This window comes from Phascolarctos cinereus, unplaced genomic scaffold (assembly GCF_003287225.1).
Source record: "Phascolarctos cinereus isolate Bilbo 61053 unplaced genomic scaffold, phaCin_HiC Scaffold_4;HRSCAF=312, whole genome shotgun sequence".
NCBI classification, from domain to species: domain Eukaryota; kingdom Metazoa; phylum Chordata; class Mammalia; order Diprotodontia; family Phascolarctidae; genus Phascolarctos; species Phascolarctos cinereus.
In genome coordinates, this window is record NW_027555847.1 from 523265216 (window position 1) to 523841931 (window position 576716).

The 576716-nt window shown below is 35.6% G+C and overlaps 2 protein-coding genes and 3 pseudogenes across 4 annotated transcripts; 3 read left to right on the plus strand and 2 right to left on the minus strand.

Moving 5' to 3' along the window:
* Window positions 1–146397: 146397 nt before the first annotated feature.
* Window positions 146398–229831, minus strand: LOC144456992 (uncharacterized). Of its 3 annotated transcripts, none has more exons than XM_078153539.1 (2): window positions 229420–229831; window positions 146398–148952 (listed from the first exon to the last, which is right to left on the minus strand). In XM_078153539.1, the coding sequence occupies exon 1, from the start codon at window positions 229829–229831 to the stop codon at window positions 229427–229429; it is 405 nt and encodes a 134-aa protein (XP_078009665.1). In that variant the 3' UTR covers window positions 146398–148952; window positions 229420–229426. The 3 variants fall into 3 exon arrangements, with proteins under 3 accessions (XP_078009665.1, XP_078009667.1, XP_078009666.1); XM_078153541.1 differs by having other exon boundaries at window positions 146402–148471; XM_078153540.1 differs by lacking the exon at window positions 146398–148952 and adding an exon at window positions 173232–174139.
* On the plus strand, window positions 229782–423104 carry CDH7 (cadherin 7). The gene is made up of 12 exons (XM_020985615.2): window positions 229782–229968; window positions 250688–251094; window positions 309007–309301; window positions 313288–313407; window positions 327390–327557; window positions 330515–330702; window positions 378812–379065; window positions 392095–392231; window positions 394518–394639; window positions 395682–395799; window positions 405133–405384; window positions 420820–423104. Exons 2-12 carry the CDS (start codon window positions 250885–250887, stop codon window positions 421311–421313), a joined length of 2358 nt encoding a protein of 785 aa, XP_020841274.1. The 5' UTR covers window positions 229782–229968; window positions 250688–250884; the 3' UTR covers window positions 421314–423104.
* A 127539-nt stretch (window positions 423105–550643) lies between these two features.
* On the plus strand, window positions 550644–550990 carry LOC110207881 (small ribosomal subunit protein eS26 pseudogene; annotated as a pseudogene).
* A 6250-nt stretch (window positions 550991–557240) lies between these two features.
* LOC110207880 (translationally-controlled tumor protein-like) lies at window positions 557241–557756 on the plus strand (annotated as a pseudogene).
* An 8798-nt stretch (window positions 557757–566554) lies between these two features.
* LOC110207842 (dnaJ homolog subfamily A member 1-like) lies at window positions 566555–567353 on the minus strand (annotated as a pseudogene).
* Window positions 567354–576716: the final 9363 nt, after the last annotated feature.

Here is a 576716-nt window from a genome sequence, read left to right on the forward strand (position 1 = left end):
TTATACCAGGAATGCAGGGTTGGTTCAATATTAGGAAAACTATCAGCATCATTGAGCATATCAACACCAAAACCAACAGAAACCACATGATCATCTCAATAGATGCAGAAAAAGCTTTTGATAAAATACAACACCCATTCCTATTAAAAACACTAGAAAGCATAGGTATAAATGGAGTCTTCCTTAAAATAATAAATAGCATCTATCTAAAACCTTCAGCAAGCATTATATGTAATGGGGACAGGCTAGAAGCATTTCCAATAAGATCGGGGGTGAAACAAGGATGTCCATTATCACCACTGTTATTCAATATTGTACTGGAAACCTTAGCTTTAGCAATAAGAGAAGAAAAAGAAATTGAAGGCATTAGAATAGGCAAAGAAGAAACAAAGCTATCACTCTTTGCAGATGACATGATGATATACTTAGAGAATCCTAGAGAATCAAGTAAAAAACTACTTGAAATAATAAACAACTTTAGCAAAGTTGCAGGCTATAAAATAAACCCACATAAATCATCAGCATTTCTATATATTACCAACAAAGCCCAACAGCAAGAGATAGAAAGAGAAATCCCATTTAAACTTACTGTAGACATTATAAAATATTTAGGAGTCTACCTCCCAAAACAAACCCAGGAACTCTATGAACACAATTACAAAACACTTTTCACACAAATAAAATCAGATCTAAATAATTGGAAAAACATCAGTTGCTCATGGGTAGGCCGAGCTAATATAATAAAAATGACAATCCTACCTAAGCTAATTTACTTATTCAGTGCCATACCAATCAAACTACCAAAAATTATTTTATAGAGTTAGAAAAAATAATAACAAGATTCATTTGGAAAAACAAAAGGTCCAGAATATCAAAGGAACTAATGAAAAGAAATGCAGGGGAAGGTGGCCTAGCAATTCCAGATCTTAAATTGTATTATAAAGCAGCAATCATCAAAACTGCTTGGTACTGGCTAAGAAATAGGGAAGAGGATCAGTGGAATAGGTTAAATATGCAAGACATAGTAGTCAATGACTATAGTAATCTATTTGATAAACCCAAAGACCCCAGCTTCTGGGATAAGAACCCACTCTTTGAAAAAAACTGCTGGGAAAACTGGAAAAGAGTATGGCAGAAACTAGGCATAGACCCAAATCTCACACCATATACCAAAATAAAGTCAAAATGGGTTCAGGACTTAGATATAAAGGCTGATACCATAAGTAAACGAGGAGAACAAGGAATAGTTTACCTATCAGATCTATGGAGAACAGAAGAATTCATGACCAAACAGGAGATAGAGAACATTATGAAAAGCAAAATGGATAATTTTGATTACATTAAATTGAAAAGTTTTTGCACAAACAAAGCCAATGCAACTAAGATTAGAAGGAAGGTAGAAAATTGGGAAAGAATTTTTACAACCAGTCTCTCTGATAAAGGCCTCATTTCTAAAATATATAGAGAATTAAGACAAATTTTATAAGAACACAAGCCATTCCCCAATTGATAAATGGTCAAAGGATATGACAGTTCTCAGATGAAGAAATTAAAGCCATCTATAGTCATATGAAAAAATGCTCTAAATCGTTATTGATTAGAGAAATGCAAATCAAAACAACTCTGAGGTACCACATCACACCTATCAGATTGGCCAACATGACAAAACAGGAAAATGATAAATGTTGGAGAAGATGTGGGAAAATTGGAACACTAATACATTGTTGGTGGAGTTGTGAAATGATCCAACCATTTTGGAGAACAATTTGGAACTATGCCCAAAGGGCTACAAAAATGTGCATACCCTTTGATCCAGCAATAGCACTTCTAGGGCTATATCCCAAAGAGATCAAACAAATGGGAAAAGGACCCACATGTGCAAAAATATTCATGGCAGCTCTTTTTGTGGTGGCAAAGAATTGGAAATTGAGAGGATGTCCATCAATTGTGGAATGGCTGAGCAAGTTGTGGTATATGAATGTAATGGAATACTATTGTGCTATAAGAAATGATGAACAGGTTTACTATAGAAAAACCTGGAAAGACTTATATGGTCTGATGCTGAGTGAAGTGAGCAGAACCAAGAGGACTTTGTACACAATAACAACCACGTTATGCAATGACTAAGATTGTTAAACTGAACCTTTCTCAGCATTACGAGGACCTAAGACATCTCCAGAGGCCTTGGGATGGAAAATGCTGTCCACATCCAAAGAAAGAACTATAGAAGTCGAATTGCTCTCACTTATTTTTACCTTCTGTTGAGTTTTGTTTCACCTTTCTGATGGTTCCTCCTATTGGTTTTAATTTTTGCTTACAGCTTCACTAATGCGAAAATGTGTTTAATGGGTATGTAAATGTAAAACCTACGTCAGATTGTGTGCTGTCTTGGGGGGGGGTGGGAGGAAAAGGGAGAAAAATTTTCAACTCAAAAGCGTAGGGAAAAAAAACGTAAAAAAAATAAATTAAAAAAAAGAAAAAAATTTAAAAAATAAAATAAATAAAATAAAATTGACCAATTGGAAAAAAAGTAAATAACAAGTCTCTAAAAAACACAATTGGCAAACTGGGGGAAAAAAGTACACTGAAGAAAATAAATCCTTAACAATACAATTGGCCAATTGAAGAAGGAAGTACAAAAACTAACAGAAGAAAACAATCTGTTTAAAACTGGAATTGGACAAATGGAAACTAATGACTTTATGAGAGAGCAAGAATCAGTCAAACAGAAACAAAAAAATGAAAAACTAGATGAAAACATAAAATACCTCATTGGGAAAACAACCAACCTGGAAAATTGGTCCAGGAGAGACAATTTAAAAATCATTAGACTACCTGAAAATCATGACGGAAAAAAGAGCCTGGACAGTATCTTTCAGGAAATTATAAAGGAAAACTGCCAGACGTCCTGGAACCAGAAGGTAAAATAACCATAGGAAGAATACACTGCTCACCACCTAAAAGAGATCCCAAATTGAAGACACCAAGGAATATAATAGCAAAATTCCAAAATTACCAGATGAAAGAGAAGGTGCTGCAAGCAGCTAAAAAAAGCAATTTAAATATCATGGAACCACAGTCAGGATTACACAGGACCTTGCAGCTTCTACATTAAAAGACCGAAGGGCGTAGAACATGATATTCTTTAAGGCAAAAGAGCTTGGATTGTAGATGAGGATCAACTACCCTGCAAAAATGAGCATGATTTTTCATGGGAGGAGATGGATATTCAATGAAAGAGGAGACTTCCAAACCTTCCTGATAAAAAGACCAGAGCTCAACAAAAAATTTGATCTTCAAGTTCAAGATTCAAGAAAGATATAAAGGTAAATGGGACAGAAAAATACGAAATATTGTTAATAAGGGCGGACTGTTTACATCCCTACAAGGGAAGATGACACTTGCAGCTCTTGAGAACTGTATTGTTATTACACCATGTTAAAGGATTATACATAAAGGGGGTGGATATTAGTTGACTTTGATGTAATGATAAAAAAAAATCTAATCAAGCAGGTTAAATGGATCCAAGTAAGTGGATTAATCTGATCTTAGAAAATGTACTGAGAAAGGAGGAGGCAGACAAGGGTAAATTACATTGCAGGAAAAGACAGAAAATCCTATTAAAGCAAAGGGAAAGAAGGGAGGGGGGGTGAGCATTGTTTGAACCTTATTCTCATCAGATTTGGCTCAAGAAGGGAATAACATAATCAGTTAGGCATAGAAATCTAACTTGCAAGTGGAAAGAAAAGGGAAGGGGGATAGAAGGGAGGGAAGAAGCAGTAAGGGCAAAGGGGAAGAAAAGGGAAAGTGATAATAGAAGGGAGGAGAGACTAAAGGAGGCACTGGTCAAAAGCAAAACACTAGTGGGGGGGAAGGAGAAAGGAAAAAGAAAAGCATAAACAGTTGGGGGGGAAGGATGGAGAAAAAGGTACAGACAGTAATCATAACTGTGAAAGTTGAATCGCTATCTTTTTTTTTCTTCTGTTGAGTTTTGTTTCCTCTTTCTGATGGTTCTTCCTATTGGTTTTAATGTTTACTTACAACTTCACTAATGTGAAAATATGTTTAATAGGAATGTAAATGTATAGCCTTTATCAGATTGTGTGCTGTCTTGGGGAGGGTGGTCAGGAGAAAGGGGGAGAAAAATTTTAAACTCAGAAGCATATGGAAGTGATTGTTGATAAATCAAAATAAATTAATAAATGAAATTTAAAAAAAAGAAATTAGGAACAGGAGGGTTTCAGAAAAACCTGGGAAGACTTATATGAACTCATGCAAAGTGAAATGAACGGACCCAGGAGAATATTATACCCAGTAACATTGCTATTATAAGGATGATCAACCATAAAAGACTTAGCCACTTTAATGAAGACAATGTTCCAAGACAATTCCATAGGGCTTATGATAAAAAGTACTCCCTACCTCCACAGAGAAAACTGATGAACTCTGAGTATATACTGAAACTTACTTTTTTCTTTCTTTATTTTTCTTGCTGTGTGTGTTTTACTTTACAACATGGCTAATACGGAAATGTTTTTGCATGATTTCACGTGTATAATCAATATTACATTGTTTGCCTTCTCAATGGGTGGGGAAAATTGGGAGGGAGGGAGGGAATTTGGAACTCAAAATTTTTTTTAAAAATGTTAATTTTGCATGTGTAATTGGAAAATATTTAACAAAATAAATAAAAATACATTAAAAAACAACAATCTCAACTTCTAAATTTGCTGTCCTTTGCTTCTTAAACTGTGGATCACAAGTGGAAAAGTTTATGAAGTCCTGTTTTATTCAACTATTATCCTCTATTTCTTTTTTTTCCTAGATGTTTACTAATCATTCTTTAAATAATTTATTCTATAATCTACTTTCCTCCCCCTCCAGAATAAGACTCAATTTCAGTTTCCTAGAATTTGTAAACCCCATTCAATTTCCTTTTTTTTTTAATTGGGTCATTATTTGCCATTATTCCAAATTCCCTTATCCCATGTATCATGCTTATTAAATGCAGCAGGGTCTGAACTGGGCTATGGAATTATCAGAGGGAGTATGCACCCTGTGCTTCCTGGAAAGTTCTGGGTATTCAAGAGACATTATTGCTTGGGCCCTTTGAGGATGACAGAATTTTTGGCTACTGCAAGCCATATAAAAGCTCACTGTTGAGACTGCTGTCAACTTTGGCATGACAAGGCAAATTCTAAATGGTCCCTTGATCTTCAGCGACAATGGCAGGCAGGGTTGAATATTGTGTTCTTAAAGAGAGATAAATCCTGTCTCTCTTATTTCTTTGGCCCTCCAGGTAGTGTCATATAGATCTGTGACTCTGTATGAAAGATCAGGGAAAGGATGGCATTCTTTACACACATACTCTGTTCTTGCCATATACAGCTAACAGGACAGAAAAGGGGCCAAACTAGAAGAGTGAGTGTCTGGGACCCTGATTGCCATTTCTACTTTGTATTTCCTTTCCTGAGTAGGTAAACAAACATTGCCCTTAAGATATATGTGTACAGGTTTGGAGATAACCCTGTGAGCTAACGAGGCCCAGGGGTCTTGGGTCAGTCAGATAACGGCTGGCTGGTGGGAAAGCAAAGGGAAGTTTCTTCATTACAGAAGATGTCCACTGGATGGAGTATGAACCCAATACTTGGCATGGTTTAGAATAAGATATCTTCCTTGAGGGGTAAAGTGCAGAAACAAGATAAAATTTAGATTGCTTGTTTAGTAGTCCCACAGACTGCTTTATGTTACAATGAGGGTTAAGTATCAATCTCCCAGGAGAAAGTACAAGTATGGTTATAAGTTAAGCTCCTGAATATTGCTCAGTGTATGTGTGTATTTTATATTTAGCATTTTGTGTGTGCACATGTGTGTATGAAAATAAAAATCCATCTAATATATGATTCAGATCATAGATGGACTACTTTTAAACTTTCACCTTTGAGTCAACCCTAAACATCAGCCAAAACATAAACTTAGGTGATTTATTTTCCCCCATGGACTCAAGGTAATAGCAAAGGAGTATGAGAAAAAGAAGCCAAATCCCTTCCAATAGAGGGCAAAATCTCATAGAATTTAACTCTACCTGACTAAGTGAATGGGTCTAGAAGAAAGGTACTTTTATTATAAAGACAATGCATACTATCCTAGCTCACTGGACACAACAAGAATTATTATTGTTAGAACAAGCTCACTGACAATGAATCACTAAAGATCTCAGGGCCCATCAAGTTGAATCTCCTCATTTTTTGGATAAGGAAACTGAAATCCAGATAAAGTTAAATTACTTTCCCAAGGTTACACAGCTAGTAAGTGTGAAGCAGAATTAGATTCCAAGTCTTCTTAATTACAAATTCATTTTTCTGTTCACTGTATCATGGGCTTTTCATACCTCTACCTTCTCTCTTTAATTACCCTTATTACATAAGGTCCAAGCAGCAGTCTTCTCCCTATGTTTCTTCTCTTTTCGATGATAGAGCTGAAGCAACAATTTTCTGTTGTCCTTGCCAGTCTCAGCTCATTCTGAGTTTTATCACTTAATACTACAATTAAAATCCTTGTGTCTCATTCTTATTTTTCTCCATTACTTTCCATTGCTTTTATCTTCTGCATTAGTCTTCTTAAAAGTTAAAGCTTTTAGTGCTTTCCATGCGCATCTGTATTGGACAATTTAGCCAACTCAATCTTTCCTTTGTTTCTGTATTTCCAGCATATGATTGTTGAGAATTTACTAATCCTTTTGAGATAATCCTTCCTTCTAAAATTTCATGTTACTTTTCCTTGCTAGGTACCTTTGAAATCTATAATTCCAATATCTACAATGTATTTTAGAATGACTGGTTTACCATGCTTTCTCTACCATGAGTTCTAAGATGAAGTAGATGTTTTCCTCTAAGGTAATTGTTTTATTATTTTATTCTTATTTTTTTATTTTCAGCAGTCAGGTTTTTCTTGTTTTCCTTGCTGAGAAAGAAGAGGCTGTGGAGGAAATGGAAGGGTTGGGAATTATAATCAGAGAGTGGGATTTCAAACTTCAAGTTTAAGTTCTGTACTGCCCACATAAAATGTGCATATGGACATCAGATGTCTAAACATATGCACAAGAACCTTGAGAGGAGAGATTGATAGATTTCTTTGGAATTTTTGTCCACCTCTCTCCAAAGGAAACTGTGATTCCACCATTGAGGGAAGCTGGAGAAGAGCAATGAGGCTAGCTGCTCTGTTCTACTCTGAGAGAAAGGCACTCAAGATATTTTTATCTATTTGCTCCCCTAAATATTTCTGGCCTAGGATTAGGACCTTTAGATTCAAAAGGATGTTTTTGTGGCCAGTATCTCTCAAAGGGGGAAGGTGTTCAGATTTGTATGCATTAGGTTGGCCCATTTCCACCAAATGCTACTGCACAAAAGATTGGCAGTGAATAGTGAATATCAGAAAAATTTAATTGATTACAGCACACAAGAAAATGCATACCTTATGAATTCTTTAGATAAGAAAAAAGATGAAGTTTCATTCGACCAGGAGAGATTTCACTTGATTTCACCCAAGGCAAAAATCTCAAAAGACACTAGGGAGGAAAGCTAGAAATCAGGTATGTGGTTAATTATTAGATTCTTCTATACATTGATTTTCCAAAATTTGTCACTTCTGAAGTCAGTCCCCAAGTGTGTCTAGAACTAGACATAGCCCCTCTCAAACACAAATGCAGAAAATTTCTCCTCTCAAAAATCACTCCCATGCATTCTCCCCCCCTGCAAAAGTATGCAATGTTAAGCCATCATTATCTCCCCAAATTAGGAGAGTTTTGTACAAAATGATTAGACCTGGATCAAAAACAAGGTTACACTAGACTTTGAATATGAAACAAATTTTAGTAAAAATGAAGTCTAAGATACCAACCCTATAGATGCCTGGGGGAGATTGAGAAGGTTGAGGAGTTTAAAAGGTTGATAAACTGAGAGACCAGAGTTACTGATCTACATCATTTTGAAGTCAACAGCAATAAATGGCAATGGTTGTGGTGAAGAAGAATGCTAGGTGTCAGGTATTTGATTCATTGAAAAAGAAGAGAGAGTAATAATGATAGGAACAGGATGATATAAAATGATGAAGTGAATTTCAAGGTAAGAGATATTGCTGAATCACGATGGCAGGATGTGGGATTGGTAGCAACAGTGAGGGTATGTTCATTGTCCTTCATGAAAAGACAAGAAGTCAACACTGAAGAGAGAAAGAGCAAGCAAAGAGATATTTTCAGAAGAAAATCAATTTTCATTTACCAGACAGGTTCCAGTTGAGAGGAAACATGTCTGATTCATCTTTATCTTCCAAAGTTTCTTGAATGAATGAATATCACAGCAAATTTAAGGAATAGATAAAATTTCAGGAATAAAATTCTTGAGTTAGATAGGGAGGAAACAAGCTTTTGTGTACTGTGAGTTACAACATTAATTTATATTCTAGTTCTTACTGTGCTTCCTTCTACTACTCACTCATGCAAGGCACATGTCCAGTATGATAACTTTTGCTCAGAATGAAGTTAAATTTTCCTCTCACCATTGGAGTGTAAAACCCTTCTCTTTTTCTCTGTATGCATTCTCAGATATCTAGGGGTGTTGTTAAGAACGTAAAATGGTTTTTTGTATGTTCATAATGCACAGTGAAACACATGCAAATTGAATTTTGGACATGTCTAAGTACGTGGTGCAATATTTCAACTAAATGTGAAAATAAGCTACAGTTAAGACCCTGCGTGAGATAAAGCTTTGGATAAAACTTTAAGTGTTGACATTAAGGGAAAAAAGAGATGTTTTTCACTAGCCAAAATATAGCTCTGAAGGAAAGGGATTTTATTGATGATAGATATACATAATAAAGACAGGGATGCAGGCTAGGTGGGTACAGAACCCCTTTCATCCTTAGTTTATTTTTTGTTCGAACTCAAATTCATTGAATGCTAAATTAGAAAAGAATTTGGGAATGTCTAGTCCTTAAATTACATGGGTATCTTGAACCCAAAGGTGTTTTTTTATCTCTTCCCAGACACAGGAATATAGAAAAAAGATTTAATCTCAAAGTGAGGTGCTCTGACTGGATTTTTGTGAACTGAGTAGGGTGACCATTAATAAAGAGGTTTTAGCCACTCCTATCAAGGAGAAACTCAATAGTTCCTACTTGAAAAAAGACTGGAACTGAGGGAACCAGCAAGTGGCCCTGAAGAGAAGGGCCTGGAATTTAAAAAAAAAAAATTTAAACTAGCAAAGACAACCTAAACCAGCATCCACCAGAAAACCAATAGAGAAATGCCCAAATAAAACTATGGGCACAGCAATCACTAGTATGTGGCACAGTTAGAAGGGAGCAGGTTCAATAAGAGCTGACTGGTGACATTATCAGACTTATCAATGGTCCTACAGTGTCTGATGCATATTACTCCTCCAATTATACCTTTCATGAGTGATCCCTATGGATGTCCATTCTTCCATCTAGAGATGTGAATGTATCTTGGATAGTATATCCTAGGTTTATGGAGGGTGGGAGTAAATGGATAATATATTTTTTTCTCACCATGCCATTTCATTGAATGATTTTTTATTTAAAAATTGAACTAATTATATCATCTAGCCAATTAGGAACAAAATAGACACATTGGTAGAGATATGTGGTCTGTGGTTTTGAGTAGTTGTGAACTCATGAAATGTTCCTAGAGTAGTTATTCTGGGGGTATTCCATGTGATAACAAGCTACTCCAGGTGCTGCAAAGGGAAAGCAGAAACTTAGATTAATTATTTCATCATATTTTTTTCAAAAACAGCATTCCTTTTCCAACTACTACATCTCATTCTCAAGTTATACCTTCTTCAACAAACTCTCTCCAATTCATATTGCCCCCCTCTGATTTCTCAATTCTCTTAAATACTCATCACTATCATATAATTTTATAATTGGTAATACCTCATATATTTTATTTCCTCAATAGTATGGTAAATACCTTACAGAAACTGAGCTTTATGTTACCTGGTAATCCATGTAACAGCTAACATTATGCTAGATGAACAACAAATTCTTGCTCATGGTTTTATTTACCATCTTGAGGTGATCATATTAGTTGTGAAAGGTGCTAGACATAGCACTGAGAAATCTGGGTTTGTTCTTTTTAACTCCAGTTAATTGTCTTCCCCTGTTGTAATAATTGATATGAGTATCGACTTGTGCTCACATGAGGTTAACTGAATTTCAGGAGCAGCTGAATGTTAATTTTTGACACTTTTTCTGCCATCACACATAATTTGTATTTGAGCTCTCTCTTAGTGTTGGTTTAGATTAGGTTACTATATGCTTCTCACCTTGCCCAGTGATGATAGATGATCTATCTGTCAGTATCATTCAATAAATCAAATCCCTAATTTGCATAGGAATTCCTCATGGTACAGCATGGTAGAAATTAAATCACTTAGTATAACATAATTCTCCGTGAGTGGAATGGAAAATTATAATGATTTAGGGATAGTTGAATTTTTCCTAAACTTACTATTAGGTAGCATTTTTTTTTTACAACTAAGTAAATAAAAAAATTAGATAAAGTTTATGTTTAACAAATTTTGCCATAAAATACAAATTTTTTAAAACCATCTTTGTTCTAAATTGATTAAAGTATCAATATTTCAATTAAGAGCTATCAGTAGGATTAAGGCAAACAAACAGATTAATCAAGTCTTCTTCAAACTGAAAAAAACTCTTTCAAAATTGTGTGAAAGATCGTGCTAGAAAAGAATGAAATTCTAAATTGTTTTCAAATATAGTGTGGATTAACAACAGTCCAGATGGAAGAAGACTTCAATTACTGCATTCATTATAGCTGGTAAATCATGAATTATTTTGAGACATATCAATTCATGTTGGATCACACTGGATATGTTTTTACATTGTAAATTGACTCTCTGAGAATATATATGAATGAGCAAACATCCCTTGGGTTATGTCTGCCAGCATGCATGTGAACAGATTCCTAAATATCTTTCTTTTCTAAATAAATGTAGAGATTTCTCTGCCCTCCAATCCTCAACCTCCATTTCAATTTTTATGTAAACAATGCACCCTTCTTCCTAGGTGAGGTTGTATTGGACTGCGATGGCTGTAATTTATTTTCTAATCTCTGGAAAGTGAGGTAGAATGAAGTGGCTGACAGCAGTTGCTACTTTTTGAGATTGGAGTTGCCACAGGGAGATATTAAGTTTTGTATACATCAATCTTAGCAAATTGATGGCACTCTTAATGTTATGTCCATTTAACATAAAAATAGTAGTTTTCTGGTTCTAAAAGTGAATTTAATGGAATGGTTTCTTTCAAATTGGAAAAATTTTGTTCGAGTGACATCTTCACTGCCATGTCCTAAAACTGATCTTGGTTTTGATAGATCATTATTTCTTCCAGATCTTGTTAAATGTCTCACTATTTCCACTGCCCTTGTTTTTTGGTTATCTTTTTCTCCTAAGGCTTTATATTTTCAATACTGTTTATTCTTTGTATTTATAACCAAACTGTCATCATGTTTAGAAGAGATTCCTCATTCTTTATTTTCCTATATCCAAAGTAAATTTGTACACTAACTTCAAAGTTCTTCAAAGACAGGTGCAAATAGGCAAAGAATGCTCTGATAAATATAATAGAATATCTTATAAGTGCTAGCTTGAAGTGATATGGACAAAAACGGGAAAAGCAAGTGTACAATTAAAGGTATTTTATCTCCCATGGTTTTCTTTTTTAATTTAAAGATGAAGCTAAAGATAAATGTAATTTGATCAATTTGACTGAGTAATCTTTTTTATTACATTCTTTTAGTCATTGTGAATAATCTCCTTCTGATTCTGTTTATTTTCCTCTGCATGAGCTCATAAAAGTCTTTCCATGTTTTATTGCATCCCTCACATTCATTCTTTCTCACAATGCAATATCATTCTCTTTCATTAATATATTATAGTTTGTTCATATATAGTCATACATTTTGCATCCAGGGTCACTTTATTAACCATCAAGTGTGCTACTAGCAATTTTTGACATACTTTTTTTTTATTTTTTTCTTTGACAAACTTCCTTACCCTATCTCCTATCCCAGTTGCCATTGGGCCCTGATCAAATTTCCCAGAAGCAGCCATGACAACTGCTTATAGACCCATTGCATTTATTTTTCTTGATAGTATACTGCAATTCAACCCTTGCTACAATATGTTTCCCTGGTCTATATCTATTGTTATGTCATTAGTTAATTTAGAAGAATTATCTCTCTAGTCACATAAGTCTAAGAATAATCTTTAAGAGTACATTTTCCCTCTCTTCTTTTAACTATCAAACTCCATAAAAATTCATCAGCACTCATTGTCTCCATTTCTTCACTGCCCATTCATTTTCTAGCCTTTTATAATCTGGTTTCTGTCCCTATCAATAGCTTAAAATTGCTCTATCAAATGTTATGAATTACCATTTAATTGCTAAATCTGATGGCCTATCCTAGGTTCTCATCATCTCCTCTGAAGCTTTTATAATTGGATCTGTTTAAATGTTTTACCTTTTTTGTCTTTATTAATCAGCTATTTGATTCCTAGAAAATAAGTTTTTGTAAAGATACTCTATGACCCTAAAAATAGATATGCTCCTTAAGATTCTTATTCATCAAAGGTCAATCATCTTAAGATTTTTACATAATATTCTTGATTCCTTAAATTCTCTTTCATTTATTTTTTAAATTGTCTCAGTTAGATGAATACAATGAAATACCTAACAGTTACTGTCTCACTATACTTTTTTCAAATCAGCTACTTTTTCTTTTAAGGATTTATAAATTATGACTTTTGTTATACATATATTTAATATCAGTATTGTTTCATCATCTCTGGTACCAGTAAGTGCAGTTAGTTTCACTGGTTGCCTCTCTTAACAAGATCTATTTTCACTTTTATCTAGTCTGAGTTCATGATTTCATTTATTTTATTGGAGAGTAGGACAGTGAGAATTAAGCCACACTGAATATTATTCCACCATGTCTTTTTAAGATTAGATGAATGTTAATGCTTTAAATAAGTTTCTTGCACTTGTCAAGTTGGTGATTTTTGCTTTCTATTCCATTTTACCACCATTCTCCATTTTATGGATAGTTTTATACCATTCACATCCATGTTTAGAATTGTTAAGTTTGTTTTCCTTCCAACAAATCATGTTATAATGCCATATTTCCTATCTTTCACCTGTGTCTTTTAAAAGAAAGAAATAGCAAAAATAAATAAATCAGCACTGGTACTCTGCACTGTGCACTGCCTGAAATAACTTGCCCTTCATCTTCCTTTCCCAGCTGATACTCAAATCAGTGTGTCTTGCTCCCTTTCTTCATTAAACCTCTGGATCTATAGTTTACTTGCTTGAGGCATTTCTCTCCCTGATTCTATCCTCCTGCATAAACACCTTTTCTGCCTTATGTTTCCCTTCCCAGTTACTTCTTTGATTTTATTTTATTTTAAATATTTATATATTTAGATAAAAGATTATTTGAAAAAAAATATGTCTTCTGATGGCCTAAGAGCTCAAAATAATTAAACAATGTGATATAACAGCCTAAATTATTAAAGCATTTAAGGAGAAATAGTGTAGAGAATTCAGGTGATTGCAGTTCATTCTGCTGTAGTGATACCATATCTTCAAAAAAAAAATTGTTCAGTTCTGGGTACCATGCATTGGGAAAGCCATTGAAAACTAGAGAGCATAAAGAGGAAAATCTTAATGATGATGAAGCCTTCAGGTTGCTGTGTGAGGACTGCTTAAAAGAATTTGGAATAGTCTGGAGAAAAAATAAGGGGTTTCTGGTTCTAGAGAACCAGATTTCTGTATGTTATCATACAGAAATCACAGATAAAAAGAGCCAGCTAGATGGAGGCATTTACTAATTATGTGACCCTAGACAAATCACATAATCTCTCCCAGCCCTAGATTCCTCATCTGTAAAATGGGGATGATAATAGCAACTACCTTTTTTATGTGGCCCAAATGAGATAACACATTAAAGAGCTTTATAAATGTAAAGTGCTACATAAATGCCAGTTATAATTATGAACAAAAGAAAAAATAATTAAATGAGTGCTGGTAGATAGACCCAAATCTATAAATCTTGGAAGCTCTTCCCCAATTTTCTACCACCCCTCAACTATCATTGTGAAAGGGGCTTCATAGGACTAAGCTGCTTTATTTTTGTCTGTCATAAAGGTGGCCTTAGCTAGAAAATATTCATTACCTGTTAACCAAACTTGTGGTGATGGGAAGATTTGTTGCTATCACTGCTATTTTATGAATAGATACAACATTTTATGGTTTATCTCATTTCCTTTCCATAATATCTTTTGTGGGAAAGAGAGGGCAAGTATTAATGTGTAAAGAATGGGGGCTAAATCTGGTAATGAGGGATCTAGGCTTGACCTCCAGTTCTGAAACTTATTATTAAGCTTGAACAAATGACATGCCTTCATCTGACAAATAGTCCTAATAACATTTGTACCACCTCCCTTGGTGTCTTCATATGAATAAAGCACAATATAAAAGTGAATTTTTTTAATATCCTCATTTTGTAAATAAAGAATTTGAGGCTCCCAGGAATTAAGTGGTATTCCCCAAGTCACATAGCTTAAAGGTTGCAGAGCAGTGGATTCAGCCCAGAACTTGTGAGTTCAAATCTGTAGAACTTTATGCTACAATAGCAGGACTGCCTTTATCCACAGTGCATGGAGGACAATGTCAAGTATTTAATTAAATGAAGCTTGTCAATTGTTCAGCTTCACCCATTGAATTCTAAAATTTTGTACACAGCAAAAAATATCCTGAGTCTTCACCCTACCATAGTTCCTATCTCGCTCTACACCCAAATTAGAGTGAAAAAAATGGAAAGCAGTATTATATTTTTGGAGCCTAAAAGTGAAAAACAAATCCTTTCAAAATGAGAATCTTCAAATTTGTAGCAGCACAAGAGAAAGAGAGTGCTGTTAAAATCATTCCAAAACTGGACGATTTCCATTATGAAAGCCAATAGGCAAACAAAGAAATATAAGTGTGAATCAGGCTGATTAGATAAATATGAACAAGGCCAGAATGGTGCAATAAATAATAAAGCTATGTATTTAATGATGGAAGAACAAGTAACAGTAAATGCAAAACTAGGGTTTATATGTTCTGGTGAAATGTGTGTCAGGAGTCTTGCAACTATATTTCTGGATGGCACAAAGACAATTAACAAGATAGGCAGGAAAGTCGAAGAGTAATGCATTACAATTATCAATCAATAAGTGTAATGACTACATTGATCAAAGTCTAAGTATCTCCTAAGTTGAGCAAGGGGCATAATGGAGCTATAATTACTAATATTGGTGGAATCCAAGAACAATTTCTTCAAGGTCAATGATAATGTTGAGAAGCTGCAACTGTTGGGCAAATAGCCCAATTAAAAAGCATTTACAAGTTTGAAGTAAAGGGTACAGAAAGACAACAGAGTAGGTGAAAAATATGGATATTTCTCTATTCTTTGGCCTTTCTAGGGTTTATATTCTATAGACTTTTAAAATTTATGCCAAATCTCAGGAAAAAATTCTGATAAAAATTGTATATAAATGTTGAACAGTAGCCATTCTTTCTCCAAATAAGGGGGGAATTATATAGATGAATGAAACAGAGAACTATATAAAACATATTTTTAAATGGAAGTACAATCAATGGCTGAAAAAGAATTTGAAAATTGACACTTTAAAATGTTTTACATTACCTCTTTTCCCTGTTAAATCATTCTCAACTATGAAGGAAACAAAAAATAACAAATGGAGAAAAAGAAAATCCAAAAAAATGAGAGAAAAGAAAATGGGGGAAAAGAAATCCCAAATGTGGTCACAAATAGACATGACTGAAATGACTGAAAAACTATATACACTCGCATATACTATATACACACACATACATACATACATACCAGATACAAATATATACATATGAAATATTTGTTAAAAACAAGTAAAAAAAACCTCAAAACCAAAAACCATTCCCTTTGAATATATATAAGCTAACAAGCCTTCTTCACTTAGCTTGCAACATGCTCAATAAGCACCTTTTTCTCCCCAGATAAAATGAATAGTTTGTTGAATTTTCAACAATCTGGACTTGTTCCAAAATTTATTTTAAAGACTAACTAGTATGGCATCATAATTATTGAGTGTAGGTATTGGAAAAGCACTAAGGATGTCCTTGAATAGATGCAATGTCAAATCATAGCTGAAGGCAACAGTCATTTTCAGAGTAGAGGAAAACCGTGCTGACAGTTTTTCAGAATAAAAAAATGCAATTCTCACTAACTGACATTAAAAAAAGTAAAATTTGTCAATAAGGACCTATATGGCTCACTCAAAATATGGTTTAAGGTCACTTGGAAGAAACCAAATCTCATGGATGACAGAGATGCACCAAAGAGATGAAATTCTTCTCTACAAAAATAATAATAATAATAATAATAATAATAATAATAATAATACTCTAATAAGCTAAAGTTTCAAAATAATGTTAGCTTTAAAGGTATTATGTGAAAAAATATAGTTTTAGCCAATAGATGCCTAACTTTAGTGTATTCTCTAAAAGCAAGACCCACTAAATTTTAGTGATAGAATAAATTTATTGCAAGGACTTGCAGGATAATTCATTTGTTCAGAATTTTGGGTCTGTTCCTGCACTCAGGGTGCTGGACCTAGGAGAGCTGAATTGAAGGGATCAATAGCACAGGACACAGTTCTTACTATGATTTGTCCAAGAGATCTATCTTTCTCTAGCAGTAAAGGGTTTTATAACCCACAGGAGATTTGGACAAAAAAGTACTAGCTGTGGCCTCATAACCTGACTAGGGCCTTCATTTCTGTCATCTTCTCAGATAACCTTGTTCAAGGCTCCTCAGGGGGTGGTAAGGGTGGAATCAAATTAAGATGTAAACTATTATTCCCCCAGGAGTGCAATGATTGCAGGACAACTACAATACCTGCCTACAGCAAAGGCATTTATAATACTAGTCATGACTGCAGTTCTCTACACATATTCATGGTGTATCTACACTCAAGAATCAGGGAATGGCATCTGGACTCATACCCACCAGGGTATCAAACTTGGAAAGGCATCTGTCTCTCGAGTAGTAATTATGATTGCTATTATTATGATACCCCTATATTTAGATATTGGCTTATCCTTTTCAAAGTATCTCAATAGGTCCTCAAAATAATTCTGCAGATGTGCAAGGGGTCTGCAAAATATCAGGACCTTCTTCTGAATTATGGGCATGCAAATAGATTTAAATCAAAAAGAATTAGGTGTCTTTTTTGGCAAAGTCTTTTGAAGTGGTTGGGGTTTATTGCTTAAATCTGACAGAAATCAGTCTCCAATGAAAGATTATTATGTAAACAAGCATCAGATTATAAATTCAGTACTTCTTCTTGGTATTGTGAACACTATACTATTCACATATCTGATACATATGCAAAATTGAAAAGAAGAGCCCATTTTTCACCATCTCTTTAAAATATACATCTCAGAATTCAAGAAGTCTAAGTTCTATATTTTTTTTCAATTCCTTGTCTTTTTATTACATGAGCCTAAAATACATGTTACTTCATAAATTTTATGGCAAATATTAAAAGTTTATCATAATACTGGCCGGGAGGAAGAGCCAATATGGCAAAGTAGAGAGCACTCGGCCAAGCGCTCCCAAATTCTTCTCTAAAGAACTCTAAAATAGCACCTCAAATCAAATTCTGGAGGGGCAGAATCAACAATTTTCCAGCCGAGCGAAACAATTTTCCAGCCCAACACAAGTTAGAAGGATACTAAAAAAGTTTCATTTCACTGGTTGTAATGGAGCCTTGAAGCACAGTTCAGGCAGTACAAGCTCTGCCTTGGGGGGAGCAGCATTGTTAACAGCAGCAGCCTCAGGAACTCTCAGCACACAGATGATGGGCATGTGAGTGGGGGTCAAACTATCTGGAAATAGATTGCAGGACTCACTTTGTTGGTGCTACATCCTGGATCCTGTTGTATTGCCCATATCCAGTTCTGAGTCACAGTCCCAGAGACAAAAGTAACAATAGGACTTGCGGCCACAGGACAGCAAAGGCCAAAGTTGCAGTTCCAAAGTGGAGAGTAGTGCTTCTACTCACTCTTGGGGGAGTAGGGACCCTGTTCTCAATACCAAGAAAGAAGGGAGCATTAGCAATAGCAACTTCAAGAGAGCAGGGAACCTAATCACAGTCTCAGGGCCAGGAGAAATGCTAACAGTGGTGGCTACATGTGAACAAGGTGCCTTCTTGGGAAAAGACCAGGGGACAGAATAGGAGAACAGTGGCCACACCTCTCATTAGATCATATGACCTTGGAACCAAAAACCTACAGACCCCTAGAACTAGCTCTGAAAATACCAGCAAGAAAGGCCTGAAGCTTTGAACAGCACCCATTACATGCTGGAAACAAATCAATTTTAATATAAGTACATAAGTCAAGAAATGGGCTGGGGAAATGAGCAAATAAACAAACAAAAAGAACCTAGTTATAACAATTTGCCATGTTGACAGGAAAGATCAAGACACAAACCCAAAAGACAAAGATGTCAAAGTAACTGTAAGCAAAACCTCAAAGAAGAATGTGAATTGGATACAAACCAATAAGATTTCCTAGAAGCAGTCAAAAAGGATTTTAAATATCAAATAAGAGAGTTAGAGAAAAAAATTGGGAAAATAAATGAGAGTGATACAAAAAAAAAATATGAAGAGAGTTAACAGCTTGGTAAAAGAGGCACAAAAAAAAATACTGGAGAAAATAACACCTTAAAAATCTGAATTGGCCAAATGGTAAGAGAGGCATAAAAGCCTACTGAAGAAAAGAAATCTTTAAGAAATAGAATTGGCCAAATGGAAAAAAAAAAGGTACAAAAGCTCACTAAAGAGAATACGTCCTTTAAAATTAGAATCAAGCAAGTGAAGAAACAATAAAACAAAATCAAAAGAATAAAAAAGAAGAAGAAAATGTAAGATACCTCCTTGGAAAAACAACTGACATGGAAAATATAGAGATAATTTTAAAAGTATTGGACTACTTGAAAGCTATGATCAAAAAAAAGAACCTAGATATCATCTTAAGAAATTATGAGGGAAAACTGCCCTGATGCCAGCTAAATTCCAGAGCTCCTCATTCAAGGAGAAAAATGCTGCTAGATATAAAAAATAAACAATTCAAATATCATGGAACTAGAGTAAGGATCACACAAGATTTAGCAGCTTTCATATTAAAGGATTGGAGAGCTTGGAATGTAATATTCCAAAAGGCAACGGAGCTAGGATTATAACTGAGAAAAACCCATTCAGCAAAGCTGAATATAATCCTTCAGAGGAAACAAATGTATATTTAATGAAATTTATGACTTTTAAGTATCATTGATTAAATGACCAGAGATGAATAAAAAATTTAATTGTCAAATACAAAACTCAAGGGAAGCATACAAAAGCATGAAAGAGGAATCATAAGGGAATCAATAAGGTTAAGGTGTTTACATTCCTATAGGGTAAGACTTATTGTCTATGTGTAACTCCTTAAGAATTGTATCATTATTTAGGCAGTTAGAAGGAGTATACATAGACAAGGGTTGTGGATGTGAGATAACTATGATGGGATGATTTTTTTTAACGAAATTAAGCAGAGAAAAAAGTGTTGCTCTGGCATGAGAGGGAAGGCAGAAAAATTATCTCATATGAAAGAGAGGGGAAAAGAATGGAGGGGAAGATCAGGTGGTGGGCAATGTTTGAACCTTACTTTCATTTGAATTGGTCCAAAAAGGGAATACCATACATATTCAGTTGGGTATCAAAATTTATCTTACCTTGCAAGGAAATAGGAGGGGAGGGGAATAAAAGAAGGAGATTGGCAGAGGAGGAGCTGATAGAAGGGAAGATGGATTAAAGGAGATAGTGGTAAAAACCAAAACGGACTTTTCAGGAAGGACAGGATAAAAAAAAGTGAAAGAAGGATAAACAAAAAACCCGGGTGGGGAGAAATACACAGTTAATAATAATAATTATGAATGTGAATGGATAAGCTCACCTATAAAACAGAAACAATAAGCAGAATGGATTAAAAACAAAAATACAACATGTTATTTACAAGAAACACACTTCAAACAGAAACACACAAGGTGAAAATATGGGACTGAAGAAGAATCAATTAAAAAAAAAACAGGGGTAGCAATCATGATATCAAACAAAGCAAAAGCCAAAAAAAAAAAAGTACCGTAGACCACAAAGTAGTAGAAGTAGTATCAATACACACGCCAAACAACATAGCATCCAAATTTCTAAAGGAAAAGCTGAAGCAGTTATAGGAGGAAATATACAGGAAAACAGTACTAGTGGGGACATTCAACTTTCCTCTCTCAGAATCAGATAACTCATAAAATAAACAACAAAGAGATGAATAAAATCTTACACAATTTAGATATAATAAACCTCTAGAGAAAGTTGAAAAGGAATAGAAAGGAATATAGCCTTTTCTCAATTGTACATGGCACCTTCACAAAAATAAAATAAAACCTCAAAACCAATTGCAGAAATGAAGGAATATTAAATTTAAAATTTTCAGGCCATAATGAAATAAAAATTATATTCAATAAAAGGTTATGGAAACATAAATTACAAATTAATTTGGAAACTAAATAATCTGATCCTAAAGAATGAGAAAGTAAAAGAACAAATCATAGAAATAGCCAATAATTTCAATGAGGAGAATTAAACAAAGAAGCAGCATACCAAAATTTATGGGATGCAGCCAAAGTAGCATTTAAGGAAAAATGCATGTCTCTAAACACTTACATCAATAAAATAAAGAAAGAGTGGGTCAATGAACTGTGCTTACAACTACAAAAACTAGAAAAAGAATGAATTAAAAATCCCCAATTATACACTAAATTAGAAAAACAGAAAATCAAAGGGGAGATTAAAAATTTTGTAAGACCATTGAACAAAAAAATAAAACTAGGTCAATTTATAAATAACAATAATAGCAATAACAAAATAGGTAAACCATTGGTTAATTTGTTTTAAAAAAGAAAGAAAACAAATTACCAGTATCTAAAATGAAAATGGCGAATTTACCACCAACGAATATAAAATTAAAGTAATTATTGGGAGCTGTTTTACTCAATTACATGTCAAGAAATCTGACAATCTAGGTGAAATGAATATTTACAAAAATATAAATTACCCAGATTAACTGAAGAGGAAATAGAATACTCCACTTACCATATTTTAGAAAAAGAAATTGAGCTAGTGAGAAATAAGCTCCCTAAGAAAAAATCCAGAACACCAGATGGATTCATAAGTGAATTCTACCAAACATTTAAAGAACGATTAATTCCAACAGTGTACAAACTATTTGAAAAAATAGGCAAAGTAGTCACACTAAACTCCTTTTTTGACAGAAAAAAAGGTGCTGAGACCTAAACCAAGAAGAGTAAAAAAAAAAGAAAGAAAATTGTAGACCAATTTCCCTAATAAATATTTGTGCAAAAATTTTAAATAAAATAGCAGCAAGGAGATGATAGCTACATGTGTACATGTGTATGCATAAAACCATATCAATAAAAATGCAAACAAATCATACGATTTTCTCAATAGATGCAGAATAAGTGTTTTTTAGTTAATTTACTTTTAGTTTTCAACATTCACTTCCACAAGATTTTGAGTTCCAAATTTTCACCCCATCTCATCTATCCCTCCGCTTCAAAATGGTATGCATTCTGAATACCCCTTCCCCTACTCTGCCTCCCTTATATCTCTCCCACCTTCTCTCATCCCCTTTCCCTTCAATTTTCCTGTGGGGCAAGGTAGACTTCTATACCCCATTTCCAGTATAGCTTATTTCCCAGTTGCATGGGAAAACAATTTTTTTAAACATTTGTTTTGAAAACTTTGGGTTCCAAATTTTCTCTCTTCCTCCCTCCCCACCCACCCTCATTGAAAACGAAAGCAACTCAATATAGGTTATACAAGTAGACATGCAAAACACTTCAATAGGAGTCATGTTGTGAAAAACTAAGTATATTTCTTTTAATCCTCCCCTCATTTATTCAATTCTCTCTTTTGACCCTGTCCCTCCTTAAAAGTGTTTGCTTCTGATTACCCCCTCCCCTAACTGTCCTCCCCTTTATCATTTCCCTGCTTTCTTGTCCCATCCCCCCCATTTCCTGTAGGGTAAGATAGATTTCCATACCCAATTGAGTGTATATGGTATTCCCTCCTTAAGCCAAATCCTATGAGAGTAAGATTCACTCATTCCCTCTCATCTTGCCCCATTTCACCTCCATTGTAAAAGACTTTCCTTGTCTGTTTTATGTGAGATAATTTACTCTATTCAACCTCTCCCTTTCTCCTTCTCCAAGTATAATCCTCTCTCCCCACTTAATTTGATTCTCCATATATCACCCGTTCATCTTCAATTCACCCTGGGCCCTCTATTTATCTCTCTATGTATCTATCTATCTATCTATCTATGTATCTATCTATCTATCTATCTATCATATATATGTATATATATAATGTGTGTGTGTGTGTATACATATATACATATATATACATACACACACATATAATTTTTTTCCTTCCAACTACCCTAATACTGACAAAGGTCTCGTGAGTTAGAAATATCATCTTTCCATGCAGGAATGTAAACAGTTCAACCTTAATAAGTCTTATGATTTCTCTTTCTTGTTTACCTCCTCATGTTTCATTGGAATCTTGTATATGAAAGTCAAATTTTCTATTCAGCTCTGGTCTTTTCATCAAGAATGCTTGAAAGTCCTCTATTTCACTGAATATCCATTTTTTCCCCTGAAGGATTAGATGCAGTTTTGTTGGGTAGGTGGTTCTTGGTTGTAATCCTATCTCCTTTGCCCTCTGGAATATTATATTCTAAGCCCTGTGGTCCCTTAATGTAGAAGCAGCTAATCTCGTGTTACCCTGATTGTGTTTCTACAATACTTGAATTGTTTCTTTCTGGCTGCTTGTAATATTTTCTCCTTGATCTGGGAACTCTGGAATTTGGCTACAATATTCCTAGGAGTTTTCCCTTGGGGATCTCTTTCAGGAGGTGATCAGTGGATTCTTTCCATTTCTATTTTGCCCTCTGGTTCTATAATATCAGGGCAGTTTTTCTTGATAATTTCTTCACAGATGATGTCTAGGCTTTTTTTTTTTTTGATCATGGCTTTCAGATAGTCCAATAATTTTTAGATTATCTGTCCTGGATCTATTTCCAGATCAGTTGTTTTTCCAATGAGATATTTCACATTGTCTTCTATTTTTTCATTCTTTTGGTTTTGTTTTACAGTGTCTTGATTTCTCATAAAGTCACTTGCTTCCAATTGCTCCATTCTAATTTTTAATTCTAATTTTCTTCAGTAAGCTTTTGGACTTCCTTTTCCATACCCAATTTAGTTTCTATACCTTTTGCTCTTCAAAATACATTAGTCTTAATTTGTAAAGCATTCATCTTTTAGTTTGATTATCCTAGTACTACATCTATAAAGTAATTTAGGTATAACTGCCATTTTATTCCATTAGCGATACCCAACCATGAGCAGGTCATATCTTTCTAATTATTTGTGTCTTAATTTATTGTTTAAAAAGTGTTTTGTAGCTGTAGTCATTTAAATTCTTTCTGTCCTGATTAATAGGCTATCAGGTATTTAAGAAATTATGTAGTTATTTTTATTAGAATTTCTTTTTATACTTCTTTCTGCCAAAATTGTTTGGTAACATACAGGAAAACTGCTGATTTTATTGTTTTGTTTTATATCCTGCTAATTCATTGTATTTATTAATTATGTCCATTAAATTCAGTTGAAACTTTAGATTTCTCTAACCAAACTATTACATAATCTAAAAGTGGTAATTTTACTTATTTGCCTTTTCATATTGCCTCAATTTATCTTATTTCTAAACCCGTATCAAGCAATCGTAGTGACAATAGGCATCCTTGCTTTACTCCCAGTCTTACTGGATAGACTTCTAGCATTTATGCATTGCAGATACTTCACCATAAATATTGACTAAAATCTGTCTTTAGTAAGCACCTTCATGAAGCAAATTTGAACTGCTTCAACTTTCATTGACAGTTTGATATTTTATCCATATCAGCAGGTACCCATAGATTAAATAAGGCTTTGTGTAAGCAAGCAATCTCATTGATAAAAATATCATCACAGATTTTTTCATTTTGCATATATGTGCATTTATATAAAAGAAGACATATGTGTGTATATACATGATATATATATATATATGAATGTATATGTATGTGTGTGTATGTATGTATATGAATGTATATGTAAGTGTGTGTATATGTATGTATGTATGTATACACACACACACACACTCACACACAAACATATTTAGTAGAATGTCTTCTATTCACAAGACAACCATAGTGAAGTATTTGGACATCTACCATGTGAAAAACAGGAATTATTTGCTCTGCTTTGGCCCAGAGTGGCCAATGGGACTAAGGATCAAGGGAGAATAGAGTAGCCTGTTTCAGAAGGTATTCTGTTCTCCTTTACTAGAAGTTTATAAGCAGAGAGTGAGTGACCACTTGTCAGCATTGTTATAAAGGAGATTCTTGGTTGAGTGAATCGGTCTAGATTGTCTCTAAGTCATTCCAAATCTGAGAATCTATTATTATATATTTTTAACAAAAACATGCCTAAATTTCCATTTAATTTAATTTTATCAAGCAATGAATCAACAGGACATATTTATTAAGCACATATTTTTCCAAGCACTGTTCTAGGCACTGAAGGTACAGTGCCTAGAAGAAGCCTACATTCTATGTAGCACATAATCATAGTTAGAGGAAATGGAATAGTTTTCTGTCTGTGACATATACAGCTTTTAGAATGGTAGCTCTTAAAGTACAGAGACTACATAATGTTCCTTTAGTCCCATAACACTGTTGTGAAAGAGTAGGATATACCCGAAAGAGATAGTAGGATAGCTATAAAATCACTAACAGTTCTGAAAACCATTTGGGTGATTTTGACCTTGACAATTTCATCAAAGAAAATGAAGGTATGACTTTATTGCTGTCTTCAGAATTGTTATTGTTCAGTCATGTGTGATTTTTCATGACCTGTGGACCAAAGCACACCAATAGTGCCTATGCTGTTTTCCTGGTAAAAACACTAGAATAGTTTGCCATTTCCTTCCCCAGAAAATTAAGACAAAAGTTAAGTGACTTGCCCAAGATCATACAGCTAGTAATGTCTAAAGGAGGATTTTAATTCAGGTGTTCCTGACTCCAGGTCCAGTGCTTTTCCACTGAACCCCTAGCTGCCTCCTTGTCTTCAAAATACTAACATATAATTGAGGTTCATTTAATGCCTAAGAAAACTCCTAGAAGTCAGTTATTTTCTTCCAGGCCACTAGTGTATCATACAGGGCATTGAAAGATTAATATAGCCTCCCAAATGCTATGTACATTTGGAGTGACTGAGACACTGGGAAAAAAATCTGGCTTATTTTACTCATTGAAGTACAGGAATAAAAATAAAGATATCTCAGTAAAAGATAAACACAATATTAAGTCACTTGAATTAAATTAACAACATCTTATAAATGTTTATAAACTACATCTTTGCAGAGTGATGTTTTGCTCAAGGATGAAGTGTGGTATACTTAGCTTTCTTTGAATAAGTTCATAATCCCAGCACTGTTAACCTTCATCCTATCTGAGGTAAATTAATTATCTAGCTGAATGTGTGAGAAGCTATCAGGTGAAGCCTTATAAACCAAGGTCCTGTCTGGTAGATGAGGATATTAAATATCCCCTGGTGTTCCTTTTTAAGAGATACAACCTATCCAGGTGTGACCTTCATCCAACCTTTCCTTTTTCCATCTGTGGTTTGGAGCACTGTACAGCAGCTGATCGTTAGGATGGTAGGAGATTGCTGCCATTTGCCCAGTGTTTAATCATCTGAAGCATTAATAAAGCCCTCAGATATCTCTGTCACAAAGATGGATAGTTGCATTTCACTGACTCTTCATACAGTATTTTAAAAAATACCTTAGAATGAAAAGTACTTTTTAATCATTGTCATTATTATTTCATTTTGTCATTGGAAGTGCCATCTTTCCTATAGTTTAAGACTAAATGTGTGCATTCCACCCATCTGGGTTCAGAACCAATTCATGTGTACTGTGTTCAGTGTCTAAATCTTGCACTGGAAATCTTTAAACCCTGTGGAATTATTTTTAGGAGGTACAACTGGAAGACATACCAGATATATTATCAAAGGAATGACACAAAAACCCTGAAGGAAGATTAAATCCCTGACAAAGCAGAAAATGTCTACCTACTTTTTAGAAAAGTACAGAAGGAAAAGGCTAATATTTTAAGTAATTTTTCAGTGGGTCCACCTCTGAACTCAAGCTTTGCGTATTTCCCCCCTCAAAATTAAAAAAAAATCATTTAAAAAATGTGTAGTTAAAGGCTAATAGCTACCATTATTTCTTCTTTTAGAATGTTATAAAAAATGTAAGCCTCAAATTTCTGCCTATAACACATAATGCAACCTACATTTCTAACAAGCTACATGTTGTTTAATGGCTGAGAAGTCAATAAAGTAGTCACAAGAGTTCATCAATCCATCTGTCGCATTGCATTAAATTCTTTCATCTCAGTTAGTGGACATTGTGCTGAGTATAATTACAAATTAAATCCATAAAAGAAGGAAAGAACAACCTTGCAAAAAGAGAAGACTAAATGCACTCTGCACTGACTTTGTTCATTCATGGGCTTGCAGCTCTCATTAATGCTTTCTTTTGTGACAGTTTTTATTTGAAGTTAGAAGGAGAACCAGCAGTTCTCAAACACTTGATTAGTAACAAAAGAGGAAGTTTTCTCTACCATTGCTCTTAATTAATTGAAATATTTCCTGAAATAGATATGCTACAGTGCTCCTCTCTACTCCCTTTTTTTGAATGAGTGTTACGGCCACCTTTTAATGGAAAATGTCTACATTTCAGGTTATCGCTCATTAGTTCAGTGTGGATTGTCTTGTCCCATCTGTAATATATTCACATAGTAATTATATTTGCCTTGCAGTCTTTCTCCATTACAATAAAAAAGTATTCTAAAAGAAATATCCAAATGATTTATGGATTTACACTGCAAACTTAAGAAGACATTTATAAATATCACATAAACTCTATAATTGTTCTGTTTTGATCTTTAGAATTTATTTTAAATATCCTATTTCTCTGTGAGTGTTTTAATGGCTTTGGCTAAGAGCATGAAACTTCTGGCTAGACTTGGCCTGTAGAACTGAAATAACGTGCTATTAAGGAGTCAGGGAATATCAGGTAAGAAAAGAAAAGCCAATCATATATATGTGACACATATACGTGTGTGTGTGTGTGTGTGTGTATACACATATATGCATATGTGTGTATATGACACAGTTTAACTAATGCACTTTGGGAGGACTGAACACATCACTCAATCAAGAAACATTAATTAAATACCTACTAGGTAGGTATATGCTAAGAAAAGATGAAATCATACAAGTGAAAGAACGAAGAGAGAGCAGTGTCATGAAAACCTAGAGAAAAGAGATGATTGACAGTGCAAAGGCTACAGAGGTCAAGAAGAATCAAAAGATGAGGAGGAGAACATTCTAGGCCTGGGAGATAGCCAACGAAAATTCCAAGAATTGGAAAGTGGGGTGTCTTGTAGGAGGAACAGAAAAGAAGCCAACGTTAATTCATCACAGAGGGGCAGAGTAGCTGTGAGGAGAAAGAAAAGTGGAAAGGTGTGGGGAAAGTTTATGAAGGACTTTGGATACCAAAGATATTTTATATTTGATCCTGGAAATAATAGGGAGCCACTGCAGTTCATTGAGTAAAGGAGTGACATGTTCAGACCTGTGCTTTTGGCAGACCACTTTGGTAGCCAGGTGGAGGATGGAGTAGAGTGGGAAGTGAGAGAACTTGTGGCAAATTGACCAACTAGCAAATTATTGTACTAATCCAGTAATGAGATGATGAGGGTCTGTACCAGGGTAGTGGCAGTGTCAGAGGAGAAAATGGGACATATATGAGAGATATTGAAAAGGTGAGATTGACAGGTCTTGGCAACAGATTGGATACAGGTGGTGAGAGAGGTTGACTAGTTGAGCATTATGCTACCCTCAACAGTAACAAAGAAGTTACGGAGATGGAAGGATTGGTGGGGAGATATATGAAAAGAGGATATAAACATGAAGGTGTAGGGGGAGTAGATATCAGATGTACTTCACCCTATTCTGAAATGAACGAAGGAGGGTTGAAAATACAAACACACACACGCTATTTTGGTATATAAATATAATCAAACTCAAGTGGGATTTGTCAGGGAGAAGTAAAGAGAGGATAATAATGGGGAGGGAATAGCCATAAACAAATCTCCTTATCCTGATGGGGGTGAGGGTAGTCAAATAATGAAAATTAAAAAAAAACAGTAGAATCTGAGTGTGCCATAGATTGCCTCTTAGATAGTTGGGGAATAATTGAGCAAATCAGAGTATATTAATGAAATGGAATTCAATCATGCCATAAGACATGACAAAAGAGATGATTTTAGATCTATGATTTAGATCTTACTGGGTAGTTTGAAGTAAGGAGATTCAGAAAAACTGTAAAGAAAAAACAACATTTTGAAAGAGTTTAGAATTCTAATCATAGCAAATAACAGTCATATTTGCAGAAAATATTTGATAAAGTATGTTATCTACCTACTGTCAGTGATTAGATGGACACGAGGTGCAGAAACATACATGGTGTGGATTTGTTTTAACTATGTTTATCACAAAAGTTCTTTCTTCCTTCTCTCCTTTCTTTCCTTCTTCCTTTTTTTCCCTTCTTTCTTTCATTTTTAATTAGCTTAAGGAAAATGGGAAGATTAGCGAGAGTGAAGCAAAAAAAAGAGGGACTTTTTTTAAATCCACATGAGAGAACAGAAAGAATCACAGATAAGGAGGGCAGTTTTGAAAGCAATGTATAGAAATGTATTGTATGTTTTACTTCAAAGCAAGCACTATAAAGCAGACATCCACAGTTTCATATGGAAGCCCTTTTCATGTTCTGAAAGTCTCTTTTTATGTTTAAGTTTATAAAAAAATATATAAAAATCAGAGACTGTATTGTTCTATGATTCACAACCATATAGTATCACTTGAGAAATTTTAATATTTTTAAGTGCATATCATGGATTATCTTGAAAGTGTTGTATAATTCCTCAGGTGCAATCTATCAGGACTCTTCCTCCTATTCATTTCTGGGCCTAGCTCAGTGTCCTTCTTTAATGTCTGCCCAAGAACAAAGTAATGAAAAAGTAACTGTGAATCCACTTACCCATAATAGTCTGGGCAATGGTTATTCTTCACACATTTTTCATCACTGTTGTTGTTGTTTTCTATGTAGATTTTAAGCCTCTTTTCAGTAGTTGTGAATTTAATGGAATGCTATAATATTATTGTGCCTGATGTTATCATGACCATATTATCTGCAAGTAGAAGATTCTCAAGGATCTCACCATATATATGGAATTCCTCTTCCATTTGGATTCTTTATAGCACATCTTCTTCAACAGTGATAATACCCTTTGTTGGACACAGTTTCATGTTTTAGGCTTCTTCTTTGAGACTTTCATAGATCAGTAATCACACTGATGTGGGTTTCAACAGCTCTGAATGTAACCCATTCAAATCTTATCAGCTTGTGTTGTTCTTTGTCCATTTGTTTCCCTAAGTCATCCACAAAGCATCTATGTAACTTCTTCCTTTAGATCTCTTGACATTCTGTGGTTAATAATGGCAGACAGGTTCTATCCTTTAGTTATTCCTCAGCAGGACCTGGAGTCAGGAAGACCTGAAATATAATGCAGCCTCAGACATTTATTAGCTGTATGATCATGGGGAAATCATTTAGCCACGATCTGCCTCAGTATCCTATATTTTAAGATGGGGACAGTAATAACAACAACCTCACAGGGCTGTAATGAGAGTCAAATTAGATAATATTTGTGCAATAATAAGTGATATATCACAATGCTCCCTCCCCAATAGGCACTTAATGCCTGTTTGGTCTCTTCCGTTCTCTCCCACTTCTTACTGTCTATGTAACTATCCCTTCTTTTTTCCAGCTTTGTATTTCTCTGAAATCTTTTACACTATTTTCATTTAATACTCTATTGATAATGTGCTTAGGCATACCATGACTTCTTGTGAAACTTACAAGTTTAATTATATATTTATAGACTAGGGGTATGCCATATTATGCCTTAATTGCTTCCATTGAACAAGGTATTTCCATGGTTGTAGAATCTTGTATGATTTTAAATTTGCATGAGAAACCACCTCTTGGAAGAAAGCTTTCAATTGCATTTTTTCTACCAAATCATTTTTTTATATTCAGCATATAACAAATTGTGAGGATTGACATATTGCTAGTCCCTAGATGACAGAAGTAACTCAGTGTTTGATCACTCATTGACCTGTCTCTATACTGGGAAATTCCTTTTTACCCAATAACAGATTTAGTTAGCTTCATTTAGTCAGGGAATACAAAGCTCTCCTGATCATAATCAGTTTATCAGACTTCACCTAATCCAAGCGTTTCAAATTTTCCTATTCATAATGCCCTTGTGAACAGTAAGGGGGAGGGTGTCTCCAACTGACTTAATTTAATGTCTTTATACCACTCAGTCCTTGTGAATCTGCCCAGTAAAAACAATTACATGTAAGAAGAGAAATGCAGAGGACTGGACTCTAGATGTGGATATGCATTCACGCATTTCATAATCAACTGCCCTTCACACTTTCCTGAATGAGTGAGGTTCTGGTAGCTGCGTGTTGGCATGTCTTTAAATTAATAATAATAATAATGATAATAGCTTACATGTATATATAGCATCAACGATGGACCAGACAGTATACTAAGCACCCAACAATTATTATCTTATTTGAACTTCACAACAACTCTGGGAGGTAGACACTATTATTATAATATCCATTTTATAGTTGAGAAAACTGAGGCAAATACAGGTTAAGTGACTTGCCTAGGTCCAGTAGCTCCTAAGATATTGAAGAACAGTTTGTGTTCCTTCTGCAGGCCTAATGTGGTATCAATGCACCACCTACCTTTCTGTGGGGAATTAGCTACCTGAATTGTAATCCTTTGAGCATTTGTGTACTTTCTTGGCACCTCATCTAAAATCTCTTCAGATAAACCCATTTAGATTTTGTGCTTTCTGCAATTTACAACCAATTGTGTGATTATGAAGATATGATCTCTTATAGAAATTCATTTGTGACAGCCTGTCTGCTCTCTTATTTTAACCATGGATATTCTCTTTCCATGTGTCAATTACTCTGATAATGATTTTATAAATGCAAAATGTAAATATATACATAAATACACACATACATATATCAGTAGTTATTAATGTTTTCTTTTTCTTTTTTTTGGCAACAATTTTTTTTCCTAGTCATCCAGTATTTTCTCTCTTCTAAAAATTTTTCCTTTGTGCTTTAAAGGTTTCATCTCATCTAGCATAGCTTTCTTTATGTGGGGAGCTGTTTTTTTCTGTCTACAATTTTTTTTTACTTAATGTCATTTCTACTAACTTGTATGCCACATCAGGGACTAAGTGTCCAAATGAAGTAGGCACACTGTCACTGACGATAAAAATAGTTTGGTAAAGAAATAAAACCTATCCCATTTTTCATCTGTCTGTTACCCCTTACCTAATCTCATCTAAATGTGACTTTAGGCATGTCTGGTTTATTTGAATATTACATTAAGCTTCTTATGACTTTACCTTTTCCTCTATGTTTTTTTACTATATTATGGAGCAAAAAAAATTTTTTCCCGTAACCTTTCCCCAGTCTGCTCTGTAAGCTTTTGCAAATGAGTTGCTATTCTAAACCAGTGTTGCCCTTGATTGCCATTTCCCTTTGCTGGGCAAGGGGATAAGGTGTTTACTGACTGAAAAGTCAGAGAATGATGTGGCTACTCAAAGTGCTTTCTGAGGAGCTCATATTTTTAAAAGACCTTAAAGGACAATGTCAAGAAGGTTAAAACTCAAAATAATTTCAGATTTAAAAATATACTCAAGAAAGAAAAAAAGCCAACTTCATTAAAATCAGAAGAAGGAAGCAAGAGGTTTGCAGCTTAAGGTAGATGTTAACAAACAGAAAAAGAAAGGAAGTACTTGTTTGATATTGTGGTAGAATAAGTGCTGGATTTAGAATCAGAGGACCTGGTTTTGACCTTATCTATTTTAAACACTGGTTGTATCCTTTGGGCAAGTTTCTATATTTCTCTGTACCTTAGTGTCATTATCTATAAAATTGGATTTCATTCAAAGATTTGAAGGGAACCTTCCAAATTTATATCTGTATCACAGATCCTATTTTGTTTTTTCTTTAAAGAATAATCTTCATATTGGAATGGGTACAACAAACACAACTAAGAGAGAATTGACAGTCCTGGTAAACAGAGAGGAAGAGAAAGAGAGAGAGAGAGAGAGAGAGAGAGAGAGAGAGAGAGAGAGAGAGAGAGAGAGAAAATAGTACATGGCTTTAAATGTCCAGATTCATACAAATTATGCCTTATGGCAGGGGTATCAAACATGCAGCAAGAGGGCCAATGTGTGTGACAATACTCTAAAGTGTAGCTCAATTCAGATTAAATTATAATTGTGAAATATTTACCAAAATAATTAGAAATATAATAAATTGTAGATAGTGTTAGTAGATTTTTTTTTAAGCTGAAAAGATCCTTATTTATTATTTAGTGGCCCCATTTCTATCTGATGGATACTTTTGCTTAGCATTTAAAAATGCTTACAGATGTGAACTCCTGTCAGCATCACTTGAGGAATCACAGAGAAAAAGAAGTGCGCAATATGATTAGAAAACAGATACATGTCCTACTTTCAGAAGGAAGAAGATAGTATACTTTGAAAACTACTGGGCTGTGTACTTAATGTCTATCTCTTGGAAAAATTCTAGAATGGATTATTAAATGAATGTGAAAAGGAAGCAATGATCACTAAATATCTGTTCAAATTCATGAAACATATCTTGCCAGTGTTTTGTGTTTTTTGTGGACAAGGTTTCAATAATGGTAGGTAAGAGGAATGTTTCAGGTATAGTGCACTTGGATTTCAACCATGCTTTGAAAAAAAATCATTTATGATGTGCATGGACATTTGGGTAGATTTTGAAATGGTTGAAACATTTAAATTGAAGAGTATTTTGGGACCCTGATGCCTTATCACCCACCATCTCCTCAGCCTAAATATCTGATAGCGATTTTAATGTTCCTTTCTTGGAGTTGGATAAATCTAAAAGGAATATATACATAAAAAACTCCTTCATAGACATCCTCTACATGTACTTAGTTTAGTCCTTTTTTCAGTGCCAGTTATACCTTCTCCAGTAACATATCTGACGTTGCAATGTAAACATCTAAATGCAATGGTTTCACTGTCCTTGATGGTAAAAAGTTTCTTACAGGTTTTTGTAGATGGTTTCCATTCTGTTGTTAATTTCTTATTCACCTTACAGTTTCCCACTTAAATGTCCTTGGTAGGATCACTTATTAGAGTCTAGCCAAGCTTTTTTTTTACTTGTTTTCTCTCTACTACTTTTCATTCTTTTATGAGTTGAAAGTGTGAGGTATTATAATGAAATGATATTCTAAAACAGTGTTATCTTTGGCTGATATTCTCTCTTCTTGGCAAAGAAACTAAGTATTTACTGGCTGAGGCATTACTTACATTCTTTCTGTCTCCATGTCATGGCAGCTTATACATACTGGTTGAACTTTTGCACAAAACTGTTGTAATCAATGTCCATTCATTATTTCATTATAATCAGTATCCTTTCTTTTATCCATTTCCCATTTTTCAGTGTCAATAACTTGTTTAAATAGGTCAGTTTGGAGCTCTTTAATTGCATGCAATAACTTTTTTTTTTTACTGAGTTTTATTGATTCTGTCATTTTCCTAATGTTGTTGATCTTTGCTCCGACTACACACACAACTAAGACAGGAATGACTCCTATATCAGTAACAGGTCATTTCTGTCTGTTCACATGTAATAAATTTAATTTTTAAAAAGTTAGTTGGTACCGTGTCCAATGCCTCTCAACACTTTTCTGGAAGAAACTTTTCATGATGTATATGCACGATGCTCCTTTGTTATTCATAAGACTGTTATATTTCTTAACCCTGAATCATATTTGCCAACAATTTTGCTGCCATCCTGCCTTAAGCCTACCTTTTCATTGAAGTCACTGAATTACATAATGTATTTTGATTTAATTGAGAAAGTTTTATTGAGTTCCTCATAGAGCTTCTGAATCTCCTTTTCATATATTATTAATGTTGGCCCATAAACTGCAGCTACTTTCCTGGTGGTCTTTTTGCAAATACTTATCCTGAAAATTGTAATTCTAGATCACTACATGCCCCATGAAATGTCATTTTTGTTACCTTTGAACACATGATAACAACTTCACTAACTCATTAATTTGCCTTTCAAAAAATAAACCCAATACTATTCTTACATTTTTAGGTATAATTTCCTTTCATTTTCTGATTTCCCTCATTTAGTCAGAACATGAAGTTTGATATAATTTAATTACTCCAGTAGTACCTACACTCATTGATCACTGGAAAAAGATTTTATATTTAGAGTGCCAACAACCAATTAAATGGTCATAAATAAAATCAAAACTGTTGTTCTTAGCATCTACTGTTCAATTTTCTATACCATAGCAAAAGTAGAAAGAGACCATCTGGGTCTGAGGACCATATTGTATTCATTCATAGATGGCTATACCATCCCCTGTTCCCACTCTAAAAAGGAAGAGTCAGTCTGCTGTTAAACTTCTCCATACTTATTTATGCCCACTCTTGAAAAGTAGGATCAATCTTTTATTGATACTGTACTCAATGACTTCATAAAGTCTGTCTATCTAGATAGCTATCTTTCTATCTATCACACAAATATAGGCATATATATGCATATTTATTGCTTGATCATTATTTTTTATATGCATGCATCCATGTATATGTACATAAATACAATAATGATCAAACAATGGTTATGAATATGTATGAACATATATACATATGTATGAATATGTACAGATATATGTACATGTGCATGCATTTATTATTTAATCCTTCTATATTTCTCTATTCATGTACATGCATGCAGATACATATAATAGTTAACCTTTATGTAGGCTTTATTATGTGTCAGACTTTAAGATAAGTATTGTATAATTATTATCTCATTTAATTCTTACAATAACCCTTGGAGGTAGGTTCTATTATTATCTTCATTTTGCAGATGAGGAAACTGAGGCAAACAGAAGTTGTGTCTTGTCCAGGGTCACCCAGCTACTGTGTAAAGTAGGATTTGAATTCAAGTCTTCGAGACTCTAGGCCCAGCACTCTATCCACTATGCCACCTATCTACCATCTATCTATCTATACATCTATGTATGTACATATGTATGCATATACACATACTGGTCATAGATTCATATGTGTGTTGACATATGTGTATATGTTTGTGTATACATATGCATGTGTGTTAAGCATATATGCAAATATACTATGCATGCATGCATGTATGTATATATGGCAGGTAGATGTGTACACACACACACACACACACACACACACACACACACACACACACACATCCTTTCAAAAACCAGGATTATCTCCATGCCACAAAGAATAAGACTTTATGGAGAGACAAAGATAATATCAGACAGTTAATGTAGACAGGAATATAAGGCAATAAACACACAAAGTCACTGTTGGTTAGATTCTGAATTGGTCTTACCATTCTGGGACACAATTTGCAACTATGTGAGAAAAGTCTGAAAGCTGATCGAACACGTTGAAACAGAGATCTCATCACTGGGCAGCTATCCAAAGTAGGTAAAAGGCAGAAATAAAAGCCCCATAAATGTGATAATATGCATAGCAGTACTACTTGGGGAGAAAACATAATTTAAAAAACTGGAAACAAAGTAGCTGCCCATTAATTGAATGTTATATATATATACACACACATACATATATATATATATATATATATATATATATATATATACATATATATACACATACATACACACATATACATATATATACATATATACACACATATATACATATATACATGCATGTATACGTATATACACACATATATACATGTGTATATATACATATATACACATATATACATGTATGTATATATACATGTATATACATGTATGTGTGTATATGTATATATATATATATATATGTAACTATATGAATGTCGTAGAATATTATTAAGCCGAAAGGAGTTGTAGATATGAGAAATTCAAAGAAATACAGGGAGGCTTTAATGTACCAGATAAAGAATTAAGTTGGGGCAGCTAGGTGGCTCAGTGGATAAATCACCAGCATTGGGGTCAGGAGGCCCTGAGTTAAAATCCTGCCTCAGACCAGATGCTTGATACTTACTAGTTGTGCGACCCTAGGAAGGTGACTTAATCCCAATTGCCTCACAAAAAAAAAAAATAGCATTTAATTAAATAGTAGCAGAAGGATAAATGATTAAAATTATATTTATATATGTATATGTATAAAATATTATTTTTAAATCCTTAAAATAAGCCAAGTGTTGATGTCAAATCTTTACCATGGAGAACATATAATGAAATATACCTCCGTTCTTTTGGTAGAGAGGTAGAGCCCCAAGGATAAGGGATATTACATGCACCGTCAGAGAAGGTCACTCTTGTAGTTGGTTTTGCTTAACTATCCATCATTGTTAGAAGGGAGTATTCACGCAGAGATGGGGCTAGAGTACATATAGAAATGTTTGTGATGCTAAACAAAATGTAACAATGAAGGATTTTAAATCGCAGAAGGCTGGGGTGGTCAGGCTTCATCTTTTCCTCTCTGGCTCAATCTTCCTACAAAGAGTAACTTAGGGAAATCTCTAAAACAAAGTTGAGGTATCATTCATGCCTAGGGTCTCCCCCAAAAGTACATAATAGGGCTTATTTTAGAAACAAAAAATACTAAATATTCATTGTGGGAATGAGTTTTAGAATATTTTTTTTCCTTCACCTTTGAAAATGCTTAAAACACAGAAGGCTGATAAGCACATGTAAACAAATATAGAAACCTAGAAACAATAATCTATCAGACAAATTATATGCTCCTGACAGATAAAGGGAACTTTATAGAAATAGGTCTTTCACTGTGTTCATTTCAGAACTGCACCATCTGTGCTGTTCCAGGTCTATGTCCCCTGGCAGCTTGGGCTTTCTTAGTACTGTGAGCTAAAAAGGCCTTGTGGGGATGGTGCTTCCATTCTCAGAAGCGATCTTATGGTATGAATCACTTTCTACCGGGCAACTGGAATTCACTTCAGAAATTCTCACCCTCTTAAACTCACAGAGATAACACTGGCATAAGAAATAATGATTTCTCATGCTTATTGAGTGCTAGTCTATGTTCAGAGAAGAAAACAGAAAGTAGAAGACTCAATCCCACCTGCACAAGTACTTGTTCTCAGTGAGGTATGTTTACAACCACCATTGCTGTTTCAGCAGCAGAAGATGAAAGGAATCCCATTCCCCTCAGCCTTACTGCAATTCCAAAGGACAGAAAGTTGTAACAGTCCCCAAAGAAAAGGAATGAGTTATTTCTACTGAGTTTTTCTTATAGACAATGCGCCAAAGGAAATAACTCCTTCTGGTGCTAGAGTATAGTGCAGTCAATCTCAACACAGTACATGTCCTTCAACAAGGAATCAGAGTACATTTTCTTGAAAAAAGAACATTTTGAAAACAGAGAATGTGCTCAATTCCATCAGAGGAGCTGGTCTGGCAGATTAGGAGGCTCCCCTGATCATCACCATTACACAACAAATTTAAAATTTTACTAAATTCAAGTTATATTTTGTTTTCACCAATCTACTGGGTTTGTTATAGAAACAAATGAGAATAAATTGGCAACATTTGTCCACAGAAAGATGTTCACTTTTTTTTTTACTCATGATTACATGATCAACATCAATTCTATTTTTAAGGCAAGTGACTAAGGCAAATCATTGTAGAACATCTTGCTGTCCATGAAAATGTAGCCGGTGAAGGAAGAGGCATGTATTATTGATAAATTCAAAAAGAACCATAAAATGAAGGGAAATGGTGATAGTTCTCCTGCCAAAGCCAGATGGTTCCCTCTAATACAACCCTCTAGTCTTTCATTCTTATTTTAAGTGTCCTAAATAATGATGCTTCTACCACTTCTCTGGGGAGACTACAAAACCTAATTGTTATCACTTGCAGGATGTTTTCCTGAATACAATATCCAGTTTAAATGTTCCTTGTCTTAATTTCATCCTATTACTCTTAGTCATGTCGCCTGCACTAAAAGCAGCATAATTCCTCTTTTTTCCTTGGCTCTATCTTTCAAGTGTCTGTAGATGCTTAGCATGTCCTCCTTAGTCATACGCTGCACAGACATTCTTAATTAGCTTCTCTAATCTTGGTTTCAAAGTCAATCCCTTCATTTCCATAAACTCCTTATTCATCTTTCCTAAACTATTTTAATTGGAGCTGTGCTGTCTTAAAACTCAATTGCCTCAAAGAGAATGGAATATTTTGTTATCAGTCGTCTAACATTCTTCTGCTCTCTGGAGTGATGTTCCTTCCCATGAGATGTTAAATATCATGAATCTTTGGGGCCATTACATCAATCTATTGCCAGTCTAATTCTATAGCCCACCTAGACTTATTTCTCCAAGTAAATAAATGGGGCTCAGAATATTTTCTTTAACAGTTTTTCCTTCTTTTCACTACTAGTGTTTCAGTGGTATTTTTTCACATGTCATTCAGTTCAATTCTGTTTTCTTTAGTGTGCCCAGTATTCTTCATAAAATTAGAAATGCCATTTAATTCTTAAGTTAACCTTATTCTTAAAGCTAACTACCCTATAAATTTGCCATTTATCTGGACTTTAAAGTGTATCAGTGTGTGTGTGTGCAAATATCATCCTTTCCCCTTCCTAATTTCCCAGTTACTGTCAAGGATACCACAATCATTCCAGTCACCCATGCTTGGGTGACTTTCTCTCTCTTATTCCCATAACCAATCAGTTCGCAAGTCCTATCCTACCTTGGTCCCTTCTTTCCTCTCACACTGCTACCACCCTAGTGTAAGCCCTTATCACCATACACATGGATTATTGTAATAGCCTACTGTTTAGTCTACTTGTCTCAAGACACTTCTCAATCTGATTCATCCTGTAGCTGTCAAAGTGATTGTCTTAATGTACGAATCTGACCACATCACCTCCTGCCCCCAATAAAATCTCAGTTGTCTATTGCTTTCAGGATAAAATACAAAAGCTTCTGTTTGACTTTTACAGCCATTCATAACCTGGTCCTTTACTACTTTTCCAATCTTCATGCATCTCCAAGACATCTATGATCCAGTGACTGTCTTTGCTGACTCCTTGCTGTTCCAGACACAAGACACTACATTCTGAGGTTTTTCATTGGCTGTTCCTAATTTCTGTAATATCTTCCTTCCCCATCTCTGCCTCCAAGTTTCGCTGGCTTCCTTCAAGTCTCATTAAAGCGACAACTTTTGAAAGACTTTCCCAGTCTTTCTTAATCTTAGTACCTTCCCTCTAAGACTATGTCCAATTGATCTTTTATATTTCTTATTTGTACATAATTATTTGTACGTTTTCACATGCAATAGACTGTGAGCTCCTTGACAGAAGGAGCAGTTTTTTGCCTTCTCTTGTAAAACCAGCACCCAACACAGCTCCTAGTACACAGTAGGCACTTTATAAGGAAATCAGTTGGCTAATTTCCATGACACATTTTCTTTCCTTATCTTTCTGTGTTTCTTGGAATCCATGTAGCTTTTCCCTTTTTTCTTTACACACGTCATTTACCATGGGCTCTTATACTTTCAGGGTGGGGGGAATTGCTCATTCAGATTATTCTAATTTTATTTTTAAACATTTTTTGAAACTTGATACCTTTAAGAGCAACTTGTTATTAATCCTTAAGCAAAGAACTTGAAACAGAATCACATTGAAAAAAATATCCAAAAATGTGCAAATATGTAAGAGAGATGCTATCATCTGAAATTACCATGTAGGTTATTTCATCTAACACTCCTTACAGAAACAAAAATGATTTCCAATTCTGTTCTTCCTACTTTATATGTCATAGAAAGGATCGGAGTACTATTTCACAGTCATTGAATATTCCACCCCAAAATAAACTTCATTGGACCACTGGCAAAGACTATAAATGACTGACATATGAAATATTCAAATTTCATTTTTAAAGTTGTACTGAAACATTCAAAGGTTTTGAAAGGGCTTTGAGGCAGCAGCAAAGTTGGAAACTGAAGTTCCAAGGATCCTATAAAAAATAAACTTTAAGATAGTGCACTTCTATGGCTACTAAGAACTAGAAATCACTCAGCATAGTATGTGTCATGTGTCCATGCATTTAATACTTAGCACATTTATGTATCATTATTTGTCTTTTTAAGTAAATATCCTGCCTCCATGACTAAAGTATTTACTCCTTGAGAACAAGAAAACAGGAAAGACAAAGTTAAATAAAAAGTATTGCATGTTTATACTCTGACTTTGTACTTTAGCCCTTACTTAATGCCCAACAAATATTGCTGATGATGGCAATTCAAATAATTTAGGCATCAAAACAAGTATTTTTATTACCCCACATAATTTAGAAATTTAGAAATGTGTTGTTTTACTATATGCATTATAGGCAACTGAAAAATCTGGATTATTGTATGGAATTTACAAGTGTGATTGATTCAACTTTGATGCTCAGCATCTTCAGTTGTCTCCTCTGATTAGAGAGCTGGAGGGCAATCAGCTTCTCCCAAATCCTCCCCTTATAGAGGGCTCAGATTTTCCAGCTAACTTGGTTTCCCATCAGTTGATCTGCTTGGTTTCAATTCCACAACATCATGCCCCCCGCCTTTGATATTTTATGGAATCCCTCCCCCATTTTCAACTCCCTTTTCTGTATTGTCTTCTCAGTATATTGTAAGCTTCTTGAGGGCAGAGACTTTTTCTTTTTCTTATTTGTATCTCCAGTGCTTAGTATAGTGCCTGACACATAGTAGGTTCTTTGTTGACTAAATGTTAAAGATTGATTGCCATTTACTAATCTGTGCCCCTGACCCTAAGCAATGCCACAATTCACTTGCTATCTACTGTATTTACACTAATTGCTGGTCTTAAATGTTTTGAATTCAGTGCTAGGGATGGAAATAATAGTATTTTATCTAGCAATTTCAACTGTATTATAATTAAATGATTCCATTGTTTTACTATTAATAGCATTCTTAACATAAGCAAACTGGCAAGTTTTGAGACATTATGCCTGTGACCTGCGTGCCAACCCAATTACTTTCACCATGTATGCTGGCATGGTACCAGCAATTGGAGGAATAAATTGAATTCCTGATACCCCAGATTCATACCAGCAGAGTTCACATGATTTTATGTGTGTGTGTGTGTATGCATGTATGTATGTATGTATATATGTAGGTATATAATTTATATTTACACATATTTGTGTGTATACATATATGTATGAGTGTGTATATGTGTATGTATGAGAATGAGTTACTGCAAATTCTTGCTTCAGAATATGCTATTTTGCAGCTATTTAGTTTTAAAATGGGAAGTAGAATATAGAATAAAATATTGGACTGGCTCACATTTCAAAATTTCATTGCCAAAGTCAGTTTAAAATGTTAGGGAAAAAGACAGCTTAAATGGTACTGCTTTATCTAATTAAGTTAATTACATTTTTTTAAAAAAAAAATCCCAATGTTATGGTTGGCATTTCTTCTCATTTACTAACCACACAAGGTTGGAATTATCATGAGACATTCATCTCCATGGCCATTCTTAACAGTGACTCCAAAACAAATTAAATTTGGAAGTACCAAAGGCACAGTTCTTCTACCTCTAGCTTTGTTTCGTATCTTAAAGACAATACAGTTTCCGCTTCTCCATGAGAGCTTTACCAATCCTCTGATTTCATAATGACCTGTCTCCTGGAACCTCTCTTAACATTTTAATTGCATCCCTCCCTATTGAACATTTAATATGTATTGTTTGTTTGTTTGTTTGTTTTTTAACTGTAGTTGTTCCTGCTTCAAATTTTTCTACAAAATTCTAAGCTCTGCAAGGACAGAGACCACATCTTAAGTAAACTTTGTATTTCTCTAAGTGTTTACCACAGATCTCTACACAATGTAAGCACTTGTACAATTGGTTGAATTTGTATTGATATTCAATTTTGGAATTTGCTTTTCAAAAGAAACATGTTGATATATATACTGTAATTTCTTTTGCAAGGGAAAATCCAAAAGTCAGAGGTGGAAACGGGTCAAATAACTTATCATGTGATGATGAAAGATTTTCTAACATCCACTAATGCACAGTATTCTGTATAAAGTTTGTTCAGATGGACCAAGATGTTCAATTGAACTCAATTTCAATTCAAATGTCTGCCTAACTGAAGAAGTTATGCTTGAGGGTTTTTTGTTTGTTTGTTTGTTTGTTTTTGTTTTTCTACCAAGTAGTGGAGGCTTTTCTTTCAGTTAATGGACATTTAATTCTCAAATTATCCCTTTCATCTACAAACCTGAAACTAAACAATTAGTGTGATGATTGATTTTGCATGAAAACATTACTTGAAATATTGATATTTCCTTGTTTCGTTGTTCTAGTAATGCCTAGCAAACAACTAGGGGAAGTGTTCTGAGAGCACCTTTGCTGGGGCGTATCTAGCTATGGATAGCATTGATGAAAGTGAGGCCAACTTATAAACACTATGCAGGTGCATGGCCACAAAAGGCCCACTTGAGAACCTGACTAGACCACTGTGGGGTGCCACTCTGAGTTGTCACTGTTGTTGGCTGAAGGTCTTATCGAAAACTGTCTCAGAGGAGGGCAATTTGGCCTTTCTCCTTGTCAAATGATATTTTATGAGCAGGCACATAACTCTAAAAAGTGATCAATTCAATAGATCTAACAGAAGGGAAAGATATGCCACAAAGTCTAATTTTGATAGCATGAGCAATACACATACAATTAATTATTTTGTTATTTTTTAAACCCACATATGTGGGGAGAATATGATGTCTTCTTCTCTTTATTTCCAGACTATCATATTTTTGTTTATAAAGACAAGAAAACTTCTATGTACATAAATATTATAATTCGTGGTACAATAATGACACTGTGATGTGCAGAATAGTTGGGAGTTATATCCAGAAAAAGTGTGGCTGATATAAAATAGAGTTTGCATTTAATTTAAACACTTAAAAACCCAGTGTCTACAAGATGATAACTAATCAACTTTGTGTCTTTTGCTCCATATATGCAGCCCTTAGAAAATTTTACAATCTGCAAGTGGCTATAAAGTGACATCCTTTAAGGTGGTGTTACTTTACAGTTTCTCCAAGGGCATTTACAGAGGAGGTATAGAAAGCCCTCATTATTTATCTTTTTTTAAGCTTTATAGAGTCCTCAGGCACAGACAGTATTACCTAACTATGGAAACTCTATAATTAATGTTTGAAAGTACTTGCTGTATGAGTGACTGCAAGGTTCACACTGCTTTTTTGCAGCCTAGTTGAAGTTGCACAGATGGAAAGGCCAGTTTACTTGTAACTCACCACTCTTTTCTTTCTATATAAGTTCTATATTCCCATCTCTATTATAGCCTTCTCAATAAAATTGTTATCTCTATTATTATGTACTCAATAGAAAAAATATCTTTTCCCCTTCTTTTTCCATCTTTCTAGAGTGCCCTTTAGAAGGACTACATGTAGTGGCACTCAGTAAATACTGTTACTGACTTAGATCTAATCTTACAATATGAATTCTTATTACTTCTTAAGGTATGATTCTTACAGTGGGTACCATTAATAAAATAATGAAGAATCGTTCTGTCTGATTTAGGCGCTCACGAAACTTCTACTCCTTTGACTACAAGTTTAGAAGAATAGGGAAGATTAATGTTGGAATAATTAAAATTTTGCCTATTACTTCTGGTTTTGTATTACAAGGAGAAAGACTACTTCTTTAACTCTTTCACATTCAATGAACCATCCCTTTTAACATAGTTTTCTTAAGTTCAATAAAAGCAACTGATAGATGTTGATTAGTGTATGCTACATGCATGCTCAGAGTCCCCAGTCTACATTGAAAGGAAGGTGCATTTTCTGTACATGTCATTTTTATTGTGATCGTGATGAGATGTTTACTTCTCAATAGTAATTTCATTAATGTATATGGTTATAAACCACTCTTTGAATATGTATATACTTATTATTAATTCCTCATAATCACATAAAGTTATGTTTCTGCCACCATTTCAGAAATGGAAAAGAAAAAAAAAGATAACTGTGCAGAAAGGCCCCTCTATTTCCTTTTCATACAAGGATCACCCAATAGGCCAAATGATGAGCTTAATTTATTGAAATGAAATTTAATTAGGATGAATGTCAAGTATTGCACTTGGTTCAAAAATATGCTTCCACAATAGAAGTTGTGAGAGGCAAAATTGAAGTTAATCTGAAAAATCTCTGGAGATTTTAGTAGACTGTGAGCTCGAAAGGTCAACAGCGTGATAGAGCAGTCAAAAAATACTAACACAATCTTAGGCTGCAGTAAGGGAGGCATCATGTCTGAAGCTACAAAGTCAACTTTACCCCTGTGTTTTCCTCCCCACTCAGACAACATATGGAATAGTTTGCTCAAAACAGGAAGTAGAGCAGCTAAAAGAAGATAAAAAAAAAAAAGTAGGGGGGTGGACCCTCCTGATCTTAATGGATTTTTTTAATAGTCTCAATTTTTCTTTTGTATAGTAATTTATTTTCCCCAGTGATACATAAAAACAATTTCCAACATCGGTTTTGAAAACTTTGAGTTCTAAAAGCTCTTCCTTCCTCCTTCCCTTCAGCCCTCCCCCACACTGAGAAGGCAAGCAATTCACTACAGGTTATATGTGTATGCAAAATATATTTCCTCATTAGTCACGCTATGAAAGAAATCATAGATTAAAAAAAAACCCTCAAGAAAAATAAAGTAAAAAAAAGGATGCTTCAATCTGTATTCAGACACCATCAGTTCTTTCTCTGGGAATGACAGCATTTTTCATCACAAGTCCTTCATAGTTGTCTTGGGTCATTATACTGCTGAGAATAGCTAAGTCATTCACAGCTAATCATCTTACAATATTGCTATTACTTTATACATAGCACATGTGTCTTTGCATCACCTTATTTAAGTCTTTCCAGGTTTTTCTGAGAACATTCTGCTCATCATTTCTTATAGCACAATAGTATTCTAGTATACTTACATACTACCATTTGTTCAGCCATTCCCCAACTGATGGGCATCCCCTCAATTTCTAATTCTTTGCCACCAGAAAAGAGATGCTATAAATATTTTTGTACATATAGGTCCTCTTCCCTTTTGTTTTTTATATCTTCTGGGTTACCAAACTGCAAGATCAAATGGTATGCATGGTTTTATAGGCCTTTGGGCATAGTTCCATATTGACCTACAGAATGGTTGAATCAGGTCACAGTTCCACTAACAGTCCATTAATGTCTCATTTTCCCCACATGCCCTAAAACGTTTGTCATCTTCCTTTTCTATCCTATTAGCCAACCTATTAAGTATGAGGTAGAAATTCAAATTGTATTAATTTTCATTTCTCCAATCAATAGTGATTTAGAGCATTTTTTTCATGTGGTTATAGATGCTTTTGATTACTTTTTCTGGACACTTCAGATCTTTTGATCATTTATTAATTGGGGGATGGTTCTTTTTTTATATATTTGACTGAGTTCTCTTTATGTTTGAGATATGAGGGCTTTATCTGCAAAAGTTATTCGTGTTATTTTTTATGCTTAGGATAGCTAACTGTAGCTCATTCCCCTCATTTCCGTTTTTCCTTTGTTTATTCTATTCTCTCCTTTCACCTGTCCCTCCTCAAAAATGGTTTCCTTCTGACTACTACTTCCCCAAATCTGCCCTCCCTTCTATCACCCTCCCCCCTTTTCTTATCCCCTTCCCTTCCAACTTTCCTGTAGGGTAGATACTAACTGAGTGTGTATGTTATTCCCCTGATAAAAGTGAGGTTAACTCATTCCCCGTCAACACCCCCATTTTGCCCTCCACTGTAAAAGCTTTTTCCTGCCTCTTTTATGTAGATAAATTGTATAACATGAAGAAGAACAAAAGACCTATTACAGTAGAGGGAAAGAAATTAAGTAAGTTAAAGGAAGAAATAGACATCAAAACTATACTAGTGGAGAACCTCAAACTCCCCCTTTCAGAACTAGATAAATATAACCACAAAATAAAAGGAAATGATAAATGTTGGAAAAGTGGGAAAATTGAAACACTAAAGAATTGTTGGTGGAGAACTGATCTAATCATTCTGGAGAGTAATTTGGAACTATGCCCGAAGGGCTATAAAACTGGGCATACCCTTGGATCCAGCAATACTGCCCCTAGGTCTGTGTCCCAAAGAGATCGTAAAAAAGGAAAAGTACCCACATGTACAAAGATATTTGTAGCAGCTCTTTCTGTGGGGCAAAAAAAAAAAGGAAATTGAGGGGATACCCATCAATTTGGGAATGACTAAACAATTTTGGAGTAATGGAACACTTTTGTGCTATAAGAAATTATGAGCAGGCAGATTTCAGAAAAATCTGGGAAGATTTACATAAACTGATGCAAAATGAAGTGAGCAGAATATACAGTAATAGCAACATTGTGGTGATCAACATAATAAACTTAGCTCTTTTCAGCAATACAATCATCCAAGACAATTCCAAAAAGACTCATGATGGAAAATGCTATCCACATCCAGGGAAAGAACTGTGAAGTCTGAATGCAGATCAAAGCATAGTATTTTAACTTTTTTTTGTTTTTTTTTCTTTCTCATGGTTTTCCCCTTTTTTCTGATTCTTCCTTCACAACAAGATTAATGTGGAAATATGTTTAACATAATTGTAAATGTATAACATATCAGAATGCTTGCTGTCTTGGGAAGAGGGGAAGGGATAGAGAAGGAAAATTTGGAACTCAGAATCTTACAAAGATAAGTGTTGAAAACTATCTTTACATGTAACTGAGAAAAATACTATTAAGAGAAAAAAAGAATGCTTAAATGTCCTCTATTTCATTAAGTATCCAATTTTCCTCTGAAAGTTTATACTCAATTTTGTGGGATACATGATTGTTTGTTGTAATTCTAGTTCTGTTGCTCTCCAGAATATCATATTCCAAGCCCTCACATTCTTTCATGTAGAAGCTGCTAAATCTTGTGTTATCCTGACTGTGGCTCCATTATACTTGAATTGTTTCTTTCTGGCTGCCTGCAATATATTCTCCTTGACCTAGGATGTCTAGAATTTGGCTATTATATTATGAGGAATTTACCTTTGGGGATGTCTTTCAGGAGATGATCGGTGGATTCTTTGTATATCTATTTTACCCTCTGGTTCTAGAATATCAGGGCAGTTACCTTTGATAATTTCTTGAAAGAAGATGCCTCGGCTTTTTTTTTTTTATCATGGCTTTCAGGCAGTCCAATAATTTTTAAATTCTCTCTGTTTGATCTATTTTATAGGTCAGTTGTTTTTCCAGTGAACTATTTCACATTGTCTTCTATTTTTTCATTCTTTTAGTTTTATTTTATTGTTTCTTGATTTCTCACAAAGTCATTAGCTCCCATTTATTCTATTCTGATTTTCAAGGAATTATTTTCTTCAGTGAGCTTTTGTATTTGACCAATTCTATTTTTTAAAAAGTTTTTTTTTTCCTTCGTTGAATTTTTGTGCCTTTTTTCCATTTGGCCAATTCTCCTTTTCAATGCATTCTTCTCCTCATTAGTTTTGTTTGTTTGCTTGTTTTTATATCTTTTCTCATTTGGCCTAGTCTGTTTTTAAGGTATTATTTTATTCCACATATTTGTGTCTCCTTTACCAAGCTGTTAACTCTTTTTCATGATTTTCTTGTATCATTCCCGTTTCTCTTTCCAACTTTCACTCTATCTCTCTTATCTGATTTTCAAAATCCTTTTTGAGCTCTTCCATGTCTTGAAACCCATTCATATTTTTCTTGGTGGTTTTGGAGCTTTGACATTGTTATATTCTCCTAAGTTTGTGTTTTGATCTTACTTGTCACCATAGTAACTTTCCATGGTCAGATTTTTTCTTCTTTTTTTTGCTCATTTTCCCAGCCTATTTCTTTACTTTTAATTCTTTGTTAAAGAAGAACTCTGCTTCAGGGTGGAGGGTACCCTGTCCCAAGTTTCAGCAGTTTTGTGCCGTTGCTTTCAGAGATACTTCTAGGGATCTGTAAGTTTTTAATTCTTCCAAGGTGACATGATCTAAAGACAGGTGTATTTACTAGTGTCCTGGCCTGTGCTATGATCTGTGAATGACCACAACACTCTTTTCTGCCCTGGAACTGTGAGAAGGGTCCCTGATGCACTGTAACCCACAAGCTCTGGTGTGCTAGAGCTCATCCTCCTCACCGTGGGATGCCACCCAGGCCTGCAACCCAGATCTGAGTATGGGCAAAACAACAGAGCTCCCAGTATCAGTAAAGAGATCCCTGTAATCTCCTTTTGTAATAGGTTTTTTGTGCCTTTTCCTGTAATGTAATTTGCCCTTGTCTGCCTCCTCCTTTCCTTTTCTCCCTGTACATTTCTTTAGTTAGATCAGATTAATCAACTTAGAACCATTTAACCAACTTAATTAAATTTTTTTTATCATTACATCAAGGTCAATTTATGCCCACCCCCTCTATGTATACTCCTTTATAGTGGTGTAATAACAATACAGTTCTCAAGAGTTACAAGTGTCATCTTCCCTTGTAGGGATGTAAACAGTTTGCCCTTATTAATAACATGTTGCTGTTTTTGTTGTTGTTGTTGTTGTTGTTTTCTGTTTCATTTACCTTTTTATGTCTCTCTTGAGTCTTGTTTTGAAGATCAAATTTTCCATTGAGCTGTGGTCTTTTCATCAAGAAAAGTCTGGAATTCCCCTATTTCATTGAATGTCCATCCCCTTCCCTGAAAATTTTTGCTCATTTTTGCTAGGTAGTTGATCCTTGCTTGTAATCCACGTTCCTTTGCCTTACAGAATATCATATTCCATACCTTATGATCTATTAATGTAGAAGCTTCAAGGTCCTATGTAATACTGACTATGGTTCCATGATATTTAAATTGTTTCTTTCTGGCTACTTGCAGTATTTTCTCTTTGACCTGGTAATTTTGGAATTTGACTACTATATTCTTTGGCGTTTTCAACTTGGGATCTCTTTTAGGAGGTGATTGGTGGATTCTTTCTATGGCTATTTTACCCTCTGGTTCTAGGACCTCAGGGCAGTTTTCCTTGATGATTTCCTGAAAGATGCTGTCCAGGCTCTTTTTTTAATCATGATATTCAGGTAGACCAACAATTTTTAAATTGTCTCTCCTGGATCTATTTTCCAGGTCAGTTGTTTTACTAATGAGGTATTTTATATTTTCATCTATTTTTCATTCTTTTATTTCTTTTTGACTGATTCTCACTCTCTCACAGAGTCATTAGCTTCCACTTGCCCAATTCTGATTTTTAACAAATTACTGTTTTCTATTAGATTTTGTACCTCCTTCTCCATTTGGCCAATTCTGCTTTTTAAGGAGTTGTTTTATTTTTTTTCCATTTGGACAATTGTATTTTTTAAGGATTTGTTTTCTACAGTTAATTTTTGTCCTTCCTTTTCCAAGCTATTGACTCTCTTGCATACCTCTCATTTCTTTTCCCAATTTTTCTTCTACCTCTCTTATTTGACTTTTTAAATCCCTCTTGAGCACTTCTAAGAAGGCTTTTTTGGGCTTCAGACCAGTTCATATTCCTTTTGAGGTTCCAGATGTGGATTTGTTGACAATGTTGTCCTCTTCAGAATTTCTGCCTTGATCTTCACTATTCCCATAACAAGAATCTATAGTACATTTCTTTTTGCTCATGGTATTTGCTTATTTCCTGGCCTTTAAAGAGATTGAGCTCTCCTCTTGGGAAGCAGGGGGCACTGACCCAAGCTTCTTGTGTTGGGAGCCTGGTCACTGGCTTTGTGTGCTGATGCCTCCAATGCCGGCAGTTGGAGGCTGTAGAGTTCTGGTGGCTTACTTAGTGTTGTGCTGGAACTAGCAACACGGGAACTCTAGGGGTAGGATTGGGTAGTCTGGCCCCTGGAAGTTGCCAGCTCACCTGGGCCTTTCCTTCCTTTCACTTTCTTGGCTCCTTTCAGATAGATGTTTCCCTGATATGGGATGTTTCTCCACCTGGGGCATTCCTCCTTGGACCACTTCCCAGAGTTTTGCTGAGGCACCGGGATACTTGGTTGCTGTAGAATGCCAAGGCACATGGTGGTTTTTTGAGCTGGTTTGCACTGGTACCCCTGCCCTTATTGAGGCACTCAGAGGTCCTGGTGTTGATGTTTGCCTGCTCTACCACCTAGGGTTCAGGATCTCCCCCTTATGTGCTGAGGTGGGGCTTTCCACCAGCTTGCTGGGATGCCTCCTATTCTGTACTGCTCCCCTTCTCCCAGGGCAAGAGGGCCCTTTCATGTTAATCCCTCAAGCTACCTGGACTATCAGACTGCTACAGCCTGTCTTTCTGCTGGTTCAGCTGCTCCAGGGTTTTTCCTGGGGTGATATTTTCTGGGCTTTCAGAGGTTAATAAGGGATGGTCTGTAGTCTCCTTCTGATAAGTTGTTCAACCCCCATACCATCTGTGGGCTGAGAGCTCTGGAAGCAGCTGCCGCCACTATAGATTCAGTAGCTCACAAGGACTGTTTCTGGTTTGCTTGGGCCTGGTCTGTGCCAGCGCAGCCTGCACTGGACCATGTTACACTCTCAGCCAGAAGAGACAGACATTTCCTGCCAACCTTCTAAGTTGTCTTTGACTAGAAAATTATTTTACCCTGTCCTTTTGTGGGGTCAGGAAATGTTTTGTGGTATTATTTAAAGAAGTTCAGAGGGGTTTAGGGGATATCTCAGATGTGTTGCTACCTTTTCTCTGCCATCTTGGCTCTGCCCTCAGACCTGATGTATTTACAGGGGAATTGCATCACAGTTTTAAAGAAAAAAAATATTACTAATATTAGAAAAAAAAATCTCAAAAATTGAGAAAGAATGAGCTTCATTAGTCTCCTTTTAGGGGACAAATATTATCCTAATAATTGAATTAGAGAAGATTAAACCAAAGAACTATGCAATAATATCATTAATGAGTTTTGATTCAAAATTTTTAAATAAAATCCTGTCAACAATTCATCAAAGATATAATGCACTAAGATCACATTAAATTCATACCAGGGAGGCAAGAATGTTAAATCAACAAATATAGTCTAATAATGTTAAAAACAAAAACAACCTAAACCACATATTTCAAAATATATAGGGAAAGCATTTGATAAATCAGACCAATTTATGATAAAGTATTATAAAATTAAGTCAAAGAGAGATTATTAATATCACAAAAATCTCATGGTAAGATGGCAGAATAAGGCAGAAAACTACCTGACTCTCCCAATTTTCCCCACAAATAACTTAAAATAATGTCTCAAAGTAAATTTTAGAGCAGCAGAAATGATTAAAAGTTGACATGAACCAATCATCCTGCCTAAGATAACTTGAGAGAACTTTTAAAAAGATATGCCCTCCCAGGGTGGTGGTTTGGCCTTAATAAAGTGCAGATACCTCTACCTCTGAGTCAAAAGACAGCAAACTTTGTGGGCTGTTCCATTCCCCATCCTTAGCTTCTGGAGCTTTTGTCCCAAGAATGGTGTAAGGTTTGGGTAGCTGATCAAGGGAAGGTTGTGGAGGTCCTTCTCTGGTTCTAGAAGCAGGCCCCAGACAAGCAGACCTGATGGAGTCCCTGACTGTGACTGCAGGCAAGGCAGAACAAGCACACACTGGTAATTGAGGTCACAGAAGTGTGGGCCCCCATTTGTTGCGGTCACTTGTAGGAGAGGGGAGTCCCTCATTTCAGTGCCAGGGCATGGGGAAAAACTGGATCTTGCACCTACCTGAGGGACTGCAAGGAGCAAGAGCATTTGCAACGGAATTGGTGCTGGTGGTCCTGGTCACAATTCAGGGACTAAGAAGAGTACCAGAAATCATTCACAGACCAAGGTTGCAAGGCTGATAAGCAGTGATCACACCTGGCCTTGGATTATAGAATATTAGAAGAACCAAGAGATTAAATGCCCCCAGATAAACAACAGCATGAAAAACCTGAACCCTGAGATATTATCTCCCATATCGTAGGAGCACAGCCCCAACCCTAACATAAAGCTAACAGTCAAAAATTACAAAATAATTTCATAAAAATCAACATCATCCCTACATAACAAAATCTAAGAGGAAATCATAGAAATGGAAGTCCTTATGTAAAATAACTGCAAATTACATAAAATATTTGGGAATTAATCTACCAAATCACACCCAAAAGTTGCATAATCCAATTACAAAATGTTACTTAAGACAATAAAGAAGAGAAGTAGCCAGAATAATCAATATAATACAAATTACAATATTATCAAAGTTAATTTGTACTTTCAATATTATGCCAATGAAATTATCTAAGGTATTCTTTATGGAATTTGACAAAGTAATGATAAAATTAATTTGTAGAATAAAAATATCTAAATAACAAGGGGAATAAATGAAATGAAATGAAAACAACCCTCAAATTACAGTATAAAGCAGCAGTTATTAGACTATTTGGCATTAGTCTAAAATATAGAAGTACATCATTGTAACAGACTAGAATAGGGAGAATCTAAGATAATGACCTCAATTTTCCAGTGTTCAACAAATCTGAAAAATTCAAGAAACAATTCTCTACTTGATGAGAACTAGTGAGAAAATTTGAAAGCACTCTGGTAGAAATTAGGCTTAGACCAACACCCTACAGCATATTCCAAATTACATTCAAACTAGATACATGATTTAATACTAAAATCATATCATAAATAAATTGTAAGAAAACCAGATTATATGCCTTCCACAGTTATAGGTAGGAGAGTGATTTTTAATCAAAAGATAGAGGCAATGTAAAAGATAAAATAAATAAGTTTGATTATATGAAATTGAAAGACTTCTGTGCAAACAAAATAAATGCACCTAGGACAGTATAATAAAGAAAGAGATCAAATAGGAAAAAAATACATACTTTCTTGAATAAGGGTTTGGTTTTATATATACATAAAAGTGTGTGTGTGTGTGTGTGTGTGTGTGTGTGTGTATAGATATGGATTCATGTGTGTGTGTTGCATATACACATATGCTTGTGTGTATATGCATATTTCTACAATATACACAAATATACATATATAAATAAAAATTATTCACCAATACTGGTGAAGAAGTATAAACAATTCTCAAAGGAATTCAAACTGTAAGCCATAATATTTTTAAATCCTAAAAATCATTCCTAACCAAAGAAAAAATCGATTTGTAAGAACTGAATTTTTACCTCATATTCAGCAAATTGATGAAGATGAGGAAAAATGGAATAGACATTGTTGGTGTGGGTTGTGGGATGACAGACACACTAGTGCATTTTTGGTGGAGCTGTAAACTAGTACAAATATTTTGAAAAACATTTTTGAAATTATATGAATAAAGTGACTAAAATGTGACCCTTTGAAGTAAAGATTACATTACTAAGCAAATATCTATCCCAAGAAGAAAGTAGTCATGGAACAGTCAACCTGAAATAAAGAAGACTGCCAAAATACCACAATCTACAGTCTTTGAAACAATGATGGGAATTGCAATCCAGGGCCACCAAACAGCACCACAGATCAGGAGTGCAGGAGAAGAACAGAGGGGGATAGGATTATATATATTTTAACAGGGAGGATGTCTCATAGGAAGCATAGCCTCAAGAAGCTGTTATATGAGTTGTTTCACATAACAGCCAAAAGTACATAGAGAAGACTGGGGAAGGCTCTGGAGTAGCAACATCTGCTAAGAAAGAGGTCTCCTTTTTTCTGTCTTTCCTTTTTTTTAATTGGTTTTGATAGCTCCCTTTTAAGTGGTTTTGATTGCCCTTGGGCAATTTGAGGACCTGGGATCTGGCAAGGTCAGATGCATAAGAAGAAAGGAAGGAAAGTAGGAAGGAAGGAAGGAAGGAAGAAAGGAAGGAAGGAAGGAAGGAAGGAAGGAAGGAGGAGGGAAGAAGGAAGGAAGGAAGGTAGGTGGGAGAGTAGGAGAGAGGAATAAAAGAAAAAAGGAAAGGAGGGAGAAATGGAGGTAAGGAGGGAGGGTGGGGAGTGAAGAATACACTAAAGAAGAATGAGGATGGCATGAGAAGAACTTATCATTTTTGATAGGGTGTATAAGAAGAGTATCCAAATATGGAGGAGTTTGAATACACATATATTCAAAATGTTTCATGCACAAAAACACTAAATTCAATGAAGAAAAAGATGGGTGCAGGAAGAAAAGTATGTGGTGTTAGGAATAAGGTAAAATCAGGCAATAATCACAAACTCAAATTCCACTTCAGAAGAACAAATCACAAGGAGAATGAATGAGAGAAAGGAAGTTTATTGACCAGTGATTAGAGTTTTTACTAGGTGAATAGAAGACAGGCAGAGTAATAGTATAAGACCACTTCAGTTGTAAATTACTAGTGTCAGTCATACTCCCTTTCTTTTACCTTCTTCATTGTAAAGATGGAGTGGATAAGCAATGAGAGAAAAAACTATCAATATATAATTGAAAGGAAAACACAGTTACTAATTATAACTCAACTTGAATAAGATAAAGTCACTAGAAAATGAAGATATGCAGTAGAGTGTATCAAAATGCTGGATACAAAAGCATGTTCTTTGCAAGAAACAAAATGAAGGATATATATTCACATGGAGTTAAATGAGAGGTTGTAACAGAATTTATTATCCCTTAAACAAATTTAATAAAGCAAGGGGATGGTATTGATCATCTTATAGAAGGCAACAGTAAAATTAGACAGTTAAAAAAAAACAAGGAAACTACATAAGGCACTATAGATCATTTTCATACTTAATATGTATGCACTATAACATAGCAAATAAGTAAAGAAAAAACCTTTTGAGAGGAAAAGAAATGTCTAGAGGGAAATTTATATCAAAGAAGAGATAAATGCTTAGACAAATCATGGTATTTTAATGGATTGAATGTTATTTCACTGTGATTTGACAAATTCACAGAAATTTGCAATAATTATGTAAACTAATGCAAAGGACAACCAGTAGAAAAATTTACAAGTTTAAAGGAAAATAGATTCCAAATTTGTAACAGTTAACAACAATGATGTCAAAATGATGGAGGGGTACGGGCCCGACCTTTGCCCCTCACCCCAAAAAGAATTTAGGTCCCATTTGTCTACAGGCCCTAGAAAATCCTTAAACTTTCCTTGAACTCACTTACTTGCTCAAAGAAGTCTCAAGAGGTTTTCTGAGGCTATAATCCACTCAACTGGCCTTTACTTATCTAGGCTGAATCTCCCAATTCTTTGTTATCCTAATTAAACCTAGCCCTCCATTGTCTATTACTGGCCTAATAGCCCTGGGTTATACTATCCATCTTTGATTTTATCCAGACCCCATTCAGTCTCCCAAACACTCCTTTAGGGATTCTCCCAGTACCCTTCCCCCAATATCTTCCCTAAGCTCCTCCCCCAGTCATCCCAGCTTCAAGATAAATCTCCTAACCCCTCCTCCAGTCTCCCCAAACTACTTGATCATTTCTATATCCCTCCCATAGTCTTTCTGTATATAAGATCCATCCTGGCCACCATTTAAGGCCTGAGATTTCCTCATCACACACCCCCAGGCCCCAGTATTTACAGGTATCACAAATATCACAAATGGTCAGATTCCTTTAGAGTCTAGCCTACATGGCTCATGTTTAATAAACCTTGTCTTTGGCTGAAAGAAGGCATGGGTTGAATTCTTTCAGACAGGTCCTGTGTGTCATGATTTTGGGGTCCCAGCACCCCTAAACCTCTAAATCTCAACAAAAAGACTTACAATGAATTACATCTCAATCCACTTGGAAAAGGTTTCATGGTATATAGGAAAAGAATTAAAACATTCATTTTCATACATGTTCAATTCCTGATTTGTAGTGTTTGTTTTATGAATAGCTTCATTTGAAGATTTGCTGATTTAGTATTAAGTGATAGAGATGATAGAAAGGAGGGAGACAGAGACAGAGACAGAAAGAGATGAATAAAACTAAAAAAAGCAAACAAAAGGAAGCTGCAAAAGGGGAATGTGACAAACAAGGAAATTTTGTTACTACCTTTTAAAATTTAATTTATACTTAAAAATAAACTATGTAACCAAAATTCATGGTTTATAAAACCTTTTTTTAACATTGAAATTTCTGTTTGTTGATATACAGGTAATAATAAAACTAAAAATATTAAAAAGGATAAGTAGAAGGAGAGTTAGCATGAGTGATACATAAATTTCTCCTAAGTAAGGAAAGAAGGAGGAGGAGGGGGAATTAATGATAAGACTGAGAATTTTTGGTGAATTAAAATGTGAGTGATTGTGTTATATAATATTCCAAGAATTTGACCTGTTTCAATACTTTATCCTCACCCTTCATATAATATAATAGGTTTTCACATGGAGTTAACTGAAGTTAAGAAGGGAAAAAGTTAGCATTGGTAATAGTTTTGAAGGGTGTGATGGGGTGCTTGGGTGACTTGGACCCCAATTTCTCCCTAGCCTCAGAAACACTGTCTCTGACAATTTCTCCCCAGTCCAAGGACACTGTGCCTAGCAATTACTCATGAGTGGGCCCCAGCAAGCCCCTTATCTCTCTCCTTGGTGAAGTAACAAGCAGCACCTGAAGGAATTATTAGTTTGAACTGGCTTTGCACTGGGTCATAAAGACATTCTTACCCACTGGACCATCTATGCTACAGCCCTACCTCATAATCTACATCCTGGAATCCTCATTATCTGTATTCTAGACTTAAGACATATGTATACTCCCTACATCTATCTTGTCAAACAAGACACTGATTGGTGGCAGACTGGACAACTCTCAGTTGTCCCTGACTGCTAGTTAACTTAGTGATGTAGCAGGCCTAAAACCACACCTCCATGTGGCCCCCCTTGTGGGCTTTTCCCAGTGAACTCTGGATAAAATGCTTGTGCAGTAGATACAATGAATGTTTCTTTAAGAACTGGCCACTCCTTAACCACTCCCTAATTCCACCCTGAATGACCTAGTTAGCATGTTTGACATGTTTTATCATATTTTATACTATATGTACTTTAACTATACTCTTTTAAGATTACAGATTCCTTAAGAATCCTTGCCCCCTGAAAAGCGTAGCAATAAACTTTTTGCAACTTGACTTACAGATTGCTTGAGTTTGTGAATTCATTCCAGATGACCTGTCTTGTACTTTGGTTTCTGAGGGGTCCCAACCTCTCAGACCTCATTAGGTATACAAGTAAAAAATGTTGCTAAATTGAACTTTTTCATGGAAAAAAATGCCATTGAAGTGAGTGTGATAGCTAAGCACTGTAATTATCAAGATACTATCTGAAAAGTACATTTTAAAATTTGGAAACATTTAGCCATGTTCAAGATATTATCTCATTGTTTTACTCTTACTGTTTCATAATATTTTCCCCCATGAGTGCCTCCTGATCCAGAGCATCTGTGCATAATGCAAAAACAGCAGCTGAGATTATGCTCCAAGGAGTGGCTCAGAAAAATAGACTTGTTTCAAGAGAGAAACTTGAGGAAGATCTAAGTGTTCAGCTACTTGTGTATAATGGAGATGTGGCAAATACTTTATCAGAGATGTGGGGGAAAAAAAAAGAAAAGAAGTCTGTAACCAGAAATGAGCATAACTGTTAACCTGAGAATTTCTTGACTATTTCTGGTGAAGGTACCATTATTTTTTCACTTACTCAGGTTCATAACCTGATCTTCAACTCCACTCTCACTTTCCCTCTACCCCAATATAACCAATATATTGCTAAAACTTGACATTTCTACCTCCACATTTTCACTGGTACAGCTCCCCTTCTTGCTACTAACACAACCAACACCATTGTTCAATACTTCATCACCTTTCACAAAGGCTTCTGTCTGGATTCAGTGCCTCTTACTCTCTCCCAAATCTATTCTGTTCTCCTCACTGTTGCCAAAGTGAATTTCCTCAAGAACAAATCTGACCATGTAACTTCCTTGCAAAATCAACTCCACAGGTTCACTGTTGCCCCTAGGATGGAATATAAACTGTCTGGTTATCTTTTAAGATCCTCTACAACCTTGTACTACCTCTTTCCAGCCTCATAATACATAACCAACAACAATGACAAACTACCAGCACTTCACAATCTGTTCCTTCCCTCTAGGATTAGCTTCAATTTACATTGTATTTATCTTTTTGTTTGTATACATGGTTGTTTGTATGTTGTCATCCCCTTTAGCATATGAATTCCTTAAGACCTGAAATCTTGTTTTTGCCTTTCTTTGTGTCCTATTAATTGTCATAGTGCCTGACACTTAGCAAATGCTTAATAAATGCTGCTTGACTCATTCTGCAATTCAGCCATAATGGCTTTCTCTCTTTTCCTTTCTCTCTGTTCTTCACTCCACTTTCCATCTCCAAGCTTTTGTACTCCCTTTTTCCCATGGTTGGAATGGATTCTCTCCTCACCTCCACTTCACAGAAACCTTCTCTTCCTATAAGACACAGTTTAAGCATCACCTTCTAGATAAACATTTCCTCACTTCATACTTCTTAAATTAACTTGAATTTAACTGATTTGTGTATGTGTATACATGTATCTACATATGTATTTATTCTGTTCATACTTACATATGTTTTTATTGTCTCCCCATTAGAATGTAAGCCCTATACAGGAAGGAATTCTATCATTTATTTTTATAGCATCAGAATCTAGCGAAATTGCCTGGCACAAATAGTAGGTGCTTAACAGTAATTTTTGGTTGATTGATTTTTGAAATCAGATGTCACAATATAAGTGATTATGTATAAGGACCTTGGTAATTATTTCAGAATAGCCTGGCATTTCTACTTCTGAGCTAAAAGTCTTTATATTTTCTATCAACTATGAACTTTTGTCTCCTTTATAACTATGCAATCTTCAGACAAAGTGACCATATGAAAAAGTCCAAAAAATAAAAAATGTGACCGCACAGTAGCAGTCACTGTAAATTGTCAGAGAAAGCTAAGTAGTGAGGTGGTTAGCAATGGATGCTGCCTCAACACTTACTAGCTATGTAACTTTATGTGAGTGACTTAACTTCTGTTGCCTTCAGTTTCCTCCTTTGTAAAATGAGAATAATAATAGCACCTCCCTCACAGAATTGTTGTGAGGATAAAATAAGATAGCATAAAAAAGTGTTTTCCATACTTTTACAAACTTATGTAAATGTTACTTATCATTAGTAGTATTATCATCATCATTATTATTAATGATATTTCATTTTTCCCACCTGGAACAATTTAAATTCTATAACATATCTCAGAAGAAAACCTGGGTCTTCTTAATCAATCAAAACATTTTTTAAGTAACTGTCAGCTCTGTGACAATTGGTAAATATGGCAAGACCCCTTCTTAAGTGTTCACCACATTTAAAAAAGTTAATTACAAAATTCATTATGATGTAAGTGATGTGTTTCCTACTTTCAAAAAAATATAAGTTCTTTTCCCTAAAGCCTTTTATTTCCCCCAAGAATTTGAAACAATATTTCTTTGGTTTTATAAACAATGATTCATTTAACAAATTTATTAGTAAAATTTATTTAGTAGTATTAATAGAATTTATTAGTAGAAATGATTTTTGTTTTAATTACTTTTAAAAGTGCTGCAGTCCTAAGCTAGACTCCCTAAATAGTTGTATACATTGGCTTTTTAGACTAATATTCTTCCTCACAGAATTTATGCAAGGCTCAAATGAGATAGTATATGTAAAGTACATTGCAAACCTTTGCAAACTTACACAAATTTAGTTATTATTTTTATTATCATTGTTATTATTGTTATTATTAATGATATTTCATTTCTCCCACCTGGAAGAATTTGAATTATGTAGTGTATACCAGAAGAAAGTCTACACATTTTAGGTCTAATCAAAGGTTTGAACTAAAGAAGAAGAAATGTATTAGAGGCAGAGAAGGAGGAGGAGGAGGAATGACAGAGAGAGAGACAGAGACAGAGACAGATAGAGACAAAAAAAGAAACAGAGAGACAAAGAGTCAGAGAGAGAGAGAATTAGAGTATTTATGAAGTATTTATTATGTGCCATCACTGTCCTAGCAATGCAAGTCCTAGCAATGTAAATACCAGCAAGTCATATAATTCCTGGGCTCAAGGAGTCAACAGTCTAACAAGAATTGTTCTGTGAGAGTTTGGATTGGCAGGACACACTGAAGACTGGAGTACTTAGAAACAAAGGTTTATTACTCAAAATTGGGCGAGTAGAATGCATGTGACCTCCCTATGTCCAACTCAGACCCATTACACAAGCCTGGAAATGGCAGTTTAGATGCATAGTAAGATAGGTATGCTCTGATCAAAGGCCAGAATTAGCCTCCTGCCTGGACTTCATGGGTTAGTGAAGGGGGTGGGATTGGTCCATGCCAGCGAAGAACACTTATCAGGTAAGGCTTTGTCCTGCGATCATAAATTTTGACTGAGCCACAATAGGCCAATCAAATGGAAAAATTATAACATACTCTATATTGTGCTGCCTTGGGAAAATATGCATTGCATTACAAACAAAGGAGGAAAATGCCAAGGACAGCCCCAACCCATGGCTATTCTGTATCACTACACATAAGGCAGGATGAATGAAGATTGTCAGGACATGAGATGGAGACCTGGATCTGGGCAAGATAAGTGAAAGCTAGCCTGTCTGAGTGCAAAGAGGATCTTGGAAGACATAATAGCTTATGTTTATGTGGATCTTTAAGGCTTGCAAAACACTCCAATTATATTATTTCATTTGATCCCCAAAACAACCTTATAAAATATTATTGACATATTCTAGGAGGAAAAATGAGCAAAACAAAAGTTAAGCACACAGGTTCTTGTAATGTGTGCATGTGTGTGTGTGTGTGTGTGTGTGTGTGTACATATATGTGTACTTGTGTATATACATATATGTGAAAAGTTTTTATATTTCATATATTTAAAGTAAATTTCTGATTTATATTCCAAGTACTATCTCTGTCTTTCTCTGATTAGGAGTAAGACTAATAGAAACATTGATTTCAAATTAGAAAAAAAATGCCAAATTTCCTAGCCCAACCCTAATCAATGTATAAATCATACATACACAACAGCCCCAAAATGAGGTCATTAAGCCTCTGCTGGAAAACTGGAAGACTTCCAATGAAAGGTAACCCACTGTTGCCTAAGGCAACACATTCTACTTTTGGACAACTCGAATTTTTAGAATTTTTTCCCCTTATGTTGAGCTGAAATATGTTTCTCTGGTCCACATTCTTCTCTCTGCAGCAAAGTGATACAAGTTCAATTATCCATTCCAAATGCAATGATATTTGAGGATGGTTATCATGTCCTCTCTAAGCCTGTTTTTTTTTCTCCAGAATGTGAAGAAGTTGGATAATGTTCTGAGTGATAAAAAGAAGCTGGCTTAATATTAAAAGTTCATTGCTAATAATGAAGTATGCATTATTTTTATACTTGTATAATGAAGAGAATTGATGCATGACTACACTTAGAAACAGCAATAAGTGCTGTTCACTAAACTGTTTTTGTGAAGTCTTTAAACAATCTTGAAACATATTTTGGATTTATATACCATATTCTTTATGAAAAATGTAAAAAACTAAAACACTTAATGATATCAATGAAAAAGTACTAAGAGGTCTTAGCCTCATCAGGGATTTAAATTAAATCATACACAGAAGAGATCACAACAAGCAGTCATCCATCCTCTTCTTGATTACCTCAGGGAGAGGAACCCACCTACCAACTCTCAAAGCAACCCTTCCATTTTTGTAAAGCTTTTATTTTTAGAAAGTTTTGTTGGTGATGGTGGTGGTAATGTTTTTAAATTTCCTTCTGCAACTCTCACCCAGTGTTTCTGTTTCTATCCTCTGAAGCCAAATAGATTAAATCCCCCTGTTCGTTCAACTGATCTTCATATGGCATGGACTCATGGTCCTTTACCACTCCAGTTGCCCTCCTTTGGATACTTCAGCTTATTAATATCCTTCTAAACAATGATTTCCAGAATTAAGTGTAAGACCCTGAAAGTCACTTAACATTTTTGTGACTCTGGAATCTAAGTACACAGGCACAGACATGTATTGGCAAAAAGAGTGTCCTCAATGCAATTTGAAATGCTCACTTTTAGGATATTTATTGATCTATCTACAATCATAGGGATCAACTAGGTATTACATGGATAGAGCTTGGGTCTTGAGTCAGGAAGACCCAAATTCAAATCCAACTATAGACATTTACTAGCTGTGTGACCAGGCAGATAATTTAACCCTATTTGCCTCAGTTTCCTCATCTACAAAATGAGCTGGAGAAGGAAATGGCAACCACTTAAGTATTTTTACCAAGAAAACCCCAAATTGGGTTACAAAGAGTTGGACCCAACTGAAATGATCGAATTAAACAATCATTTATCAACCTTCTCACAAAATATATACTATGCTCCTAACCACTTGTGCATGAAAAATGTGCTGGTAACCTACAATACAAGATAAACATTAAGGGAATTTCATGCTAGATCATATAATAACAAAACAGGTACTAAATCTCAAATGCAGGCAACTAGGTGATTTTCCAGCTCAGGACAGCTAACTTAGAAAGTTAGCAATAAAGGTTTGTCTCACTGGGATAAGAGTAAAGCACAATCCAGTAGAGGCCATGCCAAATCAAGCCAGTAATAGGCATTAGGCCAATGCAATCAGCAGCTGCAGTAGGTAAGGAAGGCAGATCACTGGTCAGAAGTAAATTACAGGGGAACCTTTGCTGGCACTGGCTGCGAGATTCTGTTTCATTGCTCATACAGGACTCCAGATCACAGTCCCAGGGTGAGAAGGAGGGCTAGCAGAATCCTTGTCAAAGTTCCAAGGCAGAAAAGAGTACTTGTAGTTCTACTTAGAGATCAGATCACAGACCAGGAGAGCAGTGACCTTACCTCTCCTTAGATCATACCACCTTGGAAGAACTGAAAGCTTACAGACTCCCAAAAATTGCCTTCAAAAAAAAGGCAGCATAAAAATCTTGAAGTGTGGGACAATCCCCTTTTCCCTCAGGAGTAGAGCCCAACTTTAAAACAAAGTTAAAAGTCAAGAAATATGGTGGAAAATGAGCAAAAAATAAAAAAAAAACCTAATATAGAAAGTTATTATGGCAACAGGGAAGATCAAATCACAAACCCAGAAGTTAATGAAATCAAAGCAACTACAGGCAAAGGCTCAAAGAAATATGTGAATTTGTCTCAGACCCTAGAAAAGCTCAGAAAGGATTTTAGCAGTCAAATAAGAGAGGTGGAGGAAAAAATTGGGTAAAGAAATGAGAATGATGCAAGAAAATCATGGGAAAAAAAGAGAGGACAGCTTGGTAAAGGAGGCACAAAAAATTAATGAAGAAGATAACAACTTAAAAAACAGAATATACCAAATGGTGAAGGAGGCATAAAAATCCACTAATAAGAAAAACTCCTTCAACAGCATAATTGGACAAATGCAAAAAGATTTACAAAAATTCACTTAAAAGAAATCCTTAAGAAGAAGAACTGGCTGAATGGAAAAGAAAATGCAAAAGGTCCCTGAAGAAAATAATTCCTTAAAAACTAGAATTTGTCAAGTGGACTCCATAACACATCAAGAAACAAAAAACAAAAGCAAAAGAATGAAAAGATAGAAGACAATGTGAAATACTTCATTGTAAAAAAACTGAACTAGAAATGTATTGAGGAGAGATAGTTTAAGAAATATTGGACTGCCTGAAAGCCATTATAAAAAACAGCCTAGACATCATATTTCAGCAAATTATCAAGAAAATCTTCTCTGTTATTCTAGAACCAAAGGATAAAGTAGAAATTTAAAGAATCCACTGATAACTTCCTAAAAGTTTAAAACCTCCTGAAAACTCCCAGGAATATTATGGCCAAATTTCACAGCTCACAGGTTTAAGAGAAAATAATGAAAGCATCCAAAAACAATTCAAATATCATGGAACTACTATCAGGATTACACTGGATATAGCGGCTCCTACATTAAAGGATTGGAGGACTTAAAATGTAATATTTAGGGAGACAACTGAGTGAGGATTGCAACCAAGAATCACCTACCCAGCAAAACTGAGTATAACACTTTATGGAGGAAAGAATGTTTACTGAAGTAGAGATTGTTCTACTATTCCTGATTTTTAAAAAAAAGACCAGAGCTGAACAAAAAACATGATTTTCAAAAACAAGGCTCAATAGAAGTATAAAATGGTAAACAAGAAAGAGATATCATAAGGGATGCAATAAAGTTAAACTGCTTACTTTCCTACCTGGACAGATGATACTTGTAATTCCTAAGAAATTTATTATTATTAGGGTAGTGAGAAGGAGAATGCATAGACAGAAGGCATAAGTGTTAGTTGACCATGATTTGATGATATCCAAAACTAAAATTAAGAGGTTAGAAAGTGGGAGGTACTGGGAAAAGGGGGAAGGGAGAGGTAAAATGAAGAGAATTATCTCACATAAAATAGGTGTAAAGGAGCTTTTACAATGGATGAGAAGATTGAGGTGATGGGCAACATGAGCCTTGCTCTCCTCTGAATTGGCTGAAAGAGGGAATAACATATAGAGTCAGGTAAAGAAATCTATTTTGCCCTACAGGAAAGTAGGAGGAAAGGGGGATAAGAGAAGGGGGATATTGATAGAAAAGAAAGCATAATGTGAGAGGCAATGAGTCAGAAACAAAACACTTTTGAAGAGGGACAGAGTGAAAGGTGAGACAGAGACAGAGAAAGACAGACAGACAGACAGAGACAGAGAGAGACAGAGAGAGACAGAGAGATGAATAAACAGGAGAAAATAGGATGGAGAGAAATAAACAATAATCGTAACTGTGAATGTGAATAGGATGAACTCACCCCCAAATCAGAAATGGATAGCAGAGTAGATTAAAAAATAAAATCCTACGATATGTTGTTTTCAAGAAATACACTTAAACCAGAGAAACACACACAGAGTAAAGTAGAATCCATTATGTTTTAGCTGAAGCAAATAAAAAGGCAGAGTAGCAATCATGATTTCAGACAAAGCAAAAGAAAAAATAGATCTAATTAAAAGTTATAAGCAGAGAAAAGACATTTTGCTAAGAGGTATCATAGACAATAAAACAGTATTAATACTAAACTTATGTGCACCAAATGGTATAGCATCCAAACTCTTAAAGGAAGAGTTAAATGAATCACAGGAGGAAATAGACAGTAAAAATATGCTAGTGGGAGACTTCAACTTTCCACTGTAAGAACTAGATAAATCTAACCAAAAAATAAACAAGAAAGAAGTGAAGGACATGAAAAGAATTTTAGACAAGTTAGCTATGATAGATGTCTGGAGAAAATTGAATGGAAATATGTATAATGGATAATTTTAATTGAATTAAAAGGTTTGGCACAAACAAAACCATGAAACCAAGATTAGAAGAAAAGCAAAAAACTGGGGAAAAAAATTTACAGCAAGTTTTTCTGATAAAGGCCTCACTTTTCAAACATTTGGAGAACAGAATCAAATTTACAAGAATATAAGTCATTCCCTAATTGATAAACAGTCAAATGATTTGAACAGTTTTCAGAAGAAGAAAGTACAGCTAGAGATACTCTAAATTGTTACTGATTAGAGAAATGCAAATTAAAACAATTCTGAGGTACCACCTTATACCCATCACAGTGGCTAATATGACAGAAAAGGGAAATGACAAATGTTGGAGGAACTGTGGGAAAATTAATGCCCAGTTGGTAGAGTTGTGAACTCATCCAACCATTCTGGAAAGCAAATTGAAACTATGCCCAAAGGGCTATAAAAATGTGCTTGCCCTTTCAGCAGTAATACCACCACTAGGTCTATATTCCAGAGATAAAAGAAAAAGGAGAAGGACCCATATGCACAAATAGATTTATAGCAGCTCTTTTTGTAGTGGCAAAAGATTAGAAGTTGAAGGGATGTCCATCAATTATGGAATGACTGAACAAGTTGTGGTATATGATTATCAAGGAATACTATTGTGCTGTAACAAGTAATAAGCATAAGAGTTTCTGAAAAACCTGGGAAGACTTTTATGAACTGATACAAAAGGAAATGAGCAGAACCAGGAGAACATTGTATATTGTAATTATGATCAACTAAGAAAGATTTATAAATTCTTATCAATACAATGGCCCAGGACAATCCTAAAAGGAACATGATGAAAAAATGCTATCCACTTCCAGAAAAAGAACTGAGGAACTCTGAGTGCAGATTGAAACATTTCTTTTTACTTTTTCTTTTTTTTCCCTTTGCAATATGCCTTATATGAAAATGTTTTGTAAGACTTCACATAATGGGTATCATATTGCCTGCCTTCCCAATGGGTAAGAGAGGGACTAGAGTGGTAGAGAATTTGCAACTGAATTTTTTGATGAATTTACAAAAAAAAATATCATAGCAAGATCAACAGGATCCTTTCTTAACTTAGCTAGACTTGCTCTCTAAAAATACATAAACATTCTGTCAATTCCTGGGCCCTTGACATTGTCATTTTCCTTTTGGTAGAACCTTCTGGAGCATGTGGTTCTCTGATATAACCTTCAAATACCATGACAAGGAATAATATTAAGCTTTTGTTTCACATAGAATATGAAGTGGCATCACATAATGTTTTCTAATTGTTTCATATACCCCAAAGTCTCCTTGACTCAGATTGAGACCCTTGAGGTCAGTCACCACATTCTTCAATATTTCTCCAATCACAAGGAATATAGCAGATAAGCAGAGATAAAAACTCATCTTTTAGTGAACTTTTGAATATATTTCTGAAGCATTATCATTACTGTTGTTGTTGTTATTGTCACACCTTTTATATCCTTTATCTCACTCATTATCTCTCTGGTTGGGATTCAATATATTATTTCCAACCTAGAAAAAATTAGCCATAAAGGAGTTAAGTAATTACTATGAGAGATGGAGACTAGAATAGATTTTGAGTCCTATTATCTCATTAGTGTGTCTTATTGTATTTCACTGTAAATCTTTATGATTGATTGTTCATCATTTTAAACCTACTGCTACTGAATGTTTGATTGAAATATTCTTTGGGGGAAAGCTTCTTCTGAATAGCAGCAGTCTTTCAATCCCCTCAAATAGAATCCACTCTGTACAGATTATTTATATACAATCAAATATGGAATGTCCTTGCTAGAGGCTTAGGTAATACAAAGTAATGCATAAGTTTTCATTAATGTATTTTTGGCTTTCAAACTAGTTTAAGAACTGTTTCAATGGGTTTGCCTTTCTAAATAACATTTTACTTAAACTAATATTAAGTAAATAGTGTTAAAGCTTGGCATAGGAAGGAAGGAAATATTATTTATTAAATGCCTATTATGTTCTAGATGATCTTCACACCAGCTCTAAGAGATAGATGCTATTATTATACACATTTTACAGACGAGGAAACTGAGAATATGAGGTTGAATGATTTGCCCACAATCACGTAGCAACTAACTGAAGCCACATTTGAACCCCGGTTTTTCTAATTCTAGGCCCAGAACTCTATACACTGTGACACCTAGTTCCCTCAAAGCTCAGGCAAGAGATCTGCTTTCAGCATCAGGAAGATGTAGGTTCAAGTCTAATTTATGAAATATGCTAGATATTTTTCCCTGGGCAAGTCATCTAACCTCTCAGTGCCCAGGGCAACACCCTAAAATTTTAAGTTGTCAATAGCTGTAGATTTGCCTTGTTTGAAGAAGTCTTCACTGCTTGTTTCCTACACTGATGGAATCACAGTTCAGGTCCCAAGGTTAAATTTAATTTACAAAACATCAAATGCAAGAAGGTAAGAGAGTTAGGAGATGTTGGTTCATGGAAAAACAAGCTGCTTTCAAAATGTTACCATAACTTTGTAATATTGCATAAATTTTCAGATGTAGTTGAGCTGTTAACTGGTTTTGTTGAACTGTTTTTCCCCATTTCTTTTTCAGTTTTTGCCACAAGAGATGACTCACCAAATGAAGGAGGAAGAGAGATATATTTGGAAATGAAGTTTTTTTAAAGGTATCAATAAAGTTAAGTTTTTAAATAAAACAAAAGTTACCCCAAAGTACTGAATAATTATTTAGTAGTTAATTAAAAATTTGTTACATTTCTGATACTATATAAACTGTTTTTATCTATTTTACAATCTTTATGTTTTATTTTATAAACTTTTGTGTCTAGAAAAATAGACATGTTTCTATTACATTGAAATGAAAAATATTTTGTTGTTAGATAGCTGGCAAGTATTGATATAAATATATTTGCCTGTTCATCTTTCCCAAAATTCTCTGAACTTTACTTTATCACACAAATTAATCTGAAAAGGAAAATGTTACTTATATAGTGGATGTATCAAAAGAGTCTGTGTGAACAGAATGTGTTAGAGAATTACATTCAGTAGATCTATCTACCTTCCAAATTACTTCTATCATGGGTATGTAATAATAGGTTATGTTTCTATAACACTTTAAAGTTTTCAAAGCACTTTACATAGCTTTTTGTGTGACAACAGTGCTAGGAGACAGGACAGGCATTATAATTTCCAATTTACAGAGAAGGAAAGAAAAGGTCAGAGAAATTAAGTGACTTGTCCATTTTTACACAATCAGTAAGAATCAGAAGAGGGATTTGAAGACAAGCATTCCTGACTTCAAGGCCAATAAGCTTTCCATTATTCCCTTGCCCTTCACTGTAGATTTTATCTACATTGACTTCACTGTAAAGGCAATTCTACTGGAAATTACCCTCTGAGATATATCTTGATTGCCACAGGAAACAAGGTAAAACATCCCTTCTACAAAGCAGGGGCAAGCTTGTTATGGGTATTCACTGGACAAGTAATTTTAGAAATTTTGGTCAGTCTGAATACATAACAAAATGTATTTGTCTAACATATAAGTTAAAGTGTTATAAGGTTATTTTTAAGGGATCTTAAATTCTTCTAATTAAATTTGACTTTATGTTATCAATTAAAAATTGAAATATATTTTTCTCTCTCTTTCCCCCTCCCAAATGAAAAAAAAAAAGAAAAACAAAAAAACTCTGTAACAAATATGCATTGTCAAGTAAAACAAATTCCTATATTGCCTTTGTTTGAAAAATATATGTTTCAATCTGCCTTCTGGTTCCATCACCTCTGTGCTAGGAGGGGTATAGAGTATTTCACCATGATTATTTTGTAATCAATTTTGGCCAATGCATCAATCACAGTTTTTAAGTCTTTTAAAGTAAGTTTTCTTTCTTTTTTCCTAAAGTTTATTTCATTGTATAAATTTATCTCTTGGTTCTGCTCTGTCATTCTACATTAGTTCATACAAGTCTTCCCAGGATCTGTCCTTCTACATTAGTTCATACAAGTCTTCCCAGTATTCTCTGAAACTCTCCCTTTAATCATTTCTTTATAGAACAAGGATATTGCATTAGATTCATACTGTGCACCATATTTTGCTTAGACATTCCCTAATTGATAAATACTCCCTTTAATTTTCAGTACTTTTACTATAAAAAGAAAAAAACAGCTATAAATGATTTTGCAGACCTTTTCCTTTTTCCTTTCATCTTTTTCTTTTTTTGAGATCCAGTAGTGATATTGCTGGGTCAAAAGGGATGCACAGTTTAGAAATATAAAGTTCATAGTTTCAAATAGTTTTCCAGAATACATGAACTATTTCATGGCTTCATAAACTGTGCATTAATGTATTTGTTTTCCAAAACTCCTACAGCACTTGTCACTTTCTTTTATTGTCAAATTTGCCAATCTGATGAGTATTCAATGGAACCTCAAAGTTGTTTTAATTTGCATTTTTCTAGTAAATGTTGATTTGGACCTTTTTTTTCAGATGACTATTGATAAATGTCTATTATATACATATATATCATATAGGATATCACATATGTATCTTCCATATCCAGATATATGTTAAGATGTCATATTTCAGAAGATTTCTTTCTCAGACAACAGTTTGTTAATGTCTTTTGAATATTTATCAATTGGGTAATGGCTCTTATAAGTTTGAATATTTCCTTTCATAATTTGGAAATTTGATGTTTTACCACAGAAATTTGCTGAAATTTACAGAAAAGATTTTTTTCTTAGTTTTCTGTTTCTCTTCTGGTTTTTATGAAAGTGCAAATGAGAAATCATAAGTAACTCAACAAGGACAAAGTGTTAACGTTGTAATAGGAGAATTAGCATAAGCATCTCCATAGAAGTCTAATATTATCAGTGGTCTTAGAAGGAGACAAATAAGACAAAGCTTCTGATAATGATTTTGTCATTTTTCTTTCTTTATCTTAAAAGAAGAAGGAAAATAAAGAGAAAAGAATAAAGTAGGGTGGAAGAAGGGAGAGTATGAGGGAGACTCATGTAATCTTGGTGCACAAGTAGCAGACCTTACAAAACAAATAGTTGGTGGAGTGTACAATAACTGAACCTCACTTTTAATATGAACTGTTCAAAGGAGAAAAGAGAGAGAGAGAGAGAGAGAGAGAGAGAGAGAGAGAGAGAGAGAGAGAGAGAGAGAGAGAGTTGAAAATCCAGTTATTTCCCAATAAGGGAAATAGGGGGTAAAGAGGAGACAAGAAAGAGAGAATAAGAGGAGGGTATATTCAGATGGAATTTCAGACAGGACTTTAAAGGGAAAGAATGATTAAGTTAAGAGCCTGAGATTGGATTCTGGGTGAGGGAAAGAGAAGGTAGTCATGTGAGCAAACAATTATGTCCAACCTAGAGCACTAATGCTGAGCACATTTCTCACTTACAATACTGTTTTTCTTTATAAAGAGATGGCATGAAGTAAAGAGTGGAAAAATTTTATGAGAAAACATGCAAAGATCATAACTCTGAATGGGAATAGGATGAACTCACTTTAAAAAATGGAACAATTATAGGAAAATGGATAAAAAAAGCAAAATTTAAATTTTTTTTCCAAAAATTCACTTGAAATATAAATATTCACAGAGGCATAATAAGGGGCTGAAGCAAAATATATTATGCTTTAGAAGAAGTAAAGGGAAAAAACAGATATTGCAGTCATGATCTCAGATGAGGCTCTTTTAAAAATAGATGATTAAAAGAATTAAACAGGAAAATTACATTATGTTGAAAGGTACTATAGAAAATGAATTCAGAAAAATACCATACATATACACCAAGTGCCTTAGGATCTGAACACTTTTTTTAAAAAAAAAAGTTAATTGAGTTAAAGGGAGAAATAACCAGTAAAATTGTAATAGCTGGAGAACTCTCAATACACTCCTTTCAAATTTAGACAAATCTAACATGAGAATAAAACAAGTAAGTTAAGGACCTGAAGAGAATTTTAGAAAAATTAAATGTCCTGAGCCTGTGGTGATTATTGAATGGGAATAGAAAAGTATATAATGCCTTAGTTGGGCATGGTAACTTTACACAAAAGATCATGTATTAAAGCACTAAATATTTCACAGAAATACTAAAACATTTATTTTATGGAATGCTGAGAAAAGAATCCTTAGGGGAAAATGTAATTTTTTAAACATGTTCATCAATAAAACAAGGAAAAAGGAGATTAATAAAACACCAATGAAACTTTAAAAGACTAGAAAACCAAAAAGTTAAAAATTAATTTAATAGCAAAATAGTGAATTTAAAAATTAAAGAAGAGATTAACAAAATAACTAAACCAGAAATTTTTAAAGCATTAAGATGAAAAAAAATGATTTTAAAAAGGGAAATCCAAATTATCAGCATCAAAAATCAGAAAAGAATACACAATAAATGATGAAAAATATGAGAAACTGTTGGAAATGAATTTGCCTAATTATATGCCATTAAAACTAATCTAAATAAAATTCATGAATATTTACAAATGTGTGTGTGTGTGTGTGTGTGTGTGTGTGTGTGTGTGTGTGTGTATTACCTGTCTGGGTAGCTAGGTGATACAGTAGATAGATTATCAGGTCTGGAGTCAGGAACATTTACTTTCAGTAGTTCAAATCTGGTCTCAAACATTTATTAGCTGTATGATCCGGGGCAGGTCACTTAACCCCATTTGCCTAAGTTCCTCACCTATAAAATGATCAGGAGAAGGAAATAGCAAACCAATCCAGTATCTTTGCCAAGAAAATCCTAAATTGGGTCATGAAGAGTCAGACATGACTAAAATGACTGAACAAAAAAACAAAACAAACAAACAAAAATACTACCCACATTAACAGAATAAGAAAAAGAGGATTCAAATAAACCAATCTCAGAAAAGAAATTAAAGACACCATAAATGAACTTCCAAACAAGTAAAAACATAACTTCATAGGACCTATAAGTAAATTCTAGCAAACATTCAAAAAATAATTAAGTATAATATTATATAACCTGTATTTAAAAATAAGAAAAAAGGAGTGGAGCCAAGATGTTGGAGTAAGGCAGGAATTTGCCTGAACTCTACCAAATTCACCTTCAAACAACTATAAAATAAAGCCTCAACATGAATTCTGGAGCAGCAGGGGGTAAAAAATGACAGAGTGAAGAAATTTTCCAACCCAAGACAATTTAGGAGATTGGCAAGAAAGGTCTGCCTCACTTGGGTAAAATGGAAGCATAGTCCAGTTCAAGCAGCATCCAGACAAGTCATCAGCAGGCTGTGCCTCAGTAAGCCAGCAGCAAGACCCATAGCCCCAGCACAGGTCTGTGGCTAGGCCACACATCTCCAGTGCAACAGGCCAGCAGCAATGTATTGTATGCCACTGCCCAACCCTCACAAATCACACCAGGACCAGCCCCTGCACCAACCAGCTCAAGAAGCTTGGACAGTGCCCCCTCCATCCCAGAATTAGAGCCCAACTTTAACTTAAAATTAAAAGTTACAAAATAGGCTTGAAAATGAGCAAAAAGCAAAACAAAACAAAAAAAGAACCTGACCCTGTTACTATAGTAACAGGGAAAAACAAATCATAAACTCAGAAGAGAGACAAAACAGCCACATGTGAAGATGCAAAGAAAAATGTAAATTGGTCTCAAGCCCAAAAGGAACCCATGGGAAAGGTTCAAAAAATATTTTAAAAATCAAATAGGAGAGATCTAAGAAAAATTGGGAAAATTGTGATGCAAGAGAATCATGAAAAAGGTAACAGCTTGGTAAAGGTAGGATAAAAAATGGAAAACAATGTTTAAAAACTCACTGAAGAAAAAATCTCCTTACAAAGTTCAATTCACCTAATGGAAAAGGAGGTACAAAAGTTCACTAAATAAAACAATTCCTTAAAAATTAGAATTGGGCAAGTAAAAGCCCATAAGACATCAAGAAACAGTAAAACAAAATTTAAAAATGAAAACAGGAGAGAATGTTAAATAACTCATTGGAAAAACAACTGATCTGCAAAGTAGTTCAAGGAGAGATAATTTAAGAACTATTGGACTATCTGAAACCATGATCAAAAAAAAAAAAAAAGAGCCTGGACATCGCATTTCAAGAAATTATCAAGGAAAACTTCCCTTGTATCCTAGAACCAAAGGGTAAAATGGAAATTGAAAGAATCCATGGATTACCTCCTAAAAGAGATCTCAAAATGAAAACTCCCAAAAATATTACATCTAAATTTCATAGCTCACAGGTCAAAGAGAATATATTGCAAGCATCCAGAAACAATTCAAATATCATAGAACCACAATCAGGATTACACAAGATATAGCAGCTCCTACATTAAAAGCTTGGAGGACTTGGGATATGATGTTTTGGGAGGCAGAGGAGCTAGAATAATAACCAAGAATCACCTATTCAGCAAAATTGAGTATAATCCTTTAAGGGGAAAACAGATATTCACTGAAATAGAGAACTTTCTTCCATTCCTGAGGAAAATAGGAGAGCTGAACAGAAAATCAGATTTTCAGAAACAAGACACAATAGAAGCATACAAAGGTAAACAGGAAATAGAAAACATAAGGGATTCAGTAAGATTAAACTATTTATATATTTACACAGGAAGATGGTATTTGTAACTTTTAAGAGCTTTATCACTATTAGGGTAGTTAACAGGAATACACATAGAAGGCGTAGATATAACATGACTTTGATGTGACAATCTCTAAAATAAAACTAAGGGGAGAAAAAGATGATTTCACTGGGAGAAGAGAGAAGGGAGAGCTTGAATGGGATAAATTATATCAAATGAAGAGGAACGAAAGACCCATTACAATGGAAGGAAAGATGAGGGTGGCCATAGTTTGAACCTTACTGTCATCAGAAATGGCTCAGAGAGGGAATAACATACATATTCATTTTGGCAGAGAAACCTATTTTACTGTATAAAGATGAGGGGGGTGAGCATAGCTTGAAGCTTACTCTCATCAGAAGGCTCAGAGGGAATGATATCCACATTCATTTTGGCATAGAAATCTATCTTCTTTTATGAGGAAGTAGGGGGGAAAGGCATAAGAGAATGGAGGGGGTGATGGAAGGGAAGAAGATGTGAGGCTATGGTCAGAAGCAAATCACTGGTGAGGAGGTATAGAGTGAAAAGAGAAAGAGAGAGAGTGAGATAGACAGACAGGGAGAGATAAATAGGGGAAAATAGGATGAAGGGAAATAAATAGTATTCATAACTGTGAATGTGAATGTCATAAATTCACCCATAAAATGGAAGCAGATAGCAGAGTGGATTTAAAAAAAGAAGAAAAAGAATACAATGGTTTGTTTTTGTTTTTTGTTTTTTTATAAGAAGCACCTTTGAAGAGATGCACACTCAGAACAAAGGTAAGGGACCAGACCAAGGTCTGTTACGCTTCAATTGAAGTTTAAAAAAAAAGCAGGAGTGCCAGTCATTATTTCAGACAAAGTGAAAGCAAAAATAGATCTAATCAAAAGATATAAGGAGACTATATTTTCCTAAAAGATACCATAGAAAATGAAGTGATATCAATACTAAACAGGTATGGATCAAATAATAGAACATCCAAATTTTTAAAGAAAATGTTAAATGAGTTACAGGGGGAAATAAATAATAAAACTATATTAGTGGGAAACCTCAACTCTCCACTTTCAAAACTAAATAAATCTAACAAAAAAATTAGAAAGAAGTTAAGAAGGTAAATAGAATTTTAGACAATTTAGATATCATAGATCTGTGGAAAAGGTTGAATGAGAATAGAAAGGAAAATAAATCTTCCCCACATGGCAGCTACACAAAAATTGACCATATATTAGGGCATAAAATCCTCACAATCAAAAGCAGAAATATTAAATGCATCCTTTTCAGATCGTAATGCAATAAAAAATACAATCAATAAAGGGCCATGGAAAAAGTAGATTAAAAATTAATGGAAAACCAAATAATCTAATCCAAGAATGAGTGGGTCAAAGAATAAAACATAGAAACAATAAATAATTTCATTAAAATAATTATAACAATGGTACAACACACCAAAATTTACGGGATGCAGAAAAGTAGTACTTATAGGGAAATGTATATCTATAAACACTTACATCAACAAAATATGGTGCTGAAATTTAAACCAAGAAGAGTAAACTGGAGAAAGAAAACTACAGATAAATTTCTCTAATGAATATTGACACAAACATTTTAAATAAAACACTAACAAAAAGTGAATAGCAATATATTATAAGAATCATACAATTTGATGAGGTGATATTCATACAAAGAATGTAAGGCTGGTTCAATATTAGGAAAACTACAAACATAATTGACCCTGCAAATAACAAAGCCAGCAAAAATTATATAATTATATCAGTAGTGATAGAAAAAATATTTTCGCAAAATGCAACACCCATTCATATTAAAACATGACAGAACATAAGAATAAATAATGCTTTCCTTAAAATGATAAAATGATCAAATATCATCATAAAGAATTAATTGTAACAGGGATAAGCTAGAAGCCTTCCCAATAAGATCAGGAGTAAAGAAACGGTGCCCATTGTCACAACTATTATTCAATATTTTAGTAGAAATGCAAGCTGTAGCAACATGAGAAGTTAAAAAAATGAAGGAATTAAAATATGCAATGAAGAAACAAAATTATCACTCTTTGCATATGATATAATGGTATACTTTAAAAAATCTCAGAGAATCAACTAAATAAAACTATGTGAAGTAATTAAGAACTTTGGTAAAGTTGCAGGATATAAAATAAACCCCCATAAGTCATCAGAATTACTATATATTACCAACAAAGTCCAGCTGCAGGAGATAGAAAGATAAATTCCATTTAAAATAATGGTAAAAGGTGGCAGCTTGGTGGCACAGTGAATAGAGCACTGGCCCTGGATTCAGGAGGACCTGAGTTCAAATCCAACTTCAGACACATAACACTTACTAGTTGTGTGACCCTGGCAAGTCACTTAACCCCATTGCCTGGCCAATAATAATAGTAATAATAATAATAGCAATAATAGTAAACAATAAAAATTACTTGGGTATCTATCTGCCAAAACAAACCCAGGCACTATATGAACACAATCACAAAATACTTTTCATGAAAATAAAGTAAGATCCAAACAATTGGAAAATATCAATTGCTCATGTGTATGCTAAGTCAATATAATAGAAATGACAATTCTGCCTTAATTAACTTCCTTATTCAGTGATACACCAATCAAACTAGCAGAAAATTATCTAATAGAGCTAGAAAAAAAGAATATCAAGGTAATTAATGAAAATAAAATGTGAAGGAAGGTGGCCCAGCTATACCAGATCTAAAATTATATTATAAACTGGTGATCATAAGAACAATCTGGAATGGCTAAGAAATCAAGTAGTGGATGAGTGGAATGAATTTGGTACAAATTATATGCACAGTAGTAAATGAATATCATAATATACTGTTTGATAATACAAAAGATTCCAACTTCTGGGATAAAATAACTCATTATTTGAAAAAAAAACTGCTGGGAAAACTAGAGAATAGTTTGGCAGAAACTAAGTTTGAACTAACATCTTACACCACATAATAAAAAATGAAAAATTAAAAAGGTCAAAATGAGTACATGATTTAGACATAAAAGAGGATGTTATGAACAAATTAAGAGAGCAGTGAATAGTTTACCTGTTGGTTCTATGGAGAAGGAAAGAATTTATTACCAAAAAAGAGATAAAGAGTAATATATAAAATGTAAAATGGATAATTTTAATGACATAAAATGAAAAAAGGTCTTGCATGAACCAAACCAATGCAACAAAGATTAGAAGAAAAGCAAAATTCTTGGGGGGAAATTTTGTAGGAAGTATCCCTGATAAATGCTTCATTTCTCAAATATATGAAGAATTGAGTCAAGCTTGTGAGAATACAAGTCATTGCTCTATTGATACATGGTCAAAGTACATGAACAAGTAATTTTCAGATGAAGAAACCAAAGCTATCTACAGTTACATGAAAAAAGTGCTCTAAATCACTATTGATTAGAGAAACACAAATTAAAGCAACTATGAGATACTAACAACAATCAGATTGGCTAATATGACAGAAAAGGAAAATGATAAATATTGGAGGAGATATGGGAAAATTGGAACAGTAATTCACTCTTGGTGGAGTTGTGAACTGATCCAACTATTCTTGTGAGCAATTTGGAACTATGTCCAAAGGACAACAAAACTGTAAATAACTCTTTGATCCAGCAATACCACTACTAGGTCTATATCACAAAAAGATTTTTAAAAAAAAGGACAAAGAACCAAAAACGTTTATAGTAGTTCGGGTTTTTTTGTGGTAACAGAGAATTGGAAATTGAGGGGATATCAACTAATTGGTGAATAGCCTAACAAGTTGGGGCACATGGGGTGTAAGGTGTGTTCCGGGAAGACTATTATCTCTGCTATAGCGATTGCTGAGCCCTTTTCAGGGCTGCTTTCCACCTTTGTTGTCCACCTGATGCACCTAACTCTCATCTGTGGCTCCAAGAAGCTATAGCATGGACAGTGGCCACAACCTGGTAAACCATTTTGGCAGATGGGCTAAACCAGGTTGAGGGTAACCAAGGGGTCTTAAAGCCATTGGTGAGTTAGTGGGGTTTCAATCCCAAGCATGTGAATACTTCTGGTCAAATTTGTTCCAATAGTCATGAAGACAGCTGCAGCAGGTGCTATGGAGCAGTTAGACCTTGGTTAGACATTGAAGATGCCAAGGTTATCCACTGCATCCTGAACCATCACCAACCATCTTGACTCTATCCTGCCACTAGACTGTGAAGATTCTGGAAGACAATGAGGCTGCCAACTTTATGCAATTCTGCCTCACTTAAATCCAATTTATGCATGAATCAAAAGACATCACCTATACCATTTCACTATTTTTACCTATCTCACAGTCTTGTGATGACAGGCAAGTGATGAAGCAGCAGATGCAGATACACTAGGAGCTAGAGTCACAACCCTGCACACAGGCAGCCCCAGCTATACAATTGTCTTCTCGCTGTAAGCAGCAGTGGAATTTAACAGCCCCCTAGGTGTCGGGGCAGCCTTTTAAAGACTGCACTGCTCACCTCCTGATGTGAGAAAGGGGCTAGAAAAAGTGCCCTAAAAATTGTCTACTTACCTATCCCTAGCCTGATTACTTCCAGGCATGGATCCCACCCTGCAGTTAAAACACACACAAAAAAAAATGTGTGAAAACTTCTACAAAGATGATTCCACTCATTATAAGTACATGGAATGTGCACACATTTATAGACAACACAAAATCCAGTAGATCTGAAAGATGAACAGCTCTTGTAGAGAGAGAGTTAAGCAGGTATCTCATCCAAGTAGCAGCCCTATGAAACAAGGCTGGCAAATGAAGGCTAGCTTAATGAAGTTGGAGGTGGATACACATTTTTCTGGAATGGCCACAGTGAAGGGGAGTGCTGTGAAACTGGTGTAGGTTTTGAAATCGAAACTAGTCAACAGGTTTGTATGTCTACCAAAAGGAGTGAATGACAGGCTCATGACAATGTGCTTGACACTTGCAGGAAAATGTTACACCATCATTATTGCCATTACACCACCCACACTACCACCATGGCAAACCCTGATGAGGTAAAAAAAAAAAAAATTTATGAAGATCTGGAAATCCTTATCATCATTGTGCCAAAAGAGAACAAGCTTATAATTCTAGGTGACTTTAATGCTAGATTAGGCTCACACTACCAGACATGGTAGGGAGTCCATGGGAGGAATAGAGTTGGAAACAGTAAAAGCAGTGGTCACTTACTACTGAAGACTTGTGCATCTAATGACCTCATCACCAACACTGTTTTCCATTTGCTTAAACACAATAAAAATTCATGGATTCATCCTCACAGCAAACATTGGCAGTTAGTAGACTACGTGATTATAAAGAGAAGAGATAGACAGGGTGTGAGAGTGACAAAGGCAATGTGTGGTGAAGAATGCTGGACTGATCATAGACATCCTCTCCAAGTTAAATATTCACATTCAACAAAAGCTGCACCCCAAGGCAAAATAACTACCAGAAGACTTAATGTCCACAGATTAGAGTAAAAGGGAAAGCTGAGCCAATACACAGTTGGCAACAGTGGAGCAGAAAAGGAGTGGGCAGCTTTCAGAGATTGGGTGTACAATACTGCATTTGTTCATCTGGATCAGAACACTCACAAATATCAAAAATGATTTGATGAAAATAATGGGGAAATTCAGAAGCTATTAAATGAAAAATGAGCACTCCACAGGGTTTAGCAAGAGGATAGTTCATCCATCTCTAAGAAGGCAGCATTTAATTGCATCAACAGAAAAGTACAAGTGAAGCTTAGAGAGATGCAGATTCTTGATTCAGTAAGAAAGCAGATAAAATTCAGTTTTATGTGAATAGTAGCAATCCAAAGTCCTTTTATGATTCCCTGAGGGCTATTTATGAGCCAGATATCTATGGTGCATCTCAATTACTCAGTACTGATGCAGCCACATTGATTAGTGACGAGGATATGATCCTAGAGAAATGGGCTGAACACTTCCATAATGTTCGCAAAAGACTGTCATCAATCAATGCTAAAGCCAATGACCTTTTACCTCAGGTTGAAGTCAATCCTTTCCTAGCTGAAGTTCCAACTGAAGAAAAGGTTTTTGAAAGCCATTAAGCTCCTTTCATGTGGCAAATCACCTGGTGCTGATTCTATGCCAGCTAAGATTTACAGGGTGAGAGTGTCCATTGCTCATACAAAAGCTGGCTGAAATTTTCTGGGTTATATAAACTTCCCCAGGAGTTCAAGAATGGCTCCATTGTCCATCTTTATAAAAGTGAAGGAAATAGATTTTCCTGTGACAATCGCAGGAGTGGGTAGGATGGTTTCTCTCTTAGTCATTATTGGCAAGATTATTGTCAGAGTCCTTTACCTGGAAGATGATCATCTACCTAAGAGCCAGTGTGGCTTCAGAAAGTGCCAAGGAGCAGTCAATATGGTGTTTGCTGCCTGACAACTCCAGAAGAAAGGCCAGGAGTAGAAAAAAGTTCTGTACACAATGTTTGTAGATCTGACCAAGGCCTTTGACACTGTCAGTCATGAGAGTTTATGGAAAATTATGTCAAATTTGTTTGCTCAGAAAAGTTCATTGGTATTGTACATCAATTTCATAACAGCATGCTTGCCCAGGTTCTGGATAATGGACAATGCTCTTGCCCTTTCACAGTCATCAGTGGAGTGAAATGAGGCTTGTGTGCTTGCTTCCATGCTTTGTAGCATGATGTTTTTAGCTATATTATGAATTGCTTTCAATGAGTATGAGCACAGCATAAAGATCAGCTACCACACTGGTGAATTCTTCAACTTGAAAAGGCTACAAGCCAAGACCAAAATGGAAGGAGTTCTGGTACATGATTTTTTGTTTGCAGATGAATTGCACACTCAATGCAGCCTCCGAAGCTGAAGTATAGATTGATTCTCTGCTCCTTGTGTTGATTTTACCTAACAATTAACAACAAGAAAACATAGGTGCTCCATCAGACAGTACCACACCATCCATACGTGGAACCATCAATTACAGCAAATGTAGAAGTTTTGAATACTGTGGATAAGTTCACTTACCTTGGCAGCATACTTTTCAGGGATGTACACATTCATAGTGAAGTTGACACACGCTGAGAGATAGCTCAGTGTTTGGGAGGCTCTGAAGAAAAGTATGGGAGAGAAGTATGACACTGACTACTAAACTACAGATCTACAGAGCCATTGTGCTGACTGCACTGTTGCATGCCTGAGAAACAATCTATTAGCACCATGCCAGGAAACTAAACTGTTTCCATTCGAATTGTCTTAGGAAGATTCTGAAGATCACCTTGCAGGATAAGATGCCAGACACTGAGGTCCTTTCTCAAACTAAACTTCCAAGCATTCAAAAGTAGCTGAAAAGACATGCAAGATATACAGATTTAGAGAATTGAGCCCAAATGTTCACATGGACTATTTGTGCCTGACCTGTGGTAGAGCATTCTGAGATTGTATTGGCTACAGTCGGACATGTTGTAACTTGATTCTAACATAGTGATGTCGTTTTGGCCCTCTTCAAGAACAAAGGACAACAACCAATTCTGTGGTATATGAATCTAATGGAATACTACTATGCTATAAGAAATAATGAGTAGAAGGATTTCAGAAAAACTTTACATGAATTGATGCAAAGTGAAGTATGCAGAACCAGGAAAACATTGCACAAAATAACAGCAAAATTGTTCAATGAACAACTGTAAATGACTTAGCTCTTCTCAGAAATGCAATGTTCTGAAAGACTCATGATGAAAAATGTTTTCCACCTCCAGAGAAAGAACTGAAGGAATCTAAATACAGATTGAAGCATATTATTTTTCACTTTTTTTGTGTGTGGTTTTTTTTTGTTCTGTTTTTTTTCCCACAACATGGCTAATATGGAAATATGTTTTGCATATTTGCGCATATATAACCTATATCAAATTGTTTACCACCTCAGGGAGGGGACATTTGAGGGAGAGAGGAAAGGAAGAAGAAAATTTAGAGCTCAAAATTTAAAAAATGAATGTTAAAAATTGCTTTTACATGCAATTTTACATGTAAAAAAAATTCTTAAAAAAGGAGTCCTAACAAATATCTACTGTGATAAAAATATAGCCTTGATACTTAAACCAGAAAAAAGCTGAAACAGAGGAAAAAATATTGACCAATACCCACAGTGAAAATTGAGCCAAAATATTTAAATAAAATATTAGCAAAGAGATGACAGTAATAGCATATCACAAAGATTAAATGCTGTGATCAAGTGGGTTTATATTAGGAATACAGAGATTGTTAAATATTAGGAACACTATCAACCCATGTTAATAACAAAAACAAAAAAAGCACATAATTATGTGTATAGATGCAAAAAAAACCCTTTTGACAAGATGGAACATCTATTCCTACCAAAAATAATATAAAACTGAGGAATAGATTGGTCCTTAGTTAAGGTAATAATTTGCACTTATTTAAAAACAACAGACAACATTACATATAATAGGGACAGACTAAAAGATTTTCTAATAAGATTTGGTATAAAGAAAGGATATGCATTATCACTTCACTCTTTGATTTACTGCTTGAAGTGACAGCTACAGCAATAAAATCAAGAAAAGAAATTGAGGTAATAAGCATAGAAAGATTAAACAAAGTTATTGGATATTTTTGTAGATGATAAGTTACAGAACCCTAGAGCATCATCTAAAATTAATAGAAATCATTTTGTTGTTGAAGATAATGAATTTTCAGTAGTGCCTGACTCTTTGTGACCCCTTTTAGGGTTTTCTTAGCAAAGATACTTGGAGTGGTTTGCTATTTCCTTCTTTTGGTCATTTTAAGATGAGGAAACAGAATCAAAGAGGATTAAGTCACTTGCCCAGAGTCACACACCTACTAAATGTCTGAGCTGGGTTTTGAAGTTAGATCATCTTGACTTCAGGGCCACTGTCACACCTAGCAACCCATATAGAAATCATTACTCACTGGGAAAATTACTGTATGTAAATTAAACTCACATAAACATTTTTGTATATTACCAAGAAAACCCAGCAAGAAGAGACAGAGAAATTGCATCATAATAACTACAAAATATATAAAATACCTGGGAATATACCTGCCAAGATACAATAGGAACTATATGAATACAACTATCAAAACATTCTTTATACATAAAGACTGACCTCAATATGAATCCCTATTTGTAGGCTGAGCCAATAAAATAAAAACACACATTAATTTGCTTATTTAATACCATTTCTTAGTACCATTTCAAACTACTAAACAATTATTTTGTAAAGTTGGAAAAAACAATAACAAATTCATTTGGAGGAATAGTTAAGAATCTCAAAGGGAAATAATTCAAAAAAGCAGAAAGGAAAGGAGCCTGTGCACCATTATCTCAAAATATACTACAAAGCAATAATCGTTAAAAATAATTTGGTACTTGTTAAGTACCAATGGAACAAATCAGATATAAAACATAAGAATCAAGAATGCATGGTTGCCTAGTGTTTGATTAACCCAAAGGCCCAAGTCACTGCTGGAAGGTCCGACTCTTTCACAAAAACTGGAAAAAGAGTCTGGCAGATAATATCTAGAGACCCATATCTTACACCACATATGAAGATAACCTAAAAGTATAAATGACTTAGGCACAAATGGTGACATCACAAGTAAAGCAGAAGAGCAAGGAAATTATCTTTCATGTCTATCAAGGAAGAGTTAATGACCAAATTATACCAATCATCATAGAAAATAAAATGGATGACTTTGATTACCTAAAATTTAAAAAGTTATTTTTATAAACTCTCTCTACATAATATAGATGCCTATGTGTATATGGATATAAAAAATATACAAATGCATATATATGCATGTACATATGTACATATATTTTATATGAACATATGATTATATTCATATGCATATGTGGATATCATATCCAATTTCCATATCCACATGTATATTTGTTTTAATATATATGTTCATATGTATCCTTGTTGAATCCACTAGAATATGAGTGATTTTATTAGTAAAAATTGTTTCATTGAATATATTGTTATCCCCAGTGACTAGCATAGTGCCTGGTACCTAACTGGCACTTAATAAATGAGTGGTTATTAGTTCTTAGGATGTATCTTATTAACTGTTTATAGAATCACAGAAATAATCATCACAATGATAACAGTGACTAGGACTTATATCACTAGAAAGTAAATAATATTTTAGGGTTGTTTAGTCTCCCTACGGTAGATTTAACACATATCATCCAACCTTGGCTTAAAGACCTCTAGTACAAAGTAATTTATCACAGCCCCAAATGACCCATTTCAATTTTGGATAATCATTACCAAATATTCTTATAAATTAATCCTCAATACAACTGTTGCATCATCCACCAATTTCTCTTCGTTCTATCCTTTGGTGTCCAACAGAACAAGTTTAATAATACTTTCATATGATAACCTTTCAAATACTTGAAGAAAGCTATTGTGCCTTGAACTGTATCTTATCTTCCCCAAACTAAATGTCCTGATTTCCTTAACTGATATAATAAAACAGTCAGTTTCATTGTGTAGTGGCCATTTAAGTTGGCCACCCTCATTGTCATACCTCATATTTCTTGTCTGGTATCTGAACACTTGCTCTCTAGGTTGGCTCTCTTACTAGCTGGTCTGACTTTTCAGAAAAACCTCACCACCACATTAGATTCAAATTACCTCATGGTCCTGAGGGTAACCTTCTTAGGTGGGGTGGAATTCCCCCACTCACCTCTATAACCTTTGAACTCCCACAAATGTATTTCTATTTAAGCAATGAGCCTCTCACAATAATGTCACTTTTCAATCTAAAATATAACCATTTACCTACAAGTGAAAAATACAGTATGTTTTCATATATTAAAGAAAATACAACAATAATCACAAATCATCCACAAACTCTGGGTTTATAAACCCTCTTTTGTTAATACACTCAGTATATATGGGAAAGAATGGACTTATGGGGCAGCTAGGTGGCGCAGTGGATAGAGCACTGGCCCTGGATTCAGGAGGACCTGAGTTCAAATCTAGTCTCAGACACATAACACTTACTAGCTGTGTGACCCTGGCCAAGTCACTTAACCCCATTGCCTAGCCAAAAAAAAAAAGAATGGACTTACAGAAATCTTCCAAGGAAAAAGATGAGTGAATAAAACCCAAATGTTCAGGGTAGCTCACAACTCTGTACTTATAAAACTGGATGTCCTCTTTCTAAGAACTTCCCATAAAAACTCCTTGATGAATATATCTTCTGCATTCATTAGATGTTCCCACTATTAAGCTAACTCAATTGATGTTGTGGTTGACTAACCCTTAACTAAGCATAATGCCTCAGCTGAACTAATTGATTAATTGATAAAGTTCTGAAATCTTTCCTTCATATTTCTCTCTGTTTCTCTCTCTGTGTGTGTATCTGTAGAGTCTGTGTCTCTGTCTCTCTTTCTTTCTGTCCTTTGGTTCCTCCCTCCCTCTCTTCCTCCTCATATTCTGGTTTTGTTTTTACTATGATCAGATACATTATAATTGTCTCATAATCATTTAAATTCTTATATTCATATTTTCCAGTTATTAACCTAAAAATTCTCCTAATCACTGAGGCCCACTACTATATTCTCTATTTACTCTGGCCTTCATTTGCTTGTCACCTTCAAAACTCAGAAACAACTATCTTTTACTCTCAATCAGAGAGAGGTTTCAGCCTTTAGATCTCCAAGTAGAGGCTATAAGCCTTAAAGGTACGGTAAACTGCATGAGCATCAAGTTATATTTTATTAATAATTTGGTAAATAATATACAAAGCTTGAATAACCAGGGAATGTAATTGGTTATAGTAATGGGTTTCAAAATCAAACGATTACTCAGGATTCTATACAGAGCTGTCCTTTTATAATAAGTTATAGAAGTATGTCAGCATGTCATAGGAGATAGAGAGCCAACCCCAGAAACAATAAGTACTAACCCTGACACATACTGACTGAGTATACCTTGGCAAGATGTTTAATGTTTCAATAATTTTGGCAATTTGTTAAGATTTCCAATTCTGTCCACTGGTAGAGAATGTTTTATGATTCAGGAATTTCCTATACAAGGGAATCACTGGTTCAGTTCCTATTTCATTTACAGAAAGTTACTTACAGCAGCTAGATGATATTGGAGATAGGGTGCTGTATTTGGAGTTGGGAAGACTTGAGTTAAAATTCTGGGACTTTTAGAAGGGTATACAGATTAAGATTAGAAAAGCAGTGTATTGGGGCAACTAGGTGGTGCAGTGGATAGAGCTCCAGCCTTGAAGTCAAGAGGACTTGAGTTCAAAACCAGTCTCAGACATGCAACACACAACTAGCCTGTGTGACCCTGGGCAAGTCACTTAACCCCAATTGCCTAACAAAAAGCAAAAAAATAAATAAAAATAAAAAGAGCAGTGTGAATAGATGAGGGACTAATAGATAATGGAGGGACCTTTAGGGGGGTGGGCAAAATAAGGAATAAGAGGGTAAGGAGAGAAGATAAGGCAACAGGGATAGAATGAAAAGACAGGCTGAGAAGGAGAATAGTGAATAAAAGTAACTGAGCATAGTTCAATACCTTATAACACTTACCAAAATAAATTCAAAATGGAAATATGACCTACGTATAAAAAGAGAATTTGCAGGATAATTAGAAGAACATGGAACACTATTACTCATCAGATTTATGGATAAGTGAATAATTTAAGAATAAACAAGAGACAATAAGCAAAGTCAGGTATAAAATGAATAATTTCAATTATTTTAACTTTTTTTTAATTTGTACAAATAAATGTAGCCAAGATCAGAAGGAAAACAGAAAATTCGGAGAAATGTTCATAGATGGTTTGTCAGATAAAGGTGTCATATATAAACTATATAAAGAACTTTGTTGGGGCAGCTAGGTGGCACAGTGGATAGAGTGCCGGCCCTGAAGTCAGGAGGACCTGGGTTCAAAGACGGCCTCAGACCAAACACTTGACACTAACTAGCTGTGTGACCCTGGGCAAGTCACCTAACTGCAATTGCCTAAAACCAAAACAAACAAACAAACAAGCAAAAACAAAGAACTTTGTCAAATCTGTAAGAATACAAGTCATTCTCCAATTGATAAATGGTCGAAGCATATAAACATAGGCAGCTTTCTGATGAAGAAATCAAAACAATTTATAATCATATTTTTAAAATGTTCTTAATCATTATTGATTAGAGAAATGCAAATTAAAACAACCTTAAGATATCATTTTATACTTACCAGATTGTCTAAAATGATAGAAGGGGAAAGTGACAAATGTTAGAGATGATGTGGAAAAATTGGGACACTAACTCATTGTGGATGGAATTGTGAAATGATCAACTATTTTGCAGAGCAACCTGGAGTTATATCCAAAGAGTTATTAAACTATCTACAACCTTTGACCAAGCAACACTACTACTTTGTCTATTTTGATGATAATCAGGGAAATTATATATCCTAAATATGTTCTAAATTGTTTATAGCAGTTCTCTTTGTGGTGGCAAAGAACTGGAAATTGCAGGGATGTCTATCAGTTGGGGAATGCTGAACAAGTTGTGGTATATCATTATGATGGAATACTACTGTGCCATAAGAAATGATGATCTCAGTGATCTTAGAAAAAACAGAAGAACTTGCACTAAAATAATGAAGAGTGAAATGAGCAAAACCAAAAGGACATTGTATACAGTAATAGTAATATTATTTTAAGAATGACTGAGCAAATAAGTTATTTTGTCTATTATAAATACTCAAACTATAAAGGAAAGATGCTATCTGCATCCAGAGAAAGAACTGATAAATAGAAGTATGTATAGGATAATTTTAATATGTTTACCTATTTGTGTCTAATGGCAGCCACAGGGTGGGAGGGGGGAGAAAAGAAATTTAATTTTAATTTTGTTGTATATTTGGAAAGACTAGCAAGTTATACATAGTAGATTTGCAGTTTCATGTGCAATCATCCTTTTATTGCATTATGTCATGGAAATGCTTGTTTTATTCCATAAATTAAAAATAATTTTTTTTAAAAATCTGACTAGATGTGCCACCTGTGCCACATCTTTCTCAGGCCATATCAGGGCCTCTATCTTCCTCAGGATCTTCATTTGTAAAATGAAAATAATAATAGCACCTCTATTCCAGAATTTTTGTAAGGATAAAATAAGATAATATACATAAAATGCTTTGCAAATTAAAATGCTATACAATTGTTAACCAAAATTATAAGGAGAAAGACAACATACCATCGAATGAAAAGATGTTTTGGCAATTTGGATGTGATGTTTAATGACTGCCTTAAAGAATTATAGTCATATAGCATTAGACATGAAATTAGGACTCTTTTGGGTATTTTGACTTGACAACACTGGTCACTTGGGCTGAATACATTGTGTCAAAGGTATTGTGCAAATATATGCAACTCTCATTTTTAAATTTTTTTATTATTTAGACTTCTTTCATAATTATATATATTCTGTTTCTAAACTTATAAAACTTACAATGGGCAAAATACCTTTCTTCAGTATATAGTTTTAATTTTTTTTAACATATCAACATTTTCTACTGTTATCATGTATTTTTGCTGTTTTTCTTTACCTAGAAGTTCTTTCTGTTAACAAGTTTATTTATAATCAAACTCTCTTAATGAAGGTCAGAACCATTTAGCAAAGTGTTTTTGTGATGCTTCAATACTATACAATATAAACACACAAGGAATATAATTTTGTAACTAAAATATCCTTACCTTTTTTTCTCACTTAAACTGGTGCTTTTCTTTTAATAATAATTGCTAGCACTCATGTTTGTGCAGTGTTGCACATATATCATCTTATTTGGTCTTTCAACAAGCCTTTCGGGTAATTTCTATAAATATTCTCATTTTACAGCTAAGGAAACTGAGGCTGAAAAAAGTTAAGTGACTTTCCTAGGGTCACAGCTAGCAAGTACCTGAGGTAGGATTTGAACTCAGATCTTCTTGATTCAAAATCCAGCCTTCTTATTCATTATACCACCCATCTGCTTCTGCAAAGGTCTTTTTTAAAGCTTTATATATCTGGAGTTATTTATAGACAGGTTATTAATTAAAAGATGAGGCCCTTCAGAGGATTACCTTTTTGCTATGTGGGATCCAGTCTCCTATTGTCAATAAACTCCACTTGGCTTGCAATTACCTCAAGATCAAATATAAAATCTTCTGTTTGACTTTTAAAGCCCATTGGGCCCTTCCTAACTTGTTAGTCTTCTTACACTTACTTTCCTCCAAGTACTCTGAAATCCAATGACAAGAGATTCCTTGTGTCCCAAAAGACACAGTGTCCAGCTTCAGGTGTTTTCACTGGCTTTTCCCCTAGGCTGAAATGCTCTCCCATGTCATCTCTACTTTCTAACTACCCTGGTTTCCTGAAAGTCTCAGCTAAAGTTCCATCTCTGCAAGAAGCCTTTTCCAGCCTTCCCTAAACTTAGTGACATCTCTCTGAGACTACCTACTCTGTCCTCCATTTATATTGTTTATATCTTCTTTGTACATTTTTTTACATATTATAACTTGCATTATATTATGAGCTTCTTAAGAGCGGGGGCTGCTTGTTTTATATTTTTCTTTGCATCCCAGCACTTATCGTGGTGTCTGGCACACAGTAAGTACTTAATAATGCTTTTTGGTTGACTGACTAGTAGAGAAAACATCTACTTAAGAATTGAGGAAATATAAGCAGACATTCATTCTATAGGGCCCCTTTTCTCTGCAACTATAAGCATAATAAAATATGTTTTATGCATTTAGGATAATTTGACTTCATTGTATTAGAAAATGGTCATAAGCCATGAACTCCCTCATCTTCCTTCTTCATCTCTCAAAATCTTTCTACATCATAACCAAACCACTTGCGCTCAGCATGACTAGGCCACCTCCTTTTCCAATGACACAAATCCTGAATCATCTTTTATACAACTCATTGCATGTACCCTGTCATTGGTAATATATAAAAGTATATTTACCCCTTTCATATATCTTATTAATACTTTGGGGGGCATCTATAATTTTGATTCTTTGGAGATGTTAAATTACATGATGAGGAGACAGAGAAGAAGAACAACAACAACAACAAAAAAGAACAAGAACAAGAAACATTTATATAGCACTGTAAGATTTGCAAAACACTTGATGTATATTATCTTATATCATCCCTATGACAACCCTGTTTTAGGTGCTATTGTTTTTACTTCTCAGATTAAACAAAATCATTTTTACAGGTGAGGAAACTGAAGCTGATAGAAGTTAGGTGACTTACTTAGGCTTACAAAACAAAGGAAGCAGGAAGTATCTGAACTCCAGTCTTCCCTATTCCAAGTCCAACACTCTGTTCACTGTAATACTTAGCTCCCTCATATAGGATGTCCACTGAGTTCAAATAAAAAAGATATTCCCTGTCAGTGGGTAGGTCCTGCAAATAGTCCAAGTTGTGCATGATCATATGTATTGTGTCACATCTTAGAATACAATGGAGACTTCTAAAACAGATCCACAAACGCTAGAAGAATGTGACCTAATAATTCACATTTTTAAAAAAAGGAAAATGGAATATGCGATCCACACTATGATACACAAGTTGGATTGGCAACCCATTTAGCTTTAACATCAATACATGTATCTTAAGCAGATAGTGCAGAGACAGTATGCTACACTGAAAACTGAACAAGAGAAAGAAGATGGGCTGGATTTCATCTGGGAAATTTCACAGCATTTTCAGTTCTTCAGAAGCCTTCCCAAGGGGGAAAAACAGGCTAAATTTCCCCTTATAGCTCCAGCACAGAAATAATAATAAAATTGGTTCTTATATAGCATTTTAAAGTGTTTTGAGTTCTGTACATAGATTGTCTCATTTCACCTTCATAGCAGAGATTTGGAGTCAGCTGTATAGATATCATTATCCCCATTTTAGAAGCAAGGAAACTGAGACTAAAAGTAATTTTTTTATTATTTTAATTGAAAAAATGTTTATTCTTTTGACATGCTCATATAAATATGCTCACATAAAAATGCATAGGACAGATTAGTGAGCTTTGATTATTCATTTCTTAATTGCACATTTTGAAAGGAAATTTGATAACAAATGATATAATGCAGTTAATGGCTTTTGAGATTAGAATGAAAGCAAAAGGAAATCCTTGATCATTTTAATATGACCAAGAGTCTCTAACTACCCTCGTAGGCTTCAGGAATGTCTCCACATTTGTTCCTTGGGGAACCATCAAGATAGTAAAGTGCAGCTGGAGACTGGACTGGAGACTGGATCATTCTGCTACCCTGGATGAACAGGCCTTATGTTTTAACATGGTTTTGACTAGAGCAGTCCTATGCTCCCACAATGCCACTCTCCTGAACACAAAATGGTATACCTCCAAGATGAAACTAGTTCTCCACAGCAGTCGTTGTTGTTCTAAGTCTATGAATTGTAAAGACAGGGATCATATATTTACCTTGTTCCACAGGAAAGAAGTGCTGACCACTTATACTTGAATTCTGAAATGCCTGGAGAGTTGAATATTGCCTTCTAGCTAGATCTTTGCCTCCTCATGGTTCAACATTACAGTTTTGGTGTGATCCCTACCTCTTCTTCAGGCTCCTGCCACCCTCCTAGAAGTCTCTTAATCTAGCAGTTGATGCTAAACCAACAGATTTGGCATTATCATGCCATGTTTTATATAATTCCTTCTATCTATTGGTAACTGACCTATTCTTATTTTCTTAGTTGAGTAATCACATCTGTCAAGCAGTACATTGTGGGGAGTGGGAGGAAGGGGAAGAAGAAGAGGAGAATTCCATCATAATTTCCAGGTAAACAACATGGGTAAGGTCTGGGATACACCATTAATTGCCTTCAAAGGGGTTGTTCTTTAATGAAGAAACATTCCAGCTTACAAATATGAGGCAGCCATCGAGTTCAACATGTTGTATTGTTCTTTCATTGAGACTGATCAAAAAATGCCTTCTCAGATTAAGTAAGATTTGGAATCAATCTATTGCAATGTTCATAGCAAAATCAAAATAGCAAAGAGTTACATACATTGATGTCATACTCCTTCCAAGGGGGACAACTCCTTACGTTGCATCCTCTAGTTTGAGGGTCCAGATTTTCACTGCTGAAAAATCTGGAGCAACATGGCTTTGACTCCCAATGTTGTCACCATTATGGTGGGGCTGTATGCTGTAAGACTCCTTTGTCTGGCCACAGTATGAAGAAGGCATTCAGAATAGATCCTTTGGGGGCACACCATGACTTAGAAGCATAGATTGCCTCACCATTAATGTTCAGCCACCTTACCATAAAAAGAACAATCATCTCATCTTTTTGAGTGTTCCAATGCTGAACAGGTAGCTGACTCAAAGCGCCCTATCTAAAGTAGTTCCAAAATGATTTCTACATCAGTAATGACATCACCAGTATCCATGTCTAACCAATACCCTTTATCAAGGGTGGTACAAATTTTTCACTTGTGTTTTGGCAAGGTCTGTGTCTTGTACTTATAGGCAGGTAGATGGTCCCATGGATAGAATACTGGAGCTAGAGTCAAATAGACCAGAGTTAAATCTGGCCTCAGGCACCTACTAGCTGTGTGACCTTGGGAAAGTCAATTAACTCTCTATCTCAGTTTCATCAGCTGTAAAATGAGTATAACAATAGCATCTACCTTATAGGGTTATTGTGAGGCTAAAATGAGATATTTGTGAAATGCTGTGAAAATCTTAAAGTGCTATATAAATGTTTATTATTACTATACTTGTCTTCAGAGTTAAAGTAGACCCATGGATGTAGGAGCAGTTTTTACTCCAACAATCATTGGCCACAGCATTATCCTTAATAGAGCTGTCATAGTGCAGCCATGTGAGAAACTTGGTGATATTCCTCTAAGTGTCTGGCACTTCCCAATCTCCATAAGTGCAAATTATGTCAGGCACCTATTCACATAATCATGAAGCTCTATCATGAAATTGGCACTGATAAAATAAAGTTTGTGAAGCTGTTTTTTCAGGTTGACCAAATGGAGTGGATCCCAAGTCACCAATTAGATTCCAATGGGTCCCTATATCGTGAGAATTTCAGTTACAAAAAATAGATTTTTACTCTTTTGTATAACCCTTATGATACCTAGAGGTCAGGAGCACATACCTAGTGATGGATACTCAGAGGAGTATCTTTGGCTGGAAGAAGTTGGTCTTGAACTGTAGCCCAAAGTCAGTATAGGAAATGCCCACAGGCAGAACTCCCACATGAAGACTTTGTACATGGGCTCACAGAGCCCTCTCCCCCCATTTCTACCAAAATTATTCACTGCCCAGACAGACATAGAGTACTCTCAGGGCATGAATATTCCCCAAATGGCCTGCTAAAACCGGGTGGGAAAAGGCCTCACATCCAGACTGTATCAACACATGCAAACTCCTCATTACTTAAGCTGAACACATGTTCCCCCTAAAACCTCACTATCTTTCCAGATTTTATATATAAATCTGTAGCATCTATATCTCTGTGTGTATATGCATGTGTATGTCTATTTCTATGTAGCTGTAAATATGGCTGGTTATTTTCTTTTATTCTTGAAGAGGACCAAAATGATATCACTATGTTGTACTCAAGGTACAGTGTGTCTAACTGTGGCTGATCAGACCAATGTGAGCTCAGAAGGCTCTACCACAGGTCAGGCATAAATAGTCCATATGAACATTTGGAGTGGAAATGTCTCTAATTTTGTACATCTCATGTTTCTTTTGAGCTATTGTGATTATGCTTCACTCATAAAACAGCACCTTCTTTGATGCAGGCATGCCATTCTGGGCAGTCCTTTGCCAGTGTCTCCCATGTCAAGCAATTGATTGCAAAGTTCTTCAGAGAGACCTTGAGAGTGTCCTTGTACAGCTTCTTCTGACACCATGTGAGCACCTGCTTTGCATGAGTTCTCCATAAAATAGTCTTTTAGACACACACATACATACACACATACATACACATATATACATATACATATACATGTATATATATACGCATACGTAACTACCATTCTATAAGTCATTCAAGCTCAAAACCTTCAAATCATCTTTGAGACATTCCTCTCCTTGACCATTCATATGCAATTAATTGTCAAATCTCTTTGATTTAGAAGCCCAAAATAGAATTTGAGTTAGTTTTTTAACACGAATTCATTTGGAAAAGTGGAGATCCAGGTGCTCCCCTCCTTGTGAAGCGGAGGAGAGGACTGAAAAGACAGAGATTCTAGAATGCTGAAAGACTGCTACTTGAAAGACTCCTATGTTCTAGTGAGAGAAGGATGGATGGAAGACCCAGGAAGAACTCATATAAGCTGCATCTACCAAAGAGCAAGAACACAAATTTAGTAGTTTCTTATCTTAACTAATAGTTTTTGCTAAAAGATGTTAGTTTTAGACCCCTAATCTTCCCCTTGCCCTTTCCTGCCTCCTTTTGAGTGTTGTCTCCCCTCCATAGATTGTAAGCTTCTTCAAGGCAGGCACTATCTTTTTCTTTTAATTGTATCCTCAGCTTTTAGCACACTGCCTGACACATAACTACTTAATAAATATTTATTGGATTGGATTAGATTGGATTTCAACACTATTGGATATCAGTTCTCTTTAAATTTCCATGCTATGTTTCAAGGCCCTAATTGTCCTACCCTATGCACGGTTTCCATGATATTCCTCAGATTCATTCCATCCTCTTCAATCACATTTGTCTCCACTCAGATTTCAAACCTTATTCCCTCTACTATAGATTATTATAACAGCATCCTCATGTCCCTGTCTCCAGGCTATTTTATGCAGAAACTATCCATCATACATAGTTACCGTAATAACATTCCTAATGTACAAGTATGAATAGTAACATAGCTCTGCTTTAAAATAAACAAACCAAACTTCAGTGGATTTATAATGCATACAGAATAAAAAACAAACTTCTAAGCTTGGTATTTAAGTTCCTGGTACAAAAGACTCATTTTGCTTTTTAATTTTCCAGTCTTATCTCATATTATTCCATTCCATGTACTCAATATTCCAGATCAAATGAATTATTATCTATTCTCTGATCTCAGCCTTCCCTCTTCTGCAACTGCAGATACACAAGGCTTTCACGCCTCAAATTCACTCCCTACATATTTGCTCCTGTTGAAAGCCTTCTCTTCCTTTGAGCTCCAAATTAGGAAGAAAAACATACATGAACATTTTTAATGTATTTTCCCACTTAATAGTATTTTTCCAATTACATGTAAAGATAGTTTTCAACATTCACTTTTATAAGATTTTTAGTTCCAAATTTTTTCTCCCTCCTTCCCTCTTCTCCTCCCTCCCCAAGACAGCAAGCAATCTGATATAGGTTATGCATGTATAATCACATTAAACATATTTCCACATTAGTCATGTTGTAAAACAAAAATCAGAACAAAAGGGAAAAAACATGAGAAAGAAAAAAAAGAGAGAAAACAGTATGCTTCAATCTGCATTCATATTCTGTAGTCCTTTCTCTGGGTGTGGTTAGCATTTTCCATAATGAGTCTTTTGGAATTGTCTTAGATCCTTTTTATTGTTGAGAAGAGCTAAGTCTATCATAGTTAATCATCACACAATGTTACTGTTGTTGTGTTCTCTTGGTTCTGCTCACTTCACTCAGCATCATTTCACATAAGTCTTTGCAGGTTTTTCTGAATTCTGCCTGCTCATCATTTCTTATAGAATAATACTATTCCATTACATTCATACATCACCACTTGTTCACACAATGTTACTGTTGTTGTGTTCTCTTGGTTCTGCTCACTTCACTCAGCATCATTTCACATAAGTCTTTGCAGGTTTTTCTGAATTCTGCCTGCTCATCATTTCTTATAGAATAATACTATTCCATTACATTCATACATCACCACTTGTTCAGCTATTCCTCAATTGATGGACATCCCCTCAATTTCTAATTCTCTGCCACCACAAAAAAGAACTGCTATAAATATTTTTGTACTTGTGACTGCTTTTCACTTTTTTATGATCTCTTTGGAATACAGACCTAGTAGTGGTATTGCTGGGTCAAAGGGTATGCATAGTTTTATAGTCCTTTGGACACAGTTCCAAATTGCTTTCCAGAATGGTTGTGTCAGTTCACAACTCCACCAACAATGCATTAGTGTTCCAATTTCCCCACATCTTCTCCAACATTTATCATTTTCCTGTTTTGTCATATTAGCCAATTTGATTGGTATGAGTTGTTTTAATCTGCATTTCTCTAATCAGTGATTTGCAGCATTTTTTCACATGACTATAGATAGCTTTAATCTCTTCATCTGAAAACTGCTTGTGCATATCTTTTGACCATTTATCAATTGGAGAATGACTTGTATTCTTATAAATTTGACTTAGTTCCCTATGTATTTTAAGAAGGAGGCCCTTATAAGAGACATTTGTAAAAAATATGCCCCAGTTTTCTGCTTCCCTCCTAATCTTGGTTGCATTGGCTTTGTTTGTGCAAAAACTTTTCAATTTAATGTAATCAAAAGTATCCATTTTGTATTTCATAAAGTTTTCTATCTCTCATTTGGTCATAAATTCTTCCCTTCTTCATAGATCTGACAGGTAAACTATTCCTTCCTCTCCTAATTTGCTTATGGTATCTTCCTTTATGTTTAAATCATGTACTCATTTTGACCTTGTCTTGGTATATCATGTAAGATATTGGTCTATATCTAACTTCTGCCATACTGTTTTCCAATTTTCCAAGCAGTTTTTGTCAAATAGTGAGTTCTTATCCCGGAAGCTGGAGTCTTTGGGGTTTATCAAACAGTAGATTACTATAATCATTGACTACTATGTCTTGTGTACCCAACCTATTCCACTGATCCAGCATTATATTTCTTAGCCAGTACCAAATAGTTTTGATGATTTCTGCTTTATAACACAGTTTTAGATCTGGTGTGGCTGGGCCACCTTCCCTTGCATTACTTTTCATTAATTCCCATGATATTCTTTACTTTTTGTTCTTCCAGATGAATTTTGTTATTATTTTTTTAGCTCTATAAAATAATTTTTGGTAGTTTGATTGGTATGGCACTAAATATGTAAATTAATTTATGTTCAATTGTCATTTTTATTATATCAGCTCAGCCTACCCCAGAACAACTGATATTTTCCAATTATTTAAATCTGACTTTGTGTGAAAAAATGTTTTGTAATTGTATTCAAATAGTTATGAACATTTTCTCATCCTTCTCCCAGCACACACACACACTACACAGAGAGAGAGAGAGAGAGAGAGAGAGAGAGAGAGAGAGAGAGAGAAACAGAGAGCTTGAACAATAGTAAATACTTAATAGATGCTGATTGACAGTTGAAAGTTGCCTCTTCCTTCTCAAACTTTCATATGGTACTTTGTGCCTCATCATTGCTCTTCCTACTTTCCCCCTTGTATCACATTTATTTGTGTACATGTCTTATAGTGCAAGGGTCTTCTAACTAATAAATTGTAAGCAACTTCAGGGCATGGACTAGGATTTTTATATATATATATATTTTCAACCTGAGTGCATAGTCTATTGCATGTTGCAAATGCCTAACAGGTAGGAGACTGTTGAATGGATTTGTTAAATTCATAAATGGTTGATGCATAGGTCCTTTGCTTTAGCAACACTTCTTCTATCCAGCATTAGCAAATGCTTGTCTCTCGCGAAGTGGCAAAAAAAATAACATAAATTGTTTTGTTCTATATCATATTAAAATAAGTAAAAAGGGAAGGCAACCTTTTCTATCTTCCTCATTTATACATACTGAAACTAAGACTAAGGGGGGAGTGGGTTAAATAGATTGCCTACGGTCACATACATAATATAAAAGTCAGGGGTTCTAAGGCAGACAAAATGGATAGAATCCTTGATGTGGAGCTCAAATCTAATCTCAGAAATTTACTTAGTTGTATGACCCTGAGCATGTCACTTAACAATATCTGCTTTTGTTTCTTCATTCGTAAATCTGAAAGATTAATCACACCTACCTCCAAGTGCTGCTGAAGAATAACATAAGACAATATTTGTAAAGTACTCTGCAAATCATAAAATTCTATTTAAATACTAGCTATTGGCTATAGGCAATTGATTAATGGTGGCACATACTTGTATGCCTTGCTACCTGGGGAGGCTGAGGGTGGGGAATGAATCACTTTAGCTCAGGCATTATGAGCTGCAGTAGGACTAAAGACAATCATGTATCTTCACCAAATGTGGTAGCAATATAATGAGTCCCTTGAATCTACTTGGGAAGGGGCAAACTGGAATAGGTCAGAAATGCAATATGTCAAAACTTCTATGTGGATCAGCAACGAAATAGGGCCCTTACACTTTCAAACTTTAAGGAAAAAAAAAGGTCAGGAGTTGAACCCAGTTCCTCTGACTGCTCAGACACTTGTCTTTTCACTATACTTGCACTGCCTCCTCATGCTTCTCTGGGGCTCAATAATTGCTATACATAAATGAGAAAAATACAATTTTGTTCATGTTTGCAGTCTAAGAAATTACAAAATAGTTTGGGCCACATGAAAAGATATTTTAAGCTGGGTTCCAAACAACAGTGATTTAAAGGTCAGGAAAATACAAAAATTGAATGAGAATATGAAATGGATTTTGTATAGTGTAGCATGGACTTACTATTCTAAATGAGATTGGTGACATTCCTTTCTGTCTGAAGTGTTAAGGACAAATCATTAGAACTTTAATTTTTTTTTCAGGTGGTGGGGGAGCATATCTCTAATTTGTGGAATAATGGAGCAAATGTGATATCTCCCAGGGGGTGTGATTTTTTATGTATGCCACATTTTAGTAGCTAATTGAAATGAATAATTGGTAAATGTGATTCAAACAGTAACAAAAGCAATTCCTCTTTGTGTATGTGTGTGTGTGTATGTGTTTTAAATACATATGGAACAAACGAAATGGGGAATTGTTTGAAAATTTTACTAAACAATGAAGGCTCTCTGAAAGCGTCCTCCATTAAAGTCACATTCTAATTGTTCACCCTAGTGTTGGATGACCCTTGGGTTTTCTCAGAAACTACATATTGGAAATCCTTTGAGCACAGACTTGACTGTGGATGCTATAGCTGTTGCCTAAAGACCAACCTGACCAGAATGACTAAACACCAGATCATTAGTTCACCAGTTGATGATATCCCCTCCCCACCCACTGCAACTCATGAAGACCTACTAAGGCATGAATGAATGAATTTCATAATATTAGGAGAAATCCCCACACTAATGTCTTAGTAAATCATTTGAAGCACCAAAGAATGTAATATTTTCTGACAAAGCTCACACATGTGTGAAAAGTGTGTGTATGCTACATTCTGAGTTACCATAGCACACACAATTTTGAATTTACTTAAATAGTAGAGAACAAATGTTTCACATACTCTGAATACTCAGACTTAAGGGAATTTTAGGACAGATTTCTTTACTAGCAAGATTAAACATAACATTGCAATAAGCCTTTTTTTTTTTTTGCATTGGGCACAATATTATATCCACTAAAAGTCAGTTTCCTGGGGCAAATTTTTTTGTGTAGTCATGATCCCAAGTTCTTTAAAGCTATGCCTATGAAGCACATGTTTTGCCAGGTCCTATCTCGGTGGAAGAGATGGGTCTATGCATTCACTATAGGTTTGTCAGCTAAGGATCAGTCTAGTTAAGTTATATATGAGATACCTAACAAAGGTTAACCATGGGGTTGGTGAATTTTTCAGCCACAACAACCCTGTAAGAATATCTAATTAGTTACAAAATGGTTGTGATGAACATGCATGGAAGAATAGTCACATCAAAATTATAGATCCTTGAAACACTGACATAAGTGGAGTTATTAAGGCAATTAGTATAATGTATTTTCTGAGAGCTAGATTCATAGTGCCTCCAAAGATATTAGAAAAATTTTACTGTTCAGGAAAAAATGGCAGAGATACTACTGGTGAATAATTAGGTTTGGACAGTTCGTTTGTCGTATGACATAACTTGCTAGATGCTATAGTACCAGGCAAAATGCTACTATTACTCTTATGCCTAGTTTTCAACAGGGGTTTTTAACCCAAGTTTATAAGGACAAGAAAGACATGAGTTTTTATGGGGAAATACGTAATTTTACATTTAAAATGGGGGATAAGATTCATAGGATAATAGATTGAGAGTTGGAAGGAAATCTAGCCCAAGCCCCTAATTATACATACAGAGAAATAAAGTGACTTGACCATGATCACATAAATAGCAAGTAGCAGAGCTAGGATTCAGATCAAAGTCCCTTAACCCTAAGTCTAGCACTCCAAGTTCTATTTGCCTACATTAGTTTATATTTTAATGATTTTTTAAAAATATTTATCTATTTCTTACATTACATATATTCTTCCGTTGCCCCCTGCCCTGCCCTGGGAGCCATCCCAAATGACATATAGTATTTTTTAGAGAGGAAAGAAAAAATCAGTATTACATTTTGATTGATACACTGAAAAAGTTTAAAAACATGAGCAATATGTAACACCTATGGATTTCCCACCTCCACAAGGAGTAGGTTGGGAGTATCTTCTCATATTCCTTCATTTGAATCCCTTTTTTTAATTGCTGTAGTTTTCCAGTCATGTCCAACTCTTTGTGACCCCATTTGGGGTTTTCTTGGCAAAGATACTGGAATGGTTTACAATTTTCTTCTCCAGGTCATTTTACAGATAAGGAAATTGAGGCAAAAGGGGTCGCATAGCTAGTTAATGTCTGAAGTCAGATTTGACATCAGGAAGATGAGTCTTCCTAATGCCAAGACCAACATTCTATTCACTGCACCACCTAGCTGCCTATTTGAGTCCTACTGATCTTTATAATATTGTTACATTTACTTTTGATTTTTTTTTGTTACATTGTTCTTTCAATTCACATCATTGTAGTTACAGTGTATATTGTTTCCTTGCCTCTGATTATTTATTTGTTCATTAGTTCATCTCAAAGATCGTTCCATGCTTCTTTATGGTCATCACATACATAATTTCCTTTTTTTTTTATTTATGGGATAAAACAAGCATTTCCATAACATAGTATAATTAAAAAAAAAGATGAGTGTACATGAAACTGCAAATCAACCATGCACAACTTGTTATTCCTTTCAAATATACAACAAAATTCTTATGTAAATTTCTTTTTGTCTTTTTTTCTTCCCTCCTCCCACCCTAGAAATGGCTACTATTAAACACGTGCATACACAGATATAATTATTCTATACATACTTCTATTTATCAGTTCTTTCTCTGGATGCAGATAGTATCTTGCTTCAAATTTCCTTTATAATTAATTTGGGGATTTATAATAGTTGAAATAACTTATTTACTCAAAGTCCTTCTTAAAACAACATTGCTGTTACTGTATACAATGTTCTCTTGGTTCTGTTCATTTTGCTAATCATTATTTTGTGCAAGTCTTTCTATGTTTTTTTTCCCCCAAAATCATTGAACTCTTCATTTCTTATAGCACCGTTGTATTACATCACAATTATGTATACAACTTGTTCATCCATTCCCCAACTGATGGACAGCCCTGCAATTTCTAGTTATTTACCACTACAAAGAGAGCTACTCTGAACAATTTAGAACATATAGGTTCTTTTCTTTTTTTCCCTAATTATCTTTTGAAATACACCAAGTAGAGGTATTGTCTGGGTCAAAGGGTATAGATAGTTTAGTAACTCTTTGGGCGTAATTCCAGATTACTCTCCAAAATGGTTGGATCATTTCATAATTCCACCAATGATAGCGTCCCAATTTTTCCACATCCTCTCCAACAGTCAGAACTTTTCCTTTCTATCATTTTAGCCAATCTGGTGGGTGTAGAATGACATCTCAATGTTGTTTTAATCTGCATTTCTCTAACAACAATTATTTAGAGCATTTTTATATGACTATAAGTTGTTTTGATTTCTTCATTGGAAAATTGCCCATTTATATCCTTTGACCATTTATCAATTGGGAAATGACTTATATTCTTATAGATTTGACAAAGTTATTTATGTATTTTATATATGATACCTGTATCTGATAAACTGTCTATAAAAATTTTCCCCAATTTTCTGCTTTCCTTCTGGTCTTAGTTATATGTGTTTTATTTGTACAAAAACTTTAATGTAATCAAGATTGCCCATTTTACACCAAATTTTACTATCTCTTGTTTATTCATAAATTGTTCACCTTTCCATAAGTCTGATAAGTAATATTCTCCATGTTCTTTTAATTTTCTTGTAAAATCTCTCTTTACATCTAGGCCACATATCCCTTTTGACCTTATCTTAATAAATGGTTTGTGATATTTTTTCTGCCGTATTGCTTTCCAGTTTTCCCAATAATGTTTTACCAAATAATTAATTCTTATTTAAATTCTTAATAAAAAGTGAGGTAGAGTGAGAAGGAAGCTATGTGCTAAGTCTACAGAGTCATAAGCAGAGCCAGGAGAGGCATTGAGGATGGCTTGCCTGGGCCCTTCCTTAAAATGGAGGTTGCAAGAGGAACTCACTGATAGGAGAAGGAGATTGGCATGACAAAGGGATGTTCCAGGGCAAGAAGGCCTCAGAATCTGTGGGGAATTCCTGGGTGAAAAGGCAGCTGAGACATAGTGGTGAAGAACAGAGATTCAGTAGTGAGAGCTTGTTTGAGATATTCATTAGCCTCAGTATTATTTCAGCCTTTTTGTGAGTTAGACAACCAGTCATAACCAGCCAGCAGGAGAAAAAACCAACCAAACAAAAAACTGTATTTCAATTTTTTTTCATGATAAAACTCTCTCAGGTCAGATAAATATTAGATGAGAGGTCAATAGATTCCTTTCAACTTTTATGATTCCCTTAGAAGCCATGAAAATACCCTACAGATTAACTCAATAAGCTAGAAGAGAGGTAGCCTGGTGCTGCCAGCTTTTTATGTGCATCCTGGTAACTACATCAAAATTGTCCCTCTTTCTACAGAGAGGATGAACAGAATTGAACTGGGCTTAAAAGTTTCAAAATCTAAGTGGTTAAATAAAGCTGTACCAAATGCTTTCATCATAAGGTAAGCAAGTTGCTCTGAATATCCTCATATTCATACCTTTAAGGCAGGGTCAGGCACTAAGATTTAGTTGAAGAAGGAGAAGGGATAAAAGCCTTGATTTCAATCAATTCACTCATGCACTAGAAAAAAGATGAATTAATAATAAAGCTGGCATTTATATAGTGTTTTGATGTTTACAAAACACTTTGCAAACATTATTCCATCTGAGCCTCACAAGATCCCTGTGAAGGAATTAATGTCATCAGTCAATAGTGCCTTATATGTGCCAGCCACTGTGCTAAGCACTGGAGGTTAAAAAAAAAAAAAAAAGAAAAGAAAAAAGGCAATTCTTTTACTCTTGAGAAGCTCACAATCTAATGAGGGAGACACCATGCAAATAATTATTATAAACTATTTGTATATAAATATGAAATAATCAATAGAGAAGGGACTAGAATTAAGAGAGATTGGGAAAGGTTTCCTGTAGAAGGTAGTATTTTTTGCTTGGACTTGAAGGAAGTGCTAGAGGTGTTATACATTGCATTTTGCTAGAGTGTGGAAGGTGGGACTGCCTTCATAATTTCATTTTTTCCTAGGCTGTATAATAAATAATGAACCATTACGCTATCAACATAAGGTAAGGGAAGGAGATATCCCTCTCTCCTAGCTAAAAAACAATGGCAAAAATGGCAGTAGAAACTGCCTCATCTTTGCAGAAGCTTTAGCACTCTCATTTACAAGTTAGAGGCATGTTTTCCTTCAAGGAAATGGGAATTCTTGTAGCAATGGTCATATGTGGTGTGTAATTTAATATTTTGTGAAATGAATTAGAAAATTTCTGTGTTCAGGCTTCATTTCAAAATTTTAATAATATTCTTTTAATCTAATGAACCTATGCCAACTAAAAGGAGCCTGGTTCTCCAGCATTAATGATTAAGGTGGGAAAAGCTCCAGAGACTTAATAAGACTGATAGAGAATATTAATCAGAAGAAAGAAGTTTATAAAGAAATAGTCTTAAAGTCCTAGCACATTTAACTTTCCAATACCTGGTCATGGTCCCCGGTACTTAGAAACACAGATCACGTCAACCAAAAGCATCTTCTCTCTAGGTTTTTTGCTGTGTATCATCCAGTTTCTGGGAAATCTAATTTGCTCTTCAGAGCAGACAAACCCCTTCAGTCTTATTTAGAACTTATTCTCATTGAGCACCCCTTATAACAGGTACAACCTCATGCCTACATCAACCAAAGAACAATCTTAAGCTGATAGTGCTTCTAGAGGTGGTACGTTTTAGTTAGGCATATGAGAAGGGGATTACAAAATGTATCTACAAGATTCTTTGACAAAGAAATCTGGAGCCATTACCTTTTTCTTTCTAACCACACCCTTCTCCTTTTACTCTCTTCCACATATTTTATACAGATGAAATATTTTTCAATAGTCCTCACAGAAAAATACAAAGCTATTGAGTTTAGACTCTTCCTTTTCATTTTTTCCCTCACTGATCAGAAACATGTGAGAGCAAAGGGGAGCATGGAACTTTTCCCAAAGGAAAGGCAAAAACACATACAGTTTCAGTCCGTCATATTAATTTTAAAGTTGCTCAGTCCTTTAGTTGGGAGTGTTCATTGTTACTGCCCTATGGTTATGCCTTTATTTATTGTTGTTTTTTTTCCCCCATTACTGAAAGCCACAAGGATTCTACCATATGCTCTTTTTTTTCCTAAGAGGTTGGTAGGGAGTGTTTTCAAAGGGCGACATTAAGCATAGAGAAAGGGACCAGGAAATAGAGATAGTATTGCCAGAATTATATTTTAGAGTGATTTTTGGATTGCTATTTTCCTTTCTGTAATTCCACTCCTTATTCTTCCAAGTTAGAAAGTGTTTATTCCAAGCAAATATTATTCCAAGCAAAAGATCTATAGTCAGCTTCTAGGGAGTATCAGACCAATACTATTCTGACTCCAGGGATTAGTACTACCTGGTTGTACATAACTTAGGTAAATCTGAGGTTTAAGAATTAGTACAGAAAAAAAGAATTATTGCCATGTTAAACTTGAAATGTAACCAAAAATGTCTTTTTGGATTGGCAACATTTAAGTGGTTCTATCATTAAAACGTGTTGTCTTCAGTATAAAGAGAAAATTATTGAGCACAAAAAAAGGCAATAGATATAGGGCAGCTAGGTGGCACAGTGGATAAAGCACCGGCCCTGGATTCAGGAGGACCTGAGTTCAAATCCGACATCAGACACACAATACTTACTAGCTATGTGACCTTGGGCAAGTCACTTAACCCCATTTCCTAGACAAAAAACAAAAAAACAGAAAAGACCAAACCAAAAAAAAGGCAATAGATAATGTTGCTGAAGAAAGTAGACGCAATAGTTGCATGACATACTGGGGAAAAAAATAGAAGCAGGAGTCATGAGAACTATGTTAAAGTTCTGAATGTGTTCATCAGGGCAGGTCACTTTTGATCTCTGTACTTCAATTTTCCTCCCTTGTAATTCAGAATATTAATACATTACTTATTTTGTAACATGGTTATGAAAGAAATGCTTTATATACCTTAAAACACTATAAAAAGATTAATTAATATTATTGTTCCAGAATAGACCAGTCTTAGTGCAGATTAAAAGATAAGACAGAAGATGGGGAAGTCAAATGTGTTATGAGATCCCTTCAAACACTGATATTATGTGAAGAGAAGAGTGAATGGATTAGAGACCATGCCACATGGCAATTGGTTGAAGGACCTAGGGTATTTTTAGCCTTAAAAAAGAGACAACATGGGGAAGAAATTATGACCATCTTCAAGTATTTAAGAAATATGTGGATGAGGGGACACGCTTTTTTCTGGAAAGCAAGATGAGGAAAAATGGATAGTAGGTACAAAGAGGCAGATTTTGCTTTGACATAAGAAAAAAAGAGAGAGAGAAAACTTCTGAACCATTAGAGTTGTTCAAAATTGTAATAGGTTGTTTTAGGAGGTAATAGGTTCCCCTTCAGCTAAGTAGTAGGTGCAGAATTTATTCTTTAAGACCTCTTTCATTATCAAGCCCATACAGTTCTAGAGTTACAGAGAAAAGGTAAGTTTTTAAAGAGATTACTGCTTCTAATAAACAAAACTGCTAACATCTTAATCCCAATTTTGTATCTAAACATAGGATTATATTCACTGTAGGCACATCCTTCTTCCTGAGACAAGGAAATTTGTTCTTCCTCTGACAATTTGAAAATGTTACTCCATCATCAAACCCAACAGCCTTGTTGGTTTACCTTCATTATATAGTACTTACCATGCATTAGCTTGGCCCCTGGCTTTTGTCACTGGGCAGAGATTAGTTTCATACAGTTGCTCTTCTTCCTCTGGTTTCCAAACCTGCTTCATTGCTTGTCAGTAGCTATAATTCTTCTTCATTATCAGGTTTTTCCTCTTCATTTTTTCTAGTACATCCCAGTCCCCAGAGAATCAGTCACAAATCCTTTGTTGCCATATCCCCTACCAAGCAAGGTTTATGCAGGAACTGAAGAACAGCTCTTACTGTCTCCAAATACATCATCAGACTCTGTGTCCTTGACATGACTAAGGTCTTGTGTAGGCCTCATATACCCCTATAAATGTAACCTCTTGTCCACTGTAACATGAAGGTCATCCAATGAAGGCTAGATGATTACTTGTCAGAATTCTTAGCCTTGGCCCTTTTAATTCTGAAATTCTATGATTATTTAGAGCAAAGACTATGTAGCAAGGAGAAACATCCAAAGAGGGTAGAAGCAGGGGTGAGGGATGATGTCATCCAGAGTATTTAAATCAAAGAACAAAGATAGCCCTGAGGGAGGAGAGAAGACACAACAAAAAAAAGGGATATAACAATTTATTTTATTTAGGAAGGACAAATAGCCTGGTACACCTCCATAGTCTTTGAAGATATCACCATATACCAACGCAGTGCAATCACTGATGATCATAATGATGGACCTAAGGGATCAAAGAAAGTTTAAATTACATTCAATACACTCAATTTGCTAAGACAGAGAAGTATGCAATACATTTTTAAAAGATTTACTTCCCAAAAAGGAAAATAAATAATATATTTACTTAATAACAAATAAATAAGTCATCTTTTAAAAGGCTGACCTACAATTATCTGGAAGCATGGAAACAGCATCATAGTAGAGTGGAAAGAACATTGAATGTGAAATCAGAAGACCTGGGTTCAATCTCAGCTCTGCCATTCATACCTATATGAGCATGGACAAATTAATTAACCTTCCTAGGCTCAATTTCCTTCAGTTATAAAATGAGGGGTTGGACTAAATTACCTCCATGTTATATTCAATTTGTAAAACATTGTAATCTATAAAAGTTATCCTCAAAAATAAAAATGAACAAACCATTCAATATTCATGCACAGTAACATTCTAGGCTTCCTCCCTTATTCCTTCCCCCATTTCATTTCTCTGTTTTTATCATCCATGCTTATTTAGTACTCACTTGAATCATAAAACTAGTCCCCAGACTCAAGGCCTAATCCTGGCCTTAGATAAAAAGGATATAGTATCCTATGGAGTTATTCACCAAATCACCATGGAGTTTGTCTTACTGCTGATGACAGTTTAGAATACCAGAAATTTATCCATTTTACTTGATATTTTGAAGTACTTTATGATTTTTAAAATCCATATACATGTTATCTCACTTGAGCCTTATAACAGCTCTGAGAAGTAGGTAGTAATAGTGTAGTATCTAGGAGCCCCTCACTAAATGACATTTAGATAGTTCCCTTGGGTTCTAAATACTTTGTTGGTCAAAATCCTCTCTAGAATTTAGCTTATGAGCTTCCACTATCAGCCAGAAGACACATTTAAGTCAAGCCAAAGATATTTAATGAAATATCATAGCAAAACAATAACAGAATATTCCACTCATAAACTTATACTTGAGTTTCAGTGGGAAGACTGAACATGCATAATGATGAACTCAGGATGTATACACATGGTGAACATGTGGTTAGGACACTCACTTGAAGAGCAGATAACAATCATCTGATGATGGAGAGCTGATAATAGGAAGAAATCCAAGAATCGCAGTGGGAAAGGTGAAGAATATTTGGGTAAAGTTCAAAGCAGTAAAAAAACATGTGATTTTGTCATTAGCAGCAGATACCAAAGACCACCTGAGACAGTAAGCAGAAGTAGATAAGTTTAAGGAATGGGTCACAAGCCAGGTGTGTGATAGAGTAGTGATAGGAAATTTGAATTTTCTGTATATCTGCTGAAGCTTTCTACCTAAAGCAAAGTCAATAACTTCATAACTTGCCTCATAAGGTAGAGTGACCAGCAAAGGGGAATTCTCTTCTCCATTTGATTCTCACTACTATTTTTTTTTAGAAAATGAAGAAATCTAGATATAAATGATATAATAAAATTTCAAAACTGGTTGGAAGGATGGAAAAGGAGCTCTTAATGGCTCAAAGTCATCATGTCAGGGGGTTTCCAGTGGATTACCCCAAGGATCTGTGATTGGCCTTTTAGTGTTCCATTTAGCATTTATCAATGGCTTGATATAGATGCTATTATTGTCAAGTTTTCAAAGAACACAAGCTATGAAGGATAGCTAACACACTGGAGAATAGAGCCAGAATCCAATAACATCTTGAGAGCCTTGAATATTGGTATGAATCTAGTAAGATTAAATTCATTAGGGATAAGTATAAAATTTTTTACTGAAATACAAAATATCAGTTTCAAGTATAGGAGAAAAGGTGAAAGAAAAGTCTGAGGGTTTCAGTGAGCTGCTAGTTTTATATGAATCATTAGAGTGTATGGCAGCCAAAAAAAAGAAAAATGTGGCCCTGAGTTTCATTAAGATAGAAACAGCATCCAGGAATAAGAGGTGATAATCTTACTGTACTCTACACTTGACTCTTACCAGATCTCGGCTTCAATAATGTATTCCAGTCTGTGTACAACATTTTAAGGACATTTGTCTCCTGACTGCAATCCAGATCCCCTCTACTATGCCCCCATTCTTCATCCTGAAGACACACACTAGAGGTACTCTCTGCCCCTGAAATTCCTTTTTCTGATTAGATGGTCAATCAATTTATTAAGCACTTATTATGTGCAATGCACTATGTTAAACCCTAGGAATAAAGATAAAAGCAGGAAGAGACAGTCCCTTTTCTCAAGAAGTTTATATTTGAATTGAAGAAAGTTGCACATAATAGAAAGCTGAAAATGGAATGAAGGAACCAAAGGAAGAGAATATATCTGTTACCAGGCCATGGTTGAGAAAGTTTTGGAGCAGGACAGGCTGGAGAAGGATAAAGATATCTTTTGCCTGGGCTTCTTCTTTAAATTGGAAGGTCTGGGAGGAACCAATCAGTCAGAAAGTGATCCCTACTCTTCTTGATTCAGGGTATCCAGATTGCACTCCAAATATCTCTGTCCATATGCCCAATCTAATAGGGAAGACAATACATAAAAGAAAGCTGGAAAGCAGTTAGTGGGGATAGTGGATTATTCTGTGGGGTTCAGATGAAGCAGAACTGCAGATAGAAAGTGGAAAGTTAGCTAGAAAGTCCAGACTCTATCTTCCCTCTATAAAGGAAAGCTCTGGAGAAAATTTAATGCTGAACCCTCCAGTCCTCCAATCAGAGGGGAGAGGAGGCTGAGAGAGTTGAGAAGGTCTTGGGTATCCAAAGCTGAGCTAACAGTATGATGATAAATAAGATTTCAGGTGATCAACTCATTCTGATTAGGTTATCATGTTCTATGAAGTTCAAACCAAGCACAGCCACAGAAGAAAGTGAAGAATGGAGCCACTTAACACTTTTTCCTTAATCCACAGGGGGTTAGTTAGCCTATCCTCTGTAGAAGACATCACCTTTTTTCACAACTAGCTTTTTTTCAATCAAATAGACATGAACCACTTTCCTTTAGCCAAACTGCACCTGAAGGTTTCACTCTCTGTTCTTTTGTTATAAATGAAGCTTTCAATTCCACTCTCATCCAACTTTCAGTTAGAAATTCATCTTAGTTCTTATCATAACCATGTGTTCAGAATCTACTTCCACAAATGGAAAAAGAGTTGAGTGAAATCCAGTTGCAGAAATAGTTTCAACTTTCCCTCAATATTCTCCTCTATTCAATGTCTCTTCTCACCTCTTCTTCCTGGCTTCCTTCTAGATTCACCTCAAACCTCACCTTCTTCAAGAGACCTTTCCCAGTACCACCCATATGAAATTGCCTCCCACTTGCATTGCATACATCTCAAATACAGGCATACTCAGAAATATCGCAGGTTTGGTTCCAGACAACTGTAATAAAGTGAATATCACAATAAAAAGTCATACAAATTTGTGTTTCCCACCGCATAGAAAAGTTTTATTTACACTCTACTGTAGTCTATTAAGTGTGCAATAGTATTATGTCTAAACCATGTACTTACCTTAATTAAAATATACTTTATTACTAAAAAAATCCTAACCATCATCTGAGCCTTCAATGAGTCAGAATCTATTTGTTAATGGAGGGTTCTTGCCTCAATGTTGATGGCTGCTGACTGATCAGGGTGGTGGATGCTGAAGGCTGGGGTGGCTGTGGCAATGTCCTAAAATAAGACAACAGTGATGTTTCCCAACTCTTCCTTTCACTTGAACACTTCGAGGCCGTTGCAGGGTTACTAATTGTCTAATTTCATATGGTTATGTCTCAGGTAATAAGGACACCTGAGAGAGGGAAAGAGACAGGGAATGGCCAGTAGAGCAGTCAGAAGCAGTCAGCACACACACACACACACACACACACACACACACATACACACACACACACACAAAAAAAACATTTGTTGATTAAATTCATCATCTTATATGGGCTGGATTAATGGCATTCCAAAACAATTACAATAGTAACATCAAATATTACTGATCACATATCTCCTAAGCAGATATAATATTAATAAAAGATTTTGAAATATTGTGAGAACTACCAAAATATGACACAGAGACACTATGTGAGCACATGCTGTTGGAAAAATGGTGCCGACATACTTGCTGGATGCAAGTCTGCTACATATCTTCAAGTTGAAAAAAAAAAAGCAAGATCTGCAAAGCACAATAAAGTAAAGCACAATAAAATGAGCTTTATCTGGATAGATAGATAGATGGATAGATAGATAGATAGATAGATAGATAGATAGATAGATAGAGATATTTGCTTGTTGTCTCCCCAACTGAAATTTGAAGCCCTTGAGGACAGGCCTTTTCTTTGTAATCCCACCACTTAGAAAAATGTTTGGCATATAGTAAGTGTATGTTTACAGAATATGAAAATCACAGAGTTGTATGGATTGGAGTAAAACTTTTTTTCTTACTTCAGTTGAAAGTAAGCAGGACCACTCTTCTCCTCCCCCTTTCCCAACCTTGACTCAGGGCATCGAGATATGGGAGAGGGAGCTTGCAGCAGTAGTGGGATAAAGCATGAAATATGTAAAGGTAAAACTATCAGCTAACTCTCCACTTTCAATCTGCAACTATTCTTGATTTATACTCTGTGGAACAAGATGTTCTTGCATCCACTACCTTCTGATACACCTGACTCCTGCTTCCCAACTTTCTTTTATGTGTTGCTTTTCTCCATTATATTGTAAGTTCATTGAAGTCAGGGATTTAACGATATCATATTTTATCTTATGGGTAATAAAAAGCCACTGGAGTAGATTGAATAATGTGAGGGTTTACTTGGTCAGTTTAAATGGTCAGACTTGCACTTTAAAAAGATCAGCTTGACATACAAGTGGTAGATGGAGAGATTTGAGACAGGGATACCAGCCATCAAATTACTACATTAGTCCTGGCAAGAGGTTATGATGACTTGGGAAATGAGTTGACAGTGTCAGAAGAGAGAAGGGGGCATAGACAATATATGTTATTAAGGTAGAAATTAAAGGAATTAACAATTAATTGCATATGGGGGGGAAAGGAGTTAGATATTGAGGATGACACTTAGGATGACTGGGATAATTGTTGCACAATAATTGGGAAGTTAGGAAGGTAGGGACTGGGAAGAAAGAAAATTATTTTAGTCTTGGACATGTTGAGTTTAAGATTTCTAAGTTATCCAGTTCAAGATGTCCAGTTGGCATTTAGAAATACTAGATTAGAGGTCAGGAAAAAGGATAGATCTGAGAATTATCTGCAAAGAGATAATAGTTGAATCCATAGAAAGTGATGAAATCACTAGGGGAAATGATATAGAAAGAGAAGAGAAGACATCCAAGGCTCTGTCGAGCCTTGGGGGAAACCCATGGGTAGAAGGTATGTCCTGGATGAAGATCCAGCTGAGGAGACCAGAAAGGAGTAATCAGAAAGATAGGCAGATAACCAGGATTGAGTAGTGTCACAAAAATATAGAGAAAAGAAGGCACCATTGAGAAAAGAATGAATGATGGTGTCAAAGGCTGCAGAGAGGGTTAAGAAGGATAAGGATTGAGCAAAGGCAATCTGATCTGTCAATTAAGAGATCATTGGTAACTGGAAACAATAGCTTCAGGTGAGTGATGAAGTCAGAAACCAAACTACAGAGTTCAGAAGATAAATAAATTGAGGGACCTATTATAGAGAGTTTAGCCACGAAAGAGAGAAATAGAATGATAGGTAGCAGGTAAAAGGAATGGATAGATAAAGTATGAGTTTTAGGAAGATAAGGGAGATGGGCATGTTTGTAGGCAATATAATATCAAAGGACAGGGAGAAATTAAAGATTAGTGAGAGAGTGAGGATGATAAAGTGAACAATCTACTGGAGAAAGGGGGGTGAAATGGGTTTACTTGCACATGTAGAGAAGTTTGCTTTGGTCAGGAGAAGAGCTGTCTTTTCTTACAAGACAGGAGTGAAAGAATAAAGAGGCGGCAGAAAACCTTTAATTGATATGAGATATGAAGAAGACGGGAAAAAGGAGTTATCAGTGAATGGCCTTAATGTTTTCAGTGAAATATTAGGCAAGGTGCTTAGTTGAGTGTGTGATAGAGTGGGAGTCATGGGAGGTTTGAGGAAGGATAAAAAAGTTTGGGAAATCCTCTGTGGTGAATCAATAAAAGATTACCTTGACACAGTGAGGACCCAACTAAGATTATATGACAAATTTATAGTGGATCTAGTCAGCATTGTTCCATGATTTTCTTCAGCTTTGTTCAAGAACATGAATAGGAGCAAATGGTAGGAGTAATTTAAGTGTGTCTTCCCAGGACAAGAACAGTGATAGGATGAATGGGGCAAGAGACTTGAAAAAAAAGTATTAGCATAGAGTTGAACTGGTTCACCACAGTCAAAATGAGGAAGAGAGGAGAGTACAGGGAGTTCAAGATTGTTGGCTTGGGAAAGAACTTTGGAGTGAAAGAATTGGAGGTCATGGTGAGGATGATAAATAGAGTTTGGTAGTCACAAGGCAGAGGGAAAGTTGGAATACCAACAGATTATAATCAGATAAAGAGGTTTCAGAGTTTGTAATCATGGAAGTAGTCCAATCGTGGGTCATGGAAAGATCATGGATATAATCATCTTTGTGTGTAGCTAAAGTGGGACAGAGGAATAGGTCATGATAAATGAGTAAATTGAGGAAAAGGGAAGTTAGTGTGTTTGAGAGAGTATCATCAATATGTATGTTGAAATCCCCTAGTAGAAGGGCAGGAGGTGAAGAGAAGAGAAAAATTGTGAACTAATTGAGGAGGAGAAAAGAGTAACCTAGAGGTCAGTAGACAAAAGCCAGCTACATATTGATTTGAGTGATTATAGATTGAATGAATCTCAAAGAAAGGGAAGTTAGTGGCTATTGGGGGTAAAGGGAAAGCAATGGGGAGCAAAGAGGATCCCACCTTGACCGGTAAATTGGAGAAAAGAATTAAAATGCAACCAGTACTAGAAGGTGTGGCAAGGAAGGTGTGTCATCAGGAAGGATCCAGGGCTCAGTGAATATAAGAAGACAGAGAACGATCAAGAAAGTAAGATTTAAGAAGAAAGCAAGTTTGTTACCTAAGAAGCATGCATTCCTGAGAGAACAGTAGAAAGCATGGGTAGTTTTAGATTGGATTAGTAGGGTAAGATGGAGGAGGGTAGGAATAAGGAAGCTGTCAATGGGAGAATGAATGTTGAACAATGGCAGCTGGGAATTCAGAATCTTCATGACAAGAAGTGGGAGCATGTTAATTATTAAAGAACTAGTTCAGGTAGATTATCACTGTGAATGTTCTATCTAGGGGGTGGAGTTGTCCCAGAATGTCAGATAGCAATGTGTAGCTGGAAAAAGGGTGTGAGATGAGAGGAGGGGAATGACTTGTTACTAGTAAATAAACTGCTGTGGAGTTTAGGTGACAGTGCCTGGGACATGATAGAATAGCTGCTCAGAGAGGCCAGGAAGCCCTCTTGGGCAAGGATTGGCAATGTAACTGCTCAGGACTGTGCCTGAAATGTGATGGAATGTTTACTCTGAAATGCCATTTTAATTAAAATTGTGTTATACTTAAAGTTTAGCCCACCAAGTACCTTATTGACTGGAAAAAAAAAACAACAAGACAGATCACTGGCCTTTAATAGATTGAGTATGAAAAAAAAAACCTGGGCCATTGTAGTGTCTTAAAAAGAAGAGAGAAGTGTTTTTAACATAGGCTGAGAAACAGAGTCAGTGCTTCCTTGACATTTCCCATATTCCACTGCTTGTGGCAGGTTATCTACGCAGTCCTTGGCTGAGGCACAAACCTCACAAATGTACCGGCAGTTACTATATTGCATTACTGGCCACCAAAAGTCTTGAGATTCAAAAGATGGTATTTTGTACAGGCATGTAGGGTCCAATGCAAGGTTGTCAGGGAAAAGTCAAAAGATTACCTGCCTGCCTGGCCTCACCAGGAAAAGAAAGATGTGAGAATAGAGTTGTCAGAATCATGATGTTAACTTACACTCAGGTGTAATTCTAGTTAGGATGGAAGCTGTTTAGGTGGCTTACACCTGCTGCTAAAGGATAATATCCAAGAGGTCTGTTCAAAGTTAAGTAATTTAAAGTTTATGTTATTCAAAAAAGCCTGTCAGAGTGACTCAACCAACAGATGACCAAATTACAGTTTACATAACAACATATCTGTTTGCAGACTAGACCTGACCATAGTAGGCATTATGTAAATGTTAGTTATTGTTATTAATATAACTAATATTTGATTATTATATGTAGAGTACTCACTTTTCCGTATTCCACATTCCATCTAAAGTGGCCTACCAATCCTTCTTTGTACATGGCATTCCATTTCCCCATTCTGTACCTTTGGTGGGGCAATATCCTATTGCTAGAATGTTCTTCCTCCTCACCTCCACCTAACAGAATTCATTGCTTGCTTCAAAACACAGCTTAGCTGTCATCTCCTACATAATCTCTCTCCTGATCCCCCAGGTATAAATTCTCACCTACCCCTCCAAAACAAATGTCTATTTGCTTACGTGGTATAAGCTGTTCCCCCTAGTAGGATGTAATCTCTTTGATAATGGAAATGTTTTGTTTTTGTCTTGTGTTCCAAGCATCTAGCACAGTTCTGGGCATATCATAGGCACTTAATAAATGTTTGTTAAATTTATTTGAACTGGATCAGAACAAATCTAGTTCCTCTTTCATTTGTGATTGTGATTCCAAAAGTTGAAGACAACCATCATCTGAGCCTTCTTTTATCCAGGCCTAAGAGCTACAGTTCCATCTACAGAAGTTGTTGAACTCAAGACATCCCATCACCTTTGTTGTCCTTCTCTTGAAATGCTCCATCTTGCTTGGGTAATAGGATCATAAGTTTCAACTTAGAGTGGATTTTAGAGGATATCTACCATGCTCTTCATATTACAGGTAGGGAAACTGAGGCTCAGGGAGTTTAAGGGGCTCAAAAAGGTCACACAGCTAGCAAGTTCAAATGGTACCTAAACTGTGGTTTTCCTGTGTCCTATCCATCACACCATCCCCAGTGTCTTTTCTTTCCTATTTCTGATTATTTTCTTTTCTCTAAATTCATTTCTCCTCTCCAAGGTATATCCTTTATTTGCCTGTCCTAAAGTGATATCATTACATAAGAGATATTATCAACTCTGAAGGTGATGAATTGCTGTATTACTGTTCAAAAAGCTGTTTCAGCAAGCTGTCAGGTATAACATTTCTTCAAAAGCACTAAGGTCATGATTAGCCTTGTCACAGGCATAACAGGGAGTCTTTCTTTGCAGGAGTTGTCAGGTCTGGGCCTAGGATGCTGCTTTGTAATTAATTCAAGACAAACATGGAGTTGCTTTGAAGCACATTTTAAACAAGACTACTGAGGAGTCTTTTGAGATGCATTAGTAGCAACTGCAGGTGGAAAAAAAAAGAATGTGGATGTGTACTGGATATTTCTTCAACATATTCATGTCAGTCAGCAGTATTTATTGAGCTTTCTCAACACAGAGCTCTCGGTTCAATGCTTCAGGGGGTTAAACAGAAATACAACAATTTTTTTTAAAATTCAGATTAACTTGTGGAGAAAGTCTGAGATGGAAAAGTCAAAACTACAAAATTTCTAAGAAGAGTTTGTTAGCCTATAAACTCTCAGAAAGAACTGAGAATTATTCATCTTTCTAGCCCTGACAAAACCTACTATAATGCCTAGCACAAAGTAGTCTCATATCAAATATTTGTTGAATAAATTAATGGCATGGAGCATTATTCATTTGAAATATATATATATATATATATAATCTAGAATTAGGTTGTTTTTTTAAACTAACAATAAAAGGAACTCATTCTGCACAGAATCACTTTCCACTCTACCAGTAGAAAGTGAAGGCAAAGAACTTTGTGTTCAAATCCCAGTTCTGCTGTTTACTACAGTCAATGACTTTGGACAAGGCACTTAAAATTCTGGCCTTAAGTTTCCTATCTGTAAAAGGAAGGGGTTGGTCTAGAGCAGGCATTCTTAAACTTTTTGGTGTCACACACCCCTTTGGCATTCTGGTGAAACCTATGCACACTTCAGAATAATGTTTTAAAAGCATAAAACCAATTATGTTGAAATGCAGTTATAAAGATATTATTTTTTAAAAAGTTATATCTAGCCCCTAGATGGACTCAAGATTATTTCCAGCCAGTGATTCTCAAACATTTTTGTTCAATATACAATGTTCTTTGAAATGAGGGATTGAGGCAAATAAAACATTTGAGCTGGTAATACTATAGGAATGTGCAAAGACTTTCAAAGCAGTTTCCTTTCAATATGAGCGGTTGTACCTGCATACTTACAATAGGTAAGTTTTTTTTTTTTTTAATATTAGAGTTAGGATGGCACATTGCATAGAGAACTAAGTAACTTTGGTACTAGGAAGACCTGGGTTTAAGCCCCACCTCTCACATGTACCGGCTGTGTTTCCTTGGCAAGTTACAATCCCTCAGAGCTCTAAGAAATTCTCTAAGACTACGTATAAGTTGCAGAAAAGGTGCCAACCAGCATTAGCAGCAGATATTTTCTTTTAGATCAGCAATGAAATTACAGTTGCAGTTCCTATACCTATATCTAATATTACATACGTTGGGCAAATAAAAGTCTATTAAACAACATTATTTATACATTTTATTTAATCTGAAAGAGCATAACATGCAAAATCCCCTCCATTTACTCAGATCATAACCTTTCTACTACTTAGTAGATTTTTTTAAGTTATTGGGGCTAGAAAAGTTGATCATCCCTAAGGCATCTCTGCTGAGAATTTCTGATATTCTCAGGTCATATCATAGGTCCAGTCACTGGTTCATATTTGAAGCATTCCTGATTGATCAAACCTACTAGATTTTCTGCTTCACTATCAGAGCCAGGGAGAGCCCAGGGTATCCTCCAAGTTATGATGACACATTAGAGCAGGACTTTAGTGGAAGGGGTGATTTTTATATTCTTGACTATCCCTTTTTTCACATAAAGCATAAAGGTAAACAATTAAATTTCTATCTATATCTTCATATGTATTCCAAATCAATGAATAAAAGATGTTACAATATATGTATGACAGAGTAAATCCCACTGGAGCTTGTTTTTTGGTCCTGGCCCTTTGGTAAAGGACATGTTCATTAGAACCATTCCTATCACATTAAAAATAAATAAATCCCTTGCTTTCTTTCCATGTTTACATATTGTTGGAGTAGTTGGGATAAACACATTACAAAAATGTATATAATATAACCCAGTAATCAATTTTTAGAGAAACAATTAAATGCCTCTGTCTGAGAACTATACTGTTTCATTTAAATACGCTTTTGAAATTTCAGCCCAGAAAGAAAATAGGTCTAGTTCTTTTAAAAAATTAGAAACAGGCTTAAAAAGAGTTGGGAGCCTCCTAGAGTGGCTAATGGATTATTTTAAGCAGTTGATGCAAAGAAGCCTTTTACACCAAAGTAGGCTTCAAAGGGTAGGAGAAACAGGTCAGGAAAAAAAAAAGAAGAAGAAATCTTCTCTGAACTAGGGGAAAAAATAATCTCATGGGAAATGTAGTGCATATATAGCCATGATTTCCCTTCATTTTTCCCTTACTTGTTTCTGATGGAGTTTGAGAGACTAGATAATAAATGAAAGCTACCTATCTAAACATTCTTGGTCTTCCTAACCAATTCCTGACCCAAGCTGTTAGTGTTTCCCCAAGTCTCTGTCCTTCTACCCTATACCCCCCTGTTACCTTATCAGCTACCCTGGTTTTAGTGATCATCTATGCAGATAACTCACAAATCTATACATCTAATCAATTCCACCTTTCAAATTAGATGACCCAGAGATATCTTAAATTCACCATGTCCAAAACAGAGCTAATTATTCCCACCCTTCCTCTGATACCTAGAGAAAGGAACTAATTGTGAAAGTCCTTATTAAGGAAGTACAGGGAGATCAGAATGTGCAGTAAAAAAAAAAAACTATTAGGGGCATAGTTTTAGAAAAACCTGAGAAGACTTGAATGTACTGATGCAAAGTAAAGTGCACAGGACTAGGAGAACATTGTCCACAGTACATTAATATTGTAACGATGTTCAACTATGAAGGATTTAGCTACTCTAATCACTACAATGATCCATGATCCAAGAAAATTCCAAGGATTCACATTTAAAAATGCTATCCACTTCCAGAGAGAATGCTGATGAATTGAATATAGATTGGGAATTCAAAAATTTTAAAAATGCATGTTAAAATATATAAATAATAATTTTAATAACATTTATAAAGCACTTTACATGTAATTATCTCATTTTATATTCACCACAACCATGGGATGTATTTTCTATTATTATTCAGATATTACAGATGAGGAAAATGAGAGATGAAATGGCTTATTCAAACTAGATGACACACATCTAGAAGGCTTCAAACTCAGGTCTTCCTGACTCAAAATCCAGCATTCTATCTTATGGTAGATTATAGGATGTCTATTTTTCTTTGCAGGTGGGAGGCGTTTCCTCTCATTCCAGGTACATATAGGGAGGCCAGGTCACCTTTCACCATACTGGGGAAAGAAAAGAGGGAATACGGACTCGTGACATGAGGATACTGATACTACAATCAGGAAAATAAGGTATGAAGGTAGGGCAGCAGCTTATGACAATTACCCTGACAGTGGTGTCAGCAAGAGGAAGGGCCAAAAAAAAAGTTGAGACTTCTTCATGACAAAGCAATGTAGTTCTGAGAAAATTATATTCTTGAGTGGGATTTCCCTGTATCTATCAATATTTACTTGTATTGCATGGGAAGCTCAGGAAATCCTTTATTCTGAGATGTACTGCAAGCTGAGTGAGATTAGGTATAGAGAAAACCTAAGAGTTGTATGATGTTAACTTCATATTCCAATAATAGAAACAACCATATTGCTGATACCACCTTCTGAACATATTTCTCTTCTTTTAGATACACCCAACTCTGAATTCATTAGACCCTGGAAGACTGTTGAGCCTTTGCTATCTCATTTTATAGTTTGCAAACCCATATACCATGGCTGAGTAATGCATCAATCTATAGTCAACTGGGTAATCAGGTGATGAGCTTGTCCAAACCTATGTATGCTTAGCTTTGGATTTTAGTCAATCGGTAGATATCCCTGAATCTTCCATTCACTCAGGTCTGTAAGAGCTGATGTTCTGACAGAACCCAACATCACTTCCACACCATATTGAAGCATTAGAGTTGGACTCTAGTGGCAGATTTTGTAGACACTCAATTTTTTAAAAAATTGGATTGTGTTAAATTGTCTCAATTACAGGTCATTCATACTTTGACAACTTTATTTTTAGTATTTGAAGCAAAAAAAAAAGAGGAATGCTTTCTTGGGCATTTATTGTTTACTCTCTTTAGTTCAAATCATCATATTTCCCACACCAATAATTGTGAACCTTTTTAACTCTGCTCAAGCCCACTCCTCCTGTCTGTCCTTAAATTTCCTACTCAGCAAATTATCTTAGCACTTATTTTTCAAAAAGATATTGAGAGAAATTTCAAGTAGATTTCCCAAGGTCTGTGAACCAGACATTATTCCAGTCAACATTTTATCAGTGTTTGGATAAAGGAAGAGATGGCATCATTGGATGAGGAAAGATTTAGGGAGTACATGTTCATTGTCTTTTTAAGTGCAAATGACTGATAGAAGAGAAATTAGATTTATTTTTGTTTTGCCTTTGATGGCAAAGCTCATGATAGAGCTCATGCCAATGAATGAATATTACTGGAAGTCATAATTCGGCTTATTTTAAAGAAACAAAAATCATAACTAGCACATCACAATTAGCACATGGATTCCTTTGCAGAGTAATGAGCACCCAGTCACTAGAAATTGTTCAACAAAGCGTGGATAACCTCTTCTTGGGTATACTGTAAAGGAGATATATGATTTGGAAGGGAGTTTAACGAGCAACACTACAATTCTACAATTCTGATGAACTAATTAATGGATATAGATTACTTTAAATGGCTTTCTGAATTTTGGGCCAGGCACTTTCAGTCCCTATCTTCACACCAATCTTTGTGTCTATCTTAAAAAAGGAAGTTTTCCTCATATAGTGCATACTTAGTAAACTATTGTTATGGATTGCTAGAGTAATTAGAGTTACCATAATTATGTGAAATTGACAGGAGATTTCATGAGTGTCAAGCTATGAGTTCTAAGAATTACAATCACTTTTTAAAAAAATATATAAAGATATACCTTACTACACATAGATATATGAGGACTGAAACTAGAAGCTTGTATTTTTATTATGTTGCCTACAGAAAAGATGTAATGGTGAAGGCCCTTACTTAGCAAAATGTTGGGAGATCAGAAGGAGAACATATATTTCAATCATTTATCTAAAAATTGTGCGAGGTTAAAATAGCCTCACTAAATACAACAACAATAGCAATCTACAAAATTTGGGCTAGGATGCTGACAAAAAGAAAATTCTTCATCTTTATTATGGGTACAGAAGTATATATACCTTTATCAAATGTGAATATAATTTTTTAAATTATAATGATTTTAAACTTTCTGTAAGTTCAAATACAGTCTTTTAGTGAGTGTTCAATTGTGCCAAATATGATAACTCATATTAATCTAATACTTTAGGACTTATATCAGTATTTCCTCATAGCAATCCTAGGAGGAAGAGAGTATATGTATTATTATCCCTATTGACCAAATGAGGAAATTGAGGTTGAGAAAGGTGAAATGATTTAACTAGTTTTTTGAGACAGGATTTGAATCTAGGTCTCCTGACCCCCAAGTCAAGTGCTCTTTTAAGTATTCTGTGACTCAAATTTCCTAATACCATACTTCTATGAATTATTTATGATTCATTAATAATTCACTCCTGGAAAAAACTTCAAAAAGGGACCAAAAGTTTTAGAATGTCCCTTATTTCACATTTCATTATTCTAGCAACTGCATTTTTCGGCTTCTTATCCATTGAATACTTTTATCCTAGGGATACAAATATACACTCCCTTGAATGTAGTTTTTACAAGATGCATATGTATCACTGGTTAAAATTGTTTCTTGGAGGTGGTGGGACATGCTCAGAACTGCTTTACCTTCAAGAGCAGGTATGTTATTTTCTGCAGGAAGATGAATGACTATGGTGCACTCTGGTTATTAATGTGAAGGTTATTATGCTGTTCGATGAAATTGCATTTAATAGCATTTTCATTATATTCAAATCATTTCCAGAGTTACACATTTAAAAAGTAAATGAAGTGTAGTTCTGTTGAGAATTATTCCTCTGTGAATTCAGGCAAAGCAAGAATAGTATATTACTCTTAATAGGCAATTCCAAATACACATATTTGAGCTATTTTTGAATGTAAAGATAAATGATCTGCTTTCTAAGAGCCTTTTACAGTGGAGCAAAAAAGGTTTAGACAGAGAGTCAGAGTGAATTATAACAATTAGTGATGGGGAAAAAAGGTAACATATCATTTGGTCTCTTCATCTATCTTTGTCTCTGCCACCCAAGATCTGGACTCCATTGAGCCACTCCTACAGTTTCTGTGTTCTCTTTCCAATCTTGATTCCAATATATATAGAAATTTGATTTATGTTTCCATAATTTCCCCTAGTATAATGTTCCATAGCATAATAGTGCTTCTCAATTCCAAAAAAAGAAATCTTCCAAATGATATTTTTAACCATCATTTTATCCATTCCTTGAGGACATTGCTCTAGTTTGTGTGGTAAGAATAACCACCTGTGGAAGAATAATGATATTAATATTTATATAGCACTTACTATGTGCCAAGCACTGTGTTAAATGCTTTACAATTATTATCTCATGTGAGCCTCACAATAACCCTGGGAGGTAGATGCCATTATTACGCTCATTTTACATCTGAGGAAACTCAGACAAACAGAGGTTAAGTGATTTGCCCAGGGTCACACAGCTTGTAAATGTATATTCCTGGCTTCAGGTCCAGTGCTCTAGCACTGTACTACCTAGCTGACCCTGTGCCAGACACAGGAAGAGTGTTGATTGTACTGTTTGAAACCTTTCTAAAATACACTGTTTAACCTTTGACTGATAAGGCATGATGAGAAGCTGGAAAGCAGATTGAGTTGGAAATTTAGAGGTTTTTATAAAATAAAGTTTTGTAATAATATGATAACGAAATCAATAAAGCAACTAAAGTTGATGGAAACAATTTGTACTGAAATTATTTAATAAAATGTATGAATTATGAGGCAGCTAGGTGGCATACTGGAGATGGAGCTCTGGGTTTGAAGTCTGGAGGACCCAAGTTCAAATATGACCTCAGACCCTTGACACTTACTAGCTGTGTGACCCTGAATAAGTCACTTAATTCTGGTTGCTTCACCAAAAAGCAAAAAAAAAAAATTTATGAATTATCATAACACTGTTTCAGTTCCCCTCTTCGTTTTCACAATTCAAGTGTAAGACTGGTTGAAAACAGCTCCTAAAATGATCCCATTTCTAAGTGCTTGCAATTTTCAAAGCTTTTGCTTCCCTTTAGCCACCATTTTTAATTTGTTTAAAGAAATATCAAAACATTTGGTATGTCATTACATTCTATAATGTTCTCTAGTTTTTTCTATATTATTGTTTTTATTTTCTAGTAAGAAATTTACATAAAATTTCCCTTTTTGTAGTTTATTGGGGGAGTTATGTCACATCAAATGAAAAAAACAGCTTTGATCCAGAAGGAAATTAAATCACCATCCCCCTTCCCCCCAAAAATAACTGTTTATTTTCGAAACTCACACATTCACCAATTGTTGTTTTATGAAGTAAACAAACAAAAAGACATCTGGAGGCTAAATATTCTCTGTGTTTACTTGTGGTGGATCTTCCTTGTCTCATGTAAATCCCAGAGATGCATTCAGGCAAACAGTCTGTTGTGTTAGATAATGGAAAATCAGTTTCATATGATTCATATATACTACACAGAAGACTCCAAGGTTGTGAAATCCAACTTTGTCACTACTCCATCAGTGTGTGAATGGTGCAAACTTTGCAGCAGTCTTGCTTGCCCATGTCAAAAACAAAACAAAAAACACTCAGGGAATGGTATTTTTGTGCACTGAGTCCAGAGCAGTGTTACAAGACTTAGTCAAGACACCCTTATCCAAGTTACAGAGATATTCCATGGCAGAGATGCAGAATAATGACTAGGGTATGGGAAATTGTAGGTGAGCCCTTGAGAGTCTTCTGGACAGTCATATCTATATGGCAATGTCTATATGGAAATATGCTTTATTAAATGTCAAAGCTTTGCCCCTCTAAGTTGTTTAAACATTCAACATTAAGGTAGAGGTGCTGGATTAAGTCTAAGGGCCTGAGTGATCCTGATAGAGAACTAAGGGGTCTTTTGTTTAGCTGGTTGTCCTGAATGCTAAGATTAGAGACCATTGCTAAAGAAAGAGCAAATTTCAACAACCTGGCTAAAATAATAAAATTATTAACAACAATAATGAGGATGAGGATGACTGATAGCTAAACTTTATATCACTTTAAGATTTGCAAAGTATTTTACATATATTGAAAGAGAGCTGAATTGGAAATTAAAAGAATTAGTTTCTAATCCCTGCTCTGACAGTAATTCTAGCCCTCCTCATCCTCTGTAAAATAAGGGGGTTGGAAAAGGTAGTTTCCAAGGCCCTTTCTAGGGGCAGCTAGGTGGCAAAGTTGATACAGTAACGGGCCTACAGTCAGGAAGATTCAACTTCCTGAGTTCACATTCAGCCTCAGACACTTATTAGCTATATGATGCTGGAGAAGTAACTTAACCCTTTTTGCCTCAGTTTCCTCATTTGTAAAATGAGCTTGAGAAGGATGGCAAACCACACCAGTATTTTTGCCAAGAAAACCCCAAATGGAATCATTAAGACTTGGACATGACTGAAAAACAACTGAACAACAACAACAAAATGAGGATAATAATAGCATCTACCTCTCAGAGTCATGGTCAGGACCAAATGTGATAATATTTGAGAAGTACTTAGCATAGTGCCTGGCATATAGTCATCATCATCATCATCATCATCATCATCATCATCATCACAACAATAACAATAATAATAATAGTTTCCTTCCTTCTCTCCTTCCTCCCCTTCATTCCTCTTTTCCTTCTTTTATCTTTTCCTTCTTCCTTTCTTTCCTTTCTTCCTCCCTTCCTTCCTTTTATTTCTCCTCAATAGACAAAAATAATTGTGCAGGGTTATTGCACTAGATGCATTATTTTGGATTATTTGATTTGCAGAAGCAATCAATAAGCAGTTATTAAGCACCTAGTATTTTTCAATCATTGTGTTGGGTCTTCAGGTTGCAAAGATATAAATGAACCAGTCCTTGCCCTCAGAGAGCTTATATTCTATTAGGGTAGACAACAAGTACACCCATACATTCATTCAAGATAAGTATCTACCAAATATGTACAAATAAATACAAGGTAATTATGGGATGAGAGAGTAAGAGAAGGGGAGGTAATTAGGAAAAGTTGTCCCTTTGGCTTTAAATGCCAAATAAAAGAATTATATTTGATCTGCAGAGGTCAATAAGCCACAATCCTCATACGTAAACAGTACTAGGCAGCAGTAATGGCCAGAAGCCACAATGCTATTTTCAGAGACCAAGAATACACCAAAGAGGGAAAGGCACTCTTTCCATTAGGTTTCTGAAAGCATCACTGACAGCCACTGAGAGGCAAGGCCAAATGGTTCTCAGTGACAGAAATTATTCCCCTGTAGACCTGCTCACCACTTTGAGCACCCTCACTCTCTGGCATCAGCCTACCCCAAAGCATCTTGTATAGAGTTGGCTTTTTTTTATCTGCTTCTTTGATGTAGGCAAAACTTACTTTCCACTCAAAGTCACAGCAGCCAGAAATGCTTTGTTGGAATGCCAATAGCAACTGAAGACAGCAGAGCAAATTGCCATTTTTATAAGCTTTCTTGTTTTGAGACACAAATTAAGAAACAATGATGAATGTTATGTGCTATTTTACCTCATTTTTTATATGAAATAAATAAGAAATTATAAAAGAAAAAAAGTAAATGTGTTTTTTTTAAATTCCCTTCTTCTGGCATTAGCTGGATACACTAGTACAGATTTCAAGACCAAAAAGAAATTAGATTGGACCTAAGAAAAGTGAGACTGTAGGTCAGAAACTTAATAAAAATTGAAAATATGACCCACAACAATGTTCTTTAGACCAGTGATGCCCTCTACCACCAACTGTTTATAGTTATGAAACTGGCAAGCCTACTGAAAGTATTTTTACAGGCTGAGTCTTTCTAAAAGCTGCTCTGAGTAATTACATTTAAAGAGAGAAAAGAGGGGGGAAGAAAAGCCTTTCAACATGGATTCAATAACTTAATTGAGTCTACATCTACACAGTGACATATTTGGGGAAGAAACAACATTAACAGAAAAAAATGGGATGCACTTGGAAGAATATTTCATTAAAATTTTTATTTTGAATAAATATTTTCTGCTGTATTGAAAGATGATTTCTAGCCCAAATGTTTGTTTTCTATCATGTAGACAGCTAAAGCATAATGATTATAAATAATTTATTGGGATGTTTCTCTTTATAAAAATAATTTTAAGGTTTTCATTTAATATGTTAATGAGCCTTGAATTTCTGTGATGTACTTTTCTAACATGTATGTTCATATTTCAAATGTAGAAATGACTCAGTCAACAGTTGCCATCTAATCATACTAATGATATTTCAGTTCAATTCAATAAGCATTTATTAAGTGCTGATTGGACAAGGCCCTGGGTTAGGAACTATGGATACAAAACACAAAAAATAATCTCTGCCCTTTCAAAACTTACATTCTTTTGGAGGTGGGGTAGAGGAAGAAATGACTATAAATAGATAAATAAAAACAAATTCATATGAGGTGGGAGTGAGTGCCAATAACCGTGGGAACTGAAATAGGTTAGATGTAGCAGTTGCCCCCTATGCAGAGGCTTGAAGGATGCTAAGAATTCTAAGAGGAAGAGATGCGGATAGATGAATTCAAGGCATGGAAGAAAAGCTGTGCAAAGGCAAGAAAAGGAATATCTAGCTCAAGGAACAGCAAATAAGGCAGTTTGCCTAGAACAGAGAAAGTATAAAGGAAAGTAATGTGAAATAATGAATCTGGAAGGTTAGAAAAGAGCCAGACTAGGAAGGCTTTCACCATTAGGCTGTGTAATTTTCATTTAAGGAACCACTGAATAGTCTTCCATCAGGGAGTGACAAAGTCAGGACTCTGCTTTAGAAATGTCAGTCTAGCAGTTGTGAGGAAGGCTGGTTGGAAAGGCAAGTGACAAGTAGCAAAGGGAACAATTAGGTTATTCCAATAGTCCACTGAGAAGTGATGAGGACTTGAATTATTTCTCCAACTTTTCTTTGGAATGAGAAAAAGTTGTTATTTATTTAAACCATCTTTTTTTATGATTGTAATTTATGTTCACAACATTTGCTTATCTCTTTTCCTTCCAATTTATCTTTCTTTTGATACATATTATTGAAACAGTATCAGTTTTCACTGCTTTGACTATCATTACCTTTTTCCTGGACAGTCTCTGATTTGCATATGAGTTAACTAGGCAAATTTGGGTTTACTGCACATCTCATGATGGCATAGGAGTATGCAAAGGCTATAGCATAAAGTTCAGGACTAGCAGGTTCTATCATGCTGGTAGAGTTTAGTGTCTTATTGACTGGCCATGTCTGATATTCAAGGCCTTGTCTAAGTGCAGTGAGGATTATCACCAGAAGGTTGATTACCAGGGGATAAGTTCATAAGTCACAGTGACTTATGATGATGTGATGGAGAAAGATGGATTCATCTCTGGCTTTTCCTTACATCAAGAATCATCACACAAAAAAATAAATAATGGGGGGCTCAGTGGATAGAGCACTGGCCCTGGACTCAGGAAGACCTGAGTTCAAATCCGGCCTCAGACATTTGACACTTACTAGCTATGTGACCCCAGGCAAGTCACTCAAGCCCATTGCCTAGCCAAAAAAAAAAAAAAAGAAGAATCATCTCTAGAACAATAGATACAACTTTGAATGTTAGGTCCTTATGGGTATTACTAGTAATTATTTGAATTATTTCTCAGTATTACAGTACCAAAAATTTGGTGCTTATTTGGAAATTTTATAAAAGGATGTCTAAAATTTTCAAATAAAGCAACCAAAAAGACAGAAAAAACCTACCATCTAGCCATGCTAAATATGAACACACTTCTAAGCCTAGATAATAAGGCTGTGATGAGATATTCATGATATGCTGTACTACAGGGTCTGGTTAATTTTGTAAATGTTACTTTGTAGCATGAAATTCCTTTTTAAATAAGTTAGGAATAGAGAGAAAAGCAACACCCTTAATTTTAGCTAAATCATCAGTTTTGTCAAGTCTTACCTTTTTCCTTAGCCTTTGGATTGCATATGATTTGACCTGGGAAATCTTGATAGGGTTAGGATCTTGCCCAGGGTTACGTGGTTTGTGACAAGTGGGGTACAGGTACAGATTGTCTATGCACCTGGTGGGGATTCCAGGAGGCCTGCGGTGCTGCAGTAGATGCAACAGGTTGTATCCTGTCTCCCATAAGCCATAAGCAGACATGGTGGTACTTTAAAGAGTTAACCTAAAAAGGAATGTGGTTTAAAATATTTCCCACCAGGTGGCAACTTACTGCAGCCACTGGTTCTGAAGTACTTCCTTCAAGATTTGACATGTTCAAAAGATTTCTTCTACATTTACTCTTATGGGGGCAGGCAGCATGCCTCCCTACCCTCCCCACCTCAGCTTCTCCTGAGGGTAAAGCCACTTCAGGACCTTGCCAGCCAGGTTCTGAATTTATTCTAGGAAATGGAAAATAAAATGTTGTTCTGAAATATTAAAATATAGGATCTATAGGTCTAGCCTCCACTATACCTCCAGGGAATTTTTATCTCCCTATTAGCCAATTAGTACATTGATAAAACTCAGGCAAACAGCATTAAGTGGCCACTCTACTTATTTAACATAATGAACATGCAAGGAAAAAGCCTCTGAGAATCTACATGGATGATCCACTGGACCATATGCCTATAGTGATCTTCCTGGTTGAAATCCCACTTTAGACACTGACTACAAGACCCTGGGGAAGTCAGTTAATTTCTAAGAACCTTGGTTTCCTCATTTATAAAATGAAGAAGTTACACTTGATGCTCACAAAGTCCCTATGATCGTACAAATTTCCTACTGTGCCTGTAGTTCATGGAGAGGGAATAAAAGAATCAGAGCTGGTATAAAGGGTCCATCTTTGGAACCTGGACTTAAAAAGTGAAAACAGAGGAGAAAATATTAGAGTGAAATAAGATTGGGGGTCCTCCTCAATGGTAATTAAAATTTTTGTAAGCTGTTCCAGATCTTCCTTGTTTCTTGACTCTGACTCTCATGCCAATATTCCAGTCTCTAGCAGACAAGAATACAGGTCCCAGCAGCCACTTGGTGAGTGGAAGTCTCTTAGCCCAGCTACCCTACTTTCCATGACCTTCAATACAAATACTTGCCAGGAAATCTCTCTTGGGCTTTAGTCAAAGCCATCCTTGCCAGTCAGTGCTTATTCCCAACGTCAGTTTCTACTACCTACCTAACAGTCACCTGCTCTGGCATCACCCAAGAACAGCCTGTTTAATTGTGTGTGTGTGTGTGTGTGTGTGTGTGTGTGTGTGTGTGTGTTTTCAGATTTTGCAGTTTATTTTTTTCCAATATCACAAGGAACATACATTCTCTGGACAGCACTTTCTCTGAAGACCAGATCAGACCAATTTTAAACAGTATAGTGGCCCCAAAGGACACAGTGAAGAAGGATGCCCATCCTATACATTGTAAAGAAGAAAAAATTAAAATCTTAGGGCAAACAGAAAAATAGTGACAAAATCCAGTCCAATATACCTGTGTCTCTCTTCATCACTGCTCTATCCTGTTGCATAGTTTCACTGAGGGGAGAGGTCAGAGGAGGAAATAGAGAAGTCCTGAGTCTCTAATTTAAAAAAAAAATACATATATACATACTTACACACACATGCACACACATGCCCATGTATATGTACATATACATATGTACATATACATCTTGATATTTCAAATTAATCCCTTTGACTAACAGGCCTTTGCTAAGTTCTACTTTAGTATACATGTCAAATGTGTTGCAAATGTCTCTAGACTTGATTAATTTATTAGCAAACTACTTTAAGAATAACATGACAATATATTTATTGGAAAAAGAATAAAAGAATGATAGAATGGATATATAGCAAACAAAAATAATGTGCATGCATTTTTAAAGCATCCAGATTCTCCTACTTACCCAAAGACATAAAGCATCGTAAGCAGATAATCAATACTGAATGTCACATCTAGGTTGGCTCAGTGCTTCTGGTATCCAAATAACTTCAAAAGAACAAATTTATCACTTTTTGAAGTTGCTGCAATTCTGAGAACACTACAGTTTTAGAACAACTAATTCACTGTTCTGTGTGACCCCTCCCACCCACTCCCAGTGCCTTAACTAAGCTAATTGTTCATTTCTAAAGACATCTCGCACTTTGTGGGACTAATTTCCTCACTAGGTATAAGGGGAGGACTTGACCCAGTCCTGTTAGTTCAGATTTGATATTGGAATGAAATGAGATCTTTAGGTTATTCAACAGTTAACCAAAGGAGGTTTTTAACCAAAACACAGAAAGGATATTCAACAATGATACTGTAACATAGAGCTTGAGAAGATGAAGCCCCCTGGATTTGGTTAGCAGGACAGGATATGGTGGCTTTCTTGGCCTTTGGAAGGGTTAGATTTCATGTGAGTGAGCTTCTTTATGTCCTTAGATCACTAGGAAGCTATGTCAGCATGGCCAGAAGCCACCAGGAATCAGGAAATAAAGAGAAATACAGCTTGAGCCTTGGTAGCCTGGATTAATGTAGTATTCGGATAGTTTTATTGCTTGGGGGTAGGGGTGCAGGGGAACAAAACAAAACAAAACAAACCACTAACCTATTCTGGGAGACAAGAAGGGCATAGTGGGGGAAACTTGAAAGATAATGGTCCTATCACACTGGGTATGAGCCTCATAAGATTTCATTTACATTCTTTTTATTGTCACAGCCATCTAGGTTTAATAACTACAAAGAAATGGGAAATAGGGGTCAGTTTTTTTATGGCAATTCAGCTAATGTTAAAAGCTATGTCTTTAACACTATTGAATTGTTTCAGCATTTTTTGCTGCACCCTGTGGGGTTGAATTAAATATGGAGTCCAATTTAAATTCAGTATGAGTCAATGGGAAGGTCCCATGGAAAATCTTTATCTTGGTATAATGAAAAGTAGACAATTTGCTCACAAGTAAAAAAAAAAAATGTATCTTTGAAATTCATTTTAATTGGAAGTCATTTGAGTGCAAAAAATGGAAAAAATTATCTTACATTTATATGTAACTTTAATTCAATATTTTTTTAAGTCCATGCTATACACATGATATTTTCATAGGTACTAATGATGTAAAGACAAAAAAAAAACAGTTCTTACTTTAAAAGAACTGAAATTTTAGTGGATATGTGGTTTACAAAACATGGGTTGCCCCCATTTGATCTATAAGGCAAACTATCTGAAATTAAATTCAATAAGTATTTCTTGAATTAAGAGATATAATACAAATATCATCCTTTACATATAAAAAGTGTCCATCCCTTCTCAGGACCACACCTGGGATTGGACCTCTTCTAGGAACAAATGAGCTATTCCTGGATCTAGGGTCCCTCATAGCACATTTGCCCTGGCCTTTTCCAATGGGTCTTTCGATAAAATACATGTGCAAACACAGACTTCTGATTCATCTCCATGTATCATTTCCCAATGGCCTCAAAATGGTGAAGTAGGAAGCAGGGAACTGCATCAAAGCTCACTCAGTAGACTTTTAAGAAAGAGGTAACTTCTGTTCCCATTGTCCTCTTCCTCTCTTCTGAAGATGTGGCTGAGGACTGAAGTGTTCTCCCTTGGACTTCTGGGGCACTTCATCTTTCCCTTTCCCCAGCAGGATTTGTTAGCTGCTCTTACTTGGCAGCAAGAACATGTACTTATCTAGATAGGCTTGATACTGTCTCTTAAAGGCCTAACAGTCCCTTTTATTTTGTGTTTCTTTCCCTGAATACAAGTTACTGGGTGACCCTGAGAGATGAATTTTATGAGCCTAGTAGCTAGAGAGTTCCAGAGTTTCTCAGTCAATTTTAGCTGCCCTTCCACAGAGATGATGCTCCCTATATCTACTCAGAGAAAAAAAAATAACTACTAACATAAGGATGAGCATGAGCTATATCCTGACATACTGGAAAGATAGACCTTGAGTGGATTGTTTGGAAGGCACAGAATTGAAAATGAAGTTAAAATATTTGTTTACCAGTCTCCCAAATGCATTTTCAAGTTTTAGTTAACAATAACCAGAAAAAGTATAACTCATGGGCTATTGTTTCATGATTTTTGTCTCTTGCATTTCAAGCATTTCCTTTTTAGTAGAGGAAATAAATAGCTATCCTTTACCTGCCTACTTTTACATTAAGTATCTTTCTAGAAGGGACTCTGTTAATTCATTTTGGGACAATTGTACAAATGAGCCAAATGTAAGCTTTATTTAAGAGATTTAAACAGTATTTTGCCAATGAGTTTATAATCTTGTTAGCTAACATATTTAGTTATAGCTAATGGTTAAAATTTCCTCAAACTTCAAACATATCCATGGTTGAAGCAAATAAATAGCTAAGTTTTGTCAAGTAAATGATACATTTGAACAGTCTCTTAGTGGCTCTGGGCATTTCAAAGGTTAAGCCAACACTAAGTAAAAAAGTCTGGTAGGTCCTAACAAACTGAAAAGGTTTCAGATACATACCTATAGATATCCTATGTGTCTGTTGTAGTACATCAGCGCAACCAGCTTCAGAGCAATTTATTCCCCAAAAGCTTGTCATCTTTTGTCAAGTGTATTATTATTATTATTATTATTGTTATTATTATTGTTGTTTGTTATTATTATTATTATTATTATTATTATTATTATTATTATTATTTGGTCAGGGCTACTCAAAAGAACTTGCTCCTAAGTCATAAAGGAATTACAATCTTCATTGGTGAGGACAGTGTTTTGTAACCACTGTCACATACATTCCTTCTTTTTGCTGGGGAATGGGGGAGAAAATCATTTCAGGGAGGGAGGAAGAGTCCATGAAGGCAAAGTTCAGAATCTGGTCAACAGTGCCAGAAGGGCTGAGGCAAAGACATATCCTTATTTCTCCATGCTCCCATGTCAAAAGAGATAATATGTGTAAAACATTTAGCACAGTGCCTGAAATATTGTAAGCACTTAGAAAATACTTTTTCCCTTCCTTTCCTCTCTGAAGGGAGACTACAACTCCCATTCTGGGACCCTGGGCTTCTATTTGGTGTGCATTCGTAATATTCAGTATTGACTCAGACCCACTGTGCTGCACTCAGACCATCTTCTTGCTATGCTGAAGCAAGTATATCTACCTTTACTCCCAATGCTTTCTACTCTACCACTAAGAACAATAATCAAATCAACATTATCATTACTATTAAGACCCAGTCTCCATTCTAACCAAAGCATTCTAATGCTTGAACCACTAATCCTCAACATATGTTGTTCTGGGGGCAGTTAGGTGGCACAGTGTACAAAGCTTTGGCCCTGGAGTCAGGGGGACCTGAGTTCAAATACAGCCTCAGACACTTGACACTTACTAGCTGTGTGACCTTGGGCAAGTCACTTAACCCTGATGGCCTCACAAAAAAAAAATTATGTTGTTCTGCCCTATTAAAATATAAACTCCTTGAAGGCAGAGACTCTCAGTTTTGAATATGTATTACCAGTTTTTAGCACAGTTACTGGAATATTGTAAGTGATTAATAAATGCTTATTCTTTTATTCAATTATTCATATGAATATACAGACAGACCAATAACTCAATTTGAATGAAAAGGCAAAAATTATCTGTTAGTCATAGTAGTGACTTAATGAACTAGTCAACAAAACAGCCACCAAGAGTAGACCAAGGCAAATGACAACCGCGAAACATGCCAATGATAAACTCTTAACTGTTTTTGGAAAAGATTTAAACTATATTAAAGTCAAAAGTAATAGATGAATATCTAGAAAGATACATAGGTACATTGACAAACAGATAAAATGGGAGATAGATATAGATACTGTTGTTGTTGTTTGTCCATCATTATTTAAGAGGACCAATGACATTCAAGGGTGATATCTTGACTTGTACATGAATTGGATTTAAGTGGGGCAGAGTTGCCTCACTCTTCTTCTAGAGTCATCAAAGTCCAGTGGCAAGATAAAAGTTATGACAACTGGCAATGGCCCAGGATATAGTGGATGACCTTGGCATTTTAGATGTCAAAACATTATTTAATTTTTTAAATATTCAAAAATATATATTATTTAAAACATTATTCTGAGGAGTTCATTGGCTTTACCAGACTTCAAAATGGGTCCATTTAACAAAAAAAGGTCAAGAACCATGACTTTAGAGGAATAAGGAGCCTAAAGTTGGGTGGTGAGAGTGGGAAGAGTGGAAGGGAGGAGAGCTAGCTTAAAGCTCTACAGATTTGACCTAAGAAAAGCAAAATGTCCTTTTGTCTATTTCTGCTTTAGACCCTTGATTTAATACTGTATCTGCTTATCTCCCTGGGTGTGACCTATTGCTTCAGTCTTGGACCTTGATTTCACCTTGTCATCTTTCAAGGGGTTTGTCTACTAGAACTATGTCACAGATTGATAAAGTCTTTATCTCTGCTCTATGTTGAGGTGTTCAAAGAGGACTAGCTCCTCTGGTGTGGGTGTGCTGAGCCCTTTTAGGGCTGTTTGTCCACTCAACTCTCACCTGTGGCTCCAAGAAATTGTGGCATGTTAAATATCGAAGTGTTCTATAGGATACTTATGTCCCTTTCAATCTCTAATGCACTCTATGAATCTTAATATTTTAACTTTTTATGAAACATGTGTATGATATTCATATTTACTTCAGTGGTTAAATAATCTCAATAACATGGTACACCTTCCATCTGTGTGTATCACAACTTATCATGACTTTCCAGTATGTGTGATTCTTGTACATATTATCCCTTTAATTGTCCATAAAGTATCCGCTCTATGTAATTTTAACCACTTATGACAGCAATACGCAGGCTGTCGGTGTGTTATTTCTCACTCTCTCTAAATGACCATCCCATTTCCAACCTTCAAAGATGTTGGATAACTGGTAACATTACCTGGATAATCATATTCATACATTTTAAACATATTGTTATTGTTTTCAGGGTTTTGAGTGATTACATCAAAGGAGAATATCTTAACTAAAGCTATTAATTAAAATTATAAATAAAATTTTAAAATTGCACTTACTAAGAAATGTATTTGGTCATTTCATGCAATGAACACTAGCTAGTGTTCAGCCTGTAGTTGTGGGTATATAAAAATTTATGTGACTGTGAATGAATACTATAGAATGATTATTGGCATAGCACATTAGGATGGAATTGGGGGAATCATCATGCTTTCTGCCAACTACAGGAACACATGATCAAGAAGGTTGTAATTTCAGAGCTTCTTCAGTTATGGCATGAGGAGAGGTGACTTGAGAAGCTGACCAGGGGAATCTAACAATATGGGGAATTGTGAAAAAGATGGGCAAAATCCCATAAACAGGCACAAAGAAAACTTACATAAAAGGAAAAGAAGTGGCATATTCCAGAAGTCTGTTGATTCTGTTGTAGAATGTTGAAATAGAAGATTAAGGTCCTAGTTGAAAGGTAAAGTTGAAAAGTTACATTTTATTTTCATTTTGAATTGTTCAATATCCATTTAAAAATCTGTTCCTTGTCTAAAATGCAACACTTTACAGTATTTCTTTCCAAAATTAGGTACAAAAGCGTTTATTCTCTCTGATGTTAGTTTACTTCCAGTATTCTTAGACACTTCTGTCAAAGTCTTCCTTGAATGCCTCCTTGTAAAATGTAGGTGATCCTGGGTTCTTAAGAGCTATGCCAGCAGAGTTCATTCTTTGCCACTGAGTGCAGAGACCTCTGAGGACCAGCTTACATGTGTGGAGAGGTGGATCACCTAAGTGGCTACAAGGTGATGCATTTCTCAGCCCCAGCAACTCATGGAGACTGTCTGAAAAGGCACAGAGGGTTTGTGATTTTCATCAAGGCAGGAAATATCCATACCAAAAAATCATAAATTTTTGAGGCATTTTAGAGAGAAATGGCCAATCACAGCATAAAAAGCTGCCTCATCTTATCCTTAGTCAATAAATTCTCAATTCTCTAATTTGAGAGAGTTATTGTTTGTTCATATCCTGATAGTATTACAATGACGTTTTCATTGTCTAATGATTTTAATATTAATTTAAAGGAAAAGTACATTTACATTAGTGTGAATTATTTCAGTAAGATTAACTACCAACCCTCATCACAGAAACCATTCAAATTCTTTGTCAGAGATCAAAATGTTCAGTATGAACTGTTCTAATTACTATTGCAGTGGAAGTGTTTGAGATTCTACCCATTCCATATTCTATGAATCATGTATGCTTTATGACCATTGGCAATAGGTCTACAAAACCTGTTCCCATTTATCATGGATACAAGCCAGGAATTTCACAAGTTGGGACCTGATATGAAAGACTTTTCCATTGTTCCAGTCATGGTTTCAGTTTTCACATCAATTCATGTGGAGAGAAATTTGTTATTGGTGAGTCATCTCTTGATTCAAGGCTAATGTACAAATAACGTTTGGGAGAACATTTAAAATAAGAATTAATGCATTTAAAAGCATATTCCCAGCCCATGTCTCAGAGAATGGGCATTTTAGATAAAAAAAAATTCTTAATCATTTTTAAATGTTATCATATCCCACTCTTCAGTGATTCAAATACACATTATATATAAAATAAGCCATCTTAACTACCTGGAATTCTTTTTGGATAAAATAATTATACATTAGCACTGAGGCAGTTTATTTGACTTATGCACCACCACAAACATATTAAAGTGAAACTTTGTTTTGTTCAGTTGTTCAATCGTATCTGATTCTTCATTACCCCAGGGAGCATAGCACACCAGGCTCTTCTATTCTCTATTGTCCCGCAAAGTTAATGTTCATGTTCATTGTTTCAATGATACAATCTATACATCTCATCCTCTGATATACCCTTTTCCTTTTGCCTTCAATTTTCCCAACATTGGGGTCTTTTCCAATGAGTTCCATCTTCTCATTATATGGCCAAAGTATTTAAGTTTCAGCTTTAGCATTCTTCCTTCCAGTGAACAACTTGGACTAATTTCTTTAAGTATTGACTGATTTGATCTCCTATCTGTTCAAGGGATTCATCCACCTTGGCATTTCACATGATATGTTCTGCATATAAGTTAAATAAATAAGGTGACAATATACAGCCTTGCTGTGCTCCTTTTATAATCTTAAACCAATCAGTTGGTCCATGTTTGGTTCTAACTATTGCTTATCAACCTGCATACAGTTTCCTCAGGAGAAAAATAAGATGATCTGGTAATCCCATCTTTTTGAGGACTTGCCACATTTTGTTGTGATCCACATAGTTTCAGTGTAGTCAAAGAAGCAGAAGTAGATTTTACTGGAACTCCTTTGTTTTCTTTATAATCTAGAGAATGTTGGCAATTTGGTCACTAGTTCCTCTGCCTCTTTGAAAACCAGCCTGCTCTTCTGGTGATTCTCAGTTCACATATTGCAAAAGCCTAGCTTTCAAAATCTTTAAGCATAACCTTGTAGGCATGTGAAATGAGCACAATTGGTCAGAAATTTGAACATTCCTTGGCATTGCCCTTCTTTAGATTGGGATATAAACTTATCTTTTCCAATCCAGTCGCCACTGTTGAGTTTTCCAAATTTACTAGCATATTGAGTGTAACACTTTAACGGCATCATCTTTTAGGATTTTAAATAACTCAGCTGGAATTAAATGATCTTCACAAGCTTTATTGTTAGCAATGATTCCTAAGGCCCACTTGACTTCATTTTCTAGGATGTCTGGCTCTAGATCAATAACCACACCATTGTGGTTATCAGTAATATTGAGATTTGTTTAATGGGTTTTCTTTTAAATAGTATTTTTCCAATTACATAAAAAGGCAATTTTACATCATTTTTTTAAATAAAATTTTGAGTTTCAAATTTTCTGTCTTCCCTCCTATCTCCTTTAGATGGTAAACAATTTGAGATAGGTTATGTACGTGCAATCATACAAAACAGTTACATATTAGCTATGTTGTGAATAAAGAAATAGAATATAAGGGAAAAACATGAAAAAAGTTAAAATAGTATGCTATGATCTGCATTCAGACTTTATGAGTTCTTTCTCTGGTTATGGATAGCATTTTCCATTATGAGCCTTTTGGAATTGTCTTGGATCACTGTATTGATGAGAAGAACTAAGTCTTATCATAGTTGATCATCACACGATGTTGCTGCTACAATGTGTAAGGTTTTCCTGATTCTGCTCACTTCATTTTGCATTAGTTCATGTAAGTCTTTCCAGGTTTGTTTTTTTTTTTTTCTGAAATCTACCTGCTTGTCATTTTTTATAACACAGTAATATTATATTACATTCATACACCACAATTTGTTTATCCATTCCTCAACTAATGGACATACCTTCAATTTTAAATTCTTTGCCAACACAAAAAGAGCTGTTATAAATATTTTTGTACATGTAGGTATGTTGCCCTTTTTTATGATCTCTTTCAGGATACAGACCTGGTAGTGGTATTGCTGGATCAAAGGGTATTCAAAATTTGATTGCCCTTTGTGCATAATTCCAAATTACTCTCCAGAATGATTGGATCAATTCACAACTCCACCATCAGTGCATTGGTGTTCCAATTTTCATGCATCCTCTCCAACATAAGATCTTTTTTGTATAGTTATTTTGTGTAGTCTTGCCATCTCTTCCTAATCTCTTCTGCTTCTAAGTCCCTACCATTTTTGTCTTTTATGATGCCCATTTTTTCATGAAAAATTCCCTTGATCTCTCTAATTTTCTTGAAGAGATCTCTTGTCTTTCCCATGCTATTGTTTTCTTCTATTTCTTTGCAGTGCTCATTAAAAAAAAAACTTATCTCTCCTTACTGTTCTCTGGAGTTGTGCATTCCACTAGGTATATCTGTTCCTTTCTCCTTTACCTTTCAGTTTCCTTCTTTTCTCAGCTATCTGTAAGGCCTCATCAGATAGAAATTTTGCTTTTTTGTTCTTTTTCTTTGGCATGTTTTTTTTGTTGTTGTTGCTACCTCTTGCACAATATTGCAAACCTCTGTACATAGTCCTTCAGGCACTCTATCTATACTAGATCAAATCTCTTAAATCTATTCTTCACTTTGACTTCATATGCATAAGAGATATTATTTAGGTCATACCTATACAATCTGATGGTTTTCTCTTTTTCTCCAATTTAAGTATGAATTTTGCAATAAGAAACTCATGATGTGAGCCACAGTCAGTTTAACTGACTATATAGAGCTCCTCCACCTTTGGCTGCAAAGTATATAATTATTCTGATTTCTGTATTAACCATCTAGTGAGGACCAGATGTAGAGTCACCTTTTAGATGAAATTTACATAAAAGAAAAATGGGATTCAACATAAAGGAGCATTACTAATTTTTTTAATAAGTTCTTATTGGTCTTCTCTGTTTCTTATGTCACCATAGTTACCCACGTTTCCTTTCCTCTCCCCTCCCAGAAAGTCATCCCATATGACAAATAGCATTTTTAAAAGATGGAGGAAAAGTTACCCTAATTGATTTATACATTGAAAAAGTCTAAAAACATGTGCAATGTTTTATATATGTGGACCTACCACCTCCAAAAAGGGGTAAGTTGGAATTTCTTTTCTTATTTCTTCATTTGAGACCTCTTTAATCTGTATAATTTTGTAACACTTAAATTTGATATAAATGTGCATGTACATTTAAAAAACATATTTCTTCCCATTTACATTAACATAGTTATTGTGTATATTGTTTTCTTGATTCTGCTTACTTCACTCTGCATCAGCTTATTTATATCTTTCCATGCTTCTATGTATTTATTACACATCATTTCTTACAGCACAATAATATTACATTACATCCATGTACCACAATTTGTTTAGTCCTTCTCCAATTGATGGGCATCTACTTTGTTTTCAATTCTTAGCATAAAAATATTCTCTGGTTCAAAGGATATAGACATTTTAGTCACTTTATTTGCATGAATCCAAATTGCTTTCCAAAATGGTTATACTATTTCACAGCTCTACCAAAATGCATTAGGGTGTCTATGCTTCCATGATCCTTCCAACATTGACTGTTGCTGGATTTTTTGCCAATTTTTTTTTTTTACCTTTTGCAAGGTTTGAGGTGAAACCTTAGGGTTGTTTCCATTTTTTTTCCTCTTATTATTAGTGATTTTAAGCATTTTTAATATGGTTATAATACTTTGCAGTTCTTTTGAGAACTGTTTGTTCATAGTTCATATCCTTTGACTATCTATTGTGAAATGACTGTTAGTCATGTATATCCGTATATACATACACATATACATGCAAATATTGTGTGTGCATATGTATGTACTGTGTTTGTATGTATGTATATAAATGTGTGTGTATACACATATATATACCAGACTTTTATCAGAGAAATTCAATACAAAGATTTTTTCCCCATTCAATTTCCCTTCTTATCCCAGATGCATTAATGTTGTCTACATAGAAGCCTGTAAGTTTCAGGCAAAGTGATCTACTTTGTCTTTTGTAATTGCCTCTATCACATATTTGATTAAGAATATATGTATACATATATATGTATATATACGTGGACATATGTATATATCCACGTATATATATATATACATATACATATATATATATATATATATATACATATACATATATATGTGTGTGTGTGTGTGTGTGTGTGTGTGTATATAAAAATCTTACCCATAGCTATCAGAAGCACATGGGCTATTTTTCTTGCTTTTTTCATATAGTATGATCTTTTATATTAAGATTACCATTCAGAGATTTCTGCTCCAAGGACTGTGACCTTTGAGTCCATGGCCCTTTCCTTGTCCTTCCCCTGAGATAACCCTCCCTCAAAATATACCCAGTCTGCTTTTTTAAATTTTTTTTTTACTACAGGGTAAGAGAATCTTGTGGTATAAATTACAGAAAAACTTCACAAATAAAGGTACAATCTCATGGTACCTAATTCAATATGCCTAATATTTGCTAGTGAATCTTACTTGTAATCATTTCTAGTTCCTCTTTGAAGTTCACCTTTACTTTCACTACCTTACTAAGGCTAATCTTAGTATCTTCTGAGTCCCAGGTCTACTGCACAGTATGAACTAGCTTCTTCAATGCTACCCAAATACTAATTTATCAGTTTCTTTCTATTAAACCCATATTTTCCACCTGAAATAGCTTCTCCCTTTTCTAGGAACAAGAATAAGGCAATTTCCAGAACTGCCCCTGCTCTAAAAGCTATTCCTTTCTTCCTTCCTCTTCCTTTCTGAAACTACTATAGTTAAATTTTTTCCCCCAGGCCTCTGAATTTCTTCATTACCTTTACCTTCAACATTTTTATCCAGCTTTCTATCTTCTATTCAATGTCCGCATACTACTTTCCTAGGGAATCTCTCCTATGTACATTAGATCTAATATTAGCATATATAAGATGAAATTATTTAAGTCCATTTTTATTGATAATCTTTTGTATTGTCTTGATATAATAATAATGGTTATCATTTATAGTATCTACTATGTGCCAAGCACTGTGCTATGTGCTTTACAAACATTATCTAATTTGATTCTCACAACAACCCTGAGAGATAGGTGCTATTATTATCCCCATTTTACAGATGAATGAACTGAGGTAAATAGAAATTAGGTGACTTGGCCAGGGGTCATGCAACTAGTATCTGAGGCCAAAGCTGAACTTAGGTCTTCTCAACTCCAGGTCCAGCATGCTATTCAGTGTACCACCTAACTGTTTATTGATTTTCCCCTTATATCCATGCCACTCTCCCATCCCAGAGAGTTATCCCTTATCACCAAAATAAATAAATAAGTGTCAGATAAAAAGAGAAAAACTATTCAGCAAAACTATTGACACATAGAAAAAACAATCTGATGTGCTGTACAATGTTCCACAACTTTCTACAAAGGAAAGGAAGGGGTACCTTTTTTTTTTTTAGGTCAAGCTTGTTCTTTATAACTATACAACAGTTTTATGTATAGAGAGGCTTTATTTTTCTCAGCATCCTAACAATGGAATCTCTAAGTTACACACACACACACACACACACACACACACACACACACACACACACACACACACACACACACACATTTTCAACACTTTATTTGCATAATTTTAAATAGCTTTCCAAAACTGTATGCCAATTCACAGTTCTACTAATTAGGTATTAATTTACCTGTCTTTCCATGACCTCTGTAACACTGACTATTCTCATCTTTTGTCATTTTTGTTATTCTTCCCAGATGAGAATGTTATTTTAACACATAATCCATAATAAAAAAGAAAATTTACCACTGAAATAAAAGTAAATTTTAAAATCTGTTTCAAAATAAACAATGGGTAGATAATCGATATTTATTCTTCTTACTTAACTATAATTTTAAGTTACCAAAGTAGTCTAAAAAATTTACAAAATGAGCAAAAAGCAACACATTATTAAAATACTGCAATTATTACCTGCTGACTTAATTCAAATTATCATCTCAAAGTATTTCTAAATGTCCCAGACCTTTTGGATCAAGTGCTGAAGGGGAAGAGGAGGAAATCTAAAAAGTAGTCGTAATTTGAAATGCTGAAAAAACTGATGCTGGCCTGGGGTTGCTCTGGTATTGACAAGGGCTACTTAAGCCTGAGCACTATATTCTGGCATAATCTGTTGTTGTTGTTGTTGTTATATTACTATCATTTTTGTTATTATTATTATTCATTATTTCTTCCAATTATATCATAGGCATGTAGCATTGTGTACTATAGCACAACAGCTGTGTGAGCTCAGAAAAATTTCAGTACATAGTATAAATGCGAATAGACATACATTAAAACGATTAAATGAATATCCCTTTGAGCTTTTTCATTAAAATGATATTTCCTGAGACATTCTTGAAAACCAGTTGCTAACTCATTTACTATGATCAGGTATTTTAAAAACCATTAATAGTAAAGGACAAATAAAGTGTATTTTCTCTTCTAACTTAACAACTTGAGTGTTGCTTGGGTTGCGACTATGCATTACAGAATACAGATTTAATTGCTTTACTGTTTAAGCCCTCCAAGCAGTGCAGATGTTATGCAAATGGTTTAATGCTCATTTTCAGAAAGTAAACAATTGTGGTAAATTTTGCAAGGGATTTTCTTTGCATTAGCTTTAAACTTTCTAAAAATTGTTTACTTGCTGCAGTGTTAGTGCTCAAATAAACTGAAATTTCTGGAAAAAAAACAAAAAAATACTCTGCTAGGTGAGATCTCAGATGTTAGGGTACGGTGAATCTAACAAAAATATTAATAGCTGCCATTTATAAAGCATATGCTAAACACCATGCTAAGTACTTTACAAACACTGTCATATTTGATCATGTAAACTATACCCCATCTCTGAACTCACCAGTGCTAAACAGTATAATTAGCATTAAGTTGGCTCCACAAATCTGTGAAATATTATCACTTTACATGAAATATTAATTAATAGATAAGATAGCATTGGTATATGCACCTGAACAGTATGCAAGTAGGCTTATTTAGTTAAAACTTTTACTATTTCAGTTGAGAGTCATGGAAAATATGGTATTGTTTATGTTCGTTTTGTTCATTGGCATCACTTCCATTTGCTGTGGCTGCTTCACTTTGATGATGAGGAGGACAGAAGTCATTTTTAAAATACTATTATGGATTAGACAGAAAAAGGGTCTCATTCTTCACATTTTGGCAGTTTCATAAATGTGACCAAGTGTAGAGGCTAGATTCAAAAACCACCAAGCAGCAATACATCCATGCAGCTTAGCACACTAAATAAATCTTAATGGTTTATACAGCTCCTTGACTGTGTAGGTGCATTGCCAACCAGGAATTCAACCACGAAGACTTACAATGTCAAATCATTCATCAAATCTTCCAGTGTGTTTCAGATTCTTATCGGCACCCTTACTAGAAATTAAGCGTGTCAATGATTGAAACTGAACAATTCCATCAGTACACCTACAAGACTGAAAAGGATATGTATCACCTACTAACACTGGTGATAATAGGATGCTAGTCAAGGAAAAATTGGCTCATGGAAAGGTAGCTAAAACAATATAGGAGAGTTACTAAGAAAAATAAACATTTATTGATATCACAAATTTTCCCTGTAATTCAGGAAGATTAACATTTTCTCTTTGGCTTGTCTTGAAGCACCACTCCAATAAAATACCAATCACAAATCACACAAATTGGTCTCTTGATAGAGCTTGTGTTTACCAGACAAGGCACAGAACAAACTAGTCTTTCTCCTCCGGACATAAACTGGAGTGGATTTAAGTGGAGATTGGAGATTGGAAATTTAAGTGGAGATTGAACCTATTACACAAAAATTAATACTTGTATGTTTCAGAGATGATAAAGGGAATGTGCTATTAATTTTAAATGGGATTAACAGTTTTCCTCCATCACAATCACAACAAAGGGTGGGAAAAAACCCAAGTACTTTGATTAACAGTAAAGATAATAAATAGTTGTTGCTCACTCTTCATAATAATATTCAACTAAGCACAGTCATCCTTACTTTCTTTCAGAAAATAACCTGTACTCTTACATGCCTGATGTTTAATCGTTGCAGAGTTCAAATAATTTTATTTTAAGGTATGCATGTCCAAATAAATCCGAACAATGGCTCTGAAGTAACTGTAACTTCCTTTAACACCTCTGCTTTTTTGTTTGTGTACTAGAACACAGGAAATCACTGGCTAATATCCTCACCTTTAGTGCAAGAACTAAACCAGAATTGATTTTCTTAACTACCAAATAGCATCACTTCGCATGGTTACTCTTGTAGGGACTAAATGATGTGAATAATTGTGTAGTAATAAAAATAAACAATAAAACAAACCATATCTTGTGCGAAAAATGCCTAAACATTTCTTTATCCAGCACACCAATATTTCAGCATAGGTGTTTCCATTTTAATTAGATGTCTTGTTCACAGCCACCTAGAAAGACCTTGTATCTGCTTTTAGAACTAATGACCTAAAGCTGGCTATTGCCAGAGCCACTCAAGTATTTAAATCCTAACCCTCTAAGCAGGAAAAAGATAATGTTATACATGTAAAAAACAACTATTTGCTATCTTGGGTTTATTTGAATCCACAAAGACAGTCAACTTTAGAAAAAAATTGTAGTACACTTGAGTGTTTGGGTGCACAACAGTCAGAGATGAAAATATTTAAATATACGTGATGCTATCACTTCCTCTTGGATTAAATTTATTTTTAGAGGCAATCTTTTCTCACACTCTTCCACCCCCTCCCAACAACCTGTTCAGTGATTCCATTTGGAATGAGTTATTTGAGAACTGTCTAGAGAGTTATGACTTATTCAACTATTGAATTACTATAAGATAATCTCTATGTCCAGTAAACACTCAGAATTTCTTTTTTTTGGGGGGGAGTGGGGTGTAGGGAGGTGGGTTCAAGCCATAATGATACATACATAAACAAAAGGGAAGAAATTATCATTGTTATTCTCACTCAAGGAATTAATCTGGCTTGAGGTATGTAATGAACGATGCACACATAAAACCAATTCACCATTATGTATGTTTATTAGGGCTGATGATACACTAAAAATGCAATCAATGCAATGTATGCAATCAAATTTGAGTATCCAATACAGTGAGGTCTCTATTATTTGAATTCACACTTATCTGAAGTTATAGTTATGTAAATTATGATCACGGCTTCCAGCCCAATGGAAATAAGCAGTGCAAATTCAAATAATTCAACCACTTCATGGGATTCATTATTTGCACTAATTGGAATTCAACTATAATAAAAAATCAAGCCATCAAGGAATCAAGTACTAATCTGATTCCTAATGCCCCAGTAAATATGTTTCATACCAATGCTCATGACAAGGTTCCCTCTCTGCTCAGAGGCCCTATGTCTCTCTAAAGTGGCAAGGTGGTAAAGCAGCACACTGGCAAGTCTCCATCAGCCTTACATGGGATGCTCAAATTTCCAAATGCAAGAGTCTGTTCTAGACATTCAACAGCAAGCTGGGGAAGTCTTCACACATGCTTGGGATAGAGGCATCCCCTTAACTCTCTGACAGGTTTCAGATCTGGGGACTCTCATAGATCTTATGTTTTGGGTAAAGGTGTTTACAAATTACATTTAAGTTCTGACTGGAGATTATCTACAGTTATGGTGAAAGGAAACTATTGATCAAAGCTACTTCATTAGCAAGTATTTATTATTTATTTGCCACATTTAGGAAGACATATGCAATTAATAGTTATTTACCAAATTGGGGAACACATACACACACCTCATTGCCAAATTATATGATCCAAGTGTTTATCTTATTACTGAAAGACAGCTTATATAACAACTGCTTAGCTACAAAACTGAGACTTAAAACAAAATGGAGTTGTTCACCCTAAGTAAACATATTCCATTAACATATTCCCATTACAAGGTGTAGAAGTTATCTTGAGCTACTAAATATAACTTGGCAACATCCAGGAATATGTTTTAAGTGATCAGTCAACTTCTATTATATTTCAACTGATTTGCATGTGACAAAGAAAAAAGCATCATAAAAGCAGAGTTATTCAGTGTGGGGTTTCCTTTATTCACTGTAAAGTAACTCTAATCTCCAGTTGTTCTCACAAAATAATTAAAAGTAATCACCAAGGCAATGAATCGTTACTCAATAAACGCAAGGAAGACTAGCACCTCTGGTGTGAGGGCTTGTTAAGCCCTTTTCAGGGCTGCTCATTCACCTTGGGTGTCCACCTACCACTCAACTCTCACCTATGGCTCCAAGAAGCTGTTGTATGCACAGCAGCCATACTCCAAGAAAACCATCTTGACAGACAGGTTAAAACAGGTTGAGGGGAACCAACAGGTCTGGAACTCATCAGAACGTAAAGAGAGTTTCTGTCTCAAGTATGTGAAGACATCTCCTGGCTGAATGGATGGATAAAAACAATTTTTTTCCAATGGCCATGAAGGTGGCTGAAGCAGATGCCTGTGGAGCACCTGGTCAAACATTAAAGATACCAAGGTCTTCCACTGCATCCTAGGCCCTTGCTGGCCATCTTGCCATTCATCTTTCCACTAGACTTCAATGACTCTAGAAGAAAGAGTGAGGCTGATGACTTTCTGCAACTCTTTGAAAACAAAGGACCAACAACATTTCTTCTTAGTGCCTTTGGAAAAAGGGGATGGGGTAGCAGTTCTGATCAAAGTAGGGGTCCTTCCAAATTAAGACAATTTGCTGGTTCTGAATTTTTCCTCTCAAATTACTGTGTAGCTTCTTTGTATCATGGGAATATCTCATAGGACCTCCAGAATCTGCTGCAGCATAGCTCCACTGAAGTCGTGATTATGGTCCTGTAGAAGACAAGACAATATAGGAAGGAAACAGTAAACCTTCTCAGCATGGTTGGATTACACTGGTCCCTACCACAACTGACTATTCTCTGCAAAGCATCATTTCACATGAGCAAAATTATAACACCAAAAGCCACTAGGTCATTCCAACAAGATGACATATTTTCTTACATGTTCAGAAAAAGTGAACATTTCATTACTTTTTTTTGTCTAATGACTGGCACTGTAGTGCACCACTTGTTTAACTTAAGAAATTGTTTAATCAGTTACTCGTCAGCCCGAGACATCAGAATAGCAATTCTCTTTGTTGAGAGAGTTAAAGAAAAAAAGAAACACTTCCCAACCCAAATAGATACATTCCAATTCCTTTTAAGTATATAAATATATATACTCATCTTTTAATCCCTTCCAGTCATGGAATAATATTCATAATATTTTTCATTCTGTGATCATTTGAACATTATAGAATTAAACTAATATCCTAAAAGAGAGAAGAAAAAACAAAACAAGAAATCAGATAACTTTTGAAACATAAGACAAGTGGAGGCATAAAGTAAATATCTAGAAACAAATAGAATATTTTATTTAACCTTCAAATACCGTTTGTGAAATTTTTATTTTAATATGTATAAATATAAGCATAAATAGAGATTAAGTAATAATTGAATTTTGAGGTAGAAAGAGGAAGAATACTGTAAGTTTTTAGTCAGAATGGATTTTAGATGTCATATAACAATTTTATAGGTTATTTAATACAGTGGTGCCAAGCCGTATTTGCTAGAATGTATTCTTCTATGGGAATAGGAAGTATTTATATGCCATCTAATCTGATCCCTTCATGTTTTTGAAGAGTAAATTGAGCTTCTGGGATGCTAAATGACTTGTCCAAGGTATCACAGGTTATCAAATTCTCAAGAATAAGCATGAAGGAATTTAATATTAATGAGATAATGTGCACTTACACAAAAAAGATAGATTATGAGTTTGATACATAATTTTACAAGATAATAAATTTATAATTGGAAGTAACATTAGAGATTATTTGGTCAATCCTTCCTCATTTTACAGATGAAGAAACTGACACCTATAAAAGTGACTTTTGCCTAAACACACATAAATAGTAAAAGATAGGGGCTAGGATATGAACTATTTGTAATCCTCTGACGGGAAATCTAGCACTCTTTATACTTGAAAAAAGCTTTACATCCAAAATCAATTTAACCATCTCCTTGAATTCAGATACTATAGAGTCTAAAGAGAATTACTTTTGTACAACTTTCTTGAGGCATAAGTACAAAAGATTTCATTTTTACAGTGTACAGTAATTCTAAATATGAAGATTTAATTTGCTTGTTCTTTGATATATGGCTTAATTAATATTGGGATACTTTATTCACACATGTTTACTTACTCCTTACCAGATTTGTGTGTCCTGCAGCAATATCATCCCTAGAGATTGTCACTCAGTAAACTTTGCATTTGGTTTTACTTAAGAAATAATTCCACAGGCTTTTCTTTCTCTCATTAATCTCTTTTTTGATAAAAAAAAAATTTTTCTAGACATTCTTTACTTTCTCGCTAATCATTGTGCAAAATAATATAACCAAGCAGCTCGTGATACAACAATATGATTTTGTTATTATACAGGTCTGGAAATTTTGTCTTTACAGGTGTGAAAGTAAGACAGTACCCAATTGTCTATGTCAGATAATTATTTAAGCTAGTAAATTACTATTACCATCTTGCTATCTCCCCCACTAAAAAAAATATTCATTAGTTCCTGATGGCCAAGTCAATAAAGTCCAAACTCCTCTACCTGAGCATTCAGGGGTCTCCACAATTTGATGCTCCTACACATACCTTTTCATTCAGCCTTGCCTCTCTCTCACTATGTCTGTCTGCATTCTCTATACTTCAGAAAGTAGGAATATTTATTTAACATTTCTGCTTTTACACTTTAGTCTATATTGTTTCCTCCACAGGAAATAGAATTCCTACCCTGGGGTAGCTGGGTGGTACAGTGGATAGTGCACCAGCCCTGGAATCAGGAGGACCTGAGCTCAAATCTGGTCTCAGACCACATACTTGATACTTGCTGTGTGACCTTGGGCAAGTCACTTAACCCCAATTGCCTTGCCAAAAAAAAAAAAAAGAATTCCTACCCTGCTTTTCAGCTCCCATTATTATTTCATTCCTATATAATATTAAGGGTCTACCTTAAAATCCATTGTCTCCATATACCTTTCCATGATGCCTCATTTAGATATAATCTCTCTCTCCTCTTCATTCCTATAAAATTTTGTACCTGTCTTATGGCACATTTACATTCCAGCTTGTATGAAAGGTGGATTTTAAATAGGTCTTATGCCCCTTATTTGTCAAAAAACAAACAAACAAACAAAACCAAAGCTGGACAGAAACAAATTGTGTGCCCATTCCCTCACAGAATATGCAGTTGTTGACATTCAGTCATTCAGTCATTTCCGGCTCTTTGTGATACTATAGACCATAGAACGCCAGGCCCTTCTGTCCTCCACTATTTGCTGAGTTTCTCCAAGCTCATATTCACTGCTTCTATAACTCTATCCATTTCATCCTCTGCCTTCCCCTTCTTCTTTTGCCTTCAATCTTTCCTAGCATCAGTCTTTTCCAATGAATCCTGTCTTCTTACATAGTTAGGGTCAATGAATATTATTAACTTAATGTGTTTAGTAATTAATTTTCAAATCTCTTTTTATGTACACACGGCTTAAAGCTATATTATATTGGCACCCAGTGGCAGGAGGTATGCAGGATTATTCTTTAATCCACAGCCGTAAGGGACAAAGTAAAATTTTCTAGTGCATGCAGGTATGGGAATGGGAGGTAGCAAGAGGAGAGAGGTGGAAGAAGTATCTCTTCTATATTTGGTGGTAGCAGAAAGGCATCAGGTCACATTAAGTATCCTTGATATTTATTCATATTGCTGCCAGAAAAAAAATTGGCTTGAATAATAAGAACCTGAGGTATTTTCTGAAGCACTTTTGTTACATCTTCTATTGTTATCTCATAATTTCCCTTCTCAATGTCTTTCCTCATCCAATTCCCTATACTTGGAAGTTTTGTCTCAGATCACTTTATCTTTGACTGATAGAATCCTTCCCATTTCAAAACCTTAAGCAAATATCTCTTCATTTTTGAAAGCTTTATTCATGTCAATAACATATTCTTTAATTTTGTGAAGTGAAACTGTCTAATGTCTCCTGTCTGTGTGGAAGAATAAAATGGTACATTTTAGTAGAATAAATAATCAATTTGCCACAGTCACAAAGAAATTTTCTGACAAACCTAATGCAAATGCCAATGACCAATCTGAATTTCACATGCCAGAATAAGTGAAATTGTTTGCATTAATATCAGTCCGCTTTGTTCCGTTCTATGTTAAATGGTTCTCAAATCACAGGACCAGACTTTAGAGCAGATTTTAGAGCTGAGAACTTATCTAGTTCAGCTACCTCATTTTACACATGAGACAACTGAAAACCAAAGAGATTAAATGACTTGTTCAAACGGCAAAGACAAGATTCAAATCCAGGTTCTCTGACTACAAATCTGATGCTCATTATGCTGTACCACTCTGCCTCAAATATGCTCAATGCTTATACATTGTCAGTAAATTCCTTTATTTGTCTAGATTAAAAATAAGTTTAACAATAGACTGTTAGAGTTGGAATCTTAGACATCATCTAGCCCAATCTCATCTTTTGCAAATGAGGACCATGAAACCCTAGATAAGAGAAATGATTGGTACAACAGAGGCTAACATATGCAAGGCACTGGCCTAGGTATTATGTAGGATGAAGTACAAATAACAGACCAAGTTAATTTTATACCACATTGAGTTATTGGTAGAATTAGAATTATACCCAGGTGACTTGATTTACATTTTGCTGGTTTTTAATCATATTGATGAAACGTGCATAAATAAGAAATAAGTTTTGAAGTATGACAGTTGTTTGAAAGCTTTTTTTAAAAAAAAAATGATTCTTATAACTAGTCCAATCTCCTCAAAGTACAAATATTTCCCATTATTTTGCTAGACTATTGGTCAGTTATACTCCAAATACCTAGATACAATTCTTTCAGATTAGCAAAGTACTGTTAAAAATGTCATCTCATTTTATCCACAGAATAAATGTTAAAGGCTTCATAGAGGTCAAGAAAGATGAAGATTGAGGAAAAAAATCCATTTGATTTGCAATTAAGAGGTCATTGGTAAGAGAAGTTTCAGTTGAATGGTAAAATCAGAAGCCAGATTGTAAGGAATTAAGAAGAGAGTAATAGGAAAGGAGATGCAGTGACTTGTTGATAGCCTTCTCAAGGAGTTTAGGCACAAAAAGGTCATAATATATAGGACTAGAGCTAATAGAAATGGATGGATGAAGTGAGGGGTTTTTGAGGATCAGATTGACTTAGGTACTTTTATAGTTAGAAGGGAAGCAGACAATAGATGGGGAGAGATTGAAGACAAGTGAGAGAATAGGGAGGACAAAGTAGGCATTTTTTGATACGATAGAATGCAGTGAGATCACTTCGGCATGTAGAGAGTTTGCCTTGGCAAAAAGAAGGCCTATCTCTTCTCATGAGACAGGGTGAAAGAGAGAGTGGCAGAAGACATTTAAATGATGTCAGGTACAAAGGAGGACAAAAGAAGAAACTTTCAGTGATCTATCTCTTTTTTTCCACTGAAGCATGAGGTAAAGTTCTTGAGAAGGTAGAGACACGTGGGAACTTTGGGAGGTTTGAGGAATGGTGAAAATATTTGGAAGTCATTGTGATGAGTGAGATAATGAGTTAATTAGGGAGGTAGAAAAGGATTAAAGGATTGCCTTGGCACAGTGGGGACCCAACTGTGATTTCATAACAAATTTGTAGCAGATTCAGTTAGCATAATTTCACAATTTTCTCTATCTTCATTCCACAGCTTATGAGTCTTTCTGCTAAGGCAGAGGATGATTGGAATTATCCAGGTTAAGGCTTTTTAGGGCAATATCAGTCATAGGATAAGAGAATAAGAAACTTAATAGAGAGGGCAATGTAGAGTTGAATTCATTTGCCAAGGGGATCAAAATGGAGAAGGGAGGAAAGTTTAGCCAGTGAAGTAATGATGGCCTGGGAAAGAACATTGGGGTTGGAGGGACTGGAGATCATGACAAGGACAAAGAACTGGATTTGGGTTGCAAGGCACAGGAAGAGTTGGAATGACAATAAATTGTGATCAGATAAGGGATTTCAGAGTTCATGAATGTGGAAGTCATGAATTTGTGGATGAAGTCAAGTTCAGGATATAACCATTTTGGTGTGCAGTTAATGTGGGATGAAGGTCATGGGAAATGAGTGGTTTGAGGAACTAGTAGGTTAGACTGCTTAAGGAAATATTGATACATATGCTGAAGTTCCCTGGTACGAAGACAGGAATTAGGGATAAGAAAGTGACTGTGAGCCAGGAACTGAACTCATTAAGGAAGGAGAGGTTAAGTCTTGGAGATCAGTAGACAAGAACTACAAAAATTTGGATTGGGTGATAAATATGAATTGAAGGAACCTCAAAGGATGACAAGTTACTGAGTGATGGTATTAAAGGGAGAATAAGGAACATCCCAACCCCCCAACCTGGGCCTTTGACTTAGGGAATGAGGAAAAGTACAGTCAGTGCTGGAAAGGGTGGCCTAAGGGTCTGTATTATTAAGAAGAAGTCAGGTCTCAGTGAAAGGCTGAAGACAAAAGAAGTGGGAAAAAGGGGAAAAGATTAAAGGAAAAGTGTTACCTGTGAAGCAGCCATTCCAGAGAACACTGTGGAAGGAGGAGTTACTTGTTTTAGAGTGAAACATTGTAGGGAAGGTGGTTTAAAGGATATGGAAATAAAGGAGCAGGCAGTGGTGAATAAAGAACAGTGTGTAAATGACAACTGGGGGTTCAGAATCACTGGAATTGGAAAGGTATGATCAAATGGGAATTTTTTTTAATAAATGAGGATGAGTTCTGGTAATTTATCAATATTTCAAGAGGTTTAGCCTCAAGGAAAAGTTCTCTCAGAGCCTTAAGTTAAGGGGACCAGTGCATGAAGACAATGGAATGACATTTTTCTTGCCCTGCAGGTGGGCCAGGTCAGGTGGAGAGACTGGCCTACCCTCTCCTGTAGTAATTTCTCAGTCCCCTGCAGCCAGGAAGTGTCCTCTGCAAACAAGAAGAAAATAGGTGAGAAGACTTGTGCAAGGTGGAATGGCATCTCATAATTCTCTTCAGGTAGGAAAGGTTACCTGAAAGCTGGAAACACAACCTGCTGCAGGAAGGGTAATCTTTATGTAAGAAGAGGCCAGACAATGAAGCTGGTTTCATTTTGAGATCACAATGGTCTTTCTTGTGTGATGTATCTACTAACACTAGACTAACTTAGAATGTTTAATCCTGATTGGTTTAAAATTCTGACTCAGTTGAGACTGGCTTGAGCTGATTAATCTCACCTTTAGTTCTTTGTTGGTTGAGTGATTGATTTCATGCCACACATTTTTGTTGTGCTTTAAATTCTGTGGTTTTTAAGAATAGATATTACGCCTAGGAAACAAGCAAAAGTTACAGCTTTTAAAGTCTAGACTTCAGTGACTTTTAGAGATAATTGTAATGATTTTTGTTTTGGGAAAGTCAGTGATTTCAAGGAACAAAGCAAAAAGGAAAGAATGGTCAAAAACAAATGAATTAAAAACAAAAAACCACACCAAGAACTAATAAATTATTGCTCTGCCAAATTATTCTTCAGGAAGAAAGCGAAGTCCTTCAGAAGGACCTGGTATGTGGAAGGGAATTACTGATTCTTCTAGATGGATATATAGGACTTCTTGAGCTTGGAAGAACAATGAGAATAATTTGTTGTTCATTTTTTTTCTAAGGCTATGAACCACTGCTATGACAAAAAAAATAACACTTGTCATGGGCAAGAAAATACAAAGATTGGAATAATGAGAATTGAAAAATAAGTGTTTTTTTTTAACTGATGAAACCACTTTAAAAAAATTTTTAGGGGCAGGTAGATGGCGCATTGGATAGATCACTGCCCCTGGAATCAGGAGGACCTAAGTTCAAATCTGCCCTCAGACATCTCACATTTATTAGCTGTCTGACCCTGGGCAAGTCACTTGACCCCATTGCTTAGCCAAAAAAAAAAAAACCCAACATTCTAATCTATATTAAAAGAAATCTAGGTGAGCCTGTAAAGTATCAGTAACTCAACCCAAAAAACATGTTCCCACTGTAGAAATAATGAATTCTGTAAAAAAAAAAATTGACATATAAAGGAGCACAATTATTTCAGAAGTATAGAAATTCTAAAACAGAAACAGAATGCTATAACATAAATTTGTACAATGTCACATGTCACAAAAGATTAAGAAATTTATTTAACAAAAAGAGACAAACATGCTCAAATGGTCTGATAACTCATCTGATTTAAACCCCTTTGAAAATAAATGGGCTATGGGGGAGCTAGGTGGCACACTAGATAGAGCTCCAGCCTTGGAGTCAGGAGAACCTGAGATCAAATCCAGCCTCAGACACATGACACTTACTAGGTGTGTGACCCTGGGAAAGTCACTTAACCCTGATTGCCTCACCAAAAAGCAAAAATAATAATAATAAATGGGTTATAATTTAGATTAGACATAAAAAAATGAATTGTCTATAAAAGGTACACTTAATAGTTAATGTGATTTATGCTACCAGGATTAAGATTTCAACAATACAGGTTGAAGTCTTGTGAATTCAAATCATATAAAACAAGTAATTTCAGCCTAAGTAGGAGAAATTGCATATTCAAAGTTTTTAAAGATGTAGGAAGTTATAAGATTTATCATATAACATATTTAATTATTTTTTTGTCCTGGTTAACTTTCATAACACTCTATGATCATGATACTGAGAAATATACCACCCAAAAAGTTTTTTTTTTTTAACTAGGTAACTAAAATGTAAGAGAGATGAGAGGATAATAGCTACATTTGATGAGTTCAAGGGCCCTAGTCTAGATCAGGGCATCTTAAACTTTTTCCACTCATGAACCCTTCACTTCTGAAATCGTGGGTCACAACCCACAGTTTAAAAGATGGACTATATCCCAGAATACTGAAGGGACTTATGAATGTGCCTGCAGAACTGCTATTGTGATCTTTGAGGAACTGTGGTGAACAGGAGATAAAATATGGAGCTGAAGATAAGTAAGTGTCTCAATTTTTCAAAATAGGAAAGTAAGAACATACTTTCAGTTATAGGTCAATGAGCCTGATTCAAAGAGGTAATCACAACTTAACATTACGTGTTCATTAAGAACATGTCATGCCAGTTTAACAATTTCTTCTTTTGGCAGTGCTAGTAGACCAGAGTAGGAGATCAGGGGAATGTTGTGGTATCCAATAACTATTTAAGTAAGGCATTATACAAAATTTTTCATAATGTCCTTATGGGTGAGATGAAGAAATGTAAACCAAGTGATGATTAGATTTGGAAGTGTCTGCCTGACGTGGTGGGGGAAGTAGGAGAGGAATTACTACAACTGATCCTTGTCACTGACAGTCTTCCAACAGAACACAGAAGGCTACTTCTCAGGAATATTTTAGAGGGGGTCTATAATCAGATTTAGAGTTAGACTGATGAACTTTGATGTCTCTTCCAACTGTGAAATTACATATTTCTATAACTTTATGAACATTATGACACAATATCAATCCCTTACTTGGATAAATTCAAAATCCAGAAATCATTAAGGTTCAATTTTATTTCTTATCTGGTCCCTTTAAATCCTAGTAAACCATATAGGAACCAATTCTGGTCACTATCCCTTAGATGAAACTAAGTTAGTAAGTTAATACACATGTATGAATTTATTAATTATATATATATGCATATGTATTTATGTCTCTACAAGGCATAGAGATAGGGACTGGAGCTATGATTTCATTGGTATAAGGAATTCCCAGGTGAGGAAACTCCTTAACACATAAATACATATATACATACATGCATACATATAGATTCAGACATATTTACATCTATATATAGGTGTGTGTGTGTGTATATGTGTAAACTGTCTGATGTGTGTTATACTATGACCTATAGTCCATATTACCTTCTCTTTCAATTAAAATTTGGGTAGGACAAATTAATTTCATAGAGACATTTTCAAAGCTGGCAAGGATGAACAAATCTTCAATATCTGAGGGGTAAAAAGAAGCAGGGTTGTGAAAGTGTAAGAGGTGATCAAGATTAGTATTATTAAGCTACTATCACATGCTGACACAGCTTTCATTTCTATGCAGAGCAAATAAATACATCTTTTCTTGCAACTGAGATTCAGCTGGGCTTTTATTTGATCACCCTATTGCCTATAATAAACTGTGGCTCATTCAAAACAGATAGAGCTAGTTCCTCTCTGTTTTTAAAGCTGAATTAGGCAACATTTTAAAATTGAGTGAAATCAGTGAGATTGCAACTAGGATGTCCTGCCTACAAAGGCCCATAAAACTGGTGCCAGTTGAGGACTAGGATGAGCACGTGCTAGATGATTTTCATAAAGGAGGACTCCCTTGCCCCACTTACCCCTCTCCTCCCTTCACTTTTCATTAAAGCATGCTTCTTTTGCATTTTTTTTTCAGGAAATTCATTGCCAGGATTATATCAGGTTTCTCATAAAAGTTTACTTTACACATGTTTTATGATCATGTTGGGAAAAAATGAGATAGGAATGTATCACTTCAATGCAAGAGAGATGAGGAAACGCGTAGCTTTAGGGCCCGGGACTGATAGATGGTGGATAGTTCGTATTTCACATCCTCCAGTCTCCCTACCATATTGGGATTACATTTCTTTTGCAGGGGAGGGAATACTTCATCTGTAACTTCATCTGTAACTAGATTAATTCTATCTATCAAGAAGTAATGCTTTTCCAGGATTACCAAAGTACTATTTTCTCACTAATTAGTCTCAATGATTAGGCATCTTATCCTTCCTGCTTAATTTTGTTGTGCAATTAATTCATCATATGGTAAAATAACAAAGCCTTTCATTTTTCATTTTTAGCTATTTTCCACCAAATTGACAGATGTTTGGAAGTACAAATAGTCCAAATAGAAATCATTGATAAAATATATGCTTGTGTATATTAACAAAAAAAGTCTAAACTCGGTGGGGCAAAACTATAAAAATAGAACCACAGAGCTGAAGGATATCAAGGAAGATCAAAAAGTTACCAGAGTGAATTCTATGGGGCTAAGCAGAAGTCTAATCTTTCTTTCATGACAATCTTCAGATATTGAAGACTACCCACCAATTCCTTTAACCTCATGGTTTTGAATCCCCACATTATCCTTGCCTATGCCTACTTGCTCCAACCACCCTCCTGCACACTCCTTCTCCATGACACACTCCAGTTTATTTATTTCCCTCTTAAAATGTAGTAGCCAGAATGAATATAGAACCAAAGCATGGTCTGAACAAGGATAATTATCTTCCTTGTTCTAGACACTTCTTTTGTAACCTAAGATTGTATTAGTTTTATGAACTGCCATTTAAAACTGCTAACTCATACTGAGCCGTGAGATTACAAAAAACCCACACTTCTTTTCTATGTGAATTGCTATCTAACAATATCCTCCTCCCACTCTCAACTTAGATTGTTGATTTTTCTTTATTTGAATACAGGACTTTGCTTTACATTCATTCCTATTAATCCAGCTATCTTACGAGATTCAGGTCATCATTGGAACCTGTTAATATAATAATAATAATATACTGCTTTCAAATTTTTCATATACAATCTGATTTTATCATCACAAAAGGGCCTCCGTCCAGGCATCCCTATACTTTCAAGCAGGACTGTATGGAAATTATGATAGATTGATAATGGTTTCTTTTATACTAGCAGTTCAGGTAAGAACATTTCATGAAATAATAGAATCATAGAATTTCAGGGCTGCAAAGGGCCTCAGAGGTAATTTAATCTAGCTTTTATTTGAATCATGAATCTTCTGCTCATCCACAGCTTGTTGGGGAACTCGATGCCTTAGAGGTAGCTCACTCAATTTTCAAAGAGCTTTAATTGCTACAGAGTTTTATCTTTCTTTGGGACAAAAATATGAATATCAGGGAGTTTTATCCATCAGGACTAGGTTTATCTCTCTGGGGTCAGGCAGAAGGAAGTCAGATAGGTCCCTACTAAGTCTTCTTTGGGGTAAATTCTAAAGATATTCAACTGATCTTCATATGGCATAGTTTTAATTTCTTTTAAGAACTCTTATTTACTATAATTTTAAGGCAGGACTTTTTGAGGGGGAGGGGATCAGGGAGTTTCCTGGATCACTTTTTAGTCTAGTGAAGCCTATGGACTTTTTCTTAGAATAATGGTTTCATTATTGCCTTCATTCACAAGTGAAGAAATTCTTAATTTCTAAATTTCACTTAGAGATTAGTGAAAAATAAAGATGAATTTTCCCCACATATCCAAGTTCACAGATTTCAAGACTCCAGGTTAAGAAGGTTTGTTTTCACAAAGTCAGCCTATTAATATATTTTCTTTTAGGCACTATGTCTAAAATTGATATACTTTTTGAAAATGTGAAGGTGGTGCTTTGATAATAGCTAGGTATATTCTTTCTGAATGTAACAATTAAGAAAGCTCAAGAATAATATATATTGCCTGGATTGGAGGCGCATGCCTGTAATCCCTACAATCTGGAGAGGCTGTGGCTAGTGAATTGCTAAAGTTTGGCAGTTTTGAGCTGCAATAGGGCTGAGTCCAAACAATGTCTAACCCTGATCTTTAATTTCTCTCTGTCTACTGGCTGCTTCTGTACTGCCTATGAATATGCCCATGTTTTCCCTATTCTCAATGAATCCTCACTTGACCCATCCATCCCTGCTAACTATATTCCCATTTCTCACCTGCCTCTTGTGGCTAAATTCCTTGAGAAAGGTCATTTACAATAGGCCCCATCACTTCTCTTTTGACTTTCTTCTTAACTTTCTGTGTTCCAGCTTCTGATCTCAACATGCAATCAAAACTGTTCTCACTAATGTTATAAATGGCCTCTTAATGGCCAAATCTAATGGCTTTTTTTTTAACTTTATTCCTTCTAGACCTCTCTGAAGTCTTTTATACTACCAATCCCTCTCTTCTCCATAATACTCTCTTCTCTCTAGGTTTTTAGAACCTCTCTTGGTTTTCTTCCTATCTATGTGACCACTTTTTCTCAGACCTTTGCTGGATCTTCATCCAGGTCAAATCTGCTTACCATAGGTGTCCCACAAGGCTCTGTCTTGGGCCATTTTCTCTTCTCATGCCCTACTATTTCACTTAGTTATCTCATCAACTTCCATAGATGAAATTATCATCCCAATTCTAATGAAGCTCTCTGATGACATACAGTCTCACATTTCCAATTGCTTTTTAGAAATCCTGAACTGGAAGTCCTGTAGACATCTTTAACTCAATATGTTCAAAACTGAACTCGTTATTATTCACTCTCAAAACCTACTCCCTTTCAAACTACTCTATTACTAATCAAAGTACCACCATCCTCCCAGACTTCCAGGATTGCAAACTGGGTGTCATACTTGAAGTGTTTTGCTTTCCTTCAAATTTTGGTTGCATTGGTTTTGTTTTTGTAAAAACTTCTAAATTTCATGTAATTCAAATTATCCATTTAACTTTATATGATCCTCCTCTATCTCTTGTTTGGTCATAAATTTTTCCCTTACCCATAGACCTGATGGATAAAATTTTCTATACTCCCTTACTTTGCTCATATCACCATTTATATTTAAATCATGTACCCATTTTGACCTTACCTTGGCATATGATATAAGATTGTCAAATAGTAAGTACTTGCCCCTAAAGCTTGGATCTCAGGGCTTATTAAATATTAGCTTACTTTGATTACTTACTTCTGTATATGGTATACCTAATCTATTCCATCTGTCATTAGACTTTCACCTGTGGCTCCAAGAAGTTATAGCATGTACAGTGACCAAACCCTAGTAAAATGTCTTGGTAGACAGACTAACCCAGGTTGAAGGTCACCAACATGTTCAGGGATGCCTACTCCAAGCATGTGAAGACTTCCCCACACAGAATAGGCAGATAAGAATAGTTTGTTCCAATGGCCATAAAGGTGGCTAAAGCAGGCACTTAGAGGTTGATCAGATATTGAAGATACCAAGGTCATCCACTGTATCCTGGGCCATCACCAATCATTTTGATTGTTGTCTTGCCACTGGACTTCAATGACTAGAAAAGAAAGTGTGGCTGATGACTTTGTGCAACTCTGCCTTACTTCAATACAATTCATGTCTGAGTCAAGATGCCATCCAATTATCACTGGTCCTCTTTAAAAACAAAGAACAAACAACAACTTATTACCTCAAGAAAAAAAATGCCATTTATTCCTATGCTTTTAAATGTTTGCTTGTTTGCTTACTTGTTTGATTTTTAAAATAAGAATGGGTATAGTATTTTGTCAAAAAACTTTTCTCCACCTATTAATGTAATCATATGATTTTGGGGTTTTTCTGTTAATGATATATCCAATCATGCTTATAGTTTTCCTAATATTGAATCAGCCTTGCCTTCCAGGTATTAATCTCACCTAGTCATAGTTTTATGATCTTTGTGAGATATTACTATAACCATCTTGCTAATATTTTTGCATCAATATTCATTAGGGAATTTGATTTATAGTATTCTTTCTCTGTTTTTGCTCTCCATGGATTAGGTATAAAATCATATTTCTGTCAGAGAAGGAATTTGGTAGCATTTTTCTATTTATTTTTCCAAATAGTTTATATAGGATAGGAATTAATTGTTCTTTATGTTTGGGAGAAATCAATGAAATACTCATCTGATCCTGGGGATTTTCTCTTAGGGAACTCATTAATGGCTTGTTCAATTTCTTTTTTTAGATAGGGTTCTTTACTTATATTATATTCTTATTTATATTAATCATATTAGGGAAATACATTTATATTTTATATCATTAATATATAATTTTTGTAGAGGATATATTTTAAGTAAAACATTCTAATATAATATATGCAATAATATATAAAACAAATATTTTATAATATATTGATTACATGTGTTGTATTAATCAAACATATTATTTCTATATATTTTTCTTCTGTTAATCTGGGTCATTCATATTTTTTGTAAATATTCATCCACTTTATTTAGTTTGACAATTGTATTGGAATTTGTCACATTTAGGCAAGTCTCTTAACCTCTAAGTAATCTAGTCAACTTTTTAAGATGATAGATTCCATATTGGGTTGCAATCCTTACTGACAGAGGAAAACTCATCCATAGAAGTATTTTATAACAAGGGAATTTTAGATCTGCCCTCCTAAACTAAAGTTAAATTAGTCAGTAAATTATTTCTAATTTTCTTAGGATATTTTTGCTTGTTTTCCACAGGTGAATTTAAATTGTTGTGTCATTAGCAATTTTCTCCTTGAAATGCTCTAGACATACTCAATATCTTCTCCTTTCATTTTTTTCTCATGTTATTTTTTGCCAATTTTTTCCTCCCTTTAATTACTTGAGAATTAAGCAGCTAATTAATTTCATTATTTATTGTGGAAATTCTAACTTTAAAAAAATTATTGATATTTTCCAATATATTTGCCTTTTGTCATTTTTGCCTATTTATTTTAATTGATACTTTATAATTTTTGCCATTATGTTAGAGTTCTTTTTTTCCTCATTTTCATGAATGATTTAAAATTATTTTTCTTCTGGAATTTTTTTTTTGCAAGAAGGTTTGGTGAGTGTTTTTATTGAAGCCCATCTCCCTTTCATTACCTTAAATAAATAAGAAATGGTCAAAATAAACTAAATGACTACAAAAATTGGGTGAGGAAATCCTTATGAGTAAAATCTCATAGTAAAAAACAACACTGAAGTATAGAGTCAACAAAATTGGCTCCCCTCATACAATTAGTATGATAGAATAAAAAAGAGGGAAAATCTCCAAAAGAAAAAGATCATACAGCAATAACAAAAACTAGATACCATAAAATGATAACAGAATTACTGAAATAACTTCTAAAGAGTCGCAGAGCTTGATTTTAAAAAAGAAAAAAAACAACCAACTAAATAAATAAACAAGAGAAAAGTAATGCAGGAAATTTAAGCCCTTAAAGAACCATTTGAGAAGATAAACACAAGAATCAATGGCTTATAATAGAAGGTAGGGAATTTTAATAAAATAGAAGACAATCAGAAAGAGAATGGAATAAAAAGAACACAGAAATACATAGATATTGTATAGACATAGAATTACTACTCTGCAAAGTAAAACTCATAGGAGACGCTAGAAGTCTCTAAAAATAAAAGCAATTGGTCTTGAAGACAGAGGCAGAAAGACTCTGAAAATTACTTATCCTTTAGAAAAACACAAGGAAACAAAGAACCCTAATATCATATTTGAAGAAGTTATATAGTAAAATTGGCAGAAAGGATTAGAAGGAAAAAATGCAATTCAAGAAAATCCACAGGATGCCACTGAAGAGAAATTATATATGTTACTCACCCAGAAACATAGTTGTCAAATTTTAAAGCTTTAATTTTTAAAAGTGAATTTGCAATCAGCCAATAAGAGGCAATTTACATATTTAGGAATAGCATTTCTAGTTGTGCAGCACCACTTATCCACATTGAGAAATGAAAGAAAGCGCTGGAATATGACACAGTGAAAAAGCAAAAGAAATCAATTTATACCCTATGATGAAAAAGTTGACTTGAGATTTTCAATTATTCCCTCATTGAAAACCAGAAAAGAGCTTGCTGTTTGAAATGCCAATTCAGCGAATAAAACAGAAATACCAACAATGTACATCTTTTGGTTGAGATAAAAACATCAGATGTCAAGCCAGAAGAGATCTTAGAGGTAATCTAGTTCAACCTCTTTATTTTACCAAGAAGCAAACTGGAACTCAGAAATCTGCCCAAGGTCATACAAATAGTAAGTAATAGTGCCAGGAATGAAACCTAGGTTCCTTTGATTTTAAGTTTAGCGTTCTTTTCATATTCCCTGATGAACAATTTTTTCAGATGTAGATTGACTTGTACAAATTGTATTTATTCAAGTTAATTTTAAAGTATTTTCTGTTCATATTTTTGGACCATGTAAGTATTAGAGTATGGATCTTGAATTTATAGTAATTCTTTTATAGAATTTTTTATATCAGATTTAATCAGAAATGTTTATGACAAAGACTCTGTCTCATCCTGATTCTATACTTTTTGTATAAATTTTTGTTGAGCCACAAGTCTATTTTTTAAAATCCCATGTATTTTGACATACATAATTTCTTCTGGTTGTTACGTAGCTATCTAAAACTGAGATAATAATGTCATTTTTTCCTTAGTTTTATGATAAATGTTTTCACTAGTTAGCTCATTGATCTAATAAGATTTTAGTGCAGTATACAATGTAAGATATGGATCTAACTTCCTCTGTTACCACATTGCCATCAATTTTTCCAAATAATTTTTGTTGAATATTTTCTTTTCTTTGTGATCTTGAATTTGTCAAATACTATCCTATTGCGTGATTTTTGTTCCTAGTTGTATTCCTATTCTGTTCCATCAACCTATTTCTCTATTTTAAAAAAATTCAGTGCCATATAGTTTTAAATTATTATTGCTTTACAGTATAAATTGAGAGTAGGCAAAGCAACTCCTTGCTCACTATGCGGACATCATAGGAGATATTAAGATAAAAACAGAAAACATGTCTGTCTTCATTTAGTTTCTACTCTGTTTATTTCTATTTAACTTCCATTAATTGTCTTCATCTAAAAAATTGGCTAGATCAGAGGTTTTTAGCTTTTTCTTGTGTCATGGATCCTTTTGGAAAGTCTGGGGAAGCCTATGGATCCATTTTCAAAATAATGTTTTAACTCCATAAAAAATATATATATTTCCCCATTACCTATTTTATTCAAATATACAATATATATGTGTAGCTTGAAATCATTGATCCCAGTTTAAGATACCCTGATGATCCATAAATCTATTTCTATGAAATGCTCCTTTTAAAATTTATTGCTCTGCCATTAGGGGTATAGACATATAATATTAATATTGTGTTATTAATAATGGTATTTTTAGTCATTACATAATTCCCTTGTATATCTCTTAATGATTTCAGCTTTGTCAGCTGAGTGGTAGTTTTGTTTTGGTGGAAGGAACACTAGACTTGGAAATAGAAACTCTGTATTTGAAGGCCACTAGCCTTCAATGGTAAATATATACATAGCTACCATTTAACACTGAATAAGTCATTTGATTTTTTCATTGGTCAAATGGGGATTCTAATGTGTATTACCTACACTCCATACGCTACTGTGCACACTATCTATAGGATTGCTGTGACTAATGTACTTTGGAAACTTTAAAGTCCTAAAGGAGAATTGCTATCACTTAGATCTTTTTTTTCAATTAGCTGATGTAAGCAAATTTTAATCGAGCCCGAAGTTTATTTATACTCTACTAAATTTACTTTGTACAAAATTTATTTGTGCTATACTAAATTTGAGCCTGCCCTCCAATTTTAAATATTAAATATTTAAAATATTTTAATACATGTGATTCCTTCCCTCCTCATTTTTCTTCCCTATTTCTCTTTTTTCTCCTCTCCCTTTATTAGTAGTGTTAATAAACAATTAATTCTTATCTAAAGTTTCCTGAATCATTAAGTAGTTAACTAAAACAATATCAGTCTTGCTTTTAATTTCCCTACAGTGTCTGCATTGACTTGGGGGTAGTTAATTACAATTGTAAATTTCTTATTGATTAAATCATTTAACTTGATGACTCTAGTTGGTTTTGGAATCTCTATGCAGGTTAATTTTGCCCTTCAAAAACATTGGGGAATGGTTGAAGAAGTTGTAGTATATGATTGTGATGGAATACTACTGTGCTATAAGAAATGAACTCCTTAATCTTAGAAAAATATGGATACACTTGCACAAAATATGAAGAACAAAATGAGCAGAACCAAGACAATGCTGTATACAGTAACAGCAATATTTTTAAGAACAATTTTGAGCAACTTAATAATTGTGACTATAATAAATAGCCAAATTAACTACAAAGAATCTATGAAGAAGCTATTTGTATCCAGAAAAAGAACTGATGAATAGAAGTATGTATAGTATGATTTTACATATATATGTATATATACATATATACACTCATTTATACATATTTGTGTCTAATGATAAGTCATGGGAGGGGAGAAAAAAGGGGAAAAAGTTACATGATAACTTCAATATATATTTAAAATGAATAGCAAGTTGTATATAACAGATTTGCAGTTTCATGTGCAATCATCTTTTTTTATTCTATGTTATGGAAATGCTTATTTATTTCAAAAATTAAAAATAATTTTTTTTAAAAATCGCTCTAAGATTTGTCCTTCATTCCATGAATAACTCAGTTAGTTGCAGTTATAACTGTTCATTTCATGCATTTTATAAAAAGGGTATCTTTGTCAAAAGTTGATTTGGAGATGAATGCCTGTATTTCTTAACTTTTGGTGTATCATATTCCAGCTGCATCTGTTAGTACTCATTTTTGTGGGGAAAAAATCTTGCAAAATTATTATTTACTAAAATGTGGTCTTCTTAGCTTTTCATAATATATTTTTTCTATTGTAGTCTTAGTGCTTCACAAAGCATATTTTATATGTTTATAACTGCAAATTCAGCCCCATTGGGGTCTCGTGAATTTTTTCAATTTGTAATCTGACCTTCATTTTCACCACATCAATACATTTTTTTTGTAGCTTACACAAATTTAGTAATCAAATTATTTTTTCCACAGATTTTAGGAAATCTCATAGCTCTGAAATTTACCTTCATTACTCTGACCTCTTGATTTGAATTCTTTTGTCCAGCTTTGTTAAGTTCTGGATGCCTTTGTCTGCTTCTACTGCTTTTTTTTTTTTTTTGTCATTCAGAGATATGAACGTATACTTAACGGAACAAGAGTCTTGGAGTCAAAAAAGCCTACATTCAACCCCTGCATCTAACATATAATGGCTTTGTAGCTGAACTAGTAACTTAATTGCTAAGCCAACTGTGTCAAAGGGCTACTAATCCTTATATAAGTATCTCTGATGGACTTATTTTTATTTAATTTTAAAATGTAATATTATTTGTCTTATTGTATTTTAATTTATTTTGTTAAATATTTCCCAATGACATTTTAATCTGGTTTGTGCCCACTTGGGAGTGTTATGGACTGCGTGCTGTAGGTCCTGTGTTTGACACCTCTGCCCTAAGCAACTCTATAAGACTATAATTTTCTAAAGTTACTGATATATGTAGAAATGGTTTCCTCATTCAGAGTTCCTTATACCAATTAAATTATACCATAGGACAAAAAAAAGGTTAATTTCCTGAAAAATAATTATATTTTTCAAATTGCTTTGTTTTCCATAGATATATCTAAGTTGCTGTTTTATCATCATTTTTTCTGAGATTCTTTAGTCATATTAGATTTCTTCTTTTTTCATATATTTTTCAGAATTTCATTTTTATCTTTTAATTATTTCTAATTATTAACTTTTTCATATCTTGAAGAAATTCTAGCTTTATTTTTTAGACTGTCAATCTTTTAATTTCCTCTTTTAATTGATCATCATTATTTCTTTGTTTTACTCATTTTTATATTTAATAATAATATTTTATTTTTAAATTTCTGGGACTTTTGCTTCTTTGAGACATGTCTACTGATGATTTTGTTGAATATTGTAAAGGAGGAAATGTCCTTCTGATTGGTCTTTTACTCTATCATCTTCCTTAAACAAAGATCTTATCTTCCCAAAACTAGCTTATCTTCATGTCAAAAGCAACTCTGCCTTTCTATTTACAAAGTATATGTTTCATTAAAAATGAAAGCACTAAATGTCTATTGATTATTGGCTACAAGCCACACAAAAAGTTGAAATCAAGAAAAAAAGTAGAGTAATATTTAAAGAAATACCCACATGTTACAGTATCATGAGTACAAGCCACAGCTTCCCTGGCCCTCAATTTCCTTACTTATAAAATAGAGGCACGTACAAGAAGATCTCTAAAGTCCCTCATAGATTTATGAGCCAACATACTATAAATAAGGTTGAAACACAGCATGTAGATTTATAACATGTACAATATTCATTAAATTCCAATTGTTATCAGTCACTGTTTAGCTTAACTATGATTTTTCATACTAAGAATAAGTAGAAAATATCTCTGAATATTGTCTTAGAGTCTGAAGATTTCTAGGGCTTATGTTCTGGCACACGTTAAAATTAAGTTTCTGGGATGGAGTCTTGAGAATAACATGTTTTACAGAACTTTCTCACACTTATTACCATTAATTGCTGTATAGAGGGAATTTTAACTTTGCTGATATTCTTTTAATTGGGGTGAACTCAATGCCCTGCATCTTCTTTGATGGGAGACTACTTTCTTTCAAGGTGACTTTTCTCTGCTCTAATCCCCAACACACTCTCTCCCTCCTGATTTCATTATTACTGGAAGGGCTGGGGAGAAACAAATAAACAGAGCTTCACTGTGACTCACTGACCCTGTATCAAACTGTTGCATTCCCCCTCAAATAACAAAACTGTTTCCTAAGTAAATCACATTTATATGATTGTGTTATTTAGTGTTTTCCTACAATATCATAAAGGAGATAAAGTATAATTATGCTTTTCCAGATGAGAAAACTGAAGTTCATAAGTAATTTGATCATGTTCACATAACTAGTAAATGTTGCTGCCAGGGTTCAAACTCATATCTATCCTGATTCTGCATCAAACATTTCCAACTGAATCTCTAAACTTCTGGGGAAGTAATTTTGAATAAAATGCAAATAACACTATTTATCCATTTGCTTAGCAAATAAAAGTTGCTTTCTTTGACACTGAGCTCTCACAATGGGATCATTTCTTTTCCCCAAAAAATGTTCTTGCTCAAACTGAACTGAAGCAAGTAAAACACTTTTTAGATAAAGGTATTAAATGTTTCTTGGGAAATATTTTTGATTCCACTAATTTTAATTAGTAAACTGTATTTACTTTACTATGTCATGCTTTGTGTGGATTGGTGGGGGAAAACCCTCTATTTTCTGCAATGAGAGGTACATGTCTAAGATTCCCGCATACTTTGAAACTCAATGAATTTCATTAATACAAGTACTCCTTCACTAGTATAGATCACGACTCCTTTATGTCTTCTCCTTCGACAAGATTCTTGCCCATTTCTATACGTAAATCACCCATGGAAGACCTATCTATCCCACTGTCGGCCTTAGACTCTTAATATTTGATGGATTTCAGTGTTACACTTACATTGTTTATCTATTATCCCTTGAACTTGTTACATGAAAGTTACACCCTCAGATGATACATTTCCTCAATGATATCTTATGTCATTTCCTATATACAAATCATCATGTATAATGTGGAAAAAGCATACTCCACATATTTCTGTGGCCCTTTGAATCATCTGGACTTTCTATTCTTTTAAGAACATAGAATTGCATAGTTAACAGTATCACTAGGAAAATATAGCTCACAAGATTGACTTTGAAAGCAATGAGTAGCAGTTAGTCATTGAAGGTGCCATGCAACTTCCTGAAAGCAATCCAGCATAGTGCCTTCTTAGTATCTAAATCAAAATCTAACTTTCTGTCAATCTGTAGTACCTACCAAGATATATATGTATGCTACTGAAACTATCATATGTAAGCTAGTAAAGTTTAAAGCTGAACTAAAACTGGGACAACTAAGTGGTGTAGTGGATAGAAGACTGGCCCTGGACTCAGGAGGACCTGAGTTCAAATCTGGCCTTAGATACATAACACTTTCTAGCTGTGTGACCTTGGGCAAGTCCTTAACCCCACTGCCTAGCCAAAAAAAAAAAAACTAAAACTTTTGGGACATCTGGTATATGAATTTTTAATTTACAGCCAGCTAGGTGGCACAGTGGTTTGAGTGTTGGTCTTAAAGGCAGAAAGAGTTGAGTTCAAATCCTGCCTCACAATCTTACTAGCTATGTGGCCTTGATGTAATGTTTGAAAATTAAACTGAGAGACAATGGTCTGAGCATGATCAATTTATTAGTTAGGCTACCAATAACTAATAAATTGGATCACTGGCCTTTCTCAATAACCAAAAGACCCTGAGATAGGGCTCACCAGCTTTAATGTAATTTTGGGTTGGTGAGGAAGACAATGCTACTGGTTACAGGGTAGACAGAATTATGGAGGTGGGGACAAAATAATTAATTACATCAACAAAAGCAGGCTAGCATCTATGTGGAGCTAATAACCACCCCTTTCTGTCATTAAAGAATGACTAATTGATTTATGGAACCCATTTGCATCCTGAGTACATTGTCAGTGGATGAGGGATACCAGATTCTCTGGCTCCTAGGAGGTTTTGTTAGGCAGATAAGACCCTATTTAATTGTACAAGGACAGGCAAAGACAGACAATATAAAGTGTAGAAATATACCAGATCAGTTTGTAGGTAAAATGAAGATAAGGCATGGAAAATAATAGTTTTCTTTTAATTATACCTTTAAACTAACTCAGAGGTAAAGCTAAATTGCTGAGCTCAATTCAAGGGTATAACAAGGTAGTTTTAGGCAGATTTAATCATAAAATTAACATAGCATAAAATCAATTACATTCTGGAATCAATACAGTAGAAATTCATTTAGTAGAAACTACAGGTGATATTAATTTTGATATTTTTACTGAGCTTGTCACATAACCTCTTTCAACTTCACTTTTCTCATCAGTAAAACGGGAATAAGGATGGCAGCTACTTCACTGAGCTGTTGTGAAGATCAAATTAGACAATATATTTAAAACACTTTGCAAACTTTGTATAGCATTGATGTTGTTGTGATTCACTTGTGTCCACCTCTTTGTGATTCTGTAAACCGTAACATACTAATACCGGGTTTTCTTGGCAAAGATATTAAAATGGTTTGTTATCCTCTTCTCTAATGGATTAAAGCAAACAGAGGATAGGATCACACAGCTCCTAAGTGTCTGAGTCTGGATTTGGATTCAGTTCTTCCTGTCTCTAGACCCAATGTTCTATCCACTGAGCCATCTAGCTGCCTCCAAGGCAAACAGAGGTTAAGTTACTTGCCCGGGGCCACACAGCTATTAAGTATCTAAGGTTACATTTGAACTCAGGTTTTCTTGACTCCAGGCCCAGTAATCTATCCATTGAACCATCTAGCTGCCTCTATAGCTATTAACAGCTAGCTATTACTATAATTCACTTATTTTCAGTGTGAATTATTAAGTCAATTTCTTTTGAACTAATGACTATAGATTTCATTGAAAATCAAAGAAGCAAACTATTGTTGGGAGACTTGTTTCAGGAAAATAAATTATTTTTAATGCTGGTGCAGAATTCATTAGAAAGTAGTGAAAGAGGAAGAGAAAGAGGAGAAAAAAAGGATGTATCAGTTTTGTAACAATGTCTTGATTAAAAGGTGAATTCTGTATCTATTCCATGATCCATGGGGTGGAAAGAAACAAAAAGCCAATTCCTTGGGAAATATTGAAGAGAGAGACAGAGACAGAGACACAAAAAGAGAGACATAGAGAGAAACAGGGAGAGATTAAACAGCATTAGGAATCCCCTAACCTCTTTTGTAAGGGTATAAGCAGTTACCAGTAGCTTTTAAGGCTGTAAAAGCTAAGATGACTGGAAAGATTTAAAGAACAACCTTGAAACAAAACAAATGCCAACAAAATCATAAGGAAAGCAGGAAATGGGGATGAAGGGGCATGGATTTCAAGCAAGTTTCTCTTATAAAGGCCTCATTTCTAAAACATATAGGAAGCTGAACCAAATTTATGAAAATAAGAGCCATTTCCCATTTGATAAATGGTCAAAGAGAGGAACAGACAGTTTTCAGAGGAAGAAATCAATGTTATTAATAGTCATATGAAAGAAATGCTCTAACTCATTAATAATTAGAGAAAATGTGAATTAAAATAATTCTGAGGTACCACCTCACACTTATCAGATTGGCTACCATAGCAGAAAAGAAAAATGACAAATGCTGGAGGAAATGTGGAAAAATAGGGACACCAATGCACTGTTGATACAGTTATGAACTAGTCCAACCATTCCAGAGAATATTTGGAACTACAGCCAAAGGGCTATAAAATCGTGCATACTCTTTGACTCAGAAATACCATTACTACATCTGTATCCTAAAGAGATCAAAGAAAAGGAAAAGAGACCTACATGTACAAAAATGTTTATAGCAGCTCTTTCTGCTGGGCAAAGAATTGGAAATTGAGGGGATACCCCATCAACTGGGGAATGGATGAACAAGTTGTACTGTTTTGGAATACTATTGTGCTATAAGAAATGACGAGGGGCAAAAAATAATAATAATGAGCATGGTTTTAAAAAACTTATAAGACTTATATGAATTCATAGTGAAGTGAGTAGAAGCAGGAGACCATTGTACACAGTAACAATAATAACGCAATGATGGTTAACTGTGAAAAACTTAACTACTCCGATCAATACAATGATCCACCACAATTCCAAAGGTTTCATAATGAAAAATGCTATCCACCTCCAGAGAGAAAACTGAAGAACTTTGAATACAGATAAAAACATATTTTTTTACCTTATTTTTCTCGCGTTTGTTTTTGGCAACATGTCTAACATGGAAATATGTTTTCTGTAACTTCACGTGTATAATGGGCATCATACTGCTTGCCTTCTCAATGAGTGAGGGACTACAGGAAGGGAGAGAATTTGAACCTCAAAATTTTAAAAATGAATGTTAAAAATAAACTTTAAAAAAAAACTGGAAAAAAATCTCAAAGGGAACAAACTTTGAGTGAGGGTCCTTCAAGATCAGTACCCACTGCCAGTAATTCACTGACAATTATTATTTATTACCCATTTGTTTTCTCTTACACATGAGCATGATTTTGTTCAGGTATTTTCTTCATAACGACAAAGTGTGTGAATGGATGTTGAGGTGAATAGCCTGATCATCAAATGATGTGTAACAATGGAAAAAAAGTGGAGTTTCTGTGAGTTAGAAGATCTGGGTTCAAATCCCACCTTTGATATTTTAAATCTGCATCACCATGGGCAAATCATTTAACTTTGTGGTATTTCAATTTCCTCATCAGTAAAATAAGGGAGTTGGACTAGACAGACTTTGTAGCTCCTTCCAGTTATAGATATGACCTGTGCCAATCCAACAGGACAGAAGAGTAGTAGAACATGCTGTTAGAGCTTGTTGGGTCACTCAGAGGCTGTGGATCTCCTAAGGTTCTACTTTAGCTTAGTCTTCCATCAAATGTTCTGTGACTCTGACTTGGCTGACAATTCTTCATAAAGTCAGGTCAATGAGCTCTGCCAGAACACCACCAAATGGGGAAATTTCTGAGCCTCTGGGTGTAATCATCATCCAATTTGTCTCCCAGGGCTGGGAGGCCTGAAACGGGGTGCTTATTCAAAAGCTGCCAGAGACTTTCAGATTTGACTATGATTCTCCTAGTCCCTTGGCTGCTTTCATTTCCTGGGAACTCTGTAAATGGAATAAAGCAAAAGTTATCTTGAGAACAGAATGTGAAATCAGGGTTGAATTATGTCACAACTGATAACAGTGGAAGGAGTACAAGGTGGTACTTATTTCATAGCTAAATATTATAGCTGCCTCCAAAGTAAATTTTCTTTTTTAATTCGCAATACAAAGTTAATTAGTTCTTTAGATATGCATACTGTTACCTTAATAAAAATTTTCATAAAAATAATCATTACAGATTAGATCATGTATATAGTTACTTATCTTAGTTAACCATTCCTAGGAAAAGTTTTTAATCACAGTTCCATACTGCCTTAACTGTCACTACAATTTATCTGGAATTAGTTACCCAAATTTTGGACATAATTCTTATAAAGGACTAGACACTCACAAAGGAGCTTTTCTCAAAATTCATCCCTTACACCAGTGAAGGTCAACATGGCAGGACACATCATTTATCACTTTATCTATATACATGCTTCATACACATTATTTGATAAAAGTTAATGTTGCAACTTCTTAAGAAATACTATTCACTTAGTGAGGGTGGGGCTTAAAGGTTATTGGAATTCAATATCAAGGCTACTTTTCATTCTGTCACTAGATCCTCCAGAGTCTGCAGCTATTACAACCAAGTTACAGTCAGTGGCTAATACAACAGCCATGTTTCTGTATTTTATACACAGACAAAATTTCCAAATAACTCAAAACTGAGAAATATTTGACAAGCAATTAACTGGTGTGAGTGAAAGTTGTTTTTTATACTATATTCCTACCCTTAAACATGCCAAATAACCTTCCAAGATGTCCATTATATTTAACTGATATTTGCTGTGAATCGGCAACTGCCACTTCACTTTCTCTACTATTGCCATCTAAAGAAAAGCTGCAAACAATGTTATCACAATTTCAAATTTCAAGAATGGCTTTATATTCCTATTGTTTTCAAACTTTGGTTTCTAAAAGTATGATTGTTTTCATACTTATGGGGAACACAATAGCCTTTTCTGTAACTTCAGAGATATTTATTCATCTAAATACAGCTACTGGAAACACCTTAATAAGTTCTTTGATGGAGGGGGCTCTCTTACAGTACCATAGGCATGTAAAAATTGTCTTTTTTTTTTTTGGCCTCTGATATTTTAAGTCCTGAATTAACATCCCCTTCTCTGCTTAAAGATAGGTTGGGGGGGGGAGGGCGGGGGCAGAGCCAAGATGGCTGAGTGAAAGCAGTGACTTGCTTGAGCTCTCCCCCAAATCCCTTCAAATACTCATAAAAAATGGCTCTAAACACATTCTGAAGCAGCAGAACACACAAAAAGACAGAGTGAAACAAATTTCCAGCCCAAGACCACCTAGATGATTGATCAGAAAGGTGTATCGCTGGGCTGGGAGGGCAGCGTGGGCACGCAGGCTGCAGCAAACCTGGAGAAGGCCTCAGAGGACTGAATTACGGGTAGCTGTGGAGGTTTCCAGACTCCTCAATCCACGAATGCCAAAGACAGCTTAGAAGGTCAGTGCAAAAAGTCTGTTTCTGTTGATGCTCAGAGAGGAAGGTGGGGTTTCAGCTCCATTCCCCAAGAGCATGGCCCTGGGGGGGAGCAGCTGCTTCCCCAGTTTCAGGCCCACAGACTGAAGGGGAATCCAGTGGCTGATCAGAGAGGCATTGCAGGGATCTCTTTGTCAGTGCTAAGGCAGGAATCTCTTGCGTTACCCGTGTGTGAATCTGGGTCACAGTTCTGAGTAGCGGTGCGGGGTGAGGAGGAGTGCTGGCATGGTGGAGCTTGTAGTGGCTGGGGAAAGAAACCCCTCCTCACAGTTACAGGACGCAAAGCGGTACTTAGTACTTGTGGTCACAGGCCAGGAAAGGAGTAAACACCTCGCCCATTATCATACCACCTTGGAAGAACTGAAAATTTACAGGTCCCTACAAGTATCTCTGAAAACAGCTACACAAACCCCTGAAGCTTGGGACAGTGCACTCTCCACATTGGAAGCAGACTCTTACCTTAACAAAGAGTTTAAAACTCAAGTAATTGGCTGGGATCATGAGCAAGCAGCACAAAAAGAGTCAGACTGTATTATTTTACTTTGGTGAAAAAGAAGATCAAAATATACAACCAGAAGACAACAAAGTCAAAGCTCCTACATCCAAAGCCTCCAAGAAAAATATGAATCAGTCCCAGGCCTTGGAAGAGCTCAAAAGGGATTTTGAGAAGCAAGTAAGGGAAGTAGAGGAAAAACTGGGAAGAGAAATGAGAGTGATGCAAGAAAATCATGAAAAACAAGTCAACAGCTTGCTAAAGGAGACCCAAAAAAATACTGAAGAAATAACACCTTAAAAGCCTAACCCAAATGGCAAAAGAGGTCCAAAAAGCCAATGAGGAGAAAAATGCCCTAAAAAGAAAAATTGGCCAAATGGAAAAGGAAGTCCAAAAGATTACTGAAGAAAATACTTCCTTAAAAATTAGGGTAGAACAATTGGAATCTAGTGACTTTATGAGAAATCAAGACACTGTAAAACAAATCCAAAAGAATGAAAAATTTGAAAACAATGTGAAATATCTCATTGGAAAAACAACTGACCTGGAAAATAGATCCAGGAGAGAGAATTTAAAAATTATTGGACTATCTGAAAGCCATGATCAAAAAAAGAGCCTAGACATCATCTTTCAAGAAATTATCAAGGAAAACTGCCCTGATATATTAGAACCAGAGGGAAAAATAGAAAATTGAAAGATCCACAGATCTCCTCCTGGAAAGATCCCCAAAGGAAAACTCCTAGGAATATTATAGCCAAATTCCAGAGTTCCCAGGTCAAGGAGAAAATATCACAAGCTGCCAGAAGGAAACAATTCAAGTACTGTGGAAACACAAGATTTAGCAGCTTCTACATTAAAGGACCGCAGGGCATGGAATATAATATTCCAGAGGGCAAAGGAGATAGGATTATAACCAAGAATCACCTACCCAGCAAAACTGAGTATAATCCTTCAGGCGAAAAAATGGTCATTCAGTGAAGTCGAGGACTTTCAAGCATTCCTGATGAAAAGACCAGAGCTAAATAGGAAATTTGACTTTCAAATACAGGACTCAAGTGGAACATGAAGAAGTAAACAGGGAAGAGAAATCATAAGAGACTTATTAAGATTGAACTGTTTACATTCCTGCATGGAAAGATGATATTTGTAACTCATGAGAACTTTGTCAGTATTAGGGTAGTTGAAGGAAAAAATTAATGTATGTATATATAGATAGAGATAGAGGGCACAGGGTGAGTTGAAGATTAAGGGGTCATATCTGGAGAATAAAATTAACGGATGAGAGAGGATGATACTCGGAGAAGAAAGGGAGAGGTAGAATGGGGTAAATTATCTCACAAAAAAAAAACAGAAAAGAAAAGTCTCTCACAGTGGAGGGGAAACAGGAAGGTGAGAAGGAATGAGGGAATCTTATTCTCATAGGATTTGGCTTAAGGAGAGAAATACACAATTTCAATTGGGTATAGAAACCTGTCTTACAGGAAAATAGGGGGAGAAGGGGACAAGAGAGCAGGGGGATGATAGAGAGGAGGGCAGATTGGGAAAGAGGGTAATCAGAAGCAAATACTTCTGAGGAGGGACAGGGTCAAAAGAAAAAAAGAATAAATGGGAGGGCAGGATAGGATTAAGGGAAATAGAGTTAGTTTTTCACAACATGTCTACTATGGAAGTGTTTTGCATAACTGCACATGTACAACCTATATTGAGTTGCTTGCCTTTTCAATGAGGGTGGGTGGGGAGGGAGGAAGGGAGAAAATTTGGAACTCAAAGTTTTAAAAACACATGTTTTTAAAAAAATGTTTTTGCATGGAACTGGGAAATAAGAAATACAGGAAATGGGGTACAGAACTCTATCCTGCTCTACAGGAAAATAGAAGGGGAAGGGGATAAGAGAAGGGGGGGGAGAGATAGAAGAGAAGGCAGACTAGGGGAAGGGTTATTCAGAATGCATGCCATCTTGGGGTGGGGGGAGGGGTGAGAAATTTGGAACTCAAAAACTTGTGGAAGTGAATGTTGAAAACTAAAAATAAATAAATTTATATTAAAAAAAAAGATTGGTTTGGGCAGGGTTGGAAGGAAAAACTGCACACGGTGAAGTAGTTGCAGTTCTTACCTTTGAGAACTTTTCAATACTTAGCGGGCATCATTATCATGGACAGACATATATAAGTATAGCCACATAACTGTAAACATCAAACAGAAAGATAAATGGGGTGCTTTGGTTTATATAAGCATTAGTACATGTGTGTGATAGTAATAAAATGTTTAAAATGAGTTTGTGGGAAGGGAAGAATAAAATCCTTACTTCCAGATAGCCCAGTCCTACTCCTATATGTTAATCCAATATTCTAAGATTTTGAAGACCTTCTAGTTTTTTATCCATATCTTATGAATGTTTGTTTTGTTTTGTATTTATTAGTACTCACTGACAACTATTATTCATTACCCTTTTGTTCTCTCTCACACAGGAGGATGATTTTATTCAGGTATTCTTTCCATAAGCTGTTTGCTTCTAGGTACAAGGACCATACTGCCTTGTAACTGGCATATTCTTCCAAAGTGTCTATTATTATCCCTATCAGTTTTAACCAACTGTCAATTGCCTAACAATCAAGATCAAAATTCATTAGGTGGAAGAAAATCATTATTTTGCTGCTTTAACATGGCAAAATCTGAAAGAAGGAAGGAAGGAAGGAAGGAAGGAAGGAAGGAAGGAAGGAAGGAAGGAAGGAAGGAAGGAAGGAAGGAAGGAAGGAAGGAAGGAAGGAAGAACTCCATCTTGTTGTTACTGTTGTAGTTGTTAATCCTTCATTTTTGAAGAGGACCAGTGATATCATGGGTGATGTCTTGACTCATGTGAATTGGATTTAAGTGAAGCAGAGCTACTCAAAGTCATCAGCCTCACTCTTTGTTCCTCAGTCATTGAAGTCCTATGGCAGGACAAAAGTCAAGATGCCTGGTGATGACCCAGGACATCTATGAGTAAGGCAGAGGCCATCAACCCCTTGTGGTATACAGGTACCATAGAATCCAAACTGGCATTTTCTCTGGACAAAAACTATGTCCTTCAGAAGAACAATCTTTGGAAACTTGTGTTGGACAAGCTAAAGTGCACTGGGGACATTAGAAGAAAAAATGATGAGACTGACACCCTAAGAGGTATAGCTATAAAGTTAGTAGGTAATTCATAGAGGCGAAGTCAAATGTTGTCTGGAATGACTAGATACAACCTTTAGCTGAGATATTTGAGGAGGACAGATCAGAAGATTTCTAAGCTAATTTTGTGTAGATCTAGTACTGTGCAACACAAAGAAGAAAAGCCAACTGAGTTCTTCTTCAGGGTAAAGCAATGTGCCAGAGATTGATATATAAATGGGCACTGTGGACTCTGAGAATGTAGGGAAAATTACACTGCACATACTGTTCTAAGGCTTGGTGCATGACCCTAGTGCATCTGATCTCATCAGATCTGTGCAGACACAGAAACCATTCCCAAAAATGTCCAAGTTGAGACAGGTACTCCTTAGCTTCAAAAATGAATATTATTGGGCTCAGCCCTCAGGCTCCAGGTCTTCTTGAAAAGGACAATAGCACCACCAGTGCTTAACTGCAGTCACAGAACTGAGACAATCAGGTGAGAGATGGTGCAATCCTATTTTCCATGGAAAGTTACAGGACCAGGGGAATGGAAGGCATGAAGACTTGACAAAAGAGCACCTCCACTGAGTAATCATTAGAGTAATAGAAACACTTTTTGTTGTAATTGTGTATTAGATGGCCATACTTATGTTGGCTATAGTAGCAAAGAGAATATAGCCTTGGTCATGAAGAAGTCAAAATCTTCTGATTCAGTTTCAGGAAATTGGGGCAGTCAGAGAAGAGATAGACCCCAAGGACGGTCACACTGACCTCAACAATTCCTTATGGGTCTATTCTATTTAGACTCATAGTACCTCATGCAGAGGTGATAGCAAAAATTGAGAATGTGTACTGTAACTATGACTTGGAAAGCAGATCTTAAATTACCATCATTTTCCAATCTTTTTATGACAAATATTTGGGTAAAATACCTTTAAAGTTTATGACAGGGCTTGGCCTTTGTGATGTGAGTGATAAACACTATTGCTAGCTGGGATACATCTAGTTAAGCTTGAAATTTCCCACGGAGGTCTGAGTCAATAGAAAAGTGGACCCCTTGGCTTTGGTATGGACAAACCCTCCAACATTCACTGGAGTATCAGCACTGGACAGAACTAATTCTAGTCTTTTCAAAATTCTAGCAGGATACTGCAAGGGACAAGTTAGAACAAATACTTGCACACTTTGACCATACATGCAGACTGTGCAGAGGCTTACAAGAAGATAGAGATAAGAGGTTTTCTTTTGTGTATAAGTTAGACTATGGCCTATGAAGTCTCTTCTAATTCTCAAATTGTGATATTATTATCACTAGCCTTATTATCAAAGTATTGGTGAAAAGAAGTTATAATTCTTACCTAACCTAAGTGTTTATAGTTACATGATGCTATCTTTGTTATCCAGTCACATGACTCCTTTTTGTAATATTACAATAGTCTTCTTTGTAAAAACAAGTGAACAGCCTTGAGAAGCTCAGCATATTTACAGTTTGGAAAACATCAGAATTATATAAGAAAACTCGCATCTGTACAAGTCAAATTGCAGCTGACATTGTTCTTTAATATGGAATGTAGGTCCATTGAATGGTTGTGAGGAGAAGGAATAAAATAGATCCCATAGCAAAGCCTTGGGAATGAAGTTAAGGAGTAGGAACACCATCTGTTTGGGGGTGTATGACTTTTTATCCATTAGTTAAATATTTGTAAGCACTGAAAAATTTCTCAAAGAATTGCCTGTGTTCCTTACTGTAGGTTCCATTCATGAAATAAAATGTAAATATTCATAGATGGCATTTATGGATGTGCAATAATGACTTCTTTTCTCCTAAGCAAGGCATCAGCAAAAATGAATTATTGTCAGTGCAGCACAGTTAAATGTGGGGGGAGAATTGGTACATTGTGCATTATATAAACATATTAAAAGGAAGGTTATCCTAATTTGAATCAAATCTTCCTTGTGTCATGACCTCAAAATTCTTTCAGTCAATAATATAATAAACAAGCTCCTCTTTGTCTTAATGGAGATTCAAGAAAACATTTTGCACAGCCTTCCCATTGACCTTCACTCAAAAAGAGCTATTTTTTTCAATAAAGAGAGTAGAAAAGTGGCTCTATTTGTGATTGATCTGTGCCACACATTTTCTCTATCGATAAAATATATAATTCAGAAATAAAGTTCACATCCTTAAAAAAAAAAAAAAAAAGGAATTACTCAGAAAGGATCCCCTAGATTCAGGTATCTATATAATAGCAAATAGATCAGAAGTGGTTGGTTCATTCACTCAAATATCCAGCTGTTTGCCAGCATGTAGAACAAGGATATGTATGATGAAGCAGATTTTTTACTTTTGATCAAGATCATAGGATTATAGGTTAGAACTGAAAGAGCCTTAGAAGCCATCTAGTTCAGTCTTCTTCTTTGTACTAATTAAGAACCAAGGTCCACGTAGCAATGACTAGCTAAGGGCTAGCATAATTTGGTAGATGATTTAGTGGCATTTAACACACCCTTTGTGAGTAAGAAGCATGGACTACATTTAGTCTGTGCAATTTATTCTAAGGAAAATTGTTTTAGAGTCTCAGAGGCACAGAAACTCTGAGTTCAGGGGTGGTTTCTTCAGTGACCATCTTCTTTTTTCAGAAATTTCTTATCCAATTTATTTATTGGTCAATTTCAAATATTACAACACGGTATAATTGTGCTATTTAATATACATCTGTACTGCCCTTCAGGCATTTGTTTTCTTCTGGAGTATGCTATTCTGAAGAAATCTCATTATAAACTGATGTTTATAAAAGCAGATGTGTTCCATGTGTTAATGCTTTCTCATCAACACTTCACCGGCTTTTTTTTTTTAACAGTGGTTGAAACTTGTTATACAAGTCATCACTCCATCTCTAAAGTAAACTTTCTTAATATAACAATTGACACCAACCCTAAAATCATTTGATCTCAAAAAGCCAAATGGTCCCTAAATAAAAAAGTATGGGGAATGGGGTGGAAGGTGGCTAGTGTAAAGAGGTAGGAACTCTACTTTGTAAGTACTGACTACCATTTGGGGTATATTTAGTCAACATATCATTAATGAGGGAAATGAAACTATGCCTAAATTCATAAAGTTATCCATTTTTATCAGAAATTAAGTCAAAGAAATCAGTTATCTTTCTATCTGGCTACTAGCTTAACCAAACTGAATGACCATTTCAGTCATGGTGTCCAAATTTGTTCATCTCTGTTGATACAAGTTGGCACACTAACATGTGAATATCCTAGGTATAAATCTGGGTATCGACAGCTTTAACTTTGACAGATAAAACTTCTACCATTTATACTTCCAGTTACATGCTCAGTATATGGAAAGGGCTTTTTGAAAAATGTTGATAATTGTGGCCATCCAAATGTGTGTGTGTGTGTGTGTGTGTGTGTGTGTGTGTGTGTGTGTATTATGTGGAGGAATGTGGAGCTTATGAACCCGGGTTTCATTGGTGTAGGGAACTCCCAATGAAGAAATTGCCACTACCAGTTCAATTTGGCACCTACTCAGCAACTTCAGTCTTAAGAGCTGCCTGAGGCATGGAGAAGTTAACTAAATTGTGCAGGGTCAAAGAGACTATGTGCCCTGGAACCAAGGTCTTTCTGACTCAGAAGCTTCATGATTCTGAATTTACTGAGCAAGACTGTCTTGCTAAACCAGAAAAAAAGTTTGCATGGAAATGGCTAAACACAGAAATTCCAGGGCCCCTGGGTCTTAATGGTATGAAATTTCCAAAAATATGTGGACATACTATGGTGACATGTTCTTGAAATCTGTGAACCTTATGTGCATAGGGAAAATAAAGGATTAATTTTCTTTTAAGATAATTTAAGAATTTTTGGATTAGGCTTGCAGGATGGGATGAAATTTAATGCAGAATGTAAGAGAAGATAACTATTTTTCATAGGGCTTTCTTTTAATTCTTGTGACCACAATTGGAGTAGTATCCCTTATTTGCTATACAAGCAATCTCTTTTGTTCTTTGGTTTCTAATATCAGACTCAGAATTCATGAAATGTAACTGCGAAAGGTAAAAAACTGCAGCAGCAGTAGTACTAAGAAGGGGAGACTCATGAATAGAATATAAAAGAAATCAACTTCAAAAATAGATAAAGTAGCATGTAAAAGGTGGTGACATTTCATTCAGATATGCTGTTGTAAAAGTCAAATTTAAATCTCAAAAATTAACTGAAGATTTAGAGGTGTGGTGGAATTCTCTCAGAAATACTCAATCCACTAAAGGAACAGAGGGAAAAGCAATTATTTTTATGAAGAGACACCATCCAATTTGCTAATTTAGCCACTAACATCATTCTGAAGCTTAGCCAACCTTCAATAATTTAGCAAATTGCCTTGATAATTTGTCACATTGTACATAGTCAGTGTGCCATTTCTAATTTAAATTGACAGAGACCCTCAAATTGGCACTGGACAAACGTAGTAGTTTTAGAATGACTTAAATGTGTTTCACTATTTTGAAAGAGTATTTTTGGACACCTGTCTCTTATTTTTTTGAAAGTAAAAAGCTGTGTCAGCTAATAATAAAAAATGGAAGAAAAGCTAATGTATCTATTAAGTAACAATTGCTTAATTACAAAGTGTTTTATGCTTAGCAACATTTTGGCACTGATGCCAATATTAAGGATTTATTTAATAATTAAAAACTAAATAGCATAAACAGGACTCAGAGGTAGAGAGAACAGGCCAGGGATGATAGGGGCCTGGAGACAAAACAGAGCTATAAGAATGAGGCAAGTGATTGATCAGTGAGGATTCAAGCAACAAAGAATAGAAGGCTGAAACAGAAAGAGGGCAGTTGATTTCAGAGAGGTTTGGCTGTAAGCAACTGGTGGCAGCTATCCTTATAGTTACTTGAGCACTGTTTTAGGAAACTGTTGCTTGGATAAAAGTACAAGTTCAGTCACGGCAGTTGTTAGTATAAAGAAGTTCCAGCAGCAGGTACAATGATGAATGTCCAAGAACTCTTATCCCTGGAACAGAGATTCTTAACCTTTCTTTTGTTCATACTCCTCCTTGGCAGGCTTGTAAAGTCCATGGATGCCTCAGAATGGTTTTAAATACATAAAAAATACATAGGACTAAAAAGGAAACCAATTATTTTTAAATAAAGATGCAGTCTATTTCCCAACACAAGTCCATGAACCTGAAATCTATCAACAATTCCACAGGGGGTCCATGGATCCCAGGTTAAAAACTTCTGTCTTAGAGGAACTAGGAAGAAAGATCTGGCTGTTATTTAGAGGAAATCCAGAGTTCTGGAGAGGGAAAAACCACAGGGCCTTAGGCCAGTGGATAAAAAAATAGAGATAGTTTTAAAAATGTAAGTTAAGAGAAAAAGTATGTGTGAGTGGGAATCTAATTATAAAATGGGACTTCAATAATGTCAATATGTTTACCCATTTATGCTGCCCAAGATGACTAGCACAGTGATAGCACATGGAAATTTTTCATAAAAGAAGTGTAATTAGTGGGTCTTAACATGTGTTTTATTAAGAAGTTCAATGCTTAGGTTAGACTTATAAAAGGACTGTCTTACTGAAATTAATGATAGACATTATTACCATGGGCCTATTCTGGTATGATACTTATCTACTTGGGATCTGAACAATAATAGCCTCTTGTTAACTAAAGCTATGTGGGCAAAGTGCCAGTTCCAATGAGTTATCAGGTGAGGTAGCATCCCAATTATCTGGGTGTTGTAAATATGCCAATAAACTGACCAATTAGAAAGTGGTGGAAACAAGTTCCATTTGAAGCACCATAGGCAGAAAAAAAAAATGGCCAGTAGTGGTACCATGGGGGAGGGGCATATATTAAACAGGCTCTGGAAAATAGCCTCATGAGAAGATCAGAAGGATGGAACTGCACGGCCCTAAGAAAATTAGAGGGAGATTTTTAGCCACCCAGTGAGTTATTCACTAGACGTGTGTGTGTGTGTGTGTGTGTGTGTGTGTGTGTGTGTGTGTGTGTGTGTGTATGTGTGGTGTTCTGGCTTATGGCTAGCTCTACTATTGAGAAATCTACCAATGTAGATTTGATATTGTTCTACAACTTATAATTTTAGAAAAGAGTTATCTGAGGCATTAAAAGATTAAGTGGCTTCCCAGGGTCAACCAGCCAGTATGTACAGATGAAGGGCACTTGAACCCAAATCTATCTGACTCTGAATCCAGGTCTCTATCCACTATGCTAGACTTTTCTTATATTCAAATAAATGTCCTTGATTAAAACCTAAAAGTATATTGAGTCTGGAATGGCAAAGACAGGTGTTAGATGTACAGGGTAAACCAAGTCAGAAGCAAAGATCTGAAGAAATATAGGAAGTGTTTATACTTCAGAAGTAGAGAATTTTAGCCAGGACTAGACGAAACTTAACCTTCGAAAGCCTATGGGATCATTTGCCCTGGACTACAGATTTGGGGATCTGTTGGATTCTTGCTTTCCAAGATAATGAGGCACAGGATTCCTAACCAAGTGTTTGCCAACACCATTGCCATCACAGGGATTGAGACACCTGTGGTTCATTGATAAAAGCAAATCCTAGATAATGAAACTTTCTCTACCAATCAATGCATGTTAGCACCTCCTCTTCAATTTGTCATATCAGAGAGTTGCCTGGAGGACTAAGAGATTAAATTCCTTGCCCAAGGTCACCAAACTTTTCTATCCACTATACCACATTCCCATAATATTACCTCGAAATCTTTAGTGATATTCTTAGTTCTGTTCAACAGCAAATTGGTCCTTGTTATTGATAAAGGCATTCCATTAAAGTCCAACCCTAGAAAATTAGCCCAAGATAAAATGATCTATTTACTTCATAAACAAAGACCAAGATGATATTTAGGATATTATTTTAAATACAACTGCAATTGTTTGACTTGTATTTCATGTTCATTATTACAGGTATTACAACTATACTCCTTATACAACAGAGTTGGTCTTAGAGTAAATTTCCACCTATGACTTTGAAACCATCTCTAGTTTTATTTTTCTGAGACTGGGATCTGATTAATTGCTGGGCTTCAGGACCCGACTGCGATAGGTTAAAAGGTAGTGGCTTGTCAGTGGGAAATAAAGCAAGAGATCAATTACAGGACCTGGAATTCAAGGTCAGAAGTGGACCAGAAGCATGGCTGGTTTTATGCTGATCTGGGTAACTTACAAGCTTCTTATATTTCTTTTGCCTAAGGGCAAGACTGATCCCAGATTTGGAGCTGGGACTTAATTTACATAGGTGAAGGGTAAGTGGCTTCAATTGCCAAGGTAAGAAGGATTACTAGGCTGAAAGAGAAGGAGATTATTACATTAAATGTTGCTTTGTTTAATTTAATATGTTGTAGATAAGACTGGAAACTAAATGAGATACTAATGTGATGAGCTAATGTCAACCAAGGATGAAGAATATAAAAACTATGTGATACCAAAGTATGCTATTATCACTGTCTGAATATCTACTGGTGAATTATATTTTCTTTGGATTATCTTGGTATTTGTTACTATAATCATTTTCAATATTAATAACAAACACCACATTGAGTCAATAATTTCCCCTGGAAACTTTGTGATTTTAATTCCCATACCTTTGGACATAAATGTAAATAGACATATCACCAAAAACTGTGGTTAGTCATAATTTGTTGCTTAGAATGCAAATTAATTTAAAGATATATGTGAAAACCTTCAGTATTTCCTACATAGTTAAGTCATGCAGTGCACCATGTGCCACGTCAAGGATCAAGCAAGCTGCTTTCTCAGAGGAATGGGCTGGGATAATGCCAACTAAATACACACAGAGGTGAGCTACTTCTGCCAAGGTCACAGATACTGGCATATTAGCTGCAAGTCTGCCTGCTAACTCAGCAATGGCCCATTAACAATTTGTATAATCCTTGTTAAATTTATTATCAGCTCTTTACATTCTCTCTTTTAGGACAGATTTAGGATGGTCTGTGATACTTGCCAAAGTGTTGTTACTGTTGTTAAGGATACCCCCATTCTTATCAAGTTACAAAATACAAAATATTGCTAGAGGATTACGAATTATCAGGCAATAAACTGAGGACCTCAGGGGCAAAGGTAGTGTGTGTACCTGTGTGTGTGTGTTTTAATCACTACTAAAACTGAAGACACAGAAGACTTCCAAGAAAGAAAAGAAGATAAGAAAAGTTTCATTAATCAATCTACAAGTAGTCATTAAGCCCCTATTGTATGGCAGACATCTTGCTATATACTGAGTACACTGTAAGAAACAATCCCTAATTACAAGGAGCTAACATTCTAATGGAGACAAGAACATATAAAACATGTTTATAGCATAAATTTAAAATTAATAAACACAAAGTAGTTAAATACAAAGTACGTTGTGAGAGAGGGCCCTATCACTTGGAGGAATCTAAAAAGGCTGCAAGTAGAAAATGGTGTTTCATTCTAATAAATTATTACTATTATCTATATTTATTCTTTAACGATAATTTGCTTTCTTAGACACACTATTAACAGGAAGAAAGGAAACACTTATTAAGCACCTAGGCCAGGCACTATGCTAAATGCTTTTATGAATATTATCTTATATAATCTTTACAATAATCCTGAGAAGGTAAGTGACATCATTATTTCCATTTTATAGTTGAGGAAACTAAAGAAAACAGAAATTAAGTGACTTCCCCAAGCTCACACTGCCAATAAGTGTATGAGACAGGATTTGAACTAAGATCTTCCTGACTCCAGGACCAGAACTCTATTCACCATGCCACATACCTGACAGATTTTGTTCCATCAAGAGAAGAAAACTGTGCCAATCTAGATACAATCTAACTATGGCAGGAGTTGATGATCTCTGGTTTCCTTTCCAGCTATGTTCTTGATTGGTTAATGGCTCTTTAAACACAACTGTAACCTACACATATATATCCAGTTAATGTCCATCAACGACAAGCTAATCAGTAGAAACATAATATCACACAGTTTTAGACTTAGAAATGACTTGATTTAGCAGGGGTTCACATGGTCAGATTAATGTTTTAGCAAAATTACTTTGGCAGCAGTGTGCAGGATGGACTGCAGTTGGGACAAACATAAGGTAGAGAGATCATTTATGAGGTTGGCTAAGAAAATATAGTCTGAGAATAGATTTCTGGACCATGGCATAAAATATAAGGATGATGGGCACCTGGCCAGGGATGGAATACACCTATCATGGTATCCATATGATTGTTTAAAATCTTGCAAATATAAACCAATGGACTTTAAAAGGAAGAGGGGAGGGAGAAAATGTCCTATGTATTTTCCAATCTAGATCCTACTCAAAGTAGCTACAGAGTAATAACGATGCCTAGAAATTCACCAAGAGGGGAAAAAAAGGAAAGAAAAAATAAAAAAGAATCTTTCTTTTTTCCTGAGTGGTTTGGGGGAAAGCCTCAGATAATTTAGATAACCTTGCCCAACTGAAAACAGAGGGACAAGTGAGCCCCAAAGGATAACTTGTGTGGTAAGTGAGAGTTTTGTTGAGCCTCTTGACTTGTGAGAGTTTCTGATGCAAGTGGAATTTATACCACTTTGGTCTAGAGAACAGAGTATGAAGAACTGTGAAGTCTCCAAGTATTAAGTAACTACGATACAATATTCATGGGATTAACCTTTTGAATCAAAGACTCAGAGCTGAAGTGGACCTTAGACATTAGTCCATCTCTTACCTTACTGAACACAGATCTCTTCTACAATATGCTCAACAAATAGTCATTCCTTCAAAGACATACTAGTCTTCCTCGACTCATCCTGTGCAGGATGCAGAGCATGAAGAGAAGGATCCCATTGCCTCCAAAGGCAGTCCATTCCATTTCAGGACAGCTCTTTTGTTTTTGATCAATGTAATGCTGTTAAGAATAATTTTGCCTCTCTGTAGTTTCCTAGCTCTGCCCTCCATATCCAACAAAACATTCTTAATTTCCCTTTCACGTGACAGGTTTTCAAATAGACTCATACACGAGCATATTATTCGTGTGTCACTAAGGGATTATGAAGTTTGAATGGAAAGGATCATAAAATCATTTTGGCATAAAGGTCAGAGAGAGGTCCTTGCCTCAGGACACTAGTCTTCCTGAAGGATAGGGGACACCAGAGGATAGAATGTAGTAAGAAAAGCAGCACAAAAAAAAAAAAAAACCCAAAAAAACAACCCTTCATTGCTTACTTCCATACTCTCAGAGGTTAAGTGGTTATCATTTGCTCAACAAAAATTTTCACTCTTTCCTTTATTTAAATATCTAATATTCTTGACCAACTAGAAATTCATTCATTTCATGAGCCAACACTTTTAGAAAAGTTAATAGTATGGTTATCAACCTTTGTTACATTTTTGCTAGGTGAAAGAAATCCATCTAATGCTAAAGAAAAGGAGGTTTTGATTAGGACAAGAGGAAGAGAGGAAAGGAGATTTCCTCGCTCCCAAAACAACTTGTGTGCATCCTGCCAAAGAAGCAGAAATGTATTGGTCTCTCTGGATTACAAATCCTGAGTTTTAAAAGGGATATTAGAAAAGCTTCCTACTCTACCTCTTCCTTCCATCTCCCTCTTCGCCCTCCATGGCCCTGAAAACACTTGGCTTGGTTTTTTAAAACAGTAATTGCAGCAATTTGCTCAAACTGTTTATCATTGATGTCTAATTATCATGCAACACAATAATGATTATGCATATCATGGAATGTCAAATTAACTTAGTTGTTTTATTTGATTACAACACGAAAACTCTCTGCACATTCAACTTTCATAGTTTGTTGCTCATGTAAAATGGTTAGGTCATCTACCCACAACTTACCAAAAAAAAGGGGGGGGGGAATAGAGAAGATATTGTGTTTGGAAGAAGTGCTGCAAACCTGTTTGATTTTTGCATGCGTAAATATAAACACCCATTACGAACACAAATGAGGGTACACCCTAACCCTGGTAACTGGTATTAGCTGCTTCTAACTTTGAGTTTTACCCGACAGGGTCTGTAAAGCAGTTCTGTTTTTAGAAAAATGAGGTTAAACTTGCTGCGTCTAACAAATATTTGTTGCTAAATTGAATGCTTGAATTGGTTTAATGCACAGAATGATAGATTTAGAATAAGGAAATTTGGATCTTAATCCCACATCAGATTCTCACCATGTGAACTTGGACAAATCATTTAACCTCTCAGAGCCTCAGTTTCCTCATCTGTAAATATACTGCTCAGTAAAAAGGGGATAATAACACTAATGCCTATATTCACATGGTTATTATGAGGAAATCATTTTATAAGTGTTATTATTCAAAATATTGCTATAATTCAGTATGTATTCTCATTTCTAAGCAATTTTAACTAAGTAAGACTTTGTGCAACTCTGCCTTACTAAAATCCAATTCATGCATGAGTCAAGACATAACCCTATGATGTCATTAATCCTGTTCTAAAATGAAGGACAAACAACAATTCTCATTTTTATACCTCACTAAGACAAAAGGCTTCTTTCCTCTGAGCAGTCACCGTAAGGTTGAACCATTTCAAAAAGAGCTATAGAGGGGAAGTGAAGAAAAAAATAAAAGAAAAAAAACAGAAAAACAGAAAAAGTGTAGAGGATGTAGAGCACTACATATATACATATCCCTAGCAATTTACAGTCTTGGCCTATAAATTAATTAATTAGTTAATATTGATTTGGATGGAAGCACTATAATCTATTTCTATTCCTGGCCTTTGGCCCTGCCAGAAGACTCCAAATTCCCACCCACCCCCCTTTTTTTTTGAGTGCTTCAGTGTTTCCCCCTCATTCTCCTCTCTGGGCTCAGAACAAAATGGTAAAGATAAAGACAAGGTCAGATCTGGCTTGTTAAACTGTTTGCTATGCATGTGCATTGGACAAGTGAGACTATAAAGATAGTGGTAAAATAGGATAGCCAGGTAGGCAGCAGGCACCTCTTCTTCCTCCTTAAAACACACACACATTCACACAGACATACCCCACATTTTTAAAGGCAAAAGATATTGCCCACCTTTGATATGGCTTGACACTTATATGATCTTGGGCAAGAGCACACCTATGATCCCTGGGTCTCAGTTGGATCACAGTGAAAAATAATGGGCTTCTTACATTAGTGTATGTATACATACATACATGTATCATATTACATATACATATAAATCTAGACACATACCTATATTATACATATATGCTAGTATAACACATTAGTGTATGTGTGATATTTGTATCATATGATACATAAGCACCATATATACATATATATCCATGTATGTCTATATATATGTAGATAAACACATAAAATATTCAAGTAGTATTCATACGTTTTAATAAGTATTAAGATGCATTTTTCCCCTCAAACCAGATTCCCTTTCTAACTATGCTATTTCTGCGATGATATCACTACTTTTCAACAATTCAGGCTAGAAAACTTGGACTCATTTTTGTTATTTCTTCTTTATCTAAATTTATTTATCATCTTGTAGCCAAGGAGCTATTTCCCCCATAGGAATAACAGAAATATTCCATGTGCTTAGATGCATGGCTCTTTAAAAGTTTTATACTGTATAAGTGAATATAATAATGGTTTACACCAGTGTATGGTACAATCTTCATATTTTTATTGGTTTGGAAGCTGTATCAGTAGCCCAAAACTTTATTAAAAAAAATTAAATGAAGCAAATGCATTCTAGAGGTAGATTGTAAAATACCTCTCTGAATACCAACCTCCTATGAAGATCTCTAAAAACTGGGAAATTCACTGTTTTGAGCCTTTCTGTTCCATTTTGAGTGCTCCAGTGAAGCAGTAAGCTCCTATCCCTAGATGTAGTTAACAAGCTTATAATTGTTATATAGTGTGGGTGGAAGGGATAGATGGCCTCTAAGGTCCCTTCCATCTATCTGGATTTGATTATTCCATAATTCTATGACATGCTATATATGTTTTTTTAAAAAACATCCATTGCTAGAAACAACAGATTTCTCTCTGCTTTCAGGCCTTATAGTTCCTATTTGGAATTTACTTATTGGAAATAGGACAGAAAAGGTGTTTCAAATATGATTTTAATTGGAAAATTTGTTCTTTATCTTAGACAAATAAATATATCATTTGGAATAGCTTAAGGCTCTCTAGTTTAGCATTTTGAGGAAACTAGCCAGGAAAATAGTTTGACAGTTGGGACTAGTCCAAAGAAGGCACATTGGGTAACTGAGGGTGGAGAGCAGAACAGACCTAAATCAGAGCCTATGGGAGGCTTGGAGTTTAGGTTATAGGTCAGAAATCATTAAGGGAAGGGACTACCACTACCTATGTAGTCAAAATAAGAGGAAAAAGTGATTGAAAGTAGACAAAGAAAATAAAGCAGAGATGACAAAGTCAATCACCCTTCCCCTTTTTCTAGTGCAGAAATAGGTTTGACCCAACTCAAATCAACTTAACAAACTTTTATTGAGTTAGTAATTCAACTAGCATTTATTAAAAATCTGTTATATGCTAGGCAGAGTGCTAAGTGCTGGGGATTCAAAGAAAGGCAAAAGACAGCCCCTGCTCTCAAAGAGTCTGCTTCAAAATGGGAGAGAATACAGGAACAACTACGTACAAATGAGATAAATAAAGGATAAATTGGGAATAGTCTCAAAGGAAAGGCATTAAAGGGGACCAGGAAAGGTTTCTTATAAGAACATGAGATTTTAGATGACATGTTAAAGAAGCCAAGGAAGTTAGGATATTGGAGGAGAGCATTCAGCCCATAAGACAGTACTGCCACTAAAATGCCGAGAGTTCAGGAGATGGCATGGCTTGTGTGAGGAATAGTAAGGAGACCAGTGTCACTGGATTGTGAAGTGTAGGGTGGAGAGTAAGGTAGATGAAGATTGGAAATATAGGAAGGGGCCAGGTTCTGAAGGGTTTCAAAGTAGAACAGAGGATTTTATATTTGATGCTGTAATTAACAGGAAACCATTGGAATTCACTGAGTATTTGTGCTTTTGGGAGGTAAATCTGACAGCTGAGTGGTAGACAGATTGAAGGGGGGAGAAAATTGGGGCAAGGAGAATAGCCAGAAGGTTATTACAATAGTCTAGGTATGAGGTGCAGTGTCAGAGCAGGGTATGGGTTATATGTGAGAGATGTTATAAAGATTCAAAAAAAAAAACCAACTTGGAAGCCAATTTTTTGGCAGTTTTCCTTTAGGAAAACTAAATTTTAAGGCTAATTTAAAGAAATTAAGCAATCATTTATATAATAACTGCCGAGGATACCACCATCTTCCCAGTCTCCTAGGCTTATCACCTAGGTGTTATCCTCGACTCTTCACTTTCATCCCCATATCCAAAAGATTGTTAACTAAACGTCCATTAAAAATACCTTCATAAAATCAAATACAAAAAAAAGAGTTCTGTAAATTCCCCTCCCAAGGTAGGGTGATTTTAATATTCATGTATTTGTTTGCATAGATTTTTGTGCTTGAGAAGAAGAGAAGTGAAGAATGTGCCAATAATTGCAGTGATTTGCAACTACGTAGGCTTTTAACCTTTTCAAAGAATTTCACGTACATTGTGTCATGATATTCACAACATATAGATGGGTCCAGTACTCTTCCCTTTTTCACAGATGCATAAACTGAGATTTAGAGCACTTAAGAGTCACATAAGCACACTAGATATATGACTGAACAGACAACTACTTTTTCATAATTCTTGCTGGTGCAATAGATAATGTGTAGAATTGGAAGACTGGAAGACCAGAGTTCAAATCTTAACTTAGGCACTTATTCTGCATGACCTTAGACAAATTATCTCGTTGCTCTCAGTCTCAGTTTTTCCATCTGTAAAATGGGAATTATAAATGCACTTGCTTCACAGGTTTGTTGTGTGGATCCAGTGAAATAATGTATGTACAGTGCTCTATGTGTTCGTTATTATTTGTAGTAGTAGTACACTGCTTTTCCCAACACCCTACTTTGTCTGCTCCTTCCCCCTTATACCACAAATCTTTTCTAATTAACCTGAATATGTTACTCTTCTTTCTGGTGTTTTGGATGGATGTGTTTTTTACTTCTCAGACCCTGTTTCATGATGAAGCATCTGCTGGTGGTGTTGAAGTTGCTGGCATTCCACAAATTTGCCCTCCAGCACAGGACAGATGGCAGTGTCACGGATGGTAATGATAGACTAATAGACTAACATTAGCCACGGGGGACAGCTTCTGCCTTTGTTCTGTTTTTAGTAGCAATTGTATCCAACATATTGGAACATTTCTCCTAAAAACAAGGAAATTGGCTAGTTTTGGAGGTGGCCACTGGGTGGGGCAAAAGTGCACACTTTAAAAGAGGACACTGCCCTACGAAAGACAGATAAATCTTAAAGAGGTTGGTTTTTTTTTTCACAGTTCATGTGATTTTGACAAATTTGATTTCTCAAATTCAGATCCTAAGTAAAAGGTTGCAAATACCCATTATTAGATGTACTTCTTCTATAACGTTTGCACTGATCACATACTCTATGGAACTTGGAAGAAATGTATGGCATAAGAACAGACTCAAGAACTAATCACAATCATTAATTTGTGAAAGAATTGAAGTGGTATTACTATCCATATTGAGCAAAACAGTTCCCCTTCACCCAACCAATCACCATCACACATCATTTCTGTTTGGAATTTTGGCCTTCTTTTGTAATTGCAGCACTGACATTAGGCATTCCATACAGAGTCAGTGCTGTAACCATGGCCAATCAGTATCTATTACCTTTTTAAAATAATAAGTGAAATTTGGAATTAGGCCAGGAAAGAAGGGTTAAAAGAGTGAAAATGAATATTTAAAGATAAGTGAATCTTTGCCTACCAACAGAAGATCTCATTACGGGTTTGGATCCTGGTTTATTTTCTTTTAGGTCCTGGATATGGGCATGTGTTAACTTGCACAGGTAGATAAGATAAATTTAGGCATTAGGTGAAATGCAAGAGTACATCCAAAGGTGTAAAAATCTGGAAATTAATTTCTACATACTAAGGAAGGGGACCAGTTTTTAGACCCTGGTATTTCATTGATAATAAGATAAGATTATAAAATTATTTGTATAAATATGAAAATATCCTTTTCTATTTAAGTGTATAACAAATTGTGGAAAAAGTAACCAGCAAAAATAGCATTGTGAATGTTTTAGCATTAAATTAAAGCTAGAATATTACCAAATTTTCCTTTTAGACTAAGCCAAAATGTTTATATTGTTTAAGCAGGGTAAAAGTGTAGAAGAGAGTATCCAATTTGGAGGAAAAAAATCTGTTTGAATGATCCATTTTTTAGCTCTTAAGAATGTGCTGTCTACATTTTAGACAAAATATCTCAGCATATTATTTTCTACTCTTTTTTTAAAAATTCTTTTTTATGGATTTATTATATTGCAGTGTAAGTAGTGGGTAGACAAGCTATTCAGCTTTTCCTAATACAAACTCATAGTTTTGAAATATATGAGGAAAAAAAGGGAATTGGAAAATAGGTAAAATTACATTGAACATTCAGAAGTGATATGGTCAATGTCTACTCCCATGCAAATAACACTAAATTAATAAAAACGCTCCTTTAGCAACTATGACAACATGAATTTTTTTTTTTGCCATACCCATAATTCTTCATATTGGGTCATCTACCAGTTTAGCAGATCAAGTATCTCTAGCTTTTTAGCTCTGTAAAACAAGGTGGGGAAATCTACCTAATCATATGAGAGATGACATTGTAATAATAGTTGATATAGGTTACTGCTCATATATAATCTCTTTTGAATAATATAATAATCTTGTGGGTATAATAATAATACTATAATAATAGTACTTGTATTATATCATCCTCATTTTCATCTAAGGTGACTTATATGCATAGAAGTTAAAGGACTTTCCCATGGTCCCATACCTATTAAGTGGGATAGCTGGGATTCAAACTCATGTCTTATAACTTCAAAGCCAATACTCTTTCCATTATTTCATGCAATTTCTCATTACCTCAGCAGAACAAAAGGGTAGGATGGCTACTAGCTAAGACTAGAGAAGAGGTGGGGTCAGTCAATAAACATTTATTAAGTAAACTGTGCTAAGCACTGGGGATACAAAGGAAGGCAAAAGAAAGTCTCTGCTCTAGAGAAGATCACAATCTACTGAGGAAGACAAACAGCTTGTCCATGCAAACAGCTATGTACAAACACGACGGGAATGATGTAGCAGGAAAGCACAAGCATTAAGAGTTCAATTTTGTACATGCTGAGTAGAGATTTCTATTTACCGTTTGTATCGGAGAATATTACCTTATGAGTAAGGAATAATATCTATTTAGATAACTGCTTAAAGAAAAAAAGCCATAGAGAAAGAAGGAAGAATAAATATTGGATTCCACAATGGCATAAGAATTAAGGACAGGGTTGAACTATATATCTTGAATGTCTCTTTCTTTAAAATCTGTAATGCCTGTCTCTAACCTTCAAATTACCTAGTGAAAATTGTCTAGGAAATGGCAATATCAGTGAGAAGTAGCTACTTATGCTAATATGTCTGTTCTTATCACAAAGAAAAAATTTCTGTTTATTGCCCTGGCTGCCCACACCCACCTAACTCACAGCATTACTTTCCTTCTGCCATCATGATAGGATAGTGATCATAAAACACTGTTATATCCCTACTTTCAGTGTGGTGTAGTGGAAAGGCCACTAGTCTTAGAGTCAGACGTCTTGAGTTCTGAATTTTGACACTTGTAAAGGTGGACAAGTCATAAACTCTATGAGCTTCAGTTTCCTTATCTTTCAAAAGAGAAATAATCATACTTGCATTGCTGACTTCTCAGTTTTGAGGAGAGCATTAAAGTGCCAGGTATATTGTTGTGATTGCATCGAATGGAATAAGTATCTTTGATTTCAAGCTAGAAAGGCCTTAGAGATGATCTATTCCAACTCCTTTGTTTTTCAGGGCAGGTTTATGAGGCACAGAGAGATGATGTGGCACACTGGTAGCAAACAGAAGAACTAAGATTCAAATCCAGCTCCCCTGACTCCAAATTCAACTTTGTGCTCTGGGAATATAAAGAAAAACCAAAACAGTCCCTGATCTCAAGGAGTTAACAGTATAATGGGGGAAAACTATGGACAAATGTGACATAAACAAGATAAATTTCGAGTCATCTCTGAGGAGAGGTACTAGCATTAAGGTGAATCTGGTTCTCACCATAGGAGCTCCCATTGTACCCATATTAGAATGGAAGGAAATGCCTCCAGCAAGGCTATTAAGATGTGCTCCTAAATCCTGCCTAGGGTCAGTTATTATTATAGGACTTTCCCAAGGTGATGGAAACTGACTCAGGCTTCTCACTTAGTCTATTCCACAACTCATACATAAACGAAATCGCGCACGTGTGTGTGTGTGTGTGTGTGTGTGTGTGTGTGTGTGTAATGGTCCAGGGACACTTACCCCCATCCCTAAACAGTTTTTCTGCAGTACAAACAAAACAGTGTCCATTATGGTCCTAACTTTACATATGGAATGCTCAGGGAGCCACTTAACTTACTTAAGAGGGCTACCAAAGAACCAGACCTGGAAGCACTGTGGACATATAGCCATGAAGTAGGCTCATGTCACCATACCTATGTTCTGCTGATCTAGATCCTTCTGAACACATGGAGCTGCTCTAATGAAGGATTCTATATTGTCTCTGTTAACAGAAGTCACAGTCATGGATACTGTATCTTCAGCCCTAGGACTTTTTCCTGTGTGGTTTTCTCACATGTGCTTGGTCCACACAAACCTGCTGACTCTGTTATCTGGAAACTTTAGTCTAATTCCTGATTGAGGGAATATATATCTTGTCTGAAGGTATTGTGAGGTATACACAGGAATACCTGAGAATTACCCTCTTGATACAGCCAATATTTATCACTTTTGCTCTTATGTAAGGGTGCCAGATCAAGTACCTCCTTTCTCCCTTTAAGGCTGTTTCTAAAGTTGCTACTCAATTACCTTTAGATGTGCTGCTAATTCACAAAGCAAGCTTTTTTATGCTTTCACACAGAAAAATACAGTTAGCTTTCTGAGCCAGAAGCCAATATTATTATTTCTTTTTCCAAGGAGGGTATCTCCTTTGATCATAGTGTCCTTCAAATATTGCTAGAATTCAATCCAAGCATCTATTAAAGCATCTCTTAAATGTCCACTATGTGTCAGCCTTAGGCTAGGTTCCAGAAACACAAATTTAAAAAAACAAACAAACAAAACAAAAAAAAACAAAGTAACTCTTACCCTGAAGGATCTCACATTGTACCAAATGGGAGCTGAACCTTCTCCACAGAATTCTAACATATTTATATGGAGATAGAAGGTACACCTTACTCCCATCTACCATGAAGGCCAGGGAACACAATGGCAAATTACTTGGGATTCTCAGGGATCAACCCTCCTCTACCCAATATTTCAAATAAAATTCCTATTCTTACTGAAGTGACTTAGAGTTTTAACAGCAAATCAACTAACAAAACACCTATGTTCAACACCCAATATTAGCTGAGTGTATATATTAGCTTCAGAGCAATATAAACAGCACAGCACCTTTTTTATTCTCCTCATTTACATACACATACGCACATACGCTCCTCAGACTGGTATGAACACATCCAGCATAACATGCCCCTGACCACCAATGTTCCACAATTATGCTGCTAATATATTAAATCTAATTCAGTAAAAAACCTTTGTTAAGCACCAATTATGTGTCTGACACCATGCTAAACTCAGGGTTAAAGAGTTGAAAAATAATACAGTTCTGGACTTCAAGGAGTAGACCTAGGAGAAAGAAGTAGAAGTTCAAGGAAGTAAATTTAGGTTTGATACAAGGAAAAAAATCCCAATTATCAAGCTGTCCAAAAGGAGAATCTGCTGCTTTGGAAGGCATATGTTTCCTTTAATTCTAGTCTTCAAGCCAAGGCTGAGAAAGCACTTAGTTATTTTGAAAGAACACCTGACGACCATATTAAACAAAAAGTACCTGCATATTGGGATTCTACAGAACAAACTCTATGATAGGCATACTTATTGACATGATGGCAAATAGTCTGACATTTTTTCAATGAATCAAATGAATTTTTCTGTTTCTTGTATTCTCTCTATTCACTGAATTCCCTAGAATTTCTGATGTAATGTGTGCATTTTGAAAGATAAAAATTTGTAGGTTAGATATAAAGATATGACTGAATTGTACCTATATCTATTCTTAATTTTGGGAAACTTTTTTTTTCCATTAAGATGGCTCTTTCTACATTGGATTTTCCTTTATCCTACTTTTCCTATCAGCAGGTTTTATGACTACTCTTTCTGATGTCTCTGTATGCAAAGTGAGATGTCTCCATGAAGGTTATGGTGGCTAAAAGAGATTTCTTTCTGTGCCCTCTAAAGAAATAAACAGCTGCTATAAATCATGCAGAATTAAATAATGCATTTGCAACTTCATAAGATAGAATTAATTAAAATTAAAATATACACACGAGTGAGTAAAAAAATAAGTCAAACTCAACTATTAAATTTTTGCTTTTCACAACTAGTTAATCTGTTATTTTGAGTTACTTGATAATTTGCATAAAATAATCCATTGAGATGAAGCTTCAAATATAAAACAACTTGATTTATTCAGATTTCAGACACCAAGAAACTTGGCCATCTAAACCAGAGATGGGCAAACAACAGCCCAAGGCCTAAATCCAGCTTCCTGACTTGTTTTGTAGAGCCCATGAGCTAAGAATGGTTTTTATATTTTAAATTAAATTAAGTCTTATTGTATTTAAAAATTAATTTTTTTAAAATTTTTAAATTCAAAAAATTGTATTAATTTTTTTTTTTAGCTCACAGAACCTACAAAAACAAATAGTTGGGCCTGCACAGCCACTGCCTGATCTAAACCACAGCCAAACATAGCCTAGGTCAGAAAGTGAACAAGCAAGGAGTATAAATCATGGGAACAGTTGCCAAAAAACTACTGACTACTTATAAAAGAGCCCTCATAGATTATGGTCTCCTACTTTTCACAAAATTCTTACCAGTTTAGTAATCTCCTTTAATGACTCACAGAAGAATGAAATCATATTAACAGAATTGACACTAATAATTAATAATACCAACAGCAATAATAACAACTCACATTCCTTTATATGCTTTTAAGTTTTACTGAGTGCTTTCTAAAAAACAACCCTATGAGTCCCAGTATTAGTTTACTTATTTTAGGAGATTAAACAAACTGAGGTTTGGAGAGATTAAGATTCTTGAGTTACAGAGAAAAGGTTATGTTATACTCAGTATTCTCTGGTTAAGGGAGAAGGCAATATGGGAGAGGGAAGAGAACATTAAGTTTAGAAGCAGACCTGGGTTCATGAACTCTGCTACTTACTATCTGTATGATCTTGAATAAGTGAAAGTGACAATTTCTCTGTCTCAATTTCCTCTTCTTTAAATGAAGGGGATAGGACTAGAATCAGGGGTGGGGAACCTGCAGCCTCCAGGCCACAAGTGGCCTTCTAGGTCCTTGGGTACTTGCCTTTTCATTGGACCAAGTTTCACAGAACAAATCCTTTTATTAAGGGGATTTGTTCTGTGAAGTTTAGATTCAGTCAAAGGGCTGCACTTCAGAACCTAGAGGGCTACATGTGGCCTCCAGACCTCAGGTTCTGCATCCCTGGAGATGAACCCTGAGGTTCCATCTAAATCAAATTTATAATCTTGTAAAAGCAGGACAATGTGAGATACATCAGAAATAGATATGATTTTATTCATGGAAATGTCCTTGCACAAATTACTTTACCATACAGTTTGCCCCTGTATCCTAAAAACATTGGACCCTTATATTTGACATTCGGTAGAAATCTATGTCTGTTATCTTTGAAATTAGAAAGTGAGCTCTTTGTGAACAGAATTGACTTGTTTTTCCTATGTTTAACCCCAGTTCTTAGCATAGTGCTTCACGTGCAATAAGTGCTTAGTACACGCTTTTACATTCATTCACACGGAGATTTCCTTCCTCCCTTCCCCCCATTAAAGGGTTTTTAAAAAAAATAGTTTGGCACTTAAGGATTAGGCCTCATTTATCTACAAAATTCACTTATATGCTCATGTAGAACATTTCATTTCTCAAGTATTCTAGAAAAATTATTTGTTCCTGTATACATAGCACATAACTCCTTTGCATATTGCTAATTCAAAATGTCTTCAGGCTCTCAAAAACATCTTAACTATAAAACTTGAACCAGATCTTAGCAAACTTTGAAATATGTGAGCATCACTAGACAAAATGAAAAGAATTATAAAATTAAAAAGAGATTTTCCCCCTTCTGTAATGTACTATTTTTTAGATAATATACAAAAATTTTTGGAGCTGTACTATAGTTGATTGAAGCCCCAGGTCCATACATTGATTTTTGTTTGTACTTTCACAGTTTGTTCAAATGCATACATATGTAAATATGTTAGACACATGATATGACTGTAAATTAAAAAACCCAACATGTGTTTTCTATAGAGGATGATTACCCTAAAAACACACACAAACAACATTTAGTTGAAGATTATATGAATAATACAAAAGAAAAAAATAGTTTTAATATTATTTTAAAGGAATGTAAAACATTCCATTCATTTGTTTAATTGAAAATATAAAACCCAATTTTAAAAAATTCAAGTAAGAATATAAACTCTAGATCTGTGACCAGTTAAGGGAAAAACAATGAAGTAAAAGGGGTGGGTATAAAGGGGAAGGAAGAAGACCTGGGAGGAAGAAACATGAACAAAAAGAGAGAAAGAAATAGACCTTGAAGGGCAGAGACAGAAAGCCAGGGAGAAATATGCACATATAGAAAAGAAACACAGACACACAGAAAGAGAAAGACATTCAGAGAAAGACAGTGTTCAAGTGGCTAAAGTTCTGTAAAAAAATTTAAAATTGTAATGCATTTTATAACTATAGGCATATGTAAATAAAGTATTTCTTGGTTGTTGTCCTGGGACAAGATTACACTTTTGGGCTGAATTTGGGTCAGAATTCCTTTGCTGTTGCCTCTAATAAGTGATACACATAAACTTTCCGAGTTTCTGTTTCCTCACAAGTAAAATGAAGGTGTTCAGCAGGATGATTTCTAAAATCTGCTTTGTAACTCTATGATTCTACGAACCTGAAATTCTTTCTTTTATAATAACAGCACAGACATCACAAAATGTATAAGCAATAACAATGGGCATGATGATTAATAGCCAGAAGGCTAGAAGTATAATGACATTCATCCTTTCAGTATGGTGCATTGTGGATTACTAGAAAGCACAATGGACTGGCAATCAGGACAGCTCCTGCTCTGTGGCTTTAGCCAGGTCTATAGACTACTACTATATAAAAGAAGGCACTATTAGTGACTTCAAGTTCTTCATTGATAGGCTATACAATCAGAAATTCTTAGATATGGAGGCTTCATTAATTTAAGTATATGGTTAATTCTATAAAGCTTTTACTATGATGTACAAACTTATCCAAGCCTACCAACATGACAGTCCATTCTACAACAGAAGTAGCAGGTCAAGGAATACTAGTTCAGTAGTTTATGGGTACTGGCTAATTAGATATATAGTTCTCTCTCTGGCCTAACCTCAGCTTGCACCTACAGGTTGGAAACCAAGAAGGGACTATCCCTAAGATAAAGGTGCTCTGCAGGTCCCACTCCTTAATCTATATTGCTCATGTGTTCTGACTGGTACATTTACCTTTAACAGTCAGCCAAAAGGGTACACTTAGCTCAAAGCAGGTCCTCAGTGGCTTACTAGCTTTGGCAAATTACTTATCCTCTTTGGACCTCATTTTCCTAGTTATGAGGAGATCATAGTTTTGAGCTGGTAAATGCCTTAGAAGTCATTGAGTCTAACTTCCACATTTTACAGATGAAGAAACCAAAGCCAGGAAAGGTTGACTTCACCAAGGTCACAAGTAAGGGGCTATAGAAAGATTCAAATTCCAATGAAGTGCTTTATCTACTGGGGCTGCTACTTGGCCCCAAACGTCCCTTCTAGCTCTAAATCTGCCATCATTTGTTCTTCCCCACTTAACCAAGCATGTACTTTCTCACAACTACAGACTGTCAAAATGAACAGTGGGCACAAATTGAGTACAATTGAAGAGAATGTACATATAGGGAACACATGTATCCTAAGCAATTCACATCTCTGATAATTCAGAGCCCTGATCTATTTTCTGTTCTTATGAAGTCTTCAAGGAGCTCTCTCTGGCCACAGCATCTTTGTTAGCCATGTTGCTTATCTGGGATTCTTTAGCTTGTCCTTCATAACTCAATTCCCCAAAACCAGAACTATCTTTCTCTTAACTTACTAAGCTCCTCTGTTATGCACTGCCTGCTCTCTGAGTGGTTTGGTGTCTCCTACTACATGACTTTTTGTTGCTGTTCAGTTGTTTCCGTCTTGTCTGACTTTTCAAACCCCATTTAAGGTTTTCTTGGCAAAAACACTGGAATGGTTCACCATTTCCTTCTCCAGCTCATTGAGGAAGTGAGGTGAGGAAACTGAGACAAACAGGGTTAAGTGATTTGCCTAGGGTCACATAGCAAGTAAATGCCTGAAGCTAGATTTGAACTCATAAAGATGAGTCATCCTCACTTCAGACTATACACTGTGCCACCCAGCTGCCTTTAGCTCCCATATAAGATGTTATGGCTTAATGATGGGGGAGAAAAGGGAAAAAAATCCCTTCTCTTTCATAATTAAGGATTCTTTTTATGAAATGAGTTCTTTCATAGCTGGCTCTCTTTTCAGTTGTCTGAGATCACTGTCCTTAAAATTTTCTTCTGCCTTCACTCCCTAGAGACTACATTTTACTTTATTTTTTAGGCAATTGGGGTTAAGTGACTTACCCAGGGTCACACAGCTAGTAAGTGTCAAGTGTTTGATCTGAGGCCGAATTTGAACTCAGGTCCTCCTAACTTCAGGGCCAATGCTCTATCCACTGCACCACCTACCTGCCCTGACTACATTTTACTTTTTAAAGGATCAGTAGGGGCATGGCAGAAGTTATAGTCGGCCAATGGCTATTTGTCCTCTAATTCCATGAGCTTGACTGGAGAACTTCACGCTTTGTAAAGGAGTCTTCTAATCAACTCTCCTCCATCAGATACATTTTTTAAAAAATAATAATCTCAGGTTTGTGGCAAGTGAACTTCATGTTCCTACTAACACTCATATTTTATACTTTAATTCATTTCAACAAATATTTATATGAATCTATTGTCTGAAAAATATGTGCATAATTGTAGTACAAAGTAATACTCTAAGTACATTAGTAAAGTCGAAACAAAGTATTACAGGCAATCTGAGTGACCACAGGTCATTAAGAACAATCGGAATGGATCAAAAGCTTAATGGAATTAGTACCTGGATTGGGTTTTATTGGATGGTAAGACTTCAATAGTAAAATAAAAGGAGGAAGAACATTGCAAGAAGAGGAAACAACATGACTACAGGTCACTGTACTCATGTTGTTTCCTCTTCTTGCGATGTTCTTGTATGTGTTCAAGGAACAAAAAATGTCTGGAAAGCTGAAGGTATTATTACGTCATAGAGAACACTGTGGATAGTAGATAGTAGAAAATAAAGCTTGAAAGGAAATGTGGTGCCATATCATGGAAGGCTTTTGATGCCAAACAAGGAGGTCTGAACTTTGAATAGACAGGCAAAAGGGAGCCACTGGAGATCCCTGAACCAAGGAGTGACAGGCCATATGCATATATGCATAAAGAAATGGCATGAAGGTGGAAGATGTATGGAAAAACCTGCAGAGGCTATGAGTCTTTATATTGGTCAATATGGAAGTGGTATCACGATATGTGATAATGATCATAGGAGGGTGGGGACTGCAATAGGGACTGAAGTTTTGAGCATTATCTCTTCACAAAGTATTATTTTAATAAACTAAATTTAATCTATAATAAATTTCTTCAGCTGGAACAATGTTTTTTTTTTCTCCCTCCAAACCAACTTACCCAGGTTCTTCACATTTACTTACTTTCAACTTCTGTTTTATTTTACTCATGATATTTTTATTGCATTTTGTTTCTACTTTCATATTGAACACAGAGAAGAGAAGACTTAGGAGAAACATGATTGCCTTCAAGATCTGAAGGCCTGCTATGAGGAAGAAGGAATACCCTTGCTTAGCTTGGCTGCAAAATCAGAGAGAATCAGAAGTAATGGGTAGACATTGAAAAGAAGCATATTTAGGTTTCATGGAAGGAAAAAACAAACTTCCTAACAATTGGAGCTCTCCAAAAGTGCTGCATTTTGAAATTTTAAATAGATTTTCTTTAATTGGAGTTCTTCATGCTGGGGCTGTATAACTGCCTGTTGAATATTTTGTAAAGTGAATTTTCTTTCAAGTATAGGTTGGACTAAGTGGTCACTAGTCTCTGAGGTGGTCACTAGTACCTTATCCAATTCTGAAACTGTGATCCTATGATATTTGTATTTCTATTTGTTCTTATTACCATAAGTCAGACTCACTTTTAATATACCCACCCATAAATTGAGAAGTATATGACTTGGGAAATTTTTAAAAGGACTTTCCCCCTGCCTTATTGTGATAATTTCAGAGTTCTAACAAGGCTTATTTAAGAAAAAAAAAGATTCCATTATTCCAATTGGATGCTCATATTTTTGTCAGAATAATAGGAATTGCCATTCTGGAGCAGAAAGAGAGTATATCTAGTCTGGTGGCCAATGCCAGATGTTTCACTGAGAGGAATAAACCTCCCATAATACACCTAATTTCACAATACTATACCATGGGGGAGAATTTCTTCCTGACCCCATCTGGTGAGCAGCTTATGCCCTGAAGCATGAAGATTGATAGCTGTTGTAATTTTATCTTAGCTAGTGTACTGTAACTGCAGATGCTACTCTTACTCATATGAATGTCTAATTATCTTTAGGATCATTTTCTCTCAATCACATTCTGTGGCCTAGAGTTCCACAGGTTGAAAATATGGTTAATGCTTTAACACTGCTCTGAAAATGGATATGAATGATTAATACATTACTGTCTGGTTTTATTGAACAGAGGTCATCTGTTTCTTGAGAAATAGTTCTGTTTTATGCAACTATGTTTGTGCACATCTTATAATGGTGCTTCAACAACATCTTTTACTTCCCTCAAGGCCAACTGGTAGCTCTGTATTTCCTACAAATGACTTTGGGTATTTACCTTCTTGCCTTGGCAATTTTTCATACACATGAATGACTCTCTTTAGCACCTATTTTAGATTAAACTTCATTAATTACCAAACATCCACAATACTGTAACAAATCAATTTTCAAAAAATCATATTTCATATAGGGGTATTAGGATTATCAGGAAAAGGGTAATTAACTTCATAATCTTAGTCATTTAATCATGATCATGATTACTAATAATATTTGCATCTTGAAGGGATTTGAGCTTTCAATATAACAAAGAGAAGTAGGCTAGTTTCAATGTACTTAGATTCTTGGATTAGAGTGTCCTCCTTAACACTTCTCTTATCTATACCCTCTTTTCTTTAAATTCTCACTTAAGAATTCATTATCTTTCACAGGAACTTTTGCAGTATTTCCTGAACAGTCTTCCTGCCTCTTGCCTCTCTTCATTCTGATGTATCTTTAAAAGGAGTTCATATTCATCTTTCTCATGAGCAATTCTGATCATGTCACCCCATTACTTAGTGCTTCCCTATAGGTACCAAATAAAGTTTCAACTCCTTAGACTTGATGCTCAAAATACTCTATAATCTGGTCCCAATTTCCCTTTGTAGCACTTATCTCTTTTTTTCATTATGTATCCTCTGTTCTTCTCAAAGTGGATTTCTCACCATTCCATAGACATGGTTTCTATAATTGGGTTAAAAAAAATCTTTCTTTACAAATGCAAGATGGGGAAAATGTGGCTAGATAATAGTTTGTCTAAGAAAGAACCAGATTTTTTAGTGAACTGCAAGCTCACTATGTGTCAACAACATGATATATTAGTAAAAAAAAAAAAGCAAATGTGATCTTGGTATGTGTAAGGGAGAGATGGCTTATAGAAATAATAAGGAAGTGATAATCTCCCTGTACTCTGCCTTGGTCTGAACACTGCTGTGTTCAGTTCTACATGCCACCGTTTAGGAAAGATGTTGATAAACTGAAGAATATCCAGAGGATGGAAACCAGAATAGTAAAGACTCTTGAGTACATGCCTATAATGATCTATTGAAGAACCTTCGGATGTATAGCCTGGAGAAGTGAAGACTCAAGTGGAATATAATAGGTATCTTTAAGTATTTAAAAGACTATATTATGGAAGAGGGTCCTTAGCTTCACTAAGGACAGAAGTAGAGACAAATGGGTAGAAGTTGGAAAGAAGAAAAATTGGGCTTGGGTCCAGGAAAACTAAAAAATTACAGCTATTCAACAATAGAAAAGGCAGCCACAGGAGGTAGTGGATTCTTCCTCACTAGTGGTATGCATGCAGAAATTAGATAGTCTACTTGTTGTGTCTATCACAGTGAGGATTATTTTTAAGGTATGGATTGGTTTTGATGGCTGCTTAGGCCCCTTTCAGCTCTGAATTTCTAGACACCTACATCAGCAAAAGTCTTCAAGTAGAGCCAAAAAGACCACTTGTCAGTTGCTGTTGTGGAACATATTCCTCATCAGGAAGGGGTTGTAAGGGCTCTTCCAAATCTGAGATTCTATGACTATAATTTTCCTTCTCCCAACAACCCCTGAAATTGTTGAAATCCTTTCCATCTTGACTCAATTCAAATTACACATCTTTCATGAAGCTTCCTTATTTTCCAGTTGGAAATTATACTGTAGCCTGGGAATTTGCATAGTACATTGTCCTCTCTTATACAATTACTTCATCTTATACAATAATATTTATTTTGTTACTTGTATGTGCAATTTTCTATGATAGATTGGAAGATGCCTCAGAATTTTGTGTCTTATTTATCTTTATATATCTTTCAGCACCTTATGGTGATAATGATGTCTGGTAGGAGGACAAGAGCGTGGATGATGCTGATAATGTTGATGACAGCGACATGCAGCATGGAGTAATGATTGGATAGAGTGAAGTCAGAATGACATAGGTTTAAGTCCCACTTCTTACACTTACTGCCATGTGACCTTGGACCTTAACTTCTCGGTGTCTAGGCAATGTTCTAAAATTACAAGCTGCAGAGCAGGTAATCATCTCCATTTTTTGGGTGGGCTTTCCTTACTTGACCTATATTGAAGTAAAATACCACAAATAATAATGGGTAACATTCATTTAACATGTTAAAGTTTTCAAAGTGCTTTACATACATTATATCATATGATCTCAGAGTAGGTACCTAATAAAAGTTTGTTGAATGTTTTGTTGAATGCAATGAAAAAATTATTTGGCAAAGGATTTCCTTAAGAATTATCTTGGCTCATGAGTAAGCCAAGCTAATATAATAAAATGACAATTCTACCTAAGCTAATTTACTTATTCAGTGCCATACCAATCAAACAACTAAAAAATTATTTTACAGAGTTAGAAAAAATAATAAGAAGATTCATTTGGAATAAAGAGGTCCAAAATATCAAGGGAACTAATGAAAAGAAATGCAGGGGAAGCTGGCCTTGCCATTCCAGATTTTAAATTGTATTATAAAGCAGCAACCATCAAAACTGCTTGGTACTGGCTAAGAAATAGAGTGGTGGATCAGTGGAATAAGTTTGGTATGCAAGACACGGTGGTCAATGACTATAGTAATCTATTATTTGATAAACCCAAAGACCCCAGCTTCTGAGATAAGAACTCACTCTTTGACAAAAACTGCTGGGAAAACTGGAAAAGAGTATGGCAGAAACTAGGCTTAGACCAAAATCTCACACCATATACCAAAATAAAGTCAAAATGGGTTAGACATAAAGGCTGATACTGTAAGCAAACTGGAAGAGCAAGGACGAGTTTACCTATCATATTTTATGGAGCACAGAGGAATTCATGACCAAACAGGAGATCAAGAACATTACAAAAAGCAAAATGGATAACTTTGATCACATTAAATTGAAAAGTTTTCTCACAAAGCCAATGCAACCAAGATTAGAAAGAAAGTAGAAAATTGGGAAACAATTTTTACAACCATTGTCTCTGATAAGGGCCTCATTTCTAAAATATATAGAGAATTAAGTCAAATATTTAAGAATACAAGTCATTCCCCAATTGATAAATGGTCAAAAGATATGAACAGGCAGTTCTCAGATGAAGAAATTAAAGCCATCTACAGTCATACGAAAAAATGCTCTAAATCACTATTGATTAGAGAAATGCAAATCAAAACAACTCTGAGGTACCACATCACACCTATCAGATTGGCCAACATGACAAAACAGGAAAATGATAAATATTGGAGAAGATGTGGGAAAATTGGAACACTAATGCATTGTTGGTAGAGTTGTGAAATGATCCAACCATTTTGGAGAGCAGTTTGGAACTATGCCCAAAGGACTATAAAAATGTGCATACCCTTTGACCCAGCAATAGCACTTCTAAGGCTATATCCCAGAGAGATCATACAAATGGGAAAAGGACCCACATGTGTAAAAATATTTATAGCAGCTTTTTTTTTGTGGTGGCAAAGAATTGGAAATTGAGAGGATGCCCATCAATTGGGGAATGGCTGAACAAGTTGTGGTACATGAATGTAATGGAATGCTATTGTGCTATAAGAAATGATGAACTGTCTGACTTCAGAAAAACCTGGAAAGATTTCTATGGTTGTGTGCTGACTGAAGCGAGCAGAACCAGGAGAACATTGTACAGTATATATAGTAACAGCCACATTGTTCAATGACTAATATTGCTAGACTTAACCCTTCTCAGCAATACAAAGATCTAAGACATCTCCAAAGGCCTCATGATGGAAAATGCTATCCATATCCAGAGAAAGAACTATGGAATTTGAATGCAGATTGAAGCATACTATTTGCTATTTTTTTTCTTCTGTTGTGTTTTGTTTCCTCTTTCTGGTGGTTCCTCATATTAGTTGTAATTCTTACCTACAACATCACTAGTGCGAAAATATGTATAATAGGAATGTATATGTATAGCCTATATCAGATTTTGCACCATCTTGGGGAGGGAGGTAGAGAAGGAAGGGGAGAGAAATTTAAATCTCAAAAGCTTATGGATGTGATAGTTGATAATCCAAAATAAATTACTTAAAATTAAAAAAAAAGAATTATCTTGAAAGGTCTAAATTTTCAGACAGAAAGGAGTCACTCATACAAAGGATCAAGAAATGCCTCATGCTGTAGATGACATGAGCTGAGGTGTGAAAGGAAACAGAGATACCAAGAGATACAGCTAATGATGGAGTATATTACAAGCACTGGGGACAGTTCAAACTCAGTAGTATATCCGATCCTAGAGATAGTCAATGGACTTTACTTAGTGAAAGTGAGAGGTGGAGGGATGAATGAGGGGAGATAACATGGTCAGACCTATAGTTTAGGAAACTGAATTTGACTTCTATGAAGAAGAAGAAATGGAGTGGGGAGAGACTAGATTCAGTGAAAACAATTAAGAGGCTATTGTAATGGTCTAGGTGTGAGGTAATGAGGCCTTGAATTAGAGTGGTGGCTTACTGGTGGAGAACAGAACATATGAGAGCAAAGTTATGAAAATAAGAATACACTAAGGCTAATGAGTTGTAATCTCTAGAAGTATTTCCTCATATCTTAAATTATGATGTGATTAAATTGACTGATGAGCAGTAGAAAACTGTTAGTGTAATATCTTTAATATCTTTGAAAAAATGTAGTAATTGATGTTCATTTTATTTTGAAGTCATAAATTTTGGGATTTGTAAGCACTATATCAACTTTTAAAAAACTAAAGTACAAAATGCCTTCCTGAGCCAAGGTCACTGGATTTTTTTTAATGGTTATATGTTGTATACCAGGAGTCAGACACAATAAAAGAAAAACTCAGCAGGTAATGAGGTGAGAAATGACTAAATGATGAGATATAAAATCATAGATAAAAGAGTTCTCTGAAGAAAAAGTTAGAGGTCAGTATTAAAGGTACAACATGATGGAATGGCTGAAGGGCTCAGAGGAAAACTACATCTCCTTAAAATGTTGGTCTTAGAAACTATTAACAACTGCAGTGCCTAGGATCCTTGTTAATACCTATTGTCCACTAAAACAAGAAAAAAACTTGCTTATGCCAAAGGGATGCCTCTAAATAGATCATAGGAATAAGAATCATCTTCTGTTCCTCCACCCTCCAACCATTAATTAAATTTAATGATAGCCTCATTCAACAAAAGTCGGGAAAGCCCTCTAAAATGCTAATAGGCTTTCAAAGTAAGAAATATATTTTACAACTAATGTATTCAAGTGAAGAACACATAATTTCAAAATCACAGATTTTTTTTAAGAGTCAGATATCTGTGGTTAATTACCATGGAAAAGCTATATTTATGTATTTTCCATATGAATATTTTCTACAATTCAATCACTCAGTCAAAATTTTCTGAACTTTATTTTATTGTAATTTTAAAAATCTTCTTAAAACTGTTAGCCCCAAATGTACATTGTATGATACACATACATTGAACACCGTTGTATTAGGTATATGAATTGTTACTGTGACTATCCAGTATTCTCAATCAAATAACTTAAAGGGAATTTACCCCCAAGGCCATTTATGCAGCCATCTTATTTCCTTCCCTAATCTCTCACTCTGAAAATAAATGGCTCCCCCCTTAGCCTTGCCTTCATTTTATTTGCATTACATTATTCCGAGTTCTATTAATTATTTTATCAATGACATCATACCAGCCAATTTGTATCTCTGAAATACAAGCTGTAGCATTGAAAACTGTCATTTCTAGGTAGGGGTAGGCGGAAAGAGGGAGGAGAGCAACAAGGTGAAATGGCCAGGACAAAATGTCCTTTCTTTTGGAAAGAATCAAAGAGATTTTATTTTCAAAGTTGTAAGACATTAACACTGTGGCTTAATGTATTATTGGATTCATTTCTCTAACCCTAGCTTCAGAGTATAGCTTGCCTGAACCTCACCACTGAAGTAGATGCTGTTAGTTAAGAAACTTGAGATTGATGCTAGGAATTTCAGGAATTTGATTAAATCCCAAAAGAAGGAATATCTTCATATTTTTTATAAACACCTACTTTGTGTTTCTCTCTTAGTAGATTAGAAATTGAGTCTTTTAAAAAGTAAATAGCAAATATTTAGAATGTGCTTTCTACTATGATACTTTGCCTCAATCATTTTTAAAGGTGACTCAGAGGCACTGATTCAGGCTAGTAGTAACCTGAATTGAGACAGTATATGCTCTTTCTCTTTAATCTCTTCTACTATGCAAAAATTGCTTTCAATATGTCTTCATTTCAACAATAACTAAAATATATATGAATATACATGCATTTCAATGCATGTATACATAAGGAATTATATACAGCACATGTAATTGCAAAATTCTGAATATATTTTAAATATTAAAATGGAAGATAATCTGTTAAGCTTTGCCTAACTCACCATTAAGGAAGTTTAGTTGTAATGTAATCAGTCTTTTTTTTTTTTATAAATATTTCTATCCATTCTCTCTTCAGTGTATACCCAAGGAGAATGTCACATAGCTGAGCATTTGGAAAGGGAGCATAAATAGAATTCCCCAGGTGTGCAGAGGTCATAGGTGCTACATGATCAGGGCATTAGATAATTGGGTGTAACTTAATAAATGCCTAAGTGTCATTCTTCCACCCTCACAACTCTCATTGGTATAACTATCTTGTAGTTTGTTATGTCATTACAGCCTACTTTTCAAGAGGAGCATGTCTTAATATTGAGTGTATCAAATCTAATCCTACGGTTTATTGTAGGCAGCCCCAGTTGGTCTGTTCTGAGATTTTCCCTCCTTTTCGGGTGAATGGAAGTTGTACTCCTGCCCTGCTGGTGGCCTGAATCACCTCAATTTGTTCTGGCAATCAGAGGCAGCTGCTTCATGTGAAAAGAGTGAGGACCACTGAATAGAGCATTAAGACTGACCTCAGACTGAATATGACGGGCTCAGCCCTTTCTGCTGGGCCAGTCGAGCATGTGCAAACAGATTTGCTGAAGTACAAAATGGTCCAGTGATTTAAAGCAAGTTTTTGCCTTTCTCTCTTTCTCTTTTTTTCTTTATCCTTTTAGAAATGAAACAGGATAGAGGACAGACTGGGTACAATCTTAGCAACATCTGTTGCCTTTCACGAGGGTCTTAGCTGAGGACAATATCTTTTCAAAAGGGGGCTGACATTTTGTTAAAAGAGGGGGAAAGCTCAAAGAGAGGATCATTTGGACATGTTTCCCAACACACACAGTTGGGTCCTTTTTTATGGCTGTGCCAGAATGTCTTTAGAGAAATTTTTCTCCCCTCCCTTTTTCTAGTGAAATTGTCAGAAAACAAATCTTCCCTCAATTAGTGCTTAATGCACTCTTATAGCAAAGAAACAGCTATAGTCCTCCCCTTCACCACTACCTCTTTTGCTTTTATTCTCAGTAGCTAGTGTTTGACAGACCAAATCTTAAGCATAGTTAATCAGAAGTGTGAAAGAATTTATGCCTTGCATTGTTTCACATCTGTTACTTTCCAATTTTCTCATTAATTCAACTTTTATACTAAATACTGATAGCACTGAAGCATTTGTTAGGTTTTACTGCTTTTTTAAAATTATGATTGATAATTCACAAAGCTTTTTAATATTTGGATTTTATAATATCCCTTCCTGCCCTTAATGCCAAGTGCCCCATTGCAATAAACATTAACTTTAGTTGGCTCTTATATGGAAACAGTTACCTGATATTTTTTTCCAAAATGTTTTTGCAGGCAATTTTGCTCAGTCCAACCATGACATCCTTTCATAAAAATGACAGATGAAACAGCTGACTAACTGGTGGGTATATTATTCTCTTGCAGGCTTCTGCTTCTCCAAAAAGCCAAAACAAAACAAAACAAACATCATCTATTTCTTTCATTGACCTTAGGACTGAAGAAGATGACCTGAGAATATTCAGCAGACTCCTCATACCCCTTCCACAATTCTACCGCCTCTCCACAAGAGCAATCCAATTGCATAGTAGCATGACTATAAAGTGAATTAAAACTTCATACCACTTTTTAATGGTTGTAACATCATAAATCTTTCAAAAACAAAGGAGTATGTAAATCTTCTAAGATCATAAAAGTAACTTGTATTAATACACTATGGTAACTTCATTACTTATGTGAATTTACTTATGGAAATAGGTTAAAAGCCATATTTTATCCATAAAGGGCTTAAAAAGTCCTTTAAAATGATTTGGTAAAAAATAATCACATTTAATTTCAAAATTAAAATGTTAATTATTTAAATAATTCAGAAACAGACGAATCTTCATTTTATTCGATATCCTCATTATAATCAAATTACAAAAAAGTAAAAAAATATATAAAACTATCCTATGTGTCTTATTGTCTTTTTATGTCAAACAGCTGAACTTGAATGAGAATAGAATAAGCATATACCTTGAAGTGTATACACAGAAAAGACAGAGAACATATGCTATAATTAATCAACTCTTAAAAAGTCCTAATATGACACAGAAGGCTTACAATCATTTGGTATTCTTCTGTAGTAGAACTGTTCCCATTTAGCTTTTTTGCTTTTCATGGATGAATCCACCTGTTAAACTTCTAAAATCAATAGACATACTGAGCTCGAATAGCCTTGGCAGGATACATAAAATGAGGAAAAGGTAGAAATCTATGTGTTTATTCAAGCATAATAGTTTAGAGAAAACTCAGTGGCACAGTGGATAGAGTGCTGGACTTGTTATTAGGAAGATCTGGATTCAAATTCTAAGGTACTCACTTACTCTCTGGGTGACCATAGACAAGTCACTTAAACTCTGGTGAGTCTGTTTCCTTATCCCTAAAACAGGGATAATATTAACAACTACCTTGCAGGCTTGCTGTGAGGACCAAATGAAAGAATGCATATAAAGTACTTAACAAACTTTAAAATGCCATACAGATCATAGTTATATATTCTGAGATGTATCCCATTAAGAGATATCATTTTTCAAATAATTATAATCACAACTTTAGTATACAGCATGAATGGTGCTAGTGTTACCAGTACCTCTGAATAAAAATAGCATATTGTCTTCATAGCATTCAAAAATATTGCTACACACATGAATGACAGTAGCTTAAAAGACCAATCTGTGACCTTATGTCATTTCCATACTTAGGACTTGCATAGTCTATCCCCTAGTAAATAACTATGTACCACTGTTTCTAACATATCTGCCAGTTCAAGTCAAAAGCTGAAAGCAATGACAGCTCCAAAGGAGTTATAGCATTTCTACAATAATCTCTATGTGCCAATTGTCAGCAGGCAGTGGTAATGCCATATTGGTTCATGTGTACTTCAGTGAGTCTTGGTGATTTTCTTGTGGTAGCTTTTCTGGAAACTGTTTAGGTAGTCTATATCCTGTGTTTATGTTCCAATCTGGTGGAGCTGTGTTAAGTGAGCAGAATTTCAATGCTAATGAGCTGGTTACAATTTAGGACCTTGTTAACATTCTAATTTTGCAACATAATTTAACCTATAGGTTCAGGTGTTCTCTTGATTTGAGGATGTTTAAAAGTTTTAGTGACATGATACAGTTAGAAGTGGCTGAGTCATCTAGTAGTCATTATATCCTAACATAAATCTCCAGTTTGATGTATTGTTTACAAGTCGTATTTCACAGATTCTTCATGACTGTGTCAAGTATTTTCTCTGTCATCTTAGTTTGCTGCTCTGTTGATTTTTAAGGCAGTATTATAAGGTTGAAAGAGTCATGGATTTGGCCTCAGAAAATCTGGGTTCAAATCCTACCTTTGATGCTTATTAACTGCATGACTTGTCATTTGATTTCTGGGATCAGTAAACTAAGAAAACAGAGAAAGTACTTCTGTAAAAGCAGATTTATATTTGGGCTACCCAGATCACAGGGTTGTGCTGAAGTCATTTTACTAAAAGTTTATATTTAATACTAATGAAAGCGTTTCCATCTCTCTATTTCAAATTTTGATTTTCATATGTTTGCCTTAAAAAGAGTCAATACATCATATCTTAATTATTTTTATTTTTTAAAAGAGTAAATTTTAGTATTTCAGTTGGAGGAACATAATGAAATTTTAAGGACAAGATTTAAGATGTTCCTATTTACATCAGCTGAGAAAAACAGAAACCAACTTCCAGCTGCCCAGTTCTATAGAAGAAGAAAAAAGAGAAAACAAAGGACATCAAGATAGAAACAACTTACCACAGTGTAATGCATATTGTAGGCACTCAATAGATAAATGATAAAGGAGTTATTAAATGAATGAATGCCATTTGAAGGAAAGAGAATGAAATTTGTACTTCATTCATTCTTTAAATCAATCCTTAAAAGGAATTTAAATGAATCAATATTAGTAATCAGAGGAACATGCCACCAAGATATGCATAGGAATATTTATGCCCCTATATTTTTTTACAAAACACTTTCTAAACAACAATCCCACATGGTAATGTAGTCTTCCAGTCATTCTACCTATAATGTGAAGGTCCAATTAGGTGGAAATAGTACTACACTTGAAGTCAACAAGGACATGAGTTCAAATGCTGCTCCGGACTTCTAACAGCCATGTGATCATGGGCAAGTCACTTAACTTTCTGGACTTCAGTTTCCTCATTTGTAAGAAGTCATCAATTCCTCCCTCACAGTCTTTGTGTGCTATACAACTGTCATCTTTTATGAGGTAATGCAAGTATTATTATCACTAATATACAGATGAAGAAACTAAGGGTAAATGATTTGTCTACAATTCGATATAACCAGGAAATATCCAAGTTGCAACTTGAACCCAGAGCTGCTTCTTCTGAGTCCAGTACTGTTTCCACTATAGCATGCATAATGATGGCAACCACAATTTAATGTAGAAATAAAATACTTTTAAATGTGGTTTAAAAAAAGAGGGGGGCATGATTTAAAGAACAAAGGTCAGAGAGCTGCATTTTTATACATAAAATGACCTAATGAAATCAAAATTTAAAAAAAAACTGGAAAAAATTTTTAAATATAAAGGTTGAAATTTGGCATCAGGAAAGAAAAAGAAACACTATTTTTGGAATTGGAAATATAAAAGAAAACAGTTCACAAAATAAAACATCACCTGTATTTTAAAGAAGCTAAAGTAACAAATAAATAACATCAGATGACACATGCTTTACTAATTTTTTTGCACTGAATGACCTAAATTTATGATTGTTTTGCATCTCATTTCATTTGTTGGTAAAATCATACCTACACTTAAAGTTCCTTGTAAGTTCTCTATTCGAAGAAAGTCATTTCTGTGGTAGATATTTTTCTTCACTGATTTTGAGGGGAAAGAAGGAACAATTTGTGTCTTGAAGTGTACAGGCCATGGCTTTATATGGGTTTAACTTGTAATAAAATAAACAAACTGAATGTTTTCTATATGAGAAGGGTTTCAGTTGTAGCCTCACAGCAGGATGCACATGTGCAGAGAGTAGTGGAATGCTTGGCTTTCCAAAGAGGTACCATTGAATATAAATAGATCCTCTCTGTCTACTGCTTTTAATTATTAGCTAAAGCATGAAGAATTCAGGGTCTCGTTTAGAAGTAATATTAGGGGGCTCCCCCTTGGACCTTGAGGAGAGCTTACTCTTCCTAACACAAAAACTATTCCTTAACCTCTAGCTTCTAAATAATTTATATCATTATAACAGCCAGTATATAATACTAGATATTAAGTGACTGTCAGATCGATTATATTTTATATTCCAAAAAGTCTGGCTATTTTTTTAACCTGCCTAAAAAGCATGAACAATAAGATCAGCAAAGTACTTGATGTATCAAACTAGAATGTTAAAAAAAATTCCCACCTCTTCCCCCATATTTTCTTCATTTCATTCAATAATGACAATGAACCCAGGCAAATCTACTCAGTCACACTTTCTGACTTTCCTGGATTACATTTTATTGTATTTCTCAAGCTGTAGGAACATATTTAAATTTTAAAAGCCTTTTTGTATTGGGAGTTTCTAACAAATAACATTTATAATTTCAATTAGATTTGCAGAGGCCTTACTTATTCTTCTAAATCTGAATTTAGGGCCTCAAATACTTGGAGAAAAAAAAAGGAAAGTGAAATAACAATTCATTAAGTTATTAAGTTTAAACTACTTTCAAAGCCTGCAACTGGACTGCGGTCAATCTACGAACTATTCTGAATTTTGCCTCATTACCACAAAGCCCTTTAAGTTTTAAAGTAAAGGTCCAGCATCGGTAATTGTTATACTGAGAGCCTGAACAATTTGAAGCACTCTATTACAATTTTAATGACAGCAATGTTAGAAAGACTTTCCAATTGTCCTTGCTCAGTCTGAAGGGTTTAAGAAAATACTTTCAGGGTTTTTTTCTCTGTTTTGTTTTGTTTTTGACATTGTATATTTCCCCCTTTGGTCAGGGCCAGGCAAAACATCAAAAAATGTGAATAAAGTTAGTGCCAACATTCAAATTCCATTTCTCAAGAACATTAGATGATGTAAATCAAAGATATTTAAAATGAAAATCATTAGCTCTACATATCTTTGCTCTTTTCAGAAATATCAGAGTTTGCACAAGAACTTCTGTATTGTTCTTTTACCTAGCTCTTGCCAGTGACTCAGAGTTGACATATAGTTAAAATGAGGGAAGTTTAAAATGCTTTAGAGTGTTTTTCTTTTTTTAATGAGCCATTGAGCTGAGTTATTTCAACATATAATTTATATAAAATTCTAGATAAATTCAAGGTATTATTATTAGTAATTTCATTAGCACATAAGTCATGGTCATAAGTTGGATGTTTCATGAAGCTTATTATTTCAAGACACTAGTGTATCATTCAGTAGCAAGAAGCAATGTGGTGTCAGAGAAAGAGTACTGGAGCTGCAGTAAGGAGAGGTCTAGGTTTGAATCATTTCTCTGGTACTCGAGAGCTATGAGAAAACAAGCTTAAATCACTTAACTTTTCTCGACCTCAATTTCTTTGTTCATAAAATGGGAATAAATTTACCTCAGGTAGTATATAATCCTAGAGTTATATGATCAAATGGGAAAATGTATGTGGAGTTCTTTGTAAATCTTGAAGAAGTATAGCTGAAGAGTAATACAGGTATTATTAGTAGTATATTAGCTGAGCCTGTTAGTTCTCATCTGTAATACCAGCTACCAGGAAGGTTGTGACTGGTGGATCTCCCGAAACTGTGGAGTTCTGAGCTGCAGAGGACTATGCTAATCAAGTGTCCACAATAAGTTCAACATTAATAAGATGATCCTCTGGAAGTGGGGTTCACATCCTTGGGAGGGGCTCACTAGGTTGCCTAAGAAGGGGTGAATTGATCAGCAGTGCAGGTCAAAGCTCCTGTACTGATCAGTAATGGTATTGGGCTCCTAAGTAGCTTTTATACTTTTATATTATAAAGTATACTTTATACAGCCTTGCTGATAGGGAAATTGTGTCTTCAAACAAACAAACAACAACAACAAAACAAGTAGTATGTTGGAGAGTTCACATATTATTTTTTAAGTATCCTTTAGGGTTTTTCTATGAACATATAATAAAACTCTTGCTATATGACAATATGGTACTGATTGACCATTTCTATTAAAAAAATATTCCTATATGAAGCTTGCACATTTCACAGTTACATTTTCCTTATCTGCAGGAAAATGTTTAAATTCCCAAATATATTTTGTATGGTATGCCTAATTTAATTTCTATCAACTATTATCTTTGTTATAGATGATTCCTTTTAATATAGGTCAAAAATATTTATCCTTCACAGTGCCGCATGGAGAAAGCTTATACATATAACTATACATATACATATACATATACAAGCTTCTTGGATAATCAAAACATGAGAAAGGAAAGTAGGATTACTTTCTAGATCCCATGTTAAAGGCCATAATTGCTCAAAGGTATGATGCAAACCACACTGTTAAAGTAACATAAACTTTTAAAGACAGGGTTTCTTTAATATTTATCGGCAGTCTTGCCTTTCCCAGCAATTCACCTTTCCCTTCCAGAATTCTTTTGCACTGAAGTTCTGACCAAATTTTCTCTTGTTCAAGCCAAAGGAAGAATGAATCAAGTGCCCTAGGAGCTGTGTTCTTGGCTGCACAAAGCAAAAGGAATGCCTTTACCTTTATATACATAAATATTTTAGGAAGAAAAAAACATATATATAAACAAACATATATATTGTACAGGTATGTCTATAGTACGTGTGTACACTCACACATATACATATATACATACACACATACACGCCTTATTCTTAATGAAAAATTAAAGTAGCCATTTCATCCAAAGGTTTTATTTGGCATATATTATCAACAATGCAATACTTCATTGTTTGAAATCTATTAGTAATATTTAATAAGAAATTATTGCTTTGATCTTTTAAAACATTAGAAAGCTTCTGTGAAAAAAAGCTATAAATAAGACAGTAATGGTCTTAGGCTTATTATTTTTGACAATTCTTCTGATATGAGCAAATATTTTAAAAGTAATTTGTGTTCTATCTATTCTATACCTGAAGAAATATGATTTTAAAAGTTTACACATTAGTAGTATCATATCCCATTTGAGTGAAGAAGCATTCCTTTAACTTTGGCTAATGTCACATCTAAATCACATGGCTCTTCTACTTGCTTTTTTGCTGTTCAGAAAAAGAAATATGTTGAGAAAAGTCAGATTTAACAGGAAGTGATTAGAGGCTGTCTGCTGTAGTGGAGAGAGAACTGGACTCAGCTTAAGGACTCTCTGGGTTCCATTTTCATCTCTAGGACATATTGGCTGGCAAAATGACCCTGGAGAAGTCACTTATCTTCTCAGGGCCCCTGGGGAAGTCATTTATCTTCCCAGGGCCCATGGAAACTTTTTTTTTTGGGGGGGGCTAGGCAGTGGAGTTATGTGACTTGCCCAGGGTCACACAGCTAATAAGTGTTATATGTCTGAGGCTGTATTTGAATTCAGGTCCTCCTGATTCCAGAACCAGTGATCTATCCACTGCACCATGTAGCTGCCCCCATGGTAACTTTTTAAAGCTGTAAGAGGATGCTGTTTGGAATTAATGGAGCAAGTTTCTCACTTACTCCCTCTACCAATGGTAAAGTTTAATTTTTTTTTAAAGGAAACTATACTTCTATTTTAAAACATTAACTGATGACCATCAAACCAGGATCAGGCACTCAGAGACATATAGAAAAGAGTCTAAAGGCCTATCTGCAAAATGAGCTGAGGATTTTAGCTGATATATCATACTTGATATACATTCAACTCTGCTTTCCAATTCCATTGCATGTTATTTTACAACCATCTCTCTTCTGTGAGTGGGTTTTTTCTTAATGACTTGGGGTAGGAATAAGGGTACCAGCAATCTAAAGGCTGAGTCAGTTCCTTTTGCAACATAGGCTCATAAGAGGAAAGCTTCAGAGAATCCTTACATCAAGGAATCTCAGTTCTCTGATCCCAAATTGCTGAGTATTCAGTGCAATTACACTGTAGAGAATAGAGGCATCCTTTAAGGACTGTTGCCCTCCTCACCTGAAAGCATCCATAAGGAGAAGATTTTTTAGACTCTATTAAGCATCCCTTCATTTCCTAAGCATTTCCCTTGAAGCACAAAAATCTGCAGGGCCCTTTTATTTGAATGGCATTCCCTCCATGCAAGTACTGCCACACACAAAGGGAGGCTCTGAACAGTTTGGGGATGAAAAGGAAGCCCTTGAGAATATCATTGAAATGCAGTGAGTGCCATGCTGGATCAGTCCTTGAGCCTGTTATCAATGAGTCCCAAGGGGTGTGCCATGAGAAGGAGGAACCTTAATGTGAGAGATGGGACAATAGCTCAGTTGTCTGAGTAACAATTTGTATCTCAGTAATTTATAAATTGGACATAGTTCTTTAAGAATCTATTGTTTTAACATTGTTTGATATAAAATCTGGCTTTCAAGTCCTTCACAAATTGGCCCCTTCTTACCTTTCTAGCCTTCTTACACCTTATTCCTCTCCATGCACCTAAACTCCAGTGAAACTGGCCTCCTTGCTGCTCCTCACACAGGACAATCCATCTTCTGACTCAATGAATTGTTACTGGCTGTCCTTCATGCCTGGAATTCTATTTCTCTATTCCCTGGTTCCCTTCAGGCCCAACTAAAATGCCATCTTCTGGAAGAAACCTTTCCCAATCCCTCTTCAAACTAGCAACTTTCCTCTGAAGTGATCCTCAATTTACCCTGTATATCTTGTTGGCATGTAGTTGTTAGCTTGTGATTTCCCCCATTAGACTATGAGCTCCTTGAGGGCAGGGGCCAGGGTGTTTTTTTTGCTTTTCTTTGTATCCTCGGAGCTTAGCACAGTGCTTGGCACATAGTAAATGCTTAATAAATATTTATTGACTCTCGAGGCAATGAGTTCCATAAGTAGACCTGCTGTCATCAATCAATAGTTAAGCATTTATTAATACCCTACTATGTGTCAGGTATTGTGTCAAGTGCTGGAAATAAAAAAAGACAAAAATGAAACATTCTCTTCCCAAGGAATTTACTTTCTGCTTAGGAAGAAAATTGAAGTTAAAATCAGAGGTGTCAAACATACAGTCTGCAGACATTTGACTGGCAACACTCTTGAGGGCATCCTGAACCAGATTAAAATCTAATTGGGAACAAAATAAATAAAAATACAATTTAAAAAATGCACGATAGTCATATGTAGTTTTATAAGTCAATATAGGGACACAGGAATTCTTATTTATGGTGCAGTGGTCTCCATTTCTATTTGAGTTAGACTCCACTGCATAAAGCAAGCCATAATCCAGATCAGCGGGATGTAAATGAATTTAGCAACATGTAGAATGCTTACTGAGGTGGTAATAAGGGGAAGAGGGGAAGGAATGTGGTACTTGCCTCATACCCTCAATAACAAGTAATTTCCTTGAGGTAAGATTTTTTTGTTGCTGTTGTCCAGTGGCTTTTCATTTGTGTCTGAATCTTCATGACCCCAGTTCAGGTTTTCTTAACAAAGGTACTGGAGTGATTTGTCATTTCCTTCTCCAGCTCATTTTGCAGATGAGGAAACCAAGGCAAACAGGGTTAAGTGAGTTGCCCAGGGTCACACAGCTATTAAGAGGCTGAGGCTAGATTTGATAATTTGATAATTTCAAGTTGGAGTTACTAGCACCTGGGATCAGAGGGGGAGGATAAGGAAGCTAATCATAATGAATGCAAACGTCAAATGCTTAGATCTGTTAACTGAATCTACAAATCAACCAAAAGTGGGCATTGCCTCAGTTAAACTAAGACATGTTAAAGACCTTACCTTAAAAGGCCAAGGTCTCCTACTGCATCCAGGGCCAACTCCAGCCATCCTGATCTGTATCTCCCCACTGGACCCTTCTGGCTCCAGATGATAAAGTGAGACTGGTGACTTTGCAAAGCCCTACCTCACTTACCCAATTCACTTGCAAGTCATGGCATCACCTTCCTGATGTCATGGTACTCTTCAAGAATGAAGGACAAACAACAGTAACAACCTAGCATAGTGCCTAACACATCTTGTGTACTTAACAGATACCTGCCGTTTGATCACTGATATTTCCTATAAATGCTTTGTAAACCTTAAAGCACTATATGATTGTTACTTATTATTGTGAAAGCTTAGTATAATGAATTGACAGTTGCACTTAGAGCTAGGAGATCAGGATATGAATCAAATCTTATTTACCCGCCGAGTGACCACTGACAAATCATTTAAGCTTCCAAAAAATTCAGTTTCCTGATTTTCTAAACTGGGATAATACTTGAATTGCCTACTTGATGGGTCCATTGTACTTTGGAAACTTTAAAATGCTATACATATGTGGTACTTTTGTGATACACAAATGTATAATGTTGCCTATATGCAAAAACTCTTTTCAGTGGAACCAATCTTCACTAGATGAAATGTAATAATGAATGTGAAAATTCTTTGAAACAAATAAAGTACTATCCAAATTTAAAATTTTATTGTTAGTGTCTAAATATTTGTACTGGAAAAAGAAAAGTTCAGAACGCAGATGACAGAGCTGGTGAGTAGCCTGCCTTTAACCAGTATTTCTACCTTTCCATTACCTTCCACATCGTTGTATTCCTACAGCAAATCTTTCCAGCAAAATATATCACCAACAGTAAGAATCGAAAACTTAGCCCTCTCCTGACCCTTCTGGTCAAATATCACAACCAAACATAAGGGACAGTATTTCCTGTTTACCTTGAAGGTATTAAGGGGGAAACATAAAATAGTTATATTACCAGAGAAAGCTAAGTAGCTCAGTGGATAGAGCATTGGGCTTGAAGACAGCAAGACCTAAGTTTAAATCTGGCCTTAGACACTAATTGTGTGACCCTGGGCAAGTTACTTAACCTTTTTGTACCTGAGTTTCCTTAACTATAAAATGGGGATAATGGCACCTAACTCTGAGGGTTGTTGCACGGATCAAATGAGATGATATTTGTAAAGCACTTAGCATGGTGCCTGTGTGACATGAAAAGTTCCAGACACATTATTTCTGGGTAATTAATGATCAATTTTATTAATTATGGCTAGCATATAATTAATTAAATGATGGTCATTTGGCTTTCTCTTATAAAGCAAAGACAAATCATGGAGGCCACTGGATGCTTATACACCCTGGAGGAGTGGGTGTTCCCAACAGGCAAAAATCGACGAGGTGGGCCTATTCTAATAGGGGGCTGGGGTGATTATGTCATTCTTTTCTCTATTCAGACTACCCCCACCTCAGGCAATCTAGTCTAAGGGATATACCTCCACCCAAACCTGCCTGATGAGAACACAACAGGCCAGAATTCACACTAGATTTTCTAGTTGTGTGGGGTCCCCCTCAAGATCAAACAGCATGTACCAGAGGATTTTGGCCATCTCCTCTATCAGCTATGTCCTTCAGTGACTGGCTGAAGAACATACGGAGTTTTATTTTTGAATGAAGAAATAGAAAGGGAAAATCTTAATCTCAATAATCGGCTATTAACAGATGAAAAATAATCATTTCTCTCATCTGGAAGACAACAGGCACTTAAATACTTTCCCCCCTCTTTCCTTCCTTCCTTCCTTCCTTCCTTCCTTCCTTCCTTGTACAGTAGACCATTACTAGGCTCTATTTGTAACCTTGGCTATTGAGTACAAATACTGAGAGTAAGAGAGGTAAACCAAAAGATTATCAATTCTGGTGGTCCTTACAAGGATTAGAAGTAGCACAGCATAATGGAAAGAGCATTGGATCTGCAGTCAAATACCCAGGTTCAAATCCTACCTCTTTCATTTCCTATTTTACTTTGGGTAAGTGATTTTATTTCTCAGGGCTAGTTTCCTCATCTATAATATGAAGAGGTTAGATTAATGACTTTTAATCTCCCTTCCAGCTCCAAATCTATAATCCTATGATGTCCAAAGTCTTTTTCCAGTACAAAAATCCATTGATTCCACAGCTCTCCCAACTCTCTGATATATGCTTCTGTCTGATTTGGTTTCTAGTAAATAGTTGAGAAGGAAGAAGAGAAAAAAAATTAAAAATAAAACTTTTGAGTAGTAAAAACAACAGAAAAAGCATTTGATTTGCATGTGGTATTGCATAACACAAAAGCTCATATATTTCTTTTAAAGTGAGTGAAAAAAATCATTACTGTTTGTCAGGGAAGCAATGCTAGAAAGTAAATTTTCAAATGATCAAAAAATGAAAGAACCATAGATATATAATAATATGCCAATGTGTACATGACCTTTATTACCATTTCACAGAATCTTAGACCTGAAAGAAGACTTAGAAATGATTTAGTCCAATACTCTTGACTTTGCAAATAAGAAAACTGAGGCCAGGCAAAGTTAAGTGACTTGATTAAGGCTGGGATTGAAATTCAGGTGTCCTATCTCCTAGTCACAGGTTCTTTCCACCACAGCACTGCATCCTCCCCTCTGGAAAATCCTTGTGAAATCTACTATTCAGAGTAATTTTAGTGGACTTCAGAATAAAACCAAGCAAAGGAGGTAGTGCCTGGCTTCAGAGAGACCTGAACTTGAAATGACCCTGCCTACGTGGTACAAGAATAGAGATGGCATGAAAAAAACCTGGGCAATATAGCAACACAATTAACTCATACTCTGCAAGGGTTTCTTTTAATATTTCCTGTGATTAACATGAATCAATAAACTGACACTGTTTACATTATCTAGAGTTTAGATGGCACTGATTCTTGGTAACAAAAAAAAATTTGATTCCTAATCATGATACCATTTCATTTTTCAAGCAAAAGGAATAAAAGAATCAGTCTATAATCATCTACTAAATACACTTTTTCTTCCAGTAATGTACTAGTTATTATGTCATATAGAAAAGTAGAATCAATCAGTCATTTTTAAGTGTCTCTTATGTGTAAGGCCCTATGCTAGGCACTGGGGATATGAAGACAAAAATAAAACTGTTCCTACTCTCAAGGAGCTTACATTCTATCAAGGAAGATGTGTGTGCATGTGTACAAAATACATACAAAATAAATAAGGTAATTTCTAGGTAGAGGGAACACACTGAAGACATGATCCATGCTGCTAAGGAGATGTATCTAGTCTTGGAGATAAAATGTGAATACACAGACTAACTAGAGAACTGTAAGGACCAGTATGTATGGGCCATTCTATGTTATTGTTGCTATTCAGTCATATCTGACTCTTTGTGACCCCTATTTGGCAAAGATACTGGAGTAGTTTGCCACTTCCTTCTCCAGCTCATTTTTACAGATGAGGAAACTGAGGCAAACAGGGTTAAGTGACTTGCTAGGGTCACATAGCTAGTAAATATCTGAGACAGAAATGAACTCAGGTCCTTCTGACTCTAGGCCCAGCACTCTGAGCACTTTACCATCCCAGAAAAGTGAAAGATCAGAAAGGTCTCATGGAGGTAGGTCTTCAGTCAAAGATCAATGATTTTAGCATTACAAGGGTTGTTAAATATGATCTAGTTCAAAAATCCTTCATCTTACAGATGAAGATGCTGAGATCCACAGTGATTCCCCAAGGTCATATATTAAGTAGTAAGCAGATATTCAGCCCAGGTTTTCTATATGAAATCTAATGTTTTTCCCTCCCTCTGATATACCACACTGTTTAAAAGACCCAGAGATTACTGGTTACTGATTTTTTTTAATGGGATAATACGTTGGAGAGATTTGTGTGGTTTAGGGCAAAAAAAATGCATTACATTTTAGAGACTACGGATTTGAGGTGATAATGTCAATCCAAATAAAATATGCTCTAGGCTCCTTGAGATATAGGACTAGAGATGAAGAAAGGCATAACCTGGAATTGTGGATGTTGGAATCATGAGTCATGAACTGAGTATATGTTTGCTGACTGGTTCAGGTGAAATTAGATTTTATTCTTGTGTTGGAGGGAGGGAGGGAGGGAGAGAAAGAGAGAGTGACAGAGAGAGGCAGAGAGACAGAGAAAGAGACAGAAGAAAAAGAGAGAGAAAGAAAGAGGAGAGAGAATCTAAGGTTCACTAGTAGGAATATAAGAATAATGGACACAAGGGAAAATTCCTCATTGTTAGAAATGAGAGGTTCTCTAGGATTTAAAACTTGAAGGAGCCTTAGATATCAACTTATTCAATCCTCTCATTTTACAGATAAGGAAACTTAAGCCCACTAGGGTTTAATGACTTTCCTAAAGGTCATGAATGAAGTAAAGAGCAAAACGCGAATTCAAACCTGAATGCTCTAATTACAGAGCTTCACCTTCCACTCCTCCACTCCTCCTACCCCCATGCACCCCCATTACTGGATGCTGAACTCTAGGGAATATACTGCAAAGAATACATATCCCATTGGTTGGGAGGGCAAAATAAAAATGGATCTACTAACATATATATTTGGTCTATATGTCTTATTTCGCCCTTATCACAGAAGACTCAGCTCTCCACTTGGACCTCGGGATTGAATCAAGTAACGGAAGAGTAAAAGTAAAGAAAACCCAATTTGATGCTGCTTGCTCTAAATAAAATGCCCATATATGCCCTCGCTTCTCAAACGTCTTTGGTATTCCACCGGGAATAAATTACATACCCTGCAAGTTTTTACACTGGCGAAACCAACAGGGAGGGGGAATTTCTACAAGCAAAGAACGTGGAACTAGGGCAGGCTGAGGAGACTGAAAGGGCAAAACTATAAAGCAAGAAAACTGTAAGTTCTGATTAGTTTTATGACTTTGCCTTCATGCCTGGGGTACTCAATTGATCATGGATTCTATGACAAGCTAACGGGTAGAAGGAAGTGGTGAATTAAGAGGGGTGTGTGTGTGTGTGTGTGTGTGTGTGTGTGTGTGTGTGTGAAGAAATTCTTAAACTCTCTCCTCCAGCTTGCTGCTTTTCAAATGCAAATATCTCGCCAAGAAATGGCTTGGCTGCAGCCCCCCCTCTTTTAAACCCCCGTCCTGATTTTTATGCAAAGGAATCCATCTGTATAGATTCCTTCAAAAGGCAGAAGGAGGACGATGCGTGCATGTGTACATCTGTGTGTACGCGTGTGTATGCGTGTGTGTGTGGATGTGTGTGTGTGTGCGCGCGCGAGAGCGTGCATTGACAGGGTGGTTTCTTTTTTGAATTCCTTTTCCACAGCCACCATTGGGTCTTCGGGAGGTACAAAAAGTCTCAGTGCCTCCTCTGGCCGGCTTCAGATAGAACTGACAGCGGGCGCCAGGCGCGGTGAACCTCCTCTCTGGGCTGTTCTTCCTTCCCCCACCCCTCCTCTTGCGCTCTCCCTTTCCCTTTCCCTCTCCCTAGTGGAACGAACCCTCTCTCCGTACCTCTCGCCTATGAGAAACGGTTGGGCAAGACCGCGAGAGCTCCCTCCGTGCATCGCCGGCTTCTGTACTTGCAGCGCCGCAGAGAGTAGCGGGTTCCCTCCGCTAGCCGCCCACTCCGCATCGCGCCCGGACTAGCTCCAGCTTCTTGTGAATAGCGGGAGGGAGGCAAAGAGGGAGGGAAAGAAGACGAGAGGAGAGAGGGAGGGAGGCAGAGAGTGAGCGAGCGAGCGCGCAGGCTGGGGTGGGAGGGAGAGAGTTCTCCGCAGTCTACTCGCCTAGCGAGCGAGCTCCGGGAGAGCCCTCCGCCTCCACTGGATGCGCCCGCCGCGCAGTGTGATGTGATTGGAGGGAGGGAGCCCCCTGTGCCGAGCGGTCCAGAGCACAGACTCGTTGCTGGGCGATGCAAGTTCATCCCGGAGCTAAGAGAGGCTTAGGCACATGTTTGAGAGCTGCCCGCTAGTTCTTTGCTGATGAGAGTCTGTATCCATTTGGATTAAAATACCCACGCGGCTTGTGACTAACACCGGAGGGGGTACAACGGAATACCAGGTAAGAGGACCAGCATTCGTTCTTCTTTGGGTTCTAGGGTTGGAGCCTCTGTGTTATTTTTAATGTCCTTTCAGCCTTCTCCAAGTATTGCCAGCCTCTGAAAAGGAGAAAAGGAGCTTACAATTTACTTGCAATTAGCTTTAGAATTCAAAAGTTATTGCCGTTTGATATGAAATGCTTCTATCGAGAACACGATATGCATATGGAGAGAATAGGGTACTATCTTGGAAGCCTTTAGGAAAATACATCAGATGTGACGTTAGAAGTAGTTCCGAATAAGAGGAAATGCCCAAAGACTCTTCGGTCGGTCAACAAGCATTTAGATGAAGCCTTAGACACAAGGAAGTCTGGACGGCTCTTCACACTTGAAGGGGGTTGGGGGTGTGGGGAGGAATTGAGAGCGCCCGAGTTCTTTGCTTCCTCACTGGTGCCTGTAAAGCTCAGTCTTTCTATTCAACACCAATCCTGTGTGGAGTTGTTGGGTTGAGGGTAAAAGGTTTACTGTTGCAAGATAGATCTTTTTCTTTCTCCCCACCCCCTTTTAAACTATAGGTGTCAAAAATGTTTTACAATTCGAAAATGTGAAACAAGTCACATAGGGCTTTATTTCTGTAATTAGTATTCAACTGATAAGGTTGGCTCTGCAGTGCTTTAGCCTTTGATTAGTGACCTCCTCCCCCCTTCCCTATGTTGTAGGTTGGTTGTATACCCAGGCATCATGCTTCTTTGATTTCAGTTTGTCTGACGCTTAATTCGCGTTCCATATTGGCTGAAATCCTAAGTACTCTGTGCTACAATTTGAACGACAGAGAAAGAACCAATTGACTCTCAGAAGACCTTTCATACCCCTTTGTTGTCTTATGTACAGTTCAGGTGAGTAGGGGCTAGAACAAGTTCACTTCAGTGGGAAAATGGATTAACTACCTTGGAAAGGAGGGCCAGGGGCCAGGATTAGCAAAGCCTTTTGGATTCTGCAAAATGAACCCCATGTATTTACTTTAATCCTTTCCCATTTCAAGAAAAATCTCCTGATTTATAGACAACTTATCAAATGAAAGGAAAGACTTGAAAGAAAAAAAACATGCACTTCATAATCCTTTAACAAGACAGATTTCACTGCCCTCTTTCTTATGGAAGTGAATAATCAGATTTTGGAAGAAAACAAATGATGACATAGAAAAATATTGTGACCCAAAAGCAAATTTTATCTTGTCCCTCAATCTATTCATAAGACAGGGACGGTTACTTTTTTGAAGGCCTAACTATGACTCATTTCTTTTTCATTCTAGAGAATACTTTTTTGTTGTTTTTCTCTAAAGGAATTTTATAAGCATTGTAGTGATAGTCATGTATGCATTGCAGGTGTAAATGAGGTGAACACCATTAAGAGCACACACACACACACACACACACACACACACACACACACACACACACACACACACACACACACACACACACACACACCTGAACCTTGTTTTTAGAGGTGAATGGATCAAGAATTTTCAGGGTTAATTTTTTTTAAAAAAAGCTAAAACAGTAGTTATTTTTATCAGGTTACTGCCTGGAGTACCTGGCCAGTGTGAAGACAGAAAACAGCTTGAGAAAAATAATTTAGTGGTGTCTAATTAAAAGTATGTGTTTCATTGCTATTATGTTTGTAATTTCACCTGGATGCTAAACAGGACTTCCTATTTAGTAGTCCCTGTTTTGACTTTGTGTTTATCTCAGCATTTTGCCTTATTCGCTCTCTGTGTAGGAGAACTCCAATGGCATTTTTTTCTTCTTTATTTTTGATGAGTTAAAATGAAAACTAACCCAGGAAGAAATGAAGCAGAATGACAAACTGGTAACTTTTGTAGCAGTGAGAATGGGGGGGAGGGGAAGAAGAGAAGGAAAAGCCTTGTTTCTATGTTAGCATTTAACATGGAAGCAGACAGCTGAAGCAATTATGTTAATACCAAAGTTAATGGTCTTATCTAGTATGGCACGTTGAAAGTGTATTGGTGGGAGAAACGCACGCGCCTGTACACACACACACACACACACACACACACAAACAAACCAATAATCAGTGTGCAGGCCATCTTCCTGCTAAAAGCTATTAAGGTTTGCAGTTTTAATAAAAGGACACTGTGCCCTTACAATGTAAGATATTATTGTAATTAAAGGCTGCTATAGGTCATTAGAACTGTGTTAACAATCATCTGACAGCCACACAACTCTTTCAAGTCTACTTTTATTGATTTAATAACTCAGAGCTTTTACCTTTTCTTATAAAAGGGTAATTGTTAAGCATCTGTATTACTGCAATTTACCCTTGAATTGACTGGAGTCTTTAATGGCCAACGAAGAAGGGTATGCTGCACACAGAGTTGGCTTCTGTTCATCCTTCCTAAGTATAAATATCCCCAGTCTGTCTTTTTCAGGTGTGTGTGTGTGTGTGTGTGTGTGTGTGTGTGTGTTTTCACTTCCCTACCTATCTGTACATTTCATAGCATTTTAGCTTCCTTGATAGCAAAGTCAAAAAAGCCTTCATGTAATGCATGATGAGGAAAAGTGAGTACTGTTTGAGTCAAATAATGCCTTAAGCAAATCTTTTAAACATCTTTTACAAGGTGCTAAACACATAAATTGTTCCTCTTTATAGTGGATGGTTATTACTGAGTGGCCTCAACTCTCCTGGGCTCTCCAAGGTTTTAAATTGACTGTTGTAGCTGCTTGCGTATATATAAGATCACTACAAGCTGGGCAAATATCTGTTTGTTTGTTTGTTTTTCACTTGATTGGCAGACTTCACAGCTTTTTATTATATTTGTCAGTGGCTTCTGAGTCAAGTCACTTGCATTACTTGATTATCCAAGGTTTGTGCATGAACGCCTCCATGTAGACACTGAGAATTGCTTTTGTTATTAAGAATCAGTTGGTTTTAGATGGGGGTAATATCAAATAGGGCTGAACTGAGCACAGGAGAGGAAGGCATGTGAACCAAGGACTCTTACGTGACAGTCTTTGACAAGCCTAACACATTCAGTGATGAGTAGCAATACACGAGTGCCTCCTCTGGGATTTTAGAGGTTCTGCAAGAAGATACCCCTATCATTTCTCCCTCTTGGTATACTATGAAACTGCACTGCCAAAATAGCCAGTGCAAATGAGTTTGTAGGGACACAGGCAAACTCTCTTGTTCCAGTAGTGTTACCAATGCTTGCTCTGGGGAGCACTGCTTTACTGTTATTTTATAAATAAATCAGGTTAAAATGATGCATTTAAAGTCATATAACTCACATCTGATATAATATGAAGGCCAGGGCAAATTTTGAAAAGTGTGTTACTGTGTATACATGCACTCACAACATCTAAGGGAAAAAAATCTTACACTAAAATAGACTTCAGCATTGTAATATTACATAATTAACTCTGAAGCACTCTGGTCTACTCCAGAATTGTTACTTTATTTTCTCTTTATGGCATATGGGATCCGTTTAGTTAATTGCTACCTATTCTTCCATTTCCTTGTTAAACCCATTAATTTAAGATAGAGGACATTTGTAGTTAACTTAGAGGGGCACTATAATCAATTTGGAGAAGTTTTCATTCCTTGTTTGATAACCAGATGCACACTACAGGCAAAGTACTTCATTTACGGGGCCCCTGCCTGAATATTTAGGCCAGTTAACTGTGGGAGATTGTGGTCTGTATTTGGAAATGTTATCTTGCCTACGGAGCTAATGGATTTGATCACAGTTTCTCGACTTGAGAAATCACAATTAGAGGGTCCCTACCCTCACTATTTAAAATAATAATACTAACTTTGTCTTTGAAGAAGAAAGGTGGGGACACATATCCTTATTATAATTCTTGAAAATACTTAGTACCATTTAGTAGTTCCTTCAAAGAAATATTCTTAAGGAGAATGAATCAGAAAGTATTGTAACCATGTACATAGATGTCACAAAATTTCCAATTAGAGTTTTTACTTTATTTTTTACCAAGCAATATCCTCAATACAAATATTTTATTCTTTTAAGTGATATTGCCATAGGCTTGACTGTCTGATTCTAAAGATCCTCAGGGTGGCATAGATCAGGTTTTAGTGGTATTAGTCAATTACAGAATATCACCTTATAGAAGGAACCTATTTTATCAACATACTAATGGCATAGAAAGAAAATAATCAGTTGTACTGTTGATCCAGAGAAGGCAGTACTTGCTACTTGGCATTGTTAAAATGGCACTTTAAGGAATGCTTTCAGTTGTTTCAGAGGTTTTGGTTAACCACTAGCTATTCCTTTTGTACAAAGAATCTAGGGCTTAGGAAGAGAGAAGTTGAAATGAAAAAGGAAGAAAAAGTAACCTTGAATACAAGCCTGCTGACTCTCCCCTTTCTCCTGAAAAAATCTCAGGCGCGCACGTGCACACACACACACACACACACACACACACACACACACACACACAGAGGATTCTTCCCTTCTGTCAGGGAGGGACAGCCAAGGTAGTATGATATTTTAATGAATATGCTCAAATTCTACTTATATACCTGATTAAGGTATGAAAAATTTGAGTATTTACTTCCTTGACCTCTACAGACCTGCAGAGAAAAAAAAAGTAGGTTGCTCTCTGTCACAGAGATCGACCCATTTAAAACTTGCCTTATTTAAAATCATGTTGCATTCAGTTAATGTTTCAGATTCATCCCTATTTTGAAAAGTGGCCTTCTGAGTACCTTTGCCCATTCCCTTTATTAAAAGCCCTTAGGGATCCCTATGCCACTGCTCTATCCAGTGGGGGAAGAAAAATGCCTTAGTACTTTTCCTTTCTGTCTCATGAATCTTGGCCTTATCCACAGTGTCATTCTGTGGTCGTAGGGAATGGACTACAAATAGGGCTTTTACCTTCTGAAATTCTCCCCTGCTGTCAACTCCCATCTGCCTAAAGCCTGTGGTCTCCAGTTTCTTTTGTGCCCCTGATAATATTGTACTTTATAAGTATGTCTTCCTCCTGCCCCCATTTGTTTCTGTATTGAAGATAGTATTAGTTATGTCTGGGGACAGGTGAATCATAATAACAAGATCTTTGGATTAAAAAAGGGAAGACCTGGGTTCTAGGCCTAGTTCTTCTACTACTTCATTATATGACCTTAGGCAAGTAATTTTTCCCCTGGGCCTTTATTTTATCATGTGTCAAATATAGGGGTGGAACTACTCAGATTGCATAGGTCTCTTTTAACCCTGATGTTCGATTAATAATTGATTTGGGTTTAAAAAATGTCATTATGGGAGACAGGTGATCTGTCTGACTTCCTGTCAATATATATCATCCTTATTAAAACATCTGTTTAAATCCATGTTGCATTCAAGTCAATCTGTAACAGGTGGAAGCTATCATGGGGAAAACCTAGTGATAATTACTAGCTTTGAAGGAAAAACTATGAAGTGTTTCAGAAGGCATTATTCTTTATTCCTTGACTGCCTGAAATACATTCACTTTCAACTAGACAGTTAAGAGAGGGTGACTTTTAGGAAGAACAGATAGGATTGTGTAAGACCTCAAGGTCATGCCGTATAAAAACTGGTTGAAAGAACTGGCCTGGACAAAAAGAAATCTTGATGTGATATGATAGCCTCTTGAGTACTGAAAGTTCAGTTATGTGGAAAAAGAGTGTACTGGCAAGGTGTACTGGCAAGAGTACTGGATATGCAGTGAGGGGACCTAGGTTCAAATCCTGACCCTAGCGCTTTTTATCTGTGGTCTGGCATGTTCTATCTTGGTAAAAGCATGCAACCTCTCATAGACTCAGTTTTCTTACCTATAAATTCAAGATGTTGGACAAGATTAACTCAGGTTCCTTCGAAAGCCTAAATCTGTGATCCTTGGCCTCCAAGGGCAGAATTAGGAGCAATCCCAAAAGCCTGCTGTGTACCCAAAAGTGTAATGAGATGACTTTGAAAGTTAGTAGGTTTTTCTTTATTCAAGTCTTCATGAAAAGATGAGATAGTCACTTGGTAGGTTTGCTTTTTTAGCCCTAGTTTGGTATTAATTGCTTTTTAGGATTTTTTCAACTCTTAAGATTCTGTGTCTACAGAAGAAAAAATGAGTTTTCCAATTGATTAAGCAAGAAAAAATTTAATAGTACAATATACATATAAAAAGGAATAATACATTTTTTAAAATTTTGTAACATTTGGTCAAAATGTCCACTATTCTAGTAAAACTAAAGGAATGTATTTTAATCTGAGAGCATGTGTGTGTTGTCTATCCATATACTCATGCAAATATATGTATATATATATATATTTCACCATAAGTAGTTATTACATAATTTTTTCTAGGATAGATCAAAACTGTTCAACATTGAAACAATTTTTGAAATGACAGTACCTTACCAATATCAAAACTCTTACCCCATCCTACCCTACCGCACCCCTTTTTACAGTTATGGTTTCTCAACCTATAATGTTTTATAGAATAGCCAGTGAAATGTCTAAGAGAATATAAGCAAGATTCAGGAGATATTCAGTAGTCAACCCTTATGGATTTTTTTTTTCTGATACTTGTGGATCATTCTATAAAAAACACTTTTCTGAATTGGCATTTTATTCCTGTACTTTGTTTCCTGGAAAATGGAAATGTTAAAAGGCCAGTGATTATAGAATTCATTTATGGGATGATATGATTACTGTTCTACCTGGCATTGTTCCCTTTCACTAAAATAATAAATGAAAAAAAAAACTTGTCTCTGAAAAGAAGTCAGTTTGAAAAAAGAGTAGTCAACTAGCTGGTCAGTTGTGTTAGCTAATTACCTTTAGAACAGTTACAGATGATAATGGCTCAAGGCATTTAAGATTGCACAAGCAGTTATATATTATTCATTATTTAAAGTGACAGAGGCAATTGGGCTTTATATTTGAGATATCCAATTGGGTACTTACGTTTAGGTAGGTAAAATATATTTTAACTCACCTTTAAGTTTTTTTCAAAGTTAAAAAGTGTAATAGATTGCCTTGAGTAATGCATTATAAGTCAATCATTTTGTCTCTGGAAAGTATATAGAATAGTGTTTTCTTCCCCCCCCCAAAAAAAAAGTACATATTCATCTATTTGTTATTATCAGGCATCTAATCACCCTTTGAGGGCCTTACCTTAGTTTATTTGTAAATTTCTAATAAGTAAATTATTTTGGTTTATTCATAATGTTGTCTTGAATTTGGAAGGATTTTAGCTTTATACCAGCAGCTCAGCATCTGCTACGTATGCTAAAAAATAAAAACAATTTTAGTTATTGGGAAGTATTCATTATTTTTAAGTGTGAACAAAACATTTAGTTATCTGCGTGATAGGTATTTAATCTGATTTTTAAAATAGTTTCATAGAGATGCTAAGTAGGGCAGAAAAGCTGAGAAAACTTTAAAATAATGAATTAGTTCAGATAAAATAATATTATCTATTAAAGATAATGAATAATAAACCGTTTACTTGGAAATAATGTGTTGCCACTTAGCTGAACAAAAATAATTGGAACAATGAGACTGCATGATAAAGTGATTTCAGACTAGATAAATAACAGCAATTCTGTGTATGCTGCCTGACTGCTTTCCCTAATTTTTTCCTTCTTTTTGGATTATTCTGTTTAACATTTGGGTTGTGTTATGCCTGATGTTTCCTATATAAGATTTCAGTTTTGTCCTGGGTGTAATAAGGCAGTATGAGGTGACCGCAACTCTCTATATGATAATATTTCATAAATTTTCAGGTATGGTAAGATGTGTTAAAAGAATATTGTAATAAACATTAAAGAAACCATAGCTTTTAAATGTCAGTGCCTAGTACCTCACTTTTTGGTGCTAATCAAAGAAGATTGTACTGCAAAGTAATTACTAGCCCAATAGCTAGTCTCACAGTCTCTGTCTTTTTTTTGGGGGGGGGGGGGTTAGGCAATGGGGTTAAGTGACTTGCCCAGGGTCACACAGCTAGTAAGTGTTATGTATCTGAGGCCAGATTTGAACTCAGGTCCTCCTGAATCCAGGGCTGGTGCTCTATCCACTGCACCACCTAGCTGCCCCCACAGTGTCTTTCAAAAAAGCTGTCATTGGCTATATACTTTTCTTTGCCACAAAGCAGCTAATTTCCATTTTAAAAAAAAAGTTTCTTGTCTGAATCTTCTATCCTCTAAACTCAAGGTACTCTTATTTATTTTTGGAAGACATAATACTACATATTTGTAACTGTCTTGTGCCGACATATATGTATTGATGTCACCTTAAAATGTATACCAGTACACCTTTGAAGAATCAACTATTTTCTGAACTAGAAATAGGGAACATGACAGACAGCCAAAAGCTAACTATTCTGTGTTCTCAGTGAAAGGATTGTCATACTAGGCAGGATGAGCAGTGCTCACCTTGTTTATTCTGAAGAGCTATCTATTTAGTTAATAACACACATTTACATAGGACTTTAAGGTTTACAAAGTGCTTGCCTCACTACAACTCTTTAAGGGGAAGTAGGCTAAACATTATTATCTGTATTTTGCACATAATGGAATTGAGGCTTGGAAAAATTGGATAATAATTTATTAATGGTTAGGTCTCTACTAAATGGGGTTGAGGGGTGGAATTGAAGCAAAAATCTCAACTCTAAATTCAGTATTATTCCATTATCCTGTGCTGCCTCTCCATTATTAGCCTAGTCATTACAGGGTGGAGGGTGAGGAGAGTGGACAAATGAGGCCTAAGATGCGTAAGGTCTAACTGAGAAAAGTTGAGAATAAGGAAAAAAAAACAAGGTTATTTTTGGGAGGCAGGAAATTGGCAGTCTCTGTAAATACTCCATATTCCAATTCCATGCATTTTTTTGGGGGGGGCACTAGGCAATGGGGTTAAGCGACTTGCCCAGGGTCACACAGCTAATAAGTGTCAAGTGTCTGATACCACATTTGAACTCAGGTCTTCCAGAGTATAGGGCCAGTGCTCTAACCACTGCTCCACCTACCTGCCCCTCCATTCATTTTCACTTGCTATCCTATATGCCTAGAACCTTCATAAACTTCTTTCAAGTCTCAGCTAAAATCCTACCTTCTTCAAGAAGCCTATTATCCCTGTCTCTCTTAATGCTACTACCTTCCTTCAGAAATTATCTGCAATTTATTATGTATATTTCCTGTTTTGTGGGCTGCTAGGTGGCACAGATTTAAATCTGGCCTCTGACACTTACTAGCTATGTGACCCTGGGCAAGTCACTTATAACTGTCTGTCTCAGTTCCTCTTCTATAAAATGAGCTGGAGAGGGAAATGAAAAAACACTCCAGTATCTTTGCTAAGAAAACCCCAAATGCATTCTGAAAGAGTCAGACAAGATTGAAGCAATTGAACAACAACATCCTATTTGTAATTGGTTGTTTGCATACTCTGTTCTCCCCCTCCCCCTCCCCCACCCAATTAGATTGTTAGCTACTTGAACTCAAGGACTGTTTTTTTTTTTTTTGGCTTCTTTGTAGCCCAAGAATTAAGCATGATATGTGGCACTCAGGCCCTTAATAAATGCTTATTGACTTGACATCAAATGCATAGTCCAACAGTATTTGACCAGCTCCCACTGGACCTTTGCTAATATGTTTTTGTGTATAAATTCTCTCTCTCCTCTCTCTTTCTGTGTCTCTGTCCTCTCTTTTTCATTTATTTATTTTTTCATGCTCAATTGCTGGAAAATACCAAGTGTATAAAGAATTCTCAGGCTGGTTGATATTTTAAATACAAAGAATGGCTGGGAGAATATATATGTATGTATGTATGTATACCTGCACACACATATATACATATATTTTTTTTCTTTTTAAGATCCTTGGTTTCCCTGTTGATAAAGTAGAGGATTTTGAATTGGTCTTCATACTTTTACTGACTTCCTTTAAGATTCAAAAGTGAGTAAAGAGAGATGAGGGGTTGGTTTGGTTTATGAAAGTCAAAGAATACCTTTTAGCTAAATATATCTTTTCCTAGAACGTGGGGTTTATAATGGTGTGGTCATATAAATTGCTGTCTAAAGGGTAACTGCACCAATATGACCAAGTCAACTAGCATTTTAACAATCCCCAGTTTGCTATTTGGTTATACTCCCTTTTGGCTTTGCACAAGGAAATTCTACAAAGGTTCATGCAGAGGTAATTATCATGCTTATTCGGGGATGGGAACTTTATTTATCTACTTATCTATAAATGAAAACTCTTTATGATCTTGAAGGACACAGGAGGATCCTTAAAATCTCCTTATTTCCTTGTAGATCCTTGTGATACACCTCACATGAAGGAGTGTAGAATTGACTCGCAAACTTTACTGTAGACTTTATTCAATTATTGTTAAATTTAATGAAACTATTTGCGAAGTGTGTTGAGATTCATTGTTTTATTGAAATTACCAAGAAAGATTATCTCAGATGCTTTATGTATGAAAAGGGAAGAGATAAAGAATCTTGGTGGTGCTGAGAGGATGACAGGATTGGAATTTTGACCATTTCAAGTTCATGTCTTTGACTATATTTTCTTATTCTGGTGCTTCTCCTTCCATCATCAATAGGAATAGATTGTAAAATCACTGCAGAAACACTGCAAAATTTAGGAGCAACCTTAGAGAACATCTAATATGACCCCCAAATGACTATTAATTCTCTACCTCTTCTTGTAGGCTGATAGTGAGGGAGAAGTTTTAGATTATCTCTAAGGGCCATTTCAGCCCTAAATGTCATGATCCTATATGCTCTCCTTCTGGGTCTGTCCTGTTTCTTCATTGGCTTCCATGGTTCCTTTTTTTTCCTCCTAAACTCTTAGAAAAGCAATTAGTTTCAGATCTTTTTAGTAAATACTATATAGCTGTAATAGTCTAATAGAACCAGGAAATAACAGGATATTTTGTTAAGCCCTGTGTACATTGGAGGGGGTATGCCAGGTGTTGTGAGGTTGTATTTAGCTAGAAATTTTTTCTACTGTTTGTGAAAGAATTTACTAGGCATTAGAGAATAGACAAAGCTTTTTAAAAGAAGCATGTGCCCTTCCCATGTGGAAGTTTTAATTAAACGTAAGGAATTTGACACATAAAGATGTAATCATAATACAAAATTAAATATGATAAATGTATGAGAAGTACTGCTATATGTGGTCCAAGGGAGGGGAAAAAAAGCAAGAAGGAAGGCAATAGCTCTGTTATATTCAGCCCAGGTCAGAACAAATCTAGAATAGTTTGCCCTGTTTTAGATGTCACATTTTAGAAAGGACATTGCTGAATTAGTGTTCAGAATAAGTAACCAAGGTAGTGAGAGGCCTGGAAAGCATACTGTATTTGGGAAAGTTTAGCCTGAAGAAGAGAAGACTAAGTTGGGGGGATAATGAGGACCTGTACTAGGAGAGTAGCAATAGGAATAGAATGAATGAACAAAAAAGCATTTATTAAATGCCTTATGTGCTAAGTCCTGGGGTTACAAATAGGTAAGTGAAATAGTGCTTGCTCTCGAGAAGCTTACATTATAATTTAGGGAGACAATTCATAAAGTTTCTGTAGAACAGTGGTCCTAAAGGTGTTACTACAGGGCAGATGGCAAGTCCTAGTAGCCCTAAAGGAGCAGCTTCAAGGTAGATGGCAAGGCTTGGCATACATACAATTCATTAGCATGTCAGATCAACAGACACTTGAAGGTCTGGAGTGCATAGTTGCATAGCAGATTGTATGCCCAGTGAGCCAGACAAGGGAATTAAATGGCCCAGTGCTTCTCCATCTTACAGTAAGGACTGTAATTAGTGACCTCATGTTCTTCCAAGTAGTGTGAGTTACCATGGCTGCCCTGCCAATAATGAGGGAGGCAAAGAATGTAGGGGCCTAGCTCAAAATTCTTGAAAATGGGCCTGAGGGTTGGAGGTAGAGCAGGGACTCGAATTTTCCTTTTTCGTTGGTGGGGATGGAAACAGTCACTATCTGTCCATGAGGATAGGAGCACTGGTAGCAAGGTAAAGGATAGAGGAGAGAGAGCATCCCACAGAGCCTATTCTGCTAGCCTTGAATGTTATCTGTGGTGGTGGGTGATGGATATAAATGATAGGAAGCAATAGATATGAAACATAGTGCAGAATGGGATTGACAAGGATTGCCAAATGACTAAATGTAGAAAGGAGGGAGAGAAAAGAGCCAAAGGTAACATCAAGGTTTTGAATGTAAGTGACTGGGTGAATAGTTATGCCAGAAGTAGGACAATCAAAAGAAAAATCAGGTTTAGTATGGAATATACCTTGCATTTATTCCTAATAAATGAACACATTTAGTGTATTCAAATGTATTCCCTTAACATATATGTTGTCTTTAAGGTTATACTTATCATCGAATAGATGGCCTAGGGGAAATATTTAAAATGTTATTAAGAATTCATTTTTTTTCCTTTCTGTTGGGAATCTGTAGGGAAAGAAGCAGGTAAGCCTCTGACCTCAACAAGAGCTTTAGGAAATAGTGTTTTTCTTCTTTAGAAATGCCTATGAATAGGTAAAGAATTTGGGTAAAACATTTTATTCTATATTGTAGGATGTTGTGGGAGTAAATATAATAAAGGCAGAGGACTAGGCTGTGTGGTTGTAAAATTCCCCTTCCTGTTCCAGACAAAGCATACCAATGTGGAGAGTTAATATTTCACAAGTAAAGCCCTATATTAGAAATGTGGTCTTCTGGCAAAGCCTTCAGTAAGTCACGGTCTGGATAGCAATTGTCATTCTACCCCAAGGATCAAAATTTACCACCATGCCTTCTTCTACTAGTAAGTATAGGGTTCCCTCAAAGGGCAGAGCCTTTCTGGGTAAGTCACAGATTGGATGTTAGCAGTTGTTATTTCTTCAAAGTATTCTCCAAGAGTGCTTAACTCACCAAGAATCAAATACTTCCCTGCTTGGCCCTCGGTTAACCGTGGTAGCCATAAAGCCAGTGATTATTCTTTCCTTCCATAGAATGTACCTCTTCACCAGAAGAACTGGTCATTATAGAATTATATAGCTGTATAACTGAAAGGGACTTGTGGGTCTTTTGTCCAAATGTCGCATTTGCAGAAGAGGAAACTGAGGCCCAGAGAACTGACTTGTCCAAGTCATATAGATAGTAAATGGCAGGGCTAGGATTTTGACCTCTGGATCCATGATATTGAGTTCAATTTTCTTTCTACTATAGCACAAAACCTCTTTCTGTGTGTATGTAATATAATATTCCTACTTTATCATCTATTGAGCCCACTGGAACTGAGTTCAGTGTCAAATTTATCGGTCTTTCCACTATGCCACACTGCCCCTGTGAACAAGGATGTGTTTTGAGCTTTCATCATTGTTCTGCTGAAATTTAAATACATACACACACACACACACACACACACACACACACACACACACACACACACACTCTTTGCATTTTCTAAGAGTTTGTCATGAAACATTTAAGCATTAATGTCTTAAAAATTCCATGGGCAAAAAGAGACCAAAATGGAAGGAATACCATCTCATTACTTTTGGGGGGAACATTTAAAATCTCCTGTGACACTGTTTAATAAACCATTGTTCCCTCTCAAGTTTTTCCTCTTTTTTCCACCTTATTCCAACCTCCAGATTAGTTATTTAGGCAACAAGCATTAATTAAGCACTTCCTATGCCAGGCACAGGTAAGTGCTTAAGAGTGTTGGGAATGGTGGTATTTAGAACAATTTGGGGTTGAACATTTTAGTTTTATAGTGTTTTCCTCCCGCCTTCAAGCATTGTAGATCTTTAGATTCTTCAGCGGTTCTAGATGAAGTTATTAGTGATGAATAGTGTCTCCAAAGATAGAGATCCTAAGCTCTCCATGGCTGTACATCCTTTGGGATTCTTTGTCTATTTCTTCCCATGAATTTTGTTAGAAATGGTCTACATAACGTGCTAGGGGGCTTCCTCTACTTCTCTTGGCTTTACATAGTTATGAGTGAAGCACATGCGTGGTCTGTCTGTTGTTCTTCTCTGTCACTCATCCATGTCTCTGATGATATACTTTATAATATTTCTTCTATCCAATTCTTCATTTGTAATGTATTGAAGCCTGCTCATATTTACTATGCATTTCTCAGTTGGGTGCCGTTTGGGTGACACAACATTAATTCTCTCAACACCTTTGTAATCCATGATTGCATATGGTACACTGTAATTAAAATGTCAGATTTTTCAAATGGAAAACTTGAGCTACAAGTATGAAGAAAACCTTAAATAGGTTTTAACATTACTCTTACCTGGTTCTACATTGCTGTCACACCCACCCCCATCTAGCTAGAGTTCATTCTCTCTCCAAATTACTTTGTATTCATTTTTTTTATATGAATGTATTTATAAATGTACATGTTTTCTTTCTCAGTGTAAGCAAGCTCCTTGAGGGAAGAGACTGTTTTGCTTTTGTTTTGCTTATTCTTAGCACAGCGCCTCCAATATACTATATATGCTTAACACATCCTTGTTAATTTCAATGAAAAACATTTCTTGCTTGCTTCTGTTGTCGACTTGTCATCAACCTGGGGCAAGAGGCAATGTGGTATGTAATAACCAACTCCGAACTAGTTGTCTGAAGACCTAAGTTCTAGTCTGTAGCCACCTGATTTTGGGTAAGCCACTTAATCTACATGAGTCTCAGCTTCCTCATTTGGAAAACCAGGATATTCACCTGTCCTGCAAAAGGACCATCTAAGGAACATAGCATGAAAGTAATGATGGTTTTGCATATGGGAATAAATATTGCAATCTAAAATCAGGGTTATTAGTGCAAACACCATAAATTTCCTAAATTTATTTCTGTATTAAAACAACATCTGTGTTACTTCTAACTGGTGGCTAGTCTTTGATCAAGGGATCATTGATTTAGAATCAGAAGAGAATTTAGAAGTCATCTAATGCAACCACTTCAGTTTTGCAGATGTGGTAACTGAAGTCCAGAAGGGTGATCTATAAAGAATTTATTTCATTGAGGGAAAAAAACATATACAGAATTTGTGAGATGCAAGATAAAGGGTAAATGGAAGGTAGCCTTAGAGGGTAAGGTGCAAAATCATGGGAAAGGCCTTTTTCAGGAGGTAGCACTTGTGCTGAATATTTAAGGAAGCCAAGGTTGTAAGAGGTCATGATTAGGAGCAAGAATATTCCAGTCATGGAGAATAGCCAGTGGAAAAGGCACTAAGGTGGGGGATAAAATATCATGTAAAAAGACTAGCATCTAAGCTGGTGTGACTGGATGTGACAGAGTGCTTCCATGAGGAGTGATGTATTTATGTGTTAAAAGATTGGAAAAATAGGAAGGAGCTAGACAGATTGCTTAGAGCTTTAAATAACAAACAGAGAAGTTTAAATGAGATCCTAGAGGAGCCACTGGAGTTTATTGAGTAGGGGGTTACATGGTCAAACCTGTAATTTAAGAAAATCACTTTGGCAATTATATGGAAGATAAATTGTAATGGAGAGTTGAGGCAGGGAGCACAATTAAAAGGTTAGCGAGAGTCCAGGAGAAAGGATATGAAACCTGAACTCAGGTGAATTTTACTAAATTATATTTCCTTGTTTGCAGACTATTTAAAAACAAAATACTTAATTATATACATGATGTGACCAGGACATCTTGAAAGTATTCTTCTAAGTAGGAACTTAGTAGTAGCATGAGTGGAGAAAGGGGAATATATTCACAGGATATTGTGATTGGATGTGTAGAGAGGGGTTGAGGATGACATAGCGGTTGAAAGTCAGAGTGACTGGAAGAGTGGTAGTGCCCTTAACAGTAATAGAAATCTCAGAAGAGGGGTGGGTTTGGGAGAGTGATAATGAGTTTTGTTTTAGGCATGCCACATCTAAGTTATTCATGGGACATCAATTTTGAAATGTTCAATAAGCAATTGATGCAAGACTAGACCTCAAAAGAGAGACTGAGGCTGGGAAGGTAGATCTGGCAATCATCTGTATTGAGATGATAATTGAACACTGAGGAGCTGATCAGATCAACAGGTAAGAGAAAACAGAAACAAAAGAGGTGTTAGAACCAATTGGGCCTTGAGGGAGTGAGTGTGACATAGATGAAGGTCTAGCAAAAGAGAATGAGAAGGTATTATGGGATAAGACTTGATACCCACCCTATCCATCAAGTTCTTCCTACATTCAGGCAATCTGGAACTTCACAACTGGCTATATTGCAAATATTCATTTGAATTGCAAATATTCATTTAAAACTCATCTTGTATAGTGTTATAAATAATATGGAGATTTCCAGAATAGCCTTTAAAATCTTTTTTTTTAATTAAAAAATACAAATAAAATAATATAGTAGAATGGTTCATTAGATGGAATGATGGACCTAGAATCAAGAACATAATACTCTGCTTTACACTTGATAGCTATAAGACCATGATAAAGTCTCTTAAATTCTGTGCTTGTTTCATAAAATGGGGATGATGATTTCTGTACTATTTACTGTACAGAGTTGTTAGATGGAGCAAATGACTTTGTATACAAAGTGCTTTGCAAACATTAAATTACTAAGTAAATATCAGATTTCACTATGATTCAATTGTGGCTATGATAAAAATTTTATTGACTTCCCTTCTTTTCCTTTCCCTTCCCTTTCCTTCCTTTCTGTGAGCTATCATTAGAATTCTACCTTTTCCTTGTTCTTTCTTAGGCCTGCAGCATTGCCTTAAAAAGTTTTTGTTTGTGTTTTTCAAAGTGTCATTGAACCTAGGTCATATTGCTTTTTGGCCTTCTTGCCAAGATTCTTAGTGGACTGCGTGACTTTTGTATTCATCCTCAGTTATCTGCCCTTGCTTAAATCTCTTATTTCATTTTTAATTCCAAATCAGTAACCAAGAATTTATTAAGCAATTACTGTGTGACAGGCACTGTACTGTATGCTAGGGGTGCTAGAAAAGTATAAATGCAATTCTTGCTGTCAAGGCACTCATTCTAATGGGAGAGACAACAAAAAACTGTACATACTAAATATATATATATGTATATATGTACATATACACACATATATTTTCAGAAAGAAGGCACTAGTAATGGAGGTGGAGGGGGATTTGAGCTGGGAAAAGTTTCCTGTAGAAGGTGGGTTTTGAGCTAAATCTTGAAGGAAAACATGGTCAAACCTGTGCTTTATATATATACTTTGGAAGCTAAGTGGAGGATGGAATGCAGTAGGAAGAGACTTGGGAAGGGAAACCATCCAGAAGATTGTTCACATAGTCCAGACATGAAGTGATGAGGGCCTGCATGGGTGTCGGCCTTATGACTAGAGTGAAGGGGATTTACAGGAGAGACCTTGAGCAAGTGGAAATGACGAGACTTGACAGCAGATTGGATATGTGGGCTGAATGAGGGTATAGAGTCATAATGACACCTAGTTTTTTCATCTGGGTGACTGGAAGGGTGGTTGTGCCCTTGATAGTGCTAGTGAAGTTGGATGGAAGGGAAGGTTTGAAGGAAAGTTGCTGAGTTCTATTTTGAATGTGGTAAGTTTGAGGCATCGATGGAACATCCGGTTAGAGCTGTCCACTAGGCATAATTGATGTTCCTGTTCAGTCAGATTAGTCTCTTTAAACAGCACATACTTTTCTCCTCCTCTTTAATGACTTAGAGAACTAGAATTTAATTCTGGAACACCTCCCATTGCTTTTGAACCAATGCTTGTAATTTATAAGCTCTTTTGCTTTTCATAGACACTTCCATCAGTAGCTGCTGACATATCCAATCACAACTATAGAATGTCTTACTGCGAGATTTATGATTTATATGAGGAACTTGTCATCTAGTTCTTCCCAGCTGCACCGGTGCTCTGTAGTACATGTCTACCACTTCCTTCCTCATTATCCTTTTGTAAATTCAATGCATCATCACTCTTCCTTCAGGTTTGTATATATCCACACAAGTATAAATATCTTCATGATGTACCCTACTGCCCTCATTCCCCTTCTCCATAATCTGTTCTTTTTGTCCTTTTCCGTTGCTATATTAGAATAATGAGTCATACCCTATAAAGTCTGACCATATTTGAGATTTTGTTCACTTTGTTCATTTTATATAGTCATTTCATTGGTATAGATTTTTGATCCCAAGTATAGTTTCTTCCCATCTTCCCCAGTTATTGTCTTTAGAGGACTATGAAAGCATTTCTACATTTGATCATATGTCTTTTTCATACTTACTGCCTCAAAAAGCTATCTGTTTTTAGCGGCTATATCTGGATATTTTTCTCCTATTACCTTCAATTCTAGTTAAAAATCCTTGTAATAAAATAGAGTTGTTGCTAGGCAAACACATTCTTGTAGTGTTTGGTGGATAAGGGTAGAAACATTATCATAGTATAAAAATTGTTTTGTTATGTAATACATTGCCCAACAAGGAGGATACTAAGATTGTTCCCCGTATAGCCATGGAGTCAGCTGCCCAGCTTCTGAAGTAAAAAGTAGCATGAAGCAAACTGTTCCTTTCATTCTCCACTAACTCTTCTTCTCATTCCCCATTCTCCATCTCTTGCAGTGAGAGTGGCCACTAGCAAGAAAAGACAATGTTGGCTTCATGAGCCCTCAGCTAGAAATGCCTTTGTGTTTTATAAGTTAATAAGTGACTATATATGTAGCCATGTTTTCAGGGACCACAATTTGACTAAATCTATATGAAAGCAAGCTTTTTTTAATAATGTATGGTTCTGTATATTCTCTTTTATTGTTTGGGCTAATAATTTGTCATTGTGATACCAACCACTTTTTAGGAATATATTCTATGTCTTAGAGAAGCCATGAGCCAGTATAAATTAGGATTCATTTCCAGTTTGAGTAGAGATTTGATTGCCCCAATACAGTTGTACTTTAGATTCTCAGTACTATCTCAAGGAATACCCTTAGGGGAGATTTCTGAGCATCAGAGTTTCTTCTGGTTGATCATTGTTCAAACTGATGCCCTTCAGATTAAGGGTCTGGAATCTGGGAGTAGAAATACTCATTTAGTATTTATTAGATAGTCATAAAATCATGGGTTTAGAGCTGGAAGAAATGTTAGAGGTAATTCCTGGACAAGTCATTTAATATCTCTTTGCCTCACCATATGTAAAATGAGGGAATTAGACTCGTCTTCTCAGGTCCCCATCCAGCACTAAGTCTGTAATACTATAATCCTAATCTATCCTGTTTCCCTCATTTTATAGATAAGAAAACTGAGGCCCAGAGACCTCATCTTATTTGCTCAAGGTCACACAGTAATTGTCAGAACTAGGATTTGCTGAAATCCAAAGCCAGTGTTCTTTCAACTGTACCATGTGACCTGTTGTTTGTTTTTTTTTTTTTGGTTTGTGGGACATGCAACGGTTAGCTATACGTTGGGACATTCTGGATTCCCCCAATGAATTACAAAATTATATAAAAATTCCTAATATAGCCTCAATTAAATTTTAATTTCAACTAGTTCCAGAACTGTTTTACTACATTTATACTGATTTGGTATTTATTTTATTTTTTCCTTGGCCATTTTTTCCTAATGCCTCTTGAATTCCTGACACTTGGCTTTGATGAGTTAGCATGGAATTATTTTGTACAAAGGACAGGTTCTTAAAGAGGAGAGGAAAAGAATCATTTCTAACAAGCCTGTAGACTAAGTTCCACTGTTATAGGCAAGTTTCTTCTTCTGGGTCTATCTTCACAAAACAATTTTGCCCTTTTTTGCAGGTGGGATATGGAAGACTATGGGAACAATAACCCATTTCCCTTAATTATGACGTTGTTGATTTATTTATAGGCAGTAAAATGAATTCAAGAGGAACAAAAATATAGAATATTGATTGAAATGAACTTGCTCATAAATTCTCAGTTGTCTGTGTTTTGGGCATATATAGAAAGTCTGGTCTGTGGCTGATTTTATGTATCTTGTATAATCATACTTTTGTAACTGAAATAAATAGAAATTAGCATAAAAGGTCCCTCTCCCCATGCTATTACTGAAGGACCACCTGGGCTCATGCCAACACAGAACTGAACTCAGAATTTAGTCTCATTTTCTGACTCCTCTAAAGATGCATAGAAACTAACATTCCACATGGCATACATGGCAGTGTTTGAAATGTGAAAAGTAGGAAACTACTGAGCTTTTTAACAGAGCACAATCAAATCAGAGCACATCAAAACAGCTGGTGTTCTGTGACTCAGAATAAATCAACCCATTTTGAGTCACCTCATACTACTTTATTTTTCTTTACAGTTTCATAGAAGAGATTTAAACTAACATATGTCCTTTCCATTTGGATAAATCCCTGCTTTTAGCTGCTTTGCTTTCTCATCCTAAGATGAGTAAAATTGGCTGCAACATGGGAGAAAAAAATAAAGGCTAGCATTTAAAATAATTTCTTTAGAGGGAAAAAAAAAAGATGTTCCTACATTTGTGTTACATAAATCACATGCTTAGATGATGTGCCCTGGGAGAGAAAATGATTTGATAGGTTGTGTTTTGGAATGTGAATGATGCTACCTCATCAGTTTTTATATGATAGGGAAAAAAACAACTGGCAAAAATATTATAATCCAGCATCTGAGTTAATAAAATATTCTTATTGCTTAAGGTAATAATGACACTTCAAAGAAATAGAATATTATGGTGCTAAGTAAAATATGAAAGATATTATTTGTTTTATTTCCTGACATCAGTTTTTCACTTTTGTTCTGATAGGTACCTATTATACCATTTCTCTGGTGAAGGCTATTCAGCAGTGGTGACCTCTTCCAATCGAACACTCCACAAATTATTATCTCTGGACTCCCAGCTGACACCCTGCCGGAGGCTAGAGCTACTAAGCCAACTGGAACTGTGCCCGTTCTCCTGTCAAGGTTTTTTTCTTACAGAGGAAAAAGAAAGAAAAAAAAAAGATGAAGTTGGGCAAAGTGGAGTTCTGCCATTTTTTGCAGATAATAGCTCTTTTCCTGTGTCTTTCTGGGATGAGTCAAGCAGAACTCTCAAGGTCCAGGTCAAAGCCCTATTTCCAGGCAGGGAGGCCGAGGACCAAGCGCAGCTGGGTGTGGAATCAGTTCTTTGTGCTGGAGGAATATATGGGTTCAGATCCTCTTTATGTAGGAAAGGTAGGGCATTTGATCATCCCTTTAAATGGGGCATATGCTTATTGTCAATATTTAAGACGTGTATTTGTGGGTAGAATAAAAGTAAATCAAAACAAAATCCAGAGCTATTTGTCCTGAATGCAATTTTGAGTAGCTTGTCTCTCTGTTGCATATTTCAAGCTAGATTCTCCTTGTGTGTAAACTACTGCCTGGTTGTAATTAAACTCCTTATGGAAGGGAGCCAGTCTTTTAGAAGATAGCTTGCTGCCTTCTGTAGCCTTGGGTTCTTCCTAATCCTGGCTCTGTCATTAACTAGTTATATTACCTTGGACATGTCACTTAAAGCCCCTAATATCTCTGTTCCTCAAAGTAAAAATGAGAAAGTTGGTAGGAGATCTCTAAAGTATTTTTGAATCTCTAATATGTTATATCAATGCACTGAAATATAAGCTTAATGAATCCTACCTTAGTTGCCTGAAACATTAAATGAAATTTACACAGAATGTAGAGTATATAATGTAGTTTTAACTTGAGTCCTCTGGGAAAATATTTTGTTATCTTAAAGATTACTATAATGCCCCCAAATCATTGAGAATTAATGGGATTTGGAATTAGATTAAAAATTTTACTCCTTGAAATACAGTTTAAATTATTTTCTTTAGTTACTTTCTGTGGGGGAAAAGGGATAGATTTTCTTCATTAGCATAGATGTTAATAACTTGCAAAGCCACAAGGTAAGATTTAGAGTCATTTGACTGAATCATCACATTGCTGATTATCCTCATTTCACCTCTCTGTTTCCTTTTGCTTTGTCCACGTGCTTTATGAATGTGAGCTGAGTGATAGGCCTAAGGGCAGGTAGTAACAATATTAGCATGCTAGAATGTTGATGGGATACAACTTTAGGCTTTTGGGATCTGTCTTTAGTCCTGAGAATTTGGGTAAAAGCTATTCAGCTTGGGCTGCATTGTTGATAGAATGGTATGGCAGAAGAGTTGGGCCTTGCTTGTGTTACTGAAATATAAGGCCAGGTCCTAGACTTCTGCTGACTTTTAGGCTCAACCATCAGTGTGTTGTTATGGAATTACTGTGCTGAGCACAGCTAAAGGCTTTCCAAGGCTGGAACTACCAATTCTGCATTTTTTCTGGTTACTTTGTCAGTTTTATGTTATTGTTCCTGATAAGCTGAGGCCAAACAACCTGATAAACTTATCTATGTATTGATTTTTCAGCTTTGAAGATCTAGGAGGAACCTTTAGGATTGATTCCAAGGATTGCATTTTCATTTGAATACCTTAATTTGTGCGATTTGCCATCCTATACTTCTACCTCCAGTATATTCCAAGTCTCAAGTTTTGTCCATGGTTTGAAGCAGCCCCCTTTCCCCCCCCTACACAATATCAGGATGATTGTGATAAACTAGTTTCATTTCAGGTGGCACATCTATAGCTATGGAAGGAAGTGTGTTGTTTTGAGCTGTTATATTCATAGACCCTTTGCTTCTTATTTGGGGACATTTGTTTATGATGTCCATTTAAATTAAGATGGCAGGGACTGTTGTGATATTGTCTTTGTACCCCAAATGTGCTTAACATAGTGCCATATACATTTCGGAGTATGGAGGGTGATACTTTTGAGAATTATGCCTCTTAGGGTGGAAACTCCCTCCATGTATGCAGATGAGCTTTTCTTTTGTAATTTATAGTGTTAGAGAATTGCCTTGGGACTCTGAGAGGTTAAGTGACTTGTCTAGAGTTAGCACAGCTAGAATGTGTAAGAGGCCTAGCTTGAAATAATGCTTTTTTGACAGCTGTCATGTCCTTTAGCCATGCTGCCTCTTGCCTTGCTCATAATGGTCAGGTAATAAATGTTGGTTGAATTTAATTATCCTGATGATAGTTATCCTTAAGTCTGTATTTATTCTTCCTAATAAGTATTCCTTTTTCAAAACTGAATTTTTATGTTGCCTGTTAAGCAAAATGATCAAGCCATAATGTATACTTTAAAAGATATATGTCAGGTACTTTTCAATCTAGTTATAGAATTTTCTAGGCATTAAAACATACACATTAAAAGGTGATATGACATAATTTTAATTATCTTTCATGCATTAAGCATTCCAGTTTTATATTATTATCAGCATTCTCAGACATAGTACAATGATGTATCTTCTTCCCCAAACACACTGTGGTATTTTTTTCTTTTCTTTTCTTTTCTTTTCTTTTCTTTTCTTTTCTTTTAAAATTTGCTTTAAGAAAAACAGAGAGAGCCATAAAGGGATTAAAAAGCATTGATGATTGGTTCAGTTGAGCAAAATCTCATCATTTGTAATGTGCATATAGCAATTTTGTGATGTATCTATTGGAAAGGCTAAAAAAAAGTTCAACTATTTCAATAAAATGTCAATATATATTGAATTAAATAATAACTGCAAGAATATAAATGTTTAAAGAAAACAGAAACATTCTATTGATTTGACTTGAGTTTTAAATGGAATTCTATAATGTCATGATTTTTTAAAATCACATAAATGATGGTTTTAAAAGCTTTTTTTAATGTAATATGCACATAATATACTATTTAAGAATCCTCATAAGTATATAAATTGATTGGTCAGTATAATGCTACTATATTGTACCTCCCTTTTAAACACAACAACAACAGAATCATATGGCTTATTCATTTAGTGGCTATATATGCTGGATGATAGAATCAAGATCTAAAAAGAAAGACTAGAATATTGGGCCAAATGTAATAAGATAATAATCAAGATAAATTTAAATATTTTAATGAGATTCAAAAAAAACAACTCAAGTAGTGCAAGATGAGAAACTAATACAAGATAGGTAATGATTCGTATGGAAAATAGCTGGGCTTTTTAGTGTATTTACAAGCTCAATGTGAGACAGCAATGTGACATGGCAGCCAAAGAAGCTGTTGTCGTCTTAGGCTTCATTAGGGAGAAATAGTGCCTAGAACTTGGGAGGTGATTGATCCACTACTGTACTGTCCCTTTGTCAGACCACAACTAGAGTATTGTGTTCCATTCTGGGAATATTAGGAAGGACATTGACAAGGTTGAGTACATCCAGTGAAGCTTAATCAAGATGGTGCTGGGAATTCAAAACCATGCCATTTGGAGGGTGATTAAAGGAACTGGGGATGCTTATCCTGCTGAAAAGAAAAGAAGACTGGGGAAGGCAGAGAATGATAGTTGTCATCAAGTATTTGAAAGGCTATTATTATGTGGAAGAAGGATTAGTTTTGCTCTGCTTGGTTCTGGAAGGCTGAGCTAGGAGCAAAGGGCAGAGGAAGTAGGAGAGAGGATGATTTAGGCTTGAGGCAGGGAAATTTCCTAATAATAGAGCTAGCTACAAATGGAAGTCTAGATTAGATGGCACTTGAGGTTTTACCAAATCTGAGATTTTTTTCATTTTGGAATGATGATAGAAGTTTATAAGGAGATGGGAGGGTGAAGAAATATTTATTTTCATTTGTTCTGTTAGGGGATAATGGTGACTAAAAATATTTTAGACTCCACAGACAAATTATTTATAGAAGAAAAAGTAGAATCACTACTGTGATCCGAGAAATGTGTTTCAACTAATTTAAGATAGTGTGATCCCTTGGGTCTTGCTGACTAATGAAAAGCTATTTTGGTGATTGGGAGGGTGAAATGATAATATAATGTATTTGTGGGTAAGTTTGATTGCATAACAGAAAATGAAAAACTAAATAACCAGATTCATAATTACTTAGTGTTTATCTAGAAGTGTTTTGTGGACCTCTGGTGTTCTATATTATGTGAATAGATATTACCTGAACAGTTAATCTAGTGATATTTTCTCACCTTAAATACTAAATGTGAAATTATGTATGTATCAAAAATACCTATATATAACAGTTTCAGTATAAAAATATTTAATTTCCATTATGTGCTTTGAAATTTCCTTGATACCTTTCCTTTATGCAGAAGTCTTGAACCAGTATTTATGGGTTCTGTCAGGGTGTTACAAGCCCAAAAGTGTTCCATAAAATAGTAATTTAAAAAACTATTTCACAAATAATTATCTTAGTAAATATTTTATAAAAATGGCAAAAAGTGTCTTACCACAAAATGCTTATTGCTTCCTTGACCATGGTAGATGGAACAGAGTACTTAGGCAACAGAATTGAGTTTGGACATTTCATTAAAGGTAAACATTCTTTGTGGTGACTAGTAAAATATAGCCTTTCATATCTTGAATGTCATCATATATGTATTATAGCTCCATAAGACGTTTGTGTGTATTGTCACTTGACTAAGAAAAATATCTTCACTGGGAATCTAGGGATAAATTTTGAATCAGTACCTCTCAAAGAGGTGTATATATCTATTATAGTGTTGGTGAGAATGGTAATATAGATAATAGGTATTAAGTGCCAGTGATAAACTGATTTTAAACCTTCTAGCTCCTAGTGTTTGAATTGCTTTTTCTTAACTTTCTAAAATATGTGTCAACTTTCCCTTAATTTATAACTTGGTTAAATAAGGCTTTATTAAGCAATGACTTCACCTCACCCACTTGTAGGAACAGATTAATATAAAGGAGCTAGGACATAGATATGGTCAGATGGCTAAGTAGATTAACCCTTACAGAAGATGACCTAAAATTATGAAAAAGTGTCTATGAAAGAAGATCAGAAGCAGCTTTTTCCCCCCCAATTAATTTGGAAATAATGGGCTGACAGCCAGTCAGTGATTCAGATCTCCACAAGGCTAATACACTACTGTCATTAAGACAGGAGAAATGACCCTTTTATTGGGCCAAATATAAGGTGCCCTTCCCTCCTACAAAAAAATTTGGCTTATTTAAAAATGGAGTATGGCATATAATCATACCCTTAGCATCACAGATGAAGCCTATTTGGCTCAGGAGCAGCTGAAGTGATGGCTGCTAATGCTGTGTTGTAAGAAAAGCAGGTAACTTTCCAGTTGCGTGCTCTAAGTGGCTGTCTACAAAAGTCTATCAGCTGTTTTCTTTCCCCATATCTTCTGAGGCTAAAGAGAATGCTGGGAAGTAGGCATAGGGATGGAATTATTTCCCAAAAAGTTTTAACTTTGTTTCCCAGCTCAAAGCTAGTTTGCTTTCTATGGATAGATGACTGTGGGGCTACTGTTACATGGCTGCAGAGTCATTTCTCTGGAATTCACTCTCAGAAAGTAGAAAAGTAAATAGGAGAGGTAGTAGAGATGGAATAGTAGGGTTTCCAAGCTTTGCCACAAAGTGTAGGGCTGTCCTAACAAAAGGTGAGAGGAAAGGACAAGTTAGAGTGAACAATACATATAAGTGTCCTCCTTAGAGATTTCTGACCAGGTTATTATTTTCAATATCTGCACTTTCACAGGTGCACTTTAACTTGATATGAGCTTCAAATTTTCATTTGGCAAAGTTTTGTTTTTTAACTTTTTTAACTTTTTAAAATTTTTAACTTTTGAATACTCATGGAAAATGGACAAGGCACTTCAGGATTAAAGGTCAAATTAATCTTCAAAAAAGATAAAGGACTAGAGTATATAATCTGTAGACTAATATGAATATTTAGAAAAAGGAAGCAGTAAATAAGAGTTATACAGCATTCACTGCATCTGGAATTCCAGATAATTGCTATTTCCATTTTAAAGAGGTACTAAATGGGTAGATCAGGGAAGTAGAATAGTTAAAATTTTACCTAGATTTAACAGATTATTAGGTACTATTTCTCATGCTATTGTGGAAAAAGATTGGCTATGGGGTGGGGAACGTGTTGCCTCTAGGCCACTTATGGCCCTCTTGGTCATCAAGTGAAGCCCTTTGACTGAATCTAAACTTCCCCTTGTTTTGTGAAGGCCTCGTGTGGCCTCCAGGCTAAAGGTTCCCCAACCCTGGAGATAAGAGGATAATTAAGTATATTTGCAGCTGGCTGAATGGCAGACCTAACATGTAATAATGAATGGTTTGATATCCTCTTAGAAGGAAGATCTAGTAAGGGAAGTTTCCCAGAAATCTATGCTTGGCCCTGTGCTGCCATTTTTATCAATAACCTGAATAAAAAGGAATAGATAACATGGTTGTCATATGACATAAAATTGGGAGGAATAATAACACATTGGATTCACTAGGCTAGAATATCAGGCCAAAGTGAATATGTTGAAATTCAAAATGGATAAATGTAGAGTTTTACCCTTGATGAAAAAAGGAAAAAAAATTAACAAGAAAATGGAGATGGTATTGGCTGTATAGCAGTTTTATCTTTAAAAAAATGAGCTAGGGGTTTTAGTGTACTGCCTACTTTGTATGAGGATACAGTGTGAGATGGCAGCTAAGAAAGCTAATTAAAACCCAGGCTTCATTAAATAATTCATGCCTTAGAGGTAGGGGAAGCTAGGTGGCGTAGCGATTAGAGCATGGGGCCTGTCATCACAAAGATCTGAGTACAGATTTGGCCTCAGACACTTACTAGCTGTGTGATCCTGTGCAAGTCACTTAACCCTGTTTGCCTCAGCTTCCTCATCTGTAAAATGAACTAGAGAAGGAAATGGGAAACCACTTCAAGCCTCTTTGCCAAGAAAATCCCAAATGGGGTCACAACAAAAGCTTGTAGAAATAAGAAGGTGATAAACTCTTATAATCAAATCACATTTGGAATACTGTGTTCTGTTATGGGAACCATATTTCAGATAGTACAATGTTAGAATGTAGAAAAACCAAAGGAAGGCAGATAGGAGGTTTAAAGACTCTAATTTATGCCATATGAGGATGACTCAAGGAATGGTAATGTTTAGCCTGGAGAAAGACCCACCTAGGGGGGACATGATAGATGTCTTCACATATATGAAAGACTATAAGGTAGAAGAGGACAGGAATAAGACTAGTGGGTGGAGATCACTAAAAGGTAAATTTAAGCATAATGTAAAGGAAGATTTTCTAACAATTAGTTCTGTTCTAATGTGAAATAGCCTGTCTTAAGAGAGGTGCTGGCTCTATTACTGCAGGTCTTCAAAAAATGGTGGATAACCACTTGTTAAAATTATGGTAGAAGGAATTTTTTTAGGTGTGAGAGCTACTAATTGGTCACTAAGCCCCACACTCAACTCTGAAATTGTGATTCTTAGTAACATATATTTTTTTTCAAATAGTGGTGCTTTTAATATGGCAGCTTTATGTAATTAAATTTCCGCTGATGATTACCTTTTTCTTTTGAAGATATCTTGCTCATTCATTCTGTAAGTATTTGTTAAGCATGCAGGAAGAGAATCTAGAAAGAGCAACAAAAACCCAGAGAGGAGAGAGTGTCTATTAGGAAGGAATGGCCAGTAGAATCAAATGCTACATTGAGGTTAAAAAGGATGAAGGCTGAAAACAGGGCAGTGATTTTGATACTGAAGTGATCACTCCTAGTCTCAGAGCGAACAGTTTCTATTGATTGAACAAGTAGTAAACCAGAATGCAAGAAGTTGAGAAGTGAATGATGTGTGTGGGAGCATGGAGTGTAGGTAGCTTTTTTCCCTAGGAAGTTGGCCATGAAGTGGAAAGAGATATAGGAGGGAACTGTAGAATTAAATGAAAGTTGAAGGGTTTTTTTAAGACTAGAGGGAGTTATAGACTATTTGCTCACTAGATATGGAGACATTGCAAATTAGGGAGAGAGGAAATGAGTATCAAGAGGGGAAAGGAAGAGGTGGAATCAAGTAAAGGGTCTCTGTTGTTGGCAAGGGAAAGAGCCAACTTTTTTTCAAGAGTGGATCAAAGGAGGAGGTGGGGATAATTTGACTTTATTTGAAGTGTATTGGGAGAAGGGGGAGTTCTCAAAGGATAGCCTTTGATAGCCTTTCTGAGAAAGAAAAGAAAGATGAGATCCTTTGTTGAGAGGGCAGGGGGAAGGAATGATATCCATGGCTTGATGAGGGAAGAGGTTTGAAATATATTCTGAGGGGAGTGGGATAGAATTAATTTTTAAAAAAGTGAAGGGATTGCCTATCATTAGGTCTAACTTGAAATTATATGACTTAAATGTTTAGTGGACCAAGTTGGGATAGGTATGTTATGTCACTTCTTGTGATAAAATTCAGGACCTCTCAAGTAGGAGGTGAAAAGATGGATGATAGGAATTATTCAGGGTTGGAGTTTGGAAGAGGATGAATTGTTAACAATAGGGGAAGGGACTGAAGTATAGAAAATAGTGAAAAGCTGAACTGGATAACTGCACATTAAAACTTTTGAAGGGAGGAAAATGAGACTAGAGTTGGGGTGATGACTTGGGAAATCAAGGCTTGGTGGAGTAATTAGAGGTCACAATGAGAAAGAAAACTGTTTATTAGAGAGATATTGGGACAGTGAGAGATGGAAAGATGGAAGATTATGTCAGAATGTCAGAAATGTGGAGTTGGAAGACTTTAGATCAGGGGTTGGAGTAGAATAAAGATGCAAAGCGGGAGAATTGAGGTATGTAAATAGGGAAGCAAGAATTTTTGTGCATATATCCCCATGTAAATTGGAGTCCTTAAATATAAGAGTGAGGATTAAAGAGGAGACAAAGATTATGGACTAAGTAATCAACTTCTTGAGGAAGGAGGTAGAATGACCTTGGGAGCAGTAAAGAACAACCAGAATCTGAGTAAGATTATATATGTGACTGAAGTGAATTTCAAAAGAAAGGTTACTGAGTCATAGTGGTAGTTCAGAAAGACGGGCAGTGGCATCAAGAAACAGGTTGTAAGCTCCTCTTGGCAGTATGCTATGGCAAGGGGACCGGGGAACAGGAGGATGAGTGAAGATAAATCCAGTGCTAGAGAAGGTAGCCAGGGTTAGAGCCTCTGAAACTGAGATGCAACAAAGTATGGATTGATTCTTTGCTGCTTGTGTTAATTTTGGCCTAACAATTAGCAATGAAAAAACACAGGTGCTTCACCAGTCAGTACCACACCCATCCATATGTGATTACAACAAATGGAGAAGTTTTGAACACTGTGGATAAATTCACTTACCTTGGCAATGTACTTTCTAGGGATGTAAACGTTGATAATGAAGTTGACGCGTGCATTGCAAGAGCTAGGTGTGTTTGGGAGATTCCAAATGAAAGTGTGGGAGAAAAGTATTAGACTGACTACCAAACTGAAACTCTACAGAGCCATTGTGCTGACCTCGTTGTTGTATGTCTGTGAAACCTGGGCAGTATACCAGTGCCATGTCAGGAAACTGAATTGCTTCCATTAAAATTGTCTTAGAAAGATTCTGAAGATCACCTGGCAGTATAAAGTACTGGACACTGAGGTCCTTTCTCGAGCTAAATTGCCAAGCATTCAAACTCTGCTGCAGAGAGTCAAACTCAGATGGGCTGGCCATATTGTTTGAAAGCCAAAAATATGCTTGCCAAAAGACTGTTTATGGAGAACTCGCACAAGACAAGTGCTTACATGGTGGTCAGAAGAAGCAATACAAGGACACTCTCAAGGTCTCCCTGTAGAATTTTGAAATTGATTGCATGACATGGGCGACACTGGGAGACCTCCCAGCATGATGTACCCTCATCAAAGAAAGTGCTGTGCTCTATGAGCAAAGCAGAAGTGAAGTAACTCAAAAGAAACATAAGATGCACAAATTTAGAGAATTCACCCCAAGTGTTATTGGTGCCTGACCTGTAGTAGAGCATTCTGACCTCTCATTGCTCTGATCAGCAACAGTCAGACACATTGTAACTTGACTCTAACATAGTGATATCATTTTGGTCTTCTTCAAGAGCGAAGGACAACCACCAACCAACCATTTTGGGGGGAACCAGGTTTCTGTGGTTTCTAGGAATGGAAAGATTATGAAAGGATTACTTATAATACGTAAAGGTTTGTTAACAGTAGAATGGGAGTTCCATATGGTACAATGGAAGGAGAAGATAGAATGAAATGAGGATACAGGAAGGATATGTTGTGGGAAGTAGTAGTCAGAGCTGGGTCAGGGTAGGGAGGAGAGAATGGGTGGAGGTAGAGCTTCTGCCTAGTAAGTCTGAATCAGGAATTTTGAGTGGAACCACAAGACAGTAGATTGTCATTAGCTTTCCATTAGCTGTGATACTTCTCTGAAGAAGGGGCGGTGGGGAAGAGTCCACAGCTGGTAGCTAGTTAAGTGGCAAGTACCAAGAGACTGAATGGGATTTAGTCCAGAAGCTTGGATTGTTATAAATAGTGAAGCATAGCAGTCATCATCCAGGGCAGCTCTAGTCTAATGTTGAGTAGATTAATTTCTCCCTGTGGACTCTGGAACTCTAGAGGCTCTTTGGTCCTAGACCAGTGGCTGTTTGGAGGGGCAGAGGTGGCAGGGCAGTGCAACAGTAAGAGTTGTCATTTGGGAGTGTAACACAATATATTTACCACGGGTGATGGTCCAATGCTTTGAACCACTTTATCGACTGAAGGGAATTTTGTGTGACGATTTCCAGAGAGTCGTTAAGGCAAACTATCATATCAAATGTAAAAATGATAGTCAGACACTCCTATGTTATAGTGGAAAGAGTATTTAACTTGGAGTCAGGCTTACTTCCCTTATCTGTCTTGACTATTGCATTAGCTTCTTTTGAGTTTTGTTTTTCTGTTTCCACCTTGTTGTCTTCCAATCCATTCTTACACTGCTTTTACTAGGATCTTTCTCATGACTAAATCTGGTATTTCACTCTGCTCCAGAGTCTTCAATTTCTCCATTATCTGTCAAGTTCAAACTTTTTTTTTTTTGCTGGGTGGTGGTGGAATAGGAGAAATTCAAGGCTGTCTGCAACCTATCATTCTCTCTTTCTGTGCTTATCTCATCTTTCTTCACTCTGCACTCTCTATTCTTGCCAAACTATGTAATTCTTAATTCCCTAACCATGCACTTTGCATTTATGTATGTTTGCCCTTGCTCAGGCTACTTCTTAAATCAGGAATGCCTGGCCTACAATTATTGCCTGTTGAAATGTGCCACTCATCTTTTAAATCCCAACACCTTCTGGGGATGATAACCTTTCTCTCCCCTCCTCCCCCACACATAATTAATATATTACTTTGTTTTTTAACTCTCTACTTACTTTATGTGATATTTCATATTATAGCTATCTGGGTAGATAACTGATTTTATCTAAACTTTGGCCTTCTTCCAGCGTATCCAGAATGTACTTAGTAAAGTTTGTTGACTTGACCTGGATGTGAATTTTCTATTTCAAGTGAAATCTTTTATTTCCTACTATCTGTCTCAGTTTCTTATGTATAGAATGGAGAAGTTGGACTAGATGATCTGAAAAGTCCCTTCCAGCACTAATTTTCAGTAACTTGTGATCCCTTGCTTTGATTGGATCCCCAGCATTTCCCCCTAGCATCATTCATTTATTAATACTTTTCTCTTGCATATGAATTGAGGGATGGATTATGTTGAAACTGTGGGTTTTTAAGGTGGCTAGGTAATAGAGTGGATAGAGCACTGAGCTTGGAATCAGGAAGACATCCTCTTGGGTTCAAATCAGGCCTCATACGCTTGGTATCAGTGTGACCCTGGGCAAGTCATTTAACTCCGTTTGCCTCAGTTTCCTCATCTGTAAAATGACCTAGAGGAGAAAATGGCAAACCACTTCAGTATCTTTGCTGAGAAAACCCTAAATGGGGTCACGAAAAGTTGGACATGACTGAAATGACTGAACAACAACAAATTCATTTCAGCAGCAGTCATATTTTGAATTGCCTTGTGTGCATAATTCGCTGTTATTGTTTTTACCTCTTTTTGACTGTGTGTTGTTACTGTCACTGCTGCATGCTGAGAGAAGCTATAGGCCTTTTCCCCTCATGACTTTGACACCTGTGCTCAACTGATTATTTGAGACACATGCCCAGCACCTTCTTTACAAACCCTCTTAATTACATGGCATTGCTCTTTCAAAGCAGTTTGCTTTCTCACCTTGGCATTTCTCACTTAATATCCCTAACCATCCAACAGAAATGACTGTCTACAAAACCACTGAGCCTCTGTTCCAGGTATTAAGTGTCTTTCATCTCTTATAACTGTAATATGCTGCCAGGCCAATTGCTGTGCACTGGGCCATTACTTTCATTGTAATGTGTGTGTCATGCCTCTTCCACAGTCTACTTCTCTAGCTCTTAGCATCACTCTGTGTTTCAGCTGCTCCCCTTCCTTTCTTACTCATTCAGAAGGGACCGACAAATAACATTTCTGTTGTGATCAAATACATACAGATACATAGTGGGACTTGCCTTAATTTTAATTTAAACTTTGCCTGGGAGTGGAGCAGAGCATTTTTTGATGTGCTTAATTACACTTCAGTAGTATCTCTTGCCAGTGGTTCTGTATCTCCTGATATATAAAGATAAGTTCAGTGTTCCAGAAAAGACCTTCATCTTTACAGCAGGTTGTGATCACAAGCTGGATTTGAAAATAAGATTCCTTATTGCATGGTGCTGTGCACAGATACACACAAGAAAAAACAGAAAACTGAATATTTGACTCTAAAGGAATATAGGTTCTTCTGAAATGTCTGTGCTTGTTATATTTGCTCAGCCATTAGGAGCATTCAAGGATTGTGTTGTATTTTGTTTAGATGGGCATAAGGAGCTCATTCTAATAGCTTCTTTAGGATAGGACTTAAACAATGAAAATACTTTGCTTAGTTTCTTTTGGGGTTGCTAATGCATGTGTTGCATTCCTGTTGACATTAAAAGGAATTTAGGTTTGAATTGCTTCTATGGGATGCAAAGAAGTTCAAGAAATAAAAAAAGATATTGAGACATATTGGTCCTGGGGATATTTTTATCTTTTAAGATATTTCAATGTAACCAGAAAATATTAAAAGCATTTTTCTGTGTGGTAAATTGTCAATTCAATATCTTTATTCTGTATCCCTGGAATGTATTTAGAGTACATGTCAAAGTTTGCCACTAAAGTGAATAGAAACCTACGATTAATTCAAGTTAATATCTATAATTTTCTGTTCGAAGACATCTTAGTATGCAGTACACACAATTATCAAAGCACATAGGCTTGATCTACACAGCTCAAAGCAAAGGGAGAGAATGTGCATTTGTCTGATGTACGTAGATAAGTTAACTTTGGCCAAAAAAAGCTAATTTATGATTTCTATTATCCATTTATCTCTCCATACTATAGGTATTTGGTTCTACATATATTTTGTAACCTGTATGTTGATAGAAGAGTGAGAAATTTTTAAGTCAGTGACAATTTTTTCCATTTAAATTTTAGATTATAGTTCTCCCATTTTTTCATGCAAGATGAAAGCTATCAAGTGAGATTCAGATTTTATTCCTTTCCATGTGTGGCAAAATACAATTATTTTGTCAGGATTTATACTGAGTATTGATTACCACAAACTGTTCATGAAGCTTGCACATGGATTACTAACATGCCTAAAAGATTGATCAGCAAGGCTTCTCAGTTGTTTTGTGCCCTCCGACATTGTGTGTGTGTGTGTGTGTGTGTGTTTTCAGTGTTAGGGAAGTGTATCCAAGTACTTTACAGGAAAGTATATGGCCCCAGAGTGTTACACATGCACTGTACTGCTTGCCTGCTTGGCGCACATCACACCAGAGAGAGAGAGCAAACAGATGGTTTGCGTAGGTGTACTTGTCTTGGTGCCCAAATGGCTCCCTAATGCATGTCTGCCATACACTTGCCCGAGGAAGCATCTGCTTACTTTATGGAATATGTTCCATGCTTATGTCTACATGAGTAATATGTAGGTGACCTCTAAGATGAATGGGTTTGTGGACCTTTTCTACTACTATTTGAAGAATCATTGCATAAAGTAGTTATATTGCTGGTCCTCAGTCATTTTCTCAAAACCACATAGGCTTAAATACTGACCAAATATGCCCCCCCACCTTTTTAATGAGTGTTGAGGAAAGAAGGCAATCTACGAGTACTCTGTATATTTTGTCCTGTGTTTTCATATAGTAATTGAACTTATGCTACCACTAGGAGGTTCTGTAGTTATATCTGTGAATTTTTTGCTTCAGAGTTGGAGGGAGGGGAGACTACCATATCTCTTTAATATACTTCGAACCAAAAGACATACCTCAGTATGACTTTATGCATAATTTCACATGATATACTATGGCTGGGAGCTTCTAAAATATTCATTTATAATAGAAGTTGTTAGTTGCTTTAAAAATATTTGTGTTAGGGTTTTACCTGTCAGGTTTTCCCATAACTACATATTTTGTATGAATGAAAATGACGTATACTAGTGAGGAGGATTTTGTTTGAATTCCCCAATCACCCTTATGGTGAGTCGTATTGGCGACTCACATTTATCAGAAGCTTGGGGAAATAGCACTACGACTCCCAGCTGCTAATGAGTCTTGAGCTAGATTTAGGAAAGTATTATTATTTATTATTATTTTACTAACAACTAACAGCATTTTTCATATGCAAAGCATTTTGTTTTTCAGAGAGCTTTCTATAAGTCATTTAATTCACAGTAAAGTCTGTGAGCAAGCAAGATAAATATTACTTTTTTCATTTCACAAGAGAAGACATTGAGGCTTGGTGAGGTTAAATAACTTGGTCTTTATCACCTGGTTTTGGCAGAGCCAAGACTAGCATTGATAATTGATAGAGGACAGAAGTTTTAAAGCTTTCCTATCATCATAGTGTCCTTTGATGGTGAGAATATTTTGATCAATAATAGTGCCTAAAATACGTATCATGTATCCAGTATAATCCAGTCTTGTTTTCAACCTAATTGTTTCATTAACATAAAAAACAAAGCAAAACACCATCATTCAGTATTGTATCTTACCTCCTCTGCTCTAAATTCTACCTCCGTACCTCATGAAAATGTTTGCTACGGTGGACAGAGATTACACTCCCACTGATTAAATTTCAGGCCTTTTGAAGCAGTCAGGTCTTTAAGGCAATGAGTTATTTTAGGTTGTACAATACTTCTTAATGCTTTTCTTTTTGCCCTTAGTGTAAACTCTTATTTACAGCTTCTCTATGGTATTTGAAATCCTGATCTTCTACTAGAAACTCAATAATGGTGATAATTATAATAGTTTACATTTATATAGCATTTTGAGATTAGAAAAGTACTTTGCATATAACTCACTTGATTTTCAAAACAGTTCTACAAAGTAGGTATCATCATCCACATTTTAGAGAGGAAGAAATTTAGGCTTAGAGAGTTTACCTGGGTTGCTTAGGGTCATATAGCTAGTCAGTGTCAGATCCAAGTCTCTCCTGACTCCTAATTCCTTCCACTGTACCATATTCTCTGGTAAGTAAAAGGGAGAAAAATAATAATGGCTGGATTATGTTAATGAAAGAAAAACAAAGTGATTAACATAATCCTAACTATCTTTGTATGTATAAAGTGAACAATTATTTGGTAAGAATGCATCCCTTGAAATATTTACTTGCCTCATAAGTTAAAAAGCTATCGTATTTTAATTATTTTACTTAAAACACACCATCAGGACTTCATTCTACAAGTTCATAATATTCATTTGCCTTGGGGTTGAAATACAGTTGAAGATATACAAGAAGCAAAATTAGCTTGACCATGCTTAGATTAGATTCTTCAGATGTGTGAGTCATTAAGAGTCTACTATTGGAGCACAGTTATGTGTAGAAAGTGACAGATTATATTACTCATGGTTAGATTTTGAAATAAATTATTAAAAAATGAAAATTATTGTCTTCATCAATTCACCAAAATCTAAGAACTCAGCCCTGTAAATGATGTTCTCTCTCTCTTTGGAAAAACTTAAGCAATTTTCTTAAAGGAACCATTTTTAAATTATTTAAATGTTTAGATTATGTGATTAACTTGTGCAGGAAAAGGGAAAACCTTGGTTAGTTAAAGTCTTTGACTTCATCTTTAATTATGGGTAGGGAAAAGCAAAACCAGTAAGATAGAAATATTCTTTCTAAAGATGAAAAATATCTGAGGAATATATTGTTATTGCATTGTTATCACAAATAGACTAAGTTTGAATCCAAAATCAGAGAGAATATTGTATGAGGAGTTATCTCCAATATCCAAATAATATATTATAATAATAATAATATGTAATGTTATAGATAATAAGATAATACATTATATTTTTTATCTACCAGAGACAGAAATAGAAAGTTTATTTTTAACGACAGTAAAAGTTTTCTTTTTGGTTCAACTTAGTACATGTGTAAATAGTTCATTATCCATAACACAGCAGATGTATTCAGTGAATTCAGTTTGAGAAGTTGTGGAGAGCAGTGATCTGAGAGAAGAATTTTCCCCTTTGATTAGATTCCTGGTTGCAAATGTGAATACAATGGATGATGTAAACTGCTCGGTATCCTCCTAATTTGCTAGCCAAAGTAAGAGAAAAAGACCCTGTAAAGTCCCAACAATGAGAGCAAATGAGAATTTAAAGGGCAGTTAACTTAATTCTTCATGTATATAACATGGTTTTGCAGGTTATAATTTTTACCTTTTGGTGCCAGACAGTAAAGGTTCTTGTAATTCTACTTTGTGACAGAGTATAAATTGGTTTAGTAGAGTATATGTAGTATTCTGACACATGTGAACTTCCCGTGTTATTTTAGCAACTGTTCAGAGTCTATCACTCTTTTAAAGATATATATGTGTATGTGTATATATGTTATTTGTATATGTGTGTATGTGTCTATCTATATAAAACCTCCTTTGTCTGCTAATCTTTGTCCTTTAGGGGTGGATTTGATTTTTGGAATCAGCCCAAGGTGATTTAGAATCAAATGTTGTGAATAATGTGGTTTATTGATCTGATTTTTGTTTGGAAAACAAAACAAAGCTAGTTATGGTTATAGATTGAAGTGAATAATAATGATTTGGGTTAAAAAAAAAAAGATTACACGTGAATATAGAGCAACAAGGCCTATTTTCTTTTGTGACACATAAATGACAATGTGACATCTAAATGTAATTCCAAAAGAGGAGCTCCCCAAATGGAATATTGTTGGGAAAGGAATAGATTACATTCATTTTGTGTCAAAGTTCTGTTTTATTTAATAAAATTCAGAGTCCTCTATTACTGTCACATTAAGTACAGGATCTGGATTTATGGGGAAAGGGGAAGGCACCTACTCCCTCTGTTGAGGTTTAGGGGTGCTGAGACCCCAGAATCACAGTGTGTGGGTCCTGCCTGAAAGAATTTGACTAAAGCCTTCTTTCAGCCAAAGACAAGGTTTATTAGAACATCTGTCATATTGGACAGACTCTTAAGGAGTCTGAACATTAGTAGGCTGTTGGATAGATTGTAAGAATCTGAGCATCTTAATGGAGATAAGATGGACCTTATATACAGAAAGACTGTGGGAAGGATCTAGGAGTGGCCAAGTAATTTAGGGTGACTGGAGGAGGGGTCTAAGGAAGATTTGAATGGGAGTGGCTAGTAGGCTGGGGTGAACAGTATGTCTGGGATTTGGACCTCATGGCCAAGGGAGAATGGAGCCTAGTCTAGGATTAAGGGTGGGAAATGGCCGGGGGCTAAAGGGAGAGCTAGGCTAGGTTAAAGGTAACAGAATTGGGAGATTGGGTGTAGCCACAATGAAAGGCCAGTTGATGAGATTATAGCCTGGGGGGAATGCCAGAGATTTGGACATGTGGGAAAGTCCGTGGTTTTTCCTTTCTGGGGTCCAGATCCCATCCTCATCACCTCTCTCCACTTCATGGAATCTTTCTCTCCTTTAAGAAGCAGCTCGAGCACTATCTTACTCCCTTCCCCATTTCCCCAAACTGATAGTACTCTTAACTCCCAAAATACCTTTTATTTATTTAATTACTTTGTATGTTTTAAAAATTTATTCACTTCATATTTATGCTGTATATATTTTTATATATCTTTGTTGCTTTCCCCCTTAGAATGTAAGATCCTTTTGAGTAGGAATTGATTGTTTCATTTTTTGCATCTCTAGCATCTCACAGAGTGCCAGGCATATGGTAGGCATAGAATAAACACTGATTGAGTGGTTGCTTTATCTTGCATATAATTTTAACATATGCACATATACCAAGTTAATGCCCATCAGTGATTGGCAAATCAATAAAAATAGAATCAGACCATGTTAGACCTGGAAAGTGTACTCCTGTCCTACTTAGATTTTTTTTTTGTTGGCTAGGTAATGGGGTTAAGAGACTTGCCCAGGGTCGCACAGCTAGTAAGTACTATGTGTTGGAGGCTGTATTTGAACTAAGGACCTCCTGAATACAGGGCCGGTGCTCTAGCCACTGTACCACATGGCTGCCCCATGTCCTACTTAGGTTGAATTTGCCATTGGCATGACTTTCTCCTCCTGATGGAACAAAATTTGTTAATAGTAAGTAAAACAATCATATTTAGAATAAAAGAATAACCATAAGCAGCATTTAATCATTTATCATGCTGAAGGAGCTATTTGTTTTTATATCACCTTAAATTCTAAACCTATCCCTTCCTCCTTCGCTATCCAAAATGCCCCTCTCTGGTAACAAACAATTAAAAAGGGCCCTTGTGGTCCTCTTCTCCCCTCCTCCCCTTACAAAGACAGAAAAGAGGTTCATTTACTTAACTCTTCGCTGAGATCAAATTTCGTGATCGTTAGAATCAGAGTTCAGATTCAGTTTTTAATATTGTTGCTTTTAATTTATATTGCTTTAATCATTGTGTGTATTTTTTTCTTGTTCTGTTAACTTTATATAAGTACACGCACATATTTTCATAGGTCTCTGAATTCATCTTGTTCATATTTTTATATCACAATATTATTCCATTATAGTCATATGACACAGGTTGTTGAGACATTACACAAACTGTGGGGATAAATTTTGTTGCCAGTTCTTTGCTACCACTATAAGTGCTGCTGTGATTTTGATTTCTGTAGGACATTTCTTTCTGTCTGATTTCTTTGGGTTCACATGTTTAGACATAGGATTTGGAAGTTAAAGACTATGGGCATTTTAATCAACTTTTAAGCATAGTTCCAAATTACCTCCCATAAGAGCAGTCCACATTTCCACCAACAGTGTATTATTATTTCCATCTTTTGTCATCTTTACCAATTTGCTGGGTGTAAGATCAAACTTCAAAGTTGTTTTGATTTTCATTTCTTTTATTATTAGTGATTTGAAGAAATATTTCATGTGGTTTTGTATAGTTGCATTTCATTAGAAAACTGTTTGTTCTTAGTCATGTGTAAACAGGTCCTGATAGAAAGTAGAATTAAATATTAGAAACAAATATCCGTGTGATTGAGTCCTGATCCTGGGTCTGCTATTGTCAGTTTTGTGGTGTTAAACAAGTCATTTATCTCCTGGTGCTTTATTTTCTTCATTTGATACATTTGGGCATAATGCCAATTCAGCTAATCTCATAAGCTTGTTTTGAGAGTCAAATGATATGTTTAGATCAGAGTGCTTTGTCATGTATAAAATCATGTACAAATGTAAGGCCTGATTAATGAGGAGAAAAGCCATGAATTATATAAATAAGCCATAAGGTTAATATCAGAAATGTATACGTCGGCACAGATATGACCTACTATATATTTGCTATTCTACCATCAACTATTTCTGATGTTCATTCTCTAAGATGTATATAGAATGTAATCAAGAATACAATTACAGATTTAATGATTATATATGAGATCAGGCTTGAATTACTCACAATGTATTTTAGAAGCATATGCCTTGTGGGAGATAGTATGGTATAGTGGAAAGAGCTTGAGAGCTGGATTCAAAGGAGCAGGTTTGCATCCACACTCTACTTCTTGCCACCTCTTGGTTTTGGGCATGTCACAACATCTTTGGATTTCAGTTTTCTAATCTTTAAAATGAGGAAGTTATAACAGATTCTTTCTGAGAATCCTCTTTTTTTTTTCCCCCTGAGTCAAAGATTCAATAGCGGAAAGACTGGTAAAAGAACAAAATAAAACCTATCATCTCTTAGACTTTATATATTTTCCATACTGAAATCATTGAGGTTTTCTTCATTTATAAGAGATTGTCAATGACATTAGGTTTTGACCTAAGTAAAGTAGCGCTTAATGGCACTGTATAAATGGGATTCCTTGTTAATCACTTAGTTAACATTCTTTTCTTAGGACTGTCCTTAGATCAGAACTTCTTTTATTAACTAACTCGTGGGTAAGGTTTATTCACTCCTTGCTTACATTGACTTATGAATTCTGAATCTGTGTTTAATTCTGATTCCTGAAAATGACATGATATCAACATCTGCATTATTTATGCTGAAAGTCATAAACACATGCCATGCCAATAAATTATTGCAACAAAATGAGTTTCAGATTTTATGAAAGACACTAATTAAGGTGATATTTTTTTACTAGCCCTGAATCCCAGACATAAATAAACTACACTGTCTGAGGAATTAGATGAAGGAAACCAAATTAATCTGCTAAAAAGATTAGCATTGATTTTTTTTAAAGTGCAGTATATTGCAAATTAAAGGTAAGTGGGAATCAGATAGTGATGGTTTACTGAGTTTACTGCCAGCCTAAAGGGGATGGGCCACAGAAAGATATATAAATAGAATTATTCCTAGTTTTATCAAAATTACCACTACAAACAAACTGTTTTAGGTAGGCAAGTATCCTGGGAAATAATTGGAGAAGACTCAAGGGAAAACAAAGGCCAGACGTCTTTAAACAAAAATAAAACAAATCCAAATGAAATAGAATGAAAGGCAGGTTGTTGAAAGATGCCAGTCAAAGGCAATGTGATACAAGGAGAGAGAGAGAGAGAGAGAGAGAGAGAGAGAGAGAGAGAGAGAGAGAGAGAGAGAGAGAGAGAGAGTGTGTGTGTGTGTGTGTGTATGAAAGTAAGAGAAAAGGGAAATATTTAAAACAAAATCCTGAAATATAAAGTAAAAGAAATTGTTGATGTGTCCAAAAGTAAATATTTTCTTGGCAAGAAAAAAAAAGTTCAAGCCAGGTGATTCTATCTACATGGAAACTATAGGGATACCTGGGCAAAATGTGTACACTGAGCAAGAAAAGGCTATGGGATTGCTTGATAAAATGAATGCTAAAACCAACTGAGAGCTGAGAAGAGAATAATGATTGTATGATCTGTGCATTGAAGCTGGGCTTCAGGCAAAAAGCAAAGCTTTTCTGACTGACTGAATCCTGTAGCAAATTTAGTTTTTATTCATTCAATTGGAACTTCTTGGTTGAGTGCATAGAATGCATCTCATGGCATCATAAATGCTCAGATGCTGATTTACTACTTTAGGTAAGCTACTCCATACCTGTATTCTCCCTTCTTCCAACCTCTCACATGTAAAATGAGGCTATTGATAATATCAGCTCTACCTATTTCACAGGGCTAGTATGAGAATGAAAAAGTTGCAGTGTAAGCCTGTAGAATTTGCTATCATTACTAACTCTTGTGGCTTTGATTGTCTCTCTGAACTAGCAGTACAGATATTGCTTGCCTGCATCTCAGCCTGAATCACATTTGGTTGATTTTGTTGTTCATTTGTTTCAGTCATGTCTGATTCTTCATTGACTACATTTGGGGTTTTCTTGGCAAAGATACTGGAATGGTTTAGCATTTCCTTCTCCAGCTCATTTTACATCTGAGGAAATTGAGGCAAAGAGGATCAAGTAACTTGCCCTGGGTCACACAGTTGGGAAACGTTTGAGGTTGAACTCAGGAAAATGAATGAGTCTTCCTGACTCCAGACCCAGAACTCTGTCCACTGTGCCACCAGCTGGCCCCAGTTGAGATCTAGTTAGTATCTATTAAGGTTCTATTCCTTTCATACAGAGGGAAACTGAGGCTTCCCTTCTTTCTTTTGTGACATGTCAGCAGTAGTTTAAATGCTGTACATGCTACATTCTTCCTTATTGTTAAGCTCTTTATCATCAGCTACATAATATCATAGTCAATAATAAACATTTAAGTGCCTATTATGTGGCCAGGCTCTATACTAAACTCTGGAGATACAATATGAAAAAAGAAAGACAGTTCCTGACTTCAAGGAGTTTACCAGATGTTGGGGAAATTGCATTCCAGATGACATAATGGCTTGAGACAAAAACAAAGTAGTAAGAACTATATCTGGTTTTTTTTTCTTGTGAGGCAATTGGGGTTAAGTGATTTGCCCCAGGGTCACACAACTAGTAAGTATAAAGGGCCGCATTTGAACTCAGGTCCAGACTTCAGGGCTGCTGCTCTATCCACTGTGCCACCTAGCTGCCCCTCCATTTTAACTGATCTATGATGTTTTTGTTATTTATTTCCATCACCTGAGATGTCAGGACTGTTTGCAAAGAGAGTGATGAGCTATCCCTCCTGAATTCATAGGCTTAGTGGCTTACCTGTGGTCTCTTCACTTGCATGTCTGAAATGGTTAGGAAGAAAAAAAGAATTGCAAGTGTGCGACTCAGTATTATTTAGAAGAAACATCTGACTCATCTCATCTCTGTTTTGTCAGTGCATCTTTGGTAATTGAGCTAAGCAGGGATGGTTAAGCTCTTAATATATTGTTTGCTAGTCAAGGATTGGGGAAAGTGTTTTGTGTCCCTCTTGACCCCTGCAGTTTCCTTATGCTTTGTTAGGTGCTTTAGATGTATGGAATCCAGGTGAACTCTAAGTAGACAGAAAAGAAGAAATTGTTAAGAGAAACATGAATAAATAAAGCACTATGTTAGAAGCAATGAAATGTTATCTAGAAAATCATATAAATGAGCTACATTTCCAATGCAAATTATATGCATTTGTACACATAAGAAACTGGTAAAAATTTCCTAACAATTTCCATTCCCTTGGCAGCTCCACCTACCCTAAAGCAGATTGAATGGTGGGCTCTTTTGACAAATAGTGGTGTTCTTATAATTTAAGAGTATTCAGATAGTGATTAAACAACCACTTATGGTAAATACTATAGATAGGGTTTGTGTTTAGGTACAAATTGGATTAGAAATGATAACCTTTCAAATTTGAGACTCTGTTTCTATGATTTTGGTTGCTCACAATGTTTAGCAGCCCCCGAGATGCCTGACCATAGTTCACCTCAGCTGTCTTCCTGCCACGATGTGTGTTCTGCTCTATACCCTTCCACACCTTGCTCTGGGAACAGTAATCAAATCAGTGTTACCATTGCTTCTGGAAATATATCAGTCAAATGACCAGTGATACTACCCACCATCCTTGTGACTTCAAAGTTGAAAATTCCTGGATACTACTACCCTATAATTGTTACATTCTGCAATTAGAATATAAGATACTTGAAAGAAGTGATTATTTTCTTTTTGGTTTTGTATTCACAATACTTATGACAATGACTGTGACACAGAGATAATAGATAGATAGAATGTCTCTATATATCTGTATCTAGAAATAAATTCATTCATATTTATGGAGTGGTACAGTGGTACAAATTTAGATCTACTTTATTTAAGCATGATTCTCTCCTTATTTGCAAAGGAATTCTATGCTTGTTGTGGGGTGTGTGTGTATGTGTGTGTTTATGTTTGACATAGTGTTGTTTAAAAGAGGAAGTTTTCAGAACTAGTCAAGTTATAGGCAGGTATATTTTGATTCAATATTAGGAACTTCCTGGTAACTATAGCTGTCCAAAAATACAGTGGACTGCTTAAGTAGCTAGTGAGTTCCCTTTTCTTTGAAGTTTTTGGTAGTGCCTGGATCACTGCTAGCAGGGGCTAGTATAGAAGGAGTTGGTGCTTCAGGTAGAGGTTGGATTGTACAGCTTCTGAGGTTTCTTTCCATTCTAAGATTTTATGAATCTTATTGAACATTTACCATGAAATAACATTTTTAAGCACATGAGGATTTTTGGCACACACTTTTTGCTCCTTGGTCTGTATAGTATTTTCTTTTAAGTTTATAGATAGATACATTTAGTGATATGAGCATTTTTTGCATGAAGTATCTAAACACATAACTGGCTATATTTGAAAGTCACTGATGATCTTGTCTTTTGTCAGGCATATGGTGTTTTCTATGAAGAAAGATTAGTTCAGGCTTGTGTCTGACAGGTAACTGGTAAAAATGTTTTGCTAGTAATAATTGCACCCCTATGAAATATATGAGCAAATAATTATAACTCTTAACCAGCTCTGCCACTTTATGGTTTTGTAGAGAACCTAGCATTTGTCATCATCGTTTATTTTGACTTTATTCATTAACATGTACTGCTTTCTGTTTCACAATTGAATTAACCTTTTGTCTTTGTTGTGGTGGACTTCTAGTGACCATGTAGTTCACCATACATTTTGTACATCCTCCTCAACTTCAGGAGTTTTCTATTTCCACCGATTTTTTTGTTTCTCAAGCATCTGTAGCAAAATTTATGATGGATGCCGAGCTGTTTTTGTGCTGCTCTGAATCCTTGTATCACCTTAAACCAGAAGTTCCCAAACGTATTTGGCCTACCATCCCCTTTTAAAAAAAAAAAAAATTACTCAGCATCGCCTTCTCAAATCTACTTTCTTTAATCCTTTAACCTTTTTTTTTTTGGAAATTTAGGTCATTTCAAAAAATATAAAATATTTTTTTAAAAAGTGACACATCTTAAATTTAATAATTTATTGTAAATTTGTGGGGTTTTTCTACATTGAAATTTTGATGACACAATCTTGCATCATGTAACCGTATCATATTGTTTTAAAAACAAGTCATTGCACATACATATTCCTGCTGATGCATGCTGGACTTCCTGACAATGTGCAACATGTTGGCCTGCCAACACTTGTTTGTTAACATCTGTTGGTGGACTTGACCACTAATCCAGTATAGCTTGAATTTTGTGTGTTTATTTGGAAAATAATATAATCACTATGAACTTTCACTCTGTCACACAACAGATGAAACACACATGAACGGGTTTTCAAATTTTTCTTATCTTTTCTCCTTATGCTTCCATTGCCCCCTTATTTTTATTCAACAACCCCCTGGATCATTCCAGCGCCCCCCAGGGGCCCACTTTGGGAACCTCATCCCCCCCCAACTTTTGACTTTTGATTTCAGTGACTGATTAGGGGAATCTGGAATCTTTAATATTCTTTTGTTTTCCCCATATTTTTGTGCTGTCTTTAAGTGCATGATATGTTGTTCATGTTTTATATTGTGCATAGGTCTTCAATATCTTCCTCAAATTGTTGCTGCCATAGAAATGTTTATCCTCTGTCTTTAGAAGTGTTACTCTATATTGGGGTAACCTTTTTTGTGCCATGGATCCCTTAGGCAATCTAGTGAATGCATAAAATTGCATATATTAAGATTACAAAGAAAACTATATGAAACACAGTTATCAAAGTATTTTTAAAGCATGTTAATGGACCCCATGTGAAGAGCTCCTGTTCTGTAGATTCATCTTTTCTTTAGAGTTCTTACAGTGGCAATGGCTGTAACATATACTGTGTATATGTCCTGAAATATTTTTACAAATTCTGTCAGATGTTGTGGGAGAATGTATTTGTTCATTATGACTGTAGCAAATGCTAGCTTTAAAAAAAAAATCCCTAATTGTATAATTAGTCTACTAATTAAATTCAACATCAGTTTTTAAAAAGACTTTTGAAAATGTAGTCTGTTTGCCCATCTATTCAAAATCACTTGAGATATTGGTATTTTATTTTATTTTTTTGCCATCTGTTTTGTTCTTAGGTAGAATTTCCAGAGTTTGTGTTTAGAAGATTTTCAGTAGCCTCAGGTTCTTCAGCTTTGTACTTTATAGATTTTAATAGCTCCTCAGTTTTAACTCTTATTTCATCTAATCTAGGTTTAAGGATTAAGTTATTCATTATTCATTACTCATTGTACCCACATTGGTCTGCAGTATATTCTTTTACTTGGAGCTAAGGGTATTGGTCACAAAAAGCAGTACGAAACCCTTGCCTATAACTGGTTATTTCTATATCCATTTTTGTTATCATTGTAATGAAAACAATCTTATCTCCAGTTCATTTTCATGTGTACTCATGTTTCCCACATTTGTGTCTAGTGCCATCTCTACTGAATCGTTTTCGGTCTTGATATTTCTGATTTGTTCTGGTGTATCAAGTTCCTATGGACCTCTCTATCCTGTGTCTAGCTGATCATTATGATCTACGAAGGGATAACTTATCTCTCTGTATTTCCCCATCTGTTGGACTCTCAGGAGTAGTTTCATCTAACTGACTTTGGTGCTAACCCAGCCAGTGCTTTCTCCAAATCTCAGTTTGTCAGCATTTCTGCTAGACCTTTTTATCTGCAGTAGCAATCTCAGGGCACAGGAAATATCTTTTGAATATGTAGTTAAAAATCCTAGGTTCGAATCCTGTATGCTATGTAATTGTATAACTTTGGGAATATCATTTAATCTCTCTGAGCATTATTTTCCTTGCTTGTGAAATGCATGGGTCAGAATGAATGATCATTATGGACCCTACTCGGTTTATTGCCTATAACAAATTTACTTTTTGTTGGTGACAGACATTGCAGGTTCCCTCCACGTAAAAATGATGCAATTTAGGACCTGTCATTAACTAGTCTGTTTTGAATAAAATGGAAAAGAATCTTCCTTGATCACATTGAATCGAGGGTGAAGGAGAAAGCTTTTCCTAAGGATTTCCAGTGTAATTACTCTGTCAGAATCATTGAGTCTTCCTTGATGTTACAAGTCCATACTTTAAAACATAAACCATGAAATAAAAACTCACCTAAAATCTCCGTACCCCTATTAAGTAAGTCATAGGATTAAAGAGTTGTATCTTAGAGATTATCTAGTCTAATAATAAATTGCTTGAGAACAAGGGATGTGTCCTACATCTTGTGCCCCACACAATCATGACATAATAACTAAAGAAAAAAAATATTGTCAAATAAATATCATTCATCACTATCCATAGTGGCCAGAGAAGACTATTATAGCACCACAAAATACAATCAAATCTGGATTACCCAAGAAACAAACTAATTAGAATTATTAGTGGATTTTTTTCAGAACTCAACTTTCATGAGAAAGAAACAAACTTCAACAAATAATAGGCCATATAGGACTTATTTAAACACACACACACACCCCCCCCACACACAAACATGCATACCCACCCCACCCCCCAGGGTATGTGCCCAGGTGTCAGTACTTATCTTCTACATCTCCATTTTCACTCTAGTATGAATAATAAAGCAGTTAACATTTATATAACACTTTCAATTTTTCAAAGCACTTTCCTCACAACCATGCTGAGAGTCAGACTACAAGTGTTATTTTCCCACTTTTACAGCTATAAGGGTATTGAAGCTCAGAGAACTTGTGACTTGCTCAGGGTTATACAGTATGATATACTGATGTTCATGATGATGAGCCGTATCAAAGAATTTTAAATTGGGTTGCTAGACCCTGCTCTGATCAGATAGTGCCTGCAGTATTATTCTAGGCACCATATTTTAGGAAGGACATTGTTAAGCTGGAGTGTATCCAGAGGAGAGTTACCAAGGTTGTGAAGGACCTCGAATCCATGCTATATAAAAGTTGGCTGAAGGAATTAGAGCTGTTTAGCCTTGAGCAGAGAAAATATAGAGGAGAAATTAAAGTTTTCTTTAAGTATTTTGGAAGGGTTATTTTTGGGAGAGGGATCAGACTTGTTCCACACAGCCCCCATGAACAGAACTAGAAATAATGGGTAGGAAAATGATAGGGTAATGGAGTGAAAAGAGCACTAGGCTTGAAGTTGAGAGACCTGATTCAAAGATTGCCTTAGGCATCAGTTGGCTAGATTGGTCTTGTATAAGGCCATCATTTAACTTTTCTAATTCTCAGTTTCTTCATTGAAAAGAAGGAGAAACTAAAACCCATAGTACCCATTCCTCAGGTTTGTTATGATCATTGAATGAAATAATATATGTGCCTTTAAAATGCCTAACAAATTTCATAGCATGGGGCAGCTAGGTGGCGCAGTGGATAGAGCTCTGGCCTTGGAGTCAGGGGGACCTGAGTTCAAATGCGATCTCAGATACTTGACACTTACTTTGGGCAAGTCACTTAACCCTGATTGCCTCACCTAAAAGCAGAAAAAAAAAATTCACAGAATTGTGTCAATATCTGCTCTTTTAAAAATGTAGAGAGAGTGATGATCGCCTTAATTTAAGGGGGAAATGTTTTATCAGTTGTGTCTGACTATCTGTGACTCTATGGTTTTTCTGGCAAAGATACTGGAGTGGTTTGCTATTTCCTTCTCCAGCTCATTTTACAGATGAGGAAACAGGCTAAGAGGGTTAAGTGACTTGCTCAGGGTGACATAGCTATTAAGGGTCTGAGGCCAAATTTGTACTCAGATCTTCCTGACTCCAGGCCTGCACTCTATCTGCTATGCCATCTACCTGCCCTTAGGGGGAAAACAACCTTAATATTTAGGACTATTCAAAAGTTAAGTGAGTTATAAGACACTGCTTCCTTCTCTTCACCCCAACTCCCTTTCCCACCCCAATGCCCAATTTCTAAGCAAAGGCTGAATGACCACTTGTTGAATTTGTTGGAAAGGAGCTTGTTATACAAGTGTAGGTTGGTCTAAATCAGGGGTTTGAGGCCACATGTGGCCCTCTAGGTCCTCAAATGCGGCCCTTTGATTGAATCCCAACTTCACAGAACAAATCCTTTTTAAAAGGATTTGTTCTGTAAAACCTGGCCTCAGTCAAAAGGCCATACTCAAGGACCTAGAAGGCCATATGTGGCCTCAAGGCCACAAGTTCCCCACCCTTAGAATGGTCCCTAGAGATGGGGATAAATGGCAAGTCTGATTTTAGTGTCATTTTCAATGGATCATAAGATCATAGATTTAGAGGTGGAGGGAATCTTAGAAGGATAATTATACAGAAGAGAAAACTGAGGCCTAGAGAGTAATAGTCACTTGTCTGAGGTCAGACTCATAGTATTTCAGTTTTGGAAGGGACATCAGAGGGCATCTAGGCCAACCCATCTATAGGATACCTAATAAGTAGTCATCTAATTTTTGTCTGAAAAACTCCAGTGAGGGAGGACCCACTACCTCCTGAGCCAATCCATTCCACTTTGGGATGTCAGTCATTATTAGAAATTTTTTCAAGAACGGTAACCCAAAATTAAAATAAAATAATGAAAACAGCAAACTACTGTGTACTACCATCACGCAAGTAACTGGTATTGGAATATTGTTCCTGAACTGATTGTGGTAACAAGAAACCCAGAGAAGAAACCCTGATACTTCAGAAATGAAAACTGCTTGCCATTTCTAGCATTTGTAACAATAAATTTTATTGACCCTTTCCTTCTCTTATGAGAGCACAGTGACCATATATTGATCCCTTCAGTAACACACCAGTCTGAGTCTTTATTGGCTGGCAAGTTCCAGAACCCACTGTCTTGCCAACTGACTTGACTGCTTTGGTGATGCCATTTGGCAGACGTCAGCATATTTTCTGGACTAGGATAATGAATTCAGAGAGAGAGAGATTTTCATGGGTGGATTTCATTTTCTCTAGGTGGTCAGGTTAGTAGGAAAACCAAAGCTTGCAATCCATATCTGCATGAAATAGATCTTTCCTACTGTAGTTTCAATTTTGGCAGTGACTATGATGAGAAAAGAGAGAGAGAAGCATGACATGAACTGTATCCAATTTCAGTAGAAAGAACTGAATTTCCAGTCAGAAAAATAAAGGATTCAAATCTTTCCTCTGTCACTAAAGTATTATCTGTGTGATCTTAGGCAATTCACTTAAGGCTTTCTGGGCCTTGGTTTTCCTCATCTCTAAAACAAGGGGGTTTTAGTAGATAGATTCTAATGTCCCTTCCATTGCTAAATCTATGGTTCTATAGGATATGATGGACCAAGTCAATACAATGGTAAAATATAGATGAAAAGGGTTGTTGTTCTTTCTGAAGCCACAAAACCACTAAAAGCCTTCTTAGATTTGGCAAGAAAATGAGCATCATGAGATCCCCAATCCTTATATATTAAGCTATATAAACAACCCAGCCTCTCCTTGTAAACCATGAATTCTCAATGTGTTTCTTCAGGTTGTGATAGGAATAAACTCTGTCCTCATGAAGGGAAAGAATAATAGTATATTGAAAAACTCAAACATTATCTGTGATCTCATGTAAATTTATCTCATATAAAGTGTTTATTTCTTCCAGTGCTGCAGATTGCAACCCATGCATGGCTGCTCATTTTGTTCAGCTCTCATCCATATGTTCGTCACAGGGATTCTTTCTTGCGGTTTCTTGACATCAAAAGGATACCAGTGTATATAATATAGTAATGATAATAGTAACAATCCCACTTATGCGATAAATCCCATTATTCAATATTTACCCAATGTTTTTCTCATAGTCTCCACAAGTATGAAATGGAAGTTTTAATTATCCTTATTTTACAGATGAAGGAGGAATATTATGTTCTCATAGTTTTTCAAGGATACTATAAAATGATTTTCTATCCCTCAGCTCCATCGTTTCTCAGAGCACACTGACTCTTTATTGCTAAATGTGACTTGTTCCAGGCTACATGGTGTTCTGGGCTTGGCCTGACTCAGGTAGGCCAGTCTCCTGGTGGTTAATTTTTGATATTGGAATGAAGTGAGACACTTCTACTACACTGAACAGTTAAAAAAAAAAGAGCTTACTTAGTAATAGCAGGAGGACGTTCAGAAAGAATATGCATTGAGGACACCCCAAATTGATTCAGCAAAGCACCCCTTCCTCTCAGTTGTCCATTGTGATCTTCCATTCCAGCCAAGCATCAGAGGTGCACACCTGGAGCTACTCTTGGCTATTTTGTTCTCAGACTAGTAGGAAATGATGTCAGTAGCCCATACCTTCAGTCTCCTAAGCCAATCAAATCTCAAGGATGTTTTCAGCAACTTCAGAACAATCTAGCCTATTTGGAAAGAGGTGGGGGATCTTGCTCCTATCATACCTGTTTAGTGATTATCAGAATAAAAAATTACTCAGTATTTACCTCTGGCCTCCTCCCCCCCAACAAAGCAATGCAATTTGGATGTCAAAATGTCTTCTCTTGTAGAAAGATCAGATGATTCAATACAAATAGTACTAGATTGGAACTTAAATCACTGTGCCATCATCACTTGCTTGCACATTATTAAATGCTATGCATGTGTGAGCTCATGAAGCATGATCCAGGTTGACAAAAGCACTGAGAACAAGCATTTACTGTATGCCACTGCAGACACTCCTAGGGAAGAGATCTAAGGTAAAGACACTATGTTTCACTCTCCTGTGCTTTCCAGATTTTCCCTAATCTCAAATCAAATTTGGCTCTAATTTTTCATAAGATCTTCTCGCATCAAGTAAGGCATTGCTCAACACAGGTCCACTGACAGTGTACTAACCCTCTGTCATTTTTCTTGCCATGAATATATGTTTCATTCATTTACATAGAAAACACTTAGTAAATGTTTGATTGATTGATTGATTCACACATCACCCTTCACCAAACATTGACAATCTGATTTCTTCCTGTAGAAATACTGAAAACTCCACAGAACTATAATCAATCACTTTTCTCCTGTGGTGTCAAGATGTGAGAACTTAATCTGAGTTACAACTGGTAGCACACGTAGGTAGACAAGAAAATTAAAGAAACTCTATTTTGTCTGTAGTTCTGGTAGTCTTTAGGGTTGAGGGTTTGGGGAAGAGAGGTTTGAGGGAGGTTTTTTATTTCATTGAGATAAGTATATGAGAAACTTTATGTGGTTGTTTCAGATATGGAGAATTTAGAAATATAATTGCAGCATGGAATTTAGGATAGTATACCAAAGTCTGTCGTTAAAGGACTATTAGAAGGGCATATTCTAGTCCTTAAATAATGAATATACATCTGTTCTTTTCACACATGTGGATCTATCTCCCCGCAAAGTAAGTCACGTTACTGAAAAAAAAAAAAACCCAGGAATTAAACTTGGATATTCTGACTCCATGACCAGTTCTCTTTCTAGGGCCCTTTAAGACATCAGATAACTTAGAATTTTCACCTCCTGTACATTAGTTCGCTATTTTCATCTAAGTGGTCATGTGTGTTTTATATAAATTATTTATTTATATAAAATTTATATAAAAATTGACACTTGGCTAAATTAACATAATACTATCAGGAACCTGAATGAGAAGATGTGTTTCAAGCTGTATGTGAAAGTCAGGAGAAATAAGCAATTTATTCATTCAGCAAAGTATGAAAAAATGTTGCCTATTTAGCTATTGAATCATCATACTATGAGTTATTGTGGTAGTAGCAATAGCCTGTTGTTCAGAATCACCATAGGCCAGGCATGCTATTAGACCTTGAAAAAAGACTTTCAGGAAGGTAGAGAAAAAAGAAATGGATGAATGTGGCTTTTTACTTTGATACGCACATGAAAATTTTCTTCCCAAAAGATAGAATCAGATATCTTTATACGTTTTTAAAATTAACAAGGATTTATTTTTTTTCTCCATCCAAGCTCCCTTGAAGAGAGGGAGGAAGGAAGGAAGGAAGAAAAGGATGGATGGATTTTAATATTCAGGTAAATGGAGAGCCTGTAAAGATAATCCCTCAGTCCATATATCTTTTTCCATTCTTTCCTTCCTTCCTTCCTTCCTTCCTTCCTTCCTTCCTTCCTTCCTTCCTTCCTTCCTTCCTTCCTTTGTTCCTTCCTTCCTTCTTCCTTCTTTCTTTACCCACAACCATATGATCATACATAGAGATTGAGGGACTGTGCAATTGCATATTATAGTCAGGATAATAGGTATCCTAAACATCAATTTTTTTTCCATTTTAGATAGTAAGATCAAACTCCTTTGAAGGATTATTATTTTTATTTGTGAGGCAACGTATTGCACTGGATTAAAGTCTGGTCTTAGAATAAGAAATACCTGGATTGAAGTTCTTCCTCTGACTCATACTAGCTATATGACTGTGGGCAAATCACTTTAACCTCGTTTATGATAGCACATATCTATATTTTACCAGGGGAGATATGAAGGTACAAAATGTCCAAAGGCTTCATTAAAAGATATGTATGTGTATATACAAACAGACATAAGCATACATACATATAGATATATACTGGTTTATGTGTTTACTTTGTATATCTGTATATATAGTGAACATGTAAACTACTATATACACACACACACACACACACACATCTATACACATATGTATGTGTATATATGTAATCTTTTAATGAAGCCTTTGGACATTTTGTACCTTCTGTCACTACTGTTGAGTGTATGTGTGTGTGTGTTTTCACTCTGGGACTGTGTCCAACCCATCCTGCCACAATTTTATTATGTTTGTAGATGAATAGGATTATTGTGAAGCTAATGTAATTTGAATCCTTCCAAATTTTGCCCCTTGATTTTTGAATATTTCCCCAGCTCTCCAACTACTTCATATGCTTCTCTTTGGACCTAATTCTCAAGTGTGGTGCAGAGATTTTTAATTAGATGGCATATTACCAAACTATTACGTGGTTAGTATTGCTATTTGTGAATTATTTGTATGTCAAGTTTATAGGTTACTTGTACATACTAATGTATCAGTCAATTAATTCTAAATATACATGTATGTATATTAATAAAAGACCTTATAGGGGTGTGTTATATTTTATTAAATATTGTAAATGTCTTCAGAGGCTTAGTACTTCTGCTTTCAAGTATCAGTACTTAGGAGAGTCTCTTTCTGGATACTATACAGTAAGAGAATTTAATTCAACTTAAAAAAAATTATTAAGTGCCTGCTGTGTGCAAGGATTTAACCAAGACAGTATGGTTAAAGAGCTACCCTACAAGGTGATTTAAAAGACACATAAGCAGGGGGCAGCTAGGTGGTGCAGTGGTAGAGCACCAGCCCTGGATTCAGGAGGACCTGAGTTCAAATCCGACCTTGGACACATAACACTTACTAGCTGTGTGATCCTGGGCAAGTTGCTTAACCCCATTGCCTAACCAAGAGCAAACAAATAAAAAAAAAAACCTATCTAAAAGACACATGAGCAAATAAACAGACCACAGTGTGCAAATGTGATAAGGGCAAATGAAGGATCCAGAGAAATAATTCTCAGAAAATCTGGAGGAGAACTTTGAGGATCTTTGAAAGCTTGAAGGAGCAGGATTTCAACAGGCAGTTAAAAGGAGAAAATACATCCTTAGTATGGAGGAGAAGGGGTTAAAGAGCTAACAGTGCTTTCAGCTCACTTTTGCCTAGAAGACTAAAGTACGGAAACAGTAGAAAAGTAATTTGTAACCAGATTGTAGTGCTCCTTAGAGGCCAGGTTGAGGAATTTGTGCTTTCTTTATCCAGTATAGTGTTTGTATTTTTGAGGCAGCTAGATGGTTCAGTAGATAGTGTTGGGCCTGAAGTCAGGATGACCTGAATTTAAATTCAGCCTCAGACACTTATTAGCTAGGTGACCCTGGGCAAGTCATTTGAACTCTCTCTGCCTTCGTTTCCTCATCTGTAAAATAGGGACAATAATAGCACCTATCTCACAAGGCTGTTATAGGATAAAACAAAGTAATATTTATAAGGCTTTGTAAACTTTAAAGCACTATATAAATGTTATTATTGTGGTTATTATTATTATAATTACTAATTATCCTATGGGTAATATAGAGTCACTGTAGTTTTGTGGGAAATGGTGTGACATGGTCACACCTGAGCTTTAGGAAGAATATTTTGGGAGCCAGGTTAAAAATGATGTGAAAAGGGAGTCGGTAAGGACAAAGAGACTAATTTGGAGGCTATTGTAATAGGCAGAAGGTGGGGATGGCCAAGCATATGCCCAGCCATCTGAGAATCTGGATGGGAGTTAATACAGGGCTTATTTCCTTCAGTGCTCCAAAGGTATGAACCACTGCACTCCATACCACTGGAAAGAAAGGAAATGGTTCTATATTACAGAGTAAAGGCCAAATAATCAAATTGTGAGGCTCTTCAAATAACTTTGTTGGTCCTAATGCGAAGAACTAATGGGTAAAATAGCAGAAATAGTCCACCGTTGTAGGCCAATCAATTTATGTTGTATTTATGTAATTTTCTCATAATTTTAAGTCACTTCTATTCATTTTGCTAGGTAGATAGCAGATAAAAATATTTTGTCCTCTCAAGTATTAATAAATCTGTGTTCTCATCAGCATAGCTTTTATGTTTTGCTTGATATTAATGATTAGATAATTGTCAAAAAAACTTATCTGTTACATCTTGTTTCAAGACGTCTTGTAAATTCAGCACTCAGTCATCTTGATAGCAACTATCCTGGTCCCCTTCAGTAGGAAGGATTAGATATTAGGCAGTACCACGCTCATGGTCGTTAGATGCATCCAGCCCTCTAAGCAGAAATCTCTCTATGCTTCTCAGATAATCTTTCATCCCTCAGTCCCACCTCTGCTTTCAGAACAGTATTGTTGTTTAGTTTTTTCAGTCATGTCTGACTCTTTGTGATGTCATTTGGGATTTTCTTCGCAATGGAAGGGGAGTAGTTTGTCATTTTGTTCTCCAACTCATTTTACGAAGAGGAACTGAAGCAAACAGGGTTAAGTACCTTGCTCAGGGTCACCCAGCTAGTAAGTGTCTGAAGCCAGATTTGAACTCAGGAAAATGAATCTTTCTGACTCCAGGCCTGGTGCTCTATCCACTGTCCCATCTACCTGCCAGAACAGCACTGACTCCTTATTGTCCAATGTTTTTTTTTTTTTTGCTTTCCTCACCTTTGCTCATCTTTTCATTAATGCCACTGATTATCACAATTTATGTGGATTTAATTTTGAGGGTCTAATCAATTCCTTTTGAGGATTTTTTATTCTCTGCAACAGATGTTACCAGATAAGCTACAGTGATATCTATGGTATGTTTTGGCTTGTATTTATCATGAGCACTTCAAAACAAGATGCCCGGATATCATATGGAATGGTATTTCTTCTTGCCCTTGGATATATTATAAAACCAACTCTGCCATATCCTGTATTTACCTCTTTAAGGAAAATCTTTGAGTTGTGCAGCCTCCTTTTTTCTTTTCCTCATTTCATTTATCATCAGAATGTCAGCATTAATTCAATTAAAGGCCTGCAGTGGTTTGTTCATTCATTGGTCACTGAACAAAGATCTCACATTTAGAGTACCAACAACAAAGTTACAGTTTATAGTGTCTAAAAGCTGTGTGATTCTTAGTATTCTCTTCCCTGTTTCGTGCCATTATACCACTTAGAGGACTAAAGGACATTATATAAATATAAATGAGTGTATATCCTTTTTCATGGTTTTGTCCAAAGAATTAAAAACCACATGGCCAGCCTACCAATGATGAGCCTGTACAATAACTAGTACAATAACTGTCTCAAGCTACTATATGACAATATGTATATCACAATGTCTTTGATCTTCGGTTTATCTTTCATCTTCTTCTACATGTAACAATAATGTTGTCTTGGAGAATAGAAAGGAGAAAACCCTCCTCCATCCATTACTCCATACAGCTTATTCTCACACATAATTGTAAATCTGTGAAGGAATCCATGGCTTTTTTTTTCCTTTTTTTTTTCCCCCAGGGGTACTTAACCAATATATATTAACTTGAATTGAATAGGGATCCAGAAGATGTGGAACAGATGTGGGGAATCCTAAATTCTTTGCAAAGTTTCCTAGACTTGAATTCACAAAGTTAGAAAAGGCCTTATAAGTTATTTAGTTCAATCTACCTGAAGCATGATTCTCCTTCATGATATCCTAAACAAGTGTTCATCCAACTTCTTTTTGAAGGCTACCAGTGAGGGAGAACATTAATTGGTATTTAGTTGTCACTTTAGTAGTTTAGCATTTTTGTTGTCAAAACACTGAAAACCACAGTATGAAAATAGGACTCTATTTATATACAGTGAATATCAGAGTACTTAATAAACTAAAGGGGTTTTTGTTGTTGTTGTTGTTGGTTTGTTTTTAGAAATAAGGCATGTGGATGTTCTACATGCAGTGATGTGGCCATTTTAATGATCATGTAAGCAACCTCAGATGCATAGTATTATATAGTCATTCATCCTTGCTTTTCTTCTTTTTGTCTTAGATAATTTAAGGATTTAAATTATTATGATTTATGTACTCTTTTATTACCTAGGTGACATGTCATCATTTTTATGCTGAATCTATGTCTGAAAAACCAGGCTCCCTGGTCATATAGTGACTGGATGGTGTAATTCTATGAAAAATGTCTGTGAAAGTAAAGAGTGATTCCTCTCAAGCACCAATTCACAAGCCTAATAGTTGTAAAACCCTTTGGAGAAGCTATTCTCTTCCTTCATTTCCCATGACGGAAAATAGTCTTGTTCAAAGGAAAAAAAAAATCTGAAGATTTAGATAGAGTAGCCCATTAAAAAAGATTTTTACTATGCTTCTTCTTGCCCTTTGGCATGAAGACTGACGTGTGTACTATTATATCTTAATATATAATACATGGTATATTTTATCTAATTTCCAACTTCCTATAAAAATGCTCAGATTTCCCCCATTCTTCAAGCAACAACTACTGCTATGCCTTTATTTAACCATGTAACCCTCTCAAGCTATATCCTTGCCTTCACAGCAAAAGACAGAAAAAGCCATCTACACTCCCTTATTCTTGTTCCTTATTTTCACTCATTTCTGTACCACCCAACTGAACTTAAAACCATGTTCTCTAAAAATCCCTTGCTAGGCAATTAAATTCAACCATCTTTCCTCAATAGTCATCCTTTTGGATCTCTCTGTATTTCATACTGTGGTCCACATTCTCCTGAATGTACTTTTGTGACAGGAGTATATAGGGACAAGATGGTCTTATCCCTAAGGTTTTATGCATTAACTTGCCAGGTTCTCCTCTTACTTGAATGGCCACTGCTAATGATTCTTCTTTGTAAAGTCATCATCCACATCCTACTCATTTTGTGTATTTGTCACCTACAGTTCCTCTTGCATGGGATTTTCAGCTCTGCTAGGTTCAGTGATCCTCTGGGTTCGCTTTATATAGTGTAAGAATATGCTCTTAATCAACCTATCCAGGATTCATACCTCACAGTACAGATTTCCTACTAGATATCTTCACCTGTAAGTTCCAAAGGCAACTCTAAGGCAACACGTCCTACATGGAACTCATTATCTTTACCCCTAAATCCCACCTTTTCCTCATTTCTGTGTTTCTCTCAGGGGAACCACTATCCTTCTAGTCACTCAGTTAACCAATATCAGAGTCATCCCTGACTCTTAACTTTTACTCACCAGTCTCTACCTCCATACCAATTGTTTGCCCAGCCTTTTCAATTCTACCTCCACAATATGTTTGTCCCTTTCTCTCCATTTATATCATAACCACCCTAGCTGAAGATCATCACTTCTGGCCTTGACTGTTACCAGTAGCCTCTTACTATATTTTTTTTATCACTGTTTCCATTTTCTGTTATTCCCAATTCATATCTATAGCAGTATAATTTTTTTATTCTTCAAGTATAATTTTCACCTAGCTTGAAAACAAACAAACAAAAAACAACAACAACAAAGCAGTGGCTCTATTTCCTTTTAGGTTAAAATGCAAATGCCTTATTTAACATTTAAGGTTCTTTTAAGACCTCTCAAGGCTTTTGTCACATTAGACCCCCCTCATGTACTCTGCATTTCTGACAATTTGACCTATTTGCTGTTCTCTTTACAGGACACTACATTTACACTTCTGTGCCTTTGCATATGTTATTCTCCAATCTTGGAATGCTCTTCGTCTTTTAGAAATGACCTTGCTTCCTTCAAGTCTTAGTTCAGGTGATACATCTATAAGAGGTTTTAGATGATTCTTCCTCCGTTATTATTGCAACCCACCAATATCCCCAGAAATTACTTTTTATTTACTATGTATACACACACACACACACACACACACACACACACACACACACACAGAGTCCTATATAAGGTGCCCCAAAAGAATTAGTAGTTTTAAGCCATTAAAGCTAAGAGAAGCTAAGTTTTATATTATAAGCATATGCCTATACCATGAGCACCGTGAAGGCAGTGACCATATTTCATTTAATCTAGTGCCTAGAATTGTCTTTTTTGCCTAGTTAGAATTAAGTAAGTTTCTGTTGAATTTTTTAAAGTCAGTTATCTAATTAGTGGAAGATTAGCCAGAATTCATGTCTGTCTCCCACTCTAACACCATATCTACACCACAAAGAATCGATTGTTTCTATTAGAAGTATAGATTATAAGCAATGATGGGGAGAGAAATCATGCATTTGTTCAGAGAAACACTTACCTACTTATTGTTCCCTTATTTGAATTTCACTGTGTGATTTGTCCAGTACTAGCCTGTTGACAGGTTGTGTGATTTTTTTTGTCCTCTAATCACTCCCCTAAGTTTGAAAGGCTCATAACATGAAATTTAGCTAACAAGGGATGGATTTTTTGGGGGGAGTGGGGCTACACAATGAGGTTAAGTGACTTACCCAGGGTCACATAGCTAGTAAGTATCAAATGTTAGATGCAGGATTTGAACTCAGGTACTCCTGACTCCAGGGCTGGTGCTGTATCTACTGTGCCACGTAGCTGCCCCTGATTTTTTTTTTAAATGCTGTAGCAACTCTTGAAAACTTGATTACTGAGATCTATAACGGATAGTAACTGTGTTGGTAGGAATTCTGCCTACATGGATTAATGCATAGATGCTTGAAATTTGGAAATAAGTTTGTGATTTGTATGTTGGTATGTTTGGGTGTATTGTGCATCACTAAATACTGTCCCCTTTTTCAGTCAATTAGTTAACATCTATTAAACACCTACTATGTACTGAGGATTGTTCTTAGCCCTAGGGATGGAAATAAAAAGAGCCCAAAGACAATTTTTGCTCTTGAGGAACTCAAAATCTGCTGGGGGAGACAACAAGCAAACAAATATGTACAAGACACTTATACAGGATAAATAGGAAATAGTTAACGGAGGAAGAGCACTAGAGTTAAAAGGGGTTGGGGAAGTCTTCTGGTAGAAGATGGCATTTTAGTTGGGATGTAAAGGAACCAGGAGAAGGCAGTAGGTACAATTGAGTCATGGAAAACAGTCAGTGAAAATGCCTAGAGCTAAGAGATAGTGTATCTTGTTCATGGAACAGAAAAGAGGCCTGTGTCACTGGATCAAAGAGTACATGGTGGGGAATAAGATGTAAGAAGACTGGAAAGGTAGGAGGGGGCTCAATTATAAAGGGCTTTGAATGCCAAACAGAGCAATTTGTATTTGATCCTGGAGATGATTGTGAGCCTCTGGAATTTATTAAATATGGGGGTAACATGGTCAGTCTTGTGCTTTCAGAAAAATCGCTTTGGTGGCTGAATGGAAGATGGATTGGACTAGGAAGAGGTCTGAGGCAGGCCGACCCATCAGCAGTCTATTATAATAGTCCAGGCATGAGGTGATGAGGGCCTACAGTACCAGTATGGTGGCAGTGTCAGAGGAAAGAAGAGGGTATGTTTTAGAGATGTTAAAGGTGAAATTGACAGGCCTTGGCAACATTAGACATTGGAGATGAGAGAAAGTGAGTCAAACATGACACCTAGGTTGTGAGCCTGAAGGAGTGGGAGGATAATGTTACCTTCAACAATAATAGGAAAGTTAGGAGACAGTGAAGGTTTAGGGGAAAAGATAATGAGTTCAGTTTGGGACATGCTGAGTTCCAGATGTCTGCTGGACACTTAATTCAAGATTCCTGAAAGGCAGTTGGAGATACAAGATTTTAATATTTTTCTTCATATTCCATCCACTGTTTTGGGTGCCTTATATAAACTGAATGATGGGTTATCTTTGATAGGGTTTGTTGTTGTTTTTCAGAGTTTATTGAAATAATGCAAATATGAAAGAACAAAATTTTTTCATTCATATAGAATATGCTATATCAGACTATGAAACTTATTGGATTTTTAGCAGTTATACATTTATAACCTTGTTCTGTACATGATTGACTTATCATATGAAACAGTACATGAATCCAGGTCTTTCTCTCTGCCTTCAGCTATAGAAGAAGCAAGGTAGCAAAGCATAAAGCTAATGAAACACAGTGAGATTGCAAAGTTTAATGGTATTATTAAAGAAAAAATTCTAAGTTAGAACCTACTGCAGTGGATCTTTTCTGTATAAAATTTCTGACATTATTAATATGGCCCTATTGAAAATAGTTTCGCAGTCCATTACTTAATAGGCTTCTTCTATGACAATTAGTCACGGTAATTACTTAGATTGTTTTATATCTGATGCTTTACAACTCTTATTCATCACATTATGATTTCATCATTTTCTCTCTTATGCAATAGAACAGAGAGTAGGTTCAGGGTTAGTATATTTTCCTATCTCAAAGGAAATTTTAGCTAATGGATGCAACATAAAGAGGGAGAGAGAGAGAGTATAAAAAAAAAAAACCTACCCCAAATGATGCCCTCTAGGAGTCAGTTTGTCTGTATTAATGTTCTTTACTAGCAGGCTTCTACTAGGAAATCATTATTGGCCCCAGTATTGCTGCAAGGTATTTTGGATAATTCAGATTGAAATAGAATAATACATCTAACCTCTGTATCTGTAATTTGACAAAACGTTTTTTCAGAAGAAGCATACCACTGTAAATATCAGAGTGGGGAATAAATGAGGTTGTGTTGTATATTTTATTTTTAAGAGACATTAATTGATTTTATGCATGGGAATATAAGCTAATTTACTGTTTGTATAATCAGGGCCATCAACATTCTATATCCCTTTTTAAAGAAGTACCCCTAAGCTGACAGCTACTTGTTTGTGTAGTATATAATTTTAGTATCCTCTTCTCACCTATTTTTCTGCCTGTTCTTGACTTGGAGTAGTTAAAATTTAATACTTATTACTAAATTGAAATAGTTGACCAAACATTAATCAGAGTTTTAATAGAAACATTGGCTCCAAATTCTAAGTGACGAGAAAAACATATATATGTTAATGTTTCTTGTTGTAAAGACATTGTCTAAGGGTTTTTTGTTTGTTTTTACAAAGTTACAAAAACAGAATCTTGGAAACACAAAATGACACTTTTCAAAAATCATGTAAACATCAAAAGTCTATGTAAAGCATGCTTAAGGCCAACATCATGCATATGCTATAAAACACTAATGACTTTCACAAGGTGGTAAAACTTGACAGTAATTCAGGATTAGTTTATTAGCATGTTTTATTGTGAATTTCTGCTATATCATGACAATGTATTTCCTTACTTTGTCTTGTTTACGTAGGGGAGAATAACAATGTCTTTGCCTTTGGGAATTAGTTAAAAATAGGTGTGCTGGAATGTAGAGGCTGCGGAAAAGTTAGCAGTTTATTTTTTACCAATCATCAGTTATATAGCTCATACTATTAAATAAAAAATAACAGAACTGAGTTAAAATGTCAGGTTACCATTTGAGGGGGAAGGAAGAAGTTCACATTGCAGAATCAGTACTGCTTTGGAAAATAATATATAGCCTATTGAAATTATTGAACAGGGGTGCTAGGTGGCACAGTGGATAGCGCACCAGTCCTGGAGTCAGGAGGACTTGAATTCAAATACAGCCTCAGACATATAACGCTCATTAGCTGTGTGACTCTGGGCAAGTCACTTAACCCCAATTGCCTCCCCAAAATAAAAAAAAAAAGAAATTATTGAACAACAACAAATTATATTTAAGGAATTTGAAGTTTTATTGTTAAAAACAAAGCAGATAATTCAGTTCAAATTAAAACAGCAAGCATTTATTAAGCACCTGCCATGTACCATGCACTAGGATACAAAAAACAAATATTGAATTAGGCCCTTCTCTCTAGGGGATGGAAGCAAAGCAAATTAGGATTGAAGACCAACAGAAATTGTTATTCAGGCATGTTTACCTTATTCTTTAATTTTTTGGTTGTGGTGGATACACACACATACACACAGAGTTTTATATTTTTCATTGTGATGCTGCCAGTTTTCTCTTGGTGGTATTATATAGAAATATATCCCTTATAATTCCTTGTAACTTCAAGTCATGTTGTCCATGATGGCTATGAATGCATGAATAAATGAGTGAATGAAAAATAATTTATTAAGCTCTTAATGTGTGCAAAGCACTGTGCTAGTACTGGGGATACCAGTTGAAAAAGAAGCTGATCCCTGCTCTCAAGAAACTTAATATTCTAATGGAAGAGATAGCACAGGTTTTAGCTTATGTCAGATGGTCTTTACAGTATAGTAGCAAAGAATACGGTAATTCAGGTTATGAGGTAATTTCTACAGCTAATCATATGCATTTCTGATGAAGTCTAGAGGTTTAGGGGTGTTAGAACCCTCAAATCACAACATGTGGTCCTGTCTGAAACAATTTGACCCAAGTCTTTTTTCAGCCAGAGACAGAGTTTTATTAGGAATAAATCATACGGTCCAGACTCTTAATGAATCTGAACATTAGTGATGCACATAAGGATAAGTGGGCATGAGGAAGTCTCAGCGTTTAAATGGGGGTCAGGGTGAATCTTATATACATTCAAATAATTTTGAGTGTTCGGAGGAAGGGCTGGGAGAAAGATCCAGAAGCTGGAGTGAGTTTAGAGAGAATTCCGATTGGAATGTCTGGGAGGTTTAATAGACAATGGGAATAGATAATAAAGGGAACTGGAGAGGTTTGAATGGGATCTGGATAAGATCAAAAGTGGGAAGTATACTAGGGCTCCATTAGGTTTTCAAGTGAGGTAGGGAGAGTGGATAAGGAAAAGCCATTGAGTCTCAGGTAGCTGTTTGAGACCAGCTTTTCTGGGGCCCCATAGACAAATGGGAGCCAAACTCTTTTTGGGTCAAGGGGAAAAGGTCCCAGCTTGGGCCCATACCCTATTATAATTTTGAAACGTTTGATAGTGCCAAGAACTTTGGTGGCAAAAATTTTATTTTTGGATCATCAGTAGTTGTATTTGCTGGAGAGGCAAGGACACTAGTACTTAAAAAAGTAGTTTCCAGGTTATATCTCCATGAGGGTTGCTTCCCAGGATGATGGCTGAAAGGGCTGGACTCGAAGTAGAACTGGTGGTCTGTGGGAGTGCTACCACTCCTGGGACAAGCTACTTTGTTTCAGCATTTGGCAAAAAGATCAAATATTTGCTGGTTGAATAAGTTTGGGGACACTATCAATATTCCCATTTTGTCAAGTTTTCAGTTGGTTTAATTTCATTGAGAAATGCTGATAGCAATGATTATGAACTTTTGGTCATTTTTCAACTTTTAGAATCAACAGTTTGTTTAAAGAGGTTAACTGGAGGTGTTTCAGTTGTACGTGGCATCATATCTATTTTTTCCTACCATTTGCTCTTTATTTTCACCTTTGCTCTAATTGCTTGATGGTTACATTGTACAGAAATACTTGAGGATAAATTGATGGATATGTACCACTATTTCTTATCCATGAAGAAAGTTGTCAGTTATTTTTATGTTGTTCAGTTCTTGTCACATATGATGTCTCCAACTCTCTCTCTTTTTTGGGGGGGGGCAAGGCAATCGTGAAGTGACTTGCCCAGGGTCACTCAGCTAGTATCATTGTGTCTGAGGCTGGATTTGAGCTCAGGTTCTCCTGACTCCAGGGTCCCGGCTCTATTCACTGTGCCACCTAGCTGCCCCTCCACTTCTCTTCTTAAAGAAAAAGAAAGCATGAGATTTCTTGATGGTCCTTCAGCCTTTCCTTTCTTTCATTTCTTTATCTTGTAATACTTTGCCTCATGGCATTTCTACTGTTCTTCCTCTCTGTCTGTCTGTCTGTCTGTCTGTCTCTCTCTCTCTCTCACTACTTTGGCATTAGCATAATTGACTATCAGAGTAAATGTTTAGTTATTCTGGTGAATTATATCAAGTTCTTTATAGAATTTCTCCATCTCTTTAAAAGATATTGGTACATGAATTGCAACCATCTCCTTGGTGGTCTGTTTAACAACAATAACAATAACAACAATTATAACTAACATCCATATTATACTTACTATGATACAGGAATTGTGAGTACTTTATAAATATCATCTCATTTGATCCCCACAACAACATAACTCTGCAAAGTACATGCTGGCTAGTATCATCTCCTTTTTACAATTGAGGAAACAGAAGCAAACAGAAGTTGTGAGTCATCCAGAGTCACAAAGCTAGTAAGTGTCTGAGGCTGGATTTGAATTCAGGTCTTCTGACTACAGTCCCAGCATGCTATCCACTGTGCCACCTAATTGCCCCATCATGTTTCCTTGTCAGTATCATCAGCACATCAAGGCAAAATGACCAAGTATCCCATAAAAAGATATCATTTTTTTAGGCTATCCAATTAAACATCCCCATATGACTCCTTATTTATGTCTGTAGAGAACTTGTTAGCTCCCCTTCTGTTTAGTTGTAACTTCTCAATGTCTTCAGGTTTCAATGATAGCAAAAATGTCAGTATAGATAACTACACTTACATAGACTTTCAGGTATACTAAGTGCTTTTTTCATAGTGATCTATTAAAGTAAATTGTAAAAGCATTTTGTTTGGAGTATGGCAGATTGACTCTGAGTTCCTGTATGTGGGCTATTTTTGGTATGCAAACTCATACCATTAATGCAAACGAGCAGCTCATCTCTATCTTTTAGAGGTGCCTTGTATACTGAGAAATTAAATGACTTGATCATATTAATATGGTTATTATATAGCACAAATATAACCTTCATTCTATCTATATCACAAACCTATCTTTCAGTAAAAGTATTTTTATCCTGCTTTTATGGGTGAGAAAGCTAAGGCCCAGAGAGGTTATATAATTTTCTGATGAGAGTATACCTGTTGTGTCAGAGTCAGAATATGAATGAAATCTCCTGACTTCGTGCCTATTTGTTTTTATGTTATGGTTCAGTTGCAGAAATGGTATATCAGTTCATTGGTGAATGTATACCAAATATCTCCCATGAAGGGAATTAATAATTAATATTTATATACAGTCTAGGAACTATATGATTCTTGGTAACCTCTGCTCCTTTGTCTGCCACTCTGCCACTGTCATTCCTGAGGCAGATGGTCACATAAGATTTAGAGTTGTTTTGTTGCTTTATTTAAGTCATGGGTTATTCTGGCCAACCTTCTAGTGATGAGCATGACAGCATTTAGCAGACTGAACCTTGAAGAGAAAATGCAGTCAGATCTGGAATTCTTTCAAGAACCAGAGCTTGTGCTCCGTATGTGTTTTAGGCATGGCCTTCCAAATCCTCATGTTGCTTCCACACCACAATGAGGCATTAGAATAATATCTTTGTGGATTCATATAAAAAAGATCTTTTCTGTATTTTTTAGTTAGGAAGCTTCATGCTTACTGAAATTGTGCTAGGCAGTGTCTGAGAGAAGCTGTAAAACTTTTGTATTTTCTCATCAAATTATTGCTGAAGCCAGGAACACTTGTTTATTTTCCTGCTTTGATATCAGTTTAGTGAACCTGTTATCTCTTCATCCTATCAGATAGGATATTTAGTAAGTCTCTTGTTAAGAAAGGGGAGAAAAGAGGCAGCTAGGTGGCACAGTGGATAGAGCACCGGCCCTGGATTCAGGGGGACCTGAGTTCAAATGCAGCCTCAGACACATCGCACTTACTAGCTGTGTGAACCCAGGCAGGTCACTTAACCCTATTGCCTTAAAAAAAAAAAAGGGAGGGGGAGAAAATATTCCCCAATCCTTCCTTCATTTGACTGTGCCTTTGTTTCATAGTGAACATCAAGCAGTTTGTGAAAATGAGTAACTATGCAGGTATAGGCCTTGATTCTTGGCCATTGACCATTTTTAGTTCTGTCCCATTCTAGGACACAATGTGCCCTATCCCAATGTGCAGTTGAATTTATTCTGTATACTGAAGCAGCATGACAAATACTATTTTTCTATCCTACTCCTCCTCTGCAGATTGTAAAGAATTTAGAACATAGCATATGCCAGTAAGAGACCTAGGGAGCTGGTGGGTGGTTAATGCCCTTGTACCGTAAGCCATAAGTGCTCTATTTGTGTGTGTGTGTGTGTGTGTGTGTATGTGTGTGTGTGTGTCTGTGTGTGTGTTTTTTACCCCCTCCCACTGGTATTAGTCAGAGCGCTGGTAAGGGGTTGGTTTGACTCATTATGACACAAGCTGGTCGGGTATAGAGAGTGAGGGAAAAAGGGCCTGTGTATTCCATTGGTATCCCCACAATGTCAAGACATTTGGGTGAGGGCTTTCAGGATGTTGGATCAATCCTCTAAAGAGGATTTATGGAGAAAAATAAACAAGAATCTGATAGAACAGAATTAGTTGGGATCTCTGCCCTCTTGGAGGAGGAGGGGGTACCCACTCAAGTATTTCACAGCTCCATAGAAATGTCTTCTTGGGTGCAAATATAAGAATGGAACCTAGCATGAATCATAGCATGGTATAAGTATTGACATAATACAGTCATTTTGTACTGAAATGAAATTTGGCTTATATTAATAAAACTGCCAAAGGGTCTCTCCCATAATACTCCCTCAAAATTAGCACCAAGCCCTTTATAATATGAACTCTATAAATAAGAGCTATTTCCTGTGCAAAACTGAAGCAAATTTTAAATCGGCTAATGGTTGCAGCTTTTGTTAACAACAACAACAAAAAATAACAACAACCAAATCCAAAACAAAAAAATCTTCACAGAACCTTTTCATGAACCTGTAATATCAAAGTGAGTTTTTTTTCTTTTACACTCCCTTTTTCTTGGTGGAACATCATTTGTTTGCATATTTTGATGTAAACTTTAATCTTTCAACACATCTTCAGGCTGTGAAAAATGATTTCTAGACTCACAGCTCCACTCTTCCTACCCGAGGCCCCCTTCTGAAAAGTTCTTCAGAAAGACATTATTGATAATGAGATTGTAGCAGAAGCTGCCCAGGTTTGGGTGGAGACAGATTTTTCTGCCTAGGTAGCTCAAGACTGGGAGTGGTCTGGTATGGTGGGGGTGGGGTAGGAAGTCTGGCAGAACAGGTATTTTCCTCTGTCTAGAGGTAGAATGATGGAGGGATGATATCAGCCCCTGTTGAAAAGGTATTGTACCAGGACTAAGTGACCTAAGTCACATACTCAAGACCCCATTTTAATATAGCCCACCTCCCAGTATATTGACCAATCAGAGTTGATTGGCACCGCTTAGAAACACCTACTGTTCAAAGGGCAAAAACTCTGTATCCCCAACCCCAAAGTCGAGCCAGTTCTGGACTGTAACTCCCATGCAATGCATGCCACCAGCTTGTGAGAGAAATAAAAACGTGGACACACAACCTAAATCATTTGTTTTTTTCTTAGAATAAATTTTGGGAGAGGTTGACAACATATGGTACAGCCTTGCTTTTTATCTTTAAATGGAGAGGTCGGTCTGACTTAGTGAAAAGTTTGATCTAGGAAACATTTATACAAGTGCAGTTGAAAAATATTCCAGTAAGTCTAGGAACCTTGTTGACAGTTGGCTATAGGGGTAACTGTGTTAGAAATCTTTGAGCATCTTCCTAAGTACTTTAACAAATAGGAAAATAATCTTTGTGATTAACAACTTCATTGTTTCCCAGCAGTTATTTGCATACAAAGTGGTTTTCTGAGTGCTTGAGAACAAATTCATGACTTCCCCCCTCAAGTAGGCCAAACATTTCTTTTGGTTCTACTGTTTATTTGTTCAGCATATTCCTTTTCTATCTGGCATTTCAAGATTTTCACAAATTTTACATAAGTGGATCCTGAATTAATGAGGATTTACTGTATTAACACTCAGAATTTACTTCAGCCCTTCAAGGATCTGTGATTTCTCCAGTGCATATTACAGCCATTCCATAATTTAGTAGGTGGTTAAATGAATTACTCTCCTCCCCCATAAATCATCACCTGTTGGACAACCTTCTGATGATAAGCCTCTTCACCCTTAAAAAAGAGCATACTTGCATCTTCCCCTTCTCTGTTAGATAAAGGATCTGTAGCAACTCTGGCTTTCCATTTCCATAGCTTTTGAGAACCTGTGATTACTTGAATTATATATGAAAAAGTATTTAAATGCTTGCTATGTACTAAGCATTGTAGTAAGCCTGAGGATATGAATACAAAAGTGAGATGTTCCCAATCCTCAAGGAGTTTATATTCTAATACGAAGAAACAACACATAAACATTAGATTAAAAAGTCAGGTAATAAATGGAACTGCTGGGCATGTGGTAATTTTCAATTTGATTACAATTCTTAGAGGAAGATGTAGAAAGAGAAGGAGGAAATGTGAGTTATGAGCTGGATATAGGGTGATAAATGACCAAAAATATGAGGAGGCCAAAGTATGGCCTCTACTTTCATTCCATGATGAGATATCTGGGTAAAACTTAATGGAATCCGAAGAATATCTATGAGATAATGTTTTTGTCTGGAGTCTTGATTTCACTGATGTATGGAATCAATCAAACAAAAAAGTCCTAACAAGCAGCTATGGGAATGTAAAGCATCATATTAGGCAATAGAATCTCTGCCTTTGCTCATAATTCTAAATGATTTGTGATCTTACTATCTTGGGCATTCCCTCCAACTATGTGGACTGCAACCAGTCTAAGATGAAGGAGTTTATAATGTGATTAGTAAAGACAAAGCAGAGATAAAGCACTAATGACAGTGTATGGGCTCTGGATTCCACCCCCTTTGAACTTTCGTATGAATTCTAGGAACCAGCCCCTGAGTTCAGAGCCCTGGAGTTCACCTAATGGGGTGAGTAATTCTTTTAAGTGTCCTTTCATTGTGGCTTCACCTTCAGTTATCTCTGACCTAGCCTAACCTTCATTGTCTGCACCTGGCCTTACCCTAGACTGCCACTCCTTGATTCCATCTAGACCTGTTGAGGTTTAGGGGTGCTGGGACCCCAAAATCACAACACGCAGGTCCTGTCTAAAAGAATTCAACCCAAGCCTTCTTTCAACCAAAGAGAGGATTCATTAGAACATCCATCATATTGAGCATACTCTTAAGAAGTCTAAATGTTAGTAAGCTATTGGCTAGATTTTAAGAATTTAAGTACCTTAATGGAGACAAGTTGGACCTTACATACAGAAAGACTGTGGGAGGGACCTAGGGAGTAGCCAAGTAGTTTGAAGGGACTGTGAGGTAATAGAATGCCAGATACCTGGACCACTTGGCAGAGGGAGAATGGAGCCTAGCTAGGATTAAGGGTGGGAAGTGGCCTGGGGCCATAGGAGGTAAGACAATGTAGGGCTAGGCTAGGTTAAGGGTAACAGAATTGGGAGGTTGGGTGTAGGCAATAACAAAAGGACAATTGATGGGATTGTAGCCTCAGGCAAATGCCAGAGATGTGGCCATGTGGGAAAGTCCAGGTTTTTTCCTTTTTGGGGTCTAGATCCCATCCTCATCAGACCCATTCCTTGATCACTGTATATAAGTGTCTATCTTGCCCCCATTAAATGGCTCAGATTCTTAAAAGCTGGCCAATAGCGTGAATTTTTAAAATCTCACCACCTCAAATGATGTTTTAATAAACTTTGTCTCTGATTGAAAGAAGGCTTGAGTTGAATTTTTTTGAGGCAGGACCTACTTCTTTTGCCCTTCAATTTCCATGCTCCCAGCAACCCTAGACCATAACACTTATGGGGTCTCTTCCAGACTTGAAAATTTTGTCTTTGCTCCTAACCATCCCTAGTCAATTCACTGAGATGTTATATCACATTTTTTGGCCTATTTCAAGTAAATACCTAGTTGTTATGAAGAATGTAATTTTCTCTTATTAAAATATGTACATTTACAAAAATATTTTCTTTTAAAAATTGCCCTACTTTGCAAAACTCTGAGCTGTGTGTATCCTGGGTATGTGCCTACCTTGCTTTTGAGAAGAAAAGGATACTGGTTCCTTTTTTGTTTATGAGTGACTGGTTCAGTTTAGACCTCTGGAAAAGAAGGCATTGCTAGAAGAATGCTAATAGCCAGGCTGAGGGAGTTGCTATGGAGTGGGTTGAGAAAAGGAATGTTGCTACTGATTTTGTAATCCTTAGGTCCTAATTGAAACCAAAATGACACAGGTGGAATTTGAAATATCTGCTCAATTTTAAAGTCCAAATCAAGACTTTTCCTTGTGTGGTTCTAGTATGTTGCAGCAAGTGACTTGGTTTAGTAACAAGGCAATCCTGAGTAGTTACCCCCCCAAAAAAGTATTTAAATGACAGTATCTTCTGATTAAAAATGTGAATTATCTAATTTATATGTATCTTTTTTATTTTCTAAAAGTTGAGATTAACCCTGACCTAAACATTTTTTGAATGAGATTTCTTTTGTTTATTTAGTCATTAAGCAATAAACATTTAGTTATTTATGTGCTATACATTGTACTATTGCATTTTATCTTGTTTGAAACCATGCCATCCTCATTATAGGTAATAAAAAAAATGGCTGGCATGCATACTTAGTGCTTTATGGTTTTCAGGGCTATTTAATACATGATCTCATTTGTTCTCCACAACAAAACCTGTGAAATAGTCACTAGAGGAATTATTATCCCCACTTTACAGATAAAGAAATTCAAGGAAGCTCAAAATAAGAGGAACAAAAAACCTAAATAAACTGTACCTTGACTAAAGTAAAAACATGGATCAAACAGTTGTTTAAATCTATATTTTTTCTCCAGAAGATTGAGGACCATTAAGTTCCTAAATGTTACACTGAAGACATTTCTTAATGGTTTGAAAAAAAGAAAAACAACCTTATAAAAGATACATGTAGTGAATGAGTATTCTGAATTTACCTCTATAACTTAAAAAAATGTAATGGATACTCAGAAAATTAATTATATTAGTCTACATGCTTATATTTATATTTTAATTAACCTGCAGTAAATTTGGGGGATACACAATGACTGACTCAATCAAAAAAGTTATACCTCTGTTATATTATAACTTTGATATAGTAATTCTCAGGTTGATTAATTTCATGCATAAATGGGAATGTGAATATATTTTCCATGCAATTACTATTTCATCTGTATATGCAAATGATAATATATGTATATAAATGGAGGCATATTTTAAAATTCTTGCTCATTTCATTGTCCATTAAAAGTAAAGAATAGATTTTAATTAATTTAGTTATATTCATTCCTTCTTCCCCCTTCAGACATTTCTCAGAGTCTTGCTAGTCTGTCCTTAGAAGTTTTACAGATTAAGGGGTTTTTTTTTGTTGTTGTTGTTTGGTTGTTTTTGAAGAGGGAATCAAGGTTAAGTGACTTGGCTGGTTCACACAGCTAGTAAGTGTCAAGTGTCTCAGGCTGGATTTGAACTCAAGTCCTCTTGACTCCAAGGCCAGAGCTCTATCCACTGTGCCACCTAGCTGCCTCAAGAGTTTTCGAAGTAACATATCTCTACTCTCTCCATGAAGGTTTGGGATTAGATATTTTGTTTTAGTTCACTGCAGCTGAGCTTTTCCGGGAAAGAAACTAGCTAGAAAATCATTGAGACCACTTGATCACAAGACAAAAAGAACACACGAAGATGAAATGTGTGAAGTCAGAAAATTTTTTTTTTTTATTTCCAGCTACCTTCTTATTATTTGCCTGGACCTATAATTTCAGATACTCCCTCTTCCAACGTAGATCAGCAACTGTTCTATACTTTAGAATTTTGAGAGTTGAGGTTCAATGACATACCTAGGGTTAGGCTGTTAGTATGGGTTAGAAGAGGGACTTGAATCTAGTTCTTCTTGATTTTTCAGCCAACACTGTCACCTTCTATCTACTGAACTTCACTGCCTTTATCCTGGTATTTTCTCTAATTTTATATTCTGCAAAAATCCTCTTAACAGATTTCATTTCTTTTTCTGAACTCATAGAATATAGCTCTGTAGGCAGTATGTAAAACTACAGATAATGGAACCAAGAATCACTGTATACTGCTCCTTAAAGACGCTAGCCTGATGTGCATCACAATCCTGAAAGATCAAGAAAATGCTGGGCTTCTTCTGGAAGGACACTAGAGAAAAATTGAAGAAACAGTATTCTCCTTCTATCCAAATTCATGCTATATCTGAACCTGGAATTTTATGTACATGTCTGGTTGCTACATCTGAAGAAAGAAACAATGGGGTGAAGAAGGTCTTAAGAAGGGCATCTCAATTGAGCAAGACATACCCTAAAAGGCTCAATAAAGATTCTATATGTACAAACTAAAACAATAATCTTCAGCCTAAAAATTATGTCTGAGAAAATATTTTAATGATGTCCATAAAGTCATTGTGTTTTAGTCTAGGGGTGCTGGGAACCCCAAAACACAGGGCAGGTACAGAACGGGGGTCTGCTTCAAAAGAATTTGAACACTCAAGCCTTCTTTCATTCCAAGTAGTGAGTTTATTAAAACACTAGTTGGGGTGGGCAAGATTCCTAGTGAGTCTGCTGCTATTTGTGAGGCCAATGGACCAGATGTTAAGAATCTGAGCAATTGATGAGGGGAAGATTGATATTTCATATAGAAAGACTGTGGGAAGATCTGGATGGGATTAAGGAGTGGCAAGGAGCCTGGGGTGGAGCCAGGTGCAGATAGTAGGAGTTAAGTGGTGGGGAGAGCCCTAGTGAAGGGGCAGTTAAAAGGATTGTTGATAGGTGGCAGCTAGGTGGCGTAGTGGATAGCGCACCGGCCTTGAAGTCAAGAGGACCTGAGTTCAAATCTTAGCCTCAGATCAAACACTTGACGCTTACTAGCTGTGTGACCCTAGGCAAGTCACTTAGCCCCAATTGCCTAAAAAAAAGGATTGTTGACTAGGATGGGCCAGGTGCTTTAGGAAAATGCCAGAGATTTGGGTTCAGGGGCTTTGGGATCCAAATCCCCAAAACATGGTCTTTTCCTTTTAGGGGTCCATTATCAGCACCCCATCAATTGAGGGTTCAGATAGTATGAATCAAGCCTTGTTCACCCAATCTTTGTATATGAGAAATAAAGTGCATACCTAGAAACTTGAAAAAATAAGTTCAGAGCATGCAAACTACCATTACTTTACAAACAGTATAGAGATAGTTCAGGCTGGAAATAAAAATAACTTCTTAAAAGATTTTAATACATAGATGACACATCTAAGTTGGATTAATAATAGAAAATAACAATATTTTAGGATATACTCCTACCTTCTGAGATTGATTTTATGCAGGAAAATTAGACCTTCACAATTTATGCCTGGTTGCTACCAATGTAAAACAGAGGATTGGGCAGAATAGACTAGCCATTTTGATTTACTGTGGTAATTCTAACATTCTCACTTCAAGTATCCCTGACATCAACAATCCATGCTACTCTGGGTGTAAGTTTTGCTTTTTTTGTAGCATTGTAGTAAATGCAAGACTCTACAATTCTTACTTCATATTAAACTGCACTCCCCATTCTAAAAAATAGGGCAAAAAGTAACTACCCAAAATTTACTCTTAAAATAAACCTTTAGTGTTTTATTTCCACATATATTTTGTGAAGTACTTGAGAAATTCAACAGTGAAAGTGAGTTTGGGCTGGTGACTAATGAATTAAATTCCTCATTACTTGAGTGACCTTGAAAAATAACACCATCATTTTTTGGCCGCAATATATCCAAACAACATAGACATGAAATGTATTATAACATTGTTTATTTATGGTGAGTTTTGGGTTTGTTTTAATTTTTTTTCCCCACTCTGGGACTATTGTATCATTTTGTAGCTTTGCTGCATGTGTGCATAGAGAATGGGACTGACCAAATGAAGAAAGATGAAGATGAAAATAACAGAAAAATGTACTCTTCTACAATGTGGGCCATCCTAAGAGTGCTTTACGCAAGTGTTACCCTTTCAACATCTTAGCTTTTTGCTGATGATTCCTTTTCAGCAACTGGGATAGCACATTTCTCCTAAAAGCACAGGCTTATTCAGTCTACCTCCTAAGACTGGAATAGTGTATATAATTGAGCAGATTAAATATCTGAAGGACATAAGGTAGAATTTGTAATAGATAGCTATTTATCCATCTTAAAATTTCAAAATTGGTCACCCATTTTAAACTGCTGATGCTGACATAGACCTTGCAATGGCATTAAGCTCTGACTCAAAGTGATTTTTTTGCCAGTGGATTTGGGCGGTGATTGCAATCCTAGTGGTACTCCTAGCTGGGTGAAATTGTTAGTGATAGAAACGATAATAGAAAAGTATGGAGAAGCTGAACCAGAACTTGATATAGGGAGAAAAAACTAGATCCCCAAATACCATTCAAAGAAGAAAAAAAAATAGTTCACAACCTTTTATCACTGTCTTCTCTTCCCTTCAGTAATGATCAGCTAATGACAATGGCTTTAAATAAAACATCAGATTCCAAGCTGGAGCCTATAATCAGGATTTAATTTGTTCCCTGCTGATAACTTCCTCCTCCCCTGACCTTCTTAAACCACTGTTTTAAATAACTTATGCACTAATAAGTATCTAGGGCCTCAGAAAAACAATGTAGGGCCACATTTTATATTCTGAAAGTGGATATCAATTGGCATGAATTGGCTGAAGAAATTATATGGATTGATGCTGTGAGAGTGTTCACAGTCCTAAGACTATGCAACATCATCATAGGATCACACAGTTTAGTTCTGGAAGGGACTTTGATTTCATCTAACTCATTCAATCAAATAAACATTGATTAAATGCCCTCTATGTGCCAGGTATTGTGTTAAGTGCCCTCTTTCCATAGATGAGGTAGGCCTGGGGAAGTCAGTGTAATCTGCCTAGCTTCAAATCAATTATAGATAATTTCAGATCACTTAGAAAATATTGGTAGCGTTGGCCCTGTGTCATCCTAAGCTAAAAACAGTCAACTAAAATATTGGCACCAGTTACTATATGTTCTATTTAAGTTGTTAGGTAAGTTACACCCAAGGGCAGCTAGGTGATGCGGTGGATAGAGCACTTGACTTGGAATCAGGAAGATATATTTTCACCAGTTAAAATCTGACCTTAGACACCTACTAACTGTGTGGCCCTGGGCAAATTACTTTACCCTGTTTGCCTCAGTTCTTCATCTGTAAAATGAGCTGGAGAAGAAAATGGCAAACCACTCTAGTGTATTTGCCAAGAAGACATTAGATGGAGTCATGAAGAGTATGTCATGACTGAAAAACGACTGAACAACAAAGTTACACTCATTTAACAATGCAGAAAACAGAGCTTATGTAAACCATCTCAAACTTTGAGCAACTTATTTAAAAACAATGACAACAGTAATCACAACTGTAGTTTCAGGATGGTAGAGTCATAACAGACAGAGTGGACACTTTAAATTTCTCTAAATAAGATCACAGAATTAGAGCTAAACGTATACAGCTTACATGTGATTTAGGCACCAGTTTTTTTTGTTTTTTTTTTTTACCCTGGAAGAGGCAGCTGAAGCCAACGGGGTAGGATAACTTGCACATATATATAGCAGTGTGGAGAGATGGGAACTAAGGACAGATCTGACTATAGATCCTTTGCACTTTGCATTACTCCATGCTAAACCATCATAGATTTAAGAACTGAGAGGGTTCTGAGAAGCCATCAAGATGGTGCACCTAAGGAAAGCACCCCAAATAATCTAGATGATGGTGATTCAGGAATAAATAGCAAGAACTGGTCACTTAGCTTTCTATAGATTTTTTTTTCCTTTTTTTCTCTCCGTTCTTACTTTGAAGTTGGCAAGAACAAAACACAAATGGAAGAATTCGGTATTAGAAGGCAGGATCACGTTTAGGTGATCTAGCTCTAGCTAATGAAAACTTCATGTTCTGTTTGCCCTCCCTAAGTCTTTCTGTATACGTCTTAATTTGTATCTCTGCTACCCCTGCAGTTTAAGAAATGCAAAGTTACCTCTATAGGAAAGTTTTAGATTTTCATAAGGAGAACCTAAGAAGTGTTAGTATGGTGGGTTTTACCATAAGTAGTAATTCCATTCTTTCATGATATTTTTGTTTGTTTTTGTTTGTTTGCTTGTTTGTTTTGTTTGTTGTTTTTTGGGGGCAGGGTACTATAAAATATGTTTTGAAATGGGAAGTTCAGTTGTGCATTTCTCAGGTAGTGAAGTTCAGGCAAGTGTGTGATTATGTCAGAGTATCTTAAGGTCCATCAGTTTGACATAATATTCTTACATAGCAGGGACATTCCCAGGCATGAAATACAAAGCTAGTATATGGCCTCCCCGCTGTTAGGTTGGGCTTAATCATGTGAATCTAATGAAGGTCTGAGTATTTCAGGAGAGTCTTTAGCTGATGTGTCAGGTGCCTATTGATTTAAGATTCCGATTGTGTGGGACAGCATATTTCCCTGTTTTCCTCTTTTAAAATACTGAAATGCTTTTGGAGTCATATTTAGTGACTAGACAGACATCAGATTTTGCTAATAACGAAAAGGATAAAAGGAAGAAAAATGAAATGATTAATGATGGGTTTCTTTAGAGTAGCAGGTGGTTTCTGAAGGAGCTTTCTTACTATTTAGATCCTAAATAGTAAACATGTTGTACCATAGAGACTTAGAAGTCCTTTTGTCTAGGCGCAAGATGAATTAATTACTAGATATTTATTGAATGCCTACTGTGTGCAAGTAAAATGTCTGAAACCTTGGAGGGACAGACTGAATTATAAAATGAAGCTGCAAGTTACTATGATTTTAAGATGACATATATAGATTTGGAAATCAGACTGTTTACTGAAAGAAATGAAATTGTCTTGCTCATGAGAGCAAGTTGACAGATTCTGATAGTATTTTTCTTCTGTGCAAAATAAGCATTCAGGTTATCTTTCCTAGAACAATAAAATTTCATGTGCTGCTGCCTGACATAAGAATTATTTTTACATATCTCCATATTACTGACTCTCTTGTAAGTTAATCTCATCTCACATCAATTTTTCACCAGCTTCACTCTGATGTTGATAAAGGAGATGGCTCCATCAAATACATCTTGTCAGGCGAAGGGGCAAGTTCCATTTTCATTATTGATGAGAACACTGGGGATATTCATGCTACAAAGAGGCTGGATCGGGAGGAGCAGGCCTACTACACGCTACGAGCACAAGCACTAGATAGGCTGACTAATAAACCTGTGGAACCAGAGTCGGAATTCGTCATTAAGATTCAGGATATCAACGACAATGAGCCAAAATTTTTGGATGGCCCATATACTGCAGGCGTGCCTGAAATGTCTCCTGTGGGTAAGTACAGACCACTTTGATCTTATAATAAAAAAACAAACTAATTTTTAGGGACATTTTTTTAAACTCTCAATTTCACACCGCAAAATACATATTTTGTGGTCATATTTGCCCAAATTATCTACTACTACTTGTTTTGGAGGGGATTCACAGGAGACACCAACCATGAGTCCTACACTCAAAACATAACCTTGCCCTAAACTGAAGAAAACAATAATCTATATGGAGAACAGAAACTTCAGTGTATGTAGCTGTTACCTGAACCAAGTGCTTTGGCCTTTTATCTCTTCTATGCTTCAATGCTTAAGCACTGCTTCCCTGTCAAATGGAAATGAAATTATGTATTAAACGTATATTACAAAAAAAAAAACCATAAACCTCACACCAAACAAATACAAGTCTCTGTGATTTCATTCTGTTTTTTTTTTTCCTATGCCACAAGGGTGATAGTTCAGTGTTGTGAGCAGCACTTTGTTGTCAAGGCTTCCTCCAGAGCACTATAAATGGCCAGTCAGTCTAGCATTTAGATTAGATAATCTTTTTGTTTTCTTGTAATGAATCTGCATTTCACTGATAAATGTCCATTTACATTCACTTTCTAATCATGTTATAATTTCTCCATAAACTTAAATGGAAAGTGTGCGTTGAGTTCACATTAGGCACAAAGTAACTTTCCGAAAGTCTGTGACAGGAAAAAAAAATATGCTTCTAAGCCTAATGGCATTGTTGTATTGCTGGCAGAATATCAAGTGAAGCGTATTTTTCTGTATCGGGAAATAAGAATGTCTTTTCTTTCATCATTTAATTTGTCCAAATACAGCCATTTCAGCCACTGTGAAGAGGAGTCAAAAAGGAAAGATAGTATAAAAGCTTAAAGACCTAAGGAGTAGGGTAGGGCTAGACTGATTTCTTTGCATTTGTTTTCTAAGGATCTCCAATTTTTATAGTGAAAGCTTAGTTGAAATAATAATGATTAAAAGCACATTTGAATACAATAACATGCCAATTGTATTGATTTCTTCAAATATAAAACATTTCTTGTCAAATGCTTCATTTAGTGATTACAATTTGGATATTGTTATATTTGCCCCTATCATTTCTCCTGTTTTAGTAGGTATTTTTCATTAAAACAAAGTACCCTTACGTTGGGAGCTTGGCTTCAGCTGGCTAGTGCTGCTGATGTGGTAAACCTCAGGACTAAAAGCCTAAGAGTTAGAAATTCTGGTACCTCTTAGGCTTTCTCTCTTCAGGCAGAGGTTTGAACTTGGTTCAAGCAGTTTACTGCCATTAACAGGCCTTTGAATACCTTTACTTCTACCAAACAGGGTCTTTGATTTTTCTTCTACTATTGTTCCCAGTACTTCAGAGTGATTCTTAGAGATGCCTGGCAGACAACAAAAGTGGCTCCCTGGAGGGAAATAACATAGAGAAAGGAAATACATATTTCCTTCCAGAATAGAGCTGAGTGGGGAATGACAAAAAATGGGAGCAGTGAAGGGACATTTTAGTAAACATAGTATGCATATACCCCTTTGCAGCATAGGGACACTCATGCACAATTTTCACTGACTTACTGAAGGCTTCCTGTGTCTGGGTAATGATAGAATGTGGTTATTTCATACATATTTTAAAGTAGTTTAATATCAGCTATTTTTTAGAGAACTGTGTACTTTTGAGGCAAATAATGCACCTTAGTCTTGATTTTGACAGTGCCACCCTGACATTAAAATATGTGAATGCAGTATTCACATGTGTGTTATTTTGCTTGTTAGATTGACATATGTAAAAACCTGGCTCAGAGCTTTTTAGAAAATCATTTTTAAATGCCTTCAGGACTTACTTTACAGTAACATTTAATACTTCACTTATATTGAACTGAGGTTTTAAAAGTATTCACTACTTTAGCATATATTAGATATACTTATATTGAGTCATAGTTTTTTCAAATTAAATATTTTGAATTAAAATACTTGCAATATTCCTCAGCTAGTATAGAACATCCAGATAATGTCTATTCATAAATAATCAAGAAAATATTTCTTGATTGGATGATAAACAGTAATAAGATCAAAGCAAAGGATGGTTAGTTTCGATTGCTTTTTAAAATAGCATTGTTGAAAATAATTCTAGAAATTCATTGTTCTTTGGGAATATGAAAGTTATTGTTGAATAAATGGGTTTTTTTTGTCTTGGGATTTACCTCCAGCACCAGATTTTAATAGGTTTCAGTTTTTGTTAGGACTGGTTCATTTGCCCCTTGGGAGTGGTTTTGGTCTTTCAGAAAAAAGCATTCATATCATTCAGAAACCTTTTGGCAGCATCTCCCATACTATTAAATCAAGAAAAACAGTGATGATATCACCAAATAAATGTTACAGTCTAGAACACACAAGAAAGGGGTGTGTGTGTGTGTGTGTGGTGTGTGTGTTTGTATGTGTGTGTATATATATATATATGTGTATGTGTGTGTATATATGTAAATATGACCTGACTAATACTTAAAAAGAAAAATAAAGTGTACATATATTGGCAAATTATTTGTGTATATATGTACACATGCACACATACATATGTTTGTGTATACTTTAAATTCATTAAAAGCAAGTAATAGAATTTTGAGGTGAATATAATCTTTTAAGAGACAATGTAGAAAATGAGGAAAATCTTAGCATTACAAAATTAAAGCTTTTGTAATTAGAATGAGTAGTAAAAGAAGAATAAAGAAAGATATACAGGGTACTTAGAAGAGTAAATAAATAATAAGCCATCAGCCATAGATTGTAGATGAATCACAAGATATAGACACTCAATTCATAATACCTTCTTTAAAATATCATATGTTGATATTCTTAGAAATAAATCAAGTCCCTAAAGGGAAATTCAAGGGAGGATGGTGGTATTATATAATAAGAAGAATGATGATTAGAGGCTATGTGACAGTGAATAGAGAACTTTTCTTATAGTGTTAGGAAGCCTTGGATTCCTCAGACACATACTACCTCTGTTATTATGGTGAAGTTACCTAACCTCTCAATGCCTCAGGTAACTCTCTAAGGCTATGATTCATAGAATTATTGCCATTCTGCATTATTCAGGGAATTTCCAAAGAAGCATAATGGTGATATATTTGTATCATATTTTAATCTTTATAAAACATTTTCCTTAGAACCATGTGAAAATTATCCAATACATTCATTTTTATCACATAGTCATTATTATCATAATCATTTTTACCAATAACTTCAATTTCTTCATTTCTAAAGTAAAAAAATAGGGCCATATAACCATTAAAATGCTTCCTAGCCCTGAAGTTTTACGTTGCAGCATTGTTGTCACACATTTATTGAATAACCACTGGGCACTAAGATTTTTTTTTTAAAAATTGATTAAAGAAGATATAGTTTTCTGTTTTCAGGGAATTTTCATACCTAAATGGCTACAAGGTTGTAGACCACAATAGAAGTAAATAAGTAAATGTCACCAAGTAACTAAAGTAGTCAGTTAACCTCAAGGTCTATATGTCAGCTATTTTTTCCCCCTGTGTTTAAAATAGTTAATTCTGATGGTAGCCTTAGAACCGTAACAGATTTGGTGAGTCTTAAGTACTGTTACTCATGATGACCACTTTGAACATCAGGAGCAAGGACTTCTGGGAGCCTTGCCACTTTTGATCACTTGTAGATTAGATGTGGTATATCAAAATATCCAAAGCTCAACCTTGTTTTTTTGTTTCTTGTTTTTTCTTGGACATACATATCTGATAGTACTAGTAGCTTGGAACAATCGCTCAGATTTTTTTTAATCTTTTAAATATTTTATAAATACTTCTGATTTTTAAAATGTGCTTGGTATTAATACAGAAACATTTAAATGGGCTTTAAAAATAACTAGAATTGCCAGGTTACTCATATATCAATCTAGAATTTATAGAATACTTTGTGATACTTAGTGTTATTTAATTAAAATGGTATTTTAATGACATATAGGAACCTCGGTGGTACAAGTAACAGCTACGGATGCAGATGATCCTACTTACGGCAACAGCGCCCGAGTGGTTTACAGTATTCTGCAGGGACAGCCATACTTTTCTGTGGAGCCAAAGACAGGTAAAACTGGAATAGACAGCATCCTTGAGAAGGATTTGACATCTCTTTGCTTGGAATTTGTATGGGGAATTTTGGTGATACAATCTGTTATGACACCAGACGTTTTATTGTCTTGCTCTTTGTTTCATTCAGCACATTCATTTTGGTAACATAGAACATGCTATTCTCCATAGTCATTGGCCTTCTTTGAAATATGTGGGTAAGTCAGTGGTTTTTCCTGTCAAAGCTAATCAGAGTATTAAAATTTGTGAGAATCATTACAGGTGATGGTGACTGCTTCCTCTTACATATGCTGTTGAGTCTTGATTAGCTGCTTGTTCGTTCCGTGATGGAATTCACTTAGCAATTTAAGGTGAATTTTATAAGTCAGTCCACTCCCTTCTGCCTCCCGGGTTTCCGTTGCACCCTTCTCTACCAGAAATTGTTATCCTCCTCAGAGATTCGTAATATTAGTCTAATCGAAGCAATTAAGAAAGCAGATTTTTTTTAACAGCCCTATCACCACCATCACAACCAACAAACAATAATGCATTTGAAATCAGTTTGGAATATTAGGTTAATTCTATTCCATACTAAATTCTATGTTCTCTAGATTGTTTTTTGTTTTCATTTTAAAAAATTATGTTCTGTCAAATCCAACAAATTCTGTTCAATACAGCGAACATTTATTAAGCTCTGTCTACGTTCAAGGAAGTAGTAGGTTCTTTATATAAATTAAAAAATATATATAAAACATTCACCTCCTTCCCTCAATTTTACTTTTTACAGGCAGAGATAACATGGGGTGAATAGAAGAATCAATATGTGTACAGATGAGTATAGTACAAAGTAGGGTGTTATGGGGGAATCATAGAATCATATATTTAGAGTTATAAAAGAGACCCTAAACTGCAGGGCTTCTTAATCTGGGGTCTGTCAACTAATTTTGAATTTATATATGCGTACATACATATACACAAACACACATATATACACACATATATGTATGTATATATGTTTTATATATATATATATATATATATATATATATACTGTGTATGCTATATATATGACTAGTTATTTGTTTTAAAATTTTATTTAAAAAATGAAATCAAAAATATATTTATTAATAATAAGATTTCAGTACAGTTTATTTCCCTGAAAAGTCTATGTATTTTATTTTATACATTTAAAAACATTATTTTATGACCCAGTCCTTAGGCTTTGCCATACTGCATAAGAGTTCTCTGATACAAGAAAAGGTTAACAACCTCTGCCTTAGAGGTCACCTGGTTCACCCCTCTCATTTTACAGATGAGGAAAATGAGTCTCAAATAGCTTAAATCGGGTCTAAAATGTAACACAAGTTTTAAGTGACAGAGGTGAGATTCAAAATCTAGGTCATCTAACTGTAAATCCCACTATGTTTTCATTATACCATGTGAAGGTAAAAGCCAGAAAAATAGCTCTAAGAAAATTTTAGGATAAAGAAAAACACTAAATAATAAGGGACACATAAAGAATCAGTGTCACTTGACTAGAATTACTTCAAGTCTTTGTCAGAGGGAGTAGAAATACTTGTTTTTCATATTTATTGTTATCATACTTTCCTTTTTGACTTGAATGGCTGCTATGGGTTATTTATTTTTATTTTGCTGTGTTTTTCCTTCATTAATATGGAAATTAATGAAATAAGTAAACTTTCTCAAGCTCCATGTCTCCATGGTAGACTAGAAAAAGCACCTTTGGTTTTCACTAAAACAGGTCTTGGAGCCAAGACATGCATATTCTGTATATTTGTGAACAACCTTCTTGGTTTCCTTGGGCTCACTTTTGTTCTTTATAAAATAAGCACCGTAATCCCCTTGCTTTATCACTGTATGAAATCACACACATAATTATAAGTACTTTTTTAAACAGTTGTATTAGCTTACTTGAAAAATTGAGTTGGTATCAATCTCCAGTTCACCATTTCACTAAATTCATGCGTCCTCAGGTATTCACATAGGCAATAACAGATTCTTGTTATCTTGATATCTATTTAGCACTAGAAGATGTGAATCGTATGGATGGAACAACATAGGGAAACAGTACTAGACAAGGGAACTTAGAGGCAGTAAAATAAGTAGATTTATAATGTGAATAATATGAATATAAGGGGTGTGTTGGCGATATATTTAATGATAGATCAAAGGTACCTAAATCTAAACACCCACCCCTTCACTCCTTTTTAGCACAGCTTGATATTGAAAAGCTTCTGACAGTTTTATCAAGAAATTTCACTCCCTGAGATTGTATAACCAGTCACCAAATAACATGTAAAAATTACAAAACTTTCACAATTTTGTGACTAGTAATGATTTCAATGGTATGCTTTGCAATGGCTTTCCAACGTTACCTGGCTAAGGCATCATACTACTGTTTTAAGCTCTTCAGTCCACCAAAGAAAGAACATTATCCTATAATATTTTGGCAGTTATACCATTTGTATGTTGAGAAAAATGATTATTTCTCTCTTGTGTTTAATAACTAATTATTGAATTAGGACCAAGTGTTTTCTTCTTTTCTACTTTCTCATCCAGAAATCAACCAGTGTGGGAAATCTTGGGCAAACACCCAGGCTAAGATCTAAAATAAATTCTAAGTTTAGGTGAATGGGTGGATTCCTGCTCATTGTGTTTATTCAGACAAGTCTGGGAAAATGTGGATTCTCCCTTTTGTCAGACAGGTGATATGGAAACTGCTAAGTCTCTTTGACCAAGACTTTAAGTCTTCGTCAGATACTTAGATAAGGCCAAGACCCTCACTAGAATGAGCCCACAACTCATTATAATATTAATTTTCTCATTAATTTCAACCAATTAGAGTTGATTGCCACTCCCCAGAAACACCCTCTTTTCCAAAGGCCTATCAGTTGTGAGCCCACCACCATGAGGGTATTTGGCATTTGAGAGGCCACTGACTTCCTTTATTAATAAAGTGCTGGGATTACTAATAAAATAGCTAATTACCCAGAAATTAAGTCTCTCAAACTTTTTAAATGTCACAACATCATCTTTGTCTTTTTAGTCACAGGTGGAAAGAGGATGAAATGTGATGAAAAGAATATGGATATAGAGTCACAGAGCCTGAGTTCAAATTCTGACTCAGTCATTTACTAGCTGGGTGACCTTGGGAAAGTTGCTTAAACTTCTAGTCCTTAGTCTCCTCATCTGTAAAATTAGAGACTTGGATTTTATGACCTCTAAGGCTCTTTCGACCTCTGAATTTGTGAGCTAATGAATGGTAGTACCAGAGTGTGTGGTGGGATGGGGAAGGTGGGAGAAGCTCAGAAGGGGGGCTGCTAGGTGGCGCACTGGATAGAGTACCAGCCCTGGAGTCAGGAAGACCTGAGTTCAAATCTGGCCTCAGACATATAACACTCACTAGCTGTGTGACTCTGAGCAAGTCACTTAACCCCAATTGCCCTCACCAAAAAAAAAAAAAAGAAAAGAAAAAGAGAAACTCAGAAGGGAAGAGGGACATTGACATCTTGAAACCCATATAACCATTGGGACTTAGCTCTCTATTGGTATTAGTGTATGTAAAATTCATTCATTCTTCTGCCTTATGCTGTTTTGGTAATCCATACCATGGAGAATGCATGCCTTGGCAGAAAGGGAAAAAAACAAAACAAAACATAAAGAAACTGTCCTTTTTCCCAGACAGAAACAGAAAGTAGGAAATCCCAAAGGAGAAGGAGAGAGCTGTAAATCAGTTTCCTGTTCATCTTTCTTACATGTTGTCAATCTTGTTCTTACGTTTGTGAAAAATAATATTATTTCCTACATTTCAAAACCTAAGGGCTTCAAGCTAAGAGAGAAAGAACTATGACATGGGAGAAAATCACACCCAAAAATACATTAAATGAATATTACTTATAAACAGGACCAAGTTATCATTTCCATGTTACTAGTATTTCTGCATTCTTTGTAAGTTTTCCAACATGTGGTATGGTTTTGAAATCACAAGATACTGCAAATTACATCTGTGGCATTATTTCTCACAAGCTGACTGAGTGGCCAGAGGGAAACTATTTCCCTTTCTGCCTCAGTTTCACCATCTATAGAAATAAAAATTAGTTACATAAAAATTAATGTTCTTTATTTTGACATTTTAACATAAATCAATTCATAATGACAAATCATTGGAATGATAGCTGTGTAACATTTGAAGACATCTTCAAAAGTCTATCCCCTTGCCTATAGTTTGTCTTCACCACATTTATTAATTCTTGAGGATAAACCTTTGTTTTTTAAGAACTATAGAAAATGGCTGTCAGGAGACTAAGACTGGTGGATCACTTGCACTAAGTAGTTCTATTGGGTGTCTCCACTGAGTATGGCACAAATATGATAAGCCTACTGCCTAGGGAGGAATGAAACAGAACAGAATAGAAGCAGAGCAAACCTAATAAGCTGATCTATAAGATCATGCCTATGAGTGGCCACTTTACTTCTAACCTGGGCAGATAGGCCCAGGGTAGCTAAGTGGTTCGAGATGGTATATGTAGTCTAGAGTAAGGAAGATCTGAGTTCAAATTCAGCCTTGAAGTTTACTTGCTTTGTGATCCTAGGCAAGTCACTTAATCCTGTTTGCCTCAATTTCCTCATCTTCTGTAAAATGAGGTAGAGAAGGAAATGTCAAACCACTCTAGTACCTTTGCCAAGAAAACTCCAAATATGATCACAAAGAGTCAGACACAACTGAAATGAGAGAATGGCAACAACAAAGTTTTGAAAAAAGATATGTATTGGAGGTAAACAGTTCAATGTCTAAAGTTCTTAACTGAATATAATTAGTTTTGTACATAAAATTAATATAGAAATTAATTTATAGATGTTACTTTATCATAACAAAATGGAAGTACTTTTTTTTTTTTGCTTTTCCTGCCTGTGTTATACACAGAGCAAGACAGAATTTCAGGGTTGGAGGGGACCTTAGCATACATGTAATTCACCTCATAAGGAAACAGGAGTTCTCTCTACAACATTCACAGCAAAGTAGACATTCAGTACTGTTTAAAGATCTCTAATGAGGTGGGATTCTCTACCTCCTAACGTAATCCTGTTCACTTTTGCATAAGGTTAAAGTTAGAAAGTTTCCCTTGCAGCAAATCAAATCTGCCTCATTGCAACACATGTCCATTACTCCTTTTTTGCTCTCTGGGGAAAAGCAGAACAAGTCAAATCTCTTTTCTATGTGACAGCCTATAAAATACTTAAAGACTACTATCCTGTCTCTCAGCTCCTGCTACGTTTCATCTTTTCTAGGTTAAGTATCATCATTTCCATGTATTATGTACATATATTAGCATACACTAGAGCTTGTAAGTGTCTTATTTCGATTGTAGGTGATGTACACAGGAGAAACAAAACTTTTTGTCTCTCTATTAGATTTGTGAATTCCTGAGCGCCAAGATTCACTAATTCAAGTAAGCACGCACGCCGCACACACACACACACACACACACACACGTGTGTATATATATATGTGTGTGTGTATGTATACATGTATATCTAATATTTGTATTTAAGACTTTGGTACAAAAATCATATGGAAGTTCAAATAAATTAAGGAGGAAAAATATACACATATCGTCCTTTTTTCGAAAGAAAATATGGAACACTAATGTGTTATCTGTTCTCAGCTTTAAAATAGACATTCTGCTTTGATACTCTAGTTGATATATGACCTCACTGATGTGGAGATTTCCTCTATCAGTAGAAATTGCAAATTATCCATGTTTTCCTATTGTGCACACTCTTGCTGATCATTCTTCCAGCATTCCACCAGGAATAGGGAGGTGATGATCCCATTGTACTTTGTCCTCATTATACCTCATTTGAAGTTTTCTTTCTAGCTCTTGCTGCCATGTTTTAACAGGAACATTTGTAAACTGGAGACTGTCCAAAACAGAGCAAAAGGCCTTGAGTTCAGGTTCTATGAGGATCATTCAAATGATTCTTGAACTATGTTCAAGGTGAATTGCTGTCAAATGGAGTAGCCTTTAGACTTGTTCTCTTCAGGCCCAGAGGACAGAACTAGGTAAAGAGATAGAAGTTACAAAGAGACAAATTTAAATTTGATCTCAGTAAAAACTTCCTAACAATTAAAGCAATCCAAAAATGAAAGGAGCTACTTCAGTGAGACTCATCCTTCTCTTACATCCCTTCACTTTTGCTAATCTTTGAAGAGAAACTGCAAGCCTGCTTATCAGTTATGTTGTAGAGGTGATTCCTTTTCAAATATGATTTGCACTAGCCAGCTACTAAGCTTCAACTCTAAAATTTTGTGGTACAAAGTATACTTGCTGCCTCATATTGATAGGGATATTTTTTGATTTGTAAATTAATATTCGTTATTGTTTTATGACATCATATACCTCAGTGCCAGTTTAATTCTTTTTTCCTGCCTCGAAGCTAAAAGGAGGTGAAGGTCTGAGACAAGATTATTGTATGTTTTAATAGATAAGAAGTAATAATTGACTTGATCTTACTGTTTCTGTTCCTGGAATGAAGTGTTGTGATTATTATGGCTAAGAAACACCGCCTATGTATTCTTTACAGGTATGAAGATTTCCTTCAGTGTAGGGGTGGCATCCTTTATCAAGTTGATCTTTTTTGCTTTAAGAGAGAATTCATAGGTGAACATTTTACCACTAAAGATACAACTTATCTCATAACATTTTATTAGAGACAGTGTGTGTAACTGTGGGTAAATCCTCTCTGAGCCTCAGTTTCCCATAAATAAGATGGTGCCTATTTTACAAGATTGTTGTTAGGACACATGCAAGATAAAATGTGTGTAAAATGCTCTGTAAACCTTAAAGAAGTATATTTACGTTGTAGATATGTTTCTCCATGAATTAATGAACTGATGGATGAATGAAAAGCATTTGTTGGTGTTTACCATGTACCAAGCACTGGGCTAAATACTGGGAATATGAATGTGAAAGCGAGGCTCTGTCCCTCTGGGTAGTTTACATTGTTTTAGGGAAAGACAATGTACATGGAAGAATGATTCAAACAAGCTGTTTTCCCCTAGAACATTTCAGGGATGATGAGTGGAGCATTAGGGAAGTTTGTCTACATACTCTTTCCTGAAGTAGTATGTAGTTTTGATTTGATGATGTTTCTCAGAGTAAGAGATAGAGAGTGGTATGGAGGAGGATATATGTGCAGAAGCAAGGGAATTGGCAAGAATATATGGGGGTGGATGGCTGAAAGGGATGTGAAGAATGCTGTAGATGGTCTGGAACTGCCTGGATAGAGTGAATTTTGAGAGTTTGTCCTGTGGTTCAGAGTAGAGTTCCAAAGGTTGAGTGGGTTGATTCCTATGGGAGTCAATATGGCACAGAGGATAGAAAGTGGTTTCAGTTTCAGGCAGACCTGAGCTTAAGTCTCACTGCCAGATGTTGGCTGTATGACCAATGGCAAGTCACTTAATGTCTTAGTACCTCAGGAAATTTTCTGAAACTTTAAGTTGCAGAGTAACTGTTGATGGTTTCTTTACCATAAATTGCCGGTTTAAGTGAAAGCACAGGTAAGGCTAGATACTTAGTAGCTCTCTAATCTATAGACACTTAATTAGCTCTCTATTCTTCCTAATCCAGGTATTCCTCCCAAAAAGCCATCCTTGGTTCTGTATCCTAAGTAACTTTTATCCGTGTCCTCTAAACACACCCAAAGGTTTATTTATGGACTAGAGAGTGCTTCCATGGTATTAGCATATAACTCACATCATGCTTAATATTTCTTATCAATCCAATGTAGATATTAATATTGACAATAAGTATATTTAAAGTTTACTACTACTACTGCTGCTGCTGCTGTTGCTGCTGCTGTATTTATGCAAATATATATTCTGTTTACTCAGTCTGGCATAAGTCATAATCCTGGACTAAACACAGGTGCACATACAGCAAATCCCTCTTTAAAAGGTATTGCCATAAAGACAAGTGACATTAATTTTGATAAATTAAAAGAACAATGGCTAATACTTAATTGCTATATTCTTAAACCTGTGAATAAATTTTCATATAGTTTGTCAGAAAGGTAGTGTGATAGATCAGGCATGCCTTGGAGCCAAAATCATTGCAACTTTTGGTATAGCTGGATTATTCCCATCAAACAACTTCAATTCAATTAATTTCAATAAACATGTGTATAAAATCCTTGTGACATGGTATATATGAAATCAGGTACACACCAGCTATAGGGTAATCCAGATCTTAATAATGGTTTTGGAGCCCCTGTGCCCCTAAGGCTGCTCCAGAGGATGGGAAACTGGTGGTAAAGAAGGTAAATAAAGGAAGGTGGGTAGAATTTTGTTTGGGTCAGACAGTCTGACATATAGTCACTACAAGAAGCTTTTTCTAGGCTTATATTGGTTTTAAGTTTGGAAGACTAGAGAAAAGTGAGCCATTCAGAAATAGAACTGAGGAAACATCATACAGAGAGTATTTGTTCTGTGTGGCTCCAGAGGGAAAAGTGGGAATCCCCAAATAAGCAATTTCAAAGTAATCTTTGACTTACTCCCTTTATCCAATCAATTGCCAAGCCTTGTACCTCTGCTCTCAGGTCACTTGCTCTCTGGTTACATGACCACAAGCTTAGTTCAGACCTTTATCTCTTATCTGGACTTTTGCAAAAAGTCTTCTATTTGATTTTCTTCCCACAACTCGCTCCATTCTCGAATCCATAGTTACCAAAGTTATATTCTTTAAGTATAGGCCTTACCATGTCATTGGCTTGGTCAAAAAGGCCCAGTGGCTACCTGTTCTGTAGGAGCAAAACATAAACTCTCTTGTTGAACATTTGCAGCCCTTTACAAATGTCTCCTTCCTACTTTTCCAGGCATATTACTCAGTGTTTCCTTTTATGCATTCCTTATTCCATGCAAACCAGTCTATTTGCTGTTCTTCATATATAGGATTCTACTTCATGTCCTTGCAGCTTTGCATAGGGTTTCCCCATGCCTGTAATGAACTTCTCTGCCTCTTAAAAACCTTCCTTCAAGGTTTAGTCAAAATATCACTTCCTAAATTGGGACTTTCCTTATACTCCTAACTACTACTAGTGCCTCCTATGCCATAAAATTACCTTGTATTTGTAAGTGTACAAATGTTCCCAGAGCATTCCATAATTGTTCTCTTCAGGGAAGGTTGTTTAGATTTCTATGGTCAGCCTATACTCACAGAAAATATTATAGAGCGCTACAGAATTAGTGTTCAGTCATCAGAACCTGTATTCCACCAAAAACTCTGAGAGCTTTGTACGCTCCTGATTTAACTTTGTGTGCAGAGATGTTCCAAATGTTGTCACCCATGTCATGACTTGTGAAACTCCTGTACCAAACTTGTCCCCCCAAAAGCAATTGCATGGCACAGCAGCAATTTTATACTAGATAATTTTAGTATACCAGAAAATAATCTGAAAATCCAGTTCATATCTGACTGACAGACCACTGATGAGGAACCATGATAATGCTTATATTTTACATTTGGTATTCTATTTTTAATAGCATGGATTATAGACATTTCTCTACCATACCCTATGATCTCTATGTCAGTGTCTTATCCTGCAGTGAGCCACTAACTAAAAATTTCTGAATTTTTGTCCAAAATAAAAATTCTTAAATCATTCTCAAAATGATTTTCTAACACTAAAGGAAAGATTCTTCTTCCTGTAGATGACTCTACCCATAGTGATGTATTAAAATTATATTATTGATTTCAGTAAGATATCTGCGTATCTTTAGAGATGTGATTGAGAAGAGATTTGATCGCCATCAATACACAGAACAGTCACCTATCATTTGTACTACTCTGTGTTTTGGACCATACATACATACATAAATCAATGGCAAAACTTTTTTCATCAAATAGTTGATAAACTCCCACTTCTAAATTTTATCCTTTCTAATACTCAAGCACAAAAAAAAGAAAGTATGCAACATAGACTTAGAAATATATAATAGCTGAATTTCTTTGGTCATATAACCATTTTCTGCCAGTAGCCTTATCCTTGTCAAAAGTATGTTAAACAGAATGGGTGTTTATATATATATTCACTTTGTCACCTGAATTTTCAGCGGTACCTTTTACTTCAGAAAAAGGTTTGATTTGCTACATCACTTATAGAGAGAAAATGAAAGGTTTACATTCAAGTGTTTAACTTGCATAAAAATAATTCTGTCCTAATAATTCTATCTCCTGTCAAAGACAGCACCATTAAACAAAACCTTTGGAGGCTGACTGTGCTGTTTACTTTGTTGATTAGTTGAGAGCTATAGCTTTCTCTTTCCATAATAATGAACTTGCAAAGATGATGGCTCACTTATGGAGTCTTACTCTAGAAGGGAATGATGATGAGGGAAAAGTGAATGGAAATTAAAAATTAAAACTTGATGAGTAGAAAATCTCTCTAATTTGGTAGTTTGTTGTTTTAATAAATTCAGTTGCCTGCATAACAGATCTTTCCTCTAACCAAATGTTCTAGCCGAAGAATATGTAATGTTTATAGAAAGTGAAAATAAATAAAACAGCTGCTTAGTATTCCACAAATAGGAGATGAAAAGACATAGGTCCCAAAGCCCCTATCCTTTATTCAGGGTATTTATATTTCTTCCTTTGGTGACAATGTGAATTGAAGAAGTCAATCCATATTCCTCTTGAAATCAGTGCTAGCAGCTGTACTGAATACCAAATATGAAATATTCATAGCCTTGATTTTAAGAAGATTTTTTTTGGGGGAATACACATCAACAGAACCAAACATATGCGTGTTGCTGTTTGTTCTTGGGGGTTTTGCCTGCATTGTTTCAAAGCTAAATTGTAAAGTGTTCAGTTGCCCAAATGGATCTAACTATAGTATACTCCCATTGTCCCTCTATTTAAGTGATTGTAGTAAAGGCATAGAATTGCAGAGTGTTTTAAAATAAGTGATTGATGCTTAAGCCCTTCCTCACATCAGAGCTGTCATTTCATTGTCATCTAGATTGTGAAGATCTTTATAGTTTGACTCAAATAAGTTTTATAAAAAAAAAACTGTAGCTTCAATGAATATTTTTATTTAAACATAAGAGTAGAAATGTTCTGATAATGATGATTTTTTTTTTCCATTTTATATTTCTTTAACTGGGTAGTTGATTTTCAGAATTCAGGTGGTTGTGGCTGGGTTTTTTTTTCCCTTTTGATGTGCATGTAATCTGCAATGTTCACCAAAATAAGGATTGGGTGGCTCAGAATGCTGCATTATTTCAGACCAGAAATCAGTAGGAAATAATCAGCATAGTTTTTAAATTAACAAAAGCATTTCTTTTTCTGTACCCCACTCCCCATGAAGGACCATTTTCCAGCAATGTACAATGATCACTGACATGAAACAAGGGAATAGACTTTACCTGTTATTCATTCACCATTTGTTGAAGGTTCACTAAGTGTACAACGCTCTATCAGCCACTCTAAGTGATACCAAGATCACAGAATTCAGGATCTTTGAGTTGCAAGGGACTCTTCCTATGGGGGAGACATCTAGTCAAACAGTGCCCTCTTTGACATCTGCAATAAGCAGTCATCCGTGCTTAATGGGAAAACCTACAGTGAAAGGGTGATAACCTATTCTACTTTTGAATAGCTCTATTTATTAGGAAGGTTTCTTTGCATTGAACCTAAATCTCCCTCTTCAATTTCTATTCATTGCTGCTTATTTTTTTCTTTTGGGACCCAGGATGGCACTGATCTCTTTTTTCTTTTAACCCCATATATGCCATAATAACTGTCATTATTCTTCCTGCTCCCAACCCCCCAAGCTCTTCTTCAGTCTAAAAATCTCCAGTTTCTTCAATAGACTTATATGGAGTGGTCTAGAGGATTCTCCTTATCTTGGTAACCTTCCTCTTGATACTCTCTGGCTTATCAATATCTCTCCTAAATAAAAGGTAGCTTCCAGGGAAAAAAGTTATCATTATCAGAACATTTCTATTTTATATTTAAATAAAAATATTCATTGAAGCTATAGGATTTTTTTTTATAAAACTTATTTGAATCAAACTATAAAGATCCTCACATTCTAGATGATCCTCACATTCTAGATGACAATGAAATGACAGCCCTGATGTGAAGAAAGGCTTAAGCATCAATCACCTATTTTAAACTGAACATAATATTTCAGATATAGTCTAAGCATGGCAGAGCTCTTTCACTTCCTATGTTCTATACATTATGGGTCTCAAATTAGCATAGGATTACATTCATTATTTTGACTGCTGTCCTGCCATTGATTCAGCTTTTTTCACACAAAATGTTGTATAGCTGTCCCTTCACCATATGGCAGCAATGAAATTGATTTTTTGAACCTAAGTATAGAAATGTACATTCATCCATATTAAGTGACATCTTTATTAGGTTCAGCCTGTTTATCATTTAAGTCTGTCGAGTTTTTTTATTTTTGGATCCTGAATTTATCTTCCACTATTTTTGCTTTCCCTCCCAGCTTTATATTATATGAAAATTTGATAAGCATGCCATTTATATTTAAATCAAATTCACTGAAAAAAAATCTCACTAGAAACTTCCTTTCAAGAAGGTAGCATAGGTAGTAGATATGGCTCTTATGGCAGCTATTTAGCTGCTGTGTACATTGCATATATTCCATAACATAATTTTTATCCTTCTGTAGACACCACCATTCATCATTTGAAGTAATTAGCTTTTTTTTTTATGTGAACATCTAGAAAATCCATAGATGTTCAGAGCAGTGGTGCCTACTTTTGGCTCCTGGAGATGGCCCAAAAGATGGAAAATTATTATAGTCAGTTGGCTTTTGACCATGAGTCTGTTGGATTAATATAAGAATACTAAATGAAAGGCCAAGATAGTGCTTGTTTCCTATATTGATAGAGATGTCAAAGAGATAAATGCTTATGTACTACAATTGTAGAATCCTTTCAGGTCTAACTTAGAAGTCAATGTTAAATATACTTTTCTAGTTGTTAATTTAATTTCCTTCCAGAGGAATAGTAAGCAAATATTGTACCATTTGATACCACACATAATATATTTGGCCATTAAAGTTGACTTTAAGTCAAATCACTCTGCAAGATAATTTATTGCCCAGTGGTGCTCTATAAGAAAGGGTAATAGGGTAAAAGAGCATAAAATTTGGTGGATGTGGATACCAAAATACCATTTCACTGCAATAGAATGCTATCAATGCAAATTTCCAAACTAAACTATATAAGCTTCTCTGCTCTGTGTTAAAAATGTCATAGGTTATATATTGAGAGCATCAGTCTTTACCATGATTAATAGTTAGCCTTTTGTCTCTAAATTCTCAATAGAGAAGGCAAATCAGTATTACTGACTTGCTTACATTCGTATAGTTCTTTTTATCTTTAGTACTAGATATGCAGTCATGAAGAACTGAGTTCAAATCCTAATTCTTATGAGACTATTGTTAAGTCAAGTAACTTTTCTGCCCTGCAAAATGGGAAGTAATAACACCTGTAGAAGCTACCTCAGAGACAGGATCAAATGAGATCAATTGACCAACAAGCTTTTATTAAGTGCTTACTATGTTCCAAGCACTATGCTTTGTGCCAAGGATACAAAGATTGTCAAATGAAAAAGATCACTAACGAAATGAAATGAAAATGAAACAGTCCCTTCCTTTAAGTTTATATTCTATTAAGGAAGACATTATATATGTAAATAAGTACATATAAAACATATGCAAAACAAATACAAAGCACATTGAGGGGGAAGGGCTAATTAACGTAAGTAAAGTATTTTGTATTCTATAAATGCTGAGTATTATTATTGGGCATAATCACAACATTCCATTACTCTTAATTTGTATTTTTTTAAAAAGGAACAAGAAGGACTTAGTTCTTGTGGACAAATGCTGTTAGTTACAAATATAATTATTGAATTTATTTTACTGGGATTTGACATTTTCCAGGTGTCATCAAGACTGCCCTTCCCAACATGGATAGAGAGGCTAAAGACCAGTATTTGCTTGTAATTCAAGCAAAGGATATGGTTGGGCAAAATGGAGGACTCTCAGGGACTACGTCTGTCACAGTCACCCTAACTGATGTCAACGATAATCCACCCCGCTTTCCAAGAAGTAAGATACTTTGCTAAGCAATACAACTGCAGTATCTTTGCATCAACAGTCTTTGTTTTAAGATGACCTGAATGTGCAATAGGATATCTGAAAGAACTATGTTAATGTCTTCCCCTTCTCCTAACATCACCAAAATTATTGCTAGCTTAATTTGAAATTGTGCTGTTATTGGTAACATGAATACTTAGCTTTTAATAAGCTTTATAGGACAGTCTAGGTCAAGGGTGGGGAACCTGTGGCCTCAAGGCCACATGTGGCCTTCTTGGTCCTTGACTGAGTCCAAGTTTTATAGAACAGATCCTTTTATTAAGGGGATTTGTTCTGTGAAGTTTGTATTCAGTCAAAGGGCCACACTTGAGGACCTAGAGGGCTACATGTGGCCTCGAGGCTGCAGGTTCCCCACCTCAGTCTAGGTAATTATATAATTAAAAATTTAAACTAGTAGAAAATTTAAGAACTTTTGTTTTAAGTGTGCAAAGATAGACAAATTTGGGGCAAATATGCTATTACATGCTATAGAGCACAAGCTTTTTTACCACTGTTCTGTGCAGGGTGGAATTGAGGGAGGAGGACATTGATGAACCTTTTTGAAGTTAGCTAGGGTAGTTCTTGGACACAAAAACATTGTCTATCTCTGAGTCCATATTTAAAACCTTCCAGCTTGATTTGACCTGCTAGAGTTTATACTCCATTGGCATAGTCTTCCAGTTCCCAAAGTCCTTGTACAAATCACAGGGCCACATTAGAATCAGACTTGAGTGGAAGATATTGTACTTGAATTGAATTAAATGCAGTTTCTTCTATTATGACTAAAATTTCATTTTCATGTTCCATATGTTATAAGGGTCTTTGAATAATGAGATTCAACTTCATTTTAGAAAAAATTGCATATGGAGCAATGAATGACTTATTTTAAGACACAGATAAAAATGTACTAAGAGTAATATTTAGTTTTTCATTTTATATTTCACACATTTGTTTACCTGTTCATGTACACTGCATATTCTTTTAGCATTTCAACCACATTTTTCTTGCACATTCAATGTTTCAAAAGAAATCAATCTAATACCCAGAAAACTACATGCCTTCAATTTATTTTCTTTGAACAAGATGGCATTTGACTTAACCAAGGAAAGGAAGAGGTAAAAATACACACACACACACACACACACACGCACACGCACGCACTCGAGTGCCCACACACTCCAGTTAGAGGTACACTTTGAGGAGGAGGATGGGTGGTAATATCACTACCTTTTTGTAGTGTTTCTTTAAATTGTCAAGAGAAGTTAGAACAAAATATGGGCTCTGAAACAACTTAGCCTAAAGAGAGGGAGGAATAAGGTTGAATTCAAATAGTTCTTCAAAGTTAATAATGTGAAACAAAGAAACATTTAACAAACCTCATTTTCCAGAACCTCCCATCCCCAGTCATGCTCCCTATGCCAACAACCCTTCATATAATTCCTTTGCTGCATTTTTTTTCTATCAATCAAAAAAAGAAAAGTTCTTTAAGATAAAGTCAAATTCTTTGCCATTACAAAATATTTATAAATACCAAAACACCTACTATCAGTGTTGGAAAAAGAAACCCAGAACTTAACCTTTAGTGATGTTACTGGTGTCTTTTACATGTTGAAATAAAAAATGATTTCATAGGCTTAGTTCCCATTATAGACATAAGTGTTCATTTTTTTCCTCTAAGGCTAGAATAGCAAGAGTTGACATTTAGTACTTGTCTAGTTTCTATTGTGATGTTTGGCCATGGTAATGTGAATCTTCTCTGCTTAATGGGTGCTTCGTTATTTATTAAAGCCAAGTAAAGCAAGACTTTCTATTAGGTTTATTTTCTTTTATTGATTTTATAATTTAGACCTTTTTTCTATGACCTACATGTCTTTGCTAAGTAAACAGTTGGAATTTGAAGATAATCACTCAGGAAGCTGAAGCTCATATTACCACTCTAAAAAACTGAGGGGATACTTTTAGCAAGTTACAGATCCCAATATTCAGTTTAAGAGATGATTTATTCTTATCAGTCGGCTTACTCTCTCTATTTCTCTCCTTCCCACCCCACTCCATCCCTCAAAAAAAAACCATACTTTGTACTCCCCTGGAGAGAGATGGCAGTAAGAAAAAGACTCTTTGTGAGCTATAATTCTGTTTCCTAATGGACATGGAATAGGATGTCAGGAGCTAATGTAAAATGAGAAAAGAAAAGGGGTAAATGGTGTTGCTTTTCTAAAAGAGGAAGTTTTAAAATATGATCAGTTTGATTATCAACCTGAGCCAAAAACTTTACATTTTAAAAAAAATATGTAGTTAAGTACAGTGGTCTTCCTTCTCTTCTTTCTCTGTCACAATTAAATGACATTTTAATTCTCTTTGATCACAGTAAACATTATATTAAGTGAAACTCAAACAATATTTCACAAGATTATGTCTCATCTTGGTCAGCCTCTGAAATTAAATCTACCAACTTATCCCATATTAATTGAATTGTACCTATTGGTAGTAATAAAATAATTCACAGTGATTTTATTTCTGTATCTCAGATCCATAAAAGACATGCTACACCTACATCATTATGTTTTCTTTAAATAAAATAAATTGTTTCATTAAACAGAAATGGAAGATGGAAGGTTTCTTTTCTTACCTGTCAGTAGGCCATCTGTTTATGTTTTCACATAGTGATTTGGTTTCCATCATATAATCTTAGCCATCAGACTTCTTAAAACTATCTAAGACTTCCAGTTCAGCTCATTGCTTCATCACCTTACATATACTGAGATGAAAAAAAAAAAACAACAGAACAAAATGATCATAGATTAATAGTTTTGATGTTGTTGTTGTTGTTGTTGGGATAGGTTAGTTTGGTGTCAGCTAAGAAGAGGGAATAATATGTGCCTCCTGATAATAGAAGACATTATTTTCAGTCCTTGTTTTAAATTTTGTAGGGTCTTACCAATACAATGTCCCAGAGTCATTGCCTGTGGCATCAGTGGTGGCCCGAATTAAAGCTGCTGATGCTGATGTGGGACCAAATGCAGAAATGGAATACAAGATTGTGGATGGTGATGGCCTGGGAGTTTTCAAAATTTCTGTTGACAAAGATACACAGGAAGGAATCATAACTATTCAGAAGGTAATCTTTTGTTTGTTGCAGTTTTTGTTTTGTTTTGTTTTTAAAGACCACAGTCCATAGCCCTGAAGGAAAAATCTCTCAGTGAAGATCAGGGTTGGCTTTGTTAGCATGTGCTAACTGAATGTGCTACATCAGGGATTCTTTACCTGGAGCCTGAACTTTGTGTTTGTTTTCAATATTTTAATAACTACTTCAGTATTAGTGATTTCCATTTTAATCCTATGTATTTTATTTTTAAAAAAACTTCTTCTGAGAAGGGGTTCACAGGCTTCACTAGACTGCTAAAAAGGGTCCAGTGACACAAAGTAAAGTTAAGAATCCCTGTAGTACATCAAGTTGAATTGCTTCTTCATGTCTCTTCCCCTGAAAGTAATCTACATTTATGTCAGGTACTTATAGGACCTTGAATAACTTTATGTGCTGCTGATTCCTCTGTTTCATTCTCTAGTTGAATCTATAACCCTTATCTATAATGCTGAAATAACTAGGATTGTTCAAAATTATGCCATTCTTGAATGACCTACTGTCAGAGTCAAACTTCCATAGACATTATCTACTCTTTAATCCTTTTCATCTTCTTTTCCCATCTGAACATGGAAGACATTTCTCAGAGTTAAAGAACTTTTCTCATGACAAAACTATACTTTTAGAAGTTGTGGTTCTATAATAAGTATAATCCTTGAGGCTCTTTGAATTTTCTTCTTATTAACAATGTCAGCTTCTAAAAGGACTTAGCAGAATATAATTCTTATATGCTGAATTTATAAAAGTAGAGAAAATTTTAAAAAAATAATATGAATTAATGTTAATGGGCCATCCAAATACAATTCAATTCAAAGTGTTTGTAAAGAATATACAAGTGCAATTTGTTGTAGTAGGTGCCAAGAAGAAAAAGATAGATTAAAAAATATAGATTTTGATCTCAAGAAGATTGCTGTCTTTGTGACAATGAATTGAAAAGAGATACATACAGACATAATTATGATAATAAGGAGAATGAGCTGTGATCAGTGTAAGAGAAGAGTTCAGAAGTGCTATGGGAAATTTAGAAGACAGAGAGAGCACAGGAGCCACATAAGTAGCTCTATGGCCCCTATTTAAAACAATCTCCCTCTAACAGTAATATAAGGGACGCAGCCAGTAATAGCCTCAGAAGGTTAGAAATATACTCTAAACATTTATAACCGTTATATATCTTATGTACTAACTGAATTCAATTATGTAATAACTGAATATGTATTATTTATTCTTATATATTTCTATTCTTGTTAAAAATGTAAAATGTCATGTGTATATGCATATACACACATATAAAACACCTGTGTATTTATATACATAGACACATATGTACACCTATACATACACACACACACACACACACACACACACACACAGATATACAATCATGTGGTAAAACCTCCAGAGGAGTGAAATGTTCTGTTCTCTTTTGTTTTTTGTTTTTTTCTGAAATGTGTTTCATGGAAATATGTTAAAATTTTGAGTTTATGCTTTATACTGTTTAATGATTTTACAACCTTCTTTATTTGAGCTATTCTCCTTCTATGAGATAATATTTCTATTTTTAATGAAAACTATATTCTTAAAAATAATGCCTATCCTTACCATTTTATGTATTCTGAAAAAAGCATAAGTAACTGTTCAGACTCCTGTTAGGAGACCTGATTTGGGGTACTCTCACTATTAATTAACAATATGACTTTGTATCAGCCACTTAACCTTGGTGAACTTCAGAATCTTCATCTATAAAATGAGTAATTTGGACTAAGTAAAGTCTAAAGTCCTTTTAAATTCTAACATTTGATACATCATAAAATTGTTGCTAAAAGTAATGGCATTTTAAAAGTACATTTGATGTGCAACTTTTAATTTTTTAACATTTTTAACATTTTTTATTTAAAGTTTTGAGTTCCAAATTCTATGCCTCCCTCCTTCCTTTCTCCTCTTCCCCCCTTCCTGAGATTGTAAGCAATCAGATATAGGTTATACATGTGCAGTTATGTAAAAGATTTCCATATTAGTTGTTTTGTACAAGAAGGCTCAAATAAAAAAAAAAGTGAAAATATCATGCTTTGGTCTGTATTTAATCAATACCAGTTCTTTTTTCTGTAGGCAGATAGTATGTTTCATCATTAGTCCTTTGGGATTGTCTTGGATTGTTGTATTGCTGAGAATAGCTAAGTCATTCATAGTTCTTCATCAAACTGTTACTGTGTACAACATTTTCCTGATTCTGTTCACTTCACTATGCATTAGTTCATATAAGTCTTTCCAGGTTTTTTCTGAAATCATGTCTTTTTTGTTTGTTTGTTTTTTTAGGCAATTGGGGTTAAGTGACTTGCCCAGAGTCACACAGCTATTAAGTGCCTAGTGTTTGGTCTGAGGTCCATATTTGAACTTAGGTCCTCCTGACTTCAGGGCCGGTGCTCTATCCACTGCACCACCTAGCTGCCCCCTGGAATCATTTCTTATAGCACAATAATCCTTTACAATCATATACCTCAGCTTGTTTAGCCATTCCCCAATTGATGAGCATACCTTTGATTTCCAATTCTTATGTATGTATGTATGTATGTATGTATGTATGTATGTATGTATGTATGTATGTATAGATGCACACACATATAATACATACATACATACACACATATTTATATGTTTATATATACACACCTACATGTATACACACACACATACACAGAATGAATGAATGAATACATTTCTTTCCCCCACATTGCCCAAGAAGAAAGCCCTTATACCCCTAATGTCTGGCCCTGGACCTGAAAAGAAAGTGGTAGAAGCACTCATGTATACATATTTTCATCTGTGACAGCCTTAGAGAGGAGAATCGGGTGCTTCAAGGTATGAGAGTTCCTGAACTCCAGATTTCTGAATAACCACAAGCCCCCTTCTACTCTTTCTTAGTTTCCTTATACTTTATTCCCTTTTGTGTATGCTGAGGTCTAGTTATACTGATCAACCTGCTGTTCCTCACACACAATACCCAGTTTCCCCTCTCTGTACCTTTGCACGAGCTATCCTCCAAACATAGAATGCTCTCCCTGCTAACATTCATCTCTTGGCTTCCTTCAAAGCTCAACTCAAATCACACATTGTGCAGGATGCTTTTCTGCAAACCCATTCCCAGGCTACCCACAGCTAGAGCCATCTTTTCTAAGTTTACCTTTCCATCTACTCGTATGTGCATATATTACATGCACAAACACACATACACACGAATATATCCTCATTTGAAATTTGAATTTTAACACTTTGAAGGCAGGGATCACTTTTGTTTCTTTTGTTTTTGTTTTTCCTCTTCTTTCATTGTATTTATTCCCAGTTCTTAGCACAGTCTCTGGCACATAGCAACCATGTAATAAATGCCTTTTGACTGAATGAATAGAGGAGGAAGGAGTTCTTGGATAGTGACAGCCACTTTTGGTGTGAGTGGAGAAAAGAGGTCAGGTGCAAGAGATGTAGAATAGATAGAATCAGGAAGTCATTAACTGTAGATGGGAGATAAATTAGAATGTGAAGTTGAAGATTCCTAGGTTTTAAACCAAGATGACTGGAAGAATGGTAATACCCCTGACAGAAATAGGGAAGTTGGGAGGAAGGGTGAGTTAAGGGAGAAGATTAAAGAGTTCTGTTGTGGACATGCTGAGTTTGAGATACCTATGGATACAGTTGGAGATGTATTATAGATCATTGTTTTAGATGCAGAACTAGAGATCTGCATGAGTATGATAGTTAAATATAAGAACCACATACAATCAAAAAGAGAGAATTTATAGAGAAAAGAGAAGGCTCATGGTAGAACCCTGGGATATATCCATACATAGAGCAGGATATAAACGAATGGAATTGGATATATGGAGTGAATGGGACGAAGGAATCAAGGATGACACTGAAATTATTAATCTTGGTTACTTAGAGTATAGATGGATCCTTGACAGTGACAAAAGAGATGAGGGTTTTAGGGAAAGAAAATTATTTCATATTGAGATGCCTACAGGACATCCAGTTTATAATTGTCAATAGATTACAGCTCAAGAGAGAGGATATAGATCTGAGAATCATTTGAGAATATAAACATTAGGATTTATCCATATCAATCATTAGAGTCTTCAAAAGAGAAGTTTATGTTGGCTTATAGGACTGGAAGTCCAATTACAATGGGTTGGTAAGTGATTGGGAGGTAAGAAAGTATAGGCAAAAAGTTTAGACAGAATTTTTAACAAGTAAAGGAATTTGAGGATATTTTGAGGGAATAGTAACGTCAGGTAAGGTCAAGTGAAGTTTTTTTTTTTTCTAAGAATGGGGGAAATCTAGCCATGTTTGAAGGCAGCAAGAAAGAAGCAAAAGGTTGAAAAGTAGAGAGAGAATGGGAATAGTTGAAGGGGCAAGTTCTTGGATAAGACAGGATGAGATTGTATCAAGGGTAAAAGTAGAGGAATTGGTGGTGGCAGTTATAGGATCCACATTATCCCCTGAAAATGTGATGAAGGAAAAGGGGTATGATGCTGAGGTTATCTGAAGTATGGAACGAATAGAAGTATAGCGGAGTTCATTTCATTCATATATGGAAAATAAGATAAATACCTCAAGCTGGAAATATAAATCAATAATGATATCACAGCTATTTGTCTCAATCTTTTCAATAAATTATAAGTCAAAGTCCTCCTGGATGAGATAGGGCTGGTAGTAGTGTAATATCAGAGGTATCAAACTCCCTGCCTAAATGGGAAAACTCCTGATTGCTACAGAAACCAGATTAAAATGTAATTGGGAAATATTTAACACATGCATATATATGTATATGTATGTACATATACTAATATTTACATATTTATATAAAATACAGCATAGATGATGTTAATTTGTGGATTCATAAGTCAATATGTGGCCTTCAGGGAACCATTTCTTTTTGAGTATTACACCACTGGTGCAGATGGCTTGAGAAAAGGTTTGGAACAGAGGATGTACAGAGGAAAATAAAGACTCAATTAGGAAAGACTAAAATAGTGCTTTAAGTATTTTCTTATTTATTCTTGGTAACCCTTTGTGGTAGGTGCGTTATTATCCCTATTTTACAGGTAAAGAAACTGACACAGAATGTAAGTAACTTGTCCAGTCACATAACTGATAAAGTCGGAGGCAGGATTCAAACTTAGGGTTTCAAGGGCTCTTTACCACTCCATCTGGCAGCCTAAATAAAGCAGTGACATGCAGCATTGCTGGTTCAGGCTCTCATCACCTCTCATTTGGACTATTGTTACTTCAAGTCTCTCTGAATTCTATTCTGTCTTCTACTTAGGAACAAAGAAAGTGACTGGAGAAAGTAATCTAAATTTGCTGTTTAGAGGGGTATAAATAGTAGTAGGACAGTGGTACAAGGGATTCATGGCTTGGTGACTGTAAAGTTGAAGTGATTAACCGAAGAATAAAGATTTTGAGAGGAGGAAAATAAGGACAAAGTAGGAGTGGGTTGGGAGGGGTGCTATAGTTTGGGAAATTAGGGAGGAGTGTGACTAGTGATTGTAATAGTTTTAGGGAAAGTTAAGGCAAAGGGAAAACTGGAACAATAAAATAATATGTTCTGAGATATTTCACAGTTATGGACTGTGGAGGTGGACAACTTGTAGGTGATTACCGGTTAAGGATATGACCATACCTTGTATATGACTGAGATAAGGCAAAGGTGCAGGTTATCAGAATTGAAAGAGATTGATGAAATAGAAAGCAAGGAGACATCAAAATTTAAGTTGAAATGCCCAATAAGATCAGGGTTTGAGCTACAGAGCCAGGTGCTAAACTTCTTGAGAAAGGAGTGAGAGTGACTAGGGTGCAAGTAGATATCAGCTACCAGGGTCTGATTGGGAGTTCGTGAATCTCGCAGAAAAAGGAGACATTAGCTGAAGATTGTATGGGGAGCAAGAGGGATGGAAATAATAGTGTCAGGGGATGAGAGAAGGCATATCCACTAATAAAGAGAGTGGCCAGGGATGCAATCTTCAGAGATGAGATGAGTCTCTGGGACTTTAAGGGGATGGAAGAAGTGTAAGAAGGTCAGTTTGCTAAAAATAAAATGAGGTTCAGGCACAGAAAGAGAGAGAGGGTGTGTGTGTGACATTTATATGAAACTATTGTTTTTACTACTTTTTGTAAATTGAAATATCTTCTGACAAAAAAAAGGTAGTGTTTGCTAGGTGACAGAAAAGTAAGGGAGATATAGTTGAAGTGGACAGGTGTAGGGACTGGAGGCCAAGGAAATTAACTTTTGTCCTGAATGAAGAAATAAGGTAGTAAGATTATAGCAGCTGGGGGGCAGCTAGGTGGCACACTGGCCCTGAAGTCAGGAGAACCTGAGTTCATATGCGGCCTCAGACCAAACACTTGACACTTACTAGCTGTGTGACCCTGGGCAAGTCACTTAACCCCAATTGCCTAAAAGAAAAAAAAAAGATTGTAGCAGCTTTTCCAGAAGCAGTAGTAATTTCAATTTGATTATCATTCCCTGAGCAAGAAGTAGAAAGTGAGAGGGGAAGTGTTGAAGGGACACAATTTGCAACAGGCAAAATGGTGGGGGGAACAAAAAAACAAAGCAAAACAAAAATATTTTTAGCTGGCTAAGCCCTGGTACCCTGCTTGTATATTTAGAAGGGATGGAACTTCACCCAGAGCTACCTATATAGAGAGGGGTAAGTTGAAGTTTGCCAGGAAAGCTCCACCTCGTGTGAATCCCAAAGGTGAGTGGATTACCTTCCCTAGGGTGGTAGAACTGGATCACCGGATGGGTCTCTGGAACCCTGAAAGTGCTATGTAACATTCAATGCCCATTTCAGTCTCTCGGGTGAGAGATTTTCAGTGAAATATCAAGCATTTCCCTCTCTAGAAACCTTAAGTTTATTTACCTTCTCAGAGGAGTTCAAGCCACCGGATGATTGGTACTGTGAATCTGAAGGAGTGTATAGGCCCTGGGAGAAAGATGGGACTCATTTGGAGAGGGAAGGGGAATTGTGTTCATTGTTGGGAGACTGTAATGGACTCTTTGTTTTTGCATTTTTCTATGGAATAGAATTAAGGTTCACATATACCCAGCATATGCATTATTGCCCTAAATCTTAAAGATAGGAGCTGGCTATCTTTGTACTAAACTCTGTAGAGAACTAGGCATGAAGATTTTCCAGAAGCAGCTCTAGAAGAAAGCAATACAAGCAAGAGAGAATGATTTTCATTTTATATTTGGGGGGAGGAGGGGCAGCTACATCTAATTATGAACCAAGTCCATATAATTCCAAATCCTGGAGTGCTGGGCTGTATTTCTTTACAGACAGGATGATTACTTTGCTGATATATGAAAAAATCATATGAAATACTTAAAATTGTAATTATGAATCAATAGTGATATGACACTGCTTTTTGATTAATTGTACTTGCCCAGAATTTAAAATCGTACATATACTTAAGCAATAAATTCTAACGGCTACTTACTGAAGAATAATTTTTGTAGCCTGTCATGTTCCTGAAAAGAAGTGGAACTGAGATAGTTTAGAAAGGCTATGCAATAATTGCGATAGAAAAACTAGTTGTTACGAGCTATTTTTAGCAGCTGCTAACACTGCCCCAAATTAGATCATCTTTAACTCTTAGTTGTTTTTTTTTAGCAGCACTCCCACAAATTTATGAAGTACCTACTCTAATTCTATTGATTCTTTATCTCATTCCCCAAAGTGATAGTTCCAAACATTTTACTTTCCCCTAAAGCCCTCAGTAATATACACACAAATGGTTTTTAGAAGATGATTGATCTTCTTGCTTTCTTAAAATTCAGTCTATTTCACTGTTTCCCTCAATTCCGTTGCTCAGAATTTCTCAACATCATTCAAGTTGCTCTTTTTTACTTCCTGTCTCAAGAAAAGAGTCACCCTTGTTAGGGTGTCTTTAATCCCATCATCTTATTCTTCTAGGACATTGATTGCTCCAGCAATCAATCCTCCACTATCTCATGAATTTTCAGTCTTTTCCATTTACTCGTTCTATCCCATCTGCCTTAATTCTGAAAAAATACTTCACATACCCCTTCTGCTGCTAGTAGTCTTCCCTCTAATCATTATTTCCAATTTCCTGTATAAATTGTGAGTGTGTGTATGTGTGTGTGTGCGTGCGTGTGTGTGTGTGTGTGTGTGTGTGTGTGTATCTATCTTCTGGGCTTCTTGATAACCTTTATAACCCCAGTGCTTGGTGTAGAACCTAGGTGTTTAATAAGTATTTATTTACTGATGGAGTAATTTCTACTTCATCCAGCTACCATCTTATCTTTCTTTACCTTCACAAACTTTTTTGGACCAGTTGGCTATAACTCATACCTCCACTTCCCTGCCATCCACCCTTTCTTCAGCCTCCTTCCATCTTGCTTCCGTTTCTGTCACTAGACTGAATCACCAGGGATTACCTCTTCACCACATCCAATGACATTTGCTTAGGCTTCATCTTCTTGGACCTCTGAGCATTGTTTGAGCCTCTTGACCTCACTTTCTTTTTGAATTAGTTATTTTTTGTCTTTGGAGATATCAAGATCTCCTAGTTTTCTGGCTGCTTCCTTACATGACTTCTCTATCTCCATCTTCTTTTCAGTCCTAGCATGGTGTCTTATACATAGGTAATGCTTAATATTTGTTTGTTCCAGATGCTTAGAAATATGTTTCACAAGGTTCTGTTCTCATCTTTCTCCTTTATGTTTACTCATTTTTTGTCAGACTCATTAATTTCTTCCAGTTCAGTCCCTTATTACCTTTTGCGTAGACTATTACAGAAGGCTGTTAATTGGTTCTTCTTCTATAAGACTCTCCTTACTCCAATCCGTCTTTCACTCAGTTATCAAAATGATCTTAAATCATAGTGTTGATTATACTACCCCCTATTTAATAAATTCCAGTGTCTCTCTATTACTATTTTAGTATTTAAAGTTCTTCATAACCTTATCTTTTTTTCTGCCTTTACAGTCTTCTTACACTTTATTCTCATTTCTATACCCAGTGATTCAGCTCTACAGGTCTAGTTGTCCCCCACACATGACATTCCATCTCAGCCTTTGCACTGGTTGTCCCTCATACCTGGATTGTTGCTGTCTCTCCTCACCTGTGCCTTCTAGCTTCCTTTAAGACTCAGCTTAAATTTCACCTCCTATGATGGCTTTTCTATCCCCCTGGCTAGTGCTTTTCCTCTGAGATTATCTTTCATTTTGTGCTTTCCCTCTGAGACTACCTTCCATTTACACTGTAATTAACTTCCATTTATACTGTATTTATCTCGTATAGACATAGTTTTATTTTGCATGCTGTCTCCTGCTTTAGAATATGAGCTTCTTAATGGCAGAGACTATATTTTTCTTTTTCTTTTTTTTTTTCTTTTTGTTGGTATCCCCAGTGCTTAGCTCAATGCCTGGTACATCATATATGCTTATTGACTATTTCCTCTACGCAGATATATCCAAAATCTGTGTTTGAAGCTCTGATCTCTCTACTCTATTCTAGCAACCCATATCCAACTATCTTACTGGATATCTCTGCCTATCTCAGACACTTAATATCTGGGTAATACTGGGCAAGTGACTTAACCACTCCAGCCTCAGTTTCTTCTTCCTTAAGACGGGAGCAATAATTGCACCTACCTCCCTGGGTGGTTTTGAGAATAAAATGAGAATATTTGTAAAGCATTTTTGCTAACCTTAAAGTGTTGTATAAATTATAGATCATAATTATTACTATCCTTATCTGTCCCAACACTTCCAACTCAATACGTGCAATGCCAAGATTATTAGTTTGCTGCTAGAACCTTCTAAATTCATTATTTCTGTCAGTGCAACCACTGTTTACTGAGGATCCCATTTTGGAAATCTTAGATTCTTCTCACAATTCTTATCTCACCTATCTAATAAATTGACAAGTTTTAGGGATTCTGTATCTACCCTATCTCATCTTTATCCCTATCTTCTCATCTTTATTCCCATTGCCACCACTGTATTTTTTACCACCTTCCTGGAATATTGTGATGGCTAGTAACAAGTCTTCTCACTTTCACACATTTAATCTCTCAGAGACTCAGTTTTTTCATTTGTAAAATGGAGATAATAAGATTCACACCACCTACTTCAGAATTTTGTATGGAAATTTGCAAACCTATATAATTGCAAATTATTTTTTTTAATTATTATTATCCAATTCCTAGCACAGTGTTCTACAAACAGTCAGTGCTTAATTGGAATACTCACTACATACAGAAGCACTCTATTAGATGCTTGGGTGCTAGAAGTAATACATAAATCAATAAGATACAGTTGCTGCATTCTAGGACCTTGTCTTTGAGGATGAGGAGAAAGATATGTATGTATGTATGTGTGTATGTGTACACACACATACACATACACACATATATACAAGTACATACTATGTAAATATAACTCAATACATAATTTAAATGTAGAAGAAAATTTGAACAAGCTTCTATGAGAATTCAGATGTTCTATGTTTCAGAGTATTGTGTAAGTTTGTAGTAAATAACAAACTCTCAGACTCATTGTACGTGTCCCCCCCCACACCAAATAGTATAGTCTATAATTTGCAGAAGTACTTCCTCTCAAAATTTGAGTGGAACTTTTTTTGTCAGCACCCGGATCCAGGTGTATGACTCCATAATTAACATTTTTCAATAATTAACACATATCAGTATGGAAATATATGTTTCCATTACTACAGCAAAACATCTGTTTGATTTTAGGCCAACAAGCAAAGCATTTCTGCAATTGTTCTGGACAGCTGCTGTTTCAGCCCAGCTGGTGGAAATCTGTGCAAAAAGGTCTTATCATTGGGATAGGCTAAACGTTTGTAAAAAATGTTTTGTTTTGTTATCAGAAATTAAAGGAAAGCACTGTGGGACACACCTGCTTAAGTATTTTAGTTGAGATACACCTGGGATACCTACATTCCTGGACACACGTTTTTGAAAATATGTACATGTCCCCAAGATTCTCTGTCACTAGAGATGCAGCCTAAAAAACTGTGCAATAAAGGCTTTTTTTCTTCCCTGCTTCCTCCACAAAGCTATCATTACAGACAAACACATATGTGTATATACATATATACACATATATGTATTATTCTATACATATTTCTGTTCATCAGTTCTTTCTTTGGATGCAGATAGCATCTTTATTTATATGTTCTTTATTTTTAATTTGTTTATTTATGATAGTCAAAATGATTTAGCCACTCAGATATTGGTGTGGTAGGAACCACACTATGGATATAAATAGGTAAGGTCACTGTAAGTCTATGAACAAAAAAAAAAGTGTTTCAAATAAGACTTGTATTTACTATTGCAATAAATCCATCCTTCTGCTTTTACACTGAAGAAATTTGAAGTTAACAGACTAAGCAATTATTCAGAAGTTTCAGGCCAGAATATATTTCATATGTAATTCTGAAATCAAGCAAACATATTGTTTTTGTTTATTTCTTTTCTGGTTGGAATATTCCCATAATTCTTCTCAATAGGTTTTTGGCATCAGGGATAACTTAATCTTGGTCGTAGAAACTCATGAAACTGCCTGCTAAAGAATGGAGGTCTTTCAATCTGAATTGTTGCAGAAAGTATCTATACCAATGAAATCATAGGGTCACAAGAACATAGATGTAGTGTGTGTAGATATGTGTTTGTAGAGAGGAAGGGACACATACAAAAGATGTGAAGGTAGAAATAAGATTTGACAATAGATTGGATATGTGGAGTGAGTGCTGGTAGGAAGTCAAGAATGACATGAAGGCTGTAAGCCTAGATGATGAGGAGGATGATGGTGGCCCTCAATAGGAATAAAAGAATATGAATCTTCACTCCAAAATTCTGACAGCTTCTATTTGATGATATTCACTAGTGGATAACTGCAGATATGGCCCAATCGACTTTGTTCCAATTGTTAACAATTTTACCTACATCCAGTGCTAAGGACAGTCAGCTTCTGAAAAAGTATGGCAAATTTGTTAACAGTCATATTCTGTAATTTCTTCAGTACCCTGGCCTATCTGAATGCACTGAGGACAGCTAGGTATTCTTTTATCATATCCTTACTTATTTTATTAACCATTTAATAGTTTAGCCTGTTAGCCATTATTATTCTATCATTACTTATGAATAGAATAAATTGAAGCAAAATAAGGTGAGCATTTATGTTTTTTTTCTTCGGTTTTAACCATCAGTAGACCAGCATTTATCAATCAGGCACAGTGCTAGGCATTGGACATACAAAGGTCAAAAAGAAATAGTGCTTGGGCCCAAGGATCTTATATTCTATTGGGGAAACAATACATGTACCCATAAGTATATACATAAAGTAAATACAGGCTATTTTTCTTAATCTTTGGGGAAGAGCGTAGAGCCCAGCAGCTGAGCTGTTCAGGAAGAGCTTCTTGTAGGAAATGATACTTGAGCTGGCCATGAAAGGAGGCTAGGGATTCAGAAAAGTAGAGGTGAGTAAAGAATATATCTGTGGCACAGGAGATAGCCAGTACAAAGCTATGGAAATAGGGTTAGGATATCATGGGTGAGGGATAGGATAGCAAGTTGCCCTATCAACTCCATGCAGTAATTACCTTCTTTCTTTGTTTTGCCATTGACATAACTAAAAATGCTTTTTTTGTTGTTATGCTTAGTATTCATTGCTAGACTCAGTTGATTCTGAACGAGTGTTTCTGACAGTGTTCTTACAGAATTGTGCCACTCTCTTGTATTCATCCTCAGTTATCTTAACTTGATTGCATCTTCCATAGTGCCTTTTTTATAATCTAAATTGCTCAGTGAGTTAGTTCCCAGTGCATCTGTATTTGTCTCATTATACAATTCCGTTTTCTTTTTTATTAGCAGTTTTTGGATTTGTGTTGACAGAACTCTGTTTTGAATGTAACTTTTGGGTTGATTTCTTCTCTAGAATTTTAGAGTATGAAATCCTACCTATCACTTTCTCTCATTTCTTTGAATTTGCTCTCCAAAAATCTAGGGTGTATGTTAGATCAAATTTAGCTTTTGCTACTGTATTGTGTACTCCAAGATGGAATGGTCACTCACCCTTAAGGTTCCTGTAATTTCTACTCTTCCCCCTCAGGGTCCTACATTTTTTGGTCTCATTTTCAGCATAGTAGCATCATCTTTATTCTACTCCATCTGCCATGAATTGATTTATCCCAGAATTCTGTTTTAAGCCCTCTTCTCTGTCTCTTTCTGTCTCTCTGTGTATCTGTCCATTTCTCTCTCTCTCTCTCTCTCTCTCACACACACACACACACACACACACTCTCTCACACACTCTCACACTCTTGGCTTTTAAAAGTGCTTCACCATCTAGCTCAACTTTGTCTTTCCTGGCCCAGTACATCTTTCATGGACATTATGTTTAAGCCAAGCTGGTCTGCAAGCAGTTTTCCATACAGAATATTCTCTCATATCTGTTTCTGTGCAAATTGTCCCTATAGCCTGGCATGTATTCCTTACTTACCTTTACCTCATAGAATCTCGAGGTTCCTTCAGGGCTCAGCTCAGGGACCACCTTCTACCTGACCGTACCCTGATTATTCCAGTAAGTAGGTCCTTCCCTTTGGATATTGCTTTCTCTATCTCTTTGTCTCTGTATACACACACACACACACACACACACACACACACACATATATGTGCATGTATTTTATTTTCTATATACATATCATTCCTCTTCCCCTAGTAAAAAATAAGCTTTTAATGTATGGGTACAAGTTTGTTTCTGTCTTTGTATTCCTAAGGACTAGCATAGTGCCTGCTATATGGTTGGCATTTAAAAAATGCCAATATTTTGGCCACAGCAACTCCTTAATGTTGCTCATCTAATAACTATAGAGGAGTTGTGATCTATGTCAAATGATATGATACCAACACTGGAATTACATATCCTTGAAATAGTGAAGTAACCTTTAATATGTTTCTGGATAATATCAGTAAGATTAGCATCACCAAGAAAATGGTGCCTGAAATTAATTTTGAAATTAAAAAAAAAATCTTGTCTGTCTGTGTTTAGTAGGACTAGACAGTTTTATCTATTAGGTTTTATTAACATTATTATATAACTGATATCATATGTTATGAATTATGTTAAGCTCTAAAATCTTACATCATAAAGAGACTTGAGAAATCATTTACTTCTATCTCTTCATTTTATAGATGGAGGAAATTAAGGCATTTTGGTTGTTGTAGTTCAGTTGTTCAGTTGTGTCTGACACATCATGACTCTTGTATGGGGTTTTCTTGGCAAAGGTACTGAAGTGGTTCACATTTCCTTCTCCATTGGATAAAATGAGCAGAGGTTAAGTGACTTGCTTAGGGTCACACAGCTAGTGAGTGTTTGAGACTAGATTTGAACTCAGGTCTTCCTAACTCCAGGCCCAGTGTTCTATCCACTGAGTACCTCTGGTGATAGGGCTGAGTAGTGTCTACGTGTCACCAAACTCTCACTTACGGCTCCAAGAAGCTATAGCATGCACAGTGGCCACGAATCAATAAACCGTCTTGGCAGATGAGCTAAACCAGGTTGAGAGTAGCTGACAGGCTTCTGTTGGTGAGGTAGGGTCATACCTACCCAAAGAATGTGAAGACCTCACAGAATGGGCAGATGAGAACAATTTGTTCAGTGGCCATGAAGATGGCTGAAGCAAATGATATGGAATGCTTAGAGCTTGGTCAGTCATGAAACACTCCAAGGTCATCCACTTCATCACTGGCTGTTGCCAGTTGTCCTGACTTTTATCTTGTCACTGAATTCCAATGACTGTGGAAGAGAGTGAGGCTGACAATTTTGCACAACCCTCCCTCACTTAAACCCACCTTAAATTCACCTGCAAGTCAAGACATCACTTATATCATGACAACTTATATTGGACAAACAGCAACAACATTATGCATTATATAAAAAATGTCTACTAGCATAGCCCAAAATATAGAATCTACCAAGATTCAACTAGCACAGAACCTTGCACGTAATGTGTGTTTAATAAATGTTTAGTGGGCAAATAAATACTGAGACTTCACTAAGAAATTGCCATAATGTGGATCTTTCCTGTATACCCAACAAAAATAATAAATGTGATAAAACTGATATACTTCATTATGAAAATTGACAATTAAGATATTATCATTAAAGCTAAAGATAGTTCTAATAGTAATGTTTAAATTATAAAAATACTTTTCATGAAAATAATCTTGATTGAAGAATTATATTTCTGTTGGTATTCCCCTTTTGTTTCCATCTGGAAAATTTATTTTCAATACCATATCATAGTTTATAACTTAGGAATTCAAGCCTTCCGTAGTTCCTTTGAGATATAATGTGCCTTTTTTGATGAACTGCAGTTTTCAATTTAAGACCTCACTTGGGATTAAAAATGGGATTTTTACTTCTATAAAGTATTTTATTACAAAGTTACTATAAAGTAAAATATGAACATTACAAAAAAAAGTGCTTCTTATGAAGGATAACTGAATATCTAGCTTCTGAGATATGAATGGCTTGTTTGGTAAATTGTTCCAGACAGGAAAAAAGAATCTAGCCCTTCCAAGGCCAACTTTACTGTTCTATTCCTTGCTTCCTTTCTTCCACCCTCCTCCAAACAAAGATTAATGAAATGGGGACAAAATCTAATCAGATAACACCAGTGTGCAGATATTAATGAAGCTGTCATCCTTTGTTCTCTGTGTTGAAGTAAGAGCTAAAGAAATCAGTGCTCTTCAGCCTTCAGCACTGATGTCATATGTACGTTTTAATACTGCATCAGCAACACTTGTGCTTGATTTATTGCTTGTAGGGATTAATGGACAATCCCACAGGCAATTAACTAGCTCCATATGGGCAGCATTGTGTAGTTGAATTAATACTTTATTTGGAGTCAGAGCACCTGAATTCAAATTCTGGTTGTGCCACTTTACTAGCAGTGTGAGCATGGGCAAATCACATGGACTCTAAGCCCGTTTCCTTATTTTGAATTTAAAGGCATTGAGTTAGGGCCCCTCCACCTTTAAATTTTTATCTCTGATTCAGTGAAATAAAGTTCATTATTATTTGGTAGAAAAAGAAGGTTGCAGATTTTAGGTTACTCCTCTTACATTGTAAAGATTTTGGTTTAGATGGGAAAGTAGGTCTCATTTTGTAGGTGCTGAAGTTTTCTGGATCTTTTTTGGGGGAATGGTAATTAACAGGGTATAAGCTTTCCATAAACAATGTCACTTTCAGAGTTGCATTAATAGCTTGTATATATTCCCCAACTCCCACTAAAGTGATGATGATGATGATGACGATAATGACGACCGTGTGTATTTGTGTGAATGTGTATGTGTGTATACACTCAATTTTGTCAAAATCTCCAGTTCTGAAAATCGAATGCTAGAATGTATTGTACTTTGCTTCATTCATTCATACTTAAGTATGGAGAAAAATATCTTTGTGCATACTTAAAGTATATGCAGATTGCCATATTGAAAATGACTTGAGGGGTTGGGTATGTTTGTGCATGACTGCAGTCCCTGCTACCACTAAGGCTGAGCAGGCTGGCAGATATCTTCTGAGCTACAGTGGCCTAAGGCAAACATATGTTTTAGAATGTAAAGAATGTCAAAGAATCAATTACCTGTCTTCCTCAATATCCATAAATACTCAATAGTAAAATGATTTCTGATCTCATTTGTAAGTTCCTTCTGACAATGAAAGTCACAGCCTATCCATATCTACCTATCCTATGTAATTCATGTCCAGGTCCTCCTATACCCAATGCACTAAAGATCTTTTTCACTTTCTCCTAATATCACGATACTGGTGGAATATCCTGACTATCCAGCTGTTATTTTTTACTTTTACAAGATGGTCAGCCTGTCTTATTTTCCTATCATGAGAACTTTTCTTCCTGTTTTTATTTGAAATTTCTCATCAGTTATATGTTGCTCCAGTTCACACCTAAAAAGAGCTTCTCTATTGTACTCTGTGATGTTCATTGTTAGTTATTTGTTATATTCCATTCCCTGCTCCTGTAAAGCATCAGTGGTAGAATATTGGCATTGGAAAGACAGGCCTTTGCTTTCATGGGAAGCTTGGAGTTATTAAAGGAGATTTGCAATTTCCTAAAGGAAATTCAACCTCTTCTCCTCCTGTTCAGTTCTTGTACCAACTCATTATTTATCAGTACTGTTCATCCCAGATATTATATGGGTGTGTGTGTATACATACACACACACACACACACACACACACACTCATACACATATACATATACTGATGGAGAAAAGCTGCATAGGTTTTTCATTCAAACACATATCATAATTTGGGCAGTAGGTATTATTTACCTGCTTACCTCCAAAGATGATCAAGCCAAACTCTGTAGTGGTTACAGACTTCTAAGAGGCTCTGCAGTAGAGCTTGATGCCATTAGCTAAATATCATTCTCAAACAGGAGCTGAAAGACCCTGTAATGCATGGATAATTGTCTTTTCAACTAAAACTGTATTTTATCTCTTCCATTGTAATGGCCAACACCTTTGTTAAGTATCTCTTTCCTTATTTTATGCCTTACCTTATGTTTATTATCAGAAGGTGACTGAACAAGGCTGTTTCTTTCATGTCTTTCAAAGAATCATGAATGATTTTCATGTATGGATGGGAAACATCTTGTTGGAAAAGAGCCTTTGGTCTACCCAAGGCTTTTTCATATGCTTTTTCATAACCAACAAAAAAATAGGCACAATAGAATCTTTTTATCTATATCTTTTAGTAAATTCTAAAATTTGAAAGATATGATCCATTCTTGAATTTCTCTTGCAAATGTTTACCTGTTTACTACTGCTTCCCTTATTGAGAACACCTGTGACCCCTGTATAAATGATTCTACATAAAGATTTTGGTTTAGATGGGAGAGTAGGTCTCATTTTGTAGGTGTTGAAGTTTTCTGGATCTTTTTTCGGGGGGGGATGGTAATTAACAAGGTATAAGCTTTCCATAAACAATATTATTTTCTTTTGGTTTTAGGTCCCATTATATTTTAAAGAATTTTCTATTGAAATATTTTAATTTTTCACAATTCTGGCATAGTTTTAGCATATAGATGTTATTGGTTGATATTTTCCTTTCTCTCAAAAGCCTAAAGAAATATCTACATGTCCAGAATTGTATGTCATTTAGTATCTGGACACTTTAGTTGTACCACTACTACCATCTAGAGATCTACTTTGAATGTAAGCATATTGGCTGCAGTGGTTATTAAAATGATCTTGATACCTTGAGGCTGAGAACTTCAAAAAAGATTCACAACTCAATACTTGTCTGTATATACCAGCCTATATTCTCATTTATTTAAAATCTCACATAAGATTTTATCTGGATGCTTGATTTCAGTCCAAAAAATAATCAGTTATTATAGAAGAATACTTTAGCTGAATTCTATTTTATGTTTGATGAGATGGACAAATATGAACAAATCTACAACCATTGTCTCATTGCCCAATTTTCTTAACCCTTTGAACTCTCACTTTTATCACTTTTACTTTATTTAAAGTGTTTGTGGAGGTCAGGTCAGCAATGACCTCCTAATTGCCAGATCTAATTGCCTTTTCTAAATTCTGATTCTCCTTGACCTCTCTGCAGCACTTTACAGTATCGAGTATCCGATTCTCTTTTTCTTGAGACCCACTACTGTGTTAGCTATGGCTATAATATCTTTATTCTCCTAACTCTTTAATCACTTTTCAATCGCCTTTGTTATTCCTTTTCCTACTCTCAACCCTCTCTCTACTCTCACTCTCAGTAAGGTGATCATTACCTAAAGTTCAGTCTTTGCTCATCTCTTTGTCACCTGCATGTCCTGGATATTGCATGTGCTATTATAACTTCAAATGTCTTCTCCCAATGGACAATTTGTAAATCTATATGTGTATGATTTTGCATGTAAGCTGAAGTCCCCTCTGTTTTCGCAATCCTGTCACTCAAGTCTTGACTACTTTTTCATAATTTTACATATACTCTTATTCCCCACCCCCCAGTTTTCACCGTCACCATTCACATGTAGATTTTTGCAGGCAGACTCCTAAATGGTCTACTTTATATCCATCCTGCATATTGCTACCACATTCCATTCTTCCAGAGCCCCTGAATAGAGTTCAAACTCCCTAACTTAGAACTCTTGGCCCTCCCTAGTTTGACTCCAGCCTCTCATCCAGTTTTTCTTTTTTTCTATTTTTTTTTCTCCTCTAACTCTTCACTTTCCCAAACCTTCTGCTCAAGCCAGTGATTAGTGGCTGTATATTGTAGAAACACAGGTATATTTGGAGTGATGAATCAATAAGATTTAAATCTTGTCTCTGATGGCTGATAATTGTGTGATCCCTAGGCAAGTCATCTCATCTCTCCTATTCTGTTTTCTCACTGGTAAAATTATAATGATAATAACCCATTTTCTTCCCTCTCACTCCTCAACCATTTGGCTTCTGACCTCATCAGTTAATTTAAGTTGCTCTCTTCATATTTACCAAGTCTTTTAATTGCCAAAGCTGTCATCCTTTTCTTAATCTTCATGTTTTGTTTTACCCCTCTGCAGCATTTGACACTGAAAAGCTGTCATCCTTTTCTTAATCTTCATGTTTTGTTTTACCCCTCTGCAGCATTTGACACTGATCATTAATTACTCTTTCCTCATAGATATGAATGACACTGAATTCTCTTTGTATTCCTACTTCTTTTTCACTCCTTAGGTTCCTGTGCTGAATCGTTATGTATATCCTATCCTTAACTGTAGGTATCCATTAAAGTTCTTTCGGGACCCCCTCTACTTCTCTCTCTTGAACCCTCTCAAATGACTTATCAACTTTTCATGGGTTTGTTATCATTTCTACGTAAATGACTCCTGACTCCTATATCTGTATATCTAGCTCTATCTATTGAGCTTCAAGGCTGCATCACCAACTACTAGTGTACATTTTGAACTTGGTTTTTCCTTAGGTATCTCAAACTCATAATTTACAAGAAATTAACTCATTACCTTTTCCCCTACACCCATATATCTTCTGAACTTCCTGTATTTCTAGCAAGGGTACTATGAACTTTCCAGTGCTTTAGGTTCACAACTTCAGTGTAATCTTAGATTCTTTATTCCCATTTATCAACACATCCAGTCATTTTCCAAATATTTTCATTTCTTTGCCAGTAATAATTCTTGAATATATCCTCTTCTCTTTCCTCCCATAGTTGCCACCCTTCAAATCCATATCATCTCTTAGCTGAACTATTGCAATAGCCTCCCAATTGATCTCTCTGCACCAAATTTCACCTCACTGCAATCAATATTCTACAAAGCTCTCAAAAGAGTTTTCCTAAAACAAAACTCTAATCATTTCACTGCCCTACTCAGTACCTGAAATGAACTTTCTCTTAACTTCATTTTAGAATTCCTAGCTTTCTTTAAGATTCAACTCAAATACCACTTTCTAAATCAGACTTTCCCAGTCCTCCATTCACCTAGTACATTCCTTCCCCAAATTTACTTTGTATCCATGTTGTATTTACACATAAACATACACACATCTTCTCCAGTAGAATGCAATACCTGGCAAAGAGTAAGGTGTAAGAGCATTGAAAGGGTGGTGTGTTGGGGAGGAGGTGGGGGTAGGCAGGTATTCTAGGTTATAAAGGGCTTTAAAAACCAAACTGAATATTTTGTATTTGATTCTGGAGGAGGTAGGGAGCAACAGGATTTTATTGAATAGGAGAGTAATATAGCCAGACCTATACTTTTAGATCACTTTGGTGGCTAAATGGAGAATGGATTGGAGTGGGGAGAGACTTGAGGCAGGTAGACCCAGTAGCAGGCTACTGTACCAGGCATGAGGTGATGATGGCCTCAGATCATAGATGATGAATATACTCACACCTGGTCATTCTCTTCACTGATATAGATCATCATTCAAATCCTTCTCCCTACCTTCTACTGCTCAATTCTTCATTCTTTTCCCCCTCAACTATTCCACGTCAAAGTTTCATCCTAACTCCACCTAACCCATCCACTGTGCCCTCTGGAATGTCTGTTCCATAAGCAACAAATTTCACCTTCATTTTAAATCTGTTCTTCTCCCCCTCCTTCCATCTATTAGCTCTTATTGAAACCTGGCTTTCTGTTGATGACACAGCCTTTCTGGACACCCTTACCAGTACTGGCTGCACCTTTACTCATTCTCTTTGGCTCACTGGTCAAGGCAAGGGAGTTCGAATACTCCTTTGCTCCCCATTGCTACTTCCAGGTTCTGCTCTTTTCTCTACCACTCAGTCGTATTTCTTTCTATTTATTTATTTATTATTTTATTTCTCAATTACATGTAAATGAAAAATGTTTAAATTTGTTTTTAAAAATTTAGATTTCCAAATTTTTTCCTAACCATACCCCTCTTTTAGAAGTCAAGCAACTTGATAGAGATTATACATATGCAGTAATGCAAAACATTTCCATACTATCCATGTTGCAAAAGAAAATGCAGACCAAGAAAGAAATTTTAAAGTTTTTAAGAGTATGTTTCAATCTATATTGAGATGCCATCAGTTTATTCTCTGGAGGTGGATAGTTTTTTTTTTTTATCATAAGTCCTTTGGGATTGTTTTGGATCATTGTATTGTTGAGAATAGCTAAGTCATTCACAGTTGAGTACTTCTGTTAACTGTGTACAATGTTCTCCTGTTTCTGCTCATTTCACTTCACAAAATTTAATGTCTTTTCCAGGTTTTTCTGAAAACATCTTGCTTCTCATTTCTTATAGTACATTGGTCATCACAATCATATACCACAAAGTGTTCAGCCATTCTCCAGTTGATGGGTATCCCTTCAATTTCCAATTCTTAACTACCACAAATGCTGCTGCTATAAATATCTTTGTACATTTAGGTCCTTTTCCTTTTTCTTTGATCTCTTTGGGGTACAGACATAGTAGTGGTATTGCTGGATCAAAGGGATATGGACAGTTTTATAGCCCTTTGGGCATAGTTCCAAATTGCTCTCCAGAATGGTTGAATTAGTTCACAACTCTACTGATAATGCATTTTCATCCCCTCCAACAATTGTCATTTTCCTTTTGTCATATTAGTTAATCTGATAGATGTGAGGTGGTAATTCAGAGTTGTTAATTAGATCAGGGTTAAGTTGAATTTCTCTAATCAATAGTGATTTAGAGCATTTCTTTTCATATGACTATAATCAACTTTGATTTCTTCTGAAAATTCCCTGTTCATGTTCTCTGACCATTTGTTAACCAGAGAATGATTTATATTCTTATTAACTTGCCACAGTTCCCTATATATTTGAGAAATGTGGCCTTATATAAGAGAAACTTGCTGTAAAAAATATTTTTTCCCTGTGTTTTTGCTTCCCTTCTGATCTTGGTTGCATTGGTTTTGTTTGTGCAAAACTTTTAAAATTTAATGTTATCAAAATTAGCCACGTAATATTACATAATGCTCTTTATCTCTTGTTTGGTCATTTATCTTCCTTTATCCATAAAGGTAAAATTTTCCACGCTCCCCTAAATTGTTGCTGATATCACCCTTTATATCTAAATCTTGTACCCATCTTGACTTTATCTCAGTATACAGCATGACATGTTGGTTTATACCTAGTTTCTGCCAAACTGTTTTCCAGTCTCAGCAATTTTTGTCAGATAGTGATTTCTTATCCCAAAATCTTGGGTCATTCTGTTTATCAAACACTAGATTATTTACTGTTGCATATTATATACCTAATCTATTCCACTGGTCCACCACTCTGTTTCTTGGCCAATACCAGATTGTTTTGATGATTACTACTTTTTAATATAGTTTGAAGATCTAGTACTGCCTTTGTATTTTTTTTTAATTCTTGATCTGTTGTTCTTTCAGATCAATTATGTTATTATTTTTTCCTAGCTCAGTAAAATAATTTTAGGGGATAATTTGATTAATATGATACTGAATAAGTAAATTAATTTAGGTAGAATTGTCATTTTTACTATATTGGCTTGGCTTACTTATGAGCAATTAATATTTCTCCAATTGTTTAGATTTGACTTTATTAGTGGAAAAATTATTTTCTAATAGTGTTCATATAGTTCCTGGGTTTGTCTTGGAAGGTAGACTCGCAAGTGTTTTACATTGTTTGCAGTTATTTTAAATAGAATTTCTCTTTCTCTCTCTTGCTGCTGGACTTTGTGGTTAATATATAGAAATGCTGATGATTTATTTGGGTTTATTTTATATTCTGCAGTTTTGTTGATGTTATTGATAGTTTTGTTTCTTCATATCCTATTCTAATTCTTTCATTTTCATTTTCTTTTCTTATTGATATTAATGTTATTTCTATAACAATACTGAATAATAGTGGTGATAATGGGCATCCTTGTTTTGCCCCTGATGTTATTGGAAAAGCTTCTAGCTTATTCTCATTACTGATAATGCTTACTAATAGATTCAGAGGAATAGAATTAATTCGTTTTTTAAGGAAAGCTCCATTTCTTCTTTTACTTTCTAGTGTTTTTAATAGCAATAAATGCCATATTTTCTCAAAAGCTTTTTCAACATCTATGGAGAAAATCATATATTTTTTTTTTTTATTGAAATGTTCAATGATGCTGATAGTTTTCCTGACATTGAACCAGCTCTTCATTCTAAATACTACCTGGTTGTAATGTATAATCTTTGTGACATATTGCTGTTTATGTCTTTTAATTAGATCAGTTTTTGCTTCGGCTTTGTCTGAGATTATGAGTGCTACCCCCATTTTTATACCTCAGCAGAAACATAATAGATTCTGCTCTAGCCCCTTATTCTGTGTGTGTGTGTGTGTGTATGTTTTTCAGTTTTAAATGTGTTTCTTGTAAACAACACATTGTAGGATTGTGGTCATATCTCTTCCTTTAATGTTCATATCTATTCATATCTACTGCCTAATTAAATTCCCTGTAACTATTGTCTATAGAATCATAGGTCACTCCCTTTCCTCAGTGAGTTCATACCTGCCTTATAACTTTTTCTCCTCCTTAACTCTTTCCCTCATACTAGGGGACTGCCACATATACATATATACATACATGCATGCATATATGTAGATTGATTCTCCCTCAAATACCCTAACCACTAAGTTGCTCAAGCTACTCACCTCCCAAGAGCTACCACTCTACCGCAGCCATACACAAAGATGGTCATATCTTTGATCTTGCGATCACTCACAAAAGTATTACCTTCATATTCAGAAATTCTGAAATCCTTTAGCTGACCATTATCTTTTAACTTTTCATATCTCCTTCTGTCTTCTCTTATATAACCCTGTTCTTCATCTGCACCATGACCTCTAGTCCTTTGACCCCTCATATCTCTCCTAGTCCATTTCCCTTACACTGGTGTTTCTTTCCTTTTTCCTTATGTTGATTTCTTAGTGAATGAGTTCAACTCTTTACTGTCCTCCTTTCCTGAATCCTTAGCCTCCTTATCATATTGCCAGTTACTCTCAGCTAAGAGTTAACTTTGGATTGTTCCCAGCATGCATTGCTTCTCACCTACACACATGCAGTTGAAGGAAGGTAGAGAAAATTACATACCCATTTTGATTAAATTCACTGCAAGTTTATGTTAGATAACCTCAACAGGGCCTTTATTGCTACTAGGCAGTCATACTATGCCTCTCTTATCAACTCACTATCCTGCTCTCTACAGTAGCTCATCCACAGCTTTTCTGCCTCCGCAAGCCTCCCATGGCTTCCCTTCCTTCTGCTTTCTCAGCTGAGAACCTTGCCTCATATTTTACAGAACAAAAAATGAAGTCATTTGCCATGAACTCCCTCGTCTCCTTGCTTCCTCATCTCCTATTACTAAGATGTCTTGCTATTTCTTTTTCTTTGCTTCACATGATGAAGTGGCCTCACTTCTTACTAAGGCTAACCCCTCTATTTATTTAAGTGATCCCATGCCATCTCTCCCAACAGATTGCCCCTTCTTTCATCCCCACTCTTTCACTTATTTGCAATCTTCCCTTCTCTATTGGCTCTTATCCTACTGCCTAATAACATTCCCATATCTCCCCTATCCTGAAAAAAAATCATCACTTGTTCCTTCTGTTCCTGCTATTGTCTTGTACTTCTTCTGCCCTTTGTAGCTAAACTCCTTGAAAAGGCTGTCTACAATAGGTATCCCTACTTTCTCTTCTCTCACTTTCTTCTTAACCCTTTTAAATCCAGCTTTCAATCTTATCATTCCACCAAAACTGTTCTCTCCAAAGTTGCCAAATCTTGCAGCCTTTTCTCAGTCCTCGTTCTCCTTCACCTCTTCAGCACTGTTGATCATTCTCTCCTCCTTGATACTCTCTTCTTTCTAGGTTTTCAGGGCACCACTCTCTCCTTGTTTTACTTCTACTTATCTGGCCACCCCTTCTCTGTCTCCTGTCCTGGATCATCCTCCAGATCATACCCCTAATTGTAGTTATCCCTCAAGGTTCTGTCCTTGGACCTCTTCTCTTTCCTCTCTACACTCCTTCACTTGATGATTTCTTCAGCTCCTGTTGATTTAATTACTACATCTGTGCTGATGATTCTCAAATCTTCATTTCCTGCCACAGTTTCTTTGCTGATCTCTAAGCTGTCATCTCCAACTGCCTTTCAGACATCTTGAACTACATGTCCAGCATACATCTGAAACTGGCCAAAGCAGAACTCATCTCTCCCCCTAAACTTTTCCTCTCCCCCTACCTTTTCTATTAATGTAGAGGGCAAGACCATTCTCCCAGTTCCTCAGGCTTGCAATCTAGGAGTTTTCTTAGATTCTCTACTATCTCACACCCTGCATATCCAAGCTGTTGCCAAGGTCTGTTGATATCACCTTTGGGACATCTCTCAAATGTGCCCCCTTCTCTCATCTGACACTGCTACCACTCTAGTGCTGGCCTTCATCACTTCATGTCTGGATTATTGCCAGTAGCCTGCTGGTGGGTCTGCCTGCTTGAAGTCTCTCCTCACTCCAATCCATTTTCCATTCAACCACTAAAGTGATTTTCCTAAAACACAAGTCCAATCATGTCAACTCCTCTCCCTTCCTTACCCCCCTTTTCCCCGACAAGGGCAAGAAACTCCAATGTTTTCCTGTGGCTGCCAGGAGCAAATACGAAGTGCTGTGTTTGACATTCAAAGCCCTGCATTACTTAGCCCCTTTCTATCTTTCCGGTCTTTTTACACCTTTCTCTCCAATACGTTATTGTTTGTCCTTCATACTTGAAGAGCACACATAACATCATAATACTGGGGTAAAGGTATAATATGTTCAGTTGTGGCTGATCAGTCCAATATGAGCTTGGAAGTTTCTACCACAGATCAGGCACAAATAATCCATTTGAACACATATTCTTTTCGCCAGTGACACTGGCCTCCTGGATGTTCCATTAACAAGACACTCCATTTCTCAGTTCTGGGCATTTTCTCTGGCTATCCCCCATGCCTGGAACATTCTCCTTCCTTCATTCCAACTATTAACCTCCCTAGCTTCCTTTAAATCCCAACTAAAATATGACCTTCTTTAGGAAACCTTCCCTAACTGCTCTTGATTTTAGTGCTTTTCCTCTTTTAATTATTTCCTGTTTATCGTGTATTTAGCTTGCCTTGGACATGTTTTTTTTTTTTACACACTATCCCCTCCACTAGATTGTAAGCTCTTTGAGGGTGGGGACTGGTTTTTGCCTGTTTTTCTATCCCCAGTGCTTAGCACAATACCTGACACATAGTAGGTGCTTAATAAATGTTTATTGTTTATTTAAGATGGGGGAGTTGAAGGAAGCAATGAAGCTGAGTTCTAGTCCACAACTCCTGCAAATGACTGAGAAGTGCTTGAGGAAATTTGAAAAGAAATTAGATATATGGAAAAAAGAATTGGAAAGGAAATTAATGGCTTATCACAAGATGTATAAAACTTTGCCCAAACAACACACTCCCAAAAATTTCAGATGAGCCAATTAGAAGCCAATGAGTTTATGAAGCCATACAAAATATTAAAATAAAGTCAAAAGTCTGAAAAAATGAAAGAAAATATGAAGTATCTCATAAGAAAAAAGAGTTGGAAAATATATAAATGAGAAAAAAAATGAAAAAATATCAGAAGAACATGATCCAAAAAAAGAGCATAGATCTCCAATTTCAAAAAATCTTAAAAGAAAACTTCCCCAGTATCTTAGAACAACGAGGCAAAGTAGAAATAAAAAGAATTCGCCAATCATTTCCTGAAACAATAGAATGAAAAATCCCACATACGTCATAGCCAAAATCCAGAGCTTCCAGGTCCAAAAAAACATACTGCAAATAAAAAAAAAAATTCAAGCACCAAGGATCCACTGTTAGTATCACACATGATTTAGATCTATCATTATAAAGCAGCAGAGAACTTGGAATACAATATTCCAGAAGGGAAAAAGTATATTGGATTACAACCAAGTATAATTTACCAGCAAAACTGAGTCTAATCCTACAGGGGGAAAATGAATATTTAATGAAATAGAAATCTTCCATTCATTTCTGATGAAAAGACAAGAGTGAGAATACACTTTGAAGTTCAAACACAGGAGTGAAGAGAAGTATAAAAAAGATAAACAGGAATGAACAATGATTAAAGACTAAACCGGGACAAACTGCTTACTTTCAGATATGGAGAGATGATACAGGTGTCCCCTCTGAACTTTATCATTTTCAGGGTATATAGAGGGAAACTTATTAGACAAGGCCTCATAGTGAATGTACTTTGTCTTGATGATGATCTTAAGAAAATAATAGAAAGAAAAAGGAAGAGAAATACATTACAGAAGAGGGAAAAGAAAGGTTAGTAGAAATTATCTCACATAATCAGGGTGTACCAGTAGATAGCTATATAAATAAAAAAGCAGAGGTTGGGAAAGAGGCAGACTCTTGAATCTCACTGTTATCTGAACGAGTCAAAAGAAAAAGAAAAATATATACATAGACACAGTTGTTTACAAATATCCATTTTACTTGACACAAAAATAGGAGGGAAAGGGGAGAAGTGGGGAGGGGGAATTAGAGGGTAAATTTAGGGGAAGAGATGAGTTCTAAGCAAAACAAACTCTAGGGATGTATAAAAATATTTATAGCTCTTTTTGAGGTGGCAAAGGATGGGAATCTGATGGAGAACCTGTAAATTGGGGAATGGCTGAATAAGTTATGGTACGTAAATGTGGTGGAATAATTTTGTGCTGAACTCTTATCAGTGTAATGATTAACCAGGAATCTAGAGGACTAATGATGAAATGTGCTACCCTGCTAACAAAGGGGAAAGATTCAGAATGCAGTGACTTTTTTTTGTTGTTGTTATTGTTACATAGACAATGTGGGGATTTTTTTTTTAATTGACAATACATGTTTGCAATGTTTTTTGTTTTTCCTGTGTTTTCAATTGGATGGTGCTAGGGGGCAGTGGTTAAGGGAAGATAGAGAGAAAGTAGATTTTGGCTGATTTTTAAAAAATAAATAAATAAATAAATGAAACAGGTACTAAGTCTTGGTTATGCCAAGACATGTAATACCACAAGGGAAATGGTAATGCAATGTGATACAGCTGCATTTTGAATAAATTTTATATGCATTACATTGCTAAATGTTTTCATGGCAAAGCAAAACTTCAAAAAAAAATAAGTGGGGAAAAAAAGGAAAATCTATACATGGAATTTGAAAATACTGAATCAAAATTTAGAGATCCAGGAAGAAGGTCTTTCTGACAAAAATAAACACTTTTCATATGAAGAATAAACAGAAGTTGATATCCAATGAACTGATATAGAAGGAAATTACTAACAAGGATAATGGAGAATTTGAGTTGGGCCATTGTGAATTGAATCTTGAGAAGAACTCTACTTCATAGGATTGTTGTGAGGAAATAATATTTGAAGCCTTACTTTGCCATCTGAATGTAAATGATGATCATGACAATCATAATGATTATAAATGGGTCAAAATGGAAGAGAAGTTTGAGTTCTCTTTATGTATGATGTAACATCAATTTTTATTCACTGTTTCAAGGTGAGAAGGTGACTTAACAATAAAGAAATAGTTGAAATGAGCTGATGCACATGAGATAACTATTATAGTGGTGGGAATAGCACAGTGCCTATAATAGTCATTGGACAAAAAGGATATTTAGTGTTTGCATGATCAGATAATAGTTATTGAACATCATATATATTGGTTATACCTGGTTTAGGGGGAATTGAGAGGAGAGCTGAAAATACCTATTTCACATTTATTCTGTATGATTCCAATATATTTCTTTGTTATCCTTCTTGTTCTTCTTCCCCTCCTATGCTTCTTGACATGCAAACTTTATAAAACTCCTTACCCATTCTTTTTTCCACAAATTTAGGTCAAGGATTTAGTTTAATAGTTATAAAAGACAACTTAACTTTTATACTTGGCATTTTTATCATTGTTCATCCAATCAGTATAAAAATAATTATTTACATTTACATTTACAATTATTTACATTTACACCACAAATACTTGCATTTACACTATCAAATATTGTTTCACTTTATGTACCAGCATCCCTATGATATAAATAGGCTGTGAATTAAAACCCCTATTTCATGTGGAGAGACACTGAGGCAGATTTGTATTAGTTTGTAAATGAGAATTTAAAGTGCTTACAATGTGCTCAGCACTAATGGCTGGGAATACAAATACAAGTCAATAGAAAAGTAGTCCCTGCTCTCACATTCTAATGAAGAAAGATAACACATAAACTGAAACTAGAGGGAGGAGCATGATAGATAAAGTCCATAGTGTATACAAGGGAAGAATGAATCATGACTTCCCTAGGCACCCTCCTTAAATGGAAGTTCTGGGAGTGGATTCTTCCTGTGTGTGAATTCCAGAGCTCCAGTCAGGCTTCAAGATAAAGAGCTGGGGCATGGGAGAGGAAATCCTAAGTATCGTCTGAAGAGAAATGAGAGGGAGAATGGAGAGAAACATTTGTATATAGACATATATGAACATATTTTATGTATTAGTTTGTTACTAAATAATTCACTTTACATCTCAAATTTTGATGTTTTAATCACAACTATAGAGGTGTTTAGTGACTAGCTTATGATTGGCTTTCCTCTCCAAACCTGGTATTACCCATTATTTTTATGTTTTACTTCTGCTAAATTGATTTTGTTAATATCCCATGTCATTCTTCTGTTCTTTTGCTCATGCTGTTCCCTACATCTTAAATAATTAAATCCTCACTCTCTAACTATAGAATTTCAATACAGATTTTGATTCTAAGCTGAAATGCCACTTTTTCCATGATCCCTTTCATAAGCAACCAGTTAGAAACAATTCTTTTCATGTTAGATCTCAAATAACTTTTGAATCACACATAGTAGACACAATATAGATGCTCTTTTGTATATGTATCCTCTGTAATTTTATAGTATTCATATTTGTGTATGTTTTTCTAGGTGGTAAGGTGTACAGAGTTCTGGACTTAGAGTCTGTAATAACTAAATTTGAATACTTCCTCAGACTACTAGCTGTGTAACCCTGAGCAAGTCACTTAACCTCAATCAATCTCAGTTTCCTCATCTATCAGATGAGGTTAATGGTACCTATATTACAGGGCAATTTTGAGAATAAAAGGAAATATGTAGAGTGCTTAAAATACTACGTAAATGTTATTTATGATGATCATTGCTGAGGTCTAGAGATTTAGGGGTGCTGGGACCCCAAAATATCGAGAGCAAGAGACGTGTGTCCTACCCAAAAGAATTCAACCCAAGCTTTCTTTTGGCCAGAGACAAGGTTTATTAAAGATCTGCCATATTGGCCAGATACTTAAGGAATCTGAACATTTGTGAACTATTGGCTAGGTTCTTAAGGAATCTGAGCACCTTAATGGAGGGAAGATGGACCTTATATACAGAAAGATTATGGGAGAGATCTAGGAATGGCCAAGTAGTCTGGGTGGGAGAGGGGAGGAGGAGGGAAAAACTGTGAGTAATAAACTCCAGTGACCTGGACCATGTGGCCAAGGGAGAATGAAGCCTAGATAGGATTAAGGGTGGGAACTGGCCAGGGGCCATAGGGAGGTAAGGTGGTGGAGGGCTGGACTAGGTTAAGGGTAACAGAGAATAGGGAGATTAGGTCTTAGGCAGTAATGAAAGGCAAGTTGATAAGATTATAGCCTTAGGGAACCACCAGAGACCTCCTTGATCAAGTGGGAGAATTCAAGGAGAATCCCCTAGACAAATGATACCCAAATTCTTTTGGATAAGGGGCAAAGGTCTCAGCTTAGGCTCATACCCCATCAATGGGGTATTGAATTATGAGCATCATGGAAGTAGGAAACACATCATTTAATATTTGTATCTCCTTAGTGTCTGGCAGCATGTGCTCTGCAGCATGTAGGAGTTTAATCATTACTGAAGTTGATAAATGACCAGATGCAGGGAAATTCAGGTGAATTTTTGTTGAATAGAGTAGGGACAGTAGTAGAACCATTATTGGAAAGAAAAGAAAAAAATCTGGAGGCTGTCCAAAAGGATTTAAGTTGGCCCTTATCCTAAAATATAAAATCATGAATCAGTAAAAGGGGTCCATATCTAAAAGGAGGTTATTAAACATAATAAGAGCTCATTTGGCCATCAGCCAGAAACTAAACACATATATCTGTGTATATCTATATATCTGTATCTGTATGTATGTAAAGAGAGAGAGAAAGAGAGGAAAGGACAGTGCGTTTTATTAAATTATTCCTTCCGTAAGTCTTATTAATTTAAGTTCCTATGTTGTAAACCCAAAGGGGGCAAAACAATAACAGAATATAAGATGAGGGAGAGAGACAAAGAAAGAGACAGAGAGAAGGGGGGGGGGAGGAGAAAGAGAGCAGATATCAAGACTGCCTATATGACAGAGATTTTTCTTGAATTTTGGTTTATTTTTGCTAACATCTGCTTTTCCTAGATAAAGTTATATTGGGTTCCTACTCCCTCTTCATATGGAAGTTGACAGGTATTTATTTTACCCTATGTTAAAGTCACTCCCAAATCTCTCGCCTGTTCTGAAGCCTCTAGAAATCTCTGTGACTTGTATATTGTAAAACCTGCTACTGAGATTCACAGCATGGGAATGGTAGTCTGTGAGACAGCGACCCTAACCCAAATTAAACTCAGAGACTTCTCAAGGTGGAAAGCAAAGGTTACCTTTATTACAGTCTCTAGAGGTGGCTGTCTGCTCCTTTGATACATGTAGAGAGAGAGACCGAGTAACAGGGGCTACCTTATGAAAGCAAATCTCTACCCACCACGCAAACAAGCCTCTACCCACCATGCAACCAAGTTTCCACTCACCACTATCCCTTACCCCTTAACTGGGGGTGGGCTTACATTCTAACTGGGAAGTGGGGCTTACATGCTAAACTCCAAAGTTTCTTCCTATCCCCTTAACTGGGAGGTGGGGCTTACATTCCAGGCATGAAATTCAAAGACAAGGAAAGAGGCCAGAAGGCAAGGGCAAACGGCTCAGGTTGGGGGTGAGGCAGGGCTTATTCTTTCTGTTAAGTGATTAAAAACAGGGTCTGAGTGGGGGAGGATTTTGAAAGTAATAATCAAGAATCGTTTGACCCTTTGAGGAGCCTTCACTTCTGAGAGTTCGTTTCTCACACTACCTTCTGAACTCATTACCTTAATTACACGGAGAAGTCTTCACTGGGACATCCCATTCAATCCCTCCTCTTGTTCTATACTATCTGAAGACTTCTCACATCCCACTAAATCTTAGTAACCATCGGGGTGGTCTCAAACTAGCACTCAACCCTGACTCTTCAGAACCATCAGCCTGATTTCTTTCCCTTCTATCTTAACCAAAATGGAACAAGGAGTCCTGCATAAAGGGGAGGCACAGTGGGAGTAGGATAATTCCCTTCAAATGTTACAATCTAAGTGTTTTAAAAACACAATACAATTTTGAAACAGTAATAGCTTTTGTGATACTAACAATAAACTTAACATCAATTGCATTTCCATATAATCGCATATAGAAATTATCATTCTTATGATAGCACCTCACATTAAATCTGAATTCAAATTCTTCTCAGCTCTTTCCTCTCTCTCCAACTATCACCCCTTTAAGTAAATATAGGCATTGACAAATCAAAGGGGCAGCCCCTTCATAATACAGATACAGAGACCCAAAAGAAAACAATAATAATGCAATTGTCCCTTTAAGATTCAGAAAGTCTTTTCTTATACAGCTATCTGTCAGGGAACATCATCAATGAAGTCCTCTGGTCCTTGGTATTTGTTCCAGCCATCTTCAGCACAGCATCTCAGCATCTTCTTCTTCTTATCTTCTTGTAGGAACCAGCTTTCTGTCCATTCTCCTACAAAAGTGATCTTAGCACAATTTTAAATTACTATTTCTAATCCTTATAACCCTGATCATTCTTTTCTTTTTTTTTTTAAACTTAAAATTGAAATTATGGCCAATTGTCATGTTCAAGAAATTCACATCAGAACCCAGTGTCTCATACTTTACATTAATCCACAGGCTCCAGTACATACATAGATATATTAAATAATCCATTTTAACACAGTACATATAGGATCTTAAATTTTTCAGTCATGCCATGTTTCTCTGATGACATTTACAAAATAAACCACAAGCCATTCTCCTTTTAACATTATTAATTGTAACAAAACTTTAAACAAGTATGATATTATCCAAATAACAAAATAACATTCTCACAAACCCCTGACCTAACTGTAAAGAACCCTAACTCATATGGGAACACACACAGGAACACTAGTCTCAGTTCTATAGTAACCTAAGATGTTACATAATCTCACATTGCCTAAGGAACATCTCTAAAATGAGCCCTAAATAGCTTGCATGCATTTCCACTCTTGTTCATAAAACCTTACTAAATTGGTGTAAAAGTTCTTAAATAACACAAATTCCAGAGTATTATTAAGGAAACTGAATTCCTAGTTATCACAGAATCCCTCATAAGTCTTTAGTTAAAGGCACATAGAGATGGTTCAGTTTTCCCAGTCACACAGGACTAGGTCCAAACAATACAACAAAGTTTTCTCATAATTCGCAAAATCGCATAATTACATTGTCAGGTACAGATTAAACTAATCAGAGAGTTCACAATAGACTAGTTTTGAGAGGAGAGATTTACATGTAATCAAGATAACAAAGAAAACCTTAGACATGAACCATACAAATCAATACAATCAGTATTACCAATGTTAACTAACATTAAGTTCCTTGCTCATGTACAATAGGTTTAATTTATAGGCAGTTCAAAAAGGGAGCTCTACTTCTCTGGCTTAGTATAAAAATCCAAATCTGTGATCTCTTACCTAAACATGCTTAAAGCTTGGATTTCCATGACAGATACATTTTGGAAGCCAATCATATATATCTGTATATAATTCTTAGAGGATTCAGTCTAATCCTGTTGCTTTTCTCAAAATTTGCTATCCTATTTAATTAGACATCTATCACATTACACCTTTGTCTTATTATTTTGTCTAAATATTTCCTCTCTAGGAGGATGTTATCCCTATATTATTATTATTTGTCCATGAATGTAAATTAAAATTGTAAGCTATTCATACTTGCATCGTATTATGATAACTCAGAGATGTTCCAGAGGGACAAGGTCATATATCATATCAGAAGGAAAGAACTTCCATAGCTCTATTTGATTCCAGGCATGAGTCATATCTGATAGCCAATCATGCAGTCACTGGATGTTAAAAGCAGGGCTTGGGATTAATCAGGTGGGGATTTTCCTTTTTAGAAAGGAAATAGCACAATTGGGAAATACAGTCAGGAAGATCCTACCTAGGCTGTGTCCAAGACATCCACCTTTATCAGTTCTCAGACGGCAGCACGTGCCATTCTACTATTGGCTTCATGACAACTCAGACAATTATCCTGGTAATCAGAGCTCAAAACAATAGTAAATTTCTGTCCCACAAAATCACATATCCTAGATAATAAGAATTTAATCTCACATTGGTAACAGTAAGAGACTGATCACAGACAAATACTACTGCTCTCATAATTCCTTTAAACAATGGATTACAGAAATTTAGATGCTTTAGTATTAATCACTAGCTTTAGATCTGACACTGCTCCCATTGAGACTGTTTCTCTAAAAGCACCCAGTTAAGTCCAGTCCAAGAATACACAAACCCAGGAATGAAACTCTAAGTTCATAGTAGGTTTGGACATAATTTTCTTGCAAATAGTAATTTAGTAGGCTCTCTAAAAAGAATATCAAAGATTTCAAAACATTTTTTTTTTATCAGTATCTCTCTTTCTCAAAAACAGCTTACAATTTTTTGATCACCATAAAATTCCTAGTTACCTAAATTCTCTGTGATATATAACCTTGTCCCTCTGGGACATCTCTGAGTTACCATAATACGATGCAAGTATGAATAGCTTGCAATTTTAATTTACATTCGTGAACAAATAATATCTATGTCTATATGAGAATTATGAGATTTTACAAAATCGGGTTTTTGTTTTTGTTTCTGTTTTTTTTTTTTTGCATAATTATTAAGTTTCTTTTCACACACACAAAATACTTTTACCAGTGCTTGGCTTAAACAATAACTCCAAATAGCTTAGTTAACAATTTTAAGCTTCATGAGTGAAAGCCAGATAATAATCCCAGCTAAAACTTCCCTTTAAACAGAGACAAAACTTGGAAGTTCTCACTTCTTAAATTACAATACTTAAAAGGAAATGTTACAAAACAGGACCATATAGAATGTCCCAACAGCCCCGATTCATTCCTTTTTTTTTTCCCCTTGTCTGAAGGCACAATTCCTAATTTAACATTCTGGGTTATAAAATAAATTGCCCTTCCAACAACATAACTAATACAATTACTAGATTACATCACATTCAGAAATATGTAAGCAGTATATTAAAATCTTAGAACAGACCCAATAAAGATCTTTCTTTCTTTCTGAATTCTTTCACCAGGTCCAGTCTCCTGGGGCCACTCCCACCCCACTAGACTGGCTTTTCTTTATTATCTACGCTAGCCCATCATTGTCTTTTTACCGGTCCAATATCGTCGGACCACAACTTGATTCAACCACAGTGACACTCCCAATCAGGAATTTGGTGGCTGGTACCCTTGATTTCCCCCAGGCCCATTAGTCCCTGCCTTAAGAGAGTCTGGCCCACATGGCACATCCCTCAACAAACCCAGTAGTTGGCCTAAAGAAGGCCTGGGATCACACACACACACACACACACACACACACACACATAAAAAATTTTTCCAATTTCTAATTGAGGCCCTAATATGAGAGAATACCTCATTAATTCCAAATACATATCAATAAGTTTTGTGGGGTTTTTTTTACAATAAAATATGTTTGTATCACAGGGCATACATTATAAAATTATTCCCAAAATTGTAATAAACTTTGAAATAACCCATTATCAATTTAGATGAATGCGCTCCCAATCACTTTGAAGAGAGAATAATTCATCTCATCATTAATATGTTGAAACTATAACTTTAAACCACCATATATTTTTTATAATAGTCAAGATTTTAAATGAAAATCTCCTATCATAGTCTTATAATCAAATATACCTCACTAGGTATTTAACAGTTTCAAATTATCTCATCTTTATCACTAAAAGACCCATTCAAGAGTTACCTAAACACCATTTCTACCTCACAGTGGTTCCTCAAATTTTACAATCTAAGAGTTTTAGAAATACAATACAATTTAGAAACATAGTAATAACTTAAACAATAAACTTCAGATAACATCAGTTGCATTTCCAGATTATCACAAGTAGAAATTATCAATCTTATTATTCTTAGTACTTTCAACAATTACATTAACTAATAATGCCACATCTCATAACAACCATTTTTTAACAGTAAACTTAAATCCAATCAGATCTGAATTTATAATCATTAATAATAAACAGTTAAAAACATTTTTGTTTTAAATCCAATGCTCTTGGCCCTTTAAAAGGAAATATCCTGCACAAATTTATATATTCCCTTGAAAAGACACATGGTGACAATTCCTGCTCTAAATCCTCCTTTCCTTTCCTACTTGCTTAAAGGAACTAAGAGAAAAAGAAAAGTCCCCTCTGCTTCTTAGAGGCTTATCAGATGGAACCTCCCTCCTGAAAATCTCAGGCTTCAGCAATTTGAACAGGACATAACCCTCTATAGATAATTGAATAGGGCTCTCCCTGTCTCTTCCTGGACTGCTTTTACAACCTCACTATGCATTCTGAACAATTCACTGGTCTTACAAAAAATATATATTTTACTTAATTTTTTTTATTCCAAAAGTTTCCAAACCTTTTACTCTGAAACCCTCTATTCACTCTAATCCACACCATGGACACAAACAGAAACACAAAACAGACATACAACAAATTGCTGCAGAGTCCTCACATCATATTTAATCAAAAAAAAATTTTTTTATCTTTCCATTTTTATTTTGGTAGTTCGTTCCAATCTTGGAGTCTACTCCCTAAAAGACTATCTTCCAGAATATCAAATGGCAGCTTCTGGTTTACTACTTCAGACTGCGGTTTGCCCATAATTTTCTTACCTATATGCAATTACACAAATGAATTTAGCAGAGAGAGATTGCTCTTCTCTCTGAGTCAGTGACTCAACAATTAACAGAAGAGGTCACTCTCCCCCTTACAGTCACCCGAATGCTCTCTCAGTGTCCCCGGAATTTAGTCGGGCGGGGTCGCCCCCCAGCCCCAAGTCAGAGACTTAGCAGTTAGTTAATTTAGCTGAGAGTCCGCCTTCCCTCCAGGTCAAGGACCTAAGGAATAAAGGAACATGAGAGCCACGGTTTAGGTGTATGCATACAACTCACGTGACTAATCCGATTCTTCACTCTATTTCACTCTATTCACCACAGCCATCCGGCTTCACACAATCTCATAGCTGCCCTGCCTGTGCTTTCCCCCTTGAGCGTCTCTCTTCGAGACCTTACCCAAATGGAGTGAGGCTCCCTAAATCTCCAAGGGCACCCTGACCTCCAGGATCCAGAAGGTAGTCTGCCTCATAGATGGGCAAAATCTCAGTGGGATCTCCAAAGCTGTGTGAGACAGCGGCCCTAACCCAAATTAAACTCAGAGACTTCTCAAGGTGGAAAGCAATGGTTACCTTTATTACAGTCTCTGAGATGGCTGTCTGCTCCTTTGATACATGTAGAGAGAGAGACCGAGTAACAGGGGCTACCTTATAAAAGCAAATCTCCACCACACAAACAAGCTCTACCACACAACAAGTTTCCACCACCACTATCCCTTACCCCTTAACTGGGGGTGGGCTTACATTCTAAGCTCCAAAGTTTCTTCCTATCCCCTTAACTGGGAGGTGGGGCTTACATTCCAGGCATGAAATTCAAAGACAAGGAAAGAGGCCAGAAGGCAAGGGCAAACGGCTCAGGTTGGGGGTGAGGCAGGGCTTATTCTTTCTGTTAAGTGATTAAAAACAGGGTCTGAGTGGGGGAGGATTTTGAAAGTAATAATCAAGAATCGTTTGACCCTTTGAGGAGCCTTCACTTCTGAGAGTTCGTTTCTCACACTACCTTCTGAACTCATTACCTTAATTACACTGAGAAGTCTTCACTGGGACATCCCACTCAGTAGTGTATCTCAGCCTAGAGACTTGAGGTGCTTACATAGGGAAGACTGAAGAACATTTGAGGAAGAGGCTATGTTACCACATTTACCCATTCGAAGATGCTACTTATACTGTATGATCACTGTTGCAGGTGCAGGTCTAAAGTCAGCACCGTATTAGTTCACGTTTAATGTTGAGATGAAAAAAAGCACCAGTGAGTTACAGGACATTTAACAAAGGAGGAGGTTTGCTTTGTCCTAACCCAGCAAGGAGATGCAATAAGGATATGGTGGCACTTAGCAGCTCCCCCTCATCTCCCATCTGGAAACACATCTAGTCATCCATCAGTCTTTAGAGTATAGCGACACTCTTATGAGCAAGTACCAAATCTGAGAGGTCCAGAGCCCTCATGGCTTGAGTGTTTTACTGGCCCTAGGCCAGGAAGCTGTTTCAATAAAGATGGGTCCATTCAGGTTTTATGGAGGAAGAAGCTTCACTAGGGAAGCCTTTAGGGCAGCTGGAACAGAAAGAAGTTCTGTGGGAATTGTGTATAGGTAGGGAGCTGGGTCGGGGCAAGGGAAGCTGCTGCCCTATCACCAGTACAATGGCATCAAGGACTTTGGGGGCAAAACTTGATACAGTATGACTAGAAAATCATTTGACTCAAGTAAATGGACATGGTTCCTTTAGCACTGTTTACAATCTGGCCCAATAGGTTTTTAGACCTTACTTCTTTTTTAAATGATTAACAAATCCCTTTTCATCAAGGATCACAGATTTAGTAGGTAATATCGTAGAATTATAGACTACACATAGAAGGAACCCTAAAGTCATGAATCCAAGGGGTGTTAAACTCAAGACTGCATTATTGACTTAGAAAATGTTGTTTTATTGTGCTTTTATTTATTTTGTTAAATATTTCCCAATTACAATTTAATCTGGTTCAGGGTACACTGGGCAGTTTACCTGCACATTTGACACCTCTGATCTAGTCCAGTCCCCTTCTTTTAAAGAGGAGGAAACTAAAATAGGTAGGTATTAAATTACCTGTTCAAGGTCACAAAGGTGCAAACTAGGGCTTTTCCCACTGTACCACACAGTCATCTTCTTCCCTATTTGCTCCCTTCATGAAGAATGTTCTGAATTTAAAATTGGCCTCTTGCTAGTGTCAAGCTAAATTAATATTACTATATATATATATATATATATATATATATATATATATATATATATATATATTTATATGTGTAATCTCTTATCTTGGTTTCTCTTCCTCCACATACCTCATTAGTTTCATTTTCTTAATTATTAGGTTGATCTGGGAGGAAGAATAATATAATGGAAGAAATATTTTATAGCATTGATGAGTGCTTTGGAAGTAAGGATTGGAAAAGCTGACTAGAACATAGGAATTTGGGTTATGCCATAAAATATGTTATATAGGAGAAAGAATGTTGGATTTGGAATAAGAGGACCTAGGTTCAATTTGTAGTTTTGTTACTTTCTTACTTACATGACTATGGTTGCGAGTTGCTTAATCTTGTCAGTCTCAGTTTTCCTATCTGTAAAATGAGGGTATCAAAATAGCTGACTTACAATGTAGATCACTTCCGGGAGCCAAGGTGGTAGAGTAAGCATTAAATCACTGTAACTCTCCCATATTAACCTTCAAATGACCATAAAATAGCACCCCCAAACAAATCCTGGAACAGAAGAACCAGCAAAAAGATGAGGTGAAATAATCTTTTAGCCCAAGAAACTTGGAAAATGGGCAAGAAAGGTCTGTCTTATTTGGCTGAAAAAGGAGCTCATTCCAGGACAGGAAGCATCCCAGCAAACCAGCAGTAAGCCCACCTCAGCAAACCAGGCATCCTCCAGCAAGATGAAAAAGTAGGCCAGACCTCCACGTGCTTCAATGTAGCCCTGGACAAACAGGCATCCTCCAGCATGACAAGAAAGGAGGTCAGACCTACCCATGCTTCAACACAGACCTGGGCAAACAGGCATCTAAAAGTGGCCAGACCTCCACTTGTTTCAGTGTACCTCCAGAAAAACATAGAAACACACCACCAGGCCTCAGCACCAGGTAAGCTTCCAGACTCCTCCTCCAACAGTGCCCACTCCACCCCCTCAGCACAGCACCAGACACCAGAGTTCCCCTGGGGCTCAGGGCAACATCAGTGAAATACTAGGTAAATAGCCAGGGCTTGCAGCCACTGGCACAAGAAACCAGAGACAGTGCCCCTTCTAACCTGAGTGCAGAACTCAAATTTAAAGAGAAGGAAAAATGCTGCACCCCCCCAAAAAAAAAAGAGATGAGTAAAAAAACCATAAAAAAAAAAAAAGAATCTTACCATAGAAAGTTATTTGGTGACAGGGAAAATCAAGACACAAACTCAGAAGAGGATAATGATGTAAAAACCTATGGGCAACCCCCCCCACCACCCAAAATGGCAAGTAGTCTCAAGCCCAGGAAGAACTCATGGAAGAGCTCAAAAAGGAGCTTAAAAATTATATGAGAAATAGAAGAAAAATGGAAAAAGAAGTGAGAAGGACACAAGAGAATTATGAAAAACAAAATGAACAGTAGTCAACAGCTTGGAAAACTGCTTAAAAAGTAGAATTGGCCAAATGGAAAAGGAAACACAAAAACCCACTGAAGAAAACAACTCCTTAAAAGTACAATTGGCCAAATGGAAAAGAAAGTACAAAAGCTAATTAAGGAAAACAATACCTTAAAAGTTAGAATTGGGCAACTGGAAACTAATGACTCTATGAGGCATCAATAATCAAACAAATTCAAAAGAATGAAAAAAAAAATGGAAGAAAATGTAAAATACCTCATTGAAAAACAACTGACCTGGAAAATAGATCCAAGAGAGACAATGTCAGAATCATTGGACTACCTGAAAACCATAATCAGAAGGAAGAACTGGTCAGCATCTTTCAAGAAATCATCAAGGAAAACTGCCCTGATGTCCTGTAACTAGAGGGCAAAACAGACAATGAAGGAATCCACTGATCACCTCAGAAAAGAGATCCCAAAATAAAAACTCCAAGGAACACTTATAGCCAAATTTCAGAACTATCAGGTCAAAGAAAAAATACTACAAGTGGCCAAAAAGAAACAATTCAAATATCAGAAAGTTGCAATCGGGATTACATAGGACTTGGCAGCTGCAACATTAGAGGATCAGATGTTATGGAACATGATATTCTGGAAGACAAAGGACCTGGGACTACAACCTAGAATCACTTACCTGGCAAAATTAAGCATAATACATAAAGGGGAAAAAATGGTCATTCAACAAAATAGAAGGTTTTTAAGTTCTCATAAGGAGAAGACCAGAATCAAACCCAAAAATTTGATTTCTAATATCAAGACCCAAGAGAAGCATAAATAGATAAAAAGGGAAAAGAAAACATAAGGGATTCAATAGAGCTAAACTATTCACATCTCTAAACAGGAAGATGACACTTGTAATTGTTAAAAACTATCACTAATAGTACAGCTAGAAGGAATATACACAGACAGAGGATATAGGTATAAGGTGAATTTGAGGGAATGACAAAAAAAATTAAGGATAAGGAAAAGGAGTACAGTGGGTGCAGAAGGAAGGAAAAGGTAGAATGGGGTAAATTATTCACATGAAGAGGCGCAAAAGACCTAATACAGTGGATGGTGGGCGATGAGCATTACTTGAACCTTACTCTCATCAGTATTGACTCAGAGAGGGAATCATATACACAATCAGTTGAATATTGAAATCTATTTTACCCGACAGAGAAGTAGCAGAGCAAGAGATCAAGTAAATGGTAGGGGGGAAATGACAAAAGGGAGGGCAGATCAGGGGAGGTAACAGACAGAAGCAAAACACTGAGGAGGAAGAAAAGGGGGAAAGAACAGAGAAGACAAACAGGAGGAAAAATAGGATGAATGGAAATACCCAGTAATCATAACTGTGAATGCGAATGGGATGAACTCTCTCATAAAATAAAAGCAGATAGCAGAGTGGATTAAAAACTAAAATCCTACAATAGAATGTTTATTAGAAACACAGTTGAAGCAGAGAGACACACACAGAGTTAACGTAAGGGTCTGGAGCAGAATCTATCATGCTTCAGCTGAAGTTAAAAAAAAAGTTAGCAATCCTGATCTTAGACAAAGTAAAAGAAAAAATAGACCTAATTAAAAGAGATAAGGAAACTACATCGTGCTAGGTACCATAGACAGTGAAGCAGTATCAGTACTAAACATATATGTGTCAAGTGGTATAGTATCCAAATTATTTTTAAGTTAATTTTTAATTTTCAACATTCATTTGTATAAGATTTTTTAGTTCTAAAATTTTTCCCTCTTCCTCCCCTCCCCTTTCCCCAGGATGGCATACAATCTGATATAAGCTATACATGCACCATCATATTAAACATATTTCCACATTAGTCATGTGGAATAATCAGAAGAAAAGGGGAAAATCATGAGAAAAAAAAAATAAGAGAAAAAAATAGCATGCTTCAACCTGCATTCAGACTCCACAGTTCTTTCTCTGGATGTGGATAGCATTTTTCATCATAAGTCTTTTGGAATTGTCATGGATCATTGCATTGCTGAGAAGAATTATGTCTATGAAAGTTGGCATCAAACAATGTTATAGCATCCAGATTCTTAAAGAAGTTAAATGAGTTACAGGAAGAAATAGATAGCAAAATATAGTAGTTAGGATCCTCAACTCTCCCGTCTCAGAACTCAACCAAAAATAAACAAGAAAGAAACTAAGGAGGTAAATAGAATGTTACAAAATTTTGATATGTCAGACCTTTAGTTCAGCTTAGACATAGAGGGCAACACTATAAGCAAATTAGAAGAGCAAAGAATAGTCTACCTGTCAGATCTATAGGGAGGGGAATAATTCATGAGCAAATGAGATAGAGAGCATTACAAAGTATAAAATAGAAAATTTTGATTATGTTAAATTAAAAATCTTTTGTACAAACAAAACTAATGCAGCCAAGATTAGAAGGAAAACAGAAAGATATCAAACAATCTTTACAGCAAGTGTCTCTGATAAAGGCCTCATTTCTCAACTATATAGAGAACTGAGTCAAATTTACAAAAATACAAACCTTTCCCCAATTGATAAATGGTCAAAAGCTATGAACAGGCAGTTTTCAGATGAAGAAATCAAAACTATCTATAAGCATGTGAAGAAGTGCTCTAAATCGCTTTTCTTTAGAGAAATCCAAATTAAAACAACTCTGAGGTACCACCTCACACCTATCAGATTGGCTTATGTGATGAAAAGGAAAATGATAAATGCTAGAGAAGTTGTGGGAAAATTGGGACATACCCTTTCATCCAGCAATATCACTACTAGACTGAATGGCTAAACAAGCTGTGATATATGAATGTAATGGAATACTGTTGTGCAATAAGAAATGATGAACAGCAGATTTCAGAAAAACCTTGAAAGACTTGTATGAACTGATAAAAAGTGAAATGAGCAGAACTAGGAAAACATTGTAAACAGTTATCAGCAGCATTGACTCAGCTCTTCTCAGCAACACCATGCAAGACAAGTACAAAGGACTCATGAAGGAAAATGCTTTCCACATCCAGATAAAGAACTGATGGATTCTGAATGTAGATTGAAACATACTTTTTTTACTTTATTCCTTCTCATTTTTTCCCTTTTGATCTGTTTCTTCTTTTACAATGGTCACTAATATGGAAATATTTTTACATGATAACACATATATAAACTACATCAAACTGCCTACCATTTTCAGAAGATGGGAGGTGAGAGGAGAGAAAGAAGAAAGGAAAAAAATTTGGAGCTCAAAATCTCGTAAAAATGAATGCTAAAAATTTTCTTGACCTGTAACTGGGGGAAAAATAAAATACTGTTTAAAAAAATAATTGACTTCTAATGCCACATCCAACTTTAAATCTATGATATCTTCCCTCAAAATTATTTTTGTATGTATCAGCCTGCAAGATAAATTGTTAATTGATATAACTTAACGGATATCACCTAAAATGACAGGGAAAATATATGCGTAACTGTTAATACACATTTTTGTTTTCTTTTATTTTTCATTGCAAAGCACTTTTTAAAAAATTATGAATTGCTTCTGCCTTTCCAATACTATTCTTTCATAGTCAAAGCACTTTTATTTTTGTTTGTGTGTGTGTGTGTGTGTACTTATTCTTAAGATAATGAGAATTGTCCATGATATGTAGCAGTAACAATGTCATTCTGTCCAAAATCCTGATGCATGATGTATTACATAAATTCTTTTACTGCTGATTCCATAATAGCTTTTAGGCATCCCATCACCATGCATGCTATTGTATTTCTTCATTACTTAATGGCATCCAGATGCATGAGCCTCATGTCACTGCCTTTCAGGTATTTTTTTTTAAGTATGTTGATACAAAATAAGTGCACTCATTTCTGCAATAAAATTTTTAAATGGCCCTCTCATACATCATAATTTAAGTTATAAAAAGAGGGTTTGATGCCTCTGTTGATAATGTTTAAAATCTGAATGGATGTCTAAAAGACTGTTGTTATTGTTTTCTATCGACTGGAAAGCACAAGGTAAAATGACATTCTTTGAAGTTAATTCTATATGAAGCCAGTCTGTTTGGAGGTCAGATAAGTAATTTTGCCTTTGTGAATGACCAGTTTAATATGAAATGTCAGAGCACACAGAATAGATTACCCACTCACTTATAATGTCCATTAAGATACTGGAGGCTCCATGAAAGCTTTGAGTGGGTGGGGCTTTTTTATGTATGTTTTAGCCATTGCCAAATTAAAATAGTGACTTGGTTCAGACCTAAGAAATATTTAAATACTACCTGGTTTATACCACAAAGAGGTCACAAACAGAAAGGTCCAATATATGACAAAAACTCCTAGCCATGCTTTTTGCAGTATTAAAAAAATGTTGGATGCCCAATAATTGGGGAATAGTTGAGAAGTTTTGGCTTTTTGTGTGTGTGTGTGAATGTAATAGATTACAAATGCAACATGAGTAAGCTAGGTGGAACAGTCATTAGGGTGTTGTATACCTGTAGTGAGGAGAAACCTAAGTTCAAATCCAGCCTCAGACACTTATTATCTGTGAGAATTCTGGGCAAGGCATTTGACCTTTGTCTACCTCAGTTTCCTTAGCTACAAAATGAGGATAAAAGTAGCACCTACCTCCCAGGGTGGTTGTGAGAGAAACATGAAATACTGTTTGTAAAATGCTTTAAAAACCTTAAAGCTCTATATAAATACTAGTTAGTATTAATACATAAGAAAAAGGTGAATGCAAGGAAATTGGGGAAACATGGGAAGATTTGCATGAACTGATAGACACTGAAATTAGCAGAACTAGGAGAACAATGTACACAATAACCATAATAATGTAAATGAAGACAACACCAGAAGGCAGGTGATGTCTCTTTACTTGTAATGGCCAATCTTGGTCCAAAAAAATACCTAGTGAAACCTCCCTTCATCCTCTCCATAGAGAAGTAGGAATCTATAGTACCTTACTGTTATTTGTTTTTGTCTATTTTTTCTTTGTTATACTGGAAGGGTCAATTACTGGGGGGTAGAGGGATACTGAAGGGGATGCAAGGAGATTAATTCAAGGAAATGACTGCAGGATATAAACAAAAGGCATCAGTAAAACTTAACACCTCTCCCCCATTTTCCCAGTAGAACGTAGGTTCCTTTAGGAAAAAAAAAACAGTCTGATTTCTGGCTATATCCCTAGTATCCTAACATATTGCCTTCCACATAATAGGTGCTTGATAGATATTGTTCAGTCATATTGAATTGAATTAAAAAAAAATCAGTGACTAGATTTAATTTAAAGTTCTCAGTGTTATAATTTAACTCATCTTCAATTTAACACTTTATCCATCTTTATGGAAAAGTAAGATAAAAGGACCTTATTTTCAACAAAGTTTTACAGTATTCATTGGTAGTTTTAGTTCTTTGGAATCACTGGAGATAAATGACAATATTAGAGCATTTATTAGGGAGCAACCAAAGCAGTCATCATTACTTGTTCTATACACGTTAGAAAGGGAAAAATTGTTGTCACTATTAAAGTATATTCACACATAATTCCATGATTCCTGAAGTAAGATCTATGATCTTAAGTTAAGATTTCAGTGGCTACATGCTTACTGTTCTCTTAAAACCTCTTCAGTCTACAGTATGGTTTGGGTTGGGATAAATATTTCACAAACAGCATTTCATTTCCCACTGGTTGTCTGCCATGCTTAGAATCTTCTCCATCCTCACCTCCTCCTCCTCCAGGTTTTCCTGGCTTCCTTCAAGTCTCAGCTCAAATGCCACCTTTTACTGTCTACCTCCCCTAAAGCGCATTCCCATTTAAAATGTGTATGTGGGTGTATGTGTAATGTCTCATAGGTACATAGTTGTTTTGCATGTTCTTTCCCCCATTAAAATGTGAACGTCTTGTGAGAAAAACCATGTTTATAATGCCTGACATATAATAATTACTTTTTATAAATGCTTATTGGTGAGTATTAGAAGAGATACCAAAATATAGAAACTATGAATGCTTCATAAGTAAAACTCTTAATAAACAGTTAATGGCAGGTATGGATGTGGCTTTGAACACATTCATCAACTTGAGTCACTTAATTCCTAAATGTCCAAAGACAATTACTAAGACTTTCTAATTAAGGGATGTAGCTAGTGCTTGTGTCTGTTGCCTGGGAAATAACCAGCCTTCAAAAACTTGAGTAGTTTATTAAGGTATAATAGGTTGTTTCCAGACCACATAATGCAGTGTTCATTTGTAGCTGTTGCCCGCTGTCCCCTGTTGCTGCAGTATTCTGACCACCCCACTGATCAGTTTCCTAATGTGGTCTCCAGAATCAATGGAACAGGCCTTTCAAATTAGAATTTAGAGGATAGTCATATTTTCCTCTCATTTTTAATGCAACACTTCTGGGTAGTGCAGTTAAATTATATAGTAGGTGAATATTACATTGATGCTCCTCTGGGAAAAGATTTCTACATCTTATCAGTGGCCTTTCAAATGATATTCAAAAGACCTGGATTAGCCTAAGCAGTGTACAGCACTCAAGTACATTGAATTAACTAGAAAAACATTTACCATTATGTGGTAGTCATGAAAACTGCATGAATGCTGATTGTCCTTATTATTATTTATTATTATTGAACACTGACAGTGTACCTTGATGGCAAAGTTCTTTATATCCTCATTGACATTCATAAGTGAAAGAAACTTTCTTTGCCATCTATTTAATTGGTAATTAAATTTTCCAAATAACTTTCTCTACAGGAGCTGGATTATGAAGCCAAGACGAGCTATACGCTGCGCATAGAAGCTGCCAATAAGCATGTTGATCCTCGCTTCCTGAGCCTGGGACCCTTCAGTGATATGACAACAGTGAAGATAATTGTGGAAGACGTGGATGAGCCCCCTGTGTTTAGCTCCCATTTATATTCCATGGAGGTATCTGAAGCTACCCAAATTGGCAATATCATTGGAACTGTAACGGCACACGACCCAGATTCTTCAAACAGTCCTGTTAGGTAATTTTCAGGCTCATTTGTTCCTGTTTCTTTTTGGTTTCATGAGTTTTGCCAGGTTATGTGTTTTCACCAGCTTAGTGTGCTATCAAGGTGCTGTACATAACAAAATGGTTGTCATAAACGTCAGATTTTTTGATTTTCAGTCTACTGACTTAAACCAGGGCAAGTGAAACAATATCAATGAAACACAATATTTTCATGATGTAAAATAATAACAACAACAATAATAATGTTACCTTATTATCCAAGGTCATTTATTTCATAGTAGTTTGGGAGAAATCCATTGTTACCCATAAACATAGCTTATACTCCTATGAAATCAATTATGCTGAACTTATTTCAGGACAAACTCTGTTCAGAAGAGAAGTGATGCATATCCTATTGGCAGAATAAATGTGAGTGTTAAAGATATTCATTAACAGTTTAAATTAGGGATTACTTTGTCAGACAAATTATATTTTTATAGTTGTTTATTTTAAAGGCACATGTTGGCTTAATTTATTATGTCAGCTTTGTTTTTGAAGACAGTGAAGTATGCACATGACCTATATTTTAAGGAGCCTTTGATTCAGTTAAATCAAATCCAACAAGCATTTAATTAGTGCCTGCTGTATACCAGGCACTGAGGGTACAAATACAAAAATGAACAATTCCTGCCTACAAGCAGCTTATGTTCTTTCTTATCTAAACACAGCATGTTCCTTTGGAGAGGTAGCCTTTCATAGGATATATGGAGCTAGTCTTGCAGTCAGGAAAACCTAAGATCAACTCCCATCTCTGGTCTGGCCAAGTCACCCAAATAACCTTTCGGTGTTCCATGCCATAAAACTCCATCAAACTGTAAGTTTCAGAAAAATCACAAATATGAATTGGGAGGGGAATGTCCTTTCTGGTATGTTCTTACACTTGCAAGAGGATGGAGCATTCAGGTCATACTTTTTCCTTCCTGAAGTAATTAAAGCAAAGTTGTCCACTTTTTTTCATGAACTAACCAGTTAATGATCTTTATTTCACCTTTTCACATTAGAGTGCCCAGCCTATAGTTGGCTTTCAATAAATACATGTGAACAAATCAATAAGTTAGTGCATGTCAGCTAAGTTATATTGCTATAGGCAGAATTGTACTTCTCAGAGAAAAAAGCTTGTTTGTTCTACATATGCTTTGCAGGTAATTCTGAGAGTATTGTGTTTGGGGAAGTATAGTTTTTTTCCCTTTGTTTTTGAATATAAAGTTAGCTATGTAGCTTACAGCAAATAAAAAGAGCATACAAAGATTGCAATTTGATAGCCTCACTTTTACAGGCAAAGAGGCTTATGCCAAATGCATTCACTTATATCCCAGGGAGTATGACAAACATATCAACCTGGTTTGTAGTATGTAATGATTTTTCCTTGGCATTTCTTCTCCCTGTCATAGTGCAGTACACTTTGCCAACTTCATCTGACCACACCACTGCCATTACAATAGTAACACGTCTAGGTTTTTTGTTTGTTCGCTTGCTTTTTTTTTTTTTTAGGGAATTTGGGTGTCATTTATTGAAGGCAGGTTATGCAGTTTGTTCTGTCCCACATGGCTATTCCCATTCCCTCCACAATAGAAGCCACAAAGATGTCCAGAAGGGCAGTGTCTCTGAATAGAAGAGCCAGGAACTCAGGACTCATACATCACTGGAGAACATAATCAGTCAGTGCTAAATGCAATCCCTCAGACTGAGAGTTCTCTCCTACTTTTGGTATTTAGGTGTGGCACGCATAGTATGTGCTATATAAACATCAACTATTGTTATTTTTTAAATAATATTTTATTTTTCCCCAATTGCATGTAAAAACAATTTTTAGCATTCATTCTTTTTTAAGTTTTGAGCTCCAAATTCTATCCCTCCCTCCCTCCCCTTCCCCCTCTCTGTGACAGTAAGCAATCTAATATAGGTTATACATATATAATCATGTAAAACATATTTCCATATTAGTAGTTTTTTGGAAAAAAAACTCGAGAAGAAAGAAAAAGGTGGATATCATTTTTTAGCATGAATTCTTTGGGATTGTCTTGATCGTTGTAGTGCTGAGAGTAGCTAAGTCATTCACAGTTGTTCATTGTGCATTATTGATTAGCTATCATCATTATAATTATTATACTACAAAAAAACTATATTTAGAATAGGCATTTAGAAGGTGCAGAAAATGGAGTGAGGGAGAAGTAGTTATTCTTTCTTTTTAATCATGAATCTAAAACTGAATATAAAATCCAAAAAAAAGTTTATGTTGGCATGTTCTATATTCATAGAACATAAAAATTTAGGATATGGAAGATAATTCATAAGTTGTCTAGTTCAACTATACTTGAACAGTTATGCCACAAGTGGCCAGCTGTCATCTGCTTGAAGACCACCAGTGATGGGGAACTCAACTTTTCTAAACAATACTTTCTAATTTTGGGTTCTGTACATATTAAGAGAACTTCTTTCCTTTACTAAGCTAAAATTTGCCTCAGAGCAGTTGACTACCATTTGCCTCTAGTTCTGTGGGGCTAAGCAGAGCAATATTAATGCCTCTTCCATGTGACACAGTGCTTAGACCATAGTAGATGCTTAATAAATGTTGATTGATTGATGTGGAAACTTTCTAAGTATTTCAAGACAATTACCCTCCTCTCTACTTCTTCATACTCCTCTCCCCCACAATATCAAGTCTTACTTTCTCCAGGCTAACCAGTTACAATTCCTTCAAGCCATCTCTTATGACATGGTCTCAAATTCCCTCTCCGTGTTCTTTTAAAGAAAGAATTCTTTCAAAAATGCAGTGCCTAACACTAAACACATCATTGCAGATGTCATCTGTCCAGGGCAGAAATACAGCCCTCTTCCCTCTCTGACAGTTTTTCAGATTAAAGATTTTTGATTCTTCTTATTTTGAACATAAGCTTTAGTGGGGATAGATGGATTTTATCCAAGAAATAGGAAGTTTCTCCCCTTGTATTCTCTTGTTTGAAATCTGACCTTGTTCAAACTCATGACTATTTTCTGTTTACTGAATTTTGACCTTTCTTTTCCCTCTGTATTATTGGTTTTCTACTTGTTACTCTTTCACTTATTATCCTCAAGGGGCAAAAAATTTTATATTGACTAAGAATTCCTACACAGCCCCTACACATAGCATGTATCAAAAAGGAAGCCAGAATAAATTAAGTACTAATAATCCCAAGATATTTATAGTACATTTTAAGGTGTTGAAAGTGGTTTTCTTGTAAGCCTATGATATAGGTAGTGTAGGTATGTTTATCCCCATTTTATAGATGGAAAAAGAATGATAAAAAGAGGTTAAAGAGATTAAATGTCAGAACCAGGACTAGAATCCAGATCTTCTGAACCCAAGACACAAGTATTCTTCCAACTATACATACAGTCTCAGGACTAATCAGCCTAGTTTGATTGAAAATTTTCATTGGTTAGGACTTCTCAAGTCTATGCTGGTGAATATGCTGTAGGCCAAGTGCCTTTGTACACTATAAAAGGCCATATAGGAGTGAACTATAATTATTATGGCATCATTATAGAAGGATTCAGTATTGCCTTTAGGAAACTGCAAAGTTCTTTTAATACTCCAAACTTCCCATGGAAACAAAACATCATCTTTTTTAATAATATCATTCTACTGATACTGCTTTATGGCAATAAGTCATGGAATTCAAAATGAGTATTTTTTTATTTAATATTTTATTTTTTCCCAGTTACATGTAAAAACAGTTTTAACATAATTTTTTTTTCAAATTTTGAATTTCAAATTCTCTCCCTCCCTTCCCCCCACTGGGAAGGCAAGAAATTTGACATAGATTATGCATTTCCATGTAAGTCATGCTATGGAAAAAAAAACACAGACTCAAAAAACCCAAGAAAAATAAGGTAAAGAAAAAAATATCTTTGATCTGCATTCAGTCTCAACAAATTCCTTCTCTGGAGATGGACAGCACCTTTCATCATAAGTCCTTCAGAATTGTCTTGGATACTTGTAATACTGAGAATAGCTAAGTTATTCACAATAGATCATCATACAGTATTGCTGTTACTGTATACACTGTTCTCCTTGTTGCTCATTTTACTTTGTATCAATTCACGTAAATCTTTCCAGGTTTTCTGAGAGCACTCTGCTTGCCATTTCTTATAGCACTATAATATTCTGATAAGGAACTTCTAATGAGAGTAAGCCAGACTGAAAAGATGCCATCAGGGAAGCGTGTGAATAGAAGAAAAGATGGGACATCCATGTAGCTAGGGGAAAGATTAATAGGCAGACAGCCCAGATGCTCTATTGGTACTCTTATGATGTCAAAAAAAAAGTAAGGAAAAACTCAAGCATGATGGGTAGAACAGCCAACTTATGGTAGGACATGGACAAGAGTTGTATGAGGTAGATTGCCATATGCATCTTTAGAGGGAGTATCTGGATGAATGAGGTAGTAGATACAGTTAAGTATTTGGGTTTAACAGCATTCCCAAGAAGTATCATGCCTATAAAGAAAAGTCAGTTCAAAACTAGAAAATGAATACATCAGAGGAAAAATTATAAATCTTTTTTTTTCACATTAGAAACCAGGACTTCCTATGATCAGTGCAAAAGGTTATAGAAGTAAAGGAATTGGAGATGTGACTAAGTGAGAGGATGAGCCAAATAATAAAAAAAAATGAGGTAATAAGGCATAAAAGCCAAGCAGAGCCTGGGCAAGGATGCTAGAGGGTTTCTAGTTTGTCCTCTGCAATCAATTAGTGTGAAACATGATGCCAAAGCATTGAACAGCAGTAGTTTGAAAAAACATCCAAGAGGAAGTCTTGAATAGAATGCTGCTCAATTAAGATGGTAAAGAATTGAGGCAGGGGGCAGCTAGGTGGTGCAGTGGATACGGCACTGACCCTGGAGTCAGGAGGACCTGAGTTCAAATCTGGCTTCAGACACATCACACTTACTAGCTTTGTGACCTTGGGCAAGTCACTTAACCCCAATTGTCTCATTAAAAAAAAAAGAATTGAGGCAGGACCAATAGAAGAGTCCTTTCTTAGCATAAGAGCTTATGTTTGTATTGTGCACGTTAAGTAAATAGTTGGTTGTGGCTTTTTCTTTAACTTTATCTTTAAAAGTTTCATTTCTCTTGTGTTTTAGACAAAGAGGGTATCTCCAGAGCTCATGGCTTCATTGGCTACTATTATTTGTTCTCTGTTTCTCATGATAGTTTCCAAAATGTCATGTCCTTGGCCTTGTGCTCACTTTTCTTATGAACAATACTTTAGTACTTTGAAAGCTTGAAATTTTGTTGGTGTGGGCATTTCTGCCACTGAGCTAGATCACAAAACTTCTACACCTTCTTATTTTATGGGATTTTTGTCCTTAAATCCTCAGTGTTAAATCTATCCAACAGCATGGAATCTTTTCTCTTGTTCTTTTAATATCTTATTAAAAGAATAGTGTCTGTGATTCTTGCTGAATGAATAACCCGCCTTTCTTTCCAGTCACACATTTTAACATTTATGTGTCTGATGCTACTACACATGCTGTTTTCCTTTATTGATTTCAAATTGAGCTTAATACTCATGATACAGTAAACCATGGCACAGTGGATAGAACACTGGACTTTAGAATCAGGAAGACTGAGTTAAAATCTAGCCTCAGATGCTAACTAAATTTGTGAACCTAGGCAAGTCATTTAACCTGTTTGCCAATTTCATAATTTATGAAACAGAAATAATAATGAAAGCTACATTCCAGGGTTGTTGTGAGGATAAAATGAGACAACATTTTAAAAACTTTATAAACCTTAAAGTGCTATATAAATTCTAATTGATAATAAATGGGATGCATTTATTGGTCAAACTAGGTGAGAGAACTAAGCCTTTGGAGGATAAAATGATGAAAACCAGAATGGACAATGTATAGCACAGATAAAAGATTCATAAACTGATCATGTATGAACACAAATAGGTGATTTGATGGACCTGGGAAATTCATTTAAAGTACACTTTCAGTAAAATGCTGTTCCCAGAATGCCAGCATATGGATAGTTTTAGTATAACTCTCTGGGGTGCTGTTAGTTTCAGTTCCAAATTAATTTATTAGCTGGAAAAAAAAAGTCTTAAAACTTTAGATACTGTTTCCCGACACTTTTGGAAATGCCTTTAGGTGAGGACCATATGTTTCAAGAAAAACAAAGCAGTATTATTTTCCAGGACCTGAAGGCATTGGCAGTATGAACTTCTTGACATTAAGCCCAATCTGACTTGTAAAAACCAGTGTGACAAGGATTGAAGAATCAGGTGTTTAGGGTTGAGTCATTTTACTGAGGGATTAGGTTTACTAAGGTTTTATGTAGCCTAACACATGCCTACCATATGCCACATATAATTGGGATGTGTAATGAAGTTGGGGTCACAAGAGTTCAGTATTATAGAAAGACATATGTTAGTGTGTACTCTCAACAGAGTGACAAACTTGGTGTCAAGGGGATTGGGCTCTTTGCCCATTTCTATTAGTGTTTGGCTCTGTTGCTAGGATAATTTGACTCACCTTTGTATTTTAGCTCCTGAATTTTTAAAAATTCAGCTTCATTTCCATTGTGCATTCAGTCGATCAATAAGGATTTTAATTGTGGTAACATTATTAATGTTGTGGTTACATGTAAGTATTTGTTGAATAGAATTGAATCTAGGGTAAATCCCTGAATGTCTAAGTTAAGAAACTGAAGCTCAGGAAAGTTGTAGCTTATATATAAAGTCACAAAGAGAACTAGGATTCCAAACAAGGTTTTTTTTACTCCCAGTTGAGGATTTTTTTTTATCTATACCACACTCCTTCTTCATGATCTTAAGGATAACATGTCCCTGAAGGAGCTCATACATTGTTGTTTAAGGGACATAAGGGCTCAGTTGCTCATTTGAGTGTGCACAGTGAGACAGCTTGGTTTCTAGGCAAGGCCCTTTCATATTTGTATTCCTAGCACCTAGCACAGTGCCTTGCACATACTGGGTACTTAATATATATTTATTGTTTAATTGCTTGATTAAGGTAAGGGAATTGATTAAAGTAGTGCAAACGATAGGGTCTCTTAACTTCATCATTTTATGCCACATCACTCCTGGTATAATGAAGGGATAGTTTAGAATTATAGCAAAAGTGGGATGAAAGCAGCATACAATGAATGTCAACATAACAGCCATGGATCATGGTAGTAAGTCCTGTATTAGAAATATATCAGTGGAAATAGAGACAAGGGAACAAAAATGGAAGATCTTGTGAATTCAGAATTGATATGGTTTACTTAGTGTTTAGATATTAGAAATAACATCGAGGTTTCAAATCTGGAATATTAAGTAAATGGTGATATAGCTGACCTTCGCTCCCTCTTTACTGGCTCCTTCCCTAATGGCTACAAGTATGCCCACATCTCCATTCTCAGAAAAACCCTCACTTTATCCTTACATCCCTGCTAACTATTGTCTTATATCTCTTCTGTCCTTTGTGGCTAAGGCTTTCTCTTTCTTTACTGTCACTCTCTTCTTAACCCCTTGCAGTCTAACTTCTGACTTTATTCTACTAAAACTGTTCTCACCAAATTTACCAGTAAATCTTTTAATTGCCAAATCCAATGGTCTTCCCTCAGTCCCCTCTCTGTAGACTTTGACTGAAGATTATCCTCTTCTCCTTGATACTCTCTTCTCTTTAGGTTTTGGGGACATCCCTACCTCCTGGCTCTCCTCCTACCTCTCAGATCACTTTTTCTCAGTGTCCCTTTCTGGATATATCCAGACCACTCCCTCTAAGTGTAGGTGTCTCACAGGATTGTCCTCTTCTCTTCTCCTATTACACTATTTCAGTTCCCAGAGATATAACTACAATTTCTAATCTATTGATTCTCAAATCTATCTACCTTGTTTGTCCTAAACTTTCTGCTGACCTCTAAACTTGCATCTCTAACTCCTTTTCAGCTATCTCAAAGTGGATATCTAGTAGACCTCTTAAACTCAACATGTCCAAAACAAAACTCATTATCTTTCCCACACCCTCTCTCTCAATTACTGTACTCCTTGCAACCTAGGTATCATCTTTAACTCCTCACTGTCTCTCATATCCAGTCTGTTGTCAAGGCTTGTCAATTTCACCTTTGCAACATCTCTCACATTCACCATCTTCTCTCCTCTGACACTGACACCACTGTGGTGCAGCTCTAATCACCTAATGCCTAGGCTACTGCAATATCCTGATACTAAGTGGCCCTGCCTCAAGTCTCTCACCTCACCCTAATCCACCATCCATTCTGACACCAAGGTGACTTTCCTAAAGCATAGGTCTAGCCATACTACACACACACACACACACACACACACACACACACACACACACACACACACACACACACACACACACACACCCCTCTCCCCCCACCCCAACTCAGTAAGCTCAAGCGGCTCCTTATTGCTTCCAGGATCAAATACAGAATCCTCTATTTGGCATTCAAAACCCTTCAAACCCAGCATCCCTCAATTTTCACTAAATATTGTTTGATCTACTGACACTGGCTTCTTTGTTCTTCCACAAACAAGGCACTCCATCCCTCTGCTCTAGGCATTTTCTCTGGCTGTCCCTCATGCCTGGAATGTTCTCCCTCCTTGTCTCTGCCTACTGACTCCTTGGTTTTCTTTAAATCCCAATTAAAATCCCATTTTCTATTGGAAGCCTTTTCCCACCATTCTTAATTTTAGTGCCTTCCCTCTTTTAAATGTGTGTGTGTGTATGTGTGTGTGTGTGTGGAGAGAGAGAGAGAGAGAGAGAGAGAGAGAGAGAGAGAGAGAGGAAGTGCTGGTTTGTACCTATTTGTTTTCTTGTTATCTCCTCAATTAAATTATGAGCTCCTTGAGGGCAGGGACTATCTTTGGCCTCTTTTCGTATCCCCACCAGTTAGCACACTGCCTACCACGTAGTAGGCACTTAATAAATGTTTACTGACTGAGTCACTGACAGAAATAGTGAAGTGAGATGAAGCAGCAGTTTAGGGGAATGTTAAATATGGTTTACACATATTGAATCTGAAGTGCTGGGGAAATATACAGGTGGAAATGTCCTGGAGGCTGCTGGAGATAAGGCTTTGGAATATGGGAAACATTTTCCATTTAAAACTGAAGTGTGAGAAAAACATTTGTATTTGTGTTCTGGGATTCTCTGGTAACAGTTATGATACACATGGGCATTTGACTTATTTTTGCTTGTCGGTCCTCAGATAGAGTGTTCTAACATTACTAAGTATTGCATTATTTAGACTCCATAGAATGAATACAACTCTGCTATATGCATTTTAGATGGAAAACAGCTTACTTTGTGTTTGGCTCATATTTATTTGTTCAATTAACATGTTATTATTTAATTTATATCTTTAGTATCATATATATTTACCATTATGCTTACTTCTCTTCCTTTCAGAGAGAGAGCCATGCCTTAAAACAAATTATACAAAGGCAAAAAATTTCACAAAACTAACCAAGATATCCACAAGTCTAACATGATTTGCATTGTTTCACATTAAGAGTCCCCACTTCTGCAAAGAAAGGAAGGGGAGGAATTCTTATATCTCATGGTTGACTTTCAGTTTTTATTTTTTCATTATTATTTTTCCATTTGCATTTTTGTAGTTGGTTATATCAGTTTCCTAGATTTTCTTCCTTCATGTTGTACCAGCTCATATAATTTTAGTTTTTACCATTTTTTCACTTTCTTATCATACAATAATATTCCATCAAATTCATGTACTACAATTTATTTTACAATAACATTTCCATACAGGCTTTTGAATGTCTCTCTTTACCTTTTTAGTATGGCAACAGAAAGAAAACCACTCCTATGTTTGGCATTATTAAGGGCCTTGTATAATAATTGGAATGACTTCTGGGTTCAGAATATGAACCATAATGTATTGTGGAGACAACTACATTGCTGTCAAGGAAAAAAAAATAACTAGTGAGGAAAGGAAATATTTATGGGGATATACACACATATGGATGTGTATATCTTTGTAAAAGTTCTTAAGCAGAAAAATACTTAACTAATTGAATATGTTTTATCTTTCTTAATGACCCTATGAATTGACCTGAACTTTCTATTTCAAGTATGGACCTTGAGGATTTTATGTCCCGCTCAACTCCATAGAGGGTAGCATATAAAAACTGACTTATTGAAAACTCTTCTTACTCTCATGCACTCCTTGTATTTTCTTCTACATTTTATAAGATTTTTGAGAGATTTTTATTAATAAAAAATGAATAACTCCCAAACGCATATTCTCTGTCATCATTCATAGAAAACAGCATAGATTATTTAAAAAAATAGGTAATCTTTCTCTGGATGATTTTCCTCCATTGAGAGGAATTCTGCTTGAACAGTTAAAGGTAATGGTAATGTGTAGACCGGCCCATGATCTCATATCTGGATATAAACTCCTCTTTTTGGCATTTAAAACTCTTAACACACTGCTCTATTCCATGCATTCTGTGATCCAGCCACACTCTCCTTCCTACCTGCCATTCCCCAGACATAATGCTTCATTACATAGTAGACAGAGAATCCATGTCTTTGTGCTTCCTGTCCCCTATCCCTGAAATGCTCTCTCTCCTGACCTCAGCTTCTTAGCATCTCTCTCTTACTCTAAGACTTAGCACAGAAGGCATTCCCCATCAAATTTTCTATTCAACTCTGGTCTTTTCATCAAGAATGCTTGAAAGTCTTCTATATCACTGAACGTCCATTTTTCCTCCAAAGGATTATACCCAGTTTTGCTAGGCAGGTGATTCTTGGTTTTAATCCTAGTTCCTTTGACTTCTGAAATATCATATTCTGATCCCTTAATGTAGAAGCTGTTAAATCTTGAGTTATCTTGATTGTGTTTTCACAATACCTTTTCTTTCTGGCTGCTTGCAATATTTTCTCCTTGACCTGGGAATTCTGGAATTTGGCTGCATATTCCTAGGAGTTTTCCTTTGGGGATCATCTCTTTCAGGAGGTGATTGGTGGATTCTTTCAATTTCTGTTTTGCCTTCTCGTTCTAGAATATTGAGACAGTTTTCCTTGATAATTTCTTGAAAGATGATTTCTAGGTTCTTTTTTTACTCCTTCAGATAGTCCGATGAAGCATTTGTATTATTTCCAGTGGAAGGAAAGGGGAGGTTTTATACCAGATAAATAGATTTTTTTTAAATTCTGTTCTAACATTACTATTGATATATTACATTTGTAATCCACTCAATAGATCATGCACATGCTATGAGATCCATTTGAGAGTTTATAAAGTTTTAATGGTGTGTCACACAAGAAGTTCTTGAATCAATATATGATTGTTATATAAACAATGATCCTTTTGAAAGTCTGTTTCACTTCCTGATTTTTTTGATTCACATATTTTTCTAATTTCATAGCTTTTAAGTTTTTTTGTTAATTTAGTGTATATGAAGTAATCAACTCAACTAAATATATTAAGTCTATGTCTAACAATTTAATTTTTTGAATTAATAAAAATCTATTTTCTCTACCTATTACCTACCCCACCCCACTATGGGGTAGGAGGGAACAAAAACAAAACTCTTGTGACAAATATGCATAGCAAAGGAAAACAGATTTCATGTCCACATAATGTTGGCCACAGCAATGGCTATGGCTATGTCTAGAGATAGAGATAGAGATAGATAGATAGAGATAGATAGATAGATAGATAGATATAGATAGATAGATAGATAGACAGACAGACAGGTAGATAGATAGATAGATAGATAGATAGATAGATAGATAGATAGATAGATAGATAGATAGATAGACAGACAGACAGACAGGTAGATAGATAGATAGATAGATAGATAGATAGATAGATAGATAGATAGATAGATAGATAGATAGATAGATAGATAACCTCATTCTTTACTCTGAGACCATCATCTATCTATCTGTGAACAGGTAGGTAACCTCTTTCAACAGTAGTCCACTAGAATCATAACTAATTATTAAATTGATTGATTAACTGAGAAATCTTAAGTATTTCAGAATTTTAAAAAATAGTATATTGTTATGGCATAAATTATTCTGCTTTTGCTCACTTCCTTCTGTATCAGTTTATAAAAATCTCAGGTTTCTCTGAAACTGTGCTATATCTTTGGAGTATTATTACTCTTGTTCTCTCTCTTTAGTGTGTGTGTGTGTGTGTGTGTGTGGCTGTGGCTGTGGCTGTGTCTGAGGTTGTCAGTATTATTCCCATTTCACAGATAAGGAAACAAACTTACAGAAGCTATAATGTGACCACCTAGTAAGATGAAGAGCCAGGACAAGAAGGCAGATCTCTTGACTTCAAGTTCAAAACCCTTTCTACTTCACCCTGTTACTAAAGAAAGGAGGGAACTATTTCAGCAGCATGCAACACATGATGGTATAAGAAACAAAGCATGGAGTAAGGATGCAATAAAAACAGGCTAAGTCAACTAAAGTGAAGGGATTAGTAGGAGGTGAAAAGATCAAAGTGAGGAATAGAAGGAAGGTCTGATAGTTAAAGGAACCCAGAAACTTCACCAGGGTCACCAGATCTTGTGTAGCTTGGTCTAACTCTTGCTAAGCAGAAGCAGTTAAGAAGGTTGTGGAAAACCAGGTAAATATGACCAAAGCCTTTTTAATACAAGAAACCTCCTGATGTGTAACTTGTCACCACTGACAGAAAACAGAAACTTGTCTATATAGATAGGTGCTAACGGAACACAAGGCAGATGAGTTGCCTGTGGTGATAGTCAGAGTTTTTCAGGTCCAAGACTTGAACCAGGTCCTTACTCTAAAGCCAGCCTTCTAGTCTCTGAGTCATACTGCCTCTCTGACTGGTGCATTATGACCTTGGAAATAATGTAGCAAGAGCAGCATCCAGATTTCTTTTTTTTTTTTTACTTTTGTTTCTTGTGCAATCAGTGAAACATTTTTTAGCAAGCTATAATTATACATAAATCTTGAAGTTTTCCTTAATCTTTCAATTAGGTACTCAATAGATAGAAACACAGATTTGGAGAGATATTTCAACATTGATGCCAACAGTGGAGTCATTACAACTGCCAAGTCTTTGGACCGGGAGACAAATGCTGTTCATAACATCACAGTACTGGCAATGGAAAGTCGTAAGTGAAAAACTAAAGTTTTGGGAGCTTAGGGGATATGTGTGTGTAGATATGCATTTTGTAAGATTAAGAATTTAATATTAATTATAATAATTTCTCATTTTCATTAAAAATTGAAAATGCTCCAACATTCTTTAATAATTCCTGTTTTTTTGTTTTTATGCACAAATTATGTTTTTATGTACAAATATTTAAAAAAATAATATATAAAATATGACTGCTGATATTATTAATTTTTGTGTGTGGCTTATGGAGTTATTTTCATTTTGTAACACCTAGGCTGCAAATACAAAAAAAGGCAAAAGACAGTCCCTCCCCTCAAGGAGCTTATACTCTAATCCAGAAGAGAACATACAAACAAGCTATATACAGGATAATTAGGAAATAATTAAGTAAAGGGAAGGCTTCCTGTAAAAGCTATGGCTGTATTATAGACAAGTTGTTGCACTTCTTTGTTGGAGGGAGTTTCCTGACTTCACTGATGAAATCATGGGTCTAAAATCACACACACATTCTTAAATATCTCTCAATATGTATATGGCAGTTTTATAAAAAAGATTAGTTGATTGAATTAGAGGCAACAACACATCATGCACAAGTATGCATTGAGTGTCCGGCACTGTTCTTGGTGCTAGAAGCAGCTCTCCATTCTCTGAGACACCTCTAATATTATTCTCTGATCTGAAACTACTAAAAATAAGTGGATTAGTAGAAAGCAGATTTCCATCAAGGCTCTCAGAATTTGTGTGTGTGTATGAAGTATTTTGTGTATATAAAATAGCTTTTAAATATTACTTTAAAATAGCATTAAATTTTGAGTCACATTACTTAAAACATTTAAAAATTTCAGTTTTTTTTTTTTTTTAAGAAAAATGCTTTGTGGAAAGTCTTTGCAGCACTCCAAGGAAGGACGTTTGTTTCAGCATAAATAACTTGCATAGTTACAAATAAAACACTTTTGCATGGTAAATGGAAAGGAACAAGTTTTATTTGGATATAATCAGGATCTTATTGTCTAAATGATATAGCAAGTTTTACTCTCAAAGTTTTAAAAGTCTGTTGAAGGATAGAACCTAGAAAACATGAAGAGTTTCCTTTTCAATCCACATTCTCAAATCACAGCAATACATCATTCCAGGAAAACTAATGAACTATATTAAGGAAGTTTTCTTTCTGATGAGTCTGAAATATTAGAATTATGCTGCCATATTCTTCTCAGTTGTTATTGGCCAAGTCACCAGGAAGGAATGAAGGAAGTAAGAGAGGGAGGGATGAAGGGAGAGAAGCAGGAAGGGTGGGAAGGAGAAAAGGTGGAAGGAGGATAGACAACTTATTCAGTGCTTACTATGTGCCAGCCATTGTAGCAAGTGCTGGAAATGCAAATAAAAGCAAAAACAAAAAGTCCCTGTCTTCAAGAAGCTTATATTCTAATTGTAGAAGACAGCACATAAAAGGGGCTGAAAAAATGAGGTAGTGCATAGGGGTGGGGCACAAGGAAGGAGGGATGAAGTACCTGGTATGGGGCCATGCTTTTGAAATACAGAAAGTCAGGACTGGAATGGGTTGGGGAGGAAATGAAAGCAGGCCTCTCTAGGCTGCTCCACAAAATAGAAACCCCTGGAGTAACTTACCAATGGTAGAAGGGGCAGGCCTGGCAGAGAGATTCTAGGGAAAGGGGGAGTGCCATAGGGGTGGTTAGCTATTCTACTAGGGTAAGGAAACCACAAGTGCTTAGGGAAATTCCAGGATAAGATGGCAGCTGATGCATGATTTTGACGTCCAGAAAGTCAAGACCAGAGCAGCACAGTCTCAAATTAAATATTTCTAAAATAGGAACATTTCATCAAATTATCTGACTTCTTAGGATAATATCAAAGATACAGAACTGGAAGAGACCTCAGAGAACATCAAAATGAATCCCCTTATTTTAAAAAGGAAGAAATAGAAGATAAAACAAAAGTTAATGACTTACCTATGGTCACATACCTAGTAAGTTTCAAAAGTGGGATCTGAACTGGCCTTCCTAACTCTGTGTCTGGTGTCTTACCCAGTACTTCTCCGAGGTCACTTTAAGCTCTAACATGGATTGGAATCTAATTCTACGTTCTATTTTGGCCCCTTTTTATTATTAATAAAGTTACATCATGGACATGAGATGAAAGTGTTATTATTAGGATATCACTACTTTTATTTATTTATTTTTTAATCTATGTGTTTCAAAGCAAAAGGGTAATAGAAACATTTAGCAGATGAGTATTTTACAGGAAGCTTTTCTCTTTGATCTAGAGAATCCATCTCAAATAGGAAGAGGCTATGTGGCCATCACTATATTGGACATCAATGACAATGCCCCTGAATTTGCCATGGATTATGAGACCACTGTCTGTGAAAATGCCCAACCTGGTCAGGTAGGAATTATTGTGAACACATCCCTAAATGGATTCATTTCTCTTAAAATTATGCTGTTGTTCTTTTGGAATCCCTGACACTTTTAAAATAAACTGTAACTCCTTATTTTATCAATCTAACTAACACTTTTAGGTGGAACATAAACCAACATGAAAATAACCTTCAAATCCTGGTCCATTTTAGATGGTGAAAATTCCTCAGGAAGAAACATCTAAAATTAAAAATGCCTTGGTAAATGGTTAGATGTGTCAGATTTCCTTACAAAAAGGTTCTATCCCCTGCTGTACCTGGTAGATTTTAAGTATATTGTCCTTCAAATAAGTGTCAGATACAATGGATGTCAGTTTGAATTGCATGTCTGTATCATGCTAGATGTCTGTGGTCCGTATAATAAAAGTTTACCAGTATTAATTGTATCTGGTGCTTAAAAAATAATAATAAATTCATGGATAAATTTGAAAATGAACTTACTTCATAATTTTAATATATGGCCCTCCTTTATCCCCACAATTCACTCAGTAAAATTTTAGCTACTGGAAGCTTGAAATTCAGTGGTTCTCTCTTTTTTTTTCTTTCTGCACAATATTCTTTACTGAGAGGAATCATTGCACACTGAAGATTCATATTTGCAACAAAAAAGGATTCCTTAGCAGTCGGCCTCAATACCCTGTTACCCAGCCCAAAGATTCCCCTTCCTTTCCTTATCCTCCCACACCCCCCCTCACCAGTTTCTTTCTGTACTTAACCCAGAACTCTCAGCAGAAAAAGTACAATGATGCTTTTAATGGAATCTTCTTATAAAGCCTGGAACAAAAAGCAGCAATATGTAGATGGGGACAGGGGCTATGAAATGGCGAAGTCTAGGGATGTGAAGAGGAATCTAACATTACACTTGGAAAAAGTCAGGAAACACTAGTATGCTAGATCATACCGTTGTAGAACTATTGATGTCATTATAAAATCTTGTTTGATACTTCATTTGCATATTTGCCAATTAATAGTATACCTATTCTTTTCATGCTTCCCAATATTTCTTTCTAGATTATCCAGAAAATCAGTGCAGTTGATAAAGATGAGCCATCCAATGGTCACCAGTTTTACTTCAGCTTAACAGCTGATGCAGCAAATAATCACAATTTTTCCTTAAAGGACAACAAAGGTAAGACTGAGTGACAGTTATCACTGAACTCAGCAGGTGGGTATTTACTGAATAGCCCCTTGTTGTTTAGCTCAGTAATGCTGATTATGAGCTACATAGATTTTTTTTTTTTGCCACAGTGACATTAATTAAAGGGCAATGAGCCCCTCAAGTAATTTTTATCTATGGATTAGCTGTCATGAAGAAGAAGCTGTTGTTTAAATCATTTTAAGCCTCAAGCGAGAGTGGGAGGTCAAAATCATTCTCTTTTTTTTTTCCTTCAAGTGACTTGCTTCACTTTTTGCACATCAAGCTCTTTATCCAAATTAGCTTTAAAAAAAGGGTAACAGTTGACTGCCTTCCTAAGGCTTTATGCTTTGTTCTGTATCATTTTGTTTTGTTTTTATTTTAAGTCCAACTACAAATTTAAAACATAAACAGAGATTATGGTATTCCATTTCAATCATGATATCATTTATTTAAAAGAGGTTTTAGAGGAAACATGTCCACATGCTTTTAATAGGCTGTATTCTCACATTAATTCATATTCAGTGTATTTATTTCTTGGCAGAAGTAAGGGATTTGCAACTAATAGAAGGGATAATTTGAACTGTAATGAATGTTCTCACCCAGCATTAGATTCCAGACCTTCAATATGCCTTTGGTTTAGATTTTATATGGGAATCAGTTTTCTGGGAGGAGGGGGGGGTACCCTATAGAAATATATTTTGTTGAGTTGTCTCAGGAAAGTAACCTTGTTGAGTACCTCTAATGTCTACCACTACCCAAGTGTGCTACCTAGACCATATACATTCTTCTATGCAGCTTTACCTTTCGTACAGACTACATTTTGCTCTTTTATCAGAAAAGAGGGAAGATGATGTTCTCTGAGGCCTCTCTTCTGGCATGATATTGGCAATAAGAAATTCCCTGTCTAGCTGATGTCTAAGCACCTTTGTAGCTGTGAGAAAGGAAAGCCATTGGCATACAGATGTCTTGTCACCAGGCGGCACTGTTTTCCAGGTTGCTGTGGGGTAGAGGGCAGAGCATTCATAAATCCATGGTAGGCGTTTATGCATAGTTTTCTTGGGACTTTGATCCTGCTTCTGCTGGAAATTATCTTTTCAAAGGAAATAAGGATAATAAGTAGGAAGAGAATCTTTCTTCTTGACCCATACAATCCTTTGAGTTCTCAGATAATTTTGACTCCTGTTCCCAGGAAATGATAGGCATGATTAGATGAAGGATTCATATGGTTCATTGTAAAGACCATAGATCCATAGTACAAGCACTAACTTTGAGTCCTGGCTTTGAGGTTATTGTTTCTTTGTATATTATCTAACTCATTTGAGTTATTGTCAGGATCAAATGAGATGAAATATGCAAAATATTTTATAAATGTACACTATAATTTTCTACAAAATGAAGAGGTTGATTAAAAATTTAAGTCACTTTCCAGCTATATATATTTTATGGCCAATACTTCAGCCAACAAGAACCCTCATCATGTATTATACCTCTCATGTCTACCTGGTTTTTTTTTTTTGTTTGTTTTACTGCTGTGTAGATTTCAAACCCATACTTGAATAGTACCATATGCATATGAGGACACTTTACTGTCATTTGACATTCTTTTGATAGTAGACATGTATTCACATATTTGTGATTTATACAAATATTAATGCACATGAACAATTGTTAAAATGCAAGTACTAATTTTTAAATGTAAATGGTAGCCTTTAAAGGTTTCATATGTATTCTTTCTATAACTTCCTTAGAAAATTGTATGTATGTGTATCCATACACACATAGATATATGTATGTGTGTGTATATACACATATATATGTATGTATACATACATACACACACACACACACACATAGAGAGAGATGGAGAGAGCTAGGCAGATGGGATCTGAAAATCAAGCTGTGTTCTTCCTGCCTCATATAATCATAGGTAATAAATGTTCTGCAATCACAAGTGAGCTTATCATTTTGTTGATGATGTTTGAAACAGAATGCAATCCAGCTTGCTCTTTCATTATGTCATTATTGGCACTGAATCACTAACAGTATAGATTGGGAGAAATAAAAACAAACAAACAAACCAAAAAAACCCTTTGCTAGTAAAATAAGCCAGTGTACCTTAAAATGTAGTCAGTAAAATTGACTACATTCATGCTTATTCCCACCTGTGCATTTTTTAACTGAAATAAAGTTAGAGTTTATCATGATTTCTTAGCTAATCAGTCCTCTAGCTTGTTAGTTAACACATATTCAGATAATCTTGAGAATTCTATCACAGTATAGATGACCAACATTCATATGTTAAAATTATAATTATATAATGCTAATCCTTTTAATACAACATCATTATTGCTTTAGTACAAATTCTCAATTGGGTTAGGCAGGACAAGAGTTTAGTGGACAAGAGTTCATTGCCTGAAGGAAGAAGTCAAGAATTTGGAGCCAGGAAGTGGCATGGGCGGTAAATTTTACAAAGCCTAAAAGTAAAACATTCAGAAAATTGACCTATGGCAGTGGGAGTGTGAGCAAGTAATGTGAACTAAGTCGGCTTCGTGCTGTAGTAAAGTCTAGGTTTAGAGTCAAAGGACCTCAGTTCAAATTCTAGTTCTATAATTTACTACCTGTGTGATTATGACACTAGAGGCAGCTATGTGGCACAGTGGATAGAGTGCTGGTCCTCGGGTCAGGAAGACCTGAATTCAAATCCAGCCTCAGACACTCATTAGCTGGGTGACCCTGGGCAGGCCTTTTAACTTTTTTTGCCTCAGTTTCTTCAGCTGTTAAATAAGAATAATAGTAGCACCAACCTTCCAGGGTTGTTGGGAAGATCAAATGACATAATATTTGTAAAGCACTAACCACAATACCTGACACTTAATAGGTGCTTGTTTCTTTCCTTTCTGCCTATGGGCACTTAAACTTAATTTAAGCCTTAATTCTTCACATTTAAATTGACTGGATTGATATAGAGGATCTGTAAATTTCCTTCCAGTTCTAAATCTATGAACCTATTCTGCATTCAATACTCATTTTCAAAGGCACCAATAAAGTGAGGCTAGCCAAATCCAGGCTGGGGTGAGCAGTGCTTCTTGCTATTACCTAAGGAAAAAAAAACTCAGTCATATGTGAGACTCAGCAAAAATGAAATGAAAAGTGAGTTATTCTTTCTCTTATTTTGTACATTGCACCACTGCCCTGGCTGTTCTTTCTATGGCCCTTTTCTCAAACATTTGGTGAACATTATCATGTATACTTGAATCCTTGTCCAATGCCTTGTCAGATCTCATCTTCCTCTTTTGTTCCTATTCACATGCCACTTAACCGAGCTAGAGGAAATCACTGCATAGTGCTTACTAGATTTAGGACAAATTTATGTAATCTGAATTCAACTGAAGGGCAGAAAGGTGGCATAGTGGATAGAGTGCCAGCCTGGAGTCAGGAAGATGAGTCTTCCTGAGCTCAGACCATTTAGCTACCCCTTGGTGAGATCCTCATCAGCTTCATATTTTACCAGAAGATTGATTTAACAGAAGCAATTTGCCATCATCAGTTCCATGACTTCAGTTATCATGTCTATGATGATGATTTCCCATCTATAAATTCAAATCTAGCCTCTCTACTAATCTCCAAGTTCCCATTACCAAATGTCTTTTGTACATCTCAAGTTAGACGTCCTATAAGTATCTCAAACTCAAAATTCCAAAACAGAATTTATCTTCCCTTCTCCCCACCTAAAATCCCCTGCATTCTTTTGAGCTTCTGTAATTTTCTTTAAAAAACATTTGTTAGTTTTTGCAAACATTTGTTATCTCATTCTCCCTCTTCTCCCCAGTGGAACAATTAAAAAAAAAAAAGAAAAAGGAAGAAAAAGAAAACTCTCAAAATAAATATGCATAGTCTATCTATCAAAATAAATTTCTACACTGGCAAAATATATGTTCAGTCTGAGTTTTATGTCCATTACTTCTCTAGCAAGAGGAAGGGTAGACAGGGCTGTCTTCAGTGCTCTTGACTCTTGGTTTATCACTTCACTGATCAGGGATCTAGTTTTTTTTTTAATTTTTTATTCAAGATTTTGAGTTCCAAATTTTCTACCCATCTCTTCCCTCCCCCCATGCCAACATGGCATGCATTCTGTTTACCCCTTCCTCTAATCTGCCTTCCTTTCTATCTCTCCCCATCTTCTCTTATCCCCTACCCCTTCTATTTTCCTGTAGGGCAGGATATATGTCAGTACCACATTTCCTGTATTTCTTATTTCCCAGTTGCATGTGAAAACCATTTTTTTAAACATGTGTTTTTAAAACTTTGGGTTACAAATTTTCTCCCTTCCTCCCTCCCCAGCCACCCTATTGAAAAGGCAAGCAACTCGATACAGGTTATAGATGTGTAGTCATATAAAACACTTCCATAGTAGTCATGTTGTGAAAAACTAAGTATGTTTCCCTTATCCTATCCTACCTCCCATTTATTCTATTCTCTCTTTTCACCCTGTCCCTCCTCAGAAGTGTTTCCTTCTGATTATCCCCTCCCCCAATCTGCCTTCCCCTCTATTATCCCCCTGCTCTCTTGTCCCCTTCCCCCCTTATTTTCCTGTAGGATAAGATAGATTTCCATACCTAATTGTGTATGTTATTCCCTCCTTAAGCCAAATCCTATGAGAATAAGATTCACTCATTCACTCTCACCTTTCCCATTTCCCCTCCACTATAACAGCCTTTTCTTGTCTGTTTCATGTGAAATAATTTACCCCATTCTGCCTCTCCCTTTCTCCTTCTCCCAGTATAATCCTCTCTCACCCCTTAACTTTATTTTCCAGATATCACCCTTCATCTTCAACTCACCTGTGCCCTATCTATCTATCTATCTATCTATCTGTCTGTCTATCTATACATATAATTTTTTCCCTTCCACTACCCTAATACTGACAAAGGACTCATGAGTTACAAATATCATCTTTCCATGTAGGAATGTAAACAGTTCAACCTTAATAAGTCTCTTATGATTTCTCTTTCCTGTTTACCTCTTCATGTTTCATTTGAGTCTTGTATTTGAAAGTCAAATTTTCTATTCAGCTCTGGTCTTTTCATCAAGAATGCTTGAAAGTCCTCTATTTCACTGAAATGACCATTTTTTCCCCTGAAGGATTATACTCAGTTTTGCTGGGTAGGTGATTCTTGGTTGTAATCCTATCTCCTTTGCCCTCCAGAATATTATATTCCATGCCCTCGGTCCTTAATGTAGAAGCTGCTAAATCTTGTGTTATCCTGATTGTGTTTCCACAATACTTGAATTTCTTTCTGGCTGCTTGCAATATTTTTCCTTGACCTGGGAATCTGGAATTTGGCTACAATATTCCTAGGAGTTTTCCTTTGGGGATCTCTTTCAGGAGGTGATTGGTGGATTCTTTCAATTTCTATTTTGCCCCCTGGTTCTAAAATATCAGGGCAGTTTTCCGTGATAATTTCTTGAAAGATGATGTCTAGGCTCTTTTTTTGATCATGGCTTTCAGATAGTCAAGAGATTTTTAAATTCTCTCTCCTGGATCTATTTTCCAGGTCAGTTGTTTTTCCAATGAGATATTTCACATTGTTTTCTAATTTTTCATTCTTTTGGATTTGTTTTACAGTGTCTTGATTTCTCATAAAGTCACTAGCTTCCAGTTGCTCCATTTTAAGAAAGTATTTTCTTCAGTAAGCTTTTGGACTTTCTTTTCCATTTTGCCAATTATGCTTTTTAGGGCATTGTTCTCCTCATTGGCTTTTTGGACCTCTTTTGCCATTTGGGTTAGGCTGTTTTTTAAGGTGTTATTTTCTTCAGTCTTTTTTGGGGTCTCCTTTACAAAGCTGTTGACTTGTTTTTCATTATTTTCTTGTATCACTCTCAATTTTTCCTCTACTTCTCTTACTTGCTTCCCAGAATCCTTTTTGAGCTCTTCCATGGCCTGGGACCAATTCATATTTTTCTTGGAGGCTTTGGATGTAGGAGCTTTCCCTTTGTTGTCTTCTTCTGGTTGTATGTTTTGATCTTCTTTGTCACCAAAGTAAGATAGTATAGTCTGACTTTTTTTGAGCTGCTTGCTCATGATCCCAGCCAATTACTTGAGTTACAAACTTTGTTAAGGTAGGGGTCTGTTTCCAGTGTGGAGAATGTACTGTCCCAAGCTTCAGGGGTTTTGTGCAGCTGTTTTCAGAGATACTTCTAGGGACCTGTAAATTTTCATTTCTTCCAAGGTGCTATGATCAAGGGCAAGGTGTTTACTCCTTTCCTGGCCTGTGTTCTGGTCTGTGAGTGACCACAAGCACTCTCTTCTGTCTTGGAACTGTGAGGAGGATTTTCTCTGTACCATCACCACAAGCTCCACTCCCCAGCGATCCTTCTCCCTCCAGGACCACCCCTCAGAACTGTGACCCAGATCCAATCAGGGGCAAAGCAAGAGACTCCTACACCAGCAGAGAAATTCCTGCAATCCCTCTCTGATCAGCCACTTGATTCCCCCCTCAGTCTGTGAGCAGGAAGCTCAGGAGGCAGCCGCCACTCTGGGGCTGAGCTTGGGGACTGTGGCTGGAACCCCACAGTGCCTCTCTCTCTAACCACAGACACAGACTTTTCCCACTAACCTTCTAAGTTGTCTTTGGTGTTCGTGGGTTGAGAAGTCAGGAAACTGCCACAGTTGCCCACAATTCAATCTTCTGAGGCCTGCTCCAGGTTTGCTGAGGCCTGGGCACCCACACCTAACTGTGTTCTCCCCCCAAGCCCAGCACGATATACCTTTCTGATCAACCCATCCAGGCTGTCTTGGGCTGGAAATTCACTTCACTTTGTCTTTTTGTGGATTCTGCTGCTTTAGAATTTGTTTAGAGCCATTTTTATAGGTATTTGGAGGGGTTTGGGGGAGAGCTCAAGCAAGTCACTGCTTTTAATCTGCCATCTTGGCTCCACCCCCCAGGGATCTAGTCTTGCAAAGCTATTTTTCTCTATAATCATCGTATACATTGTTGTAGTTCTGCTCATTTCACTCTTCATCTGTTCATAGAGGGCTTCCTGGTTTTCTCTGAAACTGTTCCTTTCATCATTTCTTATGACACAGTAATATTCCATTACATACATATGCCATACTTTGTTCGGTCATTCTCTAATTGTAGGATACTAAATGTCCCTATTATTTTCAAAGGCACTGAACTTCCATATTATAGTCAAGGTCACCATTATCCTCCTATTCATCCAGGTTCACCTTTTTGTCAGACTTGATTCTTCACAAATACCCTACCTATCCAATCTGCTACAAAATCTTATCATTTCTATCTTCACAAAAATCTCATGTATTCCTCCTTTTCTTTACTCACACAGTTACCATCCTACATCAGGTCCTCAACCAACTTTTGCCCAGACTATTGCAGTAGACTTGTAATTGATCTACTTGTCTCAGGTCTCTCCCCATTCCAGTGCTTCTCCACTCACCTACTAAAAAAGTGATCTTTCTCAAACACAGGCTTGGGCATGTTACTCTTTACTTAGTAATCATCAATAGCTTCCTATTATTTCAAAAATAAAGTTTTCTCTTTGGCTTTAAAGGTCTTCACAGACTTGCATCTTCCTATCTTTCCAGGATTTCTAAATTTTAATCCCCTCCAAGCCCTCTAAGATCAGCTACCATGGCTTACTTGGTTGCTCCTTAACACATGACATTCTACTTTCCTTCTCCAGACCTTTGTACTGGTTGTCCCCCAAGCCTGGAATGCTTTCCCTTGGCACCTCTACCTCTTAATTTCCCTAAATTCCTTGAAGTAACAATTCACATCCCACCTTCTTTAGAAGATTTCCTTGTGCCCACACCACTCCCCAGGTTTTAGCACCTTCCCTTCTGAGATTACCCCCTAGCTTCTCTACATATATCTTTTTTTGTATTTAGTTATTTACATTGTTTTCTCCATTAGAAAAAGAGTATTCGAGGTTCTTCAGGGCAGGAACTGCTTTTTGCCTTTGTTTGTATCCTCAGTAGTTAATATAGTGCCTGATGTATTGCTTGCTGACTCAGTGGCTGCCTAACATTTTCTAAATGTGGCAGTAATCACAAAATTCCTCTCTTACATGCTTATAAATTTGGAGGTATACTCAATTAAAAATAAATGAATAAAGTGTCATTATCCCATTTGTCTTATTCCAACATCTGGTTTAGCAGTGTGTAAAAGCTATTGATCATCATGGGTGAAAACTTTAGCATTTGATCAAGGAAAGGAAATACAGGTTTGATTGTATGAGACTTTTCTCTGGCATTTTAGGATATTACCTTCAATCCATCAAACATTTATTAGGTATTATTATACTGGGTACCATAGATACAAAGAAGGTAAAGAACATAGGCCCTATCCTAAAGAAGGAAACTGTAAATGCAGTGGGAAAGTTGGAGTAAATATGCTGTTAGTTCAAATATGATTAAGTATGTAGAAAAAGTAAAACCTTAGCATGAAAGATTTTTTTAGGAAAGAGAGATCACTTCTTAGAGTGAAGAAGTATTGATATCAAGGAAAGAATTGTAAAGGAAGTGGCATGAGGGGTAGATGATATCAGGGAAATAATTATAAAGGAAGTGGCAGCTAATCTGGATTTTGAAGGAAGAGGAGAATTCCAGGAGGCTAAGACTAGAGTGGGGTGAATGCTTTCCAGACGTGAGGAATATATTTAAGTATTTAGAATTAGGAGTTGGGGAAACAAGTAGTCCATTCTGTCTGGAGCCATTTGCTGTATGAAGAGGAATATTGTTTAGTTATGTGAGGAAGGTAGTTAGGAAACAGCCTGTAAGGGGCCTACAATTAATTCCAGGCTAAGTAGTTCACAGTGTTCTGTTTTGTTTTATTTTTGGGAGGCAGTGGGGAGCCACCAAAGATTTTTGAGCAGAGGAGTGATCATGATCATATGCAATAGGATATATTTGTTATTGTCTTCTCTAAGGTTCTCTAGCATGGTTAAACAAATATGTGAGAATATTAAGTTCCATTTAATATAATAGTATAGATACTTTTTATCTAATTTGTAGTACTACCTAATAATTTTTTCAGAACCAGAAATGAGTAAAATGGTTTGGATTTCTTCCACAGCAATCACTGTATTAAAGTCTGACTGATAAATGGAAGCACATCTCTCAAGCCTTAAAAAACAAACAAATTTGAAGGGGATATTAGATTACAAAAAACTTAAGAGACATCATCTCCATAGAAGGTGATCCAGTTAAGAAACAGAACACAACAATACACAGTTAACCAGGAGTCTCAAGGAAAGTATTTCACCAAAGTTCATGCCTTATACCTGTCTCTTTCTTAATCCTAGATAACACTGCTTCAGTACTCACCAGGAGAAATGGATTCCGGAGACAAGAACAGTCTGTTTACTATCTGCCAATTTTTATCGTGGACAGTGGTTCTCCTTCCCTTAGCAGTACCAACACTCTCACCATCCGAGTATGTGACTGTGATGCGGATGGCATAGCTCAAACGTGTAATGCAGAGGCATACATTTTACCTGCAGGACTTAGCACGGGAGCCCTTATAGCAATCCTTGCCTGTGTCCTGACATTATTAGGTAGGTACCAGAGGTATTACCCATTTTTCCTGTCCTAGATAGAGCAAGGACAAGAGCACAAATATTGGTACTTGGCTGTGTTCCATACTATTTACTTTTAGTTTTACTTAGGGAATTAACATGAATATTACACTAAGTGGTGTTTTATATCACTGAGAAACACAAAGTTAATTGTTTGGGCACATCAAATTTAGATAAATTATATCAAAGTTAAGCAGCCTCCAGTGGCACATTTAAAGTAAAGCTCATGAGGATTATATCAATTTCATCTTATAAAACAGTTGAAGATAAATGGTTCCCATTTTAAAATGGCTTTTTAAAAGGGTGTTTTAAAAATTCTGACAGCTGTTTATTTTCAGATTACTCTATATGCCTTATCTGCCCACTGAGAGCCCACCATTTCATTTTTCCTTTAAAAGTTCCCTACAAATATTCTCTGATCAGTAAAGTTTATTCAATGCTAACAGTTGCAACTGCTGTAAATTAATGAGAAGAGCCACAGTATCTTTTACATGGTGTTCTTTTATTGTAGGATTAAATTAATAGCATAAATGGAATGGTCATGGAATGGAAGACAAAGCAGGAGACATATTTAGCAAATTATGAACTTGATCCAGAAGTTCACTCAATACATTAATAACTGTTTAAGTCACTTATATAATATAACAGACTCAGTTAATCAGCAAGTTGGGGAATGGAGTATCCCAACAAATTATCCAATTAACTAAGGGCTAATTCATTCCTACATGTAAAGAATGACCCTAAGCAAAGGTAAAGAGATTGTGGGAGGATGCGGAATGCACTTAGATCTGCTGTTCTGCCTGTGAGCATAATTATGTTGCTGTGTCTCTTAATTACTGACTTTTTAAAAACTCAGATCACAATGAAGCCATAAAAATGCAAAATTAAAGTAGTATCATATGGCTCTAGCAAAACAAACAAAAGGGAAAATAATTTCCTAAAATTTCACACAGATGGTATAAAGCTTCAGAAGTTCTAAAGTAAATGTAAGCATTTCACGTTTAAAGTTTTGTTTGAATTGAAATCAAATTGAGGTCATTCTAAAGTAAGAGTAGAACAGTAGCATGTAATCATATTTTTTTAAAAAAATGAAGTGATGAAAACCTAAATCACAGGTTCTGTGAATTAAAAGAATAAAAATTAGAAGTTGAATCTTTTTTTTAATGTTTTTTTCCCCCTTTGAATCAAAACTTCAGAAGTCCTTTTTAAGAAACAACAAATACCAGGTAAATAGATTAAGGATATCTCACCATCAACTCAATCTACATTTCCCAGGTAACAAAGATTTTATAGTATTTTCCATGGATTAGGTCAGCCTGTGATTTGGAGATTATAAAATTTAATCACAGTCACAATGTAATAATCAGTGGCAGAGAAAGTCACTCCACTCAGGATTCAACTTCTAATCTTTGTTCTCTTAATTCCACTGTAAAATATCTGGCAGTAGGATTTTAGTCAATTCTAACCAATGCTATAATTTTACCAAATAAGTTATTAAAAATAAAAAATAATCACTTCTATGTTGATCAAAAACAAGATGACAAGAAACTTTAAATGATGAAAATATTTATACACATATCCATAGTTCTTTACAATTAAAAGTGTTTTCACATTTATTTAAATATATCTCAAATTATGGAGAACCCTCCAGTAAATTTAAAAATCCCATATACTTCATCTACTTTTAGTTTCTAAATGTTTCCAAATAGTTGACTTAATCAGAACCTGGTAGCGTCTGACATGTAAATTCAAATTCAGTCACTTAATTGTGCTATCCTCCTTTATCTTTGCTGTCTTATCAAAGATAACTCACTAAAAGTCTCAGTCATTACCATTTCCAAGACTTTTGCACAATGAATCTGTGTCCCTCTATGCATCTCACTTGAGTTCTTTAGAAACAAATATTAGAAGATCTTTCCTTCCCCCAACATCTTCATTTTAGTCCCATAATTACACTTTTTGTATTTTGCTACATCTGTGGAAAAACTTGTTTCAATACACTTATTTATAAGTTCAGAATTTTTTAAATGATAAAATTAGATCAGTACCAGCTGATCTACACTCACTGCATTTATAAATGAGTTAGAGACTCCACCCGTGAAAATAGGCAGTTGGGATGGGACAGCTGCTCTGGCTGAGCACTTGGCTTCCCAAGTCTATATGGATTTATCCTTGCTACACCTAAGAATTTGATGTGAATATTTTTCCTAGTTTCAGGAATTAAAGCCCAAACCTCCACAGATGATGGAGCATACTCAATGAAAGCTTAATTGTAAGGAAAAGAGAATTGATAGATCTATAGTTACCTATACAGTATCTAGTAGATATGAAGGTATGAACTTGAAAAAGAATGTTACTTTTTGGTTGAAAAATACTAGTACTGTGAAACTTGGTTCTTTGTCAGCGATCCTACAAAAGCTAGTTACAACACACCAAAAAACCAGGAGTTAAAACTCTAGTCTGTTTCCCGTGCTTCAAATTATCAGACACTTTAAACCGAATGTCTCCTCAAATTCAATATGTCCAAAACAGAATGCATTATTTTTTTCCCCAAAAAAAAACCTATCCCTCTTCCAAATTCCCCTAGATCAGTTGAAGGTACTAGACATTTCAGGGTTTGTAATTACAGTCATCCTTGACTCTCAGACTTCACATGAAATCATATGCCAGGTCTGTTCTATTGCCACTGTCCATTTGCCATGTGTTCCCTTCTGTCCATTGACATAGTCACCACCTTAATTCAGGCCTTCATCTTTCACCTGAACTACTGCAGTAAGCTTCTGAATTGATCTCCCTACCTCATCTCCCCCCCACTCTAATCTGCTCACAGTTGCCAAATTGATGTGTCTAAGCATAGTTTTAACCATGCCACTCTCCTGCTCAATAATTCCAGTGGCCCATTATTATCTGTAGCACCATGTACAAACTCTCCTTTTTGGCATTTACTGCTATTCAAAACCTGGCTCCAAAGTATCTCTCTAGGCTTATTATATTAATTTACTTTCTTCATGTACTCTGGGGCAGCCAGCCTTCTTGTTCCTCAGACAAGACATTTAATCTCACATTTCCCACAACTGTGCTGAATTTTTATATATTGTATAGCTATTTATATATTTGTTTCTTATCTTCACCAATGAGATATAAACTTTTAAAATTTTTTTTCTTTTCTTCCCTTCCTTTCTTCTCTATTTCTTATTCCTGACATCTAGCACAGTGCCTGGCACATAGTAGTCTTAATAAATGTTTTTTGGCTGATTGGCCCCTCACTATGGCTAGGGGGCCATGATATTGTCTTTTATTCCAGTCAGTCTTTGTGTTATGATAGACGGGCAGCTAAATGGCATAGTGGATTGCCCAAAGTCAATTAGACCTGAGTTCAAATCCAGTCTCAGACACTGTGTGACCCTGGGCAAGTCACCCTGTCTGTCTGTCTGTCTGGGTAGAACAGCATTGCCTTACAGGGTGGTGGTTGTGAGAAACAAATAAAATAATACTTGTAAAGTGCTTATTAGCACCATGCATAGCATAGAAGACTTAATAAATATTTATTCCCTTTCCTCCTCTTCACACATCATCACTGACAGTACCCTAGGGTCACCTTACTTTTATCATACATCTTTCTGTTGCCCTTTGGGTTATCTGTAATTCTGATGGGTGTGAAAAGAAATAAACAGGCAGATGGGCAACACAGTGGATAAAGTGCTGGGTTTGGAGTCAGAATAATCTGAGTTCAAATATGGTCCAGGGTTTTTATGACGGTGAAATGAGATATGTGTGACACATTTAGCATAGTATCTAGAACACAGTAAGCACTATACAAAGTTATTATCATTATTATTATTTATGACAAATTCATAATGTGTCCTGAAAACATCAAATCAGTTTTTTTCTGTACTGAAATAACTCTTTACCTGAGTATCCTTAAGTCACAGTTTTTATATTTCTAAGATCCTTCTTCTGCCTGTCTTCAACTATTTGATTTCTAATATATTTTGCATACTACTTAAATCCATCATATGCTTTTTGACTTATCTGTACCTGATTTCTTCATAAGCTAATGGAACATTTAAAAATGCAGTGTATTGTAGTGAAAGAAGCAATTAATCTGGATTCTGGCATCCGGGCTTCAGATCTTGGCTCTATTTAATATCTGGGTGACTGCTAGGCAGGTTATTTTAATTTGACTTAGTTTACTTAAAATTAGGGGATTCGATTAGGTAAACTTAAAGACCTTTTGAGGTGTAAATCTATTTTCCTCTGATGAACGTTTCATTCCTTCATCTGTTCATTGAACAAAAATATTTTGAACAGTACATATTATTCCTGCCCTCAAGTAGTTTACAATCTTAAGGGAAGCATTTATCCAGATAATAGAAAATATGTGCATAAGAAAAGAACTACTAAATAAATTAAGCTCACTTGAATGAGGAATCACTATTTGTCCTCCATACCCTCTGCCTTCCTACTCCTAAATATATGTTTGGAAGGTGACTATGGAAGTGTTGAGGAGCCTGTGGCCAGCTATTTCTAATCAGTGTCTTCCAAGCAGTGATTGAAATGACATGAAAGACAATGCCAGAGAATTCAACGATACTAATAATCTATAATGACTAGCAGGTTTGTTTTAGGACAGTGCTTAGCACAGTTCCTGGCACATAGTATGCACTTTATTATAAGTTTATTGAACAAATAAATGGATAACCAAGAATAAATCTGCAACATCAGTGGAGTACATTTCATAAAAAGCAAATAGTTATAAAATAAAGATCAGAGTTGTTTCAGCAAAGCTCCTTAATGCATTGTAATACAATGGGAATTTTTTTTTTATTGGTTATTTTATCTTTCTGGGTTGTCCTCTCCTGGTATCCAAACTTCAGGTGGTTTGTCTTAACCTGTGTGTATCCTGAAAAGAGGAGATCACAAGGTCACAAGACTCTTTGGAGCTGAAAGGCACCTTTGATTATTAAATCCAACTCTCATTTGATGGATGAGATACTAAGCCCAAAAATGGTTAAGTGACTTATCCAAAGTCACACAGGTAGTGTATAATAGATACAGGATTCCTGGGGAGAAATTCCAGTTGGCTTTTCTTTTAGTGCATGATAGCAGTAAGGCAGGGACACACCTTTGGGCTGGTTAGGTTATAATGGGAACCAGCTTTTAATAATACCCAGCCCCAGGCTCTGCCAGCTGATAACAGCTGACAACATAAGTTTTTAGTTTTTCTTCTCATTTTAGTTAGGAATTCATAACAAAGAAGGAGACATACATGCAAAGTGTTGGTAGTTCTAGGGAGGGTACAAAAGCTAGTCCAATTATGATTTTACATATAATAGTTAACAAATCAGTCCCTTACTTTGTACTGTTTATGATTTGGACAAATAGCTCTAGTTATGATACTTTTTCTTTAGGATGAAATTTGATACTTTTTGTTTGTTTTTCTTATAGAAGATTATAATTACTTTGTATATAAAAGAGTAAGCTACTTTAGTTACCCTTCTCTGAGATAAAAATTCCATTCTCTAAGATTACCAACACATGTATAACCTCATATCCTTTTGGCCATGATTAATACTAATTGCTGAGTTATGGGGTTAATTTCCCATAAGACTCAAACGGCTTTACAGAACTATAAATTTTTGACATATCTGAAAAGCAATAGCTTCAGTGGCTCACAGGTAATCAGTTCTTGGGAGAATATGAACAAAGAATAAGCAATTTTTAGCTCTTTTGTTTAAAAACATTTTTTAATGTTTCAGATTGCACATAGATTCAAATAAAGTTTCTGTAAGATTATTTTTTGCTTGGTTCAAAGAATGATTTTGTACCTTAAGACAATGACTGAGTGTTATAAGCCCTTTTCCCCCTCTAACTTGGGCATTCAAGCAAAGTAATTGAGGTCTTTTGCCAGTATTTAGAGACAATATGTAATAGATTATTCCTGCTTCAGAAATCCAAATGTAATAAAGCTTGCTCAGAAGCAGGCTGCTGCTTAGGGGAATCCAAATGCCTCCATTCCTTTTCAGGTGACCAGCTGGACCACTAGCTGTCAGATGTTCTTCCTTAAATGATTACAGTATCTTTCCTCTTGTCTTCTTCATCCATCAGCTGATGAACAGTATGAATTACTGTCATTATTCACGAGTATGTTTGTTATATTGTTAAGTATGAAATGTTCCTTACTTGAGCTAAGTGGCTAATAAACATTCTGTAAATAAAGCAATAAGCTTAACTTAGATGAAAAAAATAATGGTTTCTTTTTGAGAATGCTTGATCTTCATTGTAAATGTTTACAGTCATAGAAATATAAAGAAATCTGTTGCCTGGTCTGACATAAGTTCCCAATGGAAAAAAAAATGAATAGACTTCAGTAGTTAATAATGTTAGCAAATGTTTTCCTCCTTCAAAAAAGGGTAACTAGAGTATTCTTTACAAAACATGTTAATTTCTGTTTTCTGTACTCAAAGACTCATTTGGGCAATGGGGATTGTTAGCTGCCCATAGATGACACGTGTCAGAAGACACAAATTGCTTTATTTTGATACGTTTAGTTAGTGGATCTATAACATGACTGGGGATGTCCTACCATTTCTGTTCCTTATTAAAATCACTAACAGAGCCACCAAGTGAAAATCTTCTGTTTGTTTTATTAGGGGGCAGTATTGTGAAAGTTTCCATTTTACTTTAGTAACTTTGTTTTATTTCTAATTTCTATACCTCTCTACCATTAACAGAACCTTATGAAATTAATCAAAACTCAGAGAGAGCTATTTAGATTTCAGTTCCATTAACTAAGTTCCTCTTGTTTTTTTCATATATTTATTTACTAAGTACCTTCTATGTGCAGGGTGTCTCCACTCAGGTTGAAACCTATGCCAACAGAGCACAAGGTCTAACACCTCCTACACTGCTGGAAAGCCTCGGAATAGGTCCTAAAGATGTAGGCACCTGAGGCACCCTCTAGCTAAATTCAGAGGTTCTTCACTAGGTTAGTTTGTTGAACTGGGGTGAGGGGGTGGGGGTGGGGTGTAATTGTCACTCCTGATGGCCATCTGCTAAGATGTACAGAAGTCATGATGGATGGAGGGAACCTATAAAGACAAAATCACAAATCCTTGAAGTATTGGCATGATTACAATGAAATACATCTGTTATGAGGGATAAAAAGCAATAAGGTACAATCCCTGTCTTCATGAAACTTAGATTATAGTGGGGACTATTACATGTGTGTAGTAATAACTGTAAGTGGGATACAATGTAAAATTAAAGTAAGAAGTATAATGCCAGTTACGAGTAGGTAAATATCCTCAAATTAGAGGTGGAGAGGAGAGCAGATAAGGATTCATGAAAGGGGTTTGAGCAATGGACAATTTTTGAAAAAAGGGTAATATAATCAGAGCTGTCCTTTCAGAGGGTCATTTTTGCAGCAGTATGTAAGACTGCAGGGAAAGAAACTAAGGTAGCAAGACTATTTAGGGAGCCACTGTAATAATCCAAGTAAGAAGCAATGAGGAGGAAGATTAGTGAAATGGTAGCAGAACAGAGAAAGGGAGAGATTTAAGAGATGGAAGTAGTGATTGACTTAGGCAAGTGAAAGAGGGAAAGTTTCAAGTCTGAGTGATTGGGAGGATGGTTGTGCCCAAATCCAAAGTACCAAATAGGAAGGAAGAAAAGGTTAGATTGAAAAATTGAGTTGTCTTGTACAAGACTGTGATTGAAGTACTGTGACGTCCAGGTCAAAATAATTAAGTGACAGTTGGAAATGCTAGCTTGGAATTTTAGGAAGTGCTCTATAAATGTTTTTAAGATCATGTAAAAAAAATTTGAGCATGCATAAACAATATGTGTATATTTATGTATAAATTATATGCATATATACATAGTGTATATATTATAAAACATACATAAGACACTAAAAAGGATAAAGATAAAATAAAATAATCTTTAAATAACCTTATTGTATTCAATGGTACAAACATTTTTTGTTGCTATTAGTAATTTTAGTGAGAGGAAAGTGAGTATGCTTCATTATTTTTGAAAATCTGTTTAACACATTATAATACAGCAATTCAAAAGTCCAGTTCTAAGTTAAGTTTGGTTCTAAGTTCAGTTAATTTTAATGCATGATTTTAACGAAGGAGGTAAATCTTTGGCTGCACTTACTAAATCCTGATTTTTTTTTTCTTTTTCTAAGTAGTATTTTATTTTTTTCCCCAATTACATGTAAATATAATTTAACTTTCATTTTCATAAAATTTTGAGTTCCACATTTTCTCCCTGCCTCCCTTCTCACTCATCTCCCTAAAACAAGTAAGCAATTTGATATAGATTATATAGATATGCAATCATGCAAAAGCTATTTCCATTTTAGTTATGTTGTGAAAAAAGAAATAGCTGGAAAAAAAAATTCAGTTTGCAAAAGAAAAAAACACAAAAAAAGTGAAAATAGTATGCTTTGATCTGCATTCAGACTCAATCAGTTCTTCCTCTGGATGTGGATAGCATTTTCCATTATAAGTCTTTTGGAATTATCTTGGATCACTGTACTGCTGAGAAAAGCTAAGTCAGGTACAATACTGATCATCCTACAATGTTGCTGTTACTGCATACAGTATTCTCCTAGTTCTGCTCACTTCACTGCCTGATAGTCACTTTCTAATTACATCAAGCATCATACAATGGTTTTTGCTTAAATTCAGCTAATAAATTTTTATCTTCCCCAATTCTATTCAGTTGGTCTTGCAAGCTGTTGCATTTTTAGATGTTTAACAATTGAGTTCAAAAGCCATTGAACATTTTGTTTAGAAGACTTTTTCAAAAGATTTGAAAATTATACTTCCAAATTTTTCAAGTATAAAGATGAATTTTCATAGTGAATTTTAATCATTTTTAGCAAAAAAGTATTAGTTTATAAATGTCTTGCTAATCATGACAGCTTCATATAATAATTAGTTAATCTCAGGACATACTAGATATTTGGAGTAAGGTTCATAATTAAGGATAATGGATGGGAATATATATTTCAAATATTCATTTTGATGCAGTAATTTCAGTTTTTTGCATCCTTCTTGTCAGATCTCATTAGTAATTGTTTCACATGTAATGTGGCTGACAGAATTCATACCAGGAGTAAGAGAACTGTCAACTCTGCCGCTTTCCTATTAGTTACCTGTTCACAAATTATTTGTATTGTCTTCAACCCATGATTTCTTTACGATAATTTTTTTTAAACTATTTGTCAATATTGTAAGGGTTAGTTAACTGCACACAAATAAACTTCAGTATACTGAAAGTAAGCAAATAAGTGAAGGTGACACTGTAAACCCCCTTACGTATTTAACTCTTGGTCTTTCTTCAAGATATCTTGCCTACCTTACAAGGCTCATTGTCATTCAACATAGTGACTGAGAGTGCCAATTACAATCTATGTATTAACAGTAAAGCTTTTAAAGAATTTAGATAAAAACAAAAAGTTCTGATACTGTCATCCAACACCTTAATGTATCAACTTATACACTCTAATTTGGAGACTACTAATTTAGAGCTGGGTTTAGGTTGGAGGTAAGAGATGTGAGACTGTGCCAAATAGAACTGGAAATGAAATACTCTATTTGCTAAAATTGCCAAGCATAATATAAGCAGGTCACAGGAATGATGTGTAATCCATCCTACTTTATGTACAGCTGACCATAATGTATATAGACAAATCCCACCATCTCCCCATCCCTGACCCCCCAGTGTTTTCTCTCTACTTGTCACTCTAAATCCATGACATTTTATTTTGCTTTATACTAATTTGTGTGTATCTCACTTCCTCCCAAAGATGACAGACTCCTCAGATTATGCCTTGTGCATCTCCCTCAGTACCTAGTATAATGCTTAACACATAGATGCTTAATAAATGCATGAATTTGAATTTCAACATAAGTGATTTGTTGGGGAAAAAAGCCACCAGTTTTATTAATTTTATTAATTAATTTAATAATATATGCATATATAAACATGCACATTACAAGTATATTTATCATAATAATTAATTGATTGATTTTATTCATTTTATGGCAATTATCCAGGTTAAATTATCGTTAGTTTCAATTAAAAACATCACAATTGTCTATTAAGCTTTTGCTATAAGCTATATATTGCAAGTTGTATATGATTTGACTCATAGTGAACATAAACCCAAGAAACAACTAGGTTTATTACAATAGATTTTTTTCTGTAGTACTTTACAGTGATTGTTAAAGTCATAATAACTGAAATGTTTGGCTTCTCTGGTTACCAGAAGAAAAGATTATCCTATTATTATTAATTACTTGAAACAACTATCCTCTTACTGAGGACATTCTAATTGGTTTTTACTTTTCAAAAATATTTACTTTGTTTTACTTAAAAAAACAAAACAAAATAAAAAAACACTCCCACAACATAGGTCCAGAAGGGTATTTGAAAGATCATCTAATCAGTTTCCTGATCCTAACTCCCCCTTTTTAAAAATCAGTCATGAGACACTGACTGTCCAACTGATTAAAATATAAAGTTCAGTATTCATTTAATAAAATCATTGCCAAGGGAACGTGGCAGAATCTGAGATTAAAAACTCAAAGTATCTTGAGTTATGCATGTAAGAGACACCATGATGAATGACCATTAAAGGCCATTTATATGTTGTAAAAAATTGAATTATTGAAAGCCTTTTACACAGGCTACTTTGAAATTATTCAGTAACATTCTGTGTAATTTGTTTTTCAGTTAATACCTCACACACTAATCATAGCATTTATCATAAGTATTAAACTATTCAATGTATCACTTGGTAATAAACAGTACATCTTTATTCAAAAATAACAAGATTTTTCTAATATTCTTAAATCTTTTCCTTAAAAGAACATCTGTAAAAATTCATTATTCTTAGTGTTTAAGGGAAACTATCTGAAAGGTAGAAATATATGAGAAAGACTGATTTTTGTTTGACCAGGCATACTCACATGTTACACATCAGAATTAGGATTCATAATTATTTCAGTAGGTTACAAATGAATGGTGTAGACTGAACAGTGACAGATGTAAAGTTCTACATACTGAAATTCAAAAAATCAATTGTATAAATACAGGACGGGGAAAAAATCTGCCTTAACAAGTTTGTGTGAAAAAGACGTTGGAAGTTTTAATTGGCTATAATCTGGATAGGAATGAGAAGTTAGATGTAATAGTTTGTAATATAAGTCTTTTCTAATATATGTATGTGCATATATAAACATGTATAACACAGGGAATATTTAGTATATATTTGTGTCTGGAAGGGAACAAGGCAGGGAGAGAGAAAAAAAAGTTCTATGAAAATATAAAGCATATCATTTGAAACAGAATCATTGTGCTGAGCCTTGGTCAGTCTAAATTTCTAGTAATTTGGCCAGTCCTGCCTTTTAAGAACAGAATAGTAACAAATCTGGAAAACGTCATCTGGAGAGCATCTGGGGGTTTTTAAAAGTGAAGTCTGAGAAATAAGAGACATGAGGAAGGAAAAATCACACGTGCCCTTGTATGTCTGAAGGACTATCATCTGTTACAGGGGATAAAATTATTCTACATTCATCCAGAAGGTAAAACTTGGACCAGTGGAAATTGCAGGAAGATAAATTTCATATCCATATTTGTAACAGCTGTATGTATGTTACTTAGCTGCCCCGTAAAAAAGAGGAGGTGGGTTTGTTGTTCTTTAATTGTATCTAATTCTACATGACCCCATGGATCATATTGTTCATGGGGTTTTCCCAGCAGAGATACTAGAGTGTTTTGCTGTTTCCCTCTCCAGGTCATTTTATAGATTAGGAACAGAGACAAACAGGGTTAAGTGACTTGCCCAGAGTCACCCAGAAGATCAGTCTTCCTGACTTCAGGCCCAGCACTCTATCCATTGTGCCACCTAGCTGCCCTCAACCTTATTTTATTAGTGAAGAAACTGAGACCAAGATATATTAACTTACTTGCCAAAGTTACACATATTTCCAACTTACTCATAACTACAAATACGTAGTACCTGAATCTTCCCAAACTAAGATGTCATAGTTAAGGGTGCCAACTTTCCTAATGTCAATATTTTGTACTACACTTCACAGCTACTACAACTGTATGCAAAACTGCCACTTTAGCATTACAGTGGTACATGAAAGAAACCATTTCAGTATATAGCAGGTTTTAAAGATATGTATATATGTGTGTATATATATATTTATATATACATATAGATTATAACAACTTATTTTCTTAGAACATAGTCTCTTTAATATAGGAATTATCTCCAGTCCCAGCAGAACATTTAATACTTGGTCTACATAAAGGTTAAAATGTATATCTAATACTTGCTCAAGTGGTTAGAAATTAATATTCTCTTAAGCCATTGAAATGTTAAACTCCTCTAACCTTCTAAAAGACTTCACATATTTCTTAGCTTCAAGCAAGTGAGATATTGAAGTCTTATAAAATATTAATTTTATCTTAAATTTCATTGTAACTGTGGGCAGATACACCCACTGAGAAGTTTTCTATTTTTCACTTGTTAGTGAGTACTTAAGTTTCAAAAGGCAGGCTTTAATACACTATAGTGGAAATATATCTCCATTTGAATAAAGAATATAAATGGTAGCTTATTACAACAATGTAATACATAATCCTCTGATATGGAAGAAAAAAGAAAGCTTTAATATTCCATTGGGAATGCTTTCTTACCCTCACAGCCACTCACACCCATTCCTAGGCACCCTTTATCTCCTTTACCACTCATCCATTCTTGCCTACCTTTTCTCTTTAAAACATGATGATAATTTTTTTAATATTTTATTTTTTCCCAATGATATATAAAAACAATTAACATTCAGTTTTTTGTTTTGTTTTGTTTTTTTAATCTAAGTTCCAAATTTTCTCCCTCCCTCTCTTTACCCTTCTCTAAGACATCAAGCAATTTCATATAGGTTAAACATGTACAATCATGCAAAACATATTTCCTTAGTGATCTTGTTGTAAAAGAAAACACAGACCAACACACACACATACACACACACACATGTGTGCGAGTGAAAAACAGTATGCTTCAATTTGCATTCAGACTCCAGCAGTTCTTTCTCTGGAAGTTGATAGCATTTTTCATTGTGAGTCCTTTGGAATTGTCTACCAAATTCTTCTTTTCTCCTTGCCTAAATATTTCCCTTTTCTCCTTTATTCATTCTATCCACTTAGATTTTGCCATCTGACCTATATTCTCTTTGCCTGACATCTGTCAACTATTTTCTTTTTGAGTCTTCCCTAATTTAGGTAGAGATTCTCCTATTTGATGGTGACTTAGCACAACATTAAACTAAACGTCCTTGGTAAGACAGGGGTATCATAGTTTGCCATAATGGGATGCAATATTTTCTAAGACATCAGGTGCAGTGGCACCAGCATAGAAGAATAGAAACACATAAATTATGGTATGGAACTTAAAATTACTGGATTGCTGTTGAAGTGAAGTGCCAGTAGTGCTAACAACTAAGAATATGATTCCCCGAGCTTTAAGAAGAAAAGAACTTAACAGATAGGTCCCAGTTAGAAGAAGAGAAGGAACAAAGTAAAGGAGTCAATGAGGCTTCTGAGCACTATGAGCCAGTCCCTGTAGGTGAAGATCTCAGCCAAGACCTCTCAAATCAAATTTTTGGCTAGGAGACTAGTACAACACCTGGCAAGATGGAAAAGGCATCACGGTTGAAGAGTTAGTTTTCCAACTACCTCTAGAATGCTAAAAAGATAGTTATATAATCAATCATATCTTTATTGTGCTTAGATAAGAAAATCAACAAATGGGTTGTTTCATTATTTTAATGGATCTGTTATCTTTATTCAATGGTAACCACAAAAGGCCTTTTCATACAACATGATTTCTTTTCCATATTTTTCTACAGCACCTCAACAAAGGGTCATCCAACAAATTTGAGGTCTTAACTATAGGTACTTTGAAACAAAGAAAAATATTAAAATAATATATAGAATTTATAAGAGTAGGTTAATCATAAATGTTTGCTGAAGTATACTAAATAATTAAACATTTTCATTTCAAATGCAATAAAATACATAAATAGGTAACCTGTTAAAAACACTACTAGTTTTGGGTTTTCATTCTACATATTCACTTCAGATTGTAATTCCACATCTATAATGATATCAAAAGGCAAACCTACTACATAGAAAGTCCTCATTTTTCAAACTTGGTTTGTAAATTTTTCTCAGACTAACGTATCCTAAAACAATTCTAGATTGAATTTGTAGGTCATATGTTTGCAAGTGCCACAAATTTTAGACTGATGTAGCAATAACTTATTTTCATAATGCCTCAGTATAGATGGATCATTAGATATGTGTCGTATAGCCAGTAAAAGAAAATCAGTTTATTTTTTATCGTATTTGTTCCCCTCCAAAAAACATGGTACTTAATTTCCATCCTATTTTAGTAGGTGTTCAAGAAGTCAAGAAATTTAAACCTTTTAATATTCATGTGGTTTTTTGTCTGATTCTTTGTTTTCTGGCCAAGAGACTTGTTCTGTACTTAGTAGTGACCTGCTTTCATAGCAAAAATATGTATTACATAATAAAACTATTTAAACTGTAATTTATATCAAACTGGTACTGACCTCTTTTGCATGCCTTTTTTGTTCATCAATGAAGTACTAATTTTAATATCATTGAAGAAAAATCCCTAAAGTCAGTAGGGTTATAAATTTGTTAAATCTAGTATTGGCTGTTCCTGAAAACTTCATAGTCTTTCTTAGATGTTCTTTCTCTGGGCATAATTCATAAGAACCAAGTATTTCGTACATTAAAGTAAAGCATAATCTATTATATGGATGCTTTTAATCTGTTTGTATAGGCCAGATTCTGGGCTATACTTAACAACGGAGAGCTTTACAGTCAAGGAATTAGTATTTCATCAGAGTCTAAGACCAAATACTGTAATTCAGTAAATTCTCAAACTGCAGTTATTAAACTACACATAGAACCTTTACAAATGTGATTTTACCTCATGAGCAATTAAGTAGTTTAAAAAAAAAAGACCTTTTTATTTCATGGATGTAAGATTGTTCTGTTCATTCTGAACAAATTCTTAAATTTCTGCTATCATATACGTTTGGATGTAACACCGAGGAGAGAGAAATCAATCCAGTACAGGTGTGGGTAAAAGATTCTTGATATAATAGCATTCTCTTAAAACTATTTTAGTAATTTAGAACCATCTATTAATATGAAATTCCCACATTATAGGTGACAAATTCTCTTTAAAGAAGGGGATCTTTATGGGCCAACTTTGCAGGGCTAATGCCGATGATGATAAAAAGCATTTTAGAGTCTATTTTAAACCTTTACCTTTGCTATTCTGTGTTCCAGTATTGGTCCTTATGATTGTCACAATGAGAAGACGGAAAAAAGAGCCACTGATTTTTGATGAGGAGAGGGATATTAGAGAAAATATTGTCCGGTATGATGATGAAGGTGGTGGTGAAGAGGACACAGAGGCTTTTGACATGGCTGCTTTGAGAAACCTGAATGTCATCCGAGATACCAAGACCCGAAGGGATGTGACACCAGAAATTCAGTTCTTAAGTCGACCAACTTTTAAAAGTATCCCTGATAACGTCATTTTTAGGGAATTTATTTGGGAAAGATTAAAAGAAGCTGATATAGATCCCTGTGCTCCTCCTTATGATTCTCTACAGACATATGCCTTTGAGGGAAATGGTTCAGTAGCTGAGTCACTCAGTTCTTTAGATTCCATCAGCTCAAACTCTGATCAGAATTATGATTATCTCAGTGACTGGGGGCCTCGTTTTAAAAGACTTGCAGATATGTATGGAACTGGCCAGGATGGCTTATACTCATAGCCTTGGGACCTTAATAGGAAATGCACTGAAGAGAAACAAACAAACAAAAAAAGAACAAACACAAACTCTACTTATTGGATTTAAAAAGGGTGTAAATATTTCTCCATTTTTAACTGTTTAGGTTTTGCCTTGGTGAAGCATATCTTCATTAGACTTGTCCTAGGGACTGCACTGACCACAGATGCTGAGCATTTGAAGGCATTTTGATAAAAGGAAATGCTCAGACATATTCAAATAGATAGCAATCCTTATATACCTGCAAAGGCAACTAACCCTTTCTGAATCAGTAGTGCACTGTGATCTTGATGAGCCAGTGATAACCCTGTAAATGCCTTCCCAGTACCAGTATGTCTAGATGTAAAGTTTATCTCTCAGATATAATGAATGAAAGAAAAAATGTGGTGCCAGTCTAAGGAGTCTTAGTTCTTTATACCAAATCTTTTAGAGTGATACCTGCAGCTTACTGGCTCATGACATCTAGCAGAACTTTATTGCTTTTGACTAAAGAATCCAAAATTACCAGAAATATTTGCAAATGCCTAGCTAGGTACTCATTGCCTCAGTCTATTCATCCCACCAAAACACAAGTACTCTAGCATATGCCATCATAATTTATACTTTTAAAAAAGAAAGAAAAAAATTATAGTATCTTGCAAGAAAATAATTTATGAAATGGTCAAAATAAGAACTGGGGGAAAAATTCTCAAAATTAAAAACCATCCTTAGATGCCTGTGTAGGTATGGGGGGGAAATTGCTGTCTATTCAGTTTTTATTATCTCTTCTGATTTGTACAGGAGAATTTATCTTTTTTTTTTTTGACACATGGTGTTATATTTATTTTGGAGCCCAATCTCCACAAAATTCAGGTCCATTTTACTGCCTCACAGTATTAAACTCATCAGAACATGCTGATTTTTCTCCAGTCTCAGCTACATGAAGGAAATGAAGCATAGAAATGAAAAAATTACAGTAAAGCAACTGAGCCCCACAGTCGTTCATGTCTCAGAAAGGAACACAGCTACAAGGGCATACAATTGTTCTTCTGAGCCATTAGAATGTCTGAAACATTTGAATAAAGTATTTGTACCTTGTATTTTGGAAAGAAGACTACAGAGGGAATGGGGAGTATCTTTGAATGGAAGATTGAATTTTCGAGGTCATAAGTTCCCTATGCTCCTAAGACTTACAAGAACTTGTTTTCCCCTAGCGCTGCCCTGCTTTGCTGTTGAAGCACTTCAGTTAAAGACTGCTTGAAATTTCTTTCCTATGTTAAAAAACATAATGCTATTAACTTCAGAATCCGTCTTTAAATCGTGATGCAAATAAGTAAGTTCCCCAAGGAATTAACTTCACAATGCATAATTTCTGTACTGGTCTGGGAGTGCCAAAATGAGGAGGATGATTGCAGATGGTCAAAATATTGTATAATTTTGAAATAGGATTTCTTAGAATAAGACAACTTTTTTATGATTCCAATAATATTTATACCTATGAGCTTTCATGGTTTAATACTAGTTTATGATGCATTTAATCAATTAAGGAAATTTTTTTTCTCCCTCTATTTTAAAAAGATTGGTAGTTGAGTTACTAATAAATCTGGAGATAGTGGGCACTGTGTAAAAAATGGTGTTCTAAAAGTTTCTTTCTATATGAAATATAAATATGTTGAGTACATATGAGAAAAAAGGTGTCTATGAAAAGAGTCTGTAATTTTTGCAGCCCACCATTATAAATGAAGTATGTGAAAGTGGCCTTCAGCTTCATCAAAATAAACAATTCAACAAATTTAATTATCTGAAAATTTCTTTAATTTTGGTAAAATTTTACAAGACAGTCATTTAATGTCATTAGATCTGCCACAACTTGTATCAAAGAATACATATACATGTGTTGTGTATATATAGATATACACACACATATGTATGTATGTGTGTATATACATATATGATTTTATAATGGAACTGAAAAATAATGCTCATAATTTTAGCCAAACATGTAAGACTTTCAATAAAAAAGGAGGGGGGGAATGAAGCTTACCCTTCAGTAAAAGCAAAATGTGCTGCAGGAATTATATAGGTGTTAAATCATCCAGGTGCTGAGAAAACAGTTTTATAATAATCCTCTTGTTTGCAAGAAGATAAAATATTTTAGTACATTTGGATTATGATGTCAAAACTGCTGATTGTTGCACATGTCACTAAATGGAGTTCTGAGTATATTAGAAAAGGAATATCATTCATCTTGCTTTTCCTCCATCTAATAAGAGTGTAATTTTTCTCATGCTTTCCCCCTGTCAAATTTTGATCATAAAAGAATTGGAGAAATCACCTCTAATTTATTTAGTGCTCTGAAATTCCTCCATGAAACCATTTCATACTTGATGACATGAACAGAGTCCTGAAACTTCTACTGTTTTGAATACATCTGTTGAATATAGGGCCACTTTTTTTGGGAGGGAGGGATTCTTAAATTGAATGATAAGTATCACAGGCAAATTATCTTTGTAAAACAAAAAGTTCGTTGTAATTGTTTTAGGGTTTGTTTTCCCTTTTTCTTGTAGACACTATTATGATGAGTGATAAATACGATCACTTAAGTAGAGAAAGTCATTTTTTCCCTGAACCAAGAAGGGAGCAATTGGTTATGGAGAACTAAAGCCATAGTAACTAAATTACAATAGTGGAGAGGGTATGTGCATTAAAATGTCTGCCCTGGTATTTAAATTTCTGTTTATTCAGATATTATGGCAGTAAGTTCCAGAAACTTACTAATTCTCAATGAATAATACAAATAAGGCTGACATTTGCATAGTGCTTGAAGAATTGCAAAGTACTTTACCTATATTATCTTGTTTGAGAATATGAAAATACTAGGACTGACACGAAAAATTTCTGCTTCATCTTCAAAATGTGGAGGTAGCAAAGGCAACAGAGATTTTCTCCTAAATACTTTTCTCCATAACCTCAAAGTAGGGCCATCACTCCATTCTGAGAAATAGTAAAATAAAATGTTTAAATATAGATATTGGCTCAGGGAGGCAAGGTTTATCTAATAATATAGTTACATTAACACACATGTGTACATGTGTGTCATGTATGCGTGTGCATATGTACACACAGGTATATATGCATGTATGTATACCAATAGACGTCTTTCTCTGTCTCTATGTATAGATATATATTCTATGGGCATAGATAGATCTTACAGGCAGCATTGAATAGAGTTCACCTCAGTGCCCAGATGACTTGGGTTCAATTTCTGCCTCTGATTCATACTAGAGCTATATGACTATGGTGCCACAGGCACCTTTCTGCAGAACAGCTGCCAACCTGCGCGTGCACACACACACGCGCGCACACACACACACACACACACACACACACACCCCTCTATGTATATCTGCATATCTAGCTCTTTCTATCAAGATATCTACATGTAGATATCTAGATATTTCTAAATATAAAAATAGAAAATACTTAATAAATTTAAAATTATACTTGATATGTATGTATAGATATTTTTCTATATCTTTATATGTCCCCAAAGAGAAAGTTATGTGTCTGTCTTATTTGACTTGCTCCTGTTAGTTTCATGGGATTTGACCCTGACATATAGCAGGCTCTGAAAAATGTTTTTTGATCTACTGGTATGTATTAAATTCTTTCTCAACTACTATGACTAGGTTAAGTGTAATCACAGAAAGTACAATTAAAGTCAAGAACACCAAAAGCAAACTCCCAAGAAAAGGAACAATCAGGTTTTTGGGTCAGCTTGACAGGCTCATTTCTGGCCCAGAGGCTCTCTGATAAACAAAAGCAATGAACAATGTGAAATAAAGAACCTGAGAGCTGAGTGTCCAAAAGAAAGGGGGAGTGCTGTTTGGAGGGTTTAACTTGAAACATAGGTCAGTGACAGAAGAGAATGCCTTGGATCTTTAACTACCTACATACACCTGTTAGGGTGTCTGCTCTTCTGCCTGATTATGGATTGAAAGTTCACCCTGTGTACCCAGCCACCTTTCTTCCCTTGAGAGTCTTGACATTTGGTTTTGTAGGAACATTTTGAAATGTTCACTTTATAGAATATCTTGCTATTTTATAGTTAAATGCAAAAAGTTTAAATAAATATTCTCATGAGCACTGTATATATTTTATAAAATGTGCAAATAGTGTATTTGTTGAGTTTCATATGCAGAAACAACTGCATTTGAAAATTAGCAGTTGGGATGTGCCTAAGTTTGGAGAAAATCTTAAATGAGATGTAAATACAGGTTTGAACAAATTACTGAGTTAAAAATAATTAAACACTTCCAACATTTTTTTTTAAAGACAAGGATATTGTTTTTATTAATACTGGCTTTAAATACACCTGTTAATAAAAAGTTTTTATTGATTATTTTTAACTTAAATAAGGTAAACTTTTCTTTTATTAATTTCACTGAATTTTAGCCATGGTTCAATATTTAAACTATACTTGGAAAGTTCAGCACGCTAGTTAGCAGAGAGGCCAGTCTACTAGAATCGAAGGCTGTCAGAGCTAAAAATAGATTTGCAACTTTTGCATATGGGCTGTAAAATCTATTCTATTTAATATGTCATATACCAATGTGGAAATTTTTAGGGAAGGAAGTGATTATTTTTTTATCAAAATTGACTGGCTGTGTGGATAGCAATTAATGACTCCAAAATTGTGAGAGGGAGAGAATTGAGAATATATTTAATCAGGAAAAAGTGCTGGGGGGGGGCCTATAATTTAGTATACAGTAGATATTTTAAGACTATATCACCTTAGGATAAAAAGAAAAGTGAAATATTGAGGTAAATGCGAAAAAAAATACAATAGCCTCACCCCAGTGCCTCAATTCCCAATATGTTTTTATTGTAGTAACAAATGCCTAGATTCTCTCTCCTGGCTTATAGTTCCAGGATGATACTGAAGAGTACATGAAAATATTCATGGGATCCTGAGATGTCTGTGGCAACTGGCTATGTGACTATCTACCAGTCTGGCTAGAGGATCTAATGCACCACTGAAGAAAGCAAAATTTTAGCTATGAATTTCCAAAACTGCATTTATTTCAGTTATCTTGATATTTTTGATATTTTAAGCAAAAGCTTTTGAAGAACAAAGGAGTGCTAAATAGTATCCGGACAGCTGCCTTAAACCTTCACTTTTTGTAATTCATGAAGCTTTGTCTTCATGAGTATTACATGAAAAATGAAAACAAAGCATCTTGGAAGGTCACATTTTACCAACACATGTGGTGTAGTGAAATGACCACTGGCTTTGGAGTAAGACAATGTGTCTTCAAATGCTGGATCTATCACTTGCTACCAGTAGGACCTACAAATGTTACACTCATTGGCCTCAGGTTTTTTTTTTCCCCTTTTCTTTTCTTACTCTGTAAAGTGAAGGGGTTGATCTAGATGATTAAAGTCCTTTCCAGCTCTAAATCCTATGATCTTAATTATTTCTGACTTGAGCCAAGAATCTGTTAAGGAAGGCACATGTAATTTGCATTTCAGATATAGAAAGAATATATACACACACAGAATTTTAAAATGGATAGCAAAAAAAAACTAAGCCAGTCCAATGCTTGAATTAAATAAGTACATGCCCTTTTGAAATATTATGAAAATGTATACGGTTGATAAGTCCTAAGAGTTCAAAGTTAACCATACAATTTTCTGTTACAACATTAGTATTACCAAATAAACATTTAATTTCCAAATCAATTTTAAAGACATTTTCAAACATCAATTCTTGAACTACATATACTGCAATATCTGTATACCTAAAAAGGAGTATAAATATTTTCTCCAATTCAACTAGACTTCAAATTGAAGTTCAGATTATATATTTTCCCAAAATCTGTATACCTTGATCTATTGAATACATACAATTGATGGAATAGTATAAATCCCCCGAAGGAATTCCTGCTTAATCAGATGATTACACAGATGCTGATAAAATATCTAAATACATATTGATCCAATAGAGTATAACAGTAGGAATCATTCCAGTCTGTCAAGAAAACTATACTCATCAGAGGCACTAGTAAAGCAAGAATCATTCCATTTGGAGGTAAGAGTTTATATTTTGTAATTGGCTTCTTGGTTCCCACAACTATCTACTGCCTGAAAGGAAAATGAAAAGACAAATAATAAGATAAACTATAGTTAATAATCTTAAGAAAAGCTGGTCATTCAAACTTTAGTTAAAACACATCTTTGTTTTATAAATATAAATGTAAAAGTCATTAGGCACAAAACTAAAAATAACAAACAAACTAGATGATGCTAAATTGCAGAGAAGGTGCTCTGGTAGGAGATTTATCATCTGAGAGTTCTGTATCCTAATGAGAACACAGGTCTAATACTTATCCCTATCCTTTCCACCTAAATTCACTAATGTGATTAAGGCTACTTTTCTATAATTATATGAATATATAACATATATTATCAAATTATATATAATATTAATTGGTAAAGTTGAATTATTAGCTAATAAATATTCACAGGCAATATGTAAGAAATGATTATTTTTAAGATTTCTTCCTTTTTCCATGTATTTTATTTTTTCATAATAAAATTGATCTATCACAAAAAGAAATATTCCATATATTCATTTCAAATTATAAGGTACATTTTCACACTGTTTCTCAAGACAAAGGGGAAAACAATCCTCCAAATAAGAATAGTTAATTTAGCAACTGTAGTAACAAAGTAAATACAATCTAAAAGTGTATTCAAATGTATCTCTGTATTAGTAGGGAAATGAACTAAGACAAAATAATTTCTCAAAAGCAGTGCATAAGATGATATTTTAACTAAATTGTTTTGGGATACTGACCTGTAAATAAAAATTACTTCCCATTTTGCCACTGCTGAATTTAAACTTTTTATAGAGAAAAGAATGTAAAACACTATAGCACAATATCAAAAGATCATATCTTGTAAATGATAGTATTAATAAGATAAGTAATGAGAAGTGATACAAATCCAAACCCATATAAGGATTGAGCCCCTTTCCCTGGTCTACTGTACTGTCTATAAATTAAGACACCTCCTTAAAACAGTGAAAAGAGATGACTTCTCTGAAACTGAGAAATCTAACAAATAAAAAATCTCCATTACTTTTTTTAATCCAAAGTCTTCCTTTTCTCTGATAATGCTAAACATATATACTCACTCACCAAAAAACCAAAAAAGTGTATATGGAAAAACAAAATAAAAGCTAAATGAAACTAAAAGAGAAATCAACCACTTTACTACTAAGACTACTGACAACTTACCACCCAAGGATTCATGCCATTTTATAGCCTTAAGTTTATTCATTCACTCAATAAATATTTGGATGACTGTTATGTATTCACTGATGTAATAAAAACTGCAAAGACAGAAAATAAGAGTAACCCCTTAAATTTGTAAAAGAAAAGAAAAAAACCCTTACTTTTCAAAATGTTTTTGCATATATTGTAAGCCCTCAAGCATTAGATACTTTTAATCTAGGTAAGGATATACTTGCTGCAGTGTTGGTTACAAAACTATTGTGAGGCAAAAAAAAAAAGTGTAATAATTGGTAAAGTACATTCATTCAAAATAACAGAAGGGAGATTCCAGTAAATGGATTTTTTTAAACTGACAACATATATACTTTGAAGGATCATAATTATTCAAAGAATTAGAATTGATTAAGATGCACAACACCAAAACTAACTTGTAGACTTTATTATATTCTTATTAATTATCCCTGGAAAAAAACCTCATTTTCCTAATATCAGTACTCTTCCAGTATGTGACTGCTAGCTGTGGAGTACCAACCTCTAAAGAAATGAAGCTGAGGTTCACCACAAGGCCAATGAGTATTTTAAGCAGGCTACAAAATAGTACAAATAAATCATGAAAGAGAAGTGGAATAAATAATTTCATGAAAAAATGTATAAAAAAGAAAATGGGAAGTTCATCTAGTTAGAGTAAGGGATTTGAGGGACAGTCTACTACTCCACTGGTATACTTTTTTTTTTAACAATTTTCTTTTGCTCAATTACATGTAAACAAAAATATTTAACTTTTTTTTTTTAATTTTGAGTTCCAAATTCTCTCTTTCCCTTCCTCCAATCCCCTCTCCCTGAGATGGTAAACAATTTGATATAAGTTATGCATGTGTGATCATGCAAACTATCTCTATGTTACTCATGCTGCAAAAGAAAGGCAGAGAAAAAAAATTTCAAAAAGTATGCTTCAATCTGCATTCAAACTCTACCAGTTCATTCTCCGGAGGTAGACAGCATTTTTTTTTCCTCCCCATAAATCTTTAGGAATTCTTTTGAATCACTGAATTGCTGAGCATAGCTAAGTCATTCACAGTTGATCATCAGAATTATACTGCTGATACTGGGTATAATGTTTTCCTGGTTCTGCTCATTTCACTTTGAATCAGTTCACGTATGTCTTCCCAAGATTTTCTGAAAGCACACTGCTTATCATTTCCATAGCAAATAATATTCCATCCCAATTATATCCCACAATTTGTAGATCCTTTCCCCAATTGATGGGCATCCTCTGAATTTCCAATTCTTTGCCACCACCACCACCACCACCAAAAAAAAAAAAGCTGAGATAAATATTTTTTGTACAAGTAGATCTTTTTCTTTTGCTTATTTATTTTAAAAATCTCTTTGGGATATAGACCGAATGGTGGTATTATTGGGTAAAAGGGTAGGAATGGTTGTATAGCCCTTTGGGCATATCTCAAAATTGTTCTCCAGAATGGCTGGATCATTTCACAACTCCACCAAAGGTACAGTAATATCCCTATTTTTCCATATCCACTCCAACATTTACTATTTTCCTTTTCTATCATATTAGCCAATCTAATACATGTGATGTGGTACTTCAAAGTTGTTTTAATTTGCATTTCTCTTATTAATAGGGATTTAAAGCACTTTTCGTATGACTATAGATTGCTTTGATTTTTTTCTAAAAACTGCCAGTTCATGTACTTTTACCATTTATCAATTGGGAAATAATTCACAGTTTCATAAATTTGGCTCAGCTCTCCATATTTTTGAGAAATATGCTGTAAATTTTCCCTTTTCTACTTTCCTTCTAATCTTGTCTGCAACAATTTTGTTTATGCAAAATCTTTTTAATTTCATGTAGTCAAAATTATCCATTTCACATCCCATAATATTTGCTATCTCTTGTTTGGCCATAAATTCTTGCCACAAATCTGTCAGAGAAAATATTTCAGGCTCCCCTAATTTGGTTATATCACCCTTTATATCTAAACCATTTACCCATTTTTACTTTATCTCAGTTGTAGTGTGAGATGTCAGTCTATACCTAGTTTTTACCAAACTGCTTTTCAGTTTTCCCAGCAATTTTGGTCAAATAGTGATTTTTTGTTCCAAAATCTTGGATCTTTGGGTTTGTCAAACACTAAATTACTATGGTCATCTACTACTGCATTGTGTACTTGATCTAGTCCACTGATCCACCCATCTTTTTCTTAGCCAGTACCAGATTATTTTGATGATGAGCACTTTGTAATACAGTTTGAGATCTGTATTGCAAGACCACCTTTCTTCATATTTTTATTTATTGATTCCCTTAATATTCTTGACCACATGGTCCTTCCACATGGATTTTTCTAGCTCTATAAAATAATTTTTAGTAAACTGATTGATATGACACCGAATAAGTAAATTAATTTAGGTAGAATGATCATTTTTATCATGTTGGCTTAACCTACGAGGAGCAATGAATACTTCTCCAATTGTTTAGATCTGAATTTGTGTGATTTGTATAATTGTGTTCATCTAATTCCTGGGTTAGTCTTGGCAGATATATTCCCAAGTATTTTATATTATCTACAATTATTTTAAATGGAATTTCTTTCTCTTGCTGCTGGACTTTATTGCTAAAATATAGAAATGATGATGATTTATGTGGGCTTATGTATGTTGCAACTTTGCTGAACTTATTAGTTTTTAAGTTGATTCTCTAAGGAAATTATCAGATAGTCTGCAAAGAGTGATAGTTTTGTTTTCTCATTGTCCATCCAAATACTTTCAATTTTTTTCCCTCTTATTGTTATAGCTAGCATATCTAGAACAATATTGAGTAATAGTGGTAATAGGTAACCTTGATTCACTTCTGATCTTATTGGAAAGGCTTCTAATTTATCCCCATTACAGATAATGCTTGCTTATGGTTTTAGATACATACTACTTATATGTTTAAAGAAAGCTCCACTCATTCCTATACTTTCTAGTGTGTTTTTTTTTTAAATAGGAATGAGTGTTGTATTTTTTCAAAATTTTGCATCTATAATGATCAGAGAAATTGGTCTATAATTGTCTTTCTCTGTTTTGGCTCTTACTGGTTCAGTTTTACCATATTTGTGTCATAAACGGAATTTGGTAAGACTCTCTTTGTCTGTTTCTCCAAGTAGTTTATATAGTATTGGAATTGTTTCTTAAATGTTTGGTAGAATTCACTTGTAAATCCATCTGGTCCTATGGATTTTTTCTTAATGGCTTCTTCAATTACTTTTTCTAAGATAAGGCAATTTTTAAAGATAAAGATATTAATTATTCTATTTCCTCAATTTATATTTTTTATAAATATTCATCTTTACTTAACATTGTCAAGTTTATTGGTAAATAATAAACAAAACACCTTCTAATAATTGCTTTAATGTTCATTGGTGGAGAAGTTAATCCTTTTCATTTTTGATACTGGCAATTTGATTTTCTTTTTTCAATTTTATTTATCTTGCTTTTGATTTTCAGGATTTTTAATTTGCTCTTTAAATTGGAGTGTTTTATTTTATTATTTTTCTAGTTTGTTTTTTCCCCCCTAGGTGCATGCCCAATTCACTGATCTGCTCTTTCTCATTTTATTGATAGAGGCATTTAGGGATATACATTTTCCCATAACTATAGCTTTGGGTGCATCCCATAAATTTTGGTATATTGCCTCATTATTGTCATTCTCTTTAATGAAATTATTGTTTTCCATGATTCTTTGGGATTAGATTATTTTGTTTTTTAATTTGTAATCTGTTTCCATGATATTTTATTGAATGTAATTTTTATAGCATCATGTCCTGAAGAGGAGGCATTTAGTATTTCTTCTTTTCTGCCTTTTGTTGTGAGGTTTTTATGTGCATGGTCAATTTTTGTGAAGGTGCTATGGACAGCTGAGAAAAAGGTATACTCTTTTATATTGCCATTCAATTTTCTCCAGAGGCCTATCATACATTTTACAAAATTCTATTCATCTCTTTAACTTCTTTCTTCTTGTTCATTGTATGGTTAAGTTTATCTAGTTCTGAAAGGGGAAAGTTGAGGTCCCCACTAGTATAGTTTTACTGTCTATTTCCTCATATAACTCATTTAACTTTTAAGAACATGGGTGCCTTTTGGTGCATATTTTTACTATTGATATTAATTCATTGTCTTTAATAATTTTAGCAAAACATAGATTCCCTTCTTATCTCTTTTAATTAGGTCTATTTTTGTTGTTGCTTTGTCTGAGATGATGATTAATACCTGGGGGTTTTTTTGTTTGTTTGTTTTTAAACTTCAGCTGAAGCATAATAAATCCTGATCCAGCCCCTAATCATTCCTCTGTCTGTGTCTCTGAAGCATGGCTCTTGTTTTTATTCCATTCTGCTATTCCCTTGTTTTATGGGTAAGTTTATCCCATTCATATTTATGATTATTAACTGTCTATTTCCCTCTGTCCTATATTTCCCAACTATCCTTCTCTTTTTAACCTGTCTCCCCTCAAGACATTTTTGCTTGACTACTATCTTTCTTAATCTACCCTTCCTTCTATCAGCCCACTTCATTTACATCAGCCCCACTCCACTTTTCTTACACTCTTCCTCTCTTTCTTCCCTGTAGGGCTGGATACATTTCTATACCCAACTGTGTATGTGTCAGTTTCTACCCTTTTGAACGAATGTTGAGGAATAAGGTTCAAGCATTTCTGCCACCTCCTGGTCCCCTCCACTGTAAATGATATTTCTTTCCAGACTTTTTTCATGTGAGACAATCTTCCCCATTTTTCCTCTCCTTTCCAGCTTCTCGCAGTGTATCCATCTTTCTCACCCCTAATTTTATTTTTTTGGAATTATCTCACAGTCATCTCACATTCATGCCCTCTGGCTATGTAAACTCCTTTTTTTAATTTTATATTTTTTCCATATGCTTTTGAGTTGAAAATTTTTCTCCCTTTTCCTCCACCCCACCCTCCCCAAGACGGCACACAATCTGATATAGGCTTTACATTTACATACCCATTAAACATATTTTCACATCGGTGAAGTTGTAAGTACAAATTAAAACCATTAGTAAGAACCATCAGAAAGCTGAAACAAAACTCAACAAAGGTAAAAATAAGTGATAGCAATTCGACTTCCATAGTTCTTTCTTTGGATGTGGACACCATTATCCATCCCGAGGCCTCTGGAGATGTCTTAGATCCTTGTAATGCTGAGAAGGCTTCAGTTTAACAATCTTAGTCATTGCATAACGTGGCTGTTATTGTGTACAAAGTCCTTTTGATTCTGCTCACTTCACTCAGCATCAGACCATATAATTCTTTGCAGGTTTTGCTGAAGTCAGCCTGTTCATCATTTCTTATAGCACAATAGTATTCCATTACATTCATATATCACAACTTGCTCAGCCATTCCCCAATTGATGGGCATCCTCTCAATTTCCAATTCTTTGCCACCACAAAAAGAGCTGCTATGAATATTTTTGTACATGTGGGTCCTTTTCCCATTTGTATGATCTCTTTGGGATATAGCCCTAGAAGTGCTATTGCTGGATCAAAGGGTACGCACATTTTTATAGCACTTTGGGCATAGTTCCAAATTGTTCTCCAAAATGGTTGGATCATTTCACAACTCCACCAACAATGTATTAGTTTCCAATTTTCCCACATCTTCCAACATTTATCATTTTCCTGTTTTGTCATGTTGGCCAATCTGATAGGTGTGATGTGGTACCTCAGAGTTGTTTTGATTTGCATTTCTCTAATCAATAACGATTTAGAGCATTTTTTCATATGACTATAGATGGCTTTAATTTCTTCATCTGAGAACTGTCTGTTCATATCCTTTGACCATTTATCAATTGGGGAATGGCTTGTGTTCTTATAAATTTGTCTTAATTCTCTATATATTTTAGAAATGAGGCCTTTATCAGAGACTGGTTGTAAAAATTCTTTCCCAATTTTCTACCTTCCTTCTAATCTTAGTTGCATTGGCTTTGTTTGTGCAAAAACTTTTCAATTTAATGTAATCAAAATTATCCATTTTGCTTTTCATAATGTTCTCTATCTCCTGTTTGGTCATGAATTCTTCTGTTCTCCATAGATCTGATAGGTAAACTATTCCTTGTTCTCCCAGTTTACTTATGGTATCAGCCTTTATATCTAAGTCATGAACCCATTTTGACTTTATTTTGGTATATGGTGTGAGATTTGGGTCTATGCCTAGTTTCTGCCATACTCTTTTCCAGTTTTCCCAGCAGTTTTTTTCAAAGAGTGGGTTCTTATCCCAGAAGCTGGGGTCTTTGGGTTTATCAAATAATAGATTACTATAGTCATTGACTACTGTGTCTTGCATATTTAACCTATTCCACTGATCCACCTCCCTATTTCTTAGCCAGTACCAAGCAGTTTTGATGATTGCTGCTTCAGAATACAATTTAAGATCTGGAATTGCTAGGCCACCTTCCCCTGCATTTCTTTTCATTAGTTCCTTTGGTATTCTGGACCTTTTGTTTTTCCAAATGAATCTTGTTATTATTTTTTCTAACTCTATAAAATAATTTTTTGGTAGTTTGATTGGTATGGCACTGAATAAGTAAATTAGCTTAGGTAGGATTGTCATTTTTATTATATTAGCTCGGCCTACCCATGAGCAACTGATGTTTTTCCAATTATTTAGATCTGATTTTATTTGTGTGAAAAGTGTTTTGTAATTGTGTTCATAGAGTTCCTGGGTTTGTTTCGGTAGAAGGTAGACTCCTAAATATTTTATAATGTCTACAGTAAGTTTAAATGGGATTTCTCTATCTCTTGCTGTTGGGCTTTGTTGGTAATATATAGAAATGCTGATGATTTATGTGGGTTTATTTTATAGCCTGCAACTTTGCTAAAGTTGTTTATTATATTTCAAGTAGTTTTTTACTTGATTCTCTAGGATTCTCTAAGTATATCATCATGTCATCTGCAAAGAGTGATAGCTTTGTTTCTTCTTTGCCTATTCTAATGCCTTCAATTTCTTTTCTTCTCTTATTGCTAAAGCTAAGGTTTCCAGTACAATATTGAATAACAGTGGTGATAATGGACATCCTTGTTTCACCCCATCTTATTGGAAATGCTTCTAGCCTGTCCCCATTACATATAATGCTTGCTGAAGGTTTTAGATAGATGCTATTTATTATTTTAAGGAAGACTCCATTTATACCTATGCTTTCTAGTGTTTTTAATAGGAATGGGTGTTGTATTTTATCAAAAGCTTTTTCTGCATCTATTGAGATGATCATGTGGTTTCTGTTGGTTTTGGTGTTGATATGCTCAATGATGCTGATAGTTTTCCTAATATTGAACCAACCCTGCATTCCTGGTATAAATCCTACCTGGTCATAGTGTATTATTCTTGTGATAAGTTGCTGCAATCTACTTGCTAGTATTTTGTTTAAAATTTTTGCATCTATATTCATTAGAGAAATTGGTCTATAATTTTCTTTCTCTATTTTGACTCTTCCTGGTTTAGGTATCAACACCATATTTGTATCATAAAAAGAATTTGGTAAGACTCCTTCTTCACCTATTTTCCCAAATAGTCTATATAGTATTGGAATTAATTGTTCTTTAAATGTTTGATAGAATTCACATGTAAATCCATCTGGCCCTGGAGATTTTTTCCTAGGGAGTTCATCAATGGCTTGTTCAATTTCTTTTTCTGAGATGGGGTTATTTAAGTATTTTACTTCCTCTTTGTTTAATCTGGGCAATTTATATTTTTGTAAATATGTATCCATTTCACTAAGATTGTCAAATTTGTTGGCATATAGTTGGGCAAAATAATTCCTAATTATTGTTTTAATTTCCTCTTCCTTGGTGGTAGCTTCACCCTTTTCATTCTTGATACTAGTAATTTGGTTTTCTTCTTTTTTTTAATTAAATTAACCAAAGGTTATCTATTTTATTGGTTTTTTCATAAAACCAGCTCTTAGTTTTATTTATTAGTTCAATAGTTTTCTTAATTTCAATTTTATTAATTTTTCCTTTGGTTTTCAATATTTCTAATTTGGTGTTTAGTTGAGGATTTTTAATTTGTTCTTTTTCTAGTTTTTTTAGTTGTATGCCCAATTCATTAATCTCCTCTTTTTCTATTTTATTTATGTAAGCATTTAGAGATATAAAACTTCCCCTAAGAACTGCTTTCGCTGCATCCCATAGGTTTTGGTATGTTGTCTCATTATTGTCATTCTCTTGAATGAAATTATTGATTGTTTCTATGATTTGTTGTTTGACCCAATCATTTTTTAGGATTAGATTATTTAGTTTCCAATTATTTTTTAGTCTATCTTTCCATGGCCCTTTATTACATATAATTTTTATTGCATCATGATCTGAAAAGGATGCATTTAATATTTCTGCCTTTCTGCATTGGATTGTGAGGTTTTTATGCCCTAGTACATGGTCAATTTTTGTGTATGTGCCATGTACTGCGAGAAAAAAGTATATTCCTTTCTATCCCCATTCAGTTTTCTCCAGAGGTCTATCATACCTAACTTTTCTAATGTTCTATTCACCTCCTTAACTTCTTTCTTGTTTATTTTGTGGTTAGACTTATCTAGTGCAGGAGGGAGGTTCAGGTCCCCCACTAGTATAGTTTTGCTGTCTATTTCTTCCTGTAACTCCCTGAACTTCTCCTGTAAGAATTTGGATGCTATACCATTTGGTGCATATATGTTTAGTAATGATATTACTTCATTGTCTATGGTGCCTTTTAGCAGGATGTAGTTTCCTTCCTTATCTCTTTTGATTAGATCTATTTTTGCTTTTGCTTTGTCTGAGATCAGGATTGCTACCCCTGCTTTTTTTACTTCAGCTGACGCATAATATATTCTGCTCCAGCCTTTTACCTTTACCCTGTATGTGTCACTCTTTTTCAAATGTGTTTCCTGTAAACAACATATTGTAGGATTATGGTTTTTAATCCATTCTGCAATCTTTCCGTTTTATGGGAGAGTTCATCCCATTCACATTCACAGTTATGATTACTATCTGTGTCTTTTTCTCCATCCTTTTCCCCCTATTTATGCTTTTCTTTCTCCTTTTTCCTTTCTCCCTTCACTAGTGTTTTGCTTTTGACCAGCCTCCTTCAGTCCCTTCCCTTTTATTATCCCTTTCCCTTTTCTTCCCCTTTATCTTACTGCTTCTTCCCTCCCCTCCCCTTCCCTTTTCTTTCCCTCCTACTGCCTATAGGGCAAGTTAGATTTCTATACCTAACTGATTATATTATGCCCTTCTTGAGCCAAATCTGATGAGAGTAAGGTTCAAACAATGCTCCCCACCTCCCTTCTTTCCCTCTGCTCTAATATGATTTTGTGTCTTTTCCTGTAATGTAATTTATCCTTGTCTGCCTCCTCCTTTCTCAATACATTTTCTAAGATCAGATTGATTCACTTATTTGCATTCATTCAACCTACTTGATTAGATTTTTTTTTATCATTACATCAAAGTCAAGTAATATCCACCCTCTTTATGTATACTCTTTTAACAAGGTGTAATAACAATACAGTTCTCAAGGGTTGCAAGTCTCATATTCCCTTGTAGGGGTTTAAACAGCCCCCCCCCTTTAACAACATCTTCTGTCCCATTTACCTTTTTAAGTCCTTCTTGAGTCCTGTACTTGAAGATCAAATTTTTTGTTGAGCTCTGGTCTTTTTATCAGGAAAGTTTGGAAGTCTCCTATTTGTTGAATATCCACCTCCTCCCTTGAAAAATGATGCTCGTTTTTGCTGGGTACTTGATCCTTGGCTGCATTCCAAGCTCCTTTGCCTTACAGAATATCATGTTCCATGCCCTGCAGTCTTTTAATGTAGAAGCTGCAAGGTCCTGTGTAATCCTGACTGTGGTTCCATGATATTTAAATTCTTTCTTTCTGGCTGCTTGCAGCACCTTCTCTTTCATCTGGTAATTTTGGAATTTTGCTATTATATTTTGTGTTGTCAATTTGGGATCTCTTTCAGGTGGTGATGGTGGATTCTTTCTATGGTTATTTTCCCTTCTGGTTCTAGGACTTCTGGCAGTTTTCCTTTATGATTTCCTGAAAGATACTGTCCAGGCTCTTTTTTTCATCATGATTTTCAGGTAGTCCAATAATTTTTAAACTGTCTCTCTTGAGTCGATTTTCCAGGTCGTTTTTTTACTGATGAGGTATTTTACATTTTCATCTATTTTTTCATTTTTTTTGTTTCTGTTTGACTGATTCTTGCTCTCTATAGAGACATTAGTTTCCATTTGTCCAATTTAGTTTTAACAGATTGTTTTTTTTGTTAGATTTTGTACTTCCTTTTCATGGCCAATTGTGTTTTTTAGGGACTTGTTTCCTTCAGTATACTCTTCTGTTAGATTTTGTACTTCCTTCTTCAACTGGCCAATTGTGTTTTTTAGGGACTTGTTTTCTTCAGTGTACTCTTCTGTTAGTTTTTTTTCCTTCTTCAACTGGCCAATTGTGTTTTTTAGGGACTTGTTTTCTTCATTGTATTTTTTTTCCAACTGGCCAGTTGTATTTTTGAAGGACTCTTTTACCTCTCTCATTTGACTATTAAAATCCTTCTTGAGCTCTTCTAAGAAGGTTTTTTGGGCTTCAGACCAGTTCATATTCCCTTTTGTTGTTGCAGATGTGGGTTTGTTGACAATGTTGTCCTCTTCAGAATTTCTGTCCTGATCTTCACTCTTCTCATAATATGAATCTATGGTATGTTTCTTTTCACTCATGGTGTTTCTCTATTCCCTGGCCTTTAAAGAGATTGATCTCTCCTGCTGGGGAACAGAGGGCACTGACCCAAGCTTCTTGTGTTGGGAGCCTAGGTCTTGGTCACTGGCTTGGCATGCTGGGGCCTCTTATGCTGGGAATTGGAGGCTGTAGGTTTCTGGCAGCTTACCTTGTGTTGGGCTGGAATGAGCAAGGCTGGAACTTTCAAGCAATTCTAGGTTGCCTGCTTTTCCTTTCCTTTAGCTTTCTTCAGCTCCTTTTAGATGGGTGCTGCAGGATGTTTATCTGCCTGGGGCCCTGCAGTGTTGTCTCCCTTGTTTCTGCTAATATACTGGGAGATTCCTTTGCGGTGAAGTGCCAAGGCTCCTGGTGGTTTTCTGAGCTGGTTTCCACCGGTTCCCCCGGCCCTCACTGAGGCACTCGGAAGTCCAGGTGTTGGCTGTTGCCTGCTCTACCACCTGGGCTTCAGGATTTCTTCACAATTGGAGGCTTCAGGGCTCCTACAGTTCAACTGGTGTTGGGTTGGAATCAGCAAGGCCAGAGCTTTAGGAAGCCTTTAGGTTGTTTTCTTCATCTCCTTTCAGATGAATACAGCAGGGTACTTGTCCGCCTGGGGCTCCTTGTAGTTCTGCCTCCCTTATTTTTGCTGAGGCACTGGGAGACCTGTTTGCTGGGCTGCTGCACTGCTGCTCCTCATCTTTCTTCTAGTTTCAAGTGTTCCAGGTTTTTTTTTTTTCTGGGGTGATATTTCCTGGGTTTTCAGAGGTTGATAGGGGAGAGTGAGAGTGACTACCTTTTCACTCCCCCATGTTGACTCCCGGAAGCGGAACCTGTAAACTCCTTCTAATGGCCCTAATAATGATAAAGTTCTTAGTAACTGCAATTATTATCCTCTCATATAGGAATGTAAATATTTTAATATTATCAATTCCCTTATAATTTCCCTTTCATGTTTACCTTTTGATGCTTCTTAAGTCTTATATTTGAAAATCAATTTTTTTATTCAATTCTGGTCTTTTCATCAAGAATGCCTGAAAATCTTCTATTTCATTAAATATCTGGTTGGGTTTTTTTTTTTGTCCTGAAAAATTACTTTCAGTTTTGCTGGACAGGTTATCCTTAGTTGTAATCCTAGCTCCCCTGCCTTCCAGGATATTATATTAAAACCCTCTGATCCTCTAATTGTGGAAGCTGCTAAATCTTTTTGTTTGTTTTTAACATTTTAATTAATTTTTTTTGACATTCTTTTCTGTTAAATGAGTTCCAAATTCTCTTTCTCTCTTCAACACCCTCTACCAACTACTGAGAAGGTAAGCAATAAGATATCAATTGTAGATGTGAAACCATGCAAAACATATTTCTGTATTAGCCATATTTCAAAAAATGAAGCAAGAAAAATAGAGAATTGTATTTCAATTTGCACTCAGAGTTCATCACTTCTCTCTCTAGAGGTGGGCAGCATTTTTTCATCATGACTCTTTTGGAATTCTCTTGTATTGATCAGAGAAGTCAAGTCTTTCATAGTTTATCATCATTATAAAATTATTGTTACTGTGCACAACGATCTCCCCATTATTCTCACTTCATCTTGCATCAGTTCATATACAACTTGCCATGTTTTTTTTTTGGTGTTTTTTTTTCCTGATTTCCTACTGTGCAACAGTACTTCACAATTATATGCTACAATTTATTCAAGCATTCCCCAAATGATGAGCATTCCCTCAATTTCTAATTCTTTACTACGACAAAAAGAGCTACTATAAATATTTTGTATAAATAGATACTTTTCTTTTGATCTCTTTGGGATACAGACCTAGTAGTGGTGTTGCTGGATCAAAAGGTGTACATTTTGTAGCCCTTTGGGCATATTTCCAAATTGTTCTCCAGAATGGTTGGACCAGTTTAATATGCCACCAGCAGTTCATGAGTCTACCTATTTTTTTTCCCTCATCCCCCTCCATCATTAGTCATTTCTGATAGGTATGAAGTGGTACCTCAGATTTGTTTTAATTTACCTTTCTCTAATCATAGAGATTTAAAGCATTTTTTTCCTATGACTATATGTAACTTTAATTTCTTCTTCCAAAAATTCACATATATCTTTTGACCACTTATCAAGGGGAGAATGGCTCTTATTTTTATAAATCTCAGTTCTAAACTCAATAAATACTTAAGAAATGAGGCCTTTATCAAAGAAACTTGCTGTAAACATTTTATATTTCATTGTACTTTTAGCATAATATAGTTTCCCTTATTATCTCTTTTAATTATGTCTATTTCTACTTTTGCTTTCTCTGAGATCATTATTCTTATCTTGGCCTTTTTTACTTCAGTGTAAACATATCAGATTCTGCTACATTTTTTTTTTAATTTTAACTGTGTGTGTCTTTTTCTTTCAAGTATGTCTCTTGTAAACAACATATTGTTGGATTCTGGTTTCTAATCCATTGTGCTGCTTCTATTTTATGGGTGAATTTATCCTATTCACATTCATAGTTATGATTTGTATATTTCTCTCAATCCCATTTTCTTCTGTTTCTTCCTCTTTGTCCTCTCCATCCTCAAAAGCTTATTTTGCTTCTAACCACTGCCTCTCTTAATCCACCCTCTCTTTTATCACCCCCCACCCTCTTACCCTTCTATTTTGTAAATTGCATTCCTGTAGACAACTTGAATGTATGTATGTATGTATGTATGTATGTATGCATGTGTGTGTCATTTTCCCCTCCACTGTAAAAGCTTTCATTTCATGCCTCCTTACTGTGAGAACATTTTCCCCATTCTACCTCTTTCTTCTCCTATTTCATCTGTCTTCCTCACAACTTCATTTTTTTAGAAATCATTTCAATATAACTGACTCGGATACATTCTGTCTACATAAACATCTTTTAACTACAGTAATAATGAAAAAGTTCTTAGGAGTTACATGTATCATTTTCTCACAGAGGAATGTAAACAGTTTATTGAGTACCTTATGATTATTCTTTCTTATTTACCTTCTTATGCTTCTCAAGTCTTCTGTTTGAATGTCAAATTTTCTTTTAAGCTTTGGTCTTTTCATTAGGAATAAATGAAAATCTTCTATTTCATTAAACATCTATTTCCTCCTGAAGGATTACACTCAGGTTTGATGGGTAGGTTATTCTTGGTTTTAATCCTAGCTCCTTTGCCCTTCAGAATATCACATTCAAAGCCCTCCACTCCTTTGAGGTAGAAGCCACTAAATCCCATGTGATCCAGACTGTGGTTCCACGATATTTTAATTGTTTCTTTTTGGTTGCTTGAAGCATTTTCTCCTTGAGCCTTGAAATTTGGCTATAATATTCCTAGGAGTTTTCATTTGGGGATCTCTTTCAAAAAGTGATTGGTTGATTCTTTCGATTTCTATTTTACCCTCTGGATGTAAGATATCAGGGCAGTTTTCCTTCATAATTTCTTGAAATATGATGTCTCTAGGCTCCTTCCCTAATCATGACTTCAGGTACTCTGATAATTCTTAAATTATCTGTCTTCTAACTATTTTCCAGATCAGTCATTTTTTCTGATGAGATATTTGAAATTTTCTTCTATTTTTTTTTTCATTTTCTTGACATTTTAAAATTGTTTCTTGTTATCTCCTGGAGTCATTAGCTTCCACTTGCTTGATTCTAATTTTTAAGGAATTATTTTCTTCAGTGAGCTTTTGTACTTCTTTTTGCATGTAGCCACTTCTGCTTTTAAAGGCGATATATATGTATATGTATAAATATGTGTGTGTGTGTATTTTTTTGTGTGTGAGGTAACTGGGGTTAAGTGACTTGCCCAGAGTCACACAGCTAGTGAGTGTTATGTCTCTGAGGCTGGATATGAACTCACGTCCTCCTGACTCCAGGGCTGGTACTCTATCTACTGCACCATCTAGCTGCCCCCTAGGAGTTATTTTCTACAATGATTTTTTGTACCTCATTTCCATTTGGACAATTCTGCTTTTTTAAATGTTATTTTCTTCAGTATTTTTTTGTGCTTCTTTTACCCAACTGTTCATTCTGTTTTCATAATTTTCTTGCATTACTCTCATTTTCTTTCCCAATTTTTCCTCAGTCACTCATCTCTTTAACTCTTCCAGGAATTCTTGTTGGGTTGGGGTCCTCTTAACATTTTTCTTTGAGGCTTTATTTATAGATGTTTTTCACATTTTTGTCTTTTTCCAAGTTTATGTCTTGGTCTTCCCTGTCACCATAGTAGCTTTTTTTTTTTTTTGGTCAGTGTTCTACATTCACTTCCATAAGATTGTGAATTTTAAATTTTCTGCCCCTCCTAGTTTTCCCTCTCCCCCAGACAGCATACAATCCAATATAGCCTCTACATATACATTCATGTTAAGCAGATTTTCCCATTAGTCATGACGTAAACAATAATTAGAATTAACTGAGGAATCACGAGAATGAAGCAATAAAACAACACAACAAAGGAAAAGGATAGCAAATAGTATGCTTCCATCTGAATTCAGACTCCATATTTCTTTCTCTGAGTGTGGGTAGCAATTTCCATCATGAATCTTTTGGAGTTATCTTAGATTCTTGCGTTGCTGTGAAGAGTCAAGTCTATCAAAGTCAGTCATCCCATAATGTGGCTGTTACTATGTACAATGTTCTCCTGGTTCTACTCATTTCACTCTGCATCAGTTCATGTAAGTCTTTCCAAGATTTTTTTTTAAATTCTGACTGTTCATCATTTCTTATATCACAACAGTACTCCATTACATTCATATACCACAATTTATTCCACCATTCCCCAACTGATGGGCATCCCCTCAATTTCCAATTCTTTGCCACCACAAAAAGAGCTGCTATAAATATTTTATTATACGTGGGTCCTTTTCCCATTTTTATCTCTTTGGGATACAGACCTAGAAGTGGTACTGCTGGGTCAAAGAGTATGCACAATTTTATAGCCCTGTAGGCATAACCCCAAATTGCGCTCCAAAATGGTTGAATCATTTCACAACTCCACCAACAATGTATTACACAAATCATCGGCATTTCTATAAAATAAATCCACACAAATCACTGGCATTTCTATATATTACTAACAAAGCCCAGCAGCAAGAGATAGAAAGAGAAATTCCACTTAAAATTATTGTAGACACTATAAAATATTTGGGAGTCTACCTGCCAAAACAAAACCAGGAACTATATGAACACAATTACAAAACACTTTTCACACAAATAAAGTCAGATATAAATAATTGGAAAACTATCAGTTGGTCATGGGTAGGCTGAGCTAATATAATGAAAATGAAAATTCTACCTAAATTAATTACTTATTCGGTGCCATACCAATGAAAATACCAAAAAATTGTTTTATAGAGCAAAAAAAAAAATTCATCTGGAAGGACTAAAAGTCCAGAATATCAAAGAAACTAATGAAAAGGAATGCAAACAAAGGTGGCCTAGCTGTACCTGATCTTAAATTGTATTATAAAGCAGCAATCATCAAAACTACTTGGTATTGGCTAAGAAATAGAGTGGTGGATCAGTGGAATAGCTTTGGTACACAAGACACAGTAATCAATGACTACACTAGTCTACTATTTGATAAATCCAAAGACTCCAGCTTCTGGGATAAGAAATCACTATTTAGCAAAAACTGCTGGGAAAACTAGAAAAATGTATGGCAGAAACTGGGCACAGACCAACATCTTACACCACATACCATGGTAAAGTTAAAATGGATACACAATTTAGATGTAAAGACTGATACTATAAGCAAACTAGAAGTGCAAAGAATAGTTTACCTTTCAGATCTATGGAGAAGGGAAAAATTTATGACCGAGAGAGAGAGGAGAGAGAGAGAACATTATAAAATGCAAAATGAACAATTTTGATTACGTTAAATTGAAAAGTTTTTGCACAAATAAAGCCAATGCATCCAAGATTAGGAGAGAAGCAGAAAACTGGGAAAGAATTTTTATAACCAGTGTCTCTGATAAAGACCTCATTTCTAAAATATATAGAGAACTAAGTCAAATTTATAAGAATGCAAGTGATTCCTCAATTGATAAATGGTCAAAAGATATGAATAGGCAGTTCTCAGAAGAAGAAACTAAAACTATCTATAGTCACATGAAAAAAATGTTCTAAATCACTATTGATTAGAGAAATGCAAATCAAAACGACTCTGAGGTACCACATCACATCTATGAGATTGGCTAACATGACAAAATAGGATAATGATAAATGTTGGAGAAGATGTGGGAAAATTGGAACACACAGTAGCTTTTTGTGATCAAATTATTTTGTTGTTATTGTTGTTTATTAATTTCCCATCCTATATCTTGACTTTGAACTTTATGTTAAAGTTGGGCTCTGCTCACCTAGGGGTGTGGAGGCACTTTCCCAAGCTTCAGGCTTTTTTTGTGCTACTGTTTTCAGAATTAGTTCTGTGGGTGTGCAAGTTCCCCTGGAGCCATAAGCACTAGAATCCTCTTTGCCTTAGAACTGTGATCAGGGCCATTACACCCTTGTGATCAATCACAAGTGCTCCTCTCCACCCTGGAGCAGAGACCCAGAACTATCTATGGGCAATTGAGTTGCCAGCTGAACCCAGTGCCAGGAAAGGATACCCTATAATCTTTTTCTGAGCAGTCATCTGTCCCCTTTACTGAGTCTGGGTTGAGAGTTCCCAATGCTTCTGCTGTTGCTATGCCTGCCAAGTGTGTGGGCTCCATACAGACCTCCACCAGCACCCTAGTGTTAGACTTATCCTGCCAATTTAGTTTTCTTAGGTCGGAAAAATGTTTCACCTAGACCTTCTGCTGCTCTAAAATTTGATTTGACTTGATATTTTAAATTTGTTTTTTGGGAGAGTTCAGGTGGCTGGCTACCTCTAATTTCCTATCTTGGCTCCTGGCCAACAGCTGCTAAAGCTTGAGTGACTGTTTTTAAGGTGTTATTTTCTTCAGGCTTTTTTTTTTTAACTACCTCTTTTACAAAGCTGTTGACTCTTTTCATAATTTTCTTGCATCACTCTCAATTCCTTATCCAATTTTCCTCCTACCTTTCTTATTTGAGTTTCGGGGGTTTTTTGTTTGTTTGTTTTGGTTTTTTAGGAATTCTTTTTGCGTCTGTGACCAATTCACAATTTTTCTTTGAGGCTTTGCATATAGCTGCTTTTACTTTGTTGTCGTCTTCTGGGTTTGTGTCTTGATATTATGTCACCATAGTACCTTGTTACAATCAAGTAGGTTTCTTTTTTGTTGTTTGCTCATATCCCTAGCCTACCTTTTTACTTTTAACTTCATATGAAATTGGATTCTGTTCGCAAGGTGGAGGGGCACTGTTCCAAGTTTCAGGCCTTTCTTGATGCTATTTTCAGATCTAGCTCTAGGGGAATGCAGATTTTCAGTGCTTCCAAGGTGGTATGATCTAAAGAGAGGTGTGGTCTCTGCTCTCTTGCTCTTTCCTCTGGTCTTTATTTAGAAAGGGACTTTGTTCCCTTGTAGCCACAGTGCTAGCACTCCTCCTGGCCCTGGGCCTGTGACCAGGTCTACTGCTCTCTAACAGCTGCAACTGCTAGTGCTCCCCTGTCTTAGAATCAAAACTAGGGTCCCCACTCCCCTGTAAATTACAACAAGCACTCATCTCCACCTTTTAACTGCAACCTGGGCCCTTGCTTTTCTGGGGCTTCAAGCACTATCATTCCTTTTGGCCCCAGGATTGCAACCTAGAATTGGGTATGGGCAATGTAACAGAGTCCTGAATCTAGCACCTGCAAAGGATCCCCTGCAATCTCCTTTTGACTTTCATCCACCCCCTACTCCTGATTAAACTGCCATCAAGGCACGGCCTGAGATACCTACACTACACTTTACTACCACCCAAGTGAGACAGACTTTTCCTGCCGTGTGGGACATGAAGACCCTTACCAATAAATTCTGGAGACTCAGATGTAGCAAAGAGAAAGATTTCTTTATTAGCTTTCTCGAGAAAGAGCACCCTCTGTCTGCCTAAAATGGCTCTGGTAAAAGAGTGCAAGTGAGTGCTCAGCAAAGAAAGATTATATAGACCCCTAACCCCAACTCCTCCTCCCTAACCCTCTTCCTCTCAGCTCATTGGTGCAAGCCTTGAGGGCACAATCTATTTGTGGAAATCTACCCAACAAAAGAGAACAAAAACAGTTTTATAAACTTGCCTGGAGGCAAGGAAAGGCAGGAAGTTTTGCAAGAGCAAGCAGTTCAGGTTGGGGGTAGGGCAATTATTTTTGCTTGCTTAAAAAAAAAGCAGGAGAGGGTTTTGAAAACAATACAAGGACTATTAATAAGAACTACTGACCCTTTGAGGAGACTTCACTTCCGAGAGATCATCTCTCACACCTGCCAATCTCCTAAATTGTCTTAAGCTGTAAAATCATTTCACCAATCCTTTTGTTGGTTCTGGTGCTCCAGAATTTTATTTGAGGCACTACAGTTTTTTGGAAGGGAATTTGGGAAAGCTCAGATGAGTGTTTTTCTGCTCTGCCATTTTGCCTCTGCCTCCCACTGATACATTCTTAATGACAGGAAAACTTGAAAGTCCCCAACATATTAAGTGGCCCCCTCAAGAAGAATTTTTGAGGATATGGACAAGATTTGCTGAGGATGGTAGAATGCAATCTCCACTGTTGGAGGGAATGTGCACATTGATGAGATTAAAGATATATTGGCATAAAATTATACTGAGTGGAATTTAATATCAAGAAATGACTGCAGTGTCAGGTCATTCACCAAAAACAAAAAGAACAACAACAAAAAACACAGGGTGACTTTTTGCAGTAACATAAATATAAGTTTCTTATATTTAGAGCTGAAAAAGGGTTTAAGATGCCATCTATTCCAACACCTTAACTATACAGAAAAAGAAACTGATTCCACCAAGGTTAAGGGATTGTAATAAATGGTAGAGCTAGAACTAAAAACTAGGTCCTCTGAGACTCAAAGACCAGAGCTCTCTTTCACTGTACCATGCTGCCATGGAAGGCAATAAATCACATAGTTTAGCATTTTTTAAAAATAAGTCCCCAGTATCAACTTTCCTATTTCTTTGTCTCTTTTCAATAAAACCAGAGTGCTTAATATGCCCTCAATATTTCTTTTGTTTGTGATTTCAAGTTAGATGAATTCCAGATAAATAGAGGCTCACTGTAGAAAAGTCATATATGCAAGTAGTGAAGGGATAAAAAATATACTTTCACTCAAAAAGCTTGAAATCTTCACAAGTACACTCTTTCTATTGAGAAAACTGTTTCAGAAGATTTTTGAAGTACTTAACGTATATTTACCAAATAGAAAATACTGCTTATACTATTCGAGAATCTGTTGCCTCATTCTGTTTTTTAAAAATGAATATACAAATGTGAAGAACACAGAGAAAAATGGATTCCAATGAGGCAAAAAATTGGATGCAGAGGAAACTGACCAGCCAACTTACCTTTTAAAACTTCCAATGTAAAAAGTGGAAGGAAGATTGATACAAAAGCCTACCATATAGTAAGAACAGCATCAGTAGTACTAGCACTTGAGTGAGCTGAAGAAAGCTAAGAATAACAGAAAAGAGAAAGTCTTTTTGAGGAGCAATATTGGGATAGAGAACCAAGAAAAAACAGAACCACTTCTTTGACTAGTTGGGATGATAAATGATGAGAGAAGACAGTACTATTCATTTCTTATCTTGTTTTCTCTGCCATGGGAAATGATCTTAGGCTAATAAAGGTAGAGGAAAAAATAGATGATGGGAGAATAGATAACCAAGATAAGGAAGGAGACTCTAGCTGCCTTTGAGGGATTCAAATCATCTAGCATGGATGAACTACAATACAGAATATGGAAAGAACTGGAAGATATGATCTCTAAGCCACCATCAAGTGATCTTTGAAAGATAACAGGAGAGGTACTGCAGGACTGAAAAAAGGAAAATGTTGTGCCAATTTTGACAAAAGGGAAGAGAATGGTGTTCGCAAACTGTAAGTTAGTCTGACATTCTTGGTAGAAATTCTATTGAGAGGATTCACAATGAACATCTGGAAGACAGCAATTCGCTTCTTGAATATTTGTTCTTAACATTTGGTAACAAAGCTAGGAACAAACGGTAGAAATAGCAGAGGTAAATATAAGCTTGATGTAAATAAATATTTCCTAATAATTACAACTACTCAAAATTGGTATGGACAAGTAGTAGGTTCTTCCTTACTAGAGGCATCCAAGGAAATGATGGCTGTCCACCTATCAAGAGATAAGCTAAAGTGGTAACAAAAAGGTGCATCAAAGAAAGTCCAAGCCCTTTGATTACAAGAAAAGGAAAATGCTAACTGACAAGAAAATGGCAGAGATGCTTATCTGCCAAGGAGAATGCCCTCTGTACTGGAAATGGCAGAACAAAAATGGGGAAGATGTAGCTGACACCCAAGAATAGTAAGGAGATAATAAGAGGACCTCCAAGAATTTGACTCATGTGAATTAGGAAAAACAGAAGAGTTACCACAATATTAGAAAAGGGTAAATGTTGTCCTAATTTAAGGGGGGGAAAAAAAAGAGAGCCTACAAAATTGTAGGAAGAAAGAGCCTGCAAATTACAGGTCAGTGAGCTTCAATTTGTTTCCCTGGAAAACTCTAGAATGGATCATTAAAAAGAATGTTGACAAAAATCTGGAAAAAGAATTTGATCATTACAAAAAGCCAGCATAGCTTCATCAAGAATAGATGTCTAACTAACCTAATTTACTTTTATGACAGGACTGATTATCAAAATAGTCAATGAGGGAAATGTTGTGGATATAGTTTATCTAAATTTTAGCAAAACTTTTGATAATGATATGGATTAGACAAAATAAAAATATATGGATTCAGAACTGGTTGGATAGGCAGACTCAGAGAGTAGTTGTTAATGTAATACTAAAGTGGCAAGAGCTCTCTAAAGGTGTACTCCATCCAAGCAAGGGGAGGTTGACCCTGTGCTGTTAAAACATTACTTATCAATAATCTAGGTAAAGGCATAGAAAGCATATTCATTGAATATACAGCTAAGACAAAGCCAGAGGGAAAAGCTATCATTCTGGATGACAGATTTGAAATCCAAAAAGATGTTAAAAGACTAGAGTGCTGAGTTATATTTACTAAAATAAAATTTAACAGGAAAAGAAGCTGTTAGGTGGTACATTAGAGTCCCTATGTTGAGTCAAAGACTTGAGTTCAAATCCAGTCATAGACGCTTACTAATTGTGTGACTCTGGGCAAGTAACTCTACTTTTCTCAGCCCTACTTTCCTCACTAGTAAAATGGTGATAACAATAGCACCTAACTCACAGGAGAAGTATGAGGATCAAAAGCAAAGTGTTTTGCAAACCTTAAATCTCTCTATTAGCTATTATTATGATGACTTATTATTAGTGAATTAAAATTGAAACTGGGTCTATTTGTTTTTTAAAGCAATGCCTCTGTTCTCTCTGCTTTAAAAGACAGAATCTGATTGATTTCATGGCTAATCCAATGAATTATGTATCATTAAAACAGCAAAAGAATTTTTCAAGTACAAAAAGTTTTGATTCATTGCCCATCTAAAGCAATCTTTTAAATGGTTATATCTGGAAACAGAAATATAGCCTACCGCAAAACCTATATGGCCCAAATGAAGCAGATTTTGTGGAATTCACATAATTTGTACCTTTGGATTTCTAATTCTAAATCATGAAATAAAAACATTATAAGAATGTAAAACTCTCCCTTGGAATTCTAAAACATTTTTCTCCAGATTCAATGCTTCAATGGACTTGCAGAAGTAAATTCACAGCAAAATGATTCACCAACACAAATCAAATAACAGAATCTCAGAACTGGAAGAGTCCTCAGAGGCCATCTATCCCAATCTAAGTAAGAGTCTCCTTTACAATATCCCCCAAAAGTACTCAAGTAGCCTTGGCTCGAAATCCTCTAATGAGGAGAACCTACTATTTCACAGCCAGTCATAAAAATTCGACTCAACTCAATCGAACTGACATTTATAATGTTCCTACTCTACATCACATTCACTTCTTTTTTTTTCTTTTAGGCAATTGGGGTTAAGTGACTTGCCCAGGGTCACACAGCTAGTAAGTGTCAAGTGTTTTGGTCTGAGGCCAGATTTGACCTCAGGTACTCCTGACTTCAGGGCCAGTGCTCTATCCACTGCACCACCTAGCTGCACATTCACTTCTGAACAGTTCTAGTAATTAAGAAGTTCTTCCTTGTCATTAATCTAAAATCTACCTCCCCTGCAACATTCCATCTACTATAACTAGTTTTACCATCTGGGGCAAAACGGAACCTGTCTATGTCTTCTTTCACATACTGTAGACAGACAGGTATTACTTCCTCCTCTAAGATTTCCTATCAATGACCTTGTGTCTTTGAAACTGTCATTATTATAAAGGATGAAAGGACTAATATTTAATAACTGAATTGAAAGCAACATTTAAAAATTCAATCAATTTCTTGATGATCAGCTATTATGCTGATTGAAAACAATGAATCAATCATGGGTTAATTCAACTGTCTATTAAGAAAAGGCCTGGGCAGCCAGGTACTCTGAGCTCATTCCAACTGGCCCCTGACTTAAGGCATGGCCTTTCACAAAATAACTTCAAATAACTTGAAGGATCAGTGAATTTACAGAGGCCACAGGAGATCAAGGGGTCCAGCCCCTTGCCTTCAGACAGAGCTGTTTTTATTTGTAATCTGCTAAATCTTTTACAATTATTTTAAATGACACCAAAATTGAGCTTGTTTAGTCACATTAAAAAACAAGTGCAGTTACAGTGCTACATAGTAATGAATCAGGTGCGTGAACACAGGTGGTTAATGGCATGCAAGCCTGGCAGGATGATAATGTTCATCATCATGTTTACCTGGCAAGCCAGTTGCTGTTTTTTTCTGAGTGTTCCTTCATCTTCTCTCTTAAGGAGTTCTGGTTTTAGGTAGAAAACTACTGATTACTTGACTACAAGAAAAGTTGAAGATCTAAATACAAGAAAACAAATTTCTAAATATCTGTTTTTAAAAATTATGAAATATACTATAATAATATAACAACAATACTAACAATATTTGTATAGCACCAACTATGTGCCAGGCACTTGCTAAATGATTTATAATTTTATTTTTTGTTACTCACAGGAACCCTGGCAAGGTGGTGGTATTATTATACCAATTTTACAGCTAAGGAAACTGAAGCAAACAGAGGTGAAATGACTTGCCCAGGGTCACACAGCAATTAAGTGTCTGAGGTTGAATTTGAACTTAGGTCTTCCTGACTCTAAACCCAGTGCTCTAAACACTGTGTCACCTAGCTATTTTCCATTCTTTACTATCAACTCTAGTATTAAGGGCATACTGGTTTAATAGTTTTTGCCTGACACTTTAAAAAATTAATTATTATGCAACTAGAAGCACTGTACTTTTTACTCAGCAACAGCTTTTCCTCTATAAAATATCTGAAATAATAATTTTTTAAAAGCATCTTAATTTTTATAACATGGTATAACCTTAAAAGAGCTTTGGCATACACTAGGAGGATAACATGTTATCTTCACTTTACTGAAGATAAAACAGAAACTTGTATAGGTTGGGTTCTTGCCCAAGGTTATAAAATAAAAAAAATACTTTAACTAGAATGGACATTAAAGATCATCTAGTTCAAGCCTTACCTAAAACATGAAACTTCTTGGTAACATCTTAGTCACATGGTCTCAATTCGTAATCCAAATCCAAAATTCCAATTCCTAATCCAAAACCAATTCCTAATCCAAAACTCTTTTCCCAATCCAAGGTTTTTTTCTATTATGCTATATTTCTAATGAATTGGAAAGATGGGGGATGCTTATATTTATCTCCAAACTAGATTCTCCCTTTTAACACAGATAATTCAATAAAGTACTTAAAAAGTTGCTACGTATATTTCTGTTCAAATCAATAAACATTTTAAATGTCCTCATTAAATAATTATCAACTAAAATAAAATTTGCTCTTAACATTTCCTCATTCTTCTCCATCCAAAAAGTTTATTCCCATACAAAGAATGTGTTTTTATAGACAAGAATAAAGAGATGAGTTTATTGGTACCTTTTTAGAAAGATTATTGGTAGAGTTTGGTTAGAGTTAAGGTCTTAAGATAAGCACCAAATAATAAGGCACCTCATTCCCTAGCTGGGAAAAACACACAAAGTAGGATGGTGAAAGGATGATAAACAAACCCAGTTCAATAAATGCCACCTCAAAAATTGCAAGAAATTGACCATGGGAAATAAAAGAAGTACGATAACAACAAAAAGTAGGATGAAAAGAAATTCTCTCCAGGTAATACAGAAAATTGGGGGGGGGAAGGGTATGAATATAGCAAAGGCTGTATTATCATTTCCCACCCAGTTTAACTGCATATGGGGCAGATAATCACCAAAGATCCTCCGACTCCCACTCCCTACCCCTACCACCTTAGGTACTGACAGAATGAACTTCACAGTGAGCTCCTTGCACAGGGTGCTGGATCACAACTACTACTGAATCAAAGTAAGAAATGAAGATAGGATAGACATTCAACAAGTCTTCATCAGTCATGCCTAGTAGAATTTTTCCATAACAGTTTATCAAGATTTTGTCACCTCTGGTAATTTCTGGGTCCTATGAGCAGTAGTGAGAGGATTAGACATTTCCTCTGGTCCCCACAATCTCTCCAAAACAGACATGTGCCAAAGACAAAGCAACTTCAGCTCTCTCCATGGTTTACAACACCCTGAGTTCAAAAGAAGGTTAAATATATATGTATATACATATTTATGATGCTCAAGGACTCTGAGCTCCTTCAGCACCCCTTCCTCACCTCCCAAACTCTACCTGCAGTGAGGCTGCACTAGCAGATCCAAGAACCGAAGATAAAACCAAACTCCATATCCTGTTCCCCCTCACTCTTTCCAGTGCCATGGAGACCCTCAGAGGAATTTGCAAAATATTTATAATCACAAGAAAAAATGCTCCTGATAACTAATAAGAAGAGAAATGCCAATCAAAACAACCCGGGGCTTTCACCTCAAACCCCGCAAATTGGAAAAATGACAAAATATGGCAATAGTCAATGTTGGAGGGATTGTAGAACGATTAAGCATATTAATACATAGTTGGTGGAGTTGTAAAACGGTACAACAATTTTGGAAAGAAATTTGTAATTATGTAAATAAAATTACTAAAATGTCATCCATACACTTTGAACCAGAAACTCTAGTACTGGGCTTAAAGGAAACCATGGATAAGAAGAAAGTCCTCATATACACCAAAGTATTTATAGTAGCATTTCTTATGATGAAATTGGAAATTCCATCCATCAAGGACTAGAAACAAAGTGGATGCCCATCAATTTGGAAATGGCTAACCAAACTGTGATATGTAAATATAAGAGAATATAAATGTGCTGTAAAAAATTATGTGGGTAGCTAGGCAGCACACTAGATAGATCGTTGAGCCTAAGGTCAGGAAGACCCATCTTCTTTGGTTCAAATCTAGCCTCAGACACTTCTTAGCTTTGTGACCCTGGGTAGGTCACTGTACCTTATTTGCCTCAGTTACTCATCTGTTTAAAAAAAAAAAGAGCTAGAGAAGGAAATAGCAAACCACTCTAGTATCTTTGCCAAGAAAACCCTAAATGGGGTCACAAAGAGTCAGAGACAATTGAAATGATTAAACAACAAAAAATGATATATGTGATGAATAAAGTATGGGAAAATCTTTATGAACAGATGCAGAGTAAGCAAGCAGAGCCAAGTAAACAATATTTACAGTAAATACAACAATGTAAATGTTAAAATCCCCAAAATCAAAAGTGAATGCAATAAAATTATAAAGATCAAGCTTGATTCAAATGAAGAGATATGATACTCCCAACTCAACCCTTTTAGGAGATGAGACAGACATTACACACTGAATATGTTTTCAGACTTTTTCAATATGCTAATCAATTGTACTGAATTATTTATTTTTCTCTTTAAAAATATTGTTATATGGGATATCTACCTGGAAAGGGGGAGGGAAGGATATTTAGGATAATTATGATGATGTAAGAAATAAGATATCAATAAAAACTTTTTTTTTAAAGTTTACTGCCCCTTTAAAATGGGAAATACAGTATTTTAAGCTTCCACCTTAGAGTGATAGGCAACAGCGGAGTGACTAAGGAAATGACCAGACAATAGACAACACCTAACAAAATAGAGAAATGCATGAGGTAGGAAAATATAATTCTGCAATAAACCCAGAAGAGATTATGATCACAAAGTCTCTTACAAGTGGTTGCAAGGCCTAATAAAAGATCAGAAGGAAGCAATAATAAGTGGAGTAGACAGCTCAGAATAGAAGTTGGGAACTGTCTTGGGGGGGAAAAGAATGTAAAAACTTGAAAACTGAATGATACAAGAACTATTAAGGTAAAGTAAAAATCAAACAAAAAATCAGATCATATGAGATAACTATTGTCAAAAACAACTGACATGGAAAATACCGTACTAGAAGTTGTAGAATTAATCATCACAGTCATAGACTCTGATTAAAAAAGCAAAACAAAACAAACTAAAAATCTCAACACCATATTTCAAGAAACCATAAAAGAAAAGTGTAGCTCACAACATAGAGAAACAATTGATTAAAGCATACTTAAAAATTTGATCACCAAGATCCTGAGCTCCTGCGTTAAAGCAAAAATTTCATATTAGTCTGCCAGAAAAGAAGAGAAGACACAGCATGGAGGAAGTAAACCAGAAAAATAACAATATCATCTATCAAAAGACATTGGCTGGCAGTCAAGGATGGACATACTGTTAAACTGAAAATAATTCTACAAAATGCATAATATATTAAGACATATGTAAATACAATGACAAAAATTTTTAAAGAAATAAACTGGAGAGATATTTGTTGGACCACACCTACATAATAAAAATGTACATAGATCTAGAGCTCAAAGAAACCAAGGAAATTATCTAATCCAACTTTCCATTTCACAGATAAGGAAACAAGCCCAGAGTAGTTAAGAAAGCTATAGAGAAGCAAGGAGCAGGGCCTGAATTCAAAGTCAAGTCCTGCCACTCCAGGTTCAACATTCTTAGCACTGCAAGAAGATACAACCTATGTTAATTTGAATGTTTAGTTTTACACCAAACTGCACAACTATTACTTTATAGAATTAAATTAAAAACAAATTCATTTGGAGAAACAAAAATTCTAGAAATTCTTGGACACGGATTCTTAAACTTTTTTGTGTCATGAACCCCTTTGGCAGTCTGATTTAACTCTATCTTAAAATTATGTTTTTACATGCATAAAATAAAAGATTATGTAGAAAACCAAGTATATTGAAATATATTTACCAAAATATAAAGTTCAAGGACTCCTGGTTAAGAACCTCTGCTCTAGAGTAATACTCAAAACTGAGAAGCAGTCAGGGTTATAGAGTGTATGACTTGGAAGTCCTGGAGATTTGCAAGCCTTCCTTAGAATTATGCCTCTGATCCTCATCTTAACTGTAAAATGAAAAGGCTGGATTTATTAACCTTTAAATTGACTTCTAGCTTTCTAACTATGATGGGAGGGGGCGCTGAGGGGGAGGGAAGGGGAGAAAGAGGCAGGGGAATGGAACTAAAGGGTGCCTGGGTGTCTTGTAGGACTATACCTCCAACTACAACATAAATAACAAACATCAGAAGTTATTTGGTTAAAAGTATAAACAGAAAAATAGCTCAGTGGAACAGATATGTAGATAAACAAGGAAGAGAAGGAATCAAGCACAGAAGCACAGGGTTTGACCCAGAACACAGACCTTTGGCTGGGGAACAGGGCTCCCTGTTTAACAGGAGCCACTGCGCAAATGGGAGGTAACTGAAAATCTCTGAAGTGAAGGAATAAGGGGGCGGACCTGCCCAGGGATCCTGCAGGGGCTCCCCAAAAGGCCCCCAAGCTTTCCTGATCCTGCCTAGAGGAGACAGAAGTAGGGAACCACTCACAACTCAGGACGCCCGCCAGGAAGCGCTCCTACAGCTCCTGCAGAAATGACAGGAAGAGGGAGGAGAAGAGAGGCGGGACTTCCTCTTCCTGCCAACGTTGGTTGTGGAGTGAGCCTGTAAGCAACCTCGGCTGAGGGGAAGAGGCGGGGCTATCAGAAAAGTGGGCGGAGCAAGCCCCACAGTAAGAGGTGAAGCCTGAGGTAGGGATTAACCCGGAAATGTGGGCGAGGCCGGAGGGATTTAAACTGGAGACTTGAGGATGGTTTGTTTGGTTTGGACATTCCGAAGGGCATCGCAGTGGATGGAGCTCTGGCCTTGGAGTCAGGAGGACCGGAGTTCAAATTCGGCCTCAGACACTTGACACTTACTAGCTGTGTGACCCTTGGGCGAGTCATTTAACCCTGATTGCCTCAGCAAAAATAAAGTGACATTCTGAAGGGCAGAACCAAAGCTTCAGGTCAAAAGTACCTGGTTTGTTCAGCCCCTCCAGGTCTGCTGCTTTTTATGTTACCAGAATCGTTCTAATAACTGGGAAGGACCTTGGAGCAGTTCTGGTTCCAGTTCCCTGTTATAGATGAGGAAACTGAGGCCCAGAGAGGGGCTATGACTTGCTTGAGGTCAGAGAACTGGGACTAACTTAGAATTTAGAACTAGATCAACAACTGCATAAAAAAATGTTCCAAATCACTTAGCAATTCAAATTAAAGAGAATGAGATTTTTTTCTCTTTCCCTCAAATGAATGAAATGAAAAATTAAAAATGAATATAGTTAAGTGCTGTACTTTCTAGGGAGACAATTCCACAGATACATATTTGGTGGAGCTAAGATTTGATCCAACTGTTCTGAAATGCAATTTGTAACTTATAGTTAGTTAAATTGTTATGTTTTCAGTCTCAATGATCCCACTACTAGGAAAATACTCAAGGGACAGAAAAGTTGGCCTCATATGTAACAGAATCCTCCTATGTATATTCTCTTCTAATGTCACAATGCCATAATGGATCTTATGAATCTTAGAATGTTCTTAGAATCAAGAAGACCTTGGTTCAAGGATCACCCCTAGTCCTTGAAATTCTGACTGTGTAATCCTGAACAAATCAATCTCCCAGGCAGTATTCTAAAATTATAATTTTCAGAGGAGGTGACAATCAGCTCTGGAAATATTCTTACTGGTTGTTCCACAGCTGAATTAAATAACAGGTCAGGTCTAAAAAAATATTGTTTTACTTAATTGTTATGTTACCATATAATTTATTATATTACTTTTCAATTTATACAATATCAGCTGCTCATCACCTGGATATAATAGAAAGTAAAGAGCAAATTATTTTTATGTTGCTGCTCTTCTCTCACACTGATATTTTGATGAGGGTAAAGTAGAGGTCAGAAGCTTGAACTAGTGTAAATTAAACATGTTGGGAAAAAAAAGAAATGAGAAGTTGGGTTATTTTCAGAATATATTTTTGTTCATAAATTAAACAAAAATTTTAAAGATATTTGAATTATCACATTTCCACTGATAAGTTTTAAATTTTCTTTACTTTTTTGCAACATCACAATGATTTATAAATACATTAACTATAAATTTTTGAGAAAGAATTCTGAGAGAATTCTTGGTTGTTGAAAATCTCATGTGTGTTTGGGGGCAAAGGAGTAGGATCAAGGGGGGATTATAACTATGAATGGGAACTAGAATTTAAATGCACTAACCTAAAAGCAAGTACTCATTAGCTGACAGACCAACTGAAAAGCAATTGCTATGTCTTTCTGCATTCAAAAGGACAGTATCATTGTGATTGATTTTTGGCAATATATTTGTTTGAAACTAAAAACTTCACAGGGTCTACAAGATCATGAACAAATCGAAGAGATTTTTCTGAGCTTCTCCATCCTTTCTGACAAACTTGGTAAGGTAAATGGAATGCAATAGATTAGTTAAGAATCAAAATACCTTGGTTCAAATTCAGGCTCTGCTGTTTACTAGCAATATGACCTTGGGTAAGTTATTTTAACTTCTCAGGGACTCAGCGTCTACTGTAAAATAAGCAGTCTAGACCACTTGAACCTTCAGTTCCTTTTCAGCTCTGATATTCTGTTATTCTCTCAGGGCCTTTGCAATTTTAGTTGAAAAAAGAAAATTTGGTAGATAATCATGATTTATACTGAATCACATTTGATTTCACAACATTTTTGTTTTCTTTAAGTAACATCCCTGGTTCAATTTTCCATATTTCCTTGTGGCCCTTGCTGAAAAATCCTTTTCTTCTACAAGATGCTTAAGAGCTATATCATCTCTTAGTGTCCCATGAACTGTTGTTGAACAACTAGATGACATATTGGGTGCATATTTGATCTACATCTCAGAAACCTGTAGAGCCTATGACATGACTATTTATGCTGTACATCTGTGTTCAGCAGTTTTAAGAAAAACTTGGAGGAACTTATGGTTCAACAATTCTACATTTACCAGCCATTCTACAAATTCTCCCCTCTACAGACTTACTTTGGGACCTTCTCTATAATGTAAACATCCTGAATCCCTTCTGCTTTCTAGCAACTTGTTTTAAGTTATATTGATTTGGAATTGCTGTAACAACTATTTTGACACAATTGATCAGTTAATTCATGAAATAAGAAGTCAAATCAGTGAAACAACTCATTTGTTTAATGGCCTGCTGCATCTACTTGGCCAGTTTTTTAAAAAAGAATTGGGATTGTCACTTTCCAGATAAAAAAAGGTAGCTGTTAATTAAGTTCATACCTGTAGGTAGCCTGCAAACTCTTTTGTCGCTAATCTTATTCTTTGGTTTATAAATTTAGAGTTTTTAAGTTCATGTCTTATTTTTTTTTTATTTCTTCACCATCTCTATCATGTTTCCTCTTTTCTTCCCTGAACACAGGCCTCAGAACTACCCTTTTGAACAACATCTTTGTGGAATCCTGACCTGCTTCATTGCTATCACCTTGTGTTTTAACCACCCATTTTCCATTAATGTTCTATTTGCTCTATTCTCTAAAACCAAAAATTTCTAACAACGCATTCACCAAAAGATAATGCAGTAATAGATCAGGTTCACTTAAGATAAATAAAGCCTATACTATCATGGATATTCCTTAATAAAAAGACTGATTAGGAATATACATATATATATTTCCTTAATAAAAAGACTGATTAGGAACATATATGTGTATATGTGTGTGTGTGTGTGTGTGTGTGTGTATATATATATATATATATATATATATACACACACACACACACATATATATGCATATATGTATATATATATACACACATATATATGCATCTATGTGTATATATATATATATATATATACACACACACACACACATATATATGCATATATGTATATATATATACACACATATATATGCATCTATGTGTATATATATATATATATATATATATATATATATATATATATATATATATATATATATATATATATATATTACTGACATTACAGCTTGAAGGCCACCAAACTTAGATTCTGCTAGACCATAAAAATGAATCCCATTTTAAAAAATTTCATGAATATCAAATAGAGTTGGTTATTACATTAGAAAGGAATAGAATACCAAATAGAGGTCGTGTTTTCTGAATGCCAAATCCAAATCAAAGAAGATAATTAGACATAACATAGTAAGAATTGAATAGAGAAATGCAAATGCACAATTCTCAAACTAAGACACAGTTACTATGGTGACCCATCAGAGACTAATTGTCATCTACTTTTTCCATGGAGAGAGAAGTGTGATTTATGTAACCAGAGAGTGAAGTGGTTGTCATGTAGTCAGGAAGCCTGAATTTGAGACCAAACCTGAAACTTGTATGCCACATGACCTTGGGGAGGATATTTTACTTCTCTGAACCTCGTTTTCCTTATCTGTAGAATGAGGGGTAGCATTGGGCAGTGTCTTATCTTTTTATCATATATAAGAAGCACCACTAGTGTTTGAATACAATTATATAGAGAAAATATCAAACTATAATAAAAAGGTTATGATCATTTTTAAGTGTTTAATTATTAAACTTTTGAATTGTATCATTCCGAAATGATTAGATAACAATGATTATCTGATTTGGATTTGTGTAAATACCAAGCCTATGGAAATATATCTTCCTTAATGAGCATTATAATTTTATTAGAAGAGTGGCTCAAAATTATTTTAAAACTGCTTTTATCATTCATTCAAAATAAATCAACCAACATCACATTCAATTGTTTATTTTCCTTATGCTGTGAATGACTGGCAAGCATTCAAGTTCTCACGAAAGAGAATACTACTGGCTTTCACTGACACTGGCAACGTGATCGCACTGAATTTACCACCTTTACTGAAGAAACCAACTGCCAATCAACATATTTTTTCTGCCCCAGCCCAACAAATTTGCCAATTAAACTCCTAATTGAATTCATTCCTTCCTCTCTCCAAACTGTCAGCCAAACTATCCTTTCACTCCTGGAATTATTTACTTATGCTTTTCCTTATACTGTGTTTTGTATATACTTTGAAATCTGACAGCTTCCAAATTATCTCCTTGTACTATACTCTGCAAATTAAAGGCTTTAATAACTTTATCAACTCACTGAAGTACCCAGAAATGTTAGATAATTGACACTCAGTGTGTGTGTGGGGGGATTGAAATTAACATACCTCCCTATCATTTGTATGATACTCTGGCAAATGGAATATCAGATCTGCACTACCTTTGAAACCATTTCATAAAATTCCCTTTCTCCATTCCTTAAAGGTCCTCTAAAATGGTTCTTTGTCCAGTAAACATTCCTGGTGGAAGCAGAAGGTGCTATGGGCTCAGCTCTTTTCTCTATGTAGACAATTCCTAGATCTATTTCTCTAGGTCTAGTCTCTTTCTAGAACTCCAGTTCTACGCTTACAACTATCTATTGAGTATTTTCAGATTGATGTCCCATAAACATCTCAAATTAAGCAAATTAACCCAAAACAGAACTTATTTTCTTCCCTCCCCTCACCTTCTGAGCCTTTCACCTTTTTTAACTTCTCTATTCCTCTTAGTTCTCAACATTGTAAGCATCCTCAATTCTTCTTTCTCTCTCACCTGTCATGTAGTCAAGTGCCCTTGCTGATTATATCTCAACCGTATATCCCACATCCTCTTTCTTCTCTCTACTTACCACATCCACTACCCTAGTTCAGACTCCTTATAACCTCTTACCTGGACTAAGGCAAAAGTTTCTGAATTGGGTCTCCTGATTCAAGCCTTTCTCCTTTTCCAATCCATCTTCCACACAGCTACCAAACTGATATCCTTTAAGCACAGGTCTGGCTGTGTCACTGCATTGTTCAAGAAGTTAACCTGGGGGCAGCTAGGTGGTGCAGTGGTTATAGACCTGGTTTTGGAGTCAGGAGGACTTGAGTTCAAATCCAGCCTCAGACACTTGGTTCTTACTAAGTGACCTTGGGCAAGTCACTTAACCCCAATTGCCTCATCCAAAAAAAAAAAGAAGCTAAACTGGTTTCCTCTTATTTATAGGATAAAAAGCAAACTCTTCTGTTTGACTTTTAAAGCCCTTCACAACATTATTCTTGTGTACTTTTCTAGCCTTGTATTTTTCTCCTTCACAGTCTATATTCCAGTACAAATTAGTATATTTGCTGTTTCCTGTAAATATGATATCCCAGTTCTCACCTCTGTGGATAGGCACTCTGTCCCCTATGCCTGAAATGCTCTCCCTCATTACCTCTGCTGTGTACAGTTTTGAGCTTCTTTTAAAGTTTTGTTCAAATGCTAGTAACTACAGAAAGTCAAACCTGTTCCTCATAGTTGCTATTAACCCCTCTCACCCCAAAATGACTTTTTATAAATTGTATAATTAATTTTCTAATCATGATATATGCATGTTGTTGAATGAAGCTGAAACAGAGAGGTGCCTTTTTGAATACATATTGAAGCCCTCTTTTGCAAGAGAAATGAAAGTAGGAAAGGCTGCCATGGCTGTAACAAATGATATCACTTACTTTATAATTAGAGCCCTCAATACTTGTCTTACCAGTTATTTTTCTAAGAAGTATTTTTTACATTTTTTCTTCATTTCCTTGCTTTTCCTTTTCTTTTCATATCAAACAAAATAGAGATTAGGTGATCATTGTTCATTGGAATGATATGTCCTGTACTTAAAAGGTACATAATACTCAGGACTAAATTCTTTTCCATTTGTTGTTAAACCAAAGTGATGCCTTCCAGGTTTCATATAATTTAATTTTACTTTAATTTGTCTAATAGAAGAGTTCAATCACCCCCAATTTAGACAGGCTATTGTGAAATTAAAAAAAAAGGGGTAAGGGAACGGCCCAAGATTCACCTAATTTTATTTTATTTTTTTTCATTTTTGAATTATCAAAATAAAAAATACCAGAATGCAAAACATCTAGGCAAGAGATGATGAAACTATGAACTAAATTGTTCAACAGATGAACAGAGCAAAGTCTCATAGGCCAGAAATATGGCAAAGTAGAAAATGGCAACATTTGGCAATTGATTGGTTATGTGAGCCAATGTGAGAAGTAGAAGATGACATCTAAGAGATTAGAAGAATTTTGGTTCTTCCAACAGAAGTAGTATCGTTTGGAAAGGAGATGAATTTGTGAGAAACAGCCTTATGAGGTAGGTGCTATTATTAGTCCCTCTTTATGATGAGGAAACTAAAACTGAGAATAGTGAAGTGATTTGACTTAACTCAGTTACTAAGGGTTTAAGGCAGGATTTAAACTGAGGTCTTCCTGACTCCAAGTACAGCAATCTTTCTACTGTACCAGGTTTTATGTTAACCCATAGAAGAGAGAATATCCAGGAAGAGGGGTGGTCTGTAGTGGCCAGTGCAGCAGAACAGTGAGGTAGAATAAGGACTGAGAAAAGATCATCAGATTTGGTAAGTAAAACATCATTGGCAACTTTGTGAGAAAGAGCAGAGTTGAATGGTGGAAGTAGTACAGAGCTGGTGTTTGTAAAGGAATGAACAGTGATAGGAGAATAGAGTGACATTTAAGAGTTGACAACAGTGTGGAGTCAAATTAGTCATTTATAGAGTTAACACTGAAAGGAGTAAAGTCAGGTCATAATAGGGATAAATGGCCTAAGGAAATATTGAGGAATGAAGGTATTGAAGGTTGTGGTGAGAAAAAAGAATAGGCTTAGGAGGGAAGAAATGAAATAAAAATAGGTTATGGTAATAAAGAGCAATGTCGCTGTTTCTGATTAAGGAAGTAGAAAACTTGTGGGTAATAGTGATAGATAAACATTTACTACATATGGTCCTTTTTCTCTTGGCATAGAATCAATAAGCAAATAAATAGTACATAGTGACAATAAAATTGCCTAATAAAACATTTCCTGAGTGGCATGCCTGCCATTATCCTAGACCTTGGCAATTTCTAGAGAGAAGTTACTTCAACCCTGGTTTAGTCTGCTTGCCTCCTCCTCACCCCTGACCTCTGTCCCTCAGCTTATCCTGAAAAGGGATAAAGGCAATACAAAGAAGTTCCCAGTTAAGGTTTGACTCATAAATACAACAGGGAACAGGAACTCTGGGCCCTAGACTCCTGGTATAGCAGCAGGATCCAGTGAGCTTGTGGGTGTGTGTGTGCGTGTGTGTGTGTGTATGTGTGTGTGTATAAAATATTTACCAGTTACAGCTTTAAAAAAATTTTAAACGTTTTTAAATTTGAATTCCAAATTCTTTTCCTCTCTCCTGTCCCTTTATGCTACCCCTTGAGAAGGCAAATAATGTGATATCAATTTTACATGTGAAGCAAGATTCATTTTTTTACTTAAAATGACAGAACTCCCCTAATGTCCACCCTGTTAAATTGATAATACTTTAAAAATCATAGCTCAGTCTCTGAATGTTCATGACTGCATATTTTTTTAGTTTCACCCTTTTTTGCAAATGAACTAAATTACCATAATACTTTGTAGCTGTACATTCTTCAAATGGTTCTTCTATTCTTTGACTCCTTGAAACAGTGTTTCTTTATACTTATATTTCTCCAAATATTTTAAATTTAAAAATACATATTTTGACTTTTTAAGTTATATTGTTCACAGGCAGATGAGGCATCATTTTATATCATTCAAATATAATTTATCTTCATATTTATGACAGTTTTCTGTCCAAAACTGCCATCTGAAAGCTGTTTTTCTTTATGTGTATATATATATGTATACATATATGCATATATATAATATATATATATATATATATGATATATATAAGCAGTTGTTACTAAAGTTATTTGCTACCTTTCTTAGGTATTATAATGTTCATCTATATTAGCAGCAATATATCGTACGATCTAACTATTAACATAAATCTCATTACAAAAAAATATTTTTCCTGACCTTTTTATTACTAACCTACTCTGAAAAGGATATTATAGGCACAGCATACTTTACCACTTCCCCACAGTGAACATTTGTGGAGTGGGGCTTGACAGTTGTTAAGAAGGGTCCCATAAACACTCATAGATAAGATGGAGTGCTGATGAAGGACAGTGGACTTGCAGTCAGAAGAACTAGATTCTAAACTAAACTCTGCCACATTCTACTTGGGTGATCATGGGCAAATCACTGTGCTTTAAAATGAAAGAGACGGAAGAGATGATTTCTAAGTTCCCTTTTAGTATAATCAGTTTATTATTCTATAAATAGATAACTTTTAAACCAATTTGTATATTAGGGGTAAGAACAGTTAGGAATGCAAATTGTCTGTCCATTGAAAGATAACGAGTAGGCCAAGGCTCAGGAATTGCTTCTCCAGTTCTGTAATCTTTGGTCTGTTCATGCTTACATCCTATTGCTGAAAAAATGACCAACACTTCTCATTGGTCATATGGAAGACAGACAAGAGAACATGATTGAAACAAATAAAATCTATTTTCACTACTTGGAATAAAAATTTTAAAAATAGCATATTTCATGTGACAGTCACTAATGTCAACATTGCTGTTTTTATATATCAACCCACTATTCATTTTAACCTGATATAAAAAAGATGCTCTTGTTTTACATTCTGTATGATTATGTAGGATACAGAAATTGACTTTAAGAAAAATAAGGAAAGAAAGAGAAAGTTTTTTCTATCATTTCTATTTTTTTCATTTGGAGGCCATTTTTCATATTTTAGTATTCTCATTTGAACTTCATACATTACTCTCAATTTGTTTTCCTCTTTAAAAAAAAATATTATAAATCTTTCTATGGTAGCCCAGTGCTACATCTTAGAGTAGCAAAGTTCCTCATCTTTATTTTTAAAGACTTTTAAAAAACGCTGTAATCTAAATTTTAATTCCTTGGGCAAGAATAGAGAACCTGACTGCTACAAATTATGGATATAAAACACTTACCTTGTATCCTAACACCAGTCTCACTAAAATATTGATATTTATCTTTCACAATATCTTCATATTGCAGCAAGATATTTTCATTTCTGTTTGTATTAAGATATGGTAAGGATATGAGAACAGTAATAAAGGAAAGTCTATTGAAAATGTATGCTATGACTATATGAAGTTAGCCACTGGTTGAAAATGAAAAAATTCAGTCAAATAATTGGATTTTTCAATACTACCTGGCCCTGAATAAGATGGAAAGGGAAATTGCTTTGTAGGACACCCTTGCATCAATAATATACTTATTTAGCAAACAACAGTTGATGGATATGTTTAACTCTGAAATCTTAGAAATAAGAATTGTAATGACTAAGCCTGGCTAATATTTTGAAAACTTTCTTGTTTTGGCCATAGCAGAACAAATGCTTGTAAGTTGATTGGCATATGTTGTATGTTTTCAAAAAGTTATAGGATTGAAAAGGAATTTGAGAGGTTCTTTAGTTTTCCTCCTTTCTTAAAAAAAAAGTGCACCTAATTAAGATCTCTTCTCAGAGAATGTCTGCTACTCTGTCAGCTAAGTATGGGCAGTGCGGTGAGAGGAAGGAAAGAAAGAAGAAATGAAGGAAGGGAAGAAGGAAGGAGAAAATAAGCATTTATTAAATTAAGTGCCTAATATGTATCAGACACTATGCTAAGTTCTTTACTGATATTTAATCCTCAAAATAACTCTGAGGCAGGTACGTTATTATCCCTATTTTACATTTGAGGAAACTGAGGCAGACAGAGGTTAAGTGACTTGCCTAAGGTCAGACAGCTATTAAGCGTCTAAGGCTGGATTTGAAACCAGGTCTTCCTGACTCCAGGCCCAGGGTGCTATTTACTTCACCATCTAGCTGCCTCTAGGTAAGAGATTTGGAAAAGGAGATAGGAAGGAAGAAATACAAAGATGAATAACATTATTCTTGTTCTCAAAGACTTTACCACTCTGTTACTGTAGTAGTTAGCATTTAAAAACAACAACAACAAATTTCTCTGGTGCCTACTACATGCAAGGTAGGGTGCTGGGAATCTAAAGACTTAAGTAAAATAGTTCCTGCTCTTCTAGAGATTACATTTTTATAGAGGAACACATTATTTACACAAATAAATACTAAGAAGATAGAAAGTAAAAAGAAAGTAATTTTGGGAGAAAGAAAGCATAATAAATGGTGAGAAATAGAAATGCCACATGTAGGAACCTGAACTAAGCCTTGAAGAAAGCTAGGTATTCAGAGAGGTTGAGGTGAGGAAGGAGTATATTACAGGCAGGGGAGACTATCTTTGCAATGGAATAGACATAGAAAATAATGCTAAATTCAGAAATCAGTTAAATAGGCCAACTTTACTGGAATGGAGAGTATGTGACAGGAGAATAATTTGAAATAAGATGTGAAAGGTGGGAAATAGATTATGGATGGCTTCAAATGTTAGGCTAAGGATTTTGTATTTTATTCTAAATATATTAAGTTGTTGAGTAGAAAAAATGGCATGGTTGAATTTATTTTAGAAAAAATTAATTTGGCAGCTGAATAGAGAATGGACTAGAGAAAGAAAAGATTAGGAACAGAGAGAATAACTGGAGGGCTATTACAGTTGTCCAGAAAAGAGATAAGAACTTGAACTAGGGTCATGATTGTGTGAGTGGAAAGAAAGGGAGAGATGTAAGGAATGTTGTGGAAGGAAAGTTATCCCTTGTAACAAAGAAACCTTAAAAAAGTTAAAAATATATGAATACATTGAATACCTGATCATGTATGCAAAATTCCATATACCTATTTCCTTATTTCTTGAAGTAAAAAAAGTACGTTTCCTCAACTCTTCAACAGGATCAAGATTAGTCATTATAATGATGTAACATTCAGCTTCATTCGATTTTTATTTTTATTTGTATTTTTATAATCATTTTGTATATTATTTTTCGGCTGTGGTTACTATATTCTACACTAGTTCATATGCATGTTCCCATCTTTTTCTGAGTTCATTGTATTCTTTAATTCAGTTCTCCTGAATCTTTAGCTATCAGGTAATTATCTACATGCTCAATATCAGAAGATCCCAGAAATAGATTATTTCCTCATATTGCCTCCTGACACAGAAGTTTATAATATATAAATATAATATAAAGTAATAACATAATTATAATCTTGTCATAGAAAATAAAATGGGGCCTGACCACTGTATGTGAGATCAGTGGCCAGGATAACAGGTCTGTGAACAAATATTCATTTTAGATTCTTCTAGATCCCCAAAGAGAAACATGTCAATAAAAGTCTGATAGTCAGACTTCCAACTAGCCTTACCTTCCTGGTCTTGCTACCTAATCCTGGTCTCATATTATACAACTAAAATGTAGGGTAGACCATTTGCTTTTACAGATGAGCAAAATTTATCTCAAAGGCCTGGTGACTTTTTGGAAGGTCACACAGATAAATACATAGCAGATACTGGTGAAATGATGGTAAATACCACTTTGCTTAAATTGACATCTTTGAATTCTTCCATTCCTCATCAAAACACACACACACACACACACACACACACACACACACAAAACACAGACTCTTTCCTTTGTTGCCTTGAACTTGGCCTGGACTTTGGACCTTGCCAAGAATTTAAGTTAACTCCCTGTTTACTGATATTTATCCAGTGCTCTCTGGTCTGAATTCTCATCTTTATCATTCCTAGGCTCCTAGTTTTGGTTCTCACACTCTGTAACTCCACAATCTCTATTCCAGGTGCTAACTCCTATTCATGGCTGACAACATTGAGTGTTAGTATAATTTCATCCCAAACCTGATTCAGTCATGATGAATTTGAACAGAAATTGAGTAGAGATAAGTCTTTAAGTCAGGATTTAGCCACTGTAGCAGCAGTCCCTGCCAATATAAAGGTAAAATACATAGGCAGAAGTGACTGTGGGACCTCTCCCTTACATTGCCAAAAGGCTCCTATAATCACAAGAACATGCTTTAGACTGTAGAATCATCACTTTCTTATTTATCTCATGAATTGTGATCTGAACTCATTGTGTTATAAGTGGCAAAATATATAATTTCTGGAGATCAAAATTGAAATTGTATTTGAAAAAGTAGTATAGTCTAGTGGAGAAGGTGCTGGACACAGGATCAATAAGCCTTGGTTGGGTTCAAGTCATTTGACCTTTCTGAGTCTCAGTTTATTCATCTGTAAAATGGAGATAATATATGTTGTACTTACTTCAGAGAATTTTATGAGGCTTAAATGAAATATACATTTAAAGTATTATGCTAATTTAATATATATAAAGCATGTTGCAGAATTTTAAAATGCTAAGTAATTGTTAGTTTTCTTTATTGCTCTTAATTTTGGTTAATGGTAAACAACTTCAAACAAAATTTCACTAACTAATTTCTATACCATGAGACTTTTTTTGGTTCAGTTGTTTTCAGTCATGTTCAACTCTTTGTGACCCCATTTGGGATTTTCTTGACAGAGATGTAGAGTAGTTCGCCATTTCTTTCTCTAGCTCACTTTACAGATGAGGAAACTGAGGCAAACAGGGTTGAGTGACTAGCCCAGGGTGACATGACTAGTAAGTGTCTAAAGGCAGATTTGAACTCAAGAAGATAAATCTTCCTGACCCCAGACCTTGGTGCTGTATCCATTAGGCCACCCAGCCACCCCATGAAATAGTCTCTGAAACTAATGTTCAATAGACTCTGAGATTAATTAACAGCAAAATATCCCCCTGTCCCTTGACTGAATGTTAATTTGAGAGAAGTCTGCCTAAGTTTTATATTCATTGTAGGCATCACTTTGGGAAAACCAAGCACCACTAACCAAGTGCAAAGACCAGAAAGCTACTCCTCAGTCTCTAGCACATTACTGCTCTGCTTTCAGAAGCTCTTTTTCAAATTTTGAGTTATTCATTTAATGCATCAGGAACTGGATTTTTCAAATGAAAGATGAACTTGTCTGAATCCTATCTCTCTAGCCCAGTAGAATTGTCTGTGAGTGTGATGTCCAACTTATTGTTATATGCCTTGAATATTTTTTAAAACCTTCTTTGCAGGTTCACAAATTCTAAAGGAAGTTAAAAAGACAAGACAAGAGACAGTAAAAACCTTCTAGAAGTCTCTGTACAGTTAGTTTCAAATCCTAAGTTACTAGCAGGAACAAATTCCCTTTGGGGTTTCATTGGTTCTGGTATTCTAGTGTATCTCACAGTCCTTGAAAGAGGTAGTAAAACACTGAGAGACAATTATATTGTAAAGGAAAGAACCTGGGGAACAAGATTCATCTTACTAGTTAGGAAAAAGCATTAAGACAAAGGGAACAGAGTATGAACAGTTTAGGAGTTCAATAGGGAGGAACAAGACCTACCCAGGAGAAATAAGTTGCCATTAAAGGAAGACAGGGCTTTTAACTGCACTTATCCTCTAGTGTCTTTGGAGATGTATGCCATGAAAAGTATTAGTCATGTGGTTAATTTTTTTTAACTTTAGAAAATGCTTTTCAAAGTTTCCTCCCTCATTCTCAAAGAATTTTGTCATACTATACAGGCCAATCCATGGAGACATAAAAGTGTCTTTTTGTGATCATACATTGTACTGTACATTCAAGGACACTGTAAGAATTTGTGAATTTTATTTCTATTAAAAGAACAAGGTGGAAGACTGAAAAATATATGCTTATCCCTGTTCTTCCATGGCTATTTCCTACTTCCCCCTCTCCCTAAGACTAAAGACAATGGTGAAATTTCCAGAAGATACTATTTTTCTCTTCTGAGTACTTTCATTCATTCTTTCTTTGTAGCAATAGTTGTGTGTACTGAATACATATACATTAAGGAGACAACAAAATTGAAATGTGGGAATAAAGAAAGAGGTTTAATAACTTCATATCTTTATTGAACATGTGACCTTGGAAACTGGCTGCAAGGAAAAACTACCTCATGTCTGAAGTATAAAAATATTCTATTGAAAAAAATCTGAATTTTTATGTAGCAGATTTTTTTCTTCTTTTTTCTCAATTGTTCAGTCATGTCTGACTCTTTGTGGCCCCATTGGGGATTTTCTTGACAGATACTGATGTGGTTTGCCATTTCCTTCTCCAGCTCATTTTACTGGTGAGGAAATTGAGGCAAACAGAGTTAAGTGACTCACCTAGGGTGATGCAACTAGTTAGTTTCTGAGACCAGATTTAAACTCAGGTCTTCCTGATTCCAGGCCTAACACTATCTTCTGTGCCACCTGGTTATCCAAGCAAATATATTAATATTATCATTTAATGTGGGGGGAATTGGTTGTTCCTGGGATAATTCATTCAAATCATTTGCATAGTTAGATTAAAAACTAAAGGGACTAAGGTAGGCTTGTTCTAAAATACTGCATAATTTTGGCACTAAACACAAAATGAAAGAAAATCCTAATGAAAGGAAAATGAGGAAAATATTAAAAAATCACCTTTTCCTTTTCACTGTTGTTTACAATTTGATTATCAGAGGTAGATGTTAATTAGGAAGGCTGTGGTCTATTTGTCATTTTGTCCAGACTTACAGAGTGACCATAGATAAATTATTCCCCATTTCCATGAAAAATACTGAGGTAGTATTTGAAGCAACAGACTACCACCATGCAGTCAGTGCATAATTTCCTTCATTTTTGTATCTTGAAGGGCCCAAGAGAAGGGAAGGATAAAGCTGAATAACCCAAAGGAAATACAGTAAAAGTAATAAAAAATTCTGAATAATATTTTGCTACTGAGACTTTAAAAATCAGAAAGACAACATTTCATTATGGTCTTTTGTTCAATCCTTAGTTCTCTGGTTCTACCCTCTGGAATTCCAAAGATTAGCAGTGTGAGTTGTCAGTGTAACCACAATGGTTTGGCTGGTGGTGACCAAAGAAAGGACTGGGAGAAAGAGGCTGATAGCATGGTTGCTGCCCATGAGTATTGAATAGTGATTACTCTGGAAACAAGAGAATGGGAGGTGATGCTAGTGAAATAATTTCCTCCTTTCTCCACAAGATTTTAATCCTAAACTCTTAGTTCTCCCAAAGATGTCTAGATGCTTCACCCTCTCCTCCCCTACCAGATCCATGACAGTGTACACAAAAGAAAGTGAGAAGAGTATAAAATTTTAGATTGTATAAAAGTTTCAGAGTTTAGTTGGGCTTCTAGAGCTGATTACTTTTATTTTCACTGCAGCAAAAAAAAAATCCACATAACATAAATGCCAATTGATTCAATTCATTGTACTCATGCTAAAATCAGAGAAGAGATTGGGAACCAAGTGGGAATGGACACCAGAACTGCTTCTAAGTTATGACTTTTGAGGGAATTAATTCATGCCACAAGATGTTTTAGGAATCCAGGAAAGCACTAGAAAGTAAAGGCTGGGAATGCTCAGGGACTTCTAGGTTATTTTGCCTGTAAGCAATGGGAATTAGTTCAGCTTAATCTCTGAGAGCCTACTGATGGCTTATAAGTATAGAGTACTCTAAGTAGCTACTCAAGCTAAACTCTCAGTGCCACATGACACACTTCTCCAGCACGTGTGTATATGTGTAAATGCTTTACAGAGATAATACCTGCCTCTCTGTTCTTTTCTAGGACATAATGGATAAATCTACAGGGAATGAAAGATTCTAGATAATTAGAAAAGGTAAATCTAATATTATTCTACCCTACTTAACAGAGAGAAGGATGTTTTTAGAAAAGAAAATTCCAGTCTCAGATTAATAGATAAACTAGGTAAATACAAGAGCATTATGTAAGTAATATCCTTCCCATTTATCATAAAACATACAAAAATATGTGATTATCAATATTTATCATGCTTTCTTACATATAGATTGGAGATAGCTCTGATTCCTATATAGGCATACCTCAAAGATATTGAGGGTTCAGTTCCAGACCACAGTAAGCAAATATCACAGTAAAGCAAGTCACATTAATTTTTTTTTGTTTCCCAATGCATATAAAAGTTATGTTTATACTATGCTGTAGCCTATTAAGTGTGCAATAGTATTACATCTGAAAAAAACAACACATACCTTAATTAAAATTATTTTATTGCTAAAAAATGCTAATCATCATCTGAATCTTCAGTGAGTTGTAATATTTTTGCTGGTGGAGGGTCTTGACTTGTTGTTGGTGGTTGCTGACTGATCAGGATGGTGGTTGTAGCAATTTCTTAAAATAAGACAACAGTGAAGTTTGAGGCACAGATTAACTCTTCCTTTCACTTGAGCACTTAGAGGCCATTGTGTGGTTATTAATTGGCCTAATTTCAATATCATTGTATCTCAGGAATAGGGAAGCCTGAGGAAAGGAAAAAAGAGAGGTAATGGTCCATAAGTGGAGCAGTCAGAACACAGACAACATTTATTGATTAAGTTCATCATCTTATATGTGCATAGTTCATAGTGCCCCCAAAATAATTTACAACAATAACATCAAAGATCACTGATCACAGATCACCATAACAGATACAATAATAATGAAAAAGTATGAAATATTGCAAGAATTGCCAAAATGTGACACAGAGACATAATATGAGCACATGCTATTGGAAAAATGGCACTGATAGACTTGCTTGATTCAGGGCTGCTACAAACCTTAGATTTGTTAAAAAAAAAAAAGCAGTATCTGCAAAGCACAATAAAATGAGGTATGCCTGCAAATTTGAACCTCCTGATGAAAGTGAATGGACTCAAGAAACAGAAAGATGTACTTTTTGGACATGTCCAATGTGTAGGGAAAATGAATGCTTACTTTTTGGAATTTTTTTTTTAAAAGCAAATGCAAAAAAGATGATTCATTCAAATAATTCATTCTACCAGAATTTGGTTTTGAAGGTTTCATATTGCTACTTTTTATATGATTCATGTCATGTGTTTTCTCATGTCTTCATATTTTTCAAACAAGATCCTTGTTTTGTTTATATCGAATATTAGGCAAGGTAACAATGTAATAGGATGATATGAGGATATTATCAAATATCTCTGCATTTTTTATATATTCTTAGAGAACTTTTGATATTTTCATTTGAAGATATAATGGAATTAAATAATTTTACACAGTTTTTATTTAACTAAAGTGACTTCTTATTTATAGGCAACAAGAAGAATTTTGAATAATGCACTTATGGATCCTAAGTGACATGAAGTTAAGAGTGTGAGTTGCAACCCTTAACCAGCTCAGAAATAGGATGCCTTGTTTACAATTGACTGTATTCATTGGAGAGCTGTTAGCTTAAAGTACTAAATTTAGTGCACTTTGGAAAATGTAAAATTGAGCACAAGAGACTTAAAATATAAATTGTGTTCTGCAAGCAAATAAATCCAGACCTTTACTGGCTCTAAAATAAGCATAAACTAGAGAAAGGAATGAGAAGAGACAATTTAGAGTCAATCACCATGGTAGTCCATCAATGTTTTACAAGGTTGTCCCCTACGCAGTTTAGAAATGAATGGCTAGTCATAAGACCTCAAGAACTTGAAAGAACTAACGTAATATTGGGCTGAATTAAGTCAGTCAGAGCTCCCAAGAATAAGGAGGTACCAATCCTTCTCCTCTCTGTCCTGTTCATGCCGTATCTGGAGAATTCACTTTAGTTCTCTATGCCACATGTAGAAAGAATAGTTAGCTGGAGAATGTAAGAGCAAGGATAGAAGAGTGGCAAAGGGTCTTTAATCCATGCAAAATGAGGAACAGTTTGAGGAACTGGAGAAGTTTAACACAGGGAAAAGAAGATTCATGTAGAACATTATAGTTGTTTTCAGATTTATTTCAGGCCATCATATTATGGTATCCCCACACCAAGACCACCCCTTTCTTTTTATTCCTCTCTTTTTACTATTAGGAGACACCTGTTTTACACAGCTAAGGTCCAGCAAGAAGGCTGTGCCCTGAGCTGGACATAACAACAATCCTTTGTGCTCACCTTCTGGATTAACTCAGCCACAGCAAAATCTCAGAATTGTTTCACATCAGCGCCAAGTACTCTCTTAGCTTGGACAAGTACATGCACTACCCATGTTATTTTCTTGAAGTTCTGCTATGAAACTTGTGTCATTGTTGCTGTTACCCTTCATTGTCAGGGCTACAACTCAGTGCATATCACTAGTATATGTATTAAGATTTGCCTGCACTAAAGTGGGTCTCCTAGTAAAAGAGGCCCTGGTATATGTGTCTAGTTTCCTTCCTCTAACTGAATAAAGAAAGCTTTTTGCTTATGACCAGTAGTTATTTGTTTGGTTTTATTTATTTGTTTGTTTTATTTTTATTTTATTTTTCAGAGTTAACTGTGGTTGTAATAACCTGTGTGAGCTCTTTGATAATTTTAGAGTTAACAGAGGTTGCAAAACCTCTGTAACTCTTTGATCATTGTTTTCAGAGTTGACAAAATGGAAGAGGGATTAGCATTGTCCAATCTGGCTCCAGAGTAAAGAACCAGAAGTAATGCAACCAGAAATTGCCAAGAGCCAAATTAAGCCTTCAGGTCAGCAAAATAAGACAAAACAAAATAAAACAACAATAACTTTTCTAATGATTAAAGCTATACAGATATGAATTAGTTGACTCAATAGGCAATGAGTTTTCTCTCAATTGAAGTATTCAACAAGAGGCTGATTGGCATTTTGTAGTTGAAATCTTTTTTAGTGTGTGGGTTGGACTAGATGGTCACTAAAGTTCCATCCAACCTTAAAATTCAGTGATTGTGTGAACTTTCCTTTCTCTGTCTTACTCCCTTTCACCCTTAATTTGGATTTCCCTTTCACTAATAATAACTCTAGCTAATTTAATAAATCAATACATTTTAGTATTTATTGAGCACCTACCAAGTGCCAGTCACTGTGTGAGGAACTGGTGATACAAGTAATAAAACAATCCTCATTCAAAAGAAGTTTACATTCTTAATGGAAATACAAATAAATACATATTAGGTATAAACATAAATCTAAAACTATATACAAATATCAGGTAGTTTGAGATGGCACTAGCTTTTGAGGAAATCAGAAAAACCTTCATGTAGAAGTTGGTGCTTGAGTGTCAAGAAGAACAGGGACTTTGTGAAGTAAATATAAGAAAGGACTACACTTTACATATGTGGGATAACCAGTGTAAAGGCACAAAAAAATGAGAGGTGCAGTGTTCTGTGTAAGAAACAGAGAGAAAGTCAGTTTGGCAGGATGAAAGACTATGGGAAAGGGAGTAATGACCAGTAAGATTGGAAATATAGATTGGGGCCATGTTGTATTAGTTTGTTTTTTTTTTTTAATCTAGGCAATGGGGTTAAGTGATTTACCCAGCGTCACACAGCTGGTAACTGTTATGTGTCTGAGGCCAGATTTGAACTCAGGTCCTCCTGAGTCCAGGGCTGGTGCTCTATCCACTGTGCCACCTAGCTGCCCCTGTATTAGTTTTTAAAAGACAAATAGAGGAGTTCATTTTTATCCTAGAGCTAATAGGAGGCCACAAGAGTTGATTGAATAAGGTAGTCATATAGTTATAGCTGTTTTTAAGGGAAATTACTTTGACAGTACTGTGTCAGATAGATTAAAATGGGGAGAAACTTGAGGCAGGAAGACCAATTAGGTAGCTGTTGTAATACGGTAGTCAAAAAGTGATGAAAGATTGAGCTAAGGTGGTATCTATATGATTGTAGAGAAGAGGTCAGACATGAAAGACATTTTTAAAGTTTCTCAAATGATTAGTTATTTAAAGTAAGGGAGAATAAAGAATTAAGGACAATGTAAAGAATATGAATTTTGGAGACTAAAAAATGGTGATATCTTTGATAGAAATTGGGACATCTGGAAGAAAGGTGGATTTGGGGAAACACATAATGAGTTTAGTTTGCATATGTTGAGTGTCTGTGTTTGACATGTCCAATAGGCAATTGGTAAGGCAGGAACTAAAGCTCTGGATAGAGACTAGTACTGGTTAAATACATCTAGAAATCATCTGCCTAGAGACAGTAGTTGAATCTACAGGAGCTGATGAAGTGAAAAAGAGAGACTATAAAAGAAGAAGAAAAGAAGGCCTAGGACAGATCCTTCGTAGTTTTACATTCAACTGGTAAAAAGTTGGACATGATCAAACCACAAAGAATTCTGAGAAAAAGTGGTCAAATAGGTAGGATGTGAAAAGGGTAATAGTGGTTTTGTAAAGATCCAAGGAAAAGAATGTATCTAAGAATAGAGAGTAGTCAGTTGAGGCAAATACGTCAAATATGGTAGCATCTAAATGTTTAAAAGAAAAGCTAAATGAGATACAGTGGAGAATGGAACCACAATGTACCCCTTTCTGAATACATACATGTATGTGTATACCCACATACATTTATATACGCATATATGTATGTGTGTTGTATATATATGTGTATATATATATATGTATATATATATGTGTATATATATATATATATATATATATACATATATATATATATATATATATATATATATATATATACATGGTATATTACACAAAATTAACAAAACGGAAGTTAAGCATCCAAATAGAATTTTAGGAAGATAACAGTGTAAAGGCAGCAATTCAGCTGAACTCTCTCAACATTCCCCTTCAAACAATTTTAAAATAACCCCTTACATTGAATTCTGGAGTGACAGAGCCAACAAAAGTTAGGTTGAAACATTTTTCTAGGGCTGACCTAGAATGCAGTATGCACAGCAGGAACACTAGCAGTAGGCATCAGGAATTTTCAGTGAAGAGATAGTAAGGGGGTTAGACAGCTGGTCAAAAGGAAATTATGAGAGAACTTTTGCTGGCACTGGTCACAGTTTCAAGGCAGAGAGGATCATAAGGGCTTATCGCTGCAGGAGATCAAGGACTCTGTTCACAGTTTCAGGGTAGAGAAGATGCCTTATGGTCATTCAAAAGGGAGCAGAGGACCTGGTCACAATTCCAGAGCCAAGAGGAGTGCTGGCACTTGCAGCTGCAGTTGAGCAAGGTCCCTTCCTGGGTAAAGACCAGACCACAGGTCAGGAGAGCAATGACCACAAGTCTCTTTGGATTATACCACCTTAGAAGTTCTGAAAACCTATAGATCCTGAGAAGTAGCTCTGAAATAACAGCACAAAAAACCTGAAGCTTGGGATAGTATCATCTCTGCCCTGAGAGCAGAGCCAAACTTTAATAGAAAGTTGCAAGTCAAGAAATAGGCTGGAAAATGAGCAAACAATAAAAAAGGATCTGATCATAAAAAGCTACTATGTTGATAACTAAGATCAAGACATAAACTCATAAGAAGACATTGATGTCAAAAGAGCTACTAGCAAAACCTCAAAGAAAAATGTAAATTAGACGCAAGGCCAACAAGAATCTCTAGAAGAGTACAAAAATGATTTAAAAAATAAAATAGGGGGTGGAGCCAAGATGTCAGAGAGAAACTAGGAAGTTGCCTGAGCTCTCCAGTTTCCCTTCAAAACAACATTAAGTCAAGCCTATAAATGGATTCTGGAGCACAAAAAGATGGAGTGAAACAATTTTCCAGCTTAAGATTACTTGGAAGGATGTCAGGAAACATCTGTCTCACCTGTGTGAAAAGGGGACAAACTCAGTGCAGATGGTGTCAGAGCAAGCCAGCAGAAAGCTCTTAGCCACAGCACAGATCGGCAAAGGAGGACCCTAGGTCCTAGCTTAGCAGATTAGTGGCACATCAGGGTAGCTGTGAGGCCTCATGCCTCAGCACAGAAGGCAAATTGCCAGCCCTAGAACCCCAACACAATAGGTGTAACTAGGCCAGTCCACTCCAGTACAGTGGGCAAACTGTAAGCACCTGAGGCCCCAATGCAGAAAGTCAGTGACCAGACTCCTGGCCCTCAGCACAAGAAGCTTGGTACAATGGCCCTGCGCTCCAGAAGCAAAGCTCAACTTTAAAAAATGAGCAAAAAAAGAGCCCTGACCATAAAGAGCTCCTATGACAACACAAATGATCAAAACACAATCTCAGAAGAGGACAACAATGTCAAAGTGCCTTCATGTGAAACCTCAAAGGGAAATATGAATTGGTCTTAAGACCAAAAAGTCCTCTTGGATGAGCTCAAAAAAGGATTTTAAAGATCAATTAATATAAGTAGAAGAAAAAATTGGGAAAAGAAATGAGTTACACAGGAGAATTATGAAATAAGATTCAACAGCTTGGAAAAGGAAGCACAAAAATTGACTGAAGAAAACAACTCCTTAAAATAGAATTGGCCAAATGGGGAAAAAATCCACTGAACAAAACAATTCCTTTAAAAGTAGAATTGGCCAAATGGAAAAAGGGGTACAAAAGCTAAATTTAAGAAAATAGTTCCTTAAAAAATTGGAAGTGGGCAAGTGGAAGCTAATGATTCTATGAGACATCAAGAATCAATCAAACAAAATCATAAGAATGAAAAAATAGAAGAAAATGTAAAATGCCTCATTGGAAAAAACAACCAACCTGGAAATAGATCCAGAAGAGATAATTTAAGAATTATTGGTCTACCTGAAAGTCATGATAAAAAAAAGAGCCTAGACAGCATTTTTCAAGAAATTATCCAGGAACATTGCCCTGATATACTAGAACCAGAGGATAAAATTGTCATTGAAAGAATCTACCAATCACCTCCTGAACGAGGTCCCAAAATGAAAACTCCAAGGAATATTGTAACCAAATTCCAGAATTATCAGGTCAAGGAGAAAATACTGCAAGACACCAGAAAGAAACAGTCCAAATATTAAGGAGCCACAGGCAGGATTATACAAGACTTAGAATTTATACATTAAAGGATCTGAGGGCTTGGAAGGCAAAGGAACTTGGATTACGATTGAGCATAATCTTTCAGGGGAAAAGAAGGACATTCAATGAAAAATGAGACTTTCAAACTTTCCTGATAAAAAGACCAGAGCTGAACAGAAAATTCAGTTTTCAAATACAAGACTGAAGAGAAGTATAAAAAGGTAAACAGGAAAGAAAAAACAAACAAATGTGTTATTCAGTAAGATTAAACTGCTTACATCTGTATGCAGCAAGATGATTCTTGTAACTGTTGAAAACCGTATCTGTATGAGGACAGTTAGAAGTAATATACACAGACAGAGGGTGTGGGTATAAGTTGACTTTGATGTGATGAAATATAAAAAATAATTAAGGGGTGAAAAAAAGGATTGTGTTTGGAGAAGAGGAAAGGGGGAAGCAGAATAGGATAAATTACATCACATGAAGAAGCACAAAAAGACCTATTACAATAGAGGGAAAGAAGGGAGGGGGTGAGCATAGTTTGAACCTTACTCTCATTGGTTGGCTGAAAGATAGAATAACATCAACACTCAGCTGGGTATAGAAATTTCTCTTACCCTATATAGAAGTATGAGAGGAAACAGGAAAGAAAAAGAGGAGCTGATAGAAGGGAGGGCAGATTGAGGGAGGCAGAAGTCAGAATTAAAACAGACTTCTAAGGAGGGACAGGGGAAAGAGAGAGAGAAAAAATAGAATGGAAGGAAATAAACAGTTGGTAATCACAACTGTGAATGTAAATGGGATAAACTCACCCATAGAACATAAGTAGATAGCAAAATGGATTAGAAACTGGAACTCTACAACATGTTGTTTAGAAGAAACACACTTGAAACAGAGAGATGCATAAAGAGTAAAAATAAGGGGCTGGAGCAGAATCTATTATGCTTCAGTTGAGGTAAAAAGGCATGGGGAGTAAGTAATCATGATCCCAGACAAGGCAAAAGCAATAATAGACCTAATTTTAAAAGTTACTATAGGTAATACACTAATATCTATACTAAATATATATGTACCAAATGACATAGCATTCAAATTCTTAAAAGGAAAGTTAAATGAGTAACAGGAGGAAATAGACAGTAAAAGTATACTAGCAGGAGACCTCAAAATTCCCCTTTCAGTACTAGATAAACCTAATGATAACATCAATAAGAAAGAATTTAAAGAGATGAATAGAATTTAGAAAAGTTAGATATTATAGATCTCTGGAGAAAATTGAAATGAAATACAAAATTCTCTGCTGTACATGGTACCTTCACAAAAAATTGGCCATGTGTTAGGACATTAAAAAAAAATGCCTCACAACCAAATGCAGCAAAGCAAAAACATTGAATGCATCATAAAGCAATATAAATTACATTCAATAAAGGGCTATGGAAACAGAATAAAAATTAATTGAAACTAAATAATCTAATCTTAAAGAATGAATGTTAAGGAAAAATCATAGAAATAAACAATTTCATTAAAGAGAATGAGAACAATAAGACAATACACCAAAATGTGTGGGATGTAACCAATGCAATACTTAGGGGAAAATCTATGTCTCTAAATGCTTATACCAACAAAACAAAAAGCAGGTAAATGAACTAGGCATGCAATAAAAAAAAAACATGGAAAAAGAACCAATTAAAAATCTCTAATTAAACACCAAATTGGAAATCCTGAAAATCAAAGGAGAAAGTAAAATTAAAAGTAAAAAAATGAAGTCATATATAAAACTAAGAGCTGGTTTTATGAAAAAAAATAGACAAGCAATGGTTAATTTGAATTAAAAAAAGAAAGAAGAAACAAAAATCAAAATATGAAGCAAAAATGAAAAGAGTAAATTCATCACTAATGAAGATGAAATTAAAGGAATCATTAGGAGCTATTTCACCCAATATTACATACTAATAAATCTGACAATCTAAGTGAAACAGGTGAACAATTAAAAAAAATACAAATTGCCCAGATTAACAGATAAAGAAATAAAATACTTAAATAATCCTATCTTAGGGAATTGAATAAGCCATCAATGAACTCCCAAATTAAAAATTACCAGGACCAGATGGACTCACAATTGAATTCTACCAAATAGTTAAAGAATGATTAATTCTAATACTACAATATCATGTGGAAAAATAGGCAAAGAAGGAGTCCCTTCTTTTATGACACAAATATGGTGCTGATACTTAAACCAGGAAGAGCATAGATGGAAAAAGACTATAGATCAATTTCTCTAATGAATATTGATTCACAATTTTTGAAAGAAATACTAGCAAGGAGGTTACAGCAATATATCACAAATATCATATACTTTGTGCAGATGGAATTTATAGTAGGAATTCAGGGCTAGTTCAGTATTAGGAAAACTATCAGCATCATTGACCATATCAGTAATAAAAGCAACAAAATCATATAATTATCTAAATAAACGCAGAAAAAGCTTTTGACAAAATACAACACTCATTCAAAAAAAAAACACTAGAAAGCACAGGAATAAATGAGGCTTTCCTTAAAATGATAAGTAGTATCTACCTAAAACTATCAACAAGTATTATCTGTGATTGGGATAAGCTAGAAGCCTTCCTAGTAAGATCAGAGGTGAAGCAAGGATATCTATTACCACCATTATCATTCAGTATTGTGCTAGAAATGCTGGCTATAGCAGTAAGAAAAGAAAAAGAAATTGAAGGAATAAAAATAGGCAATGAGGAACCAAAACTCATTCTTTGAAGATGATATGTTGGTATACTTAGAAAATCCTAAAGAATCAACTAAAAAACTAGTTGAAGCAATTAACAACTTTAGCAAGGTTACAAAAGATATAAAACAAACCTACATAAATCATCAGCATTTCTATATATTACCAACAAAGTCCAGCAAGAAGAGATAGAAAGAGAAATTCCATTTAAAATAACTGAAGACAATATAAAATACTTGGAAGTGTTCCAGCCAAGAGAAACCTGGGTACTATATGATCACAATTACGAATCACGTTTCACACACATAAAGTCAGACCTAAACAACTGGAGAAATATTCATGAAATGCTCATGGATAGACCAAGCTTACACACACATACACACACACACTCACATGTATCTATCTATATGTATGTGTGTGTGTGTGTGTGTGTGTGTATAGGTGGCAAATCTATATGTGTATATATATGTATACACATATATATATATATATATATATATATATGTATGTATACATACATATGTGTAAATGATGGCAAATAACTGAAACCAAAGGAGTACTCATCAATTGGGGAATGTGTGATCACTTTATAACATATGAATATAGTGGACTACTTTTGTACTTTAATGATGAAAGAGATAGATTCAGGGAAACCTGGGATGACTCATATGAACTGATGCATGATGAAGTGAGAAAAACCAGGAAAACAATTTAAACAATATCAACAAAATTGTAAGGACACATAATTTGAAAGACTTACCAATAATGATTCCAGAAGACTGATGATGATCTATGCTACTTATCTCTTGACAAATGGATTTAAGATGCAGAATGAGACACACATTTCTAGCTGTGAACATTGTAGGATTTTATTTTGCTTGATTTTATATATATACATATATATCAATTGAATAAGTTTTCTTTTTTTGTCTTTGTTTTGTGGGAGAAAAATAAATTCTTGTTAATAGAAAAAGAAAATAAAAGAACATAATTTTAACGTTTTATGGTATTGATAATTCAGAAAATCATGTTCAGTAAGTCCATGTCAATAAAAAGAATAACTTATATTTGAGAAGGAATAAAATAGTGTAGATAATTATAGTGGGTTATTCATTTCCATTTTTATACCATAACAGTGCCCTCTGTTCAAAGACTGTGTCTATTTGGTATTAAACTTATGGACCAAACAACAACAACAATGATTACAACAACAACAACAACACAATTTCCCTCTTCTACATGATAATAAAATTCTTTCCAAATATCTGTGTCTTTTTTGTTCTATGGATTTAGATCTGGTGTTTGATCATAAAGTTTTACTCATCATTAGATCAGAATTGTGACACTGAATCAAGTGCTTTAGTTGAAAAAAAAAACAACATCCCTATTTGCAATATCTTTTTGAAGAGACAAATTAATAGTTATCTTGTATTTTCCTCCTTCAGATTATTGCTTTTAGGTACCTAGAATCTTGACTATATTTTGTAACCTACTGAGAAAGATGAAGATGTTGCATTTACATATCTATTAATTCTGTTTACAAAGAAGCTGCCCTTTGGGGTTTGCATAACATTACCATTCACTCTGTCGATCACATCCTATCCTAATCAGTGGTGTAGCAAGCAGGGAGCCAAGTTCATAAAAGCCCGTGGGTTTTAGTTGGATAATCAGGTGAAGTCAGCAGATTTGTTCAAGGTTCAAAATAAGCCTATTATTATTTTCTACCTCAAATACATTTTCAGTGTTGTTTTGCTTTATTTTTCCATGATCAAAACTCTTAAATATATTGGATAAACAGTCTAAATATTGTAGGGTTTTTTTTAAAGAATTTTAGTCCGAACCAGACAAACCAAACATATTCAAAGATTCGAACAGATAAGAGGGCTCGCTTTTGCCCAGGGATTATTCTTATTTGACCTTTATCTACTTAACCATCTTAAAACTTTAGTATAAATTCTAGATGCTTCCATGCATCATTTAAGGTCCTTGAAAAATCAAGTCATATTCCAAAATATTACTTTCATTTCAACAAGGTTTATCTTCTCATTATCTCTCAATGCATACTATATTCATCCATTCACTTTCTACTTTTTTACTTTTTTCCTTTTCCCATAGCTTTGCATAAATTTTATCTCTTCATGCAATACAAATTCTACCTTTTTCATGAAATTATTTCAACCAATTCTTACCTAATTAGTATCCTCAAATTACCAATGATGAAATCCTGAAAATTTGCAAGGTTATTCTAGTGAGGAGGAAAAAGAGTTTTCAAAAAAGACTAATGCAGATACACAGAGAATTCATTGACAGAATCAAATTTTTAAAAGAAATTGAAAGTGGAAGCAAGGGTAAAAAACTGAGGATGAATAAAAAAATGGCACTCTCAGAATTGTGTCATGTGTGTTAAGCCTAGAAAATGCTGAAGTTGGCCAAAATGCAAAAATAGCAAAACAATTTTTTTTTCTTGCTACACTGGGTATAATAGGAAGATCATAGAAAGGAAGGATCACTGCTTATGAGTCAGGAGATAATGATACTAGAAAATGATAAGATGGTAATGGGGCTAAACTATTGAACATTTACTTGTTTTTGTATTTCAAGGAGAATAATAATAACTAGCATTTGTAGAATTCTTTGAGGTTTGCGAGACACTTTACAAATATTATCTCATTTTATCCTCACAGGGAGGGAGATGCTATTATTGTACCAAATTTACAGATGAAGAGTCTGATGCATAAAGAAATGAAATGACTTTCTAGGGGCCACACAGCTAGGAAATGTCTTGAGTCTGGATTTGAATTCATGATTTCCTGACTCCAGGTTCACTGTACCAGCTAGCTGCCTCCTAAAAATGATCTTTGGATTAGAAAAGGGTAGAAGAAAGATTAGGCAAATCAGTTGCCCCAAATTCATTGAAGTTATCAAGCTCACATAAACCACACCATTCAGGAAGACAGCTCTCTCTCTGTAGAAGGAGCCAGCCATCCTACCATCAGCCAAACAAGAGTCACAAGCAAGGCAGGCAAATCACACTGAGTGAGAGGAGGCATGTGACAACCGCCACCTTGGCCACCATCTACTCTCAGACTTCAATAGACACAGCCCAAGACACCGAACTCAAGCACTGTGGAATTGGCAGTGTTCCACAAATTACTAGATCTGCTTTTAGCCCAGCTTCTGTAGCCATCAATGAGGGGAAAAATCATTGTGGAGAAAGGGCCCATTTTCCTTACCACTACCAGTGGCATCTCCTGACCAGCTGCCCCAAATGGGCAAATGGTCACAAGAGTCTTAGAATATCTTCTCTTTCAACAATCAGTACTGTTCCCAACCCAGTCTTCCTGACCATCAACTGAGAAAGCAATTCTTGTGCAGAAGAGGCTACCAAATGCCAACCAATTACCCCCTAGAAGGCAGGCTAGTCAGTCTCCTTGGAAGAGAGACAAGAGGCATTGTATGCTAGGCAAGTCAAACCACCACCATTGACTATCATCTTCCCTCAGGTCCTGAGGGAAGCAGCCCAGGATCCTGAACCCATGAACCTTTGAATTAGTAATGCTTTCAACCAAGTGTCAGTAGCCATCACCCTGTACAGATGCAGCCAGGCAACTGTTCCTGCAGGAGCTATAGCTACACCTATTTAAGATCACCCAAAAGAAAGTTTTTGCCACCTTGGCAGTGTCAAATGTTTCAACATCAGACACTGACATGGTTTTATCAATGGAAATAATATTAAGGAGGAAGCATTAACGTCTGCTTTGCTACTGCACCCTAAAGACTGTGGGACCTTTCCATGTGACTTGTAGTTAAAAGTTTGTACATGTGTTTTCTCCATTAAAATGTAAGCTCATTGGGATCACAAACTGCTTTTCTATCTATATTTGTAGTGCCTAACACATATTATGAAATGAAACACTTCATTAATTCATTCACTGAAAGAACTGGCAGATGTGATTGGTGAGCCACTCAATAAAAGATCATGGACAATGGTAGAGCTGCTCCAGTTTCTAATGAAGGGCAAATGCTGCTCCATTTTTCAGAAAATGGAAGAGAGTAGAATCTGTAATATATGGACCAATGAACTTATTTCAGTTCATGACAACATTTTATCTAATACATATTATTAAATATATTGTTTGTGAGAAGTTGGATAGGGAAAAAGCGATCACTAAAAGTGAGCATGGTCTCATGAAGAACAAATCATGAAACTTTTGGGAAGATAGAAGCGGAGAAGTTTAAGCAAAACAGGTCTTCCATCTAGTAACACACAAAGAAATTGTAAGAAATTCTCTAAATGGAGTAAAGAATTGAAATGTGAGAAAAGAAAGAAAAAAAATCCCCATTAGGTCATCCCTCCAAGAAACAAGGAGAACAACACAACAAGGGCAGATTATGCCTGGCACACTTAATGTTTGTTGATTCATTGTTGAGCAACCTACTCTTCTGGACCACTGTCCTGAACCCAAACCCTAAGGAGCAATTCCAAAGGTAGGAGAAATTCAGAGGTAGTTTTGGGCAGAGAAAAAGATCCCCAGGCTCTGTACCAGATGGCCCTAGATTTCTGTTAGGTCCCTGGATCTCTCATCCCATTACACATTCCCCCATTGTAGCTGCCCCAGTGACTTCAGAATCGGGGGAAATTTGGAATTAGTTGCAGGTTGGATAGTTGCTATATGGCTATTGGAATTTACTCCAACTGTGGTAACAATGGCTTCCCCACCACAGCACTGGTATATAGACCTACATAAAGTCAACTTCAATAGCTAGAGAGCCAAAATACATTTTGAATTAGCTGCAGGTGGCATAGGAAATGGGCTGGGGGGAGAGGGACCCTACATGCATATATTTTGGCTGTCAGCTTCTTATCCCTTCCCCTGATTCTGAACTATGGATGCCCCTAGTAATTACCCTATTAGAAGACATAGTTATTACCAGGAAGAAGGTCTGAAGTCAAACTTTAAGAGAGAAGAGAGGAAGAAATAAAAAGAAAATCAGCAGCTAAAGGAGAAAGAAAAACCCAGAGAAATAATGTAAGTGGCTTTTCCCCCATGGCACCAAAGGTAAAGAAGGAAGTGGTTGTCCCCCCCCAAGACAGAAGCTAGGTACAGGGAAGGGTGTTCATAGCCACAAAAAGAAGATCCCAACGTCTTCTACCTTCTGACAGCCTAAGACAGTAAGACTTTGACGGCAGCCCAAATACCCTCGGAAAAGTGCCCCCTGGAGGAATAAGCTTGATCACTATGTCATCATTAAGTTTACTTTGACCACTGAATCTGCAATGAAGAAGATTGAGGACAACAACACCCTTGTCTTCATTGTGAACATCAAAGCCAATAAGCATCAGATCAAGCAGGCAGTAAAGAAGCTGTATTTCATCAACGTGGCCAAGGTCAACACACTAATCTGGCCTGATGGAGAAAAGAAGGTCTATGTCTGACTTGCTCCAGATTATGATGACTTAGATGTTGCCAACAAAATTGGAATAATTTAAACTGTGTCCAGCTACCCCACTCTACCTACAATAAAGTTTTCCTGTTTTTTAAAAAAAAGGTATAATGTAAGTGAATAAAGATACATATATACATTTAAGAAATTGTATCAGGTAAAAGAATCCTAGGAGAAAATGACCAAAAATTAGTAATGGAAAACTAATTGTCCTACTGGAAATAATGAAACTATGGTTCTAGATTCAGGGAGGGGGTATGGACTGAATAGCTCAGGTGGTGTAGTATCATTCTAATGAAATACAGCATCTATATACATCATTTGCTTTCTCATAGATCATATATAGGCCATAGATTGTAACTCTGAGTAACCTAGCTAACAAATGAATGTCTAACAAATAGCAGGAAAGGTAGTGTGAATAGCTGGAAATATCTCCATGCTTAAATATAGATGCATTTCTTAATTTGGTTTCCTTATGTACAAAGAATAGTATAAGGGTAGAAGAAAATATAACAAAATATATATATTAAAACCCTTAAATTTGAAGATAAAGTTAACAACCATTATTATTATCTTGATAGTTCACAATCACTGAAATGTCCTCTTAGGCAAATTGAAAATATTTCTCATAACAGAGGAAAACATAAGCTCATGTTTACTACCTGGCCCACCTAAGTCATTGCATTAATTTTTAAGACTATCAGCACTGAGCATGGTGCAGCTACCAATAATTCAAAGGATTTTCATTGCCCTCGTATGCCTCTTTTCCATAATTACATGCTGAACATGCATTCCAATAATATAGACCTTTTTGTTAAGTTGACATAAAAAGGTCAGTAATAAGCTAGTATTTATGTTTAATCATCAACCTTCCTTTACTTTAAAATCTTCTGACAATTATGTCTGAAAGCAAGATAGCTAATGTAGCATAAATAACATTTTACTATGGGAAACAAAGATGGGCAATGTTTTTTTCCCCCCTATACTTTGAACAACTGAATTCTAAAAAATTGGGATGCAAAAAAGAATCACAGATTTCCAGAACCTGATATATGGGCTGAAACCTGTTTCTTCTGGATGCTTTTGAAAATCGAATGGATTTTAAGTATTCCATTATATGGCAAAAACTTTAGAATATGATTTGGTGGCATATGCTGATAACACATACAATAATTCAGTTATATACACCAACCCTAATGGGATTTCAACAGGCTTCACTGAGCCACTATCAAGCAGATAAGCTCAAATGAAGGATGGAGATCTCTACTCTAAGGGAACCTATTTACCTTTCCAATCATGGTGAGGTTCACCAATCCATAAATGGGGATGTTTTTTACTAAATTCAGGTGATTTAGGAGGGATATATATCATCCTATATATGCCAATTCCATGTTTTGTAAGAAACAAAATCTTCCTCTTCATTTTGACAGGCTCCCAAAATTTTACTAAGTGTCTTCTATTTTGATGAAAACATGGAGGGCATTGCTTTAGTGTGTCTACTTTAGTGCTGTGAGAACTCTTCAAATGATATTATTATAAAGAATATCAGTTGATAACTCCTTACCTTCTAGCTATTGAGAATTGGGGTTATAAAAATTTGCTCTTCATCCTACTTAGCTCTAACTAAAACAACAGACATTGTAAAAGAGTCAATAAAGAGTCATTTACCAGCATCTAGGAGGTAGATATTTTGTTGTTGTTGTTGTTGTTGCCAGTAGGTCTGGAGCTTCTTGACTCAAAACTCATTTGTCCCTTTTAAAGGCACTGCACCTGTAAATGGCACTTAGATCTTACACAGAACTTATCATTTAAATGGTGTACTTTTCTCTCTAAAACTCAGGAGATACTGATAAATAGGCTATATATACTCTAACAAGAGTGAAGGTCCTTACCTCTATCTTACAGAATCCATTCTTTTCCCTTTCTCAAAACAGAGAATATTTGTCCTAATCCAATCCTGTGGTACTACTCTTGTTTTCACACCTGACCTCACTAGTTGTTATTCATATTCTCTAACCTAATTCCACAAGTAGTTGTACCTGCTTTTTAATTTGAGCAACATTTTAAAAGATGCATTTCTAAAATAATTATTTCCTTTGGATTAGTAGGAAACACAAGAAGTTGACAATGCCATTAATTATTTTGCTGTAAATAGCTACTTGGTTATTGTCATCATCCATTTTGCCTCCTGGGGTTCAGTCCTGACTTCTCCATCTAGTATTCAAAGCCCTCCACGTTTGGGCTTTAGATTAGCTATTCAAACCAACTTCTTACTACTTCCCAAAAGAAATTTCTGTTCAAGTCAAATGAAAGTTAAGCTGGCCTATTTCTTTTCCCGAAATGTGACCATGCAGGACTTTATGTTCTTTTTATGTACCTAACATTTTCTAATTTGTACTTTATTTATCTAAGTAAATGTTTTATCTTAGCAAGTTAAGGGCAAAGAACTGATCTTATTTAACTTCTAGTTTTACTGTGTAGATTTTGTATGTACATAATTATTTGCAGGTTGTCTTACCTATTAAAATATGAACTCCTTGAAGACAAGGACTACCTTTACGCACTAGTTTATGTCAGTGCCTGGTACATATTAAAAATCAAAGTCTTACATACTTAATAAATGCTCGTTGACTGACTAACTTATTTATCTTGACATCTCCCCCGAAGTCTTATTCTGATAATTCCTACTCAAATATCTTATCATGGCATGAACGTGAGTCTCAAAAACAATTCCAGAAGAGCAAAAGCTCTTGCATGTTCTCATGTTTTGGAAAGGTTTTGAATATTGGTTAATAAATAGCAAGAATTTATTGAGTACTTATGTGCTAGATGTTGTGCTAAATGCTGAGGATACAAAGACAAAAGAAACAATGGCTCAATAATTATCTTAAGAAAATACCTGAGAAATAACTGTCCAGACTTTCCTTAAAGACCTTCTCTGAGAGAAAATCCACTACCTTTGAAAACTGACCACTCTATTCTGGAATAGGAATAATGGTTAGGAAGTCTTATACCAACCCTAAATTTGCCTCTTTTCAACTTCTAGCCACTGTCCTGCAATGTTCTGACCAGTCTCTCCATTCTTCTAGGTTAAGGCCCTTCAGGTAGTTGAACATTGCTATCATGTTCCCTTGAAATCTTTTCTTGGACCAATATCTTCAGTCTCTTACATCCATCCTTATGTGGCATGATTTTGAAGTCCTTTAGTTTCTTGCTTGCCCTCATTTGTATGTTGTATTGTTAATCCATGTCCTTTCTAGAACATAGTACCACAAACTCAATCTGTCTTCAAATGTGTACTGTTACTGAAAATTATATCCTTAGTTCTGTATATTTTATGTATATCAATACAAATGAATACGGCAAATTCATTATTTCCTTGACCTATCAACTTATAAGACCCTCTTAAAATTAAAAAAGGAAATTAGGTTAGTCTGACATAACTTGATCTTGATAAAGACAATCTGGTTTATTGCATTTACCATTTATTTTCTAGATGTTTATTAACTGTCCCTTTAATTGTGGAATTTTGCCAGGAAGTAAAGTTAAGATGCCTGGCCTATAGCTTGCTAAATCCGCTCACTTCCCTTTTTAGGGGGGAAAAAAAGACATTGACTTGTTCCAATCATATGGAACCTTTCCTGTATTTCATGATCTTTCAACAGTGACAAATAGTGACTCAACGTTCATATCAGTTCTTTCATCAGCTCTAGAATGTAATTTATCTTGGACTAGAGGCTTGAACCAGAGAGCACTAAGGGCAGCTTAGTGTTCTTTTACTATCCCTCTTGTCCTGGGTATTAATTCCTTATTAGCCATTTTCCCCTATTCTTTCAAATCCAATTACCATTCTATTTATCAGAAAAAACAGAAATTAACTAAGTCAAACAATGATTCCATAATTTCTCTACTCATCCTCCCTTCCCTAGTACTCAAATGGAATTATTATCTCATTAATGTGGATGTTTTTAGAAAAATGTAGAACACACCTATTTTGCCTGCCCATACTATCTCTCTTGACCATGTGTTCACAGAAGTTCACTATAGGCACTCCACATTATATGCTGGGAAGGGGGAGGGGCTTCTTTGCATCTATTAGATGGGAGCATCCCAGTGAAGGAAACAGGTTGACCACCACTCTCACTCTTGCCTTCTATTTCAGTCATACACTTTTTATGGCATTTTATAGTTTGCTTCTTCTTCATTCCCCATTTGTTAGGTCTTGTAACTTGATCACATTCACACTCTGTACACCTAATAATAATAATACCTAATATTTACATCGAATATACTAGGCCTGGTACTAAGTACTTTACAAATATTATATTATTTGATCTTCATGGCAACCCTAGGAGATAAGTTCTATTTTCATCCTCATTTTATAGATGAAGAAACTGAGGCAAACAGAGGCTAACTAAGTTGTTCGAGGTCACACGGCTATTGAGTATCTGAGGCTGGATTTGAACTTATGTCTTCCTGAATCCAGACCCAGTGTTTTATACATTGTACTATAAGGATGCTCATAGGTATACTTTTCCATTATCCTATAGGATAATGGAATTAGGGAAGTGGAAGCCTCCTTCCATACTGGCCCCCATTTGCCTAGTCCATCCTATTTGTTAAAGTTATCCTCGCTATAACATACTGACAAGGTGTTGCCCAGTCCCTGCTTGAAGAGCTTCAAGAAGAGGGAGCAGTTAGGAAGACCAGGATTCAAATCCAGCTTCAAACAGTGATTAGCTATGTGCTCTGGGCAAATCATTTAACCTCTTTTTGCCTTGGTTTCCTCATCTGTAAAATGGGAATAATCATAGTACCTACCTCCCCTGATTGTTACGAGGATCAAATGAGTTAACAATTGTAAAGTGCTTAACACAGTGCCAGGCAGGTAGTAAGTGCTATATAAATGCTAGCTATTGCTCAAGATCATGCACCCAATAAGTGTCTGAGGTAAAGTTTGAATTCAGGTCTTCCTGACTCCAGATCTAGCACTCTATCCACTGTATCACCTAATTGTCTCTTTATACTTCTTGTCTTCCCTCTTATAATATAAGCCCCTTAAGAGTAGGAATTATTTCATCTTTTATATTTGTATCACTAATGCCTACCACAATATGCCACAGCTTTCTGCTTTCCTTCTAACATTATATGCTTTGGTTTTGTTTGTACAAAAGCCTTTTAATTTAATATAATCAAAATTATCTATTTTACATTTCACAATGCTCTCTATCTCTTGTTTGGTCATGACTCTGTAACTGACCTAACTTCTTTAAGAATTTGGATGCTATACTACTAGGTGCATATATGTTTAGTACTGATATTGCTTCATCGGCTATGGTACCTTTTAACAAGATGTAGTTTCCTTCCTTATCTCTTTTAATTAGGTCTAATTTTTGGTTTTGCTTTGTCTAAGATTAAGATTGTTACCCCTGCTGTTTTTTTTTTTACTTCAGTTGAAGCATAATAGATTCTTGTCCAGCCCCTTACCTTTATTTACTCTGTGAGTTTCCCTCTATTTTAAGTGTGTTTCTTGTAAACAATATATTGTAGGATTTGCTCTGCTCTGCTATCTGCTTCCATTTTGTGGGAGAGTTCATCCCATTCACATTCACAGTTATAATTACTAACTGTGCATTTCCCTCCATCCTATTTTTCTTCCTGTTTGTCCTCTCTCTCCTTTCATCCTTTCTGTTTTCCCCCTATCTGCTGTTCCTTCTGTTAGCCATTTATGTAATCCTCCCCTGCCATTTAAGTAATCTCCTCCCCTTCTACTTTCCTTCGGGTGAGAAAGAAAGATTTCTACATTAAATTGATTGTGTATATTTTTCCCTTTTTGAGCCAATACTGATGAGAGTAAGGTTCAAGAGATGCCTATCGCCCAACCTCCCATCTTTCCATGGATGATGATAGGTTTTTCATGCCTCTTTGTGTGAAATAATTTCCCCCCATTCTACCTTTCTTTTCCTTTTGCACCCATGGTACTCATCTTTCTCATCTCTTAATTTTTTTAATGTCATTCCCTCAAATTCACCTTATACTCATACACTGTATGTATATTCCTTCTAGCTGTGCCATTAATGGTATAATTTTTAAGAATTACAAGTATCATCTTCAAATGTAGGATGTAAATAGTGCAGCTCCATTGAATCCCTTATGTTTTCTTTTCCTTTTTACCTTTTTAGGCATCTCATGGGTCTTGATATTGGAGATCAAAATTTTTGTTCAGTTCTGGTCTTCTCCTTATGAAAGCTTGAAATCCTATTTCATTGAATGACCTTTTTTTTTTTCCCTTGAAGTATTATGCTTAATTTCTCCAGATATGTGATTCTTAGTTGTAGTCCTTGCAGTACTTTTTTTTCTTGACCTAATGGTTTTGAAGTTTGGCTATTATGTCCCTTGGAGTTTTTATTTTAGGATACCTTTCTGGGGGTGATCAGTGGATTCTTTCAATGCCTGTTTTGCCCTCTGGTTCCAGGATATCAGGGCAATTTTCCTTGATAAATTCTTGAAAGATGCTGTTCAGGTCCTCCTTTTGATTATGGCTTTCAGGTAGTTCAATGATTCTGACATTGTATCTCCTGGATCTATTTTCTAGGTCAGTCATTTTTCCAATGAGGTATTTTACATTATCTTCTATTTTTTTCATTCTTTTGAATTTGTTTGATTGATTCTTGGTGTCTCATAGAGTCATTGACTTCCACTTACCCAATTCTAACTTTTCAGGATTTGTTTCCTCAGTTAGCTTTTGTACTTCCTTTTCCATTTGGTCAATTGTACTTTTTAAAGAGTTGTCTTTTCCATGGATTTTTGTATTTCCTTTTCCATTTGGCCAATTCTACTTTTTAAGCAGTTGTTTTCTTTTTCTAAGCTGTTGATTCTTTTTTTCACAATTCTCTTTCATCACTCTTCTTTCTTTTCCCATTTTTTTCTTCTACCTCTCTTGTATGATTTTGAAGCTCTTTTTAGAGCTTTCCCATAAGTTCTTCCTGGGATTGAGACCACTTCTCATTGGGGGTGGAGTTTGCCCACAGGTGTTTTGACATTGTCGTCTTCTTTTGAGTTTTGTCTTGATCTTTCCTGTTACCATAATAACTTTCTATGGTCAGATTATTTTTTTCTTGTTTTTTGCTTATCTTTTTTAGCTTTTTTCCTTTCTTTTAAATTTGAGCTCTGCACCTCAAATGAAAGGGGCATTGTCTCAGGCTTTTTGTATCAGTGGCTGCAGGCCCTGTCTGTTTACTTGGTGTTGCACTTATGTTGCCCTGAGGCCCTTGGGGGACCTTAGTGTCTGTTTACCTGCTGCTGCACTGATGGTTGGAGTGGGGGTGTTGCTAGCACTACTGGAGGGTGTGACCAGGGGTCGCTGGTACTGATCCAGTGTCCTAGCCACTTCTTAGAGCTTGAGTCCTGCTGTTCCCCTGGCTACGTTGAGGCATGTGGGATGTCCTGGCATTGGCTTTTGCCTGCTCCACTCTACTGGCGCTAAGGATTTTCAACTGCTTTGCTGAGGTTGGGGCTTGCTGCTGTCTTACTGAGATGCTTCCTGTCTTGGACTGGTGCTCCCCTTTTACAGAAGTGAGAAAAACCTTTTTTGCTGATCTTCCAAGTTTCTTGGGCTCAAAGATTGTTTCACCCTGTCTTTTTACTGGTTCTGCTGTTACAGGATTTGTTTGGGGGTGCTATTTTGTGGTTGTTTAGAGGTGAATATTGGAGAGTTACAGTATTTTATTACTTACTTTGCCATCATGGCTCCTGAAAATACTTTCTTGGATGATAAGCATTTTATTTATTTTTCTTTTTTTAAAAATTTATTTTTAGTTTTCAACATTCACTTCCATAAGCTTTTGAGTTTTACCTTTTCTCCCCCTCCTTCCTCACCTCCCTCCCCAAGATGGCATGCAATCGGATATGGGCTTTACATATACATTCCTATTAAACATATTTTCACATTATTCATGTTGTAAAGAAGAATTAGAACCAATAGGAGGAAGCACAAGAAAGAAGAAACAAAACAAAACAGAAGAAAAAAAAGAACAAATAGTATGCTTTGATCTGCATTCAAACTCCATCGTTCTTTCCCTGGATGTGGATAATATTTCCATAATGAGACTTTTGGAGATGTCTTAGATCCTTACATTGTTGAGAAGAGCTTAGTCTATCAAAGTTAGTCATTATGCAGTGTGGCTGTTACTGTGCACAACATTTTCCTAATTCTGCTCACTTTACTCAGTGCCACTTCATACAAGTCTTTCCAGGTTTTTTTGAAGTCTGCTTGCTCAGATGATAAGCATTTTAAAGAATGAAAGTAAAACCAGATGTAATGTGAATGGCTGCCTATGCTTTTAGTCCTTGGTTTCCTTACTGAAGGGACAAAGAATAAGAAGTAGAATTCTTCTATCCATAAGAAGTATTCTCTCTCTGTGTGTCTCTCTCTCTGTCTTTCTCTGTCTCTCTCTGTCTCTCTCTCTCTCTCTCGCACATTGCATATGTATGTGAGTGTTTAAATGGGTCTATGTATGTACACATCTTTCTGCTTGGTTTGGAGCTAGGACTTGCCTTTTCTTTTTTTTAGATAGTTGCTACCTTCTTGACTCTGTCTCACTCTGGACTTTTCCCCTTCTCCTTATAGCTACCTTTCCACCCTGGAAATTACTTCCAATCTGAGAACCATTCTCTTGACTTTTTGACTTGTGGTTACCTAGTTGGGAACCAACCTTAAATATTTCACTCCCAGATAGACTCATTCTCTGGATTTTATCTCCTCTCCTGTTGCCTTGCCCTTACTTAGGTACCATTCCCCTTTTCTACCCCCTTCTAACTTGCCTTTATGTATTCTCTACCACCAGCACCTCTAATGTGAGAGCTTGCTGAGCCATTTTTGGGGCTACTCATCCACCTTTAGTGTCCACCTTTACTAAACTCTCACCTGTGACTCCAAGAAGCTATAACATAATTTTACTGGACACACCCCAATAAAACGGTCTTGATAGACAGGCTAAACTAGATTGAGAATAACCAACAGGCCTCAGACTCATCTGTGAGTTGGGGGGGGTTGTCTATCCCAAACACATGAAGACTTCCCCTGATGGAATGGGTAATTGAGAACAGTTTGTTCTAGTGGCCATTAAGGTGGGTAAAGTAGACACTGTGGAACATTTAGAGCTTGGTCAGACATTGAAGATGCCAAGGTCATCCACTGTGTCCTGGGTCATCTTGACTTTTGTCTTACCACTGGACTTTGATGACTCTGAAAAAGAGAGTGAGGCTGATGATTTTGCACAACTCTGCCTCACTTTAATTGAATTCATGCACAGTCAAGCCATCCCATGATGTCATTTGTCCTCTTTGAAAACAGAGGACAAACAAGACTAACTATCATTATGATAGAAATTTCTTGAGGGTAGAGACTATAGTGTTTGCTTGAATTTAGACATTCAGTGCATAGCATAGTGCTTGTCACATAAATGCTTAATAAATGTTTCTCTGTTATGTGCCAACCTGAGCCCCAGAGAGGTAATCTCATTTCATTATTATCAGGAATGGTTGTGTATCTTATTTTTTATTGTTACTATTAAGAAATATGTTTTCATTTATACAAGTAATTTCTGATGAATTTGCACATTTGTAGTGAGCTAAAATTTCCCCCCAAAGTCCCTGCAAGTGCTAATCTTTGTTAAATATATATATATATGTACATATATATATATATATATGTACATATATATATATATGTGTGTGTATATACATACTTACATACACACATGCATAGACACCCCCCCATATATATATGTATATGTGTGTGTGTGTGTGTATATATATATATATATATATATATATATATATCTGTTAGGCAATTGGGGTTAAGTGACTTGCCCAGGGTCACACAGCTAGTAAGTGTCAACTGTTTGGTCTGAAGGCAGATTTGAACTCATGTCCTCCTGACTTCAGGGCTGGTGCTGTATCCACTGTGTCACCTAGCTGCCTCCAAATACATTTTTTTCTTAAGCAAAACGTCCATTTATTTTCAGTGAGATTCAGCTAGCCTGGAGAAGGAAGTGGCAAACTATCCCAGTATCTTTGCTAAGAAAACCCCTAATGGAGACACAAAGAGTTGGACATGATAGAAAAATAATTCAACAATAATGATAGCTACTGTTTACTGCTTAAAGGTCCCAAGAGTTACTGGATGAGAAAAGAGAAGGGGATCCACAGATCCATTCACAGAATAATGTTAATAGGTGTGGCTGAAAATGAAACTTATTAATAATGGGGGGAGACAATAGGAGTCTTAACTTTTTATGTGCTTTAGATGCCTTTGGCAGTCTGGGGTCCCCAGTCAGGAAGACATAAGTTCAAATCTTACTTTAGACACTTACTAGTTGTATGTCCCTGGGCAAGTTACTTAACTTCAATATACCTCAGTTTCCTCATCTGTAAAATGGAGACTATTAATAGTATCTACCTCCCAGTATTATTATAAGGATAAAATGAGATAGTATTTTCAAAGCTCTTTGAAAATGTTAAAATACAAACATTATTATAAATAATTAAAAATGGATAAATATAATACAAAGTATTAGAAAGGAAACCAATTAATTAAAATACAGTTATCAAAATATTTAAAAACACAAGTTAAAAACATCTATAGTACACACACACACACACACACACACACACACACACACATACACACACACACACAGACGATAGTGTGTAAGGCAATGATAGAACCCATTTTTGGGCTTCGTTTTTGCCATTTTAATGCCAGACTTTTAGAATTGAGTGCTTGGCTCTTCTTCATAGGATTAGATTATCCTTTTGTCACTAGGATACTTGAAGTCACTGGGTCTCTATTACCTATGTTCCCAGGAACATCTTGTGCCCTGCCCCCAGTACTTTGGTGGTACCATGACTCTTGAGATCTTTTGGCCTTGATTTTAGTGATCCTTTAAAGCTGACTCTGTGTTCCTGAAATTTTTAATATCCCTCTATCTCTCCCTATATAATCCTATGCTCCATAAAATCAGTATGAGTGGATATATTATCCCACAGAGCAGTAGGTTGGCACAGTGTTTAGGGTGTTGGGCCTAGAGTCAGGAAGACTCATCTTTCTGAGTTCAAATTTGGCCTCAGACACTTACTAGCTGTGTGACTAGAAAGTCTCTTAACCCTGTTTGCCTCAGTTCCTCATCTATAAAATGAACTGGAGAAGAAAATGGCAAATCATTCTAATATCTTTGCCAAGAAAACCCCAAATGGGGTCACAAAAAGTTGGACATGACTAAAATGACTAAACAACAAAATTATCTCATAATTTATATGGACAACAAAGTACCCATGCAACAAATTCACAGATTCTTGCCATATTGAAATAAGTACAAATTAGATGTGAGGTCCTAGTTAGAAAGTGCAGAGATTAGAAGTTGCTGTTGGAATTTACTATTCTCAGATTAATAGTTATCAGTTTACTCTGTTTACTTATTCCTTGCTTTGTTTTCTTCTCTAATTGTCTATTTTTCTTTTATAAGTGGATTCAAGAGAGCTTTAAGTTAGGATAGGGATAGTAATATCATGAATTTGCTGAAATAAGCTAAAACATATAAGTCCTGTTATATACAATGGTTTTGTAACTGCAAACTGCCACCAAGAGAGCACCAAAGTAGTTCAAAGCCAGAGTATAGTCAGGGATCTTTTGGTGCAAGCTTGTGATCTTGACCTTCACGTGATCTAGTCGAACACAAACCTCACTATCCTATAATTTGTTCTAGAACAAGTTAGCTAGATAGCACTAGGTGTTTTTGATTAATTCAAGAAATGATAGTGGGGAGGAAGGGTGGAGTGGCTGGAAAGCCCAAAGCTCTGCAGTAGTTAAGAGTGGTTTGAATGGAATGTCTGATCAAATTGGCAGCTCTTGATAGCATGCCAACCAGTGAGATGAAGCTGCAAATCTGCCACAGGAATTGGAGACTGTGGAGAGAAAGAGTAAAAAGGCCTCACCTCTTAACAAATGAGCCACATATTCTAATTATTTTACAAATACAAAAATGACAATGGGGACAATAGTCTATTGTAAAATATCAAGCTGTACTCTGAATAGCTGTTGTCTTTTCTGGTCACTAATGGAAGAAAATTGTCAGTTATAGATGACTTTTGGATTGAGGGCAGCTAGAGAACATCACTTTAAGAGCAAGAGAAGCTGAGGCCAATCTATCTGACAACCACTGGGAGTTCTGAAAATGTCTGCAAGCAGCTGCTTAAAAAATCATCTGAAAATTACTTATAAGTGGATTATGATTTCTAAGAAGGCACATGTCATTATTTTACCACTGCCACCTGCCAGTTGCAGTCTTGTTGGAACCTTCGTCTAAACTTATTTACCTTCAACATTTCCACCAAACAGAGACATTCTTGGAAATTCAAAGATATATTTCTCCTTTATGCAAAAGGTTTCTTAAATTCTAATTTTTTAATACAAATCTCCTAATGCTCTCAGTCCCTCAGCATGGCTGGCAAAGCTAACTATTCCTTCTACCTAGATATACTCTGCAAGGGAGAGTAGCTTCTGACAGATACTTTCTTTCCATTCTTCCCCCTGAATGTTAAGCTTTAAAATATTCATTCATTTTCCAGTGGTCCCCTGACAGAAAAAAAATGGATTGGAAAACTTTTTGCTTGTTAAGAGGCTTCATTTTTAAGCAGCAGTAAGGGAACCCAGAAGTAATAATAATTTAAACATACCCAATCTGGAACGAGTTTCAGTGTCGTTGGGAGAAGAGGGGATACAGGATTCTAAACTACCATTCAAAATGTCAGCAATTAAAATTAATTAAAAATCATTAAGTAATTCCCATCTCCTTTTCCCCCACTGGTATTTATTTAATTTTGACATTAGAGCTATAGTCATTTCACACAGTCAGACTGAAAACAGTAATCTTTTATTCAACCCCTCTTCTCAGAGTTATTCAGACTCTTAACTTCTCATCATATCTTAACACTATTGGCCCTGAGCCAATAATTTAATAAAAAAGGGATGGCAAGTTGTTGCATTTCTTCCATTGCTAGTGCCCTTCGCTCCATTTCTATTGTTTATAATAAGCTTGTGTTGGCAGAAGAATATGTAATGTGGGTAAGTCAAATCTCATCCATTTCTCCTACATTTTTCACTAACACAAACCTGAGAATTTCTGCTTTAGGCTACTTCTACCTCATCAGTTTTTCCTTCTTTTAGATAAACTGCTTTTCCCACCTTCCTTTTTATTATCTTATTTTCCCTGAGTTCTTTATGAAGCATATGGTATCTTCTTTCCTGCAAATATTAGTGTGTTCCTATCTCTTCCAAACATAACCTTAGCAACTATTATAATAGCTGCTATTAGCGTAGAGACTTGTAAAATCCATCTACATGACACTTTTCTTTTCAATATATGGCAAATAGGAATAGGCAGAATGTGGCATGTGAAAGTAAGATAGTAGAAAAAGCTTATGATCTGTAATATGAACATTATGCAGACTTTACCTCTTGGCACATCTGTGGATACTTGTATATGTGTAGAAATACTTATCTTTATTCATGTCCATTTTCCCATGGTTAATCATCTCCAGTTTTTTTACTTTACCACATTGTTAAGATGACTGTGGTTTATGTTGTCAGTAGAATGGGAATGAATTAGCCAGGCTGACACTTTTCTCCTGAGGCCTTGTGCTTGCAATTTGGATAGCTGACACCAGATGGTGAGAGTGCCTACTGAGAAAAGGTCATGGAGGTGAAGAGAAAGGATGAGATGGAGAGTAAAAGAGAAGAGATTAGCTTTAGCAGGGTGAAAAGCCATCTCTTCCTATGAGACTTGAAGAAAACAAATATTGCTGAGGACATTGAGAGGACTAGAGGAAACGAGTTGAAGAGTCTCACATTGAACTGGCTAATGTAAAAAAGAATTAGCTTAATTATGTATACTCTCACATTCAATTAAACTATTTGTTAATTTTATTAATTTTTTTCTTTCCTTCCTTCCTTCCTTCCTTCCTTCCTTCCTTCCTTCCTTCCTTCCTTCCTTCCTTTCCTTCCTTTCTCTTCCTTCCTTCCTTCCTTCCTTCCTTCCTTCCTTCCTTCCTTCCTTCCTTCCTCTCTTTCTTTCTTTCTTTCTTTCTTTCTTTCTTTCTTTCTTTCTTTCTTTCTTTCTTTCTTTCTTTCTCTCTTTCTCTCTCTCTCTTTCTTTCTTTCTTTCTTTCTTTCTTTCTTTCTTTCTTTCTTTCTTTCTTTCTTTCTTTCTTTCTTTCTTTCTTTCTTTTCATCTCCCCTGGAATATCCTCTCAACTTGGCACTTTTCAATTGATTCCCCAAAGGATGGCTGGTATTACAACATTTTCCCTATGGGGTTCTCAATCCTCAAGCAATAAATAGCTCACAATTCCCTACTGATGTAATTATCTATAAGAGTCAGCCAGTAGATACTATTAGTTCAAAGAAAAGGCATTTACCAAGGTATCATAGTAAAAACAGTAGTTACAAAACATTCCACCCACAAACCTAGGGTACACTTACCTACAAATGCACACAGTATCTGTGGGAAGAGTGGCCCCAGGCTTACACACAAATAAGGAAAGAATATGGCAAAGGCCATTCACATTTTCAAAGCAGGGCTCTCAATTCTTTACAATTCTTGAGATTTCCTTATGCTGTTCCCCTAAGGTGCATAGTGCCTGTGCTGAACCGGTTGTTCTGACACTAGGCTGGGCTTCATCCTCATAGGGCATAGAATTTCTGTGAGATAGTTGCTCTACTGGACATCCTGGGTTTACTCCTAACTGGAAAGCTATACCTTTTACCATCTTCAACCATCCCTTGCAATCCTTAACTGTACTACTCTGTTATACCTTTAAGAGGTGTAGGAATCTTTATCACAGGACTTTACCAGAAGCACCTCCAGTTTTGCTTTCTAAGTTTTTGCTTTCCTAAAACCAGTTTTGCTGGTTTTCCTTGATAAGATACCTGTATAGTGCCTATCAAGTACATCTCTCAAATCTTCATCTCTTCAAGTTAGGCCATAACCAGGCAATATTCATTTGGCCAGCAATCACCAGAGAGTTTTACAGTTCCAGTTCCCCAGTTTTTTAAACTTCAAGTCTCTCCTATTGAGCCATGCAAATGAATGGTTAGTGAAAAGGTGCTGCAGAGCCAATCTCTGACTTGGGAATAAACTTGTTGTTTTTGTTTATTGATCAATCTCTTTCCTGGTCTTTCATTTACAAATGAGCTACTCAAAATCTCATTTCTTTTGCAAGGTACAAATGAACATAGGCAAATATTCATATCCTTCATAAGGTACAAATAATTTTGAATAAGAAGTATCTTTATATCTCATTATTTCTATTACTTGCCTTTCCGTTCTACAATTTTGCAAAATATTTAAAGGGGCACACCATTATGCTGGTAATGGCCCTCTGAGCAGAGGAGGGTGAAGGTATATATTTAGAAATTAAGGTAACATTAAAAGTAATGTTAATAAAATAAGATAATTAATACATACAAAATATAGTAACAAAAAAAGGCTCAAAGCTCAAAATGAGAAGTATCCAGTTCAGCAGAGATAAGCCCCATTGCACTCCACATTGGTTAGACCACTAATGCGATACTATGTTAAGTGAAGTTGTCATATCTAAGAGGAACATTAATATGTTGGAACTTATCCAAAGGACACCTACCAGATAGCAAGGGGAAAATAAATATTAATCCAAATGAGGCATAGTTTAAGGATCTAAAGAAATTAAGCCCAGATTAATCAGTCAACAAGTTTCTATTAGGTTCTTATTATGGGCCAGAGGTTGAACTAAGTGCTAGGTATACCAAGAAAAGTAAAAACATAAACCTCCCCCCCCCCACATTCTCAAAAGATGTAAATATTTAGCAGTCTTCAAATATTTGAAAATCCATCGCATGGAAGGAGAATTAAACATTTTTTATTGTTCTTAACTAGTCCTAGTGGTTAGAAGTTACAAGGATTTAAGTAATAGGGTATATTTTAGCTCAATATCTGGAAGAGATTTCTGAAAATTAAAGTAATCTAAAAATGGAATGCACTGTTTTTTAGTAGTGTGAAGTAATGGTAAGTGCCTTGTCACTGGTCCTGTTAGAAAAGCACGTGGCTGATTTTTTGTCTAGGATTATATTCAAGTTGTTCCATTCATCTTGTAAATTTTGCAGTACTTAAACTCTAAGCATCCTTCTTACTCTATATGATTTTATGATTCAAAGATTCAGTCAGGATCACAATACTAGAGTTGCTGAGTTGTTTTTTTTTTTTTTCCCCCACAAGGCACCACTATTTCTCCTCCCACTAACCTTTACCATTTAGGCAGGTTCTATTCTCCTTTCTTTTTCCTAATGAATATTTAGTCAGCAAAAAGTAAGTTATCTCTAAATCTAATTTGTTCACTGGATATATTTTCTTTTTCTTTCTTTTTTTGAAAGGAGAAATATACATTCTATGAATGTATAATATAAATTTTAGACATACATTACACATGGTAACAGAGATAGGCTTTTAACTATATTGTTTATGGCCAAGCCATTTTTTTAAGGGGTGGCATTTTTAATTTTTGAAGCACAATATTTTCCTGGAACTCAAAGTTTCTGAATTTCTTTTTTCCCACTTAATAGTATTTTATTTTTTCCAATTACACGTAAAGATAATTTTCAACATTCACTTTTATAAGACTTTGAGTTCCAATTTTTTTCCCCTCTTTCCCCTCCCCTCCCCAAGATGGCATGCAATCTAATGTAGGCTAGACATGTATAATCATATTAAACATATTTCCACATTAGTCATATTGTGAAAGAAGAATCAGAACAAAAGGGGAAAACCATGAGAAAGAAAAAAAAGGAGAAAATAGTGTGCTTCGATCTGCATTCAGCAGCATTTCTCTGCATGTGGATAGCATTTTCCATCATGAGTCTCTTGGAATTGTCTCAGATTATTCTCTTGCTGACAAGAGTTAAGTCTATCAAAGTTGTTCATCACACAGCTGTACAATGTTCTCCTGGTTCTGTTCACTTCACTCAGCATCAGTTCATATAAGTCTTTCCAGATTTTTCTGAAATCTGCGTGCTCATCATTTGTTATGGAACAATAGTATTCCATTACATTCATATACAACTTGTTCGGCCATTCCCAAATTGCTGGGCATTCCCTCAATTTACAATTCTTTGTCATAAAAAAAGAGCTACTATAAATATTTTTGTACATGTGGGTCCCTTTTCCCTTTTTTATGATCTCTTTGGAATACAAACCTAATAGTGGTATTGCTGGATCAAAGGATATGCCTAGTTGTATAGCCCTTTGGGCACAGTTCCAAATTTTCTCCAGAATGGTTGATCAGTTAACAACTCCACCAGCAATGCATTAGTGTTCCAATTTTCCACATCTCCAATATTTATCATTTTACTTTTTTTTTTGGTAGTATTAGCCAATCTGATAGGTATGAAGGGGGCATACTGGTTATATTTTCTCTAAAGGGATCTGTCCTATTTCTTTTTTTTTCTTAGACATTTAAAAATATAATTAAACACAAAGAATCTAAGAAAAACATACATAGAACAAGAATTAGCTCATTCAGACTTCATAGAGCCTTCCAAAATCCTGCTATAAGCATCTCTTTTAGTCTCTCAATCTTAGTATTTCTGACGTTTAGATCAGTTGCTTCTCTGTCTGGAGGAATGAAATGGGACAATGAAGCTAAAAGACTTGTTGATTTGAAATCTCTAGAGGGTATGGCAGCTATATGGGGTAGTGGTTGGAGTGCTGAACTTGAAGTCAGAAAGTCCAGAGTTTTAATCCTACCTTAGATTCTTAGGAGTTGTGTGACCCTGCACAACTTCTCTCTGTCTCTATTTCCTCATCTGTAAAGGGAGGGGGGATAATAATAGCACCTATTTCACAGGGTTGTTTTTAGGCTCAAATGAGATAGCATGTGTAAAACCTTTGTAAATATTAAAGTGCTATATAAGTGCTAGTTGTTGCTGTTGTTACCCTCGATTCCACTTACTCAATACAAATGAATAAATCAACTTTGATGGAGGTCATTAAAAATACAGTACTGATTCAATTAGTCTATTTGGTATTTTTTGCATATTTGATTTTTATGCATATTGGAATCCAGCACTATATGATAGAAAGGTGGAGTTGCCCAATAGTTATTCCTGGGTAGATTCTGTAAAAGGGAAGAGTGAAAGACAATTTGTACCTGAGAGGCCTGTAGAAATGGTAAATTGGCAATGCAAGTTAGTGAACAAAGACTTAACAGGGAGAGATTTGCAGAGGGCCCATTAGAGTAAAAGGACAAAATAGATTGGGATAAGGTTAGAAGCACTAACCAATGAAAAGTTTGCCATATGCTTATGAAAGACTTAAAAATCTTTTCAAATGAATTATGAATCATTAATGTAGATACAGCAGACCAAAGGTACAGAATAAGGCATAGATTTTTGAACAGGATGAATGTGGGGATGTTTTTTGGTTAACTATAAATAATTTTCAAGGGTTTTCTTTCTTTTCTTTACATTGTGAGGGTAAGAAAATAAATGCCTGTGGATTGAAAAAAATTCAGTTTTATAAAGATGTCAGGAAGAAGGCTAATGATTATATTATTTAACAAACTCTGTTCAATCCAATAATTTATTAAATACTAACTATTTATAAGCTTCTGGTCTGTTTGCTAGGATGCAAAATGAAAAATGATAGTTATTATTCTTTCTAAGTTTTAAAATTTGTTTTAAACATAAATACAAAAGAAAAAAGAAAAAATTGTCATGTACACAGTAGAACATGAGAGGATTCAAGATAAAGCAATAAATTTCCATTTGAAGAAAACCTATATAATAAATACACATTGTTTTCAAAATTGTCAATCTTTTCTTTGTTTTCTTGAAGGTTTTCTTTTTCCCTCTGCTGCTTACTTTTTACTTTATTTTTTCCCCTTCCACCCTTTCGCCCCTCCATGAAGACCACAATTAAGTGCAGATACACAAATGTGTACATGCATATACATAGATATCCATAAACATACCCATATATTCACATATGCATTCAAATGCATATATGTAAGATCATATCATCTGGAGGAGAAGTATACATGATACAATTTTAGGTTTATTCTACATTATTGATGTATTCAATTTCTTAAGTTTAGACAATCAACAAAACAATAAATTACAACCTGCTTTGTAGCATTTTCAGATTTCTGAGGTGAAAATGTTCATATTGAAACATTAACAATTGGCTTTCAGTATGAAATGGCTTCAGCACATAACTATACTTAGGACCACCCACAAACCATGATCTAGTATTGTATATATGAAGATGAATATACTTAATTGTTTATAGCCATAGTAACTTAAATTTGGAAGGAAAATTGCAGTCTAGAAGTGCAGAAACAGAAGAGAGACAAGAAAGGGTAAAGTAAAATAGTCCCAAGGGTTATAGCAGTATTGCTTTGATACCATAACATTCCTTTATCTCCCCACCCCCATCATATCTGCATCTTTTCTTTTCTTCTCTATATAGAGATCACATATCCACAAGAAAAGCAGTATGAAAAAATCACAGCATCTCCGAGTATAGAGGATCCAACTAGTACTTGACCTGGAGTTCCCTATATAGCATCACTAATAGATTGCAGTAAGTATTTTTAGGTAAGGAGGAAACATCATTTTTGGATAGCCCTATTAGTTAGGGGTCTTTCCTTATATGAAGACTGAATTTATGTCTACAAATTCAACCTACTGCTCCTAGTTTTGCTCTCTGGGGCTAAGAAGAACTAGCCTTCCTATAACAAATAGATGTATCATTGATGTAAGGAATTCCCAAGCAAGGAAGCTCCCTCCACAAGGGCAGATTGGTGTCTTCTCTGAAATTTATAGTGGTAAGGAGTTAGTTAGAACACCAAGAAGTTAAGTGACTTGCTTAAGGTCATGAAGCCAGTTTGTGTTAGAGGTAGAATTTGAACCCAGTTCTTCCTGGCTTCAATTCCTCCCCTTTACCCCTATTTTTAAAGACGACATGATATGAAGTAGTTTATTATGGTACCTACACAATAGTACTCTAGTGCATCATGATCAAGACTGCCACAACATTATCTGCTACTTAGCAGAGTGACTGGCATATAATAGGCACATAATGCTTATTGACTATCTTGGGAGTGGTGTGGTTTCCAAGCTAAGTATTTATGAGGAGAAACATAGCATGTCTTAAACAAGCATGTGTATTGTACTGCATTCTGTAATGCTAAAGTTTCTGATTTTCCAGTTGAGTTTGCTTCGACTGGGATCTATTGTGCTGTTGTTGTTCAGTCATTTCAGTTGTATATGACTTTTCATGACCCCATTTGAGGTTTTCTTGGCAAAGATACTGGAGTGATTTGCCATTCTTTCTCTGTCTCCTTTTACAGGTGAGGAACTGAGGCAACAAGGTACAGTGACTTGTCCAGGGTCACACAGTAAGTTTCTGAGGCCAGATTTGAATTCAGGAAGATGAGTCTTCCTCACTCCAGACCGGGAACCCTATCTACTTGTGGTTTGTTGTTTAGTGACCCTGTAGTCCATATGGTTTATGGTGTTTTTTGGGGGCGGGGTAGTTAGGCAATTGGGGTTAAGTGACTTACCCAGGGTCACACAGCTAGTAAGTGTCAAGTTTCTGAGGCCGGATTTGAACTCAGGTCCTCCTGACTCCAAGGCCAGAGATCTATCCACTGCGCCACCTAGCTGCCAATGGGGTTTTCTTGTCAAGGATAAAGGATTGGTTTGACATTTCCCTCTCCAATTGATTTTACAGATGAAGAACTAAAGCAAACAGGGTTAGGTAACTTGTCCAGGATCGCACAGGTAGTAAGTATCTGAGGTCAGATTTAAACTCAGATCTTCCTGATTTCAATCCTAGCACTCGGTCCATTGAGCTACCTAGACACCTCCTTATTGTACTGTACTTTAATTCTACCCTACAGACCAGAGGACTTGCCTTTCCCAAGCAGTCATTTGCTGTGATGTGGTATCACAAAGCAGGATAGTCTAGTTCAATAAAATTATCAATTCTGATTATGCCCTATTTATGTGACTACAGACAAAATAGACTAGACATTGGACTGGTTTCATTTCTGGTGATATATTCCCCAAACTCACTGAAGTATTTCATACTTAAAATATTCTTTTGTGGATTTGAGTTTTTCATAATATTTGTTATCTGCTTCATCTAGATTCTTCCATATTTCTCTTTGAACTGTGAAGTCTATTTCTGGGGAAGTGTTTGGTCCAGCTCCTGTTTGAAATACTTGTGACTTGCAGTTGCCAGTAATTTGTTCTGCATGATTTTTTTTTCCTATGGAAAATTTAATGTGGTGTTATGTCCACTATGCCATAACCATCATCTTCAAACAACTTAAAGAAAATTCTAATTATTTAAGCTTGCTTTACAGAGTAAGACAAGGACACAATGGGAAAGTTGTATCTTTCTTTCAGCCCCTAAATTAACCATATTTAGTTCCTTAAATTGATCCTTAGATGATATGGCTCCATCCCTCTCATCAACAAAATCACTGTCTTCTGTACATATTTCAATTTGTTTGTGTATTCCAGGTGATTGAAGTAGAGAATAAAGTTCAAACACCTTAACTTGATATTCAAATTAAAAATGTAATAAATACATAGTAAAGATCAGGGAAGTGTTAAAGATTCTGGCAAGGAAAGAGTCCCTGATAGAAGGTAGGATCTAGGCGCCTAAAGAAAGGACTTTTAAGGATAGGATGGGTTATAAGAGAATCATGGAGAAATCCAGTCTAGGCACAAAATGGGTATGAAAATACATGGAGGCAGGTGAAAAAATAAGATCATAAGGTTTAAAGTTGGAACGGACCTGAGAAAGTACCTACTCCAGCCTCTCATTTTATAGGTGACAAAACTGAGGAGCAGTGTGGTAAAATGACTTGCGAAATCAGTCACACAATTAGCCAATCAGTCGACAGGAATTTTTAAGGACTTACAATGTGTCAGGTACATTGTGACTTGCAAAAGATACAAATTAAGACAAACGTGTGTCCTATGCCTTAAGGGAGGTCTGTTTCTAATGGGGAGGGAACACACAACATTGCACACACAAAATGTATATGGTGTAAGTGGAAGAGGAATCTTAGAAGAAAGGCATTAGCAGTACCTTCCACTGGAGAATAGGGAAAGGGCCCCTGCAAAATGTAGGATTTAAGCTGCATGCTGAGGGAAGCCAGGTAAGCTTTTCTGAGGGCAGAAGTTAGAAGGGGAAGCATTCTAGAAATGGGACACAGTAAATGAAAAACAAAAACAACACCACCACCATCCAGGAAGAATTCCGGTGTTATTGAATACTAGAGTACATGGAGCTGATTAAAGTGTAAGAAAGCAGGAAAATTAGGAAAGAGCTAGGTTGTGATGACATTAAAAACCAAGTAGATGTCTCTGTCATCTGAGGACCAGCTGATCTAAGTTCGAAGAGGTTCATTAACCAGAAATCTGGACAAAGGTAATGATTTTATTTCCTTCTTTGTTGGCTATATTGGTCATGTTGGCCATGTCAAAGGCTGTCTACTAAGGCATAAAGGGATTGTTTTCTGGTAGAAGAAGCAGACATACCAATGAAATCATGTTTATCTCATTTAGTATTGACCTAGTCTGTCTGATTTTTTCTTAATATTAAAGAAGTTGTGTGTGTGTTTATGACTAGCTATGCCAGTGTTTAATATGTGGCTTAAATGCCTACTTTACTGATGTTTAAGCTATATAATTTGACTTTTTAATTCCTTTATTCTACACCCACAAATTTTTCAATGTTTTCATCCATTTGTTCTTTTCCTCCTATCTCAGAAAAAAAAGAGTTGGCTTTCCTCTTTTCCAAGTTCTTTGTGACCTGGCCCCAAGCCTTCCCACTTCTTCTGGAACTTTGATTCATGATCATCCCTTTGATCTTCTGTACTATAATCTATGCCTCTCTACTGGACAATTCTCCTCTGTTTTAAACTATGCTCATGTCTTATCCTAAAACAGCGACAATTTCCCTTCCTTTAACCCTGCTAGACTCTTAGGCTATGATTAAGGCTATAGGATAATATTTTAGAGCTGAAAGGGAACTTAGAAGACTTTACCACCAACCCCTTTCACTGTCAAACCTCTAGAAAGAGTAGTCTACATTCACTATCTCAATTTCCTCTCTATATACTTAGTTCTTGCAATCTGGCTTCTATTGCTTCCTAATTGCCAGCAAGTGGGCTTTTCTAAGTCTTCATATTTTCAACTTCTCTACAGCACTTGATGTTGTTGAATGTCTTATTGATAATTTCCATCTTCTCATCTCTATCCTGTAGCACCATCTCACTTCTCCTCCTACTTCTATGAATACTCCTCTCTATGATAGTGTTATCACAATCAGAAATTAGAGCCGTTGATCTGTGAAGTATAAAGGGAGCAATTGCCTCTAATAATCACAATGAGAATACTATCCTCATTCTAATTATGAGACTACCTATGGTTTAAAAGAGCCTGGGCTACCTGATTGGTGTTGAGGCTATCACATTATATCATGCCCTCTATTTTTTGCAGAAGTAACAAAGGAAATATCATTTGAGATCTCTTTATGGTAGAAATATTCTGCTCTGGAAATTCTGGTTATCTGAGCATCTCTACCTTTGTGTCTTTATCTTCCACTGTAAAATAAGCTTAACAACTGGAGTTTGTTTTAAGCTGCTTGAAGACTTAGGCACAGACTGTATCAAAGGACTGGGCAATGATGACTAAATTTTAATATCATCTTTCTCCTCAACAACAATTTTGGAGATTTTTTCTAATTCACTCAAGTATGCTTGTGTCTAAAGTTAGGTCAAGTTAAGTCAACAAGCATTTGTTAACCACTTACTATCATCCAGGCACTTTGCTAAGACCTTTATATCACTTTTATCCTCCTGGCAATTATGGGATGTAGGTTCTATTACTATCCATATTTTACAGTTGAGGAAACTCAGACATAGAGAAGTGACTTGCCCAGGGTCACACATCTATCAAGCATCTAAGGCTGGATTTGAACTAGGGTATTCCTGACTCCAGGCCCATCACCCTTGCCTTTGTGTTACCTAGATTCTATATGAAGAAGTCTAGTTTCAGGAAAGTTGATGGGAGAGAAGTGAAGGACTGATTACTTCTTCAAAACAGAGGTTCCAGGAGGAATATACCAATCAGATGAGAGAGTTATAGAGCAGAAGCATTTTTTTTATTTTTGGTTTAGAAGATTGCTGGGATATGGTTACATTTAGAGATTTGGGGGTAGAGCAGGGAGAGGAGTAAAGGAGTGAATACTCTGGAAGCCACTTGATATAGGGCCCTGAATACTGGTTCATTTTCCTCCTTCTGTTCCTTTAAGGTAGGCATTGCACATAGCTCCTTCCTTATCTCTTTTTTCTTCTTTCTATATACCTCATCTTTGTTAATCTCATGTCTACCATTGTTTTACTATAACCTCTATACCCATGGCTTGCAAATATATATCTTCTTCCTCAAGTTCTCATCTGAATTGCAGACTCATATTACTGTTTATTGTATATTTATTGCCCTGTGGATCTGCAGGACTGTTGCAACCTCAAACTGAATATTTACACAAATAAACTCATCATCTTTATCTTCAACCCACTTATTCTAGCTTTTTAAAATTTTCTTAGTGGTATAACCAACCTACCAGTCATCTATGCATGAAATCTCAGAGTCACTTTTCATTTTTCCTTTTCCCCCATTCAAATAGTTGCCAGGTCTTGTTGGTGTTGATATTGCCTATTTGATATTGCTCACTTTTGTTCTGTCCTTGCCAGTGCCACTGCTACTGCTCCATTAAGCCCTCATTAACTAGAATTGCCTTTCAAATGTTCTCATTGCCTTCAATCTCTTCCCTATCTAACATATCTTCCATATCCCTGTTTGCACAGGCTTGATGATGCCCCTCCCCTGCTCAGAAATATTCAAGGTCTTTCTAAGTGAAGAAATTGCCTGGTGAATTAAGTCAGTCTATCTTTTTTTTTCTTTTAATTCTGGGTAGCCAAGAAAATAAGGAATTAATAGCACATTGCAATGTGTGGGGAAATAAATTTGAATTGTATATTCCAGATGATGCCAAAGATCTCATTTTCACAACATTTGAGTATTTGAATAGAAAACCAGGGAGAGACAAACTACCAAATCAGCATTCAAGACCCTTCACAATCTGGCTTCAACATCTCATTATAATGTTACTTCATTCAAATTTCTGTATGCATGTTATGCTTCTTTTGAACCAGAGTAACCACATACATCCATTGATTTTCCAAATTCATATCAATCATTATCCCCCATGCCTAAAGTTCTCTGTCCCTCATTTTCAACAGTCCATAACTCCTACCCACTTGTTGATTTTGATTTCTTAAGGAAGTTTCCCCAAGACAAAAAGAGTATTTTTTTTTTTGGTTATAGTTTTTAAGAGATTAGTTTAAGGAAATTACATGTTGCTATTTTGTGGGTTGCTATGGCTGGGTATGTACAAAGACTTTCAATCAAATGCTATAATTAGCAATAAAAACGTTTTTCCCAATAATTTTTCATCATTATTGGACATCTGGAATCATTGGTTGGTCATTCCATTAATCAGAGTTTGTAAGTCTTTTGAAGTTGATCTTTTTTTTTCCCCCAGTGTTGTTGTTATTCTATAAATTATCTTCCTAGGTTTGCTCTGGATAGGTTTGTACAAGTCTATGCACGCTTTTTTTTTTTTTGGAAACTGCTCCATTCGTTGTCCTTATGACACAGTAATATGCAGAATGAGGCACTTTTTGGAACATGGACATAATGTAAAGTTCCTTGACTATGTGTATTTGTCAAAGGGGTTTTTCTTCCTTTTTTTCAGTGATGAGTAGAAATTTGTGAGAGAAAGAGAAAAAAGATTGTTAATTAAAAAAAATTAAGAAACTAATCTTTAAATATCAGTAGAAAATGTCATAAGAAAACTCCTTGATTTACGGATACTATCCTACTCTCTATCTCAAAGCAGTGTCAATGAATATATTTCATATCATCTTTTCTAGTTTGGTGGAAATAGCTTAAGATCCTTGCAAGTCTGGGAAAAGAGCTATGTATGGAGTTGAACAGAAATGTGGTAGTCTGGGAGATTTTTTTTCCCCATGGGGTATATTCAACATTTCTATCCTTTCAAAGGTGCTAGTCAATTGGGTATAATCTGGAGTAATCTACATAGGCTCTTGCCATTATGGCTAAACGCTTTTAACAGGTTTCTCTTAAGATACTAGTAGTATTTTATTGTTTCCATACAAACAAGGCTACTACTATATTTTCTGATGTCAGTGTAAACTTTCCTCTGCCAGAGTTCTACTCTAATATCTCATCATAGTATGGAAGTGGCCTTGAATTATCAAGGGCTATGCCAGCAAAGACCAGTTCTCTCATATCCTATTAACCTGTAAGTTCTTTGAGGATAGGCCCAGCAACATCTGAAGACCAGCTTTAATGTGAGATGGTGGCCACCAGGTGATAACTTTTATGGCCATGGAGATTCATGAAGATAATCTGTTATGGTCCAGAGGAGTTATATTCTGTGTCAATATAAGGTTGAGGCATCCTCCCTGATGACATGATGCAGCTTTTGATATAATGAAAAGACGTTCACATTTTTGTCATCTTTTAACTAGCTCACTTAAATATTCCAGCACTGGCCCAATGCATAGATATGAATGAGTGAGAAATTTCAAAGATTTGATCCATATAAGTGAAAATCCACATACGTGAAAGGATTCGCCTGGAGAATATAGGAAAAGTAGAATATATTTTATAAGTTGAATGTATTTTTGACCACTCAAATCCTTGGTTCTAAATCAAGACCTTGCTATAAGCTGGTGGTTGTTTTCTACCTAAGACTAATTTTGTTGATAAAGCTACACATTATCTCAGTCTGATCAATCATACATAAGAGTTAATAGTGAATCCAAACTAAATTTTATTTTTGTGGGCAAAATTCACTTCTAGATTGAAGTAAATGATACATAAAACCTGAAAGTTGTCTAATGTTAATGATACAGCTGAAAATCTATTATAGAGAGCTTCTTTTAAAGAATCTAACTGGTATCAATCACTCTTTAAACAAGCTATTGATGTTTCTATTCTTTTCTTTACTTGTCCAATATACTTTATATTATTCTTCCTATTGTTTGGAAACTAAGAACCTCAAAAATCCTAGTCGATGCACTACAATAAAAGTGTGAAATCGATATAATTTAATTTCAAGTGGGTAACAGCTTTCAATATGGTGGAAAGTTATCTCTATATAGCTTGAATCTCCACATATTCCTATCAATTATGAAAAAAAACCCTGATATTTATATCATACCTTAAGGTTTGAAAGGTGTTTCATATATGTCATCCGATTTTATTCTTGCAACAATCCTTTGTGATGAGTGCTATAATAATTTTACAAATAAACAGAGACTTAGAGAGGTTAATGACTTGACCAGCAAAAATCAAATGAGATTCATACTCAGGCCCTCAACTCCTATTCCAGTGCTGGAATCATAACACCATGGAAATTATGTAACAATAGTAACTTATGTAGGATGTAAACATCCGTGTACAAAGGCAGAGGACTCAAGGCAGTAATATGAAAAGTAATCCTTCAATGGAGGGAAAATAAGAGTTAATTATATTAACTGTCTATAGGTTTAAAGTTGAGCAGATAATTGCTCAATATTCTGCTTCAGTTAGTCTAAAATGAGGATCTGTGAACAAACTGTTGTAAAACTACTATGCTGAGATTACATGAGAATCAACCTTTCACTTTTCTCTTTTTATCCCATTATCCAAACTTCTTGAAGAGATGCAGAATCCACAATTTAGTTCACAGAGCAATTAGAAAAAAATGACCTAGGTATTCTCATAGTCTGACATTGAGTACATTTCAAGTAAAGTCAGGGTAAGACCAAGCATAAAATTGCATATCAACCCAAGACCTTCACCATGTTTTGAATTTTGTTGTGTGTTTAAGCAGTTTCAATGATTTACTTCAAAGGAAGAGTACAATATGGAGATCATGCCATAAATGGATTGTTTGAAGGAATGATAGTATTTAGCCTGGAGAATGCTCATGGTGGATTTGGGGGAGGCAGGGCTTGATAGTGGTCTTCTGGCATTTAAAAGACTATCATTGAAAAATAAAAGATAAAAAGGTTTTTGGATGTTGCAGAGATTGATTTTAATTTAATGTAAATAAAAATCTTCCTAACAATTAGAACTAACCAAAAGTAGAAGAGAGATTGCCCACAATAGAGGTTTTCAAGTTAAGGCTAGATGATCACTTGCCAGGGATATTGTGGAAGGGATCTTGCCAGGTTTAGTGGCAAATCCAAAAGAAATGGTTGTTGCTTTGAGGGAGGGATTTCTTGAGTAATAAGTAGCAGAAGTAATAAGCAGCAGTGGGCTATGCTGGTATCCACATTAAGTACAAGATCAGTGTGGTGGACCATCAGGAGTGGAGAGCCACCAAGTTGCCTAGAGCATAGCAAGCCGGTGGGGTTTGGAAATGGACCAGGCCCAAGTTCCCACATTGATAGTGGGATGGTATCCAAGAATAGGCCCTATGCTTCCAACCGAGATGAAAAAAATAGACCTATTTAAAAAAAAAGTATATTCTTAGTCACTTAAGGTCTTTTTAGATTGATCTCTGAGATCAATTTCTGCTCTGATATTCTATGTAATATAATTTTGTTGTATATATTTACAGATGATTGGTATTCACTACATAAACTGATTTAGGCATAATCTGTAAGTTCAACAGCATACTTCTGAGCTCACATAGACAAACTCCAATCATTAAACCTATGGTGGCCATGGTAACCAAGTTCTTAGTGTTCCAGTATCCAACTTCACACCATGTCATTGTCTAGGAGCTGCATTTGTCCATATCATCAGGGAAGAGCATACAGATATAAACTCAGATAAAGAGACATGTACACACTTATGCTCGAATACATTAAAAAACAGTAGAGATACATGATCAAGCAAATGTTTCAGACATATTTAGAAATATATAAAAACTCAGAAAAACAGAATCAGTTTCATATACTGATACAGGCACATTGAAATCCAAAATACATAAACACACTTTTTAAACCTTAAAAATATATGTAAATTGTGCAGTGTTTCTAAACTATATACAGACCAGCATTGCTGATCAAGCAGGAAGCTCCCAAAATCCCTGACTTCATCCTACTCAGACTTCCCCAACCATTAGAGGAACTCTAGACTTATAGATGAGATAGTGACCATCTTCTTTGGTCTTTTGGAGCACAGTAAAGTGAGACAAACAAAACAAAAAAAAAAATTTGAATTTAGATTCAGAGCATCTGGGTTTAAATCCTAAAATACTGATTTTGTAATTTATTAGCTATCTATGTGACTTTTGGATAATTTCTTTTCTCTCAGCCTCTATTTTGTTATCTCTAAACTGAGGGCAATGGTCTCTCAGGTCCTTCTGGAGGACCCTATCCCTCCAAGAACCTATATAGTCCTTTCAGACTTTTAATACTACCCTGGGTAGTTACTCTCCACTCTCATGTGGTCAGAAAGACCTATGCCATCCTACAGACTATCTTGGGCAGGGACTTTGTTGAGGCAAAAGAGCCTGGACTTACTAGAGAGTCAACAACTTTTGTATATTACCTTCCTTAGGTAATAACAGTCCACATGCGTCACAGAAACAGTAAAGAAATATGTTCAGATTCCTTCTTTATATCAAGGCTTCCCCACAATTCTGATTTCTTCCTCTTTGTATTTACTTCTGGTATTGGTTCCTTCTCTCCTTCCACACCCCCTGTTCCCAATCAGTCTTTGTCTCCATGTCAGTTTCTGTCTCTTCATGGTGTCAATTGCTTGATATACTTGGTTCCTTTTTCAGACTGCCATTCAGACCAGCCAGTTTCTGTATATAGCTCCCCTCCCATCACTTTTTTTAAACTAAAATTTTAAAGGTATATAACCTAGTTGAAAACTTGAGTTAGATCCAAAATAAAGTTCTCATTAAAAGGATAATAGATACTAAGGAGAGAAATTCACAGCTTATCAAGGAAAGGGATTTATAATCCTCTACCTGTATTTAGACAGATATCAATCACAGATATATCCACACATAAATAAATGTACATTTAAATACATATGTATATATAACCCACGTATATATGTAAATCTATCTGTCTATCCAAATCAGTTGCCAAATGTTGCTATTTTTATCTTTACAGTATCTCTTGTTATCTGACCTTATCTTCACTCACATAGTTACCACCTTAGTTCAGTGAAGTCAACTAGCATTGACTAAGAACTTACTATGTGCCAGACACTGTGCTAAGTGTTAAATTCAGGCTCTCATTTAGATAATGCATCAACCTAGATTATTGTTCTCTCTCTCCCACCCATTTCTCACTACTCCAATATGTTCTACACACTGAGGCCAAAGTACAGTAATCCTTAAAACCCAGGTATAGCCATGTGACTCCTTTACTCAACCAAATTCTAGTAGTTTCCTATTACCTGTAGAATACAAACTCCTCCTCATTTCAGCTCTTAAAACCCTACACAGCCTGGCCCTAACCTACTTTTCTAGTGTCACTGGACATTGCACACCCCCAAGCTCCTGACCACTACTAGCCAAAATGTCCCTATCTCTGCTCCTCACAGAATATATTCTGTTTCCTGTCTCTATGCCTTTACACTTTGCCTCATGCCTCCTTACCTCTGCCTCATTTACTCTCTTCCTTTAAGATGCATCTCAGATATCATCTCTGTATTAAGCCTTTCTTGACCCCCCCCACGCCAAAGGCTAGTGCTCCACTACCTCTACCACCATAAGTACCTTGTATTTAGTAGCAATATATACATATACACACACACACACACATATATATATATACACACACACATATACACACATGCATATATATACACATATACATATACACATACATATATACACATATACATATATGTGTGTATGTATGTAGCTATATGTATATATTTATACACATATATATGCACATACACACACATATAGTTATTCTGCCTCCCTTTGAGTCATATAATGGCACCTCCTTGCTATATGTGGGGGATTATTTCATATAGCTAGATGTATACACAAGCACTTATGTGTGTACATTTATATGTACTTGAAATAAAGGATAGACCCTAGTGTCATATTTTACAACTGTCCTTGGAAAGCCAGCATAACTCAGCTTAGAGAGACTCATGATTGACCTCAGGATGATTGATTTTTATGCCATATCTATTATGTGACAGAGGAGTTGCAATTGATGCGAGTGGAGAGAGTCCTCATACTGATGAAAAGTCTATATCACTTAAGCATTAAAGTTATGTGTTTGCAGCATGTATGTGTTAATATAGATAAGGTCACTGTCAGCATCTGATTCTATTGTTTGGAGCTGCTCTTGTTCATTTTCCACTGGAGTTGGGTTTATCAACAATGAATTTTTTAATGCACTCGGAGAAAGGAAACTAACTTTTAATATCCCTTCAGCATTTAATATTTAATAAGGTTAGAAAACCAACTTCATAAAGACATTTTAAATCACTCAGTAAATACACTCATACAAATCACAAAGGTTCAACCTCTGCTAGATACTTTTCAGCCAGGCAATTAAATCCACTGTCAGCTAAGTAAAGACACATAGGAGATTTTAGAAGTAGGGAGGGTAGGAAGCAGAGCAAGTACTTTCACTTCCCTGGAGTGAGCAAGTTTCCCAGCTAATTACTATTTAATTATCATAGAGTGAATCAAAAAATACGTGCTGGGTACATTCTACATAATAATGATGATACCTTATTTTTTCTTCCAAATGCTATGCATAGCTATGCTTGATACGTATTTGTGCTAATTGACTGTTTTAGTCATTTCCTGGTGGGTGGGCTGTTCCCATTTTATACAAATACTGTTTCATTCTTTCAGCTTTGTCCAATCCCTTGTCCAAACCTGTGTCATTGCCCTCTGCTTCTTAGATTTAACACTAGCATAAATAGCCTATTAAGTATCTAGCCTATAGAGCTCCTCAAGGATGTTTTGTAAAGAATTTCACCTGAATCCCTTTCTTAGTTTTTGCTTGTTTCTTGTCTAACTTTATTTTTCTTTTCTAGAACTAAGATCCTGAAATGGAATCTCTGGATCTTTTTCTTATTGTCCTCTAATATCCATAATTTTTCTTTTCCACTGCTTCACTCTCCAAGAATACTCTCCTGCTCAAAGACAGCCAAAGCATTCTGATTCTTCCTCTCCTTTTCCCCTCATATTAATAACAGTCTTTCATTTTTTACCCTGTATTTGCTTTTCTGCATTTAAAAATACATTTATTTCACTTTTATTGCTAAGCTTTGTATCAAACACTTGTAGCCCAGATTTTTTTTCAAACTTCAACTTTAGTGTAATATGACAGTTAGAGATATGTCTCTTCTCTCTTTTGTCGCTAGTGGAGGTCAAAATAGCCTGGTATGCTTCATTCTGACCTACTGACATCGTTTTGTAGTCTTTACTCCCCTGCTGCTTAATTCTGTGTCTGAGCTGAGAAGCAATCAATTTACTACTGAGTACAGAGAATGGGAATGGAGGAGAGAGGGAGGGAGGGAAAGGGATATGAAAAATGCAGATGCAACAATTATCCAAGTAGGTGTCCCTTTTTAACAAGCTGAATGGGAGAACTAGTACATGGAAGCTGACTAGGATCACTTCACATATACATCTGACATATCTTTATAGCAGATATTATTCATTGTTTGGGATTCATAAATCAGACATTTATTTACCTGGAAATTTTAATTAATTAATTTGAATAAATTATTCATTTCCCCTCTCCATTTTTTAGCTGTCATTATAGTAAGTTAGTAATTTTTATCTTTATCAATTCCACATTAAAAGTCATTTTGTAAAAAAAAAAAGATGTGGAGTAGGCTTTTATAAACTTTATGTTCGTAGCTTAAAACATCTACCTTGAGAAAAATATTTGTATTGTTCTACATAAACCCAAAGCTACAGAATTCCCCCCTCCCCAATACCTCCTCATATGCAGATACCTGAAATAAAAGCGATACACTCTTTCTCTTGAGTGCTTTTTTTGGTCAACTTTGTCCACCCAGGGTTAATGTCCCTATGTCAGTCTTCTGATGCTGTCAGTTATGAACACAAAGTGCAGTCATCTGCATGAGACAGCTCAACTTTCACCGTAATGATCAGGCAAGGGACATATAAGAGTACTGGGGTGATTGCCTGCATGCAAATCAGCTTGAAATCACTTGAGTGCCAAGCTGAATGTTTGTCCGCCTTCCCTAGGCCACAGGGCCAGAGCACAAATAAATCTACTTTTAAATTTACAGAATCCAAGTGGCAGAATCAATACTAGTAAAATAAGAATCAATTTCCATATTTTTTTAAACACACACCCACATTCACACAGGCACAAAACTTCATCCTCAGAGTAGATGGAAATGTTCTCCTGTAATTTCTGCTGCTATTTTTCCTGACAAATATTGATAATTGGGCTTGGCAAAAAGTTTACCAAGGTTTATTTGCCTAATGTCAAAATGAGGCAGTTTTGAGCAAGAGTATTTGAGCAAGAGGTATGGTATGGGCTTGTACAACAAATCAACACTAGGAGACAAATCAGTGCCTTCCTATTTGTATCATGATTAAAGGATCCCATGACAAATATTACTAGCATTACTAGCATCTAAGGTACAAGTTTTCAGGTTTTTTTTTTAATCTACTGAGACTCCTTAATTACATACTGATTTATTGCTATCACTGTTCTTTTTTTTCTTTTGATGAGAAAATCTAGATGCCATGATAATCCATACCTAATATTATTATTATTAATGACTTTCCTTTTTTTTAGTAAATGAAACCATGGTTTTTAATTCTGACTGGCCACATTTATTAATTTATTTTAATAAAATATTGATTTATCATATACAGTAGAGTCTTCACCAAGTATGTAGGCAAATATGATTTATTTTGCATAAAAATTCAGCTATTGAACACTATTCACTAACATATGTTAAAATGAAAATTATGTAATGAAGCATTTTACTGGACTCTGCTCTGATGGTGTTCTATTCATGTCAGGGCAAAGCATAGGATTACTTAAAAAATATGTCCCCTCCTGTGGTACAGACAGTGTATACTACACACCTCATAGATTATCAATTATATCAAGGAACAGGAAAGAGAAACTACATACATTTTCCAAGTCATTGCAAAAATAATCAACTCTAGAAAACAATACATTGAAAAGTAGGTATTTTGCACAATTGTGTGACAATATGCTTATAACACCTTTGGAACTTAAAAAGTACTAAAATAACAGGCATTCTAAGCTTTCTTGTGTCAAAGATTTTTCAAAGGCTAGTTGAATAAGAAAAAAATTGCAAATTTTCTAAGATGAAGCAAATTTATTTAATCACAAAAATTTTCATCTGATAACTTTCATATTTGTGCATTTTTTGAAAAGTGGACATTCTAAATTAATTAATGTGAAGGTCTAAAACTCACAGTTGGATCTAAAAAAGGTCGAGAGACCACATTTATGAAAAAAATTAGAAGTATGGATAATACAATTACAAAGTAATATTTTTGATAATTACCCAATTGAAAATACATACTCTGCAAATGAAATTAAAGAAAAGAAAGGTCTACTTATTTATGTAAGCACTTTAATCTTATTTTATTTGAAAAAACTAAATATTTTAAAACATGAATGAATATGGATCTCATTTGCCATGGACATGGTGGTCATTCCTAGAGGTTGTACAAAGTATACTGCCACAATTGGGAAGAGAAAGACCAATGGTAGGGTGTGTAGGGTATGCTGAGACACATATCATGACCCAGGGATGACTAGGTATTCATTTGATACATTTGATCTTAGCCCATTTGAACAAAGAGAATTCAATATATATCTTCTGTTAGTTTGTTGAATAGAATTTTAAAATGGAAAATCTCGTGTTTTGTCTATTCTTAATATTTTCATTGCATAAAATTGGATTTTCTGTTATTTCTGGTGGCCATATGTTACCTTCTGTTTACTTTGTGTGTATCTTGTATATATGTATCTTATATGTGTGTGTTTGCACGTCAGTCAGTAAACATTTATTAAGTGCCTACTATGTGCTATGTGCTGTTCTAAGCTATGTTTATGTGTTTATGTATGTATATACCTATATGTATACATATTTGTATATATGCATATAGATGTGTACATGCATATCTGTATGCATATATGTCGTCACCGCCATTAGAATGTAGGTTTCTTGAGGACACAGATTATTTTTGCTTTTGCCCTAGTACTCAGGACAATAAGCATTTAATAAGTGTCTGTTGATTGATTGATAGACTAATTAATTGAAAAATAATCATAAGAAACAATAGCATCAATGATACCATGTCATTAATATAATCTAGCCCAACTATCCCATTGTTATTGTTGTTGTTGTTGTTGTTTTATTTACAAAACTTGTAAAGTTTTATCAATAAATACATAGTTATGATGTTTTATGTTTAAGACATGTTTTGTGTTGTTATAAAAGTGTAATAAATTCTTAATTTTATTTTAATAATGAATATGAACATTGAGTAGATTATTTTATAAAAAGTTTTGATGATGGTGTCTTTTCATAAAACAGAAGGGCATTGCTGTAAGAAAAAAGCAGACAAGACCAACTCTTAAGGATTTTGTGATTCTGAGAGCCTGCTGTTCTTTGAAACTAGTATGATTTAGTTCATTGATTGGAGTGGGAAGTGAAGCAGGCATAGATAGGGAAGGGGAAGAGTCAAGTTAGTTTTGACAGTATCTTCTCTTTCTCCCACAAAAGCCTGGGAAAGAAAAGGGAGGTATCTGGGTTAAAATACAATTCTATGAAATTTGATCATGGACAGAATGTAGTGGGAGTAGATTTAGACCTTAAAGCAAAATGAAACAACGACCAAAAATATGATAGCCCATTATCTCTCCTCATGTTCTTCCACCATTGGTTCTGGGGAGAGTTATTGTAGGATATAGCAGGATTTCAGTGGAATGGCCCAGCAAAGCCTAGGTTGGTCTAAGTTATCCCTGCCTAGATGAACTCAACAGTCTTTCTAAATTAGAATCTTAAACTTAACCTGGAAAAGTTAAAAAAAAAACAACAACTCCAAGGAGGCCCTAGAAGTGAGAGTTAGAAACAAATAAACAACAACACTGATGACCTGCTCCCAAACCAGGCTGGGCTAACTGGCGTGAGGCCAGTGTTGTTTTCTTTGGGACTGAAGCTGGTCCCCAAAACTTATCCATAGATCCATTTCTAGTCAATTCTCGAAAAAAGTCCTTGATCAGAACCTGCTTAAGGAAAGACCATGGAAGAAATACTGTTCTAGTTGTCCCCATTCACCCATATATAGTCAAAGACAGGTCAGGTTTTTTTTCTGTTTTTCTTATCATATCTATTTCAGACTATTTTTATGAGGTACTTTAACAATGTTATAACCATTTGAGTATTAAGCAAAAATCGATCACTTTGAAATTTAAATAACACTTTTAGAAATGTCATACTTGCATTTTTATGAAGGAAAACATCTTTTGCTGGCATGAACGTAAACTGTGCCAAATATGCCAAAGTGTAAAATATGTCACTGGCTATGCTTTTATTAAAATATATACATATATATATATATATATATATATATACATATATATATATATATATATATATATATATATATACATACACACACATACATATGTGTGTGTGTGTGTGTGTGTGTGTGTGTGTGTGTGTGTGTGTGTATGCGCTTGGGAAGTTTCAGGCAGAATATAACTTTTAAAATTCAGATTTTTCCTTATTAGTGACTTTAAAAAATCAGAACTGTGATTATTTCCCCTTATCTTTCTTTGGGAAAACAGCATTGTTTCAAGGAGGGTTGTCAGGGCAAAGGTGTTTCTAAATAGCCATTCATCTCTATTTTCTATTCTTTTTTGTGTTTCAGTGTTTAGTTGATACTTAAATAAGGGTGATATCTGTCTAATAGGTCCCTTAGGGGACTAGACAGTACTTTCTCTTTTATAAAATTACTTCTTTGTTCCAGGTGGTAGCAATTAGCACATGCCATTGCACATAGTAAATGTTTAATGTGTGCTGATTGGGTTGAATTGAATTGTAAGACTGGACCTATTTTACAGCTTTTATCTGTTCAAAAACTTAAATTAAAAATGCAGAGTCTATACTACTCCATAGTAGCTTTCCTAGAAGAAGCTGTTTAGTGCACAAAGGCCAAGAAAGTATGAAGTAGTTAAAAAAAAGTGTGAAGAAACTCCTTGCTGAAACTATCAAAACTAAAAACCCATGACTGTTGTTTTCATTGACCTTGATATGAAATAAAAACCTAGATAAATCATAACCTACTGTGTTGCAAGATAATTATTATGAATCTCACTATTTTACAATATAATGTATACTTATTTTTCATCATTAGATTTAGAACTTGAAATAGAAAACATTTTTCCTCTTTCATGTATCAGCTCATTCAATCATAAGTCAAATATTTATAAACATCTACAATGTTCCAGGAATTGGGCTAAGCAATTAAAAAACAAAAATAAAACAGCATCTGCCATCAAAGAGCTTAGATCCTATTGCATGGTAAGTAACATGAACCCAGATAGAGAAATAGAAAATATCTACAAAGGAAATAGAAGGTAAATTTTGGAGGAAGACTTATCTCCTGCTGGAAAGATTAGCAAAGGACTCATGTAGGAGGCAGGATGTGAAGGGTGCTTTGAAGGAAGATAGGGATTCTAAGAGAAGAGGAAAGGAGGGAGTACATTCCAGACATAGAGGACTAGCTGTACAAAGGCACAGAGATGGGAAACCTTGAATATGATAAAATGACCCCCATTCTCAGTCTCAAAAAATCTTGGTATCTTTTTAAAAAAATATGTTTAATATATTTTCCCCCAGTTATGTGTAAAAATAATTTTTAACATTCATTTTTAAAACTTTAAATTCCAAATTCTTTCCATTCCTCCCTCTCTACCTCTTCTCATTGAGGAGGCAAGCAATTCAATACAGGTTATACATGTGTAGTCATGCAAAACATTTCCATATTAGTCATGTTGTGAAAGAAAACATAGATTAAAAAAACTCAAGAAAAAGTAAAATAAAAAAGTATGCTTCAATCCGTATTCAGACACCATCAGCTCTTTCTCTGGGGATGGACAGCATTTTTCATCATATGTCCTTCAGAGTTGTCTTGGATCATTGTATTGCAGAGAATAGATAAGTCATTCACAACTGATCATACAATATTGCCGTTACTTTGTACACAGTTGATTTCACTTTGCATAAGCTCATGTAAGTCTTTCTAGGTTTTTCTGAGAGCATCCTGCTCATCATTTCTTTCTTTCTTTTTTTTTTTTTTTAAAGGCAACTGGGGTTAAATGACTTGCTCAGGGTCACATAGCTAGTAAGTGTCAAATGTTTGGTCTGAGGCCATATTTGAACTCAGGTCCTCCTGACTCCAGGGCTGGTGCTGTATCCACTGCACCACTTAGCTGCCCCCCCCATTTCTGTTTTTTAAGGAATTCTCCTCCTTGTTGGCTTTTTATGCCTTTTTTTTTTAAAACCATCTGGCCTGATCTGTTTTTTAAGGAATCATTTTCTTCAGTATTTTTTTTTGTCAGTGTGTCTCCTTTACAAAGCTGTTGCCTTGTTTTTCACTATTTTCTTGCATCACTCTCATTTCTCTTCCCAATTTTTGCTCTACCTCTTGATTTTCAAAATCCTTTTTGAGCTCTTCCATGGCTTGAGACCAATTCATATTTTTCTTGTAGGCTTTGGATGTAGGAGCTTTGACTTTATTTTCTTCTGAGCATGTATTTTGATCTTCCTCGTCACCATAGTAACTTTCTATGGTCAGAATTTTTTTCTGTTATTTACTCATTTTCCCAGCCTATTTCTTGACTTTTAAGTCTTTTTAAAGTAGGGCTCGCTTCCAGAGTGGAGGGCTCATTGCCCCCAAGCTTCAGGGGTTTTATGTAGCTGTTTTTCAGAGATACTTCTAGGGATCTGTAAGTTTTTAGTTCTTCCAAGGTGGTATGATCTAAGGTGAGGTGTGTTTGCTACTCTCCTGGCCTATGTTCTGGTCTGTGAGTGACCACAAGCACTCTTTCCTGCCTTGGAACTTGCTAGTGCTCCTCCTCACCCTGGGACTGGCACCTAAGACTACAACCCAGATTCAAGTTAGGGCAAAGCCACAGAGTCCTGCCTCAGTGCTAGCACGTGGACTCCTGTAATCTCCTTCTGACCAGTTGTTCAAGCCCCTTATGGTCTGTGGACTGAAAGCTCAGAAACTAGCTGCTGCAGCTGCTGATTCAGTGGCTCCCAAGGCCTGCTTCTGGTTTGCTGGGGCTGACTCTGTATTGGCAGCCTGCACTAGACTATGCTCTACTTTCACCCAGGTGTGATAGATCTTTCCTGCTGACCTTCTATGTAGTCTTTTGCTGGAAAATTATTTTACCCCATCCTTTTGTGGGTTCTTCTGCAACAGGAATTGTTTCATGGTCTTGTTTAAAGTTGTTTGGAGGGGGTTTTGGGGAGAGCTGCCTTTTTTTCCACTGTCTTCACTTTGCCCCCCAAATCTTGCTATCTTAAAGAAAACTGTATATCCTCTGCCCTTTTTTCCCCAATTTATTTTGTCTAATTTTGAGTGCTTTTGTGTTCATGGTAGAAGTTTGAAGGGTGTGGAGAAGGTTTAAGTAGAATAATTTTCTGGGTTTTTGGATAATCATCCTTGGATAGCTATTCAGAAACAAAGTCATTTTCCTATTGTAGGCATAAATATTGAAGAACTAAATCCCATTCCAAGGCTTTCTTGAAAGCAAAATTAAGTAATCACTTCAGCAAAATCCCTGGGAGGAAACAGGGCTACTAGTGGAGAATACCTTGTTTTGCTTTCTCTTTGGAGCCCTTAGACTGGATATTTCACCTGTTTGCAGGAGTGAAGATCTAAAGATTTTAATGGCTAGAATGTACAACTTTTTAGGTATCACAGTCTGTATCCAACAAAATCATGTAACAAATAGTGTGCTTGAAATCAATACATCCCAAAGTCATAGCATTAGTTGACTCTCTAACATAGCTATATAGAAGTAAAGAAAGCACTATGACAATTATCATTTAACTTATCTTTGTAGTTACTGAAATGTTAAAGCAAAAATGAACATCTCCCTTAGTTTTCTAGGTCTGTGAGGGCAAATGTGATAGGATCACAGGGTCATAGATTTAGAGCTCAAGGGGACCTCTGAGGTTATCTAGAGTTACCACTTCATTTTGCAAATGAGGAAACCAAGGCCCAGAGAAGAGAACTGACTTGCTCAAGACGACACTTGTAGTAGTGGGAAATGGGTTTTCAGCACAGCTCCCAAGACTATCAATCTTCTCTTCTTTTCACTATAACATGCTGCCCCTCAACAGATAATGGGACTATATGTGACCATTGATCAAGTTATGTAGGTTCTCAAGCCTAATTTTCTTAATTATTCTAATACAGTAAAATTAAGCTCTGTAATTCAAGACATAGTATTCATGAAGAACCTAGATGAAATTAAAATATTTAGACAAACTAGCTATTTGCCTATTCATCTGACATTTTCTAGTTGGGATAGGTCTTGATGTATAACACTGGTATTTGGGCTACTTAAATCATATATATGGATTGAAACAGCATTACATAATGGTCTTGGGGTCAGGAGACCAGAATTCTAAATTACCACATCTGTTATAACCTCTCCTTTTTTATATGCACAAAAGGGGGTCCTACAAGATGATTGTTATGGTTTCTTCAAGCTCTTGAATTACATTAATATGTAAGTCTTGATAATTATAGTGATAAAAAGGCATATTTCTACAATATGAAAACAACTATGTAATTTAATCCACCAGCTCAAATTATTGCTTAATTCAGAAGGAAAAGAAAACCTAAAATACTAACCATTTCATTGTTCAGTGTGGGTTCCAGAAACTCTTCTTACTTCACTCCCTCTCTCCCTTGAAATAGTCATTGAAAAGCTAAAAATAGAATCTAGTATTCCCAACTCCAAGTTATGTATCTAAACATATCTTATATTTCATGGGATTATTATTCTTCCTATGCTGCAGAGCTCAACTTGAAATATGAAATTGAGGGAAACTTACATGTTCACAGAATTTTTTTTCACCAGTAATTCATTCAATAGCCACCATGACTACCACCATCACCTTGAGTTTATGCATGATTTTGTAGTTCATAAAATATCTTCATATACATCCTCTCATTTGATTCATTGAAATACATTGGAAGTGGAATGTGGCTAAAAATAATTATGTCACATTGTTCATTCAAACTCCCATCTTGATTCTGAAATTATTGCCTTAGGAGTGTTTCTAAGGGGATTAAAAAGGGTTCTTTCCCCATTTTTGCATATACTTGAAGGAACATTTTCATGCCATTTCTTTCTAACTTTACTTGACAATCAAACATCTGTAGAAGTCTACTATTCATTTGAAATCTTCATTACACTTTTGAATGACAGCAGTTCTATTACAATTATGAAAAGGAACTGCAATGGTTTTCTAAATTACATGCAAATCATCACTCCTCTAGCTCCTTTTTGTCCTTAATGATCTCTGCCAAACTTTCTATATCTTTTCATTCAAAGCCCCCATCGATTTTCACTCCCCTGCCATGTTTCAGTTAAGCATGTTCATTTAAATGGAACAGTCACCTGTCCTTATCATTAAAAGGTACTGTGTCTTAAGAAGTTAAAGACCTCAGAGTAGCATATCAAAAAGGTTAATGGCAGATGAAATGGTGCATTTCAGTGTTACCCTGGACTTCATTAAAATTTAGTATCTGTTATCGGTCTTTTTAAGATCATGACTTCCATTGAATCATCTGATTCTGCCCTTGTAGTTTCATTAATAATTCAAAAACTTTTGTTTCAAACACCTCATGTCAGCATCTTTCAGCATCATGCTATTAACTTTAACATCACCAGAATAGCAAAAAGGAATGGAGTATAAAAGTAGGTACAGGTGAGAATAAAGTCTTGCAGTAGCAATCAGTCAAGATGAATGTGTTTTCACTCAACAGGATAGGAAGAACATATTTTCCACTTATATGTAGGACTTTTGCACTCTGATCATGTTTTTCTTTAATGAATAGAGTCATGGAAATCTACCCCTCACTGTGTTGCTTCAGCTACTGTTTTTAAACATCCCTTGAAGGTAAGTTAGGCTGAATACACATTCAAAGTCAAATGGACAGCATGGTTCAATCACATAACCATCCCTATCACTCTCAATTATCCATGAATTTGAAGAAAATATTTCTTTTGGTCTGTACTATACAGAGAATTGCCTTATTTATCATTTCTTTTTTATATTATTCCATAGTCCAAGGTTAACTAGAGAAGCCATAGTGTAATGGAGTAAGTATTTGTTCAAAGGTTATAAGATAGCCTGACATTAACTGGTTATGTATGAGACCTTGGGCCAGTCTGTTCACCTTCATAAGCTTTAGTTTCCTAATATGTAAAATTGTGATGCCTATCTTGGCAATGCTACAAGGTTATGATAAAGATCAAATGAGACACTGATATATAATAATAATCACCAACATTTACATAATGCATAAATGTTTACAAAGAATTCTAAGTATATAATCTCACATTTGTATAATGCTTAAGATGTAACAAAGTAATTCACATCCATTAATGAATTTGTTTTACTGCTTTGAAAAAAATGTGATGAGCTGTACAAGTTTAAGGAATTTCTATGATATTGATGATGTATGAAGACTAAGCCAGTGACACGTGTCAATTAAATAGGATTCTGTTGTTTAGGAATAAGAAAATCAAACTAACTCTGTATGTGTTAGCAATTTGTTTTCTCCATTTCATAGTGAAACATAAGATTTGTTAAAAAAAAAAGTTCAAAAGTAGCGGTATTGAGAGTCACCAGGAATCAGCACCTGGAGTAGAAGGAGAATATTAAGGAAGAGAGAGAACTTCACCCACCATGATCCCTGTGGTTTTGTTCAGGTTTCCTCTGGTGACTCATTGTTTGGGTAGACGTCCTTACTGCTTGTGGTGTCAGCAACTACCTTTCTCCATGACAGCAGGCTTGTCCTCATGAGTTAACCTACATGTTCTCTATTTTCTCCTTGATATTCTTGCCTCTCCTTCTTTAAGTGAGCCTTTTCATAAGCCTACCTCCTCCACCTCCCCTAATAGAGTCATACAGAGGATTTTGAATTAACATTTAGTTATTAAATTGACTTGTGTTGCTCTAGCACCTGAGCCCCAAAATATACTTGTATGTTTCCTCTTCCATACCTTTACCCTTTACTGTCTTTCCATCTATCCTCCCCTCTCTCCCACCTCCTCTTTGGCTCCACTTGTACCTATTTCTCAGGAAGCAGCTAAACCTGCATTCTTTCTCTGAAATTTTCCCTGGCCACTCCAATGTATCATGTTGCACTGAATTGGTAATCAGCTTTTGATGAGTCTGATCTTGTTGTCAGGCTAGATGGTGCCATGGAAATATCATTAGATTTAAAGTTAGAGGACCTAGGTCCCAGTGCTGCTTTTTATTAATTCTCTGACTTGTGAAAGTCACTTCACTTTTCTGGAGCTGTTTTCCCATCTTTAATGTGATTTGGTTGGCAGAGATGACCTCAGGGCATTTCTACTACTCAAATATATATATAATAAAGTATGTAAAACATTTTACAAACCTGAAAAGTATAAGTATGAAGTATTAGTCTGAGTACTATTGGTCACAGAAAATAGAGTTTTTAGGCCTCTAGTGTACATCTTTGTCATTTTTTTCCTGATTTTTATGACTGAATATTGTCAATTCCAATGGATCCAGGAATCATAAGAAATGTTGAGGGCCTCCAGATACTCTGATTTACAGATGCAGTTTTATTGATTTTTATCAAGACCCATAATGTTACATCAATGTAGCAATTTATGATTATATAAATTCTACACCAGTCATGCATTTGTATTTTACATGATTTTTGTCCATGTTCAACCATAAAATATTTATAGAGGATCTGTAATAACATCCCAGAAGTTTGCCTCTTGGTCTGGTAGCATGCAGCACTTGTACCATCCTTGTTATTCCTTCATTATACGACCAACTTAACTCCTTTCCCAATTATACATTTCCTATATAGCAATTTTCATGCATGGAAGTCACCATTGGAAATTTGCTACAATCTCCCTGCATCCACTATATGTCCTTCCTTTGCCATTTGGATCATCTGCAACTTTGATTGTTCATATATCATTGTATTTAATGATTCATAGTTATATAGTATCACTGTAGGAAATTATTTTTAGAAAGAAGGGTTTTTATGTCAGACTGTAACTTCCCAGTCACATAACTGACTAAAAAGTATAGAAAATACATGATCCTACTATGTTTATTGTTTGTTGATTATAAACATTTGACTCAATAATATAAAATGCAGATTTAAAGCCTGTCTTCCAATAGAGTATTTTATATATATATCAAGATCATATAAAAACCTTTGATAGATTTAGTCAAGGAAATAACTCTGTTCAATGATCTTCTGATCATCCATAGAAATGTAAGAAGGATAAAGCATTTATTAAGTGCTCACTCTGTATTAGACACTGCTAAACACTGTAGTTACATATGCAGGAAAGTTAGATAGTTCCTGCCCTCAACGATGTAATGTTGTAATAGGGGAAGACGTAACACATAAATGAATTGTTAGAAAACTGGGGTTCTGGCAATCGTGATTTAAAGGCTTGGTTCCAGTTAAGATTAAGTGAAGGTTCACCTATCTGACCTCAAAGTACTCTGATTTAAACAAAGGGGTAAAGAAGGGAGAAATATGATCACCAAAAAGAGTCAATGGTGTCATGGAGGATGTCCTTAGTAAAGTCCAAATAGAAGAAGAATTTTCAGTAGATGTTGAGGACTTGCTAATACTCCTTTTTACAGGTACAATTTGGCTGATTTTATTAAATGCTATAGATCATGCTAAAGAGTGATTAGTACACTATCACACAAAAGAAAACTTTCTAACAAGTCACACAAGAAAGAAAAACAAATAAGATAAAACGAATGAAAATAGTTTATTTTCCAGACTATGATATGTACTTGGAAGGGCAGCTCCTTGAATTGCTACATCAGCACATATATGTTGGATAGGCACTTCAGATAAACACTGCTAGGCTCTGAACCGAATAGGAGGAAGAGAACAGTCTGGATTGCATTTGAGAAATTGTAGCTCTTTTAATGGTAGTAAATTGATAAATTTGAAAAGTTCTGTGTAGATACAGTTTATGTATCTTTGGGGAATTAGTAAGAAAATGCATTTAAAAGCAGTTTGCTATATTTCCTTGTAAAATGTAATTACAGCTTTAAAAATAAGGTAGAAGGAAAGTGAAGGAAAAAATGCAAAACAAAATTAAGACGTGGAAAAGTAAGAGTTAAACTGTGATAATGAGCCAATAGTCAAGGAGACAGAGGAGGAAAATTCCAGATTTCAGTAAAAGAATAGAAGTGAGGTCAGGGTTAGATGAACAGATACTTATGGTACTGATAAGAATTGTATGAAATGATGATGTTAAAACTAGAAATCACCCAAAGGAGAACAACCTTTAGCCCTACCGAAAATTTCAAATTTCAAGTCAGTGAATGTGAGAAAAATAATTCTAAAGTAGCTTCCTGTTTCCCCCTCCCCCAACCCTGATGGAGAAAAAATGGATTTTAGACTAGTAAAAATCTTGCAACTTGTTATTTACTATGGCTGAAAATGCTGCCAATTTTAGAAAGGCACCATTTCCGGTTGGCTGACTGGTCCATTTTTAACATGCTGTAAGCACTTGTATGACAAATGTCATATGGATGGTTCTGATTTCACTGATTTGCTAAGTGTACCCAGGCCTTGAAAGGGCATGATGATGATGTTGATGAGACAAGACATCGTAAGCAGGGAATGTAAATCAAGGTGCTTCACCTCTTTCACCTATGAAATTGTCATCATCAGCAGCATCTGCTTAAGGCAGGCTACATATCCCAAGCTTGTCTTACCTAAGAATTAGAAGTGTCTGGGGAGAGGGAGTAGTTCTACAAGGTATTTTGGAAAAGATATTTTGAGATCCAGGGTCCCCTATTCAAAATATTTCTATTAAGGCCTAATTATTCTTTTTTCTTTTCCTTTATTTTGTTGGAAGAAAATCATATCTTCCCAGTGAGACTACCAAGGTAAAAACAAACTGTGCTTCTCATCTTCAGTGCTTTTAGATAGGAACTCCTAGGTGCATGTTAATCACCAAGGTGATTAGCAGTGCTTATATTTTCCCCAGCCAAGTGATCATGTATTCTTGAGGCGGAGGAGGGGGGGGGAAATGGTGCTGTTTGATGATGATGATTGATGATGAAATGAGGCTGTTTAAAGTCCTGGCTTAAAGCATGTGGAAAACACTGATGAAGTATCTTAGTACATTCTGGGGGAATGACAATCTAGTCTTCTCATTATCAAATTTTCAAATACACACATATGTATGGACTGAGAAAGATCTGGTGTGAAGCCCAGCCTCTTACATATGCTTTCTGTGTGATCATGAGCAAGTCATGTTATTTCTCATTGACTCAGAAAACTCTGAGACTATGAATTAGAAACTAGTGTGTGACAGAATGGGCAGAGACAGTTTGCTACACAATGAAATCACAGGTTTGTCTCCCCTTTATTTCCTCCCAATTTTTAAAAATATTAATACAAAAACACTTTGATTTAAGGAGAAAGAATTTTAAAAGATAATGAAGAAATTCTCTAATGATGAGGCAAGTTAATACTCCAAGAGCAGATTTATATGGAATATTATGGAGATTACTGTAAATATTACAATGAATAAAAGAAACTCAAATTTGGAAGGGTATCTCAGAATGCCCTTGAGAATGTTACTGACAAATATTCTTCTAGTTTCTATCTGAACACCCCTAAAGAAAAGAAACTCATTACTTTTCTATGTAGCTAATTTCATTTTTGGATAGCATGAATTGCTAGAAAATGCTTCCTTAGAATGAACAGAAATGTGTGTTCATCAACTTATTTCTGTCCATTAGGCAAACTGAGTAATTTTAATCCCTTTTTCACATGACTGACTTGAAAATGTTTGAAGATAATCTTTAGGTTTTCCTTAAAATTCCATTTATCTAGGCCAAATATCACTTTCTGTTGATATTTAGTTCCTTCTCTACCTTATTCACAATCCTACATTTAGTTACTTAAGAAATGATATTCAGAAATGTCTCTTGGAAGTCTTTTTAATTGGAATGGAAGGGACTGACTCTGCCTTAAACACTGGCTTTCCTTGGAAATGGGAATACTTGTAATATATCTGGCATTCTAGGATCAATCAACAAGCCTTTTTAAGCACCACCTTTCTGCCAGCCACTGTCAATAAGTCAGTCAGTTATCAAGTATTTATTAAAAGCTTATTATGCATCAGCACTGTACTATGCACAGGGAATACAAAGAAAGGAAAAAAAAGTCATTATCTTGTCCCTCAGGAGCTCATATTCTATTAGAGGAAACAATATACAAGTAAGTATGTATATACAAGCTATATGCACTGAAAATGGAATGTAGTCTAAGACAGAAAGCACTAGCAGTGGGAGTGGTGGAAACTGGGAAAGATCTACAGAATATAGGATTTTAACTGAGACTTGAAGAAGGCTATGGGAGATAGGAGGCAGAAGTGAGAAGGGAGAACATTCCAGGCATTTGATCAGTCAATGAAAAGGAGCAGAGCTAGAAGATACTGTGTCATGTGCAAAGAGCGGCAAGAAGGCCAATGCTGCTGGGTCACAGATACACAGAGGAGAATAAATAAGATTGGAATGCTTGGAGGCAGCCAGGTTGTGAATGGGTTTAAAAGTATAGCAGAGAACTTTATATTTGAGCCTGGAGGTAATAGGACTGTTTTGTAGTTTATTGAGTAGGTGGGTAACACAGATCTGCTACACTTTGGTATATCACTGGCAACTAATGGAGGATGAATTCAGTTGTAGAGATACTTGAGGGCAGGAGTGCAACCAGCAGGCTATTTCAGTGATGTAAGGCAGTGAAGGCCTTACATCTTCACATAGCAAGGTGAAAGCAATGTGAGTGGAGAGAATGGGAGTGAGAATTGTTGTGAAAATAAAGATAGTAAAACTTGGCAACAAATTGGATATGTGGAATGAGTTGAGTGAGTAGTTAAGATGAACTTGAGGTAGTGAATCTGGGTGACTGAAAGGATAGTGGTGTTCTCAACAGTAATGTGGAAGTTTGGAATAAGAGAGAGTTTAGGGGGGAAAACAATGAATTCTATTTTGAGCATCTTGAATTTGAGATGCCTTTTGGATATCCAATTTGAGAAGTCTAAGAGGTAGATGTTGATGTGAGATTGAAGTTCAGTGGAGAGACTAGGGCTGAATATATAGATCTGGGAATCATCTGTATAAAAATAATAATTGAAACCATGGAAGTTGATGAGTTCACCAACTGCTATTTCAGGAGACTTTGATTCTTAATGTGGGGTCTGTGAACTTAGTTTAAAATTATTTTGATAATTTTACCACAATATATTTGGTTTCCTTTTCAAACCCATGCAATTTACTTTATGCATTTAAAAGTTTTCTGAGAAGGGGTCAATAGACTTCATGTAACTGCCAAGGATATCTGTGCCCCTCTAAAATGTTGAAAACCCTTGGTTTAGAGGGAGAAGAGAAGAGGGCCCAGGACCGAGCCTTTGGGTAGACTCAAAGTTAATGGGCATGACCTACATGAAGATACAGCAAAGGATACTGAGAAGGAATGGTCAGACAGGTATATGGACAAATAGGACAGTGTAATATCACAAAAACCTAAAAAGCAGAGAGCACAGAGTATCGAGGAAGAAACATATTAACTTTGTCAAAGGCTATGGAGAGGGAAAAAATTATGAGGACTAAAAAAACCCATTACATTTGGAATTAAGAGATCATTGGTATCCCTGAAGAGAGCATTTTCAGTTGAATTTTGAGGTTGGAAGCCAGATTATAGAGCCTTTACAATTGAGTGAAAGGAGAGGAGGTAGTGGCACTGATTGTATATCATTTTCTTAGCCTTGTCTGCCAAAGGTGGGGCAAGATATAGAGTGATATCTATAGGGGATAGTCAGATAAAGAGAGGTTTTGTAAAGAGAGGTTTTGTTTATTTGTTTTTGATGGAGAAGGCACTGACATGTTTGTAGACAGCAGGAAAGCTGCTGGTTGATTGGGGAAGCTTGCAGATTAGTGAGAGTGTAAGTATGAAGGAGCAATATGCTAAAGAAGACTGGAAGGGATGTGATCAAGCTTGTGAGCAGAGGGGTTTTTCTTGACAAAGAGAAAGGTCAGGTGAGAAAGATGAAATAGGAAATTGTGGGAAAAGACATTTGAGTGATGTGACATGAAGGGGAGAGAAGAAGAAGAGCTGTTGACCTTAATTTTTTAGTAAAGTAAGAGTCAAGATCATCAGCTGAGAGGATGGAGTGAGGTAATGCTATGGTAGGCTTAAGGAGGAATAAAAAAGGTTGAAATAGCCCGTATAGTGAGTGGGACCATGGATCACTTAGGGAGATGTGAAAGGACTGCCTCTAGTGAGGACCTAGTTGAGTTTATGTAACATAAATTTGTAGTGGACCCATTCATTATGGTTTCATGATTTTCTTTTCAGCAGTAGTAAAGGTGGAAGAGGGTAAGATTAATCCAAGATAAATCCAATAAAGAGAAAGGAGAGCATCACTGGCACAGGGATGATGTATTGGGAAGAACTGAGCAATGAAGACATTAGAAGTCAGAATGAGAGTGGGGTTAGGGACTGTAGGGCAGGTGAAAAGCTAGGATAATAAAATATTATAATCAGATGAAGAAATTTTTGATTTTTTTCTTTTTTAGGCAATTGGGATTAAGTGACTTGCCCAGTGTCACACAGCTAGTAAGTGTCAAGTGTTTGGTCTGAGGCTGGATTTGAATTCTGGTCCTCCAGACTTCAGGGCTGGGGCTCTATCCACTGTGCCACCTAGTTGCCCCTACTTTTGAATTTTTGAATGTAAAAATGGGATACTTCTAGGTGATGGCAAGTTGAATGTTATGACCATCTCTGCATATAGTGGAGGTAGAGTGGATGAATAGAGCATGAGTATATTGAGGGATTGGAATGTTATGGTACTTGAGGGAGTTATCAATATGTATGTTGAAGTCCCTTAGTATGAAGACAGTAGGGTGGGAGACTGAGACAGAAACTAAACTCACTGAAGAAAGGAGGACAATATCCTGGGGTTTGGAAAACAACAGCTAGCATAATCTTAATTGGATTTTATATTTGCATTAGGTGAACCTCAAAGGAAGTTGAGTAATGGTGGTAGAGGGAAAGCCTGGAAGTGGCAATGTGTATCAAAGAGTATTCTAATTTCTTCTGTCACCCTCAACAGTGAGTGAGAGATTACAGGTGAATGTAAGACCAGTAATGGAAAGAGTGGAAAGGAGTATTTTATCGTTAGGAGGGGGCCAGGCTTCACTGAATGTCAGAAGATGGAGGGAGAGGAAATAAAAGTTTTAAGGTGAAAGCAATCTAAGAAAAGCATCATTGGCTTGAGAGAGAGGACTATTTAGGGAATCAGGTGATTGCACTGTTAGAGATTTTCCCTTTAGGTCCAACCTCCTATATTATTGTGATGTTGTTTACTCAAGAGCCCTGCTTCACAGAAGGCAGTAAGTATGTGAAAATATGGACTGGGAAACTCCAAACAGGAGGCAGTAAGTGGCAATGGGGTCTGGTCTGGGAGGGCCTCCAGAACATTGGAGAAAGCCCTGTGGCAAAGAAACAGACCTGAAGCTGGGTGACCTCTTTGAACCATGAGAAATGCCAGGAGCAAAACAGAAGTCTGTACACATGTGTAAAGCCTTTGATGCTGTCGGTCATAAAGACTTTTGGAAAATTATGTTAAAATTTGGTTGCATGAAGAAGTTCATCAGCACTGTACATCAATTTCATGATGGCATGCTTGCCCTTATTCTGGATAATGGACAATGCTTTGTGCTTTCCCAGTCACTAATAGAGTGAAACAAGGCTGTGTGCTTGCTCCCATGCTTTTCAGCATGTTGTTTTCAGCCATTTTGTCAAATGCTTTCAATGAGGATGAACATGGCATCAAGGTCAGCTACCACACTGATGTAAATTCTTCAACTTGAAAAGACTACAAGCCAAGACCAAAGTGGAGGAGTGCTGGTGCATTATTTTCTGTTTGCAGATGATTGTGCATTTAATGCAGCCTCTTAAGCTGAGATGCAACAAAGTATGGATCAATTCTCTGCTGCTTGTGCTAGTTTTGGCCTAACAATTAACACCAAGAAAACACAGGTACTCCATCAGTCACCACCACACCACAATTGGTTACAGCAAATGGAAAAGTTTTGAATGCTGTGGATAAGTTCACTTGGAGGTATACTTTCCAGGGATGTACACATTGATAATGAGGTTGACGCACATATTGCCAGAGCTAGCTCAGTGTTTGGGAGGCTCTGAAGGAAAGCATGGGAGGGAAGAGGTATAAGACTGACTACCAAGCTGAAGGTCTACAGACCTGTTGTACTGACCTTATTGTTGTATGCCTGTGAAACCTGGACAGTATACCAGTGCCAGGAAACTGAATCGCTTTCATTTGAATTGTCTTAGGAAGATTCTGAAGATCACCTGGCAGGATGAGATACCAGACACTGAGGTCCTTTCTAGAACTAAACTGCCAAGCAATCAAACTCTGCTTCAGAGAGCCAAACTCAGATGGGTTGGCTATGTTGTTTGAAGGCAAAACGTATGCTTGCTAAAAAGGTATTTTATGGAGAACTCACACAGGATAAGTATTCACATGGTGGTTGGAAGAAGCATACAAAGACACTCTCAAGGTCTCTCTTAAGAACTTTAGAATTGATTGTGTGACATGGGAGACACTGGCACCAAGCAGGAGACCACCCAGAATGGTGTGCCCATATCAGAAAAGGTGCTGTGCTTGATGAGCAAAGCAGAATTGAAATAGCTCAAGAGAAAAGCAAGATACACAAACTTAGAGAACCCACCCCAAAGGTTCACACAGACTATTTGTGCCTGACTTGTGGTACAACATTTCAAGCTCATATTGGTCTGATTCACTGCATGTCTGGATGTGTGCACATTCTCACAGTATTCAGTACCATATTGTGTATATTTCCCCCTGTATGATGGGACTACCTATCGGTTTTCTCTTTCCATTGTATGCAATTCTGAACCTGATAGAGTCAGGGAAATAATTTGTGCCAGTGATTCTAACATACTAAAAACAAAACAAAACAAAACAAAAGCCATAGTCGAACACACTAAAACTTGACTCTAGCATAGTGATGTCATTTTTGTCCTCTTGGAAAACTAGGAACAACAACCAAGGTACTTGAGATATAAAGGCAAAATAAAATAATCTCCATTCTTAGAGAATGTGCATTCTACCAAGAAAACACCAGATATACATAAAAGTAAATTTGAAAAAGAAAAGAAAGTAAATATAAAGTAATTTGTATTATATCTAGGTACAGGAAAATGCCCCCTATAGCAAGTAGTCCTGAGCTTTAAAGGAAATAGAATTTTTAAGAAATGGTGGTAAAGAGAGTATTTTTGGCACGGAAAGGCCTGGAGGTATAAGATGGTGTGTGATGTACAGGGAATGGCAAAGGAGCTAGTATGGATAACTTGTAGAATATTTGGAAGAGAGTAATGAATACTGCCTAGAAAGAGAAGTTTGGACAGCCAAATTAAGACTTTAAATGTTAATCTGAGTTTGTATTTTATCCTAGGGGCAATAGGGAGCCATTAGAACTTTTTGAGAAGGTGAATTGTATTGTGTGATCTGTCTAGAGAGTGGAGACTTGGTATGAATATCATAGTAGAAGCCACTGAAGTGGCCCAGGTGAGAGGTGTGGAGTGAATATGAGGTGTAAAGAAGGGGTGGATACAAGAGAAGTTGTAGAAGTAAAAGAAGTATAAGATAGAAAGGATGGGGAAGGAGATAATTTATTGTACCATTTTCACTTGTACCTATCTGATTTGCATTTGATCATTATCTTGGTACCATGGCCCAGAATTTTTGAGGCTCTCATTGTACTGCCTGGATAATGTCATATCATTTTTTTCTTCCTAGTGGAGCAGACAAAAGAATTCTGAAGAAATGTGAATTTCTGGAGGGAGAATAGATTGTGGAAAATAACAGATATTCACGAAACATTATGTCTATGGAAGTGGTAAACAGACTACCTCTGAATCTGCTATTAAGGAGTTGCATGAGACTCAGTGTGATGTTAATTTCCCAAAGCATCAGCTACCTTTTCCACTAAAGATCAATTTGTTTGTTTATGCATTTTTTACTTATTAAGATGAGGAGCAAGTTTTCAATGAAGAGGATGATTTATGACCAACCCAGGGAGAGTAATTAATATGCACAGAAAGTCAAAGTAAATATTTTGGACATGCTTACCATCCCTATCAAGCCATAAAAAACAACCATTTCATTAATCCTAAAAACAATCTTGCGTATGATTGTAAATATTGTGCTAGAAAAATAACATTTTCTGTAATTCTGCACTTCTTTTAAATAAGTGATCTTTAGAGTTAGATCCTTGTACTTGAAAAAAAAGTATATATGCATGTATGTATGTGTACACATACACATAGCATTCAGTACCATATTGTGTATGTTTCCCCCTGTATAATGGGACCACGTATCTGTTTTCTCTTTGCATTCTGTGCAATTCTGAACCTGATAGAGTCAGGGAAATAATTTGTGACAGTGATTCTAACATATTCAAAACAAAACAAAACAAAAACATTTCATGTTATTTTCTGACTGGGTTATATCCTGGATTGAAAATATCTTCCTTATGGTTTATATGTATGTGTAATTATATGTAGTTTCAAACATAAATTAACGTTTTGCTTTTGTGACCTAAAGAATCGCATATGTGCAATATATATGTATATATACACATATGCACACATATATGTGTGTAATATACTTCTTTATCTAAATCAATAGATTTCTCTATCTAAATCAATAAATATGTATCAAAAATCTACAGTGTGTCAGGCACTGCAATAGGCAGTGGGGATACAAGTACAAAGAATGATACAGTACCTATTCCCAATGAGCTTACATTCAAATGGGGGAGACAAGTAGATAGAAGACAGACAGACAGATAGATGGATGGATGGATGGATAGATAGATAGATAGATAGATAGAAGGTAGTTTGGGTAGATACTAGCCATTGGAAGAATCAAGAAAAGCTTCAAGCAGAAAATGGTGCATCAGTTATGTCTCAAAGGAAGACAAGGACCCTAAGAAATGGAAGAAGGAAGGAGTGCATGTGGGGCATGTATGACAGCCAGTGCAAAGTCATAGAAATGGAAGATAGAAATGTCTTGTTTAAAACATTGGCTGAATTGTTGTTTGTCCTTCAATTTTGAATGGGACTAATGACATCATGACTTCCATGATGTCTTGACTTGCTTGTGAATTGTATTTAAGTGAGGCAGAATTACACAGAGTTATCAACCTCAGTCTCTCTGCCAGAGTCATCAAAGTCCAATGGTGAGACAAAAGTCAAGATGACTGGAGATAGCCTTTGATGCAGTGGATGATTTTGGTGTGTTTGATGTATGACCAAACTCTAAGCACTCCACAGCTTTGCTTCAGCTACCTTCATGGCATTCATGAGAATAAGTTCTCATCCACCCATTCTGTCAGAGGAAGTGTTCACATGCTTGGGGTAGACATCCCCTTAATTCACTGATAGATTTGAGATCCTCAACCTGCTTTAGATCATCTGCTGAGATGGTTTACTGGGGTGTAGTTACTGTGTATGCTACAGCTTCTTAGAGTCACAGGCAAGAGTTGGGTGACAGGTAGGCACCAATGGCAATTAAGCAGCCCTGAAAAGAGCTCAGCAAGAGCTGATTTGTTAGTCCTCCCTTAACACCCCATACACCTTGGCTGGATTATAGAAAGTAGGAGAGAGAGTAACATCCAAAGTTGCAAAGATAGGTTAGAGCCAAGATATGTAGGACTTTAAATTAGATAGTCATTTATATTTTATCCCAAAGGCAAGAGGAATCTACTGATTGAATAGGAGAATAACATGGTCAGACTTGGGCAAAAGGAAAAAAAAAGTGTGTGGGATACATACCATATTTGTATATTTGTATTAAATATTTCTCTATATCCACTTTGCAAAAGTAATTTTCATATTTCTTTACAAATTTTAGGCTGAAATAACCTAAGAAATTAAACAATAGGCCCAACAAACAGCTCTAGGGAATTTTTGCTCCTCTCTCTCTCTCTCTCTCTCTCTCTCTCTCTCTCTCTCTCTCTCTCTCTCTTCTTCTCCCTCTCTTATCCTGGCCTAAAATGTTGAAGTTAAAAGTTACTGTTACAAAAGAGGAGAAATAAAGTTTTTTTTTTGAAGTAATGAATTGCTGATATATTTGGTGGCATGATTCATTTTAAAGTTCTTATTAAAATCACATTATAAATATTGGGATTTCATAGAAGAGAGAATTTTCCTCACAATTGAATATGGTTAAATATAAGTTACCCAGGTAGATAGGACAATTTCTGGAGGTCTTTAAAAAAGGAGTAAGATATTTTGTGGGATTCTTTCATCCTTCCATCCATCCATTGATTCGATAAACAAATATTTTATCAGAGATCACAATATGCAGCAATACTTTCTTAATCTAAGGTGGCTGAATGTTTTTTAAGAGCTTCTGTGATTCTGCAAAAGTTGGTAAAAGATATCCCTATATCATCATGTAAATCAGAGGTGTGAAATACCCAGTTGTACTCTCTGGATTGCCCCATAAACCAGATTAAAATGTAATTGGGAAGTATTTAGCAAAATAAATAAAAATAAAATAGAACACCAATAATTTAATATATAGCATTCTAAGTCAATATGTGTCTGCAGATATCTGTTTAGTGGCCTTGTTTCTATTTGAATTTTATACCACTAATGTAAAGTATTCCTACCCTACCTGAAACCCAAGCTATAATTTCAGAAGGATGATTAAGATTACCCTATGTATCCTCCCTATATCATCCCTAATATAATGATTTTTCCTGAAATACTGCTATAACCATGTCACACCCCTATACAATCAATGCCAATGGTTTTTTATTGCCTCCAGAATCAAATATATATGTGTTAGCTTTTAAAGCCCTTCACAAACTTGTCCTAATCTTTCTATCCTCCTGCTTCCTGCAGTTCAGCCAAACTAGCCTTCTCTCTTCTTCTTATACAAGATATTCCATCTCCCATCTCCATGTCTTTCCACTGGTTGCTCCCCATGCCTTGAATGCACTCCCATCTCATCTATGACTCATAGAATCCATCTCTTCCTTCAAAATGAAGCTTAGGCAATATTTTCTAGCTCAATAATTTCCTGCTTCCCCCAACTGCTAGTGCTCTCCCCTATCATTTTGTATGTAACTACTTGTATATATGTATAGTTATTTTTTATATATGTATAGTTATTTTTTATATATGTATATTACATTTACATATATACTTATAAATATCTTTGCTGTCTCTCTAATTAGAATGTAAATTGTTGACAGGTAGAGACTGGTTTCATTAGTAGTACATTGTAGGCTTGAAAAATGCTTGCTTGAATGATGAATAACTTACTGTTTACTTCCTTCTATATAATATTACTTTAATTCAGTCATTTTGGTTTGTGCTACTACACTTGTCGTTTTTTGAAACCCTAACAATAGTGACTGGATTATTTTAACACCCTAGCAGTGCCCAGATTATCTTAACATTCCTGCTTACTGCTCAGCTTCAGCCTTTAATCATTATGACTCGAATTGTTTTGAACTTATGCTATTTTCCCTATAGCAGGCCACGCCTCTCAGGCTTCTTGTAACTCGTCACATTTGAATGAAACACAAAGGTTCCATCTCAATTCTATCACTTAGACATCACATTTCCTAGTTTCAAATCTGTTTAACACTTTCCTCTAAACATTTGTGATATATCCATCTCCTTTCAACCATATTCCTGTCTTAAAGTTCACTACATTAAGAATTAATCCAATTTTTATCTATACAGCATCTTGATATATGACTGCAACCTAATTCTCTTGCTTTTAAATACACAATGACTTATGAAGGAAAGCTCCCTGGGACAGGGATACTTCAGTACAATATTTACCTGGATCTTGAGATCTCTTTCATATTTTCATGATTATTTTGAGTGATGTCTTAATTTTTTAGGGGGAGCACTTTACTTATTTTAAACTTTTAATCAAGTTTAGTCCCAGTCTCTCCCCTAAGTTTCACTCCTAGATTACCAATTTCCTATTGAACATTTCAAACAATGTCCCAAAGACATCTTAAACTTAACATGCCTGAAATTGGACTCATCTTTTCTCATAAAGCCTCTCATCTTCCAAATTTCTCTGTTTCCACTGAAGGGATCTTCATCTTTTCAATGTCTTAGGTTCATAATCTAGGTGTTAACCAAAACTTCTTGCTCTCTCTTACTCTACATATCCATTTTTTTGGTTGCTAAATCTTGTTTCTTGAACATATCTCTTGTATTCGACACCTTTTCCTCTACTCATTGCTTATTTTAGGAACTTAACACATCTAACCCAGATTATTGCAATAGCCTTATCATTGGCTTCCCTACCTTAAATCGCACTGCCTTCCAGTTCATCTAGCGCTGCAGCCAAAGCAATTTTCCTTAAGTGTATGTCTTACTATTTAACTCCCCTACTGAAATAACTCTAGTAGCTTCCTATTGATTCTAGGACCCTATTGCATAGCACAGTGTCTGGCTTATATAGCTGCTTAATAAATCCTTGTTGATTGGATGATAGATTTCATGCCCTTTCACCAATATTTCGTAGAGAATTGTAGGCCTTTTCAGGTTTTAATATTATGAATAAACAAGTATAGCACTTGAGCTAGTCATCTTTTACGACTTACTCTGAATATATATTTATTTTTCCTTCTTTTTGGTCATATATCATTTAGATGATATCTTATGCACTGCTTCTTGAGCTCATTGAAAGAATATTGGTATGCTGATCGTCTATAATCTTATGTATATGGGTACTGATCAAAAAATATCCATGTATTTTAATATTTGAAAGGTTAATTATTTAAAATTTTATAATTTTCATGTTATTATTAAACTTCCACATAACCACTGTCTTGTGCCATAAATCTCTCTGGTTGATTTTTGAACATTGTAAAAACTTTCATCAGCCACTGCCCATTGACTAAAAAGATTATAGTTGTAATTCTAGCCATAGGATCACACAAAAAACAAGGTTTTGATGCATACATGGCTGTTTTGATGTAATTGACCCCACAAGAAAATACCTGATGGAGATAGATCAAGTGATTGAGGTGGCTAAGTAAGAAAACCTACTACAGTCAAAGAAAGTATCATCAAGAAAATTAAATTTAAATTAAAAAATATATGTAATTCAAAATTCACAAAACTAAATAAATATAAAAGAAATTCAAGCAATTAAACCTTCAAATGATGCTTTTATAAGTTTCTAGCATTTATACTTATGAAGTTGTAATCTAAATTTTTAAAAAATGTAAGTCTTTTATACTTAAAGATGCATAAAGACTTGGAGCCCTAATACTTACATATGCACACATACAAGCACATACACACATATGTATGTATTCATACACAAATATGTGGCTATCCATATGCATGTGCATATACAGCAACATACATATATACATATATGCACGTATACTTAAGCACAAAGTAATTATAAAATAATTTGTTGGAAGAGACAGATTTAGCATCTTGCATTATCAGGAAAGGTTACTTATAGTAAATATCCTTTGACTGGATCGTAGAAGGAAGCTATGGATTCTGAAAGGTGGGAGTTGAGGAGAGAATACACTTTAGGAATGTGGTATAGCTTGTGCAAAAACATGGAGATGGGAAATGTTATGTACTTAAAATAATCCAGTTAGTATGAAACATAGATACCGTGCACTAGTATAATGTGTAATATGTCTGGATTCATAGAAAACACCAATAGCCTTTTTGTGACTAAATCAGTATATCATTGCTATTGCTGTTGCTGTTTAGTAGTGTCTGAATCTACATGACCCAAGTCCATGGGGTTTTCTTGGCAAAGATATTGGAGTCATTTATCATTTCGTTTTCCAGTGTGTCCCCATTTTATATATGAGAAACTGAGACAAATAGTGATTAGTGACTTGCCCAGGGTCACAGAGCAAGTAAATGTCTGAGGCCTGATTTGAACTTCAGGACTTCCTGACTGTAGGCTCAGTGCTCTGTCTATTGCCCCACCTACTTGCCCCTCAAATCAGGATATAGAATTTATATTAATAAAAATGGTGAAGCTGATTCAGTTTCAGCTTTTAGTAGAATATTTTGCACCTAATGCATTTATTTCCTTGCTTTGAGTATTAGTCAATACTTATATAGGCTCTAGAGAACTTTTGTGTTATCTAAAGTTCTGTTTAGGTAGTGTGATAGCTAAAGTTTCCTCAAGAGAGGTTGAGACAATTTCTTATAAAATGTCATGCTGCAAATTTCCCGTTTCATATGAAAATTATTCCTGAAAATTACAGATATATATGAAAAGTCCATTGCATGGAACCATTAGCTTCTAATTGTGATTTTTTTGTACCTTTAGAGTTGGGTGGTAGCTTCCTCTGAAATGGCATTTGGTACCTAGAATATAAGCAGTTGTAGTGGAACAGTCTAAATCTGCATATTTACAGCAGATTTTCAAGTATTATAATCATAAATTGCCCATATTTTTGACAACACAAGATATAGATTTTAGGTTTGGGGCTTTAAAGAAATATACAAATGAGATTAGAGAAAGAAATATATTTTTGGAGAACCAAAGAAAGATTTTTTTAAATGAGGAGTCACAAACCTTTTTTCTTATTGCTGATTGATAATGAATAATTCCAGCTAACATTTATAAAGTGCTTTAAATTTCTCAGAACACCCTCTATGTAATATGTATTCAGAATACTATATATATGTATATATATATATATATTCTTATGTAATTCTAGCTAACATTTATAAAGTACTTTACATTTTGCAGAATACTATATATATATATTCTCATTTGATCCTCATAATAACTCTGTGAGGCTAAAACTATTATTAGTCCCTTTCTTCCCATTTTTGTTGAATTCCCTTTCAACTCAGGTCTTTTTGCTCCAGCTCAAGCACTTTATTCACTCTACCACTTAATGACCTTGAACTCTCATAGTATGGCACAACATAAAAGAATATCAGAACTTAAAAGAGAAAGGGACCTTAGAGATCATCTAATCCAACCCTCTCATTTTTTAGATGAGAAATTGAGGCCAAAAGTTGCAAAGCAATTTACTCAGAATCATATAGTTAGTAAGTAGGACAGCATTGTAAAGGGCACCCATATTTTCTAAGTATATGCTACCTTCCAGAGCTTGTGCTGAGATAATACACATTTAATGTAAATGTGCTACACACACAAAATATGAATCTCCCACTCAAGTCCTACTCCAATATCATCATCCAGGTGACCTGGATTCTCAAAGGCCATAGGAATGAGACTAAGCCTTAGCAAAGAGATGTCATACCCAAGTGGCTGTGGCTGCAGTTGTGTGGGCCCATAACACTCCCAAGCATAACCCTAATGAGATTAAAATATAATTGGTAAATATACAACAAAACAAATAAAGATATAATAGAATATAGATAATGGTAGTCTATAGTTTTAAAATCCAAAATAAAATCAATCAAATGACCCACAGGAATCCTTATGTGTTTCATGTACTCTTTTCTTTTTAAATTTGATACCACTAATCTAGCAGATACAACTAAGATGACAAGATTTAAAGAGCTAGCCTGATCCTGTCCAGAGGAACTCATTTTCCAGGAGATTGGCTACTAAGTAATGATTTGAAAAAAAGTCATAATTAATTCAGCAGATTTGGCCATTAGGTTGTACAGTAGATAGGGCACTGGGCCTGGAGTAAGAAAGAGTTCAAATCCAGCCTTTGATCCTGGGAAAATCACTTAACCTCTCAATTCTCCAGTTTGCTCAATGGCAAAATAGCAACAACGACAGCACCTAACTCACAAGGTTGTTGTGAAGATTTTAATGAGATAATATTTGTAAAACATGTAACCCAGTGCCTAGAACATAATAGACAAATGAAAGCTTATTCCTCTTTTCTTCTTTCTAGAAGATTTATCATTTGCATTGGTAGAAGGGCTGGCTACTCGCATTAATGACATACATCTTTAAAAACAGTATTCAAAAATTAATGTAACATATTCAGGTATATATGTATCATAGTTTTTGACTTTTAATTTTTATTTCCCTTCATTTATTTTTAAAAGTATGTAGCTCTTGGAAAAGAGAGAAGACACCTTCTTTAGAGACAAATTTGTGAGAGTTAAGTCTTCTTATTTCAGTTTCTGAAAGTAACTAATGATGGATAAAATTCAGAGGGCTACAGATTATTAGATTTGTTGCTTCCTTGAAGTCAATCAGAAGACAGGCAAATACTTTAGGTTAGGTCAATGTCTATCCAGTGTGGAACACTAGCGGGAGACAGAACAATCTTAAGAAGTAGTCCGTTTTTGTTTTCTTTTTTTTTTTTTTTCCGGTTCCTGGCTTCCAACATGACCAAGAAGTGGAGGAACAAGGGGCGCGCCAAGAAGGGCCGCAGCCACGTGCAGCCCTTCCGCCGCACCATCTGTGCCCGCGCGTTCCCAAGGACAAAGCCATCAAGAAGTTCGGCATCCACAACATCGTGGAAGCCGTGGCGGTCAGGGACATCTCTGAGGCCAGCGTCTTCGACTCGTATGTGCTGCCCAAACTGTATGTGAAACTCCATTATTATGTGAGCTGCGCAATCCACAGCAAGGTAGTGAAGAATCGGTCCCATGAGGTACGAAAGGGTCAGACACCCCCACCCCCCTTCAGACTTGCCGGTGCTGCCCCCAGACCCCCTCCAAAGCCCATGTAAAGAGCTATCTGCCCCTCAACGTTTGTGAACCGATCAGAGGAAAATAAAATGGTTGGGCTACCTAGAAAAAGTCCTAAGAAATCAGAATCATTGCCAGATCACCTTCAGTCTCAAGCACCATAAGAAAACAAAAGTATTCATTCCCAATTCCTCCCTCCATCCCTTTCAGTAGGTTTATAGGTAAATCTGAAACAAACTGGCTTCATGTGTTCCCTAAACATTTATTCAAACATCTGTCTCTTAAAGTGTCTTAGAATGTGTGGGTTGGTTGTTGTCCTCTGTGTTCAGAGGACCAAAATATCATCATCGTGTTGGGGTCAAGAAACAGTGGGTCCAGCTGTGACTGATCATACCAATATGAGCTCAGAAGGCTCTACTGTGGGTCTGGTGAACATTTTAGTGGAGATGGTTCTAAATTTGTACATCTCACTGTCTTTTCAGCTATTGTAATTCTGCTTTCCTCATAGAGCACAGAATCACGCTGGGTGGTCCTGTGCCAGTTGTTTCCCATGTGTGGTAACTGATTCCAGAGTTCTTCAGAGAAAACTTGAGAATGTCTTTGTATTGCTTCTTTTGATCTTCATGTGAGTTCTCTATTAAATAGTCTTAGGCAAATGCATGTTTGGCATTTGAACAATGTGGCTAGCTCATCGGAGTTCTGCTCTCTGCAGTAGATTTTGAAAACTCAGGAATTCTTCTGGAGAAAAGACCTCAGTGTCTGCTATCTTATCTTGCTGAGTGAGCTTTAGAATCTTCCTAAGACAATTCAAGTGGAAGGGATTCAGTTTCCTGGCACGGTACTGGTATACTGTCCAGGTTTCTCAGGTGTACAATAATGAGGTCAGCACAATGACTCTGTAGACCATCAGTTTGGTAGGCAGCCTAATAAGGTTTCTCAGGTGTACAATAATGAGGTCAGCACAATGACTCTGTAGACCATCAGTTTGGTAGGCAGCCTAATACGTCTTCTCTCTCACACTTTCCTTTAGAGCCTTCAAAACACTAAGCTAGCTCTGGCAATGCATGCATTAACTTCATTATCTTTGTGGACATCCGTGGAAAGTATAGTGCCAAGGTAAGTGAATTTATCCACAGCATTTAAAATTACTCCATAACTGATGGTTCTTCTTATGGATGGTATGTTATCGGCTGGTGGGAACCTCTGTTTTCTTGGTGTTGTCAGGCCAAAAGGAGCACAAGTGGCAGAGAATTGACCCATATTCTGTTGCATCTCTGCCTCAGGGTCTTCACTGAGTGCACAATCTTCTGCAAACAAAAAGTCATGCATCAACTCTCTCTCTACTTTAGTCTTGGCTTGTAGGCTTTCCAAGTTAAATAATTTACCTTCAGTGTGGTAGCTAACTCTGATGCCATTTTTATCCTCATCGAAGGTATGTGACAACATCACTGAAAAGATAATGCTTAAAAGCATAAGAGCATGCACACAGCTCTGCTTCACTCCATTTGCAACTGGGATTATGCTAGAGCATCATACATTATCTAGAATTTGTGCAAGCATGCTATTATGGAACTGGCTTACAATATTGATGAATTTCTCTAGGCAACCAAATTTTGCCATGATCTTCTGCAAGCCATCACAACTGACAGTGTGAAAGGCTTAGTCAGATCGACAAACATTGTGCATAGACCTCTGTTCTCCTAGCATTTCTCCTGGACTTGTTGTGGAGCAACTGTGATACCAACTGTTCCTTGGCCCTTTCTGAAGCCACACTGACACTTAGGTAGATGGCCATTTTCCAGGTGAAGGATCAGTCAATTAAGGAGGACTCTGGCAAGAATCTTCCTGACAATTACTAGAGATACCTCTCTATGATTAACCTCTTTTCCCTTTATTGAGATGGCGGCATCCTTGAACTCCTGGGAGATAACCTCCTCTTCCATATAACATTGAATATGGTATAGTAGTAAACCCCCTGCACTGTAAATCTCAGCTGTAATAACATTGGCACCACAAACCTTGCCTCACAGTAGGAGCCTAATATTATTTAAAACCTCTTCTTCAGTTGGAAGTTCAGCCAGAGAGGGACTGACTTCACCCTGAGATATATGATCAGTAGTTTCAGCATTGGTTGATGATAATCTGTTGAAAATTCTATGGAAGCCTTCAGCCCATCTCTCCAGGATCATTTTTTAAATCACTAATCAATGTGGCTCCATTAGCACTATAGGCTGTTGATCCATAAATAACCTTCAGGGCATCACAAAAGTGCTTTGGATTGTTACTATTAGTGTAAAACTGAATTTCATCTGCCTTCTTACTGAGCCAAGAATCCCACATCTCTCTAAGATTTGCTTGTACTTTCCTTTTGATGGAGTTAATTGCTGCCTTTTTAGAGATGGATGAACTATTCTGCTGGTAAACCCTGTGGAATTCTTGTTAGCGGCTTCTGAATTCCCCATCATTTTTGTCAAACCAGTCTTGAAGTTTGTGAGTGTTCTGACCTAGATAAAAGTAAATGCAGTGCTGTACACCAAATCTCTGAAAGTTGCCAATTCTTTTTCTGCTCCTCTCTTGCCAGGTTTGGTTCAGTTTTCTCTCCAAGTTGGCAACACACTGTGTATGCAAAGAGAAGTGACATATCTGTTGACATAGTTGTCTTGCCTTGTTTTTGTTGAGTGTGAATTTAGCCTGGAGGGGATAAGTCTATGATCAGTCCAGCACTCTGCACCACACATTACCTTTGTTACTTTCACATCTTGTCAGTCTCTTCTTATTACAATGACATAGTCTATTTAATGCCATTGTTTGTTGGGAGCATATAACCATGAGGTTTTATTGTGTTTAGGTAAACAGGAGACAGTACTACTGATGAAAAGGTCCTGAGATACAAAAGTCTTCAGTAGTAATTGACCATTGCTGTTACTCCTTCTGAATCCTTTCCTCCTAAGGACTCCCTACCAGGTCTAATAGTCTGTGCCTATTCTGGCATTAAAGTCTCCCAGAATAGCAAGCTTGTTCTCTTTTTAGCACATTGATGATTAGGGTCTCCAGGTCTTCACAATTTTTTTTTCTTTAACCTCCTCAGCGTTCATCATTGTGGGATCATACACACTGATGATGGTGGCGTGGTGCTTTCCTAAAAGTGACAATTGCATTGTCATGAACCTATCATTCACTTCTTTTGGGAGCCATGCAGACTTGTTGAGTAGACTAGTTTTGATTGTAAAACCTATGCCATATTTATGGCACTCTCCATCACTGTGTTCGCTCTAGGAAAAAAAAAACAAAACATTTATTCAGCTCCACCTTTAATAAGCTGGCTTCATTTACCAGCCTTGTTTCACAAAGGACTATTATTTGGATGTGATACCTGTTAAATTCTCTCACAACAAGAACTGTTCTTCTTTCAGGGCTACTAGATTTTGTGTTGTCCATAAGCATGCACACATTCCAAGTACCAGTGGTGAGGGGAATAATCTTTGCAAAAAAAATTTTTTTGTGTGTGTGTATGTGTGTGTGTGTGTGTGTGTGTGTGTGTGTGTGTGTATGTGTATTTTGACCTTAGCTAGGTTCTCCATCATCCATGGTAAGCGTGCCAAGGTTAGGATGGGTGAAGTAGAAAATGTTTTGGACATCTTTTCTAGCCCCTTCCTCACAACAGGAAGTGAGATGTATAGTTCCTTAAAGATGGCTGCTCAGATACCTGGGGGCTGCCGAATCCCGATGCTTCTTCAGTCCAGTGAGAAGACAACCATATGACCTGGGCTGCCTAAGTGCAGTGCTATGACTATAGCTCCCAGTTTATCCACACCTGCTGCTTTGTCACTTGTCCCTCTCCTCAGGACTTTGAGGTAGATAAAAATGGTAAAATGATTTGGGTGCTTTTTTATTTGTGCATAAATTAGATTTGAATGAGACATAGTTGCACAAAGTTGTTGGTCTCACTCTCTCTTCAAGAGTTGTCAGAGTCCAGTAGCAAGACAAAAGTCAAGATGGCTGGTGGCTCAAGATGCAGTGGATAGCCTTGGCATCTTCAAAGTATAATGAAACTCAAAACATTCCATAGTACCTGCTTCAATTGCCTTCGTGGCTGTTGAAACAAATTGTTCTCATTCACTAATTTTGCCAGAAGAAGTCTTCACATGCTTGGAGTAGACATCCCCCTAACTCACCAATAGGTTTTAGGCCCATTGGTTTAGCCCATGGTTTACTGCTGTGTGGCCACTGCACATTTTTCATAGAACCACAGGTGAGAGTTGGGTGACTGGTTGTACATCAGAGGCGGAAAACAGGCCTGAAAAGGGCTTGGCAGTCCTCATGCTGGAGGTACTAGTCTTCCCTAAACACCTGTACACCCCTGTGTGTGGAGCAGCAAGACTCTTTCCAATGGGAGTAGCCTCTCACATGAAATAGGCACACAAGGAAACATCTATCTATCTATCTATCTATCTATCTATCTATCTATCTATCTATCTATCTATCTATCTATCTATCTATCTGTCTGTCCATCTATCTATCTAGCTATCTATGTGCATATGTATGTGTGTGTGCATGTATACATGCATGCATGCATGTATGTATCTTTCTATCTATCTATCTATCCACACACACTCAATTTGGTATAGAAATTTATCTTACCCAAAAGGGAAGGATGAAGGAGAAGTAAATAAGAGAAAGGGTAAGGAAAGAAAAAAAAACCAGGGTAGGTAAAAGAAGGCAGTGGTCAGAAGCAAAGAAGACTTTAGAGGAGGGATGAGATAAAAAGAAAGAAAGGATAAGTGGAAGATAATAGAATGGATGGAAATACACAATTTGCAATCATAACTGTAAATGTGAATTGGATAAATTCATCCCTAAAACAGAAGAATCCAACAGTGTGTTGTTTATAAGAAACACACTTGAAAGACAGTCACACATAGAATTAAAATGAGGGGCTAGAGCAGAATCTATTCTTTTTCAGCTGAAGTTAAAAGGGCAGGGGTAGCAGTGATAATCTCAAACAACGCAACAGAAAAATGGACCTAATCACAGGAGATAATCGGGGAAACTACTACAATGGCTAAAAGGCACCAGAGACAATTAGGTAATATTAATACTAAACATATATGTGCCGAATGGCATAGCACCTGAATTCTTAAAGGAAAAAATAAATGAATTATGGGAGGAAATAGACAGTAGAGCTAAACTAGTGGGGGACCTCAACTTTTTCCTCTCAGAGTCAGATAAATTTAGCCATAAAATAAATAAGAATGGAGTTAAGAAATGAATAGAATCTTAGAATAATTAGATACATTAAACCTCTGGAGAAAATTAAATGGGAATAGAAAGGAATTTCCCTTTTTATCAGCAATAGATGGCACCTTCACAAAAATTGACCATGTGTTAGGGCATAAAACCTCTCAACCAAATGCAGAAAAGCAAAAAATATTAAAACAACCTTTTTAGCCCATAATACAATAAAGATTTCATTCAATTAAAGGCAGTGGAAGCATAGACTACATATTAATTAGAAACTAAATAATCTAATACTAAAGAATAAGTGGTCAAAGTATAAATTATAGAAACAATGAATAATTTCATTAAAGAGAACGACAACAATGAGACAATATACCAAAATGTGTGGTTTGCAGTCAAAGCAGTACTTAGGGGAAAAGTTATATATCTAAATGCATTAATAAAAGGGAGAAAGAGCAGATCAATGTATTGGGAATGTAACTTAAAAAATCTAGATAAAGAACAAATTAAAAATCCCGAATTAAAAATCACAATGGAAATCCTGAAAATCAAAGGAGAGATGAATAAAATTGAAAGTAAAAAAACAAAACAAAACATTAAACTAATGAATAAGAACAAGAACAGTGCACACACACACACATTTACACACACTAACATAGATAAGTCTTTCGTTAATTAGATTAAAAATATTACCAATATAAAAAATGAAAAATGTATAAAAAATGTTACCACCAATAAAAATGAAATTAAAACAATCATCAGGAGTTATTTTGCCCAATTATGTAACAGCTAAATGGCAATCTAAATGAAATGGACAAATTTTTACCAAAAAAAAAAAGTGCCCAGATTAATAGGAGAGGAAGTAGTATGTTTAAACAATCCTCTCTTAGAAAAAAAAAGGAACTTTTCCTCCCCCTCCCTGCCTCTCCCCACACTCCTTAACACCACTACCCTTTGCCCCTCAAGCACTGCTTGGGTTGCATCACACTCAGACCTAGCTCCCAACAGCTACAGCACTAGTGCCACTGCCTCTGCATCCCTCCTTCAGTCACCATGATCATCTACTGGGACCTCATCAGCCATGATGAGATGTTCTCCAACATTTACAAGATCTAGTAGATCGAGAATGAGTTGTGCCTAGAGGTGGAGGGGAAGATGGTCAGTAGGACAGAGGGTACCAGTAATGATTCAGTCATTGGTGGAAATGCCTTTGCTGAAGGTCCTGAGGGTGAAGGAACAGATGCCACTGTAATCATTGAAATTCACATGGTAATAAACCATCATCTGTAAGAAATTATTATATAAAAGAATCTTACAAAAAGTACATCAAAGACTATATGAAATCAATCAAAGGTGGACTGGAAGAACATAAGCCAGATAGAGTAAAACCTTTCACGATGGTTGCTACAGAACAAATCAAACACATCCTACTAATTTTAAAGACTATCTTTTGTCATAGGAGAAAACATGAATCCAAATGGCATGATGGCTCTCTTGGACTTCTATGAGGATAGTGTGACTCCATATACCATTTTCTTTAAGGATGGGTTAGAAATGGATAAATGTTAGCAAATTCAGGTGATTACTTTAATCATCTGTTATCATAACTGGATGCTGCTTTTTGTCATCTGCACAACACGAGGACGTAGACAAACGTGGACTGATGTGATTTTGAGCTTTATTCATTGTTTTGACCTTGATTTATTAGGAGTAGAGGCATTTTAAAAAAAATTGTTTTAAAGAGGTATTAATTTGCTTATTAAAAAAAACAGACAAACATTTCTGAATTAAATCCTTTTTGGTACATTTTTTAACTATTTCAGCTTTAAAATGTCTATTTTGCAATAGAATTTGAAATGTAAATGTATCATTTGTAGATTAATTTATGTATCTTATAAACCTATTCCTTATTTTATTTATAATAATCTGTCTTTCCAGATAGAAGAGTTCTAATTTCTTTAGTATCATCTAATACCTTACTCCTTCTCCCTGGCCAGTGGCTCACCATCCTCTCTATCACTTCATTTGTTCTTCTTCTTTTTTTAAAATCTTTTTTTAAAAATTTATTTATTTTTAGTTTTCAACATTCATGTCCTCAAGATTTTGAGTTCCAAATTTTCTTCCCATCTCACCCTCCCTCTACCCCAACATGGCATGCATTCTGTATACCCCTTCGCCTAATCTGCTCTCCCTTCTATCTCTCCCCGCTTCTCTTGTCTCCTAGCCCCTCTGTTTTCCTGTAGGGCAGGATATATGTCAATACCCCATTTCCTATATTTCTTATTACCCACTGCATTTGAAAACAATTTTTTTAAACATGTGTTTTTAAAGCTTTGGGTTACGAATTTTCTCCCTCCCCACCCACCCTCATTGAAAAGGCAAGCAACGCAATACAGGTTATACATGCGTAGTCATGCAAAACAGTTCCACAGTAGTCGTGTTGTGAGAAACTAAGTATATTTCCCTTCCTTCTATCCTGTCCCCCATTTATTCTATTCTCTCTTTTGACCCTGTCCCTCCTCAGAAATGTTTGCTTCTGATTATCCCCTCCCCCAATCTGCCCTCCCCTCTATCATCTGCCTACTCTCTTGTCCCTTTCCCCCCTTGTTTTCCTGTAGGGTAAGATAGATTTCCATACCCAATTGTGTATGTTATTCCCTCCTTAAGCCAAATCCTATGAGAATAAGATTCACTCATTCCCTCTCACCTTCCCCCATTTCCCCTCCACTGTAAAAGCCTTTTCTTGTCTGTTTCATGTGAGAGAATTTACCCCATTCTACCTCTCCCTTTCTCCTTCTCACAGTATAATCCTCTCTCACCTCTTAACTTTATTTTCCAGAAATCACCCCTTCATCTTCAACTCACCCTGTGCGCTCGCTCTCTCTCTCTCTCTCTCTCTCTCTCTCTGTACATACAATTTTTCCCTCCCACTACCCTAATACTGACAAAGGATTCATGAGTTACAAATATCATCTTTACATGCAGGAATATAAACAGTTCAACCTTGATAAGTCTTTTATGATTTCTCTTTCCTGTTTACCTCTTAATGTTTCACTTCAGTCTTGTATTTGAAAGTCAATTTTTCTTTTCAGCTCTATCCTAATTGTGTTTCCACAATACTTAAATTGTTTCTTTCTGGCTGCTTGCTATATTTTCTCCTTGACCTGGGAACTCTCAAATTTGACTACAATGTTCCTAGGAGTTTTCCTTTGGGGATTTCCTTCAGGAGATGATCAGTGGATTCTTTCCACTTCTTTTTTACCCTCTGGTTCTAAAATATCAGGGCAGTTTTCCTTGATAATTTCTTGAAAGATGATGTCTAGGCTCTTTTTTTCGATCATGGCTTTCAGATAGTCCAATAATTTTAAAATTCTCTCTCCTGGATCTATTTTCCAGGTCAGTTGTTTTTCCAATGAGATATTTCACATTGTGTTCTATTTTTTCAGATTTGTTTTACAGTGTCTTGATTTCTCATAAAGTCACTAGCTTCCAATTGCTCCATTCTAATTTTTAAGGAAGTATTTTCTTCAGTAAGCTTTTGGACTTCCTTTTCCATTTGGCCAATTTTGCTTTTTAGAGCATTCTCCTCATTGGCTTTTTGGACCTCTTTTGCCATTTGGGTTAGGCTATTTTTTAAGGTGCTATTTTCTTCAGTATTTCTTTAGGTTTCCTTTACAAAGCTGTTGACTTGTTTTCCATGATTTTCTTGCATCACTCTTAGTTTTTCCTCTGCTTCTCTTACTTGCTTCTCAAAATCCTTTTTGAGCTCTTTCATGGCCTGAGACCAATTCATATTTTTTTTTTGGAGGCTTTGGATGTAGGATCTTTGCCTTTGTTGTCTTCTTCTGTTTGTATGTTTTGATTTTCTTTGTCACCAAAGTAAGATTCTATAGTCTGACTCTTTTTGTGCTGCTTGCTCATGATCCCAGCCAATTACTTGAGTTACAAACTCTTAAGGTTGGGGTCTGTTTCCAATGTGGAGAATGTACTGTCCCAAGCTTCGCGGGGTTTGTGCAGCTGTTCTCAGAGATACTTCTGGGACCTGTAAATTTTTAGTTCTTTCAAGGTGGTATGATCAAAGGTGAGGTGTTTACTCCTTTCCTGGGCTGTGCTCTGGTCTATGATTGATCACAAACTCTCTTTTCTGTCTTGGAACTGTGAGGATTTCCTCTCCATTACCACTACAAGCTCCCCTGGGCCAGCGCTACTTCTTGCCCCAGGACCACCCTCCAGAACTGTGACCCAGGTCCAAGCACAAGCAAAGCAAGAGAATCCTGCAGCAGCAGAGAGATCCCTGCAAACCCCCTCTGATCAGTCACTTGATTCTCCCTCAGTCTGTGGGCAGGAAGCTCAGGAGGCAGGTGCCACCCCAGGGCCAGGTTCAGGGACACAACGTGTTTTTCTCTCTCTCATTTCAAACACAGACTTTTCCCACTGACCTTCTAAGTTGTCTTTGGCATTTGTGGGTTGAGAAGTCTGGAAACTGCCACAGCTGCCTGTAGTTCAGTCCTCTGAGGCTTCCTCCAGGTTCCCTGTTGCCTGGTCTTTGCCTGCATGCCCACACCGAACTGGTTCTTCTCCCAGCCTGTCACGATATACCATTTTCTAATTAACCATCTGGTTTGTCTTGGGCTGGAAATTTGTTTCACTCTGTCTTTATGTGGGTTCTGCTGCTTTAGAATTTGTTTAGAGCCATTTTGTACAGGTATTTGGTGGGATTTTGGGGAGAGCTCAAGCAAGTCATTGCTTTTACTGTGCCATCTTGGCTCTGCCTACTTAGTGAGGGATTTAAACAAAAAATGTCATGTAGTTTGTCTAAAATAAAACACATTTGAACCCATTTGAGAGAATTCCTCTTGGTCTAATGTTTTTTAAGCTCAAATTACAGTAACTTGCTACAATTGTACCTCAAGGATCATTGTAGAGATTATAGCCTAGTCTTAGGTTACTTTTCAGCATAAGACTCTTCAGACAGACTTTTCTACAGTTGACTACTTGTGAAAAAGGGAAGAGATGCCGACAAATGTACCAACAATATGAATTGGACCTTTCTACATTTTCATTTCATCTACAAGCTGAAGTAGAGTTAACTTTGGAAGAGATTGCATCCAAACTGAATAAAATGAAGTTATGTAAAACTAAAATAAATTTTTTTTGTATAAGTCATATATGAGTTTATTGATAAAAATTACTAGGAAAACTGAAAAGCAGTTTGTCAGAAGCTGGGCATAGATGAATATATCACACCTTATATGAATACAACATCAAAATAGATAAATGATTTAGACATAAAGAGAGAGGAATATACCTGTCAGATATATGGATGAGAGAAGAGTTTATGACCCAACAAGAGAGAAAGAGGATCACAGGAGGTAAAGTGGATAATTTTGATTGCATGAAATTTAAAGTTTTTGTACATACAAAACTAATACAGCTAAAACTAGAAGGAAAGCAGAAAACAGGGGAAAATATTTTACAGTAAATTTCTCTGATAAAGGTTTTTTTTTAAAATAAGTATATAGGGAGCTGAGTTAAAATTTATAAAAATAAGAACCATTCTCCAATTGATAATTATTCAAAGTATATAAACAGGCAGCTTGCAGAAGAAGAAATCAAAGCTATTAATAGTTACATGAAAAAATGCTCTAAATCATTATTCATTAGAGAAATGCAAATAAAACATTTCTGAAATACCAGTTCACACTTATTAGATTGGCTAACATGACAGAAAAGACAAATGACAAATGTTAGAGTTAGAATGGGAAAAAATGGGACATTAATGCACTGTTTAAGTTGTGAAGTAGTCCAACCATTTTGGAAATGCCCAAAGGCTATAAAACTGTGAATAACCTTTGACCCAGCAGTACTGAACTAAGGTCTATATATCCCAAAGAAGTTAAAAAAAAAGGAAAATGACTTATTCATGCAAAAATATTTGTAGGAGATCTTTTTTGTGGTGGCAAAGAATTGGAAATTGGGGAAATGTGCATTAATTGGGGAAAGACTTAATAAGTTGTGGTATATGATTGTGATGGAACATGATTGTACTATAAGAAATGATAAATAGGATAGTTTCAGAAAAATCTGTGAACGGCTTATATGAATTGATGCAAACTGAAGTGAAGAGAACCAGGAGAATAATATACACAGGAATAGCCTCCTCCACCTCCAGAGAGAGAACTGATAAACTCTGAATGCAGAATGAAGCATATTTTTTCACTTTCTCTAATTTTCTTGTGTATGTGAGTGTCCGTGTGTCTGTGTCTGTGTGTGTCTGTGTGTAAGACTCAGATTGCTACAGTTAGGAAAATGGTACAAAGTAAACATATTTCCTGATTATGACATGCTTTAGCAATAAATGTTTAAAGGAAGAAGGGCTCGTTCTTTAGGAAGACTCAAAGGAAGAAAATGATTGAAGGTTAAGGACCAGAAGAAAAATCAAAGATGAGATAGTTGAAAAGACAAGGAGGTAAATTTTTTTTAAAAAGTAAGTTAAAAAACAAACTGGTAAATAAAATACAAAGTGTCCCCAAAGTGTTAGTGAAGTTTCAAGCTTTAAGAGCTTGAAGTTTTGGTAAAGTAAATTAATAAGTTAAAAATAATAAAAACAAATAAATGATCAGTGAGACAAGAAAAAGGAAGTTGGATATAATTCCTAGGTTTTTAAAGGTGCTAAAAGGTTATAAAGGTCTCAATGAGGTGAGGTTTAAACAATCACAAATAGTTCTAAAAAGAAAGCTAAAAATCCCAGACAGTATAAAGAGCAGGGATTCCACCCTGTCCCGCCATTTGCACTAAGCAGGCAATGTTTGTATTTTTACTGTAGTGATGTATTACATCATAGGAAATAGAGGTGAAATGTTGAAGAAATATCTCTCTACATTCCAGATTATCCAAGATAATAAGATGTTACCACAACCCCCAAAATTAAAATAAAACAAAACAATAACCTAGGGGAGAGAAAGTAGACATAAGAGATGCCTGGTTAGAGGTCATCCTGTAAGGGTCAAAGAAAGAAAAGAAATACAAGAAGAAAGGGCCAAGGGTATTGCCAGCTATTTCACTGTTGTGGTTTCTTTATTTCTTAAAAACAATAGAAGTCCTATTTTGTTGAGTTAATGAGTGAAATAATAAATGAAAATACATTTATTAAGCATTTAAGTCTCACACATTGTTCTGTGTAGGTAATAAAAAATTCAAAAGTGAGATAGTGCAGTGAGCAAGAACATATGATGGGGGAAAATCATTACAGAACAAGTATCATAGAAGGGGTAGTCAACATTGTGGATGACAATCATGAATCAAGTTTAGACCCTTGAACTACAACCAATATAATGAAATTTATTAAAGATAAAGGTGAAATCTCATATTTGAATTCAGAAATTGATATTATAGAATGGGGAGACATAAAGTGTAGGATGGGGGAAAACATGATTAGAAAATCTATGTGAAAAAGATCTAAGAGTTTTAGTGTACTAAAAGGTCAATATGAGTGAATAGTGAAAAATACCCTAAGCCTCAAAAAGAGCTCATCTGATCTTCATCAGCATTAAGATATATAGTAGCTTTCAGATATGTAAGGAGCTGATAGCTTTTATTTATATTATTTAATTCTGGAGGCAAGCAGAATGGTGAACTATCTCAAATTCATGTCACATGAGAATTATTTGAAGAGACTGGGGATGTTTACCTCAAAAAAATTCAAGATTGGTCAGAGTGAGTGAGGATGTTATAGCTGTCTTCAAGTGTTTGAATGTTTGTCATGTTGAAGAGGGCTGAATTGTTAGTCATTTCTGACTCTTTATTACCTCAGGGACCCCTCTATCCTCCACCGTCTCTCAAAGTCTGTTCAAGTTCATGTTCATTGCTTTTATGATACTATGTATCCATCTCACCTTCTGCCATCCCCTTGTCTTCATCTTTTGCAAGAACAGGGACTTTTCCAATGAGTCCCATCTTCTAATGTTGCCAAAGTATTTAAGCTTAAGCTTCAATATCTGACCTTCCAGTGAATAGCTTGAATTAATTTCTGTAAGTATTGACTGGTTTGATCTCCTTGCTGTCTCAGGGACTCTCAAAAGTCTTCTTCAGAACCAGAATTCGAAAGCATTGATTCTGTAGTGCTCAGTTTTCCTCATAGTTCAACTCTCATGGAGCCATACATTGCTACTGGAAAAAAAGATAACTTTGACTATATGGACCTTTGCTGGCAAGGTGATGTCTCTGCTTTTGAGTATGCTGTCCAGATGTGCCGCTTCCATGAAGCAAGTATCTCATTTTCATGGCTGCAGTCACCATCTGCAGGGACCTCTGATCCTTTTTGTCCTCAAAGGACAAAAGCACTAAGGAGGGTTGAAAGTTACAAAGAGGTATAAATTTAGGCTTAATGTCTTGAGGGAAAACATCAACAACTTAATAACAATTGGAGCTATTTATATGGGAAATGGGCTGCATCATTGGGTTAGTGAGTTCCCTCCTTAAGGTGTTCAAGCAGAAGCTACATGATTGCTTATGTGTTAGAAATTTATGACTATGTCATCTCAAACTCAGAATGTTCAAAACAGAATTTATCATTTCTACCTCATACTTACTTCTACCCTCCCAACCCCCATATACGTAGCCAACTTCTCTATCAAACTATCACTCTATATGTTTTGAGGACACCATGACTTACAGTCATGCAGGATTCCAATCTTTTATTTATCCTTGACTTTTCCCTTTCCTTCACTCCCATATTAGATCAATTGCCAAGTCTTCTCAATTCTATCTCCACCATATCTCCCTCATCTACCTCTTTATTTCCATTCAGAAAGCTATCACTTTATTTTAGAGAGAAGAGTTAATTGTGTAGATCACATCTTGCCTGCATTGTTAAGGCATTCTCCTAATTCTCCTTTTAGTTTCTCCCCTTTCCATCTATTGCGTACTGCATGTGTACCAAAACAGTTTTTGTTCTAAAATATGTCTGATGAAGTCACTCCCCTGTTCAAGAAAACTAGTTAAGAAAACTAGCAACCTGGTATCATAGCTTTTCCCTAAACTTAACATTTAATCTCCCAACTCTATGCCCTTGTAAAGATTATTCCATGGCACAAATGTCTTCTTTTTTTTTTTTCTAACTCAGCCATCCTCAAGGCTTATCTTAGGTACTACCTCCTACAGAAAGTGTTTTCTCTTCCTCATACGTAGTTAGTGCTCTCTCCCTTCTCAAGTTATATATGGTCTTACCTCTTTATATGTTATTGCCTCCCAACTTCTTTCCAATAGAATGAAATCACTGGAGGGGAAATATTATCATTGTCTTTGTATCCCTTGAAAGTATTCAGTGTCATAAACATAGCAGGTACTGAATAAACACTTGTCAGATTGGATTCTTGGATCTGTTTTCATCATATGACTTTATACTAAAAAAAGTTGGCACACAGGAATGAATGTCAAGATGCTTATCAAAAATCTGGATGAAGGAGGCAGAACCAAAAAAGTGGAGAAAAATCAGAGCTCATCTGAGATCTCCCCAAAAATCCTAAAAACATTTAAATAATGTTTAAAAACAAATTCTAGAGTGTCAGAACCTGTAAAAAGATGCAGTGAAACAACTTTTCTGCTAAAGACAGCTTTGAATGTTTACAGGAAAGGTCTGTTGTACCAGAGTGAGAGTGCAGCACAGTCTAGCACAAGCCTTGCAACAGCAAACCAGCATTAGGCCTTGGGGGTGATTGAATCAGTGGTAGCAGTGGCTTTTTCCAGAACACTTAGCACACGGATGGTAAGGGGGGTCAGACAGCTGGTCAGAAGGAGATTACAGGGGTCCCTTTGCTGGCAGTGGGAGCAGTACTCTGTTACATTGCCCATATTTGGATCTGGGTTGTAGTCACTGGATGAGGAGGAGCACTGGCATACCAGAGCTTGCAGCTGCAGGGGAATTGTGAATTGGGCTTACAGTTTTAGGGTAGAATATAGTGTGTGTGGTCACACACAGACCAGAACACAGGTTAGGAGAGTAGTAAACATACCTCTCCCTAGATCATACCACCTTGGAAGAACCAAAAACTTACAGGTGCCCAGAATTATCTCCCAGCAGCTGCCTAAAAAACCTGAAGCTTGGGACAATGCCCCTTCTACTCCAGAAACAGAGATTCACTTCAGCATAGAGTTAAAAGTCAAGAAATAGGCTGAACACCATAAATTGCAAAGTGAGCATTTTATATTACTGTTTTAACTCATTTACTTAAAAAAAAACTATAGTTGAATTTCACAACAAAAATCAACAGCTAGTTGTGAGTGTGTTACAATGATTATAGTCCTTCACTTATTTGCTATCACATACAAAAGCCAACATTATAGTGAAGAGTCTTCACTGCACCCCATTAAGAGGTTTTACACTGAGAGCCACCTCTCGGATGATGTTCATCACCTTCATAAGCTTCTCCATTGTAATAATTTCTTCTTTTTCAGATGGGTCAAAATCCACTGGTTTTACCTGATCCATTTTTTTTAGTTTTCTCCACTTTCTTTCAGGTAGTAACTTTTCCAACAAATATAGACACTCTCAGGGACATTTACCTTAAATTCAATTATTAGAATTCCTTTCTCATAAGGTCACATCGATATTCCCACATTTAACAATCTTACCAGGATAAGAAGTGATGAGTATTGTTCTATTATCAAGAGTCAATATTACTTTCTGAAAGCCACACAATGCTTCAACCAATGGGATATCCATTTATAGGAAAAGGTCCTCACCTTGTTATGTAAATATAGCATTCTTCTTCTTCTGCTTCTTTCTTCTTCTTCTTCTTCTTCTTCTTCTTCTTCTTCTTCTCCTTCTTCTTCTTCTTCTTCTTCTTCTTCTTCTTCTTCTTCTTCTTCTTCTTCTTCTTCTTCTTCTCTTCTTCTTCCATTGTTCTTCCAATCCAAAACAATGATAATATCTCCTGGCTAAAGGCCTGACTCCTGGTCACATTCACCATGGAATGTTATCTTCTGACCATCTTTCATACCCTTGTCAATATGAACCTGCAAAATATGTCTCTTGAACAGTTTTCCTTCTATTACAGCTTTTACATCTATCTTTAGGACTCCTTTGTTCCCCATGCCCTTGGCATTCCATGCAAATTAAATTTGCACAGTCATTCTAGGTCCTATCTGATGAATTCTTATTTGCATTCCAGTACGTCTGCAATTGGTACAACATTCTACAGCTCCTTTCTTACCACCCAGTCCTTCATATTTATCACAAATTTTTACATTCTTTTGCAGAACCAGTTGTCTTTTTACACCATTATATAAATCTTCTAAGGTCACTGACAGATGGTGAACATTTTTATCTCTCCATTCCCTTCACATTCTTGTCTCCTCCAAAAAATATTTCAAATATATCCATTGGAGAACCAAAGCCACCACCAGAACCACCCTCTTTGATGGCTTATTCTCTACCTTTGTCATGCAAGTCTCTTTTCTTTGTATCAGAAAGCACTTCATAAGCTGGAGAAATCTGTTTGAACTTGTCTCCTTCATTTGGATCCTGATATGGGTGATATTTCAAGGTTAGTTTTTTATATGCCCTTTTTTAGTTCTTCCTGGAAGGCATTGGATTTTACGCTGAAACATCATATTAAGTCATTTCCTTCATTGTATTCTATAGCTAAGGAGCTTGAGTAACTTGGTGTCCAAATGCCTGTTTGGTGTGTGTGTTTGTATGTGAAATGGTATCTCCCATGAGCCATTTGGAATGTTGGGGGGAGTGAGTGGAAGAAAGAGAAAATGAAGGGAGGGGGAGTTCTTGTGCACAGAGCTCAGGAAGTGGCAGCTGCTGCCCTCTGCTGGAAAGTTCCCTACTCACAGTTCTTAAAACAGCTACGTGAGTGAACTGAGGAACCACAGTGCTCTGTAGGTTTGTGTTCTCTGCATTGTGCACCATCTTGTTTTGTGTCTTTAATTATTTCTTTGTATATTTTTTACAGTTTTTAAGAAATAAAAATTCTTTCTCTGCCCCTTTAAACAATCCAATTGTTTAAATACAAGGTGATTTGAGGGTTTATTTTTATGTTTGGTTCATTTTCTGTTCCAGTCTGCTCAAATCTCTATTTTAGCAGCTTTTATTAAACGAAAGTTCTTTTTTCCAACTTTGGCATCATCATATTCCATTATAACTAGCAATCTTCCATCTTTTAGCAGTTGATTGTGACTTTTTTTATACAAAATTTTTCTGCTTCATATGAAAGGGCAACAGCTGAAAGAAACAATACTTTACAATTACATTTGGAAACAGTGCAGTTCATTTCAGCTGGTATTAAATTTTTTCACTGCCATTTATTACCTATGGGAAAGTCACTTAACCTCTCTAGGCCTCAGATTCTTCGCCTATAAAATGATGGGGTTGGACTAGATGACTCTAAGGTCTCTTCTAGTTCTAAACCTATGAGTCTCTGGACCATTGAGCCATCTATGATGAATATTTAATAGTAAACAACAGAGCTTAACATATGATTGCCTCATGGTGCATCCACTTTGCTCAGTTCCTATTTAGACACTCATGGTCAGTGAAAATAATTCATTTAAACTCAGGGACATTGTAAAAACCAATTCATAAATTTTGACAAAGAAATTTGGGGCAATGGGGGAAAAGGGAAGTAAGCAAACCTCACTTTCATGATTTGTAATACAACATTCAAATTTTACTTTTTCAGGTTTGTCCTCAATAGACATGGTTTCTCTAACTTTCAATCTCCTGCTCAGCCTAGGAAAGTCACGACAGTCACTCCAGAAATAGCACACATTGAGAGGAAGTGATTTAACATACCCTGGAAAGCACTCCTAGCTCGCTGTGTGCAGGCTGACTTTTATCTGGTAATTATGTGGAATCTTCTCCTAAACCTTTTGTTCCCTGGGCAGCACCATCTTTTGCGTAACACACCATCAGTATGCCTCACTAATACATCATGCTCATGACAGCTTCAATGGTGTGCTGAAGCAACAGCTCATCAGAGCTGCAGCTCCCTGGCATGATTTATCATGGTAACATATCATCAGAGGGAGCAGCATAATAATATATGGCCAGAAAATATACAGGAAGGTTATGCACAAGCAACTTCAGTTGTCTACAGAATTCAAGGAAACCTGGAACTGAATATGTTTTTTTTTTAATTATTGAACATGGGACAAATAGAAGTGAGAGGTATAGACAACCATTCCTTCACTTCATTTTGATCTGGAAAACCACACTTGTTTTGTGTTCCTAAAAGGATTTCATTGATTGGATCTCTTAAAAATAACGTTCTATCTTAAAAAATAAAGCATTAATATGTGGAAGTAAGTAAGGACAGAAAGCAGCTGTTGTTCAGGGGTTGTGGAACAATCAACTGAACAATCATCATGCATTTATTGAGCACTCACTATGTGTTGAACACTATTCTGAGACCTGGGGATATAAATACTTTCCATAGATTGATGTAAGTTTTTGGGCAGAAAAATTCTAAGTAGCTATCTTAATCTCTTTGATCTCTAGTAAATTCAAATTTGGAGAACGTGTTTTTAAAGAGGGAAATTGTCTGCGGTCTGCTTCCTCTTGTCCCATGATTAGTATCTTTCTAGGGAGTTCTTAGGGAGAAAACTGCTAATGTAGCTGAGCAACTGTTATGATGCAATTTATAGTCTTAGAGAGCTGTCTGGGAGCACAGAGCTGTTGAATGACCTTCCCATGGTCACACAGTCAGTACATATTAGAAACAGTATTTAAATCTATGTCATTCTAAAACTGAGGAAATTCCCCTAACAAACCAGTTGAAGTTCTAAAGGTAGGACATCGAGGATTAGAAAGGAATGCAAAGCAAAATATTTCACTTCAGTGATGAAAAATACTATTTACAGAAATTGAACTAAACTATTACTTTGTTAGGCAATAGAGAGCACCAATAGATTTCTAAGGGTAGGGCTAGAAAGTTATGGTGTCCTGAAGGAAAATAGATTAAAAAGAAATTTCAACTTGAATCTTCCAAGGACCATATGTTAGACAACATGTAAAAGTGTGTGAATTTTTTTGTCTCTTCTGGGAAAGCATAAACATGTTATAAGAATAACTGATCTTTTCAACTAAATTTTTCAAATAAGGATGCTAGGTCAATCTGTCCTGGGATTTGGCCAGCTGATTAAACGTGCGCATTCCCAGCTACACTTTTTAAGGATATACCTGATACCTTCAGTCATAATTGAAGATTATTAGAACATGGTTAGTTAAACTTTATCTATAACCTTTGTCCATGCCATGTACTCATTTTTTAAAATATTATTTCCATCTGGTCCCAAATGATGGTGAGTCAGGAAGAAGAATGGTTTCTGATGATCTAGGAATGTATTTCTCACCAGGATCCTGAATGAGTTACAATGATTGTTCATAATAAGCACTGATCTACAAGATTGCTGTCCTTTCACCTCCCCTCCTTCCTTCTATAGCCTGGAATCCAGATTTTCTGATCATTATGTGGGAGGCTGAGGCAATCAATAGTTGCCATTGAATTAAGGTAACTGAGCTTCCATGTGGTAGTACTGGGTGGCCAGCACTGTGCATGTGGCTACCAGTGTTGTTGCAGCCAGAGACTGCCAGACAACATCCCTATGGAAGAAATACAGGCTTTGCGCCAGATCACAGATAGGTGCCAGATCAAACAGAGAGAGGACTCTTAGTCGCACAATTACATTTCAGTTGGTGAGCAAGTGGTGGTGATGGGGAGGCTGATTTTCAAACTACTTTTTTTTCTTTTTCTGCATTCCATTTTTATCATTTGTGGTCTGGTGCTGGGATCCTGTACATATATCTCTGTCATCATTCTTTTATCATCAGCTACAAGGGTGAGTATTTCAGGAATTTTCTTCTGCCATCCATCAATATATGGGAGGCCAATCATGAGGTTTGGGAACCACCTGGAGTATAGGCTCTATTTCTTAGTGCTTCACTTTTCCCTTTCCTTGTTACACTGTTCAATTGAAAATGTGATCATAGTATACTGGATGTCTGAGTTCTATGAATAGGAAAGGTCGGAAAGTGGTAAGCCTAAATGAATGATGAAGGCTGTAGAGATATAGATTTCATATTTTTAAAAATTTCATATAATATTTCATCCCCTAGATAGTTCCTAGACAAAATAAATTTGAACTGTATAGATCTGGTGCTGAAATTATATGGGACAGCAGCTTAGCTATTTACAGGCTGAACAATAGTTAATAGATGGTAATATTACAACTCATTGATAAGCTATTGCACGTGTGACATAGAGGAACCAATGTGGCTACTGGAAGAGACTATCACTTGGTGCTCAATTGAAATATTGTATTATTAGGTAGATATAAACATCAATGCTAACTTTTCTGGGGATTAATAGAAGACAGTACTCAAGCCAATTTTGATTATTTATGTTTCAGAGTTCTACAAGTAACACAAAGTATCACAAGCAGTGATATATTGTTTGACATTTGAGGAAGGTCATCATAGGCTCTGTGTGTGTATGTGTGTGTGTGTGTGTGTGTGTGTGTGTGTGTCTGTGTGTGTGTGTGTGTGTGTGTGTGTCTGTGTGTGTCTGTGTGTGTGTGTGTTTGGAGGGTGTGGATATCTCAGTTTTGGACTGAAAGCTACTTCCAGACAAAAAAGTTACTGAAAAAAATTTTTCTGAAATTTTTCTCAGATTCATACTTGAAATGTTTTCATATTTCTTAATTGTACATATATTCAGATATATACATACAAATATGTGCAGAATTGTACTATATACATCATATACATACATATATACCATTGCATGCATATGTATACACATATAATAACTATATATCTAATTTTCAAGGTACTCCAATGTCTAATAAGTTCTCTTTTTGGAAGGACAATGCATTTTCCTGTCCTACTTTTGATGTGTCTGCATGTCTTCCCTGTTCAAAATACTCTTCTGTTTGCACAGAAATATTCACACAGCATTTGTCAAGAGCATACCAATCCTCAGTCCGAATTGGATGAAAAATATTTCCTGAAGTGAGTTATTTTCTCTCCATCGAGTAAGGAGCTTCTGTCACCAGCTTTAATAAACATCAAAGAAGAGTCTTTTTTACAAAGTGCTCTAGAGAAATTGAAATGTGTTCTGTTGCCAGTTTATATTTTTTTTGGCCCCCTTAATATTCATCACAGTATTCTGTGGGCTTTCTTGCAACAGAACTCTGATTCCTTGTTATCTGTTTGTTGATGTTAGTTGAATTAATTTCAATTTGTAATCCCAAAATTCACTACTTTGTGGAATGAAATTCAATTTACATAGACCTGACATTTGCTTCCCCTCTTCGGCTCCTCAACAGTGTCTTTTACAGGTTTAACTGATGTTAAATTAACTAAATGAAAAATGCCTTTTGCAGTACTGAAATTATGCCAGCTTCTTCATCTTATTTGCTTGGCATTTATTTCAAAGCTTCTTAGCTGGCCACGGTGATTTTATTTAGAATCAGGAATTTGGTTCAGATTGGAATTCAGACCCAATAACAATGACATTCATTATTTGGCACAGGTGATTCAATTTCTGTCTGTTTTTGCAATTAAAACCATATAATTCTAAGATTTTAAATATTTATCTTATAGTTGATTATCACAATGCTTTCCTTTTTGGTTTTCAGTATTCTATGGTAACATTTATTTTGTGAACACCATGTGGCAATGATGTTTTCATTCATTCATTTGTCATATTCCTGGAGTTTTCTCTGCCATTAACTGACTCTAAGCTAGGTCTTATGCTGATTTTTAAACATGTCTTCTGACTTAACAAAGTTTTGCATGCCTTTGGAATCTCTTATGCTGATAATTTGTGGACTATAAACAGGTTGAGCTCTGCAGTCTAAAGATGTCAGGCTGTTGACAGTGTTCCTAAACAGAACTGAAGATGGCAACATTAATTCAATTCAACTTAGCTTCTTAGGCAAAACTAAGTCATGATTTACTGAATTAGGAGAGGCTTCTTAGAGGAGTGGGTATTTAAATTGGACTTTAGAGGATGGGTAGAAATTAATTTGAGAAGAGTAGAGGGTAAGGGAAATAGAAAGGGAGGAATATTCCAGTAATAGGCAACAGGATCTCTGTACATACAGTTGGGAAAGTACAGGGTGGTATATACCTTTATAATACTGGTTAATGTAATTTGTTTGTTTTGGGCCTGTGATTTTATTTCGATGCATATCTTACAGTGAAAAACTTCTATTGCTATAGATCAATAATTGTCTGTAATTTAAAGCTAGTATGGATAAGAGATAGGACTTATGCCTAGTTTTCCATGATTTCAATACCAGCTGACTACAAAATGTCCTTTATTGATATAGGGACATAAAGTGCTTTCCTTGCATTACCTCATTTGAATCTCATAATAACCTTGTCATCTACATTCTACAACTATTATTATCCTGTTTTTATAGATAAGAACTTTTACACTAACAGAATAAAATAGCTAGTAATTATTAAATGTAGAATTTGAATCCAAGTCTTCCTGACTCTAGGTCCAGCACTCTAGGCAATACATCAGGATGCCTCTTAATAGAAACTGCTAAAATGATTACTACTTTCAATATTATAGGGAGAAAAATGCTTTAGAATTATCTAGTTGAGTGAATTTTAGTTCTAATTCTGATTCAAATTAGGACTTGAGGCAAATCATTTAATAACTCAGTGATGTGATTAACTCCCAGGTGTCCAGGTTCTTTTCCATGAACATGACTCCAACTACTGATTCGCTACCTGCTTATGCCCTTATTTACTTCCAAACTACCTTGTATTTAACTACTTTGTGTATGTTTGTACTTATTAATAACTTTACTTTTATGCTGAATATTGTTTTTATGTTCTGATCTCTCCCACTAGAATGTAAGTTGGAAGTTGTGAGTAGAGATTATTTTCCCGCTAAGCTACAGGTCTGACATGTCTCTGCTCAACTCAGTAAACTCTAATGACTGTTTTACCTCTAGGATTAAATGCCGACTATTTCTGTCTTTCAAAACACAACCACTTAGCCCTAACTAAACTTTCCAGTTTTATTCCATATGACTCCCTTTCATGCAGTCTACATACATTGTATTCCTATGTCACCTTCTGCATGCATACTTTCTTGATATTCTTAGCTCTTAGTGTCTGTTCACTACTACACAAAATTATTTTATATTTATTTTAAATCTATCATGTATATATATATATATACATATATACATATGTATATATATAATATTTTCTGCTCAGATATAATGTAAGCTTCTTGAGGGCAGGGACTGTTTTGTTTTTATCTTAGCATGCAAAGAGCCTAATACAATAACTGGTACATAGTAGGCTATTGATAAATACTTTTTGACCAATTGACTGTGTCTTAGATCTGTTATCTTCAAGCTGATTGCAATAATATTGATTGCACAAAGATGTTTTATAAATAAAAGAGAAAACATGAGCAAAATAATTGACACATTAGTAGTCTGATGAAAGCACTTGCTAATCATAAAGGACATCATAAAGGAATGGCTTTCCCTGCCACTACTCTATAACTTTTTTATTTCCTGCCCAACCTATCAAGAACTAGAAATCTAACTCAAATTGAAGAAGCGTCCTATGAGTACATCTGACTTCCTTTGTGATAAAAATAAAATAAAATAAAAAGATAATATTACTTGGGTTCTAGCCCAGAATTAAGCCTAATAAAATAAAGGAGCAAAGTAGAAATCTCATGGAGGTGAGGAAGGATCCTAGCCAAATTCAGTCTAGTAAGGCACATTTCATTGTCATACTTCAAGTATTCACCAATACCCCTTCAAATGAAGGTAACTGCTGGATGATTTCATAGTTGGTAAGTGGTCTACCATAATCATGGAAACACATAGCCAGAATTCAATACTGTTTATTGATTGGTTTGAAGATGTTTCATTCCAAGACAGTAGTAGGGTCTGACTGCTTCTCAAAGTTTTCTCTGTTGTCCAGACTTTCCTTTCATTCTCATTTTTAGTTTCTAGATAGCCTTTGAACTCATTTGGATCATTCTCTTGTTGTGTCTTTTGTAATTCCCTTTACCTTATGCCAGAATTACTGAATAGTGGATTGCATTTTTTTTTAAATCCCCAGTGGTTCTCAATTGTTAGGAAAACTAAAACTCTCATGTAGGAAAGTCTCATACTCATATCTGATAGGCAGCACTATTGAAACAAGTTTGCTTATATTGAACCTCTCCCTCCACCCAAATTGAAAATTTAAAACAAATTTAAATCCAGGCAATTTGAAATAATCCTTTATGTTCCCATTTGAAGGTGCATTTTCATATAGAGCCTTAACTATAGTTGAATGATTGGACTTTGCTATAGGGAACTGAATTTAGGAGGTGCTGAAAGCAGCCACAGCCTTTGAACATAAGAAACAACATAATTTAATTAAAATAGGAAGCTACTAGATGGTCTTCATACCTCTAGCAGCTAAGCCTCAGGGGATCTCTCTGGCTGAGCCTACCTCTTCTTCTCCTTGTCCTCTATCTCCTCAGCACTAGCTTCTCTGTCTAGAAGCTGAACCCTGAAGCAACTTCCCTGACTTGAGGTGCCTATTGTGCCTCTTGTCCTCAGTAAGGTTTATATTGCTTCAGGTTAAAAAAAATCTAGCTATATGGCTCTGTTTTCACACATGCAAGGAGTGACAGCACATTAATAAATTGAATATTTGGCTATGTGTGTTTGAAGTTGTATTGTTTTTCCAGTCACATAATATGATCCAGCAAGAAGAGCAACATTCAATTTTAATAAAAAACACTTCATTTTAATGCATCTTGCTTTCTTGATACCATTTAAGGAGTCAAAAGCCTACATAGGGAATGTAACATGAGATAATTTGTGTGTTCATGTCTCTTGTTACTGGACATCCTGCAGAGGAGATCTAAAGGTGAGGCACCCTTTGATGTCAGCAGAAAATCTGCAGGGTATAGAGTGATTCTTATAAAACCCAGTAGTACTTCACAGCTAGCTTTAGCATAGATAAAGTCATTCTTTTCCTGTAATTCTTTTTTCCCAAAGTAGACCATCTCCTCTTTTGCAGAAAGAGCCCAGCTTTCATTTTGGTGTCTGGATGTACAATAATTTCAGTGGTAAGATGGTTATCTGGTTTGCCCTTCTGGTATTCCCTAAGCTCATTAGAGTTGATTCTTTTGGATGCTATTTGTCTAATCGATGTTTCATAATTCTTTGACCTCATGCCTGAGATGCATGATATTAATCAACAATAATCTTCCTGGCAAAATTTGGTTAGTTCTGCTTTGTGCTTTCTTTCTGTTATGGCTTAAGGCACTAGATGCTTTGAACCTTTAATGGCTTTTTTTTTTTTATGATTGTGTGCTTTCTATTTCCTGCTGCCCTTGACAGTGAACTACAAATTTATATTTCCTCCGCATACAATATTCTCTTTAGGCATTTTGGTTTGGGGCTTGTGGACCTACTCATCTTTTCAGGTTTTATTTTTTTTCTTTACAGAATGTTAATGACTTAATCACTAAAAGG

Bases quoted from the DNA above. Each gene is read 5' to 3' on its own strand.
- CDH7 (XM_020985615.2), top strand. From the start codon at position 250,885: ATGAAGTTGGGCAAAGTGGAGTTCTGCCATTTTTTGCAGATAATAGCT. The intron at 251,095-309,006 runs GTAGGGCATTTG...ATTTTTCACCAG, and splicing joins ATCCTCTTTATGTAGGAAAG to CTTCACTCTGATGTTGATAA. The intron at 392,232-394,517 runs GTAAGTGAAAAA...TCTTTGATCTAG, and splicing joins AGTACTGGCAATGGAAAGTC to AGAATCCATCTCAAATAGGA.
- LOC144456992 (XM_078153539.1), bottom strand. From the start codon at position 229,831: ATGAACTTGCATCGCCCAGCAACGAGTCTGTGCTCTGGACCGCTCGGC.